At 38.1% G+C, this 576,716-nt stretch overlaps 1 protein-coding gene across 1 annotated transcript; it reads right to left on the bottom strand.

The window, feature by feature from the left end:
* Positions 1 to 138,977: 138,977 nt before the first annotated feature.
* On the bottom strand, positions 138,978 to 385,802 carry tmem132e.S (transmembrane protein 132E S homeolog). Its single transcript, XM_018248589.2, has 9 exons — positions 384,265 to 385,802; positions 173,073 to 173,970; positions 161,815 to 161,955; positions 152,956 to 153,148; positions 152,688 to 152,831; positions 146,468 to 146,673; positions 143,664 to 143,946; positions 142,127 to 142,318; positions 138,978 to 140,611 (listed from the first exon to the last, which is right to left on the bottom strand). Exons 1-9 carry the CDS (start codon positions 384,374 to 384,376, stop codon positions 139,541 to 139,543), a joined length of 3,240 nt encoding a protein of 1,079 aa, XP_018104078.2. The 5' UTR covers positions 384,377 to 385,802; the 3' UTR covers positions 138,978 to 139,540.
* Positions 385,803 to 576,716: the final 190,914 nt, after the last annotated feature.

Raw genomic sequence — 576,716 nt, 5'->3', positions numbered from 1 at the left:
CATTCATGCTTATGTGATGATTTCTCTAAATCTTAATTTAAAAATGACCCGTGGGTTAATCTGTTGTTGGAAGGTTGGAGAGATCTCCTGCAAAACATTGAAAGGGTTAAAAAACATGGAAGCTGGCTCCAATAAGATAACAATGTGTTCATAATGTATACAGATGATTTCATTATACCTTTTATCCCTTGAAAGTACTGTTCAATAAATTTACATTTTTATGATTTCTCCAAAGTGCTGTTTGTAGTGGGTCGGACAGGGAAAGGGAGCACAAAAGCCAAGCTCAGCATCTTTTCCTGCATTAGCCACAGAGACAGCTCAAGGTTTCACTGTATCCATGAGGAGGAGGGAGAGTTACATCTACTTTGGGTTTAACCAATCCCCCAGGATATAAAAGAAGGAAATTGTTCAGTGCCCAGCAAATAATGACAAGACAGTGTAATCAGCTAATTAGAAAAGCACAGCCTGCATACTTCATATTCTCAAAGCCACAAGATCTGTCACACTGTAAAAAAACATCTGTCTTCTTACCCATTTCTGCTCTGCTGGGATATGGATGAAGGCACCAGTTCAGATTTGTTGATGTTTAATCTGTTTATGCCAATTTATCAAGCTATTTAGAATCCATGTTACAGTATATTCCACTAAGGGAAAATTAGGAATAACGTCAAGGATTTGAAGATGTTGGAATTGTTTGATGCAATATAAAAAATAATATTTTGGTTTAAAATAGTCCAAAACTATTTTCTCTGACTTTGAAGGGGGAAACGGCTTCTTTTTTTCTGTAAGAAAAAACATCCATTAATATTGTTCAAAATGTCGTTACACAACAGAGGTTATCTTTAATCATCTTAAAAACAACAGCACCACATTAAACATGGTGTTCTGGTTATTGATGTCTGTGAAGCTGGCATTCGATAAATGCAAAATACTGAATGAAGCATAACTTTGTTTGCATTTTAACATGTAATACACTATCTGGGAATAGTAGGCAGGGATGGCATTCCTTTACTTCAACGGATTTCTGGGTTGAAATTCCTCTTTTTTTTTTGAAGGTCGAAACAATCACCCTAGTAAATCTATTGCTAAAGAATGTCTAAGAAAGCAAATAATGAAATGTGATGTTTAAACCATAATAACCAGCTGTTTGCCTTGAAGCTGGTGCCAATAAATGTTATCTGCGGACTGCTTGCTATAGGAGGCTAGACTTTATTGTTTATCCCTGTCATCAACTTTTTGGCCTTTGGGCTAGGCTTTTAGAAGTATCTGTGATAGCAAATAATAATTCAGTGACAGTGTGAGCTCTTTTAAGCAGGGCCATCTTTAATTTTTCTATTAGGTATCAGTAATTGTTTTTTGTATGTAATCTGTTTGTGCAATGTATACACCCATTTATTGAGCAGTGCTGCAAAATAAATTGATGCTTTATAAATACATATTATTATTATATTGTATTATTAATCAACATAAACAATAAGAAAGTATTGTCATCTAAAACATTACTACTTTTTTTCCCCCAAGGCCAGAGCTTAATTAATGTTTTCTGTTGTAGTACTGGTAGACATGTTAAGGATAATTTTTTGCATGTATATACTCTGACTGAGCTTGCACCTATTTGCTTACCTGTGCTCCCTTATGAATACAGTGCTGTCAGAATTCACAAGGCTATATTTTTAAGGGATGGGCTGGGGGATTCGTGTAGGTGTGCATTTGGTTTGCCTTCTCTCTGCTGCTTAGAAAAAAGTAGATCAATATGGAAAACGAATTAAAACAACGTGTGATGAAGAGTGTTGCAGAAATAGTTGGTGATGTGCAACATTTAAAGCTGTCTAGGATGGTGCAAAAAATATTCACAAAGTATCCTTAATCATAAAGGGATGCACACAAAACAATGTTTCCACTAACACAACTCTTGCACATCAAAAAGTAGAAGGATGTCCATCAGTGTACCATACGACCACAGCACACTGACCAAGTGAATCTGTTATGCTTTGTGAAATTTATTTGCTTCAATTCAAGTAGACAAAAATGGCCATTTTTGTCTACTTGAATTGGAGCCAATAAATTTCGCAAAGCATAACAGATTCACTTGGTCAGTGTGCTGTGGTCGTATGGTACACTGATGGACATCCTTCTACTTTTTGATGGAACATGGAATAAAAAAACAGTTGTAGATGGTCAGATTAGAGCAATTTTGCTTAACCTGCAGCTTTTTTATTCCCAGTCCTTCTTTAGATCAGACAAGGTCAAGTTGTAGCCCTGCAGATCTTGTTTAGCTACAACTCCCTTGGCCCTTATTTACTACTTCTAGTGAAGAAAGAAAAACAGACATACAAGATGGAGGTGCAAATACAACAGATGTTTGAACATCAAACAACTATTTAGCTAAGTTTTATTTTCTTTCACAGTTGTATAATTACTATATTTTAGAAGATATTATTTTGCAGTTATTCACTTCTTCTGCACATTAATCCAATATGTTTATCTTTATATGGCTGTATTTTCCTAAGTAACAACCACTTTGAGCCTGAATTTGAGATTTAATGCAAACATAAAAGTGGCATATATTGTATAGTGCAGACTGATTAAACACTGGGTTCAGAGCTAATCCCCAATAACTTCAATGGGTGGCTCAATTGATACGAAAAATGTTTTTTTAAATAGGATTATGTTCTTTCGTAAATCTAGGTTTTGATATTCAAATCTAACTTTATTTACCTTAAAACTCTGTAATGCTTCACTTCTGCAGTTAACTCCAGTTCAGGCTGTCAGCTGTGAGTATCTCTCCTGTTCTAAGGATGACAAATGGAAAATCAATTCTTCTCCAAGATTGTCTCTCTAGATCCTACGGATTTATAGCCTTGTATTAAACTCTTAATGTGAACAATTACCAACTTGTCTGCTCCCACTTACCTAGCTCCATTCCTACTCCTTACCCCACATCTGCTACATTCCCATAATGAATGTGATATTCATGTAAACTGTGGGTTATTATGCTGTGCTGAATATATTCCCTGACATTAAAAATGCTACTTTGTTTCCTCATTTCAAAAACTAGAGTGCATTATATTGCTTAATGTGAACAATGAACATTAATTATATCCATAATCCTAATAGAGACAAGCTGTAGCTGTCTATTAGACAAATCCTGAAACTCTGCATGGATAAAAAACATTACATCCTATTTATGTCCCATAAGGGTGCTGTTCTATTAAGATCTGGTGATAATGCTTCTGCTAAAATAAGCAATGGTGTGAATATTGTATGAGGTTACCAGCACCTATAAGTAATCATCCATATAAATCTAGCTTTTATTATTGATCACAGAATCTGTTATACTATAAAAAGTTCTGCATTGTACCAATATGTACCTTATTACATAAATAGTATTGCCATTATTGTTGGGATTTGGTCAAATAATACTGGGATTGTAAATGGTTAGCCTTCAACCAAAAATAATCTAAGTCTGAAAACTCTTTAAAACTGTGGACTGAAGGTGATGCTTTTTTTTAGATGAATCTATTTTGGATATTATTTAGTTTGAAATATGCTAATTAGTATTTGTACTAAGTTCAATAATCACTTTTTTGTGAAAGATGTGCCATTTATCCTTCAGCAAAAAATGGTGCATTAGTATGACCCCCCCTATTAAACAAATAATGTGGGTTTCTGCAACTGTTTAGTCTTTCAGGTTGTATGGATTTACCAGTTTCTGAAAAATGCCTTTATTGTATAAAGCTGTGGGATATGTTTATGTACATGTTAATACTATTAATCTTGAAGGTTCAAGATAAAGTAGAATGTGCTCTGCCCTTTAATGTACAAACTGGGGAAGAAATCTCCAAACTGGAGAAGAACAGATGTAGCTGTAGGAAGCAATTTACTTGTATGCCTACAATGCTAATTCTTCTGCTTTTTTTTTTTAAGGATCTGAAGCTCTTGTTTTTGTTGTTCCTTGCTTCATATAAACATTGACCAACACCTACCTGTATATCCTACTAAAAGCTCCATTTTAATTCTTAAACCTCATTGTTGCAAGACCCTTTAAGTTTTACGGATTCCTCTGAAAAAACGCAACAATTTGTTCCACTCAGTAACCCTTTAGATTTGATGACCCAGAGCAACCAAAATCTCTTGGCGCCAACAGCACAGCATAAACAGCAAAGAAACTTAAGTCCACTGAATCCAGTAGAGACAGCTATGTGATTTAGCACCAAAAGAGGTATTAGCTGAATAACACTTTAATTCAGAACTAGAAGCAATAATTCATCACATTATGTTTTTGTGTCCCCGCCCCCTTCCAAGAAATGCAAAAGGTAAACAGACCAGTGGCAATTGCAAGGCAATAATAAAAATATTAATAGTAGTCATAATATACATGTTCCATTACCAGTGCCAGAAGCAGTGTTACATGGATTATACTCTCCTCCCAGCGTGCAAAAACTTCCAGAGTGGGGTTAGAGCTGCAGCAAGCTGGCAGCACTCGCTATAAATTATTAAAGAGATAATTTATGGCATTCATTTACTTCTCAAACAACAGCATATGGCTCTCTAATGCTGCTTCAGATCTTGTACTACTGAAGAAAATTCATCTAGCGAGGCTTTCAGGAAATAAAAGAAGCAGCATCTATGGTGAGGAATGTCTAGCTCGGATAAAATGACATATATATGTATGATAAAGGGCAGCAGTATAAAAAATCCAAAAAGAATTACCGTTCCACATTTGCATCTATTGACGTTGTATACCCTGCTTTGCTAATGTTAAATGTTTTTCTGACAGGTTGTGTTTACTCACGTACTTTAGCCTTACATAACCTAGCAAAATATACTTTTTATCTCCTAATGGAAAAATCATAACCGCCAATGACCTAGCAGGCACCATGCTTAAATGCGCATAAACCATGCAGCAAGAAGAGATTCTGATCTAAAAGCATTCCTGTTGGTTCCCCAAGGACACAACATAACATGGCGCATGTTTTCTTTGGCATTATTGCTTTGTCAGGTTGCAGTTCATTGATTTAATTAGAAGGATATACATAAAATCCCTCTGGCAGTTGGGGTATTTTCTTGTAAACTTGATTTTTTCAGTGTAATGATTATGCAGCTGTTATGTGTACACATGGGAAAACTCCACATCTAAATAAAAAGTAATACTAAAATAATTACATTTATTTTAGCTTGACTTTTTTTTTATTCTTTCCTTGAGGCACAGGTACAGATTCTTTTTTTATTGTATGCGGTTTGTTGTTAGCTATGCTGTGTTTAGCCACCTTGTGTTTTGTGTTTATTGGAGCCTTATACAATTGAGTATCTACCCGGTTTTCTGATTTTTTTTTTCTGACTTTTTTCCCGAATCACTTTTTTTCGGCCACTATTTTTCAGATTTTTGCACAAAAAGTCCAAAATAGTCGGATTTTCAGCCTAATTCTAGCCAGAACACAAACTTCCAAATAGGATAGGGACCTCTCTTATTTACTTATACAGTATATAACCTCGGTATGTCTGAAATTCTGGATTTTCAGATTGACTTTTTCCATCCTTGGGGTAAAATAAAATCTTTGACATTCGGACTTTAATAAATAACCCCCCAACTGTCTTACTATCACAGCAATTCAAGCAGTAATGAACTATGATGAAACTCTGAATAATTGCACTGCTGATTTTTAAATCATTTTAGATGTTGGGGTCATACATCCCATACCCATATGCATTTGTCTGATATGTCCTCAACTCTTTTAGCTTTTAAGCCGCCAAATTTAAAAAAATCTACTATCCATTTAACCTCCATAGAAATCAAAACCTCAGTCTAGTTCATGGTTTAAAAATGTTGCATTTATTTTATCATCTGTATTATAAACTGCATTTTAGCAACCCAAATTCTGCACTCAAAATGGAACTCAAATTCTGCACTTTTTGAATCTATTTGTTTTTGTATATAGTAAGAAGCCTTTAATGGCTATTTTAGACAAATTAGTCAAGATAAGGAAGGATTCATTGATATCTGAGATTTATATTTCATTTAAGAGGCAGCAGATCAGTGGCACATTGAATTCATTTACAAGGTGGAGAGAACTTGAATGGATCAAGCCTGTAGCACAGAAATTCCTCTGACATATGAATAATCTGTTCTTCTATATTTTGTTGATGAAGCAAATAAATCACAAATCAGTAATTACAGCAGAAATGCATTACTCTAGTTTTAGATTCCTACTTTACTTATGACACCATTTCTCTTTCTTGCTTTTGAACCACTAAAATAGCTATTGCAATTTACATTGCAGGCAGATCATGAATAGTGAAAACTACAATTATAAATTTACCATGCTTAACTGGCTACAAAGGCTGGAAATATTCCCCCAAGTCCTATAAATGAGTCAAAGCATGATACAAAATAAAGTCCTTCAAATAGTTTTTTTTAAATGTATTCTTTCTTAAGGAGACAGTAAAACATAAGCTACCATACTGCTTTCCTTGGCTAGCTCTATAAAACAAATCTACTGTATCTCATAGTCAGTTCCTTTTGGAGAAGTCTACAGTAGAAAGTAATTTTACAGCGCCTATATACAGTACATTTTGTGTATAGTTATGCAGAACAGGAAATGTTGACCTTACATGGCTTGATCCCATATTTTACTGTGAATGTGCAATAGTATAAAATATAAATAAACCCTTTTAAAATAAATAAGGATTTTAAACAAACTTTCTTTTATGCAGCGTTTACTGCTATAGCTATGTTACTGCTGCATGTCTGTTAGCAGAATGTATTCAGAATGCAAAGTCTAATAAATATTGATCCTAGCAATGAAACAGTAATTTCTGAGGCAAGAACTGGCTTTCGTTTTCTACAATATGCACTGTATTATTCTGTTTGGGTGTAGAACATTATTCAAGAACATGCACTAATGCTCTAATTATCTGAAAACCGGTATCTTGTGTCCAAGTAATATTAATCTTTGCAGAAACAAATATCCTGCTACCACTTTCTATTATTGCCTGACTTTCTTCTGTTCTCTGTTCAGCATGTTGATCACATCCCTCCTCTATACCTTTCCTTTTAATCGACATTAGAGTCTCCTCCTTCATTACATTGATTTTTTAATCATGCACTCACTTATGTCCCCCCTTACTTTTCTTAACTCCATCTCACTCTTGCTTCTTCTGCATTCTCTGACAGCTTCTATGTAAGGCTAAAAAGCTCATTAATCAAAAGGCAATTAATTTCCAATTTGAGCTGGTAAATAGCAAATAGTTATTTAACTGGCACCTTTAAAACAACAGAGATTCCAAGGTGCATTCAAGGCTGAGAGGGCAGATTAAGTAGTTTATTACAAAGGTGATATTGAGTGAGGAACTGTAGGAAGTGTGTCTGGAGAGATGCTAGGGAAGAGTGGACCATTCACTATAGGATATTTACGTTAGATAAAAAAGGCATATGTAAATCGGGTAGTTCCAACCTACAATATTTAAACCAAATAATATCAGAGCCCAGATAAAGAAAGGTAGACTTGCATACAGCTACTATGCAGTACATTTTTTCTATAAGTATTATATGTGTGTGTGTGTATATATATATATATATATATATATATAATCAATACAAAAAAGCCGCACTCCTAGGTCTAATGAAAAAATGAAAAATTTATTGATTCAACGTTTCAGCAACAACACACGTGCCGCCTTCCTGAAGACGGCACGTGTGTTGTTGCCGAAACGTTGAATCAATAAATTTTTCATTTTTTTATTTAAAGAAGACCTAGGAGTGCAGCTTTTTTGTATTGATTACATTTCCTTTTTGACCTGCACCCAGGCGGTTGGCCATCGGGTTAAGAGTGCACTGGTTAGGGGATGCTTATATATATATATATATATATATATATATATATATATATATATATATATATATATATATATATATATCTATATATATATATATATATATATATATATATATATATATATATATCAAACAAAAAACCACACACACAGGACTTATGAAGTGCAAAAAAATAAAAAAATTTTATTGCAACGTTTCGGCTCCTGTACTCGAGCCTTCTTCAGGTGGCTCGAAGAAGGCTCGAGTACAGGAGCCGAAACGTTGCAATAAAATTTTTTTATTTTTTTGCACTTCATAAGTCCTGTGTGTGCGTTTTTTTGTTTGCTCTATGTATGATTGATTATAACCTGCACCCGGGCAATTGCCTAATGGATTAAGAGTGCTCCAGCCGCAAGAATATATATATCTCTCTCTCTCTCTCTCTCTCTCTCTCTCTCTCTCTCTTCCAGTCACAAATCTCCTGCCAAATCATTGATTTAAGCCTATATCCAATATAGCAAATATCTCAAAAGGAAGTGGTAGAGTAAGGGGGTTATTTTTTTAAAGTTTTTTTCCCCCTAATTTTTGTGAAATTGTCTTGTGCGGTGTAGCAGAGTGAGGTACAACATGCTGACCAGCTGGTTTGGATTAGCCTCCGGTGCAGGGCCGGAACTAGGGGTAGGCAGAAGAGGTACGTGCCTAGGGCGCAAAGGCAGAGGGGCGCAAGGCACGTACCTCTTTTGATGCTTTCCCTTAGTTTGGACCCATCTGTGGCTGCAGTTCCTGCTCAATGACGATTGTGCGCTCTTCCGCGCATGCGCATTTGAGTGGCAACGGCGCTTTCGCGCATGCGCACTCACGCAGGCTCGGCACTTCCGCGCATGCGCAGTCACTCGTTCTCTTCTGCGCATGTGCGAACGATTGGGAGCGCCGTAGTCGGCCAGGTTGCCTTGGGCGCCTGGTCGACTTGGCCTGGCACTGCTCAGGTGTCTAATCAGTAGACCTTACAACCCAGGTTGGTCAGTCTCTTAGGGATCTCTGACTGGGAGTGAATTTGCGGAGTAACGTCCATTTGCCAGAGCAAAAATTCGCCTGGCAAAGTGCCTGAAAGCAGTAACACTGGCAAATCGTCACCAGCGTTCGTCACTTTGCCCTTTAGTAAATTTGCCCTACAGAGAGGGTCTGGGATCCTGACGATGAGGACCTGTACATACATGTACACTCACAGGAAGATCTGTAATTCTGCTGTTTTTTTGTTATTGAACTGATACTGCTGAAAGCTATTTTTGTTGTTTGGAAAGAAAAACTGTCTTTATTTTGTACCTGCTTGCTGTTGGCTGAACTAAAAGCCATTTTTTCTTTAAGAGATTTTTGCTGTCCTGACGCTTACTCTGTGGGAACCTGTCATATGCAGAAAAAGACTGGTTAAAATCATGAAAAAAATCCAAATCATAATTTTTTTTTGGATTTGATGCTAAAACGGCGACTTTTTCAGATTTGATGCCTGAAACCTGCGACTTTTTCAGATCTCAGGAGTGGCTCTCATACATAGAGTTGTACATCCACACCTCTGGGCGCAATAGAATGTGAAATATATAGGGGACTTGTATTCGGATAATACTCTTTCTTCCTTTCAACAACTTAAGGACAAATTTGGAATGCCAAATGGAATGCTCTTTCGTTACTTACAGCTGAGACATGCCCTTACTCAACAATTTCAGTCCAACACCCCTAGGATTGAGACTTCCCAACTAGAGAATCTATTACGTAAGGAACACCTTACAAAGCCATTATCAGAAATATACACTTTATTACGCACCAGTTACCAAACCAACTCTCTATATTCCAGAGGAAGATTGGGAAGGTCTAGCTGTTGAAGATACAGTAATTTCTAACATCTGTGGGGTGTTTATTAATTCTAGATGTATATAAGGCGTGGTAGTAATCTGCTAACTTTGGTTGATTTTGAGTTGGGTTAGTGATAATTGTGTCATCGTCTAGTTGTAGTGCTTGGATAGCTGTCCTAGTTTGGTCTTCTCTTGCTAGCAGTGCCAACATTTTACCATTTTTGTACAACTATTTGTTGTATTAGTGTCCATTTTTCCAGACTAATAATTAAATACTATAAACAAGTAGAAGAGATAAGGATATAGATTGCAAAACTGTTGGGGGCCCATTCACTAAGTTCGAGTGAAGGAATAGAGGAAAAAAACCTTCGAATTTCGAAGTTTTTTTTGGCTACTTCGACCATCGAATGGGCTACTTTGACCTTCGACTTCGACTTTGAATCGAACGATTCGAACTAAAAATCGTTCGACTATTCGACCATTCGATAGTCGAAGTACTGTCTCTTTAAGAAAAAACTTCGACCCCCTAGTTCGCCACTTAAAAGCTACCGAAATCCATGTTAGCCTATGGGGAAGGTCCCCATAGGCTTTCCAAGTTTTTTCTGATCGATGGATTAAAATCCTTCGAATCGTTCGGTTCGAAGGATTTAATTGTTCGATCGAACGATTATTCCTTCGATCGATTGAACGAATTGCGCAAAATCCTTTGACTTCGATATTCGAAGTCGAAGGATTTTAATTCGCCAGTCGAATATCGAGAGTTAATTAACCCTCGATATTCAACCCTTAATACATCTGCCCCATACTGTTCAATACACTGCTACTGGAGAAGAATTTAAAAAATGTGCAGGCAAAGCATATCCTTCCACTCGTTTTAAAGTGCAGGTCACTTAGTACCTCTCTAATTTACTAACACATACTGATACTCCTCCCCCAGCCCAATAACCCATAATCACTAGTAAATTTATTTCAATGTTGTAACTTCACTAGAGATATATTCTTAACTGATATTGGCATTGGAAAATACAGTGGCCCATAACAAATACCATATCTGCTCTGCCCCAAAACACTGCAACTGTTGGAGATGTAGGAGGGTTAAGAATCAATTAAACAAGTTTATATCATCCAATGTATCAATTTAGTGTTTTTTTGTATAGATAGATGATGCAAGCAATCTATATTGATCATCAAAAATGACTTGTAATGATGATGGTAGACTTTTGTTGCATGCCCTTGTCTATGATCTATTGTAAAGTGTGGGATCTATTAATGATAATTGCTGCCTTAGTGATAGCTGTGTTTAAGCTATTTAATGTGTGAAAAGGATTGTTAAAACAGCTTAGCACATACAGTATGTAGAAAATGAAAATGATTGTGCCTAATGTTGAACAAGTTCCATCCTTTAACAGCACACACACAGGGAATGATTGGCATATTATACAGAGAATTGGATACCTCGAGGGGCTGATTAAGGATTTATTGAGGACCTTTTCTAGCACATAAAATAGCAGTTGTCTTGTAAAAAATATAAGATGAACTCCTCAATTATTTAAATGCATTTAGAATCAGAGAGTTGATATTCTGTTTCTGTGCCATAATTGAAATAATCCATAACCACAATGCCTTGACTAGTATCTTCTTCTTGGGTAATGAATGATTTAATATCTTATCTTTTAGCCTGCTATGGTTAGAAATTATACTAACCAGACACGTTTAGTCACTAAGCTTTTTGTAATTAATCCAAAACAAATCTTGTTGGAAAATTAAGGAAATCTAAATAACATTTTATAATGTTAGCCTAGATTAATAAAGTCTTTTAATACATTTCCCCCACTGTTTTTAGCCTTTTGCTATACAATTTTCTATAACTAGTTTGTTTTGGCTTTTGTTTTTCTGGTAAATTACAATAAAGTACAGTAACTGTAGAGTGTATGGGTAACATAGTGTATACAGTGTTTTCTATAATTGGACTTCTGTCAAAAAGCCTTAGCTTTACTTTTGTACATTTACGCGCATAATAATAAATATTATATTATCATGGAGGAAGAACTGGTAAGATAGATCTTAAATGTAAGTTGTGGTCTACAACAAATTTTTATATATCTCCCCCACAAACAAAAATGCAATGATCTTCCTGTCTGATGACTGCAATGGAATGAATGAATACAGAAATAATTGACTTTTGCTGTTCTGTTTGCAGTTGAGGGGGTATGGAGAGAGGGCTATATATATTTTCCACTCAGAGCCATGGCTGTGAGTGGAAAATAAATCACAAGGAAGCACTTATGTCGAGTGGGAATGGCTGGGAACCCACAAGTATAACGGGAGTTAAAGGTGAGGAACTCCTCGCACAAATACCATAGGAATAGAGGGCTATGTATTTAAACTTTTCTCATTGAAACGCAAAATTCAATTTACTGTAACATGTATGCAGAAGTCCCTTTGGTGTAAGAAAAAGTAAATGCTTTCGGGGTATTGCAATTCCCAACATGGTTTTGCTGATATTGATTTTTAAGCCGTCTGGGCGTATTCTGTGACCCAGAAATACAAAGTAAGTGCATTCAATTAGGATAAGAACAGGAACGTTCTAGTATAGGAAATTTTAATTGACAATATGGAAATATAAAGAGATAATGAAATATTCAAGAAAACTCATCCATAAACATATATTTTTATTTAGCACTCTTGTCTGTGAGATTGTTTTGCCCTTTTCTTTACAGGGTTATTCTCTTGCTCTTTAACCTATGAGTTACTAATATTCAGGGTATGAGTATAACTATAACTGTGGTCCCTGCTGTAAAGTGCTCTTCACTTTCAGCTCAAAACACCTGTCCCCAGTGTCTGCCAATGTTTCAATCTCATCCCTTATACTCAAACACTATATGTGGCACATGCAAATGCTGGCTCCTTCACAGTACCAAGTTAATTTCTGTAGTTTCTTGATTGAAGAATTATTTGTGCTCTTAATAAGAGCACAGATCTCAAGTAACCCCTGCATCCCCTTTTGCTATTCCTGATTTTGGCTCTAGCTTGGGATCAAGTTGATTTAACATCCATTGTAGTGAAACAGCCCATGCAAACATGTCAGAAAGGGAGAAACTTTCTTCTATCCTTAGTTACTTGGAACATGGGGTTAAAGGATTCCCTGGGAGATGTCACTAGAAAACTCAAGGGTAAGAGCTCAATAAGCCTGATAGAAGGAGTGTCCCCAATAATATATAATTATAATGTTAATAAAATAGTTTGTCTGGGAATTATATTAAACCATGATGCTATATAATACTCTTCTCCAGTTTTTTATATTTGCATCCATTTGAAAATGTCCCAGCTAATTCTTTGTAACTGATGCACTTAACTGATGTTGACAAAGCGAGCTTACCACTTGTAAGTTGAGTTTAAGTGAGAGAGAGTTGAGTCGTGTTCGGTATCCCAAACCCAGAACAAACTGCAAGGTTCCTGTCATGGCTCACACTTCTGCCGATAACCACTGCCTTTCACATCAGGAGGAGCCCTTCTCTACTCAGATCCCACCAGGTCTTGAAGGAGAACTAAACCTCCCCGTAACGAAAACCCCCCTTAACTGCCATTTCCTCCTCCCCTCTCCTGCTCATTGGCATTAACTTATGGTCTCAATGCTGGTGGGAACATGTGCAGTTGAAGCCGAATCTTGACTAGGCCCAACTGCCCATGCCCCCACAGGCTTCATGCCAGTGAAGAGACCTGAAGGAATAGGAAGGGTCCGAACATGGTGCCCAGGAACTCAATTGTGTGGCTCTGAATTTTAGGGTCAGGTTTTTTTCAAGGGCTTCTTTTTAAATAATGCATGGTTAAAGGGGGCTTTTGTTACTGGGGGGGTATAGTTCTCCTTTAAAGTGAGAGAACCAAGGTGACAAGGACAAGACTAGGGCAGACAAGGTAACCGGAACGTGGCACTGGAGTAACAGTAAGGAGGTAGGCATAGTTGAAGAATGGACCAAGAGTCAAAAATCCGTCAACGCCAATGTCAGGATCCAGAGGAATAGTCGGTAACAGGCCAGGTCAGAGACAGGCAAGGGTATAGAGCAAGAAATCAGACAATTAGCACACCTAGGAACTATCTAACAATAGAGCTATGGTGGGCAATGAAAAAACAGATACGGCACCTTTAAATATTTAAATTTCATGCCAAAAGTGATGATGTCTGATGCGGTGCAGAATAAAAGGCCACTCACATATGGATCTGTGCGCCAAAACTAAAAGGCAGAGAATGAGACACATGCGTCCCGAGAGGAGAGCAGTGGCTATCCGCGCTGCCGCACTAGACCACCAGGAATCATTACAGTTGGGGAACTATCATCATAATGCCTTATAATTACAAAACACAAACTTAACTGCTTAAGTCCCAAAAGACAATTATATTATATGCTCCTGTATCAAGCAAGTAAAGGTTCCCTGGAATAAACAAGCCTAGCCATTATATATGATGATAATGCTGATTATTGCCTTGTGAAATAGTTTATTCTCGGGGGCCCTGATAATGATTTAAGATGGTAGTACAACTTTCTTGACAAATGTTTGATTTTATATATAGTGGCTGTGAACTTAAGAAGGACATTGCATTGGACAAAATAACAGTGCATTTTTATCTTGAACTGTCTGCTAGAGTTAGTTGAAAATATGCATTATACAATTAAACTGCACCTTCTTGTTTGAGTTATATCTACATAGGGAAATCCCCTTTTATGCTTACAGAGCCAACATAGGTGCAGATTTACTAAAGGGCAAATTGTCGCCAGCGACTGTGTCGCACACTTCATACCACTTTGCAACACTTTGCCAGGTGCAAATTTGTTACCACTACACTAATACACTAAAATGTGAAGTTGTGTCCTGGGCGCCAAATGCTGGCGATTTTTTGCTAGTGATACTTCTTCAGTGCCAGCATTTCATAGCGAAGATTCGCTGTTGAATTGTTGTCTGCGCCTGTGAATTGGCAATGTCCCTGAAGATTGGATTTCTGCCGAATTTTCACTAGCGACGGCCACTTCGCCCTTTAGTAAATCTGCCCCATAGAGTTAAGAGAGTACAGTTAAGAATTTGGCCTAAACATTTGACTGTACTATGGAGGACACCTTTCAGATTCCTGGAAAATTCTGAATATAAAAGTGGTAAATGTTGGTTTTATTTATTTCAAACTGATTTAAAAAATATTGTGATTCACCTCTATCTATAATCTGTCTATATGTATCTAATAATCTCTGTTTGTCTGTCTACACATGTATAACCTTGGTACACTAGAAAATACTGACATTAATTCCCTCTAGCTTTTCTCACTTTAAAAAATGCAGAAGTATAGCCCAATCTCACACATGCTGACAATACAAGGTAGTAGACTAGTAAATTAAGTTGCTTAAAATCTGCACAACTCTTTTTTTAACTTATTTTGATATAGTCCATGTAAATATGCCAAAGCTGTGTCCGTATCATTTAAATCCAATCCACATAAACTGTGCTGAAATTGGGCTAATTTACTAAGCTTGGAAAGCTTGCTTGACATGCAGTGTTATTCGCCTTTGGAATGGTTTTATGCCTGTTGGCAATGCATCTTCAGCTGCTGATGTGGCATGCTGGTAATACAAGGGTTTATGACTACTTAAACGAAACAAAAATAGAAATGGGCAGTGTGCTAAAGAATATTAAAGATGCTATGGAAATACATAACTGCAACATTATAATAAGGGAGTATTCAAATACCAAACTATATATAGCATATAAATGTTTGCATCATGTTACATTTTAATCTAGTGGGGTTATTTCAACTATCTTTTCCAGTAGTTTAATCTTTGGCCATTAGAAGTTCTCTTTTGAATATTGTGACTTCACTGTTAAAATATTTAAGCTGTAGAAAACCTGGTGGATAGGAGAAATAATTTACTCTAATCTGAGACTGTGTCCCTCCCACCAGATACACCAGATGTGGAGGAAACCTACATGCAGTTGGGTGTTCTCTTAGGGTAAAAGGAGCGGATAAGATTAGTAATGTATATTCTATTTAGGATTGTTTATTGACCATGTAAAATTAAAATAATTTACCAACTGGGCACAAAAAAATAGCAGGGAATAGAAATATAAAAAAGTTCTCATGGGCGCATGTGCGCGTCATCCAAGAAGGCCACACTGTGAGACAGCTCCACACCAGCCGGTCACTTTTCAGCAGCCAGCAGCACAAATTCAGATCAACTTTCCTCGCCAGTGATACATCACCATCCTTACATCACCATCCTTACATCACCATCCTTAGACCTTAGTCCTATATATGGTGAGCTGACCAGACAGAAGAGGACAAAAACCCTATCTCCTACAACAGCAATGTCACGCCAGGTAACAGACTTTCTCCTGAGGCCTGACCCTCCTGCAGCTACACCACATACTCCACCTAGCTTTTTCGATAGCCAACTACTTCCCCACCAGAGGGAGAGGAAACATTATGCAGATGAGGTACTGTTGTGGAAATGTAAGCTTCTATTACAACAGGAATTAGACTCTACAGCAGCCAAAATCCACCACAGACCTCACAAAGCAGGTTGCAGAACTAGGCCAAGGCACCACGGACATTGAACCAAAGTAGGCAATATTATCACAGTGGTGGACTCACATGAACAGGACATTATAACCCTGCAAAGTCAGTTGAAAGAGATACAGGATAGGATCGAAGACTGAGACAATAGATCAAAGCATAATAGTATCAGAATCTGGGGATTACAGAGCTCCTACATGCACTACTACCAGATGTTCCAGTAGCACGGTTAGAAATGGACAAGGTTCACTGGGCTTTGCCAACAGAGACAGGAGGACCCACCCAGGGATATAATCCTATGGTTTCATTACCACCAGACCCTACAAAAATGACTGAATGACTCTTATTACCAAAATATTATTACAACAAAAGATTCCCTATTGATGGTTTTCCCTTTTGTCTGCTTTTCACATTTAATAATACAGTACTCTATCCCCACTCCAGAAGAAAAACAGGATACTCTTCTCAAATTGGGACTTTTGGACATTATAACCAAGGAGACTTCCCCTCCCCTAGGATCGCAGATGAGGTTAACCCCCATATGGTAAAGAGTGAAGTCAAGTTCTCAGAAAGAAAAGGCTCGTAATGGAGTTAATATTTGAGATTGCAGACTATACTGCAAAATAACAAATGGACATACACACTTACTACCCAGGATCACCCTATCACTGGAGTGAAAACAGACAGATACATATGATCACCCTATCTATGGGCAAATGCCAGCTGGTTTGTGCTCCCCCCCCCCAGTGGATGTGAGCCACGTGGAGTCTCCCAGAGCTGGCTTGGGTATTCTCCAAGTGGTTTCTCTATTCCTCATTAGCACACAGGAGAAACTGGTATTTTGCAAAATGTTTGATTGTTATTGATCGATTGCTTGCTATTTATAGTTTTGGCAGAAACCAGTTACTAATCCAGGGTATATTTACCATGCAGAGCAAATCTAGAACATATGTTTGCACTTTAGTGTGCCCAAAGGTTCAGAGAGCCCAGAAGTATTGTGTCCAGGGGAATGTCCCGAGCCCCACAGATAGGCACATTAGGCTTAATTTAATAAGACACCATGGCAATTACAATTCTTAAACGTACAGGATTTCAATTCCCCAGTAAAGAGAACCAAAACCTTTTCATATTTTGCTTCTTTACATGTGGACATATTATGTTTACAAGAAAACCCATTTCTCCCACTCATCCTACTCAAAATATTTCCACAAGCGATACCCACAGGTACGTCTGGCCACTAGCCAAATGAAGACTAAGTGAGTGGCCATTGGTTTCCATTCTAGCTTAGCAGTTACATCAACAAACCATTGTTGACTCTGAAGGTCATTATATAATTGCAATGGTCCATATTGGGGATACCCCACTCACGATAGTGACATATTATTCTCCTAATACACACCAAATGGAGTTCCTGACCACCTTGTTTAATACATGTGATAAGACTCCGAATGGGCAACTAATCTTATGTGAGGACTCTGATTTAATATGGGATAAAAATTGTGATTGTATGATAAATCACTCAGGACATATACCGTTCAGCAAGGACCCAGTGGTTTTCAAAAGTTTGATAACCTCATATAATATGATTGATGCATGGAGAGAACACAACCCAGATGGACTACAGTTCTCCCATTACTCTGCCCCCCACAAACTCTAAACTAGAATTGCTCACATTTTTCTCTCCACATTAGTTCCTTCTCTTCACTCCACTAAAATGCTTAATATAGGATGGTCAGACTATTGCCCTGTTAGGATATCTCTGTCCTACAGTATATACTAGAATGACCTAAGACTAGATTTTGGAGACTTAATGAATCCCTATTAATTATTCCAAAAGTTGTCACCACAATCACTTATAGACTACTGTATTAAGGAGAATAAACACTCAATTTCCTCATCTACCACTCTGTGGGAGGCTCACAAACCCGTTATTAGAGGTATACTTGTACAAATTGGCTCTAGATGCAAAAAATGAACGGGAAACTAAAATCAAGATCTTGACATGGGAATTGGACAAACTAGTATCGCTACAGATCGAATCCCCCCTCAAATTAAAACGATTGCAAAAATATTTGGATCTTCTAATGACTACTAATGAGGAAAAAACTAAGATGTGCTAAACATAAGATATATTGTTGTATAAATAAACCTGTCCGGAAGCTTGCAAGTAAATTGAATAAGTGCAATACCACCCCCCCACCCCACAGATACACAGAATCTGATCCTTTCTAGGCTCTTTAACAGGTAATCCCAATAAGATAGCTACAGAATTTACAAATTTCAGATATCAGAAATGATATTCTAAACCTAAAAATATATACACTTTGGCTTATGATAATTTTTTTGATGAGCTTGATCTCCCAACTCTGACGCTAGATCAAACCCAACTCATGGAAAAATATATCACTTTAGAGGAAGTTACATATGCTGTTAAACAACTAGTCCACAAAGCCCCAGGTCTGGATGGCCACTCTAATATTTACTATAAAAAATTAATTACAACACTAGGCCCCCACCTAAACGTGATGTTAAATTACCTTAAGGACGGAGGTAAGCTGCAAGCCGAGACATTGAAAGATATCCGCAATCCCCATGCCAAATACAGATTTGACCGATTGTAAAAACTATCAATATCTGTCTTAAACACAGATGTTAGACTTTTGGGTAAAATTTTGGCCTATAGAATAAAGTCTTCCTCCCCCAGATCATATACAAAGACCAGGTGGGGTTTGCCCCAGGGCGACAGGCAGCAAATGCTATGAGATGGTTAATTTTGTTAACATTTCAAGTGAAACTATCTAGGCTTAAAACGATGTTAATTAAATTAGACATTCGCAAAACGTTTGATTCCCTACATTGGGATTACTTGTTTTACACTCTGGGAAAGTGAGGTTTTGGTACAAAAATTCTGACGCGAGGCACTCCCTATATCAGGATTCATTTGCTATAGTAAACATAATGGGGTGTCCATCAAAAGTCTTCCCCATCCAACGTGGCACACATCAAGGGTGTCCATTGTCCCTGATATTATGCAATTTGGCCACTAGCAGCAGCAATTAGATGAAACCTGGATATAAAGGGAATAGAAGTGTCAGGAGTCCACCACAAAGTCTCTTTGCAGAAGATCTAACACTCATTATCTCTAACCCTATGACTTCCCTTCCAAATCTATATAGACTTTTAGATATATTCGGGATACTGTCTGGACTTCAGGTCAATCACAGTAAAACCGAAGCTTTAAATATCATTTTGTCACATGGGGCAGTAAAGCTGTTACAGCTTAATTTAAATTTAATTGGCAACCCCACTTTATCTCTATTTTGGGTATAAAATTGACAAACATATACAAGACCTTATATAAATATAACTATCCCTCTATGTTTAGAGTATTGTATTCATTGTTAGAAAAATTGAACTCTTGGCATATTTCTTGGATTGGATACGTGAATTCAGTAAAGATTGCTATTTTACCTAAAATCCTCTTATTTATTTGGGGCCCTACCAGTTCCAATACCTACTGTGGATCTGACACGATTTAACTCCAAATTACTTCAGTTTATTTGGGCCAAGACACCTCCTAGAGTATGCCACACAATTTTAACCAGCCCAAGAAACAAAGGTGGCCTAGGCCTTCCAAACCAGGTATTTTACTATAAAGCAGCCCAGATTTCTAATATTTTAGCTCTACACTCCAGGATAGATAGTCCCCAAAGGGTATCTTTAGAAGCTGCATTCACACAACCCTATTCTCCAGCAGCTCATCTATTGCTAAATTCACTCCATCAGCGGACCCCCAATGCTTTAGGGGATGTGGGCAAAAAGGAACCATGTTTCATGTATGGTGACAATGCCTAAGCACACAAAGATGCTTATAACGTGTTCTACTCGGTGTTCCAGGTTGCATCCAAGCTCTGCGTTACTATGTAAAAAACCAGAAGAACTCTCAGACTCAACCTCAATTGTTTATTGCAATAATGACAGCAGCCAAAAGAACCTCAGCAAGAGCATGAAAAATCAAACTGATCTCTATTGACATCACAAAACACAAGGTAGACTGGATAATGACACAGGAAAAAATGTCTAGCTTTTTGTTGGACATGCATAACAAATTTTTGAGAATCTGGATGCCATGGTTAATATATTGATATGGGACTGATAACCCTGTCTCCTTAGTATTTAATGTGTAACCATTCTAGATAGCACCCAAGGCAGAAAGGACTATAGACAGGTTCTGTCCTACAAAGTTATTGTTTAACTGGTTTAAAATGTTTGTAAAATGTTTATTTAGTAGACATAGGGGTATATTTATCAGAGAGTGAAGTTAGAGATCACCACAGTCTGCTAGAGTGAAATACTGCCTCTCTATTTAAAAATCCCATAGAAATGAATGGAGAGAGGCGGTATTTCACTCTAGCAGACTGTAGTGATCTGTAACTTCATGCTTTGATTATACCCCAAAGATGGTTGTCCTTTAAGTTAACCATGACAATTGATGTATATACATCAGACGGTGTACAGAAATGTAAAGTACATGTATCGTTGATTTGTGTTGCATAACATACTATGCTATTTGTGTTGTATACATATTATGCATTTTTGTATCATCCTTCTGATGACAGCCATTATGTACTTTTGTAATACTAATAAAAATATTGAAATTTATAAAAAGTTCTCATATTTCCCCAAAGCACACTATGAGAATGTATGATTTATTTCTCAGAAAGAACCATACTGATCATAATGATTATCTAGGTATTTAGGTATTTATCGACATAAGCTTTTTTTCATGAAGAGTGAATTTTCCATTCAAGGGAGTAGGAAGCAATGGTATTATGACTGCAGTTCTTCAACAGAGGCAAAGAACACCTTCTACTGTATATGCCATGAAGTAACCATTTCCTGTAGTAGAATTAACAGTCATAGAGCTATTGGCTCTTGCAGACAACAGTGCTAGTCATACTTATGATCTGAGTGTACTTAGCACATTGTATAAGCCAAGTCTAGAGGGGGTATGTGTGTGTTTTTAGCTTATATATGAGGATGTAAGGCAGGATTAATACTTAAAGAAAATGTAAATATGTGAAACAAATTATTGTAAAATTGTTGTGTGCTATTCTGTGCACCTTTGCTATTTACGCTAATTTAGTTATTTTAAAATTCCAAGATATTAAGCAAAATGTATACTGCAAAAATGATAAATTTTTTGACGAGTGCCGGCTGCTGGTCAGTTTTCTAACTGCTGTGTTGTCAGCAGAACATTAGTGATGGGCGAATTTGCGCCATCTCGTTTTTGACGCCGACGCCAGTTTTTTTGATGCTGGCGCCCGTTTTTGACACCGGCGTCCATTTTTTCGAAAAAAAATTTGACGCCGGCGAATTTTCGCAGGGGGTTTCGCGAATTTATTCGCTGGCGGCGAATCACACGAATTCGCGCCTGGCGAATAAATTCGGCCATCACTACAGAACATGCAAAAAGAGAGAATGTGAATTGTTGGTATCTTCAATTGTCCTGTTCTTAAAATAGCAAAGACCTTTTGTACTGATTTCCAAATAAAACTGCTGGAAAATGATAAACCTGACTAGTGATGGGCGAATTTGCGGCGGAAAATTAGCGAAATTCGCGAAACGTTGAAAAATTTGAGAAATGGCTCCGGCGTCCGTTTTTGACGGCGAATTTTTGCGGCTGTTCGCGAATTTATTCGCCGGTGGCGAATCACGCAAATTCTCCGCAAATTCGCGCCTGACGAATAAATTCGCCCATCACTAAACCTGACCATATGTTTCCTAGTCTGATAAATATAGCATTTATTGGCCTGTGGGTTGAACATGACCTGTTCCACTTCCTTTCTTTCATGAATTACAATCATGAGGCTATTCTAAGTACCTTTTCAATGTACATTATCACCTGCTGGTCAGTTATCTGTCTGTCCTGTCATCTGCCAATCAGGTTGTGTTAGGAAAAGAGAAATGTTCTGATGTTGCTTTTTTCAGGATAGACATAAGAACAGTTGTTTCCTAAAGAGTGCAATAGTTCCCTGGATTTATCTAGGGTGTCTTGTAGAATCAATGTGTAGCCAAACAGAGACTACAATACTGCTGTCTGAGTTATCATTCTTCCAGGTTGCACAAGTTGAATGATTCCATTAAACCCTTTAGAGCATAAATGGGAGGACTGTTGGTTGCTGGGTCTCCATCTAGTAGTGAAATGGGTGGTGGTTGAAATTACATGAAGTGTTGCCGTACCCATTCGCAGTTCTTTTTCTGAGCAGCTCTGCACAATATGTTGACGATCTATAAATACATGTCAATAATAAACACCCACTTCTCTTAAAACATACTTACTACCTTGTCCACTTTCCATCAGCACTCTTACCCTCACTAATTGGGTGAAGTTACAAAGATGTTGATGGGAGCACTGCAAGGCTAAATGTTTAGTAATAGTTAAGAAAGTCATAATAAGAAAGTAACTGATCTACCTTAATTTGCAGCAAACACACAAAGAGTAGTGAATAGGTCGATGCAATTTCTCACCCAATATTATATTGGCAATTTATTATGTCCAGTTTATTAGTTGCACATTTGTAATCATTAAATAGGTTCTTTCCTTGTTTCTACTCCTTAGGCAAGGGCCACACAGGGACAGAAAACTGCTAGGTGAAACCCGCTGGCTGATTTCTGCCCTACAGCAGGCAGTAGCCTCCTCTTCCGCACTGAATTGGCACGGCACAAACGGACTTTGGCTGATTTTGGCTCAAAATGCATAGCCTAAGGCACTTTAAGTAAAGTTCTTCACCTTTTCAATAACACCGGAGTGCTGCTGGTTTCAATGGATTTTGGCTCAAAATACAGAGACTTGCAGTTCTTCGTTGAAATTCACAGTGTCTGTTCACGCCTAGCCAATTCAATTCAGAAGAGAGAGGAGGCTACTTCCCCCGGTGGGGCAGAAATCATCCAGTGGATTTCAGCTATAGGTTTTCTGGCCCATGTGACCCTATCCTTAGTGATAACTGATGAGATAAACTTGGGGAATATGTAATTTAAAGTGCACAGCTTGCTACAATTCTTATAATTATAGCAACTAACCAGTAGGTAGCATTACCTGCTCACCTGAAAATCGTATTGGTTGCTATAGGGTACTGCTCCTGGGCACATTTAGTACCTTTTTATTTCATATTGGGCCAGGATTATTATGTATCTTTACAGAAAGGAACTGCTCTCAGGCTTGCATTCTAAGTCCTTTCCATTTAGTGTGATAGTATTTATCACAGTTGCAAACACTTAGGTTGATGATCCTTTGGGTTGCTGTATCCTTTATCAGCAGCCTCTATTGTTATATAAATCATATAATTAATAACTGCCTCACAATTACTCTTCAGGTGTTCTCATGCCCCATAGGCATTCCAGATCTCTCTCTGAAAATGTTACATTCTGTATGGATACACTTAGCTCTGTACCTTCAAAGATAGTGATTAGAGTGCTTAATTCTTTATGGGAAATTAAGCACCACTTCTTCTGCCAATTGTGCACCATATTAGGACTCCTATCCTTTTCCCAGTGCTCCGTTGTCTCAAATAATGCCCTAGAGCTCCAACAGAGTTTGTATAATAACCTGTCACTTGTCAACAAATATCTACTGACTTCAGCAGCTTCCTTTGCAAGTCTCTAGGCTGTGAGTCTTTTTAAAAACAGATGTATAATTATGATCTGGGGTTTCTGTCTATATTCACATGCTACTAATACACTTTCAGAGACTCACTAGAAAGTACTAATGTGAAATTTTATTCATAGCTGGAGCTAATGATTGGCAATCGGAATTATACTTTTCAGCTCATATTTCTAAGCAACATTAAGAACTTACTGCCCCTGAATGTACATCTATAAACAAACAGTAACAACAAAGACCAGCTGAACATTTAATTGGTTGAACTTTTCATAATGCATATATAAAGCCTGAGGTTTAGTGTATTATTGATTACTTCTATAGGTGGATCCTGCCAAGGGAGTGCATTGTTTTTTTTACGTGTCTTGGTTTTTTTTCTTTTGATGTATACACTTTTTAAAATTTAAATTATATGATTCCTATAATGTAGTTTGCACCCTCCCATGCTGGCTTGTCAAAGCACTAAACACATAAAAGCTTGCTGACATATGTCAAGTGGCATAATATAAGATGGAATAATGCCATTTATTATCTACTGTGGGGCACATTTACCTAGGGTCGAATATAGAGGGTTAATTAACCCTCGATATTCGACCATCGAAGAAAAATCCTTCGACTTCGAATATCGAAGTCGAAGGATTTACCGCTATTCCTACGATAGAGCGATTCGAAGGATTTTAATCCATCGATCGAAGGATATTCCTTCGATCAGAAAATTGATAGGAAGCCTATGGGGACCTTCCCCATAGGCTAACATTGTCCTCGGTAGGTTTTAGGTGGCGAACTAGGGGGTGGAAATTTTTTTTAACTAGACAGTACTTCGACTATCGAATAGTCGAACGATTTTTAGTTCGAATCGTTCGATTCAAAGTCGAAGGTCATAGTCGAAGGTTGAAGTAGCCCATTCGATTTTCGAAGTTCGAACTATTTTTCCTCTATTCCTTCACTCGAGCTAAGTAAAGTGTAGGTGCTCTCCAGCACACTTCTGTTTTTAGCAGTTACCAGTTTGGCTCAATCTCCATGTGGTTACACCATAGACCTGGCTGACATCAGCATAAGGAGCATCGAGGGAACCAGACATTCATACTGAAAGAGTTATACTGCTGCTTTAAGAACACTTACAAAGGCCAAAAGTAGATATAAAACAATATTGTAATTGCAAATTAAAGGGCATAATATACCTGTCTGCATGTGAGTGTATGCTGGAATATGATTTCTGGAGCATTTGTCAGCTACAGACAAAAAAAAATTGCATCAGCAGTACTAGCAAATCATATACAGTAATACAGACACAAGAAGGAAGGGGATTGGTTATAATTTTAAATTATAGAGGCATATACTGTATACCATTTTTAAATCTAATTTTGGCAGCCCTTGTGGAGTTCCTGATACCCCCTTTTTTGTATGCTGCTGGTTTATCCGCTCCCTAAGTTGAGGGGCTGGTGCACCTGGACCACCTATTCTACATAGTGAGTGATCAACATATTTTGTGTCTTGTGCCCCTTTTTCTTCGGTGTTTTAATATTAGCTGTACATTTACCCTGTATTGCTTAATATGGCCCAAAATAGTGTTACATTTATTTAACCCTGTATATCCTATAAAATGGCACTGAATCACCCACATGAAAATCAAGTTATGAATGCAAAAGAAATGGGAATATAGGTTAAAACCCAATTTGCCTAGACCTCACCTATAAGAAGCAAGGTAAACCATAAACCTGAATGTAAGGAATAAGACGAATGTTTAAATTTGAGAGATTTTTGAAGAACTAATATTATAATAACAAAATAATAAAATATTTTAACATGCAGCAGCGGACCCTTCTAGGCCCTTCTCACAGCTAAAGCTATTATTGTCCTTTGGTAGTAACAAATAACTTCATGATTTTATAAATTGAAAGACTAACCTACCGTGGAGATCAATTGAACTTCCCCTGTTCCTTCTTGGGGATCATGCCCAAAGCAGAAATTCTCAGGTTGTCAAAAGGTAGCATAATGAAGGGCCCTGCCCCTGGATTCCTATACATTGACTTCAGATTGACATGTATCCACCTCTAAATTGTACACCCCCCCCTTTCCTTTCTTAAAACATTGGCTGTAGGCATTGCTACCCTGCAGCACTTGTGCTTGAATTTGCACAAGATGCCCTATTAACACTGGCTGACATTGTATGATCAACATTATCCTGATCTGTGACCTGTCATTGATGATCTGGCCAGGACCTCACTGACCGGCCACTGCAAAGGGGGAACTTCTGCACCATAATTTAGTGTCAGTCATGCCAACCTGATTCCAATGCATTCCCAGGTTCACTGCAAGGCAATGGTGAAACTGTTCATCATACTGCTACCATACTAGCCCACCATATACTCTAAATGCCTCCCTTATCCCTTTTGAGGTAGTAAAACAAAGCTGACCTGCTCAGAGTGCTTCTTTGCCAATATGCAAATGTAAAATATAAATATGCTTTAAGTCAAATATGAATCTACCTATAGCACTTACTGCTGTCCTTCTCTTCTTCCTCCCTCCAGTTTCTTTTATTATCCTCATTAACCTTCACTACCTTTTTCAGGGGAGATAAGGTGTATCTCTGCTTCTGCTGGTCCTTCTGCAGCTGCCCCTCTTTGTCTTGTGACTCCACTCACCAGCTTCTCCACTGGTGCTATCAACCACTAGCCCTCCTGGCTGAATCTGTTCCAGGGCCACTCACTTTTCTGGCCACTTTGACTCCTGTGGTCCCTTGTAACTCTAATGTGCCTTTTTTCCACTTAGCTCTGTATTCCTTTTGGTTCCTAGTCCTACTTGGCTCCGATTTCATGTTTCTCCTGCATTGTCTCCCATCGGTGGTTTCCAGGCTCAAACATTCTGCTTCTATTTCACTGGGAGATGCTTTTGCAACCTGGCCCGCTGAGGTCAACACCTCCCTCCAGAAGTGCTTGCTTCCTTCCATGGGTAGCCATAGATGCCTGGTGTCCATCCAATGTGGCAAAGGCAAAATGGCACTATCCCACCACCCCTTGGCCAGTCCCTGGCCCAATTTCAACCCCCACAATCCCTTGACCTATGATCTTTAAAACAGTCCTTCCTAGTCCTCTCATTGCCCAATCTCTCCACTTTCCTTTTTGTATTCTATTAAATGTGATTGTTTGGGAATTTTACTCCTATTTATGTTTGAGTACTGAGAAAGGGGTCATTTATAGTTTCCTCACATATGAGGAGGTTTACTCATCTATGAGGAGGTATTAGCAGATGTACATCACATACGGCAGAACAGTCAGATGACCCAGCATAGAGAATGTGACTCCCATAAGGCATTGTAGTTGAAGAGTAAATCAATTCCGTCAGGCAGATACACCTCAAAGTGGTCTGGATCCCACCCAGTGGAGTGGTCAGGGAGAAGGAGTCTAAGCCTGACACCCTATCCACTGTGGTCCCTTCACTAAAGGTAATCTAGGAGCCTTAGGAAGCTATTCCCTGTGACAGATCCTCAATGGAGCACACAGCTGCTCTTGCTCTCCTATAGAGTCTATAATAGAACTGTCCTGTTCTAGCTAAACCTCGTTCACGGGGTTCCCTGGTCTCCGATTTAGTCACTAAAGGTACAGGTCCCTTTAGGGCGGTGGCTTTACTGGGCCTTGGTGTACCCAGGCTCAATGAGAACAACCAGCAGGTAAGGACACCAGCAGCCAAAGAGAGAGATCCATCCCTTTCCCAGCCCTATATTGAAGTGTGGTAGTAAGTGGTCATTACATCCCTTGGCCAATAACACTGGTTATATAAATAACTAACTAGATAAATAGGTATTTGCCTATTTAGGAAAGGAGTAAGGGTATGAATTTAAAGCTATAGGAGCATAGCAAATCCTATAGGTCCCTACATGGGATTAACACGTGTTTTATTTTTTATATATTAGGGGGCATGTTGAATATAGATTTGTACCCTAAACATTAACACTCGGTATACTTGAGATTGTTTAGAGATTTGTTCATTTATTAAACCAATTTTATATTACTTTCTGCACCTTCCAGCTCTAAAAACTTTCTTCAAAATTTGGGCGGGAAGTACTGTATTTTGTCTGAATTCTGGATTTTTCAAATGCTTTTCAACAGCTTTGACAACATTTTTATATGGTAGTAAAATATACGTGACCTTGTACTTGATCCAAACTATATATTATAATTAATCCTTATTGGAAGCAAAACCAGCCTATTGTGTTTATTTGATGTTTACATTATTTTCTAGTAGACTTCTAAATAACTAGAATTCTAAATAACAAGTGCCATACCTGTACGGTATGTAGTGTATTACACATTTGAGCAACTAATAATTATGTTTTGAACTGGAAGCATGATGCTTGTTATATAAAATAGTGACTAGAATTCTGACCAGCAGGGTATAATAATAAGCTTCCCCATGCTCCACCACACCACATGGTTTCGGTAGTGTGATACTGTACCTGGACCAGCTATTAGTATACTTTGCTTCGTATAAAATTTTTTCATTGTTTCTGACAGTTCCCTAAGCCTAGCCCCATGCTCTCCTGCTGATCTTTCTGACTACTTTGCTGAGCTGGCTGACTACTGTTACTTTGTATCAACAACCAGCTGTCCTTAGCCTGTATCCTCCAAACCCCACAATTCCCTGCACACATGATTTTAATAAGGAACAGGACATCACAGTGCAATGCATTGTGGATTATGTAACTCCTGTATGCTGTCTGTCTGTCAAATTATGCAGAAAGAGAAGAACTGTTAACCAGCTGGACTGCAGCATAGAAAATGGCATTGATTCATATTTTTTGAAGAAACGGGTAACTGTAATGGGTTTATTAGGGGTTTCTGTGTTATGTGGGCCTCCCCTTTAACAATTTCACCGTATTTGGTCAGGATTGAGGGCAATAGATGAAGCCAGTTTCCAGCCCTTTCAGATCCCCACAACATAAAGCTTTTAAATAATTTAGTATTTACCTAGAACTTTTTCAGATTTGATCTTCATATTTTTGTTTAGAAACAAGTGTATTTTCTTTGAGAACAAGTAACAACATGTACATATGTATAAAAGAGTGTTCTCTTTTTCTCCCTATTTTTTAAAGTTTATTTGAGGGGAATACAAGAGAGATCAGCACAGGTTACTTTATAAAGCAGTTAGGAGAGACTATGCTATGAGGCCCTTTTGATAGACTGAAAGGAAGCAAAGAATCTATTTTTATGTGTGTTAAAAAGTTTGCCTTGACGTGGAAGCCAATGGCTTGAGAAAAAATAGTGTCCGTTTAGTATGTTGCATAACTGGCGATCTTCTCATGGGAAATGTGCATTGCTTCTTATCCTATTTTGCAGCAATAAGTTGTTTAATAATGTATAAATTGTGTACATTTAAGAAGATCTGCACAATGGTAGGACATGTGTCAAAGTGTAGGCACTAGTGCAATATGATAAAAAGGACTTCATGCATAAATGAATGCTGCTCTCTGGTAGCACACAATTTTCTTACATTGCCATGCGTAAGCAGTTTCCTGTGAACTAAATAATTTAATGGAAAACTCACTTATAAGTAAGATAAGAATGTAAAAAAAATGCCCATTGTAAAACATAGCTTTGTAGTCAGTGTTATAATGATGGAGAGTGAAACAAAAAGACATCAGCATGACACTTAAATAATTTCAACTTACAGAGGACGGTTAAACTGATTCAACTGATCATATGGCGATAAATAATTCAAATATATAGTTATCCAAATGCCAAAATGCTAGAGCAGCATTCTAAAATTATAGAGATTAGTACAAGGCTAAGAATGACTTTTTAAAGTTGTAAGCAATTAAAAGCAGCAAAGGAAGAAACAGATAACTGCCATTAATATGGCAGCAGTTATAAAGTAGATTACCATTGTTAAAGGGGTGAAATGCTCTGTAAGTACAAGATGCATTGTTACAAATATATGACTATGATGTGTGATATGCATCCTGTATTGATCCCCCCTTTGGGTGCACAGGACACATATGCAAGAAAACATATATATATAATGGCAGAAAATATGATCCCAGTGAAAACAAATTTATCAAACACTTTTGGTGGTGACTGTTGAAGGACTGTACTTTTTTCTGTGTCTTTCCATTCAGTTGAACCATCTTCATGAATTCTAATTCCTACATGATTAGAATTAGAAAGATCGCAGACAACATACCTGAAAATTGCACCTTCCAATACAAAATGATGACTCAAAACTGGTACAATTTAGGCATTGGATCCTTTACCTAGAACGGTTGGAACCTGGGTTTTTTTGGATAAAGGGTTTCATGGAAAACCATGCCATAAAGCTATTTTAAAAACTTTTAAACCTTAAAAAAGTGTTGTTTTGCCACCATGGATCAACATAGATTTATACTTGGTTAACATGAAGTACTATTTTATTATTACAGGGAAAATAATAAATCTTGAAAATTGCTTGTTTAAATAGCTACTAAAAGATAACATACTGTATTCATTGTTAGTTAACAACTGGGAAATCAGTGGCTGCAAATCTCTGCTTTTCCAGCAAGCTTTTACACACCAACATAAATAGAAAATGCATTGAATAAGCTACACTCAAGCAAGCATGCTTAGGGCAGTACAGAAAAGCTATAAACATATTTATTGAGATAGAAATGAAGCGTAAGTTATGCTAGTTATACAAACCATCACTTACAATATGTTTCTGCCTCAATAAATACATTTAACCTTGTTCTAAGATCTTCCTTTTATGTGTGCAATGTAGCTAGCTGGAACAGAAAGTGCCATCTTTGCCACAAGCGAACTAAGGTACATAAGTAAGAAATTAGTTTGTATAACCCTTATTATTTAACACCCCAGTTACAACTCCATTCAAAAAAAGGCCACCATGGTTAGGGGCACAATATGAGCAAAAATATATATTCTCTTGCATTGCTGCTTACTCTATTTTTGCATGTATTTACAGAAAGGGATTATCTTTTGGACAGCCTATACTATAGGATATATGTGTTATTCTGATAATATACTGTTATTTTTGTATTTCAAAATGATTCTGTTAACATTAATTGGTCTGCTCTGTTAACCATTTTAAGTATTTGGTAAATATCATGGGAGCAAGAAAAACAACAGAATGTTTGCATTTTCACTGTAAAAATGCATTTGAACTGATAAGTTGGTTTAATAGCACTGCAGGTACACCTAGATTGTGGTTGGATTTGAAGTGTTTGCTCATACCTAGCATCTTAATTATTTAGAGGTAGCTGCTTTGCACAAGGAGTAGAGGAATAGATGAGGCACTAGTGGGGATAATTTATAAACACTGGGCAAATTTGCACCTGGGCAGGAATCCATAGCAACCCAAGGTTTGTTGTCATTGTTCAAACAACAAGTGGCTGGAAAAAAACAAACAAATGCAAATACAGTTGATACTTTTCTAAACAGTATCAGTGGAATATTAGCAACTATTGTATCAATTCTAACAGCTGCCTTTAACGAAACTCAGGGATTCTGCTCAGCAGGGACAAAGATTAGAAATGTATCAACTTAGGGGCAGATTTACTAAGGGTCGAAGTGAATTCAAAGTAATTTTTTGGATACTTCAACCATCGAATAGCATACTACGACTTCAAATTTACTTCGACTTCGATTCGAAGTAAAAATCAATCGAATGTTCGACCATTCGATAATCGAAGTACTGTCTCTTTAAAAAAAAATTCTACTTCAATACTTCGCCAAATTAAACCTGCCGAAGTGCTATGTTAGCCTATGGGGACCTTCTACAAACTTTTTTAAAGTCTTCACACATCGAATAAAAATCCTTTAATCGTACGATAAAATCGTTCGAATCGTTAGATTAAATCGTTCGATCGAACAATTTTTATTCAATCGCAGGATTTCCAAATTTGCTGAAAAAGCTTTGAATGCAAAGTTTTTTAATTTGATGGTCGAATTTTGAAGTTTTTTGTTCTTCAAAATTCGACCGTTGATAAATCTGCCCCTTAATGTATCAATTTAGAATAGTTACAGAATCAGCGACCCCCCTCGCAGTGCTGCTTTAGAAGGTGAAAATTTAAGCTTTACCTTTCAATATTAAAAAAATAGCCATAAATAGAAAATAAAGTCATTAGTAAGAAAACGTCTATTTCTGGTGAACTGTCTGAAACCAACTGAACTGAAAAAAGTGAATGTGAACAATCCAGTGGTATCCGAGTAGCGGGGGGCTCCTCCCAAAGTGAAAGGCGGCTGGTATAGGCAGAAGCAGGAGCCGAGAACGGGTCCTAGGTGTTAGTTCTGAGTTATGGGATACCTTACGTTACACCTACACTCAACTTTCATCTGATTCATAACAAATTCTACTACTTCATTATACATTTAACACAGACACTAAGTTTTTACTGCAAATCATTTGCTTTCAAGGTTAAAACTCTCAAATTTGGTTGCCCTTTTATTGGCCACCAGTGGGATCACCCGACTATAGCTGTAACGGATGGGAGCTGCAACATGGGGCTGGTCACTGCTCCTGTATAAACTATAACAAACAAGTAAACATTGTGCTCGCCGATATTCTGTAAACCATTAGACAGGGGTGCAATGAGGCCGTCACCACAAAATTCATATAGACAAATACAAGAGACATTTTGTGTTTACAGCTACTAGAAAATGTCTTACCCTTTAAACAAAACAGGGATTGTTTGTCCATATATTGCAATATATTTAAGCTGGCAACTATGTCAAAGTCACACTACATAACAATATCACAATACCCATAAGAAGTTTCTTTCTTTAAGCCAAAAGATCAGTCTACTTAAGTGACTTAGTGCCTGGTCTTGGTACTTTGGTCTCCTAGAGTTAGCTACAGTACAAAATTATGTAAATCAAATGTTCTGCTAAGCAACGTAGGAAATTAAAAGGTTTTTAACAAATTATTTACATATTGTGGCATATATATATATATATATATATAACCACACAACATCCTTTTCAAGAAAGTAAGGGAATCTGATGAGTAACATGCACAATTCTTCTCAATAAGTAGTGAAGACATTAGGGCGCATTCAGTTACCTTGATTGCTGTGTGCAAAGTGCAATGTCTAGCACAATCACCATGTTGTTTTTGACAATGTGAATTTGAATTGTAGTTTCAAAAACTCAAATATTTCGCAATTGCGTCATGCCTGACTTGTGCATCAAAATGGATGCAAGTGTGCTTCACCAAAAATTGTTGTGGTGAATATTTTTGCAGTTACATGCAAAAAAAAAAGAAGCAGATGTGCTGCGTCTATTGACACAGGGTGCTAAGGGAACCATGGAACTGCTGCCTGGTCTGCAGATGACAGTAGCTCCTGGGTTTGCACATGACTGTGCATCAATAGCTGCAGCATCATTCACTTTAGAACAGAAGGCAGGAAGGGCTGATCAGTTCTGAACGCAACTATACAGAAATGTAAAGACCACATTTGGACACAAGTACTTTTGATGAAAGTGGTTTATGACTGAACTCACTAAAGGGAAACATACAAGTTGACCACTGCATCTGCAGACATAAATGAGTCCTAATGTTCTGCTGATAATAATTGGAAAACATCTTTGTGAATTCTTATTGTGTACCTTTCAACTGCTATAATATAAAGAATTGTTCCTAGGCTTAGCAACCTGTGACTCCCTAACTGACAGTCACTGCTGCCTTCAATAAGAAATTGTATGTGTTGCTTAAAAAAAATGTTTCTCTATTTCTTTAAATTAAGATTTACATTCTCTCTCTCTCCTAACATTGCAGTGTCTACAGATAGGCAACTACTGTCCTTGATCACCTCAAAATGGTGCATAATAAGGACAACTCTGTTTGAGCTTATTTAAACCCATTAAAACAACACAGCCAGTCATGATTGAAGTTCCTTCATAGATTGTCTTAATTTGTTCCAATAGCTGCTCTAGAGGATTACAAAACATAACAATATAAATAAACCAGCTTTAAAAGCTGTCGCCAACAGCATAAGCAAAAATAATTGGCAACTCTTTAGGCAAGGTATTTTCTTTTTAGCAAAAAGATTGAATTATTTTTTTAATTGGTCTGAAATGTCAATAGGTGCATTTTCCATAATCAGTGAACAGTAATGTCCTTAGTACCTTTTAATCTAATAGGGGTTAGAATGTTCAAGCTGCTGAACAATACACACAAATATATTAATCAATTCATGGTTCATGCAGTGTTTTTACTGTAGAGGTCCTCTAGGCTAGAGCCACAATGGGTCAAACCTCTCGCTTGCAACATTCTAGTTATGACAGATACTGGTCCAGACAACCTCAAACAAGGCCATTTTGACCACGATGGTTATCATTGAGAGAGCATCAGCCGGAGAGAGAAAACAGGTAGAAGTTGCCAGCTCCTACAGTTAAATATCTTCTGCATTCCCCCAATCTCACACACCTAGGAAAAATTGTTTGTTATGCAGAAATGTACCGAACTAGCACATCATACCTAAATGGGCCCTATCCAGGGCCCCAGAGTTTGCAGGGTATTCTGCCTCTATTGTTACATCTCTAACAATATTAAAGGACCAGTAATGCCAGCAAATTCAAATGTTTTAAAGTTATTATAATATTATGTGCTATTGCTCTGCACTAGTAAAACTGGTGTGTTTGAACTGTATTATGGTTTATAAAAACAAGCTGTTGTGTTGCAATGGGGGCAGCCATTCAAAACTGGAAAAGGAGAATTGTAGTGCACAAGCTGGGTAAAAAGAAAGGTTACTTTGTGTCAGCACCCTGATAAACCACCACCCCAAAGCAATACATATCTTGCCTTGTGTTGCCATTTTCAACATGTCCCTTAGAAATGCTATCATTAATGGCAGAGAAGCATATCAAAGTACATTGCTCTTGTCTTCCAGCAAGACAATTTGCCCCATTTGCTTAAAGAATATAATAATGCGTCTGGAAGAACACATAATGAAATATGGCAACCAATTTTTACTAGCAATTTTATTAAGATGATTTCTTTTACATTGACTAGTTTTATTCCTTTTCTAACTTGTACAATCAAAGCAGCCTATTTCACTCATGTGGTGTCACCAGCTGTGACAATCAAATCTATTATACATAGGAAAAATGTTACTGAGAAACTGAGAAAGGGAATTAATATACTGAATTTGAATCTTATGTTAGAATGTGATTGCTTAGCAACAGTGCAGATATGCTTAGCTGGTCTGAATAACTCTCTGGTGAGGAGCATAAGGGTCAAGAGAGATGACTATGGTATGCTTTGGGTCTAACTAGTGTAGTGTAGGAATGCAGGCATCAAATGCATGAAAGATACTGTATGAGAGAGGAGGCCAGTTAGCTAGGAGTCAGGTTGGTCTGTAGAAATGGTTGCATATCTTTGTGGGGAGCAGTATTTTCATGATCCTTTGTACATTTTTCTGCTAATGGTTGCAGACTATTCTGTGGTTTGGGAGGAAACAAACCTAGCGGTGACTCCCAGGGGCACTCCGCCAATGCACTCTGCACGCTCCTGTGCCTTTAAGAGATGAATTTCCGGTTTTTAAACCGGAAATTCGGCTTTAATAGTGCAATATCGCGCTCTCCGCACTAGTGTTGCTGCCTCCCCCCCAGGAAAGACAAGCGGGCGGGGGGTGGCATTACAAGAGCCGCCTCAGGTGGCACTTTCCTGCGAAACGGCGCTGGTGACTCCGTGCTGCTGCCCCCTGAGGCAGCAGCCCAGATGCTGCCCCCATCTCCTGTTCTGCGCTTAAAAATCAGTGCAATTGTGCTCTCTGCACTAGCCAAATTTCCCAGTTAAAACCCAGAAATTCAGCTCTTAAAATTAAGCCGCCTGAGGCAAAGTTCTCAACTTGCCTCATAGCAAGAACTGCTCTGAACATAGCAAAAGTGAGACGCCATACAATGTACATTTGTCCTAGGCTGTAGAAAGAGCAGCCGGACAGACAGAGAGATGTTAGCAAGTGAAGACGAGTGAACTGCAGAGCTCATTTTAAAATAGCAACTTGCATGTCTGGCATCTAAAAAATTGTTTGAGTATATTTGTACCTATCTCACATCCTTGGGTGACTGAGCAGCAGAAATCCCTTTACAGTGTCAATTAAATAAAACTATAGAGGAATCATTTAAAATTGTTATAATAAAATTAAAGATAAAACTGCTTCAGCTGTTAATAATAAAGGAACAGTAACACCAAACACGTTTTAAAGGAATGACAATATAAGGTACTGTTGCCCTGCACTGGTAATAATGCTTCAGGAACACTCCTATAGTTTATATAAACAATCTGCTATGTAGCCTTGGGGGCAGCCATTCAAGCACAGGATGCAAAGTATATAAAGAGACGTCTTGAAGAATCCAGTTGTATACTACAGAGCTTATCTATTATCTGTTGAGTATCCTGTGCCTTTTCTTCTTTTTCAACTTTGAATGGCTGCCCTATGGCTACACAGCAGCTTGTTTATATAACCTGCTGTAGAGGTTCTTAAGTAAAAATATAATGTACTGCTGCACTGCTATAGTACAACCGTTTTGGTCATTACTTTAATACACTTTTTGGTGTTATTGTTACTTTATTTAAATTTTAAGAGCTAAAATCCCATTGCTGTCCTAACATGAAAAACAATTTGTTTCAGGTTCTGGTTATACAGCAGGAATGCATATAACTCCAATAACTATTCCTGAGCATGTATATAGAAAGAACTCAGAAACTGTAGTTCCAATAGTTTTTTTTGTTGCAATATTCTCTCTCTCTCTCTCTCTCTCTCTCTCTCTCTCTCTCTCTCTCTCTCTCTCTCTCTCTCTCTCTCCCTCTCTCCCCCTCTCTCTCTCTCCCTCCCTCCCCCAAACACACATTTTTTTTAAAATGTTAAATGTAAAGTCCATCCTTAAAGGAAATATTGGGCTTGTGTTTTATGTAAAAAAAGAATCAGTTTTGAAATGATGCCATTAGATGTATCTTGAGAATTAGATTAGGCCACCAAACTACAATTTATTACTCTATTATTATCCTATATTTATATAACAACAATAGAAGTAGCAGCAAATTCTTCCAACACTTCCAACATAGAGGAATGTTAATTAAAATTGACCCTGGGACAATATATACTGTATTGCATATACAGTAGAACCCCAATTTTACATCCCCTGATTTAGTTTTTCCACATTTTACATTGTTTTTTGTGGTCCCACCTATATATTATGCATAATACATTTCCCTGATTTTACATTTTCCTGGATTTTACACTATTCTACTGTGTGTGTGTGTGTGTGTGTGTATGTATGTATATATATATATATATATATATATATATATATATATATATATATATATATCCATATATATTAAAAAAACATTGATAATAATAATGGTTATGTTCTCAGCATCACTATAAATATGAATGAGATATACAACATCCCTACAATACTCCCGATGGACTGTATAGTTTTCTCAGCTGGTATTTTGCGATCAGACTCTTTTGACAGCTATAACTCTTCTGGCATTTTTCATTCAAGCATAAAGGTGCATTTTTTTTATTATGACCTTGATCACATTTGTCAGTTGTAGTGAGACAATGGCAGTACTTAAGAGGGGATACAAAATATATTCTCATCGATATTAAGCCCTCATATTAAAGTACAGTGAAGGTCAGGCAAATAGAGAGTGCAGTCTCGGTTTTGTGGATAGCAATGAATAGCCAGCCAAGCAATTTGTCTTATTAGTTCTGATGGTAAATGGAACTCATCCAACATAACCATCATACAGTGGATATTCTATTGCTCATAGACTTTCTCTTATGTCAAGCATAGGCAGGTCAATTTAGGTTCAGTAACTATATGATGATGAGTGCAAGGTTTTTTCATGGAACTGTGTGTTTATTGGTTGTTATTTCTTGGTTGCTGAATGTAGTGTATTTTCAGAGAGAAAAATATATTACCCTATATCACTACTATAATAACCATATATCACAAACCACTTGAAATATTGCACTGTGATTGCATTCTGTTGTAGGCTTTCATTTCAATTAACATATAGATTTACATTGAGTACCAGACTATACAATGCTTGCGAGGGCACATATATGTCCACAAGTGCAGTTAGCAAAGTGCAATCTAGAGTGAAACTGCCTGTTTTTCTCCCACAATGCAGCATCTCCCCCCAGGATTTCAGCATCATTGCATTGCTTCTGATTCACCAAAATGAATGGAACTGTGCATGTGTTTGCCACAAATCGGCCATAATTGTGCAGAATATTTAGAAGTCTGCATATTTGGTGTGCAATTGACATGTGCACCCTATTCTTTCAGTGCAATTGATGCATGGTGCTCAGGGTACCCTGCGGCACATGCGCAATATATACAGCAGTGCTCAGTATGGAATGGAAGGCAGAAAGGTCTGAGCAGCACAGACCACAACAGCATGGAAGTGCAAGGAGTGCATTTGTATACAAGTGCCTGTAATGAGTAAAGTGGTTTTATGAACAAATGCCTATGTGGAAATTGAGGGGACTGCAGTTGTGGATGTAAATGAGCCATAAAGTGTGTGAAAAACTAAATGAAGCTACTACTTATGCCTCACCTTACAAATGCACTGGTGTTACAAGCACAAATAAGATGACTTAAGCGGTCTTGTACATTTGTCTAATGTGAACAGAGCCTAGGCCTAGTCTTTCCTTTAATAGTATTGTAATTTAAACATCCAAACGTGTAAATTATAATGCAAGTTTCACTTACCTTCATATCGTATTCCATTTCTTCTAGTCCCGACATGTCCATACAGATGGGTAGTATTGCCCCGCCCAGACAAGGAGGTAGGACCTATACCACAGCCAAAATTAAACATTACCTTTATTGTCACCTGACTTCCTACTACCTTTGACATAGCAGTATTAATAACCCTATTAATAACTGGTGATGGGAAACCTGTACTGATATGTCAGGACTAGAAGAAATGGAATTTACGATATGAAGGTAAGTGAAATTCACATCTTCTGCTTACCTCCATGTCAGTACAGATGGGCATTGCCAAGCAATGTCTCACAACACCTAAGGGGTGGGAAAAACCAAACAAAAAAAAAGCCATGACCAACCAGACTAACATCACAGCCAGGAAACTGGGCAGCGGATAAAACATACTGTATAGCCCCTGATAATGGAAGACGAAAAAGCTCTACAAGCCATTTGTACAAGACTAGCCCTCTACATGGTAAGCAACTAATAACTGACAACAAAGATCCAATTCAAACTACCGAATGTGGTATATGAAAGAATTAACATCAGAGAGCAGAAAATGCCCATTCTCTGCTTAAAGGTTCCCGGTGATCAAATGGACTTTCACAATCTGCCCCCCAATACTGCGATAATGTAGGCTATTTGAAGATACAAGGATAAAAAAAAAAAACTTTTTTTCTATGATCCTAGTAGCAGACACAAACTTTCAGTATGTGTGTGGCATAATTAATTTCTTGAAAACTGCTTATGCCTGGTGAGACACTTTGGGACTAGAGATACACCAACTGCAGCTAATTGAATGTAATTATTGTATTTAATGCTGCTGCACTATTTATTCTTGGTTTCTTTTATATTATATGCATGTATTAAATGCCACAAACTTTAATCTGTGCTAATATATAAAATATATAATATATATATAAAAATATATATCAATATATCAGTTGAATGCTTGGTGTCTGAAATGCAGAAAAGACACAAAAATCACAGCATCATTTAATGTTTCAGGTAGAGTAGAATCAAGTATTTAAGTAATTAAAAAAGTGAAAGAGTCTGCCACAGAGTTAGATGGGGAACTTAAAGCAGAATTCATTTTATATCATTTGGCCAGAAGCCTATGTTGTTAATAACTAGAATACAGATAATTAAAAATATTGTTGTTGTAAAAGTCAAACCACTATGATTTAAGGAGAATTCTGGGTACTTAATGAACACTCAACCCTAATTACATCCTTACATTCCATCATGCAGGGTTACCAATATATTTTTTGGGACCCTCTAAGGTTGATAGGTGATAGAACACATGTAAGAGCCTCAAAACTTATTATAGAACTTTTGTGATCTCGTCTGAAATTAAACTGTACATTATGAGCTTTTACTGAGCAGAAATTTATAGATTGCCATTTAGAAACCACTTTAACGTTTTATGCATTTACAAGGTCAACGCATAAAAACCAACGCACTGGTTAATAAGCAAAAAAACTGGCCTTCTGAGCACTTGAACAAGGTAATATGATCTGACAAGCAGCTATTTCCTTTTTCCTGCATCTTCTAGACAACTCTATGAAAAAGCCTTTAACCCACACTGCCTGTTCCAGATCACAGTGAATGGATTATGCTATCAGCAGCCATTGTATGTAAGCCACTGAACAGACTGCATGGTAAAATTAGCAGAGATACATAAGACAGTTACCAATGAATGATATTAAGCCAACTAGTCAGATTCACAGACTAATTTGATTACTTCTTCAAATGTAACATTTATCACATTTTCCTAAATTCATAAAGATCTATCATTTTATTTAGATATAATTTAGGAGGACTAGCCCTTAATACATGACTAAATTATTTCATCCATTTGTTATTCCTGATATAATTCAGTAAGATAATATATGATCGTGCTATATAATAATTCAATCTACAAGTTTGAGGCATAGGCACTCTTGCATCCTGTCGCTATGTGACCCGGGTATATAAGCCATGATTCTTCCCTTTTGCTTTCATTCATCACTCTGCTATGTCCAATAAGCAGGGCAATATACTTAATATTTATTTTCTAGTTTCTTGCCTTGTTACGCAATGTGGTGCTTTATCACCATGCACTAGACATTGGCATACAGGTAGGGACCTGTTATCTAGAATGCTCGGTACTTCTGTAATTTGGATCTTCATACCTTAAGTCTACTCGGTACTTCTGTAATTTGGATCTTCATACCTTAAGTCTACTTGGAGTGCTTACCCAGGCTGTGTTCCGTAAGAGGGGTTTTTTTCTCTCTCTTTTCCCCCCTCTTCGATGCCTCCCTTGTGCTCCCTGCGGGGTCGTCGTGGGAGAGGAGCTTTCAGATGACTATGTGGGTCACCAGTGTCCGTAACCTTTGAAGCAGGGCGGGTGGTTTGGAAGCTAAAAGCATAATATGCAGGGAAAATGGCCTAGCATACTTTTCTGGAGCGTGTGCAGTCCAAAATGGCGCCTATGCTCTCCAAGGACCTGAAATGATGCACACATCCGGAAGCGCATTTGGAGGCAGAATGAGTTTACGCGAGTGTAATTACGTCACTTTCAGGTGCCTTTAATGGAACACGCTGGCGTGTTTTCGCCTGTGACGATCGCCATCACTGAGAAGCGTGTTACAAGATAGAAACAGTTAGCTCTGGGAAAGGAGCGCAATCTAAAGGCTCTGGGTAAGCAAAAAAAAGATTAAAAAAAAAAAAAAAAAAAAAAGAGAGATATATGGATTATATGGCTGATGATATATATATTTGCCTTTTAGTCTCCCTGCCTCCAGTGACACTCAAAAAGATGCTTCTGGATCCAAGAAATCAGCAGAGACAATCTCCTGCGGGACAACAACAACAAGCCGCAGGGATGCCTCAGCTGGATGCATTAGTATTGCTAATTAAGCAGGCTGTGGTACAGGGAGTGCAGGAAGCCTCAGCATAAACTTCTGTACCTGTAGCTAGCAGGAGGTCTAGAAGAGTCAGGGAATCGCTCTATGACTCGTTATCTGAAATTTCAGAACAGGAGTTGTATGATCCAGAGGAAAGTATGACTGAGGAATGAGAATTTGTTTCAGAAGAAGAAACTACTCTGGATGTCGCAGCAGTTGACAGTCTGATTAAAGCTGTAAGAAAAGCGTTGACGTTAACAGAAGAGACCCCGAAGGGTTCCTCAGCAGATAGATTCTTTCCATCTCTCATGAAAAAAGCACCGACATTTCCGGTACATGAGTCGATTAAAGACTTAATACACTCGGAATGGAAGAATATGGAGAAGAAAGTTGTGATACAAGGGGGATTTTCAAAGAAATATCCAATTGAGAATGCTTTTTCGAAGTTATGGGATAATCCGCCCAAGGTTGATGCAGCGGTAGTCAGGTTGGCAAAGAAAACTACGTTGCCAGTCGATGATGCATTCAAGGATCCTATGGAGAAAAGATTAGAGTTTAATCTTAAGAAATCTTATGTTTCAGCTGTAGCAGCTTGTCGACCAGCAGTGGCAATAACTTCTACCTCAAGGGCAATGAAGGTGTGGCTGGACAAGGCCATCTCGACTAATGTGAGAAGGGCGAATTTGAAAGAGATGCTCTCGGAGTTAAGACTGGCTGTAGAATTTATGGCAGATGCCTCGTTGGATTTGGTAAAACTTTCGGCAAGGTCTATGGCACTGTTGGTGGCTTCAAGGCGGCCATGGAACCATGGTTGGCAGATTCGGCATCTAAATCAAATCTGTCAGCTGGCCTTCAAAGGAGAGATGCTGTTGAATTTGATTCAATTATTAAAAAAGCATCTGGGGGGGAAAAGCTTATTTCTTCCTCAGGAAAGAAGATTTAAGAGACAGAGGTCTAGACCATCATCCCCAACTGGGAATACTTTTCGTGACCGAAGATATTCCAGACCAGGTAGAAGCTATGGCAAACAGCAGAATTGGAGAAACTCTCGGGGAGATGGACGGCAGTCCAATAAAAAGACTTAGGCCTTCCTCGCAGGTTCCAGTAAGTCACAATGCGATATGGCAACCCTTTTTCAAAAGATCTGGGTCTCAAAAATCCAAGATGTATGGGTTTTGAAGATAATCCAGGAGGGGTATCGACTGATTGAAGGTTTTAGGGGCGGAAGCTATTTTTCACGATTATGTTCAACAGCTCAAGAGGTCTGGCGCAGTGGAGATGGTGCCGGTCTCCCAGCAACGCTTGGGGTTCTATTCGAAGCTGTTTTTAGTGAGGAAAGCATCAGGGGCCTTCAGGCCAGTTCTGGATCTGAGGCCACTCAATCAGTTCATTTAATGTCGAAAGTTCAAGATGGAGTCCTTAGCCTCAATCATTATGACGATTTGTCCAGGGTCTTGGCTGATAAAGCTATACCTAAAAGACGCCTATTTTCACATCCCAATTTACAAGCCGCACTGGAAGTTCCTTCGGTTTATGACGGGAGACCAACATGTTCAGTTCACCTGCCTTCCCTTCGGCCTGTCAACGTCGCCAAGAACATTTTCAAAGGTGTTAATAACCAATATAGCAGCCTTAAGAGAGGCCGGAATTTCGGCGTTTCATTATCTAGATGACATTCTGTTGGTAGCAGAGTCACAGGAGGAAGCCGCAAGAAACAGAGACAAGGCGATACAGGCATTGCAAGCTTTCGGATGGGTCATAAATTGGCAGAAAAGTTGCCTTGTGCCAACTCAGGATTTGGTATTCTTGGGGGCTCAAATAGAGACCGACAGAGACCGAGTAAGTCTTCCTCAAGACAAGGTAGAGCAGATTCAAGAAAGGATGTCCTTATTTGCGGCACAAACAAAGGTCACGGTGTAGGACTGTATGTCACTTCTGGGAGTAATGACATCGACCATTCAGATGAAGTGGGTGAGATGGCATCTCAGGCCTTTGCAACAGTTTCTGATCAAGTCAGGTGCTCTGAATCCTCTAAATCTAAAGAAAAATCTTTACTTGCCGGAGGAAGTTTGATCAAGTTTAAGGTGGTGGATGAAGATACAAAATCTTACCAGAGGCATGCCTCTGTCCGAACCCCAGTGGGTTACAATTACAACAGACGCCTCAGAGTCAGGTTGGGGAGCAGTCATGCCTGGCAGATCAGTGCAGGGAATCTGGGATCTGCGTGCCCTCTCTTCCAATATTCTGGAGTTGAGAGCCATAGGTCAAGCTCTAAGAACCTTGTCGGGAGAAATATCTCACAAGTGGGTGAAGATACGTTCCGACAATGCCACAGCAGTGGCTTACATTCACAAGCAAGGGGGAACCAGAAGTCCCAGCCTAATAAGAGTTGGCTCCAATAATGTTCTGGGCAGAACAAAATCTAGCAGGACTAGTAGCCTTTCATGTGCCAGGGGTCCAGAATTTGCAGGCGGATTATCTTAGCCGCAATTTCCTAGCTCCCGGGGAGTGGAGTCTCAACTCTGCAGTTTTCCACTAAATAACTCAAAGATTTGGAAGACCAGAGGTCGATTTGATGGCAACAAATCTGAACCAGAAATGTCAAAGATTCTTTTCCAGAAGAGCCAGCCCGTCAGCCGCAGCAGTGGATGCTCTGTTGCAGGATTGGAGCAAGATGTTCTTCTATGTCTTTCCTCCATTTCCTATGATCTGGAGAGTTTTGAAAAAGATAGATCAGGAGGGTGCCATAGTGGTAATCCCCCATTGGCCCAGAAGGCCTTGGTTTCCGCTGTTGCGTCAGCTGGCGATAGAGAAATTGTGGAGACTGCCAGTCAGACAGGACCTGTTGTCACAGGGTCCTGTGTTCTGCGAAGAGGTGGCACACCTGTCCTTGACGGTGTGGAAATTGAGAGGTAGAGGTTGTATGAGAAGGGGGTCAGAGGAGACCTAGTGACCCTTCTTTTAAAGTCCAGAAAGACTTCTACCTCATCACAATATTATCGAGTTTGCGATCGATTCGTGCAGTTTGCTCAGTCCAAGGGTTTTGAGCCTATGGATCCAAAGCCATGCCACATAGTGGATTTCCTTTTCTCTGGATACGAGAAAGGCCTGAGTAATAGTACATTAAGAGGCCAGATTTTAGCCTTGTCAACTTTGAATGGTAAAACCTGGGCTGAAGATTCTTTGGTTGTAAGATTTTTTGCGGCGTTGAAAAGGATTCGTCCATATGTTAAGCCGCGTGTCCCTCCTTGGGAGTTGCCAGTGGTGCTAAAAGTTTTGATGGGTTCACCATTCGTGCCAATAGAAAGAGCTTCAGATTGGCATGCAACCTTAAAAGTACTGTTCCTGGTGGCAGTCACCTCAGCATGTAGGGTAAAGGAGATCCATGCCCTCTCAGCAAAGGAGCCAGACACAGTAATCTTTCAAGACAAAGTGGTGATGAGACCTTCGTTTGGATTCCTTCCGAAAGTGATCTCTCAGTTCCACATGGATCTGGAGGTGGTCTTACCCTCTTTTTGTCCCGAGCCAAAGACGAAACGTGAAGAGCAATGGCATACACTAGATTTAGTGCAAGCAATCTCTTACTATTTGGAGCGAACAAAGAATTGGCGCAAGTCAGACAGACTCTTTCTGAATCCAAGAGGACCAAGGAAGGGTCAAGCTCCATCTAAGTCCACGATTAGTCGATGGATAATTAATTGCATCGGGACAGCTTACCAGTTGAATGGCAGGGAGGTTCCCAGAGACCTCAAAGCTCACTCAACCAGGGCTGTTGCTACATCCTGGGCGGCGGAAGCCAGGGCCCCGCCAGAGATGATCTGTAAGGCAGCTAGATGGCCATCAGCTTCAACCTTTGTTCGGCATTATAAGTTGTATAAAGTTGGATGTGTTACAGTCCCAAGAAGCTAGATTTTGGAGAAAAATCCTTCAATCTGTTGTTCATTAATGAATCAATCAACTATACCCCCCAAACAATGTAGGTCTCTATAAAAAGATATTGCATAAAACAGCTCATATGTAAAATCCTGCTTCATGTAAATAAACCATTTTCATAATGATATAATTTTCTAGTAGTATGTGCCATTGGGTAATCATAAATAGAAAATTGCCATTTTAAAAAATAAGGTCCGCCCCCTGGGATCGTAGGATTCATTGTACTCACAAACATACCAACAAACCATACATGTTAGGTCACATGAGCCAATTAACAGACAGAGTTGTGTCTTTTGTTTCCACACTTCTTCCTGTTACAGTTAGAGTTGAAGTATTTCTGGTCAGGTGATCTTTGAGACAGCACACAACCCATCACGAAATGGTGGCTCAAGGCAAGAGATGTAAAAGGGCAATATCTACTTAAATATATATTCCAGTTTGGTAAGATTCTTTAATATGCCACTTAATATGATATGAACTATCTGTTGCTTAAGTGTTCATTTTGGGGGTATAGTTTTCCTTTAAAAAAATGAAATTATGCAGCAGACAATGTGTCCCTCCCTTCGTTTGCTTGGTAAATCCCATGTTGGTGAATTGCTGCCATGGTGACTTGGGAATAGAGATGTCGCGAACTGTTCGCCGGCGAACTTGTTCGCGCGAACATCGGGTGTTCGCGCTCGCCGGAAGTTCGCGAACGTCGCGCGACGTTCGCCATTTTGGGTTCGCCATTGTTGGCGCTTTTTTTTGCCCTCTCACCCCAGACCAGCAGGTACATGGCAGCCAATCAGGAAGCTCTCCCCTGGACCACTCCCCTTCCCTATAAAAACCGAAGCCCTGCAGCGTTTTTTCACTCTGCCTGTGTGTGCTGAAGAGATAGTGTAGGGAGAGAGCTGCTGCCTGTTAGTGATTTCAGGGACAGTTGAAAGTTTGCTGGCTAGTAATCGTTTTGATACTGCTCTGTTATTGGAGGGACAGAAGTCTGCAGGGGTTTGAGGGACATTTTAGCTTAGGTAGCTTTGCTGGCTAGTAATCTACCTTCTACTGCAGTGCTCTGTATGTAGCTGCAGTGGGCAGCTGTCCTGCTTCTGATCTCATCTGCTGACTGCTGCAATAACAGTAGTCCTTGTAAGGACTGCTTTTATTTATTTTTTTGTTGTTTTACTACTACTACTACTACTACTACTATAAGAGCCCAGTGCTATTAGTCTAGCAGTGTTGGGGAGTGGGACTGGTGTGCTAATCTGCTGCTCCTAGTAGTTCAGCAGCACCAACTTTAATTTTTTTTTTTAATATTCATTTTTTTTTATTTTACTTTTTTTATTTTACTACCGCTGTAGTAGTGTATAAGTTGACCTTTTAGGCATTATTTGCCCTGTAGGCATTATTTGCACACTGTTTTCTTCAACCCGCCATCGAGCTGTGTGACCTTGTTCCCATTCTGTCTAAATATCCATAATATTACCGTCTCCAGAAAAAACACCGGAGTCACTTTTTTCAAGCAGCATTCATATATTTTACGTAATCCGTATCCACCGCTGTAGTAGTGTATACGTTGGCCTTGTAGGCATTATTTGCACACTGTTTTCTTCAACCCGCCATCGAGCTGTGTGACCTTGTTCCCATTCTGTCTAAATATCCATAATATTACCGTCTCCAGAAAAAACACCGGAGTCACTTTTTTCAAGCAGCATTCATATATTTTACGTAATCCGTATCCACCGCTGTAGTAGTGTATACGTTGGCCTTGTAGGCATTATTTGCACACTGTTTTCTTCAACCCGCCATCGAGCTGTGTGACCTTGTTCCCATTCTGTCTAAATATCCATAATATTACCGTCTCCAGAAAAAACACCGGAGTCACTTTTTTCAAGCAGCATTCATATATTTTACGTAATCCGTATCCACCGCTGTAGTAGTGTATACGTTGGCCTTGTAGGCATTATTTGCACACTGTTTTCTTCAACCCGCCATCGAGCTGTGTGACCTTGTTCCCATTCTGTCTAAATATCCATAATATTACCGTCTCCAGAAAAAACACCGGAGTCACTTTTTTCAAGCAGCATTCATATATTTTACGTAATCCGTATCCACCGCTGTAGTAGTGTATACGTTGGCCTTGTAGGCATTATTTGCACACTGTTTTCTTCAACCCGCCATCGAGCTGTGTGACCTTGTTCCCATTCTGTCTAAATATCCATAATATTACCGTCTCCAGAAAAAACACCGGAGTCACTTTTTTCAAGCAGCATTCATATATTTTACGTAATCCGTATCCACCGCTGTAGTAGTGTATACGTTGGCCTTGTAGGCATTATTTGCACACTGTTTTCTTCAACCCGCCATCGAGCTGTGTGAGCTTGTTCACATTTTGTCTAAATATTGATAATATTATCGTCTCTAGAAAAACCACTTGAGTTACTTTTTTTCAAGCAGCATTCATATATTTTACGTAATCCGTATCCACCGCTGTAGTAGTGTATACGTTGACTTTGTAGGCATTATTTGCACAGTGTTTTCTTCAACCCGCCATCTAGCTGTGTGTATTATCGTTTCCAGAAAAACCAACTGAGTTTTTGTTGTTGTTGTTGTTTTTTTAAAAATAATGCCAGGCAAAGGCAGGCCGCCACGCAGAGGCCGTGCTAGGGGCCGTGCTGCTATGCAATCCTGTGGCCCTAGCAAATTGCCCAGTTTTAAAAAGCCAATGACCCTGAACTCCCAAAATGCTGAAGAGGTAGTTGACTGGCTTACACAGCACACCCCATCCTCTACCGTTTCTAACTTTACCACAACATCCTCCTCATCCTCCACTGCTATGGCCACCCACGTAACACTTCCTCCACCACCGGTGCCCCTTCTTCACTGGGGTCAGAGGAGTTATTTTCCAATGAGTTTCTTGAACTGAGTAATGCGCAACCATTATTGCCAGAAGAAGATGAAGGAGATGAGGACCTTACACCAGATTTAATTCTGGCAGAGAACACGATAGAGATGGACATAATGAGTGATGAGGAGGAGGTCCCCGCTGCTGCTTCCTTCTGTGATGTGTCAGAAGAAATTGATGCATCTGAGGAGAATGATGATGAGGAGATTGATGTTTTGTGGGTGCCTAGTAGAAGAGAGCAAGAGGAGGGTAGTTCAGATGGAGAGACGGAGAGTCAGAGAGGCAGTAGGAGAATAAGACTTAGAAGAAGCAGGGAGGACAGCCCGCAGGGATCAGTAGGGCAACAACATGTATCGGCACCTGTGTTCAGCCGGCCAACGCACCCGCCATTGCCGCCAATACCGCCAACTCCGCCAACTTCTACTGTTACCGCCAGATCGCACACTTCCAAAAAGTCAGCAGTGTGGGATTTTTTTAATGTGTGTGCCTCTGACAAAAGCATTGTAATTTGCAATGAGTGCAGTCAGAAACTGAGCCTTGGTAAGCCCAACAGCCACATAGGTACAACTTCTATGCGAAGGCACATGAGCGGCAAGCACAAAGCACTTTGGGAGCAACACCTCAAAGGCAACAGGCAAACTAAAAGCCACACTCCTTCTGGTCCAGCATCTTACTGCTCTACCTCTGCTCTCCTTGACCCGTCTGAACCACCCTCCACTCCGCCTTCCACCTTGACCACCTGTTCCCATTCCCAGTCATCTGCCACCAGCCAAGTTTCTGTGAAGGCCATGTTTGAGCGTAAGAAGCCAATGTCTGACTGTCACCCCCTTGCCCGGCGTCTGACAGCTGGCTTGTCTGCACTCTTAGCCCGCCAGCTTTTACCATACCAGCTGGTGGACTCTGAGGCCTTCCGCAAATTTGTAGCAATTGGGACACCGCAGTGGAAGGTACCCAGCCGCAATTTTTTTTCTAAAAAGGGAATACCACACCTGTACCAACATGTGCAGAGCCAAGTTACCGCATCTCTGTCACTTAGTGTTGGGCCAAAGGTCCATATGACTACTGACGCATGGTCCTCCAAGCATGGTCAGGGCAGGTATGTCACCTACACTGCCCACTGGGTGAACTTGGTAATGGCTGGGAAGCAGGGAATGGGTAGCTCAACAACAACAGTGGAGTTGGTGTCACCGCCACGGATTGCACGCGGTTCTGCCACCACCTCTACTCCTCCATCGCTCTCTACCTCGTCTTCTTCTTCTTCTTACTCTGCTGCTGGGTCCTCCTTCTCCTCCTCCACACCTGTGCACCCCCAGCTCCCCCTAGGCTATTCGACGTGCCAGGTACGCCGTTGTCACGCTGTCTTGGGGATGACGTGCCTGGAAAGCAAAAACCATACCGGATCTGTACTCCTGTCATCTCTGCAGTCACAGGCCGATCGGTGGCTGACCCCACACCAACTGCAGATCGGAAAAGTGGTGTGTGACAATGGAAGCAATCTGTTGGCAGCGTTGAGACTAGGCAATTTAACACATGTGCCCTGCATGGCACATGTGTTAAATTTAATAGTCCAACGTTTTGTCTCCAAGTACCCAGGATTCCAGGACGTTCTCACCCAGTCCAGAAAGGTGTCGGCCCATTTCAGACGTTCCTACACAGCCATGGCACGCCTTGCTGACATTCAGCAGCGCTACAACATGCCAGTCAGGCGTTTGATTTCTGACAGCCAGACTCGCTGGAATTCAACGCTCCTTATGTTGGAACGTCTGCTGCAACAACAAAGGGCCGTCAACGAGTACCTTTTTGAACTGGGTGGTAGGACTGGATCTGCACAGCTGGGGATTTTTTTCCCCCGTTACTGGGTGCTTATGCGCGATGCCTGCAGGCTCATGCGACCTTTTGAAGAGGTGACAAATATGGTCAGTCGCACCGAAGGCACCATCAGCGACCTAATACCCTTCGCTTTCTTCCTGGAGCGTGCCGTGCGACGAGTGACAGATGAGGCTGTAGACCAGCGTGACGAGGAGCTGGAAGCGCACGATTTCTGGTCGGAATCACCAGAACGAACCCAGGCACCTGCTGCAACGCAGGGAGAGGTGCCAGAAGTGGAGTCAGAGGAGGAAGGTGGCTTTGTGGAGGAGGAGGAGGAGGACCAACAGGAGCAGGCTTCCCAGGGGGCTAGTGGTGACCTTTTGGGGACCCCTGGTCTTGTACGTGGCTGGGGGGAGGAGACCGTGGATGATGCAGTCCTTGATAATGAGGAAGCGGAGATGGATAGCTCTGCATCCAACCTTGTGAGAATGGGGTCTTTCATGCTGTCATGCCTGTTGAAGGACCCCCGTATCAAGAGGCTTAAGGAGAAGGACCTGTACTGGGTCGCAACGCTACTAGACCCTCGGTACAAGCATAAAGTGTCAGAAATGTTACCAACATACCACAAGTCCGAAAAGATGCGGCATTTACAAACCAGCCTGCAAAACATGTTGTACAATGCTTTTAAGGGTGATGTCACTTCAGGAACTCATCAACATTCCAGGGGCAGAGGTGCCAGTAATCCTGCCACGAGCACACCTGCAAGGACAAAGCCCTTTGGCCAGTCTGTAACGTCAGACATGCAAATGTTTTTCTGTCCAAGGCAGCGCCACAACCCTTCTGGATCCACCCTCAAAGAACGCCTCGACCGGCAGGTAGCGGACTACCTGGCATTAACTGCAGATATCGACACTCTGAGGAGCGATGAACCCCTGGACTACTGGGTGCGCAGGCTTGATCTGTGGCCAGAGCTGTCACAATTTGCCATGAACCTCTTGTCTTGCCCAGCCTCAAGTGTGCTCTCAGAAAGGACCTTCAGTGCAGCAGGAGGGATTGTAACTGAGAAGAGAACTCGCCTAGGTCACAAAAGTGTCGATTACCTGACCTTTATTAAAATGAATGAGGGGTGGATCTCGGAGGGTTACTGCACGCCGGAAGACTTGTTCTGACTTCTATGCAGCTGTCCTTCTCTTCAAGCCTCATGACTCCACACACAGCTGTCCTTTAGCGTCCTCCTCCTCCCTCCGCCACCGTTACAAACTAGGGTGCAAACCCTACTGGTTTAATTTTTTCTGGCCTCTGTGCTTCAGTGGCTGCAACCAAAAAAATGCATATTTTCTGCATTTATATGGCATAATTTTTCTGGCCTCTGTGCTTCAGTGGCTGCAACCAAAAAAATTTATATTTTCAGCATTTATATGGCATAATTTTTTCTGTCAACTGTGCTTCAGTGGCTGCGACCAAAAAAATGCATATTTTCTGCATTTATATGGCATAATTTTTCTGGCCTCTGTGCTTCAGTGGCTGCAACCAAAAAAATTTATATTTTCAGCATTTATATGGCATAATTTTTCTGGCAACTGTGCTTCAGTGGCTGCGACCAAAAAAATGACTATTTTCAGCATTTATATGGCATATTTTTTCTGGCCTCTGTGCTTCAGTGGCTGTGGCCAAAAAAACTGGGCAAACAATGCCTACAAGGTCAACGACGTTGACCTTGTAGGCATTGTTTGCCCAGTTTTTTTGGCCACAGCCACTGAAGCACAGAGGCCAGAAAAAATATGCCATATAAATGCTGAAAATAGTCATTTTTTGCCATACGTTGACTCAACGTATATGGCAAAAAATGACTATTTTCAGCATTTACGTGACATATTTTTTCTGGCAACTGTGCTTCAGTGGCTGCAACCAAAAAAACTGGGCAAACAATGTCTACAAAGTCAACGTATGGCGAAAAATTACTATTTTCAGCATTTATATGGCATATTTTTTCTGGCAACTGTGCTTCAGTGGCTGCGTCCAAAAAAACTGGGCAAACAATGTCTACAAGGTCAACGTATGGCGAAAAATGACTATTTTCAGCATTTATATGGCATATTTTTTCTGGCAACTGTGCTTCAGTGGCTGCGTCCAAAAAAACTGGGCAAACAATGCCTACAAGGTCAACGTATGGCAGTTGTTTAAAGAGAACAGTAGATTACTAGCCAGCAAAGCTACCTAAGCTAAAATGTCCCTCAAATCCCTGCAGACTTCTGTCCCTCCAATACAGAGCAGTATCAAGCAGATTACTAGCCAGCAAACTTACTATCATCTGTCCCTGAAATCACTAACAGCTCTCCCCCTACACTATCTCTTCCAAGCACACACAGGCAGATTTTTCAGATACATTTTTGCCCTTGATCCCCCTCTGGCATGCCACTGTCCAGGTCGTTGCACCCTTTAAACAACTTTAAAATCATTTTTCTGGCCAGAAATGTCTTTTCTAGATGTTAAAGTTCGCCTTCCCATTGAAGTCTATGGGGTTCGCGAACCGTTCGCGAACCGCTCGCATTTTTGCGCAAGTTCGCGAATATGTTCGCGAACTTTTTTTCCGACGTTCGCTACATCCCTACTTGGGAAAGGTAGAAATTTTTTCTACTTACCGTAATTTCTATTTCCAAGTCACTGTCATGGGAGCATTCACCAACTGCCCACCCTTCAGACGCTGGTTACGAAGACAGTGGAGAGGGGGAGGGAGGAGGCTTTGTAGAGGAGGTTTTTCTGTTCCTGTCCAATGACCAAAAGGGGAGGGGATAACCATGTTGGTGAATGCTGCCATGACAGTGACTTGGAAATAGAAATTACGGTAAGTAGAAAAAATTTCTACCTTTTTAATTTACCTTTTTTCTACCTTTTTTATTTAAAAGAAACTTTTAATTAAAACATGACTAAAGTTTTCGGGTTTTCTTTTGCTGGATTAAAAAAATAAAACCTATTTTCTTAAACCTAAAAATCAAACTTGTTTTATATCCCTGTACCATGGCATTGTAATAAATTCAAGCATCATAGCATACAGATCGATTCAAATGGCTCATTAGAGATTACAGTCTCATGAAAAGCCAAATGGAATTTCAGAGCAAAAAACAATTTCACTTTCGCTTGCTTGTTCATTTCACAAAGAATCTATTTTGTTATGTTTATGCTTATCATTTCTCCCTCGACTTAATTAGTCTGGCACATTTCCAAGTTTAGATGAGCTACAGATTTATAATTAATACCACTTTATTATTTTATCTGCAGTTTGATGTGTAAGGTGTTGTGTGTGTTGTGAAAATTGTTTAATCTATATCATGTGCACTGATCGCTCAATCCTGCATGTACTTCTGCTAGTTCTCGGCTTGAGTTCTAGTTTCTGCATTTAAACATTCATTACTGTACCATGTCATGAACTTACATTCATTTATGTGCACTGTATTCATAAACATGATCTTTTAGTTTTCAATTTAAAGTGTTAAAACTTAAAAATGCCATGAATAGACAAACAATTGATTTGTCAGGTTTATATTCCCCATTAATTACTGAACCCCTACAATAACAACTATTTTGATTAAATCTACTTGTAGCAATTGTTAATTTTTAAGTATTAATAACACCTGCTCCAGGATATTGAGTTTTTAGTTAAACTGTTTATTTGGGTTGTAAACAATTCATAATAGGGACCTATCAAGTTGTTGGTGAGACACTTTTCTAAGACGTGAATATCCCTCCAAGAACTTAATTTGTTTGCACAGTGACATACTTTTATATTCCTTTCCTTTGCCCCTTTGCAAGTGCTGCTCACTGTACAGGATAAAAGGGGCCACATACAATGCATTGCTACATACATAATATATTACACTTGTGCATAACTGTCATACTTAAAAGGATTCTGTCTTTTTATGGCCTAGTTTTTATTTCTAATTACACTGTTTACACTGCGGATAATTAACTGTACTATGTAAAATTTAATTCCTAACCCAACAAGTGTATTTTTTCTTAGTTGTAATGCATAGGCAGCAGAAGATATTTTGAGCTGGGGGAAGTCAGGAAGAGAAGGACTGGCGGCGCAATATGCGTGGCTAAATGTTTGGGCATGCCCACTTTCTATGACCATACCCATTCAACTCCACCTATTTTACCATGTGCTTTCACAGAATTCTCAGGAAATCCAAATCATTGCATTATTACCAATATTTTTCCTGCACACAACACAGTTCAGGAAGGTTGTTGGGGGCAGAGGGGAAATGCACTAACCCCACCCCTCAGTCTGACACTATTTTTAGATATAAAGGCAGTCCAGATAATAAAAAAAAAGTAAAATGAAAAATAAATAAAATGCAGCTTACCAAAGGGGGAGAGAGTTCTTGCCCCCCCCACCGGTTCCGACGCCTATGGTAATATTGGGTAATATTGGTGTGTAGTCACTAGTCAGTCGTCTCAGATTATTTTGCCAGGTCATGTGCTTCAGAAAGAACCAGCACTTCAGGATGGAACTGCTTTCAGGCAGGCTATTGTTTCTCCTACTCAATGTAACTGGAGTCGCAGTGGGAGATGGATTTTTACTACTAGCTGTTATCTAGTTATAGGGATTCTGCCATGATTTTTATGGAGTAGTTTTCATTTCCAAATTACACTGTTTAGACTGCAAGTAATTCACTCTACCATGTAAAACGTAATTCCTAACCCAACAAGTGTATTTTTTTGTTACAGTATGTGTAAGCAGCCATATCAGGTCATTATGTCTGCTCATGTGCTTTCAGAAAGAACCAGTGCTTCAGGATGGAACTTCTTTCAGGCAGACTATTGTTTCTCCTACTCAATGTAGGCTGCTGGGGGCGGGTGATATCACTCCAACTTGCAGTACAGCATTATTAACTGATGCATTTTGAAAAAAACATGTTTTGCCATGACAGTATCCCTTTAACTTCCCATTGTTCTGCTGATGGACTGCTGGTGGGGAGGGAGGGGTAATATCACTCCAACTTGCAGTGCAGCAGAAAGAGGGACTGAAGTTTATCAGACTGGGGGAACCTGGGAAACTGACAATATGCCTAGCCTCATATCAGATTTCAAAATTAAGTATAAAAAAATCAGTTTGCTCTTTTGAAAAATAGACCTTTATAACCTTTTATACTGTAACTCCCAACCAATCAGTATGGTTTCTTTTACCTACTATATATGGGACCCATTTAAAAGCAGGAAACGTGATATTATTTTATTACATTGATTTGATGCACATTACATAGTAAGTTAGATGGAAAAAAGACACCCGTCTATCAAGTTCAACCTTTTAACCTGTCTCACTGCTAGTTGATCCAGAGGAAGGGGAAAAAAAACCCATCCCCCATTTTGGGGGAACAAATTCCTTTCTGACTCCAAGATGGCAATCACACCAGTCCCTCGATCAACTTGTACTAATAAACATTCTTTTGCATCCTTGTTATAACTTAATATCTTATTCTGGGGAGTCAGAGGGGGGTTAAAGTAGTTTTTGAAGCAGTAATAGAAATGCAATTGAAGTAGTAATATGTAATTTATAAATCATCATTACAATATCGAAAAAGTTTTCTCTAATTTTGCCAATCAACGATTCGTCATCCTCTCAAATAGCATCTTAGCTGGTTCAATTATTTTCTTCCCTTTATGGACAATGTAGATGACAGAGAGGGCCTCTAAATTGGCCCAATATGCACATAGAACATAGCTGTTCAGGACTAACCCTACAATTATAGCAAAGTATAAATAGTGTAATAAATACTTTGATTAGCTAAAAAGGCAGACAGATAAGGGCTGGCACAAGTGAGTATTAAATGACACCCAGGTTAAAGAGAATTGGATAAAACCAAGGTTATGCTATACTACAGAGTTTAATAGTGGATCAGTACTTTAACAGGCATCTGAAATATTGCTCGTTACTATGTCCTACTTTTTATTATGTAAGCAAATCTTTTGGTTCTGACATAAAAGCTGCAGCTGTTAACCACCTAGCTGTTTGTGTTTGAATAGTCTTTATTCATTAATTGACTAGCAGGTCCAGCTTTTTGGTTCCTTGTTAAAATTCTTTATGAATAGGTGGAAGTGAATACAGCTGCAACAAATATTAACAAATCAAAGAGGAATGGAAATATAGTTGTATAAGCAGAGTTAGGAAACAGACACAATCTTCTAACTACAACTGGGGTTTGCTTAGGCCATGTAGAGACAAATGCTAAACATTTTGCTTTAGTCTTAAGTTTTTGCTTTTTTATTTTATTATCTAATATATTATATATTTTTTTATTTATTTTTTCAACATAAGAACTAGCATTTCCTCAATATTTTTTATATGGGAGACTTTTTGAGTTTTATTTATTAAAATTAGGGGCAGAGCTCGTGCAATGCTGAACCTGACAGTACCCATGCAGGATAAACAACTTACCATGCTTATAGTTAAAACATAGGATAGCTTTTTGTGCAGAAACTTCTCTTTAAATGCAAATTAAATCCGACTTTGGTGTTTATCCTATATGATACATTGACTTACTTTACTGCTACCTTCATATAATATATGTAATCAATTACCCTGACTATATGCTTGAGTGGGCACTTATCCTACAATTTGTTCACATGAGATGGAGTTAAGAAAATTAGCATCCAACATACATAAGCACTTGTATAAATATCTGTCTTTTTTTCACTGCACCATTTCACACAATATTTCACTTGTAAACAAGATCCTAGTCTGTAATTCTAATTTCTGTGGATATTTAATGGAATCGGTATATATTAAGTAGCAAAACATACTACTGTATACTGTAATAAATGTTGAAAACAATAAAGAATAACAATAATGGGTTGTAGATGTATAAATTGGGTAGATAAACGATAAACAGGAAAATATAATTAGGAAAGTAAGGCAAATTTACTAAACATAAGGAAAAAGAGTAAAAGAAGCTTGGTATTTTCTGCCAAATGAATAACACTGCATGCATAGACCACTGTGTGTGATGGAGAGCTTTGTTGGTACTTGTATTCTAGGTCAGTGTCCAAGGTCTCATCCTGGAAGTTAGTGTAGTTTAGACTGAGTTCACCATTATTATTTAGCTTGTAGCAACGTTCCATGGGCACCTAAGCGAGTATGGACTGGTGCCATTTCAACCTGCAGATCTGGAAACTGTCATAGTTGGATTTTGATCATGGAAGTAGTACATTCTTCTGATCTTGTATTTTGCTTCCGGTTATTATTACCGTTTTTAGTGGAAACAGTTATCGCTCATTTTTTCGCGATCACTCCACAACTTAACATGGAATATTTTACTTACATCTAGAATTGCTTAAATACAATATATGTCGACTTCAGAACGGTTTCATTTTTTGATGCAAAAAAAAAAAAATTGGTGTTTTTAATGCAAATACCAAAATATTGGTATTTTTAATGCATGTTTTTAATGTTGTGGGGTGGCATTTTACATGCAGTCAACATACTGTAGAGTCCACTTCTATGGGTACCCAGAGAACAGAAATATTCAAGTAAGCACTGCCAATGCCTCATCTAGAATATGTAGTGTAGATTTTGGTCTCTCAAAAAGGATACTATTGAAATAGAGTGGCAAAATAGAAGAACTCAGTTGTGAAGAAAGGCTGGCCATATTGGGATTGTTAACACTGAAGAAATGGTACTGAAGAGGGGAGATATTGTAACTATGTATGTATGCATGTATATTTGAATTTGTATAGAAATATATAATGGTACCATATAAATAAACTCTCTGATGCTTTAGTCATCAGTTGGTACTTCCTGCAGACATTCTAAAAGAAGTAAATAAAGCATCAGAGAGTTTTATTCTCTGTGATGCTTTAAAGGAGGTTTCTTCTTAAACTGTGCAATGTAGACTATAAAAAATAATAAAAGGTGTAAAATGGGTTCTTTACAGTGTGAGGTTGTGGAATTCTCTCCCTGAGTGGTTGTACTGGCCAATATATTACAATGCTTCAACAACACATTGAATGCCTCTTTTGCAAAGGAAAAATACTGGGTTACTGAAATTAACCAGTTGATCAAAGGACTGTTTACATTACTTTCTTGGAGTACAGATGGGGGATTTACCCCTTTCTTTTGGATCAACAGGCAGGTTTTATGTAGACAAAAAATTAAACTTGATGTGTGTAATTGTAAAGCCTAAAGCATTGCAATATACAGTTTATAGCAATCTAATTAAATTATCTGTTTCTAGTGTCATGTTTGCTCCCATGTATACAGACCAACAGAGCATATATAAATGTATTTTGCATTGATGTGAACCCACAAAAAAAATCACCCCGTCAGATATAACCTCTATATGCTAATTTGAGTGCCTACATTTATTGAAACATTGGTTTAACGTACACATGACAGATCCTTATAACCCCACATACACATACTGTGCATATTGCTAATATGATGCCCAAGTGCAGGTTTCCATACAATAATTACTCTGCACAGATCTCACTGTTTTTTAGAATTTCTTTACAGAAATAATTCTGATTTAAAAACGAAACACTGCAAATTCTGGCTTCTTGGTAGTTAACATGGAGAGAATACGGGCACCACTATACGACTACTTTTCCCCCTATCTTTGCCCGGAATAGAAACTAAATTTCATGAAATGCCACATAATGGGTCTGGCAGCCTTTTTAAAGCAAGGGTTTATTTTAATTTAAAAATCTAGTCACCAAAGAAAACCGTACATTTCGAAAAGTAGCAATCCCCAACACTCCATAAGCTTATAAGTGTGTTTAAAACATGTATAATTTATCAGTCTAATTTGGATATTCAAATTAGCTACTGTTCACATTATTACATTCCCATTAGCACAATTATTATTGGCACTGCTTCTTGCTAAACTAGGAATGCTTGCATCACTAAGTATTCTAAGCTACCCATTTATTTATTTTAATTTATGACTCGTGTTTCTCATTATCCCAGTGATATCAATGTCTTAATTATCACAAGGGATTAAGGATCAAACATTAGTTCCTTATAAAGAAACTCCAAACCAAGGACTATGCATTTAAATACTGCTCTTATTACAATGGCACACAGTATAATTTCTGATATATTTTTAGGATGGTTTTCTGCGGTAATACACGCTCTTGTCCTTTGTGCATCCTCCTTGGCTCTATTAACTTCAACATTCATCACTTCCTAGTATCTTGTTCTTAACCCCTATTATTAAAATAAATATTTTAGACTTTTTTTTCATAAATACATTTCCTTAGTGACATTGCTTGAAACTTTATTAAAGCCACCTATGTTGAATAAATTAGCATTAATTGCTTGACAAGGGACTCTTCAACTGACCCTTCATCTTCAGCCATCCCACTGAACCTCATTGTTACATACCTTAATGAAATACCAGGAGCCAGAAATGGGGTAATTTGGCCACAGCATTTATTCACATTTTATTAAATAAATAGGACCTTGCCAGCCTAACCCAAGGCAATATTTTAAAGCCAGAATTCCACAAGTGATCACTTCTATGCTCTGCCATTCCTCAGTGAAGACCTGAGATCAGCACTATATCTTTATATCCGCCACTGAGTATTAGGCTGCCTCTACGTACAGGGAGGATGGTCCCTAAATCTGCTACGAGCAGGAGCTGCATCTCCAACCATAACAAAAGTTCAGCAGCCCTGCATCTGCAGTGTCTCAATGAAAGGAAATCCAAGAAAGCTATCACCTAGCACAAGCAGTAGTAGCAGCGTCTGTATCAATCAATCCACCGTGCAGTCACAGGAGACAACCTCCTTTCTCCTTCTTCTAAAATGCCCTGTTAAGTAATCTGGTAAGGTCCTACTGCTGCTGCTGTGACAAATAAAACTTAAAATACATTATCATACAGCCATAGTTTTGATCCAGAGGAAGACAAAAAACCTAGCCTGAAGCCAATGCCAATTATGCCTCAAGAGGGAAAAAATTAATTCCTTACCCCAGTGGCGATTGGAAACATTCCCTGGATGCAACATTTAAGATTCATTTAACATGAATTAAAACAATGCAGACGCTCACATTTATACTGTATGAAAATACCACAAATGTATTCAGGAAAACATCGGCATCCAGTTATTAATAGATAATATGAGAATATAAAGAAGAAAAAACTGTTGACATTTTTACAAAATATGCAAAAAAGGGTGAGGGTGGGATGTTTCTACCTGCTCAGAAGATCAGGATGTGAACTGCTTCTTCCCCTGACATCACATCCTTCTCTTTCTCTGCCTCCAGCCCAGCTTTCTCCTGCTATTGCTCCTGGCTGAATCCTCCACTCCTCCCAGAGCAACTGCTTAGTTGTACCCCCTACTGCTACTGCTGTTTCCCACATCAAATCCTTCTGTCTTGCTGTAACTTATATTTGGAATGCCATTTCTGAATTTCTCTGGAGAGATTTCTCCCTCAATGCCTTCAGATCTAAACTCGATTACCTATTGACAATATGCACTTCTTGACAATAAGCACTTAATATGTATTGTAACTGTACTTTATACTTGTGTATTGTAGTTTATACTTTTTATTTTATACTAATTTTATACTTATTTGTACTTATTATTTAATGACCCCCTGTTTCTTATACTAATTGATTGTTCTCCTTTTCTCAAGGTGCACCATACAAATAAAAATAAACATGCATGTTATGCTCCACATATGCTTAAGCATAACAATAAACAAGACCAAAGGATAATGATTGTGTGTGCACAGCACCTACTAATATGTAGTGCATAGTCAAAAATAATATCAATAAAAGGGGGAATATAAAAAACCCCAGAAAAGACTAAACTGTACATACCAATTTACATATTATGATTCTTACACTATTAGAATGTAACTTTTCCAATATTTCATAAAAAAATGTATATTGACTAAAAATCATGAGTATAGCATATAAACCCTATTCAATCAATATGATAGTATGAGGAAATGTTTCTAACTATCGGAGATCGGAGATTAAGTTATAGTGATGTCTTGTTACAAAATTGTAGCTAAGGGGTCCATTTACTAAAGCTCTGAAAATTTGACTATATGTTTCCACATGTTATCGCTGCAAATATTTTTTCACCAAAATATTCACAGCGACTATGTTTACTAAACAGTGATGCGCTCAGAAGTCATTACGATCACTTGCGGTAACTTTGTTAGTGAACCAGCTTACATTAGTGGTAGTTTTAGCGAATTTTCTGGCGACAAATTACATTTGCGAATATTTATGCTATAAAATAGTCTTGTTTTATGGCTGTTATTATGGCAATTTTTACTGTGACATTTATGGCCAGAAATGCATCTTCAAAACTCATGAACTTTATTGACTAATGATTATATCATCCAACAACATTACTAGAGTAACACCAATCAAACTTGTATGCATCATATACACTGATACTTCATCCATCCAGTCACAAACCCTTCTGCCAATAGAATCCTATGATACCAGTCAATCTCTTGCATCATATAAAAGTACAGTTTAATGTTGCCAATCACAATGAAACCTAACCCTCTGCCAATAGGATCATTGACAGAAATCAAATATATACAGCCAATAGACACCTGTCATTTCACACAATAGCAATTGTCAGCAATAGCTAGAGATTTCTCCCGTCAGCAATGGCTACAGCAAAAATGATGGGTGAAACAAGTATTATGGGATATTTCCTGTTCCCTTGTGAATTTTCTGATATAAAAAATAATTTACCGCCACTATTTAGATGGCGGTACAATTTTGCGTATATTCTGGTGTTCATTTTGTCTTTTGTACATTTTGCTTTTTAGTAAACTGGTATTAATGTACGCTATTTTCAGTGAATGCGATAACACATATTCTTGCACAAGAAAATTCGCAAATTTATATTTACCGCAGGTTATTAACCTGGCAAAAACATATTGGGCGATAAATTTGTTAAACATTTGGATTATTTTTATATAAATATTTATATTATGCATTGAGAAAAGGATTGTTTTTATATACAAATGTTCAAAACAAACATGATTAATAATTAATTATGACTGGTACATTGTCAGATATGATAGGTATACAGAGTCAGGGCAAAACTTCATGTATCAGTATCGATGACTGAAAAATGACTCAGTGGCAGGTTTTTCCTGGTACTGCATACTCAGGGTCAGACTGGGCAGGTGGGACTCACCAGCGCAGACCTGCACCTGTTTCAGCCTGTGCTGCCCCCTGACAATCCCCCTCTCCGGCCCTGATCACGCCACAAGTACAGTACAGGTATGTGCAGGGGGCCTGGAGGGGGGGGGTTGCGATTGAGGCTTGGAGTCTGAAGGGTGCTTGCGGCAGAGGAGCCCGGAAAGAGGGTGGGGGCCCCCTGTGGTGGAAGTTCTGTGGGCCTCTGACCTGCCAGTCGGACGCTGTGCATACTTACCTAAGAAATACAGAATAACAACAAATCTGCAAAGCAATTGTGCTAGTAGAATGAGCTATATAAATATATTATGTATTTATTCTGTGGCTGAACACAAGTGCATGAATAGGTCAAGGAAGGCTAATATAGCATAGTTAAATACAAAGCACTCTTCACCTGATCCAGAAGAAGGGAATTTCATTCGATCACATTCGATTCAAAGTTTTTCCCAAAAAAACCTTCAATTTTTCAAAGTCCACTAATTGACTCCAAATAGGTTCTAGGAGGTCCCCTATAGATGGCGAATGGTCGAAGTTGAATTTTTAAAGAGACAGTACATGATAAATTTCAGTATTCAAATTTTTAAATTTTTTTCAAATTCGAATCGAATTGACTATTCCCTAGTCCAAGCACACAAAAAATAGTTCGAAATCTGCCCCTTAATCAAATTTTTTTAAAAAAAGGTGAATTTATATATAGAGTTGTGAACACCCATACCTGTATTAAATAATAAAGCTGACTTTTGTGGATCAGTGATCCCTCAATACTGCAGATCCTTTTAAGGTGGATTTTTTAGCTCACATCACTATTATTAACATTTATTTATAAAACACCAACTTATTCCATCGTGTAATAAATTATTGTATACATTACAAGTACAAGAAAGCATACAAAACAAGCAATAACTAATACAAGAAGTAAAGAGGGCACTGCCCAAATAGGCTTACAGACTGAAAGGAGGAGTGGTTAAAGCACAAGGTGTAGAAATTGTCAATATCAGGTGAGAGATGTGGAATTGAGGATTGCATTTAGCAGCATACAGTGCACCCTGAAGCGATGCTAAGATCGGCTAAAATGAGGATATGCTTCTCTAAAGATGTGTGTTTGAAGAGACCTTGTTCAGGCAGAGGTATAGTGAGTGTACAGAATATGGGAGAAAATTTCAAAGAACGGGTGCAGCTCTTGCAAAGTCTTGTTGAGTGCAAGCATATAAGGAGGTAATGATGGGTGTTGAAGAGCAGGTCAGTAGAGAAGTATAACAAGCAGTCTGAAGATGAGTTTGGAGATGGAGAACGGGGCAGAATTAATGTATGGATTGTTTTAAATGTCAAGATGATTTGAATTATATTCTGGACGGTAGTGGAAGCCAGTGCAGAGACTGAAGAGTGATATGGCAAAGGAGGAGCGGTTGCTGAATATTAGCCTAGTGACCGTATTCATTACAGACTGGAGAGGTGATCATAATCCAGTTTCATAGTCAAACGAAGCTGGCAAACATTCATATTTGTGCTTGTTGCTTCAAAGTTCCAGTTTATGGTGGAATGAAACTACATTTTGTAAACTGGCACGCAAATGTGATTTTGAGTTTCATATGCAGAAAAAGAATTCTGAACAGAAATAAGGAACATTTATGAAGGGAAAAGGACATTTTATGTGAACTGCCAATGATTCAAATGTTTTTGTGCTAAAACTCAAGAATTCAACTAATGATTAAAAAAACTTGAATGTTCCATATTTACAGTATTACCGTATATACACGAGTATAAGCAGAGTTTTTCAGCATCCAAAATGTGCTGAAAAAGTCTACCTCGGCTTATACTCTAGTCAGCGGGCAGTAGCTGAGATTGCAGTCACTTTTAATCATTCCTATACCAACAGTTCACTTGGGGAGAGACTGCAATATCGCACAGCGCCCTCTGTTGGTTATATGAAAGAATAACGGTGACTGCAATATCACACAGCACCTTTCATATAACCAACAGTGCGCCCTCTGTTGGTTATATGAAAGAATAACAGTGACTGCAATATCACACAGCGCCATCTGTTGGTTATATGAAAGAATAACAGTGCGCCCTCTGTTGGTTATATGAAAGATTAAGTGACTGCAATATCACACAGCGCCCTCTGTTGGTTATATGAAGGATTAACAGTGATGGCAATATCACACAGCGCCCTCTGTTGGTTATATGAAAGATTACCAGTGATGGCAATATCACACAGCACCCTCTGCACATGGTAGTGGGACAGTGGGACAATGCACACAGTAATCCGTTTGGCAATTCTCTGTCACCATCAACTTCGCAAAGAAGTCCGGTTGATCACTGGGGGGGGTCGCTTTGGCGGAATGTGCGCTGCTGGGAGACAGGGCTGTAGTTGTGTCTAGGCTTATACTCGAGTCAATAAATTTTCCCAGTTTTTGTAGGTAAAATTAGGTACCTTGGCTTATACTCGGGTTGGCTTATACTAGAGTAAATACTGTAAGCGCAAAAACATATCAGTGGGAGCTGTCAATTTTGTGAAGTTTTTCTAATTTTTTAGAGAGCTTGTTGACTCAGAAATAGATGAGAAGAATATTAATTTGATATATTAAGGTTTTTTTCCTTTGGTTTTGTTCAGTCAATTTTTTTACATTTACAATAATTGTTTAATTAATAAAATTTGTGTTTGGTAAAAATTCGACTTAATTTAGATTGAAAAAAAGCTCTTAAATTCCCAAATTGATCAATAGGACATCCCATGTATTTATTCCAGAAAACCAATGGCTCAAGAACTTACAACTGCAAGTTATCATAGCTGTGCGTTCAATTAGTATATTTCATCTGCCATTCAAATATCTACTGCGTGATCTAAGAAAAAGCCACAGCAGGCAAAATACTTGTGTTCTATTTGTATCACAAACACTTTAATGACTTTCTCACTCAATCATTTGATTCACTGGAGGGGAAACAAGGGATATCTATTGAGATAATGACGCATTTAAGTAATATGGGAGAGCAATGGCACAAGCACATGAGCTCAGTAACTGATTGCATATATCACTCCAAAATACTATTGCGTGCATTGGAAAGAAAATTAGCATGCTGTTTTAGACCTGCAAAACTACTTGTTATTCACCTTTACCACTGTGACGATGTGGACTTTCTCTTTGGGGGGGTTACTTCTCCGTTAAGATATTGCTCCTTCTAATCTTTCTCTAAAAAAACAAGATGGTTTTTGCTCAGGGAGAAGACTTTACATACAGATATCCAACAATAATATATAGCTTTATGTAAGGCTATAGGGAATTGAACAGCACCTTCATTCAAAACAGCTTTACCCTATATTTGCACCGGATGAGACTTATTACCTCAGTATGGGCCTTTGCAACGTTGCGGAGGCAGGGTGTTTAGGAACTGTAATATTTAGTAATTCACATGAGTATGCGCCAGAGATTTAAACAGAGCAATTGAACAATACACAGAGGAGAACACTGACCTACAGTAATACAGGACGTAACCATTGAACAATCAGTAGATGCTCACAAACAGAACTGTGAGCAAAGCATTCCCCTCAATAGAGCACGTAAGAGGAATATCATCCATTTCACTCAGAGTTGTCTTTCTTCCTCATGGATCAAATTCAAAAAATATATTCCAAGGCATTCTATAAAAGTTAAAAAATTTGTTTTTATTTAACATCAAGTATTAAAAAGTAGGCATACAGACCAATTGACGTTCCGGCGGAATGTCAATTGGTCTGTATGCCTACTTTTTAATACTTGGTGTTAAATAAAAACAAATTTTTTAACTTTTATAGAATGCCTTGGAATATATTTTTTGAATTTGATACATGTGCCCTTTGAGCTGGGGGCTATATTCCAGTGCTTTGGCCCTTTGGACAAGCCTTACAGACTGCAGCAGTTGGTCGATACTTTTTTTTTTTGGACTTCTTCCTCATGGGACTGATGTCAAAAGTTGCTTATCTAATTAGCTCTGAAACTGTCTGTATATCCTAAAGAGACCTATGACAGGCAGGGCCGTTCCTACCATGAGGCAAGATGAGCACCTTGTCTCAGGCGTAAGGGAACGGCCAGTTACAAGGGGTGGCAAAAAGCCGCCTCCTGTAACTTTAAGAGTTTAAAAACCGGAAATTTGACCCGCTCCCGCTCGGGGTTGCTGCCTCAGGCAGCAGCAGCCTACGGATCGCCCCTGATGACAGGAGATGGCTGCCTGCTCATTAAATCCTGCACTAATATGGCTCCACTCGTGACTCCTGTACACTGCACACTAGGGAGACCAAGGCAAAAATCCATTAGAACCACGTGGTTTGCAAATATATATCATTACACAGTGTCACCTTGTGATTAACTAGGGAAACTAGGGGTCATGGTTTGATCCAGGAAGAGGAGCATTACTTCCTGTATAAACTAGGGGACCGTTTAGAAGCCAAACTTCAGGGGATTGCAAAATTAACAGGGAAACTATTTATCAGTCCCCTGCACATACTTTCACCAATCCTCACCAAACCTGCAATGGTAGTACAGACTCATTGAGATGGACATTAGGGTAAAAGGTGGTTTGGAGGGAAGGGTGTTCAGAGAGAATACCATTAGTGATGGGCGAAAAATTTTCATGACACTGGCGACGAAATCGACGCCAGTGACAACTTAGACACCCATTGACTTTAATGGGCACCACAGTCAACTTGAATTGAATTGTCGCCGGCATCAAAATCCGCGTTTCACTAATTTTTAGCCCATTTTGCGGATTTGGTGGTGAATCGAAACAGGACAATTTCACCAATCACTAAATACCATTAATAAAGATGCATTTAATTTTCAGGACTCTGCATTAAAGGAGAAGAAAAGTAATTTTATACTCAGGGGTCACAAAAGTTAAGCACCCCCACGTGATTGTATTTACTTACCTAACACTCTGACATTCTTTTTTTTTTTTTATTATTATTAAAGCATTCATAGCTGTTGTAAACTCATTTAAAAATCGCAGCTGTCAATCAAATATTGGCTGCCCCTCCTCTATGCCTTAGGCATAGAGGCGGGGCAAACAATTACTTTCACTTTCCATTCAGCACTTTCTAAATGTCACTGCTCTCCCCAAATTCCCCCAGTTCTCTTTACCATTTAATTGTGTAGTCAGGGCATGGGGATGGACATTGGTTTCCCTAATCTGGTGCACAAACAAGATTGTGAGATGATGCAAGGCTTTCCTTAATAACAGTGTCTACAAAATGGCACCTGTCTGCTTGCTATAATTATGAATTCCCAGACTGATGGAAACAAAATTCAAATAATTTATACAGTTTAGTTAAAGTTAATTTTGCTTGACTAATATGATAAAATAGGATTTGGAATAATTTTTTTGGGTGACGGGTTCCCTTTATACAACCCTGATGTTGCTGGACTACAGATCCCAGCATGCCTCAACCTTCATTACATTTTACATTATTCTGGGATGTGTAGTCAATCAACAACTGAGTAAAGTTTAGTTGAGCAGTGCAGCAGGGTTTACAACCCTTTTAAAGGAATTGTTCATTGTAAAAATAAAAACTAGGTATTTAGATAGCCTGTGCAAAATAAAAACTGTTTCTAATATAGTTAGTTAGCCAAAAATGTAGTGTAATAATAGCCAGCACACAACTTCCTGCTTTTCAGCTCTCTTGGTTTCCACTGATTGGTTACCAGGCAGTAACCAATCAGAGACTTGAAGGGGGGCACATGGGTCATAACTATTGCTTTTGAATCTGAGCTGAATGCTGAGGAGCAATTGCAAACTCACTGAACAGTTATGTCCCATGTGGCCACTCTTAAAGCTACTGACTAACTCAGAGTTAAGCTGGCCATAGAAGCAAAATTCCGATCGTACGAATCATCATACGATCGGACTTCCCCGTCTGCGACCTGCCACTAACCATTCAGATCAAAGTCTTACCAGTCAGATCAAATAAAGTAGTTAAAGAACAGATCAGCCAATGTTCTGCCCCTGACAGCAATCGTACGATAGTTATGTCCGACAAAGCTAGTGACAGTCTCCCGCTGAAAATCGTACGATCGGCAATACTGTACATGCAGAGATATTACCCGCAGCCGGCAAATTTTCTAACATGTCCTATCGACCAAACGACCGATCTCCGCCGGACTAAAAATGTCGGGACTCTCCACACACGGTTTGAAAATCGTACGAATCCTTGATTGGAACGATGAGATCTTTGCGTCTATGGTCAGCTTTAGAGAGCTGCAAAACATGGTGTTCTGGCCATTATGTTAGATATACACTCACCCCAGCCTTTATAGATTACATTTTTGGCTAACTATTTTAGAAAATTTTTATTCTGCATAGCCTAATTACCCAGTTTTTATTTTTACACTGAACTGTTCCTTTAATATTTGTCACTCTTTGATGTCACAATGTTACAAAAATATATAGTATTTTCACTGGAGATTGTGTTTTCTAATGTATTAAATATACCACATTTTTGATACGAGTTGTTTATGAAATGGCTAGACAGCTGGTGTTTGCAGTCCCTGCTGTCCTGGCATAAAACATATTCATCGCCGGCCCAAATAATGCAAAAAAAAAAAAAAAAAAAAAAAATGTTTGTTTTGGGGGTTATGAAACTATGTCTGTTAAATCCCTGCTCTTGTCAAATTATTTTCAGACTCTCTGCCAATAAATGTGTGAAAGCTTTAAATGAGTTTGTTTTCTCCTTTCCTAATGCTTCTCTCATAACACTATTAACACATAAAACAGTTTGATGCTTGAGTTAAGGAAACAAACATTACCTCTCCTGCTAAATAAATCCTAATGCCTCTAGACCCTCCTTTCACTACAAATTAGGTGATAAGGTATAAGTGAGAGACAGCAAGTAATGCAAACATCATGCATTAAACATGAGGCAGATTCCCCCTAAGGAATATCTGATTACAACTGGAGAAAGGGAAGAAACATAGGTACAATAATGATAATCCTCTCCTATGGCGGTTATCTGAGGAAACCGAGAATGATGACTGGTGTGGGCAATCACACTGCGTGAGAATTAATTTATAATCCAACTTGTACTTTAAATATACATAATCACTTCTAAACATAATCCTCCAGAAGAACATTCTAAGGTTTTATATGGTTAAGACTGTGGCATGGAAATAAACTGCACTAATGAGAAATTTGTAACATCTGTCATTTTCCAGAAGTTCGTTAACCCACTTTTAATGTTGAAAAAGTCTCAAAGAGCCGAAGGCAAATATAGAAAGACAAATTTGTGTGATAAGACAAGAAAAGCAGCAAACACAAAATAAACAGAAGTAGCAATTACATGTGTGCAGATATATATATGTTATCAAGGGAAATAAGCACTATATAGATTACATCACAATGTAAGAATATGCAACACAGCAGTAGCATACCTTCATTGCGCCAGGACCCTCCGAAAAAAAATCTTCTGGGGGGGCCCATCGTGAAGCTCCAGATTTACATAGCAGGTGCCCCTGGGCCCACTGACGTTCATCGGCCTGTCCCCTCCTCTTCCTTTTCAGCATTGGGTCTGGAGTACTGGGGAATCCCCTGTGCTTCTGAACCAATGTGGGTGTGGTTGGTTGGCATGCAGCCCCCCTAAACTGTCACCCTAGGCCCGGGCCTTTGTGGCCTTTCCACAAATCCGGGTCTGGCAGGTTCCCAACCTTCCCGCCCTTCCCATTGCCTGCAGCAAAAGAGTACGCAGGTGGTGAGTGCGAGGGGAGCTACCATAAAGCTAGGGTTTCCACCTGTCTGGTTTTGACCCAGACAGCCCGTTTTTTTTGAAGGACTGCCCATGTCAAAACTGCCCAGTTTTCCATATTTGGAAAACTGGGCAGGATTGCCTATGATTGACACAGTGATTGGCCAATCGCTGATTTCCGCATCATAGTGTCCTTGACGTCACAGTCCACTCCCTCCGCATCCCGGCCCCGCCCCCTGCCTGGTCTCCACCAGGCTAAAAGGTGGCAACCCTACATACAGCAGTGTGCTGTACAGTAGTTACACAACTGGCTACAATCGGCTGAAAAACTATTTAATAAGAATGGGTCTTGTGATGTTGCTTTGTTCAGAAAATTAAGCTAGTGAACAAAGAAGAGTCATCTTTGGTCGGTTCTAAAAGTTCCATGAACATATGACTGCATTTTATGATGAGTCTGCCCCATCATCCTACAAAGTAAAATTTTGGAGTAAGCTATTTAAGTGAGGTAGAGAGTCCATTGAAGATGACCCTCACAGTAGACGACCTGTGGAGGCAACTTCCACAGAAATGTGCAAGAAAGTCTGGGATTTCTTCCTATGCAGCTACAATGTCTGCATAGGAAGCCTCTGCAAACCCCCATTCTGCCTTACCCATTATAAAATAAAATAAATTAGCAGAACACTGGAAATGTAATCACATTTCTGAATGCCAGCAGAAGGCAGCAATATATCTCACACAATGGCCAGAGAATCTAGAAGTATTTATTAAAAACAGAGCTGGTGAAAAAGAATTGTATGCTACAAAAAAAAAAGACTTTAAATTTTGCAGCACACAGCAGAACCATATAAATAGCTAATGATACATACTACATAATATTTTCTCAAGAAAATAACAATCATGCATATTGTCACTCTATATGGATATTGCCATGTTTATGGCAAAACTACAGGGTAGCTTTCTCAGCAATGTATGAAACCGTCTTGTCCACCCCCATTATATAAATATGAGCAATCATCTTTTAGTGCATGCTACATATATTCCTCCCATCTCTTTCTTTCCCAGGTCTCCCCTGGTCCTGGCTGGCATTGCAAAGTCAATAGGATTTTATGATATGTCACTTTAAACACAAAAACATTGTATTCTATCAACCTTAATCTACCTTTTGGTTACATACATTATGGGTGATTATCTCTTCTCATTAGTTTAGCCTGACAAAGAACCACTTCTCTGCTCTGATGGGGTTTTTTTGTTGCTTGTTTCAATTTCCTTGCCATGTTCAGGAGGTCATTACCGCAAAACATAGTTATAAATGCCATGCAGAGGAAATGCTATAATCATTTGACGTAGATACACAGCTTTTGAAACCCTCTTCAGCTTATCGCTCACATAGTTGCAATCATTTCAGAGTGGTGAACAATATTGCCTTCTGCTATGCCAAGAGGGAGGATGTAGAAAATAAAGCAAATGTTTTCTCCTTTTTATATAAATCACTATCACTAACATTAAACAATATTGTTTATTTGGAATTTATAATATATTGTGTATGTAACATATTGAATTTTAAAACTTATAGTGGGTGAACAAAGCTACTAAATGTGCTCTTTCCTTTCAACCAGGCACTCTTTGTTCTTCAGATGTTTTGGCAGCAGTGCTGTATTGAAGGTTGATACAGGTATGGGACCTCGGATCTTTCCGTAATTTGGATCTTCATACAGTACCTTAAGTCTACTAGGAAATCATGTAAACATTAAATAAACCCAATAGGACGGTTCTGCTTCCAAAAAGGATTAATTATATCTTAGATGGGCTGGAGTGACTGGATATGTAATAAAAGAACACTACTTCCTGCTTTTCTGCTCTCTTGGTTTCCACTGATTGGTTACCAAGCAGGAAGTTGTGTTCTGTTCTGTAGACATCTGTTCACTCCAGCCTTTATATATTAGATTTTTGGCTAACTATATTAGAAACATTTTTTATTTTGCACAGCCTATCTATTTTCCCTGTTTTTATATTTACACTGAACTGTTTCTTTAAGACAGGAGCACCTCACTGAGACATAATAGGAACGAGAAAACCGTTATTTACTAACTTTATAGGTGTTCTGTGCAGAATGTCCAATATCAATACTTTGGTGGAAGAAACATATACTTAACTTGAACATGGATTGGCACAGACTTAACTGTTTTCCCTAAAATAATGTAACACCTCACCGTGGTGGTCTAGTGGGAGGGGGTCAGCATGGACGCTTGCAACGAGGTACTTCCTCCTCCGGTGCTTTGGGTTCTTAGGGTGCGCGCGGCATGCCTCTGCTTCCTTTATAGGCACATTTGTGCTGGCCTGGTTACGTCAGCGCGCGAAATTCAAAATGTATAAAAGGCGCATTTGGGCTGTAGATCATTGCCCGTTATAAGTTTCTTCTTGTAAGTTCCTGGGTGCGCTACCGGTCTGTTTTCCTATTACCTGTTGTGACCCCTGCCTGCTACTGACGATCCTGACTTCTATAATTCTGACCCTGCTTGGTAACAGACTCTAATGTATCCATATCCCTTCTGATTGATCTCCTGGTTTGACCAGTCCAATTATATTTTGATGCCTGCAATTGCTGAATAACAACTTTTTATTCCAGCTCGTTCAAGAACCTACTAGGACTAACTCTCTTGTGGATCTTGTAATATCTAATAATACTGAACTCATCTCTAGTAGTGATGGGCAAATTTATTTCAGGCACAAATTTTTGGTGAATTTCCGCGTTTTGCTGCTGCCAAATTTGAAAACTGAACATCATCCAAATATCCTATCATTCAGTAATTTCACCTTTGGTGATACATTGGGTATTTGCATTTGTTTTTAAAAATGTAATTTTATAAAATGTAATTTTATAATATGATCCCCCTTTTGGTGAATGTTAATGAATTGTGTTTTTTTACAACCAAAACAAAGACGAGTCTAGACAATATTACTGACAGATTTATAACTAACAGTCCCAAAAACATAATTCCCTTCATGTTTAATGCTAAATTATTCTGAATCTTCTGCACTGATTAAGAAGACTGTGATGCAATTAATTAATTACACAAGCATGGTATCTTTGCAGACACCTAAAAAAAACCTGCTTAATGATATACTCTACAGCTGGAAATGATCCATTAGCAGAATAAGGTGAAAACAAGGCTAGTGTACCAGTTGTTTGCAAAGTAGCTGAAATATGGACAAGTTCAAGTCCTATTTTTCTTTTACATTAATAAATAATACAGTTAAAACAACAGACAGCAGGGTGAGTAGAGAGAGTTCCTCGTGCCTCTTTATCTCTGCATGCAATGCTTAAAAAGACAGAAGATATAAAAGACTTGGCAAGAAATGTATTTAAAAGGATTATGGTACAATTTGCTTAAGGGGGCTGGGATGAGAAAGGACCATATGCTGGGATTACAGTCGAGTGCCAAGACTTTCTCTATGCTCTTCCACATTTTCCCTTCATTTCTATGAGCCACACATCCAGCTCAACATGCATGTACTGTTCTGATCTGAACAATATGTATAGTGGCAAGAATAAAAATCCTTTGGTGACTGGGATGTGCATTTTTGGCTTTAAGATAACAACATGCTATAATGTAATAGCTTGAGGCAGTCAAATCTGGGTTTATCACTTTGTGACTACACATTAGGAATTATTCATTCAGAACTTGCTCTTTAATTTTAATTGATTTTACTTAATGAACGAAGTAGCAATATTCTAGACACATTATGTATATTTCTAACTGTTATAAATTAAAGCAGTGAATACATTTAGGTACATACAGTATATAACAAATACAACAGAGTGCATGCGTGTAGGCTTATACTAACAGTTGGATGGAGTCTTGCACCGTGGGAAGTACCAATGCTGCTAGGGCTCAGTTGTGTATGCCCCCAGCTGAGCCAGCTCTCAAGGCTGCTTTTGGACCTAGATTATTCCACTGGACCCAGTAAATACTGGCAGTCCCCTTCAAATTAGGTAGCTGTGAAAAATCCCAGCACTCACTGGACACTTTACTGCTTTTATGGAAAATCCACTAGAGATTATCCTTAGTGGATCACTAAATTGGACTCTGGCCTTAGCAGTTCTGGTACTGGTCTTTGTGCTGCACATATAAAGGGATGTTGCCAGTTACAATAATAAGGGCACATATTCTGTGATTAGAGATGAGCTGATACAAATTTGCAGCTAAATTCATGTTTTCCTGAGTGGAATAAATTAAACTAGAATCTCCCCCTGAGATTTTACTTTGTAGGGAAAACAACTCGTGTTTTAGCTCACAAAATGTGAAAAAAAGCTAATTGATTCCTATACATTTGGTGCGAGAAAAGAAATTCTATTGACTTCTATACATTTGGCAACATTTTAACCATTTCACAAATATTTTCATGGGCTTGTGAATTTTCCAGCAAATCAAAACAGAACCGTTTCACTAATCGCTATCTATAATAAATAGGAGCATATCTATAACCCTTCCAGAGCTATTTTTAGATTTACTCAGTAAATGGGAGCCATCCCCATTATAAAATAAACAATGTACAAGTATTTTATTTTTATTAAATCTGTTTCACAGTCATTTATGTCTCTGATATTTGACCTGCTGAGGTTTCCAGCACCAGAATGCACTGCACTGCACACTGACCAACAGCCTGGTCAAGCTTTTAACAAAAGCTGTTTTACAAAATAACAATTATAAGTAATTTTATGTCTTTTCACTTTTTATATTAAAGACAAAAACATATCTTTTTTCCAAAGGCAAGCCATTGTAATAATTCTAGTTAAATGTGTTTGGAATTTGAATATTTTAGGTCTGAAATGCCCATCCTTGTATTTAGCATATCATAAATCTCATTTACCATTTGTTTACTTCACAATATAGTCACATATTCTATCCAGATCCCTTTGAAGAAAAATACCTAAAATTATCACTCTGCATATGTTGACATAGTGTATATATGGAAAAGGCCTCCGTCTATTTGCCATTCAAACATACAGTAAGTAAATGAGTGAGTGGGAGGAATATCCATTTTGTTTGGTGCACAGGTAACATCAAAACAACTAGCAAAGCTGAGCTTCCTCATTTCTATCTTTTTCTGCTTTCGCTATCATCATTTTTCCTATTCCCCTAATTTACTACCCATGTTCATTTGCTAATACTTCTCTTTTTTTTAATGCCATTCCTTCTTTTATTCATATAGGAAATGGTGAGTCTGTAAACTGCTGGTCTTCTTTATTCTTTTTATTTTTTTGATCTACCTTCTTTCTCTTCTCAAGTCTACTTTTCATCCCAAAGACTTCCATCTTTCCTTTTTCTGCTTTCTTTAACCCTGTCTCTGTTTCAACCTGACTCCCAAAGACACAGACAAGACTTTCAATAAACATTGTTTGTAATAGTCCCCTCTCCCTTACTATTTGGGGAAGACTACTAGCAAGAGATATTCACTTTCTAATTATGCAAGTCAGTACAGGTATAGGTTCCGTTTTCTGGAAACCAGTTATGCAGAAAGTCCATCTCCCACAAACATTTTAAGCAAGTAATACTAATTTTCAAAAAAGATTTCCTTTTGTTTATGTCATAATAAAACAGTGCCTTGTACTTCATCCTACTTGAACTAAGCTGCATGAATTCATTAGTGGCAAAATACTACTATTGTGTTTATATGTTTAAATGATTTTTAGCAGTCTTAAAGGGACACTAAACCCAACTATATAGGCGTCCCACTGTGCCCCCTAGTTTTCTATAGAAGTTGAGAAAAAAACGTTATTGCATATGAAAACCAAAAACGTAATTACAGATGCAAGATCAAACAACATGAATGGTGATTCCAAGCTTTGTGTCATCCATCTTGGGAATAAAGAATAGACTTGTTCATTGCTGGGAAACAGTAGTAAACCTCGCTGCACTGCTCAACCACACTTTACCACCATTCCCAGAATATATATAATGAAGGCTCAAGCATGCTGGGAGCTGTAGTCCAACAGCAGCAGGGTTGTATTCTTAAAGCAACAAAACAAAAACTTTTCCAAAACTTTCCCCCAAAACACCAGAGGCCGCTGCAGTATTAAAATGCAAAATAATCCTCCAATGTAAAATCCCACCTGACCTGTGTAAATCTGGCTCCCTGTCCTATGTTCCTGCATATGGAGTTGGAAGCTTTAAGCCAGTTTCCTATCACTAAACAAGTCTGTCCTTTATTTCCATGTTCAATTCCAGTGTAATATAATTAAATTTAAAAAATTACACTATTATTTCTGTATGTAAGATCACAGCAAGATGTCAGCTGTAGTGCCAGGAATTGGTCATTTCTTTCGCATTTATAATAAAGTTTTTGATCAGAATTGTTGAATTTTCTTGCATGTACTGAATAAGTATAATTTTTTGGCAACAGGCATTGTACACTATTTCATTAGTTACACTGAGGAGCAAGCTAAAGTATCAAACACAAAAGTGGTAGATGGGAACAGGTACTCTGATTCTGTAAGGAGTGCAACCACATAAGTTGCATAGGCTACGTGTACCTGTCAGAAAAGAAGACCTAAGTGTGCCAGATATCAAAAGATTCAATATAGTTAAAATAATCAATAATAATAGTTTAAAGTACACCTATTGATGGTATTGGTCCTATAACTGATTCACTCCAAGTGGGGCAGTCTCCCTTCCCACCTCCAATCTGACCCCCGACATAAAGATATAATTTGGTCATGGAAATTCCTCTGCACTAATTAACACCACTTTGTGTTAATTCTTGACAATCTTTGACAAAAGTCATTCCATAACATTATTATTAAAGCTTAGAGAGTGTAGTTTAAAAGTATACGTGTAAAACTTGTACAGGGTTTGTAACACAAAATGAGCCAAAACACAAATGAGAACGCTGAAAGCTCTCAGAAAGTAGCCAACATTATGCTGTGCTTGTGGTCATGACCATGGCTAAGATAATTTAATGACATCCACAAGCTGCTAGCAAAAATCTACCCACAGGAAAGACTAGATTTGTCAAACCCAGTGCAAAGAACAGGTCCACATTTACCATGTGGAACACTGGTCAACACTAGTGCCTTCTGCCGTCTTGTTCCTCATGCTTTGCTAGATGGGGATTCTGCAAAAGCTTGTCAACTTCCTCTCATGCAAAGAGGAAACTTTTTATGAAAAAAATCAAGCTACTCTTCATGATCCTCCTCTCCGTAATCTGTCTTTCTACATACAGAAGTCGGAGTCAGATTCTGATCTCTAACATCTACCTGATTCAAAATCTGACTCCTGTATGTAGAGATGGCATAGTGATTATTTTAGAAATGGCACAGACTTTGTAACTGATTATATTTAGAAAGTTTTTTATTTCCAAAAGATGAACTTTAGATCACATTTCCCTTTATGCAGGCTTATGTTGCCCTTATCAAATTGCATACCTACATTTATGTACTACAAAAATCAGAAAAATTTTCAGCTGCATTAGCTTTCAGTTTCTTTAGTATGAAAGTAAGTACAATCCTTTTAATCTGTTTGTTTTAAGACTCTGTTTCTTTCAGCTTCAGCACATTTGAATATAAAGGGGATATTGCTATTGCCAATGCACAACATGTTATTATCTGGAAACTTCAAATGAAGCTATTTTAAGCACCGAAACACAGATCTTCGGTATCCCCATTGAGTTACAACTCCTCTAAAGTGTATGATGTTATTAAAGTGCCCGAGGCACTGGGAAATAAGATGAGCTGCATAAAGTAACAAGAAGCTTACACAGGAATTGGTATAACATCCCTTCTCAAGAATCTGCTACATTTTTTCAAAGAAAATACAAGATTTAAAAGTGTAAGAGAAATATATTAAATGGATAGCAGTTTATGCAAAGACAAAAATATATAAATAAAGACTCTGCAATACATTCATTCAGGAAATGTAATAAAGGGAAATGAAATTACAACACAGAAGGCAAAAGAGAAGAGTAACAGTTGCATTTAATCCTGCCATTCATCAATACCCTGTCAAGCTCAAGGCAACAGCTGCAGTTGCCATATCCTAGCAGGTCATTTGCATTTGATTACCCAGAATGCCCCGCAGGCCAGCTTGTCATATATTAAAAAGATTCATGATCTTTCCGGAGAAAGAAATCCAAAATTAGGAGTATATGAAACTTGCAATTGTGAAAAATTCTAAGATGAAAAATGACTAAATAAAGGCAACTGCTCAGGTACTGCTACTCAAAATGGGCTCTTCTAGCTGTGAAGCATCTTTAATAGATTAGTGTAGGGCAATAAAAAGTTCCTGGTTTTGAATGTGCTGTCAGCAGTGTGAGAATTCAAGGAGACCAAATATTCATTGAAAGTTATTCCTTCTAATTATTTTGCAGTGTGCATGAAATTTAACATGTCAGAATAATTGTGATAGAAAGTGATGCCCCTAATTATTTAAGGAACATCTTATAAATAAAACTTACTGTATCTTGTTCACTGAAATGCAATATTTAATGCAAGCAGACACCAGAACAGCGTTGCCTAGAAAACAGAGGCTCCTTACACCTCAAGCTTTAGAAATTAGAGCTAAAGTTTGTACATGAATGCACAATACAAGCACTGGATTTAATCATATCTTTTAAAATAACAAGCTACATCTTTCTGTATCTCTCTTGTCTCTCAGTAATGATTGTTAATGCTGTGATACATAACTTACTGGAACTTTTGTATTATAAAGAAATAATGTTCCCTGTACGTTAGTAACATGCTTATTTATATAAACTGCATTGGTCTTTCTGAAGCAACCAGTACATTATATTTACATGTATGGGAAACTCTTCTGGTGTTACTGATTCTTAAGGTAAGATGTATTCATCATGGATTCAAAAAAGGAAATGTGTGAATAGCCTTCATAAAAACATTGTGTGAATGAATGTCCTTGCTGGCACAACAATCAATAATAATGGCACTACATGGAAATGGGTGAGATGCTCTATGATGTTAAGACTGGCAGGGTAATAGGCAACTGCAGCTATGCTTTTGTGAGGAGTAGAGGTGGGGACTTAATGACAAAACCATTAGATGAATGACTGCAGGGGCGATCCTGGCCCCTCCGCCGCCTGAGGCAGCAGCAGTTGCTGCTGCCCCCCCTCCCCAGGAAATTTGCTCTTAAAGTACCAGGAGCAGCATTTTTGCTGCCCCTGGTACCTAGTGGGGTGCTGCCGCCTGAGGCGACAGCCTCAACTTGCCTCATTGGCGAAGCACCCCTGAATGACTGCCCACTGAAAGTCTTGCCTTAATCTTTTATGCACAGTGTTTGAAAGCTGGCTGGGGCACAATAAACACATAAAGGTAATTAAAAATTGGCAGCTTTTTTTAAAAATGCCACGCTATTTAAAAAAAGAAACACTATTTTCCATATATTGCAATTCTGTTCTGGCCAGCCTTGCATACAATTTGAGAATGATTTTTATAAAATTACTTTGCAGTGTGCATGAAACTTGTTCACATGTCAGAATAATAGTGATAGAAAGTGATGCCCCATATTATTTAAGGAACATCTTATAAAAATTGGCAGCTTTTTTTTTAAAAATGCCACCCTATTTAAAAAAAAAGAAAAACACTTTTTTCCATATATTGCAATCCTGTTCTGGCCAGTCTTGCAGACGATTTGAGAATGTACATTTTTGGTCATTCATTGGTCACTAAATGGATCACCTGTGTAAATGTGTAGCAAAAGTGAAAGCTGTACTCCAAGCTCCAAACATTTTAAGATCAAATGGAGGTGCGATAGGTCAAGGCCCTAACTGCATGAATATCGTTGCTACGGTTATGGCTTCCTCCTTAGGGGACATTACTAGATGTAGAAGGATATGATGTACTGCCATTTCATCTTAAAGGGGAGCTATTGTGAAAATGAAAATTTAATATAAGCTTCCTCGTACTTGTAGTAATATATGTAGACCTATGTATATATGAATTCATACAATGTGAGGTCTAAACTGGTGGATACATTGTCATTTCTGCCTTTGATAGCATTATTGCAAATGATTTTGCTCGTCTTTAGCCTACAATTAAGTAAAGGTATAAGTAGCCTCCTTTGATAAGTTTCCAATGTTGGGATAACAGGCATAGCATCCTCAAGTCTTCCAGTAAAATATATTTCTGACTCCCATCCATTCACACGTTGAGGAGGCTGTAGCTGTAGACAGGCAGAGAGAATTGGAGTGGTCTCCTATATTTATGCCTTGGACTGGATTCTATTGACCAAGAAATAACATGATTTACCCAAACAGCTTGCATCAAATGCTAACTGCTTTCCATTCTGAAATTTTAATTTACACTGTATTTTGGTACAGCAAATAGTCAGATGACTGCATTTGTAACTAGAATGGGTGCAGAGCATAGTTTAAATATAAGCACAGAGAACAGTATAGACATTCTATCCCTATCCTTTAAAGAGGCTATGTGTAGACATTCCTCAGATAGAACAGTGAATAGAAAGAAAGAGCAGTGAATAGAAAAGAGAGAACCGTAAATACAAAGAGCTCTGTATTTACTGCCTTGTAAAAGCTAATGTACAGTGTGTCCATGTGTACTATAACTTGAGCCTCTGTCACATTAATATGTTGTAGAAGAACAGGTCATACTGGACCTATGATCAAGAAAACAGCTGGTCAAGTGAATTCAGTTCTATTAAATCTTGTGCAAATCAATGTAAACAGTCATATCATAATCATGATGTAAATATACCTTTAATACATTACCATTCTAATTATTATTATCATCCCTAAACATATTTTTCTTGCTTTGGTCCAAGGTTATGATGATCACTTAACATATTTTTCTTGCTTTGATCCAAGGTCAACATGCTCTTCCTCTGCACTACCTAAACACTACTAATCTAACCTTAAATTGCAAATCTTTGTGAAAAATTGCATTATGAAGAGCTCAAATGCCTAAAATGAAGATTCCTTGTTATCTTGTTCTGCATGCAATGGACAGAATGAATGAGGTAGAAAGGCTTTGATTACACAATATAATGCGCCATAAAAGTAGTCTGTGTGACGATCAACACTTGCAGTTTAATGTAATATCTATTTCTTCTATTTGTGTCCCTTGTTTGATAATGCATATCATTTAATCAATTTTAGTGTATTTCCTACTGCTGTGTATTCTTCTGCCTGCCTTGATTTTTACAGCTAAACTAAATCCTACAGTATATGCTAATATAGTTTCTTATATCTACTCTGGGCAATACACTCTGCCCTTTAAATGTATAAAACATAGGCTTTTGAATAATGTTAGCCATAAATAAGGGTCAGAATTATAGTTGACACTATAATTAATTTACTAGATATACTAGATAAATTAAAATTTTTATACGCAGTCTTTTTTTTAAAACTTTGGCATTATTCTGCGTGTAAAAAGTAAGGCACCTTACTACAGATGTGGTGTGCTCATTCTATTACATTCCCTTCATTTGCAGACTTTTCAGAATGAATAATAAATTGAAGATTATTCCCATAGGTACTTGCACCCACTAAACCGCTTACCGTATATACTCGTGTATAAGCCGACCCGTGTATAAGCCGAGGTACCTAATTTTACCTACAAAAACTGGGAAAACGTATTGACTCGCGTATAAGCCTAGACACCACTAAGACCCTTTATGCTACAATCACTACAGCGCAAACTAAATCACTGAAAATTTGTCCCCCCCCAGTGGATTTATATTACAGATATTTTTCAGCTGAGACAAAATATACTTTCCACTAGCAATTATACACACATAGACACACATCTACTTTACACACACACTCTTCCCACAAAATAATCACACACACATACTATACACACAAACTCCCCACACATATACTATATACACACACAAACTCTCTACCCACACCATCATACACTATATACACTCACCACACAATAATGAAATTGCGGGGAAACGCGAGGGGTGTCCGGCTGCTGCTCGAGCTGTGGACTTCCAGGGGAGTAGACGGGAGGAGGAGGCTGGGTCACTGGGGAAGGAAAGACTCGTCCCCGGATTAGACACAAGGGGCTCGGTGTGAGCAAATAACGAGGCGAATTCCCTGGCTGGATCGGCTGATGATTCATCGCTCCTTCCGCCCAATGCCACACTCGATCATCCGCAGCACGAGCGGCTCCCCCGGGGGAGGAATGGGCTGATCGGGCGGGGGAAGGAGCGGACTGTGGATAAAGGGAGAGTCCATGTGTCCGAGGGAGGAAGGTCGGGTAGAGGGAAGACTCCCGGGGAGCGGATTCCCCACAGGTTGGAGGGACTGGCGGTCAGTTACGGTTAGAGGAGCCGCTTGTGCCCGGGGTTCGCTAATTCCTTATTAGCCCAACACAGACCACCGGCTCACAGCCAGTTCTTCCGCCCTTTGCGCCTGCTCTTTCCAGATCCTGTCCCCTCCCGGTGCTGGGCGGGTGCTACGGACAGAGGGAGCCCCCTGCAGGCAGCGCGGACACGTCGAGCCCCGGGGAGGGAAGTGTCACATTAGGCAGGAGCCCCTCGCGTATACTTACCCACGTATAAGCCGAGGTCAATTTTTTCAGCACATTTTGGGTGCTGAAAAACTCGGCTTATACACGAGTATATACGGTAACTAAAAATCCAGAGTCATAAAATTGAACACAATGGCAGCTTTCTCCAGGCTGTCATGAGATACTGGTCAGTTTCAGGATTGTGTTTTAGCATGTTTTTTTCACTTGGAAGTAATATATTTTGCTTTTCAATTTTTTTATATTTTTGCTTGGAGATTTTAAGGCTATGCCTTCTGAATTAGTTTTCCTGAGTTGATGCTGCTGCTGATTATCATCTAAACAGTAATAGATCATTTCTATACAACACGTACAGCAAACTGTAGGCAGAATAGTGAAACAAAAAAAACCCAGCTTTTCCTCTCTTGGTAATAACCAAGCCTCCAACTTTCTTTCAACTTTGTACAGGGATTAGATTCCTTATCTGGAAACCAATTAGCCAGAATGGTTTGAAAAGAAACCACACGATTCCCTGCAATGTGTTATTCAAGTATACAATTACTGTATATGGTTTTGCACAATTACCTATTTCTCTGCAAAAAACCCTGTAAAAATGTTTTTAATTATTAACCTAGTCAGTATAAGTTTTGTTTTAGGTTTTCAGAGTTCAGTTTATGACATTTCAGTACAGTGGTCCACATTATAAACTTGCTAGGTAATATATCTCATACAGTACCTGCACTCACAGGCTTCAAGTAATGTTTTTGAATTTTCCACAAAGATAATGTAAAGTGTCCTCTTATTTCTTAAAGGGGTGGTTTACTTTTAAGTGAACTTTTAGTATGTTATAGAAAGGCCAAGACTAAGAAACTTTTCAATTGGTCTTCATTTTTTATTTATTAAGGTTTTTGAATTTGCCTTTTTCTTCTGACTCTTTCCAGTTTTCAAATGGGGGGGGGGGTCACTGACCTATGTAAAAACAAATGATCTGTAAATCTATATATGTATTGCTATTGCTACTTTTTATTACTCATCTTTCTATTCAGACTTCTCTTATTCATATTCCAGTCTCTTATTCAAATCAATGCATGGTTGCTAGGGTAATTTGGACCCTAGCAACCAGATTGCTGAAATTGCAAACTGGGGAGTTGCTTAATAAAAAGTTATAGCTCAAAAACTACAAATACTAAATTTCAGGGGAGAGGAGTTAAGGGGGTATACAGTTTAACAGCTAAAGACATCCCTCTGTTACAAGAAAACAGGCTAATACTAATTTAAGAACCATCTCCACAAGGTAATGTAAGTATCAGAGAAAGAAGTAGTAACCTACTGTATGTATGTTGGCAAATGCACAGAGTTTGTCAGGTACAATGGGAAAGCTAAAGTTAATTAGATGCTCAAAAAATTATGATATAATTGGTGACCTGGTGGGATGAAACCTGTGACTGCACTGTGAATTTAAATGATCACACCCTTTTAGGAGGCACAGAGGATTAAAAGGGTGGTGGAGTTTGTTTGTAAAGCCTGAATTAAATGCATGCTATAAATCAGGAGTGCCCAAACTTTTTGCAACAAGGGCCAGATTTGGTGAGGTGAAAATGTGTGGGGCCCGACCGTTCTTTGAACCATTAACATTAAATTACAGGAATCGAGTAATCGTAGCAGTAATATTTGGGCATATTGGTGAAATGATCTGCCACTTGGTCTATACTGCTGCCTGTGTGCTGAAGGGGTTAGTAATAGACACGTACTGGAACGTAGTGACGGCATACTTCTTTAGTTTACTGTACTGGCACGTCAGTACGTCTATTGACACCTTCAGCCCTAAAGAAGTATGCGAAAACAGTGTGTCTCTACGTGCCAGTACGTGTCTATTGCTAACACCTTCAGCACACAGGTGGCAGTATAGAGCAAGTGGCAGATCATTTCACTAATGTGCCTTAATATTACTGCTATGGGATTCCTATTCGCACTGTGCTGGGGGGCCTCATTATTATTAATTTCATGAATGGAGGCTGAGGGCCGGTGTAAATTTGAAAAAGGGCCGCAATTGGCCCCCAACCGCACTTTGGACATGCCTGCTATAAATAAATAATAGTGGATGGCACTGGTGAGAGTGTGGAATCACTTTGGATAGAGATTTCAACTGCGCAAAAGGTAACCGACAATTATTATTGGTGTATGCTATAAACCACTTGTATTAGTGACGAGAATGAAGCCCAGCTAATTTTACAAATTGTGGCAGTTTCAGAACTAGGTCAAGTTATTATGGGTGACTTTACTGGGGTAATGATGTTGCCAAGTCAGAAAAATCTAGCAAGTTTGTAATATGCTAAATGCCAACTTTTTATTTCACCTCTTTTAGGAACCTACTAGGAATGAATCTCTTTTGGACCTTGTAATAACTAATAATACTGAACTCATCTCTATGGGTTTGTGTGGATGCAGATTTAGGGAATAGTGATCATAACATGGTCTCCTTTGAGATTATGATACAGAGGCAACGCTATAACGAAGCAACTAACACTCAATTTTCAACATGCAAACTTTGCCAGTGTAAGGGCATCCCTGAGCAATATTTACTGGGAAAGGATCTTCACAATGTTAATCACAGAAGAAAAATGGCATGTCTTTAAAATGCTGCTTAAGAAATACACATCAGTATATTCCCCTTGTAAGCAAGGAACGTTGTCGCAAAGCAAAACCTTTGTGATTTGATAGAAGTGTGGTGTTTAACTTGATAAGAAAAGACATGCTTTTAAGGCTTTCAATTTAGCTGGGACAGCTGAAATGTTTACCAGGAGGCCAATAAATTATGCAAAAAATTTATCACAAAAGCTAAAATTGAGATGAAAAAGGGTATTGCAAGAATAAGTAAAAATAATCAAATTATTTTGAAAAAAAATTTCAAATACATAAATAGTAAAAAAAAAAAACGAAAGCGGAATGAGTGGGACCATTAAGGACAAGGGGTGCAGTTGGTTGATGAGAACAGAGAACAAGCAGAGATTCTGAACTGTTTTATTTTTCATCTGTATACACAATTAAGGAACCTATTAATAATTTTGAATGAATTTCTTCTTAATATGCCAATTTCTAGTAATGCAACTACTGATCCATGGTTTACACAATAGGAAATTCAAAAGAGTAGAACATGTAAACATAAAAAAAGTTTTCTTCCAAGGGTAGTAAACAAGCTTAGAGTTGTGATTGCCAAACCTCTTTGCGTAATTTTTCAGAATTGAGGCCTGGCATGATGGCAGGAGCCTGGCAAATTGGTAATGTGGTGCCACTATTCAAAAAGGGATCCTGTTCTCAGTCTCAAAACTATAGGCTGGTTAGATTGATGTCAGTGGTAGGAAGCTTTTGGAAAAGGTATTAATGGATAAGATACTTGGATTTATTGCAAATAATAATACTATGAGTTTGTGCCAGCATGGTTTTATGCACAACAGATCTTGCCAGACTAATTTAATTGCCTTTAATGAGGAGGTGAGCAGGAACGTCGACTCTGCTATAGGGATGTAGCGAACCGCCGTTTTGGTGTTCGCGAACGCCGTTCGCGAACACCGGCAAAAAATGCGAACGGTTCGCGAACCGTTCGCGAGCTTCGAACACCCGCAAAATCGTTCGATTCGAACGTTCGAAGGATTTTTCGTTCGATTCGAACGTTTGAAGGATTTTCATCGTTCGATCGAAGAATTTTCATTCGAATCGAACGGTCGAGGGATTTTAATCGTTCGAACGAATGGAAATCGTTCGATTTTAGCGGTCGAATGGTCGCGAACTCAAATTGCGAACGTTCCCAAACGTTCGCGAACATTAGGCGGACGCGAACGGTCGAAGTTCGCGCGAACAAGTTCGCAGGCGAACTGTTCGCTACATCCCTACTCTGCTATAGCAGTGGATGTAATCTACTTGGACTAAAGCATTTGATACAGTACCACACAGAAGGTTAATGGTTAAATTAAGGAATATTGACCTAGTATTTGTACTTGGCTAGAGAACTGGCTGAAGGATAGATTAGAGAGTGGTGGTAAATGGCATGTTGTCTAATTCCAGGCAGTGTCATTCTGTGGCTACTAAAGCAAATAAAGTTCTGTCTTGCATAAAAAGTACATTAACTCAAGGGATGAAAACATAATTCTGCCTCTTTATATATCCCTGGTAAGGCCTCACCTTGAGTATACAGTGAGTTTCAGCTCCAGTACTTAGGAAGGATATTAATGAGCTGGAATGAGAGTGCAGAGATTTGCAACTAACCTGGTTTAAAGCATGGAAGATTTAAATTATGAGGGTAGACTGTCAAGGTTAGGGTTGTTCTCTCTAGAAAAAAGACGCTTGTGAGGGGACATGATAATGCTTTATTATGCATTAGAGGACATTATCGTTAGACCTTTTTCCCCCTAAAATGGATCACCACACCAGAGGTCACCCCTTGAGACTAAAGGAACAGAACTTTCAATTGAAACAATGTAGGCGGCTCTTCAAAATGAGGACAGTGAGGTTGTGGAATGCCCTGCTGGATGATGCTGTGATGACTGATTCTGTTAATGCCTTAAAAAAGGGCTTGGATGATTTCTTAGACAAACATAATATTCAAGCCTATAGTGGTAATGAAATCTACAATTAGAGGCACATTTATCAAAGTTCAAATTTCGAATTCATAAACTGGTTAAATTCAAAATTCAACCAATCAAAATGTATTATTAAAATCAAATTATTAAAACTCGGATGAATTGAAACGACCTGAAAATTCAAATCGAGTTTCTCTGAAAAAAACTTGAATGTCAGGAAGGCTGCAAACAGCTCCAAATTTATCCCTGGACCTCTCCCATTGACTTAAACAGCAATTCAGCAGGTTTAAGGTGACGAAGAGTCAAATTCAAATTCTGAAATGGCCAGAGTATGATAAATCCTGAAAATCAAATTCGATTTTTTTAAAAAAAAAAACTCTATTTGATTTAACAGTTTTGACCATAAATTTTTTTTTAGAATTTTCAAATCGAACCCTTAATAAATCTGCCCCTTAATATAGATATTGGTATCAATAGTTGTTGTGAGTGTATGAGGAACTGTCATGAGTCATGATTCGGCTGTGATTAGTAACCCTTTATGTGCCATGTAATGTACAATCTCGGGGTTTTCTTTTGATCCATGCCCTGTTTACTGGCATCATGCAGCATAGCAAAATCAAAAAGCATAGCATACAAAGGGTTCATAAGCTTTGCATAATGGGAGTGTTAAGATATGTATTAATGTGTGTGCTCTCCTACAGATCCCGTAGTAATCTGATACTGATACAGTGTCATATAAGATGATCTTTGTCTGCCAATGCAGAAATGTTAATAACGTTTTGTCTTCTTGAAGCAAGAGAAGCATGGTGCCTGTGTACAGTTTCTTCTCTGTCTAAAGAAAGCTGCAGGCTCATGTGAGATTGAGCTACCGGTTATCTCATCTCTTAAGCAGAATGGCAACAAGGAGGCTCTATTATATAGTGAATAAAGTACCCCCTCTTGTAAAATATAAGGATATTATAAGTTACCGAGGAGTTTCATGACCATATAAAAACACGAGGCCGAAGGCCGAGTGTTTTTATACAGGTCATGGAACTCCGAGGTAACTTCTAATATCCTCATATTTTGCAACTGGGGGTACTTTATTTATTATAATACACAAATTTCAGTGAGTCATGTGACAGAAATGACATCAGAACTCACCATTTATAACTGATGACATCAGAACTCACCGTTTATAAGGATATAATTTACAAGATATTCATGGCTTTTGTGTATTATAAGCTAATACAGTTAGGCCCATACATCTTTGGACAGACAATTTTTTTTAATTTTGGTTCTGTACATTACCACAATGAATTTTAAATGAAACAACTCAGATACAGAGGCGGGCCAATCCAGTTGGGCGCCCTAGGCAACCCAGCTGGCCAACTTGTCCCCCTTCTTTAACTGTCGTTTGTGCGCACATGCGATGGGGTCACACACACAAAGTGAGACGCCATGCACGCGCATAGACGTTGTGCGCATATTTGCTTGGTAAGGGAGGGCGCAAGCTGGATGGCCAGTCTAGGAGTAAGCAAAAGAGGTAGCTGGGGAGCACGCAAGCTGCCCATCGCCCCTCAATTGTTGCGCCATAGGCAGCTGCCTCTTCTGACTACCCCTAGTTCCGGCCCTGCTCAGATGCAGTTTAACTGCAGACTTTCAGCTTTAATTCAGTGGGTTGAACAAAAAGATTGCATAAAAATGTTAGGATCTAAAGCCTTTTTTTAACACAATCACTTCATTTCAGGGGCTCAAAAGTAACTGGACCATTGACTCAAAGGCTATTTCATGGGCAGGTGTGGACAATTCCTTTGTGATTATCAATTAAGCAGATAAAATCTCTGGAGTTTATTTGAGGGGGGGGTGCTTGTATGTGGAAGATTTTGTTGTGAAGAACAGCAAATATGCAGTCAAAGGAGCTCTCCATGCAGGTGATACAAGCCATCCTTAAGCTGCAAAAGCAGACAAAAACACATCCGTGAAATTGCTACAATATTAGGAGTGGCAAAATCTACAGTTAGGTACATCCTGAGAAAGAAATAAAGCACTGGTGAACTCGGCAACACAAAAGACCTGGACGTCCACGGAAGACAACAGTGGTGGATGGTCACAGAATCATTTCCATGGTGAAGAGAAACCCCTTCACAACAGCCAAACAAGTGAACAACACTCTCCAGGAGGTAGGTGTATCGATATCCAACCAACAGTCTACCATAAAGAGAAGACTGCATGAAAGTAAATACAGAGGGTGCATTGCAAGGTGCAAGTCACTCATAAGCATCAAGAATAGAAAGGCTAGATTGGACTTTGCTAAAAAAAAAAAAAAAAATATAAAGAAAGTCAGTACAGTTCTGGAAAAACATTCTTTGGACAGATGAAACCAAGAACCTCGAACAGCTCATGATCCAAAGCATACCACATCCTCTATAAAACATGGCGGAGGCAGTGTGATGGCTTGGGCTGCCAGTGGCACTGGGACACTAGTGTTTATCCATGATGTGACACAGGACAGAAGCAGCCAAATGAATTCTGAGGTGTTCAGAGACATGCAGTCTGCTCAAATCCAGCTACATACAGTCAAACTGATTGGGAGGCATTTCATAATGACCCAAAACATACAGCCAAAGCAACCCAGGAGTTTATTAAAGCAAAGAAGTGGAATATTCTTGAATGGCCAAGTCAGTCACCTGATCTGAACCCAATTGAGCATGCATTTCACTTGTTGAAAACTAAACAGGCCCACAAACAAACAACAACTGAAAGCTGCTGCAGTAAAGGCCTGGCAGAGCATTGAAAAGGAGGAAACCCAGAATCTGGTGATATCCATGAGTTCAAGACTTCATGCTGTCTTTGCCAGCAAAGGGGTTTCAACCATTTTATTTTCAGTGTTTTTAATTTGTCCAATTACTTTTGTGCCCCTGAAATGAAGTGATTGTGTAAAAAAAAAAGGCTTTAGTTCCTCACATTTTCATGCAATTGTTTTGTTCAATACTCTGAATTAAAGCTGAAAGTCTGCAGTTCAATTGCATCTGAGTTGTTTCTGTCCAAAGATTTATGGGCCTTACTGAATATAGTGATACATTTGAATTGAATTTGAAGCTGCAGTGGGAGATTAGTAAATGGTCCCAATATGTACCTTTAAACCTACAATTCTGAATTTGAAAATATTTGAATATTATTTTTTTGCACTCCAGTCACACTTCTTTACTTGTATGGGTGTTTGGTCAAATAATTGGATTTGAATGAGAAAACAACTTTTGACTGTTTGCATTTTGAAGGGGAGTAAGAAAATGTTCAAGAAAAAAAGTGAAAGGAAAGAAATGCTTTACATGAAATAAAAGGGGCAAAAATCATTTGTAGTTATGTAATGTTATCTAGAGAGAGAGGCCGTATTAACTTATTAAATAAAGCTTTCCTTCTTGGCCAACGTCATTGGAAATAATTGCTGGGCAGCCTGTCTGCTTTCAAATCTTATCTCATGTGCCAGAGTCATTTGCTGTTCTGTAATTAATCAGGCTTTGATACCTGATGGATCTTAATAGGTCTGCTGGAGAACAGTACCAGCAATTCATACTTTGAAATAGTGTTAAGAAATCATCAGGGATATAGAAAGCCCAGCAAATAACCCTTTGCTTTACTACAACCACTTCAGTAAAATCTTCAAAAAGGTGAAACATATCACACGAACATACTGTATATAGTTACCTAGTTAAGTTGGGTTGAAAAAAGACCAAAAGTCCAAGTTCAACCCCGCAAATGAAACCCAATCTCACACACACACTCTCACACACACTCACTCACTCACACACTCACTCACTCACACACTCTGACCCCTTCATACACTCACATAAACTATACAGTATATACCCATATCTATACTAACTATAGATTTTAGTATCACAATAGCCTTGGATATTATGCTTGTTGAAGAAATAATCCAAGCCACTCTTAAAAGCATTAACTGAATCAGCCATAACAACAGTATAGGAAAAATGAATAAACTTTAATTAATTACAGGTATTATTAGTTTTATGATGGTATTGTTGTGGGCGTTGGTCATATGTGAAAGGAGAAGGCAAGGTGCTGAAAGGAGATTTAACAGGACAGAAATTTTGCACTACATGGAACTGCTTTTTATTTGTGATACTTGTGATACTTTTTATTTAGTTACTACTAGTGATTAGTGATGGGCGAATTTGCGCAGTTTCGATTCGGCGAAAAATTTGCGAAACGGCGCCGGCGTCTCGTTTTTGACGCCGGCGCCCGTTTTTTCGACGCCGGCGCCCGTTTTCGACGCCGGCGTCCGTTTTGCGGAAAAAACCGCCGCGAATTTGCGCCTGGCGAATAAATTCGCCCATAACTACTAGTGATTTACTAATAACCTCAGATACTACTCTACACTAGAAAAGGCCACTGGTATACAGCTTAAGAGAACCTTTCCCATATTTTCTGTGTGGAACTTTAGTATTACTGGTTATTATAACTCAAGGTAAGAAAGTAAAATTAAACATTTGGGACAAGAATAAAAAGATAAGTCTCATTTTTGGAAGGAGTGGACCAAGCACAATATTATAAGGCACAATGATGAAACAAATACTAAGAAAAGATCTGGTAGCAATAAATTGTGTTGTGTTTTATCATACTCTGTGCTCGGATAATCTTTTTTTTTACTCTGGATTAAAGATTTCCAAAGTGTCAAAACCATGCTATTTTTGTAAGCTTTTGAATGTTTACTTTATCATTGTTTAGGTTCTTAATTTTTGATGTGCTGCTTTGTATATATTTTGCTTTAGGGTTTCTTTTAGAGAGTTTCAGCCATTTTATGTTTTTTTAAAAAAATTTTATTCACATATTTTTCTGTATTGTAGATACCCCCGAGTTACAAACATTGACTTACATATAACTTGCACTTACAAGTGGAGGCTATTACAAACTGTGGTTTGCTTGGCCTTTATTAGCATTTAGCTTTAATAAACCACCCACCCCAACCCCTCTGGCGTGTTTTGTCTATAGAGAAGCACAAAAAGGTAAAAATAAATACTATGTTAAAACACACATCTGTCTAATTTGCATTTAATAGGTAAATGTATATGTTTCAACTTACATACAAATTCAACTTAAGAACAAACCTACAGAACCTTGTAAGTAACCTGGGGACTGCCTTTAATTTGTTTTTTCTTGAATAGTTTTTCAGTCATATTTGTAGCACTTACCGTATATACTCGAGTATAAGCCGACCCGAGTATAAGCCGAGGTACCTAATTTTACCTATGAAAACTGGGAAAACTTATTGACTCTAGTATAAGCCTAGACACAACTACAGCCTGTCTCCCAGCAGCGCACATTCTGCCAAAGCGACCCCCCCAGTGATCAACCGGACTTCTTTGCAAAGCTGATGGTGACAGAGAATTGCCAAACGGATTACTGTGTGCATTGTCCCACTGTCCCACTACCATGTGCAGAGGGTGCTGTTTGATATTGCCATCACTGTTAATCTTTCGTATAACCAACAGAGGGCGCTGTGTGATATTGCAGTCACTGTTATTCTTTCATATAACCAACAGAGGGCGCTGTGTGATATTGCAGTCACTGTTAATCTTTCATATAACCAACAGAGGGTGCTGTGTGATATTGCAGTCACTGTTAATCTTTCATATAACCAACAGAGGGCACTGTGTGATATTGCAGTCACTGTTATTCTTCCATATAACCAACAGATGGCGCTGTGTGATATTGCAGTCACTGTTATTCTTTCATATAACCAACAGAGGGTGCTGTGTGATATTGCAGTCACTGTTATTCTTTCATATAACCAACAGAGGGCGCACTGTTATTCTTTCATATAACCAACAGAGGGTGCTGTGTGATATTGCAGTCCCTGTTATTCTTTAATATAACCAACAGAGGGCGCACTGTTATTCTTTCATACAACCAACAGATGGCGCTGTGTGATATTGCAGTCACTGTTATTCTTTCATATAACCAACAGATGGCGCTGTGTGATATTGCAGTCACTGTTAATCTTTCATATAACCAACAGAGGGTGCACTGTTATTCTTTCATGCAACCAACAGATGGCGCTGTGTGATATTGCAGTCCCTGTTATTCTTTCATACAACCAACAGATGGCGCTGTGTGATATTGTAGTCACTGTTATTCTTTCATACAACCAACAGATGGCGCTGTGTGATATTGCAGTCACTGTTAATCTTTCATATAACCAACAGAGGGCGCACTGTTATTCTTTCATATAACCAACAGAGGGCATTGTGGGATATTGCAGTCTCTCCCCAAGTGAACTGTTGGTATAGGAATGATTAAAAGTGACTGCAATCTCAGCTATTCGGGTCGGGTACCGCTGACCCGAGTATAAGCCGAGGTAGACTTTTTCAGCACATTTTGGATGCTGAAAAACTCGGCTCGGGTATATACGGTATATTGTCATTACTGTTATTGATCAATGTATTTATAGTAAATATAATGTTTATGTATGTATATATATATATATATATATATATAATCATTTTTCAACCGCACACTACTCTACTTAACGAATGACCCAGGTGCTACTCACGAAAAATATATATATATATACATTATATTTACTATAAATACATTGATCAACAACAGTAATGAACAATACAAATCGAAGAAGAGGATCAGCACTCACAGGACTTGAAAAATCAAATAAAAATGTATTTGACTATCCATAGTTCTTAAATAAATGTTTTGATTTTTCTAAGTCCTGTGAGTGCTGATCCTCTTCTTTGATTTGTATTGTTCAAATCCAGGCGTATTTGTCATCTTTTGTAGTGAGTGCTGGCATCCCTTGGGAAAAAAAAAATATATATTTAGATAGAGAGATAGATCTAGAGATAGTTAGATCGATCTAGAGAGAGATAGATCGATCTAGAGAGAGATAGACAGATCGATCCAGAGATAGATAGACAGATCGATCCAGAGATAGATAGACAGATCGATCCAGAGATAGACAGATCGATCTAGAGATCTAGATAGATCTAGAGAGATCTAGATATATATGAGAGATATAACGGCCTATTTTCTTCAGAAAACCTTTGTTGCTGTAATATCTTGGTGTGCCTCTCCTTTCACTGCTTATATATACTATATGTAACAGGTGGATGTGTCAGGGTCTTCCTAAACCTTCCCTTGAGTAACTATCCACTGGTTTCGGTACCCGGCAAGGGGTCCAACGCCCAGTAACTCACGGAAGGCACAATATAATAAGACTCTATCTTTAGGTGGGCCCCCCCACTTATGGTATGGAGGAAGGGATTACCACTTGGTATGAGCACACACAGTATTCACTCTTGATCAAATAAACTTTGGGCGCCAATGGTTTTTAAAACAGCAGAACATTTATTGAACTGATGGTACACTTTACAAAGTAGTGGTAGCCGGTCATTTACCCAGATGTATTACTCACATAGACTGTCTGATCCTTTGTTAGTCAGCTTTGTGAATTGAGCCACCTTTCCTGCCTTTGATGTGCAATCCCAATTGAAGGTACCTCACAGCTGGTTTTACACTCCAAGGATCTCTCTATCCCTGAGGTTAAAGGAATAGTTCAGTGTCAAAATAAAAACTGTGTAAATAGATGGCTGTGCAAAATAAAAAAATGTTTCTAATATAGTTAGTTAGCCAAAAATGTAATATATAAAGGCTGGAGTGAACAGATGTCTAATAAAACAGAGAGAATCCAACTTCCTGCTTTTCAGCTCTATAACTCTGAGCTAGTCAGCGACTTGAAGGGGGGCCACATGGTACATTTCTGTTCAGTGAGTTTGTAATTGATCCTCAGCATTCAGCTCAGATTCAAAAGCAACATATATGACCCATGTGCCCCCCCTCAAGTCTCTGATTGGTTACTGCCTGGTAACCAGGGTAACCAGTCAGTGTAAACCAAGAGAGCTGAAAAGCAGGAAGTAGTGTTCTGACTGACATGTTATACATCAAATCACTCCAGCCTTTATACATTACATTTTTGGCTGACTAACTATATTAGAAACATTTTTTATTTTGCACATCCTATCTATTTACCCAGTTTTTATTTTTACACTGAACAATTCCTTTAACCACTTGAGTCCCTAACCTGGCAGCATTGTCAAACCCCAGGGTGCTAACCCTACACTAACTCCTCGTTGGAGCCTTGGCTGCTCACTAACTTAGGTCACTTATCTGTCACTCCTATAGTGACCTATTAAAGTTTCTGACCTGACACTTGCTTCACCTATACTGAGGCCTACCTCCACCTCAGGCTCTATCAGCAACATCCCACTTCCAATGGGTGCACTGGATACACACAACATAACGACTCTTTTAATAACCTCTGGGGAACTACTCCCCCTTCCCTCTGGGGAAAAAGGACCCAGCCTAGCCTATAATCATAGACCTTTAAAGGATAAGTAAACCTTTAAAATAAGTCAGTGTATAGCACAAAATGAGATGTAATGTTAATAAATGCAAGGTTATGGTTAACATAAATGCTAGCACTTGATGAAAGTGTGTAGCGGGCCTCCTTATTTGTGAAGGATGGTGGCAAACAGAATATCCAACTCTATTTCGTGTCAGTCAGCAAGGGATATTTAAAAGAGCCTGTGCATCTCTTGGTGCAAGTTAGCAGATCTCTTGATGCAAGTTAGCAGATGGTTAAAGAACTAGAGTTGGAGTGACTATGGGTCCTCTCTCACCCTCATGAATATAGCACTGCTGAATGCAATGGAAAGTCTTGATTGTTTTGTTGAAATTGTGATGTAATTCATTCAAGGATTATTACACTGACCCAGTGTAGTTTGATATGAGTTGATACAATTTTTTAATTCTATATTTTTTGATTTATGGAAAGAAAATGTATTTTTACATTTAAACAAAAAGAAAAGAACATTATGGATCTTACATATTACATATGTAGTTACATTAAACGTGTGAAACGTGTACAGTGTAAATTGACATTCATCACTATTCAGTCACTATTTAGTGATTCAGCAGTAGCTGGCAAACAGGTACTTTCTTAATCAGTTCCAGCAAAACCCTTTTCTGGTGAAGTTATTCTGAGTAATCATTTAAAATGTGTTATACTTGTGTGCCCAATGTTTCATTAGAGATTCAATCACCCCCATGCGCGCACGCACGCACACACACACACAATAATTTAGCTGAAATCTCTATATGAACCTCTGTGAACTTTGACAGCAGGTCTTTTGTCCTTTCCTAAAATGAAAGCTCTAAAATATATGTAACATGGTCTTTCCCATTTCCTTCTCTTCTAAAACTTTATTTTTTTTTGTAAATTTTTTTTTTAAGATTGTGCAACATGCAGAAGATTGTGTTTAAAATAGTGACATTTTGCCATTTATGGACTGTTGATGCCATTTACATTTCTTTTTTTCCCATGTTATTCTACATTGTGCAGTTGTGAGAGTGTGTTTCAAGAAGAATTTTTAAAATGATAATGACTTTGTGTTCATGTCTATTTTGATGAATGACAATTTGTGCAAATAGTGTGGAACTCAAACAGGTTTATATTTAATCTATTTATTGAAATTATTAAACCTCAAACCTAGTGGAAATTCCTTTTTGTAAAGAATAGGGGGCCCATTTACTTACTTTGAGTGAAGGAATAGAGAAAAAATAGTTTGAATTTCGCATGGCTACTTCAACCACCGACTGCGACCTTCGATTTCGAATCGCACTAAAAATCGTTTGACTATTCGACCATTCGATAGTCGAAGTACTGTCCCTTTAAAAAATTCTTCGACCCCCTAGTTTGCCACCTAAAACCTACCGAGGCTAATGTTAGCCTATGGGGAAGGTCCCCATAGGCTTCCTAACAATTTTCTGATCGAAGGAATATCCTTCGATTGATAGAATTTTTCGATCAAACGATTATTCCTTCGATCGTTCGATCGTAGGAATAGCGGTAAATCCTTCGACTTCGATATTCGAAGTCGAAGGATTTTACTTCGGTCGAATATCTTTTGATATTCGACCCTAGGTAAATGTGCCCTTTGGTGTTAATCTATAGCACTAATCCCTAACCAATGGCTCTCAAGCAGCATGTTGCTCACCAACATAGAATGTTGCTTAAGTGGCCTCAAAGCAGGTGCTTATTTTTGAAATCCTGGTTTGGAGGCAAATTTTCAGTTTACATAGGGGCTACCAAACAGCCAATCACGGCACTTTTTTGGAACATTTTTCATGCTTGTGTTGCTCCCCAACACTTTTTACATTTGAATGTGGCTCACAGGTAAAGACCCCTGATCTAGTTAGAATTTAGCAAAAATGTAATTTTATGGTGTTTTGGTCTACAAGGGCCTCCTTCAGAGAGTGTGGGTCTGAAATTTGTTTGGTTGGTAATGAAAGTGTTTCAGTAGCATCTGCAGAAATGTGCTTCAGTCTTGCAGGCTTTCTGGATCATTTCTGTCTGAGTCAGTTTTCAGATTGTAAAGCTCTTGAAACATGAAACTGCTTAACAATCTTGTGGGGTTTGGTTGAAATGTGTCCTGATTTGGTTCTAACTGCTTCTAAGTGGTTTCTTTTAGTTTACATTTAAAGGGCACCCATATTGTTGCCATGTTTGTAGTATTGTTTCCTTTAAAGAAAAAATGCTTTATCAATACATGTGTGCAGGATGTTTTCGGTCTGAAGTCGAAATTCAGGTATCTTAAGTAGGATAGCCGCTAATTTAGACTATTTATGCTTGTGTTTGTGTTGTTTCTTACAGTTTAGCATGTATTGTGTTGAAGCTATTCTTGTTCTTATGGTACATGTGGGCTTCCCAAACTATTTGTTGACTGGAATCATCATCTGGTTTATGCAAAGACTAAGATTGTATAGCTACAGAAATTTGAGAAGTGACCTTTTGGTCTTCCAGTAGAGCTTTGTTTATTTCCAATTTCATTGTTTGGAACTCCAGTTGACATATAGTTAGGTGACATAATATGTTCTATAGTGATGCTTGTAAAAAGGGGGTAGGTATGCGCAAGCAATGTAATCAATTCTGAAATTTTTATGTGGATTTGAAATATACATAAATATATATTCATTTGAAACCTGCATATATTCAATTGTGTTTGGGCTATGTGAATGCCATTGATCAGCTAGAGTCTAAAAGATCAATAGTCTAACAGACCATGGTTTTCAAGGAGAAACCTTGCTACACTTATGTTTAAAAGGAACACTTGATTTTTGTGTTGACCCGTTATTGGAATGTTCCAAAGCCAAGTTAGAGTTGCTTTTTATCAGTGTGGTCCCCAACATTTCTGATGCTGGCAGAAATATAGATAAATATGCATTTGACTAAATTAATGATACTTCACTTAGATTGTAAGCTCTATGGGGTAGGGACCTCCTTACCACTGTTTCTCTTACAACATGGAACTTAAGCTCTGTGTACTTTGTCTATATTTATTGTATTTATTATGATACTTGCCCTCCCTCTGTGTATTGTTATAGATTGTACAGTGCTGCTGGTCCTCACAGCGATTTACAAGTAAAGCTGTGTTAGCTCCTATTTAGTGGTTGGTTTGCTGAATTAGTTTATATTGTATTACATACTGGGGCTCATTTATTAAAGCAGCGCAGCGCATAAGTGGACGCAAAAGGTTGTCTGCGCCATCACAAGCGTGATCGCTAATATATTTGCGTGATATTGCGCATAACACAGAGCTTTTGCGATGGTTTTGTTTATGCGCATTGCGCAAAAGATTGGGCATTTATGTCGCAAACGATGCCGTGGTTGTTAGGGGCGTGGCTGTGGGCGTGGCTACAATGCGCTTGCACTGCGGCCGTCGCAGATTTGCGTCTGTATATGTGCAAAACTGCACCCGGGCAACAGCACCACAATTTTTACGCCTGCCTCTTCGTGGCGTAATAGTAACGCTCTTCAAAATGCGCATTCCTGCCCAGCTGCGCTAGTATATTCAAGATGAACAACCCTTGTAAAGTGCATATTAACCACGCCTTCCACCCAACATGTTTATATTGACCAAGGTTCCTTTAAGGGTATCAGGTAGGCTAAACACCTTTGCAACCAAACAAATATTAGCACAGAAACAAATGCAGATGCGTCTAAGTGAACGCAATATGCGCAATATGTGACGCAACTTATTAAAGCAGCGCATTCATACATGAGCACAACTAATCCTTACCTTTGCGGTATCTTCCTGTGCGCACAATTTATTATAAGCACTGCGACAGCTGATACGCAGTTTCACACGTCGCACCTGTCTTGTGTCTACATTAGCGCACAAATCGCACTGTTAAGGTATCGTGCGCTACATTATTAAATACTCGCATGCGCTGGGCAAATGTCTGGCCACTGCGCTCTTTTTAGCGCTGCGCTGCGTTAATAAATGAGCCCCACTATTAATTAATTGGCCAGGTCAGACCAACAGAGCTTTTCTGCACTGTCCACCCTTTGTGCATGTTGGACACTATTCTTAACAACTATTGCTTAGCAAACACTTATACAATGATTTCAGAGGGGAACACTGATCTGGGGGTGGGGCCCCACTGAATTTAATGCAAGCCGTTGCCGCCACCTCTCCTGTTGCCCTCTTTTCCCAGCCGGGCACAGCTCTTATGTCCTTTGCTGGATTCTGCAGTGCACAAAGGCAGAGAGAAAGCACACACCAAGCAGCCGTGGAAGCACAAGGAAGGAAGAAAACTTTGTTTCTGGCATTCTGCTTGTGCAAGGGTAATGTAATGGTTTCATTCCATCCACTGAACATAATGGCATGTATGGAGTTGATGGTGTGCTTATTGGACATATTTCTGTGATCTTACTGTGTGTATGGAGTTAGTAGAGTGCTTATTGGACATTTTTATGCAGTCTTACTGGCAGTCTGAGATTGATGGACTGCTGAGATACTTATTTATACTGTCATACCTGGGGTTAATATGCTGAATATTCATTTTCTATAGCATTATACTGGTACAGCTATGGTTAATCTGTCCTTTATCCGTTTTACTTTACATTAAATTGGCATTTCTGGGATTATTATCCTTATTATTCATTTTGTATGGCAATTATACTGACTTATCTGGATTGTGTTGCAGTAAAACGGGTGTTGTATTTAGGGGTGGGGCCAAAAGTCTGTGTGGTTTCAAAAAAATGCTGAATGGTCAGGGCCCACCAGACAGATTCAAACAGCTCTGAATGGTTTGCAAACAATTTACATTTCAATGGGAGCATTGAAAGCTTTTAAGCTTTAAGTGTTTGGGCTACCTTAAAAAGCTGCACTCAAAATGGCCAGAGTTGCTCTGTGTGACAGCACAGACAGTTCTGGACACACATAATCTGCCTATTCTGTTGGTTTATTTATACAGATTTTACCGAGTCCAGTCCCTCAGGAAGAAGGAGAATTTTTAATTTGTCATTATACTGCATATTTTGTACAAGAGGGAAGTTAATTGATTCATTGAACTGCCATAGCAGCAGGACTGTGCTTGGCTAAGAAGATATTACCCGCAGCTATGCCAGAATAACAGAAGCCGTTATTGCAATTCAGAAGATAGGGAATATGTTAACGTTTGATTTACAGTTAAACACAGGCAATGATTTGAGCTGTTTATGTATTATTTCAGTATATTCATTTAGGCTTTTGTTTTGTTTTTAGAACTTGATCTGCAGTCTGTAGATAAGGGGAAACACTCATGTGATTTTAATTGCTATATCATATTAAGTGCTGCTATGGAAACAACAAAAATGCCCTATGTTCAGAATATATATTAGCATTAGTTGAACGTGAAATGGAATGGGAATAAGGAAGTCTCAAATTACCACTTTTTCACCTTTTTAGTATTCAGAGATTTGTAAAGCTGGACATATGATTGAGAGCTTAATGGAAGCTGCTACAAGGACCATAGTTGCTTTAAAATACAAAGATATCAATACAGGATGTGCTTGATAATGTAAGTCTGCACACCAGAAGAACAGCAGGCTTATTAATAAGTAGCAACCAAAAGAAACAGGAACAGAGGCTTGTTTACTAACACCAGGTGCAAGCACTGTGTGCACAAGATTTCACACCTCTGCACACAATGAACATAGCATTTAATGAGTCAACGCATAAACACAAGACAGCCCTGTGCTAAAAGCTTTCCTAAGCAAGTACAGGTATGGGATCCGTTATCTGGAAACATGTTGTCCAGAAAGCTCCACATTAAGGAAATGCCATCTCCTATAGACTCCCTTTTATCCAAATAGTCCAGATTTTTTAAAATGATTTTCTTTTTCCTTTCTAATAACAAATAATATATAATTAATCCTTACTGGAAGTAAAACCAGCCTATTGAGTATATTTACTGTTTACATGATTTTCTAGTAGACTTAAGGTATGAAGATCAAAATTACAAAAAAAGATAGATTACTCGGGAAAACCCCAGGTCCCAAGCATTCTGGATAACAGGTCTGATACCTGTACATATCTCCAGGCATCTTTCTCTTGTGTATCCTGGGACTTCTAACATGCACAAGGAGCAGGCAGGACAGGGGTCTCCGGTGTCCCATCCATGTGCTTTCCATGTGCTTGCATTGGGGATTTATGCTTGTTTTTTGAACTTCCACCACACAGCCACCAGCAATAGAAAAAAATGCTTCTTTCTCATTTTAGCTAAAAGATACGGGGTCTTTTGGAGGAGGACATTTTTCATAAGTGTATATTGAATATTATGTCCAGATCATATGGCAGAAAAAATACAGTACCATTTCAATGCATAATGAGAATAGAACATAACAAATAAAACAGCTAGTTAAAAGTATTATACCCCCAGAAGACATAACAGAACAAATACAGAGCCAGTTCCCTGTATAATGCCACATGGATTGAGCACATGCTGGAGTAGATACTGTGCAATTATTACATATAACATCCAGAACAAAAAAGAATAAATCAGAATGTTGATTTTTTTTTACAACACTCTTCACATTTTATCACTTCTTATATATGGGTGCAGTAAACCCAGGAAATATTGAAAGTACTATTAAATTAATGGGACAGCATGTCCTGTGGAAAGGCAGAGAAGCTGGACATGATGGAACAAGCTGCCCCAAACTTTCTTTTCTAATTGTCTCTTCTGGCTGTAGAAATCCACTTGGCAATACACCTACCCTGCTTCTCATTTTTGAGGGACAAAGCTGTATTACTAATGGCATCCTGAACCTTCCTACCCCTTTTTGATTAGATAGAAAACAGTTACAAGGCTGGTCATCCTGCTGCCAAATCAATTGCAAAGCAGCATGATCTTAAAGGGATATTGTCATGGGAAATGTTTTTTTTTTCAAAATGAATCAGTTAATAGTGCTGCTCCAGCAGAATTCTGCACTGAAATCCATTTCTCAAAAGAGCAAACAGATTTTTTTATATTCAATTTTGAAATCTGACATGGGGCTAGACATATTGTCAATTTCCCAGCTGCCCCAAGTCATGTGACTTGTGCTCTGATAAACTTCAATCACTCTTTACTGCTGTACTGCAAGTTGGAGTGATATCATCCCCTCCCTTCCCCCCCCCCCAGCAGCCAAACAAAAGAGCAATGGGAAGGTAACGAGATAGCAGCTCCCTAACACAAGATAACAGTTGCCTGGTAGATCTAAGAAAAACACTCAATCGTAAAAACCCATGTCTCACTGAGACACATTCAGTTACATTAAGAAGGAAAAACAGCAGCCTGCCAGAAAGTATTTTTCTCCTAAAGTGCAGGCACAAGTCACATGACCAGGGGCAGCTGGGAAATTGACAAAATGTCTAGCTCCATGTCAGATTTCAAAATTGAATATAAAAAAATCTGTTTGCTCTTTTGAGAAATGGATTTCAGTGCAGAATTCTACTGGAGCAGCACTATTAACTGATTCATTTTGAAAAATTTTTTTTCCCCATGACAGTATCCCTTTAAGGCTTCTTTCTGCTTGCTATCCAATCAGAAGGGAGTAGGTGGTCTGGGTCTATGCAAATTCAATCTCTCCAGCTGTGTGAACAATTTTCCAACCTGGAGACAGATGACCCATGCTTTAAACCTATAGTAGAAGTTTGATTTTGATGTTTTGATTTTGGTTTGGTTTCCCCTAGCCCTCTTTATAATGTGTCCCTGTGCCTGCCCAGTTTTCCAAATGAGGACATGGAGATTGGCTGATTGCCACATCATAACCCCTGCCCCTGAGGTCGCTTCATCTGTGCCTCCCCCCCCATGTCACCTGTCCTAACCCCGTGACATCACCATCCAACCCCCTGCCCGGTCTCAATACAGCCGGAAGGTGGAAACCCTAATTGAACTCCAGCCATTTCGAGAGAAAGTCCTGCTTAGCTGCTGTGAAAGCCTTTTGTAAATTGTGTAATTCCCAAATTAATGATTCACCAGAGGGAAGGTATTGGAAAGCTCCAGTTGTGGTCCCCTATGTGAGGACAGGTGTTTATTGTCTACTTGCTATGTGGGAGCCATTGCCTTCTCTAAAGGAGAGGGATATAGGACAGGTAGTGCTACCTGGGGTATTTAGAGAGCTCTTGGGAATGGGACACACACATTCTCCCGTGCAGGGTTTATATTGTTATTGCACTTACCATTTATTTGCTTTTCATCTCTATATAAAGTTTACCTTTGGCACTGCAAATGGAGTGTTTATTTTTTCTGGTAGAATTGCCCTGAGGTGTACTCCTCAGTAACCACTAGGTGGAGGCACTGTGCTGTAAATCCCAGTTCCCAGTAACTTTCAAATAAGCAAAGAGGATTCAAGTCTGCTGGATTTTGACTAGTTAACTGCTATTTAAGTTACTGTGATCATGTTCTACTAAAGTGTGCAAAGAAAGGGTTACAACAGAAACAATTTAAAAGATACATCTTACTTGTTGGCAGAATATGTAGGTGTGAAGACCCTGAGGATTATATATTTCCCAGGCAGTTTCCCCAGGTTGTATTTGGACAGCTAAAGTGGATCTTTGATTTACCCAGGCAGCTATGTCCTCTTTTCTGGGTGCATTGAAGTTTAAGGTTTGCCCAGAAGTTGGTAGTGTTTAAAAGTTTAAAAGGGAAATCACACATGTTCACTGTCTTTTCCAGGACCACACCTCGATGGGAGGTTGATACAGTCCCAGGACAACAGTTGCCTTAAGTTTAGATGTTAGCTAGTAATAGTTAGGAGCGGGAGGGAGGCTCAGGGAAGATAGTGAGCAGTCCTTCACTCCAAGGAGGAGGAACAGAGGGGTTAGGGCCCAGTGGCATATGTACCACTACCTCAGGGATTACAGTGGGTGAGTTAAGGTCCAGGTAGGATGGTCCCATCAAAATGCAAAAAAGGGGGTTTGTGGGAGCACTCCAAAGCTAAGTAAAAATATATTTAAATACAATGGAAGTGCCACTGATGTGGCCAAATTAACTACAAACATAGAGAAAAAGGAGCGGGTTGATCAATGCACATTCTCTTGTCCCCTGTCTTATAAAGTAATCCACTGTAGTAGACGTGAAATAATGCTTTTATTTGCATACAGTTTTACATCTTAATCCATTAAAATGAAAAACTGTGTGCAAATAAAAACATTATTTCACTTCTACTACAGCGAGTGCTGATCCTCCATTCAGCACACTGGTTTGAGTGCGGGTACTGTGGGACATATATATATATATATATATATATATATATATATATATATATATATGATTGAAAACACCAAATCTATTTGTGAGGAACAAACAGTATGTTTTGCTTTTGATTGCTGCCACTGGGGTCCTCTTTGGATTACACAGTGTTTAAAAGACAATGTTATTTATGTTTTCCCACTGAGACATTCTTTTTTATTAAAAACGTTAAATCACCGTTAATCTACCACAGAAAAGTCTAATGCATTAAGTCACTGATAAGAGGTCTTTCTCAGGATTAGTATTTCTTTTTAATATATGTTTATTGCAGGAATCAGAAAGGGACAAAGGATTTTGCTTTTTTAATGCCAGGTTTGATCTGAAACAGATTTCACTCTGACTGTTCTGCATGCTCTTTTGAACAGCTCTGATACAGCTTAACAAAATATCACATAATGAATGTGCTTGGAGGACGGCAGAAAGAACAGTGAATTTGGGTACAGAACTATTATTATAAAAGTTGATAAACAGAAATGATGAGTCCCAGTCCTTTTTAATTAAATGAGTCATAAAAAAAAAACAGCTGTTTCTCAAGACATTAGTCTTTAGTTCTACAAACAGGATTTCATGACTAATGCTTTCCATTAAACATGTAATAATACAACAGCCTGTAGTTGTAAATGGTCAGAATTACCAATAGCAAATGGTTGATGAAATACCAATAAGGGGTCTTTTTTTTTTCATTTGTTTTATTACACCTGTAGTGTATTCTGAAAAAAAAAAAAAATAACACCAGATTCCAGCTAGCATTGCCAAATGATTGGTAACTTAAATGGTGCACACTTATCCTTCTATGACTACACAACACAATGAAAAAATGCAACCCTTTCTTGGTACACTTACTTACTTTGTTGCAGTTGCTATGGTGATCAGGTGACCTGAGCTTCTCTGCATGAAAGATAACTGGGATTTACCTTATGGGCACTGAGGAATTCCACCTCAGTGGCAGTCCACCAAGAAAAAAAACATGCAGTTTGCAGTAACCAAGTATAACTTTATATACAATTTAAGAAAAAGAAATTTGGAATCTTATACACAATGCACTCCTGCACTGGGGACGTGGCGACCAACCTAACCCTCTATTAGGTACCACATTGACTGTCTCTCTAACCAGGGCCGGTTTTACCAACTGCGGGGCCCAATTGAATTATTTTGGCGGGGCCCCCTAGACAGAGTTTTGTTGTCTGGCAAAGGGTTCCAGAGTGGGTGGCGAATAGTCACTGCCTTTCCCTCTATCCCATAAGTGCTGCCAGTTGGGGACTGTGTTCCTTCTAATTGTTTTAGGTTATGTGCACAAAAAAATATTTTGTACATCTTTTAGCGACCACTGTACAGATTTGTGTGCAGAACCATGGATTATAAAAAAAAATTACTCATTTTTATTTTTATGGAGTTCAAAAAAAAAACACAGCACAGATATTGATTTTCACTGTATATGTAACCATTGAGTGCATTATTTAAAGAACTACCCTCAAACCTTCCTGTTGTAGGAAGAATAGAACAGGGGAATACCTATGCTGCCATAGTTTTATGGGATCTCTCTGTACAGACTATGAGCAAACTTAGGGGACTGTTCCTGCTGAATTGTGCTTAGTACAGGGAATACCTACAGTATGTGCCATAGTTTTATGGGATCTCTCTGTACAGACTATGAGCAAATTTAGGGGACTGTTCCTGCTGAATTGTGCTTAGTACAGGGGAATACCTATGCTGCCATAGTTTTATGGGATCTCTCTGTACAGACTATGAGCAAACTTAGGGGACTGTTCCTGCTGAATTGTGCTTAGTACAGGGAATACCTATGTGCCATAGTTTTATGGGATCTCTCTGTACAGACTATGAGCAAACTTAGGGGCTGTTCCTGCTGAATTGTGCTTAGTACAGGGAATACCTATGCTGCCATAGTTTTATGGGATCTCTCTGTACAGACTATGAGCAAACTTAGGGGGACTGTTCCTGCTGAATTGTGCTTAGTACAGGGGAATGCCTATGCTGCCATAGTTTTATGGGATATTTTTGTACAGGCTATGAGCAAACTTAGGGGACTGTTCCTGTAGAATTTAGACCATGCCCACTTGAGAAACATTGAATATATAGATATCTAAGCAACTACTTTAAATCTTATCTTAGAAAAATCATTCTGAGAAAAAAGCCACTGATGCAATTTTTATTTATAACTTCCCAAAAACATTTAGCAGAAAGAACCTAGTTGCAATTCCATGTATAATACCCCAGAACTAAAAGCAGGATGAACACAGCGACATGTATCAAGTGGCATCAAGCAGGGTGGTACAGAGCCAATTATATGTCCAAATACCCCCAAAACGGAGAGCAAGGTGGTAAAGTGGCAATTTCATGGACAAATACCCCAAAACCCATAGCAAGGTTGAACAGTGACAAATTCATAGATAATACCCCCTGAACACAGTTATTTTTTGTACAATTACCTCAGAATGTGTATTAAAATAAATAAATATCACATATCTAAGCTGAAGTTCTTACCAGCATCAGTTCTTCCTGCACTGACATTTTGGGTGGGGGAAGAGGGATTTTAGGAAAGTAACTAGCCAACAAGTTTTTCCAGAGCGTAGAGTGATGAAAATTCTTTCCCGTCCCTTCAGATAAGGACTCAATGTGTGGGCGGGAAGTTTAAATCACTGTCAGCGAGTTAGTAATTCGATCGCTGCAGGCCTGCAGCTCTTCCGTTCCTCTGATATTCTTATCACTTACTCTTGCCTGACGCAGCCAAGTCTGGAGACAGGAAGATCACATTCACAGGTAGGAGGGGGCTTCACACAGCATGTGAAGTAACCAGAACGGAGCCAGCTGTACGGAAAGCATTTTAGGACATCTGTACAGCTGATCTGTCAAGCGCACAAGTGATCATTGGTGGGAACGAGGAAGTAAAAGCATTTCCTAGTTCCTCTTACCTAGTTGCCATGGTGCGGAACTGCGGGGCCCCCACAGGCGCGGGGCCCGATTGGGCCCAATTGGTCCAATCGGCCTAAAACCGGCACTGTCTCTAACACAGTCATTTTAAAATCACAGTCCCAATCACACTGGAAGGGGTTAATGGCCACACAGTTCAGTTCCTGGATCCTCCTATTTTTCCAAGACATCATCTGGCGCTTCAAGCCAATTGATGTGTATAGAAAACGGATCCGCACACACTCTGATTAATGCAGTCGAGGAGTATCCCCTTTTATTTAGCCACCAAACATCAATGTTTCGTGGAGGAACACCCACCCTTCATCAAGCTTCCAGCTAATTGGTCACTCCCCTACCTGTAACCGGGCTCAGTGATGTCACAAGCAAAACAGGGGGAAGACCTGTCTGATCTACTACAAAAAAAATATTCATAAATAGCTTTTAATTTTACTTTATTTTCACTAAATGTTTAGTTAACCATAGTATATGAATTTAGCACAGATAGCCTCTTTATGCTTATATGAATTGGATAGTACAGCACTTCCAAAGTAAACATTAAGGGGCAAATTAACTTAAGGTCGAATATCGAAGTCGAAGGATTTCGCTCTATTCGTTCGATCAAACTAAAAATCGTTTGATCGAAAGATTAAATCCTTCAAATTGTTCGATTCAAAGGATTTTAATCCATCGATCGAACGATTTTTCTTCGACCTAAAAAAGCTACCAAAGCCTACAGGGACCTTCCCCATAAGCTAACATTGACTTCGGTAGCTTTTAGGTGGCGAACTAGGGGGTTGAAGTTTTTTCTTAAAGAGAAAGTACTTCGAATGGTCGAATAGTCGAACAATTTTTAGTTCGAATCGTTTGAAGTCGAAGTAGCCCATTCGAAGGTCGAAGTAGCCAAAAAAAACATTTGAAATTCGATTTTTTTCCCTCTATTCCTTTACTCGAGCTAAGTAAATGGGCCCCTAAAATGTACCAATAAACTGCAAGAAGTCAGTGTTAACTGTCAAGATTATCATATACAGTACTATGATGAGTGCTGATTTTTAATAGTTTAAGGACAGCCCTATCCCATTCACTCCACATCCATAAATTGTAGCGATATATAGGTGGAGTACAAGGTAATGCTAATTTGAGAGGATTATACAACTGTCATTATCACAGACAGTGTTATGGTAGGATCTATGTTTTTATTAAATATAGTCCACCTTATGCAGTAACTGCCCACAGAATGCAGCAGTAGGCCTATGCACACCTACAAATTAAATTCATTTGAATGTTTATGACAGGAGTTGTCAGCTATGGATTAAAACCCAAAAGTAGTGATGAGAGAATTTTTTTCGGCAGGCAATTTTTTCGCAAAACTGTGCCCATTGACTGTAATGTATTTAGTAAAAAAAGTAACTGAGACAATAAAGTTGCTGAGACAAAAAAGTCCTCACGAGAAAAACACCCATTCGCTGTGTGTGAGAAAAAAATTGTCAAAAAGTTGACTTTTAATTTTTTCACAGTTTCATGAATTTTTTAGCGGAACGCAACAGATTCACTCATCACTACCTAGAAATTCAGTGCAGTGCTTTTTCTATATCTTATATCTTATGGCATTTGCTTCCATTCACCCACAAGAGCATTAAAGGCCTATTTATAAAATCTGAATTTGTAAGTTTTTAGTTTTTTTTTTTAAATTCTAATTAACACGATAACTTACCAAACTCAGACGTGTGCTTATTTATGAAAAAACCTATATAAAAAAGTACACAATAAATACACTGCATATACGCAACACACAGAGCTCATATAAGGACCCAGAGCATGTGGTAACAGAGTGTAGGCTCTGTGGGGCAGGGACCTCCTTCCCACTGTAGTGATGCTGGGCATTGATGTTCATGCCCGGCTCGCAGTCAGTGTTCAATTTCATCCCAAAGGTGTTCACTTGCGTTGAACATAGGGATCTGTGCAGGCCAGTGATTTCTTCCACTTCCATCTCAGCAACCTAATTCTATAGAGACCTCAATTTGGGCATAGAGGCATTACTGAGCTGAAACCAAGAGCATCCTTCAAACACTGCTGGTAAGATATGTTATCAATGGGAATGCAGCAAAAGAGTAATACCAGAAGCTGATGCCTTTAGGTATTCACCCTCATGGTAATTGCAGTGTTTAATTGGGTCTGGAATCCTTACTTGAAGAAACAGTGCATTAGCATAAATGTAAATATCATGAATACAGAATTAACCACCCCCAGATTTGCTGACAGCACTGTATAACTATCTTCTTTTCTTATGACTTCTACATGCTTTCTCTTTCTTTAAACCAGTCTTAAGCTGGCATTCTCAAACAGGCGAGCAAAGAGGAATGTTGATGTAAATGAACATGATAAAGCAAAGTCAGGCTGTGACCAAGTTGAGGAGAGAGAAAAAATAAGGCAATGTTGAGCTAATCTCTCTGATGTGCTAGTTAGGCTGCCAATGTTCAATATCCCTTAGTCCAACTGAAGCTTTAGCAGTTGCAATCATCTTAAGCACTAAATAAGTAAAGCAGCTAGGACTACAGTTGTCAGATTTAAGGTAACATAGCCTCCTGAAAAGCATCTTACATTTTCTCTCAACAAAATAATAGTTGAACATTGATTTGTTAACAACATCCGAAAGACACATATAAGCCTGTAGGAAGTCTGTTCTAAGAACCCAATTCTCCTCTCGGTCTTATTGAACATTTTATTGCATTTGATGCTTTACAAAAAAGTGTGTTGCAAAGCAGATGTGGAGTAGACCTGAAGCTTAATCAAAGCTTAATCTACATATCAAACAGATGATTTATCTTAATGGAGATTTCTTCGTTAATCAGCACAGTGCAGACTATTTGCCACAAATGAACATTTTTGACTAGGAACATATTTTTCAATTTATACATCCTATGTAGTGCTTTATTAAGGACCTGGCAAAGTAGATAGTACAAAACACAAATATCTTTCTGTGCATTCATATAATTAAGCATACAAGACCTATGTGTGAATAACGATCAGTGGTTCAACAACAGGGAATATTTATATTCCCTGTATATTTTTTCCCAGTCAATAAACCAAATCCATATCGCACATCTTATGACGTAAATCCAAATTAAAAAAGTTTAGCATGCTGGCATTTGTACCCTGCTGTTAATTTGTTTATTTAGCTAGGTATCTACAGCATCTCTGGAGAGCAGTGCAATACTATGGTGGTAAGATACTAGATAGACACTTACTGTTGGATCTCTAGCTCTTGAGCCTGGTATATGTGCTTCATGCTTTGTGCTTCTTCATGGACCTGGAAAGCGCCTTGCTCTAGCTACAGCTGTAGTTTTATTTATTAAGGCATCTATTGACCTTGAAAATCTCGGTCCTCATGTGGGTTCTGCATACAAGTATATAAGATGTCTCATAAAAGATTTTAGAGATAAGTTTGCTTTAGTCAATGGAAGATACGATTGTGACCTTTCCTAGTGAGTATATCCTGAGGTACAGTAAGTGTAGGGAGATAACCCTAGTGTTTTGCTGTTGTTCTTGAGACCTATTACTGGCAATATTTAAGTTGCAAAGACAACACTGTAGATATATACAACGCTGGAATTGCATAGAAATGACACAGATAACACAGGAACAATAGGAATAGTAGGATATGAAATAACACGCCGAAAATCAATCTCTAACAACCATATTCCATAGATACTTGCAAATGTTAACTATCATCATTCTCAAATAGATTTCTGTTAAACTGTGGATAAAATAATATCTGGTAGGTAAGGAGATTTCCTTACCTACCAGATATTATTTTATCCACAGTTTAACAGAAATGTTGAGCTAACAAATATGTATGCTCTATGTGTTGGATTATAAATGGTTTCCAAATGGGAATGTCATGTGCTTTGAGAATGATGATAGTTAACATTTGCAAGTATCTATGGAATATGGTTGTTAGAGATTGATTTTCGGCGTGTTATTTCATATCCTACTATTCCTATTGTTCCTGTGTTATCTGTGTCATTTCTATGCAATTCCAGCGTTGTATATATCTACAGTGTTGTCTTTGCAACTTAAATATTGCCAGTAATCTATTTATGTGCTATGGGTCATCCATGTCAAACACATCTTGCATCAATTTTGTCTTAGAAAAGTAATTGCAGTGCAGATAAACCAAAAAACATTTTTGCATTGTGGAATGTTTACAAGGTTGTTTTAGCTCTTAGATATGATTCCACATGGAGGTAATTTTTCCTTAATTGTATGCTTTATTCCCTTGCAAATTACAGTCTCAGTGCATCAGTGTCAATGTACTGTACATTTGTGAAACAGTTAGTAGTCAAAGACGAGCTCTGTGGTGTTCCTTGCAAAACACTGCATGGATTTATATTGTGTAAAAAATGAGAGAAAGCAAGAGGAAAGCTTAATACTTTACCCAAGGCATAGCCTACATTGATTTGTTTTGGTGAACTGAAGCTAGAAATGGTAAGCTGAAAATATGAATTGCCTACTTTTTTTATTTTAAAGCCTACAGGTGGAATGCCTTCTTGCCCTAAACATGGCAGTAGATGACTCACTTAAGGACCCTTTCCTCGAAGGGCTTGAGGGGTAAATCCTTTCTTCCAATATCCTTCCAAGGATTAAAAAGGTCTAGTTTTTGTGTCCCTCTTACTAGAAAGCCTGAAGGAAGGCTGGATATTCACACAGAGAGTAAGCTTAAGCTTTGTGTATAGGCTCTTCTATAATTTTGACATTAGTTGATGGAATCATAGATCTGGTTGTGTTGTAGTGGTTAAACACAGAACCACTGCATCATTGAGGGTACACACTTGCAGTAGAGGTTCAGTGTAAAGCGATTGGACTTTGAGTATTCTTGAAAACTTTCCACCACTCTTCCGCATGGCTGCTTCAGTTCAAATCATTGGTAAGCAATTCCCTGGCATATTAAACCCGTAAGAGTAACACAATCACCAACATCCAATCACAGTGGACCCATTTAGCTTAATCAGATGGGTGTTAGCTGAAGCCTAAACACTTGCCACATGCCCACAGCATTTGAAAGGACACTCAGGTCCTAGCCTCACTGTAAAGTGATGGTCACCTAGGTAAGACACTGTTTGACTGATGATTTTACAATCCTGAATGGATCTTCTGCCTGTCTGACCTGCCTCTGCCTACTAATTCTGTTTTGACACTCAGATTTACTGACATTCCTGCCAGTCCTCCACTTAGGTACAGTCCTGATTCCGCTCTCAGTGACTGAATCCCCTTTGGAAGGTGTAGGAGAGGTATACCTCTATGTACTCTTCAAGCAATCATCTGATAATTATGACATACTTACTGTATGTGCAAAGCTTTGGTAACCTTAGCTATGGCAAGTTGTGGACTCCATTTATGATGAACATCAAAGCAATTATCCCTGCCCCTTTAACTGTAATGCTAAAATCATTAGAGCTTGCCTTCATCAAAATCATCATCATTTCCATTGTGTGTGTGTGTGTGTGTGTGTGTGTGTGTGTGTGTGTATATATATATCTATCTATCACACACACATATCCATATTCAGTTATGAATAGATAATATGAACACTTAAAGAAGAAAACCCCTTACATTTAGCAAAATATGCAATATGGGGAAGGGTGAGTGGAGTGTTTCTACCTGCTCAGACTATAAGGAAGTGAACTGCTTCTTCCCCTGACAACACATCCCTCTCTTACTCCACCCCTGGGCCCGGCCATCTCCTGCCTTAACTCATTCCTTCTCATCTAAACACAGCTACATGTGATTCTGCCCATCTCTAACCTAGACCAGTATAATTTGGCTGCTGGTCATTAGAATCCCTTGTCATGCAGCCCTGAGCTTGTACTGTAGCTTCAGGGCTTTCCTTTACATGCGCTACTACACATATGATATATCTGTCATTGCCCCTGCGGTTCAGACATTATGATTACATATGTAATGGGCAGACTATTGGGGCAGATTTATCAAGGGTCGAATTTTGAGTTTATGGGAGATTTTAAAAACAACCATCAACGTCCATAAACTCGAAATTCAAAAGTAAAATGACTGAAATCGAAAATACATTTTTTTTAAAAACGGATGAATAGGATTGAGCTGCAAATTCGAATAGTTTTTTCACACCAAAAAAAATGTTTTTTTTCAAATTCTCCACCAAAGTCCACTACTAATTGGTTGCAGGAGGTCCCCCATAGGCTAAAACACAAATTCAGCAAGTTTTAGATGGCGAATAGTCGAATTTGACATTTACATGTCAATTTTTTTTAAAATTTGAATCGAATTTGGACTATTCCCTAGTCGAATTACAGTAAAATAAACTCTAAAATCGAATTTTAAATTCAACCCTTGATAAAATCTGCTCCTTAAACCAGTGGCAAAATTTGTTTTGAACGTTGGACACAGGTTATCTACATTTTGTTATATAGCCAAAGATCACATCCCCCTTCTTAGGAGAGGGATGGGTCAAATTTGTTGCTGCAGAGAGAGGTATTTTAGATCAAGACGTTGGGACTCCTTGGCCCCTGCAGGGTTGAATGTTCTTTGTTTTTTTTGAATCAGTTTTAATATACGTATTGTTTTGGATAAGAGAAAATATGTATAGTTTTAGCAGATATATTGTATTTGTGTATGGATACTTTAATGCCTACAGAATTGTTTCAATTTATCTCATTGTTATTGAGTATCCTGCACTTGGGAGTCATGTGGCGATTAATTATCCATGTTACTTGGTGCAAGGTTGTGTTTCCTGTCACATGACTGTGGTGAGTGCTTCTGTATTTTACTTATTTATTCTATTGATTTTTTGTGTGTGTGTGTGTGTGTGTGTGTGTGTGTGTGTGTGTGTGTGTAATAAATAACCATTACAATTGATGAAAAAATTGAAAAAGAGGTTTAATTAGGGAATTAGGGAAACAAATTCAAATTTGTAGTGCTTAAATAAACTTCAGGCAACACTGAAATCAGAAAACTCTATTTTGAAAGTGTAGATGATATTTCAGTGCAAGGCAGAATAAAATAAAATTAATATTTATGTAAGGTAATGAAGATTCAAGGAATATTACAAACCAATATGCAAGCAATGATAGGAGATCAGCTTTGTCCGTTCACATCAAAGCTTTATTCAATCTCATCTCATTAGCTGGCCTTTTATGCCACTCTAATCGAAAATCATATTAGCAAGTAATGTTGTTGCTTCGACTGAAATGAAAGCTAATGCACTCTGATGTTAATCAATGACAAGGTGTCAAACCAATCAGTAATTTCATATTGTGATTTTATCCAATTCCCCTGGGGCATTCATAGCTTTCCCAATGTACACACTATTAAATCCTATTTATGTGTAACTCTTGTGACCTATCAATGTTAATGGTAAAACAGTTACTAATAATGTATAACATACAAGATGATCAGATTTCAAGAAACAAATGCTAACTTTCCATGTATTATAGAAATGGCATATCTTTTTTTTTTTTTTTGCATGCATAATATAACTATACTATAACAAAACTATAACATATCTATATAGTGGGGGTATTTTTAACTTTGTCTCTTTCCATGGATTTATTTATTCCTTGTTTATGACAGATTATAATATTATCCTCGTTATACCAGACAAGTTTATCTAAAGATACCTATACAATAACTTGTATAAAAAAAGGAATTAGCCTAAAGCAATACTGACATGATCCTATAAAAACTTGGATTGATCTTAAGATATGCTGATGACATTTACTGATGTAAATGCATACCTCCCAACTGTCCCTTTTTCTGAGGGACAGTCCCTCTTTTGACAGCTCAACCCGCAGTCCCTCATTTGTAATGGAAAGTCCCTCTTTTCTCTGCACTGAACAGCCAGAAAAAGAAACAAAGTTTCTCATTTAATTGGCTTTTAGCAGAGACCCCAGAACACCTAACAGGTGCAAATAAGATACTTTGTAACAATTTTGAGACACAAAAACACAGTTTAGATAAGGAGAAATATTTTCAAACTTTCATAACCTGCCAAATTTTGTAAAACAAACATGGTAATTAGGGGGTGTGGCCACATAAAGGGGTGTGGTCAAAAAATTGCTGCGCTACGTGCGGAAAAAATTTTTTGTCCCTCTTTTTACTTCCAAAATGTTGGGAGGTATGTAAATACACTTTGGGGCAGATTCACTAAGGGTCGAATTTCGAAGTAAAAAATACTTCGAAATTCGACCCTCGAATTGAAATCCTTCGACTTCGAATATCGAAGGATTTAGCGCTAAACGTTCGTTCGTTCGAACGATTTTTCGTTCGATCGAAAGATTAAATCCTTCGAATCGAACGATTCGAAGGATTTTAATCCAACGATCGAAGGAAAATCCTTCGATCAAAAAAAGGTTAGCAAACCTATGGGGACCTTCCCCATAGGCTAACATTGACTTCGGTAGGTTTTACCTGCCGAAGTAGGGGGTCGAAGGGAAAGTACTTCGACTATCGAATGGTCGAATAGTCGAACGATTTTTCGTTCGATTCGTTCGATTTCGTTCGTATTCGAACGAATTTAACCAATTCGATGGTCGAAGTACCAAAAAAATACTTCGAAATTCTAATTTTTTTCATTCGAATCCTTCACTCGAGCTTAGTGAATCGGCCCCCTAATCGTGGAAACACAAGAGACAATTTTCATATTTTAAAACACCCTGTTTCTCTTTAGACATAAAAGAGGAAATATAATGCAAGTTGTAAACAAAGTATGCAAATATAATATATGCATAAATAATTATTTGTATTTCTCAATGTATTAGTCTTCATTGGATGATAATTAAATTGCTACTTTTGTGCATAGCATTTAGTAGAGACCATCTTAACTAGCGATGGGCGAATTTATTCGCCAGTCAGAAATTTGCAGAAAATTCCTGCAAAAAAAAAGTATGGATTACTACAGTTATGACTTCTAGATCTATCAGCTGTTGGAGTACTTTAATGTATACAACACAGCATTTCTTGCCATATTTTTTTTTTTTTACCTTGAGTTCTCCTTAAACTAATCAAACCACTTCATGCTTAATATGCACTTAAGCAGTCACACAATTATTTTTCTACTGTTTCACTAGTTTTTTTTATCTCAGTCTATATTTAGTTTGAACCAGTATATAGCAATGCTTCAAGGTGTGCTTAATGCTGCGGAATACCTGGCATTGTAAAGAAACCATTCTGAGAAACTTTATGGCATTATACAGTGACTGGCCAGGTCTGTCAGTTGCCCCAGGCAACCCAGCTGGCCGTTGTCAACTTCTGTCCCCGCCGCAGCTGTGCGCAACAGAGGACGCGCGAGCGTAACCGTGCGCAACAGAGGACGCGCGAGCGTAACCGTGCGCAACAGAGGACGCGCGAGCGTAACCGTGCGCAACAGAGGACACGCAAGCGTAACCGTGCGCAATGTAACGGCACACAGTCGAGGGCGCCGTGTGTGTTCGTGCGCAAAATACTTCGACTTCCCAGACCGCACCTACTTTTCAATGTGATAACACTGCCCCTAGTTCCGGCCCTGGCATTATACCTGGGCTGGAAAATTGCATCGAAGTAGAGATTTCAAAGTGTGCTGCTGGTTTTCTTAGGAAGGTCATTTTTATGCAACCCTGGCCATCTTTTCGCCGGAATCAGGGTTTAGCTGTTTGGATTTTTTTCACCTATGTTTGTTAAAGCACATTAAGTGCAGTCAGTAACTCCTCCTTCAAAACCACATATACAGCCTTATGATATTGGCACAAGACAACATAGGGCAAATAAATATTTAACTGATGACTCCCGTCCCTATATTCTGACAGCTCCTATATTAAGAAACCAATTCTTTCTTCTAGGCCTCTCATAAACAATTCAAATGGTGGACCTCTAACAGTACTACATATATTAAACACTTCTTGGCCTTTCGGGAACCCTAATATGGGACCAGCTCAAACAGAACTATTCTATCCCAGATTCAGAAACCCTACCAATAGTAGGTCAGCAGGTCTGGCAGAATATTTGGGATTTATGTATTAATAAACACTTCATAAATTACCAAGTAATTCAGAGTTGTGGAAAGGAGGGCATGGTCTTGCATATATTGTGACAATGCCCTAAGGCAGTGATCCCCAACCAATAGCTCGTGAGCAACATGTTGCCCTCCAACTCCTTGGATGTTGCTCCCAGGGGCCTCAAAGCAGGATCTTAGTTTAGAATTCCAGGCTTGGAAGTGAGTTTTAATTGTATAAAATTAAGTAAAGTGCCAAGCAGAGCCTCTTGTAGGCTGCCAGTCCACATAGGGGCTACCAAATAGCCATTATTTGGCACCCCAAGGGACTTTTTCATGCTTTTGTTGCTCCCCAACTCTTTTTATATTTAAATGTGGCTCACGGGTAAAAAAGGTTGGGGACCCCTGCCCTAAGGGATCCCCAACCTTTTTTATCCATGAGCTACATTTAAATGTAAATACAAGTTGAAAAGGAAGCATGAAAATTGTTCCTGGGGTCCCAATTATGGTCTGTAATTGCCTATTTCGTTGCCCCTATGTGTACTAACAGCCTATAATGTTTGGTGGTACATCTGGTTTTCATGCAACCAAAACTTGCCCCAAGCCAGGAATTCTAAAATAATCATCTTCTTTGAGGAGCATCATCCAAAGGGCAGGTGAGCAACATGTTGCCACTGGTTGGGAACCACTGCCCTAAAGTAACTAACTTCTGTTCAAGTGACTATACCCTAAACCAGTAACTGTTGTTAATTTAAATAGAGAAATTGAGGAAGCATTGCTACTTAAGAAGAACGCAAATATTGACCAGAATTCTTTTAATTCATATATTCATTGCAGCTAAATGATAGTAAGGTCACAGAAGTCTCCTCTACTCCCTGTACAACATTTAAGTGTTAACAACAAACTTAACTGGGAACTGGTTACTGAAGAAATGGACCAGTATCATGCAACAACTAGTGATGGGCGAATTTATTCACCAGACGCAAATTCGCTGTGAGTTTCGATACTGACGGCAATTTTGACGACGGCGACAATAAACGGACGCCCATTGACTTTAATGGGCACCGGCGTCCAAGTCCATTTGATGCCGGCGAATTGTTTCACAAATTTTTTTACAGAAATTCGCGGCGAAGCGAAACGGGACAAATTCGCCCATCATTAGTAACAACAAGTAAAATTTGAAAAAGTATGGGAACCTAGGATTTGATATATTGCCCCTCAGGACCGTAACCATGCCCTTCTCTCCAGATAAGTCTATTTACTTGTTTTACTAGAACATGATACAGTATGTAGGGCAGTATTTTCGTAACTGTTAGGGCTTGTTCACACAATGGAGGCTGTTTTTCCCCTCTGAAACCTGATAAAGGTAAGAAATTAAATTGTGTGATTTGGCTAATACCTTTTTGATATTAATTGCAGTTTTAATTTATTACTTTGTATGCAAGCGTATATACTACTTATACTACATTCTACAGAAATGACCTTAATTCACTTTCTATTTTCCTTTATATAGTCTTTACCCCCTTTCCCCTTTGCAACATTCTTTGGATTGCCAACAGACAGTTTTGAAAAAAGCAACTCAATATACTTTACGGTTTATTTTAAGAAATAAAACTTGGTTTTGACAGTGAAGTACAGTTTAATGATGGTTAAAAAAACACATACGGTTGCAATCACAGTAATTTATAGTGAAATACTGTATTTATAGCCTAATGGCAATTTTGCCTGCTGCGTAGTATTCTAAAGTTAATGTGCTGTCTGACATGCTTCAGCCTTTCTAATCATTATGTGATGTGCATTATTGATTAGCTATACAAACAGCCTGGGGTTATAAGCCTATTCCAGAACATCGGACAGGGCTCCTAAGTGTGACTGTTGCCTAGTAGAAAATTATGACAAATGGCAAAAGTACTCTTAAAGGTGCAATCATTTTCTAAACTCCTTTGAAAAATCACCAAGTATTTCTTTTAATGAAAATCTGTGACTATGCCATGCTTATTTAGAAAGGCTGCTCACTGACAGTTTTCAGTGCATTATAGAAGCTTGGTAAGGGATTTTGGTTTTGGTTTCTTTTAAGTTTATTGCATTTTCTTCTTGACTGAAGATAGATAGAAGTTGAGACATGTAAGTAAAACTAGGCTGTGGGGAAGACATCATTTTGATTTAAACATGTTTGATTAGTAGCACTAAGGAGGGAGTGTAATAAAAATTGCAAAGAAAAAAACAATTCCCACAAATAAGAATAGAGATTTGCATTTGCAATGTAACATTCTTCTTTAGACTGTTAAATGTAATTGCGCACCTTGAAGTTGTCGTAATCTTTTGGAGCAAACATAACTTTTTCACTAAGAAGTTTTATTACATAGACTTCGCACTAGCACAAACTATAAAATTCCCAATCTTTCTTCCACTGTCTGAAGTGGTCGCTAAACAGTTTTCAGGTTTACAAAAGCTATATTATATTCTACCAAAGAAAATTTTGTAGGTATACATTTTAGCATTGCAAATGGTTTTTCCATTACCAACTTTTATTACATTCTCTGATTAGCTGTTAAATTAAAGCGTACATGTTCCTGTAAGCACGTAGAATGCTTTTGTAATAATTTAAGGTAGAATATCCCAAAGTCCCAATATAATCTCATTTTCATAATTGCTCTTGGTGGCCTGATACTATCCCTTAACAATGAAAGACAATGTTGAGGCTTCAAAGACTACATGACTCTTAATGATAATATGTTGTAAAATTCAGGTTTTGGGAATGCTAAACAATTTCCCTTGAACATAATCACCAGAGACTGATGTACAGTATAAATACATTAGCAATGTCATAATGTCATAATGCCATGCAACATAATTCTGCTGTCATCTCCAGTTTGATAAAATTGAGATATTGCACTGAAAATTGTTGTTTGACAATATCATGACAGATTGCATGTCATCTTCAGCATCTTGAGAGACGTGCATAATGCAGAAATGTTCAAAGATAAACCCAATATAAAAATAGGACAATAGGCAATAATAATAATATAAGATATAGCATATATAAGCAATAGGCAATAAGAAAATAATAAAATTATAAAATATTCACTCTAGCCAGAAGCATGTGTAGAGAAGGGACCCATAGGGTTAATGTGCCCCTATGGCTTTAAATGCCTACCCGTCCTCATTTCCCTAGTTGCTGGGCAGAAGCATATGTATCTAGTTTAACATTTACATATCCCAGTTACAGTATTGGTCAAGAGGTGCTATGACCACTTCCTGCCACACTTTAATATAGTGCCTGGAAAGGGGTGGATCTTCCTCTTTGGCTTCTGATGTCCTAACCATCTGGAAGTTCCCACTGAGCCTGGGTACACCAAGGCCCAGTAAATCTCTTTTGCCCTAGAGGGACCTGAACTTCTAGTGTTTAAGTCATGGAGCAGGGACCCAGTGAACATGGCCAGCTAGAGACCGTATTCGATTTGTTATAGTACTCTCTAGGAGAGTAAGATAGTGAGGAAAGAGAGAGCAGCTTTGTACTCCATGAAGGAGGTGTAGCTTCCCAAGACTCCTAGATTTGCCTAAAGTGAAGGGGCCACAGTGGATAGGGTGTCAGGCTTGGATTATTCTCGATGACTACTCCGCTGGGTGGGATTCACACCACTTTTGAGGTACAGTATATCTGCCTGTAGGTTTGCCTTACTACTTAACTACATCCGCAGGGGAGTCACATTCAGCTGTCTCATCCAACTGTTCTAGCCTGCTGATGTTAATCTGCATGTGCATCATTGCTTTGTAAGTAAACCCTGTGGATCATTTGTCTCTGATAAATAGCGTTACTCCTTTGTTTCACTGCAAGAACCTCCTGGCGTCCATTCTTTTATATTTTTATTGCACAGTAGCCTGTGGGAGTTGTAGTTACACTACATCACACCTTTATTCTTCCACTTAGCGAATGCCCTGCCGTAAGCGTTACATGTAACCCATGCTCTAATCACTGGCTGGACATTAACCCAATTTAATCTAAATAGCCTAAAATAGTGTTGCACATGATAGATTTCAAAAACGTAGTTAGTTCTTCCTCAATATTCTTACATCATATCCTGTGAGCCGAAAATGCATCAAAGTCGAAAAAACTCTGGCGACTTTTACTTTTTTCAGCGTGATTGCCTGCAAAACTCCTAAATTAAACTTTTTTTGGGTAACCAGTTTTCCCCCATACATTTTTAAACATTTGGAACATTCTTTTAACAGTGGGCACGTGTAGGGCATTAGAATAACTATTTTCTTTTTTAAGGTTTCCTGGACATGTTTTAAAAAGTGGAATTTGTAAGTATTTGCACCAACATTTAACATAAAGACGTCCATACAACTTTAAATGTCCCGCCCTATGCAAATTGACCTGAGCGCAAGATTACTAGTGAATTTTCACTAGGCAGAAATGAATGCTAGCGCATCTTTGCTTTGGAATGCTCGCGCTGCCAAAGTAACGTTAGCAAAAAGTCGCCAGCGTTTGGCGCCCAGGACAAAACTCTGCATATTAGTGAATTGGCGTAGTCTGAGCGCGTTTGCGCCTGGCGAAGTGTTGAGATGGGTGTGAAGCGGATGCTGGCGAAAATTCACCGTTTAGTGAATCTGCCACAAGGAATGGGTAGTAGTAATTACCTCATTTCTCAAGCTGCCTTGTTTGTATATGAAAAAATGGCTACAGAAACGATTTGTACCATTCTAATTAGTGTTTAACATCAATCTTTCATTTTCATTGTTTATTGCCCTAATCAAGTTTAAAGTTTTATTTCCTTTCCTGTTTTGCTCAGCTTTCTGAAATTCTCCTTACACTGTACTCATGCCCTACTAAGGACCATATAAACTGGAGGTAATCTCTAAAGTTAGTATTTTGTGGTTTCCTGTCATCTAAGAGAGTCTATAATAAACATTTAACACCTCTGGTGTCGGTTGCTCGGGATAAATGCTTTCTATCAGTGCTCAGCAAATGCCTGTAATAAAATAAAAAACATTAACAGGAACAAAAATTGTGATGTTTCACATAAACTGAAAGCCTATAAAAAAAGTATACAAGCTAAGTATACAAAGAACAATTTGTACCATACAGTCAAAGTGTTCAATATTTTATGTTATATATATCAGCAATAAAGCATTTCAGGAACAGAATACTTAAAGGAACAGTTCAGTGTGAAAATAAAAACTGTGTAAATAGATAGGCTGTGCAAAATAAAAAATGTTTCTAATATAGTTAGTTAGCCAAAAATGTAATATATAAAGGCTGGAGTGAACAAATGTCTAATAAAACAGCCAGAATCCAACTTCCTGCTTTTCAGCTCTATAACTCTGAGTTAGTCGGCGACTTGAAGGGGGGCCACATGGTACATTTCTGTTCAGTGAGTTTGCAATTGATCCTCAGCATTCAGCTCAGGTTCAAAAGCAACAGATATGACCCATGTGGCCCCCCCTCAAGTCTCTGATTGGTTACTGCCTGGTAACCAGGGTAACCAGTCAGTGTAAACCAAGAGAGCTGAAAAGCAGGAAGTAGTGACATGTTACACATCAAATCACTCCAGCCTTTATACATTACATATTTGGCTAACTAACTATATTAGAAACACTTTTTATTTTGCACAGCCTATTTATTTACCCAGTTTTTATTTTTACACTGAACAATTCCTTTAAAGGGGACCCGTCACCCAAAAAAGTTATTAATAATCCTATTTTATCACATTAATCAAGCAAAATGAACTTTAATTACACAATATAAATTATTCGAATTGTGTTTCCTTCAGTCTGGGAATTCATAATTATAGCAAGCAGGCAGGAGCCATTTTGTGGACACTGTTATTAAGACAAGCCTTGCATCATCTCAGAATCTTGTTTGTGCACCAGAATAGGGGGACCTGATGGCCATCCCCATGCACTGGCTACACAATTAAATGGTGAAGAGAACTGGGGAATGTGAGGAGAGCAGTTACATCTAGGAAGTGCTGAATGGAAAGTGAAAGTAATTGTCTGCCCCGCCTCTATGCCCAGGGCATAGAGGAGGGGCAGCCAATATTTGATTGACAGCTGAGATTTTTAAATGAGCTTACAACAGCTATGAATGCTTTAATAAAAAATAGAAATTGGATTTCATGTTTAATTTGAAAAGGACTTTTACTATACAGATTTTTGTGCCTGGGTGACAGGTCCACTTTAAAGGAGCAGCTCACACTAATTCTATTCTACATCTGTTCTAGTGACCCACTACCAGTTTCTGATCTACAACACCCAACATTCTTCAACAATAGACATATGTCATTCCTTTGCCTGACTTTAGGCATCGGTGGAAATGGATGTCTTTGCTGGAGTAAAAGCCTATAGTGACATTCGCCTAAGGGCATATAAAACTGCAACAGAGAATTAAACAGAAATTACATACAGTTTTCTGGTATGCTGTAACATAGCACATAACCATATGAGACATAGAGAAATTATAGAACCAAGAAGCAGCTGCAAAACCACATGAAAAGAAAATACAGTGACAGCCGGAGTGTCCAGTAAATGTGTGCAGCGACCAGCGTAACTGAAAATTGCTGAAGAAATGTAAATTCTTATGCACGTTTACTAACTACACTGGTTCTGCACAAGTTTACTAGATTTGTTCTGCTTTCTTCCTTTGTGCTTCAATGACTTTGTCAAGTATATCAGAAAAAAGAGAAACAACAGAGGAATGTTATGTATACTAAATTAGTACTTGAATACAATAAGGGGCCGATTCATGAAGCTCGAATTAAAAAAACTTCGAATTTCGAAGTGTTTTTTGGGCTACTTCGACCATCGAATGGGCTACTTGGACCTTCGACTACGAATCAAACGATTCGAACTAAAAATCGTTCGACTATTCGACCATTCGATAGTCGAAGTACTGTCTCTTTAAAAAAAACTTCGACCCCCTACTTCGGCAGCTAAAAGCTACCGAAGTCAATGTTAGCCTATGGGGAAGGTCCCCATAGGCTTGCCTGAGTTTTTTTGATCGAAGGATATTCCTTCGATCGTTGGATTAAAATCCTTCGAATCGTTCGATTCGAAGGATTTAATCGTTCGATCGAAGGAATAATCCTTCGATCGTTCGATCGTAGGATTTGCGCTAAATCCTTCGACTTCCATATTCGAAGTCGAAGGATTTTAGTTCCTAGTCGAATATCGAGGGTTAATTAACCCTCGATATTCGACCCTTCATACATCTGCCCCTAAATGTTCATTTAAGCAACTAAAAATAAAGAACCCACTGGCTCCATCAGACAAGAAATAAGTACATACTGTACAAATGTGATCATTTGCCAGATATATTAATTATACACCTAAATCAATAAATATGTAATAAAAAACCCAGCTTCACAATATTATTGAGGTGCCACATGGGAGGAGTGACAGTTGCTGAGTAAACAAATACCATCCATTAAAAGATATAAAGATTTTAAATACATAGAGAAATGTATATAATAGCAATTCAACTGCGTATGTCACCTTTAAATGCATAGCTCTGCTGTAACACAGAATGGGAGAACAAATAGAGAAGGACACTTCACCATTTATTTTACACAGCTTTTTACAAAAATTTTTGGTGAATTTCATTTTTTCACAGCATAATATATAGGCCCCATTGTTCTAGCAGGAGAAATCTACTGTAATGGATGCTAAATAAAAGCTTCATTTTAATCCGCAGTCAGTAGTAAATGGCCTTGCTATTTGGCCTTCAGCACAGTGTTTCATGAACAGATATCAGATCCAGGGAAATTCAACTCACATATACAATAGCATCAATGCAGAACATTTAATAACATCTAATAACATTGATCCCATATACAAAATCTTTGCTCACTACAATAGATGCCCATTATCAGTGTATGAAAACCACAATCGCTTGAAATACTCCCCCATCACTTATCCGCAACAGTGATATGATTATCATACCCTTACAGCCTAACCTCCATCTGCTCTCCATGTTTCCTTGGTATAGTAAGTGCTTGCATAATGAACAGTTGTAAAACACCCAGCTCAGCTCAGTTATATAACTTTTACCCTCATTATCCACATACCAGGTACTCCACCTACTACCACTCACATACAGTACATACAGGGTCAGATTTATCGAATATCGAATTTTTTCACCGAATATGGCCATCAAACGATCGAAGTAAAATAGTTTGATTGAACGATTAAATTGTTCGATTCGAACGATTTTATTGTACAATGGAACGATTTTACTTCGACTTCAAAAAACTTAGAAAAATGCTGTAGAAGGTCCCCATAGGCTAACATAGCACTTCGCCAGGTTTAATTTGGCGAAGTATTGAAGTCGAAGTTTTTCAGTACTTCGATTATCGAATATTCAAACTATTTTACTTCTAATCGAATTTGAAGTAAATTCGAAGTTGTAGTATCCCATTCGATGGTCGAAGTATCCAAAAAATTACTTTGAATTTCAATTTTTTTTACTTCGAAAATACCCTCGAATTCACTTCGACTCTTGATAAATCTGCCCCATAGCGTGTATATAGTGAACTGATTTTGTTATTCAATTATAAATAACACTATGGATGAATGTGCACCAAGCAGGGCATTTATTTAGTTCTGAAATTGCTGCTGATTTCTACTGCCAGATCTAACCATTTTATTTAGGTGTCCTCTATTTTATATAATGGCTTTACTATCTATCTATCTATCTATCTATCTATCTATATATATATATATATATATATATATATATATATATATATATATATATATATATATATATATATACTATGCTGTGAACAGTTTAAGTTGGTTTACAAACAGTGATATGCCTATGACAATTGTGCAAACATGAAATGTGTCAGGCTTTATTTATACACATTAAAAAAATAATGAATTACGATCCAGTGGTTGCAGCAGTGCTTGATTTTGTTAGGATTTCCCTCAGGCTTATGCACCATGGCGACCATGAATGGCGAGCATTCTTACCTCTGCTTTCACACAAGACTACCAAAGTGCACAAGTTGCCCATAGAAAACAATCAGCAATTAGATTCATTCAATCTACTACTGGTATATGAATTACTATCAAGGACCCATGATCCAAAAAGCTTTAAAATATGGGAAACACCATTTTTCATTGAGTGTTATTTAAGGCTTTATGCAATGTTTTATTTTTTGACTGATCTTTTTTTCTGTTATAAATGTAATTGTTGGTAACTAATGCTGGCCATACATAGTAAGACTTAAGCTGCTGATTTTGCCCCTTTTGACTGACCTTATCTGACCCGCTAATGGGCCTGACAAGTAATAACAGTATGACAGCAAATACTATGCAGATGAAGAAAGGCAGGTTGTAATCAATATAATGGCATAGTGTTATTAAAAATAGATACCATTTTAAGAGACTGACAACAACAAACTGAAAATAACTAAAATTAACTAAGCCAGTGGAAGTAAACATATTGAAAGAAAGAAAAATGTCCATTCGTTGACTGGTGTATCTTACAAATGGAGAAACCGTCCTATTTGTTCACCTGAACTAGAGTTACAAGCTTCAAGATAAGGAGACCAAATCAGTTTAAAAGAGTTTATGGAATTATTAGCTTAACATTTTAATGCAGTTTTTAGATATGGGGTAACGGCAAGACCCCTTACATGGAAAACTCCAGGTCACAAGCATTGCAGGGAACTGATTGCATACCTGTACCAGTTAAACATTAAAGATCTCATCAGTTTCTGTGGGCAATTTGTAGTTTTGTAAATATTCCATATCTACAGTACAGCATGAAGCTATCCTATTTGTCCTCTACACTTCTGTTGTGTTGTGAAGTCCATGGGTCACCAATGCTAGCAGCCAGCCAGAGGGTTGCACAAAGCAGGATAATAAATAAAAAAAGGGCCTGCGCTGGAAAAGAAGAAATAAAACTTGTTGCTCAGTCAATCTGCTTTTTACTGTTACTGTCAGCTATCAAATAGAAAATATGTTATATTCCAGAATGATGAGAAGGACAATATAAGGGTAAATAATTCAACATCATTATAAGCATTTGCTTCTAACCAGGCTGTCTGTACACCCCTCTGCTGTCTAAATATTCAGTCTTAGCTTTAGGTGAGATACCTAGTGATTGTTTATCAATGTAATGCCCTTCTATGTCCCTCTGTGGTTTTTGCCTAACACCAAAAAGAAAGAAAATACATGGATGTCTACATTTTTTGTGTATATTCAATTGCCATGCTTATTTAGTAAAAAAAAAAAAAAAGCTCTTTAGAATCCAATTCCTTTTCCATCAATTTCTCAGAACTTTATCAGGTTTTTATTTGCCCTGGGATCTGAATAAATCTGTTAGCCCCCCCCCCCTCATGTAATGAAGGTGACAGCTGTCAGAGGCTCCTGGAATAGGGAAACAAGAAGGCCTTCGGGCAATGCTGACAGCAACTTAGAACTTCATAACAAAGAAAAGAACATTCTGTAAAGCTCTGAACTTTTATCCCTTGAGAAGAAAAGGAAACATTGGAGTATGCAGTTGATAAAGTCAAAGATCACACTGAAGTGAACCGTACACAGCAGGGAAATGGACTGAGCACAAGCACCAACTGGGTGTAAAAAGAAGTATTTACAAGGCAAAGGCAGCTCTAGAAGCAACATGAATGTTTTCAGAAGTATAAAAAGAAATGTTCTGAGATTATTAAAGTTGCTGTTATCAAGGGAAATGTTCAGTAGTTCTACAACTACCTTATGGATGTGCTTATTTACAATAAAATTGAAATACTTATATATCTATCAAATAAAGCTTTCATTGTTTTTGCTGCTTTATATTAGCTTTCTGCCACCCCCACCTTCAGTAAACATACCAGCAATGTGATATATAAAATCCTCACAGGTAATATACCAGTTTTCTGCTAGACATAAGGAATGCTACACATTTGTTGTTGCGATTATGATAAAATAACATGATTGTTTGTGCTGGATAAAAGCTAATTAGTGAATTCTATATATAACAAATACATTGGGAGTGGAACGTGATAAAATAAAACAGCATTAAACAAGTGGACTAATAAATAATGGTTCTGTTGAAGCCAATTATCTACATTGCAGGCTTTCTAGAATCCCTTGAAAAATTGCCCCACTTGGCACTTGCCAAAAAAGGCTGTTTATTTGAACATTCCCAGGGGTTTACTAAGCTGCAGAAAAACAGAGAATAGAAGGTGTGATCTTCAGACTGAAAAAACGGTTCTGCTTCGCTAAGATGAAAAAACAGGTGTTTTTCTCAGACAACTTTTTTAAAGTACACTTATTTTTTAACTATATAGTAGTGGTGTTTTTTTGCCATTAAAGATGGTGAAAATGTTTGCCCATCACTAGGGGGCAGATTTCTCAAGGGTCGAAGTGAATTCAAGGGAATTTTCGAAGTAAAAAAATTCTAAATTCAAAGTAATTTTTTGGATACTTCGACCATTGAATAGGATACTACGACTTCGAATTTACTTCGACTTCGATTCAAAGTAAAAATCGTTCGAATATTCGACCATTCGATAATCGAAGTACTGTCTCTTTAAAAAAAACTTCGACTTCAATACTTCGCCAAATTAAACCTGCCGAAGTGCTATGTTTTATTCTATGGGGACCTTCTAGAGCAGTTTTCTAAGTCTTTAGAGGTCGAAGGAAAATCCTTTGATCGATCGTTGAAATCGTCGAATCGTTCGATTCGAACGATTTAAGCGTACAATCAATCGATTTTACTTTGATCATTCGATTGCCAAATTCGGTAAAAAATCCTTCGACTTCGATATTCGAAGTATTTTAATTCGATGGTCGAATTTCGAAGTATTTTTTACTTCCAAATTCGACCCTTGATAAATCTGCCCCTATATGTTAAAGGTAGTACTTAGGCCCCCTATATCCGCAAAGTAAAATGAGTTCTGAATACTGTAATTCAAAAGATAAAATAGTTTATTGCAGCACTGCTAAATCAGATACCTTTTTAAAAGGGAAATAGTCATTCAAGATTTATGCTCTGAAGCTGCTAAAAATCCGAAAATCCTCCAGCTAAAACCTGTTGAAATCATGTCGAAGTCAATGGCAGATGGTCCCTTTAACATTTGGAACTTCTTTTACATTCAGGATTCTCAGTAATTTCAGGCTATTTGCGCTGGTTTTTGTTTCATAACCCAATACATTTGAATTTTATCGGGCAACAACTTGAAAAAGTTGCAAGATTCGAATTGCCCCTCGATTTTGTCACAACTTTTTGTTGCACCAATTTTTTGGAGAAGTATTAACTTCAATCACTCTTTACTGCTGTACTGCAAGTTGGAGTGATATCACCCCCCTCCCTTTTCAACCCCAGCAGCCAAACAACAGAACAATGGAAAGGTAACCAGATAGCAGCTCCCTAACACAAGATAACAGCTGTCTGTAGATCTAAGAACAACACTCAATAGTAAAAACCCTTGTCCAACTGAGAAACATTCAGTTACATGGAAAAACAGCAGCCTGCCAGAAAGCATTTCTCTCCTAAAGTGCAGACACAAGTCACATGACCAGGGGCAGCTGGGAAATTGACAAAATGTCTAGCCCCATGTCAGATTTCAAAATTGAATATAAAAAAATCTATTTGCTTTTTTGAGAAATGGATTTCAGTGCAGAATTCTGCTGGAGCAGCACTATTAACTGATGTGTTTTGAAAAAAACATGTTTTCCGATGACAGGATCCCTTTAAGAAACAAACCCTGCAAGACACAAGCAATGCATGATTTGTTGTTGCAATTTCACACATTATGTGCATGACAAAATAACATGACAGCTATTCATGATTATTTGTGCTGGAGAAAAGCTAATTAGTGAATTATATATATAACAAATACATTTGGAGTGGAACGTGATTAAATAGTGCTTAACAAGTTTACAAATAAATATTGGTTCTTTAGAAGCCAATTATCTACAGTACATTGCAACATTTCTGGAATTTCTTGAAAAATGGTACATGTACCACTTGGCACAGGTTTACTAACCTTCAGAAACTAGACAACAGAAAGTGTGGATATTTGAAATAAAGGATGCGGACCGCATCAGAGCTAACCCGGTTTTAGTGTCCATCCAGACGCTGCCCCATGCGAGACGTCGGCACCTCCTCGCCGGTATGACTATTCAGCAACTAAGAATCCCGCTTACACTGGCGCTGTGCTGGACATACATGAGAGGGCACTTAGTCTCTGACGAAGTGCAGAGATTTTCGGCAAGAAACGCGTAAGTCCAGGACACCCACCACCACTTATTTTGTACTAGCATGTGTGCACAATAAAGCCGAAATTTGGAAGAAACTGTTCGTGCCCTCTCATGTATGTCCAGCACAGCGCCTGTGTAAGCGGGATTCTTAGTTGCTGAACAGAAAGTGTGACCTTTAGACTGAGAAAGATTGCAAATAAAAACAATGCAGGGATTGTTTGTCATATATAAAACTACTGAAACTGGCAACGTTACCCCTGGTCTTTTCAGTCCTATACTAACTTTTATCTGACCACTTAAGCCTTTTAGAAAGGAGAGAGGTGTATTGGATTTTCCACCTGGGGACACGCTTGCCTTTAGGGCTCAACTATGAGTTTGATGTTACCTGCTATATTTAAACAAGACAGAATAGAGATCTGCTGTTATTTTATGTAATATTTTCATTAGAGTATTTTTCAACAAAAGTATTTGGTGACGGTTTTTACAGTCAACAATATGTGCAAAGTGATTGTTGTAAATTATATTTTATGCATTTTTAATATGATATACTATATGTGTTTAATTAACATTACTATGATAAATATGCAACTTTAACTTGGAACACAGTATACGATAGGATACGAAGGCCCCACATTGGCGGTTTTGGATGTACACTGGGAAAACGGTTAAATTCCCTCTGAATTTTGATTGGTTTTAAAGTAAAATGGGAGGGAGCAACAGGGTTTAAATTCTGAATGGAACATGCTGTTAATAGAGACACCTATGACTAAGTGCCGGAGGGTACAAAATGCGTAAGGTGGACCGTGTGGGGTCAGTATGTATCGATTTTTTTAATGCAACTATAAATAAACTCATTGTTTTTACTTATGAAAAGCCTGGGGACATATATCTTTGGATATAACTTTTTGTATGCTGTTTGCCTGTGAACTGGGGCAATTCCCTCTGGTTGATTGAAGATACACAGAGATCAGGTGTGGATTCCCGACTAAAAGATTGATGCAGGTTCTGTAGAAGTCAATGGCAGATGTCCCTTTTGCTGTTGGAAGATATCATGATCTTTTCTGGATTTCATACGATAATCTGAATAATTTATCGTTTTCAGGAAGATAATCGGAAACATTTTGAGTTTTCGCCCGTCAAATTGGAAAAATTAGCACAATTCAAGTTTTTCCATGATTTTATCGAGTTTTTTTCCTGCACCAATTTTTTCAAGTAATTTTATTGATAAATAAGGCAAAATTGTGGATGTCAGTTTGGTTGAATTTGTTTTAATAAAATAATGAGAAGATTTTGAGTTTTAGTGAATAATCCCCTAATTGATGGTATTTTCATACACACGTTATAATTTCCATATTTTCTGCTTTTGGTGTATGTGTAAATTAATATTTATTCATTTTATATAGGCCTGGGGCTGCTTTTTATAAATGTAGAATGAAAAATGTCACTTATAGTAAAGCTTCCCATAGCTGTATGGCAAGTGATAGTTTAATTGTTAATATTATTAATAACACAGTGTGTATTCACAATGGAAAAAAAATGCTCGTTTGGGATGATAATTTAATTGAATTTCTATTTTATTAGTCAGTAGTCTTTAAAAGAATTTGCAATTTTAATGAAAAGTGATTATTTTTGCTGGTACCAATTATATGTGCTTTTTTAAAAATGTTATATTTTTACAAAGGCACAGCACGGCACAGCACTTCCTTGTAGAATAATATTCTGTGTGATTTATTTAGAGATCAGCATTTCAGTCTCAATTACGGATTTGCTCGACCAAGTACTGAGACTGCATTGCGGGAACTAGACCTGCGTGTAAGAGTTCTCTCTATTTACAGGCTATACAACGGCTCTCCAGCCTAAGGTATTTTCATATAAACACAAACTTATTACAGCCATAAGATTCCCCAAACATGACCATATCTCAGTTCAGACACAACCAAAACACTTATTCAGTCGCTTATTATGTCCCACCTTGATTACTGCAACCTACTCCTTGTAGGTATTCCAACAATTTGCCTTTCACAACTCCACTCTGTTCTAAATGCTGCTGCTAGACTCATTAATCACACCAGTCAACATCAGTTTATCAATATTTGAATTTTGAACTCGTGAGTTTTTTTTAACTCATAAATTTGATTGTACTCGAAATTCGATTTTAAATTTTTTTAAAAACTCGATTCAAGTTTAAATCATTCCCTAGTCAAATTTGATTTTGACCAGAATTTTTTTTTTGAAAATTCTAATTAAAATTTTCAATTTAAACCTTAATAAATCTGCCCCTTACAGTCAAGGCAATTAATAATGAAGTCCCTCCCTAAATGTCATCTCTGATCTCAAAATACAGGAAACATATTCAATGTACCTTGATTAGTCAGTCATAAATGTATCATAAATCACAAATTAGTTTAATCCTTATGTCTCAATTGCACCCTAACCTTTAGTTTGTAAACTCTTGTGAGTAGGCCCTTCTATTCCTATTGTACTCTGTAAAACCTTGTTTGTTATTCACACCATTTGTTCCCTGTTCATTATAAACTTATGTGATACACTGCACAATTTGTTGGAGCTATATAAATAAATGATGATGATGATGATTTTTAAACAGACATACCTGATTTCTCAGATTGAAAGGACACCATGATAGTCAGTGGGGCTCATTTATAAACGTTGTGCAGGGCAGATTGGTTTGCAAAGTGAATATATTTGCATGGTTATATTTATAAAGCTGGATTAGAGGGATAAGAGTGGTGTATTTTATGTGCATACAGAATTGCTATTTTTTTTTTTTTTTGCACTGCTTTTTAAATATGTCAAATATTGCAAATTATGAATACTTATGAGCATACTCTACGTTTGGAATATTTGCAAAACAGTTTCCCAAATTGCAAATTTAAATTACTGTTATCGCACAGTGGGTGCACTCAAGCAAACACCTGTCTTATTTGCAAGCCATTTGTGAAAATTTATGCAAATGCACAAAAAAAACAAAATGACGGGCGAAACAGTGCAATATTTTAGCGTTCAAGAAAAAACATGGGCAATACACCCATTTTCAAATAACCCCCAGCGTTTTTGCTATTTCTCCAAGCCCCCGCCCAGACTCTCACTATAATGTAACCGCTATACATGTGTGTATTTTACTGCTATGTGCATCCAGGTTGTAGTTTGTGACCCAAAGTTTCCCTCTCAGCAGACACCTGTGTTAGGACTCATTAGGACTGTATAACATGTATCAGATGTTTATTTATGTTCTATTGTATTTTATCTGTATCTTATGTATCAAGAATGTATTCTGATACCGCTGTATTGTTTGTATTTACAGTTCTACCTTCTTTTGATTATTAAACAAGTTCCAGAACTTATACAGTGTGATGATTGAAGGGCAAGTAAACTGACTGTTGATTCACTTCTGACGGGGACAGGACAAGTATGATTGTGTAAAACAATGCATTTGTATTTATATTTGGAAGTACAGGTAGTGTTTATGCACATGTTGTACACAAGCCCAAATAAATGATCTCTTGTAAAAAAAAAAGGGGGATATATTTTTTTTCTTTAAGTTGCTATACAAGGATTTGTATCATAAGGGAAAGATGGGGGTTGGCATGTAGGACCCCCAGTTCCCTAGCTTGTGCATTATTCAGATGATAAGTCATAAAGCCCACTCTTACTGTTTAAACCTGTACTATAATATAACAAATAATATAACAAAATCTGATCCTGATCAACTTTTTTTCTGTTCTAAGATGCAAGTTCCCCACAATTACTGCCATATTTCTTTATTTTCAGGTTTCCACTCTTACATTGTGTTTACCCAAAGTTTATACGGTGTTCAGAGAATAAAATTATGCATGGCCCATCTTTTATTGCAAACCCAACAATACCTGTTTACTCTGCTCCCACTGTCCCACAATCTGTTCTCATCTCATGCATTTTATGGTCTCCTTAACATTTGATTGATTTTTAGGTCAGCGTATATTTATCATGGGTCTAGTTGTCTAATAGATTGCATAGCTAAAGTATATTGGATTTAAGCAACAGATGATTGAAAAGGTGAAATGTCAAAAAGATGTTTTGTCTTCCCAGAAAGTTTATTGAAATTCTGGTCATATGTGCTTAGAAATCCAAAAAGAGTTTGTGTTCTCAGAGGGTTGGGGTATGAGAAACTTTGTATACTTTGAGACAACACATAGTACAAAATGTATTGTCCCTTATATTTTGATATACTAAAAATATTTGTTAGCGATTGTTGAAGTTTAGGTTTACTCAATTGCTGTTTGGGTTGTTTGCACATTTTCATTATGATTATACTTTCTAAAGGCCAGTGTAAAATAGCAAGTCTGACACTGGGAACTTTGCTAACCAAATAATTACACAAGGTACAGTACATTTATTAAACTCTAGAAATACTTGACACATGAAAAATACTACATTACACATTGCTTTTGCTGAAGCTGCTGAAAGAAACAATAGCACTCGGGAAAATCAGTACAGCTGATTTTTTTTTTCTATCAGGGCTGGAAAAATCTTTAGATCGAATATTTTAAAGCTAATGCATTTGTTGATTTTGCTTAAAGGTTGATGCTGAGGCTGAACTATAGATAGATGACTATTAACTTCTCACTAAAAAGACTCTCAAATGTGACTTTACAGAAAGAAAAGCCAAAAGAAGAAATAGGGCTTATTAAGTACTTGGCATATGGAGTCAAATTCAAATGGACTAAGAATTAATACATTAACAGTCTTCAAACCATCGTGTCACCTTTGTGAATTAGCGTTCAGGTCATTTTTAAAAGCAACAACTGTTCATTAAATTCTGCCTGGAGTGCATCCCATGCTCCCAACATTTATTTCCGCATATTTGTTTAGCTCAAGTTATTCTGCTAAATAATTTTCCAGACATATCGGTTTGAGGAGGATATGAGTTCAGCTCTTGGAGGTTAGAGCATTTTTGGAATTTTTATTTTTTTTGCAAATGTAAAGAATCATACTGCCCTGCCAATTGCCCTGATGCAACACATTTGTATTGTTGATTTATATTCAGTTATAATACACAAGAGCCATGAATACGTTGTAAATTATATCCTTATAAACGGTGAGTTCTGATGTCATCAGTTATAAACGGTGAGTTCTGATGTCATTTCTATCACACGACTCACTGAAACTTGTGTATTATAATAAATAAAGTACCCCAGTTGCAAAATATGAGGATATTAGAAGTTACCTCGGAGTTTCCTGACCTGTAGAAAAACACTCGGCCTTCGGCCTCCGGCCTCGTGTTTTTATATGGTCATGAAACTCCTCGGTAACTTATAATATCCTTATATTTTACAAAGGGGGTACTTTATTCACTATATACTGTATGTTATAACCTTTATGTGACGTACCTAGATTACAGTTAAAAAGAACAAGCCCTTGCTCATGTGCAATCAATAAAGCAATTTCTTTTGTTGAGTTGAAAAACATTTTTAGGGAAAGCTGAGGTCTACAGGGCTTGTTTACAAATGGCAGGGCAGGGTGCGACTGCAAAACAGCTAACACAATCCACCATGCTGTTCCCACTTTGCACCCTGTTCCCACAGTGAGTGCCCACAGGCACTGATGCAAAGAGTGCAAGTGCAAAAAATAGACACAAACCAAAATGTTTCTACTCTTTGCACCCTGGCCTGTTGTGGGTGTCCACAGGTACAAGTTCTTGCATTCCAAAACAGAACTCAAGAACCTGAGCTTTCCGGATTAATATAGAAACGCCTGTGTTAAAGGAACAGTAACATCAAAACTTCTAAAGTAATAAAAATATAATCGAGAGTTGCCCTGCACTAGTAGAACTGGTGTGTTCAGCTTCAGAAACACTACTATAGTTTATATAAATAAGCTGCTGTGTAGCAATGGGGGCAACTATTCAAAGGAGAAAAGGTTCAGGTTAAACAGCAGATAAGCTCTGTAGAACATAATGGTGTTATCTGTTATCAATATTTAACCTGTGCCATATAGCCTTTTTTCAATTACCGCCATTGTTTATATGAACTATAGTAGTGTTTCTGAAGCAAACATTAGCTTTACCAGTGGAGGGCAACATTACATGATATTTTCATTACTTTAAAACACTTTTTAGAGTTACTGTAGGGATGTATTCATCACTGTCCTTACCATCTGCCTATTTTAAATCCAACACAAGCTTCAGAGTGCTGCTATGCCCCCTTACAGGTTTTCAAGGAAATCTTTGTACTGCAATTTTTAAGATCAAAAGCAGATCTATCAGTGTATATAGAAAAGCCATTATATAACTCATTTTCCAGTCTCAATAATATCTCTGCCTCTTCTCACTCTTTCTCTAACCTCCGTGCCCTCACATTCAAAAAATGGCCAATGACCAGAGTAAGCAAATTCTTAAAGTTTCTAAACATATTTGTTGCATCTGTTAACTCTTAGCAGACACAAGTTGCTATAGACTACAAAAAGAATCCCAGTGCGGCTCAGGCAATATATTTAGATAAGGTGATGATGTTAGTTAATGTACGCTGCACACATTGGTGCAACACAAAGGCTACCCACTGCTTCAGGTTATTAATACAAATTCCCATCTGTATAAAGAAAACATCAAATCTCAACTTTTATTTCTGCAGGCTTATTAGCTGTAAAATATGCTGTAAATAAATTCCTTACATTGTAGGCAGAACTTGCCAATAGAGAAACAATATGCCTATAGAAACGCAGAGATGAACATAATGCAATAGAGAAGAGAGAAAGAAACTTCACATGAATTTATTAAAATGTATAATTTCCGTCTTCCAAGAAATAATAAAATATAAATAAAGTACCACAAAATACAATTATATCTCAGTCAACGGCTGATTTCTCCAGGACTTTCAATGCCCAGAATGAATATATTGCTTCACTTTTATGTCAAAATTGTGTAATGGAATAAAAATCACAAACACTGTTAGCTTTGGTGCACTGCCAAATTTTATTTCCTATATATTGATTTAGGAAAAGTTTGACACAACGGTGGTTAAATTCAAGACTTACATGTCTTATATAAGGATAACCCTATTTTGGTGTCCATCATTCCGGTTAGAAAAAGTGTCCCCATACAATTCCCTCCGTGCCTAGTGCTGCCTCTTATTTCATTCAACTCAAAAGAGTTCCTCTACTCTCTGACACAATGAAATTCCTCAGGACAATTATTAAAGTGGTTAAATAAAAAACAGTCAGCTTATCTACTGACGTTACAGGGCAATAATAACACATTTCCTTAAAAATATAAAAGTCGCATTTTGGCAAACTGAACCAGCAAATAAATCAATGTTTTTAATAACAAAATAAATTGACATACTGTATGCAGGGTTTAGGGTTTTGTTTGAAGAAATCCTATTACAAGAACTCTTCAGACTGAACGCCACGCAAGTGAAACACTGACTCATAGAATCAAGGATTTGTTTTTTTGGATGGATTAGCTGACTGCTGAAATACCTTTTAAACTATTTGTTTTTCAAAATACACTACCTACATCTGAACATTATTTCTAGAAGCAACATGATGTACTGTATGCAGTGGCATTTAATCCATCTTTTTGTATAAACTTCTTAAATACTGGCTTTGCATCCATGTAATCGTAGCCAACGAGTCCTGATGTGCACTTACTACCTATATTCCAACCTTAGAAGCTGGTCCATGTTATGTCTGTGCCTTACCTCAAACCGGCTAATATTTATTTTGGTAAACCATAGAGATGGCTAGTCCTACAGCAATGTGCAACAGACCTTATGTTTGGTCACCCAGATTACCAGGTAAACTGCATTAGCTGCTCACTTCCCCTGAGAGAATTTGTGTAAATTTTGAGGTGCTTTAATCTTACTGTTTATTATTATTAATGTTATTATTCGATTCTGATGAATTTGACCAAAACAACATTTAAGAAACACATTTATATTTCATAGTTTTACTTTAATGTGTCTATATTTTTGGTCATGAATTCCACTGATGGTACTCTGAGCATTTTGGATTTGCCAATTTACATAATTTGGGAATTAATGAAATGAGCCATAGTTTTCTCATATTATTGTCAGATGAAACTTAGTTTTCTTTCTATGCTGTATGCTTATTCCCAAAATGCAGTCAATTTTGTGCCTCAGAATCTTCTGAACATTCTTTCCTTTAGTATAAAGCCTATGTAAAATCTGTCCAGGCTACTGTCCTTGTTACAACCATCATGACCTCCTAATTTGTTGTCTGGATTTTTGTGAAATGTAAGCAATAAAGGTGAAAATCAGATCTAGCTCAGGTTCTCTGTGTTTTTGAAGCTACAATACGGTAAAATTCTTCCTTTTTTGTAACCTCACTGAGCTGATTTGTATAGATATTTCTAATGGTATGCATGAATGTCGGAGCCAAAGTTCCATGTTCTTTTTTCTTTCTTTTTTTTACAAATAATTCAGAGACATTGTAAACAACATGCTCCTTTTTGTATGGTTGGTAGATATGATAGAGGGCTTAGTGCATATATGAAGAAGGAAAAGAGACAGAGAAAGATAATGATTTTGGTGGATGAATACTGATATTTTGGAAGAAAATGACAGTGGTGGTAGATTATGAGATTAAATACATTAATAGCGAGACACAAAGAGAACGTTAAGCCCATTCTCCATGTTTCGGAGAAAGCAACAATCCTTTTGGGTGCATGTTTGCTCATCTAGTCCGAACAGCCCCAACAAACACCAAGGCTATGCCATTTCTCTGACCCTCCTGATGTAGTCTCTAAGCTCCTGGGGATCTCGGAGTCCCATGTCCCGGCAAACCCACTCCATATCATTTTCCTCTGCCCCTGGTACAGCATCATATACACTTCCTTCACTGGGCAAGCTAGTGAAGGTGGTAAACTTTACTCGCTTTCGCTTTGTTGTGGGTGATGAGCTTAGAGGGTCCTCACTGGCTTCTCGACTTGAGCCACCTCCCCCAGAAGATCCATCCCCCCGTCCATGTGATTGGCTCTGTACACTGGCCTGAGAGCTACTGTTACTGCTACTTCCTCGTGCTTCACCTCTGCAACATGAAGCATGATGAGGAGGTAAACTTCCTGCCTCCAAAAGATTGGCAGGACTTTCAGGTTGTGGTGATAGGTTCCCCCGTGCCCTGAGGGGTTGCCCATTTCCTAGGAAAACCCAGTGATGGGAATGATCAGGGTTTGCCTGACCTTCCGGTGGGACTCTCTTGTGTCTATATTTAAGAACAAAAACTATGCAGTTTATGAGAAATACTAGTATGGCTAAACAGAAAACTCCCAAGAGTGCATACATGCCAATTTCTAAGTCTGTCAATCCTCGAGGCGATTGAGGAAAAACTGTAGGAATTGCTAAGGGATATTCCCCAGAACCAAGTGTACTGAGATCCTCAATTGATGTAGAGAGCGGTGTAATCAGTGTTGTGCCAGATGTTTCTTTGTTTTTTTGTGCAGGAAAATGTGGTGGTACAACACTCACAAATTTTCCTGGTTCCTCCTCTTCTCCTGGCTCATCGGGACCAAACATGACCTGCACTAGTGCTGTTGCCGTCGATAAAATGCTCTTCCTCTTTGTTTTTTGGCAGATCTCATTTATTATCATCTCAGCCCGCAGAAGGGTTCCTGCTCCCTGCTCCTCTCCAGCTGTTACAATGGGAAAGGTACGATCTGGACTCACTGAGATCACTTGTTCATCCAGACTGCTCACTGATAACGTATAGTCTTTGGGATCATAGAATGAAAGAGGTACAGAGGATCCATCACCGAATGTAAGCCAAAGATTCAACAGACCTTCCTACAGAAGAAAAATATTAGATCTGTGTCATGAAATATATACCTAATTTGTAACAATATGCTGTATAAGAACAATATGCACCATACAGTACATATAAGCCTAGGCACTAGAGGGATCATTTCCCTGTAATTTAGATGATGTCACATGTGCAGGAGCACTAAGTAGCTCACTTTTGTGTCAGCTAGTGCTCCTGCACTTTGGATGGTGAGATGCAGAGTGCTTGTGCATCTCAATAACGTGCAAATTAGGGAATGGGTAGTTAGTGGGAGGTATGCCTACATGTATCCCCCCCATGAATACAGTGGTGCTAAACAGAGGGAGCACTGTATTTAGTGTCCTATGAAAATTAAGAGAATACATTTTAACTCATATGTTATCACTTTTCTCTTGTTATCACTTTCTGAACTGGCTTTGTTATTGATTGTCAGACAATGGCTAATACATCAAAATCACAAAGGTCTTGCATTCAAAATGGCATTAACTTGAGGACTGAGATAATTTTGCCTTTTTATAGGTCCCTGGTAAGGCCTTACTTGAGTATGCAGTGCTGTTTTGGGCTGCAGTCATTAAGAGGGACATTAATGAGCTGGGAAGTGTGCCAATCAAAATGCATAAATATGCAGACTCTTGTGAACAGGGCCCTCTGATCCCATTTATATTCTATAACTCTTCTTTGTTAAAATATTCCAAGACCTTATTCACCATTGACTAAGTGCCCTAAGTGGGTGCGAAACGCGTAGGGCTGATGGAGATGCAAATATAAAATTTTTAACTTTGTATAAATAAAATACATTTTTAACTAATTTTCTCTGGTCCTGTGGATCCATTTGAGTGCTGGTTGGCCCTGCTTCTTCTTCACATCCTTTGTCGTATTGCTCCCTAAAGCTGGGGATCTGGGGCTAGTGCACCAGCACAATGACTATTTGGTGAGTCATTTACAATTTATTCTGGAGCACCGTGTTTCTCCCAACTATTGAAACCTATCCACCATTGGGCCTGGATGCAGAATGTGCACCCGGGCCCCCAGCTGGCCCCCTCCCCTAAAGACTAGAGCATCAGCATGCTCCCGGTGTTCACAATTAAATATTTCTCCCTGCCTCCCGGGAAAAGATTTATTGTGGCTCCTGTGTGTTAAATTAATGTAAAGCGCTGTGTATCCTCCTGGTGCTATGTAAATAAATTATAATGGTGATGATATAAGAATCAGTAGCAACTACTTAACTCTCAAAATTGAAAGCACCCCCCAGCACTCACTAACTTGTGCATATGAGTTATGCAGGGAGGCATCTACATGCCCCTCCAACAACCCCTCATCAATACAATACTGCCAAGCACAGACAGTTCTGTTTTCATTAAGGGAATGCAGGCAGAGATCTATGGAAATTTACAGTATATACTGTATATGTGCAGGGGCTGTGTGCAAATGTGAAAAGGCCATGGTTGCATGTAATAAATGCCCGTTTATGAGTTTTGCATTCTACTAACTTTGCAAGCTCTTTTGTCCATTCCACTCACCTGTTTAGGGAATTTCAGAATGTGCTGGGCACTTGACTTTGCAATGATAGTGTGGCTGTTTCCAGGACTTGGATGAAGAGAGAGTGTTAAGCCAGATATCACCTGGGCCCGCAATTCAGTTATGCTGACTTTTTCATCTGTCACTGTAATAGGGGTCTGACCAAGCACTGTTTCCATCAGAGGAGACACCACCTTTTAATATTTTGGGAAAATGATGTAAAACAATAATTACAGTATTTTATTGATTGTAGATGTAATGAGAAATAATTAACAAGAGCTACATACTGTAAACCTGACAAAACATGTTCCTACAAGGTGAATTTTAGGGTGAGGGGAGATGGTTATTGTTAACTTCTTACATTTGCTACCACTTCCCCTATAGACCATAGTAATGTGGAGCTATCTACATATTCATAGTGCTTGCTAAGTGCTGCTGGGAAGTTGCTGCAAGCTCAAAGTATGAGTAAGTGTCTTCACACGCACACAATCATTTGGAAAAGTGTCTTTAATCTGGCACGTTGCACCAAGAAAAATATACTGCAAGTGGAAAAGCAGTATGGGGCATTTAATAGGTCAGGTCCGCTTATTTACACAGTACAGTGCCCTTATATGTGCAGTGCAATAAAGGTTGAATGGAGCTACTACTAACAGGGAGCACAGTCCGGCACATTTGTGGAAATATACTGATTTCTTCCCTGACAAACTGTTTTAGTATAAGTTGCTACTTCTAACATCTATTATGAATAAATTTGGAATCTGAGCTTCTGAACAGGTTAATAGAACTATTTTTACTTTGATGAACTTGAGTGAAAATATTTTCAAACTATATGTTTTCGTTATATGAAGCAGAGCACTAGTTGTGTGTTTAAAGAATTTCTTCCCTATTGACTTCCATGCAAATTTTTGGCAGTTTTGCCAATTTTCAGCAGTTTTGCAAAATTTTTGCTGAAATGAAATGGGACAGGTTCTCTCATCACTAATACCACATATTTCTTATTACCATAATAAATTGGGTATACACTACATGATTAATTACATACATAGGCCATATGGAGTTACATACATCACAACCAATATCGGTACAAAAGGTGAGGAAGGCCCGGTTCAAAGGATCTTACAATCTAAAGGGAAGGGAATAAGACACAAGGTGTGGGAGTGGGCAAGATCAGAATTGAGTGGGTGAGAGATGTGCTACTGCATTTGGTAGTTAAGCAGAGCGAGGGTAGGCTTCTTGAAAAAAAATTGTTTTAAGAGATCTTTTGAAAGCTTGGGATAAGGAAAGGTTGGGATAAAGTCGGACAGACTGTGGGAGATGATTCCAGAGGAGGGGTGCTATTGCAGGTGGATTAGACAAGTCAAGTTTTCAGTTAATGTGGGTTTAATGCAACTTCTGTTTTTTGGTGTCTGTTGTCACTACAACTAATTCATTGTAATTGCAATCTATACTGATTTGGGAAGTTATCAGTATGCTCATTTGGTTTCAGGACTATATTTTTGTGTTATATTTATACAAATATTTATTTCATAATATACCTACCTTAAATAATGTAGTTCCAGGCTCACGTCCCGCAACTGTATTACTGTCAACCATTTCCGCTATTCGTGGGTCTTCCACCTGCATGAAGTCATTTACTAGGTCAGTAACCTCCACCAACCAATCAGGACCCAGCATGGTGATAACTTGGTCAGTGCCCTCTGAGGAGGTAGTGTGAAATTGGGTGAATACTTGAAGAGTAGCATGTTGGTACTGCAAAGTACACCCACGGGAGAGCTTCCTATCATCCTCATCATCGTCGTCATCATCGCTGTCCCGAACAGACCTAGACAGGAGGCACAAAATGACTTTTTAGAGCAGTCAAGAGTAGAACAAACTTGAGCTCTGCTAACATCTGCTTTCCCAAGATAATGAAATGTGATCAAAATTATACCTATTTTTCATATGTCTGTATTGGGGCTACTCTATTTTCATTTATTTGCCAGAAGTGGCCATCGTAGGGGTGTACAGTGTGTGAGTGGGTGTCCGTGCATATGGACTATTCACAACAGTCTGTAATAATTATATTACTTCATATCCAACCATCTACTTTTTAATTTAATTCTATGTTTAGTACATTAGTGCTGCTGGACCAATTAAAAGGAATCATTCATTTGATTTCCCTGGAAACAAATTAGCCAAAGGCTTCATAGGAGTTCTCTGTTTTGTGATTTCTGCTGGCCTGCAGTATATTCATTCAGGGATTTAAAGATGTTCATGTGTCCTAGATTTCCCTTCTGCTTTATTTATTTCTATGTCTATTTGGAAAGGGTATTGATAGCAAATGCTTTTCTAATAAGAATGTGTGTAAAGCACTGCTTGTTCAGCACTATTTAATGCACACATCTTTAATTAGACCTTGGTGTTTTCAGAAGAGCAATGCCAAAAGAAAACATATACCACAGTCAATGCATATGCAATTATGACATCACAACACAAGATGGGCAAAGCCAATTACTACTCATTTTACAAAGCCCACTTAGTGTAGTTTTTCCTATAGGGAATACAGGTTACAATTTCCTATAACCTTTGAAATGTGCAATATGCAACACATTATTGGAAAATATTGGAAATCACAGTCATTCCTTTTGCTGGTGCTGCTCACTGTTTGAGAGATGCAAAAACATTAGATGAAAATGCTATGTGCAACTCGGCACAGGGCTCTTTTCATTCCTTGCATTTTGGGTGATTTATTTTCAACTGTAGTTGTAAATGTGTAGTATAACACAGGAGAAAAATGCAGGCAAAGGATCTGTGCTCCGATTGGCTTCAATTTTCTCCCAGAACTCTATATTTTATACAGGTGCCGCCATTATATGGAAACTATAAAAGCTGACGCTCAGTGAGAGAATTTATCCTCTGTTGAAATGGCACCAAGTGAATGAATTTATACTAGCTGAAAAATCTGAGAGCACTGATTCTAGCACAAACCAAAAGTACAAATAGGAAAGAAATGCTGCGCAAGTCTTTTAGTTTTAGAACATGAATATTCAATACAACAACTGTGATTATATTCAAAGGAAGGTGTTTTATGGGTTGAGCAGAAAAAGATTTAAGTGATTTCTTTTCTATCCCTTTTGAAAAAAACAAAGTTAGCAATCTTCCCCCTGACTGAAATCACTAGAATGCAGTGGTGCAGAAAATTGAAGAGGAGAAATTGGAATTTTTTGATGTTTCAAGTATCTGTGGGTAGTTTTGTGTTGGAAGGGATAAAGGAAAGTGCATCCCAACCGACCATTATACATGTGTTCTAAATCAAAGGGAACATTCTTAGAAAATGGGCTTACAGAACACCCTTGATAGCACTGAAGCAAGGGTCATTTTGCTCTCAGCCTATCATAACAGTTAGCAGTGGACTTAAGGGATTAATTACCACTGCTACCACAGACAAGCATTCTATTTCAACATCAAACTCAAAACAGGTCTTCAATCAATGAGGTCCTTGAGGGTTTTATGAATAAACATGTCACACTTTTGATTACTGTTCTTCTTCCATATTTGCAACTGTCCCTAAATGCAAGCTCTGTCACAAATGTTTTGTTAGTGCCATCCAGCTCTAATATACTTAAAATTCTACAATATGGTATAACAGAATTCTAAGCTCCATTAGTTCTACACCCAACAGACTTGGGTCCAACAAATGACATATACTGCTGAATTGGACCAGCAATATCTTACTCAAGGATTAAGCAATAGAATTGTTGGTGATGGTCTTCTGAAATCAATATTTTGCCCTCTAAGAAATCAGCTGAAGCTGCATTTGACATTGAAAACATTTTGTAGGGATCAATGGTGTGACAATACATTACAAATGTCTTGAAAGAGCATTGTATTATAATCAACAGCCCTTAAAATATTTTGGGGCACAAACTTGCATCTAAACCAGAAAATAAGGGGTGCCAGGCAAATATATTTCTATGAGACCCCCCAAAGTCAAATTGGTCTTTACAAAATGTACTATATTACCTTGAAATATGTAATTACCTCTAATAAAAAACAAAAATCCAAAATACTAACAATTTTGATACAGTCTGAAATGTAAAAATACAAATGACAGTGAGAGTTTAGTGTTAAAAAATATAAATAAACAAAAAAACCTGGTGCATAATTTAATAAAGACTGAAACGAAAATAAAACTGAACTCAGTGCCATGTGCTGGGCTGGCACAAACAACACAGCTCCATTACACTCGCACCTATTGATTCCCCCTAATTTGAGAGTTTATCTTTCTTCCCCAGCCCTCATAAATACATTACTGCTGAACACATGTATTCATATTGGGTCTAGCCTATTATAACATCATTTACCTTCTGTCTGGCAGGATCGGGATTCTCCAGCCTTTTATTTGACTCAGTTTGGAATCAGAAAGCTCAATGTACAATGGGATCTTGGGTACCCAGACTGTCATTTCTAATGGTGCGCTGAGATGTTCATAGCTAAAAATGGCCTGTGCATTCATAGAGCCCCTTGTTTCCTTCCCGCTGACAAATACATAGTCACAGCTGCTTGACACCTGGTATCAGAAAGAGAAAATATGAAATGTAAGCACTGTCAAAATATAACAATCAGGTATGTACACATTGCATAATTAATGTGACAAAATAAAGTACAAAAATAAAATGTTGCTCAAGACATCGTATTAAAGAAATGTTAACTATCAACATGAATATATAAATGAGAAAAATGTGGTAAAGCCATTATCAGTAACCTATTTTAATCTGTAGAAAACATTAAAATATATACAGTATTCGTGATTAATGTTTGGCTCCAAAAAAATGTAAACACTGTCGTTAAAATAAAAAAATTGTAAGTGCATAAAGGTTTTGTCAACCTTTATCTTCAGGTGCAGTTCTTCAGGAAGGTTTTGGCCAGCTAAGAGCCAGGCCTGATTTATAGTTGGGAGGGGGAGCTGTTTATTGTTCCCGGGTTAAAGTATTTTCCTGGCAGTTCAGTAGCTGGTTAGAGGGTGTCGGAGTTTCCTAGTTACAAAAATGGAAGCCCACAATTGTTGGAGGAAGTTGGAAGTGGAGTGATGAATGGCCTGGGACAGAGGTAGGTCCCACTCGGAGTAATACGTGTTAGAAAGATCTTTAATAGCTCTCTGTAGGAATGAGAGGCAGGATCAGGGTAGTTAGTAGAGTTAGCAGTGATGAGGCTGCTAGTATGGGGACATGAGGTTGCTAGTATGGCCTGGTACAGAGGTAGATCCCACTAGGAGTAATACGTGTTAGAAAAATCTTCAATAGCTCACTGTAGGAATGAGAGGCTGGATCAGGGTAGTTAGTAGAGTTGGCAGTGATGAGGCTGCTAGTATGGGGACTCATTGGGTTAGGTTCAGGGATAGGAGATTCCTGGAGCTTGCGACCACTGTGAGCTTGCCGAGCTTGGGAATTGTTTGACCAAGACTCTATATTTAACACTACAGCTGAAAAGTAAGATGGATGAAAGTATTTGAAGTAATTGTGAAGTGATTGATGCTTGTACCATCATATCAGCACTGAAACAAAAATTGCTGCAGTTTTGCAAATCTGGAATTTTGCTTCAAATCTATACCTGGTGAAAACATTTGCCGATCACTAACAGGCCAATTAATTAATTATCCCATAAACAATGCCTTTGCTAGTTCTATAGACAAGTAGCCTGTTGGGTCTTCTTCAGTGAGCACCTGCCTTATCCACACTCAGAGATTTAAAACACTGCTGCAGTTGTTGTAGGGTGTCACAGGCCGATCCAGTGTGCAAAATCTGCATGCAACAGAATAGAGGTAGGCACACTGACCTTCCAATAGGAAATTACATCCCTTCCATAAAAATATGCTAATTTGAGGGATATGCCCATCAACATGCCTTCCCTTGAGATGATTTGCAAGTTATATATTAATGTTTCTCTGCTGGTATTTAAAAAAAAATGTTATGCTAATATTATAGCTAGTTATACCAATACCATACCTCCCAACATTTGAAAAGTTTTAAAAAAAAGAGACAAAAACATCAGCTACGTATGGGAGTTTTAGGTCAATGTTTTATACGTTATAACAGTTTTGCTAATGAAGGTGAAATTGCCCTTTAAGCTGTGTCTCAGTTCTTTTAGTTCCAATTGTATCTTTGCTTATCTTAAATTGTTACAAAAGTGCAGCTGCTCAGGGTTCTGGGCTCTCTGCTCTCTTATTTCAAATAAGTTTCAGAAACTTTGTATATTTTCCTGGTGTCAGTGCAAGAGATCAAAGAGAAACTCAGGGCATTTCAGCAAGAAACCCTTAATTCGCAATGGCAATTAAGACTCACAATGCAATAAAGCCTAATAAAGAATATTACATTGCGATAGGCACATTTTTATTCACAAGGTTTTGCTCTTCGTGAATTTTATTGCATTTCCCACAAAGTCTATAGAATCACTATAGTACTGATAACAGCCTGGAAAACTTGCGGTAATCTGTCCCTGCCAGTAGCTGTCTCATCTGACAGATTTAGGGGTAGATTTATCAAAAAGTTAGAGATCATCACAGTCCTCTCGAGTGAGATTCCGCCACTCTCCATTCATTTCTATGGGTATTTTTTAAGGCATATATCAAAGGGTGAGCTTTCACTTTCACCCTTAAATAAAGTTTAAGAATTAATGAGCCTACAGTCAATGGGATGAGTTATTTTATTTGCAAGCTGAAATGAACATTATAATATTCAATATGTGTTTTGTGCTTAAAAGCCCACATGAGAAGTCATACATATACTGTATGAGCATTAAATCGTACTGAAGAACTTTGCTTTCACCTTTAGTCTAACCTTGCTAATATCTATGATAAATTCACAGCTTGGTTAAACAAGTGGGAGCAAAACACTCAAATGGACCGCGTGCGATATAACCCAGAATACCGGCTAAGCAGTGATTTGCACATAGCAAATGTTCGAGGTATCCATGGATACCAATTATCTGTAAGGACACAATCTAATACAGCCCAATTGCAAGCAATTCCAGTGCAGTAACTGAAAAATGTGGAATTGCTGCTGGAGGATGAGATACTCGGCTGGTATTGTGCCAATTACTGATCACTGTGGCTAATCTTCTATGTGACCTTAAATCTATCAAGCAAATATAGAAAAAGCAGGGGAATATAAAACCATCATTTGGCATTCAAACGATAATTATTATGTAAAAATGTATCCTTCTATATATCTTTAAGTAAAGCCTAAAATGGGATAATTTCATGATTTGTTTTTAAACTCATTTTATTTGCCATAAAATTCTCTGACAGCAGTAGCTTGCTCTTGCTGCTACTTAAGCTATCCAAACACATTTAATGATGGTGTATTATTTACAGTCCTTACTTACTTACTGGGCAGGGATGGTTATTCAGGGTTATCAGGACTAAGATTAAGGATCTGGCACATTTGGGCAAGTTCCAAATTGTGCATTTATTTAAGAGAAGACTATGAAACTGTAGGGGAAAAGAGGAATCCTTCCCCTGTTTATCTGCCTGTGACATCATCCAGCCCAGTTACAGGCTGGAGAGCGATCCAATTGGCTGGGCACCCCAGTGCATCCTTGGGAGAGAGGGTGTGCCTGTATTTGGAGGCAAATATGCGGGGTCTCCCAGAGAGCTGAACAGAGCCAGCACGAATAGCTGTAAGACTGTCAGTACAGAGAAGTACAGAGAAACTGTAAAATCTGTGGAGGTACAGATTGAGCCCAGCCTGTTCCCTGCCAAGCTGCTAGAGACTCAGAAGGAGAAAGGTGCCGCTCATGAGATTTATCCTGCTGCAGAGCTGCCTGTAATCTCCAGTGTGATTGCCTCTGAGAACACCACGGTGAGTGAGTCACTTAAGGGAGGATACTGGCACGGATTCAAGCATTGACACCCATTGACTTAAATTCATTTGGCCAAAATAGGCACTCATATAACAATTTTCGCGGGAGTCGAAATTGACGCCCTATTCACTTTTATGCGTTTTGCAAATTTTTCGCCGGTTTCCGAATTCTGCAAAAAATTCGCAAATTTCGAGCATTTTGTCCCCTCCCACAAAGTGAAACTATGATGGGACATTTTCAGTTCAGGTCCCACTTGGATGGCCAGTTTTTGGTCAGGACCCTTCCATTCAAGAATCATCCACGTGAAGAATATCTAGCACATCATTTTTTTTTCACCTCAAATCTTACCCTAAACTTATCTTTCCTATGTGAATTCCACTAGAGCATGGGTCAGCAACCTTTACTATCAAAAGAGCCATTTTGCCCCCTCTTCCACTAAAGAAAAATAGTCTTGAGCCGCAAAAAGCCGCCGTTTTAACCTTTTTTTAATTTTAACGATTACAACAACAGAATACAACAAACAGAAATGTATGTGTAGGCCTACTTTGAAATAAATTAAACACTAAATAGCCCTATTAAATGCCAGTGTTCTCATCTGTTTAATGTGACTTCTCTTTCTGAAGGTCAATGCTGATCTTCCTTCTCTTGTCTTGAGTGTGTGACCATGGTAAGGACCATAATGAATCATCTTGCAGCGGCTCGGTCTTACTTTCACTCCTGGGATGTCTATACAGACCTCGCACCTGCTGGTGGCTTCCTGAGTGTGCGACAGCGGTAAGCTAACCATTGGCTTGCCGCAGTTGCACACTCAAGAACGCGACAGGCAAAGCAGCAAGACCGAGCTGCAGCAAGCAGGATGAAGAGCATGAAGCTTCAGAGCCGTGGGTTGCCCAACTCCTGTACTAGAGAGAGCCTTCACATTCAGCCCCCCATCCCCAAAATAGTTTCATGCCTCCCATGAGATGGGGGGCAGTCCCACAGTTAGAGAACCACTGTCATAAAGTGCAGGAAAGGGAGTATGTTGCAGAAACAAGCTAAATCGACTGGGAGCCCCAGGCAACCAGGATGACCACTGCAAGCACATGTGTAGGGGGTGGGAGTGTACAATTAGAAGTGGCGATGAGCAGTAGCGGGGGCAAGAAAATCCAGATGAGGGTAGGCAGAATACTCTTCAAAAGGTACCTGCCCAATGCACCCCCCCATTGGTGTGCGCTAGGCAGGTGTCTCTTCTGTCTACCCCTAGTAAAACAAATGCATCTGATATTACAGGTCTGTTAACCACAAAACATAGTTGCAAACAGTTATAGAATCCATGGCAGCGAAAATGTAGAGAGGAAAAAATACCGCACTTTTAGACATGAATTCATCCAGTTGAGCTTATGTAAAAAGGTGTATGAACATCAAAATAAATACATATTTATTATTGTTTGCCTCTGTTTTGGACCATTTCCACACATTTGTTAGACTGACAGTGCCATTCAACTACTCTAACACTTTCATTCCTGTTGAACTGATGGATTCTAGTACTTGAGAGCTCTTTTACCTGTATAGCCACCTTTGCAGTCACGTAAAAAAATAGATGAAGTTGTTGTACATAGTCTGCACTTAGTGCTGGTGTGTCTGTCTCACCTACTGTTCTGAATTGTTCCAAGTGTGCCTATGGTGCAGGGGAACCCTAGAGGTACTACCACCTTCAAATCGGGCGATTGCATCAATACATTCAGTAGAGCAGCACAGTAGATCACACAGTTATTTTGATGTAGATTGCCATCTCAACTCTGGCAAACTTCATATAAATATTTAATAATACTTAAATTATTATAATTATTTCTTGCACTTTAGATAAGCCCACCTGAATGGGTTTGTGTCAAAAGGGGGATATGTATTTTCCTGAAATGTGCTAACATCTCTGTTTGATTAATGTAGCCTTATTAAGGTCTGTATTTAACATATAGGCACTGGAGGGCCTGTGACTAGTGCAAAAGCTTTAAGGGGTGGCCCTCAGATGACTATATGGTAAATATAGTCATTTGACTTTTTTGCAACTTTTTGCAAAAACCCTGCCACTGGTAGATTCCCGTGAAATCCGGAGGCAGATGTGGGGGGTACTGAGTGCAGGTCATGGAGGAGGTGACATCATGAGCATGCGCATTATGTTGCTTACATCACTATGTATTCACTGATGAGTGCAAATAGGCACCGTAACGAATACAGACCTGGCCCTATTTAAGGGTTGGTTCACCTCTAAAGGGGAAGTGGCTAATGCTAGCGAAAATTTGCCAGCTTGACTACATTTCACTACTTTGCCGATTTACTAAAGTGCTGGCGTAAATTCGCTAGCAAAGTGGACCTACTCTAGCGCTACTTTGCACACTTACACCAGGCGAAGTTGCGATATGGAGAAGGGACGTAACTACACTAATTCACTAACTTGCGGATTTTACTGAACATTACCTCATGCGCTTCAGCACCTCAGACCAGGCGAAGTGCAATAGAGTAGATAGGGCTTGCTTCAAAAAAAGTTGAAATTTCCCCAAAGTCCCAAAAAACGCTGATGTCTTTTAGTTTTTTAAGGGTGATAGGCTGAAAAAGATTGTAATTTTTGGGGGTACCCTCCTTCCCCCCAACATTTCCTAACATATGGCACCTAATCTATACTGTGGGCACATGTATAGGGCAAAATAACAACTTTATTGTTCTGGTGCTCCAATGTCCCTCTCTCACCTTTATAATGTCTTCATTGCTGGATTTGCACTCTGTAACAGAGGTGATATCAGTAATAACCCCAGATGTCTCAATAGCCAGAACTTTGACAGGTATTGCAACTGTCCGCCCTGTCAGAATGGCTGTGTTAATAATTTCTGTGTCCTGAAAAAACAAAGAGACGACTGAATATTCACCTTATCATATATATATACAATAAAACAGGACAATAAAGGACAAAAAGACACAGCGTGAATAAATAATAAACATGAGAAAAGGAAGCGCTAACCATTGCTAATGGGACAATTGCACGAATGTCCTTCTGTATCACAGTTAGTTCAGTTACAGCCTTCTCCAGATCAGGAGGAGGATTTCGACCCCGGTAATCTACATGCCACATTATACGTCTTGTGACTGACTGACTGGTGAAATTCTCCATTTCAAAGTCAAGCTGCATTATCTGGTAAGCGGAATCTTCACTCCTGAAGAAATAAAAATAAATACATAGAAAAGGAAATTTATGTCCTTTATATAATAGGAAAACACACAAAGGAAAGATGAATGAGATCTACTGCAGACTTTATCCAGTACGATATTATATGATCATTCTTAGTACCAACAGCAATAAGTGCAACTAATTTTGGACTTGTTGCATAAGAACAGTTCATGCTGCAGGCCGGTGCTCTGTAGAGTTTAAAAGGTTAACTAATGATTCTAACTAATAGTTTCAATTCAAGTATGTTACAGGGTTACCCTTAAGTGGCTAACTAAAGTATCACCTTTATATCACTGTTGTTATTTTTATTTCAAAGGGGTTGCCCTCTAACACAGCACAACAACATTACCATGAATTCATATGTCCAAACAGGTATCATACTTGCATATATACTGTATGATGGGTGTTATTTAACTCCATTTTTGTGGTAGCACTATTATTAGAACTACATAATAAACCAAAGCCACAAATATATGTCAAATATTAATGGTGCTTAGTGATATCATCAGTCATAATCAGTGTTTAGTGACATCATTCGTGTCACATGGTTCACTGAAACTTAAATATTATTAAAGAAAATTATACACCCCATGTTGTAAAATTATTATTAGCCTTTGAGTTCCATGGCCTGTATAAAACCACTCGGATTTTGGCTTTGGTCCTTTATATGATCATAGAATTCTGTGTGACTTCACAAAGCCTTATGTTTTGCAATAGGGCGGCAAATTATTCCTTTTATAAGCCTTCTCTTAACCAATAAACCTTTAAATCAAAGATTGTTCTTTCTAGAAATATTAAAGAGGTTGTTCACCTTCCAAACACTTTGTTCAATTGTTTTCAGACTATTCATCAGAAATAAATACTTTTTTTAATCACTTTCCATCTTTTATTTTTTATCGTTTTTCCAAAAGTTTAAAATTCAATGTCCCTGTCTCTGGTGTTTGCACAGAGTTAGACTGGGCCAGTGGGACTCCAGGGAAAAAACCCCGGCTCTTGTGGACCCCACCGGCCCAGACCTGCTCCCTGCAAGAATGATATTCAAGCCGCGGAAAAAAAATTCACGCATGCGCAGTCTCTGACGAATAACTCCAGTACATGTGTGAAGGCACAATTGCGGTGCGGCAAGGGCAGGGGGCCCGGAGACAGCAGCCCCGGTGGGACTCGGGCCCAGCAATTCGGCAGATTTGAGGTGGCAAATAGTCGAATTTGAGTTCTTAAAAAGCCAGAGTAATCTCAAAAATCTAATTTTTAAATCTTTTAAAAAACTTGAATCAAATTTCAATAACTCCCTAGTTGAATTTGACAGTTTTGACCAAAAAAACCTTGAAAATTCAAATTTTCAATTCCACCCCTGATAAATTTGCCCATTAGTTGATACATATTTCAGCAGCATCTCTGGGAGTATTCGCAACTATTGTATCAATTCTAACAGCTGCCTTTAATGAAACTCAGGGATTCTGTTCAGCAGGACTAAAGAAAACAAAAGTATCAACTAAATGTATCAATTTAAAACAGTTTAAGAGTCGGCGACCCCCCCCCTCCAAGCTGTTTTAGAAGGTGAAAAATAAGACTTTACACTTCAATATTTGAAAAACAGTCACACATAGAAAATAGAAAGTAGCTGGAAAAAGTCTTTATTTCTGGTGAACTGTCTGAAATCAACTGAACTGAAAAAAAGTGTAGAACATGAACAACCCCTTTAACTGTCTTATCTTCCATTCTACTAATTCTTGGTTTTGCCCCTTCTTTTATTTTTTAGGAATACTTTGGCTTCTCTATAAGTTCACCAGAAATGCAATTAGATAAAACATGTTTTTTTTTTTTTTTTATGGTTTTGCTCTGAATGACAAAATTAGTGAGGCTACTGAGCCTTAGTGAGGCTACTTAGGTCCAATAAATTGTCCTCCCTCAATGGGATTATACAGCATTCCTGACTGAGCTTATATATCAGTGGAATAGGCTAGGGTTAGCCCTAGCCTATTCATAGAATACATAGAAAAGGAAATTTATGTCCTTTATATAATAGGAAAACACACAAAGGAAAGATGAATGAGATCTACTGCAGACTTTATCCAGTACGATATTATATGATCATTCTTAGTACCAACAGCAATAAGTGCAACTAATTTTGGACTTGTTGCATAAGAACAGTTCATGCTGCAGGCCGGTGCTCTGTAGAGTTTAAAAGGTTAACTAATGATTCTAACTAATAGTTTCAATTCAAGTATGTTACAGGGTTACCCTTAAGTGGCTAACTAAAGTATCACCTTTATATCACTGTTGTTATTTTTATTTCAAAGGGGTTGCCCTCTAACACAGCACAACAACATTACCATGAATTCATATGTCCAAACAGGTATCATACTTGCATATATACTGTATGATGGGTGTTATTTAACTCCATTTTTGTGGTAGCACTATTATTAGAACTACATAATAAACCAAAGCCACAAATATATGTCAAATATTAATGGTGCTTAGTGATATCATCAGTCATAATCAGTGTTTAGTGACATCATTCGTGTCATTCATTAAGAGTCGGCGACCCCCCCCCCTCCAAGCTGTTTTAGAAGGTGAAAAATAAGACTTTACACTTCAATATTTGAAAAACAGTCACACATAGAAAATAGAAAGTAGCTGGAAAAAGTCTTTATTTCTGGTGAACTGTCTGAAATCAACTGAACTGAAAAAAAGTGTAGAACATGAACAACCCCTTTAACTGTCTTATCTTCCATTCTACTAATTCTTGGTTTTGCCCCTTCTTTTATTTTTTAGGAATACTTTGGCTTCTCTATAAGTTCACCAGAAATGCAATTAGATAAAACATGTTTTTTTTTTTTTTTTGTGGTTTTGCTCTGAATGACAAAATTAGTGAGGCTACTGAGCCTTAGTGAGGCTACTTAGGTCCAATAAATTGTCCTCCCTCAATGGGATTATACAGCATTCCTGACTGAGCTTATATATCAGTGGAATAGGCTAATATTTTGGCCCAAAATATGCTTCTGACTGGCTGAGTTAGATGACAAATATTTGTTACTGAGGCATAAAATATTTTAATAATTAGTGGTAAGCACAACAGGGGTCGTGGCCAGTTCCATGTTGTAGCTCCCACCCTTTCCAACTATAGTCAGGTGATCCCACTGTTGGCCAATAAAAGGGCAACCAAGTTTGGGAGTTTTAATCTTGAACGCAGCAAGTAAGTTTTGTTTAAAACTTAGCCCCTGTGTAAAATGTATACTGAAGATATGGAATTAATCAGATTAGAATTGAGTGTAGGACTGGCAATACCAGGGATGAGTTTGATGTAGTTGGCCAGCTTAACTATATTGCAATATATGGACAAACAATCCCTGTTTTGGTTAGAGGGTAAGGCATTTTTATTAGCTTAAAGGAGAAGCAAACCTAAAAGTTAAAAAACCCCTACCCTCCAACCCTACATAGACCCCCCTCCCCCAGCCTGTTAACCAGGGCAAATGCCCCATACTTTTTACTTACCCCTCAGTGCAGATGCAGGCATCGGAGTTCATGGGCGCCATCTTCAGCCGATTCTGTAATCGTCTGAATGAGACCAGCGATTCAGCTCAGTTGCCGCGAAACAGAACAACTGCGCATGCCCCGCTCCACTGGTCTCATTCCGAAGATTATCGAAGAGAAGAAGATGTCGCCCGTGAACTCTGCTGGACAGAATCTACACGGAGGGGTAAGTAAACACTTAGGGGCATTTGCCTGGGGTAACACTTAGGCTGGGGGGAGGAGGGAGGGGGTCTATGTAGGGTAGGGGTTTATTAACTTTTGGGGTTGCTTCTCCTTTAAGCCAAAATGTCTCTGTGTCTTAAATATATTGCTAATGGGTTGAATGCAGAGGACTTCTTGTATTTGTCTGTATGATAAATGCAGCAACAGACAAACAGTGGTATGACTGAATAGACTATTTCATTGATGGAGAGATTCAGTTTCATTGACCAAGTAGAAATGAGTCTGAAATAGGGATGCTCACTGAGAGGGAATGAAATAAGAAAGTGAATGCTGGAAGATACTGAAACATCACAGTGGGTCACAAGCAGCTGAACGTGGTTATAGCTTTCAGCATCCAATCAACTTTCATTTTAAGCTTGACTACAACAAAATAGCACAAATCATCAGAAAGCCAATAAGACATTCACACCTGTAGAATAAAAAACAAGAGGCTGACTACAAACATCTCTGCATGGTAGGGTTTAAAGATGTCTCAGTCAGGAGTTTATTTGCCTAAATGTTACATTAGGGGGCACATTTACTGAGCTCGAGTGAAGGATTCAAAGTAAAAATACTTTGAATTTCAATTTTTTTTTTTGGGTACTTCGACCATCGAATAGGCTACTTCGACTTCAACTAAAAATCGTTCGACCATTCGATAGTCGAAGTACTGTCTCTTTAAAAAAAACTTCGACTACATACTTCGCCACTTTAACTCTACCAATGTTAGCCTATGGGGACCTTCCCCATAAGGTTTCTAAGCTATTTCTGATCGAAGGAAAATCGTTCGATTGATGGATTAAAATCCTTCGAATCGTTCAATTCGAAGGATTTAATCGTTCGATCGAAAGATTTTTCCTTTGATCGATCAATCTAACTATTTGCGGTAAATCCTTCCACTTCGATATTCGAAGTTGAAAGATTTTACTTTAACCATTAGTAAATGTGCCCCTAGGACTATGTGAAACATTATGTATTCTTTCCATGGAATTCACATAGAGTGAGGATAATGTGGAAGAATCCGGAAGGTAAAATAATAAATGTACATGCAAGAACTATCTATAAGAGATAAAGTAAAGCAGTACATGTTATGTTGTATTAACAATTTACTTTTACTAAGATTTACTAAGGTTTGAATGGTAAATTCGAATTTGAATTTTCAAATTTTAATTTAAAACCACCAACTCGAATTTCAATTTGAATGTAAGATTTATCACACCTTGAAACTGTTCTCCACCTAAAACCTGCCAAGTTCATGTCAAGAGGTCCCTTGAACTATTTAAAGATGTTAATAATAGTGATGAGTCAAATTTTGCTTCGAAAATGACACCCCATAGACTCCAATGGGAAAAAAAATGTTTAAGTCAAAGAAATTTGATGTGCAAAAGTTTTTTTGTTTTTTTTTGGAGGAAAACTTAATTCAAATTTGTTTTGAAGTCTATTTGAGTTTTCGGGTCGAGACTATTAGATCGAATTTTAGACGTTCAAATTTTCATAAATAACATACCATTCGAATTTGGTATAAAATCTAATTTATTACATTTTAAAACAATAAACATTACTCTAAAATTTGACATTTAATAAATAACCCCTTAGTGTTGTAACTATGATAGAGGGTAATAATTTGATGTTACCTAATAAATCTGGTCGTATGAATACTGTTAAACTTGAAAGTATCTAAGGAACTACAATGTATATTGTAAATTTGCTGTACCATCTCTATATATTGGTTTAATAAGGCAGAATACAAAAAAATGTACATGTAAGAACTCACATATTCTGTAGAGGATAAATACACCTCTAATATAGGTTATAATAGGCACTTTCTTACTTGGAAAATTAATTTGATTATTCAGCTCTCAGTCATTCTTCCAGGTACATTGTATAACAAACAAAAAAAGCTCTGGTGCCAGCTATTGCTGTATTTATAAAAATATTAAGGTCTCTCCTATATTTCTTTGCCTGCGGGGTTATTGTACATGAAATAAGGACATATGTTAGTAGAGCAGTCATATATCGAATAAATTCTATTGGTGCTATATCAATGAATGTTCTTTGTTGCTCCTTTTGTTGAAGGTACATGTATTATTTCTGTTATCAAAGCTGTTATCAAAGCAGATGCCATGTCACAGACTGACAGATATTTTATGCAGCAGGACAAAATTTGAAAGGTTCAGAGAAGGTAACACTATTATTTGTTTTTGTTGTTACTCTTGGCTTCAGCATGTGAGTGACCTGTAGCAGAATATTATGTATTACAGATAATCGTAAGATTTCTACTTTCCATTAATGGATAGAGGATTTGGCTTTCATGGTCGCTCTCAACAGACTCTTGCTCTGTTTTCTTTCAAATATAAAGAACACAAATAGTATTCCTATTAATGAGAGTACTGCCATGACAAACACAAGAGAAGTTGATTTATGAAAAAATAAACTAATTTTGTGGTTGCATTTTTCTCCTTAGTCAATAATATATTAAAACAAAACTTTAATCATGGCCTATAAAAAGACACATGAAAACAACAATAGCATTGTTCTATTTGTTTTGAAAATTAATTGTAAACTGTTGTCTTCTTTATTAATGATTAAAAAAGATCAACATGTTTGAGTGCTTCTTATACACCCCTCCGTTGATTAAATAGAATGTAGACAAGTTATGGGGAGCAGACTTTATTCAAACCTAAATTGCAAGAGTTCAAGTTTGAAAAAAACACCACAATTTATTAGAATTGCAAAAAAAGCCATTTAAAATATTCATAAATTTCCTGCCCCTAAGACCCAACCAGGAAATTCTTAAACAAGAATTTCATATAAATACATACATATAATAATAACTACGTAACTACACAGGCACTGTAAGTAAAGGCAGGGATGCAAGTGCTAAAGCACTTAACAACAAAAAATTCATAAATAATTTGTTTGTGCCCCTACCAGAAAAGGTATGCTATTGTGGACAAATAGCTTATTTTTTGCACTGTGGCTTGCACACTGTAAATGAGCCTTACTGTCTCTACATCATCATGACTTATCTAAAAGTGGATGTTTACCTTTAAATCACTTTAAATTAAAGTGAGTTATAGAGTATTCATAGCAACTACGCACTCATTGTTATTTTTTTCAATGAAACAGTTTTTCTGTTTTTTTTCAGGATGCAATTTAAAACACTGACCCTGGCAACCAAATAAAATGTAACTTTCAGGCAACATTTTAATTAGTTTGTTTTTGTTGCTTGTGTTTTTGAACAGGTACTGTTTAGTGATGGGCGAATTTTTGCCACCGTCAAAATATATTTGCAGCCGGCGACAATTGTGACACCGGCGTCAGAATTATTGCCTACATCTGCGTTTCGTGAACTTAGTATTATTCATCTTTTATTCTGACTTCCTAACTGCTGCCAGGCTCTACTGTAAGTGGTTAACCTAGCACCTTGAGAGGCACAGACATTCAAAACTGGCGAAATTCAAAACAAAAAGCTACATATTTATTAAAAAACCAACAACACGCAAACACATTCAACTATAAGACTAATTTCAAATTGTCTTAGAAAACCATAGTCTACTCCTATATGATATAATAGTTCATTGTGAGGGGAACTTACAATTTAAAATGTTATTCAAATAATCTTTCTCGACACAGAGAACCTAATATTTCAATACAGGATTACACCGTTTACTGTTAATTTTTCATAAAGCATTTTTGTCATGTTTTTCTAAAGGGCATAACTTTTTTTTTGTTTTTTGTACTCCACTAATCCTTTTTGAAAACCAAGTTGCCTTTGCATTTAGTGAAATGAAATGTATTTTAGAAAACACTATTATTGATATGTAAGTAGACTGTATATGTCACATACTGCAGATGGTGTAAAACAGGCACAGTATGCTAAATTGTACGGCTCTTACATTCCCTTTCCAATGCAGATTGTAATAGGCCTTCAAAAGGTTAGAAATAGACGATGAATTTAAAATGATCACATTCACCTTTTAGGAAAACAACCTGATGAAATATTAATGGAATGAGAGAAGCAAGCAGCTTCCGACCTCCTCCCCGCAGGGGGTTTACACTTCAATGCAATTACATATCTTTCTAGGCCTTATTTAAACCTTGGTTCTAGATATTTCTTTTTTTTTGTGAGCAACAGAGGGATTCTGCGAAGAAAAAGTACAATGTAAAGCATCTGTGCCCACAGCATTGTTGATGGAGAGAAAAACCGGTGGAAATGATCATAGCAACATTAGGTGATGAGTAAAAAAAAGAGCCAGAAGATGAGTAAAAAATAAAAGCCATTACTTAAATATTCATCAAATATTCCTGGATCTGCAAGTCTGGGAAAAATCACAGAATGCCACTATCACAGGGACAAAGGCAGGCCCATGTGTAGCACTTGCCCTGAGCAGGTGTTAAGTTCAGGGTGTCATGAAGGGGCTTCACAGGGAATTCCCATATGCCACACTTATTGTACCTAGAGTCTGCAGGCACTGTCTGTGCTTCATACACATAAGAGTACAAGTCACTGCTTTCAAAAAAAATAGATATAGGTAAAGTTAAAAAATAGATATCACCTTTTTTTGTAGAAATGTAGCATATTCCTTTTACATAAATACCCTTTTGACAGACACATAGTTAATAGACAGTCTGTGTGGATTTTAAGTAGCCAAGCTCAAGTCCTCAAAGTAAACCTAACTGAAAGCTATCTTTATTAGTCAGTCCCAAATTGCATTTTCTAAAAGAACTCTATTAATCAGAAAATACTCCTAGGGTGTACGATAACAATAGATAATTTCATTGTTGATCCTTGATTTGTTTATCTTATATGGGCAATGAAAGGGGAACAAAAGAGTGCTTTTCCTTGTGTTTAGATTTTATTCTACAAAACACATTTATGGGGTCATAAAAACAGACACACAGGACTCAACTCACAGATATGTTATTCCTTGAACTCGGGACACATCTACAGTAGCTGTGGAATGTTTTCCACCTGTCAGCAACTCCGAGTTCACTAGCCATTTGGGATCCCTCGATTTGGTACTCTGCAGATTTATTCCCTTCTTTGCCTTCACCCTGTGGAACAAAAAAAGCAGGAGATGTAGAATGAATCAAGAGATCAGTCATTCCGAACAGGGTTTTGAGTCTACTGCACTTCCCTAGTGAAGATTTCTAAAAAGCATCTTTGAAGTCACAGTCCCTTCTCTAAAATAGCCTAGCTTCACAGATGTTCTACTGAGGAGACATTGTAATGTTAATATTTCTGGGACTGCTGTATTTCTCATCTTAAAGAAGTCACACATTTGGTAACTGCACGCTACAGGAAAGAGCAGGTCTACCTAAAAATTATAATTCTTCTACTTGCCTCTACCGGGTAATTGCTCTTGAAATCTAGACACCTTTCAAGAGATGAATATGTTTAATGTGATTGTGCCCATCCTGGGATATGTTCCTCTATTGTATATATAGTTACATAGTTAAATCGGGTTAAAAAAAGACAAAGTCCATCAGGTTCAACCCCTCCAAATGAAAACTCAGCATCCATACACACACCCCTCCATACTTTCAAATAAATTATATAGACCCATATATATATATATACAAACTAGAGATTTTAGTATCACAATAGCCTTTGATATTATGTCTGTCCAAGAAAATAGAGTACACATCAATGAAGATGGAAGGATTGGAAAGAGTATAACTGAAAGGAGGGGAGATCTAAGTGAACAGAATCTCTGCCATGCTGCCTTTGATTCATTTTAGATACATTATTTCATAATCTTTGAAGGAAACTGAATTCCATCTTCATCAGAGGACAAGCAATTGGAAATCTCTAGGCTAATAAACAAAACAAATGACACATGCACAAAGCAGGCAGTTTATTGTAATTATGTAACATAGGTACTGTATGAACGCAGAAGTGCCATTTATGCCGGTACATGTCTCATTATTAACAACAAAAGAATTATGATAATTGCAATTAAGTAACAGGAAAAACAGAACAGTGTGTAAGTACAGAATTGATAGCTGTTCATCTGGGTACATACATTGCTAGAGATACACCGTGCATTTTAATTGGAGGGCGTATAACCCAGTATTTTGCATACTGATAGGTATTTATTTTGCTAGAAAATATTTTGGTATTTTGTGAGATGTGTGTACTGTGCATATTCTGTGGTACAAGCATGAGATGTCATGGCCTCATTTACATATGAATAATAAAAGCTCGTTCTACATGCATACCTAATCCTTCCTCTCAATGAAAGGGCTAATTGAAAAGTACAGTGCGAGGCTCCTGCTTCTGTGCCCTCAATCAGACAAACTAACATAAAGAGTAGGCAAAAATGCAGATCAGGGAGAATGATTATTCAGACACTAGAATAACAGATTAAAGAGCAACAATCCTCCCCATGCTGTGTGGCCTGATTAAACTATTAGGATCTAAAGATAGTGACAGCCTGGAGAGCAAATGACAGCTAGCTCTTCTGCTAATCATTATGGACTCCCATACACAAACAACTTGACTCCACATTGCCCTGTAGGGGGCTCCATAACCATTTACCATTGATCCAGCATCTGCAGCCTGAAGGAAAACCATGAAGAGAAAAACAAAACAATACATGTACACTGTTGTGGTACACTGGGATTTGGGTTTGTTGAGGAGATGTTGGTCAAACTAAATGTTCTTTGCAAAAATAATGTTCTGCTATTTTCTCCAAAACTCTGTGTTTAATGTTAAGTAATGGCCTTTTAGGGGTAGATTTATGCATCAAAATGCTGAGAATGCCTGGTCTCCAGCAAACATATATAAGATTATTTTTCTAAATTCTTCTTTAAGGCGATGGTTAACATAAAAAGTAATGCAGCATTACAGAGGCAAACTAAATGCAGTAATCTGCAGTTGGTCTATTGTTGTTAGAATCACCTCTTTATCACTGCTGAGGATATGAAGTGTAAAATGTTTAAACTCGAGAGATTTTGAGGATGAAGAAAAACAACCACTTACAACAGGAATCAAATGAAAAATATCAGGATCAAGCTAGAGAATTTTAATGAGAGATTCTGTACATAAAATGCAGAGAATGTTTACCAACACATAGTAAGTTGCTGCTTTTTGTAAATAAGTCATAAATAATTACAAAATGCAACAGTTGCGAAACTTTTGTTGCAGTTGTTGCACTTATAGTTACCATTTACTGTATGTAAAGCCACTCCTTACACTTGTGCATCGTTGTGTTTGGTACAGTTGTTTTCTTTCATGCCTCCTCTTGCACAATGTGCACTGTTTGCCTATTGATGCAGGAGAGCCTTGTAGTGGAATCTCCAGGTTTCTCACAGCAACCTGCGTCAGTTGCAGCACTTGTGCTTAAGACATATTATTACAGTAAATTACAAAGTGTAAAAAACTGCCAGAGACTGCTTTGTTTATTGCACAAAATGCACCTTTCACCCACCTTTTTATAAAGCCTAGTGCAGCCAGGAGAATCTCCTTGTACCTCCAGTAAGGTCAGCCCTTAGCTCCTAGCACCAATCCCATAGTAAATAAACCTTTTAAATATACTGATGATCTTGCCTCCCCCTTCTATCATAGATGTGTCCTACATCATATGCAGCTATACCAAAATGAGACAGAAATACTGTCTACCAGAATATTCTATAAAGGGTAGACCTTTGCTGCATTCCAGTCAGTATAATGAGACATAGCAACACATCTTAGGAGCATATTTATTATGCTGTGTAAAATGAAATTCGCTGAAAAAATGATGTAGAAACTGTGTAAAATGACTGGCAAATTTATCAGAGTGAGCTTAATTTTACATGTATATTATCCTGTTGTTTTTTTACACAGCATAATAAATATGCTCCTTAGAGAAGCAAGGCTCTGAGTAAGGCAAGTTTGCAAAAAAGTAGAAGCCTGGTTTTTGAATTTGCAGGTACCAGTATAGATAAAGTTAGGCATCATGTAGAGCAATAATGGGAAATTCACACACCCTTGAATGTTCATCCTCAGCTCACCAGCTGTGAGAGGATGGTAAAAGCTACTATTCACAAACGCTGGAGGGCTGTTCTACATCTCTGCCTTAGAGCCTATTCTATAGAAAATACCTAGGTCAGGATGTAAGTTCTATACAAGTGGCATGAATATTAAGGACAAAAAAATATCACTATCAGTGCCTTGCTCTAAAATGATCAAAATGATAACTCTTGAAACAACCAATTCTACCACCTACTCATGCATTTTGCACAGCTCCAGAACTGCTCTAAATACCGTGATAATGTGTACACTACTCTTAACTAAAATGCCTGTTAGTCTCACTTACTCTTCGTACAGGAGACATTGCATCTCTGCTCCAGGTTATAGGATCATCAGTGATACAATGGGCCAGATTCAATTCAGTGAGAAAAATGTTTATCACATGAAAAGTCATGGACGAGATTCAAACTGAGATGCAATTCACTTTTATCATGTTAAAACTCAATTGAAGTCTATGGGGGAAAAAAGCGCTTTCTACTTGAATTGAATCATGAGTTTTCACGTGATAAACCATGAGAGAACTTTTTCTCACTGAAATGAATCTGGTCCAATGTATGAGGTTCTCAGAGAGTGTCACATTACTAATCATGGGCCACTTGGAAAGCTAGGGAGGCTAGTAAAACAGGATTAAAGGAGAAGAAAAGGTATAATAATAATTGCTTACCTGATGACTAATTCTCCTATTAGCTGATTATACTTTTCCATCTCCTTTAATTCTACAGAATACAGGCTGGTGCACTATAGATTTCTCAGATCATAGACAGCAGATAATGTACGATTTATTCAATCAAAGCCTTTAAGAACACTGAAACATACATACACTTTGTGTCATAGCAACCTTAGTGCAGGCATTGCACTTGAGTTGGTTACATAATATTACTGAATCAGAACACAGGTTCACATTCTCTAAAGCAATGCATGATGTATGCCTCGTTAAACTTATTCCCTCCCAGTTCCAGTACTTTTACTCAGACAACTATTCATACATACCTGCATAAAAGCTTTATTGAATGTAAGAGGCACAGCTTGCCTAGCAGGTGTCATTAAATCTGGAAGTTTGCGTTTGCTAAAAAGGTACAATTTGAGGAATGTAGTGGAGTGGATTGGTTTAAGTAGGATGGAAATACAGACCATAACACAGTAGTTAGCTGTCTGCCTTGGGGGAACATGGCTTATTTAGTTTGAGCTCTGCAGAGACTACATTCCTCTAACCGAACATTAAATCCCTGGAGGATATGCGCACATAGGAGCAGACAGAGTACTCTTATTAAGGGCAATGAGCATGTTGGGCCTAATAAAGGATACATGGAACAGCATATGGTTTGTCGCGCTTTTGTTAATAACCTTAACAATTACAGCAGAACAAATGGTACTATTGCAATCGCATCTCCTTGGGGACTCATTTTTTTTTTCTCTCTCACACTAGTAGTATATTCCTCTCTCTCCCATTTCTTCCCTTTGTGGCTGGATGCCAGAAGAATGTCTTTGCCTTGGAAGCATCATTGATCTGGTCGATAGTGCAGAGTTATGCAATTTGCGATTCAAAATATCCATGATCTGTACTTCAGATATGGATTACTAAAATGTGAAGAAGAAAGCACAGATGACCCGTGACACTATATAGATTTTATCAAAGGGTTTCTTGATACTCTCTGACAAGTTTACCCATATCTACTCAATGTTATCATATACACATTGAAGAATCCATTGGAGAGCCAAACAGTTCTATGTTTTTCGGACCACTTGGGTCCTTTCCAAACTGCACCAGAGGAAGTAAAAAAAGTCATAAAAACTTCACAGCACGGTGTGGCAAGTACTGTATATATTTTATATATTGTTACCCATCTGATGATTTCAATTTAGTGCAAACCACACCTAAGCCTAACTTGTGTTTTGCTTGGTTTTAATAATGGCAGAAGACAGATAGTAGTCAGACATATATCTTCACTTCACAGATTAGTTAGGCATAAAATATAGAGCAGTTTTCACATTCTAAAATTACTTATTTGTATCTAGAAATCTTCATTTAAAGGCACAAGATGCCTCACCTACCATATATGGCATGCTATATATTTACAGTATGTTTCATTTGTTTTATATTCAGTTTTGCATTTGTAACATAATGAAAGACCAGATGACTGACCAGTAAATGGTTAAAATAAGTGCTGTACATACTATAATTTGTATTTAGCTCTTACACATATAAGATCAGATTGCAAAACCAAATGTTTAACTAAGTATCCTAATGGAGTTGCTGTGTTTAGGAACATTGCTCTAAAATGCCTACTTGTTTGTTTTCTGATATCTAGATATCATTATCATTAAATGTAATGGCAGTGTGGAAAGTACAAGTACATTAGTTTTAATGGACATGGAAATGCTAGCAAAAACAAAACTCCACCACCGCATATAAGCATATAATTGTGGGTATTTTGTTTGAAATGTGCATATCCGGCAAAGTAAAGGGTTAACAACATGAGGATGACTAACCCTAATGTTTTCATTATTTAATAATTAGTTAATGGGCGAATTTCTCCCGCTTCGCTTTGCTGAAAAATTTGTGAAAACAGGGAAAATTTTTCGAAACTCGAATAGTGTTGACGTGCTACAGTTTTGATGCAAGCAACTTTTCCGACGAGCGTCCAAAATGTTCGCCTGCTGAATTTATTCACCCATCACTATTAATAATGCAAATCTGTGAGACAGGGGGTAACTACAGAGGAAGAAGGAGGGCCCAGGAGGTATACGGGTCCCATGAGGTCCTAATTTATATACAGTTTCAATAAATATTGGTAAAACAGGTCAACCTCTATACATTTTGGGGTCCAGTTATATCTATGTATCTATAATTTGCTGTGGGGCCCAGTAATATCTAGTTATGCCACTGCTGTGAGACTCTTCTTACAGATGTACTGTAGCAAAATGTCACTTTCTGAATCATCTGGGTGGGCAGTGTACATTATGTTCTATGTGAGAGTGAAAATGCATCTCCTTCCTGTACTGTGTGCAGTATGCCATAAACAGGTTCTATTTTTAAAAGCAAATGATATACAGCCTGTGGTGAGAATGTCTCGTTCTCTTGTTGATGGATAATCCCGAAAAACCATCTTAAAGGGCATGCATTTCTACATGCAAATGTATGAGTGCTGTTGTGGAGTTTACAAGCAAGAACAATTTACGTAAAGTCCTATAAAAGGGTTAAATATGTACCACTGATGGCAGATGTGAATTTAAGTGGCGTGTGATGAGTTTAATTCCCAGCAGTAGGTCGTATGGTCAGGCTCCTCAGAGGCAGTATCTCTGCTGGTGCCCTTGTTAACTTCTGTGATTCCCTCTCTGCACAGCAATGGGTTGCCAGACAGACAGCATAATGGCACACATGTCTCAGCTTACTGCTTAAATGACTCCCAGAATAGACAAGCGAACGATGGGCCTAATTGGTCATCGCTTGCCTGTGTCCTCCACTGTAATTGTTTTGTCAGCAGAGCTTAAAGAAAAAGAAAGTTAATGTTGACTTCTTCTCTGCTTCAGCAAGCTATGACCACCAATGCCTGACCAGGGTTTGTGCACCTGTTATATTCACATGAGAAATAAAAGGTATTGTACCATATTAATACGTTACATAAGGAGTTCCTGGTGCAGCGCATTTAATTTTGGTGGGTGCTATGGAAATTTATCAGCAATGAATAAGTCACTTCTCCCTTTGCTTGTTTCACCAAAATTAGATTTTCAGCACAGAAGAAAATAAATCTTACAAAATGGTTTTTCCTCACTTTGTTGTAGGTGTTAAATTCTCTCTGTTCAGGGTTCTATGGAATTCTTTGTGAACATAATAAAACATATTTTAACCAAATCATAATTTTGCCCATGTTTTGCTTTAGATATGGCTAACCCCAGGCTATGCCTCAGTCCTAGTACATGATAACCAAGGACTGTTGAATACATATACTGTAGCAACAGGATATCTAATGGCTGTGAAAAACATGGTAAAGTAACAAGTACATGGAAGGCCACAGGTATTCTTTAAGTAAAACAACAGATAACTTGGGGTATCTAAGAGCATACATATAGATTTGCTTTTGCATCAGATTTAGGGAGCCAATGTTTCTTGAAATATTGCTCTAGTCACTATTCACCAATTGTAGTCAAATACTGGTACCTTGTATAACCATCTACTTTCAGTAATCCAGTTGTGATGTAAATTAATGCACAATTATTTATGTGATGCTAGTACTTTGCCTTTACTCCAAATATGGAGGTCATCCCTACTTAAAGGAAAACTATTCCCCTGAACAATGTAGGTCTCTATAAAAATATATTGCATAAAACAGCTCATATGTAAACTCTGCTTCGTGTAAATAAACCACTTTCATAATATACTTTTTTTAGTATTATGTGTCATTTGGTAATCCTAAATATAAAAATTGCCATCTTATGAAAAGGGCCGCCCCCTCTGATCCTATGATTCACGGTGCACACAAACAAACCATACATGTTAGGTCATATGAGTCAATTAGCTGACAAAGTTCTGTCTTTTACTCCACACTTCTGTTACAGTTAGAGCTGCAGTATTTCTGGTCAGGTAATCTCTGAGGCAGTACAGAGAATATCATAAATTGGAGGCTCAAGGGAAAAGGGCACAATTTATTTAAATATGTATTCCAATTTGGTAAGATTATTTAACATGCCACCTAATATGATGTAAACTATCTGTTGAGTAAAGTAGAACTAAAGCATAACTAAAGAAGTAGGGTAGAAATGGTGTACATTATATTTTGGACTTCTGTACCAGTCCAAGGCAACCACAGCCCTTTAACAGTAAATATCTGTGTCTCTGAAGATGCCCCAGTAGCTTCTCATCTACTTTTCTGCTGATTCACTGCACATGTACAAGATAAAAAGAGAAGGAGCACACCCTTCAATTGAGCTACGGGGTGCTAATCCATAGGTGACTCCCCATAAGGGTCTCCAGAAATATTTACAAGTATTCAAAATAATGGATAGCACACCCAATTTGAGGAAAAATAAGCTAATTTATTCCAAAAAAGAAAAGGAAATAATTAACAAAAAATAAATGTAAGAAGGTGAGCCCAAAGCGTTTCGAACTTAAGGGTCTTCTTCAGGGGCACAAATCAAACAAAAATCAAAAAGGCACATGCTCTGTGCTGCGGTCACTTACTGAGCTTAGGGACCAACTTACAATATACAGGGCACATAGAATATAAATGTCACAGTATAAGGCTGCTTAGTAATTAATACATGACAGCACAGAAACCAGTGCAACTAACATCAGAAATTAATAATCAGACCTGTAGCATCAGCTTATATTACAGACCAACCTTATTTTATGCTTCATACTTTGTGACGACGCCTAATCTTAGCTTCTTAACAGCTGCTCAAAGCCACTGAGCATGTGAGTGTCACAGACACTTTTCAAGAAGGCGACCCCCTGTGACAAGTTTGAAGTCCATTGTTGCTATTGAGAAGCTGAAACTTTAGGCTGGTGCAATAAGTTCAGTATTTAAAATATGGCATTCTTAGCTATATTAATTTTTAAGGTTTAGTTCTCCTTTAAAAGTATTCATTTTTATAATGGGAGACATCAATGAAAGAATCTATGGGAAAGCCTTCCTGTAATTCGAAACTTTTTGGATAATGGGTTTCCAAATAACGTACAAAAGTACAGAAATATACTTATCCCCCTAACATATCCCTAAATGGCTCCCCTGTCATCCCCTCTCTCCGGGCTTGGTTCCTTGGAGCATCTTTCTGCCCTCTCCTTCACAGATTATATCCCATTAAATATGTATAATACACTCCACCACAAATTCTAATACAATCTCTAATTCTAATCATCCCACACATTGACAACTCAAGCTCTCTACTTATTGGGATACCCCTCCAAAAACTGTCACCACTCAAGTCCATAATACATGTAGCTGGCAGGCTGAACTAGTTTATCAAGCACTCCTTCTCTGCAAATCCCTACATTGACTTACACTACCCATTCAAATGAGATTACAACTCTGTCCCACACTGTTTTCTTAACATCAAACTGTTTATTATGCTCTTTTAATGATCAACACCTCACTTATTACCTCCCAACATACACACATATGAGGCTTCCGTTGCACCCCCTCTATGGCATTCCATTCAACATTCCATCAGACATTCTTCCAATCTTTCAGCCCTTAGGATATATTTTAAAACACATTTCTTTAGAAAGCTCCCCATCCTCTAGCTTAGCATCACTTAAAGATATGCCACATCTCTCACTTTACTCATGATACTACCCAAGCAAAGACATTTTGTGTCATGCCCAATCCTTTTATATTTCACACAGTTCTAAAGCTACTTCAACTTCAATATTGGTCAGTGTTTCTATGTAATCTGTATGTTGTGTGCATCCTTCTTTTGTACAAAGTTACTGAACATGTTGGCTCTTTATAAATGCTTGTTAGAAAAACATATAATACTACTGATTATAGCAGATATTCGCCATTGCCTTCTGGCAATGAAACCAATTAATATTTTTATGTTGTTAGTTAATTTAGAGGGTCAAAAATATCATTAATGATAAAATTAGGGACTGTCCATCCAAGCAAAAAACTGTTGCAAATTAGGCAATGCTGAAGACTCTGAATAAAAAAGGGGACTGAAAGTACAAGTATAAAAGTGGCAATAGATTTGTGCTTGCATTTAATAAATAAACCATGTACACAAAACAGCAGCAACCTATTCTTCAGCAAGCAGCTATATTCTCATTCCAAGTAATTATCTCTAAATCCAAATGTGTTGTCTAATTAACAACCTTGACAAATATGACATTTTCAAGTTCTGATAACAGCACTTGCTGCTAATGTTTTGTATCACTGTAAGGTGGTTCAATATCTAAAACATTTATTTTGTAGTAAAGGGGAACTGTTTCTCTTATCAGCATCATCTAAACTGGATGTTTAATATACCTGTTTACACCTGATGCAACTAACGCACAGGATTTTACCTGTTTTAACTGTCTGACATAAAATATTACATATCATTAGAATGATTAATTTATTATTCAGTCACCGACTACAGCTTTGTGTGTGTATCAACATTAAATAAAAGGGAAACTAAAGCCCCATAATGCTACAAATGATGCAAGTATAGGATTTATTGTGCCAGCCCAGGGGTGCAGGGGCTTTAATAAGTAAATATCCACAATTACAGTGGTCCCCTGGTGTTCCATATCTTATGCAACATTTGCCCTCTGCTGGTGGTATGCTGACATTTCCAGAATGCATTGAGTAGCAAACCAGTACACCCCGTAAGCAAATACAGCAGCCCAGAGCACACTGAGCATGTGCAACATATCTCCATATCTCCAGGGAAGTTCAGCAACGATCAGAAATACATAGTTATAGGGAGTTAACTTTGGAGGCATAATTCTTTACCTTCACATGCCTAATTTACCTTGATCTTGAAACAGTAAAACTCGTGAATAATCTAGATGTTTTCTAAATATTGTGTCTGTCTTTGTTACATAGTTACATAGTTAAATTGGGTTGAAAAAAGACCAAAGTCCATTAAGTTCAACCCCTTCAAATGAAACCAAGCGCACATATACACACAAACCCACTGAAACTATATACTGTAGATTGTGATTGCTGCCCAGTCACAATTTAAATTCCCTAAATTTACCTTAAACTGGCCATACTTTTAAGATCCATTCATCTGGTAAAGTTGCAAGAAGAGTAGAGATCTTTCATAGGGCTGACCCGTTCGTATAGCCCTTTGGGACCCTTACAGGGAAAAATAAGCTGTCGAATGGGTCAGTTTAAATCTGCCCATTTGTGCTCAGACCTGAGTCTTGTCCATGCACAATATTTGTATAAGAAAGACTAATAATGAACCATTTAACTTAATTTGTCATCATCTATTTCTATTTCATACCCAATTTCCTCATCCACAACCACACTAGTGTGGCTTCAATCACTTCCTTGAAAATATTAATTAGTTCTGCTCTCTATGAAAGACTCATGCATGCTCTTATTCTTTATACAAGTGCAACTTTCTGCTAAATAACTTCCAGTCTTTTACGTTCCTGCTTATCTTTTTTTTACAGAATAATGTCATGTCTTCAACAATGTTTATTTGTAAATTTAAGAAACTACTTTACCTGAGTGTGAAGTGCTCTACGCTGGAATTTCCTACCAAATATAGCATTATGCTTAGGATCTCTCCTGGCCGTAGTGGGCGATCTGGAAGTCTGATGAAGACATTAGTATCCAACTGTTGTTCTTGCATCTGCTCAACTACAATAGGCTTATATAGACTGATACTTCCAATGCGAAGAAGGGGATGCTGAGTTGGAGCTTCTCCTCCCCTACGTGTCCCAGGCTCATATGAACACCCACCAGCTGGGTCCAGAGCATGCAAAGTATAAAACAGTTCTACGTGTAGGCTTTCTTCATTAAGTTCTGCCCCGTTAGAGGATGGTTTTCTACGTCCCATGGGTGCAACTGCCAATCCAAACCAGTTCTGTGGTAGTTCAGCCTGCGCAAGGCAAGTAGCTAGGTTTCCCCGAAGTCGGCATGAACTTTTTATGTCTCTTACATCCCGGAAAGCATGAAGTCGGACACAGGGTAGACGTTCTGTAACACTAAAGTCATCCCAGTCCCGGCCAGCTACGTAAAAAAGTACCTGTACTACTGGTTGACTAGCAGGTATCTTTGTGCGAATGATGTAGGCACGAATTTTCCAGTTTACAGTTAATTGGTCAGGGACCTCTAAGGTGCTTGAAGGTTGTAGCAGCTCTTTTGGCAAAACCTGCCCAGCAGCAAAAGGCCCCAAAGTAATATTAAGGATTGGTAATTCTTTTGTTTGAAACACCACAAAAGGCTCTGAACGTTGCAATAATGGGGTGCTTGAATTCCATGCTGGAAGAGGTCCAGCCTCTCTCAAGAAGAAGGCCAAACGTGTATTAGACAGGCGATAGCTGACTGGAAGTATGGCAGCTGGGGATGGTGAAAGTGCTGTGGGATGGGCTGAGTTTGTAGGCAGTACTTTGCAGGTTGCTGAAAGAGAAGAATTGAATATCAGGATAGAAGCTAAATGATAAAAGCATGAAATGTCATGTCTTAGCTTAAGCATGTTATGATACTGTGACTGAACTGCTGTACAAACACTCAAAATAAACTGATATACAATGGCACTCACACAACAACGCAATTTGCAAAAACTGTAGTGAGATTCCAGCAAACATATTGCATACTGGATTGATAGTCTTCTATAATGTTTAAGCATGCAGGAGTACCAAAGAGAACAGCACTTAGAGTTCCAGCTGTGCATTAGGATGTATGTACTTTGTTACGCAAGCCTACTAACAGTTTCATATTGAAAGGGAGTCTATACACTAGCTTCCCACTATAGTTTGCAATGCATCAGGCTGAAACTGTAAATCTATGGATGAACTACCGAGAATATTTAGTTAAAATAAAACAAGGAGAGGAATTTTTTTTTTTTTAATTGCATATATCTAAAGTTAGATGAGCTCCTTCCCAAATAATATCTCCTCAAGCTGGTTTCAATAAGTTTTTCCTTAGAGGTTTTTTATATATATATATATATATATATATATATATATATATATATATATATATATATATATATATATATATATATATATATATATATATATATATATAGTTTAAGCACAGACCACAACTGTCTTGTAACACAGAACTGCAGAAATGGAGGGGGAGAAAATCATTGAAGCATTGAACAGCTAAAAACGTTCAGAGTTGTGATCATTTGGTGCTCAGTGCTCTGATAGTTTCTTAACAGTTAGGTCTTGAATTCTAGCAGAGGAAGATCTTCACAGTGTGCACAGAGTATATAAAGGGGGTGAATGGTGTCACTGCTTCTAATGGGGGCTACGAAAGAATATTTTGCTACTTAGTATTCAAACCCAGGCTCTATGCTGAATGCAGACTCACCACGCAGGACTTGGCTAGAGCTCATTTGGGAGATGGGTGTGCTCCAGACATATGGAGGACAGGGTCGATCGCTTAACCCTTTCAAGAGACTGCACTTATTCCTTCTGTAGGCACTTAAAAGGTAACTGCCTCTGTTCACCATTGAAAGGCAAACTCCAGTCCCATTCTCAACTGGAATCAATGAATCAAGATATGAACACAAACACACAAAACCTGCAAAGCGAGGCAAATGCATTTAAACATTGCAAAGTCACAGCCCAATGCGGTACTACGGCAGCTGTATAAGAAAATGCGTAACAAAATTACCCTGCGCTTTTGTTAATTATTTAACACGTATGGAGTATTTCAGGAGGAAAAAAAATATAGTGCGTTGCAGAGAAGTGCTCTCGCAAAACCAATTCTCGTAATACAATTTTGCAGAGAAGATGTATTTAATTTCTTAGTGAGCAGCAATCAGGGCTGCATTAAAGCACTCTGCATTGTTCGGATACAGGAAAAAAGGCAGCATATATAGATTTAACATCTCCATACTCACAGTACTCGGATTTAGAATGAAATGTCCTCTTTGCAAATTAAACTGTCTGGCTCATTCAAAATCGATACCCATATTCAATTATGTGCATAGAGCTTAGCTCTGTTCAAAGACACACCTTTTACAGTATTATTGTGTGTAATAGAAAGCACACAAACTCTTATTTCTTCTACAATTTCCATTAAAGGAAGCTAATACTAAGGACCAATATACAAAATACGCTTATTTGCATTGCATAATTGATCTAAAAATAGAAATAATGAGATGCTGATTGTATGATTATTATCCTTTGGCTGTTCAACTCTGGGTTCAGTTACAGTGTTATGTTATATAGTTTTGGTTTTGTCTAAATTGCCATTGTCTGAGGCTGACCACAACCTTTTTTTTACTCCACAATCCTCCTGTTAGTGTTACACTCATCTGACAGAAAGGAAGAACTTTTCTAACAGCCTGTAAATGTAAAACGCATCTAACTATGCCAGCTACGGTAGATATTCCCCTATTCTAAGCACAATTCTGGAGAAAAATGTAAAGTTTATTAATAAATGTTTGCTTGATGCATTTTAAAATAGCACTGTTTTACTTAAGAGTTACTAGGAGATACTAGATCAAAGTCCGAAAATATTGGAAAAATGCTCCATACCATACTGTGGGTTCTACCGCAATGCAATCTTTCTAGAAACCCACTGTATTTGAGTGGAAGATACTGGATCCAAAACTGGTTGGAGTACTGCATGCATCTGGTGCAATTTGCAACCACAGCATAGGTGAGATGTGGACATTCTCATCAATTTCAAACTATTCTGTAGGTGCAAGCTTGATGCTAGGGAAACCCTTCACTTCCCACGTAGTCAGGTCATGTATTAGGTACAATGCTTCCTTGAGCCTGTTAATGTTGTGCTTTATGTGCAATGCACTGTGGAACCCTTTGTTGGCAGGCATATGTATGATAAGGCACACATACGTTGTGTATTCCATATTAATGTATGTCATTTTGCAAAGATTTTTGTGTCTAGCATTATTACTATAAATAGTAAATGAGCCCTGTTGTCATCCATTAAGTCGATAAATGACTTGCTGTGTTACTTAGAGTACCTTTATTCACTGAATCAGTTCAGTGCGTATGTCCCTTTTTTTCTTATTCTCTGAATTGTTGATTTGGGAATTCATTGGCCAGTGAATAAGTCCAGTAACGGTTGGTTTAGTGCTGCTAGGGAACCATTATAAAATGCTGCAGGGGAGGCAGGATATAAATCAAGTTGTGTTAAGGCATAGTAATGCTTTTAGAGCATTGAATGACAGTTGTTAAGTAGTTACAAATGTTTGCCTTTATTTTGTTTCAGAAGCATTTGCTATGTACCAATAGACAGACAATGCAGCTCCACTGACTGTAGAATAAATCAGAGTAGAGATTTTTTTTTATTAGGGGTCTATCACAGTTTTTCATGCATTCAATGCATGTTTGAGATGCAGGTGTAAGGGACACCTAAACAAATCATCTTATTATTCTACTTGTTTGTTCTTGTCAACTAAGAATAGTTAGTTGCTAAGGCCTAAGGCCCCCTGAACCCATTATGAACATCAGAATTCATCATTTAGTTATCTGCATTATCTTGAGATATGCTTGAAGGAATTCTCCAACAGAAAGAAAAATAACTTTTAACCTATAGCTGTTCTTAGATTAAATAAACTGCCATGTGCTGAATGAGTGCATATACAGTATATGAGTCCTTGGAATCATAAAGATAGAAATGAAAGTAGTGATCAATTATGGTTTCTTCACTTCATTAGCAATTCCAATGTACACCACTCGGATAGGGATGACATACTACAGGTATGGGACCTGTTATCCAGAATGCTCGAGATGTGGGGTTTTCCAAATAATGGATCTTTTTGTAATTTGGATCTTCATAGTAGAAGATCATATAAACATTAAATAAACCCAAATATGCTGGTTTTGCTTCGAATAAGGATTAATTATATCTTAGTATAGATCAAGTACAAGGTACTGTTTTATTATTATAGAAAAAAAGGAAATAGTTTTTAAATATATGGATTATTTGGATAAAATGGAGTCTACAGGACAAGGCCTTTCCGTAAATCAGAGATTTCTGGATAATGGGTTTTTGGATAACAGATCCTATACAGCAAGCGTATGGGGTATAGTACTTACATTTATATGTAACACACCACCATCTTAACTGAAAACTATTCCAGAATTCTACCTGAGAGAATATTTGCTTTTTATGCAGGTATCATTTTATATTACATCAAAATATGAACTCATATTACATTCTGATACAATGTGTGATTTGCTTGGTGTGGTTTGCTTCAGTGAAACATTTCTCATCACTCAGAGCTTGAATTGGAGGGATGCTCGGAGAAGTGAGCATAGTGTGATGTGCTAAAACAAGTACCTCCCACAACTAAAAGCTACACCCATTGTTATATTAAGCCTCAAGCACCATTTTTTTCTGGTTTCCTCCACTTTAAAGCAAAGACATTTTGCTATTTCCTTTTTGGTATTTCCTTCTAATGCACAGTTTGATTCCAAGTATATATAGATTTACCTATGTATGTGACCTGTGGGGACCCCAAAATGAAACAGTGCATTTGACTTTTCTTGGCTGCCAATTCAGCTTCTGCAAACACTGCACCTTTTCTGTGTATTGTGTGTCATAACAACCCCATCATATTCTATATTACCCAAGATTATTTCATATATATCATTCTTTCACTATTCCTTATCTGCTGCTGTTTAATACCTTTATTTTCTCTTTGTTTCCCGTTTTCTTCGTCTCTCCTTTTCTCTATAACCCTCTCTGATGCCTCCACCTCCTTCTTTATCTGTTTAACACTTCTCTATCTACTCTCTTATCTAATTCTCTCCCAGCAATCCCTTCTCTCCCTTTATCCACTATATATTTAACTATTTTATATTTTACCTCTGCATTCTATTTGCATGCAGAAGTGGAGAGGAGCAAAATAAAGTTCCATCACTGCCATCACTGCAAAATGTTCATGGAACATTTTAGAACAAATACAAATTTATTTTCATTTGGATGTAAAGTGCTTATTCAGAGGCTCCTGGAAATGGAACTGACATATTAAAAATGACATTTTGATGTCTAAGGGGCACATTTACTAAGCTCGAGTGAAGGATTCAAATGAAAAAAACTTCGAATTTCGAAGTTTTTTTTGGCTACTTCGACCATCAAATTGGCTACTTCGACTACGACTTAGAATAGAATGATTCGAACTAATAATCTTTCGACTATTTGATAGTTGAAGTACTGTCTCTTTAGAAGAAACTTTGACTACCTACTTCGCCAACTAAAACCTACCGAGCATCAATTTTAGCCTATGGGGACCTTCCCCATAAGCTTTCTATTTCTGATCAAAGGAAAATCGTTCGATCGATGGATTAAAATCCTTCAAATCGAACGATTTTTCCTTTCGATCGCTCGATCAAACTAAATGCAGTAAATCCTTCAACTTCAATATTCGAAATCGAAGGATTTTACTTCGATGGTCGAATATCGAGGGTTAATTAACCATCGATATTCGACCAATAGTAAATGTGCCCCTAAGAGTACAAAGTCTAAAGAGTGTCTATTAATGCTGAAAAAGTTAAAGGTTTTGATACCAACCATCTTTTGTTATAATATTACCTAATTCCCAACTGTTGACAGAGATTCTGCAATTCAAGATTTACCAGAATAATGATTATAGATGAAAAACTTTCAGAAATGCTGAGAGGTATTCAGGGACTTAAATGAATGTTCATTATATCTACAGATTTTTCAACGTACACTGATATTCAACCATTTTTTGTCCCTCTGTCTTTTTTCTCTCTAGCCTTTCACACTTTCTTCATTGTGGAATAACAGGTGCAAAGCTTTCCTGAGATCTAATATCCCATAAAAATGAAATATACGCAGACCTGTAAATTCTATAAGGTGATTAAAACTGGAGTAAACTTTGATCCTGTCATTACATTCCTTCACATGTGCTTCTAACGTCCCTATAGATTTCTCTTCTCTGTTGGCTAGTGCTGTTTCCATTGTGTATTCCACTGTTATTCCTGTTGGCATTTCCCCAATGTCCCTCACTTTTCATGCTGTTCTGAGTATCTCTGTTAAACAAATATGACTGGCTAGAAGCAACAATGAATGAGTGGCAGCAAATTTTTAAGATAAGTTACTGAATAATTCCTTTTTTTTACTTTTTCATTAAAGAACATATCAGAATTATTTTCTGGCCCCACTACCCCTTTGCACATGCTAATTTAGCTCGAATTGAACTTTGTAAAAGCTTTTTTTTTTTTGAGAAAAACAAGTTTCGAGTCAATGAGCAATTGCTTTTTCCTCTCCCTGTAACAATTAATTTGCCTGGCTATTGGGGATGTGTCTAAAGCTCACTGTTTCATTTCCCAAAGCACACTGCAGTGACATTACCTCTGTTGAAGAGTGTTAGATGTGTGTCTGTGTGCATCCAAACATGGGAGGAGATTTAACATTTTGTGTGTGTGACTGTCTCTATCTTTTTCTCTTATTTTTTAACACAGTCACTCTGGTGACCTGGTTTATCATTCCTATGATAACCCATTTATGATCCATGTCTCAGGATTGGATGCTGTGCTGTTATGCAGACATGTCACTTAAAAGTGCCTTTACATCAATAAGACAATCATGAATGTTTATATTTGGAAGCACTGGTATACACTGTACCATAGCAACTTAATGAGTGCAAATCCTATTAACTTTCAGAAGAATTTGGTTGGTAAGACCTGGGGCTCTGGGTAAATAAGCCAAACATTATTACTAATCAGTGAGTGTAATTCTTATCACTTTTTATATCAGTTGGCCCCCAGGCTTAAAGGCCAACTGGTATGGCAAAAAAGCATTGATGTTTTCTTATGAGTCTCCAGAGCTGCAGGGGTGCTCACATCAGCATATTTATCTTAGCACCATAATAAATCACTTATGACTTTAGAGTATTCACAAGAAGGGTGGCCAGAAAATCTCAGAAGGAACATATTTTTCAAAGCCATCAAGCAGCAATAGGTTCAACTCTGGTAGCTTGATATTACTGTTGGGAGTCACACTGTGCCCTTGATACAACAGTAACCTAGGTACAAGGTGTTAATGACCTGTGAAAATAAAGCAATTGTTCCCGGATGACTTTGTGCACTGACAAGGAGAGAAAGCTTGAGGGGTGCCAGAGGCAGGCTGGTTTGTACACAGATGCTAGTGAGATGTTTACTGCAGTTGCAGAAGCACTTAGGTATGCCCTTACCTAAAATCTGCTGTTTACCAAATTGATTTCATTGAAAACAAATCGTAATTAGGGGATCAAGAATCATTGAAAATACTCAATATTACCAAAGGAATGAAGGATTGAAATATTTTTTGTTGTTGCTGTTTTTGTTTTATTGTTAATTACTGTATTTCCTTTGGTAAAGCTGAACGAAAAATTTCAGATATATGTCAAAAAATCCAAAAGCCCACGGCTAGAAGAGCTGATCAAAAGGAGGGAAATCCAGTCAACTGGAAAGAAGTAGATCAAAATAACATAATTTGAAATACCCGGGGAAACAAAAAAAAAAAACACCTTGCGTGCAAAATGTCAGACTTGTGTGTGTTTTTAATTTTGCAGCTATGATAGCCTTTGCTAATAATGTAGAGAATGTTGCAAGGCTAAAAAAAATCTACTCAAGTCATTAAGTTATAAAAACTAATAATACAGTATACTGCATTGTGTCTGAACTGCAGCCTTTGTTAAATTAAACTGGTTTGGAGTTTCATTTTCCTCTTCTGTGCATAAATAATATTGACAACACTATCATGAAATGAAAAGTTCTGCTTGATAAGACTTTGGGATTTCCAGTTACATCTAGGGCTGAAGAGATGACAAACACAGTCACAGGCAGAAAGTGTCGCTGCTTACATTCCCTTCCAACCACATACATGTGGTCCATTAATCCAAACAGGCAGTTTTCATTTTCCAATTTGCGTAAAGTAGTGCCATTGTTCCTCCTTCTCAATTTCCATTCTCCCTATCAAGACTCCCTAGTTTTAGGTGACACTTTTGGGAGCAGCTGTAGCAGTGTTGTCATGTAGCGCAACAACTGAATCCTCATGTTATCTGTGATATTCATAAACAACTGTAATTCATGGCCTATCTGAAATATTATTCCTAGCAATTCTCTCATTTCTATCTGAGAAAATGCAATTTGTTGATTAAAATGAGTATGAAATTGGCATCGCTGGTAGTTTGGGATGATTGAGTTGATATGTAAAAATGCACTTTTCAAAATTTAAAAGTAAAGTGCATGTCCAACACACAAATCCACTTGCCCTGGGAAAAGGGATACATTTTGAAGAGCACCTCTCTCATATGGTTTCCTGAAATTAAATCCACCAATACTACTGCCCCACCCAGCCACCAAGTTTACAAATAAATAAAAACAGCTAAAACTCACCATGCTGTAGTTTTAGGACATATTTAACAGACGTATGTAGAAAAATATTGTGCATGACCCCTTAAGAAACATAACATGGAAGCATACAAAACCTACATAACCCAAACAATTAATATCAACACAAACACGTATTGCTGCACTTCAGATGTAAGGTGAAAAAATCCATAATTATTATTTATTTTAGGGGGTTATTTATTAAAGTCCGAATGGTAAAAATTCAAAAAATGTGAGGGTATTTTTAATATAAAATCCGAATTTTTAGTGGAAATTTATTTTTCGAGATTTATTATACCTCAAGGCTGCAAAACATCTGAATTTGAAAATACTCCATCTTCAACCTGTCGAAGTCCTGTAAAAGTCATAGGCAGAAGTCCTATTTGCAATTTGAAGATATTATTGTCTGCACTGGGTTTCACATGATAATCCGAACATTTCGGGCTTTTCCACAGATTTCATGAAAAATTCGGACTTTTGGGGAGTCAAATCCAAAAACACAGCAGTTTGGTCAATCCGAAGCACTCTTGAGTCATAGAAAATAGCAGCCTGGACATCTAATCTACTGCGTTGAACCGGTCTGAGAACCATTGGTAAATGGCAAGCTAAAGGCAGAGTTAACCATCTTTATTTTCACTGTGGGTATATTGATAGGGGTGCTATATAGACCTTTAAATTTAAATCTTTGACCTCATGTTTTCTGGAGAATTGCCTTACACTGAGTTATAAAGTACAAGTTATTAGAGAGATGTACCTCAAGGGCATTCATATAGAAATAAACCTCCATATGCATCACTGTGTGGACAACTACTAATTGAGGCCATTTACACAGGGAATGAGAATATTTTTCAGCCATCAGTTTTTTGCCTACTGTAACATACAGCTATTCTGAAACCATAATCCAAAGATTATGGATAGTGGAGGATTTAAAATTGATCTATGCACAATCGGTTGAAATAGCAACAATGAATTTTACACTGCATACATTATTAAATGGACTGAAATAGGAAAATGCTACATTTTCTGTTGGCACAGAGTTTATTTTAACTTTCAGAGCGACTAAGCAGAATGACAGTAAATCTTTCAGGGGGAAGTATTGTGACTGTAAGGTTTTTCAATAATTTGTAGGAAAAACTAAAATCTATAAATTGTGTATTGCTTTAGCATTACTATATTCTATAAAGAGCTTATTGTGTTTTTACTACTAGAGCCACATAGGTGTCTGTAGGATGGACCACAGCTCAGAACTTCTCTAAAATTTTGGGCCCTGGACTATCACTGTAACCAATCTTTTTAAAATCTCCCACTACTTCCCCCAGCTTGCAAAACATGCATGTAAGAAGCAAGTCTGTTTAGCTTACTAATAAATAAATAAATGCATATGTTGGACATATGTATGTCAATAAACCCTTTGCTAAGTTTAAAGTGATGATGCTCTTATATAACCAGTAGCACACAGAAAAAGGATGGGGAGATTTTCTTTTAGAGAACAGTATAGATAATCACATTTAAATAACCCTTCTAAGGTCACCAGAAAAACTGAGTGGTATAAATACTACAACCACTTGTAAGTACCTGAAAACAAAATATTTTATACAACTTCCTGCAGTGTTAGGCAAGATGCAAGGGGCCTTGAATGTCAGGTATATGTCATGCAAGTTCTCTAAGTTGATTGTCACCAACTACTTTGTTTATCTTATGTATTCATGTGGCTTGATAGAAGGCTTTCCCCTCCATCCCACACAGTCTGCTAGAGGTGAAAAGGAAACAAAGGTTTCAAGCAGTCAGCATCCTTCTAATGTGTTCAAAAGTGAAGTATCCTGTAAATATATCTTTGCACATATTTGCAGAATATTTTTCTTGACCCAAGACACTGATCTCTGTGGCACGGAGCCATTCCATTGATACTGCAATTATTCTTGTTATATTTGTATTCGGTTCATTCTTTATGAAGCAAATTGCTGAAACCATTATGTTTCTTTTTTTCTAATAACCTAGCATTACAAGGTTATAAATGATCATTACTTATAATGTTTCAGTCAGTCTTGAATTAATGCCTTCAGGGTGTCCAAGGCTAATACTTTGGAATGAGGGAATATTTATAGATGAAACCGATAGCTGATTTTGCGTTATAAGTTATCGTTAACATAGCACATCATATAATCAAGCTACCAGACCATTTCTAAGCCCAAGATGTGTAACTGGAACCTTGTCAGACACAAAGGCAAATTAGTACAGAATTCTCAATAGTCTATTCTTACACCCAATTCTGGTTACATAAAGGAAGTCATATTCTATCAAGCCTTTCCACTGCAGAATACATTATTTATTATTCATAAATAGTCTATAGGTAGTTTGGTTAGAAGACGGGCTTTTGCTCCAGCAAGTGCTGAGTGATTAGCACAGGGTTACTCCCTGCTGCATTACAGCACTTTCTAAATGTTACTGAAAATTAAGCTACAGCCTAACAAATTTGATAAAAGATAAAACAAAACCAATTCCTGGAACAGTGGTTTATCAGTGAAAAAGTCTTACCTGCCTGTCTATTTCTCTTATTCTGAAGGGCACACACAGTGTCGGACTGGCCCGGCGGGATACCGGGAAAATACCCGGTGGGCCCCGACCCTAGTGGGCCCCGCCGGGCCAGTCCCCCTCTCCCAAACTGTTTTTTAAAAATATTAAAAAATAATTCGGCGCATAGTAGCGCCGTTTGCGCATGCGCGCCGAGCGCCGTTTCCGTTTGCGCATGCGCGCCGTTTGCGCATGCGCGATGCGCCGAGCAGGGATTCGCCGAACAAGTAGGTAGCGGGGCCAGAGGGGGGCCCTGGACACCAGTCCCGGTGGGCCCCGGACCCCCCAGTCCGACCCTGGGCACACACTATGGTCTGCATTTGGTGCAATCCAACATTTGTCATTTGTGGAACTGACATTATCATAATGGGAAACACTTCCATTGCCACGGTTCAAAGTTATTTGTTTGAAGCAATTAACCTGGACTGCTGTTACATTCAGCCTGATTGATCTGTGCGCCAGGAGACACCCAGGATGCATCTGATGGTAAAATGGCTTAAAAGGGCATACCCACTGCTGGGAGTTGCAGGGAGTTGCCCATAGCCACAGGGTGCCTGGGATACACTAGCAGCAAGTCACACTTCACACACACGTCTCAGGTCCACCCACGGGTGTGCTACACTTACGATTACATTGTGGTGCTATTACCAAATAGAAACCCGGGTGGTGATTGCTGTATCTCAGGCCTCACACCTATTTATTTTTCTTCTCTCGTGCATATTAGTTGTCTTCATAACAAAAATGATCAGTAATATCCTATTTTGAAGCAGAATAAGGGAAAATAGTATAAATTCACTCTCAATAGCAATAATTGGCATGTGTTCAAGTGGGTTATTACAGCACCTGTCAGAGCTCCTTTATCTGCCTCAGAGCACACATATCACTTTAGATTCCATTTATCTTTATTCTGCCTTCTGCGTTACTTTGTGATACCTACTTCTGAATGAGAACTTGTAAGAAGGTGATTGGTTTGTGTGCATGAAAATGTGTATTGTATGTTTAAAGTGAATGTGAGTGCTGTAAAAATGTTAAAGTAATGTTTAAGTGATTGAAAGTGTTAAATGTGTTGGAAGACTGTAATGTGTAAAATGTACCACAAGATGGCAGTGTTGTCATGTAAATGGATGATAAAGGTTCCATGCTGGGGTAACAGAGGGGAAAGCACATGTACAGTAGTGAGAATAGCACATGCACAGTGAGTGTTAGGGTAGTGTTTAATTGAAGAAAGTATTTAAAGGGGAGACACACCCAAAGGGTTGTACACATGCAATTGGATTTAGATAGAGAGAGGGCACAAGTGTGAAATACTAGGTATTTCAGATAGTCAGGACTATTTAGCATGGGTAGTTAAGACCCCAACGAGGAGGTAGTGGCATATGTGCCAAGGCTAAGCCAGTGAGGGTGCAAGTGGAAGTTATAGGAAAAAGGACATCCTGAAGGAGGGGGAAAAGAAAAGTCCTATCCGGAGTAGGCCAGAGGGGCATAGGTCGTATGCCGGACTGGTAGGACCGGAAGGTGTCACAAAGAAATTCCTACCCTGAAAGGTCCGTGGTGTACTGGCGTGGTGTCAGCCCGGCTGAAGCAGGGAGGTGGTGAGTAACCCTGGAAAGGGATGTCCTTCGGAAGGTTTCGGGGAAAAACCTATGTACATCTGGAGTGTCGGTTTAGCCAGTAAAGGAGACGGTTAATATTGGATTGTATAACTGTATGCCCTGATGTGTGGAAGAGTCAACTGATGAAAAAGTGTGCCAAATAAACAGTTCAAGTTTTTGTTATAATCAAGAGTGTGGACTTTAATCCTTGGATCAAGCTGGGTTTCCATGGTGACGGTGTTTAACCCTTTAACCCCCTTACATAATTTGGCGCTGTGAACAGGATAAGGAAGAGTATGTGCTTTGGGAAACCCCTGTGAATACCTGGATGTATGTTTTGAGACTGTGTATTGCACTGTTCCCTGATTTGGCTGGCTACAATTGATGTGACCGGAAGAGCATATACCAAGTAACAGTACTTACCAGGCAGGAAGTGGGCAAGCAGCCTGGGATCCCTTTTCGCGCCACAGGAACAGGAAACAGTAGTGTGGCCATCTTAAAAGTCTACAGACCGTGCGGAGTGGCGCAGTGCTGTGGTGCCGAGAGATTGGAAGGAGTAGACGCACCTGTTACTATGCAGAGTACCTCCGCAACCAAGATGTCGGATAAACAGCTGGCCGACACCGGCCGTCGGTTTATGTGGACTGGAGTCTTTGCCCAAAAAGTTGGCCGCAACGGAGCAATCGTGATGGTTCCCATGTGTGGGAGCTGCGGCGATGAGGCCCAGTGGTCGGATGTGCGGGCGGCTGGACATTGTTCGGTCTGTACCCGGGATTATTTTACTGGCCCGGTTTATCTCAAAAACCAGTTATCGAAATCCTTGCAGGACATCGACCGGCGCCTGACAGCATGGGAGGCCTGGCGTCTCACAGTACCTGAAGGTGAGGCGGCACAAATCGCAGGCACGATGGAAGTGATTGTGTCGCTAAGCTCGGATTCAAGCCACGAGGCTCCACCGCCCTATATCGTGGCGGATGGCAGTGTGGAAGCGCCTGCCCCACGCCCCACCTTGGCAGCAGGTATGTTGCACAAAGCATTGCGCACCAACGTTATGCCGTGGCATACTAACAGCAGTCGCAGTACGCTACCGAGTGTCACAATACCCCCAGTGGTGCAGGATTCCATTGAGCGAGTGGATTCCTGGCTGAATCCGCACAGTACCGGAGCATCGGAAGGGGCCCCATGGGAGGAGGAGTGGGAGGCAGACCCCCTTGCTGCGAGTATAGAAGGTGCCGCGTCGGTGACGGCGGTGCCTGCGGTGACCGAGATGGTTAAAGCGGCAGTCCCTGAAGTGGAGCAGCGAGTCTCTCCTCCAGTAAGTGTTATGTCATTGGGTGTTCGACCCCGCAGTAGTGCGTATCAATCGCCACATACCCAAATGGTGAACGACGAGAGTACATTTTGGGTACTACCCGGAAAAGCCCAGGAGAAAGAATTTCGGGCTGTGTCCCGGGTTCAAAAGAAAATCAACCTGGAGGTTAGTAAGAAATGGGGATTTTACATGCCGTACGCCCCAGAGTATGTGTTTGATGAGGTGGAGAAGAATTTAGAAAAGTGGGTGCGGCAGGACATCCTCTCTTATCTGAAGCTTGATGAGTATAGTCTGGTGCACCCCGACAGTGACACACGAAAGAAGGCAAAGGATCTCTTGGAAGAGACTGTTCCCATGTGGTGGCAAGGGCGCACTGTCATGCGGCACCATGTCCGAAGTGTGACCAAGCACACTCCCGAGCGGCACCTCAGTGTCGATGTACCCTTGGAGGGTGGAGGTACTGTTGAAAAACCTCACCCAAGGTACTACATATCGTTTGTCAATACCAAGAATTGGTTCACTCGGATGATTTGAGGACCGAGACTGTTATTTGGTTTTGAACATTTCAAAGGATTACCCAGTCGGGGTAATTCATTCAGACTTTATGTTTGAAACTTGTTTCGCATCCAGTTGGAGGATGCATCATACCCTTCGGTTGAAGATGGTTACCCAGTCGGGGTTAACCGTGGACTTATTGTTCAGTTTTACAAGTGTGCCTTGTTTTACAGTTTTATATTGAAAATTTTACTAACCTTATGAAGGTAATAAGGTTTTGTTACTAAAAAAAAATCAAGTTATTTAAGCAAATGCAAACTTTTGTGTCTGTTTTCATTTTCATGTGTGATTAGTTGTGTGCACGAGGACGTGCTTGATTTAAAAAGTGTCGAGTGTAAGAAGGTGATTGGTTTGTGTGCATGAAAATGTGTATTGTATGTTTAAAGTGAATGTGAGTGCTGTAAAAATGTTAAAGTAATGTTTAAGTGATTGAAAGTGTTAAATGTGTTGGAAGACTGTAATGTGTAAAATGTACCACAAGATGGCAGTGTTGTCATGTAAATGGATGATAAAGGTTCCATGCTGGGTAACAGAGGGAAAGCACATGTACAGTAGTGAGAATAGCACATGCACAGTGAGTGTTAGGGTAGTGTTTAATTGAAGAAAGTATTTAAAGGGGAGACACACCCAAAGGGTTGTACACATGCAATTGGATTTAGATAGAGAGAGGGCACAAGTGTGAAATACTAGGTATTTCAGATAGTCAGGACTATTTAGCATGGGTAGTTAAGACCCCAACGAGGAGGTAGTGGCATATGTGCCAAGGCTAAGCCAGTGAGGGTGCAAGTGGAAGTTATAGGAAAAAGGACATCCTGAAGGAGGGGGAAAAGAAAAGTCCTATCCGGAGTAGGCCAGAGGGGCATAGGTCGTATGCCGGACTGGTAGGACCGGAAGGTGTCACAAAGAAATTCCTACCCTGAAAGGTCCGTGGTGTACTGGCGTGGTGTCAGCCCGGCTGAAGCAGGGAGGTGGTGAGTAACCCTGGAAAGGGATGTCCTTCGGAAGGTTTCGGGGAAAAACCTATGTACATCTGGAGTGTCGGTTTAGCCAGTAAAGGAGACGGTTAATATTGGATTGTATAACTGTATGCCCTGATGTGTGGAAGAGTCAACTGATGAAAAAGTGTGCCAAATAAACAGTTCAAGTTTTTGTTATAATCAAGAGTGTGGACTTTAATCCTTGGATCAAGCTGGGTTTCCATGGTGACGGTGTTTAACCCTTTAACCCCCTTACAAACTATTGCTCTGCTAACAATGTTACCGCCACCCACGTCCCTATTCATTCTGCCACACCTAATACATTTGATCCTGCTGTGTCTGAATTCTCTTCACATATTATTTTACAGTGATATTCTGAGTTGTAATATAAAGTATATTGTGTATAATATAAAAGATGGTTTTTAACCTCCTCCTCCTCTTATTATCTACCTTGTCTCCACTCAATTCACTGTATTCCATCTCTTATATGTATTTTTTTAGTGAATAGTTCAGCCATTTAATTCCTTTCATTTGATATTTTACCTCTATTCCCTCTAGTCCAAACAAATTGTTTTATTCTTGTCTAAATTGTTTCTCTTCCTGATGTCTTGTACTGCTCCTTTCTCATGAGATTACCTTCCTCTTTCTGATCATTTTTGTTTCAATCATCAGATGTTATTTTCTATACATTTTAGCTGCCACCTAGGACCTCCTAACTGGAAGAAACCAGTGATCTGTTGGTAGAAGTCTATTATCCGGAGCTACAATAATTACGACACTTATAGGGTTATGCAATAAAAAACATTTGCAAAATGAAAGCAAACATCTGATTGGTTGTCATGAGTTCATGGCAACCAATCAGATATTTGCTTTTACTGTTTTACCAGCAGCTGGATGGAAAATCTAATCACTGTTTGGTTGATATGGTTTACTACCCAGGTGCAAATTTGCCCAGGGTTTTAAGAGTGAGCCCCAATAAGTTTGCCAAAGGCAGTAACCTTGACCAAAGACCTCTTTTCTTATTTTCTAATCTGAATTCTCTCTGTATTAAAACCTGTGTTGCAATTTCTGACTAAAAGCTAGAGCTACAGGGTAGGTGGGGGTGCCATTTGGAAGTGCAATCCAATTTTGTTCAAGGCTGGTATGCTCAGTTACTAACTGTATAATATCTAAATAAAGAATAATAGTACATATTAGCATATTAGTTTTCCATTATACAGAGGGGCAGAGTATGCATAGCTGAATTTTCATTTTAAGTGTTAAAAACCCAGCATATTAGGAATGTGAACCGCCAGATAAGAAGTTCATGCTCCTAGACATGGTTAAGAAAAAGTTGGTTATTTGGACTTGTTTTATTGACTGACCTTTGGTACCATAGGAAGCAAACAATTAGCTAAACATATAGCATTACAAGTTTAGGTGATAATTACTGCACTGGAATATCTTGCTCTTTTTTGTAACACTGCTAATTATTTTTGTTAGATCTTTACAGAGTTTATTGTTTTCTGCCTATTAAAATGAAAAAAACAAGGGAACACAGAAATATATAAGGAATACTGTTATTTATCTTGCTGAGCCATTCAGACATACTATATATATTGTACCTTTAGAGGCAAATTCAGGTTTATTTGGATATCTTTGTTAAAACAGAGACCACCAGTATCAGTATCATCAACGACACTTTTACTTATTTAAAATAAAGATTTTTCTTTTGGTTCCAGACCTTTTTTTCATTTATAATGAATTCTTACACAAGCTACAGTACCTACATATTTAAAGTAGATCTAATTAATCAGTTGTAGAAAATATAATTTATGGCAGGGCAAAGTCACACTTTATGGACAAGAAAATTAAATATTACATAGGAAATGTATAATTATATTTGAACCCACCGAGACACCTTTCAGTATCAAATTCAACAGATTGCACAGCCTCTAACTGGGTCAATTTCAAGATAGCCAACAAAGCACAATGGCAAAAATGTGCAAATCTGTTCAAATCAAACCATCCTCTGCCTCATACATACTTTTTGTACTGCAATACACACCAAATGTCAAAACTTAAACTGAATAAAATAGACATGTGCTTATTGAGCCATAATGATTCACCTAAATAAAGCCTTCCTTCAACAAATTCCATTTTTGCGTTATATTTTTTTTACTTTAATTTAATGAGCTAGAATCTACTTGCAAGTCACAAGAAAGCACCCAAAGGAAGGCCTTTAACATGTGAGAAGAGCAGCAGCAGAAAAGCATGCAGAGAAGAAAGCAGGCATCCTATATCATCTCATCAATGGTATTTCACTTTCATCTGCTTAATTAACCACTTTCCCTGGCTCTGTTTGCTGCAGAAGGCTAATATGAGGAGGATCAATACAGATATCTTGGCACGGGCTGCCCTATTAACCATCTGACTGTTAGAGAGAAGAGAAGTCACAAGGGCCAATGAAACGGCGACCCTAAAGCCATAACATATGTGCCAAGAAGGGGTGAAAGTAAGGTTAGGAACTGCAGATGCTTTCATTTTTACTGAATCACAGAACTAAAGCTAATACTTTATTATTTTAAAAAATCACCCCATCATAACACATGCAACAGTCTTAAATTTGTTAATATGGCCAGACACATGGATGGCCACAATTTAGTATGTTTTTGGGCTCTAATGTCTTAGCCATCATAGTGAACTTGTTCAACCGTTGATTTGTGTGCAGATTTACCTGTTGGTGGTTAAGGTGCTATTATTGAATTCATGGCAAAAAATTATTTATTTCACTAAGGTTTAAGAACGGGTCAGAGATGTGGACTCCAGTAAATTAACTAACAAAAGGTATCTTGCCTCCTGCTGGAATGGGAGACCAGATTTATGACTGTAGATGCTATAATAATGGTAAGTCTAGTATAACTTTGCTACTTTAACTTTGACAGCAAGAGAAAGGGATTAAGTGTTTTGTTTCCATAAATCTATTCATAGTATCCCTGCTAATAGAAATTAATCTCCAACATTCAAAAAATCCACCTCCATCATCTACAAATCTATTCCACAACCGCTCCCTAACAGTTACCAAAATAAATTTGTGACAATAACATATAAATGAAAACAGTGTGCAGCATTGTTAGGAGCAAGGCAGCCCTGTCCTTATTGTTGCTCTAAGGACATGGCTTCCTTTGCATCCTACACCTGTCTGTGTGTGGTTCCTAATTTGCATACCCGAATAGTGCACAAATTAGAGGGCTGGTAGGGGCGAGGATGGAGAATGCCTACGTAGGTTCCTCAGATGCCCATAATAAATACAATGCTGTTGAATACTTTCAGCTGTATTCATCCAAAAAGCAGAGCCCATTGTGCTCCAACCTGTGCCCACCAACATGTTTGGGAATGGTGCAAAGAGTGAAACACATGGCAGCTTGCTCTTGTTTTTTGCACTTTGTAACCTGCTACTGTGTTCTATTAAATAAAGAAATCAAGCAGAGTCTCCACTTCAATATATATATAATATATATATATATATATATATATATATATATATATATATTATATATATATATATATATATATAATATATATATATATATATATATATATATATATATATATATATATATAATATATATATATTATATATATATCTCATTTATTTATATAGCGAAGCACTGTAAAGTAAACGTGTTTATACAACTAAATCACATTAATTACATACATAGAACATATGGAGTTACATACATCACAACCAATATCGGTACAAAAGGTGAGGAAGGCCCTGTGCAAAGGAGCTTACAATCTAAAGGGAAGGGAATGAGACACAAGGTGTGGGAGTGGGCAAGATCAGAATTGAGTGGGTGAGAGATGTGGTACTGTATGTGGTATTGCATTTGGTAGTTCAGCAGAGTGAGGGTAGGCTTCTCTAAAGAAATGCATTTTAAGAGATCTTTTGAAAGCAGAAAGGTTGGGAGAAAGTTGGACAGACGTGGGAAAGGATTCTAAAGGAGGGGTGCAGCCCTTGCAAAGTCTTGAATGCGAGCATATATATATATATATATATATATATATATATATAATATCAAAACAGGGGGGTTGTGGGAGCACTCTAAAGGCTTTAAAGTAGATATATATATATATATAAGTATAATAAATGCTATTGCATATGTACCCAAACTACAACCACTGAAGCTATGCCACAACCCCCCTGTTTTGATATTGTATATTTAGCCGGAAGCTGTGGCATAGCTTCAGTGGTTGTAGCACCCCATACCCCCCCTTTTAACTAGTGGTGATCCTATGCTTTTAAAATTGGGCGTTTGTTTTGGGAATATCTCTCCTTTAAAAGCCTGATTGCTGGCTGGGGAGGATTTAGCCCTCAGTGAAAAAACAGCGTTCAATGGACATTGATTACAGGTAATGCTAGAATGCACATATAAAATAAAATAAGTTAGGGACCGCCATTCGGGGTTTACCTTGACGTGGTATGGTGGCTTATCAATTTTATGATCATAACTTTGTAACAAAATAACCCCTATTTGGGTACATATGCAATAGCATTTATTATACTTATATATATATATATATATATATATATATATATATATATATATATATACTTTAAAGCCTTTAGAGTGCTCCACAACCCCCCTGTTTTGATATTGTATATTTAGCCGGAAGCTGTGGCATAGCTTCAGTGGTTGTAGCACCCCATACCCCCCCTTTAAACTAGTGGTGATCCTATGTTTTTAAAATTGGGCGTTTGTTTTGGGAATATCTCTCCTTTAAAAGCCTGATTGCTGGCTGGGGAGGATTTAGCCCTCAGTGAAAAAACAGCATTCAATGGACATTGATTACAGGTAATGCTAGAATGCACATATAAAATAAAATAAGTTAGGGACCGCCATTCGGGGTTTACCTTGACGTGGTATGGTGGCTTATCAATTTTATGATCATAACTTTGTAACAAAATAACCCCTATTTGGGAACATATGCAATAGCATTTATTATACTTATATATATATATATATATATATATATATATATATATATATATATATACTTTAAAGCCTTTAGAGTGCTCCCACAACCCCCTGTTTTGATATTGTATATATATATATATTTATATATCCTTTAATGCTGCACAAGGGTTTAGACCTGAAACATGTTGATCAGCATATCCATGTAAAAGGCTTAAATTACATTTGCAGTGGAGGCTCTGCTTGATTTTTTTTTAATTTCAGTTATTTTGATGTTTGTAGGTAACATGTAAGTGTCTGAACTTGTACTTGAAATACATGATTTTTACTCCCTGAACTTTTTTTGTATATTTTGTTAGATCGGATTATTTGTTGTATGTTTTTTTTTTTTTTATGTATTTGTAGTAGTTGACTGCTAATCACTCTGCATCTCATAATAGTTATCATAATGAATATACAATATAATATTTTAAAATTATTATATGAGAATTGGTGAGATTAAGGCAAACCTTGTTCTGAAATTATGTGAAATGAGATTAAGGCAAAGTAGCATTTTTTTTTACTTTGTTATTACACTTCTTGTGGAAAGTAAAGCACAAGATGTTTTACAAATGCATTAGAAAAATTGCTCTTGAACAGGAAAGAGAAATGACATCTTGTGTCTATGTCCCATGCCGTGTATTAGGCTGCTCTGCCTGTGAAAAACTTTGTTCTCAATTTCTATGTGCTCCTTCAGCAATGCACTTGTCCTTCCAGCAGTGCATGCAACACTCTGTCAAATTTATTAGGCATGTAACCTTTCAACAGGCTGCTCACTGTGACTCTTAATCAACCAACATGCCAATAGTAATGGTACCAAAGAAAATATATACCATGCGGCAATAGTGATGGGAACAGGCAGGCTGAGCTCCTTTTAACAGCTACAATAAGACAGGAAAGCTAGATACATTTTTCTGATTCTGCATTATAAGGCGGGCTACCCAACCTTGACCTTCTAACTACGAACACCATAACCTTTCTAATGCCAACCTGTTTTTTTTGTAAACAAATTATTAAACTGACCTTTATTTACTAAATCAACTAAGTAAACTAAGTAAACATTTGAACTGGCAATAACCTTTAGCAACCAACCAGCAATGAACTCACACTGGAATGTCTGGATTACTGCACAGGTGCAAATTTGATCCAAAATTGCTGAATAAAGGGTACAGCTAAACCAAGAACGATACCTTTGCAGAACTTCTTATAGTGGCATATTAAGCTTCTACTGCATTTAACAAAATAACAATCCCATCAGCTATGATCCTTGTGCTGGAGTAAAAAAAGAAACTTTTTGTCGGATTTGTCGGATTTTCAAATTCAGACTTTTTGCAGCATTGGACTTGGTCTGAAAAGATTAGAATTTTTTTCCACTAAAAATTCCGATGTTATAGTAAAATTGTCTGTAAATAGAAACACTGGTACCAGGTACTAAAAAAGCAATCCGGTGACTAGAGGTGGAGCACATTTTTTGACATGTCACATGCGCACATCCCACCTCAGCATGTCACGACATAAATTTCAATTAAAAAAAGGTATGATAAACATGGCTATGTTTAATGGAAGTAAAACTATTAACAAGCCCTAAAAACAGTCTAACAGCTGAAGCTCTTACAAGATGGTAACACCCGTGTGCTTGTAATTGTGAAGGTGAAGCTCTCATCCACTCTACAGTCAATGCAGAGGTAACTGTTAGTGAACTTTTTATTTTCTACTGATAAGGAGAATAAAAAGTGCATACTGTGCTTCAACTTTAATTGTGCTGTAAAAGATTATGCAAACAAAGCAAATATAATAAATTAATGGAGCAAATCGAAAATTAGAGCATGGAAATTAACTAGCAATTTTATTGAAGCAAATTAATTTCTACTTTAAAGGGAAAGTCTGTGTCGGAAAAAATTGCTAGGCTTAATTAACTTTAAGATATCTTTTATGCTTCACTTTAATATGCATATGAATTACATCAAATGACAAGGGGGTGCTTGAAAGCTCTTCCCCATTCACTTGGCTTTCAGAATGTCAACAAAATTTTTGATTTGGATTTTGTAGTTAACTATAGGGAATCTCATCAACCATAGCATCAGCTATCCTACTAATTACATACTGCTTTACTAGATGCTTTAATAAAATGTGACCAGGAGATTCGAACTTAACAGAACATCAATATGAATGCTAGGAAAGAAAATTTAACCAATTGTGTTCCTTTATTTTGGCAGCTTTGATATACTGTAAATAATTAACTAAAGTTAGGTATGCATATATACATGCAGTTCATACTATATTTATACAGAAATATGCATGTTTCTTTAAATGGCTTTCTGTTATATACGGTACCATTATGAATTTTTTTTTTTACATTTCCAGTGAAATCTGAACGCCAACTCAATATCTGTTTGATTTGAACAAGGAAACTGAGTTTACCAGGTTTAAGTAAAATTGCAGCATTCATTCTTTTTGTCAGTTACTTCATTACAAAACCCCAGAAGACCTTTACAATTTGTTTTGTTAAAGTTCATACAACATGTTATATAAATTACCAAATATAAAACCAATACATGCAAAAAAAATAATTTTCTACATGAGTGACCTCTCAAGAGGCCTTTATGTCTACATTATGCCAAGTATGGCTGGCTGCCTTTTTCACTGCTAACAGATACCGCTGCTACAAACAATACAGAATTTTAGTATAGTCCATTGTGTTATTAGTTCCACTCATGATGTGAAAGTTTTCACTAACACATACTTCTCAATATAAGCTCCTTGACCTTGCTCACCCCTCGCCCTCAAGCCACACATGTCTGCGCTCAGCAGAGCTCATTAACAATATCAAACAAGGCATAACAAAGTGAGAGCCAGCAAGGAGGTACGTGCGTAGCAAAAAAAAAGCCTTAATGAAAGTATTTCTTTCAGTCCCTTTGGCAAATTAAAGTCTGCTTAAAACTCATTTGTCTTAAGAATAATAATATAACCGTGAAAGTAAAAGAAGTAAGGAAAACTATTAATTTTAATAAACAAATTAAAAAGAGTAAAACACATAGGTATTGTAAGAGAAAAGACAACAACCCAGCTAATTTGTTTTATATGTTTAAATAAAAGATATTTAAGGTCTCATCATCATGACTCACAACTTTAACAGCCTTATGGGGGATTGTAATATCGGTTGCTAACGCAAAAATTGTTCGTAATTCGCACGCAATGCCAAAAAATGTCTGCAAACAATTTTGCCTTTGCAAACACGTTGCCCCACACGACAGTTTGTGATAGTGTGCAGTGTATGTAATAAGACTTCTTAATGAAAAAGTTGTTACAGTTGCTTCAAAAGTTTGCACAATTAAGATTCGCAATGCAATTACAGACTAATGAAGAATATTACATTGTGACATGCAATTTTTTATTCTTATTTACAAGTAAATTTGTTCTCTTTGCAAACTTTATTACATTTCCCCCTTAATATTTATTGTAAGTGCCACATTACTGGCTTGTGTTGTCTTTATTGATGGAAAACTTGCTGATCACATAGTTTTAAATGAAAATATGGCATTATTTTGTGATATATGTCAGTTGATCATTACAAGAAATTACCACGGAACATGTGCTTTCCAAGACTCATGAAATATGGAGCTGGAATATAAACTCTAGATATGTAAAGGGAAAGATTTCATTTGATATACAAATATGTCTTGTAGTCTAGTTTCTTTATATCATAAAATATAGAGGTAAACTATATTATTTATATGCGTCAAAATAATTATGCCTAATGTGCATAATTAGCCATCAGGAACGATAAATATTTTTTTAAAGTATTCCATTTGTCAAAATCTACATATCTTGATATGTGTATATCATATATTTGAAATAGTCTACCAAAACCCATTAAGCTTGTTTATTTTCAGCAGTAGACTAATGGACCCAAATGTCAAACCAAAGCTTGATAAAACACTAATCTTCACGTTGGTGACCTTTGCAAGTACTCTTCTTTTTTAACTCCTTATAGTTCATGACATACATATAGCTGTACTATGATCCATACACTGATGTATCTGGTGCAGTATGATTTTTGCTTCAACTCTAGTTGGCCTCACTCCCTGAACAGTGAGAGGTCACTCCAAACCCCATCCCATTTTCACTGCAGGTGACTAACCAGTCCCAACACAAGTCCTGGATTTTAACCTTAACTGTGCTTTGCCTCATATAGCACTCAGGGAGAGCTAAATATTCTCTCCAGAATGGTTCCAGTTACACATATATTGCATTTCTCATAGACAAAATTGAGAAAAAAAGTGTCCCAGATGGAATAAATAGTAGCAATGCACTGAATTCAAGATTCGGTTCAGGATTCGGCCAGGATTCGGCCTTTTACAGCATATGCAAATTAAGGGCGGGGAGGGAAATCAATTGACTTTTTGTCACAAAACTAAGAAGTAAAAAATGTTTTCCCCTTCCTACCCCTAATTTGCATATGCAAATTAGGATTCGGATTCAATTCGGTATTCAGCCAAATCTTTCGCAAAGGATTCGGGGGTTTGGCCGAATCCAAAATAGTGGATTCGGTGAATCCCTAATAAATAGTTCAGACTGCAAAAATCATTCAGTGGAAGAAAAGAACACATCACTTGTGTTTATAAGACAAATTAATAACCTATTTCTGCATTCTGATTAACATATTTAATAACTTGTTCAGTGTCTGCTCTCATGGAGAAAAAAAAAGCAATGAAACAAAAGGGAAAAGACACTCATGTGAGACTACCCATGGATTTCCCACCCCTCACCAAATGAATCTCAAAACAGAGCTTATGCATTTCAAGTAGTTTAATCAATATGCTTGGGGCTGGGAGGAACAAAAATACACACTTTAACTTTTAATTGTGAAGATCTATTGTTAATTATGTGAAACATGATTCATGTGGTTCAATCCTCCATTTTTACAAAGGCAGATGGAGCACTGGCTATCCCAACTGGTCTCTCTGCATAACAGATTTTCTAAATCAGACTCCAGTGGCTTAATCTGATTCAGAAAGTTGGTGATTTTATGAACTTGGTTAATTTAATCAAATGAACTCCTAAGAAATATGTTTAGCAATATAAGAGTTTAGGAAACAAAATTACTTTTTGGCAAACCCTATATACCCACAATACCCTTCTTTATGTTGTATAACCAACCACATCAATATACCTATCCCTCCCCCATTCTCCATGTTTCATTCATTACTAATTTATGCTGGCCATCACTGGGAGATGAATGGATGGTCACTTCTAGTGAATATTGCATCCGCTATTTGAGCTTCATAGAGGCCATTAGCACTGACTTTTCTGACATACAAGATATTAAATATTAATATTAATATTAATTGGCCAACATCTCAGAAGTGAAGAGGCTAAAATTAAATTTTGAATGCATTCATGAGATAAGGTGGCATATAGCTTCAATTAACAGTATTGCAAAAGTGAAAAATTCTGCGCACTAAGGTACCATTGCAAGTATAGCCCTATTTGTATCCTACAGGGGACAATATATCAGGAGCATATATTTTTATATAAATAATCATTTTAAACATTATCTATTCCTCCTGGAATTGACTTGTAAACATTGCCTATGTGCCTTTTCTACAACCCATGTAGCTTATTGCATTGAAGTAAAAGAAATAGAATTACTTCATATTCAGTAGCAATAGAATACAACAGTAAACCCTCCCATGAAATCTAAAATCAACATTTGTTTCAGATGAGTTCTACACTTTGGAATTGAACACAGAAAAGTTTATATACACCTTCTTATATATTGTATGACCTGTCAGCTTGGACTTATTTCTTATATTTTCCCTAGCAGTCTTTTGTGGAATATAGATACAGTTATCTATACCTGCTGACCTTATGTAGAAAAATGTTTGGAGGAAGTCGTTGGCAGCAATGCCTGGGAAGCATACCGGACGCCACAGATACAGGGTAATCAAGATCATGGTTCATTGTGCAGCAGATTGGATAATCATGGTGATTAAGAGTTATAAGCCTAGACTGAACCACAGAGGGAAATGTATCCAATTTATACACATTCCGAATATGTGACATTTTGTCAGTTTACAAATGAGCAAGTTTTCGAGATGAACAAACTATTAATTCCAGACAGCACGAGAAGCTGAAAAGCCTTTCATCCAGTCTCATTTTTCTTTCAGAACTGATAACTGATCCTGCTATAAATAAGAAACCTCTGTGGTTGCTTGGTATCAAAGGGGAAAAAATTGTCTTCTTCTCTTGATATATTTATTTTGGGGAGGTATTTGCTACTTCTACCTTTTCAAGAAAGTGCCCAGACATTGTAAGGGAGCATCTAATGCCAGGAAGCTGGGGGGTCAAGCAGATAAGAATAGGAGGAGGAAAGCAACGATAGGAAAGCAGTGGGTCTTACAAACTTAGAAGCAAATGTAACAAACAATTTATAGTAAGGTAAGAGTATGTGCAAAACAATTTGCAAACAACTTGTTTAGGTTGCCCCCTTTTTACAATAGCAGTTGATTACATTCATTATATTTCTACCTTAGTTTTGGTTAATCCCAAGGCCACCAATTGCTCCAATTGTTGAATGCCGGTGTTTCTATCAGTTATTGGTGGGTACTAAAATTTATATCCAAGTAAATACAAGGTACACGTATGAAATGTAGCTCCCTCCCCTGTCCGTCACTCGCCTGCCCCAAATTGCCCCTCCTCTTCCCCTTCTTGCACCTAAGGTATGGTACACTCGCGTACGCATGCACGCGGGGATGGGTTTAGCCAACTAGGTTGCCTAGGGCGTCCGTTCGGCTTGGCCTATGTGTCTACACACAAACACATATTAATATATCAAATACTTTTTTACATCCTGTGCCAAAGGCAACCTCTCCCAGAACTCTCATAATACCATCCCTGCAAAGGTTTTATGCATGATAGATGATATATATCCTTGCATTTTCATAACTGCCAAGTGACCTGTAAGAAAGGACTCACATTACTATGCTGTATATTAGGCTTTACCATTCTACAAGCCTACTTTACTACAAGCCTAACTTGAAATCAAATGGCAAATTATCATTATTTATTTACTAAACTATCAAATCAATTAAGAAAAAAACATACACTATACTTTTATACAAAGGTGCTAAATTGCACAAGTGCACTTGCCAATAGCAACCAGTCAGGCTTTTTTTTAAAAAAAAATGTTTAAGTGTAAGAGACTGATAAAAGCTAATTGATGATTGGTTACTATTGGTGGATGTATTTGTGCTATTTAGATTTTTTCCAAAAATGCAGTTTTTGTTAACACATTTTTATTTTTCCCAGCTCTGACATCACCAGTTCTAAAGGTGTTAGTTGTGTTACTGATATGGGTAAAGTTCTGATATTGAGTAAATGTGTTACAGATCAGGTATGCTTTCCTATTCCTTAAAGAAAATTTGCATCAGCCCAGTATAAGGAATAGGTTATTAAAATTCTTCGAATGTAGAGAGCTCTTTAGCAAAAAGACATTGTCAAAGTAACATCCCTGCAGCAAAGAGAGCAACAAAACTTTTCCTTTCCCAACGGACATTAACTAAGAGCTAAAAAACTCATATTTTAGTTGTCATGGAAATGAGGCTACTAAAACCCAACTATGCCATCCAGAGAAGAGCACAGGTTACTTATATCCATGAACTGAAGGTCAAAGTCCTTTCCATACAAAGCACAGGTCTGACATGTTGGGATGTGCTTCAGTTCCTCTTGCAAAAAGTAAAATATGTTTCACCTTAAGTATAAAGATTTTCAAAACAGTATTATTAATTTAATCAAATTTTACATTTTAATACTGTTAATGTTAGCTAATTGTATTTAAGACTAGAAGAGTGGATTTTTGTCCATAGCCGTCTTATCCAGCTTACTTAAAATGGCTAACTTGCCAATATCAGACATGTCGATGGTCAGATAAAATAAAAACGAAGATATATAGTCATGCCACATCAGACCTATGGATGTCATCTTTGGTCATACGGTTATCTCATATTTTGCCCACTATGCCTGTAGCTTCTCAACTATATGGGTCCTTTTCTCTAGAACAGTGCTGCCTGTGGCCCCCCTTCTGCGGCTTCCACACTCACTGGTTGCTTTAATTGCTTACCTTTGTGCAAGCTTTAGAAGGTATCAGAACTGTGCCTGGATGTGTTTCAATATCTTGTCTATTAAATGCCATTCTTGCAGCCTTTAGCCTGGAGTCTGCTTCAATATTGTGCTACAATACTACAGAGCCACACTGATTATATGATAATGACACTTTTGTGATTTTAGAAAGAAAATAAAATATGGCAAAACATATTTATGCATAAATAAATCCATATGCATATAAAACTCTTAAAACTACAATTTCTAGAAAAATCTCCATAAATTGAATGAATTTTTATGTAGTCTCTGAATATAAGGTACCTATAAAATATCCATAATTATTATACTTCTATATAATTATTTGTTGATAATATATTCTCAAGGTTATGTTAGGGACAACCATGTTATTCTAATATTTTCCTGGAAAAGAAATCCACCATGCAGTCACTGTGTTTAGCATTTAATTATGTTTTCCACTTTGCTACCAAGTTGGGTTTAAAGCATTTCAAGCATGTAAGTACATAATGTAAATATGTTTATCCCTACTACTGCATGATTAAGTCTTTTCCACGAATGTGAATGCTTAAGGTCAATACTTGTACAGCAGGAGGTGTGCACAACTAAGGAGACAATGGATCATCAAAAACTGAGGTCAAGTTCTTAGCAAGGGCACCATGCTGCCTAAATGCTGCTCAATCCACTCACTGTGAGTCATTCTTCTTTAATGTGACTTCTAGCAACCTTTTTATTTCTTACAGAACTGTAGTTACTTTTCTCACTCTAGGCTGGTGTGACAAAAACTCCAGTGGGGCGGTGGGGATGCCCACTGCGCCTCCGGCAGGGCCCCCGGCGCCTGGTGCTTCTTTGTTAGCCGGCCACAATACTCTGCCTTAGGGAGCACACGGCGCGTATTTCCAGATTTATGTGCGCATTAACTCTGGCGTGTTTACATAAGCTCGCAATGGCATGAAATTTGAATAGTATTTAAAACGACTTTGGTCATGTAATCATTGCCCGTTGTTAGGTTCATCTCTTAGAGTTCCTGGGTGCTATTTTGTCTGCTCCTGTTATCTGATTCCTGTTTTGACCCCTGCCTACCTGACTAATCTGACTTCCGTGATCCCGAACTCTGCCTGGTAAACCGACTACTCTATCTGTATTCCGACCCGTGCCTGTTTGACCATTCTTGATTGATCTCCCGGCTTTGACCTCTGCCTGTTTGACTCCGCTTGTATTCTGCCTGCACTGACCTGGCTTGGTTTGACTATGCTCTCTGTCTGTTCCTTGAACTGTGACCTTCTGCCCAAAAAGACTTTGCTAACGATCGCGCCCCTCTGCTCGTCCAGAACCCTTAGCTTGGCTCCTCTCTTAATAAGACCTGGCGGCATCCAATTAGCCCAGGGCTCCTCCTGAGGTGAAAGGTGGCTGTTAAAGGCGGAAGCAAGAGCCGAGACCAGGGAGCCTAGCATTGGTTCTGGATTTTGGGTGCCGATCGTGACAGCTGGAAGGTCCTTGAAAACTCTGGTGGGTTGGGGTATTGATATAAACAGCATCAACATGTACAATAACTTGTACATGAACTTCAACCAACTGGACCATCGTGCATTTGGTATGTACATAGTTGGCATGGCCAATAAAGAAGAGGTCTGCAGCAAAAGATAAACAATGCCCTTTGTGAAATGAAATATAGATATTTCAAAGTGAGAAGACCACCTTTAGCTGTGTTTTTATACATATAGACACAGTTCCTTCATTATCACTTTTATTTTGTAGGATTGGCAAGACTTGGTATTTGGTAGGATTGTAAAATTCTTGAGAATCCTTTTATTGATTAATTGATTGATTGATTAAAAAGTACACCAAACCAGCTAATTTATTTGTTTTCTTAGTTTTATAGTCATATGCATGCCTGCCAGCTGTCCCTGCCAGCTGTCCCTGCTTTTAAAGGACTTAAAATAATTAAATGAAAAGGTTTATTGCAAGTCAACTCAACCAGGTAATAGAGAGATAGAAGAGAGGAAATTAGGAATGTGCCCTATATTAGCACAATTTTGGTAAATGTTACCCTCTAAGGCCCTTTTTGGGGGACTACAGTTAAACATTCTTTTTGCATACAAAAAGTCACCATTACCGATATTAGTGCTTTACATAAGAATTTTTATAAATCATTCATCATACTTGGCAAATATTACATGCCAAATGATCATAAGAATTAAAATATAATCAAGCAGTTTCCATTTACGATATTTTACACAATGACTGTCATTGACAATTCACAATTATGCAGAACACCTCAAAGTAATCTAAAACTTTTTCCCATATGTAGCTCTTCCAGGTGTCAAACTATAAGCAGTAGTAAATGAGTTACTCTCTGTTGAGTACATGTTAGCATATGTCTCTAGCAAACAGAATGGTTGCTATCTAAATTCTATAATGCCTACTATATGTGTTCCAATGGGCATTACAAACAAGGGGATATACTGTCCAGGTCTCACAGAGCCAAGTGGACCAAGGGGGCCCATCACTGAAAGAACAAGTAAATGAATTGTACTTATGGGCAGTACAATTTAAGTTAGAGAATAACACATTTTAAGCTTACTGTATTCTGATACTCGTGTCAGTACCACTTCATCAAACAGTAATTAAAAAAACATTATTCAGTGATGTTTATTTCTGCATCTGATATGGCCATGGCTAAGTAAACTGTCTTTGATAGAATCTAATTATATATCTCTGAATCTTTTTAGAATATTTCACAGATATTTTAATATGATGAAAACATTACTTATGCATTAGGAAAATTAGCTTTCAGAATTCATTTGGAAATACATTTCCCACTTCAAAAGCAGCATTTCAGCACTTGCTACAGTTAAAATGTATGCATATACAGTACATATAACCTCTGGTTAGTGATGGGCAAATCTGTGCTAAACTAAAATGCATTTGACGCAATGGGCGTCAAAATAATTTTAAAGCGTCAAAATAATTTTAAAGCACGTCTTTTTTGATGCAGCGACAATTTTTATATTTTATATGACTATTTGGTCCAAATGCATTAAAGTCAATGGGTGTCCAGTTTTTTTGGAAATGGTGGATTTTGCACCGGAGAATTGTTGCTGCAGTTTCTTAAATTAATTTGCTTGGGTCAAAACGCGGAAATTCACCACAAATTCGTGTCTGGTGAATTTATTCACCCATCACTACCTCTGGTACATCCTTGTATATGCCACAATCTTTAGTGGGGTTAAAAAGCCCCAAAAGATTGAGAGGAGCCTCAGACAAAGACTAGGAAGATGGGCCCCACCACAACACAGGGGAGTTTACACAAAACACAACGAGATTCCAGTATAAGGATGGAGAAAGAAATTAGCCAGAGGTCCCCAGGGTCATTCTTTACAGAGGGGTCAACAACATCTGACTGCTCAATATTTGTGAGCTTGGTCCCCCAACAAAGAAAAAAGTCTGATCCCCCACCAATAAGTAACCAACCCCCACATTCCCACTTGTGATAGCAGGAGAGCAAGAACCACACAACATACTTTGGGATCTGCTGTACTTAGTAATGACAGTTTGCTCAATGCTTTAACTCTCAACCAATGACAGCATAGACGGAAATAAAAGGATGCTAATATTAGTGTCCAGGGCGAAATCATTGTGAAAGTTGAAAAGAAACAGTAAATTTTTGGTGTCTAACAAATACATTCTGTTTTAATTGCCTTTTTATTGGATTTTTTTTTGTATTAGAGAATTACGGGTAGCACATAAAAACAAGTTCCCTAATTAAATTTAGAGAGTAGGTAATAAAAACAAGCATAGTTAATTTTAGACTATTACAGCATAGTACCAGGCAATAATGTGAGGGCAAAATATACTGAAGCCAAGATAAAAATAGCTAAAAGACAACCTTCTACAAAAAAAAGAGACATCAAAATGTTTTGACCTGGCTAATGTTAAAATGTTATGTAAGAAATATATATTTGTGCATTTCATATAGTGGTATCAGCCAGAATTGAATGAGTCAGTTGAAGACTGAAGTGTTTTTTCCTATATAACGTTAGCAGCCTGGTGGTAGTGAGCATATGGAAGTTGGTAAAAGGCACTAGAGGGGACAACTGCAAGATGAATAAATGGCAATCCAGGAATGCACAAACCATAGTGCATCGCTACCAGTAGTGATTAGCGAAATTTTTCTTCAGACATGTATTCACAGTGGAATTCCATGTTTTACCATCTTTAAATTGTTTCACAATACTGCAACAAATTTTCACTGTGAAAAAACGCACTAGGAAAATACAGCAGGAAAAAAGCCCTAAGGAAAAAAAACTATTGAATTCAATGTATTTTACAAAAAAAAAAAAAAAAGAAAAAACAGACACTGACCAATGCATTTGTGCCAAAAAAACACAGCAAAAGGGGAAAAAATCAAGCATCAAGTAAGTTTCAGCAGAAGTTACTGTGGAAATAAATGCAAATAAAAACTTGATAGATGGGCTACAGCTTACTTTTACACTGGATTTTTAAACAGGGATTCACAGTCACTGAACGTGCCTGCAGTTTGATAAACAGGCCCCTTAAAGTTCATATCAAAGGCAAGCTTCCATTAAAATCATTTGTACATGTATGACTTTAGGCAGTTTAGTCAGCACATTGTCTGTCCTTTTCACATACTGTAATTCACATCATTTTCCACTGACCATAAGAAAAGGCACATTCTGTGCTTTCATTATAGCTCAGTGCCTAATACTGTGCTGATGTAAACTTTTTCATGTATATTTAGGGATTCCAGGTCAATTGGCTACTGTGTTTGTGCTGACTAGGACAGAAAGCAAAGGGTGAACTAGATTTATTTATAGCACAGTGTATGTTCTTGAACCATTCCAAGCTGACCCATTAGGATTTACTATACCAAAAGAAGTTAAAATATAGCAGGGTGGCTAAACTGCAAAAGTGAACAGGAGCAATCATATATTGCCTATTAGCTTCATTCTTTCACTTTTTATTTTTTAAATTGATTCTTTCACTTTTAGTAAGGACTGATAACATTGATTGATGGAAGCTGGTCCCATTCATGGATCTTCTACTGCTGGTAAACCATGCCTTAAGGCAACTTAAGAACATTTAATACGCAAAATATATAATAAGGGAAATGCAATGCAAACAATATCTCTTTGTGCAAGCTAAATTTCCCTTAAAGTTATATATAGAATTTGTAGATCTCCAAATGTATTAGCCATCCACCAGCAGAATGAAAGATTGGAAATTGCATCATATGGGTCAGTGTACGTAGGAGAATTCTTCATTATATCTGAATTTAATTATTGCAGAGAGAAATCAAATCGACTAAAAATGATTATTAGCATAGCACAGCACTACTGTATTGCCAAGATATTTTAGATTATGGGTTTCCAGACAATGGAACCCATATCTGAAGTAGCAGTATTAGTTACATTTAGTGACTTCCACATTTACAGCCAGTATGCCTTTCTGCATTACCTCTATGTTTCTTGCATTACAAAGGAAAGATGTACTTTTTTTCCCGAATATTTTAGTTATCTTTGAATTTCTAGTTTCAGGGTCATCTCACTTCGCCCTCTAAGAAAAATCATTTTACACTCTTGTGCTCTTGGTGCAAAAATGAAGCTGAAACTTAAGCAGTCGTCCAACATGTAGTTTAATCCCATTATATAAATTAATAGTGATAAATGAATAGCCAAAGCATGTATGATTCTGACAAATGAGCAAGCACTGTTAATTGGTCACTGTAGCATTTATGAGCCTAATGCATTTGAATATAACTGGATGTAAATCCATAATAATTTGCAATGAAAAATCTAATTTACCTTTAGTTTGAATTAGCTTTGAATATGCATACAGTTCTGAACCGCTAGTCATTTTTATAACACTCTACATTGCCTCATGGAGAAAAATACTCCACTTTTAATGGCTTAACAACGTGAGTTCAATTAATTTTATAGTTTAGCAGAAATTAAATTTGAAAATGTACTAAAGGCATTTTTTTTAAATTGTGAATTTCTTACTTTTGCTCATGTGTACACACATTTAGCCAACTCAAATAAAAAAGGCTGTGCTGCCACAAATACTCTCTTACAATACTGAATCAAGAAAGAATTAAAGTAATCAAGGGGCCTAGACCGTAAGGGCTTAGCTACAGCAAAGGCCAAGAAAAGGTGTTAATTTATCACTTTTCTGCATCAAGGAGTGACTGGATTGCTCAGTTGTTCAGCTGGCACCACTTTAAAGCTTTTTGATGATGAACTGCCAACTCCTGATTTGTAGTACGTCCATATAAAGCAGACTTTGTATACGAACACAAGCACAGAGAGTTAATATAACAGCTTTTTATTCAGAGCAGTAAATGCATTGTTGCTTCTTTGTCAACAACTATTTAACCCACTGCCTTCTAAGGCAATGACCTAAAAGACCTCTTTAAATTTTCATTATCATGGACCCTTTAGCAACATTCCATCCCTCTAAAACAGGGATCCCCAACCTTTTTCACCCGTGAGCCACATTCAAATGTAAGAAGCATGAGCATGAAAATAGTTCCTGAGGATGGCAACGACGTTCTGTGATTGGCTATTTGGTAGCCCCTATGTGGACTGGCAGCCTACAGAAAGCTCTATTTGGCAATAAGCCTCGTTTTTATGCAACCAAAACTTGCCTTACAAGCCTGGAATTAAAAAATAAGCACCTGCATAGAAGCCACTGGGAGCAACATCCAAGGGGTTGGGGATCACTGCTCTAAGGGATTCACTGTGAGAATTTAAAACTATAGAATTTTCATTAGGTATGGCTAATCATAGCACATTGACATTAAAATATGCCAAAAGTGAACATTCTATGAATGGGCATACTGCAAAAATGACCTACTGTTTGTATTCAAGTATATGCAGAGATAAAAGTGATAACATATGTAAATGTAAATGTCATCAAACTGTGTTGGCAACCAGGTCTGGACTGAGAATCAAAATAGGCACTGGCATTTCAGGTACCCAGAAGCCCCAAAAGGCCACACAGCCCCCCACTAGACCACTAAATAGTGAGTGTCTATGGCATCTTACTGCAGCCCCTCTGGTATTTGCCAGAAGTACAGATGGAGAGAACCAAAAATATTAAAAATGTCTTCTAAATGAATGAATATGCTCATAACCGAACAAAGCGTGGTGAACTGAAGTATTCCTGCTGAACAGGTCTGCTTCCTCAACAACTAAGAATAATACTTGAACATAGATTTCCAATATACAAACAGCAAGTTGCAATTAGTTTTGATTCCCTTCCCTATTCTCTGGCTTATTGTATTTGCATGTTAAAATCTTTCATCTTTCCCTCACACACACACTGTTGCTATGAAGTCAGTAGGAAATCAGTTACTATACTAAACCTTCCTTTTAGTTTTCTGCATTATTAACATCTCATAAAAGCCTGTGGGTTTCTTCTAGTAACCAGCTTATATTATGACAGCATGTATTGTAAAGTACAAATATAAGAGCTGTATATAGGTCTAATAATGATCTGAATTCCCACACTGAAACATGTTTAAATGAGAAAGCATGATATCCACAAGGTGCAAGGATATTTACAGATATTAGTTCTATGTAGGCTATTTCCTAGTGCCCAGCTGGAGTCTAACCTCTGCAAAGCTACCGAGCTACCCCGTTGTGAGCAAGCGGAAAAAATGATTTCTAATTTTTAAAGCTCAGGTTGTTGAGTATTGCAACTTTTAGCACTGATGTTCTTGTATATAAAACATGTCAAAGCTATTAAAGGTGAGGTGCATGTAGGTACCAAGACATGCCAATTGCAATGTGCATATACAGATGAATAAGTCCCCCTAGGCTCCAGTAAAGAAGCTCCATCTGTGAGTGAAATGTGAAGATTATCACAAATTCTATAACATGGTCTATAAAAATGCTGCTTGAAAATAAATTTGTTTTTTAAGAGATCCAAATGACAATTATCATTATCATTAATGCCGTAAAAAATATATATTTAAAGAAGTAATATGTAATGTATTAGACACCATCAAGCATAACAAGTTGATTTTCCCATCTTTGAAGCTAAAAAGATCAGTTTCATGCAAACCTCTGAAGGTGATAGGTCAATCTTAGCAAAGGAAGGATTTGGTCATTTAAGCATATGATGATTTTATGCATTTTACATTATTCATATTCTTTACTTACATCTGTCATCAATGGGGTCCCACAAGATGAATCACGAGAAAGCTGGGCCAAACAGTAACAAGCAATTCTATTGCTTTGCAGGGTGTACCAATACAGTATATTCTGGCCCATATTTAAAAGGGGATCTTTAAAAAACCTTGTTATTTAAGTGCTGGTAACATATAGCTGGTCAGCTATATTAGACAGGGTTCAGAGAATACCTGCTAAATTAATGAAAGGAAAGGAATTGAGCTTCACAATTATAAAGGCAACAGTAGTGGAAAATATGAGATATTAACATTATTCATCAATAAATCTTCTCAGAAGAAAAAAAATAATGATTTTCGATTAGAAGAATATTTTGTATTGTATTTAACACTATGGCTCCAGATTAGTATCATTGTGCAGCTGAAGATGCAAGGACAAACAGTTTTTGGAGGCCTAGCCTGAACATTACACTACTGTCAGCTATTGAGACAGTTAGGCCCAAGCCCAATAATGAAATCATATTACATATAAAAGCAGGCCAATAAAGTCATCAGCTAATGTAATTATTAAACATTTCCGATATATATCAGTTTGTTTCTCAGTCAGATACCAGTTGGGCTGGAAGTTGGTTTGCCCTTATACATACCTCCCAACTGCCCATTTTTCATGCGACGTTCCCGATTTTAACAGCTTAACCTGCAGTCCTGGCTTTTGGCAGAGAGCCCAAAATAACTGGCACTGGCAGGTGCACTTAGATACTTTTGTAACAATTTAAGAAAAGAAAAAACCCATTGTAACCATTTAAGTTAAGCAGATCTCTTCGGGAAACTGTGACTTGCAGCTTAAAGGGCAATTCACCTTCATTAGCAAAACTGTAGTAACACATAAAAGCCACAGAAATGTGTTCAAACTTTTATAACCTGACATTTTGTAAAATGGGCAGGGTCAAAAAATTTAAAAATCTTTTTGTCCCTCTTTCTATTTCCTAAATCTTGGGAGGTATGTTTATACATGTGTTAATAAGCTACCAAATCAGTGTGGCTTGATGCAGCCAATATTGGCCTATCTAGTTTTTTCTGTTTTGATACCCTCTGATATACATTATCATTATTCTAGTGTCATATTTTACTTTACTGGCATGATCTAAGAGCAATGTTAATACACACACATTTAGCCTTAAACAGCCTATATATTTATACAAAGATAGGTTTGCTGTGGCGAAACTAACCACATGTTTATAAATAGAAATATTGCCTAAAGGACAGAGATACATCTGGGGCTTGATTATGCTTAACAACCTGAACTGTGTGCATCAGCAAATGTATTCATATGACTGCAAATAACAAAGATGATGGAGATTAGAAAATTAAGAATAAAAGGGACACTATGTATGAAAGAGCATGCCCATTTCCTGGGACACAAGGGTTTTTCTGTATTCTCCCAGTAATAGTTATTCTAGCTCAGTCAACTCCATCATCACAAACTTGCGGCATAATGATAAGACAGTGGAGAAAGTGGAGGAAATAAGAAAACATAAAAAAAGTCTCCCAGGTCTAAAGCAGCTGCAAACACATTGTAGTAAACCAAACATTGAACTTGTGCAAATGTCACTTGCACTCCAAACATCAGAAAAGATGCCAGCAAACACCAGACGCCAGGCAGACTTCTAAAGTGATGAAATGCACACACAGTTGAACTAAAATTCTTTTGTGCTGTTATTGTTAGGTTAAAATAGGGTAAGGGCTTGTACTGACGAAAACACAAACCAGTGCTCCCCTGCATTCCATTTTAAAGCGCTCAGCTGCAGGGGAGCACAAGAAGGAATGCACAAATCTCTTTATAATGGCCCGTAATGACACAGGCAGATTTAAGCGCCAAACACAGGTGGAATGCAGCTTACATGCTCCTGTGTCAGTATGGACCCCTTCAAATTAATTAGATGTGTTCCTTCCCTGCAGCTAAGTGCTTTAAAATAGAATAGAATATTAGACCCAAAGCTAGGGTGTAAAGCTATAACCAAAATGTATTCCTTTATATGATAATCTAGTTACTAGAGAGCACTGCTTAGGATCAACAAAAATACTGTACACCAATAAAGAAAACTTCCTATGCAGAATAACCAATGAGTTTATGTTTTACTGAGATTTTAAGTGACTGCTTGTTTATAGGTTATATTTTCATTGCATAAAAATATTGTTTTGGGATGTTATAATTCCAATGAAAATTGGAAGATTCGAAAAATAGTTAAATGTAGTTAGGGATGAAATTAGAGGATAAAAACAATATGTAATCATCACTGGGTCAGGGACTGCTATGAATGATGTACAATCTCTGTAAAAAAGCTATAAAACATATAAACAGAAATAAATGGTAATCACTGCACGAGTTCTTCCTTATTTAAAGTATAACAGGTTATGTTAGTGTATGTACAGATAAAGCAGATTCCTAAGAGAAAAGCCAACAGTAAAGAATAGGTAGTCTTATTTATTCTGTTCATGTGTGAGATGGACACTGCTGTTCATCTGATGTCTAGATGCAAGATATAGTCCTCAAAGGGATTTTTATAGTCTGTAGGCTGCAAAGTTCAAAACTATGGTAGGTCAAAAATGCTACTGATTTATCAGGTCACCATCCTGCTTATATAAAAATGCACAGTGTTCTATCGTGGTAAGCAAAGGAAGACAAGTTTTTCACAAGCATTTGTTTTATCATTTCCTTTTGTTACCATTTCCAGCATCCCATAGCAACTAATTGGATGTTTGGTTTCAAACAATTGACCAATAATTGCCACTTACTTATTAGTTGCTAGACACCCTGTGCTAACTGTCATTGCATAACCCCATAAGCATGGCATCAGTGGACAAAACACAATTGATACGATTAACTGTATGTTGAAATCACTTGCTATACACAGACATCGGGGCATTTACAGTAGGTTCATAATGGCCCTGTTTAGTGCCAATGTTGGGTGGATGGAAGTTTTGATCATGTAAAAAACATGACATAAATTAAAAACTCAGTAGCAGTTATTTACATTATTTTTTCCATGGCTTTTTGTAAAAATGCAATGCTAATTGGAAAGGTCAGAAAGCTGAAGAATAAAATATTTTTAACAATGATGTCTTCTTTAGTCATTAACAGATTTTAATTGAAAAAAAAACATAATTTGTCTGCTTAAGATATTCAGGAACTTAAGGACACTAAAGAGTATATGTCCTATCCACTAATGGGCAATTAAAATAATTATTCTAAGAGTTGCATAATATTTTTTTGGGTCCCATACAGCTGCCTGGACATGCTACTGGCTACTTGGGAAAATAAAACAAAGATCTTCAGATAGAAACACAAATAGCTACTACTCCCAAATCCTCTCCTATTCTTATAGGAAATATGAATATTTGTGAAAAATACCTGTGGATTCTTTCTGGACGGTATTGCATTAAAAGAAAATTGAATTTCACATTAAATTAAATAGGTTCTAATTGATTTCTGGTCTACTAATAGAAAACCAGTAAATGTGAGTAGGCTGCACAAGGTTCATTGATTAAAAGGTTAAGGAAAAGCCTGGCTGTGAACCCTGTGCAACCTCCTCATATTTACTGGTTTTCTACCCCATTACTGGTCGACAAATCTAGGGCAAAAATAGCAAATTAACTTATCCACCAGAGTTTTTAAGCATTTTTTTCAATTACCCAAAATCTTCCTAAAAGTGACATAATTATGTTTGACTTAAAATGTACCAATTTTTAATGGCTTTAGTCAAGCCATCAAGGAAACGACGAATGCTGTGTTGTGATTGCTCTCCATTTAATCATTGTCAAGGTAAGCATTCTCATTTAAACTGGCACTCCCAGTGCTCTATGTGTAAGATCATACATCTTATACTCCTGTCAATTTCATTAATCTCATAAAGCAACAGTTAATCAAGGACACTACTCACATTCAAGGAGAGTTTATTTTTATTAAAGTGTTGAAATATGACAGAGGGAAGTAAACGTGTGCACATCTTTGGTTTAGTATATGAATATTTGCATAAAGAACAGAAACAGTGCTGATTAAATTTCATATGGCTGATCCAGCAAGAATAGCAAATAGTATATGGTTAAGTTAGGTTACAGTTACAGTAACCAAATTCTGCATTTATAATGGAAAATAATTTATAGTTGTCTTGCAAAATTCCCAGATTACAGGTTGCCTTTGGCAACATTAATGAAGGATGGCTGAGCCATTCTTGATCTGCTTTTCCTCTCTTTGAAGTACCTTATGGTGGGGATCTGGCTTATGCATAAAACAGACTCTATAAGGCTTATTAAAGTTGTTATTATTAAAGTTATTATCATTTTAGTGGTTTCAGAGGTTTTTAAACCTCGACCAAACTCACATTCACAAATATGGAATTTATTAAAAGATCCAAACATAAAAAAAAGCAAATGAGAAAAGTGATGAGAGATTCTAGTAAAAAAACCCTGAAAACCTCTAAAATTCCAAATTGATCAAAAGAAGTCCAATAAAATCAGTGTAGCTCCCACTGACTTCTATAAGACCGCAACAACTTTTACCTGGCAAAGTTTAACATTAGAGATTTTTTCGTGGTTTTTACATTTAATAAATCTCACATTTTTAGAGCTTTTCAGAAATATGGAGATCTCAAATTGTTTGAGATTCATGGGGAAAAAATTTTGGATGTTAACGGGCCCCTATATTATTGCATATATTGATTCTTTCTGAAAGCTCAAGTATTTCATTAAAAGGGAACAACATTGTTGTTCATTGTTTAAAAAAAAACATGTACTTTGTATTCTAGGCCAGATATTATCAAAAAATTTTACCTAATCCATTGTAAGGTCAACCAGGGCTACTTCAAACATACATAAGGTGCAAAGATAACGCTTTCATTAAAAAGGAATTAAATCGCACATAATCATGATTGAAGTTCATAAGAAACGAAAAGTCACAAACGAATCAAGTTCAAATTCAGCAATGAATTGAAGTATTTTTTTCAAGCCATTTGAGAATTTTGGAGACATCTTAATTTACAAGGAGTTTTCAAATAAAATGATGATTCTCATATCAAAATTCTGAATATCTCCTTCCTATTGATTTATATGGTATCTCGGTAGATCAGAGCTGATAAAACATTTCTGTTCATTTTGAGCTTGTTGTATCATAACTATCAAAAATCATGGACATTGGAGTCTTGACAACTTAAAATACAATCCAATTACTTCACATTTGCCTACAAAATATACTACTTTCAGGACTTGTGCCTAGACTATTTAACAAATTAAATTCCTTGAGTGCCACTTTGTATTCTTTTGCCCAGTCAGTCTACAATACAACATCCACAGGAACAACCTCAATTTAAATGCACACTATTTATATTTTCACCATAATTTCACACTTTAGCTGGAATTCCTAAAATAGATACCTTAATGTTTATTTAAAAGTTCAAATTTTCTTGAGCACACTGATGCATTTTTGTGATTTTATGGTTTTATTGGCTCAAAAGCTAGATGTCAATTCATCTCAACATTTTGGGCCAAACTTTCCTATGGCTTGTTTTGACCCTGAGCAGGGGGTCTTATAGACTGTTTAGCAGCTGACACCTAAAAAGGTACGTTGATAACAGGTTGAGCCTTCCAATATTGTGTAAATGTTTATTTGAAACTTACTCTTCTCATTCTTTACTGAGAAACAGCTAGAAAGGTAATGATAAGGCTTCTTAATTTGTAAAGGGCTTACCTATATAAGGGAGAAAAGGTGTACAATGGTCTTTTGTACTTTTCTCCTCCACCAATAGGTACAGCTCTTTCGAACTAAGAGGACAGGACACAGGCTTTTCCTGGAAAGCCCCTGCCAAGAACAATCAGATGAACATGCAAGAGTGGCAGGTAAAGGAAGGAGCCCTTAACATATTAACATCTTCTAATAATTATAAAATCTGCAGCAAGGCACAGAGTGCAATTTTGAACCTGATATGGGTGCAGGCACTGGGGCTTGTTGGTTTTCCTTCATGTACTACATTACTGTTGTGCTAGCTAATATACTTATGTAAAAATTCCAAATGGCCCTAAAAGATAAGATAACATAAGATTCTTTATCTGTCACATGCATAGTTATACAAGTAAAACATTCAGTGAAATGCATCCTGATCCACTTTTTTAGACTGTGGCATAGCCATGGTTAGCCAACTGAACTTCCAGATTTCCCTGGACTGCACAGTAGTTAAGGTGACATTTAGGGGGTTATTTATTAAAGTCCGATTTTTTCTGGTTGGACTTTAAAAGGGGAAAAACCACCATTTTTCATAATGATTTTCATCATGATTTATTAAACCCTGATGGTGTTAAAAGTCAGAATAAAAAAGTACTCCAACTCAGACCTGTTGAGTTCATGTAGAAGTCGATGGCAGATGTCCCGAAGATAGCTTGATTTAGCCTTTTTGTCTTGACAAAGCTTTTTAGCGAAACGCGTTGGCAGAGTCTCTCTTCACAATATTTTTATTTAATTGTTGTTCAGATCCTAATACTATTTCGATCACCTTGGAAAAAACCTTTTTAAAAAAATCCTTTTAACTGAATTTGAATACTCATAGCCTGGTCCAGGGAACCGCATTCAAGTTGGCACTGGCTATTTTTAATAAACAGGAAAAGCAACTCTATGCTTGTTTTGTTAATTGTTTAATATCTATTTAAACCTATTAGAAGGTTTTAATTAACCAAGCAAGTCCTCTTTATTAGCACAAGCACTTTATAATTATCAATTGATCGGTTCACTATATAATTTAGATAACTAATTTAATTTATTTGAGAGTGCGGGGGATCTTACTATCTTTTTCTCATTTTTTGAATAGCCTGATTTGCACTGGGTTTCCGAAAAAGTTGTGGTTTTCGGGTGTCAAATCTGAAAAAGTTGCGGTATTTAGGCATCAAATCTTGAAAAGTCATGTATTCTGATTTTTTACGATCTTATTGAGACATTTTCCGCACATGAATTGATAAATAGGGGGGAAAAGTTAGTGTGGATTTGGTCGGAGTGGCTTACCAAAAAAAATTTGTGAACTTGGCTTTTGATAAATAACCCCCAACATGTTAGTATTTTCTAATAAAGGTGGGCTTAGGAAGAATTAACCCTTTAAGTGCCACAGAACGTAGAATCTACGTTCTGTGGAAAAGTATCTTGAAATGCCACAGAACGTAGATTCTACGTTCTGCAGCATAAGCGTGCGGGGAGCTCAGGAGCGGCTTTAAATGCTGCTCGCTCCTTCCCCGCTCGCTCACAACCCCCTAGGCAACGAGCGGAGTGGGTGGGAAAGGGGCTCCTGAGGCGCGATCGTCCAGGGGCCCCCAAAAACGCAACAGACGCACGTGGCTGCGCGCTGCTGCTGCTGCCTGCACTTCCGGGTCCCTCCAGCGACGCCCACGCATCGGATCAACGGATCTGGCGACTCCCTCCTGCTTCTCCACTCCTCCTGCCATCATGGACACAGATCTGCAGCTACACACCCCAGGTTAGTGTAACACACACACAAAATACACTTACACACACTTTATACACTAATACATGCTTAGATTTACACTTACACACACTCACATACATTTTTTGGGGGATCAGGGGGGTCACACACACTTGGGGGGGGTACATACACTTGCACACACAAACACATGCACATAACATGCAATTTACCAATTGTACACATGCGCACACACATACACTGTTGTGTAGCTTTTTTTTTTTTTTTTTTCATATTGCATTGTTGTGTTTTTGGCTCAAAAAAATGTTTTATTGCCTTTGCGAATAGCGTATTCGCTAACCGTACTGTGCAATACCTTTTGTATGTTATTTCGGTGATTATTTGGAAATTTTAGGGATTTTGGTGCATTGTTAGCCATTTTATTGCATTTTCAGCGCTGCATAACTGTTGCTTGCTTTATTCTGTCCGTAAAACCTATTTTGCCAAGCTATAATATTCAAACTGTAATTCTGATGTCTGATTACACTAGTCTGAAAAAAAAAGCATAGATTTTTGTGGTTTTATTGGATTTTAGTAATTTTATTTGAATTTCACACTTTCTGTATTATTTTGTTATGTCTTGTAAATTTTATCTACTATATATCCAATTGGGCGTCTCTGTGCGCCACATAGTTTGGTAAATCTGTGAATATTGGGCATGAAAGTGTTCAGTAGACACCTGTCGTTCATATTTAGGATGGTTTATGCGGATACTTTACGAAATGTGGGACATATAATGGGGTAAAATTCAAGCTTCGTGACGATTTTCAGAAATTTGATAAAAACCGTTACGTTCAGCAGTACTTTGCAGTTTGCAGTAGAAACACATATTTACCCATATTGGATTCGTCAGAATGTGTACTTTCTGAAAATATATGGTTTTCTGGGGTCTCTGTACTGTTAGGGGGGTCTAATGTCGCATAATACACACACCAGGTGCTTATATTGCAGCAGCCAGCGCGTCAGCTGTGAAAATGTATATACACTATTGTCATTTGGGGGTCTCTGTGCGCCACATAGTTTGGTATATCTATGCATATTGGGCATCAAAGTGTTCAGTAGACCCCTGGCGTTCATATTTAGGATGTTTTATGCTGATACGTTACGAAATGTGGGGCATATAATGGGGTAAAATTCAAGCTTTGTGACGATTTTCAGAAATTTGATAAAAACCGTTACTTTCAGCATTGCTTTGCAGTTTGGCAGTTTGCAGTAGGAACACATATTTACCCATATTGGATTCGTCAGAATGTGTACTTTCTGAAAATGTATGGTTTTCTGGGGTCTCTGTACTGTTAGGGGGTCTAATGTCGCATAATACACACACCAGGTGCTCATATTGCAGCAGCCAGCGCGTCAGCCGTGAAAATGTATATACACTATTGTCATTTGGGGGTCTCTGTGCGCCACATAGTTTGGTATATCTATGCATATTGGGCATCAAAGTGTTCAGTAGACCCCTGGCGTTCATATTTAGGATGTTTTATGCTGATACGTTACGAAATGTGGGGCATATAATGGGGTAAAATTCAAGCTTTGTGACGATTTTCAGAAATTTGATAAAAAACGCTACTTTCAGCATTGCTTTGCAGTTTGGCAGTTTGGAGTAGGAACACATATTTACCCATATTGGATTCGTCAGAATGTGTACTTTCTGAAAATATATGGTTTTCTGGGGTCTCTGTACTGTTAGGGGGGTCTAATGTCGCATAATACACACACCAGGTGCTCATATTGCAGCAGCCAGCGCGTCAGCTGTGAAAATGTATATACACTATTGTCATTTGGGGGTCTCTGTGCGCCACATAGTTTGGTATATCTATGCATATTGGGCATCAAAGTGTTCAGTAGACCCCTGGCGTTCATATTTAGGATGTTTTATGCTGATACGTTACGAAATGTGGGGCATATAATGGGGTAAAATTCAAGCTTTGTGACGATTTTCAGAAATTTGATAAAAACCGTTACTTTCAGCATTGCTTTGCAGTTTGGCAGTTTTCAGTAGGAACACATATTTACCCATATTGGATTCGTCAGAATGTGTACTTTCTGAAAATATATGGTTTTCTGGGGTCTCTGTACTGTTAGGGGGGTCTAATGTCGCATAATACACACACCAGGTGCTCATATTGCAGCAGCCAGCGCGTCAGCCGTGAAAATGTATTTACACTATTGTCATTTGGGGGTCTCTGTGCGCCACATAGTTTGGTATATCTATGCATATTGGGCATCAAAGTGTTCAGTAGACCCTTGGCGTTCATATTTAGGATGTTTTATGCTGGTACGTTACGAAATGTGGGGCATATAATGGGGTAAAATTCAAGCTTTGTGACGATTTTCAGAAATTTGATAAAAACCGCTACTTTCAGCATTGCTTTGTAGTTTGGCAGTTTGCAGTAGGAACACATATTTACCCATATTGGATTCATCAGAATGTGTACTTTCTGAAAATATATGGTTTTCTGGGGTCTCTGTACTGTTAGGGGGGTCTAATGTCGCATAATACACACACCAGGTGCTCATATTGCAGCAGCCAGCGCGTCAGCCGTGAAAATGTATATACACTATTGTCATTTGGGGGTCTCTGTGCGCCACATAGTTTGGTATATCTATGCATATTGGGCATCAAAGTGTTCAGTAGACCCCTGGCGTTCATATTTAGGATGTTTTATGCTGATACGTTACGAAATGTGGGGCATATAATGGGGTAAAATTCAAGCTTTGTGACGATTTTCAGAAATTTGATAAAAACAATTACTTTCAGCATTGCTTTGCAGTTTGGCAGTTTGCAGTAGGAACACATATTTACCCATATTGGATTTGTCAGAATGTGTACTTTCTGAAAATATATGGTTTTCTGGGGTCTCTGTACTGTTAGGGGGGGTCTAATGTCGCATATTACACACACCAGGTGCTTATATTGCAGCAGCCAGTGCGCGTCAGCCGTGAAAATGTATATACACTATTGTCATTTGGGGGTCTCTGTGCGCCACATAGTTTGGTATATCTATGCATATTGGGCATCAAAGTGTTCAGTAGACCCCTGGCGTTCATATTCAGGATGTTTTATGCTTATAAGTTACGAAATGTGGGGCATATAATGGGGTAAAATTCAAGCTTTGTGACGATTTTCAGAAATTTGATAAAAACCGTTATGTTCAGCATTGCTTTGCAGTTTGGCAGTTTGCAGTAGAAACACTTATTTACCCATATTGGATTCGTCAGAATGTGTACTTTCTGAAAATATATGGTTTTCTGGGGTCTCTGTACTGTTAGGTGGTCTAATGTCGCATAATACACACACCGGGTGGTTATATTGCAGCAGCCAGCGCGTCAGCCGTGAAAATGTCTATACATATTGTCATTTGGGGGTCTCTGTGCGCCACATAGTTTGGTATATCTATGCACATTGGGCATCAAACTGTTTAGTAGACCCATATGTTTATATTTAGGATGCTTTATGCTGGTAATGATACATGGACAATACGATGCTGGAAAGTTGAAGCTTTGAGGCAATTTCCAGATATTTCACCAAAACCGCCAAATTTGGCAAAGCTTTGCGACTCAGTAGTTTGGAGCAGAAAGCCATGGGTACCCATTTTAGATTCTGTAGAATGTGTACTTTCCAAAAATATATGGGGTTGGGGGGTAAAGATATATTTCTGTGTTTTTACCCCACAAAATGCAGTCAATGTGTTGATTTTTCATTAGCTGAAGTTACCCACAGGACAATTTGTATGTGCTAACTTCATTTTGGGGCCTCTAAATGCCATATACTTTGGTAAACTTATGAACAATGGCCACCAAAATGTTCAGAGGAACCCTGGCAATCATATTTAGGGTGCTTTTTCTTAGTACGTAATGACACATGGGTGATATGGTGCTGGGAAGTTGAAGCTTTGAGGCAATTTTCAGATATTTCACCAAAACCGACAACTTCGGGAAAGCCTTGCAACTCAGTAGTTTGGAGCAATAAGGCATGGGTACCCATTTTAGATTCTGTAGAATGTGTACTTTCCAAAAATGTATGGGTTTGGGGGGTAAACATATATTTCTGTGTTTTTACCCCACAAAAATGCAGTCAATGTGTTGATTTTTCATTAGCTGAAGTTACCCACGGGACTGTTTGTATGCGCTAACTTCATTTTGGGGCCTCTAAATGCCAGATACTTTGGTAAACCTATGAACAATGGCCACCAAACTGTTCGGAGGAACCCTGGCAATCATATTTAGGGTGCTTTTTCTTGGTGCGTAACGATACATGGGTGATATGGTGCTGGGAAGTTGAAGCTTTGAGGCAATTTTCAGATATTTCACCAAAACCGACAATTGTGGGAAAGCCTTGCGACTCAGTAGTTTGGAGCAGAAAGGCATGGGTACCCATTTTAGATTCTGTAGAATGTGTACTTTCCAAAAATATATGGGTTTTGGGGGGTAAACATATATTTCTGTGTTTTTACCCCACAAAAATGCAGTCAATGTGTTGATTTTTCATTAGCTGAAGTTACCCACGGGACTGTTTGTATGCGCTAACTTCATTTTGGGGCCTCTAAATGCCAGATACTTTGGTAAACTTATGAACAATGGCCACCAAAATGTTCAGAGGAACCCTGGCAATCATATTTAGGGTGCTTTTTCTTAGTACGTAATGACAAATGGGTGATATGGTGCTGGGAAGTTGAAGCTTTGAGGCAATTTTCAGATATTTCACCAAAACCGACAACTTTGGGAAAGCCTTGCGACTCAGTAGTTTGGAGCAATAAGGCATGGGTACCCATTTTAGATTCTGTAGAATGTGTCCTTTCCAAAAATGTATGGGTTTGGGGGGTAACCATATATTTCTGTGTTTTTACCCCACAAAAATGCAGTCAATGTGTTGATCTTTCATTAGCTGAAGTTACCCACAGGACTATTTGTATGCACTAACTTCATTTTGGGGCCTCTAAATGCCAGATACTTTGGTAAACCTATGAACAATGGCCACCAAACTGTTCGGAGGAACCCTGGCAATCATATTTAGGGTGCTTTTTCTTGGTGCATAACGATACATGGGTGATATGGTGCTGAGAAGTTGAAGCTTTGAGACAATTTTCAGATATTTCACCAAAACCGACAATTGTGGGAAAGCCTTGCGACTCAGTAGTTTGGAGCAGAAAGGCATGGGTACCCATTTTAGATTCTGTAGAATGTGTACTTTCCAAAAATATATGGGTTTTGGGGGGTAAACATATATTTCTGTGTTTTTACCCCACAAAAATGCAGTCAATGTGTTGATTTTTCATTAGCTGAAGTTACCCATGGGACTGTTTGTATGCGCTAACTTCATTTTGGGGCCTCTAAATGCCAGATACTTTGGTAAACTTATGAACAATGGCCACCAAAATGTTCAGAGGAACCCTGGCAATCATATTTAGGGTGCTTTTTCTTAGTACGTAATGACACATGGGTGATATGGTGCTGGGAAGTTGAAGCTTTGAGGCAATTTTCAGATATTTCACCAAAACCGACAACTTTGGGAAAGCCTTGCGACTCAGTAGTTTGGAGCAGAAAGGCATGGGTACCCATTTTAGATTCAGTAGAATGTGTACTTTCCAAAAATATGTGGGTTTGGGGGGTAAACATATATTTCTGTGTTTTTACCCCACAAAAATGCAGTCAATGTGTTGATTTTTCATTAGATGAAGTTACCCACAGGACTATTTGTATGCGCTAACTTCATTTTGAGGCCTCTAAATGCCAGATACTTTGGTAAACCTATGAACAATGGCCACCAAACTGTTTGGAGGAACGCTGGCAATCATATTTAGGGTGCTTTTTCTTGGTGCGTAACGATACATGGGTGATATGGTGCTGGGAAGTTGAAGCTTTGAGGCAATTTTCAGATATTTCACCAAAACCGACAATTGTGGGAAAGCCTTGCGACTCAGTAGTTTGGAGCAGAAAGGCATGGGTACCCATTTTAGATTCGGTAGAATGTGTACTTTCCAAAAATATATGGGTTTTGGGGGGTAAACATATATTTCTGTGTTTTTACCCCACAAAAATGCAGTCAATGTGTTGATCTTTCATTAGCTGAAGTTACCCACGGGACTGTTTGTATGCGCTAACTTCATTTTGGGGCCTCTAAATGCCAGATACTTTGCTAAACTTATGAACAATGACCACCAAAATGTTCAGAGGAACCCTGGCAATCATATTTAGGGTGCTTTTTCTTAGTATGTAATGATACATGGGCGATATGGTGCTGGGAAGTTGAAGGTTTGAGGCAATTTTCAGATATTTCACCAAAACCGACAATTCTGGGAAAGCCTTGCGACTCAGTAGTTTGGAGCAGAAAGGCATGGGTACCCATTTTAGATTCAGTAGAATGTGTACTTTCCAAAAATATATGGGTTTGGGGGGTAAACATATATTTCTGTGTTTTTACCCCACAAAAAATGCAGTCAATGTGTTGATTTCTCAGTAGCTGAAGTAAAGTCCTGAACAATTTGGATGTGCTAACTTCATATTGGTGTCTCTAAATGCCAGATACTTTGGTAAACCTATGCATAATGGGTATCAAACTGTTCAGTGGACCCCTGGCAATCATATTTCAGGTGCTTTTTCTTGGTACCTAATATAGTTTGGGATATGCGGAGCAGCAAAATAAAACCTTTGAAATGATTTTTCAGAATTTTGAATTTTTTGTTGAAAAACCGCTATATTCAGACAAGGTTTTATGTTTGGTAGTTGGGAGTAGAGAGACATAGTTACCCATTTTGTAATCGGCAGAATGTGTACTTTTCAAAAATGTATGGTTTTCTGGGGTAAACCTACAGTTTCAGGATTTTTTGCCTTGGAATCTAAAGCATGCCGTTTTCTGCCTTAGTGCTTTCAAAATTCGGTAATATACTGCCGGGAGTTTTTGCTGTACAGAAATCCGAAATCTCCCTAAAACTATACATATCTGGTATTGGCACGTTCGAGAGACATAAGGCTTTCCAAATCAGTTGGATTTTCATCCGTAAAATTAAATATTTTTCTGGTATAAATTGATATACGATGAAAAATGGTAATTTTTCATTTTTTTTTGGTATTTAGCACTATAAATTTTTTTGCACAGGTGGAAATACATGAAAACTCAGGCAGATTTAGAAAGCTCAGTTTCTACCGAAAAAAACAATGTATAGTTTTCCTAGGTAAACTATAAGTTTCCCCTCAGAAAATGCCCCTAAAGTGAGAGAGCACAAAATGTTTCAAAAACGGCTGGCATTTCGCGTAACCAAAATGTGAAATTCTGCTGGCACTTAAAGGGTTAATTAATGGAATAAAGCATATAGTTTTGGATTTTGGAAGACAGAACTGCTTGGTAATATTTTAGAAATACATTCCCAGATAAAGATCTGTACTGTAGGTGCAGGGTATTTGCTTTTAAGATGAATGAAGGTTCACAATAGGTGAAGTGTCACAATTCTCTGGCACAATAGCCACAATACATGAGAGAATACAGAAAGATAAAAGCAATGGCAAAAAAGAGATGGACAATGAAAAGAAATGGTATAAGAGATGGGGTATATAAAGAAAAACCATATATAGCATTTAAGGTGCAGAGAAAAAAAAACAATAGCCAACTGGGTGGGGGAATAGTGCCCTTTAACTAAGAAATAATAACACATAGACTCGAGCAGAAACAATTATATCGAGTAATTGTTCCAGTTACTGTGCATTCTGCAGAGACGAACAGCAAACAATTCTTCCTTTGCGACTTCCACCCTGTACTGATGGCTGATCATTCTGATCATTTTCATTAGAAAATGCACACTTCACCTGAAGCAGAATATAATATACTGTAACAGAGCTGTGTTGAAGGCTAATCTGCCATTCAAAGCATTTAGACTTCTGCTGATTTCTATTATGTGAGTGGCTTTTATGCATCAATGCAGTCTCTATATGAATCATGTTTGTTTATTTAATTCAGCATATTCAGCACTGAGGCAGGGACAATTTTCTAACTTTAAAGGGACCTGGTCTCACTGTATAAAAAATTCTATTATACAGTATATTATTAGGTTTCTTGTCCTTTCACAAGTGTAATATGAACAATGCCCTAAAAATACGAAAATCTGTAAAATGCATACCTAAATGCAGTGCTAAAAGATTGCATTTGTGAGAATGTTTCTTATTTACAGTACGCTGTCACCAAGAAACATGTGAAAGTATGGCACAACATTTTTAATCATATCCTGAGGGTGATCTAAATCTCTTAATTTTCTGTGTGAGATTCCGGTAGAAAGTAAAGGTGGTAAAATATCTTGGCTCTTTAACAGAGAAGTCATAAAATGGATTTCTATTCTTAATAGCATGCAACCTGAGGGCTTTTTGGATTTTGATGTTTCCTGTGACCTGTTATTCAGAATGCTTGGACCCTGTGGTTTTCTTCATACCTTAAGTCTACTAGAAAATCATGTCAACATTACATAAACTCAATAGACTGGTTTTGCTTCCAATAATAAACTCAATAGACTGGTTTTGCTTCCAATAAGGATTCATTATATCTTAGTTGGGATCAACAACAGGCTACTGTTTTATTATTACAGAGAAAAAGGAAATAATTTTTAAAAACTTGGATTATTTGGATAAAATGGAGTCTATGGGAGAGCGCCTTTCTGTAATTCAGAGCTTTCTGGATAACGGGTTTCTGGATAACGGATACCGTACCCGTACTATACATAATAATGCGCAAATTTTTCCCCAATCCTTTTTAACTTGTTTTTAACCTTTCCTCAGATTTTTATTTTGACTGTTAATGGTGTTAATCAATGCCACCTTTTGTTTTGTGCAGCTTTTAATGTTACTCTAAGCCTATGACTAATGGTACTATAGCAGGAAACAGGTAAGGATGTCTTTCATACCTGATGTTTTTGTATAAAGGACTTTTCATTTGTCCACACTACTTTGTTGGATCTGTTAGTGCTTTTTTAAGCATAATGATCATGTAACCAGTAAATGCTTCATACAAGTATTGTTTCTGGGCAATGAATTCTATAATGGTAAATAAATGCATCTTTAGGGACCAGGATGGCATTGCCAGTGGTATGATTCCTATGGATAAAGGAAGGAAAACATGACTGCAGCTGTTGTGGAACACTTTATGGTCAGGTGCAGAGATTTGCAAGGGAATAAATGCAGCTGTTCTGGAACAATTTATGTTTAGGTGCAGGGAATTGCAAGGTAAAAATGCAGCTGTTCTGGAACAATTTATGTTTAGGTGCAGGAAGTTGCAAGGTAAAAATGCAGCTGTTCTGGAACAATTTATGTTTAGGTGCAGGGAGTTGCAAGGTAAAAATGCAGCTGTTCTGGAACAATTTATGATCAGTTGCTGGGAGTTGCAAGGGAATAAATGCAGCTGTTTTGATACAATTTATGTTTAGGTGCAGGGAATTGCAAGGTAAAATGTAGCTGTTCTGGGACAATTTATGATCAGGTGCACAAAGTTTCAAGGTAAAAATGCAAATGTTCTGGAACAGTTTTTAGGTGCAGGGAGTTGCAAGGCCATAAATGCAGCTGAAATTCTGGAATTGTATAACATATAACACATGTGGGGAAAACCCAAAATATGTTGATAACATAATAGAAAATGTAGAAAATTACTATGGTATTTATACTAACTCCTGATATACATTGCCACAGAAAATAAAATACTTTTAGTAGCAGATTAGTTTATTTATACAGCAGTTTGCTTTTCTTCCCCCCCCCCCCCAATTATAGCAGGGCAAGGGGGAGGGACAAGCATTGAAGGGAGGTGGGAGGAGGATGGAAAACAAACAGGGCAGAGAGGGGATTAAATGAACAGGGCAGAGAGGGAGAGAAATGGACAGTGCAGGGGGGGTTAAATGAACAATGCTGAGAGGGAGAGACATGGACAGTGCAGGGAGAGGGTTAAATGACCAGGCCAGAGAGGGAGAGAAAAGAATACTAAAGGTAGGGGGTTAAATGACCAGGGCAGGGAGTGAGAGAAAGGAACACTGCAGGGAGAGGTTAAATGAACAGGACAGAGAATTATAAATATAAATTTTCATATCCAGATCCTCAATTGAGGTATGTATGTCATTCAAAATATAAATAGTAATAAATGCATGAAACAATGGAGCATGTGAAGGAAAAAAATGATAAAAATGATAAAAAATGAAAAAAATACAAATTATATGTAAGAAACCCCCCAAAAACCCTAAAGTAATGTGAAGAAATCCCCAAGTCTTGTGGGCCATATTATTCAGTCCAAATATCCATAACGTCCAAAACACCCATATGGTAGCCGTAGGTATAATCATCTGGGTTAATGGGATGGCTTACACTTCTGGGCACCGGGACTTTACTTATTTCAACAGCAAACATTAACTTATTACACCTTAGCTGCTTAAGTGGTTAACACTTGTCGAATCCTGTGCAGAGGAAAAAGAAATACAATTCCCGTAGTGTAGGGGTAATTCCGTCCCAGTACACACGCACCACAGAGGTGGACGACCGGATCCCCACCGGGAGACAGCTGTCAGATGCAGCCCCACCGCACAACAAAAGCCGGGACCCGGTAAGTGTAATATCACAGGGCTCACCACTGAACACCGGCTTCAGGATTTCAAATACTCACGCGCCTTGGTATAGACGCAGCACTGTAGCGAGTCATACAGACCCGTATATGTGGAGCAGTTTTCTTAGCTTGTAACACGTTGTGTGCGGTAGCCATCAATTTAGTTGTAGCGCCATCCATACAGCGGGTCATACCGGTCTGTATCCACGGTTCAGTAGCTTGAATCAATGTCTGCAGTGACGGATTTTGCTGTTCTGTATATCATCTGCAATCGCTAGCTTGCTCCAGATTATATATATATATATATATATATATATATATATATATATATATATATATATATATATATATATATAATCTGGAGCAATCTTAAATCCCCCTATGTGTCTTTTTGGCTTTTATTCAGTGTGAAGAATTAATCTTATATCAGTCAAGCAGTTAATTTGGGAACAGACATTTCTCAAAACTGGTGATTAACTGGCTATGCCATCTATGAAAATAGAAGTGCTTGTTCTGTATCATTTTCAATCTCAGAGTCACCTCTAATGCAGAAAAAGAGATTACGGTTCTGCCACAATTAGGAATGGACAGGATTCCTTCACTGCTAGGCTGTTGCTTAGTCATGAGGTAAGAAATTAATAGGTCATTCAGAGGACAAATAGATTTCCCTGGTTTTTCCCTTGGGTGGGCACAGCTGGGGATTTCAAACTTCAGTGAATCTGATGGCCAAGGATCAACACAAAGGGAGAGGGCAGATAATACACCTCACATTAGAAAAGTAATACACATTCCACTACACACTTCAGCAGAATGATGAACAGATAAACAGCGAATCATTGTAATGATATGTAAAACATATATGACACTGAATAACAAGTATTGTGTAATGTAAAAAATGTAATGTAAAGTATTGCTGTAGAAGGTCTACATCTGAAGTACTGTATAGTGGGAATAAGGCATAGCCTAAAATATAAATATAATGATATTAGCAGCCTGTGAGTAGTCCATTTTTCTACATAAAAGCACAAGACCTTAGGAATGGAACTCCATTTTAAAAAAAAAAAATAAACGTTTTGTGGGTGAAGTGACATTGTTACGCATTAATTATAACTGGTGGCATCACTAAGCACATATACAAATTTATTTTACAGTGAATCCGTGACTAATGTAATTACTGAAAGTATGCGCTATATACTTGTATATTACTTAAGAGCAAACTCATATTAACACATGTGAAGTGCACAGGATAAAATAAGTAAAATGGTGTACTCTTTCTGTTCATCTGTTACAACTATGCTGTTTCTCCACAATAAAAGATCTGCTGAATTAGCCTACCTTGTCAATGGCTTGCTGCTAGCTTCTCATCTGGAGTCATAAAGGGGTTCAATAGTGGGAACCCTGCCATGACATTGTCTGAGTGCCTTACATTGCCTCAGGCTCACTAAATACTGCACTATACAGTTTTTGCTGCCAAGATGGAGCTCATAATTAGCTTCCTCCCCGTAAGACTAAAAAATATGAAAATTTTTCAGGAACTTTAAGTGCATTCACCTTTTATTAGCCAATAACATTTCCACAGAACTCTACCAGCTCATGCATTGCTAATGTTACCTTACATTAATGTTATTGTGTTTTACATTTCTCTTATGAATCCCTCGGGTCTACAAACATCCCTAGCAAAGAGATGTATTTACCATAATGTTCATCTGCATATCCACATATTTCCATAAAGAGACCAAATGTTCGTCTGGCAAAAAGAAATATTTACTCTGCTGTAACTAAATCACAGAAATACTTCTGACACAAGACATTTTCATTTCCCCATTTTGCTGACAAGCTAAAAATTCTATGTGGCCTTTGGTGGAAGGTCACTATACTTGTATTTGTAATTAGAACTCCATCTAGTGTACACCCTCCTAAGAAACATTACAATGGGTCTGACATCATGAGGCAAATGTACTAATTTGCGAAGTGGCTAACGCTGGTGATAATTCGCCAGCATGACATCATTTTGCACTTCGCAAATTTACTAACCGTCACCCTTGCAAAAATTCGCCAGCGATGTAGATTGAGTAGCGCAACTTAGCACCCTAGCGCTGGCGAAGTTGCACTCAGGCGAAGGGGGGTGAAACTATGCAAATTTACTAAGATTTTTTTTTTCTGAACGTTACCTCCTTCGCCAGAGTTTACTTCGCCAGTTCAGAGTAGACGAAGTTCAATAGAGTAGATAGGAGTTAGTAAAAAAAAATGTTGAACATTTTTCTAAGTCCCAAAATAGTTGAAAAAGTCCCACCTTCCCCCCTACATTTGTTAACATATGGCACTTTAAATATATTGTGGGCACATGTGTAGGGCATTTGAACACGTATATAAACTTTTATTAACTTTCCCTGGGCTTGTGTAGTGTTCTGTATACACTGCTGCATACACGTCCATTCAAATTTAAATTTGGCGCCATATGCAAATTAGCCTTCGATATCGCAACTTCGCTTACCCTGATGAATTAACGCTAGTGCAACTTAGGTACCTTTCGCCTCCTGAGCGCAACTTCGGATTTTAGTGAATTAGCAGCAGCCTGGCGAAAATTCGCCTGGCGAAGTGCGGCAAAGGCTGCGCTAGCGAATTTCCGGACTTTAGTGAATTTGCCCCCATATATTTAGGATCAGGGGGATAGATAAGACTGAAGCTGGCAATGCTTTTGGCCTAATTCAGTCAGGCAGTTGGGTTATTTAAACTGCGCTCACATGTATTTCACTTCTGGACTCATGATTTTGACAGACCATCCTGTGATCCCGTCAGATCACAGCTCATCTATCTATACTGGAAACTTCATATACCAATGAGCCTTGTCAGTCTGTTTATTGGCAAATAAGTAGTTCATCTTCACTTTTTGTCCAATCCTGTCAGTTTAATGGGCCAAAAAAACAAATCAGCAAAATAAGTCCATCCCTGTGTATAGCCAGTTGTATAGTATCCTTCTGGTCAGCCCTGAACAGATCCAGTCGATCCCTTTATTTAGACTAGGCAGTGTGTATATTGACTTCTATCAGATACAGTACAAAGAATGAGTATAAGTTTAATGTGGGCCCCAAACAGGTGGGGGCTTTAGGCTTTAGTCATGCGCTGTTTTCAGAAACATCTACCATAGCGTAATGCAAGTTGCTTCAAGCAATTACTGCCAGTTATTTCCCTGTCCTGCTGATTGCTATTGTCACATCTGACACTTAGTGTCTCATGGATGCATTTTTAGCAGTGAATAGTTCTAAGCTAATTTTGACCTGTTACCTACTCATGCTTTCAGGTAGTCTGCTTTTTGGAAGGATAAGGGGGTATCTAGGGTGGGTTTCATGTAACTGGGATTAAAGTTCCCACTAACTTTCACTGCCCTTTATGTATTGGGGTGTTATCCTAAATCCTTCAGTAGAGATGCCAATGAGAGCCCACGATTATTCCAGGGAGCACCACTGAGCGATCCTCTTCCGGCTCCTTCTTTCTTTAAATTTCCCGGGGCAGGCGCATGCGCAGTAGAACAAAATAGTTAAAGTTCGGCTTTTCACTCTACTGCTCATGCTCAGCCGCGCAAAGAAAGAGGAAGACGGTAGGGATCACTCTGTGGTGCTCACTGGAAGAACCTCGGGCCGGAGCAGTTTTCTGCTGTTTGAAGCACCGCCCCAGGGTTTCAGGTAAGTAAATACATTTGGCACTCCTAACATTTGCACTCCCAAGTGCAAGACGACTTTCCTTCTCCTTTGATGAAAAAGTTATTTTGCTCCAAAGAATGCCTTTATAGTGTGCAATATGCAATAAACATTCACAATAACAATCTAATGAAAAATATTACATTGAGCAATGCAAATTTTTATTCTTACTTGAGCAATTTTTTTGTCTTGGAGACTATGAATAATCCACGTTACTATTTTAGTATATCTGGAATTTTATTATTTTCACAATCAAAATACAACAGATGTGATGTCCTTGGGGTTCCAGAGTTATTCTGTCATGCCCTTACTACTGTAGCTAAGCTTAAACATTCTACAACAGTTAATAAACTGAGTGTTTGTTAGTTGTTTTCTTGTAATGTCTGTGAAATTACATGTGATGTTATAGAGTAAAGGTATACATTTTATAAAACTGTATATAACAGAGAAACCCTTTTGTCTCATTGCTAGCCTATAGCATTCAGTGAAGAACCTGCTAGATACAGCATGCCATTTATATCAGTAAGTGTGAGCTATCATAGGGCTATTATTGGGTTTCAGCATGTTTAGTAGCTTCTACTGATTTGGTTAGAACAGAATATATGAAATCAGAGGCAATTCAAAGAACAAACCAAGAGCTTTTAAAAAGACTTTATAGTAAATCAAGAAGATATGATGAAAACAGTCAGTTGTTCAGAGGAAGAGCCCTAATGTTCTAGTTGCAGAAAATAAGGGGGCATTTTTCTTCTTAGTAATTAACAGCATGGGAACAAAGGAGAAAGGAATTTCTAATCCATTGAGAAAGCGGATTCTATTTTGACAGCACTTATTTAATTGTTTTACACTGCTGACATTATTTTACAGAATGTAAAAATTTCACTGTGCCAACAAATGTAACAAAGATATGATTGGAAAGAGTTGCATTAAAGGAGAAGGAAAGCCCCAGGGCGCAAAACCCCTCCCCCTCCCGTGTATTGCCCCCCCTCCCTCCTCCCCCCTGGCCTACCCCTCCCGCTGGGCAAATGCCCCTAACTTGTTACTCACCCCTCTGCGCAGGTCCTGTCCACGGAGTTCACAGTCGCCATCTTCTCCCACGCGCGTCTTCTTCCTTCTCTGACCGGCGTCTTCTGGCGCATGCGCAGTAGGAACAGGTACCGGTACAGCTCTATTGCGCATGCGCCGAATGTCACAAAGTTTTCCGATTTCACTTCGTGACATTCGGCGCATGCGCAATAGAGCTGTACCGGTACCTGTTCCTACTGCGCATGCGTCAGAAGACGCCGGTCAGAGAAGGAAGAAGACGCGCGTGGGAGAAGATGGCGACTGTGAACTCCGTGGACAGGACCTGCGCAGAGGGGTGAGTAACAAGTTAGGGGCATTTGCCCAGCGGGAGGGGTAGGCCAGGGGGGAGGAGGGAGGGGGGGCAATACACGGGAGGGGGGGAGGGGTTTTGCGCCCTGGGGCTTTCCTTCTCCTTTAAGTGCAATGCAATCTGTTACAAAATTGGGAATTGTCATCCATGCAGATTATAGCTAGAAGTGTGGCAAATCACATATAATAATAATAAATACCACAGCATATGTAAATAATGGGTATGAAGAGCTGAGGACCGTGGTCCTTGTATGCCCTGGTCAGGTTGAGGGGGAATTTCTTCTACAGTATATTAGGAAGAGGTATTGGTCTGTTTGGCCTCTTTGGACTAACTTAAAGGTACAAGAAAAAAGCCTGTTTAGGACATTAGGAAACATCACTGCCTTGACTAGATTTGACTAGACTTGATTTAGACAAGCTGTTTGTTGACAGGGTCTTGACATCTACTCATCACCAGTTAAAGGTCTACTGGTAGATCTACCTTTTGGACACCCCTGTAGTAGAGAGTAGCTCTCCCCTAGGCTCTGAGTCTGCCTATAGTAAAGGGATCACAGCTAGATAGGGAATCAGGTCTTAGATTTATTCTCCCTGATTATTCCACTGTATGTGATCTGGACCATGCCTTGGTAATTCCATCCTAGAGGTGCACCTTCAACTACCCTAATTTAATCCTAACCTACTTTTCAACTACCCTAACTGCGTCCACATGGTGCCATGTCTTGCTGTCTCTGCCTAACTGTCCTGGCATATTACTAGCTAATACCTTGCTTATGTGGACCGTATAGTATAACCCTGTGGATCATTTGTCTTGGACAAATAAACTTCATTCTGTTGTGTTGCTGCAAGAACCTCCTGGAATCCTTTTATTTTTATGCACATTAGCATATGTGAGTTGTAGTTCAACTACACCATCCCTTCATAACTTCCACATACTGAATGCCCCGTCTGTCATTTTAGAGTCCAGTGTAACCCATGCTCTATTGCTATAGCTGGATATTAACCATTTTGTCTTAAAATAGCCCAAAATAGCAGTATACAACAAATGCTTATTCCTAGAGAAACTAGTGATTACCTGATAAATGAATAGTTAAACTGGGAACCAAGATATAGATACACCAGAACAGGGGAGAAAATAAGCTAGGGTTTATTTATGTATGCATGGTGCTAAAGTAGGTGTATAATGGCGCTATGCTTATTCACACTACACTACCCTTCTGCAGTTGCCAGTTTGCTATTTAAGTATGATTTGATGCATAAAGCAAGTAAAGTTGCGGATTTCTGTACTTTATGTACCCAACTTGAACAGGTGGTACATACAGGGGCCACTATGTATGGGATAAAAACAATAAATACATTGACTAAGAATACTGACCAACACATTCCTTCAGAAATTCTTCTAGGAAGTTGTCTACCAAATCACAAATCAGCTATAAGCATGGAAAGTAAAAACACCCAGACCATAGGGCTATCGATGAAAATGTAATTTTCAGTTCTTATTCTTAGGTATCCAGGGGAGGAATGGGAGTTATTTTTGTTTCCAATGAATAGAGTAAATAAAATTAGAATCACCACAACAGGTCCAGTCTCAGAACAGATCTTATACACAAATTAGCATGAAAAGAAAAAGGATTTTTGTGCAGGAAGATCTTATGAAAAGATAATCGAGTGCAGATGTGTTACCTTTGGGAGATTTTAGAATTTTTATATTTTTCTTATTTCAAAGACGAGTTAATAGTGCTTGTTGTTATGAAGCCGCAAGGATGGCAGCTATGGTTGCTAACATTATTGAGCAGGTTCATAATCACTATCTCCCAAAGTCATTTAGTGATGGATAGGGCTACTCCAGCTGCACAGATACTGCACCATTTGTAGGCTGCTTTACCACAGTGCTTATTGAATAGAATCTAAAAATCTTTTCAGCTTAAGAAAAACAAACGGGGGAATGTAATTAAAGTCGTAAAGAGAAAAACAATTTGCACCAATACGACTAAAAATCCACATCTTGCAATATTGCTATATTGCGCCTTAAACTGTTATTACATTGCGAATTTTAATTGCGCATTGCGGATTTTAATTGCGCACTCTTAGGAAGTGCTTGAAGGTATCGTAATCTTTTGGGGCAAACGTAACAACTTTTTCAGTAAGAAGTTTTATTACATTCACTGTGCACTGGTGCAAACTATAAAATTCGCAAACCTTTTTCCATTTTCGGAAGTGCTTTCCGGGTTCACAAAAGCTATATTAAATTCGCACAAAGGCAAATTTGTTTTCACAGAGGCATAACTTTTCGCATTGCGAATATTTTTTCTGATACCGACTTTTATCACTTTCCCCCTAAAGTGTTTTATGCACTGAAAATTCAAAATAACAATTATATCTATAGGAAAAATAATTTTCATGACTCTATACGTTTTCAATGAATTTAACAACAGCTTATTTATATACTAATATGTTGTGCCTGGCCAAATGAAATCGGTGCCGAAGGCAAGCCCTGGCCCTTAATCACCCACCACAATTAAGCGGGGGTGATGAGAAGGGGGCAATCTCTTGGCAAGAGTGTTGGGGGTATCGCACCAATACGACTAAAAATCCACATCTTGCAATATTGCTATATTGCGCCTTAAACTGTTATTACATTGCGAATTTTAATTGCGCATTGCGGATTTTAATTGCGCACTCTTAGGAAGTGCTTGAAGGTGTCGTAATCTTTTGGGGCAAACGTAACAACTTTTTCAGTAAGAAGTTTTATTACATTCACTGTGCACTGGTGCAAACTATAAAATTCGCAAACCTTTTTCCATTTTCGGAAGTGCTTTCCGGGTTCACAAAAGCTATATTAAATTCGCACAAAGGCAAATTTGTTTTCACAGAGGCATAACTTTTCGCATTGCGAATATTTTTTCTGATACCGACTTTTATCACTTTCCCCCTAAAGTGTTTTATGCACTGAAAATTCAAAATAACAATTATATCTATAGGAAAAATAATTTTCATGACTCTATACGTTTTCAATGAATTTAACAACAGCTTATTTATATACTAATATGTTGTGCCTGGCCAAATGAAATCGGTGCCGAAGGCAAGCCCTGGCCCTTAATCACCCACCACAATTAAGCGGGGGTGATGAGAAGGGGGCAATCTCTTGGCAAGAGTGTTGGGGGTATCAACCAGCTGTGGTGCAATGCACAATAGTGCCCGTCACCATCACACATGGCCAGTCCCTCAGCGCAACCATCAGGCATAGTTACATAGTCAAACTAGAAGTCATCAGGCTAAATAGGTATGTGCCTAGCACCCCTCTCCATATGACTCTTCTACCTGCCCACTCCTACCTGTAGTTCCAGCCCTTCTAATATGTATCCTTTGAAACAATGTTCAATAATTGGCTTATAAATATCAATAAATATTTGTGACTATATCTTGAAATGCAATTTTAACATTGTTTGAGTAATTGCAGATCACCTGAAAACAGCGAGAAGAAAAAAAAGTGTGCCACAAAGAAGCCTGGGAGTAAAAGGTTTTTCTCTGTATACTCATTGGCTAATGTAAGATACAGTATACTGTATTAGTGTGCACTTGGCTTATATGTTAGCACAGAGCCTCAAAGGTTGGGCTGTTGCACCTAAAATAGCAGTGTTTCATTTTAGGAGATCCAATGTCCCAACTTAAAATTTAGAAAAAAATATTTATTTGCAAAAAGTATGTGCTAATTTATGTTTATATTGTTAAAGAGAACTACAATATACAGTTCAGTGTGAAAATAAAAACTGGTTAAATATATAGTATGTGCAAAATCAAAAATTGTTTCTGATATAGTTAGTTAGCCAAAATTGTAATGTATAAAGGCTGGAGTGACCAGATGGCTAACAGAACAGAACACAACTTCCTGCTTTTCAGCTCTATAACTCTTAGTTAGTCAACAACTTGAAGGGGGCTCACATGGGACATAACTGATCAGTGAGTTTGCAATTGATCCTTAGCATTCAGCTCAGATTCAAAAGCAACAGTTATGACCCATGTGCCCCCCTTCAAAATGTAACCAGGCAGTAAATGTTACCAGGCAGTAACCAATCTGTGGAAACCAAGAGAGCTGTAAAGCAGGAAGTAGTGTTCTGTTCTGTTATGTTAGACATCCAGTCAATCCAGCCTTTATACATTACATTTTTTGGCTAACTAACTATATTAGAAACATTTTTTAGTTGCAAAGCTTATCTATTTACCACGTTTTTATTTTTATACTGAACAATTCATTTAACTGTTAATACTCTAGCTACAGTTTTAACAGCACATTGTTCATGAGCTGATTAATGAAGAATAAAAATAAACAGTAGAACTGTGCAGACTCATACGTAACATCCAATTTAAGCAAACCTACAAATTGTTTAAATATGCCTTGAATCGTCAAAGAAACCATGAAATTTCAAAACTAAAGAAATGCAACTGCAAAGACATAAAACAATACAGATCAGATGCCTTGGAACTATCAATCACAGCAAAATCTGGGTCAGTCTTGCCTTGACACTGACAAACTGCAAACCCTTAGGCCATGCCAGAGCCAACAGTTTCTTGTACAGCCAAGAGAAGGTCTTTAAAAACAGAAAAGTGAGTGCCAGCTGAGACATGAAAACCCCCAACTTACAATCTTAGAGCTGGACATAGGCAAGACCTATATTAAGATCTTTTTCTAGATATGCTTTTATATTTCCAAAAAGGCAGGGTCATTAATAAATAATTACAATCTTAGTAAAACAAAATGTTTTATTAAAGTCCAAAACAATTATTTACAGGAAATTAAATGAATACAGGAATAACACTCAGGTCTCTGTCAGTCAGTCTAGTCATGTCTAATAACATCCCCTGAGCCAATCCTTCTCTTTCTATGCACAATAATTCACAGAACAGCTTGCCGAGGATTAAGGACCCGCAATATGTCTAAATATGATTCAGCCATATTGGACAGAGCTAAAAGCATTTGCATTTATTAAAAGGCCAAGATTAATCGAAGACAAAATGTGAAAATATGTTTATGCATAAATCCCATTGTGGCCAGGTGGCAAGAAAAATGACATGAAAGCTACAATTTATTTATTTAATTATTTCAATGCCAAAAAAACACAGACCGATAATAGGACACTTGCCAAGTGTTTTACAATTAACTAATGTAATTCATATATCTTCAAGCCAAGACTAAAAAAAAATACATGAAAAACATGTATATTTCCAGCAGCAAAGAATTTCTACATCATTTCTTGCAGATATTTTATCTCCTCCAGCCATACATGTATTTGCATAACTTGCACAGATTGTCAATTTCTTTAAAATGACTGCATTATACTTTACAACTCACTGAGATCTACTCAAGTAAACAGACCAGAGTTCTCTTCAAATTTTTTATGACACTAGAATGCTCATGTGTTTTATATGTCACACTCTATCCTCATGCCTAGTACCTGACAACCCAAAGCAAATTGCTGGCAGTTTTCATGTTACTGCTCATGTTACAGCCTGATTGGCTAAATGCCTTAAGATCAATTACTTGGCCTACCTCCAAATAGGCACAGAACCAAAATCCTTTGGGTTGTGGATAATTAATAGCGCAGTCAAGGATGCTGCAGGTGGGAGCCTGGAACCTGTATATACAATTCTCCTAGGATCAGAGCAGGAGCAGTTTATGGGATCCGTTATCCAGAAATCCGTTATCCAGAAAGCTCAGAGTTACAAAAACAGTATCTTGTACATGATCCAAACCAAGTTATAATTAATCCTTATTGGAAGCAAAATTGGGTTTATTTAAAAGGGTCGTTCACCTTCCAAACACTTTTTCAGTTCAGTTGTTTTCTGATTGTTCACCATAAACAGAGACTTTTTTCAATTGCTTTGCATCTTTTATTTATTACAATTTTCCCAAATTTTAAGTTTAAATTTGAATGTTCCTGTGTAATGTTGTGATCGGACAGCTGACAGGAGCATTCTGAACTGTTACAATTTGCTAGCTGTAGTTGATACATTTTGTTGATACATTTCTCTGTAGCATTTGTGGAATATTAGCAACTATTGTATCGATTCAGCTGTCGTTAATGAAACTCAGGGATTCTGATTCCAAAGATAAGAAATGTATCAATTTTAAAACAGTTAAAAGAATTTGTGACCCCTCCATAGCTGCTTTAGAAGGCCAGAAATTAAACTTTACACTTCAATATTAGAAAACCGGTCATACATAGAAAATAGAAAGTAAATGGAAAAAATAAACTTTATTTCTGGTGATCTATCTGAAACCAACTGAACTGAAAAAAGTGTTTGAAGGTGAACAACCCCTTTAATGTTTACATGATTTTCAAGTAGACTTGAGGTAGGGAGATCCAAATTATGTGAAATCCCAAGTCTCTAGCATTCTGGATAACAGGTCCCATACCTGACTATATATGGCATTATTTTTCTTGTGACTTACAGGCCACAACTAAAGGTTTCTATTCATGATTTAGTCACTCAATATGGCCAACTACCAGTGAAATGGTAGTTGGCAATACCTACACATTTGGCTCAGATGGTTTATCAACATTACAATAAAAAGGTCTCAAGGTTAACTTATCCCTCTACCAATTGGTAGAGGGATATGTCAGAGGGATACATTTAGAAAAATGTTTCACTAAAAAGTTGCCTTAAATGAAGGATGAATATGGGAGAACAGGGGTTTGACAAGAATGGGTAATCTAAGAGGTGAAAGAAATATGGGTTGAGGTATACACAATTGTGAAAATAGATAAGCTTGCATAATTAAAATAACTCAGCAAATGTTACACAATGGAGAAATAACTATTGAAAATCGTTTTAGTGACTCATGCTATACTGCTAAAATGCCCATATTTCCATGGTGATATGGACTTTAGGGGAACTATTGGCATTTTACTGCTGCAGAGAATGCACCAGATTAAGTAGTTCCTAACTAGCATTAGAAAAATGGCAGGATGTTGTAATATGTCAGTAACAGAAATAAATATTTACAAAAAGTTGTCTTTTTATAGAACTGTTATTCCATTACATCTATAAACGAATAAGTGTCACGCACATCCTAATATAGTTATTGTTCCTACTGAACATGTGGATGGGATGGAGTGATGTGGCCCATTATTGAGCTGCTTTTAACTAAGAAATGGAGAGAAAAAAATCAAACTTGAGCCACTTTTTTCCCTAAGATGTTTTTTTGTTGTCAATTTTGGTTTTCCAAAAATGTTCAAAATTTCAATATTCAAAAATAAAAAACCTGCACGAAAAAGTGAGAAATGCAAAAAAATGCAGATGTGATAGAGGAATCTGTTTCTCTTAACCTCCTTTTTCCCAATACACATAGCTGAAAATTAATAAATCAGCCTCTTTGGGGCAGATTTACTAATGGGTGAATTGTTGCCAGCGACCGCTTAGCACCCATTGCTACACTACGCCAGGAGCGACTTTTCACTAGCGTTACTTCGGCAATCCAAGCATTTGATAGTGACATGTATGGACGTCTTTATGTTAAATGTTGGTGCATATACTTAAAAATTACACTTTTTAAACACATGTCCAGGGAACATTAGACTTAATTGTTGCTAGCGTTAGCCACTACACACTTTAGTAAATCTGCCCCTTTGAGTCTAATTTTTTTTAGCCCCCCCCCAGAGATCTTTTAAAGGGTTTGCTACCACTGGAAACCATCACATAATGTATTAAAGATTACTGAAAATAGAACATGCTCACACTACACATGGTCACATGACAGACACTCCAAAAATCACTCAGCCCTTCCTGAGTTGCTGATCAGCCTACAGCCTTCATATTCAGAATCTAAATCTATTTGCTTCTTGCCTGTACTTTAATTATGGCTGCATTATTAGATATAAAGTACACTTTTGCTATTAACATGTTTGCCAGCATTCATCAGGGGTGTACACTGTCAATACATTTTTAAACTCAAGCCAACAGATCTGTCTGAAAATGTCCCTGTCTGCCTTATTATTCTCATGGAAATGAGCACGGGTGATGCAAATAGATCTTCTGCATTAATTAAGTTCCATTGGGGGGGGAAAACACAGTAAAGATTAATAAGTGCAGCTTTTATAATTAGACCTAATTAAGGATTCAGCATGAGGGACAGGCAAACCATCCATCGCTGAACGGACAAGCAGTCCCTGTACACCGCTATACTAGCAGCCAGAAATATAAAGCAGGATTAATAGGTCAGTGATACTTAATGGGAGGGTTACCTGGGAATCACATGATTAACTTGAAGAATCCTCTAATATAATTATAAAGTCTTCATGACTCTAAAACTGCAGTAATAAATAAACAATCCTTGAAATGTTGCAGTGTGACTCCTTGAAATGCCTGAGATTTGTCTTCAAGAGTTATGGCGGACTGGGGCTTTTCTGTGTGAGTTTTATGAAATAAAGTTTAATGAATTTAGGCCATACATTCCTTTTTGCCAGTTGTGAATTTGTTCTTAGAGGAATGGTGAAGGGGTCATATTTTTTATATTTACATTGTGGAATTCTTATGTTAGACTAGCCACACAAAGGCTAACTTTGACTATCCTGTTCAACCATCTGGGTGTTTATATCACAGTTTCAACAATGTGATTTGTAATCTTGTTGGATCGCATTTGATCTGTCCATCGTCGGACTGGGGGGGGGGAATGTTCCAGGGGGCTGCCACGTCAGGGGCCTGAGACCTCCCCCACTGGTTAAGACATCCCAACTGTCCCATTTCCTGTGGGCAGTCCTGATTTTGACAGCTCAGCCCGCAGTCCCAGTTTCTTACTGAAATGTCCAGAGTTTCTCTTCTGAACTGATGCCAGAAAAAGATATAAAGTTTCTGAAATATAATTAAATAAGAGGCTTTTTGGCAGAGAGCCCAGAATACTCCGCAATTTAACTTAAGATAAGCAAAGATTCAGACTATTTAAGATCTCAACGGGTCTCTTGGGAGAACTAAGACTTACAACTTAAAGGGCAATTTATCTTCACTAGCAAAACTGTAATAACACATATATCGTGACCCTAAAACTGGACCCCAAGAAATGACTCTAAAAGTGGACATGGTACAGTATTTAGGGGTGTGGCCACAAAATGGGCACAGTCAAAACAAATTAGCCCTGCTGTGCCTACTTGAATTCTCTGTCTCTCTTTCCAATTTTCAGATGTTGGGAGGAATGTTTAAGGTCCACCAAAGAACCAAATAGATATGCTTTTTATTGTGGGCATTATCTCAGTTCTAAAATAAATTAACATGGAGAGTAAGTGTGTCTTAGGGGCATATTTATTTAACCTCAAATTTTTCTGGTCGAGTTTTTAAAGAGGAAGAATTTGAATTTTTCTTGGAAAAAAAGCTTGAATCTGAATGTTTGATGATGGTTTGATGATGGTTTTCGTTCAATAATCGGACAAATTCGAGTTGTTCAGATGACAATTCAATAAAGTCGAGTTTTCTGGACGACAATTAGAAAAAGTTGCTCTAAAAAGTATTATCAGAATCCTTTGACTGATTTAGACATGTAGGGGCCTATTTATGAAGCCTGAATTTTTTTTGGTCAAATTTTTTAGGGGAAAATCAAATTTTTAGAAGAGGGAAAAAACTTTTTCGAGATTTATTATGCTCCACAGCTGCTTAAAATCCAAATCACAAAATACTCCAGCTGTCCCTTTAACAATTTGAAGATGCTTCTTGTCTTCATGATCTGCAAGGGTTTTGGGATGGTTTTTGTTCGATAATCAAAAAAGTCAAATAAAAAAAGTCGCTCTATTCTGTCACGACTTAAGGTGGCCATACACTATAAGATCCGCTGGTTTGGCAAGGTTGCCAAACGAGCGGATCTTAACCTGATATGCCCACTAATGGCTGGGCAATATCGGATGAATCCGAACGTTTGGCCCTGGTGGCGAATGATCTGATTACAATACTACAAATGGGCTCTGACGGGTTGCAGGATTGCATCAACTAGCCGATGCGATCCTGGATCGTAAAAGATCAAACTTGACCGATCGATATCTTGCTGATTTTTGGCATGATATAGATCAGAGGACCCGTCGGGAGCCCCCACACTTGGGCAGATACGCTGCCGAATCGGTCTAAAGGACTGATATCGGCAGCTTTAATCTGCCCATGTATGGACACCTTTAGTAAATTAAGGGATTCGGGTTCAGTCGAATATTTTTTTATTACAGTGAGAAAAAATTGTGTTTTAGTTAATACCCCCCTTACTGTGTGTTAAATATCTCTCATTAATACAAAACATTACATGCACATAATAGACTAAACGGTAAAACTGCAGATCTTTACAAGACACACTAGATCTTTGTTTTAAAAGGTCAACCATTGTTTTTAACCTTGTCTGTTTCATCATCCCTAATTAGCGAGTGTTTAGTCAGTCACAGAAAAATGTGGAATAAATCAGAACATTTTTAAGAAAAGGAATGATCTTTGGTTTATAAAACCAATTTGTGAGCAATTTAAAAATAAGATGACAAAATGCATAATATCTAAATGACAATGCTGTGAAAATTGCTATAATTAGCACTATGCCTCAAACAAACAAGGAGAACAGAACTCCACAGCATTAGTTAGATCTTGCATGCTGTATATCAGCAACATAATCACAATGGTGGTAGCCAAGAGCAATTTACTTACTCGGGGCACGTACAATTGGACATGAACAACATGATTCAGCAGGTTGCAGAATTCACCATGTTGCGTGTCAGACTTTCCAAATGACTTGCTGAAAACTGTAGTCACTAAATGGACATTATTTAGCATTTCCAACTCCACGAAACAGCTGTTTTTAGGTGAAACCATAAACCCACAAATGTGAGCTGCAGCCGATGCACAAACACACAAATTGCCACTCAATCTATCAATTTACTGAAACAAATGTTTCTGATTATCACCCTTGAGTGGTTTATTCACCACTCTGAGCCTTCAGTCAACACTGGAGGCATTTTTGCCATTGCATTGTAAAATCTTTCTACTATTAATTGTATAGTAATAGTAATATAATGATATAATCATTTGTTGATCCATTAGAATAAGCTTGCAACCTAACCATAGTGCTCACACCGGCAAAAGATATGACCTACATGAATACTTCAGCCAGCAAGAATATACATTTATATTTTCTGGGTAACCCTTATAAGCCAAATGTCAATGTTATACAAATCAGACATTTCCATAAAATATTAATACATTCAGAATATGAGTTATTTATGAGGCAAATTTATATTTAAGAATATCAATTAAACTACAGCAACCAATCAGCAGGTGGCATTTAGTTGGTTTGTGTTTGAAAGCAATGATTTACTATACCCTCACAAGGTGATTGTGCTTGCCATAGTAAGAAGAATATCTAACCAAGCATGGTTATGAACTGTTAAACAGTTTGATATACAATGGTTGTCATCTAAATAATGCTGGCAGAACAATATACATAGGAATAATGATAAGATAAAGGAGAACTAACCCCTAATAATGAATGTGGATAAAAATGGCATACTGAACTTATTGCACCAGTCTTCAGCTTCTCAATAGCAGCAATGATCCAGGACTTCAAACTTGTCACAGGGGGTCACCATCTTGGAAAATGTCTGTGACACTCACATGCTCAGTGGCTCTGAGCAGCTGTTGAGAAGCTAAGATTAGGGGTTGCTGCAAATTATAAAGCAGAAAATTAGGTTTGTCATATAATCTGATGCTACAAGGCTGATTATTAAATTCTGATGCTAATTGCACTGGTTTCTTTGCTGCCATGTTGTAATTATCTGTATTCGGTACTAATTAGCCATATATTGTAACATTTATATATTGTAACATTTATATTCTATGTGTACTGTATATTGTGAGTGGGTCCCTAAGCTCAGTAAGTGGCAGCAGCACAGATCATGTGCAGTGAATCAGCAGAAAAGAAGATGGGGAGCCACTGGGGCATCTTTGAAAAACACAGATCTTTACTGCTAACGGGCAGTGGTTGCCCTGGGCTGGTACAGAAGCCCAAAACATAATGTACAACATTTCTAGCTACTTCTTTAGTTAAGCTTTAGTTTTCCTTTCAAAGGAAACAAAACCCAACCATAAAGGTGTCCCACTGCACCCCCTAGTGCTCTATAGAATTTGAGAAAACCAATTCACCTATGAGCATTGCACTGACCAAAAATGTAATTAGGGATGCAAGAGAATCGATCATTGAGAATGCAGATTCCCAGCACTATGTCAGACATCTTACTGCTATCTTAAATGCAAAGATACTGTGTTATATTTTTTTATTTCATTATATTACCCTGTTGTTCAGTGCTGGGACACTGTGCTTAATGCTTCCAGCTCCAAATGCAGGAACAAAGAAAATGGAATTACACAGACCAGTTGGTATTCTCCTTGGAGGATTATTTTGCATGTAAAATGCTGCCACAGGCCCTGAAGAGCTAGGAGAGGTTTTATTGTGCAATATTGCTTTAAGACATACTTGCACTAATTCACTCCCTATACAGCTAACTCATTTGTTCTCTTACTATACAATGCCTACACATGAAACTGATTTCCATCTAAGGAATGGTGCTGAGCATAAGTTATGGCACGCCTTACAACTTGCATGCAATTTCAATGTGCCAGTTCAGCATGCTCTAAATAATTGCATACAAAGTGCAATATACAAGGTGGAGGGACACTGAGGGCCTAGAGGAAAAGGAATTTCCAAGGCCTCTTTAGCATGTTGCACCTACACATACAATGATCTAGTGAACACAGATGCTATTATTGACCTGCAAACATATTAATTCCCATTAATGTACTGTGATATTTACCTTTTTTTCATTTAAAATGTATCACATGTGCACAATATGTAAACAGTGCCTGAGAGATTTGCTAAGAAATGTGAATACCTAAAAAACCTAAAAATTCAAGGCTTTTTTAGACAATTCCTAGTGAAATAAAATGAGAAAACCTTTAAAAGTCAGATTTGATTAAAAGCGGTCCAATAAGATCAGCACAGTTCCCTCTGACTTCTATAGGACCTCAACTTTTACTTGTTAAAGGTTTTCGAGGTTTTTACAAATATAGGAAAACCACACATTTTTCGAGAATTGTTGGAATAAAATTGGTCCCATAGTGTTTTTCGCTGCGAATTTCCGTGTTTCGTCGGTGGTAAATACATTTGCGAAATTGCCGCGAAAATTCTTCAACAAATTTTCATCTGCGTCAAGAAATTTTTTGCTGCCGCCGGCAAATAAAACTGAAGCGGCGCCAAAATGTGTGTCTCGCTAAATTTTCGGGAGAAATTCGCCCATCACTACAGCAGAGTGCTAATTTCACTACTACAGTGTTTATAAAATGTGTACTTTTGTATATATTTTCTATGTGTCTTTCAGTTCTCCCTGTGTATGGGTAAATTTCCCCCCCAGTCCAAAAATATAAAGTAGAGTTAATTTTCTCTGTGTGTTCATGTTCGTATCCTTAAATGTTATAAGGACCTTATCCTATAAGCTAACAATTCGGCAGGGACTGATTGGACCGGTGAATAACTTCTGTAAAATGTCAGTGCTATATAAATGAAGGATGACAATAGTAATATTAATACCAACAGAAGGTGAAATGATAATGAGCCATACTGGGGTATAATGTGCTCATTATTGAAGAGACTGCAGTTGTTTTGCTTTTAGGATTTCAGTTACAGCTATTTTCCCCTAAAGGCAATGACCATGTGACAGACGGTGCACTGTACTTGTGAAGTGGACAGCTGTCACTTAGAAACCCATATTGAGTGCACAATCCATTACTTCATCGAGCAGCAGAGTTAGTCATGACAAACCACAAATAGTTAGCTATTAGTCTGGAAAACCAGGGCAGAGGTTACCATCTGACACTCAGTGATAAGACAAACTCAGCTTGCTAGAAATTTGTAACACTATGCATGCCACAAAGCACAGCTTGGCATCCTAGTACTTCATACTAGGGGCATCATACACAATATCACTGCATTTGTACTGTAGGGTGTTGGGGAGCAAAGTTCACATATTTGCCTAACATATTCAACGATACATGTAGGCATGACACATGAAGCACATGTTTTTTTTTAAAATTTGTTCCATGCCCCACTGTCAGTAAATGAGCCCTAGGGTTTTTGTCCCCGTTTCCTGCAGTAACAGCCTAATTACCCACTTCCTATAGTTTGCATACAAAGTATTTTTTACTCACGCAACTGACAGGCCTATAAACCTTCCTGAATGTACCTGAAAGAGAGGCAGCACTGGGCAGAGCTGGGCGAGCAGAGTAGCAGGCCATCTAACTGTCAGGCTTGACAATGTCAATTTCCTGACCATCCCCTCCATAGCATCTCAAAACCTCTAAGTATTTCCTCTCAGCAATGATTATGACAGAAGGAAGAACTTACCGACACTATAAATGCCTCCTCCTACTATGCTCCATGTCTTTTTCCTTCTGTCAGCGTGGAAGCAAGTGTTCTATTCATAATCCCAGCAGGAATTAATAAAGTTAATGTGGCTTCTGTTAAAACAATTGGAAGATGGATAGTAGTGGCAATCTAAGGCCTACAGAGAGCAAGGTCAACAGTTACCAGGTGGGGTGAGAGTTCATTCAACCAGAGGCATGGCAGCATCCTGGGCGGCAGAGACCCAGATGACTCCTGACTTGATCTGCAAGGTGGCTACATGGAGATCCACTAATACTTTTCTTAGACATTATAAGCTTGATGTTTCTTCTCAGAAAGAGTCTATTTTCAGCCTCAAGGTTCTGCAAGCCGCCTTTTCTTGAATCATTAAAATTGTGTGAAGTGTTGATTCTTCCCTCCCTGTTGAATTATTGCTCGGGTACTAACCCAGAGGTTTTGAGATGCCACGGAGGGGATGGCCAGGAAAAGAACATTTTTCATACTTACCATAATATTCTTTTCCTGGCCATTCCCCGTAGTAGCATCTCCCCACCCATTAATGATAAAATCTATGTATTCCAGAAGCTTTGTACTTAGAAATGGAGCATAGTGGGAGGAGGCATTTATAGTGTTGGTTCCTTCTGTGTTCTACCTTCTGACATAATCATCGTTGAGAGGGAATACCCAAAGGTTTTGAGATGCTACAACGGGGAATGTCCAGGAAAAGAAAATTGCGAAAAAACTATTTTCTCTTTTATATGTTTAGCAGCAGGTGACACATTTTCAAAGGAAAGCAATTATGAAACTATATGTGCCCCAGTATAAATCAGGGTGTCATATATACACCCCAGTGCAACATACCTCTTGGTGGGCACCACTAGGGGGAGGGCCAAATGCAGTTACACCTCCTGTAACTCCAGTAGCTAGGCCACTATAGAGAATCTACTATAAATTGATCTGGAGCAAATGACTTATTTTGGATATCTGCATGGGGCTCTAATTCTGCTCCAAAAGGTACTCTGCTACAGTTGTAGCTGGTTGTAAAAAAATGCAAACTGGAGAGCTGCTGACTAAAAGGTTTAATAACGCAAAAATAAATAAATAAGTAAATAAATAAAACCAAATGCAAATTGTCTCAGAATATAACTCTACATCATACTAAAATAACTCAACAATGAACAATCCCTTTAACTCAACATAATGCACAATTAAACTCAACATAATGTACAGTTGTTCCCAAGCTGGCAAGCTTATTAATGTGTATCCATTGTTGTTTCATTTGCCAAACATTGGAAACTGATTCTAATGTGCTGAAAGTACCCGACTAACTGAGAGGGGAGGAGTAATACCTGTGTTTTGGGAGTGAATTGTGCAGCTTTTCCATGACTGCTGTTACTGATAATAATTGTACCTAGAAACCAAAAGATTATATAACAAGTATTTTTGCCTTTGTCATGTAAATCATCATCATCATCATATTAAAGGTATAATCCACTGCATAACATTGGGCAGCCATGGCCCAGTCAGTTCCCTATCTGGGGGTTGCTTGGCAGATTTGAACTTATTATGCAGCTTATACTTATGAGGCAGTACTTTGCTGCTCACTGTTAATAACTGATATCACTTCTTGCTACATCCTTCAGAGGAAAGTCGCTCAGCGATTCTCTATGGAGCATTGCAAGTAAGGCAATCCAATTTTTTTGGAATGTACTAGAAGATATCATAAAATGTTCTGCATAGCACAGTGTATTCACAATAGTAGGAAAATAATATATAACCATATTAACAAAGGCCCTTCAAGTTCAGCACTGATTCATCAATATGGGAGAAATTCTCTTTAAACTTTAGCACTGATGGATCAATACAGGCTTTATTCTATACTCAGAGGAATACAGAACTCTCATTTACAGCTTTTCCTCATAGTGCAGTGTATGAAGTGAGCTTTTCTAGAGACAGAATTATCTGAATACATTTTCAGTATCTGCTGTGCAAAGGCATTGAGTAATATGAGAACGAACAGACACAAAATCGCCAAAAGTAATTCATGAAACCTTGTTAGAATGCCGTATAACAAGCATACATTAGCTGGCTGCCGGAATATATTAACTTCTTTACTTTATTTTATAGAAAATAAACTGTTATTAATATTCTGTAAAATTTGAATGGGGCTACTGCTCATAATAAAGCAATACCTGTGTCCCCTGCAGCCTGAAACAGGGAAAAGCCTGGTGACTAACATATTCAGTAACCAAAAACCAATCTTTCCTGGCTCCAAGTTCTTGCTCCAAGTACAGGTATGAGACCTGTTATCCAGACTGCTCGAGACCTGGGGCTTTCTGGATAATGGATCTTTCCGTAATTGGGATCTTCACAGCTTAGGTCTGCTAGAAAATCATGTAAACATTAAATATACCCAATAGGCTAGGTCTGCTTCCAATAAGGATGAATTGTTTATTAGTTTGTATCATGTTCAAGGTACTATTTTGTTCTTACAGAGGAAAAGGAAATCAGTTTTAATAAAACTTTTTATAAAATCGGGTATATGGGAGATGGCCTTTCCGTAATTCCAATTATTCCGGATAACGGGTTTCTGGATAATGGATCCCTTACCTGTACTGTGTATAGTAACCACCTGCTCTACCTTCCTTTAATGTGCACCTCTACTTGAAAGATGTAGCCATGGTTACATTGAACCTTAACATGTAAGAACCTGAATCCTTGTTTTCTGATAACTGGAATTTCAAAAAGCGCACATCACTGATATCTGAATCCTGTTTTTTAATTAAAAAATGCTGCATTCTGGGGGAGTAACATGAGAGTCAGAGTTTGCACTGTCACACTGCACTTCCACTTATAAATGTAAGGTCCTGACATCCAACAATCTTGTGAACAAATTACCATATCCCTGCATGCCATAACATAATTAGTGTACCAATGGATGACTTTCTTTATTGTTCTAAAGTACTTTATAAATAAAATAGTATTCATTATACTGTTCATAATATCCTCTTGAATGGCAGCAGCAGGAGAGAGGCATATGCTTAATGTCACCCTTTAACTGTGAGCAGAGATAAGTGAACAATTCTACCAGCTTCCAAATTCTCAATAACTCATACAGACAGAGGTTTGGGTTTCAAAGTTAGTGATGCTCCACATATAGGAGTTTTACCCACAAAACAAGTGTTTTTATTTTGAACAATAGTATCTTGCATGTTAAGTTCACGTATACACATGCAATGTTCAAGCACTGTGTGCCCTAATTGCATTTAGAGACTTATTAATGCAACAATGATATATAACATACCGTTTACAATTGATATCTGTATAGTCCCTTGAAGCTTTATTCCATTAAAATCTCATTAAAACATCTCTATGTTTTGCCTCAGTGCAGAGGGGTACTATCTGATTATTTAGTTGTTCACTACATGCTACTGTGATCTGCACCCACTCTAAAATTTGACTGTATATATTTATAATAACTTATGATAACCTGCCATTTCTCTAATATTAGAGCTTAATGATCTCCTAGCAACACAGACCAGTTAGTCGTGCATACTGAAGCAGCGAATTGGCACTAGTGTTACTTAGGTAAATTACTTTAATACCTGCTCTATCCTCTTGCACCAGCTGTTGCCTAGGTGCTTTGTGTTCCTTTTGCTCTTTTAATTTAGAAATATATATATATATATATATATTTATATATATATATATATATATATATATTTATATATATATATATATATATATATATATATATATATATATATATATATATATATATATATATATATATATATAATAATTTCTTGGAGTGCCCGCACCTCTGACAGTAATTGATTGGAGGTGCTTGATCAATAATTGTAGTATAAATGATGAAGGATCCGCACTCTCATTTTCAAAGTATAACAACTTTTATTTATCACATTACAATCCGACGTTTCGGTCCCTCCTGGGGACCTTTCTTGAGAAAGGTCCCCAGGAGGGACCGAAACGTCGGATTGTAATGTGATAAATAAAAGTTGTTATACTTTGAAAATGAGAGTGCGGATCCTTCATCATTTATATATATATATATATATATATATATATATATATATATATATATATATATATGTAGCACAATGGATCAGCACACACTATTTTGAATGTAAATTAATAGTGTTTATTTCAAGCAAAACACATTTTTATCCGACGTTTCGGTCTCACCTGGGGACCTTTTTCAAGGATATATATATATATATATATATATATATATATATTCATATCACAGAAAGTCTTTGGGTGGTGAATTCTACTCTACAGAAAAGATTCTGAGCTCTATATAAAAAGTACTTTCCTTCTGTGGAGTCTATGGTGTGAGGTATAAAAAGTAAATCATTATTTATAGCGGGCAATACATGTTACCTCTCACATTAACTCTATAGACTAAAAGAAAAAAACAATATTCCTAATACCAGTAAAGACAATTTATATTTATTAAAGGAAACTTTACCCTGGAACAGTATCTAGTAAAATTAAGTCAAAGGCAACTGGACATTTAGGGGCAAATTCACTAACCTTGAAAATTCGTCAGCGATGGCTTTGATCGATGGCTTTGATCACAGCGCAACACTTCGTCAGCCGTAGTTTTGCCAGGACAACCCCTAATTCACTAAAATCTGAAGTTGCGTGCAGGACGGCAAATGCTGGCGAAGTTGCGCTAGCTTCACTGCACCAAGCGAGCGTTGCCTAATTTGCCTATGGCAGGAAGTTAAAGTTCAATGGACGTATATGTTGCAGCAAATACATTACACTACACAAACCCCGGAAACCTTAATAAAATAAAATAAAGTTGTTATATTGCCCTACACATGAGCCCAGTGTATAGTTTATGTACCATATGTTAGGAAATGTAGGGGGGAAGCCGGTTACCCCCCAAAAAAGAAGACGCTATAGTTTTTTTGGACTTTTCAACTTTTTCAACTATTTTGGCACAAGTCTGGCGTAAAAGGTAACGATCAGTAAAATGCGCATCTTAGTGATTTAGTTACGTCCATTCACCAGAGCGCAACTTCGCCAGGCGTTAGGGCGCAAAATACCTCTAGAGTCTATCTCCTTCGATATGGAGATGACGCCAGCGACCGTTAGTTAATCAGCGAAGTACTGAAATGACGTCATGCTGGCAAATTTTTTGCCCTTTACTAAATTTGCCCCTTAGAAAACGTTTCACCGCTCATCCAAGTGGCTTCTTTAGTTCTCCCTGTTAGGTCCTCGGAACAATATAAATCTCTATAATATATTGCATAAAACAGCTCCATAATAATATACTTTTTGAGAAGTATGTGCCATTGGGTAATCATAAATACAAAATTTCCATTTTAAGAACTAAGGGCTGCCCCCTGGGATCCTACTATTCACAGTGCACACAAACAAACAAAACAAACCATAGATGTTAGGTCACATGAGTCAATTAGCTGATAAAGTTCTGTCTTTTCTTCCTCGCTTCTTACAGTTAGAGCAGCAGTATTTCTGGTGAGGTGATCTCTGAAGCAGCACAGAGAATATCATAAAATGGGGGCTCAAGAGAAAAGATGTAAGGGCAATATTTACTTATACTTGTATATACTTGTATATTTTAGTTTGTTAAGACTCTTCTATAGTCCACTTAATATGATGTAATCTATTGCTTAAGTATTCATTTTGGGATATACTGTAGTTTTCCTTAAATGGGAACTCCACATAAACGTAAGCTTTTTGAAAAGTAAACATTATTTCAAGTAACTTTGCAATATACACCATTTAAAAAATATGCAGACTTTTCATGATTTATAATGGTTTCTGACAGTTCTCTAAGCCTAGCCCCCTGCTCTTCTGCTGATCTTTCTGACTACTTTGCTGAGCTGGCTGACTACTGTTACTTTGGATCAACAGCCATTTGTCCTCAGCCTGCATCCTTCAAATCCCACAATTCGCTGCACTTGTGATTTCAATAAGGAAAGGAACATCACAGTGCAATACATTGCATCCCACAGTACAGGGTCAAATATAAATTTTACTAGCACAAATACATTGCTAAAAAGTCACTCTGAGCCAAAGTATTTTTGATTTGCTGTTTCAGCTTTGTTTCTTTGTAGTTTAATGGTACAGTGGATAACAGAGTGTTAGTAGGAATATGCATTATGCAATTACTTAATGTGTGCTGAAGCAAAGGGTAGATTTAAGCTGTACTGTAGTGTATTTGCATGCTGCTGTTTATTAATTTGTTGGCTTGGTTGAAATTCAAAGCATTCAAGCATCTTCACTGGTCACTGAGCAATAAATAAAACACATGCATATTTAATGCCATGCTTTCCTGCAGTCTTTACCACTTAGAGCAGCACCCAGCTTGATATATGTTTACAGTAAGTACTAGAGAATAAAAGCATAAGCAACAATATATTTAAAATAAACCGTAGTCTCCACTGCAGTTCAAAATCGGTGCGCTTTCTGCACTGCAAAATCCCCAGTTATACACAAAGAAATAGCATCATGCCTGTATGTGAAGGAGGGTGCCTTTACATCCGTTTATTCCCGTAAAATGCATGAAAAAACATTAAGCTGCAAAATGATGCAGACAAGCAGAGCCAGATGGTGGACTATTTCATTTTAAAGGTGAGAAATAAAAGTGCTGGATACTTATTTACTCAGTAATAATAAAAGTTGCAATGTAATATTGCTTCTCCCTAAAAGAAGACTGATAAATTACAGTTATAGATTTTGATATTTTGTGGAATAAAAACAGATACTATAAAATATATTTGGGGTGTCTTACGGGCACATTTTTTTTCTAACACAACAAAATATTTGGACCCAAGCTGTAATATAGGCATAAAATGTGTGCCTGTAAATGTGTGTAACCCTTTCTTTACCACACTTTTTAGTAGAATTGGACCATATTCTCTTAAACAACAACTAACCCTTTACAATCCAGGGCCCTGAGCTTTCTTTGGGATTTACAGCACAGTGCCTCCACCTAGTGAGCCCCAAGGATCACACCTCAAGGGGATTCCAGAAGGAAAATAAAACACAAAGTTTGCAGAAAACCAAGAGAAACGTTTTATAAAGCATAAAGAAAAGAATTGGTTAAACATTGCATTGCAATCATATTCCTAAACTTGGTTCAGTGTAGTATCTAGCACAGTCTCTCTCCACTCTGGGTGGAGAACACAGTTCAGTTCACATGAAATGTCCCTTTATTCCCCAGGTAGCACTACCTGCCCCAATAGGATATAGGCTGTAGCTCCCACGTTGCAGACTCGCAAACACCTGTCCTCACACCAGGGACACACAAGGGTTGCAATTGGCATCCAACTGCTGAATGGAATGCAGGGCAACCTTTCCTTCTAGGCTGAAACTCAGATCTCTCCAGCTGAGCACAAAACACAATTTCACTTAGTACTGCAGCTCTGTCACATACATGCTGCACTCTCCCTGTTGTCTCTCTCAGCCTCTCTCTGGCTGGCTGCTTCAGCAGGGGCTCCTTTTATCAGCTCTGTCCATAACCATTTTCATTTGGCTCCAAAGTCAGGCCCTAACCTGTGTCCTCCCCCTCTACCAGGGATGCACTGGGGTGCTCATCCAATCACATGGCTCTCCAGCCTGCAACCGGGCAACATGATGTCACAGACAGAGAAATACTTGTCTGATCCCCAATATGTGTAAATAGCACAAAAAGTACATATGTAGGTAGGAAATGGTAGGTCTCTTTTAAGATCTTATATTGCACATGATTTAACATGATTAACCAGGAGAATAGTGTAAATTGCAAGGACCTCTTTCACCCTATGGTACTGCACACTGCCCCTTCTGTCTAAGCTACAAGTAATACATGCAACAAAAATTATTGATGGTAGGCCCACAGGTTTCAGATAAATTCTGGGAGTCAATAAATTTCAAATACTATTTTCTACTGTAGGCAGACATTTTATAGAAAGCATCATGGAAATCCATCCTAAAGCGCTTAGGGACCAGTCCTTTGTTTTATTTATTTATAGTCTTTATCATGAAGATGTGTGATATATATGTCTCAAACATTTAATTGCTTGCTATTGGTTACCAGTTCTGGGCAAACTTTGTGCATTTAGTTACATTATCCTAAATGTATTCTATTTACTTAAGGCAGGCAAGGCTTCCCTACGATACTTTTTTAAAGTGAAGATGGAGGAGATAATTATTTGTGAACAGAGTAAAGTTTTGGGGGCATATCTCTTCTTGTAAGATATTATATGCTTGGTTACTTGACTGTAGTGACCAAGCTGAATTGCTGCAGGACACTTTTGTGCTTGTTTAGGAGAGCAAAAATCTGTCTTGCACTCTTAAATGCAACATCAATTATTTCAAAAAACATTTTTTAGCATTTTCATTTGCGCATTTTATAGCAAATCAAGAAATACAGAAAATACAGCCATTTGGAACACAGATATTTTACAGTTTATTTTCATTATCCTGTGTTTATTTGCATATGGTAAATATATTGTTAATATGCCCTATAACCTATAAGATTAAGTTTTTGTCAGGACTGCTTGCATGATTTAGAAGTAATCCATTATATATGGCAGAAATATTCAGACTGCCATTAAAACAGTAAAAGATATGTCTTAAAAAAAGATGCTGTGCATTGTCTTGTGAATAGAACTGACATAGTCAGGGACTTACCTTTATATGGTTATACTGTAATTGAATCTGAATGAATATGTACTTCATGCCAAATAAATCTAATGTGAGGTCCAGAGCACAGTTACAGTCTTGTTTCACCACTGTTCTCTAACTTGTGTGTCATGAATTTAGAGTGCAAAACACAGACAACACTGTATCCCTTGAGGAAGTCACAGGTCTCTATGTTCGGAAAAGGAGTGTGCAGACCTGTGGAAAATCATTTAGGCTGGAAAGCAAAGTACAAAGTGCAAAAAAATGGTGGATTTCCCTTCCAGTTTGTAAATGAACCCCTAATGTCTTGCACCAAAAAAGTCAAATTGTCTAGTGGCCATGAAAAATATATTAAGAATGAATACATTGTTAACTCTTAATAATCAATAATGAATATAAATTAGCAATAACACATCAGATTGATAATAAATTATGATTTACTGCAGTCTTTTGCAATAGTAACATTTGCTGCCAAATTGCGCCAAGAAAAATCAAGAGTTATAACATAAAATAGTGTTGTGTTGACATAAAATGACACATGCCTTACTCATTACTCATATCTTATGCATGAGTAAATAATAAGGATGTCGCGGACTGTTCGCCCGCGAACTAATTCGCGCGAACATCGGCTGTTCGCGTCCGCCGAATGTTCGCGAACGTCGCGCGACGTTCGCCAATTTGGGTTCGCCTTAGCTGGCGCTTATTTTTGACCTCTCACCCCAGACCAGCAGATACATGGCAGCCAATCAGGAAGCTCTCCCTCCTGGACCACCCCCACACCCCCTGGACCACTCCCCTTCCATATATAAACTGAAGCCCTGCAGCGTTTTTTCATTCTGCCTGTGTGTGCTTGGAAGAGCTAGTGTAGGGAGAGAGCTGTTTAGTGATTTGAGGGACAGTTGATAGTAACTTTGCTGGCTAGTAATCTACTTGATACTGCTCTGTATTGTAGGGACAGAACTCTGCAAGGATTTGATGGACATTTTAGGTTAGGTAGCTTTGCTGGCTAGTAATCTACCTTCTACTGCAGTGCTCTGTATGTAGCTGCTGTGGGCAGCTGTCCTGCTGCTGATCTCTCATCTGCTGACTGCTGCCTGTAACCCAATAGTCCTTGTAAGGACTGCTTTTATTTTCTTTTTTGTTTTTTTACTTTGCTACTGTAAGAGCCCAGTGCTATTAGTCTAGCTGTGTTGGGGAGTGGGACTGGTGTGCTGCTCCTCCTAGTAGTTCACCACTACCAGCACCAACCAGAGTCAAAATTGTTACAAAGTATCTTATTTGCACCTGTTAGCTGTTCTGAGCTCTCTGCCAAAAGCTAATTAAGTTAGAAACTGTTTTTTTTTTCTGGCTGTTCAGTGCAGAGAAAAGAGGGACTGGTGTGCTGCTCCTCCTAGTAGTTCACCACTACCAGCACCAACCAGAGTCAAAATTGTTACAAAGTATCTTATTTGCACCTGTTAGCTGTTCTGAGCTCTCTGCCAAAAGCTAATTAAGTTAGAAACTGGTTTTTTTCTGGCTGTTCAGTTCAGAGAAAAGAGGGACTGGTGTGCTGCTCCTCCTAGTAGTTCACCACTACCAGCACCAACCAGAGTCAAAATTGTTACAAAGTATCTTATTTGCACCTGTTAGCTGTTCTGAGCTCTCTGCCAAAAGCTAATTAAGTTAGAAACTGTTTTTTTTCTGGCTGTTCAGTGCAGAGAAAAGAGGGACTTTCCAGTACAAAAGAGGGACAGGGGGTTGAGTGGTCAAAAGAGGGACAGTTGGGAGGTATGCAAGTGCCACCTAGCTGTGTGAGCTTTTTCACATTCTGTCTAAATAACAATAATAATTCCGTGTCCGTAAACATCACCTGAGTGATGTTTTTACAGCAGCAATAATATATTCCGTATCCACTACTGTATACGTTGCCCTTGCAGGCATTGTTTGCCCAGTCTTTAAGCAAGTGCCACCTAGCTGTGTGAGCTTTTTCACATTCCGTGTCCAGAAACATCACCTGAGTGACGTAGTGTGATTTCTGCCCTTTACAGCACAAAACGCAGCGCTGTGTCAACAATGTATTTTTCAGATACATTTTTGCCCTTGATCCCCCTCTGGCATGCCACTGTCCAGGTCGTTGCACCCTTTAAACAACTTTAAAATCATTTTTCTGGCCAGAAATGTCTTTTCTAGCTTTTAAAATTCGCCTTCCCATTGAAGTCTATGGGGTTCGGGACGTTCGCGAACCGTTCGCATTTTTGGACGCAAGTTCGCGAATATGTTCGTGAACATTTTTTCCGCCGTTCGCTACATCCCTAGTAAATAACACCAGCTATTGCAAAATGAAACAGGTACCTCACACTTTAGTAAACTGCACTGCAATTATTTTCAGGACATAATTATTTGCAGCGTTACTGGAGATTGGGATTTAGATGTTTTAGAAACCATAATCTGCAAAAGGGTAGACAACACATTGGAATTTATTATACATAAAACTAACCAAATTAGAATTAATTTCTGATAAATCATATGGTTTATCAATATCTAAGAAAAATAGGAAACAACTAGTATAATTTATACCTATATGAGGGATAAAGTAATTTTTACTGATAATATATTTAGATACAGGTATAGGAAACCCGATAACCAGAAAGCTCCGAATTACGGAATGGCTGTCTCCCATAGTCTCCCAAATTTTTAAAAATGATTTCCTTTTTCTCTGTAATAATAAAACAGTAGCTTGTACTTGATCCCAACTAAGATATAATTAATCCTTATTGGAAGCAAAACCAGCCTATTGGGTTTATTTCATGTTTAAATGAATTTATAGTAGACATAAGGCATGAAGACCCAAATTACGGAAAGATCCGTTATCCGGAAAACCCCAGGTCCCGAGCATTCTGGATAACAGGTCCCATACCTGTATAACCAAAACCTGCAAACATTAATGGGGCTACAGAAGTGATATGGTTAAGAAGTTCACAAATAAATGATACAATAAATCTTAAGACAGTTTTCTGACATTCAACCACCACCTGCCATGGCAATTTACCCCAATATTAGCATCTGTCCCATAATTTTTTCCCTGCCTCTCACAAAAGCTTTTAAGAAACCTGCAGGGATTGAAGATGAGCGCCCCTGGGAATAAACCAAGTGACCTGCTCAAAGAACTAATGGCGAACACATTTCTATCCATACATGAAAGGCACCGACCAAGTACTATACTTTGAAATCTCCATAAATGCTCCCATGACCCTTACATATTGATATTGATCTCTTCTCTATTAGATTACATCAGAATCAAATGCTAAAGTGGTGAATATTTGGCCCTTTTAAAACAAGCTCCATTATGATGTTCATATTTTCATGTTTTCCCTTCAAAGCCATTAAAATGTGAAGGCATAGCTAATTGTATTCAGAAAACACAAGTCATACTGATATTAGCAGGAGATGCAATTTTTATGGCATATACACCATTATCATAGCACCAGGAGTGCTGATGCATTGTGGTGTATGTTTATGAATTTCAAAAACATACAGGAAGGTTGACTAGGTTCTGATGAAACGCATTCTAGTATGACAGCGATAGAGACAGGGACAGATTCATGCACAGCATAAACATGTTGCCTCTATATAAATAATGTATTATAATAATGGCAACTTCAAGAAGCAATAAGATAACACTACCTTGTATATAGAGATAACATATTGTGTTCAATATATACAAGCTATGCGTTCATAGTTTGCTGTACTAGATGATACTTTGGATAAAAAGCTATTCCCCTTAATTTCTATGTGCCTTTCCTCCTTATAAAAACCTATGTTGTACTCTGTCGAGCAGGAGCAATTACAACCATTTGGCCTTGTATGCTATATACTGGTCATTAACATTTATCTAGGAGAGCAAAGAGAAGAATTTTAGAGAAGGATAGAGGACCTATGCAAAGACAGAGTGTTGGATATTAGGAAAGCTGAGTGTAGAGAAGAGGAAAATATTTGAGAGTGGCCCATTGTTGTGCTCTTAGTGGTTCACTATTGCCAGCCCTCTAATACAGTTTACCCAGTGGAAAACCTTTGAAATTGGCAGAACCAAGGGGGCAGCAGCAGTCACAATCCTTGTTCCATTTTGTGTAAGTCAACCTAAGATAAAACAAGCAGCTTCCCTGTAGCTCTTTCCATTTTGTTGTTGTTGTTATTGCTTTTTTTAGCAAGTAAATCACCTCTAATTTGTATATGTAAGTCATATTAGTAGAGCAAATCACAGTACGATATGTGTTTATATATTTTTTGAAAAATGACACAAGTCAATCTTGCTTCTAGTGCAATTAATCACTGAGCGCATAGATAATGAAAATCATTGAAAGGGCTGCTGCAGAGCCAATAATAAAGCATCTGGCTTGTGAGCAGAAAAAAAGAACTGCTGGCAACTGATTGGGCAATTCTGGAAACAATGTTCAATGAATATCGACTTTAATAATATGAGTTACCAAAAAAAAGGGAAAAACATTAATTGAATGTTATATCATATAGGGGCAGATTTACAAAGGGTCGAATTTCTAAGTTAAAAAAACGTCGAAATTAGACCCTCGAATTGAAATCCTTTGACTTCGAATATCGAAGACGAAGGATTTTTCACCGAATTTAGCGTTCGAACGATCAAAGGAAAATCGTTCAATCGAGCGATTAAATCCTTAGAATCGAACAATTAGAACGATTTTAGAAAATGGTTGTAGAAGGTCCCCATAGGCTAACATAGCACTTCGGCAGCTTTAATTTGGCGAAGTATTAAAGTCAAAGTTTTTTTTTAAAAAGACAGTACTTCGATTATCGAATGGTCGAATATTCGAACGATTTTTACTTCGAATCGTTTGAGTCGAAGGTCGTAGTAGCCTATTTGATGGTCAAAGTACCCAAAAAATTACTTCAAAATTCAAACTTTTTTAACTTCGAAAATTTACTCGAACCTTAGTAAATCTGCCCCATACTGTATGAAGATATAACCATTTCTGGGATGTTCAACAGATGACAATTCTGCAGAGAAAGTAAACAGTTCATGTAATATCATTATCAGGATTTCAGAACACTAATACCTAATTTATATTAGCAATATATAAGCAGCATATAGTTCAGCCTTGACAATGCTGTTCCTTAGATATTCTGTAGCAGTCTCTGCCAAATGAGCTAAATGCCCCCATCTTTATGGAGCTGTTCCTGAATTGTGTCATCTAGCAATCCTATACACTGGATGGACAGCCCCAGTTTAAGGAAGCCTATTATTGATTGATCAGACAGTGTCCAGTTTGGCTACATATAACATAGATATTCAAATTAAAAGATTTTCTCCTTTGACCAATGGGCCCTTTGCAATGTAGATTATGAGGTAGATTAACATTACAAGACTTCCTATGAGAACTATGTCACAAGAGACATAAATAGTAACAGTAAGGCTATGAACATGTTACTTTGTGTATGCCCACTGTAAAAGTTTGCCAAGCTGTTGGAAGAAAACAATAAACCAAGTAACCTCTGTTTTGCTTCTGAATTCACATTTATGCATTTTAATAGCTGCATCTGAAGCCAAGGGTATACTTTTTCTAGTCGGATTCATTAAAACCAATACATGAATTGTGTAAGAAACAAACAAATGAATCCAAGAGGGCATATATTTAAACAGAGAGCAAAGAAGAAAGACAGAAATAGGGAAAAAGAACATTACAAACAATACAAAAATTGGTTGCCGAGATGTTCCACTGATAGCAAATGGGAAATAAAGCACATGTTAAAAACTTCCAGAGCTCTGTAATTTCTCAATTAAATTCAAAGGTGCTGGAAAGCAGAGAAGGCGCTCGGAGCTATTAGCAGAGTGGTTAAAGTTACTTAACGTTATATTGGATAAACTGCAGCCAGCATAATAATAGTATCATTTCAAAAAATATCCTGGAGGTTTTCATACAAGCCTGGGAAGCCTAGTTTAATTTACACCAATTTACAGGAAGCATTTTAATCTTTAGATATAAATTCTCTTAATTTTTTTTGATACTGCAGAGAAAAGATTTGCCCCCTGTGAACCATTTGAAAAGCTTTAGCAAGATATTTTATCAATGCCATTGAATAGGAGAGAATAGAGAATTCTCTCTAGGTTAGAGATCAACTGAGCTTTTAGTCCTGTTAAATCTCATACCTGCAGAATAGATCGTATTGATCTCAAGGTTCAGGCACTTTGTAAAACAGCACAAATGCACAATATTGCCTCAGTGTCATAAAACCTAATGTGGTCAGATACAGAGATTCATAAATATAGGTTGGTGTTTTGCAAATGGTATTTATGATGAACGATTGCCATACACACACTATATATATATATATATATATATATATATATATATATATATATATATATATATATATATATATATATATATATATATATATATATATATATATATATATATATATATATATATATATATATATAATACACAAAAGCCATGAATATCCTGTAAATTATATCCTTATAAACGGTGAGTTCTGATGTCATCAGTTATAAACGGTGAGTACTGATGTCATTTCTGTCACATGACTCACTGAAACTTGTGTATTATAATAAATAAAGTACCCCCAGTTGCAAAATATGAGGATATTAGAAGTTACCTCGGAGTTTCCTGACCTGTATAAAAACACTCGGCCTTCGGCCTCGTGTTTTTATATGGTCATGAAACTCCTCGGTAACTTATAATATCCTTATATTTTACAAAAGGGGGTACTTTATTCACTATATATATATATATAAATATATATAAATGTCAAATATGATGCAAGATTAAACTGAACATTGATTTTCTTATGCTCTGGACATTGGTCATTTATTTAGGAAATCCTATGCTAATTGCTGCAATGGTCTGGACTTAGAGAGTGCTTAAAGGGCAATATTTTAAAGTTGTTTAAGTTAAGACATGAAGATGTTTAGGAAATGTTAAGAAATCTTGACGTGAAGGAGAAAGAAAAGCAAATACAAATACTGAAAGCTAAAAGATATTAACCAGCACAATAGATACCCTGTGAGTCCCACAGGCAGCAGAGGCTGCCAATCACTTCTGTATAATGCAGAGCAGGAAAAGCAAAACATATTCTAGCAGACTGTTGAATGTTACATCTTAAATTAGGGTTTTGTATTGTAACAATATTTCTAGGTTTAGGCAGAAATTAATTGTGATTATATCCCTAAATTCATACACTTTGATTTTAATCCTGTTTCTTTAACTCCAGCAATGTCAGCTTTGCAGGGACCATTGTGTTTAACAATGCAGATATGATTGCTCTTATACGAGGTTCTAATACTCAAAGAGCAAAGATATGCTAGAAGAGAATAGAAAATCTTTATCTCTTTTCCATCTCTGCACTAACAAGAAAGGCTCTGAGGAGAAACGCCCTACTGAATCTCTCCGTCCTTGTCTATAATAGCTGGACATAGCACTCTCTCAGGCAGCTTGTGTATTCCGTGCTTGTTCTCAATATCCTGTACACTGCACAGCCTAGCCTAGAAGGGAGATCATAATTAAGCATCTGCCACAGATACATGAAGAACACTTTATCTACACTTTCCAAGGCATCAGTGCTTCAACAGATCTATCAAAACAATACTACTTATGTGACATGTGCATCCTCCCCAGTGCTTTAATCAAAATGTGTATCTCGCTGCCTTTGTTTCTCACAGCAGCAAATAGAAAATAGGTATGGTATGTATTTGCCGCCTCAAGTGCAGGATAAAATCTCCCTGTCCATTAGCTGTTAGGGGTCACAATTCCCTGCATGCCTCAACAGCTGTGGACTTGACACAGAAGACAATTTTAAAAATCAATGGAGGGCACTCCAATATTTTACTTGAAGAATACTTAAATTTAGATAAAGATGCAATTAAGCTCAAGAATTCCCCTTGAGAAAGGCTGCCGAGATTTTGGGGTAATTCTCATTCTGTGGCCAGTATATCTGCTTCTTTTAGCAAGGTTTCTATGTGCAGAAAGATGATGCTATAACAATTCCATGACATCATTATAAACAAAAAAAAATGTAAACAAACCAAAAGTGAAACATAGACCAATGTTTTATTGTAAAAAAAAGCTGCAGACACCAGCATATGTCAATACATATTGAGATATATTGCAGTATTTTATCAGAGAAAATAAAGGACGTCTATACAGCCATTTACAGTACATATTCCACAAGAATTTTCTTGCATTAAGCACATTGTATGCACTTTCTGTAACACTAAATAAAAAACACCACTGTCATCCTGTAGCTCAAATACTGTACATGCATTAGTGCTATGCTATTCTCCAATAAAAATATATACATCCTGCTGTAAACATTGTAAAGGCCTGCAACACCACATAAATTGGGGGGAGTTGGGGGGGTATGCTGCACTGAAGCTATTCAATACAAATGCCACCATTCAAGTACAGGTATGGGACCTGTTATCCAGAATGCTCGGGACCTGGGGTTTTCCGGATAACGGATCTTTCCGTAATTTGGGTCTTCATGCCTTAAGTCTACTAGAAATTCATTTAAACATGAAATAAACCCAATAGGCTGGTTTTCCTTCCAATAAGGATTAATTATATCTTAATTGGGATAAAGTACAAACTACTGTTTTATTATTACAGAGAAAAAGGAAATAATTTTAAAAAAAATTGGATTATTTGGATAAAATGGAGTCTATGGGAGACAGCCATTCCCCAATTCGGAGCTTTCTGGATATTGGGTTTCCGGATAAGGGATCCTATACCTGTACTGCCACTGGGTAAAAAATAACATGTGATCTTAATGGAAAATTATCTTGTCCAGTAAAAGAGAAGGTGCATGAACTGGAATAGACAAGGATCAGTGATCAGGGAATTGTAGTGAGAGATCATTGTGGCACGGCCAAATGTTGAGTATCACATGTTGGAGAAAAAGGTTTTTCATGTGAAAAATCATGAACGGGATTCTATTTGAGATGCAATTCAATTCAGAAAAACACTGTTTGTCACATGAAAACTCTATTGAAGTCTATGGGAAAAATTGGAGAATTGACTCTCGTTCATGAGTTTTCCTGTGACAAATCATGAGAACTTTTTTTTACTGGATTAAATCTGGCCCATTATTGGGACCACGGTGTCAAGAAATGCTGGGGCTACTGTATCACATATTGCTATTGTCATTGTTTCTTGAAAATGTTAAGGTCCTTGCGCCGAAAAAAGCTAACAGCGCAATCAAGCCCCATCCCCAAAAATACCTTTAGGACTGTGTAGAAAGTTGGTGCCAAAACAGTTCCATGACCTGACCATAACCATAGGTTGTATAATAAAAGCTGCAGGCACTGATATTATCAGTACATATTGAGAAACCTTAACTGGCATATTGCAGCATTTTATCAGAGAAAATATGTCAATTCAGAAATGGATGGGATTATAATATTGTATTAATCCTTTTTAAGTCTAAAAGTAGATGTCAAAAGCTAAACAGACCTTCTATATGTTGATATCAAAATGGATATGCCCACTTTGAATAGGCATCACATTGTCTGATTAACATATAGGCTGATGGAGTATGCATTTTTAAAGCATTGTTGTTATATGTAAAATATATATATTTTTACATCTAAGAATGTGGGGAAATCACTGTGATGCTAAACTGCGTGCAGTCCACCATGCTGCATTGGTATGTAAGGTGACCATTTTTCACTTTAAAAAGACTACATCTACAAAAGCAACATCATTCTCAGCATCAACCCTGACTTTGATTGTCAATATTGCCTTTATCCCCCAAATAAATAAAAATAAAATAACACACTTTCATTAAACTGTTCAGAGGAACTTAAGGGAATGAATCAAGGCAGATCCACCTGTGTAACTGTGAGGATGCCCTGAAAACATGCAAAGTCAGGTTGTCTGAGGACAGGGCTTAGAAGCACTGTACAACAGAAACAGGAAAACAGATTTCTGTATATTGGTGATGGATTATAATTAATTCTTTCATTACAAAACAAAAGATGCCCTTCAGCTTTGTTGATTCATTTTAATATTCATCATATTGCTTTATTTTGTACATGTCTTCCTACAAAAGTGTTTAATAACATTTCACAAAAGACATGGCCATTCATATATACGATTACGGTTATATCAATAAATAGTTCACGAGTTTTATATAATGTAACAGAATAGTATATGATAAAACAAATGTCTGTGACAAATGACTTTTAGGCAAACAACAGATACTGTATAAGCAAAAAGCATTTTAGGAAAATTCCATAAATGTGGATGACAAATGAAAAAGGCTAAGGAATAGACGAACAAGCAGTCCCACTCTTTGGCAGGCACAGAACCTGACAAGTTCAGGGTAGAAATAATTGTATATTCCTAGTATACAAAGAATGTAAGGTGGTGGGATTGCACAACAGCAATCCTGTGACAAAAATACACTAAGACAAGCAGAAAGAAATAAAAGGCACATGTAGAAGACTTAAATAATAATATGCTGTTGGTTGTCATGCAGTCAAAAGAACAGTTGACGCTTTGCAAAAAGAATTTGTTTAAAATATATGCCTGTCTGCCTTTGCAGTAAGTAAGTGATCACTCCTTTATTCAGCTTTATCCATGAAAAGAGGAAAATGCAACTTTGCCATGCTTTTTTCAGTACATATGAAGAAGTGGTAAAGAAATAGAATGACCACCAACTGTCTGCTTACCCGGTGTATTTTATGATTTCATAAAATATCACTTTTTTATATTGCAATATGAAAAAGTAACATGGGGTACAACAATGACACTTTTTAACTAGAAACTATTTTTGATTTGTAAATCTATATTTTTTAAAATAATCTTATATATATATATATATAAATATATTTTTTTTACTGCGGAGTGGCCATTGTGCTTCCCATGGCCCACTCAATCATGAGGGGCTGGCACTGGCTCTGCTACCTCAGGGACCCTTGTGAGGTATACTGCAGATTCTATAGATTAGGGAGGACACATGCTTAGTACTTTTTTGAAACCTGCCATTAACATATCCCACAACAATGTTCTGGCATTAATTGCATCACATGCAATTAACAGTAAATTAAAACACGCTATGCTGTTCTCCAACAAAAATATTTACAGCCTGCAACAAAGTAAAAGGATGGGGCTGGATAACATTGCACTGAGGCTATTCAACACAAATGGCACCATTCAAATACTGCCATTGGGTAAAAGAGAACATGTTATCATAGTGGTAAATTCTCTTGTTCAGTAGAAGAGATGGTGCATGGAATGATGCAGACAGAAATAGGTGCTCAGAGAACAGTAGTGAGAGTCACTGTATTACATATTACTGGGACCATGGTGTCACAGTGCTTGAAAAAAATCCTACCTCGATTCACCCAGACAACAATTTCAAGACACCTTTAGCCCTCTATGATATGTTGTGGGTGAAGCAAACCTGGTATGGAACGTTGAAGATATTTACTTGACTTTCTGCTAAAAATACAGTATTTAATAATTATAATCTCACAAATATTTTTTTTTTAATCTAATTAATTAAATATATTTCAATACATGTAACTGTATATAGCATTTAGGGCCAGTCAAAATTCACTTTGTTACATCTTATAGTATACCGTTAATTTGACCAGACAGTTATCGTTAAAGCTGATTGTATATATAAATGCAGTTGCAGCGCACCAAGATGGCATTAATTAATGGAACAATGGAAACTATTAAAGATAATATACTCTATCAATGTCATAAAAATCAATGTATAAATCCACTGAGAACAGTTAAGAGGAGACTCTGATCTCCTTTAAAGCCAAGACACTTAAGCAAGCTACATTTCTTACGACCTAATGTATAGCTTGTATATATAACTCATCAAAAGCTATAAAAATCACAGACCCAAATAACCACTTAAAAGAGCATTTCCATTTAGTGCTGGAATTGTAACTATGAGGAACCTTTAAGTAAGGTTGAGGTCTGGCAATGTGGCTGTCCTGATTAAGTCAGAAAAGCTGTAGTGAAAGTCTTAAAGAGTTTATTTGTCTACATATAGGGCCGAACTGATCTCATATAAAGTTACAGGCTCAGATAGCAGCTAGGAACTGAAACGACAAATATAGGCTTGTTAAGTTGGGCGTGTATTGCCTTTAGTTTAGTCTATGTGTAAACAATTTCGGACGCTATTTTTTAGGTGCAAATCTGCTGTTATTGAAGTAGCCCACATCAGGGAACCCTAGAATTATCAACATGCTCTGGGTAGCAGTAGCTCTGGAGTTCCCCTGCATCAATAGGTTTACTATAGGCGTGCAATTTATTAGAGACTGGACAGATGAAACTGTGCTTGGAACAAATGCACGCAATCCATAAACCAGTTTACCCCAGGCAGTCTCACTAAATCATTCTACTATAATAAATGGCTGATGTTTTAAGGAGACAATACTGCAACAAGGGGTGAGTGAGCTCATATTCTGGTTTATAGAAATCCTGGACTAAGATTCAAAATGGAAAATGACATGGGGCTCTAACAAAGTCCCTTATACAGTATAGTACCAAAAGTAACAAAAAGTAGTTGTCTATGGCAGCTAGCAAAAAAAATTTAGACATTTGCCAGATTGCCAGTCTGAGCCTACTCCTGGCTATTACCAGGTCAACCCTCTATTGTGTTTTGCTGGAGACTATAACCAATGAACAATGGATCCCCTACACCAAAGCCAGTTGCATTCTATAGGAAATCTCAGAAAATGGCTAGGGGGTAAATGTCTCTTTCTTTTTCTCTATAATAATAAAACATTGCATGGTACTGGTTCCAAACTAATATATAACTAATCCTCACTGGGGGAAAACAATCCTATTAGTAGTGATGGGCAAATAAATTCGCCAGGCAGGGATTCACATTGAATTCCGTGTTTCGCCCCTGAATAAATTTGCAAAACTGCAGCACAAATTAGCTGGCAAAAAATCCACTTTGATGTCCGTCAAAATTATTCGGACGCCCATTAACTTTAATGCATTTGGACAAAATAGTTATGTGTATAAAAAATGTTGTTTGCGTCAAAATTATTTTGACACCCATTGACTTTAATGAGTTTTGCAAATTTTTCTGTTTCACAATTTTTTTCGCTGTTTCACAAATTTTTTGTCGAAGAAAAACGGGACATATTATCCCATCACTACCTACTAAGTTTAATTAATGTTCAAACAATTTTAATAGATTCATGGTATAGACATCCAAATTATAGAAAGATCCCTTATCCGGGAAAAACCCCAGGTCCCATGCATTCTGGATAACATACATTTCTGCTGTAAATAAATGATTTAATTCATTTGAATGGTTTAATACAATTACATATAGGAATAAAGTACACAGTAACACAGAACATGAAAAGCAAGCAAACTCTGTTTAAACATTTTTACAGTTATTTTTCAATGTTCATTTTTTACAACACATTTCAACCTTTCAGCATTCACATCTTGCATATAAAGTAGTAATTTCTTCATCAGCGAAACAAAACTATGCAAACTTTTTATGCCACCCAGCTCTCAATATTATTGACCTTTTTTTGTGTGGAACTGTAAGGCCGTAAGAAAGGAAATTTCAGCTAGTCATATTGTGAAATTAATTACCTATAGTGACAACAAATTTAATTACCATCATTAGTGCTCCAAAAAAGTTTTATTAAATGCCTTGTACAATAACTGTCAATATCAAACATTCTTTAGAAAATTTCAGTGACCTGGAGAGCTCATTGTAAAGAATATGGAGGAGGGAATGCTAAATTACTTACTTTTCAAAATCAGTATGAACAGGGTTTTATGGAAATAGTATTAGTTAATAATGAAAACTCTCCAGTACCACTTCCACTACATGTTGGCAGAGTTAAGGGGGATGTAAACCCTGGCAGCTGTAATTAAAGGGGGGTCTATAAAACCCTTCTTGTTCTTTAATCCAGTAACATAACTAAATGAGGTGCAAGGGTTCTCTGCTTTACTACATCTCCTGGACCTAAGAGGACACAGCCACAAATTTATTTGGCCTGAACCAGAACTTTAGTAAATTTGTGCCAAAACTCAATCCAACTTGGATTCAGATTATGGATTGAGAAGGGGTTGGGTTAAAAAAATGGATGATGATTGGAGGCCCTGTATCTAATTTGTCAGAGGCTGCAATAGCAGGCATCAGTACATTTAGAATGGACAAAGTAATATACAAATTCATAAACAAACTTTATAGTGCACAAAACAAAAAACCCAGGGACTGACACCTCAAGATATTGCTACTGGAGGGGATTAAGTTTGGGGAGGGAAAATTACATTTTGGATTTTGGAATCATCAGGATTAGCATAAGAAAGACATAGGCAAACCTATCAATTTTCTGATGGATCTATAACTATTTTCCAGTACTCTGAAGACTGAATTGATTAATCTCTGCAAAGCGCTTCAGAATATGTCAGCACTATATGACTAAAAGTTGAATATTCATGTTCTACATTAAAGGGGTGGTTCACCTTTTAGATAACTTTTAGTATGATGTAGAGAGTGATATTCTGAGACGACTTGTAATTTGTTTTTATTATTGAAGGTTTTTGAGTTATTTAGCTTTTTATTCAGCAGCTCTCCAGTTTACATCTTGACCAGGGTAACAAATTATCCTAGCAATCATGCATTGATTTGAATAAGAGACTGGAATATAATTAGGAGCAAGCCTAAATAGAAGGATCAGTTATAAAAACTAACAATAGCAATATATTTGTAGCCTTACAGAGCATTCGTTTTTTAGAAGGGAGTCAGCGACTCCCATTTGAAAGCTGCAAAGAGTCAGACGAAAAAGGCAAATAATAATAAAACTATAAAAAATAAATAATCAAAACCAATTGAAAAGTTGCTTAAAATTGGTTGTTCTATAACATAATACAAGTTACGTTAAAGATGAACTGCCCGTTAAGGGGGTTATTTATTAAAGTCTGTTTTTTCTGATTGTACTTTTAAAGGGGAAAACACAATTTTTTCATGGAAAAAGTACTTTTCGTGATTTATTAAACCCTTATGATAATAAAAAAGTGCTCCAACTCAGACCTGCCGAGTTCATGTACAAGTGGCAGATGTCTTGAAGATATCCTGATTTGTGCTGGGTTCCTGGAAAAGTTGTGGTATCTGGGTCTGAAATCAGAATAAGTCGCGGTATTCAGGCGTCAAATAGGAAAAAGTCATTGTATTCACAGTTTTTCTCGCACAAGAAATTTTCGGGAAAATTTATTGATAAATAGGGTAAAAAAATCATAGAGGCTTTGGTGGTATTTTTCAGAAAATTGTAAGAACTTTTCAGATTTTGATAAATAACCCCCTAAGTTTTGTTGAATATGGATATATAAAGATGACATGGGTAAAGAAAATGCAGCTACTCATTACCATTTGGATGGCTATTTTGGTTTAAATTCCTAATGCAAGGCATTAGTGTACCATGACATCAATGAATCCCAAAGAATTAGTGTGTTAAGGTTGCAGTGAGTAGGACTGCACCTGCTCTTTTCATAACTGAATGAATTCTGTTGTTCTGGAGGAATACATATGTTCAATGATAAAAACATTTCAATGCAGATAAACACATCAAACATGTGAAATATAGCTGAATATATGGAAATTTAAACTCTTCCTCCCATTTAATTGGAAATCAGCTAAGTGAGTAATTGTTACAAATGTAGAATTACTGTGCCAGCCTGAGCCCTACACACAGCTAAAAATGAAGCAGAACCAAAACATGTGGCATACAACCAATTCCCCATAGTTATTTGTTGTATGTGATGCCCACAGTTGTTATCCTTCTATTGCTTTATGATTTATACTATACTATACACTATAGGTAAAAGAGTACCCTGTAAATTCAATTAATAGTTTGCCATTAAGGAACTAAGTATTGAGTAGGCATATAACATTCCAAACCAAGGAATGGAATAACAAGTGCAATGGCAAATAGCTCTTCATAATTCTGTGATAAAAAAACTGGGCATGCTTGATTCAAATCTTTACTGTGTTCTGCAATAACAAGGGCTGCCTGCTGTTTATTGCTTAAATTAAAAGGCCCTTAGGGGTGACTTCTTTGTCAAGGGAGAATATGAGTCCTAAATAAATTCTAAAATATATTAAACCGCTGGCAAAAAGAACTTTAATTATCCCCTCCAAATGTATTATGCTCCTTCAGTCACATTTTTTTCAAGGATTACCCTGATTACTTTAAAGATGCTAAATAAATTTGCAGCCAAATCAAATAAATAAAATCAGCTGTCTCACTGGTAACCAAGAGTAACCCCTAGAAAATCTATTTAGTTTTAATTCCTACACCATTATGTGTATATGTCATAGGAAGCTCATTAACTACTGCAAGTGCAGGTGTGGTTGAGCTGTTTTCACAGTGCTTAAAAAGCCCCCAAATATGAGATATATATAGATAATATATATATATGTGTGTATGTTATAGGAAGAGTTTATAAAGTTCAGTAAACTACTCAACTGTGTTTCAGCTGTTTTTGCAGTGCTAAGAAAGCCCCCAAATATGCCACTGCACTTTACATCATAGACGAATGCCAATGAGACCCTTTAGAAATTGCATGCACGCTTGATATTCCTGGAACTACTACCAGCCTAAAACTGAAAGGAATTTCTTGGTTCTTTTGGTATGTTGCACCAATTATCACTCAATTCAAAACTAGTCACCAAAAGCTTTGCTGCAACTGATTATCAAGAACAAGAAACTAATTTGAGCTCATGGTTTCTTCCAAGATTCTGTACCCGAATGGCTAGGATAAATAATTTATTTTGTATTCTGCTTGGTCAGGCAATACAATTTTAGTATTGGCAGTGTTGTTTGCAGGGACATATAATAATAATAACAGTTCTGGTGTTGATGTTTCGAAGGAGTGAGACCCGAGGAATTATGATGGTTGTGAGGTTCAAACCACTGAAACCAGTATCTTGTAATCAATGAATTATATGATTTCTAAGAGGAACTGAACAATTCATTGATTACAAAGCACAAAGAAGGCCAAGCATTTTAGACATTTGATAAAAGACTTATTGATAGGTGTAAGACAGTCAGTATCATCTAACGGAAAAAGAAACCAGCAACTATTGCAGAAGTTCTTAAAGAATAAATTCTGTTTAAATAAGGAAATATCTGACAACTGTAAGCAGTTGAACAAGGTTGCCTTAGATTTATAAGCTATAAATTATTTTTAGAGAGACTTTATAGCAGATTTCTGTAGCAAGCTGCTTTTAGGTTTCATTGTTTCCTTTGTTACAAGCCTAGTGGACTAGAAATGTTTTCTCCCATAGATGAACCTGTCTACACATAGCTGTTGCCAATTCCCATAGTAGAGGCTTATAAAAATAAGTTCCTATGTGACTATAGAAGTTTTAGTACAGACCAGTGACAAAATCATTGTATGTCAAAACAATTCAGGACTCAATAGTGTTATTATTATGGTAAGAAACTGATAAAATGCCATTTAACCAACACGTCGGTTCCCAAGTGGATGACTGTCTCTTCGGTTGAGTCTGCATCTACTATTTTGGACTAAAATGCCATTTAAGGCTCCCTACACATCAATAGAATACAAAATAGTAACCTACAAATCTAACCTGCGGCTACAAAGCAATCTTTGTATACCAGATAACAAACTAATATTAAGACATTGCATTTAAATGTTATTGTACATGGGGGTTTAATTTCACAGAATGGGTGGGACATGTTCAATTGGCCTTAAATGGCCTTGAACTTTTACGTTTATGCAAAAGAACCATTGTGCAAAGTTTACATAACTGCTTACTATATGGAACAAAGCAGTGTCAGTCTGCATTGGTAAAGACTAGCAAGACTGATGGAGGAATTGGTTTTGCTTTGTTTGATTGTACCCATTACCCATACCACTCTATATAATATATTGTACATAAATACATCAGTTAAAAGTGTAAATATTTAACTTTTGAAATCTAAGTTGCAGGTCGCAGTGTATTTACTTACAATGGTTTGTCACTGGGGTGGATTCTGTATTAGTACTTGTGTGACAAACACACTAAATACACTCAGATGATCATCAGATAATCTGCAGCCAACAAGCTCTTGATCAAAGAGAGACTTGGGACTCAGCAGTAGACTGCATGGAAACTGTGCAAAGAGGTAAATTATTCAAAACACACATTCACATTGGAGAACCCATTCAAATTCTCCTGACATCATTGCATGTTGTGTGTTAGTGTGCAAGTTTTGAATTAGTAGCTCCTTTGAGAAAAAGAATGGTCTAACGTGTTTGGCCTGAGCCTGTTGGGGCTCTTACTAATAGGCTATTAGTAAATGTCCCACTAGGCATAAAACTCATAAGGCCATTCTTTTTTTGTCCTAATAAATGACGTTATACTTTTAATATACTTTGCTTTTTTGAATTTTTGGAAAAACCCACCATACATCTTTTTTCTCAATTGTGTTTTACACCCTTTGGTGGATTTTGGGATTTTCCCTTGATTTCTACTTAAAAATAAATTGTTGAACATACATGGTGTGATGCCCTAAATTTATTTTATGTTGTTATTGACTCATATGTACCGTTTGTTTGTTTTCCTATCAATAGCTCCTTCATCAGGTCCTTAATTAATAGGTAAAATAAGTCAGGAAACCTACATTCAAAGTGGGATCATTTCTAGCAAAACTTCTGCAGTATTCCTTTATTCAGTATTTAATTTCAACAATATACTTTTATAAATGTGATATAAGCCAAATGACCCATTTCCAAAAAAAAAACTAATTAAAAGGAAAAGGCAGTTTGCTGCAGGGGTCGCTTATAAAAAAATTAAATTTTAGTATGATGTAGAGAGCAATATTCTGATATAATTTGCAATTGGTTATAATTTTTTTATTATTTGTTGTTTATTCAGCTTTTTATTCAGTAGCTCTCCAATTTGTGATGTCAGCAGTCTGGTTGCTATGGTCCAAATTACCCTAACAACCATGCACTGAATTGAATAGGAGAGGACCTGAAAGCTGTGTAATAAAACGTAGCAATAATGATAAAAGTGTAGTATTCCAAGGCATTTGTTTTTAAATGGGGTCAGTGACCCCCATTTAAAAGCTGAAAAGAGTCAGAAGAAAAATGCAAATCATTAAAAAACTATAAAAAATAAGTAATGAAGACCAATTGAAAAGTTCCTCAGAACTGGCCATTTTATAACATACTAAAGGTTAATTTAAAGGTGAAGCATCCCTTTACCCAAATTTTAGTGTGTGACTGTGAAACCACGGTGTAAGTGAAAAAAGTCCTGCTCTTGGCACACCAATACCAGGAAAACTTCAAGTCCCAAAATGAATGACATGTCTGCTGACAAACATTACACCATGAGGATTCATGTTCCATTGAAAGTAGGAGGACGCAGCACTGGTTGAAAACAATTGCACTGCATTTCTAGATACTGGCTAATATCTCCTTTACTACATGGTGGAATTCCTTTACTACAATTAAAAAACAAAACAAAACAGGACCATTTTTACATTGATGTTTAATTAACTCATGCAAAAAAGACCTAAGTCTATGTTGCATCTTTATCTTTAAAAAAAAAAAAAATTAGAACCATGTGCCCTATGAACCATAGAAGTTGTGACAACATTGTTTTTAATTTAAATGGAAACCATAAGGTCAGAACTATGCTATAATATTAATACAATCATCAGAACATTTTCAATTTCCTAAACTAATAATTCAGTGGTGCTCCATTCTAATCCTACTTAGACTGTAGTAACAAGGTCAGATGTAAATGATCATTGACACAGGTGCACCTTTGTCACTGTTGCTGTTCTCTGTTAATTTCCTTAAACTGCAAATTAAAATTAGATGTTATCTGACACTCAAGAGGAATTGCTAGCTGTCTCTCAATTATATGTAAATGCATCACATACAAAATAATTTTTTTAACATCTATTAACCTATCTAGGTATTAACTTTTTAATATCCATTGAAGAATGTTAAGGCATGCCTTTGTTTTCCACTCTGCTGCCAGATGAGTGAATGTATGGTGTTTTTTTAGTGTTTGACAAGGAATATTAAATCACAAGATAATAAAAATATACAGTAGTTATAGATATGGGACATGTTATCCAGAATGCTCAGGACCTGGGGTTTTTCCTGGGTAACGGATATTTCTGTAATTTGGATCTTCATACATTAAGTCGAATAGAAGATAACGGATAATGGATCTTTCCGTATTATGGATCTTCATGCATTAAGTCGACTAGAACATCATATAAACATTAAATAAACCCAATATGCTGGTTTTGCTTCCAATGAAAATTAATTAAATCTCAGTTTGGATCAAGCACGGGGTACTGTTTTAATATTATAGAGAAAAAGGTAATCATGTGTAGGGATGTGAAAATTTTAGACACCCCTACACATTTCAGACAGGCACATCCCTAGTAATATGGACACCTCAGTGGGTCCTTACGGGGACCTTGTGCTTATGTCATACTTGCAGTTCTCACAGTGAATGCTAGATGGCACTTTGGTATAATATAAAAGGACTTGAAAGCCATGAGGTAGGGTCCATTGCTGCTGAACCTTTCCTCTGTTAGGCCACAGAGGTTAGGGGTGGTGGAACTCAGCCTGAGTATAGTTATACCCTTTAATAGATCACTCTATCACTCTAGGAGTGATAGATAGGGTATGTAGTTTAGCAGCTCAAAGCTCCGACGAGGATATTAGAGGGATTAAGATCCCGGGGATTACTGACCCCATAGTAGGGCCTAAGTGTTAAGCTCAGGGAAGTATGAGTTTCTGAGTTCCACTTAAGGTAATCCTGAAGATTGGGGAAATACCTTCCAACAAGCTGCATTGTTTTATACATGTACTCTTTACTCTTTAGAGAGTTGTTCTACATTAATACAGTGAGTATGCCTTGTTACCTTGATTGATCTCTGTTTTACTCTATATTCTATGCTCCATGGTGAACTCTGGTTTTGGTTAATAAACTCCGTTCATTGTTTAAGCAAATAAAACTACTGGCGCCCAATCTCTTGTGCATTGCACACAGTTACAGTTACACTACACCCTGCCTCCACCCCGCTACAAGGGCTTACCCCTGAGAAAGATAGCTCATCTGTGGTCTCAGCCCACAAAGGAAAGTAGCTAAAACTGCCCTCTCCTAAAGCAGTTTACTATAGCGTTACACATGTTTTTTGGATTATTTGAATAAAATGGAGTCTATGGGAGACAGCCTTCCTGTAATTTGGAGCTTTATGGATAACGGGTTTCTGGGTAATGGATCCCATACCTGTAGTATCACATGCATTTCTTAGTATTAATATGTGATCCTGTCATTCATTAATTAAAGGAGAAGGAAAGGCCTCGTACACTTGGGGGTGCCAAATGTTAGGCACCCCAAATGATTGTATTGACTTACCTGAAACCCCAGGCTGGTGCTCCTATCAGCAGTACATTTCCTAAAGTGGGCTGTAAATTCATGGTTTACAGCACTGTTATGAATAAAAGGGACTGCAATTTCTGTAAAGGTTTTGGACAAAACAGGCTCCAAACCGCTGAAGCTTTGCTGCAAGGTTTATTGAATAAACCTTGCAGCAAAGCTTCTGCGGTTTGGAGCCTGTGTTATCCACAACCTTTACAAAAATTGCAGTCTATTGGCTTCTAAGTGGGACAGAAGCAGTGGTGCAGGCAAGTAACAGTGTAATTGGTATCAACTTATATTATTTCTGATGAATAAAAGGGATGTGAGTTGCTAAAAATCCCAGAATAAATTGGGGATTCCTTAAAAGGAGGCATATATTATTCATATATTATTCATATATTATTATTCATAGCCCTCAAGACACAAAGAAAAGAGAGCAGTACGACACCACACCATCACTAACAGGGGTCTGGGGATATTTCAGACATGCAAAAGCAGTACACACATTTAAAAAAAAATACTACATGCAAAAAAATACAATTACTAAAAACACATGGAAACCTCTAGGGATTGGCGAAAGACTAAAATGCTCATCAGTAAAACAAATGGCTAATTACAAATGACAATAGTAAACACTAACGCTATCTTTACTCTAGAGGGAACATTGTACAAAAAAAGTTACTTGGATTGTCAAAAGATACAGGTAGTTATATGTCCCAGTTACACCGTACAGTTAGTTATTTGGTACAGTATGTTACTTTTTGACTAATCTGCTACATTTCGAGCCAATCTAACCTCTTCTGCGGGTTATGGGTGAGTTCAGTTAGAAACCGGTTGCTTGATTTTCTGAGAAGACATCAAAAGAATAGCTTGATTTCTTAATGTCATTATGCTTGGCACTGCAATCAAAGATAAATCAGTAAGGTTAATGAAAAATTAAATCGAACTGCAGGATCCTCCAGGTGGGAATAATATTTCCATATAACCTTAACCTGACATCCTGACATCCATTGAGGTATTCCATCATTTTCCCTTATTTCCGCTCTTTTGCTTTGTGCTTAGATTATTTGCATGTTGTCAAAACACACAGAATTGTTAGATCTGAGCTGCTCTGACAAATTTGTTTGCTTCAATTGGAAAGCCAGTAGTATTTACATTAGTTAATAGTCATAATATACATTGGCATGGTGTGTGGGCACACCCAGTACTCATTTGACCACATATTAACACGATCATGCTGAAAATGATTTTACCACCAATTGGACAGGGTATAGAAGCTATCTTATACTAGGTCTTGTTCTTTTAAGCTGCAGGTTACTATATTTTGTCATTCACAATTTGGATCCAACTCTTAGCCCCTTGGCAGTCTAGTTGTGAAGCTAGATTATAATTACAGTGACGCTAAATATTTCCATCCTTCATTCAACCAAATACCCTGCTTCTAGGATTAATAAGCAAATAAAAGAATAAAGAACATACTATAGTTACTGTCTCCCTTTATATAAATGTCAAATCCATACAATGTCAGTGACACAGTTCTCCCTGTGATCCCTATGGGGATATATACTTATAATAGTGTTTCTTTGTCTTGCCTGGGAAGGCAATTCGTCTCAGAGTACATATGTCTTAACACATCCTTAGGCTTCAAATGTTCTGATAAACACCTTTTCCCATGTGAAAATTTTCAGAAAAAAAATCTATACAGGCAGTTACTTCTTCAAAAATGTTTTAAGCATAACATATTGTCCAATGAAATGTCAGAGCTTCTTTCTCTATATAACAGATACCACAATGCCACAGTTACATGCAAGTCCAGCTTGAAAAGGGTTATAGGTTGGAAAGATTCAACTGACATATGCATTATTTCAGATTTTTTTTTTAGTTCACTTCACACTGGTATCTTGAACCATCATGCCTGCCAATCAAACAACGATAAAACATGGATCACATAAGGTCTCTGTATTGTGCTCATTCCAATCTTATATAATAAAGTTCAAGTGTCTCTGCGTCCAGTCCCTGTGTCCGTGGGATTGCGCTACTGCGCATGTGCCCCACGGACCGTCTCCTTGCGACGTAGACAAGCAGATGAACACATTGATGCACCCTCACCTAGATTCAGTGAAGGTGTCTGGTGGATTCCTGGAGAGGCTGGGGCCGGGCAGCATCATGGTGTGTGAGTGTGACAGCTGGGTACAACAAGCCCCGACATCAGGAGGATTTGCTGAACTTGAGCAGCAGCCACAGACCAGCGAGGCACCTGCGTGTGATGCACCAATCTACTCCTCTTCCGGCTCCCTCTCTGCAGACTGAGGCAGTCGCAGGCAGAGCTTCCTTTCCTCCTCTGGCCGTTTCCACTTTACGGGGTGCGAAATGTAAGTGGATCGGCCAGGGGAGGGACCCATCACCAAGTACTTATTTAATAAATAAATAAAGGCAAAAAAATGAAGAAAAAGTCAGCCAACTTTTGGGCCCCCAAAATAAGTGTGCCCTGGGCAGCTGCCTACTCATTAAACGGCCCTGCCCCTGCAGCCAGCACCCCTCTCTGAAAGCAGCATCAGTAGTTTGATCAGTAGAAAAGCTCCGTCGTTGTTTCACAGTAGCTGCTCTCCTTCTGCAGCTCCCCTTTCACTAACCATCCTATATAACCCTATATAATAAAGTTCAAGTGTCTCTGCGTCCAGTCCCTGTGTCAGTGGGATTGCGCTACTGCGCATGTGCCCCACGGACCGTCTCCTAGCGATGTAGATAGACCCGCAACAGACTACATATGTTCTAGCGCCCGTTAATTTAACGGGCTTAATGTCTAGTTCATAATAAAGAGAGAAGGGATTGATCACTTGCATGTCCTCTAGGGTCTGATAAAGGTCAGAAATAGACTCAGTAGATTTAGGTCTGTATTTTTCTAGAACGTCTTCCCTTGCTATCTCTTTGTTCTCTCTCTGAACTCATCTAGCTTCATTGTATAAATATTTACTGAAGATGCCAGCAGCAGCTTAGCAGGGGTGCAGATTTCTTGTTGTACCTGCTCTTGCACTGAAGTATCATTTCCTACTGTGCAGACAAGAAGCAATGCGGGTTCACAGTTTATTGTGTTTAAATAATAGAGCTCAACACATTAAGCATGGGCGAAGAGAGAAGTATAGGCTAGCCAAATGAGCCAATGAGATAAATGTGGATAACCAGCACTTAATATTAATTGTTACATTGCCTCATTGTCTACTGATAAAGGCTAATTGAGTCAAAATGCTCTAGTTTACAATCTATAAAAAACAGTTCAATTTCCTAATGGGAGCATATCTGATCATAGTTGTAATTGTATCTAATTGTTTCTGTTATATGCCATTAAGGGTATTTAAACAGAAAAAAGTGTACTCTATAATAAAAACACTTACAATGTACAACTGCACACAGTATATCATAACTCCCAACTCTCCTGTTTTTGAGCGGGACAGTCCAGTTTTTGACAGCTCAACCTGCAGTTCTGGCTTGTTACTGAAATGTCCCGACTTTCTCTTTCATCTCCTGCACTGAACAGCCAGAATAAGATACAAAGTTTCTAACTTAATTGGCTATTGGCAGGGAGCCCAGAACCGCCACTGGGTGCACAAAGATACTTTTGTAACTATTTTGAGATAAGCAAATAAGTAATTGTATAAAAATGTCTCTTGGGAAAGTTAGACTCACAGCTTACAGGGCAAATCACCTTCATTAGCAAAACCTTACTGTTTCATCAGGGGTTTTAAGAAACTAAACTCTCATTTTCACTGTTTAATCAATATAAGACCATGAAAACACATTTCATTAGTTTCAATTTATTATAAAACGTTTTACCAGGTGCCATCTTCAGCTGTTTTGGTAATCTTAGGAATGAGACTGGTGCTCCGGCAATTATCGTGAGTTTCGGCACATGCGCAGTAGTCTCGACACAGAAAATTGCTCCAACTGCGGGTAGGGGCTACACATTTACAACTACATTGCCTGTAAATTTGCAGTACTGGCCTTAGCAGGTGTTTTACTGGCTAGGGAGGAAAAATACTGTTCAGGTGGCAGCCCAAGGTCCTTTTAAACAACACTTTTTTAGGATAACTTGCCCTCCAGATTTTAAAATTAATGATGCCACACTTTAATTGCACTTCTGATGAAAGTTCTGCGTTTAAATTTATGGAACACAAAAGCACTGTTTGCAATGATATTTACAGACGTTTTCATTTTATGATTGTACTTCTAAATGAAAAAAATACTAGTAGATTGAGCATTGATTTTTTTTTGTTCAGCATTAAAGTTTAGAGCACTCACTTAACAACATGGAACAAGGTCTATAATGCAGAAAACACAGGTCACAATGCATAAAAGTAGAGTGGCAGAATATAATCATCTACAGCTGTAAAGGCAACTTTAGATATTTACTGTACTCGTAGGAAAGAGGAAACACCAGGAGCCAGAAATGGGGTAAAATGGCCACAACATTTATTGACATTTTATCAGAAAAGTAGGACCTTGCCAGCCTCACCCCAAGGCTATATTCTAAAGCCAGAATTCCAGAAGAGATCGCTACTATGCTCTGCCGTTCCTCAGTAGGGATGTAGCGAACTGTTCTGCTGCGAACTAGTTCGCGCGAACTTCGACCGTTCGCGTCCGCCGAATGTTCGCGAACGTTTGGGAACGTTCGCATTTTGAGTTCGCGTTCGATCGTTCGACCATTCGACCATTCGAATTCCTTCGACCGCTAAAAATCGAACGATTTCCATTCGTTCGAACGATTGTAAGCATTCGATCGAATGAAAAGCATTAGATCGAATGGCTTCGATCGTTCGATTCGAATGAAAATCCTTCGATCGAATGATTAAAATCCTTCGATCGTTCGAATCGAACGATTTTAGCGGGTGTTCGAAGTTCGCGAACTGTCCGCGAACGTTCACATTTTTTGCCGGTGTTCGCGAACACCAAATCGGCAGTTCGCTACATCCCTGTTCCTCAGTGAAGACTTGAGATTAGCACTATGTCATTATATCCACCACTGAGTATTAGGCTGCCTCTACCGACAGAGAGGATGGCCCCCAAACCTGCTACCAGCAGGAGCTGCATCTCCTACCATGAGAGAAGTTCAGCAGCCCTGCTGTCGCTCCTGAATCTGCAGTGCGTTGATGATAGGAAATCCAAGCAGGCTCACACCTAGCACAAGCAGTAGTGGCGTCTGCATCAATCAACCCACTGTGCAGTCACAGGAGCGAACCTCCTTTCTCCCTCATCTAAATTTTCCTGTGGAGTACGCTGACAAGGTCCTACCGCTACGACGAACCTAACTGAAAACCTTCAGATGGGTTTGTCCCCACCATAACTTTGAAACTATTGGTTATTAGTGAATAAAACATAGAAAAATTAAAATTAAATATTCACATTTCCTGTGTATCAAATATTCTGGATCACAGGATGAAATAAAATTGTCCATTAGTTCTGGGAATATATGCATACTTCACTGGAGTGAACGTGCCCCCATGCCGGACACCCTGCTGCATTGTGCTAAGGTGGGCAAGTAAAGGCATAAGTAGGCCTCACTCCAAACTCCCACCTCCAGGGACCATTACCCAAGAAGGTTAAACCAAACCATCAATGCCACTGGAGTGAACGGGCCTCCCTGCCATGCCGGCCACCCAGCTGCACTGTGCTAAGGTGGGCAAATGAAGGCATAAGTAAGCCTCACTCCGAACTCCAACCTACTGGGACCATTACCCAAGGAGGTTAAACCAAACCATGTGGCAAGCATTCTCCTGATAAATGAAAATTAAATATTGAAAACATTTACAAACTTTTACTTTGGATCACACATTCTGAACCACAGGATGGAATAAAATTGGCCATTAGTTCTACTCCACTCCACTGAAGTGAACGGGCCCCCTGCCATGTTGGCCACCCAGCTGCTCTGTGCTAAGGTGGGCAAGTGAATGCATAAGTAGGCCTCTCTTTGAACTCCCACCTCCCAGGAATATTACCGAAACCATAAATATCAGGGTCACTAGCCTCTTCCCTCTTTGGCAAGCATTCTCCCCTTATGTTATAATTCTTTGTAATCTCTTTGCAGATATTTGCTATAAGAACAGTGTTTTTATAAGCAGAATTTTCATTCTGTTCAATTGCAGTTATATGGATACTTTCATTACAATTGGTTGGGTACAGACCTACACTATCCACACACTAGAAACCACAAATAAATGTAAAACAAGCAGACTTTATGTGACCAGCTGCTGAGTTTCAGAATCCAATTGAAGTCTATAGATATTCCGCTGGCCTGCCAGCTCACTCCAGGTAATTAGAGAGTAATTAGAGAGTAACTCAAAATGCTGGCCCAGGTCCAGTCTATTTCCATTTATTCTGTTGGCCAGAGGAACCACTTTGATTGAACAACCCCCTGTGCACAGCAAACAAAAGAGATGGGAGATAAAAGTAACAGCATTCACTAACTCCCTTTTCTTGTCCACTGGCTCAGTGCAGAAATAAACATATTTACAACTCCCCAGGGAATTGGGCTGGTGAAAACAAAATTTGCTTATTATATGAAGTATAGACAGGTTAAAAAGAAACCTTGTTTTTTTGTATTGGATACAATTTTAAAAATGTTTTTTAAATTAGAAAAAAATATGAAAATAAATATATAACAAAGAACAGAACGTGGTCTGATTAAGACTATACTAAACACAAGGAATGCAGTTTTTTTTGTAGGTGCTAAAACATAAAATTAAATTTAATCAACAAAACTGTAAAATGTTCATAACATAATGTAACCTTAAAAACAGAGGGATTGGTGACTTTGGACAGGTCAGCACTGCATATCTGGAGGAGGCCGGTGACAGGGTTAGGAAGCGTGGGTGACATCATAGGGGTAGGTGAAGATAGGGGGAATGTATGGGGAAGATTTGAAGTCAGGTGCCATCTTGACAGGGCCCGGAGCAGTGTCCTTCTCATGGATGATGGTTGTTAGTTCAGGGTGGAGTCTTGTAAGGCGTGGTTATTGCATCACAGCTGGCAGTGCAATGCTTGCCTTGGGGGGGTGCTGTGGCCAGTGTTTAATAAATGCGTGTTTTTACTTCATTGTCTGCGCTGATTGCAAGCTGATGCACACATTTTCACATTGTAACCTTATTTTAACATTCTTGTAGTACAGCCTAGTATACATTTGGAAAAAAGCTTCCTTGACTATTGTGGTGATTGTCTCAGAACTGTAGTACAAGAGCTAAATATGACAGGCATGTTTTCTATCTTTAAAGGGGATCTAAACCCCCCTTGTAATAAAAGCCCCCATTAACTTCCTGCCATCGCCCCTTCCCGTCTCCACACTGTGCCTTAGGTAAAATAAAAGGAAGCCCCAAAGCAGCGCAGTAGAGTTATTCTGGCCATTTGCGTTTTTTTCGGGTCTGAGCGCCGATGGACACATGCACAGTTGAAGCTGATTCCTGCCTAGGACCAACTGTGCATGCTCCCACAGGCTTCATGGCGGGGTGGGGGCTTTTATTACAAAGGGGTTTTAGTTCTCCTTTAATCTGTAAAGTCCCAGAGCACTTTTTGCCCACCACCTGTGCTATCTTCCATCTGAGACACTGTGCCAGGTATTGGTAGTGAGAGCTAAAGTCCAAAACCCTTTGCTATAACCTGCAAACAAGGGCACTTTTACAGTAGAGCAAAGAAAGGGGTAATCTGCTCATGTTTCTGCTACAGCCACAGTGCTCCAAATTGAACATGAACTATCAATCCTATGCAATTTTCCCAGCGTGTCCATTAATTTTTAGTAAGTGGGCTCACCTTCTTATTTGGGTCTCACGGTAAAGACCAAAAGATTCATCAATACACGTTGTATGAAGGAGGCCACAAAGCATCCGCAGCACTGTGTATTTTGGAATAAAAGTTTTGCAGCACAGTTCTGCAGATGCTTTGTGGCCTCCTTCATACAACATGTATTGATGAACATGAACTATGTTATGGACGTTTACATCCCTGGTAATATGGCTTTTCAAAGGGCAGAATATTTATTTGGGAGAGACGAGGTGGACTCAGAGTAGGTGCAGTGATAGTTATTATCTCTTCATGGCAAGCATTGGCAAAAGAATGGAGATCAATTTTCTAAATAAAATAAAGAATTAAAATATTAGTGTTACAAAAAAAAAGAGAAAATTGATGGACTTTACTTTTCCTGTGCTAATTTCATTGATGGATCATTGTTTGTGCTGTTTAATTGCTTATTTAACAATGTAGATGTTTTGTTTTACATTTGTGCTTTGCATAATTGAGCTAAACAGAAAAGAAGAAAAAAGAGTCCAATGCTCGAAGCACAAAGGCATTCCTGCCTGTCCTGACAGATGTGTATACTGGCTTTAGGCTGCAATTAAACACCTAAACTGAGGTTAGCGGCTCTCACCTGAAAATCCAGGAGACTTTAATAAATAAAGTTTTGTGCAGTGTTTGTAACATGACTGCATTTCAATTAGTTGAGTCAGTGCAGACATTTAGTCTGGATTCTCAAACTGTCCCCAGTTTTGCAAATGATCTGATAACCTAAATGTAAAGTTTTCCTACACTTTGGCCTATATTATGTATTGATTTTTATGTGTCTGGTTTTGCTGTTGCTCGCTTTTCCTTCTTTATCTCTTTTCTGGCACAAACCACTCAAAATCTTAAAAAGGGTAAAATCCACATCCCGCTGGCTCACCACAAGACACAGGAAAGTCCGCTAGCTTACTATCAGGACAAGTGCAAGGACATAGCTAACAAGCAATGGCTTTTATCTACTTCAGCTTTTGATTTCTCCCTTGCACTAAGGAGGCATTTGCATTTCAGTAGGAGTTTTTTGTTGCATGCAGTATCTGACGGAAGTGTCCCTGGACATGTCCAACATTATTAAGTGTTTAACCACTTCAACTCTAACAACACAATTTAAGGGTCTTTATATATTGTGTTTGATGAAGTGACCTTATGATGTGTGTTTTAATGGTTTTGTCTGCTTAAAGCTAGAACAGTATATTGCTTATAAAAGCTCTTGGTTGGGGATTTCTTAACGGCAGTATTCTTGTTGCTGAACTACCAATCACCTTTAACCAGTCATCACTAGTCGATCATAGTTTAGAGATATCTGATCTAGGCATTAAAATATCTGCTAGTATTGACCTCTTTGGGTAGTTAATATCAACCAGTCTAAGAAGCAGGGCATCACAATCATTGATCCAATGCGTTCAGAGCCCAATCAAATACCTCTTTTATATACTGATATTAGTATAAGTGACTTATGTATCAGAAATCAAGAATAACATTTGAAAAACTTGTAATGCTCCACTATGAAAGCACTTGGAAAGTTAACATTTGCATTTACATGCATATTTGATATTTACATCACCAAGCAGAACCCTATTGGTGGATAAATAAAATATTTATTAGTAGAATGCTTATTTGTTCTAATGACTATTTATAGAAAACACATCTCCTGCTGTAAGACGTAAAGCCTGTCACAGGGCAATGGATTTGATAATGTACCAACATTGCAACAAATTTAATGCAATTATACAGTGAACATGCTTTATATAGGTTCAGCAATAGAGTTTATACACAAAGAATGTTGCAGCGAGTCCTAAAACTGTCCCAATAGTGCTCCGTCAGGGCACCCAATAAACAATTATAATTCGAATAAGGAACAGAAGGACAGAATCGCAGGTTTAACTGCTAAAGTGCATTTTTAATCGTCCACACGACATGTTTCAGGCACATCTACCCTTTTTCAAGTGTGAAACACAAGTGAGATACAATGTATAAATAACCACACTGAGGTATGTAGACACACCCCTCACATCCGAGATAGTAAGTAACAATTAAATAGTAACAGGTGTTCAGTTTGAATATATTGTTGCCGAGGTTCAACGTAGTAAATGTAATGTGCAGGATAAACAGTGAAAATCCCAATAGATACCTGGGGATATTAAAATACTAAATATAAATATAAAAAATTGGATATTCACAGATAAATACGTATTGCACATATCTATTCACACTATAGCATATGTTACACGTCACATTTGAGATTTTAAGCTAGCCCTGCTAAATGTATAATAAATACAACTTATGTAGCTAGAAACAATTTGTGTGTCTTACCCTTAGTAGAGACTAATGATTAAGGTAGTATTCAAAATCTGCAATAGAAAAAATGAGGATCATAAAAATGGGGGTCAAAAAGGATATATCTATTACAGGAATGGCGTTAAACTCCAGTGGTCATTCAAACCCGCATAGTATTTACTTTTATAATCCATTTTGCTTCATGCTGTAAAAGCAGTTTCTGTATATTACCTCCTCTTCTTAGTAATTTCACATTTTCCAATACCAACCACCTCAGTTGTGTCTGATTGTGGCCCTGGGAAAAGAAATGTCTCGATACAGGAGTATCAGATTGTGTACCTACTTTGAAATTTCTAATATTACCCTTATGTTCTTTAATGCGTTCCTTTACAGCTCTACTTGTTTGGCCAATATAGGCTAATCCACAGGGACATTTTAACATATAGACCACATTTTTGGTCTCACAAGTAGAAAAATCTTTCAAATGGATATTGTTGCCCTTTGTGGGATGGCTTACTATTTCTCCTTTTATTATAGAGGAACAACATACGCAATTTAAACACGCATGTGTGCCTCTCTTCGGAGGTCCCCAAAACCTTGTTTGTTCGTTTCGCTGGGTAATATCTAAGGGGCAAAGAATATCTTTAAGGCTGCGTCCCCTAGTGTAGCTAAAGATGGGGGTTTGCTTAAAGAGTGAACCATATTAAAGAGATACTGACACCTGAAATTAAACTTTTTTTTTACATCTATTATAATATTGGCTTTGCAAGCTACTTCTAACTTTGCCATAAAGTATTTGCATGATGCTTTTATATTACCTGTCTGATCCCCCATGTTCCTGTATGAGGGGGCTGCCATATTTGTGCAGCATGAGTCCGTTAGCATTAGAAACTGTAACTAACAGGCTGAGATGGGACAGTCAGGTTGGCAAAGTCAGAGTGTCAGAGTGTCAGAGAGTCAGGCTTAGGAACTTCCACTAACAATTATATACAAAAACAAACCTCTCAGCAAAAAATGATCAACATGACCTATAGGTAACATTTAATGTACATTCATATGCTAAAATTCATTTTTTAGTGTCAGTATCACTTTAAGTATCTAGTTGCAAAATGGGCCAATATTTTTTGACAATAATGCTTTATATAGGTTATGTAAATCCTTCTAATATAATTCACCTTTTTGACATTGGGTAACTTCTCATTTACCATGACTATAGAGATTTGAGTACAGATCATGAGGTGATCTATTTTACAGAATGTTTTGGGACCTAGGGGCTTTATATAATAAAAGGAACATCATGCCTCCAGGCTGCTAAATTATTTAAAAAATGTTATTAGTAGTCTATGTTTTGCCATAACTAACATCAAGTACAAGGCCCTGTTGTACTATTACAGGAAAAATTCAATGCCAATAGCATTGCTGTAGTTGGATCATGCGGGTGAGTTTCCAGACAATAGATCCTAAAATTGCATAATTAATATGTTATTGAGACATTGCCCTTTTTATAAAGAGGTCCCTACTAAAGGTGACCCTACACATTCTGATTAAAGCTGCTCATTCTGCCCCTCCAAGTCAGATGCTTATTATCCAGTGTACAGGATGGGCCCATCCTGATGGCTTGCCTGACCAATATCTGAAAAAACAGCTATATATATATATATATATATATATATATATATAGATATATATATATATATATCCCATCACTAGTAGTAATGTATAATGTAAAATGTGCTGTAAATAGGTTCCAAAAAATTGCAATATATGGTCAAGGAAAATTATCCTAGAGTGCATACAGCATAATCATAAAGTTTGTCACAAATGTAGAGGTGCAAGCCTATCTGAGACTTCAAACTGGATTGAACCATTGCTGCCAACCATTATGTTACAGAGAGCTTCTGTATATTACATGAGTGTCTGCTGGGAGAGAGAGTCTAATAGCTAATGTCCATGGTGCAAATATTAACTGCATTAATGCACATAAACAGTGCCCTTACGTATAATCTGACATTGTATTGTAATTTGATGACATTTGTCTGGAAATGTATCAAGTATTTCTATATTACTGACATTTTCACAACATTTAACCAGTTAATTAACTATGCTGTCTTTAGGGCAATAGTAAACATATGCCATTTTAAATGACAAAAAAGAAAGCAGGAAAACTATATGGTAAATTTAGTGAAACCTAAATGAAAATGTGTGAAATTAGATTAAATTTCTTATTTTACTCATCACTTTGTAAATAACAGGATCGCTAAATAGAGCGATGCATCGCTAAATAGAGACATTATCTATGGATAATGAATGTATTTCTGTACTCAAGCATCAAACACTATAACCTAGTAGTTTTGCAACCTATAGTACACACACAGAGCAGACAAAGATTCATTACCATAGGTTAGCCATCTATAAGAGAGTCACATATACTGTTCTCTACATAAAGATCATTTTTTGTCAAGATGGTCTAGCAGCATGTCAGAAATATTCTTGCCAGGAAAAACGTCCATTATTCCATCATTTATGTTACTGAAACTGTGCAAAATGTGAATTAGATATGATACAAAAATAACATTGCAAGCTGGGCTTTGCTTTAATGAGCACCAAGACCACCTGTGAACAGTATGTTATTCATTTCCTCAAATGGTTTAACAAGGGATATTTATACAAGTGATGTTGATGGGTAAAAAAATAGTGTACGCTTAACCCTAGGTCCCTACAGGGTTGGAAGAGTACTTAAAATGATTTCAGTTACTTTGCTTGGCCATGTTTCGGAGACCCCCACTTCCAGGAAGCAATAGCTGTGGTAACATCAAATGACTACACTGCTTAGTAGGGATGTCGCGGACTGTTCTGCGGCGAACTTGTTCGCGCGAACATCGGCTGTTCGCGTCCGCCGCAAGTTTGCGAACGTCGCGCGACGTTCGTCAATAGGCGTTCGCGTCAAAATCGTTCGACCATTCGAACACATTATCGGCGGTTCGCTACATCCCTACTGCTTAGCAGGTACACAATTTACTGTATATCTAAATGTTCAAGATCAAAGGATTCTGTTATCAGTTACTGCACTTATAATCAAAATAAAAAGCAATTAAAACATGTTAGCTGATTAATTTCAATATTCTTAGTTGTCAGAAAATTCTGTCATTGTATACAACCACTGCTCTCACTGTTAAAATTCAAATCTCCAACCCAACTCATGCCAGCATTTGAATTTTACAATGGTAAGGCCTGATACTGGAGCACAAGCAGGTAGATTGTGAGTACAGTATAGCATTGGTATTATGCTATATTTCTATTATTTTCTCATTTTACTTTCTTCCTTCTTTTGTTTTTTTCTATTGGAGAAAGACTCAATTTTATCCAAATAATCCAAATTTTTAAAAATTTTCATTTTTTTTCTGTAATAATAAAACAGTAACTTCTACTTGATCCAAACTAACATATAATTAAGTCTTATTTGAAGCAAAACCAGCCTATTGGGTTTCTTAATGTTTAAATTATGTTCTAGTAGGCTTAAAGTATGAAGGTCCAAATTATGTAAAGATCCGTTATCTGGAAAGGACCAGGTCCTCTGGACAACAGGTCCCATACCTGTAGTTGCTTTTTCTTTTCCAGCTGTTTCTCTCTCATTCCATGTAATTGAATATACAGTTAATTCTTCCCTTTCTTTTCATTCCCTTACACTTGTATCAATAACCATTTATCCAACTCATGTAATATTTATTACAGATTTTTCCATTTTACTAAATGGACACCACCTTCAAGGACACCTTAAAAGTATGCTATGCCCAATCAAAATTTGCATTGCAATAACTGTCTACTGAAGCATATTACATTGAGAAATGCAAATTTGTATTGTTATTTGTACGTTTTTCCTAATTACAACTTTTATTATTATTTTCCCCCTATATATTATTAAATCATTGTAGGTAATTTCAGGTAGAAATTTAATATACGGTGAAATATACTGCAGGGTGTTGCAGAGGAGAGCACACTTCTTACTGGTTATCTGCTCATTTTCATTCAATGCCAAACTTTTCAGGCCCTTTCCTGTTCCCTGTTTTTCTCACTGGGCATAAAGATGACTGAGGACCGACCTTTGCCCACTGATGAGGGTCCTGAAACCACACCAAAGCTATGTCTTAAGAGTTCCATTCTATAATGTTAACCTGAGTACCAGTTACAACAAAGTGTACAGACCCTGAGGGTTAAGTGTTTGTCTCAACCAGTTTCTCCCTGGTATTTGGACACCTAAGTGGTCCTTTGATTCACCCAAGCGGCTTTTGTCCTTTTCCTGGGTCCATTTTAATCTGATCTGGTTCTTAGTTTGCCATGTAGGTGGCAGTGTTTAAAAGTTTAAAATGGACATCAGCACGGGCTATGGGCTTTTTTCCTGGATCAAACCTTGATGGAAGGTGGGTACAGGACTAGGTCTGAGCAGGTTATAGGCCCTGGTTAGGGAAAGTTAATCTAGTGGTCGAAGTTTGTGTAATAGTCACTCTAGGAGCAAAAGTTAGTGGCAGTTTAGTTAGTGAACAGCTTTCTGGCTCCAACAAGGAGAGTAAGTTGGGGTTAGCACCCTTGCGGTGATCAAGCCATCAGACAGGGACATGAGTGTGTGAGCTCAAGAGCAGGGAAGGTGCCAAGGAGCAAGATACCCCATGAGATCCCTAGTGCTGGAGAAAATCACCAAGATGGGTTACACTACCCCCTGCTGGGAGTTGCCCACAGCACAAGGGTGTCTGGAAAACACCAGCAGCAAGATACACTATAATCTCCTTTTATCTCAGGCCCACCACCTACAAATGACTGCTTTCTAAACTAAGGTCTGCTGGGCTTAATGAAGTCTTTTGAAGATGGATAGGAAACTGGCTACAGGATCGGGTACAGACCTACATTTATAAAGAATTAAGGTCTTTTCAGCTATTTATAATGGTATAAGGAGTTAAATGAGAAGGAGAATGCCGTATTCACTATTTTTATACATGCCAGTTTCCTACATCAGTAACCTATAGCCAAGCTGCAAGATTCAGTTGCCCATCTTCAGAAGCTACAAACAGTCTCTCATCTTAACAAACTAAGGGGAATGGTTAGAAGTCTGTTCTGTTACCAGGAATGATTGAAAATCAGATACTCAAGAGTCACAAACAAACTTCTGTTCTTTCTGGCTGCACACAAATATAAAACACACATCTCTAACATAGCATTCTAGGCACAACCACAGAAATTTAACAGTCTACAGAAAGAACTTTCCCAGAATTTTTTTTAATCACTCCTCGTTAAAGTCATACCGAGAAACATTCTGTGAGTTTAAAAGATTCTAAAACTCTTTCAAGAATTCTGTTTTTAATGCAAAAAAAAAAAATACAAAGCTTTTCTTATCAACATATCATCGTAAATGATGGCACCTAGGTCAGGCAGTTAAGGAATAAATGAAGCCCCAGAAATATTACCCGCTTGCAGCGCTGACAGACTTATCCATGGGAGGCCAAAGTGTTGGTATCAAATAGCGGCTTTATTAAAACAGTACACGGTGGTAAAGCAGTGATGGGTGTGCAGCAAACAAACACATTTCGTGCCCCAGAAAACGGGCACTTCCTCAGAGTTCAAATGTGAGTGACAAGCAAATGCATTTAAATACGCCTACAAACGTGCATCATTAATTAATTAACTAACTTTACAGGTGTAGCATGTGATTAAATAGTTAAATGTGTAGATATATCAAATTAAAAATATATAAATATATCAATTTAAAGTGCTCTAAATCAATATATTTATCAATATATTTATATATTTTTAATTTGATATTTAATCAAATGCTACACCTGTAAAGTTAATTAATTAATTAATTAATTAATTAATGAATTAATGATGCACGTTTGTAGGTGTATTTAAATGCATTTGCTTGTCACTCACATTTGAACTCTGAGGAAGTGCCTGGTTTTTGGGGCACGAAACGTGTTAGTTTGCTGTACACCCACCACTGCTTTACCACTGTGTACTGTTTTAATAAAACCGTCATTTAATACCAACATTTTGGTCTCCCGTGGATAAGTCTGTCAGCGCTGTGTGCGGGTAATATTTCTGTGTATTCAAATCATCGGACGAAGCAACCGAGATCCCGTGATAGCTGCTACGGACGAGGTGAGGCACTGTGTGCGGGTGAGCTCCGCCATCAACCCTTCTCTAATACATTCTGGCATAAATGAAGCCCCACTGATAAACTGTAATGATCAAATATGATGTAACTGGAGGCCATGTTTATGAATAATATATTGCACAAGTTCATGTTCTAGGCCCTGTTATTACTAAATTATATATATTGTAAATTATTTTTTGTTCTTTTGCTCTGACATCAGAGGTTACACTAATGTCCAGACTTTAGTTCTTAGCTACTGCAGAGCTAAATCACCCAAAATCCCATGAAAGCCAAAGTTATAACTGTAACACATAAGTTTGTGAGGAATACTGAGCCACTAGCTAAATTTCCAGCCTGAGGTCCTTCAGCTGTCATTGAACCTCAACATCTAGCATCTTCTGACAGGTATGAGCTTGATGTTAAGGTCAACTAAAGCTACAGGGTTGTGGATTAAAAAGCCCTCATCTAATAAGTAGCATCAATAGCCCACAACCTTTAAAAGAGCATAAGTGTGCATGCAAACAGCTTACCTAATGTTGAACACAGATTTGCATTACCTATAAATATTCCTGACAAAGAGAACAAAATACATTTTAATGAAGGAGCTAATGAGGGTCCTCTTACATAAAATCTGAAGGCAGAACCATGATATTGTTAGTCGATTAAAGCAAGGTTTGCTGTATATAATGATGATGATAATTATGACACTATTTAGTCCATCTGGTCTGCCAATTGAATATATTCTAATTTCATTTAGGTCCTATCTCTCTCTTTTTCTCTTATTCTATTCTTGCTTGAATATTACTTTACCAGATTCGTCCCCACCACTTCTGCAGAAAGGCTATTATATTTACTGACAACCCTTTATCTAAATATATTTTCTTTAAGAAGCCTTTCAGTTTTTATCCCTTCAACTTCATGTTGTGTCACTTGGTTTTAGCCATCAGCACCTGCCAGGAATGCCCTTTGCCCACACTGATTCCCCTTCAAACTTTCCATTGGACACTGAGAAGGTTTCTAAGTAAGGAAAGTCTTTATGAAATTGACCAAGGGTTTCTTCAAACCATTATGTTTATTGAGATTCTATAGCTTATGTATAAAGCTATTTGATACGCAGGAAATGGTTTGTTAACTGATATGTGAGCAATAAGTGGACCTACAGGCAGTGGTGTAACTAGCTGAGACGGAGCCCGGGTGCAAGATATGCACCAGGGCCCCCCACTCTCCAAACCTGTGGGTGCTGTACACACCGCTGAAAAAATCCCCAGCCCTGGATATCCTTACAACAGCTCTGGCGAGCCCCAAGGGGATGTGGGTCCTGGTGTGATCTCTCCCAATGCACCCCTGGTAGTTACACCACTGTCACCCAAAGAAACATCCAAATGTGTAACTGCTATTATTTAGTCATATGCCATAAGCCTTATATGGTACTTTTTTATATACAGTATGTATTATTTTCCATGGCAGCAATGTGGCATACCCTCATTAAAAATAGGCCCAAACTAGCACCTTAAAATAATCGAATGAAAATGAATAATGAAAATAGAAACCAATGCAAGAAAAGTGAGAAACATGCAAGTTAGAAGCAGATTTCTGGGGTGTAATGTGAGGCCAAACTATATATCCAGCTTGTGAAGGCTGAAAAAGAACTAAATCTAGCAGAGTCAGTAAAAAGGGGGATAAAATTATTTTTAAATATATGAATGTGAGGATAACATCAAGGGGAGGATTAGTAAAGTAAAGCAGATGGAAGGAGACACTGCCGCACTCACTATTTCTGTTCTGTTTTTAAAGGGAAACTGTACTCTTTCTTAGGCAATATTTATAGTTCAGGTTCTCAGGCCACCCATTTGTACCCAGGCACATGTCTGGAATGAATATCTCCTATATTGGAGCCAGCAAGAGGCAATATACAGAAAGTGACTTACTGCAGCAGAGGTGAAAGCAAAATACTTTTTCACTATAATGAAGAAACACCACTTTGTTGTATTTGCCTGCAACTCCACCCAGTAAAATTTAGAAGGACTATTTGACATCATGCAGAAAATTCAGAAACTGGCAGCACCTAGAGATAAGACACTATTTCTGTAGAAATCCCTTATGTGCATTTGAGCGCCAATACCTGCTGCGAGTACAGGTATGGCCGCCTTCTGGCTGGATCCTGGAACCCCATTGGACAGAAGAGCCATGTTGAAATTGCTCTGCCTCTATACAGCTGCCAGTCAGGGTGGCAGGGGGTACAGCGCGGGACCCGCCAAAACTATTCTCGTAGACGAGCACGCCGGTAACGTCACACAAAATGCGCTGCCGGTGACGTTACATGCAGCACAACGCAGGGAACCCAGAAATCCAATCAACTAACTACTGTCCTGGGATGTGGACCCCATCGGGGTACAGCTGCACCCTTTGCACCCTTGGTAGTTCCTCTAGTGCCTACAGGGATATTAACAAGGGGATTAAGGGGAGTGATTACACAAAGCAGGTTACAGGGAACCACACCAACTTCTTTGTCCCTCTTTTTATTTGCAAAATGTTGGGAGGTATGAATTACCTGAAACCAGAGCTCCTATCAGGAGAAAACTGCATCGGCCCGGGGTTCTTCCAGTGAGCACCACGGATCGATCCTCTCGTGGCTGTGCATGTGCAGTAGAGTGGAAAGCCGAACTTTAACTAAAAAGTCAGCTATTTCCTTCAACTGCACATGAATCTGTCCCGGGAAATTTGAAGAAAGAAGAAGGTGGAAGAGAATCGCTCCATGGTGCTCACTGGAATAACCCCGAGCCGGTGCAGTTTTCAGCTGATAGGAGGAGTGGCCCAGGGTTTCAGGTAAGTATATACCATCACTTGGGAGTGCCTAACATTTGGCACCCCCAAGTGAAAGAAGACTTTCCTTCTCCTTTAAATGTATTCTTAGTTACTGATATTTGTTGAAGAAAAAAATTACGTGACAATATCCCCTTCTAAAATAGCCCCTGACTTAGTACTCAATATTAGAATTTAGGTTCTAAAAGACCTTTCTAACATAAAAAGAAATCATTATACAGGTATAGGACCTGCTGCTCGGGACCTGGGGCTTTTCACATAATGGATCTTTCTGTAATTTGGATCTTCATACATTAAGTCTACTAGAAAATCATGTAAACATTAAATAAACTCAATAGGCTGGTTTTGCTTAGGGGCCCATTCACTAAGTTCGAGTGAAGGAATAGAAGAAAAAATAGTTCGAATTTCGAAGTGTTTTTTTGGCTACTTCGACCATCAAATGGGCTACTTCAACCTTCGACTACGACTTCGACTTTGATTCGAACGATTCGAACTAAAAATCGTTCGACTATTCGACCATTCGATAGTCGAAGAACTGTCTCTTTAAGAAAAAACTTCAACCCCCTAGTTCGCCACCTAAAAGCGACCGAAGTCAATGTTAGCTTGGCTATCTTTTTTTGGTCGAAGGATAATCCTTCGATCGATGGATTAAAATCCTTCGAATCATTCGATTCGAAGGATTTAATCGTTTGTTCGAACGATTATTTCTTCGATCGAACGATTATTCCTTTGATCGAACGAATTGCGCAAAATCCTTCGACTTCGATATTTGAATTCGAAGGATTTTAATTCGCCAGTCGAATATCGTCGAATATCGTTATTCGACCCTTAATACATCTGCCCCTTAAAGTAAGGATTAACTATATTATTTGGATAAAATGGAGTCTGCAGGAGATGGCTTTTTTGTAATTCAGAACTTTCTCGATAACCAGTTTCTGTATTATGGATCCCTTAGACCCATAGTTCGGGGTTTTTTCTGAGAAGAAAATGTACAGTATAAGGAATAATGAGTGTACCCTGTTTTGCATTTAATGGTTTTAGGACTTCTTCGAACATTGATTTTTTATAGTTTATTCATCACTGGGGTATATTATAATAGTGTTTGAAGGTCCAGTATCGCCAAACAAAATTAAGGGATTACAAACATTTAAACATAAACTTTTACCAGGCACAAAATGTATATTTCTTCAGAAGCACTAAAGTTTATTTAAATAAACTGCTATGTAACTGCTGATGCACCATTAGTTGAGGTAGAAATTGGGCAGAAGTACAATTTACAATTTACAATACACATTTTTGTAGATTTGTGTAGATTGTAGAGAAAACACAATCTGATACCTGTTGTTAATACCCATTGTACAGAATGTGACATCAATGGCATCAACCTGTCATTGTATACAGCACACAGGGCAGAAAAAAATGGTGTCCATTTTATGGCCAAAATCTGAACCATGTGTAGAGAGACAGGCACATGTCATTCCTTACTACATACCTAGGATGGCATTGGCTGGTATCAGTGTCTTCTTTGACAGTGTTTGCCCACTATAGTGTGACATTATCTTCTGGTGAAGTCAAGTTTTACAAATGATTTTATTTTGGTTCCCTCTCTGTTGTTTACTAGTAGCAGCTCAGTAAGATAGCTAGCTGACATTCAAATATTGAAGTATGATACATTATTTAATAAACTTTCAGCAGCAGGAGATTCAGCTCCTAAGGAGTATGCTTACTTAGCTTTACTACAATTTGTAGTAACTGTTGCACTTGATTAGTTGTCATTTTTGCTGGTGAGATATCAACTAGTGTATCAGATTTTAACAGTTGGTGACCTAGTTTACAGAGCTTACATGATTGAAGGAAAACGCAATACCATTTTAGTAAACTGGTAGAATTTTTTTTTAGAAAGCTATTGTTTGCGTTATACTATCTGAAAGTAATTAATTTCATGTAGGTAAACTTCCCCTTTAACATGGCTCTTTAAGAAGTAGTCTTTTTGTTTTAAACAATTCCAGCTATTGTGCAGGGCACAAAATGTTTTTCAAGTTTTCTTTTTAAACACGAAAAACTTCCATTCTTTCTCATTTTGGAAACACACCTAGTTAATTTGCCATTGAATGAATGTATTGCTCATTAAGAAAATCGAATTTAGAAGAAGACACTTACGATAACAAATCATTTGTAAATTACCCCACCAGTGAGCACTTGAGTGGAATGGATAGATGAGGAGAGCAAATTAAGATTATGGCGGCACAGTGCAGTAGTCTTACACTGTTGTATACGATGCAAGTGTTACGAAAAAAATACTCATCATTATTGCAGTTACCAATATTACTAATTCTCCCTGCAGACTTCTCACATGTAGTAGCTGGACTAGACTCACAGGGCTTATAGTATACTGAAAGCTTTCCTACGCTGGTACCCACTGTGCCTGTACAATTTTATGTATATCACTATGTTTTATTAGCAGCACAAATCAAATAAACTAATAAAAAGGACTTGTTTTCCAGCATTGTGGTTAATATGAACAATGGCTTTGGATGACTACAGTGGTGGAACCCATAACAAAAGGGGCTAATTTATATATATTTTCAGCTGCCTGGGAGGTCTAAAAAACAATACATGTATGAATTCTAAACATAAAATGGCATTGATTTTTCTGTTCTTACCAATGATATGTTCTGGTTCAGAGCCACCAGCCCTAACTTAAAACTAACCATGCACCATTTCAAATTCCCTGTGGCTTAGGCTTTATAACTTTTGGAGCAGCACAATGTTAATAAGTTTGGGAAGCAATTTACAAAACAGCTTGGTTCTCTCATTCCCAGTACACATATCAAAAGAGCCAAAGCTTATTGATGCTTTACCGTATTTTAAAAGAAAACTATAAATGTCAACATCAGTTCAGACTCTCACAGTAATACTTCTCACAGGGCTAGCAATTAATATTTGCTTTCACATTGTGCTTTCATGGCTGCCAAACTGCCTACTTCCTTCTTGGTTACATTTTGGGGTTCCCATGTGTCTTCGACAAAAATGTATTTATTTAAAATTTTGGACAAATTCTACCTAGATTTTAAATTTGACAGTCAGTATATATCCTTCCTTATACTTATACATAGCTATTCCTTTTCATACACAACCATTTTAATCCACACATCCCATGTTGATGATTATATTCTCTTTTATAGAAAGCACACACATTCATACACACACAATGCAACTATCTATCATCTGTCAGTCTTTACATCAATATAATCTATTATCTAGCTATCTGTCTGTCTGCCTGTCTGTTGTTACATATCTATCTATCTATCTATCTATCATCTATCCATCTGTCTAAAAATAATCTATCTAAGATGAATATTGTTTTCCATAAATAAGACCCTGATAAAGTAGACAGACAGCAAATGACTTGCATTTACATCCCAACAGGATTTGTGCAACGTCTTTACAGTAATTGCTGCTGGGGTGACAATGCACAACATCAAACTCAAGCTAGCAGCCGAGATCTGTGCGAAATCTGAGTAACTCATTTCATCTCAGTAGAGTCCCAAAATCACAACAGTAGGCTGTGCAGCTCGGAATACAGTTTGTGTAATTGCACGTTTAATCAAGAGCTATTATTAGCTTCTGAAGGGTAATTAAAGCATGATACTGCTGTAAGTTCCCTGTGCGATTGTAGAAGTGGGTTGGAGAGCCCTGCATTGGCACAAGTTACACAATAATTGAAAAGCTGAAAAGGAAACATAATAAATAAAATGTGACTATGAAGATTTTCATTCATCCAGATCATGGTATATCTAGTATAGGTAAATCTAAAAACAACTGGATTTGCTGAATAATCGATGATTGGTTGCCTACAACAACTTGAAAAGGAGAAATCCATTGATCGAGTTTTATACCACTCCTTGTACCCCAGAGAAGCCAAACCATGCTTATACGGACTCCCCAAGATACACAAAGAAGGAGCCCCACTAAGACCCATTGTCAGCAGCATAAATTCAGTGACATACAACATTGCATAATTCTTGGTTAACATCTTAGCCTGGTCGGTAGGCAATACAGTGCATCATATCCAGAATGCCAAAGAGTTTGTAATCAAGATTCACAGCGTTACACTAGAGGCAGAAGAAACAATGGTGTCATATGATGTCACTTCATTGTTCACATGTATACCTACTACAGAGGCAATTGAGACTGTAAGAAATCGACTGCAACAAGTTAACACCCTCAGCAGCAGAAGTAGCTCAATCCCAACCAAGTATGTGTGTTGCTAGATTTCTGCCTTAACACCACATACTTCAAGTACAAGAACCTTTTTTTATAGACAGAAACATGGCTGTGCAATGGGTTCTCCAGTCTCTCCCATTGTAGCAAACTTGTACATGGAGGAAGTGGAAAGGAGGGCCTTAATTACTTTCCAGGGAACTACACTGACTCACTGGTTCAGGTATGTGGATGACATGTGGGTTAAAATCAGATCCAATGAAGTGGCAGCCTTTACAGAACACATTAACTCTGTGGACAATAACATCAATTTCACAAGGAAAGATGTCCACAAGAACAAACTTGCCTTTTTGGACTGTTTGATATGCATCCAAGAGGGGAGTAACTTGAAAACGGAAGTATACAGGAAACCCACTCATACGGATCAATATCTGTTGTTCGATTCCCACCATCCACTGAAACACAAACTGGGTGTCATTAGAACTCTGCACCATAGGGCGGAATGTGTGGCAACTGATACAGAGTCCAAAGACAAAGAGCAAAAACATCTTAGAGGAGCTTTGAAAGCGTGTGGCTACTCAGGCTGGGCCTTTGTCAAAACAGCAGCAACCAAACCCAACAGCAACACCAATAGAAATAACCGCCTGTAGACACATGGTAGGCAAAACATAGTCATCCCATATGTAGCTGGAGTGTCAGAGAAACTCAGGAGGATTTTCAACAAACACCACATCCCTGTGTTTTTCAAATCTAGCAACACACTGAGACAAAAACTGGTACATCCAAAGGATCAAACACCAAAAGAAAAACAAAGGAATGTGGTATATGGAGTCCAGTGTAGCAAGGAGTGCACTGATCTATACATTGGGGAGACAAAACAACTGCTCTCCGAGGAAATGTCTAAGCGTAGGAGGGCGAACCCTACAGGGCAAAACTCAGCTGTCTTTCTACACCTAAAAGACAAAGGACACTCCTTTGAAGATAGCAAGGTCCAAATCTTGGATAAAGAAGACCGCTGGTTTGAACGAGGCGTGAAAGAGGCGATTCATGTCAAGGTGAAGAAACCAACCCTGAACATAGGCGGGGGCCTTCAACACCACCTGTCTGCTACATACAATACTGTTCTAACATCTGTATCCCGGCGGTTTCAGAACAATTCACACATCCATTCATGCAACTCTCACAAGTAACACCTGTTTCTAGGAGTTGAATGACACCTCTGTGAATTTCTTCAGATGTCACCTCTCTGAAGAGTTACAATGTGCCATTGTGATTGGATTAGTGGAAGAGTTTATATGCCAAGAATTTCCCACACCAGTCAGTTGAACTGAAGAAGCTGCTCGGATGAGTAGTGAAACGTCTTTATTGATTACTCAGCAAGTCCAGTTGTTTTTAGATTTTTTTAGATTTACCTATACTAGATAAATAAATAAATAAAATGACAAGCTTGAAAAAAAACAAACAAACAAACAAACAGAGATTTACTACATTTTACTAGGTTAATTCTAGTGCTGGGTTAGGTTAGCATTTTATGTAAGGCAGTCTGGTGATTTATGGAGCAGGGATAGTTATTTGGGTTTAGACATTTAGACATTAGCAATTTATCCCAGCACGACTGGCCAAACTGAGTAAATATGTGTTTTTTTGGTGACCTTGATGATCTTCTGTTAAATGAAGAACTTATGCACGGTGTACTGTCAACCTTTGCTGCGCTAGTCCATTCCACAAAAAATACAGAGAGCCATGGTTGCAATATAAATTAGACTACTCTGTATATATAAAATCAACATAAACCCCTGCTTATTCCAAGCTTAGTAAAAAAAATTAAGTTTTATGTCACTTTTTCAATTCCAGGGTATATGCTATATGAACTGCTTCATATCAGTCCTAGGAAGATAATAATAAAGTGAGACTGGACACCTAGAGAACAATCATGACATAAACAATAGCCCTTTGTTGGACACTGCTGCTGATGCAATGGTATTGCACATTATTTTCTACCTCAAATCCAAACATTTATCTAACATTTTATATTTTGCACAGAGGTGAAAGAAACTGTTGTTGGTAAATATAATCTATGAAGCTGTCATTTAGAGGAATAGGAGCCACACACAGAAAGTGCAGCAAGATTGCTTAGCCCATTTAATGAATGCAATGGAGTGTGACCAAAGTGATTCTGATGAAGAGATTCTGCTGAAAGGGAGGCTTGTTCCCTTAAACATTAATAGCTTCGGTCATGCTCAATGGCATTCAATAGGTGGGCTAAGCACTTGCTACTTTTATATTGCTGGTGACCTGCCAGGTGTCTGGAGAGAAAAGCTACACTTAAAATTATACTCTGAATTTTTCATTGCTGGAATGTTTTTGTCATATGCCTTGGGCTCTATGAATCAACTTGGATCAATGTAATCAACTAGATACCAAACTGAACTGCCAGTTTCTTTGGGGTATTGCAGGAGTATCACTTGCAAGCACAGATTGATTTGAGTTGCAGATATCACAGGTAGCTATGGCTTTGCATCCTGATACTTATATATATTCATCTTATCCTCTCTTCAGCTTATGGTCAGTTCATCCGCTAATGATATCCAGGTTTTCAATATAAACATTATTAATGCTTATAATTATACTTCAATAACGGCAACAATTATTTGAGTGAATGCATAAAAAGCTTCAGACTGTAAATGCAGAGTTCAACCAAAACATAACACAAAAAAGTGTACAATATTTGCTCACCTGCCCAGCTTGCCTAAATAAATTTGGCAAATGCACTTGAAATTCGCTGCAAATTGTACAAAATAGGAATCAATATCTAAGCCTACACTAAAACATAATGTCAAAAATATAGCAGAATAGATTTTTCTAGTATAGAAATTGCGGGGTGTGGGAGCGATTGAACATTCCTAGTAATCAATAAAACAGGCAATGCTGCAGCAGTCTATTATGTTAGACTACAGCCTGTAGAGAGCTGCTATAAATGCATAGGGATTGTTCTGTATGGCCTTTGACTTATTATCCAGAATGCTTGGGACCCGGGGCTTTCTGGATAACAGGGCTTTCCTTAATTTGGATCTTCATACTTTGTCTACTACAAAATCATGTAAACATTAAATAAACTAATACTCTGGATTAATTATATCTTGGTTTTGATTAAATGCAAGAATCTGTTTTATTATTGCAGAGAAAAAGGCATTCGTTTTTTAAACTTTTGATTATTTAATTATAATGGAGTCTATGGCGGCTGGCCTTTCCTTAATTTGTAGCTTTCTGGAAAATGGGTTTTCCGGATCACAGATCCCATACCTGTACTACGCACAATTCAGCAGGAGATGTTTAGTGTATCGGTGCAGCGGTTCCCATACAACCTAAGCATATAAAGTAGTAGGGATGTAGCGAACTGTTCGCCGGCGAACTAGTTCGCGCGAACTTCGACTGTTCGCGGCCGCCGCAAGTTCGCGAACGTCGCGCGACGTTCGCCAATAGGCGTTCGCGTCAAAATCGTTCGACCATTCGACCATTAGATCGCTAAAATCGAACGATTAAAATCCTTCGATCGTTCGAATCGAACGATTTTCGGATGTTCGAAGTTCGCGAACAGTTCGCGAACTGTTCGCATTTTTTGCCGGTGTTCGCGAACGGCGTTCGCGAACACATACTCGGCGGTTCGCTACATCCCTATAAAGTAGTAACAGTAACTCCTTTTCAGAAAAAAAGCCTGGAGAAACAGTATTTGTTAACAAATGGTGCCCGTCGTCATTATTTTGTTCCCAGGGATCCGTTGTGTTGGCTTGGTTTGTGAATGTGTAGAATGCTAAAATCAGAAAATGTTACTATAATGCGCATGTCAACAACCAAGCCTTCACAAGGGATCTATGGGAGAGTAGGGTGACAGTGTGATGGCTTTTATACCATTTATTTCCTAGAGGCGACGGGATGACAGCCCAAACGTCATGCTAAGGTGCATTAAGAAATGTTTAGTGCACTTGACATTTCCAAAACTCATAGATGTCTTAAAAAAGTTATGGCAAACCTGTGAAAAGCTGCAGATTTAAAGATCACTCAAACCGTCTGAATTAAAATCATGATAAAATAGATAACTCTTTTTAAACTATTGCAAAGTGTATTAAGTGTCTAATTGAAACATTCAATTGTAAATCATCAAATTTTTTAACTTTGTTTCCCCCCTTGCTAATGTGAATGTGTTTCTTTTTAGGCGTAAAAGACCGCACACTCAGGCCATAGCAGCGAGCATAGACCAAACTAAGGGGGAAGGAGAGGCTATTATCCAATAGATCCTTACCATAGTAGGGAAACCAGTGATTCTGACAATCTACTGATTTATAAAGAAGTTACATATATTAACGTAAAATGTATCATTGATAGAGGAGTCTATATAACTAATTCCTATAATACAAAATCACAGGATTTGCATAAGGAGACAAAAAAGGTAAAAATTGTGAATAAAACACAAGGTTTATTAAGCTGAAGTTTCGTTCAATACAGGAACTAAATATATATAAAGTGCACATATATTAAAGTCCCAAACTGTACCCCCATTATGCCCACCTATTTTTAGTATAATAAAAAATATAATGAAAATTGAAACTTCAAATCCTGAAAAGGTATCTACTGTATCTAGGGCCAATTCAACTATGGAAACACTAGTGCATAAGGGATACAAATTGGATCCCCTCAAACATCTTATTGACTGCATAGGTTCCTGAGCAAAGTTTGTGCATTTTATTATATATGAGACAAATATTCAGTATTAAAGAGGAAGTAAAGTCTAAAATAGAATAAGGCTAGAAATGCTATATTTTGTATACTAAACATAAACATGAACTTACTGCACCACAAGAGTAATCAAACAAATGATTTATGCTTTCAAAGTTGGCCACTGGGGGTCACCATCTTGTAACTTTGTTAAACATCTTTGCAAGACCAAGACTACGCACATGCTCAGTGTGGTCTGGGCTGCTTAGGGTTCATCATAAAGTATCAAAACAGTACGAGTCAAATAATATCTGCCAGAAGCCGATACAGCAAGACTGATTAATAATCAGAATAGGCAGACTGCACTGGGTCCCGTGTTGTCATGTAATTTAATATGGATTTTATAGTTTTTGTATTGTTTAATACAAACTTTCTCCAACTCTGCAGAACCAGTGGCTGCAGCAAAATAATCCTCCAAATAGAATCCCAGTTTATCTGTTTGAAACTGGCTCCATGATCTTTGTCCCTGCAGCTGGAGTTGGAAACATTAAAGGGGATGTAAAGGCAAAAATAAAATCCATTACAAATCTCTACACAGTTGCCGACTTCTCTACAGGGAAACAAACAAAACTGCTTGAGTTCTGCATGGCTGGGAAGTAAAGCGGGGGCTCCCCCTGCTTATGATTGTTTCCCTGCAGAGTAGTTAGGGACCGTCTGACAATTCCTATCCACAGCAGTAAATGAAGGGAGAATTTCACTGCATACAGTCAGGTCTCTTATAAAAATGGTGCACGTTATTTAATTGAAGTATATTGGAGATAGGTTTCTTTTTCATTAAAGAAAGTAAAAATAGGATTTTATTTTTTTGTCTTTACATGCCCTTTAACAATTAGCAAATCACTCTGACATGCACAAATACTCGTGAACTATGATCCCTTGACAAGAAACAGCACAAGAGACTGTCTCTTACAAATAAAAAATCAGGACTGCATGCCTGATGTAATCCACTTCAAACAGATTTGCATTTACTTTTTTATTATTGTAACTGTAGCTGATTAAAATTAAAAACTTGGTTGCTATGAGTTACTGCATTTCAGCACTTCTACTTCTTTTTCCCACCTCTTATCATCCATAGTAACTGGACAAGTAACAAACTTGAGAATGTTTATTATATTAACATATTGGTTCATGAAGCTTATTTATAATATTCCATCATCATTTCTTTGGGCAGAGGGTGGTCTTCATATTTACTCCATGTTTTTTTTTTTTAATTGCATTAAGAGGGGTTGGCCTGAACATAAGGCACATAGTTACTTTTTTTTCCTAATTGCTAACTGGTACACCGGGACAATTTTAAAGCTGTGGTAACTGATTTTAATTGTACCACTGCAATTTTGTATACTTTTTACTTATTACCATGAACTGCACTAGTAATCAGCTCATGTTCTCAGAAAGGGTAAGCTGCAGAGTAGTATGATTGTTGTTTATACTTCAGGGGTTGAGAAGAATTGTGCATCTAGAACAGATAATTTTCATGTACTAGTGTGTGGATCCGTAGTAGCTTTTGAAAGGAGTCGTACTATAGTTTCTAAAATCAACCCTTTACATATTCACCATAAAATCACCTTTGATCTAAAATATGTGATGTTTAAAAATTTATTGATAGTTAATATTTGTCCTCTCATTTCTTTACATCGTAATATCATCCCACCAATCAAGAATATAAATGAAAAGTTTAGGATGAGGGGAGAATCCCACAAATGCTGCCTTCTAATACTGAGGACTTGAGTCTAGAATCTTAAAGGTATTCCTGAGATACTACCTGGGCAACAATGCAATGATACAACTTGAGTGTGACTTATTGTTATACAGAAAACACCATGGCATTTATGTTTATTGATTACCAGCCAGTGATACTTGACAGTGCAATTTATCCCATGGCATCAACAGTGACAAACCTAGAACTGGTTGACTAGCTTGCTATAGAATGTGTAGGCCTTCACCAAAATAAAAAAAAAACTGTATCTGATAGGGCTATAATGTGAATTCTACTTTTTTATAATAATCTGAACCAAAAAAAAACTATATTAGTACAGCCAGAAGGTAATGAATTATATAATTTAGCGGATTGCAATCATAATGTAGCCTTGCAAAGGCTAATGACAAGCTCAGGGTTTAAGGGTTTACATCAGTGGTCTTCAGACTTTCTGGGATTAAGTTCTTCCATGGTTGTTCAGCATTTGGTTGGGGTTACAAATGTATGAAAAGTGTATAACAGTAACTCTCCTACAGTTCCAATAAGAATATTCGTGTAGTAAAAATAAATATTCAGTATTTTTAAGGTTTGGTTTACCTAGGGGGTCAAGCCCACAGTATGTGTGTCACTTGTTGAAAAACCAACTATTGCAATAGAAAGAGACACAGGCACAGTGCATTTTTATGCCCAAGTATGAAAAGTTTCCATATATTTATCATTACCCCACTAATGCTAAAGATATACCAGTGTAATAAAACACCCACTACTATCTGGTACAACTAGAAAATTATATTACCGTGTAAGGTAGTAAAACTTAACTAATCAGGCATGCATTAACGCTTAATGACTATATCAAGATTTGGGAGCTGAGTAATAATGGCACAGCAGACACCGTAGAAACCAAACCTATATTTGCTCTGTTGAATTTTATGAGTCTTGTTATAGAAATAATTTCAAAATGGTGCTTAAACCTCTGAAATAGCCAAGTTGACTATCATCAGAAGTAATGCAAGAAAAACTACAGTTATCTGTTAGTGACCATTCGAATGTCTACAGCCAGATTTCATGTGCATGTTCAAAGCTTTTTAGCTACACAATCTGCCCTCCTAGAAAATGTAGGTCCTTTATAAACAAACAAACATAACATATTTGACAGGTCAAGCAAAAGTGGTGGTTTAGTCATTATATAAATAGTGCAATACCTAAAAGAAGAAGATCTTCTTCTGGGAAGAGCCCTGCCAATTATCACATGTTGGGGCATATTAATAAGTTGTAGGACCACAGATTTCCAATTCCCTATTAATCACAGAGACCTAGGGCCAGATTTACTAAAGAGTGAAGTGGCTAACGCTAGCGACTTTTCACCAGTGTTGCCATCTACAGGGCATCGTCAATTCACTAACAGGCGCGGGCGCCAATTTGCTAGCGAACGGGACCGTCGCTAGCATTCATTCGCACTCTATTGCCAGATGACTTTGCCACCTCAGACCAGGCAAAGTGCTAAAAAGAAGCTAGATCTTTCTTAATCTTCTGTCACTTACATCATATCCTGTGTGCCGAAAATGCATTAAAGTTGAAAAAATGCTGGCAACTTTTCCTTTTTTGAAACGGAATTGTCTGCAAAAGTCCTGACAGTTACCTTGGGTAACTGGTTTTCTCCAGACATTTCATAATCTATGGAACATTCATTTTACATTGGGCTCATGTGTCGGCATTATATTAACTCTCTTGTCTTTATTAAGGTTCCCTAGACATTTGTAAGAAAAAGTGGTAAATTCAAGCATTTGCACCAAAATTTATCTCCATGCAACTATAAATGACCCGCCGTATGCAAATTGACCTAAGTGCAAAATCACTAGCGAATTTTCGCTAGGCACAAACAAATGCTAGCGCATCTTCGCTATGAAATGAGCGCACTGCCAAAGTAAAAGTCACCAGCATTCATGTCAAGGGTGCTACTTCGCATATTAGTGAATTAGTATAGTGATAGCGAATTTTCACCTGGCGAAGTGGTGCGATGTGTGCGAAGTGGTTGCTGCCGACAATTCGCCCTTTAGTAAATCTACCCCAACGTTGGATTTAAAAACTTTTTGGAAGAGTAGTTTCCAAACCAAAAAATGGTGATAGAGAAAGGAAATTTTGCACTTTCTATATTATGGTCTGTTCTTTCAAAACAAAAAGTTATCACAAAGTTAGCCCATGTATAGCCTCTCCTATACAAACAGAACAAAATGGATAAAGTGCATGCTTATTTCTAATTCCCCTCTCTTGTCTTAATGAGATGCTTGCCTCTAACGGCAGGTTTTTATTAGCAAACATAATTAGGATACGCTCCACATAGGGGCAAATTATCAAGTTGTGTGAAATACAAATACACAAGACTGACTCCTGAAAATCATGGCTTAAAATGCACTTATAAATGCTGTGTATAAAAAGGGGATTGCCATTACCATATAACTTTAATATGTGTAAAACAAGGACAGCAATAAACTCAATAGTACTTTTAATGGATGATTGAGATGGAATGCAAAGCAAATAATCACAAGAAAGGAGACTGACACATCTTTAAAAATAGAACATTAATTTACACCATTTAGTTTTTTCTTCCCTAAATCCTTTTATACATCTTGATATATATCCCGTATAGTTTGTAGCAAAAATGATTATAGTAATATGTAATTGTAAAGTTTTCACATTTTGCAAAAGTTTAATTAAAATATAAAATAAGAATCTATAACTTGTCAGTTATTGCAAAAATAATAATCTAATAATAATCTAAAAAAAAATATATAATATACCAACACACTGTTGTTTTTTTTTTTTAGTAACGCCGCACATTTAATATGGCCTTTTGGGGTCTATAGATGCCACCCGTAGACTTCAACATTATTGAAGATGCAAACATCATGAAACCCCCACTGGTAACACTTATGCTGGACATATACAAGACGTTTGATTCTCTTTCTTGGTCATATCTATTTCAAATACTCCCAAAATACAATATCACAGGCCATTTTCTAGATCCCCTCCAATGCCTATGCAGACACCCAAAAGCCTCCTTAAAAATTCTAGAGAGACAGTCCTTAGCCATCCCTATTGCAAGGGGCACACAGCAGGGATGCCCCTTGTCGCCACTTCTTTTCTCCCTAGCCATCAAGCCTTTTGCCATGCTAATCCAACAAGACAGGCTATGTCAAATCACACCAAACCTACAAAATGAGCATGTATGCCAATGACATTAGCCTCACAATAACCAAGCCTTTGACCAGCCTCCCTAGCCCATTCAATGCCCTGGATAAGTTTCATAAGCTTTTGGGCCTATATCTGCAAAATGGAAGCACTCCATTTTAATATCCCTTCCATTGGAGAATGCATTCAGTGGACTGCCTTGGGGTCAAAACCACAAAATCCTTTCACTCCTTCTACAAAGCAAACTTCCCCCCTCTCATAAATACACTGCACAGGTTTTTGGAAAACTGGTCCAAATACTCTATTTTTTGACTGGGACACATTGCTGCAAGTCAGATGATGCTACTCCCCAAACTCTTATATGCCTTTCAGACCATACCCATACCAGTCAATAGCACAGACCTCACCTGATTACAGAGAAAAGTCTAATACTTTATTTGGAACAACAAATCACATAGGATTAACAAAAATGTATTATATAAGTCTCATAGCCAGAGATGCTTGAAGGTTCCTCATTTAATGCACTATTTTAAATGACACAATGGCACCTACCATCAGGTCACTCCAAATGGGTGGACTTTGAAAATGCCTTGATGGTCTCCTCTCTTTTATGGGCCAGTACAGATGTGATTCAGAAATATAAGATTATAAACCCTGTAATTAAGTTTCATCTACAGTAAGGGAAAACCCTGAAGCAAAAATGTATGCCACACACCTCCCAAAGTCATATGCAGCCATTTGTGGGCAACCAAGACTTTCCCCCTGGGCTAATTCACTCAGCTTTCCAAAGGTAGACAACCAATATACTTCATACTCTATACAATCTATTGTTCATGCAAGGATTGAAATCCTTTCCCAATTGTGTGATATGCATGCTATCCCAGATAAAATACAATCAGCTCTCCCACTTTAATGATTCTCAAGCCCCCCATCGAGCAAAGCTAGAGGGCTCGCTCTATGAATTCTGTTGCCATAACCCACTTGGAACCAGAAACTTAATCGTATATACTCCAAACTAATAGAAGCCTCCTCTCTTATCTCACATAAGTACATGGCAGCATGGGAGATGGATTTCACAGCCCCTATTCCTCTTGAAACGTGGACTAAAATATGGAGGTCTAATAGGAAATGTTCTCCTAAAGTATGGGTCAAGGAAACAGCATACAAGGTGATGTATTGCTGGTATCTTACACCCAACCGCAAACATGCCATTGACCCAAACTTCCTAGCCACTTGCTTTAGAGGCCGCACAACAGGGGGAGCTTATCTTCATGCCTGGTGCCATTGTCTCAGTGTTATGGACTGAAGTGTACAAGATGGCTTCTCAGATAATAGGGGTAACTATTGAACCAACCATGGAGTCAGCATTGCTTTCCTTGTCCTACCCTAAGCTAGCTCTACACCCACACAAATTAGTATCCCAAATACTAGCCGCCATATGCTGGGTCATAGCCATACATTGGCTGGCTCCCTCCCTTCCTATCTTACTTGTTATTAACAGACCTATCCAGTCTATGCATTATTTATCAGTCCTCTTGGACCATCTGGTCACTGTGGGACAAATTTCGTTCCAATATGCCTAAGAAATGATAACATTGATAGTCTAACTGTGATCGAACTACAAACTGATTTGAGTTTATTTTCTTTATATTATTTATTGTACCTTTCATTTATTTCCTTATTTGCCTTATATGATTTCTGTTCACTAGTTGGTATATGCTTATAATTACCATAATTACCATAATTACGAAGGCACCATGGGCATTTATTGCCATAAACAAAATTTATTTTGCATTTAAACCTTTTCATTTAATTTCAAAAACAGTTTTAATACAACCCAATAGAACATGTGTATTTTAATAACACAGCATTAACACTATTATTTGTTTTGTGCATATAGACAAAGAACCCAAAATGCTAATGTGAAACAATCCAACATAAAATATTAGTGTCCAAAAACTTAATATAATCAAACTAGACACCACAGCAAAAGCATCACAGAATATTGCAATTGTTCTTATGCACATCACATGCACAAAGTAAGCAACTAAATTCAGAGATCTATTTTTTTTTTGGAGCTGGGGGCAACCTTGCATTTTAAAATGGTACCATTGACTTAGGGACAGATTAATTAAGGTTCGAATGGTAAATTCGAATTTTCAAATCGTTTTTGGTCAAAACTCGCAAATTCGAATTTTAAACCACCAACTCGAATTTGAACTAAAATGTGAGATTTATGACATCTCGACCCTGGACACAGTTCTAATTCGCAAATTCGCCACCTAAAACCTGCTGAGTCCATGTAGAATTCAATGGCAGAGATCCGTTGCATTTGAAGATATTAATTGACTTCCTGACATTCAAGGTTTTTTTTCAGAGGAAAACTCAATTCGAACTTTTGGGTCGTTCATATTCGATTGAAGTTTTTTCATAAATAAACTCCCATTTGAGTTGTGAGTACACTCGAATTTATTAGAGTTAAAAAAAATTCACACAACTTTGAAATTCAACCTCTGATAAATCTGCCACTTAAAGTGTTCATCAGGAAAGCTAGAAATCTTCACGTCCTACCCAGTAGAATGCAAGAAGAAACTGTGTGAACAACCACACTTGGATTTTATTTCAAATTGAGATGCAGGTTAAGCTTCTCTGTATAACTTCACTGATTGCAATCTGTAAATCTATTAGATACACTCTTTTCCTGCTGTTCCACTATTATTGTGTATTTTTAATCTCAAAGCACTTCTAAAAGCATTTCTCTCCTCTTTGCCTAATAACTTGTCAGCTATTGCTAAAAAAAACTAAACACCCCTGCTATACACAGCAGTTTTTCAAAGCATAGATTTTTACAAATTCTCAAAGGCAGAAAAGGATGGGATGGAGGAGGATGCGAGATGAGTTGCTTCAAAGAACTCCCCCTCCTCGTTTTGCAGATGTGCCTACCACTGTTTCTCCCCGATCAGATATATTGTTAATTTAATTCTGAAGAGATTGAGAGATGAGGGAGATGAAATTTGATCAGTGAATGTCAAAATGTCTAGGATAAACAGCATTAACCATCAGTAGATAGAGCTCTGTAACTCTTCACCTCTATCTTTTCTTTTATGATTTTGACTGAAATTCTACGAGTTATCAATTATTTATCTTGGCACATCAGCATTTATAAAATTTAATTTGGCAGTCATACTGAACTGCCACGACCGTTTCGTTTACTCTCATTTCACACTGTTCTTACTGTCCTCTTGTGAACTTGGCCTGATGTGTGAAACAGCATTTATCTGTTCAGTGGTCTGGGAGAATGCAGTTCAGTGTGTGTTTTCAAGTGTTTCTCAATAAAGAGCAACACAACTTATCAATACTATCTGATGAGTCTTTACAAGGCACCAGGGCTCAAGAACTTGCTCTGGAGTGTAAAGAAGGAATTGGCCCCTGGTGGTGGCGGCTTTGCATTGCATTGAATCTATGACATAACGCCTGCTTTCTTTTAACCATTAAAATATAAAACGTCATATGTGTAATGCATAAAAGCACTTAGTGATGGACACATTGAACAGGGTAACATTGCATTATACAGGATTTCATTCTCCTTTAACATATATTTATAAAAATAAATGTATTTTCCCTAAATTACCTAAAATGAGTGACTAGATAAGTCACAAAATGTTAATCACAGAACAGGGAAAAGGATTATGGGAATCTGTGTCTTGGCTGACTGCTGGTATATTATTTCAATGGTGTAGGTAAAGTTTCATTTATTATGACTAGGGATGTAGCGAACGTCGGAAAAAAAGTTCGCGAACATATTCGCGAACTTGCGCAAAAACGCGAGCGGTTCGCGAACGTTTCGCGAACCCCATAGACTTCAATGGGAAGGCGAACTTTAACATCTAAAAAAGACATTTCTGGCCAGAAAAATGATTTTAAAGTTGTTTAAAGGGTGCAACGACCTGGACAGTGGCATGCCAGAGGGGGATCAAGGGCAAAAATGTATCTGAAAAATCTGCCTGTGTGTGCTTGGAAGAGATAGTGTAGGGGGAGAGCTGTTAGTGATTTCAGGGACAGATGATAGTAAGTTTGCTGGCTAGTAATCTGCTTGATACTGCTCTGTATTGGAGGGACAGAAGTCTGCAGGGATTTGAGGGACATTTTAGCTTAGGTAGCTTTGCTGGCTAGTAATCTACTGTTCTCTTTAAACAACTGCCATACGTTGACCTTGTAGGCATTGTTTGCCCAGTTTTTTTGGACGCAGCCACTGAAGCACAGTTGCCAGAAAAAATATGCCATATAAATGCTGAAAATAGTAATTTTTCGCCATACGTTGACCTTGTAGACATTGTTTGCCCAGTTTTTTTGGTTGCAGCCACTGAAGCATAGTTGCCAGAAAAAATATGCCATATAAATGCTGAAAATAGTCATTTTTTGCCATACGTTGACCTTGTAGGCATTGTTTGCCCAGTTTTTTTGGTCGCAGCCACTGAAGCACAGTTGCCAGAAAAAATATGCCATATAAATGCTGAAAATAGTCATTTTTTGCCATATACGTTGAGTCGACGTATGGCAAAAAATGACTATTTTCAGCATTTATATGGCATATTTTTTCTGGCCTCTGTGCTTCAGTGGCTGCGGCCAAAAAAACTGGGCAAACAATGCCTACAAGGTCAACGTCGTTGACCTTGTAGGCATTGTTTGCCCAGTTTTTTTGGCCGCAGCCACTGAAGCACAGAGGCCAGAAAAAATATGCCATATAAATGCTGAAAATAGTCATTTTTTTGGTCGCAGCCACTGAAGCACAGTTGCCAGAAAAATTATGCCATATAAATGCTGAAAATATAAATTTTTTTGGTTGCAGCCACTGAAGCACAGAGGCCAGAAAAATTATGCCATATAAATGCTGAAAATATAAATTTTTTTGGTTGCAGCCACTGAAGCACAGAGGCCAGAAAAATTATGCCATATAAATGCAGAAAATATGCATTTTTTTGGTCGCAGCCACTGAAGCACAGTTGCCAGAAAAAATATGCCATATAAATGCTGAAAATAGTCATTTTTTGCCATACGTTGACCTTGTAGACATTGTTTGCCCAGTTTTTTTGGTTGCAGCCACTGAAGCACAGAGGCCAGAAAAAATTAAACCAGTAGGGTTTGCACCCTAGTTTGTAACGGTGGCGGAGGGAGGAGGACGCTAAAGGACAGCTGTGTGTGGAGTCATGAGGCTTGAAGAGAAGGACAGCTGCATAGAAGTCAGAACAAGTCTTCCGGCGTGCAGTAACCCTCCGAGATCCACCCCTCATTCATTTTAATAAAGGTCAGGTAATCGACACTTTTGTGACCTAGGCGAGTTCTCTTCTCAGTTACAATCCCTCCTGCTGCACTGAAGGTCCTTTCTGAGAGCACACTTGAGGCTGGGCAAGACAAGAGGTTCATGGCAAATTGTGACAGCTCTGGCCACAGATCAAGCCTGCACACCCAGTAGTCCAGGGGTTCATCGCTCCTCAGAGTGTCGATATCTGCAGTTAATGCCAGGTAGTCCGCTACCTGCCGGTCGAGGCGTTCTTTGAGGGTGGATCCAGAAGGGTTGTGGCGCTGCCTTGGACAGAAAAACATTTGCATGTCTGACGTTACAGACTGGCCAAAGGGCTTTGTCCTTGCAGGTGCGCTCGTGGCAGGATTACTGGCACCTCTGCCCCTGGAATGTTGATGAGTTCCTGAAGTGACATCACCCTTAAAAGCATTGTACAACATGTTTTGCAGGCTGGTTTGTAAATGCCGCATCTTTTCGGACTTGTGGTATGTTGGTAACATTTCTGACACTTTATGCTTGTACCGAGGGTCTAGTAGCGTTGCGACCCAGTACAGGTCCTTCTCCTTAAGCCTCTTGATACGGGGGTCCTTCAACAGGCATGACAGCATGAAAGACCCCATTCTCACAAGGTTGGATGCAGAGCTATCCATCTCCGCTTCCTCATTATCAAGGACTGCATCATCCACGGTCTCCTCCCCCCAGCCACGTACAAGACCAGGGGTCCCCAAAAGGTCACCACTAGCCCCCTGGGAAGCCTGCTCCTGTTGGTCCTCCTCCTCCACAAAGCCACCTTCCTCCTCTGACTCCACTTCTGGCACCTCTCCCTGCGTTGCAGCAGGTGCCTGGGTTCGTTCTGGTGATTCCGACCAGAAATCGCGCGCTTCCAGCTCCTCGTCACGCTGGTCTACAGCCTCATCTGTCACTCGTCGCACGGCACGCTCCAGGAAGAAAGCGAAGGGTATTAGGTCGCTGATGGTGCCTTCGGTGCGACTGACCATATTTGTCACCTCTTCAAAAGGTCGCATGAGCCTGCAGGCATCGCGCATAAGCACCCAGTAACGGGGCAAAAAAAATCCCCAGCTGTGCAGATCCAGTCCTACCACCCAGTTCAAAAAGGTACTCGTTGACGGCCCTTTGTTGTTGCAGCAGACGTTCCAACATAAGGAGCGTTGAATTCCAGCGAGTCTGGCTGTCAGAAATCAAACGCCTGACTGGCATGTTGTAGCGCTGCTGAATGTCAGCAAGGCGTGCCATGGCTGTGTAGGAACGTCTGAAATGGGCCGACACCTTTCTGGACTGGGTGAGAACGTCCTGGAATCCTGGGTACTTGGAGACAAAACGTTGGACTATTAAATTTAACACATGTGCCATGCAGGGCACATGTGTTAAATTGCCTAGTCTCAACGCTGCCAACAGATTGCTTCCATTGTCACACACCACTTTTCCGATCTGCAGTTGGTGTGGGGTCAGCCACCGATCGGCCTGTGACTGCAGAGATGACAGGAGTACAGATCCGGTATGGTTTTTGCTTTCCAGGCACGTCATCCCCAAGACAGCGTGACAACGGCGTACCTGGCACGTCGAATAGCCTAGGGGGAGCTGGGGGTGCACAGGTGTGGAGGAGGAGAAGGAGGACCCAGCAGCAGAGTAAGAAGAAGAAGAAGACGAGGTAGAGAGCGATGGAGGAGTAGAGGTGGTGGCAGAACCGCGTGCAATCCGTGGCGGTGACACCAACTCCACTGTTGTTGTTGAGCTACCCATTCCCTGCTTCCCAGCCATTACCAAGTTCACCCAGTGGGCAGTGTAGGTGACATACCTGCCCTGACCATGCTTGGAGGACCATGCGTCAGTAGTCATATGGACCTTTGGCCCAACACTAAGTGACAGAGATGCGGTAACTTGGCTCTGCACATGTTGGTACAGGTGTGGTATTCCCTTTTTAGAAAAAAAATTGCGGCTGGGTACCTTCCACTGTGGTGTCCCAATTGCTACAAATTTGCGAAAGGCCTCAGAGTCCACCAGCTGGTATGGTAAAAGCTGGCGGGCTAAGAGTGCAGACAAGCCAGCTGTCAGACGCCGGGCAAGGGGGTGACAGTCAGACATTGGCTTCTTACGCTCAAACATGGCCTTCACAGAAACTTGGCTGGTGGCAGATGACTGGGAATGGGAACAGGTGGTCAAGGTGGAAGGCGGAGTGGAGGGTGGTTCAGACGGGTCAAGGAGAGCAGAGGTAGAGCAGTAAAATGCTGGACCAGAAGGAGTGTGGCTTTTAGTTTGCCTGTTGCCTTTGAGGTGTTGCTCCCAAAGTGCTTTGTGCTTGCCGCTCATGTGCCTTCGCATAGAAGTTGTACCTATGTGGCTGTTGGGCTTACCAAGGCTCAGTTTCTGACTGCACTCATTGCAAATTACAATGCTTTTGTCAGAGGCACACACATTAAAAAAATCCCACACTGCTGACTTTTTGGAAGTGTGCGATCTGGCGGTAACAGTAGAAGTTGGCGGCATTGGCGGCAATGGCGGGTGCGTTGGCCGGCTGAACACAGGTGCCGATACATGTTGTTGCCCTACTGATCCCTGCGGGCTGTCCTCCCTGCTTCTTCTAAGTCTTATTCTCCTACTGCCTCTCTGACTCTCCGTCTCTCCATCTGAACTACCCTCCTCTTGCTCTCTTCTACTAGGCACCCACAAAACATCAATCTCCTCATCATCATTCTCCTCAGATGCATCAATTTCTTCTGACACATCACAGAAGGAAGCAGCAGCGGGGACCTCCTCCTCATCACTCATTATGTCCATCTCTATCGTGTTCTCTGCCAGAATTAAATCTGGTGTAAGGTCCTCATCTCCTTCTTCTTCTTCTGGCAATAATGGTTGCGCATTACTCAGTTCAAGAAACTCATGGGAAAATAACTCCTCTGACCCCAGTGAAGAAGGGGCACCGGTGGTGGAGGAAGTGTTACGTGGGGTGGCCATAGCAGTGGAGGATGAGGAGGATGTTGTGGTAAAGTTAGAAACGGTAGAGGATGGGGTGTGCTGTGTAAGCCAGTCAACTACCTCTTCAGCATTTTGGGAGTTCAGGGTCATTGGCTTTTTAAAACTGGGCAATTTGCTAGGGCCACAGGATTGCATAGCAGCACGGCCCCTAGCACGGCCTCTGCGTGGCGGTCTGCCTTTGCCTGGCATTATTTTTAAAAAAACAACAACAACAAAAACTCAGTTGGTTTTTCTGGAAACGATAATACACACAGCTAGATGGCAGTTTGAAGAAAACAGTGTGCAAATAATGCCTACAAGGTCAACGTATACACTACTACAGTGGTGGATACGGATTACGTAAAATATATGAATGCTGCTTGAAAAAAAGTAACTCAAGTGGTTTTTCTAGAGACGATAATATTATCAATATTTAGACAAAATGTGAACAAGCTCACACAGCTAGATGGCGGGTTGAAGAAAACACTGTGCAAATAATGCCTACGAGGTCAACGTATACACTACTACAGCGGTGGATACGGATTACGTAAAATATATGAATGCTGCTTGAAAAAAAGTAACTCAAGTGGTTTTTCTAGAGACGATAATATTATCAATATTTAGACAAAATGTGAACAAGCTCACACAGCTAGATGGCGGGTTGAAGAAAACACTGTGCAAATAATGCCTACAAGGTCAACGTATACACTACTACAGCGGTGGATACGGATTACGTAAAATATATGAATGCTGCTTGAAAAAAAGTAACTCAAGTGGTTTTTCTAGAGACGATAATATTATCAATATTTAGACAAAATGTGAACAAGCTCACACAGCTAGATGGCGGTTTGAAGAAAACACTGTGCAAATAATGCCTACAAGGTCAACGTATACACTACTACAGCGGTGGATACGGATTACGTAAAATATATGAATGCTGCTTGAAAAAAAGTAACTCAAGTGGTTTTTCTAGAGACGATAATATTATCAATATTTAGACAAAATGTGAACAAGCTCACACAGCTAGATGGCGGGTTGAAGAAAACACTGTGCAAATAATGCCTACAAGGTCAACGTATACACTACTACAGCGGTGGATACGGATTACGTAAAATATATGAATGCTGCTTGAAAAAAAGTAACTCAAGTGGTTTTTCTAGAGACGATAATATTATCAATATTTAGACAAAATGTGAACAAGCTCACACAGCTAGATGGCGGGTTGAAGAAAACACTGTGCAAATACTGCCCACAAGATCAACGTATACACTACTACAGCGGTGGATACGGATCTCGTAAAATTTATTATGGCTGCTTGAAAAAAGTCACTCCGGTGTTTTTTCTGGAGACGGTAATATTATGGATATTTAGACAGAATGTGAACAAGGTCACACAGCTAGATGGCAGTTGGTTGAATAACACACTGGGCAAAAAATGCCTACAGGGCAAATAATGCCTAAAAGGTCAACTTATACACTACTACAGCGATGGATACGGATTACGTAAAATATATTATGGCTGCTTGAAAAAAGTCACTCCGGTGTTTTTTCTGGAGACGGTAATATTATGGATATTTAGACAGAATGTGAACAAGGTCACACAGCTAGATGGCAGTTGGTTGAATAACACACTGGGCAAAAAATGCCTACAGGGCAAATAATGCCTAAAAGGTCAACTTATACACTACTACAGCGGTAGTAAAATAAAAAAAAGTAAAATAAAAAAAAAATGAATATTAAAAAAAAAATTAAAGTTGGTGCTGCTGAACTACTAGGAGCAGCAGATTAGCACACCAGTCCCACTCCCCAACACTGCTAGACTAATAGCACTGGGCTCTTATAGTAGTAGTAGTAGTAGTAGTAAAACAACAAAAAAATAAATAAAAGCAGTCCTTACAAGGACTACTGTTATTGCAGCAGTCAGCAGATGAGATCAGAAGCAGGACAGCTGCCCACTGCAGCTACATACAGAGCACTGCAGTAGAAGGTAGATTACTAGCCAGCAAAGCTACCTAAGCTTAAATGTCCCTCAAACCCCTGCAGACTTCTGTCCCTCCAATAACAGAGCAGTATCAAAACGATTACTAGCCAGCAAACTTTCAACTGTCCCTGAAATCACTAACAGGCAGCAGCTCTCTCCCTACACTATCTCTTCAGCACACACAGGCAGAGTGAAAAAACGCTGCAGGGCTTCGGTTTTTATAGGGAAGGGGAGTGGTCCAGGGGAGAGCTTCCTGATTGGCTGCCATGTACCTGCTGGTCTGGGGTGAGAGGGCAAAAAAAAGCGCCAACAATGGCGAACCCAAAATGGCGAACGTCGCGCGACGTTCGCGAACTTCCGGCGAGCGCGAACACCCGATGTTCGCGCGAACAAGTTCGCCGGCGAACAGTTCGCGACATCTCTAATTATGACAAATATTTTTTTTTATCTGGGTGAAGTTAAAGTAAATCTAATCTAAAGTAAATCTAATCCTATGATCCCACTACTCTTCCTAAGCAATATCATGCATAAATATGCATACATTCTAAACTGAGCTGTTTGGCAAGGTTTTTAAATCTGTTTTTTACCATTACTACTTTTATAGATGTTTTATACAGTAGCTTTTGCAACAGGTTGTTCCATAGCATTTGTGTTGCGAACACTTTTGTTCTGGTGTATATAGTATTTGGTGACTGTAAAAAACCCATAGACTTAAAATCTTTACTTTAATATTTTTTCTTTTTTTTTGTTAGATTTATAGTTTATTTTAGATCTTACTCTTTAGAGAAGTATATGAAGATACAATGTATGTATATGTTGGAAAAACACAATAAATAAAAAGAAAAGAAAAAAACCTAAGGACTTAGCTTGCTTATAATGATACAATGTGTTTTTTTCAATTACAACGTTTTCAACTGCCAGTATTGGATCAATTACCCAGAATAAGGGATCTTTCTGTAATTTGCATCACCATACATTGAATAAACCTGTACCTGAGCAAATTCCTGACATTAATATCTCAATAACAGACCAATATATACACACAAAATTTCTAAACAGGGTTTACCTAGCCCCCACCTAGCCTAGCCCACCGGGGCTGCTTCCTCAGGGCCCACTCTGCCACACACGTCAGGGCAGGAAGGGAAGAAGAGGTGCAGGGTGCATATCTGGGCCGGTGAGCCCACATGAAACAGGGCCCACCAGGTTTGTTCCCGGTGTCCTGCCGGCCCAGTCTGACCCTGCCTAACCCCCACAGAGGTTGGCACAAATATATCCTGGGTATCCAGGCTTCTGTGTAAAATGTAACCTAGAGCAGGGCACCTATTTACACATCTTCTGGGGTTGTCCCAAAATTCATTCTGGATTGAGATTCTCACTTTTATGGACAACTCCCTGGGTTTGCCAAGCATCCGGACTCGTGAATTCTGCCTGCTGGGACAGGCTAAGGGGCTTACATTAACTGCTAGTGAAAGGCTCTGCATGCAGCAGCTTCTGCACTACAGTGTGTCAAAAAAGCAATACTAATGTCTTCGAAAGCTTTGGAGCCCCTACCTTAACCTTTTTGGACCAAACTAGTTCACTAGTCAGCCAAATTCCAGAAAATGTACACTGTTGAACTTTAGTGTACAAGGGATGCCAAATCTAAAATGTTGACTATGCAGAGACCCAACTGGCTTACTATATATACTTATTAATTTTGCTGCCAAATGGAATCTTTTTGCCCATCCATACAGTACCTCTCCTCTCCTATCCTCTCCTCTATACTTTTACTTCCAACTGCCTCTATTCTTAACCTCACTCTTACTTTCTGTTTTTTAAAAAAAGAAAACCTTAAAAAAGCATTTAATAAACCCAGTAGCATTGTTTTGCCATCAATAGGGATCACACAGCTTAGTTAGGAACAAGCACAAGGTACTGTTTTATACAAAGAAAACATGTTTACTAAACACTGAATCCATGGAGATGGTCTTCCTGTAATAAGGATTTCCACAGGTTTCCATAAGGCAAACTTTGGAAAGTCCGCTTATGTATTTATAGAGTAAAATCTGTAAGTCGTAGGAGGAGACAAGATGCCAAGTTGGAGAGGCAGCCATGTTGACACTATAAAAACACTTTGTAGGTATTTCAGCCCAAGAAAATGTTCCGTGGTGCTTCTATCCTCTAAGACCTTCTGCTGGTCCAGCAATGTATACAAATGGTTACAGAAGTGAGGAGAGCATACCAGGTACAGAATTGCTGCTGCAAGGTACTTTATTAGTGTGTTTGTAGTCAGTAATAAAGCACCTTGCAGCAGCAATTCTGCACCTGGTATGCTCTCCTCAATTTTTTTAACCATTTTTGTTCAAGACACTGTTTTTATTTTTTAAAGGCACATTTTTAGTGGCATTTTGTGCAACCCAGGAAGTTCAAGGGGCATTAATTATCTTTATACTGTGACTATGACTAGGTCTGCACAATAATATAATGAACAGCAGTCCAAGAACTGCAAGTGAATCACAAGACACAAGGTTACAAAGGAGAGTTGAATCGTCCACCCACTTCACATTTGCATTCAGACTCGAGAAGCACAGACCTCAGCACAGTTTTACCGTAATGGTGACTGAAGCATTTTATAACGAGAAACCTTAGTGAATGGCCAACAATGCAGCTCAATTATTCTAAACAAAAATGTCCTATACTTTCCCTTTAACATAGAATTCGTTTAACACATGCTCTGGTCTATTTGCTAAAGATGATATTACATTGTCAACACAATCCACCCTGTATATCAAGGACATCATGGGGTACTGGTTGATTGTTTACCATCTATGCCACATATAGATTTTTAAGAGATTGTACTCCATTGCAATGGCTGAATCACTACTGACTAAGTTAATGTGTAGGTTAGTGGTCTACAGTAATCACATTTTATATAGATGATAGATAGATAGATAGATAGATAGATAGATAGATAGATAGATAGATAGATAGATGATAGATAGATAGATAGATAGATAGATAGATAGATAGATAGATAGATAGATAGATAGATAGATAGATAGATAGCGATATGCCTTGAAATACAAAAGCCAAACACACACGTGGCATTTTCAAGAAAACAGAACCAGTGGATATATTATTGTGGTAGGGATGAAGAGCGATGAGATGCAGCAGTAGAGCTAGCTGGAATCTGAGAGCAAGGGAGAAAGATGCACAAATATAATGTAACAGTTTAACATTGCATATAATATGTTAATCTATTAATATTCCTTTATCAACCAAGCTCAGCACACAGCATTTGTAAGGCTAAGGGATTTTAGCCGTGGGCATAAGTTAAACTACTCTGTGCTCACTGTTGATTTACCCTGAAAGAAAAAGGAATGTTATTTAATCTGCAACATGCTACTTCTAAGGCTGGAAGCTGGAAAGAAAAAAGAATCCCAGATAGGTGTAGCAATTTACTTGTCCCTTCTTACTCTATAAGGCTGCACAATTTGATTGTAGATTTAGAAAAGCTTGTAAGCTAAAGGGCAGAGCAGAATAAGAGCTTCCTGTTCTAAACTATGCAGTAAGCTTACAAACAAAAAGAAAATGTTGTAGGTCCGTTACTGTATGTACCCATTACAATAATCTTGTGTCATTTGTTGTCGGTTTAAACATTCAGTGCCAAACACAAAACCATTCAGCTTTCTGTTTTCTTGTATCTTTACATTGAATGTAACCCTTCCTTTCCCATGTTATACTTTATACAACATGCTTAAAGCATGAAACTTGACTATATGGACCACAAGCTTCAAATGCACAAATGGTAGAATATGCTGCCAGCATACACATGTCCTTATTATCTTTTATTTATATAACTCTGACATATTCTACCATGTTTTACAGAGCTGGCAAATGATTTGCATCAGACCCTGCCACAGTGGCATGCAATACAGCAAATGTATTAAAAGTAAACACTAAGTTTACATTCCTACTGTATATGCTTTTATAATGGAGAAGGAAAATCACCCAAGCACAAGAATAACATACAAACTTTTTGAAGATAGCAGCCTGCCTGGAATTGACCTAGCACTGCAAGGCAGGAAAGCTAACCAGTGCACGACCAAGTATTGCATTCATTCTTTCAACAATATTGTGTTGTCTAAATACTGTGACCCCAGGGGTATTGCATTTGCTTCTTCAGAATGTAGGTCCTACAACAAAACCATCAGTTATATTGTAGTAAACGTCTTATTGCTTTACAATCCAAGGCTCCCATATATTAACTAGTGGTGCTTGGGCTGGCCTGGAGCCATGGGTTTACCTATGGGTTGGGTGGGTATTGGCTGGCTCAGCCCCCCCCCCCTACTGTTCCATTGTTCCCTCCTTCTACCCAGTCATCGCTGACAAACTTTCCCAGTTAATTCATACTACTGCATTTACTTTCTATACTGGTTCCAACCACACCTCGCCTACTTTTGGTCACATTCGAGATGGGCAGGTTTGATGCAGGTAGATGAGTAACTGCAGCATGTTGGTCTAGACTGGTTTCAGGTTGGAAGAGGATGGGGTAGTGTCAGCACATCTGACAATTTGTTAACCTCTGTATAACAAATATTCTGCCTTGCACTCTTACATTTTATACTATCTATAATACTGTACTCATGTTAAAACCATTTTATTTCTTGCCACTTGTCTCATTGTTCTCAGTTTCCAAAGTAAAAAAAAAGGCTTAATCATTTTTATTGAATAAAGACTTATAAGGGGCAACTATGCAAGAATGCCATTCTGAAGGAAGGTGAGACATTAGTTACATATTAGTAAGCTGGACTTAAATGTATTTTGAATTCATACACAATACCCAGGGAATCTGATCAAATAACTGGTAAGCCACCATACTCTGTTATGCGCATCAGCTTTCAAACATGATAAATGTAATGCTTCACTAACAATCTATTTATGTATCTTTATAAACCTTTCATTGCTTCTATTTTATTCCCGTATTTCTGTTCTTTCACTGTGAGCACACCAAAGCATTTTGAAATTGCTATAAATTTGATCACATATGGTTTGCAATTGAAATCATCAAAATTGCATACACCTAGAAGTATGTAATATATGATTATTTCGTTTAGGACTTATGACTTGTTAAGGTAGAAATTGTTGCCATATTTCTGCCTCTAAGAACTGAACGGTGTGACTGTTGCAAAACGAGCACATTTTACACGGCCATTTAGTCAATATAAAGCTTTGGATATACATATTTAAATGGAAATTATATTCACACTCCAACAACAAGAGGCGTATTAGGCATAATAACAGAAACTTTAGAACTGCTCCAAGTAACAAATGAGTTAAGAATACAGCTTCAAACAGCCATGATTACTCTAGGACAAGTAATTTTAGTCTTCTTGAGCTTCAAAGTAGGAAGGTCCAATAGAATTTTTTTTTGGATGTATGCTCAAGACTGCTGTGATATATCGCTATGGTTTCCATAACAGTCACTATACATTCTGACATGTCATGCAAGAAATAATAATCATTAAAGGAGAACTAAAACTTAACTAAAGAAGTAGGCTACACAATGTTGTGCATTATGTTTGGGATTCTGTACCAGACCAAGGCAACCACAGCCCTTTAGCAGGGAAGATCTGTGCCTCAAAAGATGCCCCAGTAGCTCCTCATCTTCTTTTCTAGCCATATTTATTATTAGACTCCTTTAAACTTAAGAATTGCAGTTTTTCACATGAGTTACTCTCTTTTGGACCCCATCTCATTAAATTCAATATGTGTCTGTGCAGTATGCATTCAGTGGCTTCAGGAGAGTGTGTGCAATTCAATAGTCATAAATTGTTGAAATTCAAGTATGTAGAAAGAACCTATGGCAGTTTATATGACCTTTAAATATACAAGGCTGACACTACTTACTTCAACGGCCTGAACAAAAGAATATAAATAAAGACAAATGAATAGCCATATAAAAGGTTACCAAAGAGAAGTAAGTTTACATTGCAGACACATACTGCAGACACATATCTACAAATATTTTGTTTTGCAGGTATTCAGTAAGCATAGCAACAGCATCCTTATTCCTCCCAGTCCCTTCCTATTAAACAAAGAATACAGAAACTCACTAGAATATGTCAATTATTATCTCAGTGTGAAGTACCAATGGGGGGGGTTTGATTAAAGTCTTGTGGTTCTGCAGGAGGTGATGAGAAGATGCCACACATCATCACAATAACTTAGCAATTCTTTGCAGTAGGTAAAGTTTAATTATTGCCCACTGGGGAGCTTGAAAAAATAAATAAAGCGTGCATCCCAGCTAAAATATGCAAAAGTATTGTCCCTGGCTTAAAATATTCATCAACTACTGACTGTAGCTACTACTACATAGAAGTAAGTGCTGCTGAGTGATTTTCCTATCTATAAATAGGCTTGAAAACTATAAATACAGATGAAGCCAGCAAGAACTTTAGGTCTGGCACACACAGCCATGTGAAATGAATGGTGTGTTGTTGACCAAATACAAACATTTTGGTGGCACCATCTGTTGATAGCTAATGTACTGATCTGGTCCAGTTGTTTTTACACACAAGGGTTCTTGCTATAATTATACCAGGTTGTGCATTAGCCATGCCACCAGTCTTGCATAAAATTGCGGAAGACTCCTGAAAAATGAAGGATGGTTAACATCTCTGCACCACCAGAGCAAGTACAATGTACTGACTTATTATCACAGAGGAAAAAGTAAATCAATTAAGTATGTTTGTCCAAATAGAATTCTATGGTACATTACATATATTGGAGCTTTATTGATTACGAGTTTACAGATAACAGATCCCATACCACAATAAGTTTGGGTTATGTAAAATTCATATCAATGAGCTGCTGATATAATGTTCAATAGAGACTCACCAGGCCCTGCCAATAACAGGTTAATCCAATAGCAAACTCATCACCATAGGACTCCTCACCTCCATCCTTAATGTGTCTTTCCAGTCCAGGAAATCACATTTCATTTATGAGTTGTTTTAAAGACTCTGCACGCAGGGAGCATTTTCTCCAATCACTTAGACGCAAGCTGTGATGATGTTTTTTTTTTTACCCATGCCTTCTGATTCGAAAAGGATGAACAAATAAATAAATAAATCAACAGCAAGTAAATTAAATTTTCCACTGGGATCATTAATCTCTTATTAAAATTCTGTATTTGTTTAAGAAAACAAGAGGCCCAAACAAAGCAGAATATTCGTCAAACATTTTACAGGCAGTTTCCCCCGTTAATGAAATTGTCTTCGGGATGAGATAGTTTGAGGCATTTTATTCTTCTCTGCGCGATTATGCATTCTGTATGCAAGCTGCCACCATGCTAAGTCATTTCTTGCAGACACTCGTATAGTAAAGGTCATACAGAAACAAACAACAAATATATAACAGTGGGTCTTAACACACAGCTACTTAAAATTAGCAGCCTCTCTACTACTTAAGTAGTTAAACACAAATGAAATACTTGTTTCTAGGATAATGATCAATTCCTGTGACTAAAGACGCTCATGAAAAACATGAGATCTATGTCTTAACTAAACCATTTACAAGTAATTGCCAAGTAGGCTTTGTTTTTTGCCCATCGTTGTTCACATAGAAACAACATTTCAATTCAATATCAGAATGTAATATGAGAATGAAGCATTTTTTAAGGTCCCATTTTGATTACTTGATTGAAACTGTAATTTGGAACTTCATACCTTAGGTTTACTAGAAAATCATGTAAACAATAGTGATGGGTGAATAAATTCGGCAGACACAAATTCACGGCGAATGTCCATGTTTTGCCGCAATCAAATTAATTTGTGAAACTGTGGCGACAATTTGACAGAGAGAAATCAGGCACGTCCAAAATAAATTGACGCACGTCAAAATTGTAGCGCGCATAAAAATTATTCAGACACCCATTGACTTTAATGCATTTGGACCAAATAGTCCCTTTTTAAAAAATTGTGGCTCGTGTCAAAATTATTTTGATGCCCATGGACTTTTTTCACCATTACGCAAATTTCCCGGTAAATTTGCTAATTTTTCTGCACAGATTCACCACTCACTAGTAAAAATAAATAAACCAAATAAGATGGGTTTGCTTCTAATTTAATTATATCTCAGTTTGAATCGAGTACAAGGCACTATTTTATTATTACAGAGAAAAGGGGAATCAAAAAATTTTTTGGATTATTTGGATAAAACGGAGCCTATGGGAGATGGCTTTTCCGTAATTCAGAGCTTTCTGGTTAACTGGTTTCCAGCTAACGGGTCCCATATCTGTCAAAGCAAAAGACAAAGGTAAAATATAGCAAGAGGTCATTAGAATACATAAACTGGCATGAAAATCAGGCTCTACATAGCAGTAAGGCAGGACCGGCTGGGCTGTTATCAGAAGCAGGCCAGTTGTATTAATACTCCCTTTAAGAATGGCTTACTAGCTGAAAGTGAAGCCTTGCTGAAGGTGGGGTGGAACTATGGAGAACTGATGGACTTGCCATGGCTTCCCTAGAGAATAAATGACTTAGGACCTGATCTGAGAAAATGCTAGTCAAATCTTTATTGTAAGTGCACACAATATAACTGAGATACACAGGGGCAAATTCACTAAGATTCGAAGTTGCGCCAGGCGCAACTTCGCCGCGCTTTGCCGCACTTCGCCAGGCATAGTTTCGCCAACGCTCCGCAAATTCACTAAAACCCGAAGTTGTGCACAGGGGTAGCGTAAGTTTGCGAAGTTGCGCTAGCGTTGATTCGCCAAGCGAAGCGAAGTTTCGCTAGCGATGGTTCATTTGCATACAGCGCCAAATTCAAATTTCAATGGAGGAATACGTATCAGCACTACAAATACCTAGAAAACCTTCAAAACATCAAATAAAATTTTATTTTGCCCTACACTTGTGCCCACTGTATAGGTAAGTTGCCATGAGTCAGGAAATGTAGGGGGGGAAGGAGGGGAGCCCTAAAAATTTTTTCGATCTTTTTCAGCCTATCACCCATAATGTAGAAAGCACTCCAGCGTTTTTTGGGACTTAGAAAAAATTTTGACTTTTTTTGAAGCAGTCCCTATCTACTCTATTGCGCTTCGCTTGGTCTGAGGAGGCGAAGGAAGTCTAGCGTAAAAGGTAGCGTTCAGTACACTGCGCGCGTGAATTTGCGTAGTTGTGTCCGTAGCGAAAATTTGCCAGGCGTAAGGGTGCGAAGTAACACTAGCGAATCTACGCCAGCGTTCGTTAGTGAATTTGCGAAGTAACGAAAATGCCCAACGCTAGCGAATTGACGCTAGTGTTCGGTGCTTCGGCGCTTAGTGAATTTGCCCCAATGTGTAGTACTGTACATGCTAATATTTGTCTCTCTCCTGATATAAACCTTAAAGCTCCAAGAGACGCCGTCTGGCAGTTTTACTTTGCTGTAAACCATGTTTATGAACTGATATCCCCTTTGTTGTGCGTTAGAAGAATGTTTAATAATATAGTGTGACATGTATCGTAATCATCACATGCTAAAACACTGTTATTTTTGATGATTTCACATTGTTATAGTGCGTAATGCGGTGCATTTCAGCATGCAGCTGAATTACAGTATGTACAAAGTAATGCAGATCAAGACAAGCTTATTGCCCAAAAGACAGAAGGATGAAGCGTGCAAATTCAGTATAACAGAAACAGATTAAGAAAACAAGGCAGCCTTATTCCCCTGTAATAATTCTTACAATACATATTTTTGAGAACACATTGAAACCCTCAAAGTAAGTATTTACTTAGTAACTTTCACATTTTTCCTGGGGGAGGTTTGCGCAACATCAAAAGACCAGATAACACGCTGAGCAAGCATTGCGCTGGTAGCTAAGGAGGAACACAAGTCCAGCCATTAATGTTTTGAAGTTATTTTTTATTCCCATGGCCAACTTCAGTGTGATGCTGGTGCCTGTGACAGCACGATTCTATGCTTAGATCTGAACATGAAATAACAGTGTTTTCTTTTGCTTTCAAAAAGAACTTCTAAGGTAACGAGGGAAAATTCTGGCTCTTAACAAACCATGAACAATAAATCCAAGCTGTAAAGTATGGGAGATTTTAAATATCTACTGTATTTAATTTAGTGTTTCTGGTGCTTAAAATGCCATGCATTAGGCCTGTCTGTGATATTAAATGATGGATTGTGGGTGAGGGTAATGTTCTCTTAGAAGCAGCACCTTTCACAGTAAGAAGATAAGTGCCTCAGATAAACGTATGCAGGGATGTAACAATGCTTCTTATGTACACTATTAAGGGTGGATCTGTCAGGCTCTATGCTGTAATGAAAGTTAAATCAAACTAACATTGGGTAATTCAGTTGAAAGGTGATTTGTACCTTTCCCTACCTAGTCAAAAGAAAAACAACCTCAAAACAGTGACAGATATATGTATGGAAATATGATGTATGGAGTGATTTATGGCTTCTAGAAATGAGGTAATATGGACAACTGTGATGGATGGAGTCTATGATCTCATCGATGAGTGTTTCTCTTTTTCTTTGTCTAATGAAAATTACGTCTTTATAAAAATAGCACAGCTTTTGTTTGGACTACTGCAAGTCTCGGAGGCAGTGACTGCTATGGTCACACTCTGGCCAAGGGATAAGTATATTCACTTCTCAGTCAATTAGCATGACTTGTGTCTTTGCACAGACCTTTGCTGCTCTGGAGTCTGTTACAGATTTTCTATTAAATTGCAAGTCACATCTTTGTGATTAGGTTTTGGATTTGTAATGCTATTGAGATAAAGATAACCCCCTTACCTTTACATGCCTAATACTAATTATTTATTTAGCAGTGGTGTTTGCTTTAATAAATATTGCCTTGCTAAAAATGGAATCCAGTAGTGACCTAACTAGAACTTACTGGACCCCAGCAAAAATCAATTTAGGAACCACCTAAACTGTAAGAATCAGATATTCTTCATAAATATATACAGACTTTTTTTGCAGCTTTATAAATTTAAAAAAATGCAAATAAGAGTATCATCTGTCATTGTATTTGCTGCTGTTGGGTGTTAATGGAGAACTAAACGCCCAAACTAATGAAAACTCCTACCCCTGCCCTCCATAGTCCCCCCTCCCTGTTCCCCCTGCACAGATGTTAATACCTATAAATGCCCCAAAGTTTTTAATTACCCTTCAATGCAGAGTCAGTGCAGCAGGAGGTCACGGGCACCATCTTCACCGCTTCGGAAATCTTCAGGTCCCTTCCGTGGCTGTCTGCGCATGCACAGTTGTCCGGGACAGGAAAATTGCTACAACTGCGCATGCACTGATACGCTGCTTACTTACTGAAAACTCCCAATGCGGTGAAGACTATCAAGGGTAGGGGGTAGGGGTTTTCATTAGTTTGGGGGTTTAGTTCTCCTTTAAACCCGCTACTTCATTGTAACACCTATTTGGGCCACCCGGGGTTAATTCACCAGCTAGAACACTAGAGCATGGGCTACACGCGACTTACACCCAGGGCAGGGCCTTCGCTAAGTGGAAGTGTTCCCTCTATGGTGTAGTGCAACTACATCCCCCCAGGCTATTGTGCACACAAAAACAACTTGGGCACCAGGAGGTTCTTAACAATCAGGAACGGTTTCAGTACTCACGCAGGAGTTGAGGAAAACAGCATATTGAGAGTTCACACAGATCAAAGGCAGGCTCACACAGAGAGTACACAGGCAATTGCAGTACAACCTTTCCCTCCTGGAAGTTGTCAGGAAAGCAGCTTCTACCCTACAGTCCCTCTTCACTGAGGTCCCTGACTGGAGGCAACACACAGCCTCTGGGAAGCTACTCCCTTTCTGCAAATCCTTGTTGGAGCTTCAGCTGCTCTTTCTCTCTATCCTCTCTGCCTTTCTCTCCTAGAGAGACTATGACAAGTCTGCCCTAGTGTAACTATTCCTCATTCACGGGGTTACCTGGTCCCCGACTTGGACACATGCCTTCTTCTGGGCCTATTGCACTCAGTCCCCCTGAGCACATCCAGCTGGAATCACATCCAGAGGCAAAAGAGGAAGAGGCCACTCCCTGCACTCACTATATAGGAGTGTGTCAGAGCAGTGTCATCAAATCTCTCAGCCTATCACTGTAAAGGTTATTTTGTAACAGGGATTCTACCCAATAACCCAAGGAAATGGTGAAAAGATTAACTCTATAGGGCCTGTATCCCTATAGGGCCCTACATCATTTTCCAAGCTGCTTTTTTCCCCACTGACTCTTTATAGCAAGAATAAACTTTTCAACTCATCTCCCTTCTTTAATACATGTTCCCAAGTGAATAGCAATGTTTTCAACCGTAGACAAATTAAGTTTATAGGGATTGATAACAATATTCAGGGCTGTCTAATAATTTAATAACCATTTCATGAAACATACCTGGTTTTTGCCATTCCTTAATGAGTGTGTGTAGTTTATCCATAAGAAGTAAATGTAAAGCAAATGGAGACTAGCCGTGTCAAATGAACTGTTTGCATAAACTATTATTTGGCTAAAAAAACTTGTTACAGCAATAGATGAAGCAAATATATTGTTTTCAAGCAGCCCTGTCATTACAGTTAACATATTCCTTCCCCCGCCACATTTCTGCTGCTTGCATTACAGTAGCTTTCTCTTTAAGGCTGCAGAGCTGACAGGATGCTGCAGTCTATTTCCCTTCAAATTGAAAATAAATTGCTCTTAGATGCTGCCAGATCTTCTGTCACTCTAACACCTTTGGGAGAATCACAGCTGAATTGCAGCATGATTAAAAGTGACACAACAAACCATTTCACCTCCATCTTACAGCTCTCTGAATAGACAAAGAAGCCTGTATTTTAAAGTTGGTTGGGTACAGAAATCTGTAGGTGTAACGGTTGGCAGGGCGAGGAAAGGAAACAGAGAAAATGAAGGGATACAGCTACACTTTTATGGAGAATTGACATAAAACTACTGCTGTGATTTGTTTCCTTTATGTAAACAATGTTTCTTTTGGCATATTTAGGGGCTGATTTATTACGCTTTTTTTGTGGCAAAACTCACAAATTCGAATTTAGAAACACCAACTCGTATGTAACTTTGAAAGGGAGATGTATCACACCTCGACCATGAAAACAGTTCTAATTTGAATTTATTCCCACCTAAAACCTGGCGAATTCATTTACAAGTCAATGGCAGAGGACTGTTGACCCATTTGAAGATGTTCGTAGCCTTACTAACATTTGAGTTCTTTCAGAGAAAAGCAAGAATTGAGTTTCATTTGAATTCAATTCGAATTTGCTTTGATTTTTCAGGTCAGTAACATTCGTTTGAATTTTAGACGTTTGAATTTTTTCTTAAATAAGATAACCTTCACATTTTGAGTACATTTGAATTTATAAGAGTAAAAAAGAATTCACATAAATACAAAATTCAACCTTTGACAAATCTGACCCTTAATATACTGTTTGTGAACTTACAAAACTGTTTGGAGCCCAATCCACCAGTGGAAAAAAAATATTTTAACCACTAAAACTTCTTACTGAAAAATTCATTCTTTTTACGCCTTTTCCACGCCTTAAACCAAGGCTTAAAAATTATAATGATATTTGTCGAATGAATAATATTATGCTGCAAAATTATTGGTAACAAGTACAAAAATACTTCTAACCACATCATTGTGGTATCAAAAAATCATATCATTTTGTATCATAAAATGATGTAATGCTAAATTTAAAGATTATATTGTTACATTCAAGGGATATTTGATTTAGAAAAGTTTATAACCTAACAAAATATACAAATTTTCACTTTGGGAATTTCAGCTTGATTAGTGGGAGCGTTTAGCTGTCCTAAACAGAGGCAGAAGGATCACAAACTGTGTTCAGCCAGGACTCTAGGCCATAAACATTTGAGGAAACATTAAACCTACTATGAATAAACAGAAAAACAATATTAAATAGCAAAGATGCTTTTCATTTTTCTTTCTGGGTATTTTCTACTAAATAAAGGATATATAGGAATATTCAGTCCATCAAACGTATTTGTGCATTCTAAAGCTATTTCTTGAAAATTCACCATCTAAGTTCAGCAGGTGAAATGTATTGTATATTCCTTAAAACCATAGCACTGAATAGCATTAGATAAATATGAATATCTGAAATGGCACAAAGATTTCCCAGATACATGTGTCAAAGGTGGTTTACAGTGAATAAGTGTGGTCCCTAGTTGAGAGCTGAACCAAATGTTCATCCTACTATTACCTCCTACTCACAATCTGTGTCTGAGCTAAAACAGGTCCATTATTGAATGTAATAAAAGAGCAAAACAATTTGCACAAATAAGAATAAAAATTAGCATGTTGCAATGTAATATTCTTCCTTAAACCTTTGTAAATGTTAACAGCGCATTGCCCACTTTTAAGATGTACTTGAAGGTGTCATAATCTTCTGGATCAAACATAACACGTTTTCAGTAAACTGTTTACTGCTCACTGCCACAAACTATCGAATTTGCAAACCTTCTTCCAATGTCGGAAGAGGTCGCTAAGAAGTTTCCAGTTTTATAAAAGCTATATGTTGTGCAAAGGAAAATTTGTTTGCCTAAAGGCATAACTTTTCAGATTGCGCATATTTATTACATTCCCCCATTAGTGTTTTGATACCTATGTGGTTTCACCAGCCCCCTAAGTGGAGTTACAATTTTCAGGGGCTTTAAATACCTCTCTTATAATTTTATTAAAATGGACATCACTTCATCATCAACATACCTGAGTTAAAAGTCATGTGATTTTGCTCCCCAGTGCCACTGTATTGAAATAGTTTAATTTGTGTCCATATAAAAAATAGCACGTACATTTTAATTTAAACCCTTGACAATCTTTATGGGCTGGTTAATTGACCTTGACAACCATATTCATTAACATGTACTGAAGTTGGACACATGCCACTGACAAGAACACTGCATTAAAACAAAAAGATGTTTACAGGATATATGCCACAATTACAATGTATTATTTTCCTGACTATCGTCAATGGCTCTCTATCTTGCATGAATAGAAATGACAGAAATCAGCAGACACAAGAAAAATGTATTCCAGGTGGCTGATTATAAAACGTAAATTTGCATACAGCTTTGGAAATTCAAATGGCTGCACAGTAGTGAAAGTGATATCGTTTTGAAAAACATGAAAGCCGATGAGAGAGAAAAAGAGATGAGTCATCATAAAAACATACAGAAGACAGAGCAATGCATGAAATAAAGGAGCGCATAAAATAAGAAAAAATATATCTTGCTATGATAAACAGCTTAGCTGAAATGAAGACACTAGAATGCAAAGCTTGCATTGCAATATGTGTGCATGAATTAAGTCAGGTTAGGGTAGTTCTTTGCAAAGAGTGGACTGAGTGCTGCTGGGACCAATCAAAAGATCTTTTCCCTAGGTCCAGTATACCTTGCTTGCATACTACTTTACAAGTTTATATGGTCATCATTCATAGAGTGCACTCCAACTCCAAAACCACCAGCCACATAATTACCTATTAAACTGTACCGTGCAGCCTGGCAGTCTGAAGGTAGAAGCAGTGCAACCAGAAGCATAATCTATGGGAAGCACATTGTTTTGTCCAAGTCACACTGTCTCCTCTTCAACTCAGGTTGAAGCTCTTGCCTTCAAGCCCAGCCTGTTCACATAGATATCCTCCAGGAAGAGCAAAGCAATGCCTATGTCTTGGAATTGTGTGTAACTCAGACAATGCGTGTATGTGTGTGCTAGGTTGTGTATGTGTGTATCTTTCAGTGTGCTTGCATATGTGTGTTGGGCAGCGTGAGAAATTAATTCATAATGTGTGTGTCAGTTCTTGAGCGTATGTGTGTGTGTCTCACTGTGGGTTTTTCAGGCAGTGGATGGTGGCTTGCCTGCTACTTATCATTACTGGACCATTATAGACAAAAATTCCATTGCACATTGCAAATTCAAAAGCTTTAAAATGGTTTGATCAAGCAAGTCTTGAAACTTCCTGAAATGTTTCACTTTTATGTACTGCTCCTTAATGGCCTGTCCTGAGTTTCAGAATCCAATTACAGATATGAGACTCATTATCCATAAACCAGTTATCAAGAAAGCTCCAAATTACAAGACGGCTATCTACCATATACTACCCAAACTGATTCGATTGAGCTTCAAAAATAATACATAAGATCAAATCATGGATTCTAGTTAGGTTGGACTTTTTTATTTAACAAAATCAAAAAAAAAATGGATAAATAAATAACACATGGAGGCCATTCTGAATGTTTTCAAACAAATGACATTGGCATCAAGCTGTTTTCATTTTTCAGATGGTACCATAAATACTGGTATATAATTCTTTCCAGCAGCCGTTTTCACCCAATTTTGCTCTTCTTGCCAGATTATTCTGAGTGTCACACTGACTCCAGCTTTAACCACCTTTTAAAGGTTGGTCTCACATTAATGATCCCATAATCTCTCACTGTCATGACATAGTGCAGAGCATCAGGTTGGGCAAACACCATTACAATCAATAAAGAAGATATTTGCAATTTACCTCTATTATATTATATTTTGAAATATTCTAAAGTGAGTAAAATAACAAACTGCTGGGAATCCTAGAACTCTCCAGATAATCAGCATGTATATTTTGTTTTTCAAAGCTGTAGTGTCTCATCTGCCACTGGGATATATATATATATATATATATATATGTGTGTGTGTGTCTTTGAATATTCTCTAAAAATACAGACTGGTGGCCTACCAAACTGCTTGTTGCCTTCACATACAAATAATAATGTACTCATTAATGTGCTCATCCATCTCAACCTGTAATCATTTAATATCCTTTTTCTCTATCTAATATCATTTTCTCTACAGCTAGATCATGTGGTCACTGCCCGGATGTTCTCCAAACTCTTCTGCCCATCAACAAATGCATTTCAAGGCCTTTAAACGTTCCAATCCCCTGTGCCATTGTGGTTTTCATCATTCAAGCTAGGTTTCACACCATTTGCTATCACTGCTTTCAGTTGCTTATCTATGTAAGAATATTTACATATACTTCGTTCAAGAGCTGTCAAATAATATATTTAAAATCATACTGCATATTCTATCCATGGGAAAAAAAACTCTTGACATTTCATGCATAAATGGCAATGCTCCTCTACTACAGCAAATCTTTTTATACTGTATTAAACTTTAGGTTTCTAAGTACTCCATTTTATATAGAGCGCTCTAGGTTAGGGACTTGAATCTGTTATTTTAGTAACTGCAAGGAATCATTGCTATGTATTAATAATTAGTATAATATTATGGTTGCAAGTGTTCCTTTTATACAGGTATGGGATCCATTATCCAGAAACTCATTATCCAGAAAACTCCAAATTACGGATTGGCCACTCTCCATTTTATCCAAATTATCCAAAATTTTAAAGATGATTTTTCTTTGTAATAATAAAATAGTAGATTATACTTGATCCAAACTAAGCTATAATTAATCCATATTGGAGGCAGAACCAGCCTTTTGGTTTTTTTTTAAATGTTTATATGATTTTCTTTAGGTATGATGATTCAAATTACAGAAAGATCTGTTATAAGGAAAACCCCAAGTTCCAAGCATTCTGGATAACAGGTACCATACCTGTACAATGTAAATGGCTAAATGTGAATGCAGTCAATGAACAAAACAGAATGCTAAGTTATACATGAATACATGAACAATATGTAAATCTAAATCTCCCTATAATATATACCAGCCAATGTAGCAATGTATCTCTTGTGCCCTGAGCAACATATTAGACATTCAGTGGTAATGCCAGACAGCTGGAGATACTATTTTGATGTATGTAAAGCTACTGCAAAAATAAATTACACAAGTTAATATAAAGCATATTTGAAAATGAAAGGTTAAAGTAATATATTCAACATGAATGAAGGGCACAAAAGGAAAAAGAGAGAAAGGCTGAAACTAAGAAGAAAGACACATGGGGAGATTAAAACATTAGTACTCATAGCCATCTTTCAATGACAGATGGAGACCTAGATTTATCAAGCAGTGATAAATTTCTTCTGATCTACCATTACATCCACAAACCAATGGCCATTTTCTTTGACACAGAGCTATTTTGCTTCAGTTATTTTCACTTTAGCCATGACCCTTATGCCTCTGTTTTAAAGGGGACCCGTCACCCCAGAAACGTATTCAAAATCCTATTGTTATCATATTAGTCAAGCAAAATGAACTTTAATTACACTTTATAAATTATTTAATCGTTTCTTTCAGTCTGGGAATTCATAATTATAGCAAGCAGGCAGGAGCCATTTTGTGGACACTGTTATTAAGACAAGCCTTGCATCATTTCAGAATCTTGTATGTGCACCAGAATGGGGGACCTGATGTCCATCCCCATGCCCTGGCTACACAATTAAATGGTGAAGAGAACTGGGGGAATGTGTGGAGAGCAGTGACATCTAGGAAGTGCTGAATGGAAAGTGAAACTAATTGTCTGCCCCGCCTCTATGCCTAAGGCATAGAGGAGGGGTAGACAATATTTGATTGACAGCTGAGATTTTTAATTTAAATGAGTTTACAACAACTATGAATGCTTTAATAAAAAAACTGAAATTGGATTTCATGTTTAATTTGAAAAGGACTTTTGTTAAACAGATTTTTTGTCTGGGTGACAGGTCCACTTTAAGAATAGTGTAATAATCTCCATCCACATATGACTAATTTACTAGAACCATGATGCTATAATGTTGACATATAATGTTGGCCAGGGCCGCCATTAGAAATCACGGGGCCCCGTACAACAACATTTTTGGGGGCCCCACCTACCCAGGCCCCACCCCAGATCCTGCCCACTCCACACCACAGTTAAAAGACCACAAAGACATCAGCGCTAAAAAGTTAACCCCCACACACAAGTTATAAAAAGCTATTGATGGTCAGGACCCCCTTATAAGTAAAAAAATAAACTGTGGTGCCAGGGCCCCCCATAAAAGTTTTTTTTAAAAAAATTGGTGGTCAGGGCCCCCCTACAAATTAAAAAAAAAATTGGTGACCAGGGCCCCCCTATAAGTTAAAAAAAAACATTGGCGCCAGGTCCCCCCAAAGAATATTTTTTAAAAAAAACCTTGGCGCCAGGGCCCCCTTACAAGTTAAAAAAAATTGGGGCCCCAAGAATATTTTTTTTAAAAAAACCTTGGCGCCAGGGCCCCCTTACAAGTTAAAAAAAAAATTGGGCCCACAGAATTTTTTTTTAAAAAAAATAATTAGTGGCAGGGGCCTATAGAGTATTATAATAAAACATTGGTGGCCAGGGGATAAAAAAAATCCCCACATTGGTGTCAGTAGAATTGAACTCGTGGCTTCAGGACTTCAATTATAGCTGTTTTCATGACTTTGGATCTTTTTGCCGCTTCAGGACTTCAGTGTCAGCTCCTTTTGTGACTTCATCTGTTCGGCACTTCCGCATTTGGCTGTTTGGGACTTCGATCGGGCGGCACGGCTTCAGAGCTGTCAAGGGGGGCCTGCACTGCCGGGCCCCCCTTCAGGCCCGGGACACTTGTCCCACCTGTCCCCCCTGATGGCGGCCCTGATGTTGGCTACAATCAAGAATTAATTTCAGACCATTATGTCAAACACAGATGTAAATAGAAGTACCTACTGTAACCTTATATATTGTTTATATTAATTACCTCTTGCATTTGTGGCCTTTCTATTACATTAACCCTAGATTGTTGCACTATAATCGGAAAATAAAGATGGGTCCAAAGTTGTTATACCATGTGGTGAAGTAAATACAAAACACCGCAATGTATGTAAACAAAATGCTGTAGTTTGGAAATGACTACTCACAGTCAGTTGTAAATATACATACAGTATGGTTTAATATCTCCCCAATGCAGAAACATCTGTTTGTTGATACAATAGTAATAAAGCATGCTTGTATCTAGGGTAATGTGCACTAAGCCCCCTGAGGTGTGCAAAACGCGTAGGGTGGATGGAGATGCAGCTATATTTTTAACTTTTCTACCAATAAATTTATTTTTCAACTGAATATCTCTGGTCTTGTGGATCCGTTCCAGTGCCGGTCAGCTCTGCTTCCTTATCTTCAGCATGAGAGTTTTACCAACATGAACGTTTTTGTAAAAAGATGTATATTCTCATCCAACTTGACTTTTCACAAATTGAGAAATTCTTAAATTGATTTAGGAAAAAGTAGACCTGCCCATGACACAAACGTATTGGTTTTGGCAGGGTCTGCCTCAAGAAATCTTCTAAACAATTCATTGAGCAGGAAAGGAGAACGTGAAACATGCAGTCCAAGCAAACAGACAATTATTTTCGACATCATTTATTACTCTGTTAAACTTTGTCTTCTATCTGTAATAATTTGAAATAACAATGGTAGTATTGATAAAGAGGAACACTAGATTAAATATAGATGATTTTATTTTCTCAAATAAAGCAATTATTGTCCATTGCAAAGCCCTCTACGAAAGGTCATTTTCTAAGTATTATTGTGCAATAATAAGTAAATTTATACTTACCGTAATTTACTTTTCCCTTAGTCCCTTAGGCAGCACCATGAGATTTATTTTGCTTTCCCTTACATGTAGGACAAGTGAGAAAAAAAGAGTTAATTCTCCCCACCCATAAATACCAGCTACTCACAACCCCCTCTAGTGTTTTTTTTTTTTTTTTTTTAATAAGACACACAGACCGATGCTTAAGTATTTTATTAGGGCGGGTAATTTATTGCTGCCTAAGGGACTAAGGGAAAAGTAAATTACGGTAAGTATAAATTTACTTATTCCCTTACGTCCCCTACGGCAGCACCATGAGAGTTAACGAGTAACAAGGGAGGGTATCTTCATATCGCCTTCTGTAGTATGCTACTGCCATAGGAAGCTTCCTGTGAAGCCGAGATGTCTACCCTGTAGTGCTGGATGAAAGTATTTGGATTACTCCAGGTTGCCGCTCTACATATCTGATCCAAGGATACATTGCTCTGCCTCTGCCCATGAAGCAGAAATTTTCCTAGTAGAGTGTGCCTTGACAGGGAATGGAGGATTGAGATTATCCTTAATGTAGGCCGTCTGGATAGTCTCTCTAATCCAACGTGCTAATGACGGTCTCGAGCTCTTTAGCCCCTTATTTCTTCCGCAAAAACTGATGAATAGACTTTCAGATAATCTAAATTCTTCTGTACTCCTTAGGTAGGCTTTCAGAATTCTGCCTACATCCAAAAGGGCCAGTTGAGAGCTGTGGCCTTGGGCTTCCTGAACATTTGGTAGAACAATCTCCTGATTGATATTATATGTATTGACAACCTTAGGTCTGAAATTAGGAAGGGTTCTCAAGACAACCCGGTCTGGAGGAATGTCAAGTAAGGCTCCTTTATTGATAAAGCCTGGATTTCCCCGACTCTTCTAGCTGAAGTAATGGCTACTAAAAATAAAGTCTTGAAAGATAGACACTTAATGGAGATATTTTCCAGGGGTTCATAAGGTGCTTCACATAATTTCTTCAACACCCGAGGTAGGTCCCAAGTAGGAGAGGATTGAATGAGTCTAGGCCTGATCTTTGAAATAGCCTTGACAAATCTTTTAAGAAGCGGTAGAGTGGACAAAGATCTATTTTGGAGAGCAGATAAAGCAGAGATCTGCGCTTTGATAGTATTTACCGATAACCCTTTATCAAAACCTTCTTGAAGAAATTTTAACAACACCGGCACAGAAGGTTGAGTCTCCGAAATCTGTTTCCTCTTACACCAGTCTCTGAATCTTTTCCAGACTCTAGAATAGGACTTGATAGTAGAAGCTTTTCTGGATTGAATCAGTATGTCTACTACTTCTTTAGAGAGTCCCTCCGACTCTAAAATGGACCTGTCAGTCTCCAAGCTGTCATCTTCAATCTCGCAAGATGCTGATATGCCAGAGGCCCCTGGGTCAATAGCTTCGGAAAGTGCGGGAGAATCCAATACTGTCCTCTGGACATTCTCATTAACAGAGAGAACCAACTCCTCCGAGGCCAAAATGGGGTTAAGAGAATTGTCTGCACTCTCTCCAATCTGATCTTCTGTAAAACCTTGGGAATCATAGGTATTGGGGGAAAGATGTAAACTAGTTGGAATTTCCACCTGATTGACATGGCGTCTATATAATCCGGACGATCTAGTCTGTTTAAGGAGCAAAACCTCTGTGTTTTGCGATTCTTCCTGTTGGCCATGAGATCTATCTCTGGCATTCCCCATCGATCTGTAATTCTCCAGAATATGTGTTGATCTAGGGACCATTCCCCTGGAGCAATCTTTTTCCGGCTGAGATGATCCGCTATGAAATTCTCCTTTCCTTTATATGCACCGCCATCAGACGAGGACTGTGTCTCTCTGTCCAATTCAAGATCTTGAATAGCTCCTGATTCAACAAGGGAACTCTGGTCCCCCCTGCTTGTTCAAGTAAGCCACTGTGGTGGAATTGTCTGAAAGAATCTTTATGCTTTTGCCTTTTAGTTGTCTTTGGAAACTCATAATGGCTTTGTAGACCGCTCTCAATTCCCTGAAATTTGAGGACATGGAGCTTTCCATTGGATCCCAATGCCCTGTGCCGTTAGATGGCTCAGATGGGCTCCCCATCCCCATTGAGAGGCATCCGTAGTTAGCACTATCCATTCCGGCTGTTGAAAAGATAGACCCTGTACTAGGTGATTCTCCTGAAGCCACCATTCCAACCTGGATCGTGTCTCTGCGCTGAGACATATCTTCATATCTATGGAGGAAACTTTCCGATTCCATCTCATAGGTATCTCTGTTTGTAAAGGTCTCATGTGTAACTTCGCCCAAGCGACAGCCTCTATTGATGCCGTCATGAAACCTAGGACTCTCATTAAGCCTCTGATTGTCGAAAGAGGGTTTCTGATTATCTCTTGAACAGCTTCCCTCAAACTGTAAATCTTGTCCTGGGGAAGATATAACTTCATTTCCGCAGATTTGATGATGAGTCCCAAAAATTGTATTGTTCTGGATGGTTCTAGGGTTGATTTGTCCCAATTTATTATCCATCCTAGATACTGAAGCAGCTCGATGGTTCTGTTTAAATGCTTCTTTAACAGCGCTGCTGACACTGCTGTAATCAGCCAGTCGTCTAGATAAGGTATAAGAGTTATCCCTTCTTCTCTTAGAACCGCTGCTATCGAGGTCACAACCTTGGTGAACACCCGAGGTGCCGTTGTTATCCCAAAAGGAAGAACTCTGAACTGATAATGGTGCAGAACTCCTTTGATGAACACAGCAATCCGAAGAAATTTCTTGTGAGCATGAAAAATTAGAATATGCAGATAAGCATCTTTGAGATCCAAAGAAGCCATATAGTCGCCTCTGTCTAGTATGTTTATCACCGACTTGATGGTTTCCATACGAAAAGTCTTCTTGTGGATGAACTGATTTACTTGTCTTAAGTCTACAATCGTTCTGAAAGTCCCATTTGGCTTGGGGACTAAAAAGACCTTTGAATAGGTTCCTCTATGAATCTCCAGTGGAGGCACTGGTTCGAGAACTCTGGCTGAAACAAATTCTGTGATGGCCTGCTCGAGAGCCAGCTGTTTGTTTGGAGAATTTAAGGGAGTAAGAATAAACCTCTGAGGAGGTAGACTCAGAAATTCTATTCTGTAGCCTTCTGCAATTAATTGGAGTATCCATGCGTCTGCAATGGTTTCTTTCCATTCTGGAAAGAAAAAAATTAATCTGCCCCCTACCGGCAGTAAACTTCTGACGTCAGAAGGATGGCCTTTTCTTTGGTGGGAAGGTTTTCCCAAATCCTCTCTCACCTCTGGAAGAATTGAATGCTCTATTGGGCCGAAAGGAATTTGTATCGTTCCTTCTTCTGTCTCTTTGAAAGTAGTTATCTCTTTTAGGTGATGTTCTTCTATTCCGGAAAAAGGAATTTTGCTCCTATTTGATTGGTTTTCCTGAGGAAGACGCTTATTCTTAGAGCCTGACAAAGATTCCAAAAGTTTATCCAGCTCTGATCCAAAGAGACGACCTGGTTCAAATGCTATGGCACATAAGCTGTTTTTGGATACTGAATCAGCTGACCAGCTTCTTAGCCATAAAGCTCTTCTGGATGCTGTAGATAAAGCCATAGTTTTCGCAGCTAGCTTAATACTTTCAATGGATGAGTCACACAAGAACTCAACTGCCATATTGACCTTTTCCAGAGATTCCAGAAGCTCCTCACGGGATATGTTGTTGTTGATATCCTCCGTGAATTGTTTAAGCCAATGCCTGGTTGATCTAGCCACTGCCGAGGCTGCCAAGGCTGGCTTACAAATAGCTGTACCCGTATTATAAACTCTTTTAAGTAAGGACTCCATCTTGCGATCCATAGGATCCTTTAATCCTGAACCATCTTCCACAGGAATGAGTGTTTTGTTAGACAGTCTGGCAATGGCTACATCTACTTTCGGAGGAGTCCCCCAGGACTGTATCTCCTCTTCCTGAATGTGGAACAAAAGCTTTTGTCTTTTTGTTATAGACGGAGGCTTTTCAGGATTTTTCCACTCTCTAGTCATTAAATCTTTCATGACTGGGTGAACCGGAAAATTTTTAGATTTCTTAGCTACTTGAGAAGTGGTTGCCTGCGAATCCTCGCTTTCCAGAGATTCCATCGTTAACCTTACTCTCCTGATCAATTTCGCAGTGCTTTCCACCGGAAACAAGGCTAAGATTTCTTCCTCATCCGAGGATGAATCCTGAGTTGATCCGTCTAAAGATATAGGATTAACTCTTGTAGGAGAATTCACAATATCATCCGCAATAGGGACTGGGCCAGGTTGCAACTGGTTAAACATATCCTTCATAGTTGATTTTATAAACTCCTTAATCACGAAGAAGAAGCTTCAGGAAGTGCTTCAACATCCTTGTGAGCCAGATATGACAGACAGTCCTTACAAAACCTTTTCCCATAGTCATCTGGGAGAAGTGTGTCACATGCTCTACACTGCCGATGCCTAGGGTAGACATCTGAAAAAAACATGAAAATTTACACATAGATTATAAAGGAATCTTAGGTAAAAAGCATGCCCACAGAGTACCTTGTACCTTAGTGCTGAATAAGGAGGCTGCAACCCAGGCAGCAATTTCTAAGCAGCAGGCTGATCATACTCCTATACAAGGGGAGCGTCTGAACACAGCGTGATTAGCTTTAAAGATCCTCTGGTGCGAACTTCAGCACACCTGATCCGCATCATCAGTGTAAACATCTCTTAACCAATCACGTCAACTCTAAGTTGCGTGTCATAGGTTATCGTCGCCATTTTGTTTATGGGCAACCCTCGGCTGCACAGTCTATTGCGGCGACGGCAAAACCTAAGAGGCCACTCGCACCTCCGACTGAAAGACCCCTTGGGTAATGCAGTCTACGGTCTTCAAGTCCCCTAGGGACCTGGCATCTTTAATCTAGGAAAAAACCAGAAAGAACGTTAATATGGCATCCACCTTTACGCGGATAATACACTCACCTGCCTACGAAGGTAGGACAAAAAAACACTAGAGGGGGTTGTGAGTAGCTGGTATTTATGGGTGGGGAGAATTAACTCTTTTTTTCTCACTTGTCCTACATGTAAGGGAAAGCAAAATAAATCTCATGGTGCTGCCGTAGGGGACGTAAGGGAAATACAGAGTTTCTGACATTCAGTATCTTTTAAAAAGTCATATCCCCTGGCAAATGTCAACCAATTTGTTAATTATATACTATAGCAGCAATATGAGATTGTATAATGCCTAACAACCCCTTAGAATCTTCCCTATATATACTACATGTGTGATGGAAACTCATGAGAGCGTCAAGTTTGAACATTAGAGCACATCAACATGTTTAATTGAAACAAAATTATACAAACCACAACAGATGGCTGTGATCTACCTAGAAATAACTGATTAGATGTGCAGTGACCTTAGTTATTTCATTCACAGCACCTTATGTCCAGTTTTATTTAAACAGATAATGTCGTCAGTTAACAAGCTTGTGTTTGTTGCTAACAATGAACAGTACAAAAAGTAAATGTCACACACACACACACATATATATAATAATATTGTTTTTGTAATGGTTTTACTTTATTTCTCAGCTTCCTTTAGGTTTTCATCCTTCACCTTTCTGGTATTGACTTATGAATATGGTTTTGTAATGCTGTTTGTTTGTAAAGGCACTCGCTCTAAAAGAACTGATAAAGAAACTGTTCCTTACATCCAACTATATTATTGCACCATGCACTACTCAAGTTGTATCTCAACGGAGGACAGATTTAATTCCTCAGAACTCCCTTTCCTGGAGTACTTACCTTGTCTGGCAGCCTTCCTAGAACCAGAAACAAGTCCCAGGAGATTAGTAATAATTATGTTTTATAGAAACTCATTGCAAAATCACTGAACTTGAAATAGGCTCAGAGTCACTGTTGTTTAAGTACAGCACTCTAGCATGGAGAGTCCTTTACAGAATTATTTCAAGAGTGAGAAATCTTAATAACAAAGGTCATAAATATAGACAGTTCAAAATACTCATAATGGTATAAAAACAGGGCTATTGGGTAACTAAAATACTAAAACACTGCTTACACTATTGTAAAGAGCAAATTGATATATACAGTAATACATGGACATTACTCAGGGATGGTGCAGATGCATGAAAGGCTTAAATTCCTGCTGAATGTTCTATCCACATGGACCCAAGAGACTGATATCAATAATATTTTCTGGAAAAAATCTGTGTAAAAAACCTTTGTGACAAAATCAAGCATAAATTCGAATTGTGCAACTGTTCCTAATTGACGCTCCCAAAACTCGACTTTTTCAAGCTATCGTATGAAAAACTCTGATAATTGAACAAAAACAGTACAAACAGCCCAAAAATTTTGAGCTCCACGAAGGCATAAAACATGTTCCAAAGGTAAAAGGGACCATCTGCCATTGACTTTTACATGAGTTTGACAAATTTTAACTGGAGCATTTTCAGATTTGAATTATTACCAACTTTGGGGTTTAATAAATCTTGAAAATTTGAGTTTTTCCCCTTTAAAACTATGAGTAGAAAAATTTGAGTTTTACTAAATAACCCCAGGAATAATTGTAGCTGGCTCTGCACTCAACTATGACTGTTATAGTTGAAGTCTAGTTTCTTGGTATATCAAAAGATGTTCTGAAGATAGTTTGCTACATAATTTTTAATCATTATTGCTTCGTTGAAAGTCTTTCGCAGGAATGTAATTAAAGTCGCAAAGAGCAAAACAATTCGCACCAATAAGACTAAAAATCCACATCTCACAATGCAATATTGTTCCTTAAATTGTTATTGCATTGAGAATTTTAATTGCGTATTGCGTATTTTAATTGCGTATTGCGGATTTTAAGTGTGCACTCTTAAGAAGTGCTTGAAGGTGTCGTAATCTTTTGGAGCAAACATAACAACTTTTTCAGTGAGAAGTTTTATTACATTGACTGCGCATTGGCGCAAACTATAAAATTCAGAAACGGTCTTCCACTGTCGGAAGTGGTCGCTAAACAGTTTCCGGGTTCGCAAAAGCTATATTAAATTCGCGCAAAGCAAAATTTGTTCGAGCAAAGGCATAACTTTTCGCATTGCGAAAAAGTTTTTCCGTTACCGACTTTTATTACATTCTCCCGTTTATTTTCCTAACAATGCCAACCCTATGTATTCACCAGGACTGTGCTAAAAAGGAAGCATTGTAGCAACTTGTACCGTGCACACAGTCTCCTACACAATATCACTAAGGCACACTGTGGTGGTCCTGTACTAACAGGTGTGTGCAAAGAGAGAGAGAGAGGGCCAAAATCCCACTTAAACAGTTTTATGGTAATCTCCATTACATTTTCTGTTTTATTTCTATATTTTTTTTATCTTCTTTTTCAGCTGCTAATTAAGCAGAAGAGAGACTAAGGTGTTCTATGTCTAAGGCTGACAGTGCCAAAACCTTGTACCTCATCTTCATTAATTCTCTTCATACTGTCTGCACTCAAGAATGCTGAGTTTGCTAATGAAGGCACGTCACCAGCATTATAGAAACCCTTGGGCTCTTAATATGGATATGATGTGTTCAGAATACTTGCAAGGGGGGTTATTTAAAAGCATATGGGATATCATAGGTCCATTCTAACGTATTTTACATGATTTCAATGGGTTTTAACTGGAGTATTTTCAGATTTGAATTGTTACTAGCTTCGGGGTATAATAAATCTTGAAAAATGTGGGTTTTATTTTTCTAAAAATTCTATTTGTTTTCCCCTTTAAAACTATGATTAGAACAATTCTAGAAAATTGTCATTATCCTGCCCTACTATACCTACTGATCCACACTCTTCTTACCTGCAAACTATATGTACAGAGCAGTTACCCAGAGACAGTAGCAAAATCACAGCAAATCCATTTAAGTGATTTCAGAATGCAGAGGAGGATACTGTCTCTGTCTGCTGCCAAGACGTAAGTGATGAATTGCACTACAGTTCACTTTAGACCCCTATAGCAGCAGATGGGTTAAGTACAGGATAATTGAAGAATCAAAAACAAACGAGAAACGTACTCAAACTTTCAATCACATTATCCAGGAAAACAGATTCAATTCATCATTATGACATGAAGACAAACAATTGAATATAGAAGGACAAATTTAATTTAGAGAGACCAGTTTTAGGACACTAGAAAGCATCTACTAATGACATGACAAACCAGTTACAAAACCACAAGAAACCATGCAGCTGAAACAAATTGTCAGAACTCAAGCCTGACTATAAACTCAGCCAGAAAATGTAGCCCTAATAATGTACCTAACTGAAGGCAAATTACAGATTTATGCACAAGCTTTGAAAGTATGTATTATCTATTTTTGATATGCCTAAGCCCCAATAGACACAGCAGAGAAAGGACCTACATTAGATCGGTCTAATAAAAAACCTCTGCAAATTATAATGTGTCAGCTAAAGTATTTACATATATACGAAAAACGACAATGATGTCTGTACTGGAGAGATATCAAGTGGACACATGTTAGAGGTTTCTTCATTATGGATACAGTATTTGTAATAGGGGAAGAGGTAGAAGACAGGGAAAAAAATAAAAATATTGTACAGGGGTACTATATTCAATTAAAAAAGGAGTCTTCTAGACAAATATTCGGTTCAAGTACTTTCAAGCATAATGTACACATGAGTAACATGGCTAGAAAATGAAAAATACAACTCTGATAAATTAACTGAGTTTGTATTGAAATGTTTGCTTTAATTATGCCATCTGTCATGGGCAACTGCCAAGTTATGCTATCCTATTGGGCAGGTTATCATTACAGCAAGTGTGTTGGGACAAATTTGTTCTGATTCAGTCCCAGATTATAATAAAACTCCTTCCTTTCTCGCCAGATATTTAGTGCTGTACAACTGTAAAATGTTGAAAACCACAGTATTTGCATTACCTATTCATCTCGAGGCTAGACCATTGAATTCACATCTAAGCTGTTAAATATCTTTGTTTTCTTGTACAGTATAAGTATAATGTTATGACTACGGTTCAATATGATTATGTTTCCTGTCAAATGTCAAGTCATTTCAGAAATTTACATTATTTGTCATTTGATACATAAAGTTAAACAAGAGACAAATAGTGTGCCTTTATATAAAGATTATCAGTGAATTGATATAATTATATATCATTATATATAATTATATAACCAATATAATTGGTTAAAGATTATCAGTAATTGTTTAATTAGTGATGTTCTGTTAGATAACCAGACTAGGAGATTCTTCTGTCTTTAAATTTGTCTTAAACCCATGTGACCCCCTTGTTGTATATCAGGTCATTCACTCTAGGGGAAGCATGGCAGGGGTGAGCATGGCAGGAGAGCTGTGGCAGATTTAACAACTTAAAGTCCATCAAGTTAAAGTACAGAAATTTTAAGTACAACATATAGCGTTAGACAGAGTTGGACAGCAGTTGGATCAGAGTTGAATTGGAATCTCACAGCAAACATTGGACATCTCATCAAGACTACATCACTACTCATTATTACTTCTATAAGATAAGACGGATTATACAATTTAACTATGTTTAATTTGATTGCCTTCTTTTTCTCTCTCTCCTCTATACTTCTGCATATATCCTCTGCTTTCCAACATCCATCAAACTATCCTGAAATTGTAATCTCCTCTTCACTGCTCTCATCACCCTCTCTCAATCTAAGCACACTGTCTTGTATTGTTAAATCTCTTATACCTTCTCAACCCGTTAAACAATACAATGCTCGCACGGTCAAATCTAGGTCACACCTTATCTCACTCTCATTATTACTGTTACTTGCAGCTGGGGACATCTCCCTAAACCTTGGTCCCACCCACTCATTCCTACCCTCACCTATTCCCACTCTCAGGCATTCAACAATGTTTTCCAGTCTCTCAGACTTTACACACTTTTAATCCTGCAAACCTTATTCACATAAAGCCAGCACCCTCTCTGCCTTTCTCATATGCCCTCTGGAATGCACGGTCAATCTGCAATAAACAGAAGTCCATGATCTCTTTATATCCAAATTCCTTAACCTTCTGGCTATCACTGAAACATGGCTCTCTCCCTCAGACACTGCTTCACCTGCTGCCCTCTGCTATGGAGGCTTCTCACTTAGTCACACCCCTAGACTGGATGTCCATCATGGGGTAGGATTTCTTATCTCCCCCAAATGTAGGTTTCAAAATCTAACCACACCAACTTCTCTCTCCTTCACTTTTTTTGAAGTCCGCAGCAAACATTTGTTTTCTCCAATCTCTCTGCGTGTTGCTGTCATATATCGACCCCCTGGTCCCTACTCTACTTTCTTGGATCACTTTGCTGCTTGGCTTCCATACTTTCTCTCCAGCGAGACACCTGCTCTCATTTTAGGTGACTTCAACATCCTTATTGACAACTCTGCTTCTCCTGTCACCTTTAAACTCCTCTCTCTAACAACTTCATTTGGTCTCTCTCAGTGGACCTACTCACCTACCAACATCGAGGGTCATGCTCTTCATCTTATATTCTGCCACTAGTGCCGCCCATCCAACCATACTAACTCTCCTTACCCCCTATCTGATCATCACCTACTCTCCTTTCAGATAACATTTTCATCTGCACTATCACAACCATCTCTCCCTACCCACACGTACAGAAACCTTAACGCCTTTGATCCACAACAATTATCATCAGTATCAGCACAACCCATCTCTCATATTAATAATCTTTCCTGTCCCAATATAGCAGTTTCTCTCTACAATGTATGCTCTTTCAACAGCTCTTGACAACCTTGCTCCTTCTACCACACGTCACAGCCGACCAGCTAAACCTCAACTCTGCCACACTAGTGTAACTCTATACCTCAGAAGATGTAGTAGATCAGCTGAGCGTCAGTGGAGAAAGTCACTAACTGATCCTGACTTCATCCACTTCAAATACATGCTCTCCTGCTATAATGGAGCTCTATCATTAGCTAAAGAACAATACTTCTCTTCTTTAATCTCCACTCTGTCCTCTAAACCGCAGCAACTGTTTGCCACATTTAACTCACTCCTATGCCCCCCTCCACTCTCTACACTCATTAATGTAACTGCCCAAGATCTTGCTCATTTCTTTATTGAAAAAATCAATCTCATTAGTCCACTCACATCCACTTTGAACTCCTTCACCCCCGCAACACTAGATGAAGTTAGTAAACTTCTAGCCTGCTCAAAACCCACAACCAGCTCCCTTCACCTCATACCCTCTCGCCTCCTCTATCCAATCTTTGATACACTGGGGCTCATTTATTAACGCAGCGCATAATTGCACGCAAAATTTGACTGCGCCATCACAAGCGACACTGCAAATATATTTGCATGTTATTGCGCTTATCACTTAGCTTTTGCGATGGCTTTTTTTATGTGCTTTGCGCAAAAGATTGGGCATTTATGTCGCAAACTATGCCGTTTTTGAGAGGGGCGTGTCTGGGGGGGTGGCTACAATGCGCTTGTACTGCGGCCGTCACAGAGTTGCGTCTATATATTCGCACATTTGCGCCCACACAACAGCACCACAATTTTTACGACAGCCTCTTGGTGGCATAATAGTAACGCTCTTCAAAATAGCTGCGCTAGTTTGTTCGCATTTTTGAGATTCATGTTGATTGAATGTCAATTTAATTTTGTGTGCAGGGCAATACTGCTAAATTGGGTTCTGGCAATTAGTGTCTGCTGCCTGTTGGTGGGGATGTTTGTTTTTCAGATGACAAATGCTGTGTCTATTACTCCAGTTTCTATTGAAAGCCTAACCTTTTCATATCTGAATCTATTACTGAAATCAATGCATGTTTGCTAGGGTAATTTGGACCCTAGCAAACACATTGCTAAAACTGCAAACAAGAGAACTGCTAAATACAAAGCTAACTAAAACAAACTCTACAACGAATGGAAAATGATAACCACTAACCAAATGTTAAACTAAAAGATAACTCAAAGGAGAACAAGCAACCAGATCTCGCCCCCAACATTTTAAAAGAGACCAAGGTTGCTTTAAGAGTTCCAGGATGCCGAAAAACCTTTGGAAGCAAAGAAATATTTGCGTAAAAATAAACGCAGGTGGGGCACATTGAACGAAATATGCGCGATAGGTAGCGCAACTAAAATAAGATGTGCGTTCATACATGCGCACAACTAAGCCTTACCTTTGCGGACTTCCAGAGCACACAATTTATTATAAGCATTGCGACAACTGAGTTCCGCGCCGTCTCAACTGCCTGCGTCTACTACAGCGCACAATCGCACTTTTTAAGGTATCTTGCAGGGTTGTGCGTAACATTAATAAATACTCGCATGCTCTGGGCAAATATCAGACTGCGCTCTTTTTAGCGCTGCGTTAATAAATGAGCCTCACTCTCTTTTATTTGAAGTCAAAGTTAGAAAAGAATATACAGTAAATAGGTAAAAATGGCATGCATAAAACAGGACCCAGTGCTGATTGTATACAATTAATTCTAACGAGGCTAGTGGATTGTTATGTAACTTGAAGCCCCTTCGACAAGAAGCAAAAACCAGTAGTCACATAAAACCCCAGGCACTTGTTTGGTTGACCAGTTCCAAAGCCCAACCCCAATACTATAAAATAAACTTGTTATAGTCAGCAGTACTATAATTTCACTTTACTTTACTTATAACACAAAAAAACAGAAAAATTCTATGAAACAAATTTATGGTTTTAACTGCAATATCTAAACCAAGACCCGAACTAGGGGTAGGCAGAAGAAGCAGCTGCGTAGGGTGCAACAAAAGGGGGATGCTGTGCATGTACCTGTTCTGCCTACCTGTTCTGCCTACCCATAGTTACCTACCCCTTTGCTGCTTTGCCCTACCCACTGCCACTTTTTCCCTCCCCTCTGCCACTTTCTCCTCCCTGACTGATACTCTTTTCCCACTCCGGCCCTCCTCTCTGTCACTGCCCCCCCCCCCCCCGGCGATGTTGTCAATGGTGCCCGGTCGGCTTGGCCCAGCCCTGGTCCAAACTGTCAGCAGACCATCATATGCTCCAAAAACATTTTATGAAAGCGAGGTGTTGGCATTTTCTGATGCATTTGTTGCAATGGATGCATCAGAAATTCTCTATTAGAATGCTGCTTTCAACTTATTTCTGAATGAAAGAATATGTGGAAAACCACATGCTAGCAGTTTCCCCAGTACAATAAAAGCAGACCGTTCATGTGATGGATCTTGATTTTAGTTGTGGGACAAGAAGGCTAGTTTCTTGATTGCAAAATAATAACTGAACAAGTGTGAAAAAGCATGTGAAATGTTCTTCAATCAAATGTGAACCAAATGCTTGTACTTTCGTATTGATAATCTTGGGGGCATGAAATGTCCCTGTGTAGGGTACTGTATCTTGGCAGAAGCAACAGAGCAGCACAGCACAATAACCCAAGCAGAAAACAGCTTTTGTAATTTAAATACAACATAGTGCAGGTTAATGCCTACAAAATGTTTCCTCCTGATGCAGAATCCATACTGCATTTTGTTTAGCATCATTTTATTTGCAGGGAGGCTTATTAATGGTGGAATACAAAGAATACAATTATCCACTAATACAATATTTGTTGTGAACATTTGTGGATTTAGTCTGGTGCTACAAACATCTTTGGATCCTCTTCTTTCCCTTCTGAAATGTATGACTTTCCGGTGTATGCTCAGTTTGTGCGAATACCAGACTGGCTCCAACTGCGCATGAGCCAAATAGAAAACCCTTGCTGAAGATGGTACCCGGGAGCTCCTCTGTGCTACTCTGCATGTAAAAGTGACACTGACATTTGGAGACACTTTTTGCACTAAGTAGGAAGGAAGCAGGAGGTGGGACTAGGGGAGAAGTGGATGGGGCTTTTCTCATTGGGGGTTTAGTTCTCTCCTTTAAGATTTCTATGACACCAGATGAATTGGGGACCATGAGAAAACAACAGACAACAATTTTTAAAATCAAAATGTCAACTCAACAGGTCTGAACACAGCTCCATGATTTCTGGAACATATTTTAGCACCTCTTTTGCATGTATGCTGGGGATAAAGAGTACCCAGTTTAATACTGGAGCTTACATACGAATTGTAGATGTGAAATCTAAGGTAAGAGTTATTAAAGGTTGTTAAAATGTGCATGTATATTATCAAAATGCAAATAGTTATTAGTACCATGAGTATTCATTTTTCACTCATGCCTTGCTTCATTGATCAAAACTGCTTATTTCTGCCCAACAGTGTTGCAGCACTAATTAGATATGGTTAATATATCATACCTTTTACACACAACTTATAAACTAGAAATGGCAAACTACGTATCTTACTGAAAATATAACAACGTTTTTAAGCATTGGATCAGACCTTGGTAGTGCTTTCATCAAAAAATGCTCCAACTATTAATGACTTTCTGCCATGGTCCCTGATAAATATTGCATTCCCCCGTTCATAATCCAGTCTCCACCTTACTATGCGCACCAAGCACTCATTGGATTAACTAATAATGTTTTTACCCTTTGAATGTTATTTACAACCAGGCCTTGTGCATTGTTTTACTGTAATGAAAGACAAGAAAGAAAGAAATTTTTCCTTTTGAAGGCTTTTATTTTTGAAAGTGAAGGTCACTTTAATGCGTAACAAATAAGGTTGAGTGTCTGTATGATAAATAACTTCTAAACTTCTTCTAATTACATCCACTGGTAGTTTTATGTTAGCAACAGCAAATGTAAAATATTAATGCTTGATGCAATGGCCCATTGCCTGGTTGACAGTTCCACATAAAATCATATTTATTTTGAAAATGCTAAATGGCACCTTAGAATGCCCAATGTATACAGTGATATTTGACACTCTGTTTATGCAAATGATGGAGGGACAGTCTGCTTACACAGACATATTTATTCATTTAGTTTATTGTAGGGGCATTCGATCATTTGTTCTTGACCTTTGACAAAGGCCTGTTAGTTTAGGCAGATATACTTCTGACATAGATATTATTAGTATAATTATGTCAGTATCTCTAATACTGTAAAAAGATGAACAAAAGCAAACAAAAAGGTATGATCATACTGTTATTCTTTTTCATATTTTACCTATATGACGTTGCATTATACTGATACTATAGACATCTAAATCAGCAACTAAATTGGTTAGAGGGACGGAAGACTTAAATTATGAATGTAGACTGTCAAGGTTGGGGTTGTTTTCTCTGGAAAAAAGGCGCTTGCGAGGGGACATGATTACACTTTACAAGTACATTAGAGGACATTATAGACAAATGGCAGGGGACCTTTTTACCCATAAAGTGGATCACCGTACCAGAGGCCACCCCTTTAGACTAGAAGAAAAGAACTTTCATTTGAAGCAACGTAGGTGGTTCTTCACAGTCAGGACAGTGAGGTTGTGGAATGCACTGCCGGGTGATGTTGTGATGGCTGATTCAGTTAATGCCTTTAAGAATGGCTTGGATGATTTTTTGGACAGACATAATATCAAAGGCTATTGTGATACTAAGCTCTATAGTTAATATAGGTATGGGTATATAGAATTTAATTAAAAGTAAGGAGGGGTACGTGTATGGATGCTGGGTTTTCATTTGGAGGGGTTGAACTTGATGGACTTTGTCTTTTTTCAACCCAATTTAACTATGTAACTAACTATGTAACTATTTGATTGGCCAGAAACAATCCATGATAGTGTACTCACCTAAAATCAAAACCATGGAAGGATAAAGAGGTGTGATAGGCCCAAAGGCAGATATTTTGGAACAAAAGCACTGTTATTTATAAATGGACAACTGGGACATTAATCAACATTTTCCCAAAAATGTCAGTTGGATTGTATGTATGCAAAAATACTCCAGCAGCTCTGTACTTTGCATGTTGATAACTTATTTAAATATAGCAGATATGGCACAAAATTATCAGACAGTCACATACTGCTATTGCAAGGCACTTATTAAAAGGTGAAATTTACAGACCATGAACACTGTAAAGGTACGTTAATATACTTGCAGCCAAAAAAAATAGAGACATTAAAACATTTTTCATTTTAATCTTATAACAGGAAAAGCCATTTGCTACAAAATCCCCTGAAGTTGGCTATTCCAAATATCTCCTGTGGAGTCACCTTTGCGTTATGTCCAAGGATTGCTAAAGGTAATGGATGTTGCAAGGATTACAGCTAGAATTGCCGGGTCAAAGAAGAGTATGTTCTTGCCTTCATTGCTGCTGCTTGGCTGCTCTTCCTCTGATGACATGTGATGAAAACAATTCAGACTTAAAAGCTTTTATACTAATAGTTGTTTGAGTATTTAAAAGGAATGAATAGCAGCTGGTAGAAACGCAAGTTACACAGTAGCTTAACTTCCAGGCAGCTAACATATCATTGTTAAGAAGGGCTCCTGCAAGCCACTTTATATATTTTATATACTCAGGTATTGAAGAGTTGCACAATTGGCTGTTTTGTCTTTTAAAAGCAGGCAGTGAAGTAAACAACACTCCAAAATTATATAGCCAAAGGGCACTTCTATTTTCAAAAAAATGTGAAACCTTCCATCTAACTGTGATAAAGCACAGACACACGAGGTCAGGACACAATTACAGCAAAGCAAGAATGTAATAAGAGGTTATAGCAGGGAAAATTGATGAGGAAAATTGGATGCTACCCTGTTCACATAAGCTGCTTTTCATTGGTTTCTTCACTGTACACCTTTAATGATGTTTATTTACTTCAATGCAAACTTTAGAACCGACTATTAGGTTGCCATGTTTAGGATGACAGTTTGTACAAGGGCATGTATGATACAGAATAAAATAAAATGTAAACTGTTAACATAACCAGTGTTGTAGTTCTCAATAAATATAACTCTAGACAGAACTTTAACAGAGATACATTAAAGGTTATAAAACCTGCTATTGGGCAAAACCATATCAACTTGGATGCTTGTTATAAACTCTAAATATTAACAGAATGGGAAGATGCAAAAATAACTATAGTTGATTTTTTTCTCTAATGGTGAACTGTGCTTTGCAGTCTCAGAGATGATGTATGGTTCTGTATCTCTGCTTCAGGAATACCAAACAGCAACACTGTTAAACGTAGCTTTCAACCTTAGACCATCAGAGCAGGTACAGATCTGTGGAAATTAAGCGTAAATGCTTGCTGAACCTTAAAGGTTTCAGTATGTACCTCTACAGTATATGGAAAAGTAGAGTTTTCTTTACCTACATATTTTGGGTTTGGCCACAGAGGTCACTGGATGTTAGAATCACATTTTTTTGTTTTAAAGTAGCGACAAATAGTGATGAGCAAATCATTAAAAATCTGCAAAACACATTGAAATCAATAGGCAACAAATTATTTTCCTTGCGACGATATTTTCTTAGGAGCGTAAAAGGAAAAAAACAGCATGCATGAAAAATTTGTCACCTATTGACAATGCGTTTTGTTCATTTTTTGTGCATTTTTTGCAAAGCCAAAATGGGAAAGATTTATTTCCCACTCCATTAAAGTCAATTGACATTTTTTCTTGTGACTTTTTTGCCCAAGTGCCTTCAAGTCAATGGGTGTTTTTTCTTGCAGATACTTTTTTGTCGTGGACAATATTTTTTTAATTCATTTTTGATGGCAAAATTCGTAATTTTGCAGCAAATCCATGCCTTGCAAAAAAAATAAAAATTCTCAGCACTAGTGTCCAATCTTTGTCTATACATACAATTTGTAAGATATTATTGATATGGTATTACCAACAGTAATGTATGTGTCCCTACAATAAAAAAATGATATTCCTTATGTCCATGGGACTAATGTCCACTATCTGATTTTTAGTATTTTTTTGTATGTTCATGAGACTGGTGCCATATGAGCCCTTGGTATAGGAAGAGTCCCTACATTCTAAAACATTCAGAAAATGTATTCAGCATTCGTCGTAGAAAGGGCCATTTGTAACATTTATACTGCAAGCAACAAGTGTGCTATAATAAGTATAAAATGAATAGTTCATTAGAGTTCAATCAAGACTTTGAGTCAGTTTTCAGCTCACTTGCAGGCTTCTGATGAGAAATTTGATCCTCCATTATAATCGGATACAATATTTATTTCTCAATGATCATGACCCACCGGCCAACAGATTCCTTATTACTATTGTATTTTTGTTGATTATGATTAATATAATGGATAAGGGATTATTATGGAGATTGTGATAAAAGCTCTCCCACCTATGAGTATGCTTTGGAACATGTTGACCAAATCAATTATTTATATCAAAATATTTTATTCGGGTTTAGAAAAACGAAAGCGTTGTATAGCCAATGTCAGACGGGTTCAAGCCAACCTGTGGACAAATAGAGGCAAACAGCACAATGAGCCAACTGCCAAAAGCATTAGAAGCAGCAGCATAACTACATGTAAAATGTACTGTTACATTAAGCATTCATGCATTCAGCTCCTTCAGAATTGACTTGAGAACCTTGAGACTGAACTGAGAGAAGCTGAATATATTTTCCTACTTATGTTAATCTCTTTAATTTTTGGATTCTGTCTTGCACCTAAGTGCCATTTCCTCTCCCTCCTTCCCACATTCCTTGTTATGTTCTTCCAAAGGGCTTTCTAAAAGTCTGAAAGAATGGCAACAAAAGAATTAAAGAAAAAACAGATATATTTGTTTAAATGAAATTAAACTTATACTTTACTCTCTAGGGTTGGAGGTAGAAAGAAGAGACAAGACATGCAGAGTATCATGAAATATTTATCATACTCTTATGATTGTATGCTTAGCTAATGATAACTGTACAAACCTGTGGATAGAAAATATAATTCAGATGAAAAGAAAATTTTTTTTTTTTCAATTCCCAAGGACTTATTTTGTTGGTTTTGCTTGTAAAAAAAATCAAAACTAAAAAACACACTACACATCAAAAATAATAGTGACAAGAGAGACTAGACTAATAGTTAATTAAGCCTTGCCTATTCTCTAGGTACACTTTCCAATTAAAACATCCAAGAAAAATATCTTTAGAGATCTCTAAGGATCCGGAAATACTTCTTTTTCCTTTTGTTAGAAGCAACAAGCACATGTTAATGATGTACGGCAGGGCTGATTGAATGCAGCTTATGGAGCAGAAAACGCACACACAAGCCAATTTAACAAGGTTACATTAATATTTAAACAAATGTACGAGGGATGGAGAATTTAAATTTTATGCTATACCTGGGCGAAATGTTGCAAAAGAAGAATATTTTTTATGGGTTCAATAAAAAGGAAAAGCAGCTGCTTACAATTGTGGCCTGTTACTGATTACTTCAGAACTGGTTACAGCACTGCAGAATAAGTGGTATTATTGGTTTACTTTTATAGGATGACTCCATTGCCACTAAACAATGAAATATAAGGATTCATAGCCAGAGAGTGCTAATAAATGAAGTAAACATAACTGATGTGAGGCATTTCTTCCAGTCAGCAATGCCATAGAGATAAATCTGACTCCCACAGTCTAACACCTATGCACATTTGTTTATAACACTGGTAAAAGAAGGGAAACTCTGAGATTGAATGCACAAGTACTCCAGCATACCAACCACAGTGCTCATATGCATTACCATGAACAGGGTCGGACTGGGGGGCCGGGGCCCACCGGGACTGGTCAGGGCCCCCCTCTGGCCCCCGCTACCTACTTGTTATGCGAATCCTTGCTCGGCGCCCAGGCGGCGCATCGCGCATGCGCAAACGGCGCGCATGCGGAAACGGTGCTCGGCGCGCATGCGCAAACGGCACTGCTATGCGCCGAAATTTTTTTTATTATTTTTTTAAAAACTGTTTGGGAGAGGGGGACTGGCCCGGCGGGGCCCACTAGGGTCGGGGCCCACCGGGTATTTTCCCGGTATCCCGCCGGGCCAGTCCGTAACTGACCATGAAGCATGTTGATGGACACTTCGAATTCCCTATGATAGTATGAATTTCTAGTAGAGTTAAGGCACGAAGATCCAAATTACAGAAAGGTCCGTCATCCGGAAAACCCCAGGTCCCGAGCATTCTGGATAACAGGTCCCATACCTGTACCACTTATCAAAGTATCATGTACCTCTGTAATGATTCAGTTACTTTTTTGAGCATTACTATTTTACAGAAAAAAATCAATTTCTTGATTCAGTTCAGAATAAAACAAAATCAAGCTGCTTTTTAATCAGATAATCACAGCAGCAAGAGAAAAGGTGTGCTAACATAAGTGTCACAGTTCAGTTGTTCCTGGAAACAATTAGAGCCGATAGATTTCTATAAATAAAAATAAAACAAGGTTTCAGTTAAACTACAGTTTATCTGGAAATAGCTTCTGGTACATGTGGGACTCTCTCCCCAGTAAGTACAATGGGCTCCTAAGTGCATGGTGCTTCTGTTCTATCGCTTCCTGCGGTGAAGCTACCTCTTCATAAATACACTTTTTTTAGAGGCAAACTGGGAAATCCAAACCAACCTGCTAGGCCTGTTAATCTCATCACAGGGCTCCACTTCCTACAGCAGGTTAGGCTCAGCATCCCACATGAAGTATAAGAGGACAAGGCTGACTTTAATGGAAATGCCATCACACAGCTTAATGAAGACCCATAAGACATTTGCAGTATAACAATTCTTTCCTTTTCCATTTTCCCTGAGAATGATTTACTCACGAGAACAGATATACAAATAATATGTTATTACTCATTATATGTTCTGGCAATTTTTTTCTTAAAAGCTATGAAGATGTATATGCAATCATTTGATTTAAATATGGCCATTTCCATGAAAATGTATTTTAGCTAAAGTATCTTTGTTTCCTTTTCAGAATATTCTGTCTTTTTTTATTCAGCAACCCTGAATCTCACTGACTTTCCATTACTCCTTTTAGTGTACTTTACCTCTGCCCCTTCTTGGTAAGCTTGGAACAGCTTAGTCTTGCAATCACACCAAAACCTTTAAAAGCATCAATCCTATTTACCGTTGCAATAAAGTGATTTTTATTCCTTCCCTGACATTTTTTATGTTTATTTCACCATTTAAGGCAAGTTTTCCTATGTGATCCTATAGGAACTGCCCAGATAGAAGGATAGTGGCAGGTATATGTATTCTATTCATTTCAGCAGCATCAAATGTGAAATTATCTGTATCAGTTGTAGTGATTTTGTGTTGCCTAAATACAAGATGATTTGAACAAAAACATATGTGATAATAATCCCTGCTGATGTTTTAGTGACAGATGTGAAAGGCTGACTCTTGCACATAACTATTGCACACTACAAGTAAATAATGTACAGTATATCTAGCTATGAAGTTATGGTTCTCTTACATGTTGTTTCCCCATGAGTTTTCCCCTCAGTAAAAGAAGTTCACTGTACATGTAAAACACTACATGAGTAGATTGCACTAAAATGCAGGACTCCAACAGTCAGTAACTGGAAACATGCTTTATTTTGCAGGCATCAATATACTCACATCCCAGGGGTACACACACACACAGGCACATTCCGGTTCAATTGACAGACTTTCAACATTCAACAGCGGTTTCATGTGCCCCAACTTACATGGATGACTCACCTCTTCTTAGACTTTGCACCATGTTCCAGTCCTAGCAGTCTGGCATTCGCTTCACTCCTCTTTGCCCTACTCCGGTTAGGAATTTTCTCGCCCTTGCCAAAGGATGTCCCAACTGGTCCTGCTGTGGCTCGGGACAAAGGCAGCACGATTTTTGTGGTGGCATGATGCCAGCCACCTTCCAATTTCTGGGGGCACGCTGCTGTTTAAATAGCCCACTCAACTATTCCCCAGTGCTCCAGTGGGAGTCTGCACATGGGGGCAGGAGGGGTTGGTAGCAGGAATGAGGGAGAGCTTGCGAGGGGAGGGGGTGATTTTTGATCTTGTGGCCGGTCCTGGTCCTGCTGCTGCCACATCTGCCCTAACTGTGGCTTAGAAATGGCCTCCTTGTTGTTGTCTGGGCCACACATTCTATCTGTCTTGTCTAACTGGAGTACCTAGTACTTCCCACTAGAAGCCTCTCTGTGTCTGTACCTGTTCATCTGATGTCAGAAAAAGAACCCCGCTCTATGTGTGACCTCCCTTTTTATACCCTTGGTAATCTATCTCCTTCTAGGGACTGGGGTCTGAGCTACAACTAAACTTACATTACCTTAACTCTATTAACCTGACACATTACACTTTTTCCCATTAATTAGATTCAACAAAACATATATGAAATCCACATTTTCACTTCACATCATTTTCACACACCATTTCACAGTCACATGCAATATCAGTTATCTGATCTATCCATTAACATTGGTATCTGCTTAAACTAAGCATGTCCTTGTGCTAGACACAAATCAGTTACAAGCATACATATGCATAACCATACAAATACATACTTGTAATGATGCTTCAAATGATTTGTAAAACTAGAGAACAGTAATTTTTTATAAAATAAAAAAAAAATTTCTGCACCAGGACAAGGCTCTGTATTCTCACTCAGACGCTTCCCAGAACATGGACTGATCTTGGTAGGGCCAGCTCAGTGGGAAGGTGCCAACCGACCCTGCCTTGGCCAGTGGTATGATTTTATTTGTCAGGCTGGCACACTCCCCTCGCTGATGGATTCAGAGGACTCTGTCTTCCAGACTGGGGATAGGTGCGCTTTCGGGAGAGAATATCCCATTCCTCCTCCCACACCAGTTGGAGTGGGAATTTTGGGACATTTTTGGGACAAGAGTTCCCATTCTTCCTGCCAGGCCAGTTCCTCCAATGAGACATCTCAGGGGCTGGAACTTGTTCAGGTTGGACAAGAAGGCACACTGTGCCCCCGTGCCCCCCCCCGGATTGGCATGGTGTTAGGAAATCTAGGCTGCCTGCAAGCTCTACTGCCATATCACTAAATGGGCCCACCATTGATTGATCACTGTCTTTACTTGGCTGCAGAGGGTTATTTAGAGCAGTGCCAAGGTAAAGGGCCAATAAAGCAGGCACGCCCGCATGTTATATAGCAGTGATTCCCTAAATGTGGGGCTTGCCCTGCTAGGGGTACCTTGACTAGTTGGTGGGGGCCCAGACTGAAAACTAGTTAGGGTGAAATTTGGGGTGAATGACTTTTTGATCTCTAATGGTTAATTAAGATTTGGGGGTTTATCTTTTTGCACAGGTATTTATGGAACTATGGCTGATATAGCAAATGCTGTGATACACTGCTATAAAGGTAAGATGAAGATGACTAACGACTGCCATTTCCACTGTAGTAAAGATTGGGCATTTTGAAAAAAAGTGCTCTATCTTGAATTTTAGGTCCTGAGGCTGACATAGTTGAACTTTCAAAGTGCTGTGCTGTGCAATTCATTGACTAAAAATTTTATTTCAATGTATTTGAGAAAAAAAATAAATCCACCAGTCAGTAGCATATGTGCATCTCTTTCAATGTTGGATTTATCTGGCATTTGTTTTAAAGTTTGACTCACTCAGTTAGTACTGTGAGCTAGCAGAGGTTTACAATGGTTCCAGGAGTCTTTTAATTCTGAGCTTAACCACTTGAATCCCTATGCTGGTGGGTGACAGCACAGGGTATTAACCCTCCTGGTCTTCCCATTGCTCTCCTTACTGCTCTATTAAATAAGTCAATCCTACCTCTCTCTCCAAGAGTAAGCTATTAAAGACAATTTCCTGACACTAGCTACTCTTACTGAGGCCTACATTCACTTCAGGTTCTCCAGCACAAACCACCTCATCAAGTAGGGTCCAAAAAGAACTACTTATTTTCAGAAGCCAGTGCTTTTTACAGCAAAATGATACAATAAAATACATTAATAGTCATATTTCTAAATAGCATATACTTCCAGGGGCACTGCACCAATGGGGTGAGTTGAGAAACCAGCCTCAGGCAGCAGCACCCCACAAGTTACCAGGGGAGGCAAAAAGCCACTCCTGGTAATGTTAAGAGATACATTTCCGGTTTTAAAAGTGCGCTCTGTGCACGAGCAATGTGGTCACCTCCTTTGGTGCTGAAAAGGTGAACGTCCAAGGGTAGTAGTAGGAAAGCTGGCTCAGGGTGACCGAGGTGTGAGGATCATTCCTGTAAACCTCTGTAAAGCTAAAGGTAAGCCAATACAAAGGGAAAAAGCCACTGCATTTGAAATAATTGAGCATGAATGCCTGCTGTGCTATTGCACCTAATGAATTAAAAAAGTTACTACTTTAAGTGTCCCTAATGTTCTTAAATATAATGCAATCACTTCTTTGTAATGTAAAAACAATCAAGAAAATGCAAACAATTTACTTCATTGTAGGCATTAACAGATTTTTTTTATTTAATACACTGTAAGAGCAGCTTAGAAAGCTTTTCTGCTCTAGAAACACCCACATTTGAGAATCAATTGTCCGGCTGCTATATTTGATTAAATTAATCCCCAGGAGACACAAAAGTAAGAAAGAAGATTGACAGGACAGAGTATATTGCCCGGGTCTTATGGAAATGGAGGCTTGTAATCACAAGATGAATTAAAGGTATAATTATCTAAGCATAACAGTTTCTAGAATGTAAAAAGCTAATGAAAATCTCCCCCCTTTTTATGAGAGCATGCCAAAAAAAGTAAAAAAAATAAAAAAAAAGTAAGAGCCTCCAAAAAGGAGGATAGATGCATGAAACATGTTATATACGATTATGTTTAATAGAAATTGCTTTAATGTCCACAGGGATCAGTGGCCTTGTTAGGTGCTCTGTACTTCACCTACTGTAACTTGGTGTTTTTTTGCTTCAGTGCTAACCACCCCTGCCCACCACCTTCCACCCCCCCCCCCCACTAGCCATCCTTTACACCCTCCACTTGCTACCTTCCTTACCTGCTTGCTTGTCTTTGCTGTGTTGGATGCACAGGGCAGGAGCTATAAATCCACCATAAGCAGTGATATGTGCCTGGAGTGCCTGGTGCCTGACCAGCACTGCATCCTCGTCAGCGAATTTGCGCCAGCGTCAAAAAATGGAAGACGGCATCAAAAACGAGAGGCCAGCGTCAAAAATGAGACGACGGGGCAGTTTCGTGAATTTATCGCCGTTTCAGCAAATTTTGCTGGAAATTCGCAAATTTTTCGGAGAGGCAAAACACCCCAAATTCACCCATCGCTAGTTCTGGCCATTTATTGACAGTGATCTGCAGTATCTTGAAGTGTTGGTAAGTCAGTGAGGCTGCCACACATTTGGAAATGCTCACATTCAGGACTGACATACCATTGAAAGGTGGCCATTAGTTAAATAAATGCTGTTAAATGTCTATTATTTGAGTCTAGAAATATAGTTTGTAACCTGAATATTAACCAGTGAGGGGTAATTTACTCACCTCAAATGCAGTTGTGGTTGCTGGCTGTTAAGAGTTTGCCATAGTTGTACTTGCATCCAAAGCCTTTCATTGCCTCTCTGTATAGTTCCATTCAGTGTCTCTACTTTTTAGTTTCAATGCACCTTGTATTACAAATTTTGCTCATGTGACACAGGACAACCCCCCAAAGTTGGTTGTAGCTCCAGTGTTATCATAGTAGCCTATGTCAACTGACATTGTTAACTTGTCTTGCGACTAAGGAAGCACTGGGAGTGACAGTTGCATCTGAATCTAATCAATGTGCACACACAAGTGCTTGAATTTTGATGCAGCACCTACAACCGAGTCAAGTGGATCTAACCCTTGTAGATGCCATAATGCTGGAATTATGGGGAAAATTGCTACATTGTGGGTAAAAAACCACACTGGTTATCTCCAAAATTGCACTTTTGGGATCGCTAAGTAAATTGCCCCTTTGGTGTTTTTTTGGGGTTTGCCCTGGAATTACCCAACAAGCATCCAGGGTGCACAAATATACAGATGCATCATATGCTTTTAGCTTAATTGACCAGGAAAACAAAATCAACCCATAAATCTTTTCAAATTTAGGAAAAAAAGTGTTAAACAAATATGCAAAGAAATGAAAGAAAGGTAGCGTCTAGTTTTGATGAGGTATATGTTGCAGCTCCATACTAGGGGAATGCCAGTCGCACTGCAGTTATTACTCCCATTTCATAGTATACTGTAAATATTAAAGCAAGAGTATATTGCAAGAGATGGCATGTGCAAGCTATAATTTATACAAAATAAACTAAAATGCATCCAGGCAAAAATACAGTACACTGATTTCATTGGCGTTGACACATCATTCAAAAAAAACCCATGATATACACAAAGCTAAAAGCTAAAATAAAAGTGTTGTGGTGTGAAATGAAACACTGTTAATCAAGCAATGATATACATTACCATTTATAGGTTCTATTCAAGTGCAGACTCTTTTGGACATCATTTGGACACATAACTTACAGATTTTTTTTAATGTCAAATAAACTTCTAAATGAATACCAAACTAGTAACAGGAGAAACCAACATAAATGTCTGTGGGGTCATAGGCCACGATGTAGCAGCTGGTGAAATCAAGCTCCAAAATGCACTTGTTCCATGGTTAAGGACTTGATATATGGGTCTCCTAACTGCTTCTTGTTCATGTTTTATCTCTAGCCAATAATTTTAATGGTATGCAGTTAGCCTGACTCCACTGTGCTTGTCTCCAGTACAAGACTATTGCTGCACCTGACAAGTTGTGTAACATTTTTTTTGACCAATAACTCATGATGGGAACTCTGACCTGTTTCGCTTTTTACCAAATTCGCAAAACAGTGAAAATTTGCCAAAGTGCATTGAAGTCTATGGGCGTCAATTTTTTTTTTCACCCATTGAAGTTCTGAGGTGAAAGTGGCAAAAAAAAGTTTTTGCTTATCACTACGGCAATAACAATTCCATACTTCATATTAAAATAAAGGTAAATGACAGCATACATTTTATAGATATTAATGAGAAGTAAACATGCTGCAACGCCAAATGGACATTACCTTTACCTTATTTCTGAATATAAAAATGGTCTCTTCTGCTTATGCCTCTCCCAGCATTACCCTATGAGATTTGATTAAAATGATCTTTGTATACAGATGTTGGGCTCCTCTCTTTTCTATAATAATTACCTGTTCCAATGGCATCATCAAGGAACTTTTTAGTATTCACAACCTAACCGAAAACAGTGGGAAATAAAACATCTGGTACAATAAATCCTTTAAGTTCAAACCGGACACATAGGCTTTAAATCTGAAAAAAAAAAAATAACGCTCAAGTCCAACATGAATCAATAACAGCAATCTGCTGGATGGGCTGGTTTTTTTTAACATTCTGCTGTCTTATGCAGCTTCAAAGTGTATTAGCAGGCACAGTTCATTTGGTAATAAAATATCATAAATAATAAAAAGGAAAAAGACTTTATATAGCATTCCACATGAAAAGCTGCAACAAAAAGCCATTAAAACAAGACTCCATTAATTGCATTCAGCTATGTTATTAGAACTAATTGCATTCGGCATTAGTTGAAAGACTGAAGCGTTAAGAAGTAAAGGTTTTACAGCTGACCATTAAGTGTAAATCAGAGTACAAATGACACCTAAAACAGATCCATTGCATTATAACCAGAGCAGCAGAAAGAAAAATACGTTTGGCAATTAATAGTGCATCATCACAAAAATAGAAAATTGTTATTCATTTGTACTCCGTGACCGCAAGCATAGAAGCAAATGATAATAAAGGTATTAGCACTATCCTCTAACACAAAAAAGATTACATTCTATGTTACAAGGGCTGTTCATCTTTGAGTTAACAATTACTATGATGTAGAGAGTGATATTCTGAGACAATTTGCAATTGGTATTCATTTTTTATTATCTGTGGTTTTTGAGTTATTTAGCTTTTTATTCAGCAGCTCTCTAGTTTGCCACTTCAGTAATCTGATTGCTACAGTCCAAATGACCCAAGTAACCATGATTTGATTTGAATAGAAAAGGTAGTAATCAAAAGTAGCAATAACAATACATTTGTAGCTTTACAGAGCACTTGTTTTTTAAATTGGGTCAGTGACCCCCATTTGAAAGCTGGAAAGAGTCAGAAGGAGAAGGCAAATAATCAAAAAACTATAGAAGACCAACTGAATAGCTGCTTATAATTAGCTATTCTATAACATATTTAAAGTTCACTTAGAGGTGAACCACCCCTTTAATATAGTCCAAGCTGAGCACATACATAGGGGCACATTTACTTAGCTTGAGTGAAGGAATAGAAGAAAAAATACTTTGAATTTCCAATGTTTTTTTTGGCTACTTCGACCATCGACTATGACTTCGACTTCGAATCAAACAATTTGAACTAAAAATCGTTCGACTATTCCACCATTCTAACAAATTTCTGATCGAAGGAAAATCGTTCGATCGATGGATTAAAATCGTTCGATCGCAGGAAAGTCGGTAAATCCTTTGACTTCGATATTCGAAGGATTTTACTTCGATGGTCGAATATCAAGGGTTAATTAACCCTCGATATTCGACCATTAGTAAATGTGCCCTATATGTTTGGCATTTTTCACCAAATTCTTCTGCTATTCATTCCTTTCCATCCACAGTAACAAAGTCCTTGGTTCACAGGTTTACATAGAGAAATGACTGAAAAATCATGAATCATGTATTACAATATTATCATGGTAGGCAAACTATGTGTTTTATTATGTATAATTAGAAACACGTCTCCATTAAACAAATAAAATATAATACTTTGTTTTTTTTTCTGATATGTTTTTCTGATGTTTGCCTAGCTAAAAAACAACCTTAAATTTGCAGGGAAATTGTTAAATTACTAAAAGTGTTAAATGAGAATCAAGGTTATAACTGAAAGTCAAGAAATGGAAAAAAAACGGCGGCACTATCCCAGAATAATTTACAGAGTCAATAAAAAAATCCAGCTGATGTGTAAGGGAAATAGGACTTTGCATTAATATGAAGACTAGAATTTCAGATGAAAATTTCAAGGTAGATTAATAGCTTGTCTGCACTTTCTGCTCTCTACCATCATTGCTCTAGCCATTAATAAGCAATACCAGAAGGTCTATAAAAAGCACATTTGGCTGAGTTTTTCAGATCACCTGCCCAGGCACTGTGTAACAAACTCAGCTTACCATGGTCTCTCACCTTGATGAACAGCTGCCTGCAAGCAAGCACAGCAGATATCTGGAAATCACAATTGCCCTTTCATAAATAACAACAGTGGAAATGATTATTGTAATAATAATTATCAAACACTAAGGGTTCTTATACGTGGTTGTTTTTCTCTGCACTCCCCTGCGTTTCACTTCCGTTCAGCCGCTGGGGAGCGCAGGAGTAGACGCACTCAATTATTGTGAAGGGAGCTGTACTCACACAGACGTATGTAAGCATCAAACACAGGTAGGGAAGCATTTCACCTGCATTCAGCGCATACATGTGTCTGTGTGAGTACAGTTCCCTTCACAATAATTGAGTGCGTCTACTCTTGCGCTCCCCAGCGGCTGAACGGAAGAATGCATGGGGAGCGCAGAGAAAAACTCCCGTGTGTAAGAGCCCAACTAATACATGCATGAGATCTTTTGTCATGTCCCATGTTGTCCCATAGTATCCATAAACCAGTTATCCAATTCCAAATGTTTATTTTCTCTGTAATAATAATGCAGTACTTTTCGATTAACTAACAGCATAGATTAATGTTGGTTGAAATACAGTCCTATATTTTTAATGTTTTATATTCACATTAAGGCAAGGTGTTTTATATTAATGCATTTCACTATATAAACTTTCCAATTTTGCAGAAATTGCTGAATAATTTAATAGGAGAACCCCTTTGAGGTTAAATATGAGTCTCTTATACAGTATTTCTATGCTCATTGGGTGGAGCTAGAAGTGTGGTCGATATAGTATGGGGCTAGGTCAAGTGTACTGGAGTGTGGTATCAGCAGTACCTAAATTCACTAACCTTAAACAAGTGAAGTCTTGAACAAGTGTCTCTACCAAATGAAGCTATAGATAGAAGAAATGAGACAAACATGTAGAGGAACCATTTGTTATATCACATAAGATGCTAAAAACTTGAAAAATTTTAGTTTTTTTACTATAAAATCTGAAAAAATAGATATAATAGAATTTATCAAATAAAATGTTTTTTACTTTTCGGGCAGCAAATACGAAAAATTCTTATTTTTAGTGTGACAAACCAAAATATCATGGTTTATGTGTGAGAATCCCAAAAAGTTGCGGTTCAGACTTTTTTTTCAAGTTTATTGATAAATAAGGGCAAATCGTGGATTCTAGTTTGTTCGGACTTTTTTATTTAAAAAAATCATTAAAATTTGGATTTTGATAAATAATACCCTTGGTATTTCGAAAAATACTCTTAATCAAGAAAATATGAACACCAACATTGTCATTAGGATGACTTCCTCAGGAAAGTTTACTTAAATGTTAATGTTGTTGCCTTACAGTAGTAATATGTCCTGTCAGCGAAACAGTAAAAAATTTGAGAAACATGAAGTCAATGGGTGTCAAAATTATTTTGAGGTTTTTGGAAGTCAGAATACAACTTGAACAGCAGTGCTGTATTTCAACCAGGTGCCACCCTAGGCATTGGGCTTAAGGATGCTCCCTGCGTTTGTGAGTGTGACGTCATGTCTGTTTGTGTGACATCGATTTGCCTGGGCGTGACCCAGGAACCCCTCATCCCCCCCAGCTCCGCCAGTGCAATTTAGTTTTTCTTTTCCAAAAATGTAATCAAGAGCTGCCACTTTAAAGTGGCTGCCCTAGGCACAGGCCCTATGATGCCTATATATAAGCTCTGGAGAATAAGAAAGTACCTGAAAAGAATGAAAATTAGTAAAAAAAAACAAGAACAGCAAAACTGGATATTCAGTTAATCTGTTGGGTTAGTGACCCAATAACCAGAGAGCCATTTCACGGCTTAACACAGAATAGAAATGCTGTATAGAAAATGACTAAAGGAAAATCTATAAGAATAGACCCATCTGTATTAAAATGTAATTTAATTTAAAGGTTAATTGTACTTTATGCGGCCATATATTAAACAATTTACTCATCTGGCCAGGTGACCAAATAACCAGATTTGTTCTGGCCAAATAAGCATATTTTTTTATGGCAACCCATGTAGTGATTTGAATCAGGCCACGGTCACACTGACGGACAGCTGTTTTCTTAACCACCCAGTGTGCTCTTCAAGCAATAGGGTTTTGTAGCAGAGATGATCACTTTTTGATCAATCCCCTGTCGGATTAGATCAACCAGATAAAAGGGTTGCCATATGTGCCTATGCATCTTTATGTAAACACTTTGTATTTTACTGCCCATGCACAGATATGTTTGTAAAGCTCTAACTATTGCAGAAACCATTAGCAAGGTGGGTCTATGCAAACATGTAGTGGCGCAGAGTCAATAAATGACAAACATGGTCTTGATTCCTATAAATAACTGGCTTTTACAAAGCCTACAGGGCAGATTAAAGATGCCAATATCTGCCTTTTTGACTGATTAGGCAGTTTATCTGCCAGTGTATGGGCTTCCGACAGGTCTCCCCGATTGATATGTGGCCAAGATATATTGATTGTGGAGGTTTGATTTTTTTTAACGATCGAGAACCACATAGGCTAGTTGATGTGGTCCTCATCCTGTGGGCACCCTGTCTCTTTGTTGTTATCCAATCGTTCGACCCTAGGGATTAACCCGATATCGCCCTGCCATTGGTGGGAATATCGGTGAAAGATCCACTTGTTTGGCGACCTCGCCAATGAGTGGATCTTATAGTGTATGGCCACCTTAAGTTAGGCCTTCATGTTTTATGTATTTGAGATCCAACGTGAACAAGAAGCAACCTTTACTTAGAATTTATTTTGACATGCAACAATTTTTTCACCCATTAGAGGTGGTTTTTTTTTGCGGCGAAACCTGGCAAAAAATGTGCTCATTACTACTCTGGAGTTGTTTTAGACCTTGCATTTACTTAATGAGTCAATCAGGGGCTGTACATGATATAAATAAAAACCCTACATGCTGGAACACAGGCTTGACAACTATAATATAATGTGTCCAGCAAACACTCACAAAGAGTAAAACACTGTGAATTCTAGTAAAAAGAAAAAGCAAAAGCATGTACTACAGCTATAAAAAACGATGCAATGATATTATGTTCATGTTAAAACTTCACCACTCCTAAAATATAAATCTTCTTACATTAGATCGTACATATGTGTATGCAACTTAGCAATAGAATAAGATAAATAATTAAAGTGTCAGTTTCTCTGGTCTTTCTAGAATGAGATACTACAGCACCCAGGTAGAAATAAGAAGTACATTAAGGTTGGGTGTTCACATCCAGCGGCATCAGCAACTTCAGCCAAAAGAGAAGTGGAAGACAGCACAGTAATGTTGATACAATGCAATCGCATTTCATTTTGCACCTAACCTGCGTCTAGTGGGTAATCCTACAATACCCGGAGCTATGCCTAGTTATGCATTTAAAGTAGCAGTCTACCAGGAAATGTAAAGTAATCAACAGGTAGACCTCGATCTGCTTCTTAGGCACCCCTGATTTAGACTGTTGGAAGCATGTCTCTACAAAGGCAGGGGCGTTTCAGGGGTCTTTGCCGCCCTAAGGTGGCTTTTCGGATGATGCCCTCCACTCGCACCCATCGCTTACATTTCCAAGCACTGGAGCGGGTTGAGGGGGGGGGGGCGATTGCGCCTGTGTACTAGAAGAAACAATTTCCAATTTAAAAGTCAGAATTTTGTCTCTTTAAATACCAGGAGTGGTTTTAACCATCCCTGGTGACCTGTGGGCTGCTGCCGCCTAGGGTGAGTTTCCAAACTCGCCTCGTGGCAGGAGTGCCCCTTAAAAAGAAAAATGCTTATATGTTAAACTCTGATAACTTGTCCACTTCTCTAGTCTATGCAATAACCAACTGGAATATATATGTGAAATACAGTCTTCTAAACAGTATGTGACAGCTCAACTGCTCATAACTCCAAGCCATATGGAGATGTAGGAGGGTTCTCTGTCTCTTTGCAATTATCTTCTACAAAAGGCAGTACAGTATGTGCTGCATAAAATATTGTAATGAAAGATTTAACATTTTGGCTCTAAGTTTATTTTGTGAACCAAAACTATGAAAATGTCAATGCCATACAGCAGTTTCCACCCTTCACTGACTTTCTTAATCAGTTATTTTCTTGGCTTTGTAATAAATAAGTTAAGTTACAGCTCCAAAAACTTTCTGCAACTTAATTTGTTAATAATACTTTAGCAGCCAAAGGCAGAATATAAAATGTTCTTTTACAATGCCTGATTTACCAGCATTTTAACAGTCCCCAGAGCAATTCTGCTGCTGTGTCTTAAAAGTGCAAAAAGGGTGTCATGCTTCGTCATGCACAACCAGATTAATCCAGTATTATAATGTTTTAAGCATCCTTCTTAATGACTGTGTTCTGGACACAGGGACAGACGCAGTAGGCATTTTTTTCTGTGGATGTGTACTTTTATATTTACAGATTAAAATGTATATACATTTTCAATAAGAGTTAATTGACCAGATTTTTTGGTGGACATGCGTTCTGTAAACAGTTTGTGTCATATCATGTAAACAACAATACAAACAATCCAGGCATGTCACACACTCTGTCCAAGAGCATAATGGGTAGGGGTGTTATTTATAGACACTTGACAAATTTGAACTTGAGTTTGTAACCTATAGCAGCCAATTAGTGATTAGTATTTTCAGCAAGCAGCAGGTACAGTAGAACAATGAAAGCAAACAAAGCTGGGTTTCTGTCCTGGTGCAAATTTGCCCCATGTTCATAAATGAGCCCTAGTACTGTTAATGATGCCATGTTTTCTGCTCACTGTATTATCACCATTAAAAGATTAGAACCCCAGTTTGCCTTACGTCAATAGAGTATATGTGGTCAGTCCACTTCAGACAGACATTTCCATACATCTCATACAAATTATTTGTTTTGCATAAAGCTGGCCTTACACTATAAGATCTGCTCATTTGGCAAGGTCGCCAAATAAGTGTATCTTTCCCTGATATATCCAACTCAGCTGGACGATATCAGATGAATCCAATTGTTTGGCCCTACGATTAAAATGACGGTAATACGAGACATTGAGAAAATCAAACTTGCCCGATCTTGCCCGATCAACTTCTGGTTATCAGTTTTGTGGGCCCCATACACAGGTAGATAAGCTGCCAAATCAGTCTGAAGGACCTTAATTGACAGCCTAAAGGTGGCCATACATGGGCCAGATCTCGATCAGATGGGACTAAAAATCCACCTGTAAAGCCACCGTTAGGATCCAATCATTGGCCCCATGATCTGATCAGCCCGATATTGCCCACCTCAAGGTGGGCATATCGGGAAGAGATCCGCTCGTTTGGTGACATTGCCAAATGAGCGGATCTCTCCGTGTATGGCCACCTTTAATCTGCCCTGTATGACCACGTTTGGATTGACATTGATCTGACAAATCACATGCTAATTTACATGTCCTTGCTTGACTACATTATCATAAATATATATTAAAAAAATCTAAAATATACATAATGCGATACATAAATGCACTAAAGGTGTATTGACTTTGAGCTGCATGATACAATGTATGTTAGCAGTAGCTGTTCTCTCTTTATATTCACTGAACCCACCTCATCTGAGTTATTCATCCATTGCCTGCAATTTATTGCCTTTACTATGTAAATTATAACTGCTTGGCACACGATGTAGCAAAATAAATTTGAAAATGCTAATAAATAACATTCCTAATATGCTCATGTCACAGCTCTGCATGTGGCATCGCAGCTCCCTGGGGGATATCAAATCAAAAGATCAACTTTAAACTAAATAACGCAAAGCAATAAAGAAAACAAACACGATTACAGTCAAGTTTTACTTGATTTTACTCATATTTACCAAGTAAGCAATAAGCTGTCAGAGATGGAATGAAAACATGACATGAGTGAGTTGCTTAAAGTGATTCTGGAAGCAGGTCTATACCTCTCTGCAAAGTATCCCATCTGTTATCAATGGCTTTCATCCAATCAACAATATATTCAGTGAATAACAAGGAATATATCTTATCCAAAAAAATCTTATGCCACAAGACCAACTCAATTATCGTCTGGCAACCTGATGCCCATCAAATGATGAAGTACAACTCCCAGAATGCCAGTGAAAGATGGTAGTGCTGGGATCTGGAGATTGAAAAAGCTGGAAGACCATAGGTTGAACCAGGGGTTAGGGCATCCTCACTATATATACTAGAAAGGAAGGTCAACATTTTGATTGCAAAACTCCCATACTAAAAGTATGATAACCACAACCGCAAAGTGTTAACACATCAACGACCCAACACGATTTAAGTCTGTAGTGTTATTTACAAACATTTTTCAGGTTAATTCATCCAATTTGGATGAATGACATTACTGTCAATATATTGCAATATATGTTAACCTATATATTAACAAGTTCTTTCAGTTCTGCTGACCTGTAAAGTAGTGGTTTGAAATCTTTGCTCCCTGAGGTTACTTATCCTCTTGTTATAAACATACAGTAGTAAGATGCAGAGGGGATACATATTGTACTTTACATATTGTGCTTCAGGAATTAAACTTCTAAAAGGAAACATGGTCAGCAGACTACTATCTACTATTGTAGAGAGCACTTCCTCGCTCCCTCACAATAATAACAGTCAACCTAGATGTTAAAAAAAAGGACTTTAGGCTGATGCCACTTCCCATTTACCTCCTATTTATTGTATCATTTGCCACAACTACACAGCCCAAGACACACAATGTACTTAAAGACATAATTGATTTCACATGAATGAATAAAAATACATCAGATGTAATATTATAGCTTTATGTTCCAGTTATGTACCCATATAAAGGCAGAGAGATGGACTGTATGAATTCCCTTTTTCTCTCTGTCACTGGTGTCCAGCTACATCTCCATGATGATAACTCTTCCCATAAAGCCACATACTGTACCTTATGCTTGTATGTTTGGTATCCATACAAGAATACCCATATGTACAGGGCTGTAGAATATATTAACAGGGTTATGTTAACTGTAAAATGATATTACTCGTACCTCCACTTCCCCAAAGTATTTCCCCTTTGGGGAAGTGGCGGTAAGAGTGGGCAGGGAGTAATTGGCAAGAGACTTATAACATGTAAGAGGAGAACATGTAGCACAGCCTGGAGAGCAACAATGTAACTTATGAGTGCACCATAATCACTTTATTGCAGTACTTATTGTGCTGAAAGTACTGCAATAAAGTCACTACGGTGAAGTCATAAGTCACTTTGTTGTTCTCCAAGATAACCTTTTTATAGTACTTGTAAGTCTAACAACCAGAATAAGGGTGATGCCAGTTGAGGAGCTCATGCATAACTGGGAAAGGACTGATCTATCTTCATGAAGCATGTAGGAGAGTTGGGTGAGAAGAAAAGCATGAGCAGATTAAGGTAAAGTTTTATCAGAAGGGTTTTTGATGGTGAGAATTAATTTTGTCTAAATACAACATGCTGTTTGTATAAAAACAAATATTGTCCATTTTTACAGCCGAAAATATTACGTTTCCCAGTAAAATAAAGAAATAATGTGAAACCTGCTCAAACAATATGATTCTCAGCTGAATTTGTTCTTGGTGCAAAGTGTATTTAAAAAAATCTTTTAAATGTGCATTTTTATTTCTCTGCTAGGGACCAGAAACTATTTTATTTATAGTTCTATTATTTGAGGCATGAGGATTGCCTTGATTGGGTTACTAACCAAATGAAAGACAAACACAAACAATTAATTACTCTTGGTTGTTGGTGTTCCATTATGCAGACATAACCTTGATTACAAAATGCTAAATTTCTTGAGGGGGCATTTATCACCGTAATTAATCTACAAACACAGGGCAGAGGTATATAATTGCCAGGTTTAAGCACAGGAATATTTTCATGGAAAGTAATAAATTTCCTTTCTATGATAAGTCTTTTGATTTCCTTGTCATGATCCTCGCATTATTTACAGAATTAATAAGTTGCTAACAGTTAACCTATTAATCTTAACATAACTATAAAAGATTTAACCTTTGAAAATACATTTTTTTCCTGACGCCATACCAAAACATTAATCAATAGATAGGTTATTATGCACCACTTGAAATATGATTGACTAGATTAGTGATGTCTTATCCTGCAACCTTTTCAGCCTCCAAATGTAATGCACAAGTATTATTTTGCACAAAAGATAACTAACCAAAATCTAAGTATGTTTGTCCTGAGTGGGGAATGGTATGGACAACATAATTCTCAACTAAATTATCTAAGTAATAACAATGCAATTAATTGATGTATAATAGATGGACAGTTACAAGTTTGGCCTGTTGGTTACTCTAAATGACTGAACTTGGCCACTCACAACATAAATCAAAATGATCTGTAAACATCAATACTCTGTTCAGCATACCAGATGCATTACACACATTACAAATGATGGCATACATAATTATAGTATACATTGCCCTGTAGTACTAGATCTTTTTCACTGCAGGGTTGCATAGTATGTACGGCAAATCTATATAACAAATAACACGTAAAACAACCCTCTGCAATCTCTTGAATGAATAGGGTGAAATTCAGGGACAGAGTCTTATTTTCTCCTACAGGAAAAAGTAATTGGTAGCAATAGCCCGGAGTATTATGTAAAATCCGGAAAAATCCATATAAATATGTATACAGGTATGGAATCCGTTACCCAGAAACCTGTTATCCAGTAAGATCCAAATTATAGAAAGGCAGTCTACCATAGACTCCATTTTAACCAAATAATCCAAATTTTTAAAAATTATTTCCTTTTTCTCTGTAACAATAAAACAGTACCTTGAACATGATCCAAACTAAGATATAATCAATCCTTATTGGAAGCAAAACCAGCCTACTGGATTTATGTATTGTTTAAATGATTTTCTAGTAGACTTAAGGTATGAAGATCCAAATTACAGAAAGATCCATTATCCTGGAAAACCCCAGGTCCCGAGCATTCTGGATAACAGGTCCCATACCTGTATTCATAGAGATATCTGCAAATGCAGTTGAGCTTGCAGTGCTTTCCCTGCAGTCAGTTGCATGTAACACTTGCGCAGGGCCGGATTTACATAGTGGGTGCCCCTAGGCCCACTGCCGTTCGTCGCCCCTGTCCCCTCCAGGGGGACAGGAGCAATGGGGATTGGTGCATAGGAAATTTAAAAAATGGTTGTATCTCCAGCGCATCCCCAGTGTTTTTTGAACCAATGTGGGTGTGGTTGGGAAGCATGACGCCCCCCTAAAAGCCTGCTGCCCTAGGCCCGGGCCTAGGTGGCCTTTCCACAAATCCGGGCCTGCACTTGCGTTAAAATTGAGTCCTTGCATTTCTGCATCGTTGCAATGTGTGCCTGTTCAGAATTGAATGCTGCTGCTCCTGTTGACACATGACCTCCGTAACCCAGGTAGGTAGCTCCACAGTTCTCAAAGTGCCCTGCTTCAATCACAGCAGTCCAGTTGTGCTGAAAGAATGGATTGCCCACATCACCAGATGCCAGTGAACACCAGAAATAACGCAAGGGACATTTAAAAAATAGTTTGCGCAAATGTACCTGATTTGCGACAAAGAACACATGCAGCTGTGTTAACTTTGGCAAATCTGAAGCAATTGTGGTAGGTGTAGTGAAACTGCATCAAAAGCCTTGTGCTGACCTGCCATAAAACTGCAGAGTTGTGCAACCGAGTTCAAAAGCACCATGTTTGCCTGTCTGCGGATCCTCTTCAGTCAGTTCACCAACGCAGATCTTGCAGGAGCATGCTCAAATAAATCGTCATCCTGCTTCGACTGTGTCTGCTCCTCCAACATCCATTTAGTTATCCTTTAAGACGAGTGCTGATTACTTAAAAAAAAGTTGCAAATGACACTGGTTTCAATCCGACCCTGCATCATATATCTTTGCTAACTTGCGTGAATCAAGTATTTTTTGGGTGGTATGGAAAATAAAGTGTGAGACCCTTGTCTTTAAAACATTATGAAAACACAAGACCATATGGAGAGGACTGCTTATGGTCTAATTCCAAAGAGTGGTTCCCTTTCCTGACATTAAAAGGATTATCAAGTCCATTAAGCTTCAGGTTTGTTGGTAGTCTTCTGAAAACAAGACATGGCCATTCCTGGGGGACTGAGAACAACAAACATTTTAATGGGGACAGATGGTGCATGCCAGTTTATACACTTTTACAGAGCTTTCTCCATTAATAATAAGTTACACCAGCTATTTTTGTATCACATGTGATTTGATAGAAAGTGGCATACTGTCAAAATGCTCTCCATGGAGTCATGAGCGATCAACTACATGGATGGTTGGGTGATGTAACAGTTCAGCAGAAACCTGTCTGCAGCTCCATTCAGTTTTACTACAGCAAACTGTCGAGGGACTAATTACAGTCTACATTACATAAAGGAATCATGCATGACGCAACCTCATATCATGTTTTTTGGAAGGGACATGTGACAAACTGCAGTATCCATACTTTAGGATACTAAAACAATGTGTGAAGCTTAAAAAGTTCACGCTTACAAGCATGGAACCTATTATCTGGAATAACTGGGACCAAGTGCTTTCAGGATATGGAGGTATTTCCATAATTTGGACTGCCATACCTTAAATGAAATAGAAAACATAACAAAATGAAAATAGGGTTGCTGTGCCACCAGAGTGGATTTATTAAAGTCTAGTACATGGTACTATATGTGTGAGAAATAGCAGTCTGTATTCTCAAAATAAGAGCTTGGGGCATAAAACCAAACTTTGACAATATAAAATTGTTTATGTACAAGGCACAGGCTTACACTGCATTATCCCATTATTTCCTGTGACTTATGCTTCTCAAAGAAAGGTTACAAATGGTACCCAATTGAAAGTGTACTGGTTTTACACTAAACAAAATGAACACAGACACATGAAAAGAAATACTGTTATCAAATCATCTACAGTATTTGTAGGTCTTTGCTCTGTCTCAGGGGGTCTCTGTCCCACTGCTGCACAGATCATTCATGGTGTTGCTCTGGATAAATGTTGCTCTATAAATTTCTTTACTGCCAGTATGAGCAATATATATGTCCGTTTTCTTTGTCATTTTTTGGGTACTGACTTTACTGATGTACTTTGAAGACAAGTGTACAACTATTTTGTTATTAAGGTGTTTTACCGGCCAGCATAGCAGCTGCTTTGCTGTATACTTCATTGCAATAATAAGCATGAAATTGGCCATGAGGAAAGCATGATACACAATTCCATTGTGAGTACCAAGAATTTTCAATGAGAAAGCCATGCACACTGTACTTTTCTATTTACTGCTAAGGTCTCTCATTGAAAAGCAAAGTATGCATTGTAACAGACAATTATCTTTTTACTCTGTCTTATTTTCTCAATAGATTAACCATTTTTTACTCACTGAATGCATAAAAGCTAATGCAATAGGGCTGTTCTGTGTTGTGACAGAGGACAGTCACAAAGAGCATCAAGATTCATTCAGCACTTCAGAAATCCAAACTGTATTATGCTAAAGTATGTCTTCTGGAGATTTATTAGGAACCAGTTTAAATAGATTACCTATAAATAAAAGGCTCCAATGCGCACAAACAACATCACAAAAGGTCGAATGCCGTAAAAAAAACACATGTACTTAATGCAACTGGGTAGAGTATTAATGTTTAAGGGCTTTCATGGTAATTACAAATGTAGGAACTTGTTTTAGGAAATGGAGTAAAACAAAACTGTACTGTGATGCATCACATATTGAAAGATTTGTTGCACAGCAAGATGCTCAACCAGCCTCAACGGCTTAAAATTCCACATTGAAATCTTACTGAAAAGTATGAAATCTATAGGACTCATAGCGCACTGACCCAAAATCAGGGAAGGGCATCTTTAGTAGTGGTGCCACTAAGGGTAAGACAGCAGGGTGAGCCAATTCTAGTTCTTGGGTTGTATTCCAAGAACTTCTTAAGAATGTTAGTTTTGGCACCACTGATCTTAAGTGTTACTGGCACCATATTGTTTTGCTATCCCTGCTATTAGTCATTCTTCCTACCTACAACTACTTGTTTGAGGGACACCACTAGGCTAAGGGACCAGAGAAGTCAATATTTGCATCCCAATAATTACATATACTGCTTCGTGGATGTTATGATTCTTCTGCATATACGGTTCCTGTAAAAGCAAAACTACAGCAGTTTGTGTCTTTCATCTGTCCCTTTATGTTAATGTGAGGGATTGCTCTGCATCCTGTACTGCTAAAGAACAAAAATACACCTTATATTTTTGGGAAAATTAATTTAAAAGTTGACTCGTACTAATGATAAGTGATTTCCTCCCACTATGAATAGATGGCAGGTACACGCTACAAGTCAATTATGCAAAAAACTTAATTGTAGACAAAGGGAAGGTATGACCTGAGTGATTTATATGTGGGGGAGAGAGAAAGCTCACGCACATTAGAGATCCATCCAATTATCTAATTTTTGTATGGAAAAAATATATATATTGTCCAATCTATATTCAATAAGGACAAATTTTCCATGCTTGCACTTTTTTCCATTCAGAATATGGATGTTCAACCTATGCAGCCTTAGATGTTCTTACACTACAACTCCCAGCGCAACATGACAGACTGCAGCTGGGAGTTGTAAGGACACCTGGAGGCTGCAGGTAGCGTGTCTAGTCCAAACACAGCTGGGAAAGCTGTCTGCACATCCCTAATTTTACTCTTGGGTGCCAGAGATTTTCCTAACACATCTTAGCTGTCACCAAAAAAAAAAATCTTAAAATCACTAAATATTACAGTTTGTAAATACCCTCAGCTAAAAGCAGGTCTCTATCAGAAAATGGATACATCATATATTGCCGAAGCCATCTAACTGCCTGTACTACCTTTACTGTCTGTATGGCACTTTGCATTTCAATCATGCAACAAATGGCCCTTGTAATCACATTAACTCTTTACTTTTCTATTAGTATGCAACGCTGCACATGGTACCACTTATTATTATTTTTTCTAAATAACATTAACAGGCATTAGGAATGTGAAGAGACAAGGCTTACCAATGCAGCAGCCTTGGCTCTGAGGAACATCTATTCAATTTGTATTTCAATTTTGTTACAGATTGCATTATCCTATACATTTACAATAAAAGCACACACGGGAGAGTTAATATGAATCCACATGGGGGCAACAATTACTGAAATAACAGCATCGATGTGACATCTAATACATGTCGGCGCCTCAGCGGTGTGTACCTTTTCTCCAAAGCACAGGCAACATGTCACACCTTACACAAACCTCCACACACTCAGAGAATATTCCATTCACAACAGCATTCCCAGCAACAACCACAGGAAATTATAGCACTGCATATAAGCAATATCTGTGTTTTACATATAGGTTAAAAGCCTAACCCATATACATTTATGGGAAAAACCCCAACTTCAAAACTGTTGCAAATTCATTGTTGCATATGGAACAATCCAATTCATTATATATATATCTCAATAGCAACATGTCAGTAAACAACTAGAATCAGCCATCAGTACAGACTGAATTATTTGTCTAAAATAAACCATGAATTCTGTACATTCCAATGTACCTTTACAAAAAAAATCATTACACCACAATACAACTTTAGGGCATTTATCTGTCCCTTGTGCTCACAGATCCAACTTACCCTTTGTAGCAATAAGAATCAGAAGGCAGCAGTACATGTAATGGTAGTAAGTGTAGCCATTGTAGTGGTGGTAGCTGCATAAAAGTCCTGGATACCTCCTCCTTCCAGCCATGATGGGAATGTGGCACTTAAGCCCCCAGAGCCAGAGAACAGGTCACAAATAGAGCCAGATAGCCTCCAGAGTATGTTAGTCTAGCCTCAACCCTTTGCCTTGTCCTGTTCCATGGACTGATGAAGAAAGCAGGGTATAAAGTTGTAAATAAGGGACAGCTCAGCTCATAATCTTGCTTTAGTGCAGCTATTGCTTTACGTGGCTAACGCTCTGCGCAATTACTAACAATAGTGGCTCCGCATGGGCTGATAGGAAATCGGTGCTGCAAGCTAATTGGTGCTAAGCGGAGAAACGCAAAGGTTCCCCTCCAGCCTACATGGCAGCAGCAGCTAATGCCACTTGTGAAGGCTCCAATGATCAGTTAAAGCCAAACGTGAGGCAGACTGCGCTGCTCCTCATACACATGTATAGCTCCAGAGAGTTCTTGCTGAAGGACAATGTTATGTATCCAGAAAATGCCAGAAATAAATTGTAGGATAAAAGTTTAGTTACATTTTATATAGGGTTTTCTATAGCTCCATACAGGGCCCCCAAGGACTGTGGATCCAGGCTAGTGAGAATAACAGAGAGGATCTTAGTTCCCAAGGCACGTCTCCTGTAAGGTCCGCGGTGCAAAGCAAAAACCACCCAGAACGGCTTCTCCGCCAGGATCCGAATCAAAGTCTCCCATCAGCCAGACGCGCGCATTACTATCATCCCCACAGGGAGTTGGAGTCGCACACACAAACTTTGGCTGGGAAAGCTGCGACTTGATAAGTGGGCGCTCACAACGGGCTGAGTCGTCAGTCTGACAGCTGAAGCCAATGGCAATTAGAGAGATGACAGTTGTGCGTATAAAAGCTGCGGTGCACACAGGGCAGCCTCTTGGAGTTCTCAAGGAGATAGGGGGCCGAAGCGTTGTCCTTGGCAGAGAGCAGCGAGAGAGATGCTGATTCCGTCCCCGGCGCTGCTGAATGACTTGGATGAGTCCAGAGCTCCGGGTTAGCAGCCAGTCAAGCTGTTTGGCTCACGTGGGCTGCCAAGAAAAGGAGAGGGCGGCGGTGGGGAGGGAAACGGGCTCGCGCATACAATGCTTGTAGGGGTCGTCGCTTGCTATGTTTTATATGACCCTAGGGAGCTGCAGCAGGTGGTCGGAAGGTATTGAGCCCCCAGGGTCTGACTATTCGTTTCCAAGTGGCAAGTGGTCGGTGCTCCGAAAACACAGAAGCAAGAGCGAGTAGCGCAGTAGTGAGGCAGCTGGAGGCAGATGCAGCACGTACAGTATTAGCCTGAGTGTCCGCCCGCGGCTCTGTGTACTGCAGAGGCTTTAATGAGCTTCTACCAACACCCTTTGTCTCGTGTCAGTCTGGGTACCACACGAGCCAACAGGTTTTCACCTTAACCCACGGGGTGGGGGGTCTTCCTGTAACTTGCAGCATACACGCACATACACACACACACACACACACACATACACACACATACATATACACACATATACACACACACATACACACACACACACACACAGAGCCTTCCACTGGCCAAGGCTGCAGAGAGTTTGGCTTGAAGATCAGATGGGGGAGGCAGCTACACATCTCCTGCCCATATTTACTATAGCGATACAGACAATTCAGGATGAAACTGATAGAATGGAACCTGTAGTGAGGTGTGTTGGTATTATCTGGTCTGTAGCCAGCACTGTAAGCCCTGTATCTTACCCCATTGAGGAGAAGACACCACCAAGACATTTTTCAAGGGATGTTGCAAAATTTGATGCCATGAAAAACTACGATATGTTTAGTAAACTCTGTTGCTAGGTATCTGTATTTATTTGTCAATATAATTGCAATTAGAAGAATGTCTGACTATCTCTAAAGCTGGCCATAGACTCAAAGATCTGCTCACTTGGCGACATCGCCAAACGAGCGGATCTTTCCCCGATGTGCCACTAATGGCATGGCTATATCGGGGGTAATGTTCGGCCGTATGGTCGAACGATCGGATTACGATACGCCAATGGGCTCCGACGGGTCGGTCGGGTAAGAAGCAAACCTTCTCGATCGATATCGTGGCCAGATATCGATCGGGAAGACCCGTCAGAAGCCACCATACACGACCGATATCAGCAGCTTTATCTGCCCATGTATGGCCACCTTTAGATCCCTCCTCTAATTGGCTTACTACAATTGCAGCATTGAATGTGTAGTCAAGTACTGAAATGTGCAAGGCATTATGGGAATTACAGTCTTGCCTGGAGGAGAGTTGCTTTTTGCTACATTGATTCTTGAGTTTGGCACATTGAGAAGCAATATCAAAGGGCAGGTAAAGACACTGCTTTCAATTGCAATTTTATTATATTGCTATACTGATAGGTATTAGAAAATAGCTTACAATTTTAGGATAGACATCCCCAACATCTGGAGAGCAAGTAGACCTTATGCATAGTATCAACTAAGGGTCTTATATTCTTAATAGTGGAAATCTGTAGAGCTTCAATCAGAGACTTTACACACAGCCCAACCAGGCGCCACCAGAAGTGACATCATCGCAGAATGGAAGTGACATCATCCATGGAAACAATTTAGGACTTAGAGCCTGTGCTCATACAGACGCTCTTAAGCACTGAACTCAGGTGGAACACAAATCTGCAGACTCTCATATCACATTATTCTTGAGATGATGTTTTGCCCTCTCCTGGTCTCTCCACTCCCTGCAGTGAAAGTGTCTATATATTACCTACATATTAAAAAATAAATGATTAAAAAACCAGAATAACAATACCAATGCATATCTGTATTAGGGTAGAATAAGCACAACAATGTTGTTCTTGAACTATTTCATGGGGATATTATATGAACAGATATGGACACATATTGGTCCAGATTCAATTCAATGAGAAAAGGGTTTATCATGTGAAAAGTCACTGATGAGATTTGAGATGCAATTCAATTTAGAAACGCATGATTTATAACGTGAAAACTCTATTGAAGTCTATGGGGAAAAAAGCAGAACTGAATTTGGAGAAAAGCTGAATCTCGTCCATGACTTTTCATATGATAAATCATGAGATAACATTTTCTCACTGAATTGAATTTGCCCCATAGTGTGAAAAGCAAGAATGTGCCAGTGCATTATGTTCTTTAAAACATAGAAGGAATGTGCTTAAAAAGTATTGTTTCAGGTTGATTTAATGAGGTAGTCAGCTGGGGCGATCCTGCCCAATTTGCCGCCCGAGGCAGCTTAGTTTTTGTCACCCCCTGCCTCCCCACGGCACTCACATTCAGCACAGGACGGGGGTCGGGGGTCCACGTCGCTAGTGCAGAGAGCGAAATTGCGCTCTCTGCACTAGAAGAGCCGAATTTCTAGGTTGAAAACTGAAAATTCGGCTCTTAGTTACCAGGAGCAACATTTTTGACGCCCCTGGCAACCAGGGGGGGCGCTGCCTCCTGAGATCAGTGCCTCAACACGCCTCATTGGCAGAGTGCCCCTGGTAGTCAGCACACTGCACTGTCGGATAGGAACCAATCAGCAGTTAGGCAACTGAAGTCTGTCATTGCTTGTATGACTGCATGTGATCGGGTATTGGCTGTGATAGTATATTTCCCTCCTACTGTGCTTCTGACAGGGACCATTAGGACACGGCCACCCCTGATTTAAAAATCAGGCAGGGACTGTAATAGATTTATAGAGAGCTCAAATAAAGTGGCCTTTTTAAAAGATGAATTGTAATTTTTTAAGCCCAGAGTGAAACCAGCCCTATATATTATTCATATGTGCCTACAAGATTAATGGAACAGTAACACCAAAGATTGAAAGTGTTTTCAAGAAATTAAAATATTATGTACTGTTGTGCTGCACTGTTACAGCTGGTGTGTTTGCTTCAGAAACTCTACTATATTTTATATAAATAGCTGCTATGTAGCCATGGGGCAGCCATTAAAAGCTGAAAAGGAGCAAAGGCACAGGATACACAGCAGATAACAGATAAGCTCTGTCCCCAAACTTCCTGGCTAAAAGGCTGGCAGAAGAACCCTTAATTGCAAGGCTTGGGGAGGGTCCATTTGTCCTTTACCCTCCAGCAGGGGTGGATTAATGCATAGGCTAACCTAGGTTATAGATTATGGGACCACAGTTCTGTTGGATCCATGGGGATTTTTCAAGTATTGTTTTTATTTGCTGGGCCCAGTTGGGTACTGTGCTGCTCCCCCCTTACATGGCTGGTACCTGCTTTCTAGCTGGCTGGAGAAGGTTAGGCAAGGCAGCAAGGCACGTGTACATCTGTACTTTATGTGTGTCTAAGCTCTCTAAAGCTGTGTGGGCTTTGTGAGAATTGGCGTGCACTGAAGCTGATGCAGGTTTATAGAGCTCGGGCACATATGCAGTACAGACACTTACGTGCCTTGCTGCCTTACCTAATCTTCTCCCAGCCAGGCAGAAAGCAGGTACCACATACCTCTCAATTGTCCCATTTTTTGCGGGACAGTCCCAATTTTGACATCTCAGTCTGCAGTCTCAATTTCTTACTGAAATGTCCTGCTTTTCTTTTTGATTTCCTGCACTGATACCAGAAAAAAGTTTCTTAAAGTTAATTCGATAAGGAAGCTATACGCAACACCTGCATTTTGATACAATTGTAACTAATAAGATAAGCATGTTTCTTGGGGGAACTGAGTCTAGCATATGAAAGGGCAATTTCACTTTCATAAGCAAACCTGCATTAACACATAAAACATGGCCCAAAAATGTGTTCAGACTTTGCATTACCTGCCAAATTTTATATAATGGACATGGAATTTAGAGGGTCTGGTCACAAAACAGGAGTGGCAGATTTGTCCATCTTTCCATGGACTTCTGAGAAGGTATGGGTATCGGCTGTCTATGGGAGGGGGGCAGCATAGCACCCGACTAGGCCTAGCAGCAGCTGCAAGCCTGCAACAGCCCATTTAAAAATTTGTTTTAAAGTAAATAAAAATAATTGCAGCAGTATGCAGGTACCAGCTCACAGCACCTGTCCAGACCTGGTAGCAGCTACAGGCCTGCAGTACAGTTAAATATTTTTTAAAAACATATTAAAATCAATTACTGAAAAAGTCTCATGTTTTATATTTGTAAACTTGTGGAAGTAGCCTAGAATTGGGTCATGTGCAAAGTGTAGCCCAGAGATCTCACCTCTCATTATTCCGCCACTGCCCTCCAGCCTGAAGACATATAAGTGGTTGGGGTAAACAAATGGACTTCTGAGAATGAAGAGAAGGAGCCTAATGGCCTACTCCCCCTTAGATCAGTGTGTAGCCCAGAGGTTTATTGCACTAGAATCTAGAAGTGAAAAGTGCAGGGTAACTCCACAGGAGTTGAAAATAGAAGAGTTCTCCCACTCCAACAGAAAGTCGCAAACCTGTAAACTGGACACTAATAGGACACTAACATGCACACTGAAGAAAAAAATGCACTACGATTTTGCATGACTGTAGACATTAATATTTTATAAAACTTTAGCCTTAACACTGCTGCCTTTGGAAATTTCATCCAAAAATTTCTGACCTAAGATACTGCACTTTAATCTAGATATTTAATTTTTTTAAATTATTTTTTATTTCCTCATTTTGGGGTAAAGTGTAGATGGGTGCTAAAATCAGTGGGTGGGGTCATACTACAAGCAACAGTTTCCCTCGACTACAATGGCAGTATTTATCTAGATAGAATAGAAGAAAATTATTGCAAGACTGCAGAGGCTGATATTTCTTCCAAGGGCTTGAAGGTTATGAGGGTGATCCTTGCTGGATTTTGCTTTTCTTGCTGGAAAATGTGGGGCAGATACCTAAACCATAAAGCCAAGGCTGCCTTGGTCTTTCAAAGAGGAGCTAGTTGAGCAGGTGCTGCATTATACAACGTGTGTGTGTGTATAGAGAGTGGGCACAGGATTATGTTTATGGACAGCCTCTAAGCAACCTCCAATGTATTTACTGCCATGGCAACTTCCATGATTTTGTGATTTATTTATCATGTCTAGGTATTTTTTTTGCTAAGTGCAATATTTGACATTATAGATGTGCTGTTAATGCATATCGTAATATATATAATATCTTAAAAATACCTATTATTAGTGTTCTACTGTTTTATGTGAACTGAAAATATGTTTTATAGTAATGCCAAAGTTTCCTCTATATATTTATCGGTACATATGTGTGAGCAATAAGGAATGATATATCCAGTGCTGAAATTGTCTGTTTTGCTGCAGATTTTCTGTGCAGGGTGGTTTCGGATCTAAGGAATAGCTGAATGGATGGCTTGTTATTCATCACTCAGCAAAGCTATTTAAAAAGGATCAATGCTAAATTACATTTAAAAAATCATATGAGCAAATTCATTCCACTTCCATCATTCATTTTCATTACTGTGAAAATGTAAATGGTCTCAAACCGTTTCTCGGTTTTCATCATTAAAAAGTGAGAGTAAAGCTTCAGCTCCTAATAAGCGGGTTGTGCTTGAATTTCAGTGGAATGTGGAATGTTAGTTTCACTGAGATCCTCTGGAGGGAGATAGCACCAAGCATCTTAGAATATTCCATAACCGGATGTGTTATCACTAAATCGTTATTGAAAATCTGTTGTTCTTGAGGCTGCTTTGGTGACAGCTAACTCTTGATATCCAGAGCCAGTTAGATATCTGGCACACAGTCTTGTACTTAGCTGCAAGCAGACCTTTTTTTGTCATATGGACTTAATAGATATACATAGTTGCCAGGTTGGCATAAAATGGCTTAATCAGTCAAATTCTGGGCATTTATGTCCACCTGTAGTCTAATGGATTAATGATCACCGACACCATGATGCTGAACTGCACCAAATATCCATATCATAAATGGCTTCACTTCACCTGGGTTACTTACTGTACAGATGGAGAAATCTTCTTCTAGACATTTGGCACTGATGGCTCATCCATTCCCACAATGTAACTGTATTTAAATATACACTTTTATTATTAAAATAAATGCTGTGACATGTTGTGACATGATGTGCCATGCGCTGTGCTTTTTGATGTCAAATTAAAGTTTGCTTAATCTACATTTCATATGTAACATCATACGGGGCTGTCTCTAGCAATGTCTGGATAATTTGTATTTGCATCAGTGCTGTATCTACCAAATACTCATTCAAGGGCTCATGCTCAGGGCAGCAACTTGAATGTAGTGACACTTGGGCGCCTATATGGTAAATAAAAACACATGGAAAAAACCTCCCAATGCCACCATTGGATACTTGCTGGCTGCTAAATCCAGTGATGGAGCTGAGGGAGTGGTACATTGATTATCACTTAGTTTTAAGCTCAACAGGGCAGAGACCTCCTTCCTCTTGTTTATTTTGTATTTATTATTGCAATGACCCCTGTTTGTTTTATTATTTTTGTTCATTTTGAAAAAAGGGGTATACTACACCAGTGAGCTTCTTTGCCTTAGGCTAACTGTCCATGTCAACATTCCTATCTCCCCTATGCTGTAATCCTGTTGTAGGAGAGTTGTAGGAGAGCTGCCTGCTGCTGTAGCTGAAGACAGCTGAAGGCAGCAGGGAGAGGGCTATTGACCAAACAAAATAAGTCAGGTTACTCATACACATAAAACAAGAAAAGAGAAATAGCAATTGTTAACAAAGGTCAAGACATTAGGGGTTACTTACCAATGTCCTAGAAACAAGATCTACTGCATAAGGGACAAAAAGTTGTGTCCCTTGGTATAAATTACCATCCCCCTCATAAATACAACACTTATACAACACACAGAGCATTGTAAGATAATCATTCACATCAGCTCTTGTCTATTGCGCTCACCGGATGAAATGAACAGAGACCGTCATTCACCTTAAGCTGTGACTTTATTTATGCCCACATTGCGATATCGTGGCAAACATTATTCAGACAGCTTACGCGTTTTGTGCCCCTACTACCAGCACTTCCTCAGAGCATTGTAAAAGAACTCCATGTCAGATGGATCTCTTGGCAAGAGATAATTAGCTTGTAATCTAAGGAAATGCAGAGCAATCCGAAGCCCTTTAGGAGTCAAGAAGCTATTGCAGTGAGTCAGCAGATTTAGCACTCCATCCACTCCATGTAGATCCTATTACTGGCTCCTGACTCTCCAGTTCAATGCCTATTTAAGCATATGTAGGGGTTTATTTATTAAGCTATCCAGTTGCCATTTAGAGAATTTTTTCTTCTAAGATTTTGGCAGCTGATTTGATGGGGTTGTTTTTGCCTTTTCCTCTATTTACCTGTAGGGTATTTGAAACAGTGTGAACTGCAGGGTGGAGTGTGTCTGGACGCATGCTGTTTGAGCCTATGAGGGTGCTTGGTCTATCATGTCTGTTGCTGTGGGAATCCTGGAAGTCCCGGCACATTCAGGGTGGGAGTCATCGCTTCATGGCTCCTCTGCATCAATTGGCACATTGACTCATGATTTAGCAGTAGAGGCAGGATGGACAAATTGGCTCATGGTACAAATGGAAGTTCTAGAAGTGTTTGGACACAGAAACCTTTAATGAATAATGTAAATACGTGCAACAGTTACATTAATGCAAAAATAAACTTTATTAACCTGCAGACAGTGCTGGAAAGCATTCTGGCAAAGCTTCTAAAAGAACTTGCAAAGAGTTTTAACCATCTGTAAAACTATTTCAGTCATCTTAGGTTTATAATGGGTCTTACCACTCTGGATGTTTCTACTTATCTTAACCTATCAGCAGACAGTGCTGGAAAGCATTCTGGCAAAGCTTCCAAAAGAACTCCACTCTGGATGTTTCTATTTATGGGCTCATAATTATACTAAGTGAGGTGGATGAGCACAGGCAGAAATAACATAAAAGTACATTGCATTTACGTAAGGGAGGTTGCTTTTTCTAATTCAAGAGGAAATTGTGGTGGTCTAGGCATTTTATTCATTTTATATAAAAATCTCATATTGCCATGTAATGTCAGTGACTTGAGGATGGCAGGAAATCACACAAACGCAAGTAAATGATTTTATTCAACTAAGCATCATACACAACAACTCCTCAGATTGACTAACATCGTCAGTAAAGTAAAAATGGTTCCACTGTGAATAAATCGAAAGGAAAACTCCATAAAAGAAACAGTGGCAGAGGTTTGCCACCATTATAGACGTGCAAACAATCCACAGATCAACAAACATAAAATCATGGTGGTAGGTAACAATTTACAGGACACACAAAAAGAGAAAAATCAGGCTCATCCTTATATAAAATATAATAGTGTTTGTGAAGCAAACAAACCAGTTTTACAAATACAGAGCAACAGTACATTATATTGTTATTCCTTTCATACACTTTGATTTTTTTGTTTACTGTTCCTTTAACAGGCGATGAAGGGAGGCAGGTAATGGATAGGGACGAAGATAAAATTACCATGAAAGATAGAGAAGGCTAATTGCTTGATAGTGACAAAAGATTTTGATGAGATAGCTTTGTGTTGAAGAGTAAAGATTCTCAACCATTTTCTTCTCTGCAGTCATATTAACCTTTTACCAATTTAAAAAAATGGCAATTTAACACAATCCTGAATTAAAGTTAAGAAAATTCATCCAGGGAAAAAAAATGCTACATCAGTCATCCAATAAAAAGTAATCCAAAAAAACAGACAAAAGTTCTTCAGGGCCACTTCCAATCCTTAAGTTTGTTCAGAGTGACACTTGTAGGTTTGTAGTTTAGTGCTTCGGTAGAGAGCCCTTCCAGCCTATGATTAAACTTTTACTCATAATCAATAAACGGAACCTAATACATTGATGGCAGAACATGATTTATTATATGGACACAGCAGTGTCTAAACATACATGTACAGAACACAGAGCATCGCGAAGAAGATGCAAAGGAAAAATGCTGCAACTGATTTCAGCTGCTCATAGTACACTCGTTGATAAAAAAAAAAGCATGCCTATATATTGAAATTATATTCTACGTGGTTAAAATAAATATTTTAGAGCAAGGGGATGGAGCTTGTGGAGGTAGGTCGTGAAAAATGCCTCAACAGCAGAAGCTAGTAGTAACTATAGTGGTATTCTTTGTTTGAGCATTTTGTACAATGAGGTAAAACCACCTCATTGGTTGGATGTGCAGTCTTTTTATTCTTATGCACATCAGTGTAAATATGTTGTCCTCTGTCTAAAAACCGAAATGTCAGAGATAGAGTGAAAAGAAAATGCTATATCCTCTTCAGCCATTATAACTATCTTCTGTCAAACGGACCTTCTTGGGTTCTGCCCACTAATATGTTCACATGTTTTTGGCAGATGGTTCCATGCATTCTCAGGAGGGAGCAAATGTGCCTTTATTTAAGGCTTCGATTTAGCTGTGCTCTTCTCACTTCCATTTTAATGTCATGCAGAATGCACAACAGCACATAATTACATTTGACCCTGACAAGGATGATTCGGGTCCTGATGAGAACAAAATACTGTATCTTATTACAGGACAATACAATAGGTCAGTTTAAAGACCAGTATGCACTGTTTGGCCATATGGCATTGTTTACTGCATACAGTATATATTGTACAGTATAGAGTTTTTAGTCTTCTGCAAAAAAAAGCACTTGCATTTCTTTATAATATAATTACAAATATATAGTCCCTGTATGAATATGTCTATTTAGGAGTGTCTACTTTTTTCTTTATTGCTCAGATTGCGAAAATAATATGTGAAAGCACACAGTGCTGATTATTGTAAATGCTTGTTGCTTGTAATGTAACCAAAATATAATCTTAATGCAGTATCATTTTCAGTTACTGTGATTACCCAGATTTTCGGTTCCTGTAAAAGCTTTCACTTGTAGAAAATTACACTGTAGTGTAATAGTATAGGTGTGTGTTTGCTCAGAATCCATAAATGCACGTTTATACAACACAACACATTAACGATAAAATGTGGGATTCTGTATAAATGTGGCTTAGAAGTAATTATAGAAATATAGGAAAAACAATATTTCTCTTAGCTCCGTGGATGTGTACCCTGGGGTGTAATGGAAATGACAAAGTTTTATAAGCTTGGAATCTGTAAGTTCCCCTGAGGGACCATAAAGTCCTGTTTAGATTACATGACTATAACAGACAAGCTAATAACCAGCAGACTTGATTTAGTTGGTTTGGTGGAAGGTTGCTTTCACCATTGTACAGTTCAAAAAAAGGGGCAGAGGGCTATTCAGTGCAGCAAAATTTCCCCATCTTATAGATGTTATCTTCCTAGGAACTAACATATTTTGATTTTTCTATGATTCCCCTTCATTTGGTGAGGTGTCAATTTAGTAATCTGTAGTTCTTCAGTTATGCTAATTTAGGTATAGGAGCCACAAATGCAGGACAAATAATTCAAATAACAGGCTAAAGAGAAGAGTCCTGCTCTGCAACCCTACACAATAGCATTGTGTTCTTTGTAACATCAGAAAATAGATATATTTATCTACTTTATGAATTTATTGATTAGCCTTTAGTTGCTAATATTTTCTAAGAACAATTGTATTTAGTGTATGAGAACACCTATGCTCCTCTGGAGTAGAGAAATGGTAAGGTCTTTTTTGTACTGTCTCTACCCTTAAAGTGGGTAGGGGCCACTGGTACAGTTAGTGGAGGGTCACAATTTAGGAAAGGGTTTGAGGAGTTTACGGCAGAGTACTAATGACCACTCTAGTTACTAAACATTATAGGAGCAAATAATCCGCACCATTAACCATTACAATGGCATACAAACTGTGTAATTTAGCTTAGTGGATCTATTGAAAATTAATTTCCTTTGCTACACCACTTGGCTAGAACATACCCTCATTTTCATTCCTAAATATGGCCATTTTGGTAACTATCCATCTAAGCCTCATAAAGCTTCATATCATGTCTCCAGATATCTCAGAGGTGTCAGTACGAGACAAACATTTCAAATTTACTGCCTATGCAGATGTTCTGCTTTTCTTTATTGGACCATATTGGACCACTGTTTTACAGCTATGCAAACTGGTTCTGGGCCGTGAAATAACAGACTCCCCTGCACAAGTCTTAGTCTTTTGGGATGCAGGGGGGATAGAAAGCATTATACAAATACATTTGTATTTCTGATACTGAATCTTCATTATGTGACAATGGCAAGTACCCTCCTTCTCTTATTTCTGTACTCTTTCCCTATTTACTAAAATGGTTCAATAAAAACTATGATAAAAAAGTTGCTCCCATTAGACATAAGTAGATGAAAATACCAGGTCCTGGACCTTTGTTTACCTTTGCTAATCTCTTTTGAATTTCCTCCGGAGTCACCCATGCATCAATAGTTATATTTTTAGATGCAAGTTACAAGTTGTAAAAAGAAAGCCATTAATAACTAGTTTCTCAATTATGTAGACAGAAGAAAAATGACAGTTCCAATAAGATTATCAATTTAGATAATACTAAACTGGGCAACAAATCAGCAAATAAATGTTCAGTATTAATAAATACAAGGTTATGCAGTGCTTTAATAGAGAGGGATTTGGTGATTTATGTGGGTAACAAACTGTGTATCTCTAGACAATGTCAATTAGTTGCTACTCCAATAAAAAAATAAATAGTGTCTTGCCTAAAAAAAAGGGAATTAACTTGAGGGATAAAAACATAATTTTACCTGTTTATAGATATAGGTTTTGGGCCCCAGACATTAGAGGGGTTGTTCACCTTAAAATAAACTTTTAGTATGGCATAGACATCAATATTCTGAGATATTTTTCAGTTGGTTTTCATTTTTGAATTTGTGTGGTTTTTCAGTAATTTAGCTTTTGGTTCAGTAGCTCTCCAGATTAGATTTTCAGCAACTATCTGGTTGCTAAGGTCTTGTGTACTTTAGCAACCGGGCAGTAGTGTGAATGAGAAGCTGGAATATGAATAGAAGAGGGACTGAACGGAAAGATAACTAATAAAAAGTAATACAACTGTATCCTCAGAGAGCAATTGCTTTTTGGCTGGGGTCAGCAGCCAATAGCCGGAAAGCTGTAGATTAGGAAGACCAAATGCAAAGGAATAGGACATAATAAAGGTTAAGGTGCACAGCCCCTTTAAGGATTTTCATGATCTTGAAAAGGTGCAAAGACAAGCAACTAAACTGGAAAAACCAATGCAACAGTTAAACTATTAGGAAAAAGTTTTCAATGGTACATGAATATGAATCTGAATTTATTGTAAAGGTACATGGGCATCTATAATAGTTAGTAGTTAGAATTGGCCTACTTCCCACAAAGCATCACATATTATAATGTTTAAAACATGGCATTTTTAGACAAAATAGAATCCCGATTAATGGGTACATCAGAGAGTTGTGGGAGCAGAATTGAAGTTTTGTAATTTATTAAACTTGTTTTAATTATTTGTTGTCACACGTTTCCCCATGATGATATTTGATAGTGCATGACAGGCAGATACAGTATGTGGGTTACTTGCATAAAGTTTTCTTTTTATACTTAAAGGGAACATATATCATTGTATTCCATAAATCTTTAAAAGCCATCCACAGTATTTTATACATTTTTAATGTTACATAAATTCCTGCCCACAGTTTTCAACAGAAGTTGACATTGTGATAAAAAAGCCATAAAACACAATTTTATAATTAGTATCAATGGTTTCATAGCTTCTCACTTACTTACCTGGAACTGCATCCTTAACAGCCAGGGCTCATTTATTTTTTGCACAAATTCTCATTATTTTTAAAGCAAATCTTTAGAAAATGACATGCGTGTGTTGGTTAAACTATTTCAGATTAATTGACTTGATGGATGAGCATGAAATAATATGTGCCAACAGAACTAGATTGTTTAACAATCATTGGTCCACAGACTCTATAGAAAATTATTTTTGTGCCAGAGAAATTCCTAAGAAACTCTCACATGTTGTATTGTTGTATTGTTGTATTCTCCCACATGTAAGGATGTCCAGCTGAAGGCTAAAAGGAACAGTTCAGTGTGAAAATAAAAATTGGGTAAATAGATAGGCTGTGCAAAATAATAAATTTTCTAATTTAGTTAGTTAGCAAAAAATGTAATCTATAAAGGCTGGATGGATCTGATGTCTGACATAACAGAACAGAATACAACTTCCTGTTATCAGCTCTCTAACTCTGAGTTAGTCAGCAACTTGAAGGGGGGCCACTTGGGGCATACTATAACTGTTCAGTGAGTTTGTAATTGATCCTTAGCATTCAGCTCAGATTCACAAGTAAACAGTTATGACCCATGTGCCCCTCCCCTCAAGCCACCGATTGGTTACTTCCTAGTAACCAATCACCAAGAAAGCTGCAAAGCAGGAAGTAATGTTCTGTTCTGTTATGTTAGACATCCAGTCAGTCCAGCATTTCTATCTTACATTTTTGGCTAACTAACTATATTGGAAACATTTTGTATTTTGCACAGCGTATCTATTTACCCAGTTTTTATTTTTATACTTAACAATACCTTTAAAGCTTGGATGCAGCACCATATCAATATGCAGCGCATCAGTGCATTCCAAGTTGTGGGACAGGGTTGGGGGAAAAAGAGGGATTGTTGGAATGAGGACTGAGGACAAGTGAGGTACAAAGGAGGTAGGCATTTCGGCAAACATCTATGTCTAGATACAGCAAAACATATGCATTTTAAACCTTATATTAAGACATTTAGATTTATTTGTACATATAGTTGGAGCAGACCATAAGCATAGTGCACTAAGAATGTTCCTTCAATAAATCCCAATTTCTCATTTAATGACCTGCTCATAGATACTGTGTGTATTTGCCACTATTGCAATTCTTTCTGCACTACTTCCCATAATTGTTTGGCCCACTGTTCGACAGTGATGCTTTATAGGGTCGACAGATTGGATCAATTCAGGAATTTAGCCCGAAATCTGAATCATGGATATTTCTGTCAGCTCTGTCTGGTAGCTCTAATTCACTAAAAGATCTTTCTGACTATATTTCTGGAAAGTTACGCTTGAACACGGGGGGATGGATAAAGTATATTAAGAGAAATGCAAACACCCAAACACATTATATCATAATCTTTTGGTTATATAATAACACTGATTTGTCTGTCTTTTCCTGTCTTGAGTGTAGCAATGTTCTCCCTGGACTTGAGAATAATCATCTGTTTTACTTTCCATACCTCTTGTTTTTGTCTTTCCATCTCCTCCCTTCTGTTGTGCTTTCCATCCTTTCTGTTGTGTCGGGGAGGGGAGGGAGATGTACAACTTCCTTATGCCAAGAGGACATACAGTTAAACATATTGCCTGCAAGGTCTTGACCTTTGTTGTTATTATGTTTTCTTTCTGAAGATAGTGACAGGTTCTATAAGGTTTAGAACGAACTAATAAACTAACAAAAATGCAAAATAATTTCAGTATTGCACAGTTTACCAATTATGTTATTACTTTTCAAAATAATTGGGCTACTTAGTGGTGTCTGATTTAAAATAAGAGGCATTAGATCTTGAACATCGTGTGTATGTGGATCATATATCTGATTGCATACTGTATATATTGGGGGGAATATATTAACAATTTTGTAGTATCCACAACTATAATTTAAAATAGTTTTAAAGCATTAATGACACATTTTTTATGGGAGACCTTTGGCCTTGCAGTGGTTGTTAGACAATTATAAGTGCCTAACAGTATGCTGACTGTTATGCTCAATGGTGCTTTAAACTTTATTTTAATGAGAGAGAGGTGTTGCTATGAGCAACCATTACTTTTCATACTGTATGATAATGGAAGGAAAATTGAGTCATATCCATGCAATTTGCATTTTTGCATGTTTAACACAACATAATAGTTATTGTTAGTAAAGAAATGAGCAAGAAGTTGATTTCTGAAGCCAGCAAAATACTTGCTCAAGATCACACCATACATTTTCTTTATCAAGGAGTGACTATAATATTTTATTATCCTCATTTGTAGTTTTTCAGGGGTTTAAACACATGGGGGGTTATTTATTAAAGTCCGATTTTTTCTAGTTGGACTTTTCGTAGAAAAAAAAAATCTTTTTTTTTTTTAATTAAACCCATCGAACTCAGACCGGCCAAGTTCATGTAATTCAAGTCAGATGTCCGATTGATATTTTGAAGATATCCTGATCTGTGCTCTGTTTCATTCAATAATTGAAGATTCCATGGTTTTGAGCGTCAAATCGAAAAAAATGCAGCTTTCGGCATCAAATTAAAAAAAAAAACGTTGCAGGTTTCGGCAACAAATCCGAAAAAACTTACAATTCAGGTTTTTTTTAACAATTTTATTGTCTTTTCCCACACAACAAATTTTCTTGAAAATGTATGGATAAATAAGGGAGGAAAGTTTTCGAAATGGTTTTCAGAAAATAGTGAAAACATTTTGGATTTTGATAAATAACCCCCTTGATGTAGTATTGTAGAGATGCAGTAGGTAATTAATTGTATCTTTGGGGCCCTGCAACCATATAGGTGCATCATCGTCAAGGACCTTATACAGCTACAGTGGTCATGTCCTAGCATGGTACTGTTTAAACTTGAACCAAGGCCCTGTACTTTGGGACAGATTCAATTTGATGTGAAAGCTTGTGTCTTAATTCAATTCCAAAAGCCAGATGCAATTCAATCACCATGTCCAATCATCCAAACATATAAGATGAAGATAGTGTACATTTAACAATATCATTTGCTTGCACAATTTTGCATTACCAACTAGTGATGAGATTAAACCTGTAATGGCAGCATCTGCTAATTAACGTATGACTCTATGTAAGCTGCTGACATTAATGCCATTCTGTGTAAATTAGAGACCAGGATAACAGATGACAAACATCATTCACCTTTCAGGGAGGTTGAAAAACATATTGGTAATGATTGGTAAGGTTTATTGATAGATTTGTTAATTGCAAGGCATTTTCTATTATATGAGATTATCACAGTACAGCAATGGGTTGGTATGGTCTTTGAGATTGTCCTTGCCATTGCTGTCCATGCTAGATTCTTCAGTTCAGTGGCAGGCAGTGATTATACTGCAAAAACAACAAAAGTGACATCCATTTTAAAGGAGTCAGTTGCTAAATTATGAGAACTCTATCTAGATTTGTTAGGTTACATAAATGAATTACATAATAAAAACACATTCTGTATATAGACAGGTTGCATTATAAAAAAAATTAAATTAAAGCAAAAATGTATTTGTGCTATTGAAACATTGTTTTTTTTTAGTTTTTTATTTTAAAGCAATTTTAAATGACAATTTTAAAACATTAATTCAAAAGCTAAAAACAGCAATATAAAACTGTTAATTTCAAAGTTAAAAATGCACTCAAAGTGAATGAATAAAAGACTCATCAACGTCTGAAAATCCCCTTCAGCCTCAATATGTTTGGAGCGCTACAAACTCAATTTACTATTGGTTGTACTACTATAATAAAATGATTAGATCTGATGTTGTTTAACATTATGTAGATGGCTGTATTATAAATAAGGGGAAATTTAAAAGCTCAATTGAAAAACTACTATTTGAGGGATACCTTAACTCAGTAGTAATCACAAGGAATATCTGGACCCTCTATTAGAACGTGGATCAAATGACTCTCAGAGTTCTACAAACACCATACACAAGAATATAAATATTCCACGGGAAAGAAAGAAATCTCGAAAGAGTCAGTTGCCAGATATTGATAATGTACAAACACCTTAGACAGAAGTAAAAGCATTTCTGTTTGTGGTCTGGCCAAGCCTGCTCCTCATGTTAGATAGCAGTTTGGTGCAAGGTGTAGATCACAATGTTATCATGCACAGGGCATCTCTGTCTGATAAATGGTGTATATATTTATGAAGTAAGAAATCTGAGCACAGGCGCAGGATGTTTTTGTGATTATAGTCACCACTATTCCAATAACTATATCACCAAAGCATTTTACAACTCTGCTTCTTTGCACATCTCTGACTTTCCCTCCAATCCCCTGCTCCCAGACAGTATTTCACAGTACGGTACATTTGATTTACACTTAACTTAGTTCATTCCTGAACTTTTCTCCACTCTCTTTCTGTCCATACATTTCTGGCTTTCCCTCCCCTCTCCTGCTTTTTCTCTGACCTTCCTGCATGCTCTTGGTCTTCAGCACACATCTTGCTGTTCATTTACATCTTTGACCTTCACTCCAAACTCCTTCTGCTCAGTAAATCTCTTTCCTTCCCTTCTATCTGCTGATCCTTAGCACATATCTGAACTTACCTCTAATTAGCAGAGGGCTCCTCCCAAAGTGAAAGTCGGCTGTTAAAGGCAGAAGCAAGAGCAGAGACCAGGGAGCCTAGCACTGGTTCTGGATTTAGGGTGCCGAACGTGACATTGGTGCTATAAGCAAGCTATAAGTAAATACACAACACATTTGAAGGATAAAGTGAAGAGCATCTTAATTCATGTAAAATGCCAAGACATATACTTATACTTTTACCTATTGCTATTTCAAAGGGCACAGCCTAAAATGACTAACATTATGGAACAAATGACAATGTCTTGTTGATGTGTGTGTATATATATATATATATATATATATATATATATATATATATATATATATATATATATATATATATATATATTTGGTTAATTCCCCTACGGTCTGAGCCACATGGTTGACATCCCTTACCTGTGCAGCCACAGGGTCTCCTGGAGTCTTGGGAGGAGCTGGAGCCCTTGTCCCTGTGCAGCATTTCTGGCAGATACCGGAGGGTGTCACAAGGTGTCGCTGCTGCACCACCTTTGGATATATAGGAGAGCCATGTGTTCACAACCATTCCTGCTTTCACTTCTACTGAGAGAGGGTGGACAGAGACTACTGCAAATATGTAGGGGCAGGAGCCCTTGGACGCCTGAGGTGGGCAGCCCCAAGCCTGAGAGATAGACCAGGAGGGTCTGAAGCTCATAAATGCAAAACCTGGACATTGTGTGCTCACGCTATGGACAGTGCTTGGAGCTATAGTTCAGCTGTGGAGGATAAAGCAAGTTGTGTGCTCGGCTAGGAGAGATTGGAGCCTTTGAGGATGTCATCATTTGGATGCCTGTTCCAGCTCTGTGTGCGCCCCCGGGTGAGTCTGACTGTGGGAGGGTAGAGAAAAGGAAAGGATCCAGCGTGTCTCCTGTTGTGATACAGGCTTTATGTATGCGTGCCAAATACATGGGAGCAAATACCTTGTCCAGCGGGAAAGGTGTTTGGGCAGCTAGCGCTACCTGGGAACAATTGTGCTCTTTGAAGAAAAGGGACTGAGACTCTTTGTCTGACAAAGAAGTAGTGTGGGACTTTGCCTGCCAAGGAGGTGCCAGGATGGAATTGTCACAGGTTCCCCAGGGTTCAGCGGTCATGCTATGTGAATGCATATATTTAAACTGAATTTTTACTTTGTCTTTAATCTTGCATAAAGTTGATATTGTTATACAGAACTGTGTGTTTCCTAATGGGGCCACCCACAAGTGTATTAGCTTATCTCATTAGGTGGAGAGGAAATTCCCAGTACCCTTTCACCTTGCTAAGGGGACTCAGGACCTGAATTGGTAAGAATGTACAACCTTGGTACCAGGGGGGTGGCCAATAGGGGTTTTACATCTAGCATGCATTTGCTTGTGTGTAGTGCTACTGGAGTCCTGTGCCTCCGCTATAAGGGAGAGCAGGTACACGATAAAATGGTGTGCCTCCACCTATGGTCAGGATAGGCTGAACTCTAATATGCCTCCTTGGGAGCTTCTCTGATCCGCAAAACATATATACACAGGAAAGGTTAATGGATTTATTGGCAGAACAATATACCTTTAAATTACAGTAATAAAGGCAGCCTACCAGCCAGGAGCAACTTCATTTAAATAACATGTGGTGATCTCTGAGCTGCTGAGGGGAGTCCCCCTGTAAGTAAGTTGCAGGTAAAACTTAGTCCCTGTGTAAAATATATAATGAACCAATAGAATTCTTAATGAATTAGATGCAAGTTGAGTGTAGGACTGGCCGGATATGGGATGACTTTGACGTAGTTGGCCAGCTTAAATATATTGCAATATATGAACAAACAATCCCTGTTTTGTTTAAAGGGTAAGGCATTATTAGTAGCTTAAGGCACAACATTTCTCAATGTCCTAAATATATTGATAATGGGTTGAGTGCAGAGGACCTCTTGTATTTGTCTATTTTGCTCCATGTTGTAGCTCCCACCCTTTCAGCTACTGTATAATCAGGTGATCCAACTGGTGGCCAATAAAAGTGCAACCAAGTTTGGGAATTTTACCTTGAAAGCAGCAAGTAAGTTGCTGCTAAAACTTAAAAATGTATAATGAAGTGATAGAATTCTTAATCAATCAGGTAAAAATTGAGCGTAGGACTGGCCACACCGGGAATGACTTTGACATAGTTGGCCAGCTTAAATATATTGCAATATATGGACAAACAATCCCTGTTTTGTTTAAAGGGTAAGGCATTTTTAGTAGCTTAACAAAATGTTTCATATATTGTGTGCTGGTACAGCACTCAACAGTCTTTTGCAAACAGAAATAATGTTTTTTTATTTAAATTATTAAATTATAAAGTAAATTAAAAAAACATATTTTTGTTTGTACAATATAAATACAGGTATGGGACCTGTTATCCAGAATGCTCGGGACCTGGGGTTTTCTGGATAACGGATCTTTCCGTAATTTGGGTCTTCATGCCTTATGTCTATTAGAAATTCATTGGAACATTAAACAAACCCAATAAGCAGTTTTGCTTCCAATAAGGATTAATTATATCTTAGTTGGGATCAAGTACAAGCTACTGTTTTATTATTACAGAGAAAAGGAAATCATTTTTAAAAATTTGGATTATTTGGATAAAACCGAGTCTATGGGAGACAGCCATTCCGTAATTCGGAGCTTTCTGGATATCGGGTTTCTGGATAAGGGATCCTATACCTGTATATATATATATATATATATATATATATATATATATATATATATATATATATATATATATATACACATTTTAAACATCACAAGAAGCATTGTGTCTCACAATTCATCTTACTTTTGGATGGATCATGGATATCGAGGAGATTTTGTCTGGGAGATGGATATTGATTTCTACATTTTACAAAAGCAACTGCTACTGAAACTGACAGGTACTTTGTTCATACTGTACTGTATTTGTCAGGAGAAGGACTCTGCCTGAAAGATATAGGCAAAGGCATTTTTGGTGCATATTATAGTATCCCAGCAGTTCTCCAGGTGATGCTTCTCCTTAGTTTTGTATGGCCCCATGAAACATCATTACAAATGATTTGTATTTGCCCAAGTACTTAGAATATTTAAGTTCCATCGTGTTATAAGCTACAAAATTGTCAGATATATGTTGAGTTCTGTAGCTGAAAAAGCTACTGGTCTTTTTAAGGCCATAAAGTACCCTTACTGAAACCCCTTACCTATTGGGAAGAACATAAATTTAGATGACTATAAGACATCGTAAAAAAAGAATAATGCATCCTACACGGTATCATGACTGAGAAGAGAAATACAAATTTGGCTTGGAGGGAATTACCAGTGCTGCTAGAGGAAGTCACTTGTGCTGTAAGTACTGAGAAAATTTTACTAAGGTTTAGTAATTAATGGTAGGCACAATGCTAGGAAAATGAAGAAGCACTCTTTAAAATACTATGCACGTAGTTTTTGTTATTTTCGTCCCCTATAATGCTGTGCTACACCATTGAGCCAGATGTAGCAGTCTTAGTGAATTAGGCACAAGGTTCAGCACACACAGATACAAGAATCTCTTTGTATGAAGGTCATGCAACCGAACACCATATCCCTGCCGGCTGCCACCCCTTACACTGCAATTTCAAGTTGTGCTCAAGAAAGTGTTTTTTACTACCACAAGCTGCCATGTTTTTGACACTTTAAACCATGCCCTGCTCCAGTGCCTATAGACCTGTTCCTCCCCATGGGTACAGTGTTGAATGCATTCAGAAGAGATGCATGTATGATGGGCAATCTGGGGTGACATGTAGGCGTTATACTCTCCTGTCACCTACCAATCCCAAGAGTTGCGGATCATACAGAAATGCAAGTTAGGTAGTACCTGGCAGTACATGGTGCAAAGATGCTCTGTATTTAACTTTACTTACAGGGCTGTTTTGTAACATCCACCTCTTTTGCACCTTGAGCCAAAATTGTAATCTGGCATGCGTTGCAGAGCACAAGGATCCCAGTGCAATGGAATTTGTTGCCAGTATAAATATGTGTTAATAATAATAATTCCCTGAATGCAAGAGCCCAGCAGCAACAGACTGATTTTGACCAGAATTAATTTGAGGCAGTTAAAGACACTTTAGTTACAACGACTTGTGTATGGCATTTAGGAACATTGGTTGTGCCAAGAATACTAAATGCGACTTCTAAAGGACATGTTAAAAAATTAAAGTGACTGAAAATGTTTTCCTTGGGCTAGTGTTCCTGTTAGGGGAAAACTGCACTCGCATGTGGGAAAACTCTTTAAAGGAACAGTAAAACCAAAAAATGAAAGTCTTTTAAAGTAATGGAAATATAATATACTGTTGCCCTCTACTGGTAAAACTGATAGGATTTGTTCAGAACTTCTCTGTTATCTACTGTGTATCCTGTGCTTGAATGGCTGCCCCCATAGGGCTACACAGCAGTTTTTTTATATCAACTATAGAAGAGTTTCTGAAACAAACACACATGATTACCAGTGCAGGGCAACAGGGCTGATCCTATCAAATGTGGGGCCCAATTGGGACCATGATGGCGGTGCCCCTAGACAAAGTGTTGCTGGCTACTGACACACCAAGTATTTAGGAAAATAAGGGCATACGGGCAAAAAATAGAAAGGAAAGGGGCAGACAAGTTAAGAGAGTGAGAGGGATGAAATAGGGGCACATAATATAGGCACACAGGGTAAGAGAGAGAGAGGGAGGAAATAGGAGAGTGGTCTGGGCCAATTAGTTTGGGGCAGGCTGGGCCGATTCAGCTTGGGAGCAGGCTTGGATGGATTGGGGGCAGGCAGGGCCTATCAAGGTTGGAGGAAAGCTGGGCCTATGAGAGTTGGGGGCAGGCTAGACCTATGGAGTTGGGGGATAGGCTGGCTTATCAGAGTTGGGGGTGGGCTGGACCTATGGATTTGGGGTTGGGCTGGACTCTCAAAGTTGGGGGCAGGCCAGGCAGCATCATGTGCTGAGGGAAATATTATCTGTGCTGCCCTGTGGTGCGGGGCCCCCAGAGGTGCGGGGCCCTATTGGGCCCAATTGGTCCAATAGGCCTAAGGCCGGCCCTGCAGGGCAACACTACATTATATTATCATTCCTTTAAAACACCTACTTTTTTGTGTTACTGTTGCTTTAAGCACTTGAAGCTGACATCTTTCACTTTTAGATCTTGATTTCTTTGAGTATTGGCTATTGGGCATGTGTAGGAGAGGGGAAAATTTGCTGGGTTTATTTAACTGCGCATGCACATACAGGTATTTGTGCAAGGAATTCCTTTGATGCTGGTAGAAAAGTAAGCAGTGCTTTGAGAGTTTTTCTACAGGCCTTCATTGTTTTCTCCTAACAGGAGCACTGGCCCAAAGAAATATTTTCCAATTTGTTTTTTCTTTAACACATTGGCAGCCCCCAGTGAAATTAGTGTTGCATGTCCTTTAATCCACTAAATAATTCTGAATGGACAAACATTAAAGGCAAACTTTATGTTTTACAGAAAGAACTCATTTGCAGTTATAGGTTACACAACATTCAGCCAAGTCTCCATTCCCCAGAAGCTTGCCTCACCAAATACCAGCGCACTAAGCACTAGCATAAAGGGGTAAATATCCAGTTTTTATGCCAATATCCTGACAGTGTTGGCTCACTGATGAGCTTTCATGGGCTCATGCAAACAAAAGCAGACCGAAAAGCTTGCAAATTGTTAAGATATGTATTAATGTGTGTGCTCTCATACAGATCCCATAGTAATCTGATACTGATACAGTGTCATGTCAGATGATCTTTGTCTGCTAATGCAGAAGTGTTAATAAAGTTATGTCTTCTTGAAGCAAGAGAAGCATAGTGTCTATGTGCAGTTTCTCCTCTGTCTAAAGAAAGCTGCAGGCTCATGTGAGATTGAGCTACCGGTTATCTCATCTCTTCAGCAGAATGGCAACACAAATGTTTTTGCACTTATTTGCAACCATTTTTTATCATTGAAGGCCAAATAAAATAATAGGAAACTATGCACACAATATTATTAAACCTTCTTTCAATTTTGCTTATTTTTTTATTCCCTTAAAGGAGAAGGAAAGCTACGGAGGCATTTTATTGGCAATAGATTAGCTGCAATAGTGCAAGCTAGAATTCTATATTTATTCTGTAGAATGTTTTACCATACCTGAGTAAAAAGCTCTAGAAACTCGCTGTTTGTTTAGGATAGGAGCTGCAGTATTAATGGGGTGTGACATCACTTCCTGCCTGAGTCTCTCCCTGCTCTGGGCTCAGATTACAGTAGAGAAGGGAGGGGGGTGGGGAAGAAGAGCAAACTGAGCATGCTCTTGCCCAGGGCAATGAGGTTTAAGCTGAAGGCAGGAAGTCTGATACAGAAGCCCATGAGTACACAATAGAAGGAAAGAAATGCTGTGTTTCTTTTGACAGGGGACTCAGAGCAGCACTACTTTGGGGGTTTACTGGTATATTTAGATGGACCTTTCTGATAAGGCTTACTTAGTTTTAACCTTTCCTTCTCCTTTAAATGTTGTTTATTTCAGTTCCACCACATATGCAATGCAAACAATGCAAATTTGTTGAAATAAATTAATTATGGAATTCACAATGAAATAATGTATTTACATTCAGATGACATTACAATCCACTGAAAGTCCCACTCTTGATGAGTAATGCGTACAATTTACAAATGTGGTAAAGTAATGAAATGTATAGTATTGCTTAACTCTGAAAAGAAATATTGTGTTCCTCCATTATAAGTTACCAATGAATACAAACCTATCTTGAACCTACTAAAAATTGTTTCTTTACATCTGATGTAATTACCACCCTGTTGATTTGGAGCATTCTTCTCCTTCCAGGAAACAGATAAAATGCCTAGAAACATTATTCTCTTTTACACCGCTACTTTCCCGAGATATATAGTGTTCTTGTACAAATGAATGTTATCTGTGACTGTATTTATGGACAAGCACATTTTAAAACTGTTTGGTAGGGGTGAATTATACATCAGAATTAGACAATAGAAAACATTATGCTGGTGGGAAGGACTGCATGAAAAGAATAACCACACCAGCAGAAATACTTTTATAAAGAAATGAAAACAAGAAATGTTTGTATCAATGCATAAGATGCACTAGTCTGATACACATTATACAGTATTTTGTAGGCAGCTATCTTGCTGACAAACTGAACATGATGGACATGTAGCACTACAAAAATGTTAGTATATTATATTATAATATAATAAAAATAAGCATCTCCCATACAACTATGACAATAAGCCTCACACCCTAACACTTTCTGGTTTCACACATTATAAACGGTGAGCAAGGGCAGAAATGTTGTACATTATATTTGTGGTTTCTGTACAAGCCCAAGGCAACTACAGCCCTTTAGCCGGGAAGATCTGTGTCTCCAAATATGCCCCTTTAGCTCGCCATCTTCTTTTGCGCTTATTCATTGCACATGCTCTGTGCTGCTGTCAGTCACTGAGCTTAGGGAAGACCCACAAAATACCAAATATATATATTATTATTATTAGCATGTGTTTATGTAGCGCCAACATATTTCGTAGCAATGTAAAGTAAATATGTTTATACAACTAAATCACATGAATTACATACATAGAAAATATGGAGTTACATATATCACAATCAATACCGGTACAAAAGGTGAGGAAGGCCCTGTGCAGAAAGAGCTCACAATCTAAAGGGAAGGGGATAATACACAAGGTGTTGGAGTGGGCGAGATCAGAATTAAGTGGATGAGAGATGTTGTACTGTATGTGGTATTGCATTTTTGTAGTTAAGAGTGAGGGTAGGCTTCTCAAAAGAATTGCGTTTTGAAAGAAAGGTTGGGAGAAAGTCGGACAGACTGTAGGAGAGAATTTCAGAGGGGTGCAGCCCTTGCATATACTGTATATATATATATATAATACACAAAAGCCATGAATATCTTGTAAATTATTTCCTTATAAATGGTGAGTTCTGATGTCATTTCTGTCACATGACTCACTGAAACGTGTGTATTATAATAAATAAAGTTCCCCCAGTTGCAAAATATGAGGATATTAGAAGTTACCTCGGAGTTCCATGACCTGTATAAAAGCACTCGCCCTTCGGCCTCGTGTTTTTATATGGTCATGAAACTCCTCGGTAACTTATAATATCCTTATATTTTACAAGAGGGGGTACTTTATTCAATATATATATATATATATATATATATATATATATATATATATATATATATATATATATATATATATATATATAAATATATATATAAGGGGCATATTTATCAATGGTATTTAAAAAAAAAAAAAAATCGAAATTTTCAAAACTCGGTTAAATTGGATCGACCATAAAACTCAAACTGAATTTGAATCGCATTTGATTCAAGTTTTAAAAACTCGATTTGAGTTTCTGATCCAAAAAAACCCTCAATTGTCAGGATGCACCGAACAGCTACAAATGAAGCCTGCGATGTATCCCATTGACTAAGACAGCACTTTGGCATGTTTTAGGTGGCAAATAGTCGAATTTGAGTTCTTAAAGGGCCAGTGTAAAATAAATCTAATTAGAATTTTTAAAAAGAAATAAAATAGAATTTTAATAATCCCCTAGTCATATTTGACAGTTTTGACCATTACAGTTTGATGGCCAATGTGCATAAATTTACCCAAGTATATGGCCTTTAGGGCAGCGCTGATTCTGTCATAGGAGCCGCCTGAGACGGCTCTTAAAGGTGCAGGAACGGCTTTTTGACGCCCCTGGAACCTCTCTGGCGCTTCTGCCTGAGGCGAGCGTCTCAGCTCGTCTCATTGGCAGAAGCCCCTGCGGTAGGGACCCCCAAATTGAAAACTGTGCTTATGACTTTTCTTTGCTTCCAGATCATCTTCTGAAAACACAGCACCATGTCTGTGTATTATCATAGCACAATACCAGTGTATTCCAAATTACCCCAATATCATTTGTAGCACACCCTTGAGTGTACTTTTGCTGTGTATTAAGGCTGTGTGTGACCAGGCTAAAACTGCTTGTATTGTGCCCTGGACCCCCAGTGTACCCGTGCAACTCCCTGCAACTCCCGGTACCTGGTGTAGATCAATGCAGCAGGATATTCAGCCAGACAGTTTCTTTGCAGTAAACTATAACTGGTTTATTTACAGAAAACAGTAACAAAGTAGTAGTTCACAGGCACTTTGATGTTCACAGTTATCATAGAATAGCTTCACACAGCAATAATCCCTCTAGAGAGTACAGGGTGCAGCAAACGGGCTAGTATTCAGTATTACAGCAACAATAGACGTGGGGAATAGTTACCACTCTCACTAGGCACTATCCCTCTGGTGAAACACTAAGGCAAGGGTTTCTCAGCCTGGGGTCTTGTATCTTGGCACCGGACTTGATCCTCACCTCACCCACTGTATTCAGCCTGGGATCTTGGGTCTTGGTATCCTATCTGGTCCTCAACTCACCCACTGTAGTCCCTGCACTAGTGGTTCAAATACCACGGGGTCCTAACCCCACTACACCTCCTCGTTGGAGCCACATCTGCTCACTAGCTACCCTGAGCTGACTTTCACTCCTAGAGCGACTATTACAGTACTACTATCACTATCTTACACTTCACTAACTTTCTCGGCAGACCTAGACCTGTAGTACCTCTCAGTGAGGCAAAGTCCCAGGACAGACCCAGACCTCATGGTGCTAAACCCTTTTATATTATCAAACAGTGCCATCTAGTGGACAATCCCCAGGTACTAGTGTGGACCCCACTAGGGACATAGCTGCCTAACTTAACTAAAGAACCCTTAGGTGTCCAAATACTAAAGAGGAATGCCTGAGATAAATACACCCAAATCTCAGGGTCTCTACACATTCAATATATATATATCTCACCATTTTTAGCCTGCTACTGTTCTCTACCTTAATTTTCTCTCTTTTTCCCCTTTTTTCTTATTCTATTCGCTACAACCTTCTCTGATGCCTCCACCTTTTTCATCTATATAACACTTCTCCATCTCTTCCTGAAATATTTTCTTTGCTCTTATCTTTTCTATGCTCTTTTAAATTGTGCTTTTTATTAAGGATGTACCGAATCCACTATTTTGGATTCGGCCGAACCCCCGAATCCTTCGCAAAAGATTCGGCCAAATACCAAACCAAATCTGAATCCTAATTTCATATGCAAATTAGGGGTGGGAAGGGGTAAACATTTTTTACTTCCTTGTAAGTAAAGTCACGCAATTTCCCTCCGCCCCTAAATTGCATATGTAAGTTAGGATGAAGATTCGGTCGGGCAGAAGGATTCAGCCGAATCTGAATCCTGAAAAAGGCTGAACCCAGGCCGAATCCTGAACCGAATTCTGGATTTGGTGCATGCCTACTTTTAATACTTTCCAGTTAATTTGCATGCATAAGCTGGGAAGAGCAAAATAAAGATCCAGAATTACAGCAATCCACTCCCCAGTTCCAGAACTGCAGCCCCTAGAATAGCAGCAGCTCTCATTCTTTTCCAAGGAATATCACATACTACCTTGGGCTTTACTCTAGGTACCCTACAGTTTGGTTTGTGTCACATGGGGAACTACAACACACAGTTTCCTCACTGGAGTCTATAGCTTCTGTAACTAGCATTACATTCCATACAGTGTGTCTTCTTTCAGTCTCAGCTTCTTTTAATAGGATATAACTATGTATACTGAAAAATGGGAATAAATGTGTAATATATTTTTTAAAGTTAAACGGAAAAAACACCTGTTGGAAACAGCAGACTGTGCATGTTATCAAAAAAAGCATGCAAACAAGAAATGACTGTTTCTGCCCATTCATCATGCAAAGGAGCACATTAGTTGGAAGCATCAGGTTAGATGTTGATTAATTTTGTTCACCTGTATGCTTGGTATGTTCTTTGTCTCTTTTGGTGGCCAACAAAACTTACTTTCTGCCAACTGTTTCTTTCAGCAGACAAAGTAGCTTTTCTAGCAATTCCTATAGCCAAAATAAGCAGTAGGGACATGTTCAAAATGTCCAAATCTGAGGACAGCAAAATGCAAAAAGTGTACAGTGTGTTCTGAGAACTGACATTGTCTCTTAAGAGGGTAGTTGCCTGATCCAAAACAATATATCCTGTTTAACGCACAGGGACATCCTTGGGGGAATTAGGTCAGAGAAGAGTGGCTCTGCAGTGACAAAGAATATTATAAAAGCCAAATCTGCAGTTAAGTTGGGAATGAAACCCTTGCTGTTTCTATTGAGTACAGGAGGTACATCATGTGCAGAAATGTAAAAGTTGTTTTATAATTAATTCAAAGTGGTTGTGCTAGGAGGTACCAATTCTGCTAGAACATTACATTCTAAATTGAATAGGAAGGAGAATAAAAGACTGGGGATTCACTATGCTGAGTATTAACTACATGTGGTCTCATAAAAGATAAAAGGTTGGAAAGCAAGGAAGTAAAGCAAAGGTGCAGCCATTGTCATTTCTGGGTCTACTGTGATAACCTCTACACATAAACAAACTGACCTAATACAATAGCAATCCAAATGTTCTGCCCAGATATGCAGATCTCAGTCAGCAAAATCTCTCAAAATACTTCATGAGATGGCCCAGGTTGTGTGATGGTGATGGTTGTACCACTGAGCCAAATACATATGATTTGTGAGGGATACTCCTGCCATGAAGCAAGTTGAGAACTTTGCCTCAGGAGACAGTGAGCGGCCATTACCAGGGGTGGCAAAAAGCCAACTTTAATAGCCTTAGGTGGCAGCAGCCCTAGAATCACCCTTAAAAGCAGCTGACCTGATGGGTTTTAAGGAAATGAATATATTTATTAATTTATTTTACTAATCTTTCATGCTTGCTGTCTGTATTAAAATGCTCTATATTCACTGAAGTATTTATAAGAGTACTTTATAGATCTTAGCTGGTTCTTATGTATCTAGAATGTGGCACTGTACCATCTTAATGGTAAAACAGTTTTTTTTCTTCATATAGGCTGCTAAGCAAAACAAAAAGTGACTCATAAACTCTCATTTATTAAGTGTGTGCATTTTTCTTTGCCATAAATATCACTGCCTAATTGAGAGGTTGTAACCCTCACCAAAAGGTTAGTTTTATTATTTATTTACATTTGTTTAGAAATTGAGTGACATATTTATGAGCTCCCAAGCATACCAGCTGTAAACAACACATTTATGTTGTGAGTCACTGATAGATTTCACCTTCTCTAACAAGCTGATTCCTACATGTCAATAAATTGCAATGTCTAACTGCTAAACAGCATGGTTAAGTTGTCTGCAGCAGGGAAACATGTTTGTGCTAGAAATCACTCCAACAATAGCATTAATACATAAAATATAAGAAAAACAATAGCTATTTATGAAAAAATATTCAACATACAGTACAATTTGGATGCATGTTGACAGAGTTAGAGTAATGGTTCAAGTACTGTATGTATATTGCATTAAACATATGTATAAGTAGAGGTGGCAGAATACTACAACTATAAACAATAATATTAGTATATTATAAATTATTTTTGCAGCTGAATCTATGGTTCTGTCAGCAGCATATGAACGTTTAAAGTTTATTGTTGCTCTCTTTGGTGTTTCAGGCTGGCAGTAATCCAGGCGCAAATACTTTTAGCTGATACATTTCTCAAGAGAATCAGTGCAATGCTAGCAACTGTTTGTTTTTTGTCTGTTTATTATTTGAATGATCTTTCTTTTACTCATTCTGACTTGTGATCCTGCATTGAATAGACAGGAATCCAGGAAACATACAGTCTGCAGTACTGGCACTAAAGTTACAGATATGTAATACATAAAGGGCTAAATCTTGAAGCTAACTGCTTGTTTGGGCACGTGGCATACTCTAAGGCAAAACTGTCAAACTTGTTTGTTTTTATTCAGCAACCTTGGATAATTAAAAAATATGGTTTCTGAAGAAAAGCCCTATGAAGTAAAGGAAAGCCCGGGAGCTACAAACGCAGTGGCTACTTGGCAAGGGATCGGAATGACCAGCAGCCAGATTACACTGGTTTATGTTTAGAGATTGGCAGAATCAATGGTAGTTGTGATTGGGTGAGAAGGAATGAGTTAAGGTAGGGAAAAGCAGGGCTGGGGCCGGAGAAAGAGAGGGATGTGATATGAGGGGAAGAAGCCGTTCACTTCCTTATCTTCTGAGCAGGTAGAAACAGCCCACCCACTCACCCCATTTTTGGTAATTTTGCAGAAGAATCAGGCATTTCTCTTCTGTAGGTTATCTATTGATATCCAAATGTGGATGTTTTTCTGAATGCACTGGTATCTTGTAATTGTGATGGTAATTTTAATTGTTGTCTTGTTTATTTCAATACACACAACATGTTTCGAGTCCAAGGACTCTTCATCAGGTGCTTATTACACAGTGCAAAAAACCAGAAGAATAAATACATCCTCAAACCCCATCAAGTGATGTCAGCTCCACCCACCGGCCAGACCATAATAATATCAAATATATCCTAAAGAGTACTGCCATCTTGTGGCCTACTCCAAAAACACACCTTTTTAACATATTAGTGTAAAAGTATACAAAGTAATTACATAATGATCACAATACAGTGTATACATTGTTTCAAAAGGAAGTAGTGATTTCCTACCCTTTGTAGATATAGAATATCTTTAACTGACGTTAATACAATGTTGCAGTTCAACTCTACAAAAAAGAAACAGGTTTATATTAGTCACATATACGTATTAAAAAAAGCATTTAATACTAAAGGCATCATTCAATCCCCATGGTTCCATTGCCTTAAGTGTATCTATCCACTTGGCTTCAGTTTGTAAGAGTAGTGTTTTTCTATCACCACCCCGTTTCGGTATTTTCACCTCCTCAAGTACCTGCCACCTTAAACTGGCGCTGTTATGTCTGTAATCATGGAAGTGTTTTCCCACTGGGGTGTGAGTTTTAACATCAGTGGGGTTATAATTCGTAATGGAGCGTTTATGTTCTCCAATTCTGACCCTAACTTTCCTCTTAGTCTGGCCAACATAAATTTTACCACAAGGGCATTTAAGCCCGTATACCACAGACTCTGTGTTACATGTGCTATAGTGTTTAATAGCAATTTTATTGTCTTTTAAGGGATGTGTTACAAACGGACCTTTTATAATTGAGTTGCAATTACTGCAGTTAAGGCAAGGGAATGTCCCATACTTTGGTTGACCCAGGAACCTAGTATCTGATTTTCGCTTCAAAATATCAGATTTCACTAATTTATCTGCAATATTAGTACCCCTTTTATATGAGAAAATAGGTTGATCCCTACAGATTTCATGTAATGCTCGGTCTCTCAGTAATATAGGCCAATATTTATTTACCACACGTTGTATACTTTTACTTGTTGGGCCATAAGTCGATACAAATGGTATCCGCTAATTTTTTTGTTTAGTAGTGGTAGTCTGTTTAGGTGTAAGTAGTGTCTCTCTATTTATTTCTAACACCTTATCCCTTGTGTTAACCAATTCATGTTCATTATAGCCCCTCTCACAAAATTTTTTAATGAGTTTATTAGCGTTGGTAATATATTTTTGGTCATCCGATGTAATCCTTCTGATTCTTAAAAATTGACCTTTTGGGATCCCATTTAGTGTCCCAGGGGTATGGTAGCTTTTTTTATGTAGTAGGTTATTGCATTCAGTGGGTTTAGTATAAAGATCTGTCTCAATTTTACCCTTATTATTAATCACATTCACATCAAGGTAATGTATTGATTCAACGCTGTATTCAGCAGTAAATTTAATTGTTTTGTGTTGAGTATTTATAAATTGCAGGAATTCTTGTAGTTCAATTTCATTTCCACTCCAGATCATAAAGACATCGTCCACAAATCTCAAATAACATTTAATATGGTCTTTAAATGCATTATTGAGTATCAAACTCTGCTCCAAATAGTGCATAAAAATGTTAGCATAGCTAGGTGCGAGGTTACTTCCCATCGCGGTCCCTTGTACTTGAATATAAAAATCATTATTAAAACGAAAATAGTTTTTTTTAAGTACTTGGGACAGTAGTTCTAGCAAAAAATAAATCATCGCATGTGACAATTTAGTGGACAGGAGTGCTTGTTCAACATAATAAATTCCTTCATCATGTGGAATCGATGTGTAAAGAGATTGCACATCTATGCTGCAAAGTATCCAGCTAGGATTAATGCAAGAAAATTCCGACAGTCTCTGTAAAAAATCAGTGGTGTCCTTTAGACACTGGGGGATATTTTTCACAATATCCTGTAAAAAAGCATCTACAAATTGGGACAAAGGTTGTAAAAGCGATCCCATTCCCGACACAATTGGCCTCCCCGGGGGATTTTCTAGACATTTATGGATCTTGGGGAGTAAGTATAGGACAGGGATTCTTGGGCAATTAGTTATCAAAAATTCTTTATTATTCTTTGAAATAATCCCTGATTCCCATGCCCCCAAAATAACATTATCAATCACTTTTTTTATGTCCCAGGTGGGGTCTCTATCAAGTAGTTGGTAGTGCTCAACATTATCTAATTGCCGCTCAGCTTCCTTCACATAATCAGCCCTATTAAGAATGACAATTCCACCCCCTTTATCAGCCTTTTTAACCACAATTTCAGCATTCCTTTCCAAATTTCTCAATGCTATCTGGTTACGCTTAGTTATATTAGGTCTTGCTTTATTCTCTTTCTCCCACAGTTCCTCAACTTCATGTAATACAATACCTTCAAATATGTCTAAGGACTCATTATTCACTTCTGGTATAAAGTCACTCTGGGGTTTAAATTTAGCAGTAATATCTGTAGTATTTTTAGTATCTTTAGTACTATCAATGTTAGAAAAATGTATTTTCAGTTTAAGACGTCTAATGAACTTTAAAAAATCAATTTTCCAATCAAAAAACTTAGTTTGATAAGTTGGTATAAACCCTAATCCTTTATTAATCACCTCTCGCTCAGTACTTGTAAGGACATGATTAGACAAATTTACTATAAGATCATTAGTCCCAGCATTATGTGCAGTATGAGAGTCAGTATGAGTGTCATTTACCTCGCTCCTCTCATTCAAGGGCGATAGAACTGTCTTGGCTGCGGTTTCCTCTGTGAGCGCCTCTGACCGCCGTCTCCTTCATCTATGTCTCTTCTGTTTGTGGCGCCCATAGGATCGCGCATTCTCCCATCGCCTGCTCCTCGGCCCTGGCTGGAAAAAAATGGTGGGCACGAGCTTCCACTGTTCCCGGTGTCCCTGTAGTTCTGTGTGGGATCGTCGGAATCGCTGCCAGCGGAGCTCCATGTGTTGCACCATATGCGATATGATGAAGAGTCCTTGGACTCGAAACATGTTGTGTGTATTGAAATAAACAAGACAATGGTTTTAAGGTTCTCCAGGGTAAGCTTTATTCATTGATCTTTGAGATTCTATGACTGGACGGAGTCAGACACCCTGTTTTAGAGCAAATACGCATTTACACAACGCTGCAAGGATATCACCTAAAGCATTGTGACTTATTTGTAATTTTAATTGTGTTTATTGAGTATAAACGTGAGAGTCTGCACGGTATTATTTGTGTAAAATGAATGTCAAATGTTTGATACAGGGAATGTTTCCAATCACCATTGGGGTGAAGAAAGAATTTTTTCTCTCTTGAGGCATAATTGGCAGTGGCTTCAGGCTGGTTTTTTTTGCCTTCCTCCAGATCAAAACAGTGAATATATGATAATGGATTTTAAGTTTTATTTGTCATTCCAGTGATAGGACTGTGCCAGAGTACTGCCCAGCTTCTGATGAAGTGGCTGTTAGGCACGAAACTCGTTAAGTGGGCAGCCTACGGTATGTCCCAGGCATGTGTTTGTCATTATTAAAGATTTTCCAATAAATTTTACCTTTTAATGGACTAAAATTTACTTCTTTGGTGCTCCGTTTCCTCTGAACAGAGTACTGCCCAGGTACATTTAGAAGAGGGAGAAAGGAAGTTCTCTCCTGTGACTGTACAGTGGGTTGATTGATATAAACACTACTACTACTGCTTTGTGCTAGGTGACAGCCAGCTTTGACTTCCTATCATCGAGACACTGCAGATTCAGGACAGGCAGAAGGGCTGCTGAACTTCTCTCATGGTGGGAGATGCAGCTCCTGCTGGTAGTAAAGCCTGGGGCCATCTCCTATGTAGGTTGAGGCAGCCTACTACTCAGTGGTGGATATAAGGATATAGTCCTGATCTCAAGTTTTCAATGAGGAACAGTAGAGCATAGTGTTGATCTCTTATGGAATTCTAGCTTTAGATTGCCTTGGGTTAGGCTGGGTTAGGCCTTGATAAAGGCCCAGGCATGGGCCGAAACGTTGGATGCACAAGTTTGAATAAAAACTAATTTTCTTCACGCAACATTGGAGTGTGGGTCCCTGTTTAATCTTTATATGCTCAAGCCTTGACCCAGCACCCACAGTGAATCCAAGTCTGGATTAGAGTGCGAGCGTTTACATATATATATATATATATTTATTTATTTTGTGGCATGTGACAAAAAGGTTCCCACACTATGTCTCTGTAATTGATGATCCGGGGCTGGTCTTACTGGGAACCCGCAAGAGTAGTAGTCCAGGTTTTTCAAGAGACCCTAGGCCTATTTAGTACACCTGATGCTGAGCAGCAGTGCTGAATGTGTGTGAGACAAACTGCTGGTATTCTCAGCTTCAGGAGAGAAACAAAAACATTTCTTTTGTGTTAGCCAGGAGGCTGGATATTTCTGTTGAACTGCTGTTTTTTGTTTACCTTCCCCCTGCGAGGGGAAATTTCTGCAGCCGCTGGAAAATAAACACGGGCAGGAAGCCCTTAAACCGATCCTGGTGTGTGAAGTTGCCTCATTTGAGAGTGCTGGGGCTAACTTGTTTAGTATGTAAATTAAGCCTTGCCCACGTGCACCCAATAAGAAAGGTGAGGAGCGGCATTTCAGCTTGTTTCGTTTTAAAAAACTTTATATTTTGGGGTGGTGGCTCTCTCCTTAAATGCTCGCTCTCCCAACCCCTGCCCAATGGTGTCTTTGGAAGAGATCATGCTAAATAAAGAGAAAAGCAGGTATGGTCTTTCTCCCCCCAAAGATAACACTTTATTTTTTCACTTAGGATAGGACTATATATATAATAAAGTGACCAAGCACAAGGTACGGTGTTATTTTTCCAGAGAAAATTTTAATTTTTTGATCACAGTGAAGTCTATGGGGGGGTGACCTCATAATAAGATAGATTTGCCTCCTTTAAGGATTAATTATATCTTGAATGGGACAAAGTACAAGGTACTGTTTTATTATTACTGGGAAAAAGGAAATAATTTATAAAAATGTTAATCATTTGATCACAGTGAAGTCTATGGGGGGTGACCTTGTAATTTGGAGCTTTCAAGATAATGGGTTTTTGGATAATGTATTTAAAAGTAAAATTATCATATGAATAAGAGGTAGGGTTATGGGAAATTACCTTGTAATTCAAAACTTTCTAGATAATGGATTTCTGGATATTAGATCCTATACTTTATCAAAATGTATTTAAAGGTGAAATTCCCCATGAATAAGAGGTAGACTGGAGGTAACTCCAATTTGCCATTATTCTGCAATTACATGAAAACAAACATATAATTAAATGAATATCTTGTAAGTTTAAAAGTTCAAGACTGTTTGTTTTCCTCTCACAGATGACCTTTATACTATGCAAGTCACAAGAGTTTAAACAGTAGTAGAGTCTGACAATACATATTTTTGAAAATATATTCATGGTGTCTAAGCTGTTTCAGTAATAGCGTCTTTCTCCAGGACAGACCCAGGAAAAGCAATGCTGTAGAAATATACTTGTTATCATTTTCCCCAAATATATTTTCAGAGAAATCATAAATAGTGTTAAACACAGATCACTATGGCTCTCAATATGATTAACCCTCTCGGTCCAAGAAAATCATCAGATTAAATGACTTGACTTTGGCCTCTATCCAGATACAGAACATAAAATGTATTGTGAGGCTTTAAGTGTAAGTAAATCAAATACAGTGTGACCAGTATCTGTTTCCTTTAATTGGTTGCAATTAAATTGATTCTGGTATCTGTATCTATTAAGTAACTAAAACAGTTCACTTATTATAATGGTAATACTCATTTTTCTACAAATAAGAGATAGAAATGTTCAGTGGGATTTTCCACTTAATTATAGAAAGCTAAATGGAGAATTTATTATTCATTTATCGAAAGCCCAGTGCGTTTGTTGTGTGTAAAGAGGAAAAAGAAAATGCATTAACCGCAAACATTTGTACTTGAATAGTAATATATTACAAGATGTGTTATAAGTTATGCAACAAGGCTTCTGTAAGCCAACTTGGCTGATGGATGGGGACAGGAGAAGGAGTTTGATGCTCCTTGCCCAGAGTTTCTCCTTCTAAAGGCTGATGAAAGTGTCAGAGACATTGCCAAGTTGGATGATAAACTTGACAAAGTATCTGGCTGCAGCGGTTCCAGTGTATCACAGTCCATCTGCGTAATCTGCTAACTGCTGGGACACTGTGTCTCTGAAGACATTTTGATAGCATGCATTGCAGGTGCTCGAGCATAATATAAAGGTTATCTACCATCTATCTCCCATCTCACATTTTCAAACTGGAATTTGGTAGGTAGAATTTATATTTACCTATAAATGATTTATTTCACCTCTCTCAACATACGCCAAAGATTTTATTGAAAAAAAAATGCCTTTTCATAAAGTTTGTTTATGAAAAAGAAGCTGCACATTTATAACTAATGTACGAAAACATTGAGTATCCAGTCCAGTGCACAAAAACATTCATGATGGACCTGATGCCTGTAAGAAGACTGTGGGTGAGAAAATAACTGTAAACTGTAGATTTATAGAAGGATGTTCTGCTGCAGCCTAAGGCCCAGTAATCCAGAGGACTAGAACTAGTGTAAGGGACCGACCATTGAGAAGAATGACCTTAGGGCAGTAGCAATAGCTTATGTAAATTGATAGGTGTAAACAAATATACCACCAAGTATTTATGTAACTGGAGCAGGCTACCATATCCATAAATAGCTTATAAACTCCGAAGAAATAACAGTGGGGGGCACAAGGTAAGTCGTTAACTTTTCCTTTTATCTCATATGATTTGCACACAGGTTGCTCATATACAATGATCTGTCTGTGGCTAACAAGCAAATATTTATTTCAATCTAAAACTTTATCTTTAATAAAGCCAATAGGATTGTTTCTCCACCAATATGGATTCATGCAGCTTAGTTGGGTACTGTTTTATTATTACAGAGAAAAAGCAATTCAATTTTCCAAAAATAGAATTGTTTGCTCAAAATGGACTATGGGAGATGAGCTTCCTATAATTTGGAGCTTTCTGGATAACAGGTTTCTGTGTTTGAAATATTTTATGTTGGTTTTTACAATAAACAATAAAAACAATATGACAACAAATAGAATGCAGAATAAGAAGATGTGCTGCAATTAGTACAATGATATCATATTCAAAATGTATAACTTACAATGAAGTAAAATATGAAAGAAAAACGAATTAACACTGAAAGAACTAACTAACACTAACTATGTCAGTGAATGCAGAGACAATGATAAAAGAAAAGAAAAAAGAAAGAAAAAAGCCCATTGTCCTCAGGAATGTCCGTTTGCCCACCATATGATCATTTTACAATTTAAGGAACTGAGATATTGATTTCTGGTAATGGAGTCACAGAACTGAAAATAAGGAGACCATACAAGTCTAAATGAATCTTTGGAATTTTTACCTTGTGTTTTTACTACTAAAGTTTCCTGCCAACTAAGCTGGTTCATATAAGAAATTATGATCTATTAGGGGGGCTCTTTTTGTAGCCAAAAATTAAATAAAGCCTTTCTGGAGGCAGCCAAAAATAGGGTTGTCAAAATGTTATTCTCTTGGGACGTTAATTCTATATTAAAAATTGAAGAAAGCCTATTCTCATCTAGAAGCAACAAAGCAAAACCTGGAGATAATTTAATTTTTATTTTCAAATTAATGTTCAGAAAACTAGTGACTTCCCTCCAAAATGTAACGATCTTTGGACAAGTCCATAAATAGTAGAAAAGGGAGACATTACACTCATCACACTTGGGACAATATGATACAGGACTAGAAGAGGTACCTTTAGAAAAAAAATTCCCATAGCCTAATTGAATTAACTTAAAATGTTGTACCCTCCAACTTTCTGCTAAAATTAATTTATTGTAATTATAAATAGACTTTACCAAATCTGAAGGGGACACTTGACATTGTATAAACTAAGTCCATTTGTTGGAAACTTTAAGGAACGGGTGTGGGTCTGACCCATAATCATTCCAGAATGGGAGAGGGAGTTAATAGAATTCAAAGAGTGAATCTCCAAAAACTCTCCCAAATCTTCTGCTAGCTTATGTTCAGATAAAACAATGTTTCTATTATTACATAACAAAGAAAGGCCTCATTGACAAGCCAGGTAATAATATCTATCAGATTCAAGAAGCCCATACTCTTTTTTGAGTCTTGACCAAGATAGCAGGGTCTCATTGAGTGGATCTAATAAAGCTTTTACTAAGACTAATAATTTTTTCTTAAAAGAAAATAAAAAGGACTCTTGAAAATCTAAGGGTTTAAGTAAGAGCTTAACCAGCATAAAAGGAGTTTCCATATAACTGTTGCTATGCCGAGAGAATAAATGTTTCCACACAAAAATAGAGTTCCGAAAAAGAGGATTTTTCTTAAAATCGCTAGGAATATTACTCCATTTACTATGTAGAATAGATACAATATCAAAGTGAGGTTCATTAAAAACGTCAATTTCAGGATTTGTAAATGTATTACCTTGAGAGATCCACTCAATGAGATATCTGGTAAGGGCTGATAGATTGAAAGCTCTGAAATTGGGGAAATTTAAACCTCCAAGTTTAACGGGAGCTCTTAACTTATGGAGGGCAATCTTTGCTTTTTTACCATTCCAAATAAACTTGATTAAGGCAGAATCAAGTTTCTTGATATCAGAATGTTTTATAAGCAAAGGGAGATTAATTAATGGGCATATCAGCTTGGGTAATATCAGAGATTTAAAAAATATCGCTCGCCCCTTAAGATTGAGGGGAGCATTGGTAACAGGTTTCTGGATATAGATTCTATACCTGTCAATATGCACAGTCAGCACAGTCAAAAAGTATCCATGCATTACAATTAACATTTATTAATATTAAGAATATTTGCCCTGACTGTTATCATAAGAATTTATCTTATAAGGCAAGGCCTTCACTCAAATTAGCACTCTAGCACATTGGCCCTCTATTATTAACCCTATTAATCCATAGCTCAGCTGGAAGTCACCTGCCCCTAGTGTGAACAGATATAATGTCTGTACGGGTAACTGCAAATACTGATCCCCCTCTACCTTTGTTATCAATTTGTATGGTTATAAATAGACCAGCTCAAGCCCCTTGGTTTATGTGTAAAATTATGTATCATTCTCCCTGATATGGAGATAATGGGAGACCAGTAGTGATGGGCGAATTTATTCGCCAGGCGCGAATTTGCGGCGAATTTGCGCGTTTCGCCACCAGCGAATAAATTCGCGAAACGCCCGCGAAAATTCGCGGCAAAAATTCGCCGGCGTCAAAAACTTTTTTTCGAAAAAACGGACGGAAAAAACGGATGAAGGGCGTCAAAAACGAGACGCCGGCGCAGTTTCGCGAATTGTTCGCCGTTTTGCGAATTTCGCCGAAATTCGCGAATTTTTAGGTGAATCGAAACGGCGCAGATTCGCCCATCACTAGAGACCAGTATTCCTATGGATGATCCCACCCTACAGTGTGTGTTATCGTTAACCCCACTAATTCATACCCCCAATTACTATTAATCGTGTATCCCAACAAAGTTGAGAAACAAACTAAACCCCTTTAATCCAAGTGTATTTATTATCCCCATCATAACCACACTTATAACCACACTTATAACTTATAAACACTATCTAATGTGAGAAACCCGTGTTGTAAAAATAATTATCAATTTTAACACCACCTATATAGTATGCCCCATATACTAATGTGCTAAATCAAATTTGTGACATATATATATATATACTAAGATATAAATGAAAGTACAAATTGAAATAAAAATAAATAATAAATAAAAAAAAAAAAATTAAATGAAAATCCCACAATGTAAATCCTGCCCTAAAGGCAGTAAAGAACCGTTATCTAGCGATTCTGGGACAGATAGAGCGGAAAAGGGCATGATTGAGGAAGAGTGAGGGAGTTAGGAAGTGTATAGGGGTTAAGGTAATGGATTGTGGGAATTGTAGTGCCAAGGATAGAGGGTAGGAAAAGGGGAAGGGCTTAGGCTCTAAATAGGAGCAGAAAGTGCGGGAAGTCATTCCTACCTAGTGAAGCATTGGGAAGTCAGCGTTCCCTCCCACCCACCTGGTTTATCTAAAGGGGGGAGTTAACAATCGTCGCAGCTTTCGGCATAGTGGGGTTGCCATAATGGGTAGCCAAAAAGGGGGCAGTGCTGTCAAGGTGAGTTTGGTGTTGGATAGGCATGGGGCTAGGCTTGGGAAAAATGGTTCACCATAGGCAAGGAAGTAAGTGGCGGAAGCTTAGCCTTAGGTTGGAGATTGTGTTGTGATCAGGAGAAGTGTTGTTAATATTGGTTCATTGTTAATGCAGCCTTAAGCTGCTAGTGTGTGTGTTTAAATCATATGTTAACATGATATGTATTTGTCATAATAATGTGATATATTGTATTGAGTAACGTTATAATAAGTTAAGCTGTTGTATAATAAACTAAGCTGCGTCCTTTTCACCCAATAAGTTGTGTTGTGTAATATCTGATGTGGAAGGGTAAATGACTGAATTGAATTATACGCAAATCAAGCGTTCATCTTATTGCAAATCATTAGCCATATGTTGCTCTAAGTGAAACCCCCATAAGGCTCATCATAGTCACTGCCAGTTCCAGTGTTAATCAACGTGGCTTGGATCCATAGGAAGTCTCTTGTTACACTCTCTAATAGGAGCTGGGCATTTGATGAATTGCACCATAGGCCATGGGGCACATTCTCAGATCAGCGGTGCATAACTCACTGCAGACTGTCAGGGACCTCTCCGTACGTCAAGATACAAGCTCCTGCTCTATCACGATGGAGAGGACACATATGGCAGGCCAGAACAACTCACCCTGGTCACTCACCACTCTGAGGTAATCTGCAGGGAAGGATGTCACCTTCATGTACGCACTACGATGGAGTGTGTAACTATGTTTGAGGGGTTTCATTTCAGTGCTCACAACCGTCAAAGGATGTTTGCAAGGAATAGCCTCTCAATCAGTCCCGGCTGCCGTACTCTCTGCATGCTCGGTAATGGGCTGCTCAGAGGCTGTTAACACATAATGAAGTAAACTTGTTATCTCTGGTGCATCTCTCACTTTGTGCAAAAAGTCCCCCGTTCCAGCCACTTCAGAGGGTTAAATATATAAGGTTAGTCAGCCATGCGCTCTCCAATAGTCTGAACTGGAAGAGTTATGGAGGTTGTGTTAAAGGCCAATCTGCTCAGTGATTTTCAATGCCAGTCATGGAAAAAATCATGCAAAAATAAGAAAATTCAAAAATAGAAAATTCAAAATACATGGGTGCCAGGCTAAAATTTATCCTTACAAGTCCACAAGTAGATGGCACTCTCGATAAGGTGTGTTTGGTTGCCTGGGTGCATGATCAACTAACGTCTCCATACACATGCAAAAAAGATTAGCACTTCTCAGGTCTTAAAAATGAACAAAGATTTATTTAATAAAATGGTAACAGACTGACGTTTCGGCTGACTCCTCAGCCTTTCTCAAAGTGCCAAAATCAACTCAGGACATCTCTTTTAACCAGGCACTGGTGGGAAAATCAAGAGCTGCAGCATTGTCACATGGTCAAAGTCTTAATAAACACCAATTCAATGTTCAACTAATTATACTTTAAGTCTGTATATATAAAATGTAACAGTTCTTATTCATCCTTCACTGTATATATACTAAATTAAAAACAATAACATAGTAGCAATATCTATCTTGATGCTTCACAGAATCATACATATATATACACACACACACACACACACACACACACACACACACACACACACACACACACACACACACACACACACACACACACACACACACACACACACACACACACACACACACACACACACACACACACACACACACACACACACACACACACACACACACACACACACACACACACACACACACACACACACACACACACACACAATGGGCCATATTAAATTTAATAAGAGAAAAACCCTACTCCCCTAATTCAATTCCAAATTTTCCCCATAGATTTCTAACAAGGTTTCATGAGATACATTTTTCTCATGGATTTGCAGCTGGCTCAATGCCTCTGTGTGAGATCCTTGCAACAATATCAATTATTTTTAGCAAAATTAGTACCTACTCACTAATGGGTCTATGGCATTAGAATTATCTGATGAAGCTAAAGCTCTTTGCACTCATTTCATTAACTACAAAATATTGTTGCATACCATGAACTTGTTTTTCAATCTCCTGAACAGCCTTCATCCATCTAAATTCTACTTATAACACAGAGCAGAAATAGCATTATCTGCTCTTTTTTCAACCAGAAATATTTCCCAGTTTTGCTGGAAGTAGTAAATAAACAGCAATATAATTACCATAGATTTAACACAGGCATTAAATACATTTGGCATTAAACCACACCCACCCTTTTTGCAGATGATGTTTAGAGAATGTTTTAATGTCATTAGCTCTCACAATCGATAGTCTGATGGTTTTAGAATGCCGCCAGAGGCTTTTACATTTTTCATTATATTTATTCTAAGAATAGTATTAATGTGCCTTAAATCGGTGACCCAATTACAGAAACCATAGTGAAAATGAGACAGAGTAAGAAACGACTAAAGCGGCCAGCATGAATGCGCAATAAAATGGTTTAAAACAAGAAGCTCACACTGGAAAAATCTTAGTGATGCCCAGTAGGGAGTCACAGCTGAAAGGATTAACTAATATGTTACCGAAAAATGAAAAACAAAATTTCAGTAGAGGTTCTAGCACAAACCCATTGCAAACAATTCAGTAATAAGGGATTTCTCAAATCCCCCATATTTATATGAACAAGCAAGCAAATAATCAATTTATTGTTAAGCGAGGGATATTCGCATTTCTAGTTTGTAATTACAGTGGTAGGCTTATGAGAGCTTCATAAAACTGAGGCCTGGTGATGCATATGTAGAATTGTTGCTAATGCTCAATATTGTTGTCAGTAGCAGCTTATGTTTCGTTTCTTTTTCCCTACGGAAAGGCAAATGACATGTTGAACTATATCATGAAACAGAGCTTGATCTTCTGGCTTAGGGCTTAATGCATATAAATTCCAAATGTGATGGTACAGGTGTTAAATAGCTATAATAAAATATTTAAACATATATGTATTTCTAAAATAAGAAGATTAAGTGGATTGTTTCAATGTCCATTTGACTATGCTTTGCCTTTTTTTGTTTAATCGTTACTTAAGTTTCACTTTTAGAGTAGTGTTGAACAACAAAGTCTCACTGAAAAAGTGCATCCAAACTGCTATTTAGTAATAACAAGTTTGATCATTTGTGTTCTTGCCATGCTACTTGGAAATAAAAACCCAATGGAGAACAGAGGGTTTTGAGAAGAAAGAGTAGCCTCTAGCTTCAACATTCAGTGTTTAAAATGAAAGTTCTGTGCTAAAAGCAACATGGAGACTAGTGACAAACTCACCTAAAAATGAAAGCTTTTTAAAGTAATGCAAATGTAATGTAGTTGCCCTGCACTAGTACAACTGGTGTATTTGCTTTAGAACCTCTAATATAGTTTTTATAAACAGGAAGCTTTGTAGCCATGGGGCAGCCATTCAAAGCTTAAAAAGGAGAAAAGGCACAGGATACACAGCAGATAACAAATAAGCTCTGTAGTATAGAACGTATCTGTTATCTACTGTGTGTAATGTGCTTGAATGGCTGCCCCCTTGGCTACACAGCAGTTTGTTTATATCAACTATAGTAACGTTTCTAAAGCAAACACTTCATTTTTACCAGTGCAGAGCAACACTACATTATATTGTCACTCCTTTAAAGGACTTTAATTTAACTGGCATACAGTATATACTACTCTTGTTTACCCCTTGATGTGTGCACACAGGTAAGGCATTAGCGCAACATTGTGCACATGGGGATGATTTTGGCACAGTTATTCTAAAATATATCTATCTTCTTGCGGATATCCACCACATATACATACTGATGGAACATTATTGTGTCAGTGTGCAATAGAGTAAATTACTAAGCACTACTAAAAAGGATATATCTGTAATAATGGAAGCATGCATTACATTAAAATATTCTGACAAAACAAGCTTTGCTTTAAATCCCTGAGCTCTTTAAAAACCAAAGACAATAATATGTATAATAGTATATAGAAGTAGAGACAGCACATGCTTATAAATAAGAATGTCTTGAAAGGCTTGTCAAGGATGCCCTGCATACTTTTTGCATTATGCATATAATTATATACAATTATAAAAGACAAAAATACAAAAGAGAGAGACATAGACGAAACATTAATAAACTATGCTGATTACATTGTGATGATGCCTTTAGCTTGATCTTACCAAATGCAATAATTTAGATGGAGACATTTTAGGAAATATAAAAGGATGATGAAAAGGTTTTTTTTTTTTCATTAGAAGTACATAGACAAGATAGTACCCAATAGTATAGTATTGTTACAATATCAAGTACCAAAAATATGGAGGTTTAATTACTATAAAAGCATAAATAAAGTTTGCCAATATTTTATGCATATTAGTAGATTGTTTTTCTTGTTGACCCCCTTTCCCTTTTACTTTTTTTTTTATTTACAGTTGCCCCATAGAACTCATTCATAGCACATTTCTCATCATCCCTGCCTGATTTACATGATTTTCCTGATTTTTCCTTTTCACAGCGTTCAGTGATAGCTTCCCCAGAGTTAAGATTCCCTCAGTAAACAGAAAAAGATGATTATGAACCTATAATTTCATTGATATTATTATTACTTGATTAATACTTTATTATTACTAATAATTAGATGTTATTAAAACAACTATGGAATATACAGAACATTTGCAAGTTTTAAAATAACAGTACGGAACAATTACAGGACTGCAACAGAACAGAAATAGTTGTCATTTAAAATTATGTTAAACTATGTATACCCTTAATGGAGTTAGTCGATCAAATGGATAGCAATAAAGTGTAAAAATATAGCTTCTTCACACTATTAGAATTTTTTTATTTTACCACATTTGTTGGCGTTACCATTTGCTTTTTCTCCTGAATCATGACTGTCAGTCATCAGTATCTGCTAAGGAAAGAAGAAAGTTGTTAATGTTATATTAGAGAAAGCATTTTAGACTCCACTGATCATTCATCCCTAGTGGGTGCAACGAATCAAGTTATTTTTTGGTAATCAAAATAGGAGTAACCGCCATATTATTACCCCCTCTAGAGGTGTATTCCACTATTCCCAATACCAGTCATGGCCATTTAAAAAAATGTCTTGAAACAGGTGTATCTGTATATGTATTCACCTTGATTTTTTTTCTAGGACCCCTGTGTTCTTTAATACTCTCTTTAACAAGTCTACAAGTTTGGTCATGCATATGTCATACCACAAGGGCACTTAGATGATACAGGTCTGGGATCTATTATCCAGAATGATCTGGGTTTGGGTTTTTCTGGATAACAGATCTTTCTGTTAGGTACTGCTTTATTATTATTATAATAAAATCGATAAATCATTTTTAAAAATTGTTATTATTTGGATAAAATGGAGTCTATGGGAGATGGCCTTTATGTAATTCAGAGTTTTCTGTATAACAGAAACAGATAACAGATAATAGAGAAATCGCTATCTTATACTAAAAGGATTAGGTTACATGCATGACAAAGCATGATGGGAGTAAACTAAGGACTACATGGTCTATTAGGTACTGGCAACTTATATTTACATAAAACGGCACATAGGGGGAGATGATATAGGTATTTATAGCTATAGTTGGTTCGGGGACTTGTCCTATTGCTATGATGAGGTCAGTTCTTTCGCCCCTCTTAGGCAAATGTGAAAGGTTACAGATAGGATTTGTCTTCCTCTGGATCAATTAGCAGTTAGGCAGATTTCACATATGCCTAACTATGTACACAAACATTTTAAGGTGAACTGCCCTTTTAATCCATTCACTTAATGGGCTACAGATTTTAAATCTATTGCTATTTCAAATATTTCAGTTTCTACCTTTATCAACTCTATCCCCATCTATTCCCAAACTGACTGGAATTGAATTAGAAACTGTAAATGTGAGTCATTTATTATCAGTTCCTTGACAATCAACAGTCAAGTGGAAATACATATAATTATTCTCTTCATCTCTTATTAATGGATCTAATACCCTTTGAAATTATAGAAATGTGCACCCAGATTCCACATTTCACAACTCTTTTGGTAACATACTGTAGTGGATTCCAAAACTCTGGCATGTAGACTATAAATAAGAACAAGTAAAGTTTTTCTTAGTATAGGGGTCCCCAACCTTTTTTTACCTATTGGTCACATTCATTTGTAAAAAGAATTAGGGAGCAACACAAGCATTAAAAGTGTTCCTTAGCGTGCCAAATAAGGGCTGTTCCTGAGCATGTTAAATAAGGACTGGGATTGGCTATTTGTTAGCCCCTATATGTACTTGCAGTCTACAGGAGGCTTGGTTTGACCATAAACCTGGCTTTGATGCAACCAAAACTTGCCAACCCTGTAATTCAAACACCTGCTTTGAGGCCACTGTGACGAGTCCAGTAGGTGAAACAACCAATGCATTTTGACATATGGCCACTGAATATAAAAATAACAGATCATAACATATCTGTGGAAATAAGTAAAATCAACTGGACTGAAATGTCTTCAAGAAAAACACAGCAAGTCCTGTTGATTTGACTTATTTCTACACATAAACCATGACCTGGATGAATGAGAATCTTCACAACAGATCATAGCTACGTTATATCTAATGTGAAATCTTATGGTATGTATCATGTTTAAGCTAACACAAGGGCAGTTTGTAGCTCACAAGGGCTGATCTGTGCTGTTCCCTTTAAGGTTGCATTACTCCTAACTATTTAACTTTATTTATTTGAAAATAATTAATTTCTTAATTTATAGTAATATTAATTAGAAAAAGGAGTGTTTAAATATAATTAAGATGTATCTTAATTAAAATAGATCATACTACTACCACTATATTACATTGTTACCCACAATAATCGAAAAATGTGCTGTTTTTGGTTTACTATTTTGTATGCGGCTCACTTTTCTGATGTTTCGTTGTTTAGTAACCTTAATCTGACAGGACTACTGAAATGTAATCCAGAGATATCACAGAACACTAGCAGAAACTTATCACTGGGGCCAGTGTATTGAAATATGGTTTGGCAAAAATATACAAGTTTTGACAGAATTTGATGAAAAACATTTTATATGAGTAAAGTAAAAGAAGATTGGGAAATCTTCTAGGCAACATATCATATTTTATTGATTTTCAAACTAAGGAGGGATATGTAGGAAAGCTTTTCAGAGTTTCCTGTTTTGATACCACAAGTATCAGAGGGTGCTGATCAGGTTGTGTAAACAGCTTGGCAAATTAGAGGGATCCAAAAGTGTGTAAGGATTGACTATCAATGGGAACGCAATGCAATATTCAGTCCTAAAGTTCAGGCCTACCGGTTGTTTATATTATGCAATTATCACTGAATATCTGATGTCTTCTCATATTTGACCACACTAAATATAGGATATCCCTCTGTTGCCTTTCCCTAGCCCTCCATCCTCACCTGAGATCCGGTGTAAGTTACAGCTAACATAGTTGAGATTATCACTTCTGATGCTCTTCAATAAAATGATGTTTGATCATGTTCAGGATGGCAGTAGCTCCAAGGTTCCACATCAGCAATAAGCACCTGTGCATGATTCATTGTAAGAGGCAGAAAGGATGCAATGGTGCTTGCCACAACGATAAGCAGTGCAAGGAGCATGTAGTTACTAGCTACAATTGCACTTGCGGCTGTGCTCATAGATAACCTCTATATTTTACATTATATTATATGCTAACAATAATTATAGATTCATAAATACAAGCCCTTAATTTGTTTACCAATATTGCGTTAAATTTCAGTACAGGTCAGATTTAGGCTTAGTCAAAATTATTTAGTGTATACTGTGTTTTTTCTTCTATGTGAAGTATTACCTTCTTAAGATGAACAAGTTCTTGACGAACAATTGAAGAACTGACAAATAAGAATGTTGAATCTCAGCACCGTCAGTTACAGTAGCTGACATCTGAAAAGTTTTATTCTGCAATATTGCTTTAAGAATACAAACATTATGTTGCTAGATTACAGTTCCCAGGATGCTTCAATCTTTTTTTATGTTACCTTGTCTTATTTTGGGATTTGTAGTCCAGCAACAGCTGAGTACAGTTTGGTTGAACGGTGCAGCAGGATTTACTACCCCTTTAATTTTTGGTGCTCTGAATTTGGGCTTAAATGAGAGCAGCTTGGTTGGCAGGGCAATGTTCTGATTGCTGGGGCTCTTTACATTTGTTCTACAGTTTATAAGAACATTGACCTACCCCCAAGTGTACCACCATTCACAAAACTGGTCTACTTTATCAAGCTTTATCAGATATCAATACAGGTTAGTAAGTGGGGAGCTAGGAGAAAGCAGGTGGCATCTCTTTTAGAAAAGATGGGTGACACTAGGGTCTTTATAGACTTAGTGATGTGTTCTTGTTAAAAGGGTAGTAAACCCTGCTGCACCACACTGCTCACCCAGACTTTACTCCATTGCTGATGGACTACAAATTCCAGAATCATGAAACACATAATAAAGCTTGAGGAATGCTGGGTTCTGTAGTCCAGCAACATTGGGATTCAGTGCTGCGCAATATGTTGGCGCTATATAAATACATGTTAATAATAAAAAATTGGGATTGTATTAAAACAATATTGCACAAGAAAACCTTTCAAAAACTTCCCCCAAATCTCCACTACCAGTGACTGCATTAAAATGTAACAAATCCCCCAGTGAGAATCCCAGCTGATCTATATAAACCCAGTTCATATTCATTGTTCCTGCTATTGGGGTTGGGAGCTTTAAAGGAACAGTTCAGGTTAAAAAAAAACTGGATAAATAGATAGGCTGTACAAAAATAAATAATGTTTCTAATATAGTTAGTTAGCCAAAAATGGAATCTATAAAGGCTGGAGTGAGCAGATGTCTAACGTAATAGCCATAACACAACATCCTGCTCTCCAACTCTGAGTTAGTCAGCGACTTTAATGGGGGCTGCATGGGACATAACTGTTCAGTGAGTTGATCCTCAGCATGCAGCTCGGATGTAAAAGCAACCAGTTATGACCCATGTCACTTCCCCTCAAGCCACTGATTGGTTACTAATCAGTGGAAACCAAGAGAGCTGCAAAGTAGGAAGCAGTGTTCTGGCAATTATGTTACACATCCAGTCACTCCAGCCTTTATAGATTTTTGGCCAACTAACCGTATTGAACATTTTTATACTGAACAAATTCTTTAAGAACAGTTTCCCAGCACTGAACAAGTCTGTCCTTTATCCCCGTGTTTGATTCCAAATATCAGCAAGAAAAAAAAATCTACATTATTATTTTTATAAGTAAGATAACAGCAAGAAGCCTGACATGGTGCTCAGAATCAAAATTCTTACTAGTCAGTTCTTTTGCATTTATAGCAAAGTTTTGGATCAGTAGAATTCCTCTTGGTGAATGTTTTTGTATCTGTAGTTATGTTCTTCAGTAACTTCTACAGAAAACTAGGGGGCACTATGGGAAGGCATTACGGGTGGGTTTATATCCCCTTTAACAATTTTCTGTAGTTCCATTTTAATCTATAATAAAATGGACAATAGCACTTGATACTACAATAGCAATAATCAAAAAGCCATATCTTGCCTTTTCTGCTAAAACTGTCAGATACTAGAAAATGGTGGACTGAACAAGTAAATGAATGAAATGCCAGATTTGGTATAGTACATATAGTAAAGTTAATCATTCAGTGTGTACTCTAAATGGAGTTGATAAAGCTTTATGGAGACAAATCTGTAAATTATTGCATACAACTTCCTAACACAGTTCAATATCACAGAGACAGAATACCCATCTTTTGCTGGTTGTTGTGCCCTCACACTGTAGGCTTGGGATGGGAGGATGGTTGCAAAGAAGCAAACTATAAATATAGTACTGATACTGAATTTATATATACAAATATTCATTAGTAATTGGATACAGAATGATCTGCTGCATAAATGTTCCATATTTTGCCAATAATTAAAAATATATTTGTTGATGAGCAAGAAGCTAAATTTTTTTTAAATGTTTTTATGAAAGTTTTCAAAAATTCAACTTTCATAGAAAATGACATTATTTGAGTTATTGCATTGTTGATAGTTATACAATATTTTGAGAATAATAAACAGTTACACAATTCAACCATTCCTGAGTAATTGTTTTGCACTTGGTTACACAATATTTTCAACATAGGTATGACCCAATAGAGAGTAACCAATAATTAACAGCAATGGGTAACCGGTTTACGTTACCTGTTAGCTTTGGAGACAGTTCCATGTGGAATGCAAACAGTTTGTAACAGGATAGCAGTTAGGTTCGCCATTGTTAGTTATTTAAACTAGGATTAAAGGGATACTGACATGGGGAAAAAAAAATGAATCAGTTAATAACGCTGCTCCAGCAGAATTCTGCACTGAAATCAATTTCTCAAAAGAGCAAACAGATTTTTTTATATTCAGTTTTGAAATCTGACATGGGGCTAGACATTTTGTCAATTTCCCAGCTGCCCCAAGTCATGTGACTTTTGCTCTGATAAATTTCAATCACTCTTTACTACTGTACTGCAAGTTGGAGTGATATCACCCCCTCCCTTTCCCCCCCCCAGCAGCCAAACAAAAGAACAATGGGAAGGTAACCAGATAACAGCTCCCTAACACAAGATAACAGCTGCCTGGTAGATCTAAGACAGGGGTAGGCAACCCGCGGCTCCGGAGCCTCATGCGGCTCTTCATCCTGCTTGCTGCAGCTCAGTCTTGTGGCTTTTTTCACAGCATCTATACAGCCCTCGCACCTGCTGGCCGCTCAAGAAGCGGCCAGCAGGTGCGAGGGTTGAATAGACATCCCAGCAAGATGATTCATTATGGTCCGTACCACGGTCGCACACTCAAGACAAGAGAGAGGCCTCCAGAATTCAGCTGCAGCAGGTATGAGGGCTATAGACGTGGATGTGGCGCATATTTTAATGACATCTATAGCCGTCACCTTTAAACAGATGAGAACACTAGCATTTAGGGCTATTCAGTGTTTTTATTTATTTCAAAGTAGGCCTACTGAATCCACTATTTTGGATTCGACAGAACCCCCGAATCCTTTGTGAAAGAAAACCGAATGCAAATTAGGGGTGGGAAGGGGAAAACATTTTTTACTTTTTTGACAAAAAGTCATGTGATTTCCCTCCCTGCCCCTAATTTGCATATGCAAATTAGGATTTGGTTCGGCCAGGCAGAAGGATTCGGCATAATCCGAATCCTGCTGAAAAAAGCCGAATCCCAAACCGAATCCTGGATTCGGTGCATCCCTACTTTTGTTGTTGTAACAGTTAAAATTAAAAAAAAAGGTTAAAACTTTTTTAAAAGTTTACAGTATAAGCGGTGTTATGTTTTGCGGCTCCAGACTATTTTTCTTTAGTGGAAGAGGGGGCAAAATGGCTCTTTTGATAGTAAAGTTTGCTGACCCCTGATCTAAGAACAGCACTCAATAGTAAAAACCCATGTCCCACTGAGACACATTCAGTTACATTGAGAAGGAAAATAAGCAGCCTGCCGGAAAGCATTTCTCTCCTAAAGTGCAGGCACAAGTCACATGACCAGGGGCAGCTGGGAAATTGTCTAGCCCCATGTCAGATTTCAAAATTGAATATAAAAAAATCTGTTTGCTCTTTTGAGAAATGGATTTCAGTGCAGAATTCTGCTGGAGTAGTACTCTTAACTGATGCGTTTTGAAAAAAAAAATTTCCAATGACAGGATCCCTTTAAACATCAAAAATGTGCATGAAATTATTAACACTAGGTATCCTGGGAATACAGAGAAGGAAAAAACCCATGGAGAGAAAAAAAAGGGGAAAAAAGAAAAGGGGAAAAATGAAATAAAACCTAAATGGGCAAGAAGCTAAATTTTTAGTTATTCACGATAATAACTGAATGTACTTTGATGTATATGTTGCTGCTAAACACTTTGCTGGACTACAAACACATAAAATCCACATTATGAAGGATTAGTTTTTGCTCAACCTTTTTAGAAAACTTAGGGGTGCAGAGGAACAGATACACATATAGTAGATGGTTGAAATCACCTTTAACAACCTTTATACCACTAGTTGTTTTGCCTTTTTCATTTCACTGATTAGCAATTATTGCCAGCACGTGGTATGTTTGTTCACAAACTATCATCTCAGAAAAAAAGAAGTTTATCTTAGGCAGCTGTTGATGCTAGTTAGGAGAAACAACTTGTAACCTGAAGCTATGAAGCAGTCTTCATAAATAACAGTCAACTTGAACTTTTACTAGCACAGTAAAATACATTTTCGAAGCATTTAAAAACAGTTCTGAAAAGGAAAAGTATATATTTTTTAACGTATTTGAAGCATATGATTAACACAAGTTAGGTGCTACTGCAGATGGCAAAGGACTATTGCAACAAGTTTTGCGTGATTATGCAAATCCCTAAGAGAATATGCACCCTGCTCAATATTCAGTGATACTACTGTCCATGGGGTTTTTTGAATGGATAAAAAGTGCAGAGAAAAATAAAATTCCAATAGGAACCATGTGATGAGCTACGCTGGTACATGATAATCAACAATTTCTCTCTAAATACAATCTCTCACCGGGGAGAAATTGTCAATACAATGCTCCACAGGTGCTCCCTTGGTTTTCTTTTCCCATTAAATCTCAGGTCACTTTTTCTTTTTCTAAGAATGTTTTGAGAAATATACAGATACCCTACGATTGTGGTACTTTGCACAAAATCAGCCATTACCTTTAGAAATACTCAGAATGTCAGACATAACAAATATCTGAAAATGCTTAAGGATGTTACATTCAAAAGGGAAAGTACAGTATTTGTGGGAATTCATTTTTTAAATTACTCAAATGTTAATCAACATTCTGTAATACAATGTGAATTTCACTTTCCTTCTTACCTTAAATTCCTTTTCTTCTAGCCTCAACATGTCAGTACACACAGATAGAATTGCCTCCGCCAAGACAAGGAGGTAGGACCTACTGTAAATACCAAAGCCAAATCAAAATGAATGACCTATGAGAGAACAAGACTTTCTCCTCACCAGTGTTATTCATTTGCAATAGTAGTACAGCAACAAAATAAAGTGGGATAGGAAACCCTGTTCTGACATGTCAGGACTAGAAGAAAAGGAATTTACTGTAGGAAGGTAAGTGAAATTCACATTTTTTTCTGTGTCCTTCCATGTCAGTACACATAGAATCTACTAAAACAATAAGGGGTGGGAATGAAGCAAAAAAACAGTATGCTAAAAGCGAGAAACATCCAGGCCAACATAACATCCGTGAATCAGGGAAGATGATAAGACATAAATGCATTTACAATAAGTTAAGGTGGCCACACACAATAAGATCCGCTCATTTGTTGAGGCCGCCAAACGAGCAGATCTTTTCCGAAAGAATGCAAAATAACCCTCCAATGAGAATCCCAGCTGATCTGTTTAAATCTGACTCCATGTATTTTGTTCCTGTATTTGGAGTTGAAAGCATCAAGCAGAGTTTCCCAGCACAACATTGGTCAATTCTCTTGCATCTTTAATTACATTTTGGTCAGTTGAATTCTTATTGGTTAATTATGTTTCGCCTCAACTTCTATAAAGAACTAGGGGGTGCAGTGGTGAAACTTTATGTGGGTTATTTATTAGTCCGAATGCCAAAAAACTGAATAATTTGAATAAACTTTTTTTGTGATTTATTATACCCAGAGGATGGAAAAAGTCAGAATCTGAAAAACCAGCATCTCAGACCTGCCAACGTTGTACATAAGTCAATGGGAGAAGTCGGAAAGATATCCTGATCTGGGTTGGGTTTCGTGCAAAAAGATTTTGTGATTTTTGGGCAAAAATCCGAATATTTTTATATGATATTTTTCCCGCACCCCCAAAAAATGTATTGATAAATAAAGGAAAATAACACATGCAGATTTTGTATATTTCAGAACATAATGAGATAAATTTGGATTTTGATAAATAACCCCCTATAAGTAGGGTTTATTGTACTTTTAAAGGCCGTTGAATAGCACCCCCTAGTTTTCTATAGAAGTTCTTGAAAATGTAATTACAGATGCAAGAAAAGTCAATAATGAGAGTTCTATCAAAAAATTTATTAAGAACTGACAAATAAGAATGCTTAATCCCAGCATGTCAGGCATCGTTCTGTTATCCAAATCAAATTTCAGGGAGCCACATAGATCAGTTTTCGGCTTGTTTCGTGGCAAAAATGACGCGCATAGACTTGTATGGCGTCGTGCGTCAAAAAAAAACAAAAGACGCGAGTCAAAAATTTTTTTGCTGTGCAACAAAATGTTTTGACGCCCATAGACAATAATGTGCGTCAGCGGCAAACTTTTGGCGAAATGAAACGGGTCAAATTTGCCCATCCCTACTTCAGATCAGTGAGTAAGCAGCAACTTTAACATATCAGCATACTTTTTAGTTCTTCCCTAGCACAGTTATACAGCTGACTCGAGTATAAGCCAAGGTAGACTTTTTCAGCACATTTTGGGTGCTGAAAAACTCGGCTTATACTTGAGTATATACGGTAGCACTCCCCTGTGATTTTACCTTTCTGTCTATTTAGATATCTTACGTTTAAGTCAATGCAGAATACTGTATAACCCACCAGATTTACATATGAAATACCAATATTTTTGGTTTGGGAACACCTATGATAATATTTCAAAAATTATTTTTAAATTTACTGCATAAGATGCTAACGTTTCATTACATAATTATTTTTTTTACATTTGTCATATTACTTTATCATCTTGCTATAATGAATAAGCTGAATCAGAATGCAATGATAGGGAAAGACTAACAAGGAGCGTTGCATGCAAAATGTGAAAACTTCTATAATGATATAAAAGCCTGGATCTCTGTGCTCTAACTGCTTTGAAGAATTCTACTTATGCTAATCTGCCCTGCTTAGTTGTAATGACTATTCTTATTGCTTCTTCTAATAAAGACTGTTGGCCTTGCGTTCATTTATTTATTAGCATTTCTCCTTAATGCATATGCCATTTTATTTATGTCCTTCAAATGCCTCTAGAAAATGACATAACTATTGTTAGAGGTTATGTTAGCCTTAAAGGGATAGTTCACCTTCAAATGAACTTTAAGTACTGTGTAGATCTAGTAAGATAAGAAAATCTGCAGTAAGTCTTAATTTGTTTTTGTTATTCTTTAGGAGGTCAACATTAAACCACTATCTTTTGCTTAATTACCATAGCAACTAAACAACACTTTGGAGGCTAAACTAAGCATAAGGGCCTGCATTAAAGGATAAGCAATAATGTTATAAGTAGCAATAAAACTGAAACCTCACTGTTAATCTGTTTTTTTTGGGGGGTCAGTGACATTAACAACCAGATAACATTTTCCACTGCAGACTAGAAAAAGGCCTCCAAGCAAGTGTGGTAATTAGAACACCATAACAAATAAAGACATTTAAAGAGTTAGGATGTAGCCTTAGAATCGGTCTGTCTACTGGGCACACTTTACTTTAATTATTTCTTAATATTTTCCTTTTGATAGGCTGACTATGCTTTTGGTGCAATGCTGCAGTGGTGAGGTAGGAGTAAGCATTGTGGAACATAATAAAAAAAGACAATGTACATTAAAATAAAAAATATAAGTCCTGTTGAACTGTTTTGTGCATAATTAAAGTATGCAGTATGCAAGTGCAAAAATATGGATGTAGTTAATGGAATTGCTGCAGGTCTGGGAGGGGGGAGTTTGGGGAGAGATCCGTGTTTGTCCCATGAATACTGTGCTGCCTGCATTTGCCTTAGGTTTAGCCAAGCGACGTACAGGGGGTTAATTAGATATCACTGCACTCTCAACCTTCCCCTGATCTCTTTACAATTCAATTGTGTAACCAGTGCATTGGAATGGACATCAGGTCCCCCATTCTGGTGCACAAACAAGATTCTGAGATGATACAAGGCTTGTCTTAATAACAGTGTCCACAATATGGCTCCTGCCTGCTTTCTATAATTATGAATTCCCAGAATGAAGGAAACAAGATTCAAATACTTTATACGGGTTAATTAAAGTTTATTTTGCTTGACTGACATGATAAAATAGGATTTGGAATATTTTTTCTGGTGACAGGTTCCCTTTAAAGTACCAAAAAAGGGGTTTATTACAGCGAGGACAAGTTTATGGAATTTCTACGCTGAATAGTAGAAATAGACTAGTTAGTTATTGTCAAAAAGAACTGACAATCCTTTTAGTGAGGGAGGAAATACAAGGCTGATATTTACAGTCTAAGACAGTCAGGTGGAAGAATTATGTAGGTTTTAATTGGACAAAAGGTTGAGTTTGCATAGGCATTAGGGATGGGCGAATTTTACCCGTTTCACCAAAAATAAGCCGACACCAATTAAAGTATATGGGTGTCAAAAAAAAATGTTGCATGGTGAATTTATTTTGACACGCGTCTTTTTTTTTTTTTTTTTTTTCGCACAATGTCATACAAGTCTATGGCCATCATTTTTCGCTGCGAAACAAGACGAAAAAATTCACCCATCCCTACTAGGCATGTCTTTTTTGTTTCAAACTACTTATTAATATATAATCATATATAATATAGATTTATGGCTGATTTATGTTTAAGTGCAACAGTAGGTGCTAAAACAGGTGCACCCATAAAAATGCCATATACAACACAACTGTGCCTACTAGCGCTCACATTATATTAAATCGCAAATTTGCTGTTTGTGCTTTCTGTAAAGATTATACAGTGTATGAGACAAAGTATGCTGTAGCAGAGTGGAGCCCTGTCTTATTAGTGATACCTTTGGGTGATATATCTATAAGCATTCATTGTTATGGCAGATTAATTGCACACAATTGATAGGTAAAGTACAATATGAACAGCACCACAATTCTTGTAAAAGTTAAAATGCCTTTATTGCTCAAGTAATGTTTCAGGCCTCATTTGGCCCTCATTTGGCCTGGAACGTCACTTGAGCAATAAAGGCATTTTAACTTTTACAAGAATTGCGGTGCTGTTCATATCGTACTTTGGCTGTATTTACTGGTGGGAAGTGGCCACTAGAGAACCTGCACCCATATAAAGAAAGTAAGAACATTTAATAAGGTTGTGCTGACTATTTTGACTACACACAATTGATAGGTATGCAAGCGTAGATCCATGTCCCACAAATCTTTGGACTTTCTGTATCTGGCACAAAGTTTTTTGCTGGTTTGCGGTGGCCAGAATTTCTCTGCTATTTTGAGATGGAATGTAACATTGTTTAAAAATAGCCAAGTATGGTTATTTTTTTTACTTAAAATTTTGTAAAGTAGCCCTTTATCACCGTCTAAAGAATCCCATTTACACCTATGAATCAAAGCAGTACTACTGTTAAAGGGGTTGTTCACCTTCAAACACTTTTTTCAGTTTAATCGTTTTCTGGTTGTTCCCAGAAATAAAAATGTTTTCCAATTACTTTCTATTTGAGACAGTTTTTCTAAAATTGAAGTGTAAAATTAAATTTTTCACCTTCTAAAGCAGCTTTGGGATGGGGGGCGCAGACTCTTTAACTGTTCTTAATGGATACATTTGTCTTTGTCCCTGCTGAGCAGAATCCCTGCGTTTTAGTAAAGGGAGCTGTTCGAATTAATATAATATTCTAATAATAATGCTGCTGAGAAATGTATCAACTAATTGTATCAACTACATATAGCAAATTGTAAAAGTTCCGAATCTGCACCTGGATCACCGAGCTGCCAGACTGAGACATCAGAGACAGGAACTTTACATTTTAAACTTTTTTAAACGTTTTGGGAAAAAAATCAACTCAACTAAAAAAAAAAGTGTTTAGAAGCTAAACAACCGCTTTAATGAATTTCTTCTTCTGGGGGTACCCATCCATCGCATGGGGCACTGACGACGGATGGGGGTACCCATCCATCGTATGGGGCACTGACGACAGATGGGGGTACGATTGGATTGGACTGGGACTCATTGGATAAATGGGTCATCAGGAGTCAGATCCATGTAAATTAGACACTGTGGAGCAGCAAGTAAGTTGGCCAGTTTTTGGACTGGGAGTTCCTGGTTCAAATCCTTGGTTAGACACATTCACACAGATGCTTTATCTCCTTTTTGCTGAGCCATTGGTTCCCTTTGTATTTAATGTTTCAAAGAGACATTCGGTTGTAATGGTTATCTGGATTGGCAGCTCCATAAACAGAAAACCTTGTGGCCTGGTGTTTTGTCAGGTAGTCCTGGGTTCAAATCATGTGTTGAACCCATCTGCCTGAATGTGTGCTACATGTCCCAAACAGAAATGTATTCCAACAGCATGCCTCTGGTATTGCATTATTAAATGTGGATATCAGAGTTTTTGTAATATTAAAATAAAAAAGCTTTGTTTTTTTTCAAACTCTTACTCATGTTAATAATTAGGGATGCACCGAATCCAGGATTCGGTTCGGAATTCAGCCAGGATTCTGCCTTATTTTGCAGGATTCGGATTCGGCCGTATCCTTCTGCCTGGCCTAACCGAATCTGAATTCTAATTTGCATATGAAAATTTTTTCACAAAACAAGGAAGTAAAAAATGTTTTCCCCTTCTAACCCCTAATTTGTATATGCATATGCATATGCAAAACTTTCATTGGTCTCTTGGTTTCCCAACACAAGATGGTACGGCTTTATTATTAAAACCATGCAGGCATGTGCATGTCACAGAAACTAGCATTTGGGGCATATTTGGGTACGATTGGATTGGATTGGACTGGATGGGCGCCAGGATGGGACTCATTGCATGGATGGGTCGTCAGGAGGCAATCCCATGAAGAGTAGACACTGTGGTGCAGCAAGTAAGTTTGCCAATTTATGGAGTGGGATTTCTGGGTTCAAATCCTGGTCGGACATGTTCACACAGATGCTTTATCTACTTTTTGCTGAGCCATTGGTTCCCTTTGTATTTAATGTTTCAAAGAGACATTCGGTTGTAATGGTCATCTGGACTGGCAGCTCCATAAACAGAAAACCCTGTGGCGCAGCATTAAGTAAATGCTGCACTCAGCCGACCCTCCGACACTGCTACAAGCAGTCTTTTGTTAGGGCTTTTTAAAGGAAAACTATACCCCCAAAATGAATAGGCAACAGATAGTTTATATCAAATTGAATGACATATTAAAGAATCTTTCCAAACTGGAATATATATTTACATAAATATTGCCCTTTTACATCTCTTACCTTGAACCACCATTTTGTGATGGTCTGTGTGCTGCCTCAGAGATCACCTGACCAGAAATACTACAACACTAACTGTAACAGGAAAAAGTGAGGAAGCAAAAGGCAGAACTCTGTCTGTTAATTGGCTCATGTGACCTTACATGTGGTTTGTATGTGTGCACAGTGAATCGTACGATCTCAGGGGGCGGCCCTTATTTTTTAAAATGGCAAATTTCTATTTATGATTACCCAATGGCACATACTACTAAAAAAGTATATTATTATGATAATGGTTCATTTACATGAAGCAGGGTTTTACACATGAGCTGTTTTACTCAGTATCTTTTAATAGAGACCTACATTGTTTGGGGGTATAGTTTTCCTTTAAGAAGTACTACGGATAGACCCAGCCTGATTTGTGTGTCTGGCACGATGTAACTAAATGGTATAGACGCGCTATGAAGAACGAGACATTGGTAAACTGCTTGATATGCAGAAAAGTAAATGACATAAATGTATCAATTTGGTTCTGCTAAACCTGCAAAATCATTCCTCCAACTTCAACTACAATTGTGTGCCACAGTCTGGATGCTTTGTGAATCATTTTTATCACTTAGAGTTTGTTTCTTACTCTCTAAGATGGTTATTTAGTGCAAATTCCCTCAATCAGTTATATTGGCCTCTGTGGCCGGATGGTTAGGGTATAAGTTTTTGAAACAGAGGGTCATGAGTTCAAGACCTATAGCTGACTTTATGCAAACTAATTTAAAAATCTTAAAATTTCAAATTCAATATCATACGAAATAAAACATAGTCTTTAGTGTTAAGACTTTATGTTTTATGGCATATAATATTGAGTTCAAATTGTAATATAAGTAAATAATTTTGCATAAAGTCAGCTATTGTTCTTGAACTCATGACCCTCTGTTTCAAAAACAAATACCCTAACCATTAGGCTACAGAGGCCAACACAAACCCAGAAGGGAATTTGCACTAAATAACCATCTCAGAGGTTAAGCCACAAAACCTAAGTGACAAAAGCTAAAAAGGTGCCATTGCACTTACTTATTAGAAAGGATCTGCCTCATATATGCTTACAGACCATGTGTAACGGTGCCCAGCTAAGTCAAGTGACTGGAGTTTGGTACCACAGAAATGCTCCCCTTGAGAAATGAATTCTTATTTCTCATTATCAAGGTACATCTCATAATATTATAACCGTGTTATGGGCTTGCTCAACTCAATATATCCTGTTTGGAATTGGAATATCCAGTTTGGAATTTTAGCAAACATGTGTTTGCTAGGCTCATAAATTATCTTTTGAATGAGAGACTGGGAGAGCTAGGAGAGCTCTTGATTAGGAAGATTAATAATATAAAGTAAGAAGAACAATAAAATGATAGCCTCACAAAGCAATAGTGACCACCATTTGTAAGCTGGAATGAGTCAGAAAAGGAAGCCAAATAATTTAAAAACTATGAAAAAAGAAGACCAAATGAAAAGTTGCTTTCATTGGCCGTTGCATAACTTATCAAAAGTTAACATAAAGGTGAACTACCCATTTAAAATTGTTAATAATACAACGGCAGTGCCAGCAAGGCAAACCATGGGGAGAGAAGCTTTTCATAGTTGTCCCAGCACAAATGGCACAACAAATGTTATTGTTGATTCATTCGGGAGCAGGCCAGGATTTGTGGCTAGGCCACAAAGGCCCGGGCCTAGGACGGCACTCCCTGACGATTTGCTGTTGATTTCTTCTGCTGGATAAAAAGAGGGGAGGCAGCGTGAGGTAGAGAGAGCCCTTTGCAGCAGGCAGGAGAAGCTGCAAGGGAAACGGAATGAGAAGCTCTGCCCCCTTTGTGACATCATCAAGCTCACATTCTGACAGGAAGCAGGAGAAAGCTACAGTCTGGCTGTCACAGTCGGCCACAGCCAACGCCAATTCTAATTAATGCGCCGCTTGAGGCAGTTCCTTTAATGGGAAGTACTATTGCTTGAGTACAATTGCGCTTTCTCGCAATAGTAAAGCCAAATTTCCGGTTTAAAAACTGGAAATTCGGCTCTTAAAGGTACCAGGAGTCACACTAACTAAGTTATGGTGGACTGTGTCCACTTATAATAAATATATAGAAAATAATATCATCCCTAGGGGACTACGCATTAAAATTCTACCCACATTTGAAGTACAGGATGATAACTTCAAAAGAAGGTGGGAGGAAGTATTACATAGATGTTCTATGTAATTACTGAATCTTGCAGTGGAACATGAAAATCACATAGTATCTATTTTAAAGGGATACTGTCATGGGAAAACATGTTTTTTTCTAAACGGATCAGTTAATAGTGCTGCTCCAGCAGAATTCTGCACTGAAATCCATTTTTCAAAAGAGCAAACATTTTGTTATATTCAATTTTGAAATCTGACATGGGGCTAGACATATTGCCAGTTTCCCAGCTGCCCCCAGTCATGTGACTTGTGCTCTGATAACCTTCAGTCAATCTTTACTACTGTACTGAAAGTTTGAGTGATATCACACCCCCAACAGCCTAAAAACAGAACAATGGGAAGGTAATGAGGTAGCAGCTCCCTAACACAAGATAACAGCTGACATGGGGCTAGACATATTGTCAGTTTCCCAGCTGCCCCCAGTCATGTGACTTTTGCTCTGATAACCTTCAGTCAATCTTTACTACTGTACTGAAAGTTTGAGTGATATCACACCCCCAACAGCCTAAAAAAAGAACAATGGGAAGGTAATGAGGTAGCAGCTCCCTAACACAAGATAACAGCTCCCTGGAAGATCTTAGAACAGCACTCAATAGTAAAAGCCAAGTCCCACTGAGAATGATTCAGTTACATTAAGTAGGAGAAATAACAGCCTGCCAGAAAGTAGTTCAATCAACTTATAATTCACTTCGTTCTACTCGCACAAAGGAAGGTGGGCTTACCAGAGACAGAACTATTGGAAATGGGGACACAACAGGAGAAGGAGGGCTCAGAGACACTAAATATTAACAATCTTAGTGATCATGTCCTCACTACAAACCAGAGTAAAATTCTAGCTAAAGTTTTATCTTTTTCCCCAAGCCATGACATCAGTCCATTCACACTTTACAAGGATATATTCCTTTTCTGTTGCAAATTATTACCGAAGAAACATTTCAACAAAACTGACCCATCAGGGGGACATATCCCTCAATGGCCACACCAGACCCTAACAATCCCAATGATTTAATTGAGTCTACAGCTCAGGCTCACTTTGAACAAACGTCCTTTGATCAAGCTATGACTGACCTTACTGATCTATTATTAGAACAAACCACAGGGAAACAAGTGCTTAAACCCAAAACCCGCTTTATGCCACGCAAAAACACTAGTTCAGCGGTGGTGGTCTTTGGAGAATTAGTAATGAGAGATTTCATGAATATACCTAAGGTGGGCCTTAATAACCACAGTAAGGGTGAAAAAACAGCATTGCAGGAAATCACATCTTGGGATGATGTTGTTATCAAACCATCAGATAAGGGTGGTAACATTGTTATCTGGCCACGCGTGATGTATTTAACAGAAGCTGAATAACACGCTGTGTTATCGTTGATTACATCAAGATCCAACAGTTAATTTCAGAACTGCGTATAATTATCTCATTACTGAAGATTTTCAGACAGGCCTGATTGTAAGATGTGAATATAGGGCTCTCCTTAAAGGCACAGTAACACCAAAAAATGAAAGTGTTTTAAAGTAATGAAAATATCATGTAGTGTTGCCCTGCACTGGTAAAACTGATCTGTAGTTCATATAAACAAGCTGCTGTGTAGCAATGGCGGAAATTGAAAAACGGCTATATGGCACAGGTTAACTAATGGATAACAGATAACACCATTAGACAGACAGAGTTTATCTGCTACCTGCTGTGTAATCTGAGCCTTTTCACCTTTGAATGGCTGCCCCCATTGCTACACAGCAGCTTATTTATATAAACAATAGTAGTGTTTCTTAAGCAAACACAGCAGTTTTACCAGTGCAGGGCAACAGACATGATATTTTCATTACTTTAAAACACTTTTATTTTTTGACGTTACTGTTCCTTTAATGACATCTCAATGACTCCTACCTTTAACATGCTTCCAAAGGTGCACGAAAACCTCACCAAACCTCCGGGGCACCCAATTGTCTCAGGCATTAGCAATCTATCTGAAAAAGCCAGCCAATTTATTGACTCTAAGTTAAGAAAGTTTGTTATCAAACTTCCCTAATACTGTATATTAGAGACACAGGGGACCTACTGTACAAACTGGAACATGTCAATACGAACAGGGGCAGCATCTTAGTGAGCTGTGATATCCCTATTTATCCATATTACATAAACATGGGCTACAAGCGATCAGGTACTTCATGGAAACAGAGAGCGATTGGGATGGCCAATTTATAGATTTTATGTCAGATTTGGTTGAGTTTTGTTTGAATCTTAACTTTTTTGTCTTTCATGATAAGTTTTACTTACAAGTAAAGGGTGTGGCGATGGGAGCAGCATTCGCGCGACCTATGCTAACCTTTTTATGGGATGGTGGGAGGCAAACTGGGTATTTGGGGATTGTTTATCCCAATATACCCAGCATATATCCCTGTGGTTTCGATACTTCGATGATCTGATATTTCTGTGGATGGGCAGTCAGGACGCCTTACAAGAGTTCCTAGTGGCACTTAATGCCAATAATTTGAATATCAGATTGGCACAGACGATCAGTAAGGAAAGTATTGATTTTCTCAATGTTACATTATCAATCAATGAGAATGACAACATTTCTTCCGATCTGTTTCATAAAACCATGGCAACTAATTTGACTTTACATTTTGAGAGCCACCACCCAATTGCTACTAAAAGAGGCATCCCAGTGGGTGAATTTCTGTGCCTGCGACGTTACTGCTCTGCTCTAACCAGTGTCGGACTGGGTGCCTGGGGCCCACCAGGAAACCTCATCTAAAGGGCCCATCCCCCCCCGTACAAAATACATAGTACCATACAACACCATTGTACTTGTGATATCACCCACCCACCTCCCTTCGCCCCCCCCCCCCAGCAGCGCTTCAGCAAAAAAATGGGAAGGTTACCCTGTTAGATATGAGAATAGCACTCAATAGTAAAAATCCCATTACGACTCCTTCAGTTACATTGAATTGGAAAAACCATAGCTTATCTGAAATCAGTTCCATCCTAAAGTGCTGGCTTTTTGACCAGGCAAAATGACCTGAGATGCACCTACACAGCAATATTACAGTTACCAAAAATACACTTATTGGTTCAGGAATTAAATTTTACATGGTAGAGTAAACTATTTGCAGAGTAAATAATGTAATTTAGAAATAAAAATACACCATAAAAATCATGACAGAATCCCATTAAAATTAACTTTTTGTATGACCCAGAGAGTGATATTGTAAGACAATTTGCAATTGGTTCAACTTTCCAGTTTGGAATTTCAGCACTTAGCAATGTTTCAATTAGTTTTAATTTTTTATTTTGTATAGTTTTCTAAAGATTTGCCTTCTTCTGACTCACACCACTGCCTGGTTGCTAAGGGAATTCAGACCCTAGCAACCAGGCATTGGTGTGAGTCAGAAGAAGGCAAATCTTTAGAAAACTATACAAAATAAAAAATGAAGACCAACTGAAATGATGATAAGAATTTGTCCATTCTGTACCATAATAAAAGTTAACTTAAAGGTGTACTCCCCCCTTGCAACTGTCTTTGTCTGCTCATCCCCACCCTAGTAACATTGACACAAAGAACATTTATAGAATTTTTTAAATATTTTTTTCTATTTTTGTTTAGTTAGACCAGTACCTGTGCCACCTTCTGAGATGCTGCAGCAAGGGGTTAACAATTGGAGGCTTTAGAATCAGTGCAGCCAGTAAAGTCCTCAAGTTAGGTAGGTATGATGTACCAGTGCACAGATCAGGTCAGGGAGTTGTGCCACTGCCAAGGCAGCTCTGCTGCAGCTGAACACTGTTCTCATGTGCTGGTGCTGCTGAACTGATGTAAAGATCACATGACCACAGTCAGTAACAGTCCTGAATGCGCTCCATCATAGCAGTAGTGTAACTACTCGCCGGCAGGCCCTGGTACAGGATGGGCACCTGGGCCCCCCTGCCGCGCCCTCCCCCCAGGGCCGTTCCTGCCATGAGGCAAGGTGAGAACGGCAGAGAGTGTCCAGTTACAAGGGGTGGCAAAAAGCTGCCTCTTTTAACTTTAAGAGCCGAACTTCTGGGTTTTATCTGCAAATCCAAGCAGCTGTCCCTATTATTTGTGACTGTTACCAAATAGCCAGTATTTGATTCCCTATGTAAGGAAATGGAAAGTAAATTGAGGTATTATAAATCAGTGATCTCGTTAGGATATAAGAAAAAGCAGGGCTTGCTCATCATACCACCACGGTTTTTGTCACCTCTGCAACAACTAGTAGCACCCGAATAGAGCAGCCCTCGTTATACACTCATCATTTTGGCTTTTAACATCATTTCTATCCCTCCGAGCCAGAGTGTAATAACGTATTTCAGTATAACAAATGGGTTAGCGATAGGGCAGGCGCATTTAGAGCGGTTAGAATTATCCCTGACCCATGCAAAACTACAACTTCCAGTGTTCTGCTAGGAGCTGGATTGAGGTAAGAATTCTGGGCTAAGGGATAGGGATTATTACACTTGATATATGATCCAGCAACCAGTGACAGCTCAAACACAAACCAGAGCTCAAAGCAAACCCCTCCCCTATCCCAGTGCCAGGGAAGCACAGACACTTGCACGGAGTAACTGTAGTATGAGGCACTTATGTTATCCATGTCCCCTTGGGCAGTGCAGAAAGGCTCAGTTTGCTCTTCCTCACTCCCCTCCACCGTTGCCATCTTCCAGCTACTGACTGCAAGAAAAGATACGGAGAGGACAGCCCCCACTAATAAGCCCACACTTAACCCTATGCATTTGCCAGGCCATCACAACCACATTTCCTCCTACTCCTCCTACTGAAGCAAGCCAAGTGTTAACTCTCCGTTTACATGGAGCACATTCCTACCTTAGCCGTCCTGCTAAACACGTGACTTTCTAAAATACAGCAGTTTCCTGGATGAATTCCCTTTGTCCATATTTTCATGCCATATTCTCTGTTACATGACACATTTAATAGAAGGGGACGGCTTTACGTTGGCTGCTTCCTACGTGCCTCTGCCTGTAACGTAGAATCTTTCATGCAGAAGTGCAGCCAATCACCAGCAGGAATGGATAGCAGGGTCACGTGGTAACAGAATCATCAGCAGCAGCCTCGTCTCCAACCAGAGGTACTGGCTGCAGGCAGCTAACAACGGGCGGAAGCAAATTGACGGACACAGTCAGCGGGAGGAGCCGGAGGTGGGCCCACTGCCAATCATTTGCTGATGCAATTCTGATTTTAGGCCCACGCCACCTACATAAGTGTTTGCACGGACCTCACTGTTCAAAATAAATTATTTATTAAGCCATCGCAAATTAACTAAACCAGGGGCCCACCAAGGCTGGGGCCCACCGGGTTTTTTCCCGGTACCCCGGCAGGCCAGTCCGACCCTGGCTCTAACCACCTTTAAGCTCAGATCACAGGAACTCACCAACAGACTAATTGAAAGGGGATACTCTCGAACAGTGATCGGCAAAGCTTACTCCATAGCTATCAAGACTCCCCGTGATACTCTACTCACAGGCCATAAACGTTCTCCATCGCAGGACAATAAACCTATACGTTTTATTGGCACATATTGTAATCAATGGCAATAAATTAATTCTGTGCTCAGTAAACATTGGCACATTTTGAGGACTGATCCTGTATTAGCAACAGCCCTTGGTGCTCATCCTTTAACCTGCTGCTGTAGAGAACCCAATTTAAGGGATAGATTGGTAAGGAGTCACTTTGCGAAACCAATTAAGAAATCAACACAAATGGGCACCTATCCATGTGGAAAGTGCAAAGCTTGCAGCTACATACATAACGAAAGGTCTGTAATTGATAGGTTTGGCAAACAGCATCCCATCACTGAAGCCATAATATATTTGCTAACATGTCCTTGCAATAAGATATATATTGTCAAGACCAACCATCCCTTCAAAAAACAAATTTTAGAAAATGTTTCCAGTATTGAGAATGCCTCAGAGTGGATTAGGGCAAGCAAAAAATTACCACCTGTCAACATTTCTCAAGTGCCATAATCAATCCAGCAGGGGACTGAAAGCTATGGGTCTCCCCAAGCTATCACTAGGTATCAGGGGAGGAGATCTGGAGAAAGCTTTATTAACTAAAGAGATTGAATGGATTTTCCTGATGAACACTCTCAGCCCTGTAGGATTAAACGAAAGTATTGTTATGAATATGTTCATATAATGAAACCTATATTATGTGCTCTGTTTTTACAAAGGATATATGCATCTCCGATAAATAAATACATTTTTATTGGCTTCATTTACAAGTATTATCTGGGTATTAATTGGAGGGTATAATGCCGTTTAAATGTTACTTTGTGTCCAGTTACTCTGTTGGACACACCCACATTATTAACTGCATCAGTATCCAATCCGAGTATAATGAGTATCAATGTTTCTTATCCTATTTTCATAGAGGATACATTGCATAGTTTACCATATATTATGTTAACACTATATAATTGATCATTTCCATGGGAGATGAATTATGCATAATTTGACACGTCATGGATCATCAATGTTTCCTGTCACAGAGATGAGACTGATCAAATCGCTACCTCCTCCTAACATGACGTCCTTGTCCACAATTGGCAGACAATAATTACGTCAGCCGGTGCGAGCGGCTATAAAACTCAATATGCATTTCCGCAATCGCTGCCTTTGATAAAGCCTGGGGTTGCTGGGCAAAAAAGGCACTATTGACTCTCTTTTTAATAATAATAGACGGGGCAGCCACATCTTTTCACAAAGATGTGAAAAAAATTAAGAAAATAATCAAAAATGAATGCAATCCCATTTGAACAGCTATACAGTACAGCAGTGCTGTCCAACTTCTATGGTACCGAGGGCTGGAATTTTTCTAATCTACATGGTGGAGGGCCGATAACGGAAGCCAGTGTTAGCCACTCCCTGTTTTTAGACCACACCCACTTTAAACCACACCCATGTTACCGCAAGACCATGTCCACATTAATAGCACACCAAAAAACCAAATGGTTGGTGCTCACTGCAGGGATCATGGCTAAGCAACTAGGGGTAGGCAGAGTAGGCAACTGTCTAGGGCGCCATCATTGAGGGGCACACTTTTAAGGGGATTTTTTTTCGTTTTTTTTAATTTTTTTCGTTTTTTTACAAGCATTTATTTAATACTTTGTTTCAGTAATCATGGTCACCCAGTTGGGTGGAATCCGTCTCCTTCACCTTCTCCCTCTTGCCGGCAAGTAATATATCCTTCTGTGCGGTGCAGCCCAACGTGCATACATGCGTCAATGATGTGTTGGGTGACAGAGAGAGGCAGAGAGCTGGAGGCCTGCTTGGTGTGGCTCGCTCTCGCTGCTCTCAGTCTTGCACATATGATGGCTGCTGGAGGACTGTATGATGGATGGCTGCTGAGCTTGCTGGTACAGGTATAGGGAGCAGTAATATAAATGAAAAAGTGTTGTACATTTTCTTGCTCTCTTTATTTAAAAACCATCATGGTAAGGAGGGAAATGGTAATGCAGGACAGGGGGGCACTGAGTGAAGCTCTTGCCTAGGCTGCCAAACTACCTTGTGTCTGCCCTGGCAAGGATGTCACTCATATGTGAAAAAAGCTAATACCCATAAATCCATATGCCTCCTCCTCCCCTGTGTATAATACAGTACCCCAGCATATGATTAAACACCTTAGGAGCCACTAACAATCATTTTCAATTGCTAACAAACCCCCAAAACAAATACCAAAGTATGACACAAACAGGGACCATATAGAAGGCAGAACAGAGCAGGAGACAGGAATCAGGACCAGTCTAATATGTACTACATACAGTGACACAGTGCTGGTGCCCCATTAGCATTTTGAATAAGGTGTGAACAGATGAACAATGTGGGCAGTTTCAGTCTGGGTCTCAGGTAGAACAGTACAGGCCTTTAGGGGAGTGAACAATAGAGGTGTCACAAGTGTGAAAAATGCAGGGGGATCACAGGTGTGAATGTAGGGCCCTATAGGTATACAGGCCCTATAGAGTTAATCTTTTCACCATTTCCTTGGGTTATTGGGTAGAATCCCTGTTACAGAATAACCTTTACAGTGATAGGCTGAGAGATTTGATGACACTGCTCTGACACACTCCTATATAGTGAGTGCAGGGAGTGGCCTCTTCCTCTTTTGCCTCTGGATGTGATTCCAGCTGGATGTGCTCAGGGGGACTGAGTGCAATAGGCCCAGAAGAAGGCATGTGTCCAAGTCGGAGACCAGGTAACCCCGTGAATGAGGAATAGTTATACTAGGGCAGACTTGTCATAGTCTCTCTAGGAGAGAAAGGCAGAGAGGATAGAGAGAAAGAGCAGCTGAAGCTCCAACAAGGATTTGCAGAAAGGGAGTAGCTTCCCAGAGGCTGTGTGTTGCCTCCAGTCAGGGACCTCAGTGAAGAGGGACTGTAGGGTAGAAGCTGCTTTCCTGACAACTTCCAGGAGGGAAAGGTTGTACTGCATTTGCCTGTGTACTCTCTGTGTGAGCCTGCCTTTGATCTGTGTGAACTCTCAATATGCTGTTTTCCTCAAGCTCCTGCGTGAGTACTGAAACCTGTGGTCATTTGCCCTTTTTGGCATAATAAACCGTTCCTGATTGTTAAGAACCTCCTGGCGCCCAAGTTGTTTTTTGTGTGCACAGTAACCTGGGGGGGATGTAGTTGCACTACACCATAGAGGGAACACTTCCACTTAGAGAAGGCCCTGCCCTGGGTGTAAATCGCGTGTAACCCATGCTCTAGTGTTCTAGCTGGTGAATTAACCCTGAGTGGCCCAAATAGGTGTTACATGAACAATACAGGGGATTTGAGGTTAATATAATGCAGGGGCCAGTCAATCTCTGTAGTGATCCCTTTTAAAGCTTACATATGGTAAACAGACACAGCAGGCAGATTTTGATGTGGAGGGCTGCAGCCCGGGGGCCGCCAGTTGGACAGCCCTGCAGTACAGCTTAAAGGGGTTGTTCACCTTCAATGTCCAAATCTTATGAAACCACTAAAAATGTTCTCATTGTGTTAGAAAACCCATTTGCCATCAAAAAAAGTAAAAAGGTCATTGTAAAAGCTAGTTTATATACCATTTAAATCTTTCCTTCTCCTGTCTCTCTGATCAGTTTTCTGAAGGTCTCTCTGATCAGTTTTCTGAAGGATGGGAGTGGCCTGTTTTAAACCTGCACTTCCTATATGATTATATCATCACTCTCAGGCTTTGCCCTTACTTGGTTCTTATTGGACATTGATACTGTCCTCCCCTTGTAATTCATTGTTTGCTTGTGCACTTGTAAGCAGTCACATAAATTCAAAGGCCAATTTCTCCCTTGAAGAGGAGAAAAATCACTGGCATAGCATGGGTTATTTCTAGCATGGAGAACCATTGCTCATTTATTGCCGATGCAACGTTTTGGGGTGTAACCCCTTTGTCAAGTATGGTACTTGACAAAGGGGTTACTCCCCGAAACGTTGCATCTGCAATAAATTAGCAAGGGTTCTCCCTGCTAGAAATAACCCATGCTGTGCCAGTGATTTTTCTCCTCTTCACGCTGAACTTGAGGTCGCCAACGCCTCCTTCATTGAGCACCTGGGACTCATACAGATAAGGAAGGCCAGGGTGTGCGAGGGTAATATCTTTTCTATTCCTTTAATTTCTCCCTTGCATTGGCTGCTATCTTGTGCACATTACTTGAGTGTCTCACATAGGTAAAAAGACCCAGCATATCCCAAATCTAACACATTTTTACTATGCAAATAAGCATACATTAATGGACATGTAAACTCTATAAACCCTTACCATATTCCCCACACAAAATACATCATTGTCTCTGTATTTTTACCCTCCGTTAGCTGCACTGTAGTGTTTTCCTGAATGCAAGATCTGCTTCAACTAGGCGGACATTTTCTATCAGCTACATCATCATTTATTTTTGTATATCAAGCCACGCCTGATGTCCTTGCTCAGAAGTTTTGTTTTGAATGTAACTTTATTAAGTATATGTAATCCTACTCACTCCTACATGTAACCCCACTCTTTATATTTTTAAATCTGGAACGGTCTATTTCCTATGACGGACGAATGGCTTGTGTCAGAGGGTCGATATCTATTACCCCCGCCCTCTATGACGCCATTACGATATAGGGCCCAAGGCAGGATGGGCTATAAGGGCTAATGGTCAAGTGTGGACAATGGTCACTCATATAACTGATACTAGGCCATACAAATAAATGATCTCCACTCTGTTACTTAGATTCCAGAGTGTCTGCATAGTGTCAGCATGTCTCTTATGCCCTTTTGCAGAAGTGTTGCTCAATAGCTTTACCACAATGGCTATGTTTAGCCAACAGATGTTTGCGAGGCTGTGGACAGTTGGAACCAGGAAACTATTTTGTTGCAAAACTGCCCATCTTGCAAGAATGTATAAATGTATATGCCAGTAAGTCTCACCAGACCATGTATGGTATTTCCGTGTACCCCTTGTCACAATTACTGTAAATGCCTTCTGAACGCTATATAACGCTTGGACCAAGAGGTGGATCTTTGGTGAGTCCTTGGGTGACATTCCATGTGTTACTCCAACAGTTTACCCAGACAAAACTGTTATGTTGTATTGTACTGAATAAATTGCCTGACTATTACTAAAGATTTTCCTTTACTGAGTTTTGTCTTACACAAGGTCAAAATGGTACTACTAAAATTACCATCACCACTCACTCATCCCACTCACTCATATGCATAATCCCACTCATTCATATGCATAATCTCACTCATACATGTATTCCCACTCACTCGTACGTGTAATCCCACTCATGCATATGCATAATCCCACTCACACATATGCATAATCTCACTCACTCATATGCATAATACCACTCATACATCTATTCCCACTCACTCATATGCATAATCCCACTCATACATATGCATAATCTCACTCATACATGTAATCCCACTAACTCATTTAATCCCACTCACTCATATTTGCTTGTAACTCTATGCAGAGGCAGCCGAAGAGAAGTGCAAATCTGCTCAATAATGTTCCTAGTACTTTCTTGGCAGATAGAGCCCTTGTCTGCCAGAATATATAGTGTGTGTACTTGGCAAACAAAGTGTTGAAGTACAGGGTTCCACTGAGAACTGCAGGTAGTATGGTATTCTTTGGGGGAAGCAGGTCTATGCACTTTGCTTTGGAGTACAGAGATTTGCAAAACACAAAAGTGATCTACCATGTTTTTTGCATGCACAGTACATAATGCTCCTGCAATGTATCTACTGCAAATGCACCAGACTAGAACAGGAGGCACTTGGGAGGAAGAATGAGAATGGTGGTGTAGTACCTATCATTACACAGTAACCTTGCGCTATAGGTGTACAAGGCCAGTATATGTAATGAGTAAAGTATATGTGTGCACATTTTATACTGTCAGAGGGTAATCAAAACAGCAAGTGGATCAGATGCATGTGGATGTGCATGCTTATTGGGGTTTTTCAGTCTGATTTACTTAGAAGACACTTTTCTCCTTGCCCGCAGGCTATACATAGCAGGTTGGAGTTTATAGTAGAATAACTTGACGATCTTTAGATAATTAAATCATTGAGATGTACAAGCAAATGATGCTGCTAACATTTGCCCATATATCACAATCTCTGGATGGTAATTTGATATATTTGGGGTGATTTAACTTACACTCCCCAAAAATGTCCCTTAGGGCTCTTACTTATGGGCAATTTTATGTGATTAGCAACTGCAAAAATGCATTTTGGCCATTTATATGCATTTTTAAAAGCAACTAATGGATCTTCCTCAAGTGTAGTAAACCTGCACTCCAGTGCATTCAGCCAGTGCAGCACAGATAGAAACACACACAACTCTTTTACATGGCCCCGTACTGACACAGGCCTATGTAAGTGCCAAACACAGAATGTTGCATTGCACCTGCATTCAGAGCTTACATGCGTCTGTGTCAGTATGGGAAAGAAAATGCAGCATGTGGCATCTTGATGAAACACTCAAACCTGCACATCAAATGCATAAAATAATACCCCTGTGTATGAGCCCTAGGAGAGAATGTTCTCTAATTAGTCATTCTTTTGGTTTGGTATATATTATAGTATAGCCCAAACACACAGAGATTTGTTGTCTGTGGTAAATCTATCCTGCCAAAAATGCTTCCATGTGCCTAAAATACATTATGCAGCAATCCAAATGAATCACAGTAACATTGCCTTCTTTTCCTGATATAAAAATGGATCACCGCTATGATGTTTTGGCAAGGAGAAAGCATTTTCATGAGATTTCTTACCCATAGTAAACATGAACTACAGGTATGGGATGCATAATTCAGAAACCCATTATCCAGAAAGATCTGAATCACAGAAAGACTGTCTCTCACAGATTCCATTCTATCCAAATTTTTTAAAATAATTTCCTTTTTCTCTGTACAGGTATGGGATCCGTTATCCGGAAACCTGTTATTCAGAAAGCTCCGAAATACACAATGGCCATCTCCCTATAGACTCCATTTTATCCAAATATTCCAAATTTTTAAAAATAGTTTCCTTTTTCTCTGTAATAATAAAACAGTAGCCTGCACTTGATCCCAACTAAGATATAATTAATCGTTAGCAGAACCAGCCTATTGGGTTTATTTAACATTGAAATGATTCTCTAGTATACTTAAGGTATGAAGATCCAAATTACGGAAAGATATGTTATCCAGAAAGCCACAGGTCCTGAGCATTCTGGATAACAGGTCCCTTACCTGTAGTAATAAAACAGTAGCTTGTACTACAACAAATCTCCATGTGTGCCAGTACTCTGGGAATTCTGCTTTTGGCCAATATGTAATAGTACCCTACTTTTCAAAACCATAAAAAATCCCTGTAGCTGGTATCGTGTGTCGTTTGTGTATAAATGAGATTAAATAGCAATTTTATTAAAAGGAAAAAAAAATAACTGGGGACTGATTTCTTACAGAAAACAGGTGAGTTTTAAGTACTAGCAGCATTGTGTGCATATAAGTGGTATTCTCTGGTACAAGCAAAGGTAGTTCTCCTTGGACAATCATTGATGCACACAGGGCATTATCGGTCTATTAAATCTGACAAACACATGATATTCACGATTGTCCAACAGGCAGTTCTTCTGCTATTGCCTTTTGATATTATTACTTTATATCCTCTTATTTTGCACAATTATCAGAAATCCCTTACTGTATGTGAAAAGTGAAAAATACCACTGCAAAGTCCATTCCAATTCTCTAATCAAACAAATATATATATAATACATAAAAGCCATGAATATCCTGTAAATTATATCCTTATAAACGGTGAGTTCTGATGTCATCAGTTATAAACGGTGAGTTCTGATGTCATTTCTGTCACATGACTCACCGAAACTTGTGTATTATAATAAATAAAGTACCCCCAGTTGTAAAATATGAGGATATTAGAAGTTACCTCGGAGTTTCCTGACCTGTATAAAAACACTCTGCCTTCGGCCTCGTGTTTTTATATGGTCATGAAACTCCTCGGTAACTTATAATATCCTTATATTTTACAAAAGGGGGTACTTTATTCACTATATATTTTCCTTTATTGACACAGGTACACAGGAGTTGAAGGTCAATAATAAATCCCAGGGCTGTCTGGTGTAATGATTCTAGAGTAATTAATAAAATAAATCCTCTTACTTCAGCAAATACTGCTAAAATGTAATGTTTATGACACAGGCAGAGTTGTGTTTGGAAAGTTAAAGTGCACAGTCATTTGAGTATAGAATACAGACAAAATAAGAACACTTTGCTAAGGTGATGTGCTTGTATTGCTCATTTATTGGTACAGTTTATTGTGCAAAACATTTACTCAAGACTCTCAAAACTTATTCCCCTGGAGCCTGTCCACTTATAACTTACCCCCAAACACTGAGAAGTGTCAGCTGAGCCCTGCCTGAAAGTGACTGAGCTTTCCCTCCACATGAGACTATTCACCAGCACTCCCCAAGTACAAAAATTAAATTTTCTCCTTACAAACCCCATTATAACACAGCCACCCTCCACACACACAAAAGACAGAGTTCTCCCTCCTCACATGTCCCCACAAGTGACAGACCTTCCACCCACCACTGACTTTACCTTCCCTCACACACAGACACTCCATTTACCCCTCCTCCCTCCATGTGGATCAGTCACAGATCACTTGTCCCTTCACACAGCAGCTCCCTCCTTCAACCTCACACAAGCCTGTGCCCCCCGCACCCTCCTCTTCCAACCTGTGAAATGACACACTTTCCTCCCAATACACACAAACAGCTAAACATTCACATCCTTCAAGTCAGCCCCTTCACATAAGAAACTTCTCTGTACATACATTCTGCCACACCAAGTCCCACCAGAAGGGTTCTCCTCTCCTCACATGCTGGTGCAGCCCCACACTACAGAGCAGTGTGTATGCAAATTAACCACACCGACTAGGGATGCGAAGGAGACTGACAGGAGAATCAGCCAATCAGAGTTAAGCTTCAGAAACTGCTGCATGTGTGCACTTCCTGCTTCTGCCAGGAGTTTGTATGATGTAAAATAAGGACATACAATGATCACTGCAGTGTTTTTGGGGGTCGGCGACCCCCCCAACAGGAGGCCCATGATGAAAGGGCCCCATCTGCATAGGGATCCATCTGAGGTAAATATATAATCAACTGCACATTTTTTGTTAAACATTTATATGGCAAAGCTTGTTATTTTTACATGAACTGTTATATTTTTGAATGTTATATGAAGGTGAAGAACCCCTTTAATATTTACTGACGCATAAATAATTCTCACTGTATCAGAAACATAGTTAGATAAAACTAATATTTTTATTAACAAGTCACTTCTAAAGTGATTGAGAATACTAAGTGACTGATACTTAAGCAACAGATTTACATATTATGTGGCAAATTTAATATTAAAGTAAATATTGCCCTTTTACAGCTTTTATTTTCTAGCCATAATTTTGTGATAGACTGTGTGCTGCCTCGGAGTTCACCTGACCAGAAATAATGCAGCTCTAACTGTAACAGGTGAAGTGTGGAACTTTGTCCATTAATTGGCTCATGTGACCTAACATGTATGGTTTGTTTTTGCTCACCATGAATTGTAAAATCCCAGTGAGCAGCTCTTATTTCTTAAAATGGCAATTTTCTATTTAGGATTACCCAATAGCACATGCTACTAACAAAAAGTATATTATTATGAAAATGGTTTATTTAGATGAAGCATTGTTTTACATAGGAGCTGCTTTATGCAATATATTTTTATAGAGACCTACATTGTTTGGGGGTATAGTTTTCCTTTAAGCACATTACAGACAAAAATATAGGCCCTGTTTTGTGTTTCTATCAAATGTGAAAGGTTTGCTGAACCAAGACTTTGATATATAAACTCATACTTTTAATAGATAAATGGCCATATTCTTGTGAAAGAACTAGCGATTTCCAATAAATACGGCATGCATTTTCGTGTACCTTAATTAGGTCATTATTATTCTCATTATTTATGACTTCTTTTGCAGCTGGGAAAAGATGGATTTTTCACAAATGAGCAGATGTGGGATCCCTGAACTGAAAGGTATTTCAAATAATCAACTCTTTGAAGAATGCTTCAAGATGTAGTCTTAAACGATCTACAGTAAATAAAACAGTTTAATAAAAAGTGTTCATCCAATATTGTTGGCAAGGGCAATAGTCATTAATAGAATAGAGAATAACATTTTGATGGTTTTGGAGTTTACATATCTCAAGGAGTGTTTAACTCATTTTGCCAAAAACAAATAGTTCAGCCTCCTTTAGATAATAATGTCTCTGTCAGGTCTGCAGGGGAGAAAAGAAAATCAACCTAAACCTTCTTAAAAATTAACAAAAAAGTTTCAAAAGTTCAATATTTCTATGGAACTTATTAATAAAGCAGAAATAGAAAGTATAAAAATTTTTTATACTCTAATAATTATACTCGAATATACTCGATGGGAGGTTATTTAAGAAAAAATTTGAACGTCTAATCAAATAGTTGACCCAAAAATCTGAATTAAATTCAAATCGAGTTTTCACTCTGAAAAAAGCTTGAATGTCAGGAAGGCAATTAACATATTCAAATGGTTCAATGGACCTCTGCTATTGACTTGTAAATGACCTCGGGAGGTTTTAGGTAGGGATGCACCGAATCCACTATTTTGGATTTGGCCAAACCCCTGAATCCTTTGCGAAAGATTCGGCCGAATACCGAACCGAATCCTGATTTGCATTTGCATATGCAAATTAGTGGTGGGAAGGGGAAAACGTTTTTTACTTCCTTGTTTTGTGACAAACAGTCACGCGATTTCCCTCCCTGCCCCTAATTTGCATATGCACATTAGGATTCGGTTCAGCCGGGCAGTAGGATTCCTATATTTGGTACATGCTTAGTTTTAGGTGGACAGAATAAAGTCCAGAACAAATAGCTCAAGTGGGAGCACTTACCAGACTTTAACTGCACTGCCATCCCCTGCAGTGATGTTTGTCCCGCAAAGCAAATTTTCAGAAAAATTTAATAATAAACAAGCATATAAACAGAGCGGATTTGATCGGAGTTTGTAGCAGAAAATATTGAGATAAATCCAGACTTTGATAAATTGCCCCCTTAGGGGTTATTTACTAAACTCCTAATGTAAAAATCACGAAAAATTCTTAATTTTTTTTATACAATCTGACTTTTAAAAAAATCACAAATTCGGGTTTATTAAACCCCGAGAATGGAAAAGTCAGAATCTGAATCAGGTTGCATATAAGTCAATTGGAGAAGTCCCAATGATTTTTTGATGTGAGCTGGGTTTCGTGCAATACCTCAAAGTTTTCGGGTGAAAAATGCAAAAAAAATGTGAAAATCAGATGAAAATCAGAAAAAAATCTTGAAAAGCAGATTTTTTTCCACAAAGCAAATTTTCGGGAAATGTAATAACAAATAAGCATGAGAAAACCCGAGCGGCTTTGATAGAAGTTCGAAGCAGAAAATATTGAGATAAATTAGGAATTTGATAAATAACCCCCTTAGAAACATTGGAACTACTGCTATCGCGATAAGGGTGGTACTTCCAGGCTTCTACTACTGGGTTGCATCAATAGGCAGAGCAGCAAATCTTTACTTTGAAAATGTTAGCAACTTGCATCCAATATATGTATTTATTTTGATGATTCTGGTGCAAATCCTAACAAAAAAATCTGTGTTGTATGCAAAAACTGCACTTTGCATGTTGCTTTGCATTCATAAGTGACCCATATAATAAAGTTTTACAGCATTTGTGCAGATCTTGGTGGCAGTAGTTATACAATCTAATCTAATCTGATCTAATAAGGTATGTGGCAGTGTTGCTTAGATCACTCTAACATTCAGCCATTTTTGTTCCTATTGTTTAGTGAAAATATAATGCACATCAAAAATATAGCAAGCACACAACCTGTATGAATGGTTTCAGGAAACACAATAGAAAACATTTTCATCATCTGGGAAATAATTCATGTTTAACCAAGTAAAGATTCATTCCCCTAATAGAATCTGAAACTTGTTCTAATCTACAACTCTCTTATTATACATGAAAAAGAAAAAAGGCATACCATATTTACAGAGAAAGGACAACATCATATTATAAATTGGAGTGGGAAAAAGGTGAAGTTTATGGGTTGTGTTGAATAATTTAAAATATTATATTTATATTATTATCCATACTGCAGTACATCCCTGCTTATCGCACTGAATGGTATATTTTCTCAGTGTATCTCTTGCTAAGAACAGGTGTGACATTTGTCTGCTGTGTTCACTTCAGTACTGCAGCCTACTTTAGTTTTAAGGCTGTGGCATCTCCCTTGGCTGAAGCTTAAAAATTAAGCATTTATTACAGTTCTTTATTGCTTGACAAGGTGAGATTTTGGTGCTAAGACAATTGTCAGGGATTCAAAGTCTTTTACTTTATTGAACAGGATATTATACATCTTGCCCATGCATTGTAAGGAAATGGAGTTACATTCAAGCTATGTTACAGTGTTTTAACAGATGAGTTAAAGGAGTGTACAGTATATACAGTAAGACAAAGATCCACCTGATAAAATGTACCCTTCAGTGCTATAAGCAGGGATGTACTCACTGCAGTATTGATAATACACTGGTATTTTAAATAACTCAACACAACCCACAACCTTCACTTTCTCCCCACTCCAATTTATAATATGACGTAGTCCTTTCTCTATAAATATGTTATGCCTTTTCTCTAAACTAGGCTGCAGTACTGAAGTAAACACGGCAGAAAAACGTCACATTTGTTCTTAGCAAGAGATAAAGGGGGCTGTCTATCTTTTGAGGGCTCCAGTTTTCAGTATAATGTTTATTGGGGGATACTAGAAGACGGCAGTAACACACAGGGCCGGAACTAGGCGTAGGCACAAGAGAGGGCGCAAAGCTTGGGGGCGCCAGGCACTTACCTTATGTGCAGCCTACCCCATGTCCGGCAAGTGTTGCCTGTTACCTGTGCGCTCTGTGAAGTCAAAGTGCTTTGTGCACAACCATGCACGCGCGTCCTCAGTTTCGCACGGTTATGCACAATTACGCACATGCGTCCTCGGCCTTAGTCTTAGTTTGACTTGATTTTATACTCTCCTTGGCCTGACTACCGGATGCAGAAACTCTGCTGCCTGTACTGACTGACTGTCTTGACCTTGCATTCATTTTTAAGTTTGTATTTGGTGCCCATGGTCCTCCTATAATTGCTGCCACTCCTCCACCGAGAGTTGCCATATTTACATCTTCAGAGTCCGCAGGAGAGGCTGTTCCTCAATGTACTCTCTAACAAAGACGTGCAGCCCATGGGATGATAGGGGCATGCAATATATTTTTAATTTTAATAGACAGAATAAACTTCATTTTTTAAATGTTTTTCGGTCTCTCTGGTGCTTCATCATTTGATTACTCTCCAATAAACCTACTGAGAACTGGAGAACTACAGGTTGGAAGGCCTCTTAGGTCTCCTTAAAGGAGAGGTCTCCTTAAAGGAGAACTCAACCCCCAATTAAGAAAAGCCCCTACCTACGAAGGAAGATATTCCTCCCCTCCCTGCCCCCCCCATACTTCAATAGGTCTGAAAATGTCCCTAAAATATTTCTCATCTAATATTGTAGAGTAAGCGCAGTGGAGCTTTTGGACGCCATCTTTAGTAGGTAGGGGCTTTTCTTAATTGGGGGTTGAGTTCTCCTTTAAAATGGGTTATATTGCTTTGTCAAAGATGTATACAGTATCTCAAAATGTTGTATGGCACGTTGTAACCATTATACAAGCATTCTATTTCTGAAGGCTGCTTTTTCAAAGGTTCAAAAGTTAAAGTTATGTTTAGAGAGCATTAATGAATATTCTTTGTCATCAGTTTTGGCCATCTGCCATTTTTGAATACTTAAAAAAATGCTTTTATACATGACATAGAATAACCTTCGAATTAAGCATCTCCCAGGAAAGTCACTTTCATTGTCAGCTGTTGGAAGAGCTCTAAAGTGTACGTCTCTGTTTCATAAAATCCTTTTTTTTTTTTTTACAACCCCCTGTTAAAGCGATGTCACAAATATTAAATTTAATTATATTCTCTCTGTGCAAAGCCTTTACAGAATGCCTGCAACCTGTTGTGCCTTGTGTCTCCACCATAGCAGTTGGCGATTATTCAGGAATATTTGGACTGGAAGTATGGCAATTGTTGCAGAGCCAGAACTTCTAGTTTCCTTACTTCATTCTTCGAAAATAAATTTCATATAGATCATAAACACAAGTGAAACAGCGCACTAAATTTAATTCGTATTTTGCCTTATGTTCCTGCCAAGGTTAACAGGGTGCAAAGATATAATTATCATAAAACAAAGCTAATATTCATAACAGTTAACCATTACGTTGCCAGTATTACCTATTTTCTGTTAGCTGGAGGAGATGGTTGTTCCATATATATGAGAAGCTATGTAATTATTTAAAGAACAGGAAACATCAAACTACACTCAAATGCAACCTGGTGTCAACGAACAGACAATTGTAGAATTAAAGTACACTATAACAGTAGGTCTTTCAAATGTAAAAATATTATTTCAAATATTATTTCAATAAGGGCATACCAAGTGAACATAATGTCCTGCTGCCTGGAGAACATAAATAATCATTAATGCAAATTATAATGTAAGAATGCATTTTTGATAATGTAATTATAAACCTGAAAAAACTGTTGCGATGCAATGGTGCTTGCAGTAATAGATTTGGAGGAAAGTTTTTCTACACAACTTTGATCTCGTCCATGAGTTTTCACGTGATAATCCATGAAATTACTTTTTCTCTCTGAATTGAATCTGGCCCAAAGTCCTTCAGAGCAGTCCTTCAAAAGAGTTATCAGCTGAAGTGAGTAGAGGGTTAACCCAAAACATTCCATCTGTTTTGCTGGTTGTCCACAGTGGACCAACCATTATGAGGGGACTTGGCAAGTGTTTTAGTAGCATCCAGAGGGCAGGAATTATTTTTATGATTTATGTTTTAATCCTGTGCTGTGAAGGGAACCAATGTGTTCCAACATGCTGCCTTAAAATTTTGTCTTTTGTGGATCCCCAATCTGTGTACAGTGTATGCAGCCCCTGAAACTTACAAAAGAAACAATTGTCTTGAAGTGCACCCCACCCCCTATATTTGGAACTGTTAGAAATAAAATTGTGCTATTCATCCTCAGGTTATTACTCATGGAAGAATAGGTTTTATTTTTTACATTATTCCAAATTGACTCCAGTTGAACTTTTTTCCATAAGCTGCCCCTGTTTTATCCTCCAACCCAGAGGTTTCCATTTAGTCCCCCATATCATAGGGGACTAATTTGGGTGAAATAGGAGAAAATGCTTATTTATTAAAGATTGCATTTTAGCAGTTTTAGAGGTTTTAGAAACATGACCAAACTCACATTCTCTAAAACCATAATTGTCATTGAATTTATTAAAATATCTGAATAATAGTATGAATAAAAAAAGCTCTGAACAATGCAGTAAAAAATATGAATACATCGAAAACCTCTAAAAAGTTTAGCTTTTAGAACAATTTTAATAACAAAAAATAAAAAAAACTCTAAAAGTCTGAATTGATTTAAAGTGGTCCAAAAAGATCACATCAGCTCCCATTAACTTCTATAGCACCTCAACAACTTTTACTTTGCGAGGTTTGGAATTAGAGGTTTTCATGGTTTTTATATTTAATTAATTGAATTTTTATAACTTTTTAGTAATAGATATACACCTATATATACTCCTCTGTTATTTAAATGTTTAACTTCTGATCAGAATCTTTCCCCACCTATATTGGAAAGTAAAGCCATTCCAGGCCTTGCTTTACTGAACATTATAAGAAAGATGAAGTGAAAGCAGTTCAGTTATAAATAATCTTAAACTGCATAAATACATTAGTATGCCTAAATAAAGAATCTTATGTGCACCCCCCACTGCTCCTCCAATCCCCTTTATTTTATAAGGGATGGCCAGAGTTGAAGTAGATCTAAAATTTGTGTTTTGAAGCTTAAAGAAAAAAAATGGGAAACTAAAGGTTTTGCTTTTCTATATCAGGTGTTTATTCCCCAGCTACTAAGAAAGTAATGGCTATTTATTCCATCATATATGAACTCATACATTTTGCCCATTACATTGTCAGCATTCTATGGTTCATTTGCAAAGACAGGAAGATTTTTACTTTAATTACCTATTTCAGCATTCATTTTTTTTTCAATTACACCGACTGTGATAGTGTCTTTTAGAAAATCGTCAAAGCTTGAATGTAGTGATATCAGCACTTAGAATGCATTGTTTAGTTATTAAGATTTGAAATATGTATTCGTTCCTGCTTTCACTTACTGAAAGAGGCAAGAAATCTCACAGTAATTACATGTCACAGTAATCAGCACCATCCACTGTTTGACTATTATAAAATTCTGGTATTTAATTCAAAAAAGATTGTAACAAAATATTTGCGGAATTTCTTTTGATCTTTTATTAGCATAGAAGATTAATTCAAAAATGTAAATGTTTTGTTAAGGACATTAATATGCTGCATGTTACAGTTCTTTGATACTTTTTACTTTCAAGTTCAAATCAATTTCATTAAAGGGAAAAAAATCTAAAAGCATTGCAGTGCTCTAATTAAGTTATTAACACTTTCCTGTGAAGCAGTCTTATTACTACATCGCTCTAACTTCATTTACTTTTAGTTTGAGGTGAATAGTTTTTAAGTATGACTTTTACTGAAATTAGTTTTGTAGCTAAGACTATGTTCTGCACATACATCTGTGATTTTATTTATAAATAACCTAAAGGCTAATGATGCTATAAATTCTCTATTGTGTACACTGTACTTACAGTGCCATACCAACCACCTACTGCAGTCATTGGTGACCCATTGCTCTTAAGTTTTATCTGTTACCTTGACGAAGTCTGAAGTGGGAACACTGGTTGTGGCAGTAGCTCCAAGGTTCTCCTGCAGCAGTAGGTACACATTCACACCATTCATCAGAACTGAGCTCTATGATTGCCATCCATCCATCCATCCAGCTCTATGATTGCCAATGCATCCAACCAATTCTAATAAATTATGCATATCTGTCCATATTGACAATAGGGAACTCTGGAGTTACTGCCACCTTGAACCTGGTTGAGGGTTCCTACAGCAGATTTCATCCCTAGGTACACCATATTTGCACCTAGTAAACTGGATGCAAATAATATTGTGACTGCTCACTCGACACACAACCTCCACTCTGAAAATATTAAGGCAACTTGCAAATAGATTTTAGCATTAGGTGTGACTACAGCAGATGTAACTTGGAAGAAGCTAGAGAAAAAAGCACTGCATTGTGGTTAAACACATGGCTATTTTCATACAAATTTACACTTTGCTTTTGCAAATACATTCCTAATTAACCCTATATACTTCCTTACACTGAGAGCCCAGTTTAAGAATGCTTGAGTTCCATAACTCTTGCGTGATTTATTCCTTATATCACCTCATCTTTCTGCCAAGGGGTTTTCTCCCCTTGCCCAAAAAATAAAAAGCTCAGCAGGTGCCGAGATTTCTATTTTTGGAAAAAAATTGCTCGGGGGAAAAAACCCACTCGGCAGGAAGCAGCGGTATTCAAATCAAGACGCCATGGAAGACTTTGAGAACTCTTGTGTGGTTTTAGTACCAGTATGCTCAAACCCAAAGGCTTGAGCAGTCTTAAATTAGTCCCTAAGTGACCATTAGCCATGCATACTAAAGGTTCCATGAATAAATTCAGCCAGAATATATCTAACTTAGGTTCTAGTCACCAACATAAACTTAACACATGGAAAGTACATTTTAAATCAGTGAGCAGGCAATTCTAATTTCTATATAAGATGTAGTGAAAGAAATCCACTTTATACTATTCATACTTAAATACAGGCCTGTGCCGATATTCAAATTACTCGTAAAATCTCAGAATTACTGTACTCAGTTTACTGTACAAGTCAATTTAGTAGAGGTTTTTGTTAGCCACAATGTAATAATATCCTTTTGTCAGAATCATCATTGTAAAAGCCATTTTTCATTTGGTTTCAATTTTAATATAAGTAATTTATATAAAAGGTGGATATTTGCAGAAAGTTGCAATCTTGACAGCGCTATATAAATAAATGATGATGATGATAGTTGGTACTAGTCACTTTAACAGCCACAGGGATAGAGAAACAATCTTTAAAGTAATTATGAATACCGGTACAAGCCTATATTTAAATATAAAAAGGGTAAAGTGGGTTTGTTTGCTATATCATGTATACAAATATTTCTATTCTATAATGATTTTAGTATGACTATTAGGTATGGGCAAATTTTTTCCCTTGTTTTGCCACAAAAATGACGCCCATAGTCTGGTATGACTTCGTGCGTCAAAAAAAAAAGACGCAATTTTTTTTTTTTGGACGCCTTTAGACTTTAATGAGCGTCGGCGTCATTTCGCCGGTGGCAAATTTTTGGCGAAATGAAACGGGTCAAATTCTCCCATCCCTAATGACTATAGCCTTTGAAAATTACACTTATACAAGAAATCATCCAAGCCACTCTCAAAGGCATTAACAGAATCAGCCATCAAAACATCATTCAGCAGTCAGTGTCGGACTGGCCCACCAGGATACCAGGAAAACTCCCAGTGGGCCCAGGTGTCAGTGGGCCCTCATGCTGCTAAACATTTGGCCTATTTCATTGCCATTCCCTATTTCTATGAGAACAAAGTGGCTAAATAGGTGGAATAATAGATTATAGTATGGAAAGAAAATAGACTAGGAGAATAGAGGTTGAGTGAGGAGAGGAAGAAAATAGTACTGAGAGTGGGCCCCTGGTCTAAAAACCTTTGGTGGGCCCCTGGTATCCCAGTCCGACACTGCCGGCAGTGCATTCCACAGCCTCACGGTTTTCACTGTGAAGAGCTACCTACATAGCTGCAAGTCCATTATGTTGCTTCCTCTAGTCTAAAAGGGTGGCCTCTGGTTCAATGATCAATTTTATGGAATAATAGATCTCCCGCTAGCAGTCTAATGCCCTCTAATGCATATATAAGAGTTATTTCCCTTCTTTATGCAAGACAGAACTTTATTTGCTTTAGTAGCCACAGAATGACACTGCCTGAAATTAATGTGTAAATGAAATGGATCCGCACACACAACGATTAATGCAGTCGGGGATTATCCCCTTTTATTCAGCCACCAAACATCAACGTTTCGGGGGGGGGGAAACACCCACCCTTCATCAGGAAATTAGACAACTTGTTCTCTACAAAAACTTCAAGATCCTTCTCAATTAAGGAAACCCCAAACACACTGCCATTTAGTGTATTACTTGCATTTATATTATTTGTGCAAAAGGGATAACCTTGCATTTATCAACATTGAACCTCATTTTCTAGTTTGCTGCCCAGTTTTCTAATCTAGTCAAATCACTCTGCAAAGTGGCAGCATCCTGCATGGAACCTCTAGTTCTGCACAATGTTATATCATCAGCAAAAATAGAAACAATACTTTCAATGCCCACCTCCAGGTCATAAATAAACAAGTTAAAAAGCAAAGGACCAAGTACAGACCCCTGTGGTACTCCACTGACAACACGGGTCCAATTAGAAAATGTTCCATTAAATTTGTTTGGCAAGATCGGTTACACATAAAAATATGCCGGCACAAACTCATAGTATTATGATTTGCAACAAAATAAAGTATTTTATTTCTTAGTACCCCTTCAAAAAGCTTTAGCTTGTCTGATAGCTTTTTTGCATGATTTATTGGCCTCCTTATAAATGACAAACGCTTCAGCTAACGGTTCAGCTAACTTGAAAGCATTAAAAGCATGTCTTTTCTTACAAACCTCAACACCAACACTTCTGTCAAACCACAAAGGTTTTGCTTTGCGACAACGTTCCTTGCTTACAAGGGGAATAAACTGACATTTATTTATTAAGCAGCATTTTATAGACATCCCATTTGTCTCCAGTGTTTAACATTTTACGAGTTAATATGTTGCAGAGATGCACTTATATTGTCAAGTTTGCCCTTCTAAAGTTCAGTGTTTTAGTTATTCCCTTCTGATATCTTCCCATTGTAAAAGGGACATCTGTCATTGATTCCTATATGACAGGTTTGAGATGGAGTCATTTTGGATTCTGACATTAAGTGGCCTTGTGGTTTTTTTTTCCCAACAAAAAACTATTGTTTTGATCTTTAAAATCCAGACCAGAAAAATGTGGGTTTTAGTAAAAACCCCCTAAATCTGTTTTTCTTGTAACAGAGGGATCTCTCTAGCTGGTAATCTGTATGCCCCTCTCATCCCTCCCCAAGACCCTTTGCTAATCCCACTGCCCAGTCTATCCTAGCTTCCCCATAATACTCTGGCTCACCCCCTCCTTGTCCAATTTAAACACTCCTCCAACATCCTTCCTGTATCACAGTGGACCCCCTTCCATTGAGCAATCCTTCAAGACTAATATATATATATATATATATATATATATATATATATATATATATATATATATATATATATATATATATAGAGATCAGGGGTGTCCAAACTTTTTACAACAAGGGCCAGATTTGGTGATGTGAAAATGTGTGGGGGCCAACCAATCAGCCTGACATTCTTTGACCCATTAACATAATTTAACTAATTTAAACAAGGAATCGCGTAGCCATAGCAATAATATTTGGGCATATTAGTGAAATGACCTGCCACTTGAAACCTTCTGCCATAAAGAAGTATTCAAGCACGTCACCAATAGTATATAGATCAAGTGGCAGATCATTTCACTAATGTGCCCAATATTACTGCTACGCCTACGCGAACCCTGATCGCACAGTGCTGGCTGGCCATATTATTATTAAATTCATGATGGAAGCTGCGGGCCGGTGTAAATTTGAAAATGGGCCGCAATTGGCCCCCGGGCCTGACTTTGCACATACCTGATATAGATTGTACCCCAAGAAAAATTCAGCCCAGTGCTGTAGGAACCCAAACCCTTCCTTCCTACACCAAAACTATAGTCTGGCGTTTTAGTTCCCTATGCTACCGCTGTCTTCCTAAACTTGCACATGGCACAGGCAAAATGTTGGGAAAATGACATTGAAAAACCTAGCCTTAATCTTTGTGATTTCTAAATATTTAGCCTAGTCCTAGAACAACTACATCACTAAACTTAAAAATTGTGTCAGTACAAAATATCTCATTGAATTATTTAATAACATTTACTGGGCTATCCTAACATTTACTGGGTTATCTCAAAAAAATGATTCAAAATCCTATTTTATCATGTTAGTCAAGCAAAATTAACTTAAATTACACTGTATAAATTATTTGAATCTTGTTTTCATCACTCTTGAAACTCATAATTATAGCAAGCAGGCAGGAGCCATTTTGTGGACATTGTTATTAAGACAAGCCTTGCATCATCTCAGAATCTTGTTTGTGCACCAGAATGGTCAGCCTGATGTCCATCCCCATGTCCTGGCTACACAATTAAATAGTAAAAAGAGAGGGGGGAATGTGTGGAGAGCAGTGACATCTAGGAAGTGCTGAATAAAAAGTGAAGTAATTGCTTGCCCCGCCTAAGGCATAGAAGGGAAAGACAATATTTGATTGACAGCTGAGATTTTTAAATGCGTTTACAACAGCTATGAACACTTTAATTAAAAAAAAAAAGCATTTGGATTTCATGTTTAATATGAAAATGACTTTTATTAGACAGCTTTTTATGTCTGGGTGACAGGTCCACTTGAATTATCTTCAAAGTCTTGTTATATTTTAAAAATGTTTCTTCACTTGCAAGTATATTGTTGCAGGAGGGGGACTGATCTGTCACATTTTGTTCCCATTCGTCTGCAATGGAAAGCAATAAAGACATGACTGCTAATGGAAAAAAGATTATCTTGAAACAGGTAATCCCAAAATTGAAGAGTAGAACTGTTCCTGTGCCCAACAAACAGAAGAAATATTATGTTCTTGACAGTAATGTTAAAAACAAATCAGATGATAACAGAAAACAGATGTTTCGTCTGCCTCTGTTTGTCTTCATGCTGGGATGGCAGATGCCCAGGAATTCGGGTTTGAAATCCTTTTGTTGGTAAAAGTTTACATTTTTCATCACTAACACAAACACTTGCCTGAGACTAATCAAAGTTTTAGATGGGGTGCTGCTGCTGTTGTAGTTCAGCATCGCATTTTGAAGTTTTCTGTGCATTTTTCTGTGTGATCTGATTCATTCATGATTTGGTTATTGATGGCAAATCTTATATTATACAACATTGTCAAAGTTCTCTGATCCCTCTAATTCCCACTCATCAAGTTATTCTCACATACTGGCAGCATCAGATGTCATTTAAACCTATAAATTATCAAGCAATTTACAGCCCCACATGATTTGCAAAAAATCCCTGCATTTGACAGACAGTCTATTAATAAATAATATGCTTGAGCATGAGCAAGATAAAATGCATTTGCCTGTATTTACACAAGTATAAAGATGGGCAGTTATAAGCTTCAGGACCCTGAATCTAAACATAGCAGTAGCATATTTTATCAGTTTAAAGGAACAGTATATGTAGGGAAAGAAAAGTAGACCAATATCATAACTGAAAAACTGCTATTTTTAAGGTTATAAAATTGTATTTTATGTTAAAATGACATTACATAAATATGTTGTGTGCCTATACTGTTATGACAGGGGAACACTGGAGTAGGGACCAAGGTGGAAGGAAAGCTGAGACTGAGGCAGGACTGATGCTTGTAAACTGAAATAAGCTTTACTGAAACACAGACAGATAATGAGGCAGGTAAATAAGCAAGGTAAATGAAGGAAAAAAGGCAAAGTCATGTTTAAAGGAACAGTAACATCAAAAAATAAAAGTGTTTTAAAGTAATGAAAATATAATGCAATGTTGCCCTGCACTGGTAAAACTGCTGTGTTTGCTTAAGTAACACTACTATTGTTTATATAAATAAGCTGCTGTGTAGCAATGGGGGCAGCCATTCAAAGGAGAAAAGGCTCAGGTTACACAGTAGATAGCAGATAAGCTCTGTCTGTCTAATGGTGTTATCTGTTATCCATTAGTTAACCTGTGCCATATAGCCGTTTTTCAATTTCCGCCATTGCTCCACAGCAGCTTGTTTATATGAACTATAGTAGTGTTTCTGAAGCAAACAGATCAGTTTTACCAGTGCAGGGCAACAGTACATGATATTTTCATTACTTTAAAACACTTACATTTTTTGGTGTTACTGTTCCTTTAAGTAAGCTAGCATCCACAAAAAAGCACAAAAGGGGATAAACAAGGTTAGACGGGGGAAGAATTAGAGTAATGGAAGATACAGGGATGGTTTTGGAAAAATTACTGCTTTTAGTAATGTATACAATTTTAAAATCTATTTTCACTTTCTGCTGCTGTAAATTAGTTTCTTTATGTATTTTTAAATACATTTAGATTTTTTAACTTTATTTCAAAGTCCCAGGGTGCATCTATATACTTTAATGAGATATATACTGTATATGTGTAGGTGTGTATATATATATATATATATATATATATATATATATATATATATATATATATATATATATATATATAGCGATCTGTGGAGGAGTCACTTGGTGCAAATGTGCCTGGGTGCAGTGTCCAAAATATTTAGAATTTCTATCCAACAAAGAAGGTCCGCACTCAGGTCTTAAATAAATCAAATATGGTTTATTAACTTAAGGACTAACGTTTCGGCCTCTTCGAGGCCTTTCACAAAGTACAGATAGGCCCTTAATGAAAGCAATAAATAACTTTGATGGTGGGAAAAGTTAATTGGCACATGTCATAATCATCACTATGCGTCACATGTAAAACATATTTTGATAAAATGTTAAAATTCAGAACACATTTGTATTAAAACCCCTATTTAACTAAATAAGGAAAGAAAACCATCCTGTGTAACAATGTATCAATCTTAGTTGCAACTTCTTGTTTTACACAGCATAGTCCTAGACTGGCTGTACTGTTAATGTTACAGAGTATCGTAATATGAGTGCAGGTGAAAGGTCTGACTTCGAAATCCCTCATTTGCAATAACTATAGATCTATATAGCATAAAGAATATAATAAATGCAATCCTATAAACAGGTCAGGTGTCCATTATGTGTACTAACTAATGTAGCGCAAACCCTGTCCTTCCCAGTGTGCCCATTAACTTCTGATATTAACCCACCAGTAATATGTCAATGATGTGTCTTGTGGGTCAGTGCCTATAGGGTCACCAACCTACCCACAAGTGAAAGTATATAGTATGTCTATGATGTGGCTCAATTAAATTATATATATATGTGATAGGCCTAATTTTGAGTTTATCTTAAAATAAATTTGCTGATTTCTGAGCTTTTTGTTGAGTTAAATTGTGAAAGAATGATAAAACTTGTGGTTTACCATGCTTGGCTGATGTTTATGCTAAAATGCATGATTTCTTTCTCAGATGTTATTCTGACAATGTGTATATGTGTGTGGAGCGATTTATATCATAATCAAAACAATATATATATATATATATATATATATATATATATATATATATATATATATATATATATATATATATATATATATATATATATATATATATATATATATACTTTTTTTCACAGTGTGACTCTAATACAATAGGGACTAATCTATACTTGTTTTGTTGCCATAGCAGCCAATAGGCGAAAATAATTTAGATTAGGTTTACTTCCAGATAGACAATAAAAGCAATTGTAATCAAATATTTGGTGATGGAACTTGTGCTATCCAGCAGGTATGTGAAGTTTTTACAAATTTCCATTGTTGCTATTGTTCTGAAAAGCAATATATATATATATATATATATATATATATATATATATATATATATATATATATATATATATATATATATATATATATCAAAGCTCTAGAAATGCTTGTAGAAGATCCCCAAAGCAACAGGCTTAGCCCACTTTGGATCTCTTACCAAAACTCCAGTCTCCTGTCCGAACCTGATTCTGAGACGATCTGCAATTAGTTTTAATTTTTTATTATGTGTGGGTTTTGAGTTATTTAGCTTTTTATTCAGCAGTTCTTCAGTTTGCAATTTCAGCAGTCTGTTGCTAGCACACAAATTACCCTAGCAACAATTCATTGATTTGAATAAAAGACTGGAATATGAATAGGAGAGGCCATGAATAGAAATATGAGTAATACAAGAAGAAGAAGGCAAATAATTTTTTAAAAAAACTATAAAAATTAAACAATGGAGCCCAATTGAAAATGTATTAAAAATTAGCCATTCTATAAAATACATAAACTTAACTTAAAGGTAAAACACCCCTTTTAAGGAATTGATCAGTGTAAAAATAAAAACTGGGTAAATAGATAGGCTGTGCAAAATAAAAAATGTTTCTAATATAGTTAGTTAGCCAAAAATGTAATGTATAATAGCCAGGAAACTACTTCCTGCTTTGTAGCACTCTTGCTTTTCATTGATTGGTTACCAGGAAGTAACCTGTAAGAAACCTGTAAGTAAGAGACTTGAGGGGGCCACATGGCTCATAACTGTTGCTTTTGAATCTGAGCTGAATGCTGAGGATCAATTGCAAACTCACTGAACAGTTATGTTCCATGTGCCCCCTTCAAGTTGCTGACTAACTCAGAGTTAGAGCAGAAAATCAGGAATTTGTGTTCTACTGAACTGTTTTTTCAAGCATTTAATCTGCCTGTCTAATTTATAAATATACACCTGCATGCTATTACACCTTGCAAAGCATTGCGTACGTCTGCAGTGCTATATAAATGAATAAATATAATACATACACAAATAGTAAATATTACATTTGTTTTGTATGTATTGATTTGTGAATTTTTCATATGGTACATGCATTTCATTTTTGTATCTGAGGATAATGTTAATATACATGCAAAACTGTGGTAAAATTATTAGGTAAGGTAGAAGTATATAATTATTGCTAATATACTGCAGTGAAGATCACAGCACAGGCCTGTATAACCAATATTTTAAAACAATGACCAGGAACAGTCATGCCATCAAGTACAATAGTTCAAGTGTTGAAAAAATGTATGATTTTTAGATGGTATTTTTCCATAATCTAGTAATCAAAATGTATTTGTTATGACTTTGCACCTTCACAGGAAAACTCTTTTATAAAAAGGTAGAAGTGTGTGTTTATTTAAAAACTAATATACTTACGGTATGTATAATTGAATAATGTAAAACACATAATTTTGTAATACTAACAAATATGTATATAGCCATTTTGTGGTATTGATTGGTATCAGTTGTATCATTATTTTGATATAGTAAGGAAATAAGAACAATAAACATAAAGGGCTTTGCTTGCAGAAGATAACACATTATATCACTAAAAGTCACAAAATTTTACATACACTGATTAATACAACCTATATTTTTGTTGTTTGTGTTATTTTAATGAATACACAGTAACTGCAGGCTCTAGTCCACTCACTAGCTCAATTAATGGTTAGATATGATAAATAAGCACCTAGTAATTTTCCACACATATTTAGTTTGTCATGCTGTTACGTTACTGGATAAAATATGTTATTAATACAACCTACAGACCTCCAAGATAGGCTACAGAGTTTATGGAAAGATCCCTTATCCGTAATACCCCAGGTACCTAACATTTTCGATAATAGATTCTATACGTGTACAGCTTGGCTAGAGGGATTTATAATAAGTGGACTGACCTAATTCTGTTCTTAATCAGAATGAAATATAGTTACAAACTGGATATACAGACTGCGCGACAAATGACCAAAAGAGGTAAAGCAACAATATTTTAATTTCTCCATAATAGGAAATTTTAGAGCCTGTGAAGATGTGGCTGAACATGCAATATGTTCTTCTTGGAGAAGTCTGCTGTTGGTTGATATTAAACTAGAGCTGCAAAAAAAAAGGGAAAGAGTCACCTAGGCTCTCTGTTCCACTTGTCCAGCTCATATATTGGAACTCACTTTCCATTGGAAGGTTGTTCTTTACAATGGTATTTATTGTAATTGAATTGTTACAAGTCTCTCTGTGCCGGTCACAAAAAAGGCAGCCAACCTGTATATAGTTTTTGAATGTATGGAGGGGTTGGTGGGAGTGTGTGTGTATATATGTGCACTGGGTTTCATTTGGAGGGGTTGAAATTGATGGACTTTAGTGTTTTTTCAACCCAGCTTAACTATGTAACTAACTATGCAACTATGTCTGTGGACAGCAATGTTAGTGGAGTCAAGGGTACTGTCTGCCACCACAAGGAGCAGAGGTAGTGATTGAGAGTGAAGCCACAAGGCAAAGCAATACCTCCAAATAATTTTGGTGACTGCAAATATTTCTACTTTATTTTGCTAGTAGAACACAAGAGGTCCAATTGCAGTAGGGAACTAACAATGTGTTTAGGTAGTGCTCAAATGGAATGATGTATGTTTTGTTTGCATGCTGAGATGGGCAGCCCTTTAAATCAATTGGAGTTATAATGCAAAACACCCGCCTTTGCATTCTGAACTTTGTCCCAGTTGTGTAAAGGAACAAAGAAAGTAAATGAAAAGACTTACTATCTAAATATAAATTAATGAATAAAGTGGAGTTTGCACCTACATTTTACAGTACCTTTGGCTAGTTAATTCCTAAATATTTGTGAATGTTACAATTTCCCTTCCAACTGTCCTAATATTCTGGAATTAACTAATTCCAGAATATTAGTTTTGTCTTCCTATTTTTATTTTTCTTGATAGAAGATGCTGATTATGCAACTTTGTCAGTGCTAAATATATGAGGATTAGCCGTTGGCATCTTCTTTGAGACTGGAGAAGGAAAGAAGATGTGTATACATGTCACATTTCTACATTTAGATGTTTTCCTATTCACCTTATTTCTTTTTCCCCTGGACCAACAATGTTCTCAGGTATGAATGTGCACATATTAGATTAAAATCCTGTCCCTTTTCCTAATTCTACATTTAAATATACATATTAGGCAGGGAAAAAAAGGATGACCATTCATAACTGCAGTGCATCCCAGCAACAAACAACCACAATAACTTAATGTAGTTTTCCCATATACTGCTTAAGCTGTTACCACACAATCAGAAGAGTTCTAAATAATAAGCCATCATTGTTGATGGGTTATGATCACAGTCAGGGCCAAATAATGCTCAGTTCATGGGCTTCTCAGACAAAGCTAGCATTGCTACCAGCTGCTATCTGTTTTCTAAATGGTAAGAGATCATGCTGCTGCTTTGTGAGTAACCCTCAGCTAAAAGATGTATTTTTGCTACATTTACAGAATGGCAGAAGATGTCTTTCAATTCAGGACTGTTCTTTTCTAAATGATTCCTTTGAAAATGTTTCTAATGCAGCTTTGCGATATTTATTGATACAATTTTTGACCACTTCAGCTTCACCATTTCCCTTTTTACAAACAGGTCTTACAGAGACTGCTCAGTCTGAATTAATTTGCGATGCCTACTATTGCCTAATGCATTCATAATATCCTGTAATTCCAGTAGAAAGACATCAGTGATTATAGACATAGACATTTCAAATTAAATGTGGTGTTTCATGTTAAAGTACTTTGATTTACCTGGTGCTTTACTTTGCTTACTTTGCTTTGTAGTCTGTTTTTTTTATATTCAATACAAGACTCATATGACTGATTAAAATTAGAATCTGAATTCCCCTACAATAAATTGTGTAAAGTGGCAGATCTAGCTATTTCATAAAATGCATATATATTAAGCAGCCAAAAGAAAGTGTATGAGTGTATTGATTTGAAAAGGAAAAGATATACAAGGAACATGATGGTAATTTGTTTTATTACTTCACTTTGTTACTAGGCAATTGAAATAATGTAATATTGTGCTGGCACTGGGGCATAATAGTTTAGATTTTAAAATGGTTTAGTATTTCCTTTAGACTGTATAATGTGCCATAGGACCAAACTTTCAGAAGATTCTTTTTAGTATGAAAGTACAAACAAAGACATTTAGCAAAAGTGCCCCAGAAAGGATTAGACCACAGTAACAGTAAAGGGACAATTTATTAAAGGTCAGTGTAAAACATGTTTCTTTTCTCCCATTTCTGGAATTATTTTAGAATTGTAATTCTTGTGTTTGGTATCAGTTGTATTTTTGGAGGTAATCTTTTTGTTCAATGTTCAATGTATACAGGTATTTCATGTACAGAGCTGTGAGCAAAACTGAAACTGAACTGAAACCTTCTGACATCAAACCAATGGCTACATCATCATTTGTTTGAAGGAACATGTATCTGCCACTAACATTCCTGAAAATTCTAGTTGTCAAGAATTTGCCATTAATAGAAACGTGTGTAATTTTCTTGTAATCATATGAAAGTCAATATAGCAAGGAAGGGTTCATCAAACCATTTCACAGAAAAGACAGAATATATTGTATGAGGCAATAATCCAAAATAATCAAGGGATTGATGTAGAGAAACAAATTGAGTACTCTTTTAAAGTTTTGCAATCCCTGCAATCCTTTTACTTTGGGGGTTCTTTATCAAAGTCCAAATTTATCTCAATATTTTCTGAAAAAAACTCAGACCAAATACCCACAGTTTTTTCGGCTTATTTATGAATATGCTTTCCTGAAAATTTTGTATGCGAGAAAAAAAACGATAAAATCGTGAAAAATAAGATTTTTCACGAAAACTTCGATTTCTTATGTTTTTTTGCCCAAAAACTCCTAAAACTTCGGGGTATTGCACGAAACCCAGCACACATTAAAAAATCATTGGGACTTCTTCCATTGACTTATATACAACCTTGACAGATCTGAGATGACGGATTTTCTGATTCAGACTTTTCCATCCTCAGGGTTTAATAGATTCAGAAAAATTCTTGATTTTTTAAAAATCTGATTTATATATAAAAATCACTAATTTTTCATGATTTTTTGCATTCGGAGTTTAGTAAATAACCCCCTTAGTCTTTGTCCCATTCTCTCTTGCTTCCTACAACACTTCATGAATGTTTTACCCAATTCTGGTAAATCAGGGCTGTCAAAGTGGCGGCTGAGAGGGTCACATAAAGGATCCCATACCTGTAATCTCATCTATTCTCCACACATTTAGTATAATCTAATTGGCCCACTATAGGTTAAAGGTTGGAGAGCACTCCCGTGAACCATTCTGGCAAACGTTTTTATCACAATCATAAGCACTTTTTTTTTTTCTAGTACAGGTAAATAGGTTGTTATTATTACAGAGAAAAAGGAAATATTTTTTTAAAATTTTGAATATTTGATTATAATTCTAAATTTATTTTCTTTATTTCCTTAATATTTATGTACCACATTCTTGAAAAAAAAAAATAACAAATACTTTATTAGTGTTTAGAATTCAGTTGTATGAAATGGAACAGGCTGCAAAAATGCTGCTGCTACTGGAAACTGAATATGCATTTGCACTTCTACAAATAAACTTCCCAGTATATTTTGCTATATTGTTTTGCGGCAGCTATAATTTCATTTTAGCTGCAAGATTTATTTATCACCATTCTTATAATGTCTTACATATAATTTCAGTAATACAGCTACCTTTTTTTTTTATAGCAGCATTCATTGTTTATACTGTAAAATATAGTTGACAATGTGACATCCTAAACATCCACTATCGTTGCATGATTTCTTTTTAAGACATGTTTAACTAGTCCTGTGTAGCAGTTCCATATGACAAGCTTTTGTTATAAAATTATATATTTTTTTAATTGAAGCATGTTTGGTTGACCATTTTAGCTAATTTATACTGAAAGGAACATTAACATACGAACATGAAAATGGCACATTGTATTTACACAGGTATGGGATCCTTAATATCGAAACCCATTATTCACAAATCTTTGAATTATGGAAAGGCTTAAGGCTGTGTAAATACAATGTGCCATTTTGATGTTCGTATGTTAATGTTCCTTTCAGTATAAATTAGCTAAAATGGTCAACCAAACATGCTTCAATTAAAAAAATATATAATTTGCCCATAAGGGGCAAATTTACTTACCTCAGAAGTTGCGCCAGCGTCGGTTTCACGCACTTCGCCAGGCGAAGTTTCACCAGGGTGCCGCTAATTCACTAAAATCCGAAGTTGCGCTCAGTGAGGTGAAAGGTAGTGAAGTTGTGCTAGCGTTAAATCGTCAAGCAAAGCGAAGTTACGCTAGCGATGCCTAATTTGCATACGGCGCCAAGTTAAAGTGCAATGGAAATATATATAACAGCAAATACATTACACTACACAAGCCTTGGAAAGCTTCATAAAATAAAATAGAGTTGTTATTTTGCCCTATACATGTGCCCAGTGTATAGCTTAGGTGCCATATGTAAGGAAATGTAGGGGGGAAGGAGGATACCCCCCAAAAAAATTTATGCCAGCGTTTTTTGGGACTTTTTTTGAAGCAAGCCCTATCTACTCAAGAGGTAACGTTCAGTAAAATGCGCAAGTTAGTGAATTAGCGTAGTTACGTCCCTTCGCCATAGCACAACTTCGCCTGGCGTAAGGGTGCGAAGTAGCTCTAGAGTAGGTCCACTTCACTAGCGAATTTACGCCAGCACCCGTTAGTAAATCGTCAAAGTAATGAAATGACGTCACGCTGGCGAATTTGCGCTAGCGTTGGCCGCTTCGCGCTTTAGTGAATTTTCCCCATAGACTCCATTTTAATCAACAATTCATAATTTTTGCTTTTCTCTGTAATAATAAAACAGTAGCTTGTACTTAATCCTAACAAATGCACAGTTAATCCTTTTTCGAGGCTGAACTATCCTATTGGGTTAAATTAAAGTTTAAATTATATTTTAGTAGACAAGATATGGAGATCTAAATTACAGAAAGACCCCTTATCCAGAAAAAAATTGTTCTTTAGAACAGGTCCCATAACTGTACCAGTGATCCCTGCTCTTTATACAATTAGCAGAGGTGCATAATTTGAACTCTGGCTGGTGTCAAAGGGATTGTATCCTGATGATACTGTACATAAAAATGTTGCAGGCTTGTTGGGGCTGTACAAAATATTGGCAAACTATGATTTATCAATACGTACCTAGACCATATTTCTGGGGAAAAATGCACCATTAATATAACTATATCTTGATTTTACCTCTATCTGGTTGAAAGCACAGCATACAAAATATCTATATGTAAGGTTGTGTAGACACAGGGTTGAATCTGAAAACAAGAAACTGTTTCTACCTGCTCAGAAGGAAGTGAACTGCTTCTTCCCCTGACATCACATCCCTCTCTGACTCTGCCCCTGGGCCCTGCCATCTCCTGCTTTAATTAATTTCTTCTCATCTGAACACAGCTACATGTGATTCTACCCATCTCTAATCTAAACCAGTTTAATCTGGCTGCTGGTTATTCGGATCCCTTGTCATGCAACCCCTGCATTTATAGCTCCAGGGCTTCCCCAGACAGTTTTGCCCCTCACTACAGGTCACCATAAATGAACCAATAGTATTTTCATATATTATTGGTATGTGTATGGGCAGTAGCTAAACTCTACCAGTGACTCATAAGTGAGTTGAAAAAAAGGTCAGGACAAATAAATATATAAACAACTGTAAGAATGATCTGTAAAAACATAGTTATTAAGCATCCACTACTGTTTAGTTGATTTTTTTTCATAATAGCAATACACAGTCATGTCTGCAGTACACACCACCCTGGAAATACACCATGGAGAAACTGAACAGCACTATAAATGAGTAAACAGAGTAGTGACTATCTTTCGGATTGAACATGCACACAGTTCATGTCATATAATAAAAGTCTTAATAATCGCTTTTGCAACTTAATCACTACATTATTTATATTATTTGAAGCTTTTTGTTTGCATTCAATCACTTCTGAAATGTAATAAAACTGCCGTAATGCTACCCAGCAATCGCATGCTGGAGATACATTTTGGGAGATAAGACAAATTTAGAATACTCGATGAAGTTTTTTTGTATGAGCTGAATTTATAATAAGATGATAAGTGCTCATTTACATAGAAATGACATCACTCAGGATATGTTTAACACTACATGAATATGTAATCTGCTCAATAGCTTTTTCAATAGTGACACGAGGGATAACTTTATCATCTCTCTCAAACTTGGAATTATCATTGGCTAAGAAGGATTATCCATGCGTAGTTCATACAAGCATTCTTAACACTGGAGATTTCTAGCACTTATCTTCTGTGGATAGCAGAATTAATCTCACCACATTTTTTCTGTAGAGAATACTGCTGCATATGAGGAGCACACAGCAATTTATAACAATTTATAGTACACAACTAGGTTAAAATGAGCCAAATATAAATCTTGTTCTTTGATACAGCTGTTCAAATGATTTTGGTTTATGAAACGGAATTGTATTCCTTATACTCAATATTCCTTGTATTCCTTATACTCAATCATTCAGTGGTTTTTATTATTATAGGTTAGATAACAATAATATTGCATAATCATGCAGAGAGAAACTGTGGCTCTTTTTTTTACTTCTCTTATTCACCATACAGGCACAGAAATCATTCTGTAGGAATTTATCTACGCATATATGCAGGACTGCATTAAAGGGGAAGGAAACCTAGTCGGCGCAAACCCCCCACCCCCCTCCCATTTGTTGCCCACCCTCCCTCCTCCCCCCTGGCCTACCCGTCCCGCTGGGCAAATGCCCCTAACTTGTTACTTACCCTTCTGCGCAGGTCCAGTCCAGGGAGTTCACAGGCGACATCTTCTTCCACGCGATCTTCTTCCAGCTGTGAACGGCGTTTTGGCACATGCGCAGTAGGATCATTTCGCTGGTATGGATCTACTGCGCATGCTCCAAAAGTCACGCGCATGCGCAGTAGATCCATACCAGCGAAATGATCCTACTGCGCATGCGCCGTTCAAAGCAGGAAGAAGATCGCGTGGAAGAAGATGTCATCTGTGAACTCCCTGGACTTGACCTGCGCAGAAGGTTAAGTAACAAGTTAGGGGCATTTGCCCAGTGGGACGGGTAGGCCAGGGGGGAGGAGGGAGAGTGGGCAACAAACGGGAGGGGGGTGGGGGGTTTGCGCCGACTAGGTTTCTTCCCCTTTAAGAAATCTTGAGAACCTGTAGTTATTTATCTGGTATATGCAGCAGCAAACACATTACACTACACAAGGCCAGGGAACCTTAATAAATGTGTTCTAATGCCCTACAGATGTGCCCACAGTATAGTTTAGGTGCCATATGTTATCAAATGTAGGGGGGAAGGAGGGTACCCTAAAAAAAATTTTCGATTTTTTTCAACCTATCACGCTATAGAAAGTAAAAGACGCCAGTGTTTTTTTGGGAAAATTTCAACTTTTTTTAGACCATCCCTATCTACTCTATTGCACTTCGCCTGGTCTGAGGTGGTGAAGTAAAGTCTGGCGCAAGACGTAACTTTCAAGAAAATTCACAACTTAGTTCCATCCCTTCGCTAGAGCGCAAATTCGCCTGGCTTAAGGTTGCGAAGTAGCGCTAGATTAGGTCCACTTCGCTAGCGAATTTACGCCAGCACCCTTTAGTAAATTGGCAAAATGACATCACACTGGTGACTTTTCATAGCGTTAGCTACTTTGTCCTTTAGTAAATTTGCCCCTATGGGAGAGTAATTAAGTGCTTTTTATCAAATTGGGTTTCCAGATAAGAGACACTATCCCTGACTTGTTGAATTCAGAGTGGCAGAGAATCTACAATATGACACTTCAAGATGATATTGATTGTTACATATCTCAGTATCACCCTTTAAGATTTCATCCTAGAATATATCCACAGGGGTTTTCCCCTTCTTTGTAGCTTTTTGATGTTGTTTCCTTCTTCAACTTCTACTCTATAATTCTTTGATAGAGTATCAGTCTTTTTAGAACACATCTATATAGTGACCTTGACAGCACTGACATAGTCAGCAATGAGGTCCCTCAGGGCTGCCTTTTTGATATGCAATGAACATATATTTCAATTTCATACATAATACAATACAAAGTTTCATGGTATGCTTTCAAACTCCACTGGTATACAGTATGTCATTGTCCATATATCTCAACATACTGATAAATACTGTTTTTTTTATAGATGTAGATTCTTAAGTCCTATGTCTGTGGCTTTCAATAAGTTAAAAAAATTAAATTAGACTTCAAGTTTATCAAAAGGATGGTGCAACAAAGCAGGATAATGGAATAAAGTGTCAAGTAAAAAGATACACATATATTTCCTTTTAGATATTCATTTTAATCTGTCCCATTGTATATAATACTGCAGCACAGATACTTCTATACAATAATACTATCAAGTCCTAAGCATGTCACTAACCAAACTCTCATAAGAGGAAAGCATAGTTAAAATATAAGCTGGTTGCTGCAGTGTACATACTTTTCTCCTGTCTGTGTTAAGAATCTTGAGAGAAGTTCAAAAATTATAATATGAAAAATAATATTTGCAATAAATTACCTTTGGAAAAAAAACCAAATTCAAACATGTGGAGAATCACTAATATAAGAATTTAATTTCAGATCAGGTGTTATCCCAAACCCAGAACAAACCCGGCCTCGGCTCACACTTCAGCCTATAACAGCCGCCTTTCACTTCAGGAGGAGACTCGGATGCCACCAGGTTTTATAGTGAGAGGACCAAGGGGGGGAGTTCTGGACAGGCAAGGGAACCAAATGTGAACTAGAGGAATGGGGGACAAGGAACGTGGTTGAGAGACAGGCTGAGTCAATACAAATCAGGCAGGGCAGAACAGAATCAGGGTAACAGGTGGGGTCAAAACCAAAAGTATTGCGGTACAGAAACCGGATCCAACTGAGTGGTCAATATACAGGCAAAGTTCAGGACAGGCAGCAAACTAGAAATGGTCAGAAACAGGCTAGGTCAGGAACAGACAAGGCAGACTGAAATCTCACCCAGGAACTATTGAAAATAGACCTAAAATGGGCAATGAGTGGTAGGTCAAGGCCCCTTTAAATATTTGAACTTTGTGCTGTGCGTGATGACAGGTGCCCTTACATCAGGTTTGGAATATGATATCTGTAAATCCATTATCCAGAAAGCTCCCATAGACATGAACATTGATTTTCATTATTCTCTGCAATAATACAACAATCCTATTGGGTTTATTTACTCTTTAAATTAATTTAAAGTAGACTGTATGTAGATCCAAATTACAGAAAGCTCCCAAAAACTCCAGGTGCCAAACATTCTGGATAAGAGGTCCCATACTTGCACCAGAAATAAAACAATGTACTGTAATAATGTTGATGACACTGATTTAATAACTGAAATTATAGTTATAATGCAAAAACAAAATAAAAATAATTAGCAAATCTTTTTAAAGAATAAAATCATGTTTTTATCGAAGTGTTGTAACTAGTCTTTCAGTTATTAACGCAAACCCATGGGTTATAAATATTACAATTAACATTGACCCCCTTCCTGTTTGACTTCTTAAAGGCATATACACCTTTTCACATTAAGTTCTCTTCTTCTATGTCTTAATCCCCGGCCACAGCCAATATAACTCGTGTAATGCCACAGATAAAAGACTCTTTATTCTTGTAGAATCGGTCATGAAATTTGTATGCTTATTGTACAGCTTCGGGTTTCTACATACCACATACTTAGGCAAATCTATTCATACTGAGCATCAAACAACTCAGTTGTATTTCAAAATCTCTAGTTACTTCTTGTATCTTTATACATGAAATAATGTCCTGTTGTAATGGGGTTATTAGGTCTTTCCTTTGAAAACATACATGTCCAGAACAGTTTTTTTTAACTGAAATTATGCATGAAAGACATCTAAAGTTGCATTTACATCACCGCAAGCTTCATATGATGAAACATGTAAATGTGATTAGGAAACTGGAAAACAGGCAGCCCTGGCCCAGTGTGGTTTAAGTATCAGTTTATATAAAACATTATGTAAAATATACTGTACCATACACATGCTGCTCTTCAATCCATCTGTTTTTGATCTCTGAAAAACGGAATTCATGTGTTTTCCAACAATCAGCTAGTGCACCCAAATATGAAATTGTGTACAGATTTAAATATATTTTATTTGAAATCTGCTAATCTCAAGAAGTTTAAAGAAATGAGAAGAATATTGCCCTTACATTTAATACTTTTTATTGCTGCATATATTTCTGCAGTAAATAAATGAAATATCTGACATGTGGCCATAGAGTATAAGCATGCCAGCCCCATACTATATGGCACGTGGATTTATGCAAATATTTGCTTTTCTCTGCTAAAATTAAGATTTTTGTCTAATATAGAGGCAACCTTCACGACCTAGCTTGGGTGGAATGCTACAACCCACAGACATGCTTTGTCACCTTTTTGGCCCAAACTTTCCAGCCTGTGTTCAGGAAGGTGGGTAAATGATGTCATAGAGGAGGGGCAATGCGTGGTGGGGTTTATGAGTGAATCAGGGGCAGATAGGAGAAGGGAAGTATGAGTGCCAGGTGTAGAGCTGCCTGCTGTGATTACATTGTGGGTAAATTTTTAATACTAGTCCAGCCCTAGCTTCTGATTTACTGGCTAGGCTGGTAAATTTCTGGCCGGATGGCAACCCTAGCCATGGAAAGCTTTGGTCAACCTTTAAAGCTAACCACATAAACATTTTTACATAAGGAGTAGTTCAACTTAAAATAAAAAATAAATAATAATGAAATGCATTGTTGCAGGCCAAAAAAAAATAATAAAAAAAATATATATATATATTGAAAAGAGTTATTTTGATGCCGGTGTTTGATGTGACTATAGGAAGGGAAGGTAAAGGAAGGGATGAAATGTCATAATAGTTTAATACAGTGCTTTAGAAAAAAAATGTTAAACATGACATTCTGTAAACAGTTTTAATAATCCAGAAGACGTCATACATTTTTGGAAATACCTTTTTAAGATGGTTAATCCAGATTCTTGCTGACAATGAACTGAAAAAAAAACTTTGGCTTCCTTAAGAGACTCAGATTTTAGTGAATAATTGTATTAAATACTGCATTTGGACTAGTAAAAATTTTGAAATAGGCACCCAAAACAACGTATACTGTCAAAAGGCTTTAAAAGATACATGAAGAAAAACATTTCATAAGCTCTGCATCCAGATCCAAGAGCACCATATTACAAAATTTAGCAAAAAGTAATACTAAAGGGATTTTTTTTTAATTTAAATAGAAATTAGAGTACTGATAATATAAAATAATTTTAATATATTTAATATATTATAATATAAAAATAACTTAAAGGATTGGTTCAGTGTAAAAATAAAAACTGGGTAAATAGATAGGCTGTGCAAAATAAAAAATGTTTCTAATATAGTTAGCCAAAAATGTAATGTATAAAGACTGGAGTGACTGGAGTGACTGGATATTTAGTATAATAGCCAGAACACACAGAAACAGTTCAGTGGATGTCTAACACAATAGAACAGAACACAAATTCCTGCTTTTCAGCTCTATAACTCTGAGCTAGTCAGCAACTTGATGGGGGGGGGGGCACATGGTAAATTTCTGTTCAGTGAGATTACAATTGATCCTCAGCATTCAGCTCAGATTCAAAAGCAACTTGTATGACCCATGTGCCCCCTCAAGTCTCTGATTGGTTACTGCCTGGAAGCCAGGGTAAACAGTCAGTGTAAAAAGTTTTAAAAACAAAATGGAAAAGTTGGGAGGGGTCCCTCCACAAGTTCATTGTTTACCATCCCCACACATATAACCTACACAATTGAGCAATTATTTTATTATCAAATTGTGGTGTATCTGTGTTTGTATTCTTTATTTGAAGGTAACAAAGCTAGACACAACAGAGTTTGTTATTGTGGAGAGCCAGGAGTCAGTCCAATTCCCGTCCAGTCCCGCTCATAAATTCCCATCTAGTCCAGTCCCACTTATAAATTATTTCATTGACTTACAATAATGAGTCATATGCAGCAAAAGTGCAATTATTTAAGTGTAACTGTGCAGTTCATAGAATAATGCAGGAGTGGTGCTATTCCGAGGTAAAATTATTCTCAAAACATGCAGGCAGATTGTATGCTCCTTCATCTACCTGTTGTCATAGAATGAATTAGAATATCTAATCTGTCTTTTTTTTAGTCTTAACTTTTCCTGTAAACACAAGTGTAATAGTCTCAATCCCCATGAGATTTTTTAAGACAAAATCACTGATCTCTGTGTAAGGGTGCATAGTCGTTTTCATGATTTTCTTCCTGCAAAAAAGAGAAAAAAATCATTTGAATACCAAAAAGCAAACTTTATATGGAAACAACACTGCAAATGCCATTTTTTTTTATCTGATACTCCTAATACATTTTATATTTAAATTCATGTGTTTTTTAATCTTTCTGAAGAGATATCTTAAACAAATTTTACAGAGTATTATGAGCAACAGTTCACATTAATATAGCTATACAAATGGAGCAGTACATATAAATGTAAATGTATGTGTCTCTAAGCCCAGGTTTCAACTGCTGTCTGATTGGTGTGGCTTGATTACCCTAGTAAAAATTGAATTTCGATAGGGCAGGGCCTGAAAATAAAGGTAAGTAAGTACAAATTAAACAAATAAAATGTAACTATTGCAGTCAGTCTGTTTTTGGATTGCTGGGGTCAGTTACCCAAATAAACAAATATGACTTTGCAAATTTTGGGTTAACTTCAATAGTCTGAAGATATTGTGGTTTTCAGATGATAATTAGAAAAAGTCACAGGTTTGGGCATCCTAAAAAATTTGTAAGATTCAGATTTTTTCATGATTTTATCGAGTCTTTTCCCGCACATGTGATTTTCATGAAAATTTATTGATCTTTGCGGATTTGGTCGGATTTGGTTTTGATAAAAAACCCCCTATATGTTAATATAAAGTCAAACATCCCATTCAATAAGGATTTTCGGAACATAGAAGATTAATGTGGAAATAGTTTAGGGTTGCCACTGTAGCTTGGCAGTCTGGGTGATGGGTTGGCCGATTACACTGGGGGCAGGGCAGATGACATTTGGTTTGGGATTCAGGGGTTATTATATGTTAATCTGTGATTGGCTGATCACCACTCCATTCAATTACAAGTCCTGTCCAGATTTTTTCATTTAGAAATCCAGACAAGCAGTTTTTACCTGAAAGATGGCAACCCTAAAATAGAATGACAAAAACCAATATGAGGATTTTTTTTTTCCCGATTCTCACAAATGCATGCTGCCTGCATTATTACTGAATCAAGTTAATTTTAATGTTGTAACTTCTTGAATAATTCATTCTATTTACCTTAAAATAGATTTTCCCCCTGTAAATTTTAACGTAGATTGGATCGTCCTTTTTTCTCTAAATTAATATGTTTTTCCATCCTACATTCTATTTGTAATTAAAGTAGGCCCCTGTAGCCATTGTATTTCAGGTAGAAATGCTTTTAATAAAATGGACTATACTCAGCGCAGGGTGCAAAGTGCAAATTTTTCCAGCTCTGAACATAGAAGAATTCCTGCAGGTCTTTAATCTCAAAAATTGGGCATGGAGGCTTGGAGAGCTGTGATGGATAAATGTTTTTGTGCCTGGTCGTTTTTGAATCCTATATCATGGCTGCTCTGTGTTTAACCACCTGCAAAACCAGTCACATAAGTTGGGATGTTGAATGTCCTATCATCACCTCCATTCTTTTGCTACCAGTGGAAGGATGCTACTGTATGTATGCTGAGCATAGCACAGCTTGCAAAATAAACAATCCCACAATTATTACGCAGACCCATAAGCATTTTCTGCTTTGACCTGCTTTAAAGCAAAGTCATTTTTTTATTTCCTTCTAATGAACAGTTTGATACACAGTATGCATAGATTTTGTGTGTGGCCTTCAGGGATTCCAAAATGAAAATTGTGCATATGACTTCTCTGCCAATGTATTGTGTGTCATAACACATAAACATTTTCCAATCTGCTACTCTTTTCTACCTTTGTTTTCTCTTTATGTTTCCCATATTTTCTCCTTCTCTCCTGTTCTCTAGAACCCTCTCTGATGCCTCCACCGTCTTCATGTGTTTAACATTTCTCTATATCTTCTCTACTTCTCTCCCAGCAATATTTTCTCTTATTCTATCTTCTATATGCTCTTTTAACTTGTGCTTGTCCACATCTCCATTTCAGAAGTGGGGAAGAGCAAAAGAAGTCTGGGATTTAGAAAAAAGTTCTAGGATTTAAAACTCTTGCATCACCCTGAGGAAATGGTGGTAATTGGGACACATATTTATTCCAAATACAATTAAACTGGATTGATATATTAAATACAAAGGGCCCAAAGGGACTTAAAAGGTCAGTATACACCTTGTACAACATTAGTGCAATAACCTGGTTTGTGCTGAAACAGTTTTTTTAGTAGTGTTTTGATCATAAAATTACCATGGTTTTTGTTATTTCTAACAGTGCAGAAAAAAAGGAAATGGAAACTCCTTCATGTTTGGTTATTTGGAGGTAAATAACTCCAGTGCACAGGTAATCCTGTATAATGGATACTGTTTATCTGTGTACCGGTTATTAGTGATGGGCGAATTAATTGGACAGGTGCGAATTTGCTTCGAATTTCTGCGTTCACGCGCCAACAAATAAATTCCGGTGGAAATTCGACGGCGAAAATTTGCCTGCGTCAAATAAATTCGGACGCGTGTCAGAAAAGCCGCTTCCGGCAAAACCGTCATGCGTCAGCGCTATTGGGATGCTCATTGACTTTAACTCCAGTGTCAAAATTGACGCACCCTTCATATGTTGAACAAGGTAGTATACTGTCCATTTAATGAGACCTCAATTATATCTGTTTTTGTTATTATAAAATCTTAGTACAAGTATAGGATCCGTTATCCAGAAACCCATTATCCAGAAAATTCCGAATTATGGAATGGCTGTCTCCTATAGACTCAATTATAATCAAATGATCCATATTTTTAAAGATGATTTCCTTTTTCTCTGTAATGATAAAATAGTACCTTGTACATGATCCAAACTAAGATATAATCAATCTTTATTGGAAGCAAAACCAGCCTATTGGGTTTATTTAATGTTTACATGATTTTCTAGTAGACTTACGGTATGAAGATCCAAATTGTGGAAAGATTCCTTATCCAGAAAACCCCAGGTCCAGAGCATTCTGGATGACACGCCCCATAGCTGTAGTTAAAATTTTCATATTGTGTTATGTTAATCTTTCAATATGCTCTGTGTATCACTGGTCCACTGAAATGGAAACATTCTACAAACAACAGTATATGCTGTCAAGAGAGTTTTAATATTAGACTTTAGAGCCTATAATCTTCATTTGTTTGTCTCCATTATTAGTGCTGCCCTTCCTTGATTAAATCTCTCTGAACTATACAATGGCATTAACATTTTAATTATGAATGATTGCTCTCCCTACTGCTTATTATGCAATGTATTATTATTATTGGTATTATTATAACTCCTGCCGTGTATTCTGTACAAATTGTCTTAAATAAGAAAAGAATAAATATTTAAAAAAAACATAAATTATTTTCTGTTGGTATATATTTTTAACTTGCCATAATCAAATACTTTATTATTTATTTTTTTTCACAGTACTTTTGAATATTTTCAGCTTACCAGATTTAGTAAATTTAGATCTTAAATAAAAACCTTAAATAAAATAAAATTTAGAATCTCGGACTTGTATTGCATTGTTTAGCATTGTTAAAAAAATAGGTCAAACAAAGCCTTGTAAAAAGCAGGCAAAAGCCACAGATGCACTTGAACAAGGAGTCTTCTATAAGTAAACACTTTGTAATGCCTTACACACTGCAGTATTGATTTTTCTTGGTGGATTATAAAAAAACATAATATTGCAAAGTTCCACAAAATCAATTGATACAGTGTTAAACTGTAATTAGATAGTGTCCCTGTATATAAAACAGTTTGTTTTTGTGCACCTTTAAGTCCATTTACTTGAAGAAGAAATTGCAAAAAGCTGACATTTATATATTATGTATTTCTTTGTTTCCTAAATCTTTTTAGGCACGTGTTAATAGAAAAAGTACTAGAAAATAAATGTATGCATTCTGAGCACTGGGCCTAATGTCTGAAATGTTAGGGAAAAAATAATAAAAGAAAAATAATATAAAATATTATTTTGTCACACTGGGACATGATAAAATTACAGGTTTTGATTTCAGTAATTTTGTTTACGCGAAAGCTCCGGCTGTGCGCCTCACTGTTGTGCTATAAAGCTATGCATCTTAAAAACGATCACACATTGTTCCTCTATTCTTTCATTTAGGCTTCTCCTGGGGAATTATTTCTGCATTTACAGAAAGCCCAGACAGAAAATGCAATGTTAATATTAGCACTGTTAAGTAAAAGTTCCAAGCAAAATATACACAAAAATACATACACTAAGGAATGTGGATTTACAGATTTTTCTCAAATGTAACTGTAAGGAAAGAAGGAAGTGCACAAAAATTGTTTCATCTTCTCCGCCTGTTAAACAAAACAAAACTTTATTCCAGTTCACTGTTGCCCAAATTTAAACTTATAGCGAGGCCAACATATAATGAAGCTAACGTTGGTGCTTTTTATTAAATGCTTTATAAAGGGGTTGTTCACCTTTGAGTTAACTTTTAGTATGATGTAGAAAGTGATATTCTGAGACTATTTGCAATTGGTTTTCATGTTTTATTATTTGTGGTTTTTGAGTTATTTAGCTTTTTATTCAGCAGCTCTTCAATTTTTATTATAAAGTTATAAACAATCTGGTAGCTAGGGTCCAAATTACCCTAGCAACCATAGATTGATTTGGATAAGAGACTGGAATATGAATATGAGAGGACCTTGCTAGAAAGATGAGCAATAAAAGGTGGCAGGAATAATAAGTGTGTAGACTTAGAGAGCATTTGCTTTTTAGATGGGGTCAGCGACGCCCATCTGAAAGCTGGAAAGAGACAGAAGAAAAAGGAAGAAAAAAACCCTTCCCCCCACCCCAGGTAGCCCTCCCTCCCTCCTCCCCCCAGGCTAACTACTTCCGGTAAGCTGACTGTGTGATCGGTATTTCTGCGCATGCTCAGTTTGCTGGTTTGTGACAACTGCACGTGCACGGAATTACACGGAAATTGACAATCTCCCAGTCAGCTTACAGAGGAGCCGGAGGATGGACGCGTGGAACTTCGCTGGAAGAATCTGCGCTGAGGGGTAAGTATGGGGCATCTCCCCAGGGGGAGGGGGGGTAGTAAGCCAGGGAAGGCTACCTGGGGTGGGGGGTAGGGGTTTTTTCCCCCTCAGGTTGATTTCTCCTTTAAGCTGAGAAAGGATGGTGTTAGTGTCATGCTGACATAGAATGTGGTTTCTGCTAATAGACAAATACAAGAGTCCTCTGCACTCAACCCATTATCAATATATTTAAGACAGCGACATTTGTGCATACTGCTACTGAAAAATGCCTTACCCTTTAAACAAAACAGGGATTGTTTGTCCATATATTGCAATATATTTAAGCTGGCCAACTACGTTAAAGTCATCCCATATCTGGCCAGTCCTATGCTCAATTTTCATCTGATTCATTAAGAATTCAATTGCTTAATTATACATTTTACAAAGGGACTAAGTTTTACCTGCAACTTACTTGCTGCTTTCAAAGTAAAACTCCCAAACTTGGCTGCCCTTTTATTAGACACCAGTGGGATCACCTGACTATAGCTGGGAAGGGTGGGAGCTACAACATGGAGCTGGTCACTGCTCCTGTATAACTATAACAAACAAGGGAAAGTTGTGCTCACCACAGCTCCATGTTGTAGCTCCCACCCTTCCCAGCTATAGTCAGGTGATCCCACTGGTGTCTAATAAAAGGGCAGCCAAGTATGGGGGTTATGAATTGAGTCTACAGATGCATGCTTACCTGTGATAGATGAGTGCTAGATAATTAACTGAGTTAAAGCAAGGAGAAGAACATGAGAAAGAGATTTGCACAAGTTAAGGCAAAAAAGGAATTTAAAATAATCAATAATGAAGTATAGCAACTAAAAGCTGCAGAGAGGATAATTAAACAACTGGAAGCTCATAATGAATGGCACCCACTTCATTTCAAAGTGTTTTGTAAAGTCTTGAGTGCAATAGCAAAAGAATAGACCCTAACAAAGGTTTGTTCATATGGACAATTATATTGGCGAGTGATTGTTTGGAAGGAAAGGGTACTTTAGGTCATTAGGATCTCACAAGGTAAAGGGATGTCAGTGAAGCCAGGCTGATTTTTGCGTTATATGCAACAGAATTAAAGATAAGCTGGAGAAACTGTGTTTTCTAAAGTAATCTTAACTCATTTAATGCAGTTAAATTCTCCAAAACCATGCAATCTTTTACCATCCAATAGAGAACTGAGAGAACATATCAGAACCCACTGCAAAGTGTACCACTTGTTTCAAGCACTGTGGCCTCTTAACCACCTTTTACCACTTGAGGCCTCAAAATGCGTATCCCTATAGTACACAAGAGCCATGCATATCCTTTGGCCTTCAACTTTTGCTTTTGTATTGTCATGGAACGCCTTGGTAACTTATAAAATACTTATATTTTACAAAAGGGGGTACTTTATTCACTATATAATATACAAAATCCTCGAATATACTGTAAAAACTATCCTTATAAACAATACTTAGTGATATAATTTGTGGAACATGACTGAAACATGTGTACTATAAAAAATAACTGTACCCCCTGTATGAAAATATTAGACAAGGTTGCCAAATGAGCAGATCTTTTACTGATATGACCATCTTTAGTCTAAGAGTTGATAGGGTTAATGAGCATGCTGTCAATAGAGATAGTGAAGGGGTAGTAGGACTAGGTTTAGGTGGAAAGATGTTAAGTTCAGTTTTTGTTAGTTGAGTTTGAGATTGCATTGATTCATTCAGCTGGAGATTGCTAGGAGACACTTGAGTACACTTGTTTGGCTCTCTGGCCCAGAATGATGATCTAAATATAGCCAAAGCCAAATGTCAATTATCTATTCTATCTAATACTCCTTGACCCATCATCTGATGCAAATTATGTATTCATATATATATTAACCCCTTCTTAAACACCTGAAACTGAGACTCAAATTTCTAACTGCCTCCTAGCAATCTCCAACTGGATGAACCATCCCCACCACAAACTCAACCTAACACCTAACTGAACTAAGTGTAAATAATATTTCCACCTAAGCCTGGTCCTACTCCCACATTTACTATCTCTATTGATGGCATGCTCATTAACCCTGTCAACTCTTTGACTCCCCTATCTCCTTCTCTGATCATATTAACACCATTGTCACTTTTTCTTATGTAGTATTGCCACAATCCATAATTTTTTCACAAGCAACAGCTTAGACACTTATACGTGCTCTGTTTTTATCCTGTCTAGACTACTGTAACCTGCTATAAATTGTCCTCCCATCCCTTTCCACTACAGTCTGTATTAAATACTGCTGCCAGAATTCACCACTGCTGATATCCTTACCATAGCTTCCCATAAAACAAACAATTGCTTAAAAAAGCCCTTCTGATAACATTTGAAGCCCTTCATTGCTCTGCACATCACTACATCTTTTCTCTTGTGTCTTCATATGTTCCTAGTCGACTCCTCTTTTCCTGTCAGAGCCACCAAGTGTTTGTACCCACCACTACTACTGCTGTTTGTTGCCTTAAACCTTTTTGTCTTGCTGCTCCTTGTCCATCAAATTCAAACTTTTAACTTTTTTTACCATGCCTAACTGCCAGTTGATGCAGAGGAAGGCAAAAAAACCCCATCTGAAGTCTCTCCAATTGCCTCAGAGGGGGAAAAAATTCCTTCCTGACTCCAAAATGGCAATCTAGTCTGTGGATGAACTTGTACTATGAGCTATCTTCAGGGCCGGACTGGGAGTAAAAAGCAGCCCGGGCAAAAAAATCAAAGCAGCCCACATGGAAACGCGATGATAGCTGCGCCTATATATTGGGTTAACCCTTTAAGTATCACAGATCGTAGCATCTACGATCTGCAGATAAAGGGACTCAAGTGCCACAGATTGTAGATTTTACGATCTGCTGCACTTCTGGGTTGGGGAGCAGAGGCATGACCACAATGGGCTGTAAGGCAGCAGGCACATAAAATCTACCTGATCAAGCAAGAAGACAGATGCCTTCTCTTCATGGGACCCGAACAGCCCAAAAAAAAAAAAAGAAAATAACAACAATGATAATAATAAGAACTCCAGCAAAATCATGTGATAGCTCCACAAAAAATGTCTAAAACACAAAGTCCAGCCCAGGGACTGTGCCAGTCAGCATGCCTACCAGTTATCTCAGGCACAAAAAGTTTGTATGGGGACACATACACACACACACAGACACACAGAGACACACACAGACAGACAGACACACACAGAGAGACAGACACACACACAGACACACACACAGACAGACAGAGACATACACAGACAGACACACACACACACACACACAGACACACACAGACAGACAGACAGAGACACACACAGACAGACAGACACACAGACAGACACACACACAGAGACACAGATACACACACAGACAGATACACACACAGACAGACACACACAGGCAGACAGACACACTCACAGACAGACACTCAGACAGACACACACATAGACATTCACAGAGAGACACACACAGACCTCTCTTAGAGAAAAACTTACTCCATGCACTTGCACCTGCAGTGTAATGTATCAAGGACGCCCCTCCCCTAATGTAGAAGCAGCTCCATATGTCATGTCAGGCTGCGTGATTAAGCCAGTCCTGGCCGGGAAGGAGAATGATTATACAATGAGGGGGGTTGAGAGAACGAAGAGAAAAAAATCCCCACTGCGAGGCTCTCTGTGCTTCCAGCACTTCCTACTAAATCAAATGAAATGACGGACTTCCTGCCCCCTGCTTGCTCTCCCCAACGTAGCCTGGAGACGGAAGAAGCAAGCAGGAGCTGAAATCTGAAGCGATTGGAGCGGAGGCGGAGCCAATATTGCGAGCGAGCCGGCCCATTTTAACTATGAGATGAACGGCCCATCGGGCAATTGCCCGAACACGTACATTGCCAGTCCGGGCCTGGCTATCTTCCATAACCCTGTATTCCCTCACTTGCTAAAAAGCAATCCAACCCCTTCTTAAAGCTATCTAATGTATCAGCCTGTACAATTGATTCAGGGAGAGAATGCCACATCTTCACAGCTCTCAATGTTAAAAACCCCTTCCGAATATTTAGACAGAACCTCTTTTCTTCTAAACGGAATGTATGACCTTGTGTCAGCTGGAAAGACCTACTGGTAAATAAAGCATTGGAGAGATTATTATATGATCCCCTTATATATTTATACATACAGTAGTTATCATATCACCCCTTAAACTCCTCTTCTCCAGTGTGAACATCTGAAATGCCATTCCTGAATTCCTCAAGAGAGAATCTCCCCTCAATCTCTTCTGAACTAAACTCAAAGACTGCCTCTTGGAGCATTTGCATAGCACCTGAACTGGAACTTATATTTCAGTGTCGGCCATTGTTCCAGCAGCCCTCAATAACCTTCTATTTGTGTCTGTAATTGACTCAACTCTATGGGGCAGGGACCACCTTCCTTTTGTCTCTTACATTAAGCACTTAATCTTTAATGTAACTGTACTTTGTATTTAATATTGTATTGAACCCTGTTTGTTTATTAATTCTTAATTTACTACTATACTAATAATTTGATGTACAGTACTGCATGCATATAAATAAAATACACATACAATGATGGCTTATGAAATGAAATAAATATGTCAGGATCATTGGTCAGTTAGGCACATATAAGAAGGCAAAGAAATATAAATGTCTGGATATATCAATGTGCATTATTAGCTGAACTATGAAAGTTTCAGGGCACAGATCAGATCTTGAGGAATTCAAAAGAGAGGCCAGATAGTATTGATTTGAGAGAAAAATCAATCCACTAAAAATATCGAACATAAACATGAGCAAGCAGAAACACTAGACATTCACATTTAACAGGGTTGCTGAGCGTGGGTATAGGCCACATATCAAAAAGTATTCACAAAAAAAAAAAATAATAGATATCCACACTGCATTGGATTTGCAAACATCAAAAGTTCTTTTATTGCAAGGACAAAACTTTCAAGGGCACTGCCAGCCTTGAAAAAACAGTTATACCATTCAAGTATCACAACACTGTATTTGTTTTTTGAGGTATGGAGTGTTTATTATGATATCCCACTGCAAATCAACCAGTAAATAATCAGTGAGAAACTCACTCAGCCATGCATTCTACCTTTGTACCTATAAACATAATCAAGCAACAGTCTATAAGATCTATATATTTATGTATAGAGAGAGAAAGAGAAAACAAATCAATATACCACCAGTTTTGATCTACATGCTTCTTTGCCAATGTGGTTTGGAGAAACAATCCAGAGACGGTTTGCAAACACAGATCTACCAGTTAACAATTGCTGTATATTTTCTTGGGCTCTTATTTCTGCCATATAATCCTGTTTTGAATGATAATATATTGATAGTGTGTATCTGTGTGCTTTACAAAGTTCTTCTCCATGGTGTTTATCATTGCTGTAGAGACAGTGGGAGCTTCCATATGGTTTGACTTTATAGAAGATCTAATCTTAGGTGTATCATTGCAAGAATACTTGAGTGAGTTCTTTAATCCTCTTGTGTTTTAGCTATTGTAAATGTGCATCATTTACATGCACAAAGCAGGGAATGTCAGGAGGTGCAACCTGCATTGGAGCCCTGTCCTTACTGCTTGGTTTCTGCAGCTGGTAAGGACAGGCTGCTAACACTGCCCAGATTTTTTGATCCAGCAGTTACTACAGAGAGCAAAAAATCAATAGTAAACGGTGCACACCCCATTAATAGCTGCAAGTGTACATATAATATATAACAAATACATAGATTTTGCTTTTAAGTGTAAAGTATATGGAAAGGTTAGTGCTGGTTATGATTCGTTTGATAAAGGAAATGCTGCAAAACATTTCTGTAGTGGGCTAAATTTAATGTTCAAGTGAAGTGAATGTATTCCCCATTAAAAATGCAACACAATACAATATACAAAACAAATTCTGCATTGGGTTGTCTAATGTCTCCTATATTTCCCTTTGCTGATGTTAATTGGTTAAGGATGAATAAAGATAATGATCTTTTTTATTAGCTGATTATAGAAAGGAAAGGTTGTTTTATCCCATAAAGAGGGACAATTTTAAGTGGTCTCTGGTTTTTAAGGGCTGCTGTAAACTTGCCAGCAAAATAATATTCATCCCACATGAATCATGAAACCCTGTAAGTTAAAGAAAACAACTCACTTTAAATTTTAAATTTACAAGTTATTTTTAAAAACCCATCTGGAAAGCATTTAATTAACGTTTTAAGATAACGCAGATAAGGTTTCCACCTCAACAGCTGGAATGACCGCCTTCTATTGATAGCAGAAGGGAGTAAGAGTAGCAAAGGTTTATGTTTGTCAGGCTTTGGAGAGAAACTTAAGTAATAAAATATCAGTTTTTTTTAGCACAACAGCTAATTTAATAGAATAAAATGAAAAATGGCCAAAATAAAATGTCACAGATAATTATAAAGGGAACTAGTTAAATGAAAGCAACTCAATGCAGAGGCTGAAGGTTCTAGGTAGTCAGGGCTGCCATAATGACTGTGTGGTCACTAATTAAAAGCCCATTGTTGTACCAATCTCACTGCTGTACAATGTGCTAATAACTTTTCTATTTTAAACTACTTTTATATGCATTAATTACATTTTTTTATTTATAGATTTCCAGCAATTGACAATAATTTAGACATTTAAATGAATTCAATACTGATGCACTGATTTTAAAGGATATTGAGTATTTGGAGGGCAAAGTTTAAGGCATAATGTTTTATGATATATAATGCCTTAAATGTTGCTCTCTTATTTGTGCCTGTATGTTATTTACCCACATAGATTGTAAGTTCTTTGGGACAGGGGTGTTCTTCCTACTGTGTCTCTTACCACATGGCACTACATCTCTATATTTATACTTATTTATTATGTTATTTTCCCTATGCGTACTTTTCTACATTGTAAAATTGTACAGTGCTGTGTATCCTAGTAGTGCCTAGTAAGTTATACATACATGCAATTGACTGTATTGTAATTAACAAAAGTATAAAATATTCTAGAAGTATATACAATTATATATATATATATATATATATATATATATATATATATATATATATATATATATATATATGGATAATATAAGGGTAAAATACAATTTTGAATGCATAATTCAAAAATGCAAGTTAGAGAATGTTAACAGAAGCAGGCTTCTATGGGGCCCTGTCCTATTGCAGGCAGATAACGATGGGTTGGAACTGCACCCGCTGATGCTGCACTCTTTACCTTTCACTGGATTTTTCATCCAGAGCAAAGAGCATTGGGCAGCCATTCCCATGGGCAGAAGTGTTCTGTGCATTAGCACTAAGAATTAAGTGCTCCACTAGAAGTCACCAAAGAGTTCCATAATCATAAAAATATGAAATCATCACTTTCGGTTGTTTAAAGGAAAAGGAAATGTCCAATCCATGGGAGGTCTTAAATTTTAGGTCACTCCCCCAAGCATTATACCCTTCCTTCCTTCCTTCTTTCTTCATATTTCTTCAAGTGAGTGATCCTCTTCCTCCCTTCTGGAGAAGGGAGGAAGAGGATCACTCACTTGTAAGTACTCCAGGCAGGTGCAGTTATATAATATATAACTGATGTATACAGATAATATAATTATCTGTATTAATTACTAATCAGCCTTATAATTTTAGGCAGTGCCTTAACATTTGGTACACCCATGGATTGATCCTTCTCCTTTAAAAACATGTCAAAGTGTCCAAAAGAACCCCATTATTCCCCCTTCCATGGGTGTTTCCTTTGGCGTATGTACACAGGGCATTTTGACCACTTCTACCACTTGGGAAGAAACAGCTGTAGTTAAAAAGTCTCTGTTACTAATGTTACTAAAGTGCTACATGTGTACAGAGTGGTGACACAGCCCTCCACTTTACCTGAGGCATGTCTACAATTTTATTTATAAAATATTTTGGCTTAATCTCTCAATTAAGACAAAATGTGCACAATATTACAGATATTCTAACTTTGGTTAGAGTTTATAGAGTTTCTTTCAGTACAAGCCTCTGGTCATCATTGCTTGAAATGCTGAAGTAGAACAAATAGGATTTGTGCTTAAGGCATTGGGCATTATCAGCCAAATGTAAAAAGTGGTGCAGTGTTTCATAATTCATACCAGCTTCTAGATGGAAATAGTGGAGAGGAACAAATGGGATTTGTACTCCAATTAAAGTATGTTTTTTTTTAAAAGCTCTTCACACTAAAGCAGATACATAGTTATTGACAAAGAAACTGATTCACAAAATACCATAAATACATGTCATGTGCTAATTACTTGCATTTTCATCTTTTTCTTTTCATTAGAAATATGTGTTGTACAGTATGAGCCAATTTCTCTTTTGCATTACCATGTACACAGAGAAATATTTGAAAATACTGCTTGACTGAACTATTTATTGTATATGAGAGAGTCGATCTGTGTTAAATCCTTTCTGTAAATTAAATCCCACTAGACACACTATTGTTGTAAACTGACCCTGATTGTCCCTTTGGGGAGATATTATTTTTGGGGAAAGGATGATTTGAAAAAAAAAACCTGTAATTCAATGGGGCGTGTCTGAAAAAATCGGCACCCCCCAGTAAATTAACCTTTCCTTGTCCTTTAGGTACAAAACATAAGTAATAAATGCTTATATTCACCAATCTTGCCCAGTCCCTATAAGTTTTTGAGGCTGCTGCTATATCCTGGGTCTGGATTTCCCATGTAGCTTAAATTATATTATACAGAAATGGCTAGAAAGGGCAACTCCACTAAGGAAGGTTGTAAAGGTTGTATGTCTGTGTTTGGTGTGAGGCTGGTGTCTGTGTTTATTGTGTAGGGGACTAATTCCATATTTATTGTGCAGTCCCCTAAGAAATGATCACAAAGGGGACCATTCGTGTAGGGAAGGGAACAATTGGGTCACATTATGACCCCTCGCTTTCTCAAGTCTGGCTGTGGCAGTATGATCTAATATAAAAGGGAAAGCCAAGTGCTTCTTAAAGCTTTTTGCCAGCAGCTTCCCTAAGGGAGAAGAGGAAAGGAGTGGCACCCCAGGCAAGCTTAGGTTTAAGTGAATATTAGCTAGATCCTGTAATTAGTCTCTCTAGGAGAGCCAGACAGGTTTAGGGCTACCTATATTAAACAGCTCTGGGCTCCATTGAGGAGATTAGAAGGGATTACATTCCCAAGTGCATTGGGGCCTAGTCAGGGAGCCAGTGACAGGGTATAGGAATTTAGAAAGATTCCTCCTAGTTTCCCTTAAAGGGAAATTAAACTTTTTTAATATCTATCATTACATTATCTTTGAATGCTATTTCTAATTTTGCCATAAAAGTATTTGCCTGATGCTTTTACATTACCTTTCTTACTACCCTGTTCCTCTATGAGTGGGCTGCCATATTTGTACAGCAGTAGTCTGTTAGCATTAGAAACTCTAGCTGACAGGTTAAGAAGGGACAGTCAGACAAAAACACCTCAAACTGTTAGCACCTTTCCGCTATACTAAATGGTGGGCTGAGGCCTCCCTCAGGGGAGAACTCACATGAAAACGCATCAATAAAGGAAAGAAGAAACTCGCCTCCTCCTCCTCCTCAAACCCTATACAAAGAGATTTGCCCTGAACGGCATATGACAGACACTGTAAGGACTTCCGCCTCCCCCCCCCTTTCCCCCCTTTTTTCCCTTTCCTCGCTCTATCCCCTTCTTTACTTTTTTCTAACTCTACTTTGGTTTGAGTTATCTTAAGAGGAATACAGGATGCCATGCAATTTGGACACACAAACAATACGTGGATTTGCGGCCAATGCAACATATTCAATGAGAGCTTTTATATTATGTACATATTTGCAGCACCGTAATGCATACATTCTGCATGACTACTCGAATATTACTTCTGTAATATTTGTCTGTTTTGTCTTTGTTATTCTTTTGAAATAATAAAACAGTTTATATAAAAAAAAAGAAGGGACAGTCAGGTTGGCAAAACAGTCAGGTTTAGGAACCTTAAGTAACAATTACTTTCAAAAGCAGACCTATCAGTGAAAAACGATCAACATGACCTATTGGTAGCTTTTCATGTAGATTAATATTTTGAAATAACTTTTTTAGTGTCAGTATCACTTTAAGAGGTCCTCCAAGGAAACAAGGGATATACTGGGAGGACTATAAAATACCACTCCCTCAAGCATTATTGAGGGATTATTTGATGGCAATTGTTATTGTGAGTTGTGCTTATTAATCAATGCCTGTGTTATGCACGGTTGCAATATTGTCCCTTGTGGATCTGTTTTAATAAACCATTTTGGTGCTTATTACTGCACCTTGCACTTGCATCTATCCTTTGGCGATGAGCCCTGTTATGTCAGTGAATCCAATAAGTAACATAAACCAGGCAAGGCACCCGAGAACACAGTGTTATACAAGGCATTAAGTGCTACTGTATTACTCTTCATGAGACTGGGATGACCTGTAAAATTATACATTTACTTTGCAATAAAAATATATGTACAGGAATTGGACCTGTTGTCCAGAGTGCTCAGGACTTACCATACCTTAAGTCTACTAAAAAACCAATGAAACATTAAATAAAACCAATTAGCTGTTTTTTCTTTAAATAAGGATTAATTATATCTTAGTTTATTATTACAGAGAAAAAGAAAATATTTTTAAAAATGTGGATTATTTAAATAAAATAGAGTCTATGGAAGACAGCCTTTCCTTTATTTAGAGCTTTCTGTATAGTGGATTTCCAAATAACCGATCCCATATATGGAATTCTAAATATTTTATAATATTTATTAAAATATTTTCTATATTTTTTTTAAGAATTAGGACGATTAGGACAATACCTTATTTTATATTTATAGTTCACTTAAAAAAATAGAAATAGCGTTTCTGTCACAATAAAGAAAGCCAGAAAAGTCATACACAATGTTAAAAGCTTTTGGAAAACAAGTTTTCTGGGAATTAAGAAGCACTAAGTGGCTCAGAGAACTGGAAAGAAATAATCACAAAAAAAGATTTAGAAAGAGCTGCAGAGTTGAGAGGAAGAGACAGGAGAGAGATTAAAAGAGATGCATTGTGCCATATGGCTGAGTTATTGCTACATCAGAGCTACTTAAAATGTTTGAATATGATAACATTAACTCTGATTCATACGGTCACTAGTTTGTTACTGTGACATGCTTCAGCAATTCTCCAGTTCTGACTAATAGCCACAAAACTGCATATTGGGATACTGAAGCTCAAGTCAATTTATACATATATATTTGTAGACTTGAGGACAGCTTTTGAGTCCTTAAAATGCCTCAGCAAAAGCAACTGCATCATCTGAGCAGAAAAAAGTCAAAGAAACAAAGAAAACAAAGAAAAGTCACAAAGAAAATGAGCCTCTAGCAAGCTCTCATTCTACAAGGGAGCAGACGATAGGGTAAAGGTCTGAGTCTTGGATTGTTTGTTTAGAAGCAGCATGGCTCCAAGCATCCACCTTATTTTGATATTTAACTAGGAAGTCACATGACTCATTATGAATGTAGCGTGAATGCATTTTCACTACATATTTAATTATAGTTCAGTTTAGGGCACCAGTGTAACAATGGCACTGTCTATTGCTCAGGATATGCACACTATTTACTGTATACAATTACAATATGTATCATAAATGATTTACACGGTTCTATGATAAGATGGCATCATTCTGCTGCCAAGATAATGGTGTATCTCTGTAAAATACATTATCATAATACACAAGTCAATCCATAATACGAAATCATTATACAAGAGACCTAGAAAAGAATCTAACCAAAATGATATATACATATCACTAAATCATTGCATATGGTTATGGCTCCAGTCCATAATCTCAATTTTATAACTAGTGTTGAGTCAATCACAAAATAGGCTTACCTTGTAGTTAGGTAAAGTGATGGCCGATGCACCAGACCTCAACTTACCCCATTTATCTGCAATCTGCGCCATGTGGAAAAGGTCCTGCTGTCCTGCATATGCACCTCTTCATTTAGCCACAAGTATCTGGATGCAGTGGGGTGGCTTTTTTTTTTTTAATTTACCATGTATGCAGCCAAGGCCCCCCTAACTAAAGCTGCTACACTGCCCTCAGGTGCCTATTTGGTAAACAAATGCCCTATTTGAGATCTGTATATAGGATATTGCCTTACAAAAATAGAAGATCAGCACCATATTTCTGTCACGAACGGCACCCTAAATCCAGAACCAGTGCTAAGCTCCCTGGTCTCGGCTCTTGCTTCTGCCTTTAACAGCCGCCTTTCACTTCGGGAGGAGTCCTCGCCTAATTGGATGTCGTCTGGTCTTACTAAATAAAGCTGGCCATAGACGCAAAGATCCGATCGTACGAATTGTGGATTCGTACGATTTTCGGACCGTGTGTGGAGAGTCCCGACATTTTTCGTCCGTCGGAGATCGGTCGTTTGGTCGATCGGACAGGTTAGAAAATTTCTGTCGCCTGCCGATAATATCTCTGCGTGTATTGCCAATCGTACGATTTTCAGTGGGAGACTGTCACTAGTGTTGTCAGACATAAGTATCGTACGATTGCTGTCAGGGGCAGAACATTGGGTGATCTGTTCTTATTTGATCGGAATGGTAAGGACTTTGATCTGAATGGTTAGTGGAGGGTCGGGAGATGGGAAAGTCCGATCGTACGTTGATTCGTACGATTGGATCTTTGCGTCTATGGCCAGCTTTAGAGAGGAGCAAAGCTACAGGTTCTGGACAAGCAAAGGGGCACGATCATCTCACCAAGGATACTGGTTGGAAGAACACCACTTGGAAGGCAGAACAGACAACTCAGCGTGGAACAGGCAGACCGGGCCAGCACAAGCAATGTTAGAATAATCAGACAAGCCGGAATCAGGATTGGAGATAGTAGAATAGTCGGACAGGCAGGTTTAAGCTTGGTGAGGACAGAGTACACAGCCAGGCAAGGGTCAGGATACAGAGTTCAGAATAATCAGGCTAAGCAAGGGTCAATACAAAGAAAATGAACAGGAATAACTTAGAAGTAGCACTGGGAACAACCTAACAACGGGCAATGTGTTTTACTACAAAGCCCCTTTAAATACTTTGAATTTCATGATGACGTCATCACGCTGGCGCACAAACCCGTTAAGCAAGCAGCAACGTGCACCATAAGGAAACCGGTGCTAGAGGAAGACGTCAGCATGCGGCGGGGGAACCCGCCACCCACTAGACCACCCGGGTGAGTCCTTACATTTTCAATGTTAAAAGATTATTTGGAGGTGCAGCTTTTTTTCTTCTCGCTATACTATATATAGTGTGCACAATTAAAAACATTGGTTCCATGAATTGGTTCTTTAAAACATTAATGCATACAAAGTGATTGCCACATAAACAAAAGTTCATTAAACTTCATTAATTAACTGATAACGAAGAAACTTAAATTATACATATAAACATACATTTATAATTTAATGAAGCCAAATACATTAATTTAGATAACAAATGTCACAAAGATTTAGTAAAAAATATAAACTTATATATGTTATAATAGGAGCCTATAGAAAATGAATAGTTTACAGTTTCTGTTGTACGCTACCATTCAGAATACTGGGCATTAACCTTAAATTACAACATTGGGCAGAAGTACAAGAGCACTTAATACTCATGCAGAGAGTACTTTTGTCTGGAGTCTGACTGTGCTTTGCACCTCACACCAGTTAAAAAATTTAGAATGAGGTACAGAGTGGAGCATCAGCAGATGCAGGCCAACCAGTGTTGCAGAACAAGGGGAAATAAACATGGGGGCCTGCTATGCTGCCTGCACCATTCCATCTTCCCTGATGACAGTAGCAAGAATGGAAAGCATGCATGTATGCACGGGGGGAGAGGTGCGAGAATGGTACAGGTGCTAGGAGGTGGGCCATTTGGTTCGTACATAGGGTCCTTTAAATCACAGTTCCAGTGGGCCCCTACTTCCCAGTCTGACCCTGAGGTCAGCCCTGTCGCTAGGGCAGCCAGTAAGTACAGGGCCTCATCTAAATGATATGCAAGATAGGGGTGCAGTGGAGGGATGCCTATGTGCCTATCCCCATCCTCCCCTCATGAATACAGGCAGCCACAGGTCTCTGGAAGTGGCTAGTACTGGAACAAAATTCACAAAGCTAGCTACCCCCCCCCCCGATAAAAATGTTTAGTTGATTTTTCCATAATAAGTGCTAATTCTCCATGTTTGGTGCTGCTGATGCCAATTGTATGACGTCTGTTTCCTAAGCGGATCATTGTTGATGAATTGGACCCACACTGTGTTCATTGTCTACACTCTGCCTTCTCCTGCTGGAAGAAATTATGCAATATGAATAAAGTTGGAAAAACCTGCAGTATGAATTGCAAAAAATAAGTCTTCTGTGAGTGCTTTAATGCTGAATGTATAAAAGTGGAGGTCAATGTTTATTTGTTGATGTTTATTCATAACATTCACATCTAGAGAGTTTTTTCATGTGAGTACAGAAGTGCCACACTTTGGTATTAAGATGAGATAATGTTATGTCTTTTGTTACTTTACTGAAAATGGTAAAAGCATGTATTTAAAGTTGTAATAGCTGGGGCTTTACAGAAGAAGCTAATGTGATCCTGCTATAGTGTGTATTTGTTCATAAAAAAAGAAGCATCATTATTCTTAGGGTTTTCAGCATTAACAAGCATAGCAACTTAAACAGAAAAAACATCATCTACTGTATGAAACAAATATCACATACAATGATATGATATAAGCAGCCTGAAACTATAAGAAATAACTAATATATAATATATGCAGCTGAACAGAATATATAGGGTTAAATGCTTTGGATAAGGATATATTAAAGAAGATCCCAAGCCCCGAGGAGGAGCTCTCAGTAGAATGTACTCAGCTACTGAATTCAATTTGCAGAAAGTTTGGTATTCATTCCATACAGCCAAGATGCTGTTCAATATAATGTAAGTCTTAGGCAAAGCCATAGTCTAAAATTGAAAGATAAGTGATACGGTTTTAAATGAAGTCATGGGTTTAAGACCATAGCTGAAATGCCTGGCCAAGAGTTTATTGGATCTCCACAGGGAAATTGCAGTTTAATACACAGAAAATATTTTAGATGTAGAAAACCACTCTTCATTACCTTGGCATATACAGTAGATTAGCTGAGTCTGAGTACTTGCACAACTCGAATACAGAAGACCTATGAAAACAAGGATTCTGTTAATGATATACCATAATTTTTAAAGGTCAGTTTAAAGGGAAACTATACTGATCATGGCAGGTCTGTAAAAACATATTTTGAATAAAAACGTGTAAAAACACCACTTCGTCTAAAGAAACCAACACACAAACCAAGGGCACACATACATGCTAGGTTATATCAGTTAAAGGGGTGGTTCGACTTTTAGTATGTTATAGAATGGCACATTCTAAGCAACTTTTCAATTGGTTGTCATTATTTATGTTTTATAGTTTTTTAATTATTTGTCTTTTTCTTCTGACTCTTTCCAGCTTTCAAATTGGAGTCACTGACAGCTGATCTCAGAAGGAGCACCAAAAACAATGACAAAATGGTGGATCAAGAGGAAAATATATAAAAGGACAATATTTACTTATATATCTCTATTTCTGTAAGGCAGTTAGGTTCATACATCTTTCTGGTAACATGTGGCAACACCAATCAGTTTCGAAAAATGTTCCGTTTAAACTCAAGTGGAGACAAAGCCAGTCCACTCTGTTAAACATTGGGAATTGAAGAATTGGTTAAACAGGTTAAAATATGTTCATTTGTGCACTCATGACTTGGCCACTTACACATCCTTCACATATCTGATCCCATACTCATTGGGAGGTTTCAGGATACATATGGAACGTCTTGGGGCTGATGTAAGAATAGAGATGGGGATATCCCACAGAGGTTGAATATATCCAGGAACAAAAGAGCAGTCTTGGTTTCCTTCTCATACACTGTCTCACAGCACACGCAACTTAATCACACACAGCACAGACATATGCATTTTCAATACATTAAGGGGCCAATTCATTAACTTCGAGTGAAGGAATAGAAGAAAAAAAAACTTCGAATTTCGAAGTGGTTTTTTTGGCTACTTCGACCATCAAATGGGCTACTTCAACCTTCGACTGCGACTTTGAATCGAAAGATTCAAACTAAAAATCGTTCGACTATTCGACCATTCGATAGTCGAAGTACTGTCTCTTTAAGAAAAAACTTTGACCCCCTAGTTCGCCACCTAAAAGCTACCGAACCCAATGTTAGTCAATTGGGAAGGTCCCCCATAGGCTTGGCTAATTTTTTTGGTCGAAGGATAATCCTTCGATCGTTGGATTAAAATCCTTCAAATTGTTCAATCGAAGGATTATTGATCGAAGCATTTGCGCAAAATCCTTCGACTTCGATATTCGAAGTCGAAGGATTATCATTCCCAGTCAAATATAGAGGGTTAATTAACCCTCGATATTCGACCCTTGATGAATTTGCCCCTAAATGAACACATACATGTACTTTGTATAATTTATGTTGTCAGTTATACATTTGTGTCAGGCTTACCAGTATGATCCAGACGTAGAAGGAGTAGGAACAGAAGACAATGAACCACAAGCGCCTCACACACCCGCTAACTCACCCGAGGTTGGAAACGGGGAGCAGGGGTGTGGAGAGTAGCCAGTGAGACTAAACGAGGTACAGAAGGATCAGGCAAGGCGTAGTCAGGATATCCGGGTCAAGGCAGGCAGCGAGAATCGTCAACGGTAAACAGGCAGAAGGTCAAGGCAACAAGCAAGAATCAGAGTCCAGGAACAGGCAGGGGTCAAACACAATATCGACAGGAAGGTATCAACGCTAGGGTTTCAGTTATAAACCTAATAACCAGGCACAGAGCAGAGACTGGAGCAGGTTTAAATAGCGCTAGTTTGGCGCCAACTGACGTCATCAGACCGCGTCCGTTACGTGCGTCCGTCGTGCGCGTCCGTTACGTCGCGCGCGTCCGCTACGTCGCGCGCGTCCGTTGCGTCGCGCACGCCCCGGCGCCAGCGACCGTCGCCCGCGCCTCCGCGCCGGCGTCCGTCGCCCGCATTCGATGCGGCGCGCAGGCGCACATCAGTTGCCTGATTACTGCACCTGCGACCACACCGACCAGGGCGCAACGCTGACACAGCAGGGACCTTACATTGCCCCCCATCAAGGAGTGGCCTCAGGACACGACAACCAGCGGTCTTGTTAGGATGCTCTTCGTGAAATTTTTTCAACAGATCTGGAGCGTGAATGTTCTTGACTGGCTCCCAGGAATTCTCTTCAGGGCCATAGCCCTTCCATCCCACCAAGTATTGTACTTGCCTGCCTCTAATACGAGAGTCCAGAATTTTTTCGACCTCGAATTCCTCTTGATTATCCACTAGAACTGGGAGAGGAGGAGGAGTCGTACGACCTGGAAACTGGAAGGTGGAAGCAGATTTCAGGAGAGCCGAATGGAACACCGGATGAATACGCCAAGAAGCAGGAAGCTTTAACTGAAAGGCCACAGGATTAATTTGACGAACAATAGAAAAAGGACCCAGGAAACGTTGGCCGAGCTTCCTGCTGGGAGAAGATAACTTAAGATTAATAGTAGACAACCAGACTCGATCACCCACCTTGAACTCTGGGTCTTTATTCCGTCTCCGATCAGCGTATAACTTGAAATTCTTCTGGGCCTTGGACATGTTCTCTTGCAGTTTCCGAAAATTGTCTGTTAGGAAGTTGAGGCGGTCTTGAACTGCGGGAACCAGAATATCAGCCACTATAGAAGAAGGAAAGGTTAAAGGGTGGAGACCATAATTAGCAAAGAAAGGAGACTGGTTAATGGATGAATGGTGAGCATTATTGTAAGCGAATTCAGCAAGAGGTAGAAGGTTTGCCCAGTTGTCTTGAAGATGAGAAGAGTAGCACCTCAGATATTGTTCTAAAGTCTGGTTGGTTCGTTCCGTCTGGCCGTTGGATTGAGGATGAAAGGCTGAAGAAAGGGACACAGAAATTTGAAGGGCGCCACACAAGGTTTTCCAGAACTGAGATGTGAATTGTGGACCTCGATCCGATATCACCTCCTGCGGAAGACCATGGAGTCTAACAACTTCCTTGATAAAAACGTCTGCAGTTTCGGAAGCGGAAGGGAGCTTGGGCAAGGACTTGAAATGAGCCATCTTGGTCAAACGGTCAATAAATACCACTATGGTAGAACATCCATCAGACTGTGGTAATTCCGAGATAAAGTCCAACGAAACAGAGCTCCAGGGACGGGAAGGGACAGGAAGGGGTTGAAGAAGGCCAAAGGGTTTAGAATGAGAGTCTTTAGATCTGGCACAAATTTCACATGAAGAAACGAATTGGAAGCAATCTTTGGCTAATCCTGGCCAAGAGAACGATCTTTTAGCTGCGATAATAGTCTTCTTGACCCCTGGATGTCCGGCCAATTTGGAGTCGTGTATACTTTTAAGAACCTCCAACCGCATCTCCTCAGGAACAAAAATCTTGTCTTTTAGAAGAAGAAATCCTCCCTTAGGAACGAGGGCTGGTTCCATGATGGACTTGGAAGCGTTCTGGATCTGTTTAAGAAGGGTCGGCTGTAGTAAAAGGAAATTGTTGGATTTCAGGATGGTTTCAGGAGAAGAAGGTATTTCGTCATCGAGGGTAAACATACGGGATAAGGCGTCGGCTTTAGTATTCTTAGATCCAGGCCGATAGGTAAGGTGGAAATTAAACCTCATGAAGAAAAGAGCCCACCTCGCTTGTCTTGGTCTCAGTCTCTTGGCGGAACGAAGGTACTCCAAGTTTCTGTGGTCGGTGAAGATAAGAATAGGGTGCTTGGAACCTTCCAGAAGATACCGCCACTCCTCCAGTGCCAGTTTAATAGCGAGTAGTTCCCGATCGGCCACATCGTAATTGCATTCACATTTTGCCATTTTACGGGAAAAAAAAAGCTACTGGATGGAGCTCCTCTTGGATCCCAGATCTTTGGGACAAAACAGCGCCCACCGCAACTTCAGAGGCATCGACTTCCAGAACAAATGGTAAGGATAAATCAGGATGACGAAGGATAGGAGCTGATGTGAAAAGTTTCTTTAAGTTTTCGAAAGATACTTGGGCTTGAGAGGACCAAAAAAATTTCTTATTCATGCGAGTCAGCTCTGTTATTGGTAGAATAGTCTGAGAGAAACCTCTAATAAACTTCCTGTAGAAGTTTGCGAAACCAATAAAGCGTTGAACTGCCTTCCTGGATGTGGGAGCTGGCCAGTCGAGGATTGCCGAGATCTTCTTTGAATCCATCTGGATGCCTAGAGGAGAAATAAAGAATCCTAGAAATTCAACAGAGGACTGCTCAAAAATGCACTTTTCAATTTTGGCATAGAGTTGGTGAGTGCGAAGGCGAGCAAGAACCCTCCTCATATGGATCCTGTGTTCATCTAAGGAACTAGAAAAAATTAAAATGTCATCCAGATAAATTATAACAAAAATGTCAAGAAAGTCCCGAAAAATGTCATTGACAAAATGCTGGAATGTTGCGGGAGCGTTGCAAAGGCCGAACGGCATCACCAGATATTCGAAGTGGCCGTAGCGAGTACGAAACGCCGTCTTCCACTCGTCTCCCTCACGTATCCTGACCAGGTTATATGCTCCCCTCAGATCCAACTTAGAAAAAATCTTGGCCTCCGTTAAGCGTTGGAATAACTCTGGAATTAAAGGAAGAGGATATCGGTTTTTGATCGTTATTTTGTTCAAGTCTCTATAATCAATACAGGGTCTTAATGAGTGATCTTTCTTTTCGACAAAGAATATCCCTGCCCCGGCTGGAGAAGAAGATTGACGAATAAAACCTTTGGCCAAATTTTCATCAAGATATGAGCGAAGTTCAGCTAGTTCTGGTTCGGACAACGGGTAAATACGACCAAAGGGTACTTGGGAACCGGGCAAAAGATTAATTGGGCAATCATAGATGCGATGAGGGGGTAGAGAATCGGCACCTTTCTTGTTGAACACATCTGCGAACTCCCGATAGCTTTGAGGAAGAATTTGAAGAACTTCGGATGAGGAGGATAACGAACAAACTTGACTAGAAGAAGGATAACTTTCGAATCTACATTTAGATTGACAAAATTGCGAAAGAAAGGTTATTTCCCCTGTGGCCCAATTGATGGATGGATTATGTTTTTGTAACCATGGCAACCCCAAAATGACAGGAAAAAGAGGAGACGTGACCACATCTAAATTCATCATTTCCGAATGCTTTTTATTGAGGGAAACAAAAAGAGGAATGGTTTCTTGCACCACTGGGCCCGAAGTAATTAAGGAACCATCAGCCACCCGAAGGGAAATGGGATTCTTCTTAGGTTGGAGAGGAATCTGGAGTTGGGAAACGATCGTACTGTCCATGAAACAGCCACTTGCTCCGGAATCAAGGATGGCTTGGAGTTTTGCTGTTTGACTTCCCCACTGCAGAAAGAGAGAGACTGTCAGTAAAGGTACTGGTTTGTTACAACATTTTAAGTCTTTACTAAAAAAGTCTTTACCCGTAGGACGGGTTGGGCAGCTCCTTAGTAAGTGACCGGCCTGGCCACAGTAGAGGCAAAGGTTTAATCTGCGGCGACGAAGGCGTTCTTCCGCAGTGAGGGCAGACCTGATGGCTCCAATTTGCATCGGTTCCGAGGACGAATCTGAAGCAGAGGAAGGCAAGGGAAAAGGTACTTGGACTGGAGGAGGGGCGGTAGGTACAACCCAGGTATGAGGTATCAGGCCAGCCTTTTCGGCTTTCTCCTCTTCTCTGCGCTCTCTGAGTCTCTGGTCGAGCTGAATGGCAAGAGTGATGAGACCCTCCAGCGTGTCTGGAATTCCTGTACGAGCGAGCTCGTTTTTCAGTTCAGGGACAAGACCCAAACGATATTGGTGTTTAAGGGCCGCAGGATTCCAATCCGTATCTTCGGACCATTGCCGGAACTCAAGCGTATAGTCCTCCGCAGGACGAGTTCCCTGTTTGAGAGCATGAAGGGCGGCTTCAGCGGTGGAGACTCTATGAGGGTCGTCATAGAGAATCGCCATGGCATCAAAAAAAGTGTCCACAGAAGCTAATACAGGGCTCCGTCGATCCATTAAACGAAAGGCCCAGGTCTGGGGTTCTCCGGACAGAAAAGTAATAATAACCCCTACTCGTGTGTTCTCATCGGGGTATGTGTGAGGTTTCAGAGAAAAAAGGAGTTTGCAGCTGCTCCTGAAATTACGGAAGGCTTTCCGATCCCCAGAGAATTTTTCGGGAAAAGCAACTTTAGGTTCCGAGATTTCGGAGGTGAGAACTTGTACCTCAGTGGGACCAACAGAAGTGGTAGCAGCTACAGTGGATTGGCTTGCGGTGGATGGTTGGGCCCTCAGCTGGGATTGCATCTGGGTATATCCGCTCTGAAGCTCCCTCACTGCTTGTGTCAATTCCGACATCTGTTGGATGAGTACGGTAAGCGGTGAAGCCCCTTCAGCTGGATCCATGGCCTGGTTATAATGTCAGGCTTACCAGTATGATCCAGACGTAGAAGGAGTAGGAACAGAAGACAATGAACCACAAGCGCCTCACACACCCGCTAACTCACCCGAGGTTGGAAACGGGGAGCAGGGGTGTGGAGAGTAGCCAGTGAGACTAAACGAGGTACAGAAGGATCAGGCAAGGCGTAGTCAGGATATCCGGGTCAAGGCAGGCAGCGAGAATCGTCAACGGTAAACAGGCAGAAGGTCAAGGCAACAAGCAAGAATCAGAGTCCAGGAACAGGCAGGGGTCAAACACAATATCGACAGGAAGGTATCAACGCTAGGGTTTCAGTTATAAACCTAATAACCAGGCACAGAGCAGAGACTGGAGCAGGTTTAAATAGCGCTAGTTTGGCGCCAACTGACGTCATCAGACCGCGTCCGTTACGTGCGTCCGTCGTGCGCGTCCGTTACATCGCGCGCGTCCGCTACGTCGCGCGCGTCCGTTGCGTCGCGCACGCCCCGGCGCCAGCGACCGTCGCCCGCGCCTCCGCGCCGGCGTCCGTCGCCCGCATTCGATGCGGCGCGCAGGCGCACATCAGTTGCCTGATTACTGCACCTGCGACCACACCGACCAGGGCGCAACGCTGACACAGCAGGGACCTTACACATTTGACTGGCTAAATATGGTGTACATTTGTATGTTCAGTATTTTCAGTAATTTCTTTCCAAATATTAAATATACATAATAAAATATATAAAATATCACCTTGATGAGTGGTATTGGTTGATCAAAGATACATAAATATGTTATTTAAGACACAGAATATTCTACTCGCTCCTATCTGCTCCATGTGACAACTGCACTATGCTTCGCTGTTTCTCCTTCTGTGTTTATACTGGTACATGCAGTTATAGCATGGAGTGTACTGGACTGGATCAATTGTTGATACGTTGATGGGAAAACAACCTTATGCACCATTAGCCTAGGGCTGCTGTGTTTATTTATTATTCATAGGCAGTAAGTCTAAAGTCTAAGTCATCTTGTCTCTCTCTGGAGAAATCGCTGTTCCCAAACACCAACTGTTTTTGGGTTTATGAAGAACTTCTACCACTTTCCAGTACAATTCACTAACAATATGTTTAGTCTCAAAGAAGCATCTAGACAAAGGTGTGTCAGCGTAAAATGACAGATGTTACTGTCATGCTCACTATCCTGGCATATTCGAGAGTGGCAAAAATGTTAGGGGTCCCATTCAGGATCACATACACCTTTTCTATGGGTCAAAAAATCTCTCAAGTTCCCTCTGTGACAAGGAGATGAAATTCATCCTCTGAACATGGAATAATGACTGTAGTTTTATATGCAAGTGGGGGGTCACTTTGGATGCCTAAAATATAATACCAGTATGTGCTGCTATTGTAGCAGATCACCAAATGTTGTTTTAACTAATTTTAAAGCTTCACAATTTTTAATAATGATTGCACAGACCCATTTCAACCACTAACTATACAGCACAAGTATCAAAGCCAACTTAATAGGGTTGGAACATAATACCTCTCTTGTATAAGCCTTGAGATGGTGTGGTATAGAATACCATTCTTGTAAGGATGAGTTCCTTAACTGATGTAAACTTTTAAGCTATTAGTTCAGATCATTGATTTCCATAGAATGGGATCATCTAGTCATTTAGTATGTCCCATTCAGGTTCATTATTTTTTGGCTGTTCTAATGTTGTTCATATTCAACTCCCTCCCCTGGTGGTTTTACTGTAAAACAGGCTGCTAACCTGTCAACTGTGGCTTTGTTCCCAGAGATTTTTAGGGGTGCACTTGTATTAAAGCAGAATATGTTTGTGCGTAGATGAGCAGGACTTTATATTTTCTTTTTGAACTAGTTCAGAGCACAGAGCAGGTTCTTTTGTATGCAGTTTATTTGTATATTATAAAAATATATATTTCCATTCTATCTGAATGAAAACATGGAGTACTACATATCAGGTATTTCTCATATATTTATTAAAAAAACAATGAATTTTCTCTTGCATTCAGAATACTCTGAATAAATCTGTGTCCCTGGTTGTAAATTCTTCTTGTTGCATGCTGGGAAGGTGAATTATTTCCCTCATTTTCAGTGTAAAGATAAACCACACAAAACAATATCTTCCCTATGGCTACAGCTTCAAAAAAATAAAAAAACAGAAACAGAACAGGAACCAACAACATGTAGCAAGCTGGTAACCTAACATCCTTTACAGTGAATGTTGGCTGTTGGATTGAGCAGTGATCCATGAACAGAACTGTCCGTGTTTTTTTTTTTTTTTGCAAGCTGCAGATTCCTTGTCATAAACTGTATAAATAATTCACATAGGACACACACAGTTCTATGTTATTCTTCCTGTTGTGCAGAGATCTAAACCATATTCACAAATCCTTACCATTTAGGCTGTTTGATATTGAGTCACTGAAGGAATTTCTGTGTAAAATGTATTTTCAGCTAGCTAGGAATGGTTTTCTTTCTACAGAAGACAGGTGGTGTGAATGTAAAGCTGGCTCTTTGCTACTGGAACAGATGTGTGTAAATTGGAAGGAAATGACCAGTGGGTTGGGTATTCCTGCATTGAAAAAGTAATCAAAGCAGCAGAACACATTCAATTAAACCAATTCATCTGAAATTAATTGGAAAATGTATATTTTATGTCCCTTTTTTGTATTTTTTTTTTATGCATGGAGGGGGCATATGTGATGTGTGACTGCATATATCAGTATGCTTTAAAGAAGTCTGAGGTGAAAGAAAAATTCTTTGGATTGTATTTAACTTGCATTCTAAGAAGACCAACACAGCAGCGGAATGGTGAAACTGGTACGGAAAATTTCGAAACTGGACAAATACATTTTTATTGAGTTAAACTTTGCAAAAACACAGCTGCCAAGCTGCTCTTTAACATGAAATGCCCAGTAGTAACTGTAGCGACAGTTGTTTTATAATGTCCCACGTTGGCCTTAGAAATGACTGTAAATTAGAAAATAGTACCAAACTTATTACATAAGAAATAATATACTATTGTAAATTATAAGGATGTTGTAAAGTAATTTATCCTGGGGTTTTATCAATGAGGCTCAGGCCCGGATTTAGGGAAAGGCCCCCTAGGCCCGGGCCTAGGGCGGCAAGATGTTAGGGGCGGCAAGAAGGCGCCCCCTAACATCTTGTGTAAGTCGGCTGCTCCTGATAGATCCGGCTGGCTTTAGGACCGCTCCTCCAGCCTATCTCCCGCTGTGGCTCCGCCCCCTCCCACTCCTCTCTGTGCTCGTGCTGCTGCTGCCTCTGCTGTGCTGTGTGTGTCCCAGCAAGGTGATCTGTTCCTGGTATGTACATTTAAGGGGCCGATTCACTAACTTCGAGTGAAGGATTCGAAGTAAAATTCGAGCGCAAAAACGCTGCGACTATTCGCCATTCGATAGTCGAAGTACTGGATCGAGCGCAAAAACGCTGCGACTATTCGCCCATTCGATAGTCGAAGTACTGTCTCTTTTAAAAATACTTCGACTGCCTACTTCGCCACCTAAAACCTACCGAATTGCTTTAAAAGCCTATGGGAAAGTCCCATAGGCTTTTTTTCCAAGTTTTTGATCGAATAAAAAGGCATTCGATCGAATGAAAATCCTTCGAGCGAATATTCGATCGAGCGCCTATTCGCCTGGCGAATATTCGCCAATTCGACTATTCACCAGCGCGTAAATTCGCCCGAATTGTCTATTCGATTCTATTCGATTCTATTCCCCAGTCGAATTTCGAGGGATTTAACCCCTCGAAATTCGACCCTTGATGAATTTGCCCCTTTATATTTCCCCTGCAGATCTGCTGTATATCGGCCATGTAGAGAAATATGTCATAGTCAACTTGCAGATTTGCTGGAGGTGCAGAATCACAAGTGTTCTAACTTCTAAACCTGTTACAGATTTTTTTATGTCCCTTTCCTGCTTCCTACAAAATGAAAACTATTTCAGTTCTTGTATTATAAGGGATAATGTACCCCCTACTGTAAATGATAAGGATATAAGAAGTCACTGAGGGGTTCTATGGCCATATAAAGGCACAAGGCTGCAGGCTGAGTTATACAGGGAACTCTGAGTATCACTTATGTATTATAATGGATAATGTACCCCCTACTGTAAATGATAAGGATATTAGAAGTTACTGATGGGGTTGTTCTGTGACCATATAAAGGCACAAGGCTGCAGGCTGAGTTATACAGGGAACTCGGAGTATCATCATGTATTATAAGGGATAATGTACCCCCTACTGTAAATGATAAGGATATTAGAAGTCACTGAGGGGTTCTGTGACCATATAAAGGCACAAGGCTGCAGGCTAAGTTACACAGGGAACTCGGAGTATTACTCATGTATTATAAGGGATAATGTACCCCCTACTGTAAATGATAAGGATATTAGGAGTCACTGAGGGGTTGTTCTGTGACCATATAAAGGCACAAGGCTGCAGGCTGAGTTACACAGGGAACTCGGAGTATCACTCATGTATTATAAGGGATAATGCTGAGAAATAGGAACTACAAAGATTATGATGCTGCCAAGATTTGACTTTTTTATTTTATAATAAATATTTAACTAGGGGGGCAAGGAGGGTAAATCTGGCCCTGATGAGGCTAAAGGGTGAGTATTTTTATATAGGTCATGGATATCTATGGTAACTTACAAGAGGTCATTTATGCCCTTCTATGCCATTATTCTGATGTGAAGTTAGATGTTAGTGGCAGGAAATGCAGTCCTCAAGGGAGGCCTGTCCATACTTGTGTCAGGTGGTTAGGACAGGACTGGCCTGTTCCATCTGCTGTAGGGGGATGCTGTAGTCTGTTCCTCGCATTCCTGTAGCACAATTACTTGTTACATGAGCATTATGGGACATTGTATTGCCTCCCTTGTCCCCTGGGGAAAAGTGAATGACCCTGTAATGTTCAGTATCCCAAAACCAGAATTAATTCCAAGGTTTGTTATGTCCGCTCTTCTGCCGCCTTTGGCTTTGGTTGCCTTACCCTTTAAACAAAACAGGGATTGTTTTATATATATTGCAATATATTTAGGCTGGCCAACTATGTCAAAATCATCCCTGGTATGGCCAGTCCTAAACTCAACTTTAATCTGGTTGATTAAGAATTCTATTGCTTCATTATACATATTACACAGGGACTAATTTTTACCTGCAACTTACTTGCTGCTTCCAAGGTTAAAACTCACAAACATGGCTGCCCTTTTATTGGCCACCACTGGGATCACCTGACTATAGCTGGAAAGGGTGGGAGCTACAACAAGGAGCTGGTCACTGCTCCTGTATAAACTATAACAAACAAGGGAAAGTTGTGTTCACCACTACATTTTAAAACCATGCAATGAAGCTCTGACCACAAAATACATATAGACAAATACAAGAGATCCTCTGGGCTTAACCCATTATCAATATATATATATATATATATATATATATATATATATATATATATATATATATATATATATATATGTATGTATGTATGTAAAAATATTTTTTATATTTTCTTTAATATTTATTGTTTTCACTGATGTTGTGATAATGATTTCCGAACACTGAATGCTAAACAGTTTATAGAGTAATTCTCGTGACCAACTTTAACCTCTCAGCTAGTCTCTTGTAACACTTCACAGCTAATATTCCTTACACTAGCATAGTCACACAGTTTATCAAATGTGTTACTAACAACACGAAGAGCTGGTAAAAGTGCAACCCCCAAGGGTTAGTAAACATTTCACATCAAATCAGTTCAAATCTGAAATATTTATATGTACAAAATGCAATATGTATGTTTAATGACAAAGCTAATTCTATGGCTTTTTGATAAAAGAAAATCATGTGTTTTGTGGTCCATATTTTTTTCTGGGTCGTTCGCCAAGATGAAATATTGTGATGAAGCTTTCTGTGCACCTGTTTTCCCAATTTCTTTTCTCATTTTTGGTTGTAAAATGTAGGAATGCTGAATTGAGTCATGAGTATAAACCTACATTATGCACAAAGATACAAGCCTTGCTCTGTGTGAAAAGGATATTAGAAATCCATGAGATGAATTCTAATGTTTTAATCATGAACAGGAGGTGATACATTATCCCCTGTGGTATATCAGTGTATACCATACAAAATGTATATACTATATTAACACTTTTCAATATGTTCCATTAGGTGGGCCAGTCACTAGTTATTACTCTTGGTTTCCCACTGAAACATCACATAAAACTGTCTATACAAACTATTGGGTAGGCCATAAAAAATAGGAAGGTGGTTAAATACAGTTATAACAGGACAGTATGATAGGCTACCAATAAATACAAGGGAGAAGGATAAAAACAAGCAACAATAGTTTAAGTATTTCATATAACTGTGTTTACTTCCTATTTTACATTTTAATAGTTTCTTTATTTTTGATATACATTAAGACTTTTTGTTTTATTAGCCCATCTGGTTAGATATAAAAAGGTGTTATCCGTTATCCATTTGCATGGACACTTGCTTTACAAGGAAACACATTCCTACTGCTGTACAGCTAAATAAGAAAAACCTAATCTGATGGATTCTGCGTTATCCAGTGTTTAACATTTTTCCTATTTCTGCCTTACATCATACACTTATGATATGTACAAAGGCCATCTTTAGTTTTTATCATTAGAATAGGCAGCATCATGATTATCTCAAAGAGCTACCGAGTGCCATTACAAAAAAAAAGATATAATTTATGAACATGGTGGCAGAGCTCACTAATATAATGAGCTCATAAATTTTAACATAGCAGTACAAAATAGGTGGCCTCTATCTAAGGAAGGCAATACTATCTCTTCATCCATCTGCTGCTTTCAATTACATTTAAGATGAGGTGGCCTTTTAAAAGTAGTAAGAGTGCAGTGGGGGCTGATTCAGTGGTGGGTGGAACTAATGCATTAGGTTTCAGGCAATAATGTTTGCACCAGTGCAATTTAGAGTACAGAAGCAATCAGGGCCAGGCACTGAAACCTTAGTTTCAAATGTACTGCATAAGCATCTGTCCCTTTTTGCTCAGAATCTATTCCCATTAAGTACAATAGTAATTTATTGATAAAAATTTCTCAACAGAGAAAAGTTAGGTCACTCTTAAAATAAAAATAGGGATCTATCAAATACATGATTTTTGGATTTGGCTGAAGAGCAAAAGGTTTTGCCAAATACTAAACTAAATTCAAAATATAATATACATATTATAATTTGTCAGAAACAAAGGGGAAGGGTGGTTATATATGGTATAAAAGAAAAAGGCACTGTGCAGAAAGGGGTACATTTGCAGCATGTTGCTGTATAAATAAACCGTGAACAATGACCACTTACCCTTTGGTTTTTTAAAATGCATTTTCTATACATTTATTAGGACTAGATAAAATGCATTAGCACCTTGTTGGTTGGAGCCCAATATACTTGTTGTGTCTTACCATTGATCATTTAACCATAGGCTTGTAAAGGGGTGAAAATAAAGAATTTGTTTTCATAATGTAAATAGGTAAGTTATGTTGTCGTGCAGCCAGCAGGTGACACCAATTCCACCCGAGACAGTGCCTTGGTGGGGCACCCTCTCTTTTCGGCTTGAAAACATCTAGAAGTAGCATCCGACCAAAGTGGCTAGACCTAAGGGGAGGTTGGTACCGTTAGGGCTAGCTAGTGGATAGTAGCGGCAAGTGAATTCCCTCCAGGAGTAAAAGTTAGAGAGATATAGAGAGCATGAACAGCCTGTTGTCCCAACAAGGAGTAATAGTGTGTGGTAGAGCCCTAAAGTGTGCACCAGAGATAGGGAATTGAGTGTTCATGTGTAGGTTAGTGGAGAGCCTACAGTGACTTGGTCTGAACTGTAAGCTGTTTCCCTGTAAAACAATAAAAGTGTTTGAGTTCATCACATTTATTGTGAAGATATACAATTCTGGCAGCAACGGCCTAGCATAGGAACACATTAGTGACAGGTGCCCACTAGCCACGAGTGGCCCTTTTACAGGCTGCTGGAATGAACTGTGATGTGAATACATATGTGACCCATGCCTGCCTCCCGATTCTACCCTCCTCATTGATACAACATTTTGACAAAATAAAAAATAAATATGAACCAGGATCTTATTTTATAATCCACCTAGGTAAATTGTACACAGGTTGAATTTGCATTTTGATAACTGGTGACAGTGCCAGAAACGTTATTAGGTTGCAAGTAGCTTGTATGTGCAGGCCCAACAAACAAAGGGAGCCCTGTAAGTAACACATACACTAGGCAGATGTTAATTTCTGGCTTCCTTGCAACTATGCTCCCTGTACTTTGAATCATCCACCTTATTCAGATAAGGAGAAGGAACCAGCAATTCAAGACACAAGTCATGTGTATGTATAGCATATAGGTATAAATATGTATGCATATAGATGCACTTCATAAATAAACCTTAAAGTCTTTGCCTTCTGCCTGTCTACCCGACAAAGTAGCCAGCAGATGAAAAAACATTAAAGTTACATTGCCTGCTACTGAGATGCTAGACGAAGAATGTTATCTCAGAGGATGTATTGTGACAATAATATAAAACAAAACAGTTGAACACTGCTTTCCAGGCTGATATTTAAGTAAAAAAGGACAGAAAAAGCAAATCTGTATTTAGTTTAAAACAGGTACAATCCTTTTCCTAACCTGTCATTGAGGGTGTTTTCCTATGAATGCAGAACACATATTAGTTTGTAGAAAACATGACCCCGGGAAAGGGTGTACTTTTTATTTCTGGAGAAAACTCAATTTCTCTCAATCCGTCAACAAATTAAATGAAAAGGTCATAATCACCACCCTGAGCTGTGCTAGCTCAAAAATGATTATTTCACTTCTATTGACCAAGATATTGTACTCTGTGTTTTTCAGGACAATAGCTGGCACATTGTTTTGGTTACTGGGAGGGATAAAAGGCTGTGACTCCAGCTGGTTGCAGTTTTGTTTCTACAGCAAAGACGCTAGATGTGCAGAGCTGAAGTAAGAGAACCTTGATTAAACAAATTGCTCACCACAATTGTTCCCATAGGCGCTACTCACAGGTCATCATCTTCTTCTGCGTTGGGTGCTTGGGATTGTAAATTTTTAATTACAGGGCATCTAGACAGTGGATAGAAAATGGACAGGAAAGCAGTCTCTGAAGCAATCAGTTAAGAAGCCCATCTGTCTAATAGCTTAATTGCTACCCATTTGTATTCTACATTTATACTTATGTACTCTGTCTTCAGCCTAAGGGAAATCTGCTTGTGGACTAATACTGACATAGAGAAAAACACAAGTATTGCAAAGATTTACAAAGAAACTCATAGGATGTTAGGTGCAGGGCCGCCATCAGAAATCGCAGGGCCCCATACGAAAAAATTTCCTGGACCCCCTGGGCTGCGCCCACCACAAGCCCCACCTACAGGTCCACCCTCCCCACCCCACAGGTCCACCACACACTAAAAAAAAAAAAAAAACATTGGTGGCTATGGTTCCCATATGTTAATAAAAAAAATATTTGTGGTCAGGGCCTCCCCCATTGAAAAAAACATTTGTGGTCAGGGCCCCCCATTAAAATATATTGGTGGCTAGGGCCCCCCTTAAATGTCCATGTAAAAAAACTTGCACCCCCAGAAGTTTAAAAAAAATTTGGTGCCCAGGGCCCCACCACAAAACAGTGACCACAAAGGGTTACCTTTAGGGGGGCCCTTTCATGTTGTACTTACTTCATTAGTGTGGCCCACCTGCTGTCAGTGAGCTGCCAACTACAGAAAGGAGGAGGGGAGCAAAGGTGGCTGCATCTTCTTCCAGTGACAGCATTTTCTTCCCTTATTGGTCACAGAATTTCAAGTCCTGGTAAAGCTGCATGGTGATTGGATGAGCTGGAGGAGAAATTCAAACCTCAGCTATCCAATCCCTGAGTAGCTCAACCGGGACTTAAACTCAGTGACCAATAAGGGGAAGTAATGGACAGAAGACACCTCCCCTTGTGCTCTCGCCCTGCCTTCCCGAAGTCAGAAGCTCTCAGAAAGCAGGGGGACCCGGCTAATCAAGAAAGCGCAGCATGGCCGGGCCAGCCCTTACCCTCGGGTCCCCCTACAACTCTCCCCCCTGTCCCCCCCTGATGTCTGCCCTGGTTAGGTGTATGAGGAATCTATGATGAATTCTACAGAGCTTTTATCATTGCAGAGAAAAAATAAAATAATTTGAAAACATTAGTTTAACCCCCCTAGTGAAATATCCCCTCCCTAGTGATTATAGTGCTGCTATTCACTGAATCTTGCAATGGCCTGGGGTATTACCACCATACCTTCTTCATCCTAAATCCTCTCTATGGCCTCACTGTGCCCATAGCCTCATTACCTGGTTCCCATCTCACTAGAACGATACAAGTAGCAAAGAAATAGGAAAATATGGGTTTGTATAAAGTAGCAACTCTGTTTTTCTTGCTTCCAGTCAAAGCTTTCCACAGCTTGACACTGCAATTTTGATCTATGTCGCAATGTAGCTTAGGAATAGAGTGATTGTCAGGCAAAACAGCTGTGTGTCTGCTTTAACTCCTCTGCAAATATTGATGAGCACCAGTTTAAAACAGGTATAACTGTGATGCACTTGATATACTGTACATATATTCCTTCAGTTTATTAAATAAAAGTAGTACAATGTGCCCATTTAAATTCTTCTCAAATTTCAACTCCGTTTTATGATGAGAAACAGTATAAACAGGTATAGGAACACTAATTATCAGTAGCCACAATAACATATTGCTATTTTTAGACCTATAGGCCATATTTCTCTGCAAGGCAATTGGCATAGTACTCTTTTGTGAATATGTATAACAAAATAACAATAACAGTGGCTGATTATATATGTGTAGAGAGCATATATGTCAACAAATCATGTGTCTTAATCTTCTATAGATATCCTGCTCCATGTTCTATTGGTAACCCCTGCTATGATAGGAGGCATGGGCATGCTAAGGAAGCCATTCATCAAGCAAATGAAAGAAGCACTCGGAGTACATGTTAACCTAATTATGGGAACATTTTGCATGCATTTGTCATCCATAATTTGTTAATGGTAGCCTGTCATTTTCCAAAAGAGAAAAGCCTAAAAGCATCTGCAGTCCTATTCCAGCATATCTGAACTAGTGACAAATTAATTATAGTCATGCATGCCCATTCCATTGATGAGAATCATACATGCTCATTCTCTGGTTGTACATTAGTTACGTCCATGTTTCCCCTCCTTATGAACTACAATAGAAGAAATACACTGCAACAGTGCCGGGCCACGCTGGGCAGGCGCCCTAGGCAGGCAGGTAGTCTGCTCGCGCAGAAGCGCTGAGAAGCGCGAAGAGAAAAGAAGGGAACCGGACTTGGGGTAGGAGACAGGTACGTGCCTGGCACCCTAGTCACGTGCCTACTCTGCCTACCCCTAGTTCCGGCCCTGCACTGCAAATACAGTATAGATGAAAATGCATGTAATGAGTTAAATTAGAGGCAGGTGCATGTAAAATTATCAATCTTAATTTTTGTGAAGCAAAATTGGACAGATTCGCTCATCACTAATCTTAATCTCATAAAATGTGCATTGTGAAAATAATTCTTCAGTTCCAGGGAGCTCAATATTAAACTGTGTCTTGCTGAAGTCAAAGAACCTACTACATTCACTTGGGTGTTGCATCTATGAAACGTTTCACTGAATTGTCTTGTTCTGTTTCAGATGAATCAGAGGTCAAACCTAGACTTGTATACAGTATTATGCACCAGTGTTGGGCTTGAAGGAGAACATTGCTTTCATTGTAAAAATACTGCAAAAGAAGTTGAAATTTTGCTTTCAGTTTGAAAAAAGTATTAGAAACTATTGATAAATACAGACTTATATATGTGTGTGTGTCCATTGTACAAAACTCAAACTCTTAAAGCAGATGTTAATGGCCAAGTACAGCAAACCATTGACATTCAAGTCTTCCCCTTCCCCAGTTCTTGTCTTGTGAGTACCCTTGCTGTACTTGGATTAACTTGTTTCCTCTGCTGACAACCATTGCTTTCTACTCTTGTACCTCCTAACACTAGAACTACTAAATACGCCTTGGTACATGATGCTGTTCTGGGCATTTTGCCACCCTAAGTAATTGCATTAGGAAATGAGTAAGGTGTTTTGCTCAAGGAGCCAGAATTAAAGGAACAGTTTAGTGTAAAAATAAAACAGGGTAAATAGATAGCCTGTGCAAAATAAAAAATGTTCTAATATGGTTAGTTAGCCCAAAAATATAGAGTTTCAGGGGAAACTTAAAAATTGCAACTGATAAGATGTTCTGGTGCTCTGGTGATTTAAACTGTTCATATAAAAAATCCATTAGTTACTATTTTTAGAAATGATTTAGAAATGATTTCCTTTTTCAGTGTAATATGTGTACTTGATCCTAAAAGTTAGAAAAATAATAAATTCTTATTGAAGACAAAACAATTCTATTGAGTTTAATTAATGTTTAAATAATTTTTTAGCAGGCTTAAGGTACCATAATCCAAAATAAAGACTCCTTATACAGAACACACCAGGTCCCAAGCATTTTGAATAACAGGTGCCATACCTGTATTATATATCCTTCCTAAAGGATATACCCCTGTTTTAAGTGATTTAGGATCTTGAAACAGGATTGTTACTTGAAATGTCTTGGTTTGCTACATGTCCACTCTTTTCCTTTACCATCATCAGTAGTTGTCAAGAAAAATAGTCCAATATATAAGAATTAATTTAGAAATAAAAAACTCTACCATTCCTCTTATCACGTTATATGAAGAAATGTTGTTCCTCGGCTGAAGCCTATCCCCTACTTACTTGATGCTTATATTGCCATTTGCAAAGTGAGTATTTAGGGAAGGATTTCAATTAAATCTCAATGTATTCTGTTAGAATAGTATGCTAATTGATTCGTTTCTCATAAAGACATACATTATGCAGATATTTTGTTACAGTATGTTGCTGTTTCACAGAATTAAAGACATCAAAACACATCAATGTGCATTTCATGAACTCTATAAAAGATATCTCTAAGGTATCTTTCTAAATATTGATATATAATATCCAGTCAATGCAGCTGATGGTAAATAGGACACCTAATGATTTTATCCAACAGACTTGTATGGAAATATTTAGATTTGCATTTTGCATCACAGATAGCCTGAATGTATTTATTTCTAGGAAATAATTGAAGAAAAATTGACGCAAATACCTCGTCAAATGGGGGGTTCCCAGTCTTTATTCCATGGTGCTCAAAGCACTTCACAGTGATTATTTTTTTCAAAACCTGCAGATTATGTTGGATCGGATCTTAATGTATCCATGAATGCATGCCGGAAAGTTAAAGGAGACATATAGGATAAATGAAAAAATCCTAAGTTTGTAGGCAATTATAGTTATATATGGTTTTGCTTTTACATGGTGCTAAAAATTAATATTATCTTTAAAAACAGCCCCTTTATTAGAGCTCCCTATAGATGTTCTCTGGTCCCTGTCTGTGTTTCAAATGAGGGGTGGGCGTGTCCTAACAATCCCTGCCAGAAGCACAGTAGGAGGGGGCCAATCACAGCCCTGCAGTCGCACAAGCACAGCCAGGCTTCAGTTCCCTATCAGGTCCTGCTAGCTGCTGATCCTGTGCTACAGTGCAGTGAGTTGAGAGCCGCCAGCTCCCCTGCACAGCCTGGGAATTCAGGGAGCAGGAAGTGGAAGAGAAAGGAGGGATTATTAGGGTTTTTGCAGAAATATTCAATAAATCAGCACTACTTTTTTAAGCACAATTCTTCTATATCTAAATGAATATAACCCACTGGTACATTCTTATTTTTTACACAAAATGTCTCCTTTAAAGTTTTTTCACAATAGACCAAAAATTATTAAAAAAGATATTGAGCTTGTAACATAGATGAAATCCAGGCACACATTAGATCACTCTGTCATGCTTATTACGTCATACTACTGCTTTATAAAAACAAGAATGATGTATGAGGGCATTGCTTGCTGGATGGGCTTGCTTACCTTATCTGAATAGTTACATGTAAACATGATAAAAAGATATATTGCTTACATCAACCAAGTCATTTTTCACATTGGGACATTGTTTTTGCTGTGAAAATGCCTGGGGCAATAGGCATTAGTGACACAGACTCTTCAACCACTGTACTAAAATGATGTCATAATAAGATCTTAGATCGTCACTGTTATCTATTTGGGTTTATTATTCCAGTAGAGATAGTACCTATTAATGGAGAATACCGTAGCATATTACAGAGAAGGAATATTCTTTGTCCTCAGTAAGCTCAACTCTCAGAGAACTATCTATGTAAAGGAAAATACATTGAATGGCCCTATAAGTGTATTTCAGATGGATCATTGTGGGTCATTATGTTGCAATAATTCATTCTTAGTTCCATTGAATTGTAAATGTTGTTATTGTTTGATACTGGTCATTTACCAAGAGCCCAGACAGAAGCACAAAAGCAAATGCATGTCTGCAAATGTTCATTCAAATAGAACTTCCATCCAGGACATGGCTGCACTCTGCACTTAGGGCCAGATGAAAGATCTAGCATGAGATGTAGAGCACAGCATCAGCTGGCACAAACAGACATACTCTATGGGGCACATTTACTAGGGGTCGAATATCAAGGGTTAATTAACCCTTGATATTCGACTATCGAAGTTAAATCCTTCGACTTCAAATATCGAAGTCAAAGTATTTAGCGCTATTCGATCAAACGAAATTCCTTTGATCAGAAATTTGCTAGAAAGCCTATGGGGACCTTCCCCATAGGCTAACATTGATGCTCGGTAGGTTTTAGGTGGCAAAGTAGGGGGTCGAAGTTTTTTTTAAAGAGACAGTACTTTGACTATCGAATGGTCGAATAGTCGAACGTTTTTTAGTTCGAACCGTTCGATTCTAAGTCGTAGTCGAAGGTCGAAGTAGCCAATTCGATGGTCGAAGTAGCCAAAAAAAATACTACGAAATTCAAAGTAACTTTTATTCTATTCCTTCACTCGAGCTAGTAAATGTGCCCTTATCTGTCTACTAATGCACAAGAAGGGGGCTGGGCAAGGACATATAGTTGGTGGGAGGGGGCTAGGTGCCACCCCCTACCCACCCCTCATGAATTCTAGTGCTGCCAAACTCAGGAAGCACTGAATTCATTGGTGGATGCAGGTCTATGCACTTTATTTTGGAGCGCAGAGAACTGCAGCAGGAGTGCAAAGTATAATAAACATATTGGATAGTAAATGACCATTAAACCTTGTTAGGAAAGGGAAAGCCAGAGGAGCTTATTCTATATATTTTTGAAATGTGTCCCTAGTTGAACATTTCTGAAATAACAATTGTTCTTTTGTGCATTTTTTTAAATAAAATCTGGTCCCAAACAGTCATTTCAAAATGATTTATTTAGTGCATCATACCAGGTGAACTCCATTACTCTGTGAAATAGGTGCATGTAACTTTGGGTCACTATATGTAGCTTCACGTCCAGTGAATTAAACACTTATTTAGTGTGCTTTGCAAAATAATAAACAGCCCGAGTTCTTCGCAGATTTAAAACTGGATGGTTCTAGAGTCCCCTGTGGCTTGCTGTAGGAATTTCAAAGTATAAAAATCCATTACACCTATTACTTATAACCTCTGCCAGTGAAATCCACAAAGCAACCAACCAAAGAATAACATTAAAACACAAAGCGAAAAGAAAAGTCACCAATACTAAATAATTACTTGTTCAACTACATATTTTTCCTCTTAAGATTTTACATCCATCAACAACATTTCTGTTTTATTGTATTCAACAAACTGCTTTCATACCTGATCTCTGCAGACTGTGACTTTATATTATCTCTGCAAGTAGGATACAAGTTGTCCCCTATCTATTTGGCATTCCTCAATGTATATCATATATAGTGGCAAATTTACTAACCTCCGAAAATTCGCCCAACGACGGCTTCACTCACATCGCACCACTTCACCAGGCATAGATTCGCCAGGACAACGCTAATTCACTAAAATCCGAAGTTGCATCCAGGGCGCTGATCGATTGTGAAGTTGCGCTAGCGTTACTGCGCCAAGCAAAGCGAAGTTGCGCTATTGTTGCTACCGGTTACCCCCAAAAAATGTATGCTCTTTTTCAGCCTATCACCCTGAAAAAGGAAAAGACGCTAGCTAGCTTAAGAACTCCTAGCTACTCTATTGCACTTCGCCTGGTCTGAGGTGGCTAAGGCAAGTCTGGCGCAAGAGGTAACGGTCAGTAAAATCTAATTGCTTAGTGAATTTGCGTAGTTACGTCCATTCGCCAGAGCGCAAATTCGCCAGGCGTTAGGGAGTAAAGTAACGCTAGAGTCTATTTCCTTCACTAGCGAAGTTACACCACCGACTGCACCGAAATTTTCGGCCACGTTAGTCACTTCACCCTTTAAAGGGGTAGTATTGACAAAAACCTTCAGAACATAAATTAACTGCTTGCTTTTCTTAAAGGGGATGTAAACCCAGCCTTAATGCCATTCCACAGTACCACTAGTTTTCTATAGAAGTTGCCAAAAACTGTAATTTTACATACACAAAAAATCACCAATTAGAATTCTACTGATCAAAAACTTCATTATAAATGCAAAAGAAACTGATAAATAAGAATGCTGATTCACAGCACCATGTTAGGCATCTTGCTGTTATCTAACATATAGGGATAATTATGTCATTTCTTTTTCTTTTTAATATTACACTGGAATCAATGCGGGGAAAAAAAGAACATACTTTTTCAGTGCTGGGAAACTGGGCTTTAAGCTTCCAACTCCAGTTGCTGGTTCAAAGAACATGGTGTCAGACTGATACAGGTCAGCTGGGATTCTCATTGTTTTTCATTTTAAAATTGCTGGCTGTGGACAGTTTTATTGTGCAATTTTCCTTTAAGAATACAACCCTGATGTTGATGGACTACAGCTCCAAGCATGCCTTAACCTTCATTATGGGACAGATTTATCAAAGGTCAAATTTCGAAGTAATGGGAGTTTTTCTGAACTCCCATAACTTCGAATAAATAAAAAAACAACCGAAATTTATTTAAAAAATCGAAGTTTATTTTTGCAGGGGAATAGGCTGTATTCGATCATTCGAATCGTAATAAGATCGTATTCGACAGAATTCGATTCAAGGTTTTTAAAAAAAATTGACTCTATATCGGTTCTAGGAGGTCCCCCATAGGCTAAAACAGCAATTCAGCAGGTTTTAAATGGCGAATGTTTTAAGTCGAAGTTTTAGAGAGACAGTACATGATAATTTCGGATATTCTAATTTTTTTTAAATTCGAATCAAATTTGGACTACTCCCTAGTCGAAGTACACAAAAATAGCTCGAAACTTGAATATTTTTACTTTCAATTTTCACTTCGACCCTTCATAAATCTGCCCCTTTATGTTTCATTATTCTAAAATTTGAAGTCCAGCAACAACTGAGTAAAGTTTAGTTGAGCAGTGCAGTGCAGATAGTTTTACAACCCCTTTAATAACAGCATACCTTGCATCAAACCATAATTGAGCATTAGCAAGTTGTTTCTCAATCACAAATGGATACTAAATACAACCATAAAGGTGTCCTACTGTGCCCCCAACTTCTCTATAGAAGCTAAGGGAAAAAACATAATTACACATGGAAATCACTTCACATTCTTAGAATTCTGCTGACCAAAAACTTAATTACAGATGCAAGAGAATTGAACAGTAAAAATGATGATTCTCGGCACTATAATATCCATCTTGCTCTTATCTAACATGCACAGCTTATTGTGCCATTTTTGGGTCATTATATTACACTGGAGTCAGACATGGGGACGAGGTTTTAGTGTCCATTTAATAACAGCATCCCTTGCATCAAACCATAAATGATCATTAGCAAGTTCTTAGCTCGGCTGTCCGATTCACCAACACAAACAGGCTACAGTGGAAACATAACCCCATCTTTGTTCTGTGTTTTTGACTGTGGTCCTGAAACTTAAAGTGGCACAGTCCAAAGTCAAAAATCACCTATAAGTCATATTTGAATTTGCATATGCAATTAGTAATGTAATGCTGTGCAAATGAATTTATATGCATAGGTGTGTGTGCATCCATGGATACCATATCCATATCATACAGGTTTGCAATTTAAAGGGCTTCATTACAACTCATAAATTAAGCTTGCGTTATATGGAATTCTATTGCAGGCAACCAGACTAATAGGTACAAAGCAGGAGCACATGGATTGCAATGAAGGGTGTAAATATTAAAGATCCACCATGTCCAGGCTGAATGTGGGCCTCAAATCCTAAAAATAAGAATTTGGTGCAGTTTGTATATGTGACCCCCACTTACAATTGTATTGGCATGTTGCATTCTGTTTGTTAACATGGATCTGCTTGGTGCAAACACTAAAGACATTCAACAAAAAAAGAATTTGGTGCATCCCTTGTAAAAATCTCAACATACTGTATTTATTAAAATAGAGTCAGGGATTCCATACTTTTTTGGTTCTAACAATCTGATGTTACGGTTATCCTACCAAGCAATCTAAGAAAGAAATGTGCCTATACTGATATTTTATCTTGTATGCCACCATTAAATTAGTAACTGTATAGGGTTTCATAAAATATAAATTCTCAGAATGTGCAGGATAGCCATTACTGAAGCATTATCCCTAATATCTGATCACCAATAAAAAATGCAGTGGATTTGCAGAGGAAATTCGTTTCACAGGTCTGCATGAGAGATTCCCTAATCTATTTAACCGAATATAAAAGAATTAATGTACCCATTACTGGTTTTTGCCTTTAATATTTACATATTTTTGAAATGAGAACTTGCAATAATTGCCTCGCTTATAATTCTGTGCAGGAGGACTCTCATTAGGACCTTAAAGAAGAAATTGTTATCAAACACACGCAAAAACACAAGACTCCATGTGGGTACAAAATGCTGGCATAGTAGGAAAACACACTGCACTATGGGCAAAACCATGGCAATTTTAAATGAAATGTAACTTCCACACTGCAACTGAAAATTACTCTAATGTCTAGCCTAGCTCACAGCATATTTTTGTATTCAGCTGAGAATATATTTATACAAACAAGTTACATTCAGTCAATAATACTGTGTGACTTTCGTTGCTTTAATCACCTGATCTGGAATTCTGTAAGTATATACATTCCAATGCGTGTACTGTGTAATTTAATTATAGTGTGCATAATCCTTACATCCATTTTGTACCTTAGGTGTAATGTCTATTTATTGCATGGAGAAAGGGGATCATCAGTACTATTTTCTTAAGCTCCTGTTTCTCTTCACATTAGATAGAAACAAAATGACTAGTGTACAGAACAATAACGAAATATAATTACATTGTCTTAGAAATGATTGTGAGGAATGTAAGAATAGCATTTTACTGCAATGCTATTAAAATGTTTACATAAGAGAATAAATGAAGGCACAGCCTGCCTTTACAGACATATTGACATTTAATAGAAAAGAGTAAATGTAAATCAAATCAGTTATTCTAAAATAACCTTCAATCTGCCTTTCAGTGCTAAGGAATTTATTGCCATCAGAAATCCTTCAACGGCATTTGACAGAGGAAAAAATACAAAGAGGTGTTTTACTATAAGAATAGCTATTCAAATGCATAATATACACTAATAAAATATGTCAAGCATCACAAACAGGAACCCGTGAATACAATACAAGTTCATTAGGCAATAGGTAATAAGTATGCTATTTGTCATACGTTCATAATGGTTTACAGACTCCATAACAATTAATCCTACTGTAATATAATATCTGTGACTTTTTGTGACAGTTTTAAAGCATCATATATTTGACCCAGTTCAACTATACCTGCACAAGTCAATTATAAGGACTACATTCTATTCTTCATTTCTTCTTTTTTCTACCAGTGCAGTGTACGGTCTTTATGGAATTATCTGGCACTATTCAAAACAAACATGAAAACAGACATGAGGGACTCTCTGATAACATCTTCCGAACAGCCTATTTCAAAGCCTCATGATTATACTCTTAACATTCCTGATAAACCACTTGCCATCCCCTGAATAGGGCTTTCTGTAGCTTCAATACACCTCTGTTAATGAAAATAGATATACTGTACAGCTGACCAGTTTACCTTTTAACCTCTCAGATTCTAACATGTCTATCTATTGTAAGTTGAGAGCCTACAAACTGACATTTCACATCATTATGTTTTATTATTAGACATGCGCACCAATAATAGTTACATTTTTAAAGACTTGTGCAAGCATATTTTACTCTTCCTGTGTGTTTGTTGTAGGTTTTGTATCTGTATACTATATTTAGTAAGATAAACAGTGTACCTATTATTTTCCTCTGTGACTCAAACTGACCAGTCATCTAGATTTCTACAAAGGTTTGGTGTAAACAAAGCAAATTAAAGCATACACCTGTAATGATTCCTACTCATCCATTAAGTACGTACATTTTATAAATGCCTTTAGCAAAATATATTATATGTATTCACTATCTGACTTAAGTTTCCTTTTCAGACAGGAATGGAAAAAAAACATAATTCCTTTGAAGCTGAGCATTAGCATTGCAGACAAGCCATAGTAAAGCAGGGGATCCTAAAGACTTCCTTGTAAACTTGCCTTCAACCATAGCACAATAAAAAATTAAAACTTTCATGATTCCCAAAGTACATGAAAGTGGATTCAGCATAACTCACCAATTTTTAATGATACAATCAAGGATATAGTGATTTAGAAAGGCACCATTCAAGTCCCCAGCTGTTATATCCTAAAGGGAAACTGTTGTGAAAATGAAAATTTAATATAAGCGTCAGCATGCTGAAATAAGAAACTTTGTAAATACAGTCAATTAAATTTTCTGCATAGTTTCTGAAATAATCAAGTATAATTTTTTTCCACTCTGTCTTAATGCAGCAGTTGGGTGTCAGATAGTCATTGACAGTTAGATCCAATTTATCTTATAGTGGGGATTATTTTCCAAGTAGATAGTTCCCCTTTAAAACAAAAAACTTTCCAGCACCTTGGAAAGCAGAAATTCCAGTACAAAACAAGCTCTTAAAGGTCTGCTGTCCATGGTGCTGAACAGCAGATCTACACTTGCAATAGCAAGTAGCAAGTACTGGCTTTGGTTGGTAAAGTAGATACATTTTACAGTATATTTAAAAGGGTGATTGAGGCCTCCTGAATTTGATGTTTTTAAAGCTGGATACATTTATTCTATTCACCTTCTACGGATAATCAGTGCTAAGCATTGGAACGGTCAACTACATGGCTGGATACTCTGTGGATTGATAAGTAATACAGAACCTTTCACACTTGACTGCTATTTAAAATCAAACTGAGGCCCCTGCTGACTTCTTGGGTGACTTGGACTTATATAAACTAAGGACAAGAATACATTGAGGACACCGCCAGTCTTGTAGGAAGGAGTTTATATTCGAGTTAACACTAACACTGCAGTTAGAACACATCCGGGTCAATGTAATAAAAGTTGCAAAACCATTTGCACAAATAAGAATAACAATTTGCATATTCTTCCTTAAACTGTTATTACATTGCGAATTTTAATTGCGCATTGCCCACTTTTAAAGATTACTTGAAGATGTTGTGGAGCAAATAACTTTTTCAGTAAGAGGTTTTATAACATTCACTGCGCACTGGAGCAAACTATAAAATTAGCAAACCTTCTTCCACTGTCGGAAATGGCCGCTTAACCATTTCTGAGTTAGCAAAAGCTATGTTAAATTCACGCAAAGGAAGAATTGTTTGCACAAACTTTTCATATTGTGAATATTTTTATTACATTCGCCGATCGACTGTTAAAATAGCAACTTGTTTAAATTGAGTACAATGTTTAAAGAAACAACACCTTTTTTTTAAATTTATTTTTCTTAAACAGACTGAATACAACTGTTAACCAATCAATAATGTGAATTGTGTCTGTGCACAGTTTTTTGTTAACAACTATAGTGTACACTAAATTCAGATTAGTGTGTGTGTGGGGGGGGATTCTGTTGCAGAGTCACAACTGAATAAGTCTTTAATAAGCCTTAATATTACATTTGACATATATCTTATTAAAGGTGTATATGTATAATATGGGTGTCACTCAGGTGCAGCATGGGTATTCAATTACAGGGTATAGGGTGCCTTTGTTACCATAGTCCTACCCAAATGTATGTTTGTTGTTGCAGTGACAAGACTGAAGTGATGTACAGTATGTATTATTAGGGATGAAAATGAATACCTACCACTGAACCCACCAGTGGGGGGACAGTAGATGTTATCTATTTGGATTTTGCCAAAGCGTTTGATACCCTGCCCCACAAACGACTGCTTTCTAAATTAAGGTCTGTTGGACTTAATGAAGTCATTTGCACATGGATAGGAAGCTGGCTACAGGATCAGGTACAGACGGTGGTTGTCAATGGTACATTTTCTGCTTGAAGTAATGTTCTTAGTGGGGTCCCTCAAGGCTCTGTATTGGGTCCAATTTTACTTAACTTGTTCATTCATGACTTAGGGGAGGGTATTGTAAGTTTGCAGATGACACAAAATTATCCAGCCCAATTAATTCCAGCCAGGATGTGTCATCCTTGCAACCGGATCTTGACAAACTGGCAATCTGGGCAGCTAAGTGGCAAATAAGATTCAATTTTGATAAATGTTAAATCATGCACCTGGGATGTAAAAATATCCAAGCCACTTATACCCTTAATGGGACTGCACTAGGCAAATCCATTATGGAAAAGGACATTGGAGTCCTTGTAGATAATAAACTTGGCTGTAGCAAGCAATGATATTCAGCAGCATCAAGGGCAAATAAGGCCTTGTGCTGTATTAAAAGGGGCATAGTTACCAGTCATGTATTATTCTTGAATATATGACTGAATGACCAATAACCTGTTATTGTGCCATATATATTTGTGCCGTATAGTAATTTCTTGTGTTAAGTGCCCAGAACAATGGTTTGGCCTTCAAGGAGTCCCTTTCCAAAGGAAATACCAGAACCACTGTTCTAAAGTATATGTAGTTCTGTAACAAAATGACATATTCTGCTAATCCATAACCTACAGTCTGAAAGATTATGCTCCTCCTTCTCATAATCTCATAATTATTTACTGTATGATTTGTTAAAGCTCTTTCTTCCAAGTATGACTTTGCAGTAGGTTCCCTCCGATGGTCTCTACTCTATATAAACTCCCTACTTTATAAATATGGAATCACTTTTAATGGGTTTTCAGAAGAATCTATATTGATGCAGGCAACCCTCATATTTACCTCTCCAGTGTTTACCAATTGAACCAAAAGTATTAGACTGTCGAAATGGAACTGTTGCATAAATAGCAATTACCTACTTAAAACTCATTTTATCTGAACACAATGTTCTAAAAGTTATTATATAACACCGCCATATACTTAGTTCAAATATTGCCAAAATATGGCTGCTTCTTTCCCATTTCACTTTTTAGACTTGTATACAAGCAATCATTTTCAGACATGAATGATCCATCACTCTGCTGTCAGGGTTCTCTATTTCTCACCAACACAGCAAATCACCTCAACAACATAAAAGCACATTGCTTCTTGTCACTCTCCTAAAGTGTCTACAAAATGATTGTTCTTCCCATTTCAGAATGATTCATTTTTGTTCTATAAATGGAAGGGTTTGTTATAATAATGAACTCCAGCAAATCCCTGGACAGTCAGTTTTTCATTGGTTTCAGAAATTTAAGATGGAGGGGTGAAAGGTAGATTATTTAACTGTACTGAGTAGCAGTACAATGATTTTTTTTTGTCTTCTAACAGTCTACTTTGCAGTTTTTATAGACTTTTATTACCAGTTGAAACAGAAGATTAGCAATTTATAATTTTGTTAACTGTGAGAATATTAAGACTGTAGCACTGCTTGTTCTTGCCTTGGGTAAGGTGGTGCAAGGGAAACAACAGCTATGTAGTCATCTCTTTGACCCTAGAACATTGGATTATCAAGATGGATGGGTGGAAGTGTAAAGACAGTAAAAACAAAGAGCAATAGAATGGTGATGTAAGAATTTGACCCATTTACCTGAAAATTCAAGAAACAGCAAACAATTTGTCAAACGTATTGAATCAATAGGCAACAATTTTTTCCATCCATTGGAGTCTATGGGAGTATTTTTTTTTCCGGCAAAATCTGGTGAAAAATTTCACTAATCACTACAATAGAAGTATAATTTGAAAATGTAATTCTTAGCAAAGGGCCTGACCATTAACCTCCACTTTCCTTAACCTCTGACTTTCATGGAGAGTGTGTTAGATAACCCATAACTTACAGCATGAGGAACTAAAGAAGCAAAGAGTTTAATGATCCACAACTCCATATATAAGTACACATGCTGTACAGGTACTGTATGCAATTCTGAAATATCAAATGTTCAAACATCTCCCCCTTTTAAATATGTGTTCCCTTTGCATTAATCACAATATAACTGAAATCTGCAATTTTCCTCTAGGTTAAACAGAGCTTAGATTCCCCTTATTTAAATGAGATGTTTGAAGATTGATCCTGCTAGACCTTCTATACAATTTAGTTGTGTTATACTGGTTTGAGATCCGTTATCCGGAAACCAGTTAACCGAATTACAGAAAAGCTGTCTCCCATAGACTCCATTTTATCCAAATAATTAGAAGTTTTGATTTCCTTTTTTTCTTTAACAATAAAACCGTACATTGTACTTGATCCAACTAAGATATAATTAATCCTTATTGGAAGCAAAAACCAACCTATTGGCTTTATTTAATGTTTACAATTATTTTCTAGTAGACTTAAGGTATGAAGATCTAAATTATGGAAAGATCAGTTATCCGGAAAACCCCAGGCCCGAGCATTCTGGATAATGGGTCCCATACCTGTAATTATTTTATGTATATTTTATATATTATCAGCATAAGTTTCTGATTTGAAGTAGCACTAAATTAATTCATACAATTTCAAATATATACAACTTGCATAGAAAATGAAAAATTGAGAGGTACCAGACCTGTTCAAATACGGTTAGAAATTAAATCTTTCTATTTACAGTGTTAGCCTTTAAATACTAACTATACATTGGTCCAGCAGAGCTTAGAAGTTCAAAGTTAATGAGCTAAATCTCCAGCTCTAGAGGGCAGCTGAGACTAATGATTAGGGAAATAGACTGATAAAATGATAATGTAAGTTACATCCCTTGTGAACATAGTTATCATAGTGTTAATATTTCTTATAGTAGACCGTTCCCACATCTGTTTGGGTATCTTGTATTGCTGTCACGTCTGCACATTTTGGCAGTGAATGAGCTCCCACTACCACCCACTAGATGGCAGAGATTCCAGATATGATGCCAGCATGGGCTTGTGGTGCATAATTTAAACCTTTAAAGCCCACTAATAACAATATTCTTTACTAATTTGCTGGTCACAATGTTTGATAGCCTGTTCTATCCAGAATTGACCCTTTGCCTGCCTGACCTTGGATATACTCTGAAAGCCATGACCTTGGCTAAATGTTGGAATGATTATGCATAAACCATGCTGTGTTTCTTTCTCCCTGCTTTGCCTAGTTGTTTAACTGCCTTTCTTCATCTTCCTTAAAACCTTCCTATGCATGTGTCTGCCTTTTTGTTTGCTTTGCTGTTTGTAAGCCTCCTTTAGGCCACTACTCCAAATACAACAACCAATCACCCCTAAGATTCAGTTGTGGCCCCCTGGTGGTGTTGTCAGTATGATTTAGCCACTGGTCATGACAATTGCCTCTATTTTTATATATATTTCTTTTGATGTTTCATTATTTGCACATTAAATTGAGAACACAATGAAGCATTTTCCCCCACAAATCAAGTGTAATTGTCGTAGCTAGGTGGTGATGCACCTGATGTAAAAGAAGTGCAGTTATGTGTATACTTTAATATGAACTGGACAATTAAAATTTCCAGTGTCAAAATTATGTGTGCATCAGATCTTTTAAAGGGCATGTAAAGGCAAAAAAAATCCCATTTTTACTTTCTTTAATGAAAAAAAAAATCAATATACTTTAATTAAAAAATGTGTACAGTTTTTTATAAGAAACCTGACTGTATGCAGTGAAATTATTCCTTAATTTACTGCTGTGGATAGGAATTATCAGATGGTCCCTAACTGCTCTGCAGGAAAACAATCATACTTATGAACAGCATGGGTAGCCCCCGCCTTACTTCCCAGCCATGCAGAACTCAAGCAGCTTTGTTTGTTTCCCTGTAGAGCAGTCGGCGACTGTGTAGAGATATACGGTTTCCAACTCCAGCTGCAGGGACAAAGATCATGGAGCCAGATGTAAACAGATAAACTGGGATTCTAGTTGGAGGATTATTTTGCAACATCCACTGGTTCTACAGAGTTGGAGATAGTTTGTATTAAACAATACAAAAACTATAAAATCCACATTAGATTACATGACAACACAGGACCAGTGCAGTCTGCATATTCTGACTATTAAGTCTTGCTGTATCAACTTCTGGCAGATATTATTTGACTTGGCGGTTTTGATCATTTATGACGATCCCTAAGCAGCCCAGACCACACTGAGCATGTGCACAGTCTTGGTCTTGCACAGATATTTAACAAAGTTACAAGATGGTTACCCCCTGTGGCCAACTGTGAAAGCATAAATCCTTTGTTTTACTAGACTTCTGGTTTATGTTTATGTTTAGCATACAAAATACAGCATCTCTATTTCTTCTATTCTTTTAATATTCTATTTTAGACCTTACTTCCACTTTAAGTAAAAGTGTGTTGTGTCAATTGATTCAAGCTGTTGTGGGAACCCTGAAGATACTGTAGCCTTTGAGGTGACTATAGTTCCATGGTTCCCCTGCATCTATAGGTGCAACACATTCAGTTCACAAGAGGAGGCAAGATATAAATAGAGGCACAGAGCACAACTATACGGAAGGAGTGACTTTAGACACCTTTAAAGTACCTTTAATTTATGGCATTCTATAGTAACAAATAAAAGTATATTTTCTGTTTAGAAAGGCTACAAGAAAATACAGCTATTTTACTGCGTTTTGTAATGTAGAGAAAGGTTTTGCTGTTCAAGGACAACTTGATTTTAAAAGTCATCAGAGACATGTGCAGGCAAGTAAAACTCTATATTACAACTACTATTTTGTGGAAATGAAACAGTACCGTAGTGGAATAGTGAAGAGATTTGAAATATCAAAGATTTCCCATATTTCCCCAAGTGACATAGACCATCTGGTGACCATAATTGTTTTTGCATAAAAACTTATGTTTTTTCAAAGGTCTTATATTCATGCCTAAACATCTCAGGTGTATATCTTAATTGTGTCTTTTATAGGTATGGTTAGAGGAAGGCATTAGAAGCAAATACAATAAATGTCTTAAATTGCTTTGCCCTTGTCACTTTCCACACATGTTCTATATATTCTACAAATGGCTGTACAGAATATGATGCAACTGGCTTTAAACGTGTATATTTATGTCCATGTGTACTAGAAGTATGAGTGCACATTTTTAGGTGCTGGGAGTTTGAGTTTTACTGTTTCTTGTTTATCTCTAGGACTTTGTATCCCTTGCCAATTGTCTCGTTTATTGTTCTTTTTAATCATCACTTTTTACCACTTACTGCCAGAAATGCAAACTTGTTCTCCTTCTACTCCAAGGCAAGTTATTATTTAAGCTATGGCCCTCCTAAATGAAGGACAATGTTCCTTCACCAATTTTCCATTGATACCAATAATAACTTCACTTGGGAAAAGATTAAATCATGCAAAGGAGTACCTCTGACAAAAATGATAATATCCAAGGTTAGAGCAATAAACAATTTAGTGTGTGGCATTCTGAAAAAACTACCCAACCAACTTTTACAGACAAAACTATAAAGTGACTTGCTGAACCCACGAAGGTTGATTTTTATCATGTAATAATTTCCTCAATGAGCACAAGGGATGCCATGTTAAGTACTCTGTTAACTGTGCAGTATTCAAATTCACCTTACAGCTGTGTTTCAGTGGAATTTTTTTTTTGCTTTATGCTTAGAACCTTTAAAATGCTGTGACTTGTGAATAAATACCAGTAAGCCATGCATAGATAAGGTGGTGGTAGCACCAATGTTCCCACAGTGGCCTGTTCTACTTGCTACAGTGTATTTGTAGAGAATTGGGTGCAACTTGCCAGCAGTACCCCCATTCAAACTATTTAGCACAATTTTGGAAAATTTCCGCACAATTGCAACTGATTCAGCACACTTTAATCAGTGCCATCACTCCCTTGCAATGACAAGCCTGAATACTATGGAAAAATATGTTTTGTGAATAAACATGGCAGCTTGCAAATTGATTTGGACTTTGCACACTGCACTTGAGGTCAGAAAAGACACCTGCAGTGTCTAAATGACTCCAAGCACCTGCCCTTTGAATAAAAATACCAATACAATCCTATTCTAAAAATGTTGGGAAGAAGTTGAACATTACCTGTTCCAGCATGATAAAATGATTCGTGGTGATACCAATGCAAGATTATGACATCTTGAAGATATTTTTTAAATTTGGAAAAAACATTCGCAATCTCCTTTTGTCAGAAAATAACTAATGATGCAGCAGGTGAAACATTGCACACCTTTTCCCCATTGTCAGAAATATATATTGCTCTGTATCATGTTAACATACCCCATTAAAGTTTGCCACATCTGTATATAAATCGAATTATCACTATGATAAAAAAAACTCATATCTAGAGCATCCTTATGATCATTTTACCAACTGCTCCTATCTTCCCATATTATAGGGCTATGATGAGCATCTACACCATAGAATACTAAAAACAGATAAGTAAGGAAAACTGCATAAATGGGCAGTTCACCTTTTTCTGTAGCAACAGCATCAGGCATTTCAGCACTTTAGTGTATTAATTGGGAAATACTGCACTCTGCACCAAGTGCTGAATTAAAATGATGCAATATGTGGCTCCCACCCCTTACCAATACAACACTGACTAACACAGTCAGCACTGTATTCATGGGTTAAGTGGCAGGGCACAGTTACCCCTCAGAAGTTTTGTGAGGGTGAATTGTCCCTTTAAATTACGTTCCAGCAATGCTGTGCAAAAGAGAATTTGGTAAGTTAAGAAATTCCATAAACTTCAAAAGACCATGAAAGAGCCCATGCTCTTACAAACTTGCAATCTATAAAGTACAAAATATGCAAATATAAACACAGTAAAAGGAAGAATTGTCAGTTATAAAACTAGCATAGCACTACCATATATTAACAAGATGAAAGTGTACCGAGTGATCAAACAGATGTGTTTAAATATTCACATTAGATGTTTAAATATTCACATCATTTGAACATTAGCATCCTAAATGCTATACATTTGAATACCGTAAGCATAATTTTACTACACTTAAGAGCAGAAATACTGTAGGTTCCAATGCAAGGCGTGTCCCATTTCAATATGAAAGCACAAAATAAAGCAACATGTAGAAAATTCCCTACCAAAAAATGATAATGGCTATAATACTTTATAAATGAGCAACAAATATACAACAAAACAAATATAGCAACAACAACATACATTAGATTCACAAATCAAGTAACAGATGTTTGACAAAGAATGTGTGTAAGAAGAAAGATTGTGTTATAGTGTAATAGAATAATGTATTTATAAAGCTGCCTATAGCAGCCTGCCATTCAGAGTGTGTACTTGTCAATTCTATAATGGGAACAATATGGATGATTCACATTTTCATAATGACAATATAATAACTATCCAGGGCACTGAAATAATGTAGTGTTTATTCACCCACGTATTGTATATGCTTTTAAGACAGAGAAACAAGATAAGATAAGATATTGCCTTTAAAACATATGCAAAGCTGAGTTTAGGATGTCTACAACTTAGAAGAGGGCCCAATACTCCAACATGTTTTTTTAATAACCTCTAAAAATGTGGCCACACTTTCACAGTAAAAAGAGACAAAAACACACAAGGAATATTTACCACTGCAGCCACAGTTGCACAAAAATGAAAGCAGTCATTGCCCATGGTGGTGCCACTTATTAAAATACTTACCTTCAAATTGCATTTCCCTATATTTGCAATTGGAACCAATGCTTCCATCATGCCTCCTGTTCTGAATGAATTGCAAGTTCACCTACTGACACAGGAAAACCCTATTGGTGCTGCCACCTATGGTAATTCAAGGGTTCACGTTGTGGGCTGCATCAATAGGAAGGGCAGGTTTGCAGAAAAAGAATCAGGTGCAGATGTAATTCTGATTTAAATATGATGCAATTTGAACTCCAAATATTATCAATGCAATTGCATCTGGTTTGGCACATATATGCAGCTGGGCACAATTGTGCGAAACACAACTCCTCCTCAGTCAAATAATGTTGGCATTGTAGGAAAAACACTGCATTGTTGTTAAGTAACATGGTGCAACCGTATACAGTACATATTGGACTTTTTTTGTCCAGCTCTCCAGACCCAACAGCCACATTAAAATGCAAAATAAATGAGAAACCCACCTAACTGCATAAACGAGGCTCTATGTATTGTTCCTATGACTGAAGCGGAAGCATTCAGCACAGATTTCTTGCACTGAGCATGAATGTCCCTTCTTCACATGTTAGATTACAATGTCTACTGTGTACACTGTATATTGAACCCAAAATGATGCAGTTGTCTCTGTAAGATAACGTCAAGCTGATTGATAAAATACTAGCAGAAAACTACCACCAGTACTACCAGCAAACCCAAACATATTAAAGGAGCAGTAACACCAAAAAATTAAAGTCTTTTAAAGTGATGCAAATATAATGTAGTGTTGTGCATTGTTATTACTAGTGTGTTTGCTTCAGAAACTCTACTATAGTTTATATGATCAAGCTGCTTTGTGGCCATAGGGATATCCAATCAAAGCTGAAAAAGGAGAAAAGGCACAGGATACACCGCAGATAATAGATAAGCTCTGTTGTACACAATGGGATTCTTCAGAACGTATCTGTTATCCATTGTGTAGCCTGTGCTTGAATGGCTGCCTCCATGGCTATACAACAGCTTGTTTATATAAACCATAGTAATATTTCTGAAGCAAACAAACCAGTTTTACCAGTGCAGGGCAACAGTACATTATATTGTCATTCCTTAAAGACATTTTCAGTTTTTTTGTGTTACTTTTCCTTTAACACAGACTCCAGGATAGATATAAAAGGCTGCATTTTTATTTACACAACAACAAACAAACAATATGGCGTATAAAATGGGAACCAGCACTGCAGACCACCTGCCATGGCAACCACCAGATAGGTAGGTCTCACTCTGCTATGCCTAACCTAAACCCTGTCATCCCTGCCATCCTAGTCAAGGCTCTCATTCTTTAACCTTTTGATGTTTAGTGTGCTCCAATATTCCCACATAAACATAACTTTGCTGTAAAACTGTCACAACTTTTCTCAAAGTTCAATGCTAATTGCATATGCCTTATCTTTGCTTGAATCTTCTAAAAGGTTAAACTGCAAGAACTAAATCTTAAATTACATTTTCCAGGCTTAACAGCTCGTCTATCTTTAGTGGTTATGATTACCATAAACATTACATAGTCTAACCTCCTATGCTCTATTTGAAATATTAGTGGTTTATTAGTATTTTAAGGCTTGTTAAAGGGGAGCTGTCACCCCAAAAAAATATTCCTTTTTTATCATGTTAGTCAAGCAGGGGCAGGCAATATTTGATTGGCAGCTGACATTTTTAAACAAGTTTACAACAGCTATGAAAGCTTTAATAAAAATAAAGAATTTGGATTTCATGTTTAATATGAAAAGGACTTTTATGACACAGCTTTTTATGTCTGGGTGACAGGTCCACTTTAAAGGGGACCTGTAAACGTAAGAAATAATTCCAAATCCTATTTTACGATGTTAGTCAAGCAAAATAAACTTCACTTACACTATAAAAATTATTTAAATCTTTTTTTTTTTTTTTTGGTTTTGGAATTCAAAATCACAGCAAGACGGCAGCTGCCATTTTGTAGACACTGTTATTTAATCACATCTTATTTAGGCATACTTTGCATCATGCCAAAATCTTGTTTATGTGCCTGAATGGGGGACCTGACACCCCTGCCCATGCACTGGCTACACAAGTAGATGGAGAGTAAGCAGGGGAATGTGGGGAGCACAGTGAAATCTAGGAAGGGCAGCATGGAAAGTGAAAGGAATTGCTTGCCCCGCTTGTTTTAAGTATAAAAATAATTTGGGTTTCATATTTAATTTGAAAAGGACTTTTATTATAAGGCTTTTTATGTCTTGGTGACAGGTGCCCTTTACCCTTACACCATTGTAAATGTCTATACAAAGCTCAGTAACATGTCTTTTATATACAGTAAATAATTATGTGTATGTGTTGGATCTTGAAACTGTAATTAAACAGGTAAATGAAAGAGTTAATAACTGAATATATATTTCCTAATGCCTTAGGCTGAAGCATAACTAACATGGCATTGGTGCAAGGCTATAACAACATGCAATATTGTTTTCCCAACTATTAAATATAATCAGTGCTGTGCTGCTTAATTATTTTGTCTGGGACCTCATAAAAAAATAAGCTGTATGATGTATTCATAAGAAATAAACACTTTAGTGTCTAAGAAGAACAACACATTCTTTCTTAATGCCTTTCTTTAAATTCCTTGACCTTCACTTCTGAAGAAACCCATTTTTTAAGGGAAATTAACATGCTACTTTGGTTTAGTCTGAAGTCTTATGTATATCGATCAATAGACTGAAGGTGTCTTTATTAAATGCTGGTAAGTGTCAATAAATTAACAAAGACTTGCAAAAGAGATCTCCTTTTTTCTAGCCTCTTCGGTATATTAAATGAACAATGCAGAGCTCGCAGCTAATGCAAGCATTTAAATGATTCTCTGTGCTCGTTAGCCCACATTAAGTTCAGGTTCTAACAAGGAAAATTACTTAAAAGAAAGACAGAAAATGGAAGCAGTGGAAATATAAATTGCATGGCTCTGATTTATGGTTTCAATTAGAGATATGCAGTGATGAAAATATTTCATCTTATATCCATGCTGTCAGGGAGACGGTAGGGTAGGTTTCATGAAGATGCATACCCTGTGATCACTATCATACCGTTATGTCACGTTGTTTTATTTCTCAAATATGCAAGAGAGGCAACTATTGATGGGAATAAGCACTATTAAATGTAAATGATTGCTGTTGATTTTTACAAGACTGTAACACCCTGAAAATTACATCAGTAAGTAAAAGTCAGTTGGAATAAAAGAGGTTCTACTGTACATGTAATAGGGTAGAAAGCTACATATAAGATAGAAAGCTACTAAGCTCCTTGTCCTTAAGCTACTAAAATCCTTTGACCCAGCCAGGTTTCTTTTCTAGCTGATATTCATGCTTCTGTAAAGCTGTTAGCCCTGTGAATGTATTCTCTGCCAGCTAAATTAAACCACATGCACCTGCAATCTACTTAGTAGTATTTGGCTCATGAATGCACATGACCCAAAAAAAAGTATTCAAAAAGCAGGACACTACAGATAATCCTTTACACAAAAATTTTAATTATAGTACATATTTGCACATTATTGTGTTACTGTATAGTGCCGCTGTACAAAAAAGTGGGAATTCTTGTCTAATGCTTCCATCTCTGATCTTGGTCTTAAGCTGGACATAGACGCAAAGATCTGGTTGTAAGAATCGAGGATTCGTACGATTTTCGGACTGTGTGTAGAGAGACCCGACATTTTTCGTCCAGCGGAGATCGGTCGTTTGGTCGATCGGACAGGTTAAAAGATTTCTGACGGCTGCCGATAATTTCTCTACATTTTTTGCCGATCATACAATTTTCAGAGGGAGACTTTGATCGGACATAACTTTCGTATGATTGCTGTCAGGGGCAGAACATCAGCTGATCTGTTCTTTTCTACTTTATTTGATCTGAATGGTTAGTGGCAGGTCGGGAGATGGGAAAGTCCGATCATACGATGAACACCGCAGCATTATCTATAGTACATGCAAATTTGTTTTGATCCTGACTTTTTACAGGATCAGGATATGCCCAAGGGATGTATGAAATTAGAATATAAATAGGTTCTCTTACTAATATTTACTTATACTGGGTATATTAAGCCGATATATGTTGATACCTAGAAAAAATTAAAACACATATATTCTGCACTCAAGAGTTCTCTTAGTAATTTAACTCATTCAAAGGCCAGTCCGGATTCATTTACATTCCTTAAAGAGATACTGACAGCAGAAATAAACCTTTTTTTCATCTATCATAACATTGTCTTTGCATATCAATTATAATTTTGCAATTAAAGTATTTGAAAAAAGCTGTTACTTTGCCCATCTCATCCCCATATTACACCATGAGGGGGCTGCCATATTTTTGGAGCAGTAATCCGTTAGCCTTAGAATCTCTAACTGACAGGCAGAGAAGGAACAGTCAGGTTGGTAAAACAGTCAGGTTTAGGAACTTCAAATAACAATTACTTACAAAAGTAGCCCCATCAGCGATATATAATCAACATGACCTATAGGTAACTTTAAAGGTACATTAATATTTTGAATATTAGATTTTTAGTGTCAGTATCACTTTAAGTTCCATGGCCACTCACCGCTCAAGCCTTGTGGTTCAGGTGCAAACCCAGCATTTAAACTTCAAACAGTCTTTACTCAAAGAGGTCTCTGCCATACATTAAACACAAAGATAATTGGCACCATGACAATTCATCAAATCAGATGCTTAAATTAACTAAGTTAGATGTTCAAATTATGCTTCTAAGATTCATCATGGAAGTTCATATTTTTATGCAATTAAATACATTACATGTAATTACAAATACTTTTGTGTTACTTTATGATACAAATTCCTCCAGGATATTTAGCCGAGTGTGTCCTCCTCCGTTGGTGCAGGGGGTTCCTAGGGACTTCCTGGTTTTATGCGTCGTGCGCGTGATGTCATTACGTCTGTGTCGCGCAATTCAAACTATTTAAAGGGGCTTTGGGCATGTGAACGTTGCCCGTTGTTAGGTCTACTCTTATTTGTGTGTGAATTTGTCTGTAAATATCCTGGTTTTAAACCCTGCCTGTCTGACTATTCTGAACTCTGCTGATAATGACCTTTGCCTGCCTGACCATTCTGTGAACTCTGCCTGTACCAACCTCGGGCCTGCCTGACTATGCTTTATCGTTTAATCTGGTGTTGCCTTCCATCCTAAACCTTGAAAACAAATGTGCCCCTTTGCTTGTTCAGAACAGTTGCTTTGCACCTCTCAAGCGAAGACCTGGTGGAATCTGAGTATCTGAGGGCTCCTCCCGAGGCCAAATTCGGCTGCTACAGGCAGAAGATTGAGCCGTGACCAGCACTTGAATTTAAGGAGCTATACATAACACAAACACTGAGTTTAGTATGTAGTTTGTGGATCGGACCGGAACGCGTAATAATTTAGATCACCCCCTCTCGGGCCCTAAGTTACTTGTTTTATACCCTAAACTTTAAGTTGTCCTACATTATCTCTATTGCACTCCTTGAAATGCTTAGAAACCAGTGTAGCTTCACTTCCAAATTTAATAAATTCAAATGCTCCCTTCCTCTTTCCTTGAGGGGCCTTATGGTACAGCCCATGTGTTGCTTACAGCACTACGTACAGGTAAGCAAATATACTACCAATTTCATATTTCAGTTTATATAACTTTTATCATTAAATACTTGATACTCTGTTTCTTAAAAGGTTAATAGTGAGGCTGCAGCATCCACTTAATCAGTAGCTGTTGGTTACTGAGCATGCTCAGTTCTTCTCAGCTCAAATTACTAAAGACACCTTCCAGTCTAGCAGCCAATACAGAGATGGCATAGCTGGTTCCCATAGAAACTCTTCTCTAGCGGTCCTATTTGTTCTCCTAACCTCCTCTCCAGTCAGACAGGATCATGCACCAGGAGCGTTGTCAGGATAAACAGGCCAGGGTCAAACCAGTCGGTAACACGGTACAGTATCGGAATCCAGAAGAGTGGTCAACAACAAGCAAAGGTCAATTCAGGCAGCGATACACCAAAAGGTCAAAACAGGCAGGGGTCAGGAACAGAAGATCAGACATGAATCCCACCCATCAAGAAATAGACCTACATTGGGCAATTATTCAGTGCAGAGCAGATGATATATGGGCAGTCTAATGGCTTACACCAACCGCCTGTGGCCAGATTGGTAACAGGTGAAACAAGTCATGACTACTTGCCATTACAAGGAAAGTAATAGGAGTGAACAGGGCCTTAGCCGCAGTAACTCAGACAGTACAGAAACACCAGGTCCCTGGTTTAACACCAAGCAGGATGTTACATGTACATTCATTCATTCAGTTCAAGGAAATATTACATAGACATTTGCAGGGCTGAATTTACATAGTGGGCGCCCCTAGGCCTGCTGTCGTTTGTGTGCCCTCACCTTTATTCGCTCAAATATTCTGAACAATCTGTTTAAAAAACTTTCTCCTCGGCATCCCCCATGTTTCCAAACCAATGTGGGTGTGGTTGGGCAGCATGCCGCCCCCTAAAATCCTGCCGCCCTAGGCCAGGGCCTTGGTGGCCTTTCCACAAATCAGGCCTGGACATCTGACCTTTTGCTTTACTTTACAGAGAATACATTTATCAAAATTTCTCCTTGATTAAATCTGAGTTTCTTGTTATCAAATTTACTGCACTTTTGTGACCCAGCACTACATATTGAAATATGAAATGTTGGCGCAACATCAAACAGAATCTTAAAGAAGTTTCTAAAGACCTGACGTTGGAAAGAACTTCAGTAAATCATTTTCTGAGCATTAGAAAATGAAATCCTTTCAAAATGAAAAGAAAAACAATTACTAAATATACTAGCCAATTGTTTTCTTATCTGCTGTAACACCCACAATGTGTTTGCTTATTCTGCTGAATAAAATGAATATACACTATACTAAACACATACTAAAAGCTAAAAGCAGTTTAGCAAATCTGCTTGTGTTTAATTGCTTCATAGCTTTTAGAACATTTATAAGTGAAAAAGTGAATTTAAGTTAAGTCTGTGTATTGCCACCTATTATATGCATACAATTAACCCTTTAAACATGAATTAAACCCAATAGGATTGTTTTGCCTTCAGTAAGGATTAATTATATCTTAGTTGAGACCAAGTACAGGGTAATTTTTCCATTTCTCAGCTTTGGCTTTTCCTTCAGAGGGTTTCCTTTGAGGAAGTGCTGGTTTTTATAGGACATGAAACGCATGAGCCTTATTTTGCACATACACAGCCTTAGGAAATCCTGCGAATGCAGTGACCCAGAGCAGGAGAAAAGCCATGTGCAGTGAGCTCTGTGTGTTCCAGGTGTATCGATTTGCAAATTTAGAAGACTATGACATGCTTATCTCAACAGCTTATCTCAATAGCTGGTGCTGTTAAATTAAGCCTAGGCACAAATAGGCATTCATAAGTCACTTGTGGAAAATGCATTGTTGTGCCTGAAATTACATTATTTCCCTATACAAACACTGTTTGCCATTGGGAACTATTGTTATTAACAACTTACATCACTTACTAGTGATGTACTGTAAGCTACATCAAAACAACATCATAAGAAAGTGATTGCTTGCAGCTCTATGTGCCATGTAATTAGTATACAGAGTTTGTCATAGACTTTACAAAGATGGCCTGGCCTTACAAGATACTGTATATCATTACCTGGATGAATGAAGATCTTCCTATACATGTCACACTATAAAATTTTTCATATTTTGGGGGAAGCATCTTAATTTAACATATCTGTACAGTATCTTTTTACTAACCACTGTTTATAAAAATATATTTATTACCAGGAATGCTTTCATTTTCTCTTTTAAACATGCATTAATGCATTCACAGTGAGACACAGCATGCCTCATGACCTGTCGTTACAATATTTCATTCCAAGCATCCATCAACGTCTCACTAATTTCTATGCCTTCAGGTTGATGATTCAATAAATGTGGCTGCTTAGCCTGATATTTTATTTTATATTTGCTATTGCTTATGTTTATTGCTAAAGTGTTATAGTCAGTACTGTATGAAATGCATTTTGAAATAATACTGTTTATAACATCAACAGCATAAAAGCTGGTATAATAGTATAGTTTATGCTAGCTTAGACTGTGAAATTCTGATAAACTTTTTAATATTTACCTATGTTGTGGTGGTACATTAGCATGGCAATTCAACCAAAAACATGACCACGGTTGTGCTATGATGTCTTTAATTAAATGGCAACAAAAGTTTTAGGAGGGGTTACCAACAGTGCACTCACATCCACACATGGAAGGCACATAGACTTCCGAATGGACATGCAACTCAGAACTTTATTTGTACATCCAGAGGTCAATGCATACAGGCTCATGTGCTCAACAATCTACACAGGCTATACAGGCAGATGTTCCATGTGCATATATAAAGCTGTCACTCCAGAGGATTACACTTCCAATTCCAGATAGCTAGGTTGGGTTTTATACAGTGTCTTCAGTCCTGGGATTCCCTGTCCCCACCTGCCTCAGCAATCCGACACTCCCTTCGGTGCCCCTTCGCTGTTCCGCGCAGGAATTTTCTTACTGGCAGGCACAAATTGCTAGAAGCATCAACCCTTCTGACTAGCATATCCTTCTCACTTGGGTCCCTATTCTGTGGATTATCCACTGGAAAACTATTTCCACTATTTTCCTAGATGGGGCAATAGGTGGCCCATAATACATAACCCTATCTAAGACACATAGTTAGGGATGTAGCGAACGGCGGAAAAAATGTTCGCGAACATGCGTCCAAAAATGCGAATGGTTCGCGAACGTCGCGAACCCCATAGACTTCAATGGGAAGGCGAATTTTAAAAGCTAGAAAAGACATTTCTGGCCAGAAAAATGATTTTAAAGTTGTTTAAAGGGTGCAACGACCTGGACAGTGGCATGCCAGAGGGGGATCAAGGGCAAAAATGTATCTGAAAAATACATTGTTGACACAGCGCTGCGTTTTGTGCTGTAAAGGGCAGAAATCACACTACGTCACTCAGGTGATGTTTCTGGACACGGGTTGTGAAAAAGCTCACACAGCTAGGTGGCACTTGGTTAAAGACTGGGCAAACAATGCCTGCAAGGGCAACGTATACAGTAGTGGATACGGAATATATTATTGCTGCTGTAAAAACATCACTCAGGTGATGTTTATGGACACGGAATTATTATTGTTATTTAGACAGAATGTGAAAAAGCTCACACAGCTAGGTGGCACTTGCATACCTCCCAACTGTCCCTCTTTTGACCACTCAACCCCCTGTCCCTCTTTTGTACTGGAAAGTCCCTCTTTTCTCTGCACTGAACAGCCAGAAAAAAAACAGTTTCTAACTTAATTGGCTTTTGGCAGAGAGCTCAGAACAGCTAACAGGTGCAAATAAGATACTTTGTAACAATTTTGACTCTGGTTGGTGCTGGTAGTGGTGAACTACTAGGAGGAGCAGCACACCAGTCCCACTCCCCAACACAGCTAGACTAATAGCACTGGGCTCTTATAGTAGCAAAGTAAAAAAACAAAAAAGAAAATAAAAGCAGTCCTTACAAGGACTATTGGGTTACAGGCAGCAGTCAGCAGATGAGATCAGAAGCAGTGCCCACAGCAGCTACATACAGAGCACTGCAGTTGAAGGTAGATTACTAGCCAGCAAAGCTACCTAACCTAAAATGTCCCTCAAATCCCTGCAGAGTTCTGTCCCTACAATACAGAGCAGTATCAAGTAGATTACTAGCCAGCAAAGTTACTATCAACTGTCCCTCAAATCACTAAACAGCTCTCTCCCTACACTAGCTCTTCCAAGCACACACAGGCAGAATGAAAAAACGCTGCAGGGCTTCAGTTTATATATGGAAGGGGAGTGGTCCAGGGGGTGTGGGGGTGGTCCAGGAGGGAGAGCTTCCTGATTGGCTGCCATGTATCTGCTGGTCTGGGGTGAGAGGGCAAAAATAAGCGCCAGCTAAGGCGAACCCAAATTGGCGAACGTCGCGCGACGTTCGCGAACATTCGGCGGACGCGAACAGCCGATGTTCGCGCGACATCCCTACACATAGTACCTGCTGCACTTTTCACTTACCTATTCTAGTCTGTCACTACTCCACACCATCTGTTCTTATTCTCCTTCTCCAGTAATGCTGGCTGTTTCCTTCTATAGAAGACACTGACTCTGGGTGTGGCTGCCCATTTATTTCCTTGTGCCTGTTCGTTGTGGTTGGGGTACGGTACTGCAACTAACTTACTGTATTAACTATATTGCCACCTGTTGCCTAAAAAATTCGCTTTTCCTAAATAACATGGCTACTGCCATGTATTGGTGAACTTAACACACTACATACAATATTAACTAACATTTTCACACATAATCAAAATTTGTTACACATTCATTTATCTTCATTCCCCTTACAAAATTGCCATTTCTTACATTGTCATTGGAAAAAAGATAAATACATGTATATAAATTTTATCAAATTATATTTATCTTCAGCTTGAAAAACGACAAGCGATATTGTATGTTTTATTTATTACATTTTCTCTTGTGATTTGGGCCGGCTGAATAAACTCCTGAACAAACAAATAAATAAGGATGAAAACAATTGTCTGAGCTGTAATAATGGGGACTGTCGTTAGCGGCTCACTAACAGCAATCATGCTCTGCATCATCCAGATGTGTTTACTGAGGCTCTGTAGTTGCACTACAGGAGCTCATTTGGCAGCAAGCATTCTAGACAAGAACCTCACTTTAGTCCCAATCTAAAATTGTACGGGAGTGGGGGGTATAAAAAGATAAAAAAAGAAAAGAAAGAAAAAAATGTACGGAGAGATCAAATTGGTCTCAGTAATTGTGTGTTATTGCCTTATTAATAATTTCAGAGAAAGAACTAATGAGAGCTGAAACAATTTTATTATGAAATTATATTTTCCCTTCTGCAGCCATGTTTGATTGGATTGTCTGATGAGATGCTCGCTCTGCAAATTAGGCTGACAAGTTTCAGAGCTGGAGTATAAATTGAACACTTAGAAAGGAATGATCACTTAGTACCAGCAGTGATTGGAGTTCATAAAACCTGAGGGGGGTAACTTACAAATGGATGTTTATTCGTACAGCTAGACATATCAGAAAGGTTTATGTCCTGCTCTGAAGGCTAATGTGTGGCATTAGGGTCTATTTCACGTGAGTGTTCCATGTTTCATGTTTCATGGTTCATAAGAGCATATGAAGCATGTGTTTGTGGAAGTCTTTATGCAGAATAAATGCATTGAGAGCCATTGTCAGTTAAAATATTCATGGCTGTGATGCTAATAGGTAAAGACTGTATAAAACATCCCATCTATGAGAAATTTGTCTTATTAGTAAATCTTGATGATGAAAATTACAGCTGAAAAGACATTACGCTCATCATGAACATAGTGCATTGTGGAAAATATAATTTTTAGACACAAATTACAATGTAATTATTACCAACAATTATGTGTTCATCCCCAGAAACCCAGACTAAATGTGGGTGCATAGTAAGTTTTATTAGTGTCCATTTTTTAAAGGGATAGTAAACTCTGCTGCACCACATTGCTCAACTAAACTTTACTCAATTGCTGCCGGACTTCAAATCCCAAAATAATGTAACACATAATAAAGCATGGTGAGACATGCTGGGAGCTGTAGTCCAATAACAGCAGGGTTGTATTCTTAAAGCAATATTGCAGAATAAAAGTTTACCAAATGTTTCCCCATTTAAAATGCAAAAAAACCTCCTATGAGAATCCATGCTCATCTATGTAAATCTGATTCTGTGTCGTTTGTTCCTGCAATTGGACTTGGAAGCTTAAAGCACAGTTTCTCAGCACTAAATCAGTCTGTCTTTTATCCCCATGTTTGATTCCAGTCTAGTATAATAAAGAAAGAAAATTGAATTTTCTTGCATCTGTAATTTCATTTTTCAGCAACTTCTATAGAAAACTAGGGGCACTGTGGGACAGTGTTATGGCTGGGTGTACTTCCTCTTTAAATTTGTTTTTCTGAGCAATGGAGTATGTCCCCCATATCCATGTTTGATTACAGTGTGATATACTCCAGCAGTTAAAAACTCTATTTTACTTTAGAGTTACCCCCCCCTATTAAATTTACAACCAACTCCGGACAGGCAAACAAACCACTAAATAAGAATTATATAGGAAATGGGTCACTACCACTCCTGACCTCACGATGGAACAGTTGGGAATAATACTTACTGACTCTTTAAATCATTTAATCAGATCCAGAAACAGGCTTATACAGTTCAAATATCTACATCGGTCCTACTACACACCTTATATCCAGCATATCTAAGCCTTCTGGACAGAAATGACTACATACCTCTCCCATTTGATGGCCCTACCGGTAGAATTCCATCCCACAGTCCTGCTCCTGAACTTTCTAACAGATACAGTAAGGCATAAGTCATGTAATTTTTTTTACAGTGTATCTACCAAATGCTAACTATCAGTTCATATATTATAAAAAACAAGTATACAGCAGCACTTGCTTAGTTAAAGCTTAATTATGTGTCATTGGTGTACATCCTTAAAGGGGAAGTTCCATGTTTTTCCCATATACTGTATAACTGTATAAAGCATGTCCAAATATATATAGTGTATGCAAGTTATACAGTGCTTACATTAATCTAAAACAAAAAGGGACCTTACAATAATTTAACAACCAAAGGTTACTGAATACATATAGTTTACATTCAAAGATTAATTTAAAAGGTTTGAGTAACCTGATGTAATTCAAAAATTCAAATGTGGGTGCAATTGTTCTGAAGTGCATGTATTTTACACTAATGTGGGTGATGTTTAGTTTTACAGGCTCCATTTGCAGCTGATTTTGATGGTTAAACAAAAAAATAATAATAATAATAAGCATGTGATTGCAGAACACAAAGACTCCCTTGGACTTAATAAGTGGGGCTTTGTAATCCTTGGGTCAACAAATGCTATAGCTGTTACAGTTTCTAACAGTGTAAATTGAGCATCTTCTCCATGAAAGGTAAAACGGGTTGCTAGCTATCATTCTGGTAAAAGTCCAAATGCAAATACAGGTATGGGATCCGTTATCCTGGAACCCATTATCCAGAAAGCTCCACATTACGGAATGATCATCTCCCATAGACTCTCCATTATAATGAAATAATCCAAATGTTTATGTATGTTTAACTTTTACTCTGTAATAATAAAACAGCACCTTGTACTTGATCCAAAATCAAAATCCAAACATACAATAATCAACAGACTAACAAAGCGTTACTATTAAACCATATCAATGCAAGGGTTTATTCAGCATGCCATTACATTTTAAAAAGTGAGAAAATGTATAACTTGTGTTTTAAAAAATGATCTACACTTTCACATTTAACTGGTTCAGTTCTTATTACAAGAAACTAGCATAAATACATCTGCCTACAGGTGGGTTTAGGAGGTAATAAATGGCTCTTGACAAAAAGGCTAAAACTATTCTATTTCTGTATTCATTATGGATTTTTGGGATTGGTCCTGAATCTAAGATTAGTTAATATTATAGTTAACTGACAAATGCTGTTACCTAAATGCTTTGTTGGGCAGTGTCTATTTAACGTCTGTTTTTGGATCATCCACTATTGGAAGCAACTATTCATCAAGATGGAGCAGCAGAGAAGGAAAACAAGATATAAAAGCAGCAATAAAATTCACAGGCATAACACAACAATAAACATTTGCATTCTTTCAGAACTCTGCAAACAAAAACACTCAATCACTACATGCAGCACTAGGCCATGACAACTACACACTGGCAACATAACATGCGATATATGATATAAAGCATCTCAGCTATTATATTTTATCCCATATATCTCAAGACCAAGCTCTGTTCACTAATGGATTTTTCATTTAGGCACAAGGAATGAAGTGATGATGCTCCAAACCCCTCTCATTTTATTGCTATTTGATAAGACAAGCAACAAAAATAAATAATTCATTAGAAATGACATAGGTACCAGTTATTTCTCTCCTATATATGTCATAATGAGTTCTTTAGCTCATAAGTCCAGGCATTTATTGCATTGTGTTTTCTATCAGATCAGAGGACACATTTTACCTGTGGTACAGAAGTAGTTCTGGAGTATTAAAGTGCTGCATACTTGCAACCCTTAGGGTCCATACCAACACAATTAGCAGGTACATGCTGCTCTCTGTAGCAAAATGGGTAAATATATCTTTGTACTCCAAACTACCAAGTTGGAATTTTTAGCTATAGTTATCCTTTTTTATGAAAAAAATTGTGAATTTTTTTAAAAATGAACTCAAAGCTTCGAGTCTACAGCATCATATTTCCCACATATTATTAGGTAACCAGATAAAACACCTAAATATGAATGGGGTCCACATAACAGTTTGATGCCCAATGTGCATAGGTTTACCTACAGTAGGTATCTGGCTACTGGTGAGCAAATGTATTCAATCAGGCATGGATTTGCTGTGAAATTCCGAACTTCGCCACCTGCAAATTTTTTCGTGAAACTGTAGTAAAATTTTGCCGCAACAAGATTGTTGTTGAGTAGTGATGGGCGAATTTGCGCCGTTTCGCTTCGCCGAAAAATTCGCGAAACGGCGAAAAATTCGCGAAACGGCGCCGGCGTCTCGTTTTTGATGCCGGCGCCCGTTTTTGACGCCGGCGCCCGGTTTTTACGCCGGCGTCCGTTTTTCGAAAAAAAAAATTTGACGCCGGCGAATTTTTTTCCCGCGAATTTTCGCGGGAGTTTCGCGAATTTATTCGCTGGCGGCGAATCGCGCAAATTCGCCGCGAATTCGCGCCTGGCGAATAAATTCGCCCATCACTATTGTTGACACAAAAAAGTCGCCATAAGAAAAAATGCTCATTGCAAAAATTGTGGTGCATGTAAACATTTTTTGATGGCAATAGACTTAAATGTGTTTTGAAAAAGTTTAGGAGTTTTGCTAATTTTTCCGGTGAAACGAAAAGGGACAGATTTGCTCAGCACTATATCTGCCATATAGGGGCTCCAAAATGAAGACACTCCTTACAAACTACCCATTCTGTTATTCCAGATACTGCAAAATCAACACATTTACTGCATTTTTTGAGTGGCAAAAGTACAAAAAAGTATGTGCATCCCAGAAAACCATAGGCCTATGACTAAGGACTGGATGAGTCCGAAATCCCACAATAACACCACAAAAAATCAAACACCTGCTTCATCCAATGGTCACACTGTGAAATCAACAGTTTTTTGGGGAAAAACAAGAGGCAAAATGATAGAACAAAGAACTAAAAAAAAAAAAAAAGTGTGTATGTTTGCTTGTGTATGCACTCTCTAAAACACACTAAAACATGTGTATATGAGTGAGTAAATATGTGCAAGAGTGAGCAAGAGTGAGCAAAAGAAAAAAGCAAAAAAAAAAAAAACCTACCTTTATTAAATTGTGTAGTGTGTGTGTGTGTGTGTGTGTGTGTGTAGTGTGTGTGTAGTGTGTGTGTAGTGTGTGTGTAGTGTGTGTGTGTAGTGTGTGTGTAGTGTGTGTGTGTGTGTGTGTGTGTGTGTGTAAATGTGTAGAGAAAGGGCACTTATCATTTTTGTGGGCAGGAGAGTCCTCGGCAGCATTCAGGGTCCCAGGATTGCAGAGCCTACACAGCAAGAAGTAAGCAGGCGAAGCTGTAGACACTGGAAGTTGGGTCCTGCTGTGACTGTGCAACCTCCTGCAACTTGGAGGTAACTATTAGGTCCTGCGATGATCGCATTGCAGGACTGAGGTTGCAGACCCCTTGGCTCATTGCCTAGAGGGTTGGGGGCACGCGGGACTCTCTTACACAGCGTCTATTGCCAGTAGTGCAGAGAGGGAGCCTTTTAGTGCATAATACATAGGTACTACATGCTTGGCAGTCAGAGCATTTTCCTGTCAGATCGTATTACCGATGTGCTTGGCAGTTAAAGGGTTAAATAGTAGGGATGCACCGAATCCAGGATTCGGTTCGGGATTCGGCCTTTTTCAGCAGGATTCGGATTCTTTTCTGCTCGGCCTAACCGAATACGAATCCTAATTTGCATATTGCATGACTTGCGTGACTTTTTTGTAAAAAGAAAAGGAAGTAAAAAATGTTTCCCTTCCCACCCCTAATTTGCCTATGCAAATTTGGAATTGGATTCGGTTCAGTATTCATCCAAATCTTTTGTGAAGGATTCGGGGGGTTCGGCCGAATCCAAAATAGTGGATTCGGTGCATCCCTATTAAAAAGTATGTAAACCCATCCCACAGCACCCCATAGTTTTCTAAAGAAGTTGTCGAAAAACTTCATTACAGGTGCAAGAAAATTCACCAATGAGAATTCTACTAATCAAAAACTTCATTATAAATGCAAAAGAACTGACAAGTAAGAATGTTGAATCCCAGCACTAGCATCTTGCTATTATCTTACATATAGAGATAATTATGTAATTTTTTTATGTCATCATCTTACACTGTGCTTAATGCTTTCCAACTCCAGTTGCAGGAATAAAGAGGGGAACCATATTTTCTCAGGTTAGTGTGGATTCTCATTGAAGGATTATTTTGTATAATAATGCTGCCTTGGGCCCTGGAGAGCTGGGGAAGAATTATTGAACAATATTGTGTTAAGAATACAACCCTGGTGTTGTTGGACTACATCTCCCAGCATGCCTTAACTTGATATTATATTAATGAATACTGGGATTTGTAGTCCAGCAACAAATGAGTAAAGTGAGGTTGAGCAGTGTAGCACAGCCGGGTTTAGTTGCCTTTACATTCAAAAAACACTGGTGCCCATCTATATTTAATTATACCTGCACTCACAACATTTTTGTGTGCCATGTAGTCTCCTCTATTTGAATTGCCGAGCAGGCAAGGAATTGGAGAGTTATCCTTATAACCTTCAGATTTAACTCCATCAGTAACTCATATCCCATACACAGTTTCATTGAAGTATACTGTAAAGCCCCTTCACCTGTATGAGGTTTAGAAAGGAATTTATTTTTGTTGCCACTTGCCACATTTTCCAATCTAAATTCTAGAGATCATTGATCATGACCTTGTGGACATTGATTGATTACATCATTATAGTATGGGTGCTCCAATGAGGCAAAACACCTTCCCCTTACAAGATAAGGAATTCATTGGAGGTTGCTAGCCATTATTCTGGTAAAGTGCAAAAGCAAAGTGATCTATTGAACATAAAAAATAGTGAAGTAAAGAGAAAAAATAAAATATCAATGCTTTAAGTATTTTATGTTGTAGGTAAAATAATCCTACAGTTGTGCAGAAAGGACAAAAAAGAATAGAAAGCAGAAAGCCCTGAAAGTTCCTTTTACAGAATTGTCTTTTAAATTTATGTGTCATTGTCTAACAGGACAGCGTAAAATGTTCTTAGCAGCTTAAAACGCATAACTTACAGACAGCAAGCTGATAAAATGGCAGTAATTTTGATTTATGAGTCTGTTTAAGTGAAGACCAGCAAACATTTCTAAATATTGTATACGCTTTGTTTGGAGAGCATCCACAATGCAACGTAGCTTTTTTTTCAGCATTGCCAAGGTTATTCATATAAAAATGACTTGGGTGAAAAACAAGAGTATTTTAATTTTATATATGTGTACCAGATCATGTGAAAAAAAATCGGAGAAGCTTCAACAAAATCCATCTGGAAGGGCTGCCTGAATAACTAAATTAATTACAAGTGTCTGTGATTTTTCATATGACCAGCAAAACGTATTTAAGTCAATCCGGTGATCCATCGTGTGGCACTCGATTTCTGCTCCCTGCCTTCCTTGGAGGAGTTAGCCAGGGAGGAGAAATTGAGCACTGCACGATGGATCGACGATGTGCCGCCTTTTCTGAAGAGGAGCACAAGCAAAGTTTCGGTAAGTTATTTCTTAATAAAGGCTGTGCGAGTTTAAAGTTTAATTAGTCTTGGTGTTTTTTTTTCATGGTATACTAACACATTTTTTAAAAAAAATTTTTTGATGTTACCTGTCCTTTAATACTGTAACTTTCAGATCAAGATTAGTAGTTGTATAAACAAACAAAACAGAAGTATCCTCAAATTATATGTAGGGATCCATAGGGTTAACGTGTTCCTATGGCTTTAATTCCCTACACTTCCTGATCTCCCTAGTTGCTGGGCAGATGTACATGTAGCTAGATGTAATTTGCATAGTTGTATTATTGGCCAGCAGGCAATGTGACCAGTTCTTGTCACACTCTGGTATAGTGAGAGAGAATGGATGGATCTTCCTCTTTGGCTTCTGGATGTTGATCCAGCTGGGTGTATCCAGGGGGGCTGGTTACAGCAAGGCCCAAAAAAGCCATGTGCTCTAGAGGGACCAGTAGTCTAGAGATATAAGTCGGGGAGCAGGGAGCGTGTGAATGAGGCTAGTGAGCGGCAGGAATATAATGTTATAGACTCTCTAGGAGAGTAAGGCAGAGAGGGAATAGAGAAAGATAAGCTTTGTGCTCCATCAAGGAGGTGTAGCAGGGAATAGTTTCCCAGGCTGTACGATTTGCCTACAGTGGATAGGCTATCAGGCTTTAGGTTCTCCTCTCTGACCACTCCGCCGAGTGAGATCCAGACCACTTATGAGGTATTTCTGCCTGGAGGTATGCTGTACTGCCTTGATTACAGCCTCAGGAAAATCTACCTGCCTCTACCTATGAAGCTCTGTGTGAGTTGTGTGCTTATCTATATTCTGCCTTTACCTATGAGCTCTGTGTGAGCTGTGTGGTGTGTGTGCGTGTGTATATATATATATATATATATATATATATATATATATATATATATATATATATATATATACCTCTGTCAGCTCTGTGTCAGCGGGGTGTGCATATATATTCTGCAAATGCCTCTGTACTGATGTAAGTACCCTGTGGATCATTTGTCTCTGACAAATAAAAGTTATTCTGTTTGACTGCAAGAACCTCCTGGCACCCATTCTTTTCCTGTTTTATTGCACAGTATGTGGGAGTTGTAGTTGCACTACACCACACCTGAAATCTTCCACTTAGCGAAGACCTTAGCCTGGGGTGTTTGAGTCACATGTAACCCATGCTCTTAGCACTAGATGGGCATTAAAGTGGACCTGTCACCCAGACATAAAAAGCTGTATAATAAAAGTCCTTTTTAAATTAAACATGAAATCCAAATTCTTTTTTTTTATTAAAGCATTCATAGCTGTTGTAAACTCATTGAGAAATCTCAGCTGTCAATCAAATATTGCCTGCCCCTCCTCTATGCCTAGGCATAGAGGCGGGCAAGCAATTCTCTTCATTTTCCATTCAGCACTTCCTAGATGTCACTACGCTCCCCACATTCCCCCAGTTCTCTTAACCATTTAATTGTGTAACCAGTGCATGGGGATAGACATCAGGTCCCCCATTCTGGTTCACAAACAAGATTCTGAGAGGATGCAAAGCTTGCCTTAATAACAGTGTCCACAAAATGGCTCCTGCCTGCTTGCTATAATTATGAATTCCCAGACTGATGGAAACAAGATTAAAATAGTTTATACATTGTAATTAAAATTCATTTTGCTTGACTAACATGATAAAATAGTATTTGGATTCTGTGACGGGTCCCTTTTAACCCCTTTTGGCCTGTATAGCCTAAGATAGCGTTTTATATATACTGTATATATATATATCGCTAATAAAATACACCTGGAGTAATGGGGTCTAATTTTAAAAAGACATATTTAAGAGCAAACTAACTAAAAAAATAGATTTTTAAACTCCTCTCCTTCATTGGACCCTATGTCTTACATTTTGTCTGACTGAGCAATGTTGGAAGTGTAAACAACTGACAAGATTCCACAATTTTCTGAGCTGGGGAGCCCAGGACATCAATGAGAGATTAAAGTTTCTGAATGCTGTCAAGGACGATTCAAAGATGTTATTGCCTCCTGACAGGTGAGCACAGCAATCTCACTGATCACCATTTTTTTAAATGACTGTACCTGCCTGCATCTAGTGACAGATAATATCCAGGCACCTGTTACTGGGACACTGCTGTCAGTAACAACGTAGATAACTGGCAGACAGCAAATGGTTTATCATGTATAATGACTATACAGAGAAGCAGGCTTCTTTGTGCACGTTATTTAATATGATAGAATCTTGTGTGGCTGTCAGTTGTTGTTTCAAGAATACATTTACTGCTAATATAAGGCATGGTACACATGAGTGACTTTGTAACGGTGGCAAAATTACTTCAATGAATTGCAACAAATGTTGAAACTTAAGCCTTAGGGGTATGCTTAGACTACATCTAGGGATCTCATTTATCACAGCCCATATTAAACTGACAGATACCTGCAATAGCACCAACAGGTTTTAACCTACCTGGCTGCAAAGTAAGGGAACATGTATGTAAGCTATAAATAAACTATTAGCTTTTGTGGCCCATTATTAGCTGGGCTTGAGTAAAAAGTGAAAATTGTTTACATACTAACAGTAATTTTCCTTTCCTAGCCACTTTATATGTCAACATAAACACTGGGTAGGCTCCCTGCCCCCACTCCGAACCAGAAAGTCCCTCCCCTATCAATCTATAAAAACACCCCCCCCCTCCTAGGGCCAGCAGTCTAATAATTTAGTCCAAGAAGGGAGGGTATGTTGACATATAAAGTGGCTAGGAAAGGAAAATTACTGTTAGTATGTAAACAATTTTCACTTTTCCTAGCCACTATATGTCAACATAAACACTGGGATGTACCCAGCAATATAAAAAGAACAGGGTGGGAAATAAATAACAACTCAAACCATGCTTATAAGGTTTAATTCGAGATAAATGACTGAAAAACTCCAGAAGCAAAATCCACCGCTGTCTGCCTCACATTGAGACGATAATGGTTCATGAAGGTTCTAGCCGAACTCCAAGAGGCCGTCTGACAGATTTGATCTACCGGAACTTTTGCCACCGCTGCCCAGGATGTGGCCACCGCCCTTGTAGAGTGAGCTTTAATCCCTGCGGGAGCTAGCTTGCCTTGTAATTGGTATTACCAGCCAGCCATCTGGAAATAGTAGAAGAAGAGGCGGCCAAACCTTTCCTTGTTCCTGCTGGGATGACAAATAGTCTATTTGATTTTCTGAAGGGTTCTGTAGAATTCAAATAATGCTTAAGAGCCCTAACTGGATCCAAATTCAAGAACATAGGATCTTCCGTGGTAGCAGAGCTAGCCAAAAGAACTGGAAGGATAATCTCTGATTTCAAATGAAAAGTAGAGACAACTTTTGGTACTGTAAGAAGGAAACATCCGGTCTTAGAATGACTTTGTCTGGTAGAACAGATATATTTTTGTGGTCCATGGAAAGGGCTTGCAAAAAACTGACTCTGGCTGCTGAAGCTATCGCCACTAAAAATAGAGTCTTTAAGGTTAGATTCCAGACAGAAATTTTATCCATAGGCTCAAAAGGGGAAGACACTAAGGATTTTAGAACAAGAGGCAAATCCCATGTTGAAGAGAAAGACCGCCTTGGAGGTCGCAATTTTAGTGTTGCCATAAAAAATCTCTTAATGACTGGGTTTTCTGCCCATCGTACTCCCGCCATAGCCGATAATGCTGACACATGAACCTTTAAAGTTCTATATTGCAAACCCTTGTCCAAACCTTTTTGTAAAAAATCCAAAATCTGTGGTAAATCTGGAACGGATTCCTCCAAACCATTCTGATTTTGCTCCACCAAAAACCTCTCCCATATTCTATAATACGTTTTTGAGGTTGAAGACTTTCTAGCTTGAAGAAGAGTCGTTACCACTGCTTTCGAAAGACCTAAGTCTTCCAATCTTTTCCGCTCAACCTCCATGCCATCAGAGAAAGCGCGGCTGGATCTGGATGTACCAGAGGCCCCTGAAGGAGAAGGTCCCTTCTCAATGGCAGACGCCAAGGTGTTTCCTTCTGCATTCTCAGGAGAAGAGGAAACCATGGCCTCCGAGGCCAAAACGGTGCAACCAGAACAGCTTCCACCCCTTCGTTCTGGATCTTCAAAAGAACTGCCAACATTAGTGGAACAGGTGGAAAGAGGTAAACAAGGGGAAAGTCCCATCTCTGGAGAAGTGCATCCACTGCTGCTGCCTGAGGGTGATACTTCCTTGAGAAGAATTGGGGTAATTGAAAATTGCTTGATGAGGCCATCAGATCGATACTTGCCTCGCCCCATCTTTTCACAAGCTGCTGGAATATCACTGGATTGAGACTCCACTCGTGCTTGCTCAGAATACTCCTGCTCAAGAAATCTGCTTGCTGATTCTGAGATCCCGGAACATATACTGCTGTCAGAGCTTCCAGATTCTCCTCTGCCCAAACAAGGATCGGAGATACTTCCTGAAGGAGTTGAGCACTTCTTGTTCCCCCCTGTCTTCTTATATAAGCCACAGCAGTGGTGTTGTCTATCCTGACTTTTACAGATTTTCCCTTCAAAAGATGAGCAAAGGCTAGCATGGCACACTTGACTGCCCTGATTTCGATAACATTGGAGGGCAGATTTCCCGAGGGGTTTTCCCAAACTCCTTGTGTCATGTGAGGCCCCAGGAGAGCGCCCCACCCTAGGGAGGACGCATCTGTTGTCACCACTTCCCATGAATTCTGGTGAAGAGGAAATCCCCTCAGAAGATTCGACATGCGCAACCACCACTGGAGATCTTCCTTCAGTGACTGTGGTAAGGAGATCTTCTGCGTCCAATCCTCTCGAAATCTGTCCCACTGGTAAAGAAAAACTTGCTGAGCTGACCTCATGTGCCATTGAGCCCATTTGGTCACCGGGATTGTAGAGGCCATGAGACCTAGGATGGACATATAATCCTTGGCTGACACCCAGTCTTTGCTGATTAGAACAGAAATCTTCTGAATAATTTTGTGAGCCTTCTCCAGTGGAAGAGAAACTTGGCCCAATGAGGTGTTGAAAAGGGCACCTGAGTAAATCAGGGATTGGGAAGGATGCAGAGAACTCTTTTCCATGTTCATCAGCCAACCGTGGCCTGACAGGAAAGACATAACCCGATCCCGGTGCCTCAACAGGACCGCTGGGTCCTTGTTCAACAGGAGTAGATCGTCCAGATAATGCCAAATCAAAATGCCTTCTTTGCGGAGCTCCGCAATTAATGGAACTAGAAGCTTTGTAAAAGTCCTGGGAGCTGATGTGAGACCGAACGGTAGGCAACGAAACTGAAAATGCCTTTTGCCTACTGCAAATCGAAGAAAAGGCTGATGACATGCTGCCACTGGAACATGAAGGTACGCATCTCTCAAGTCGATGGAGATTAACCAGTCCCCTTCCTGAACCACCTGAATGATAGTATGTATGGATTCCATCTTGAATTTCTTTGGAGCTATGAAGGCGTTTAATCTTTTTAGATCTAAGACTGGCCTCCAACCCCCTGAAGATTTCTTTACCAGAAATAGAATGGAGTAAAACCCCCGACCTCTTTGCTCCTCTGGAACAGGAATGATGGCTTCGTTGACCTGTAATAGTTGCAGATATTTTTCCAAAACTTCTCTTTTTTCCTGAGACTTTGGAACTGGAGAGACTATAAAAATCTCTTGACTCGGGAAAATTACAAACTCTATACGATATCCCCGCTTGATCACTGAACGAACCCAGAGGTCTGATACTGTCGTCTCCCACTCGTCTGAAAAACTCGCAAGTCTGGCCCCTACCTTGGAGTTTTCCATCCATAAATAGTCAGGATGATTTCTTAGGAGGTTGGGCAGGCTTACCCCACCCCCGACTTGCTGAAGCGCTTGCTCCAGCCCAAGAGAAGGATCTTGTTGTCTCCTTCTGATTTTGTCTGCCGAAACCGGAAAATCCTCTACCCCTTCCAGTTCCTCGAAAAGGAAAGGATTTAAAGGCTTGAGTCTTCTGTTTTTTCTTATCTTGTGGAAGAAAAAGACTCTTTCCACCCGATGATTTAGAGATGATATCATCTAATTTACTCCCAAAGAGTCTCTCACCTTCAAATGGTAAGGAACACAGGCTCAATTTGGACGGAGTATCTGCCGACCACTGACGCAGCCAAAGGGCCCTCCTGGCTGAAACTGATAGAGCCATATTATGAGCCGTGAGGCGTGTCATATCTATAGCTGCCTCTGAAACAAAGGCCGCCGCTTGCTTCAGTTCCGATAAGCCAGCAGAAATATCTTGCAATTCAGCTCCCTCTTTTATAGCTGAATCAAGACTGTCAATCCAGAGAGAAATGGCTTTAGCAACCGAAATCAAGGCAACTGCAGGCCTACAAGCAGCCCCAGATACCTGAAAGGCTTTCTTCAACTCAGACTCTGCCTTTCTGTCCATGGCATCCTTTAGGACTGACGAATCGTCTATAGGAAGGGTAGTTTTTTTGGCAAGGTGAATGACTGCCGAATCAACCGCTGGAGGAGAATCCCAAGACTTTGTCTCCTCTCCTAAAAAAGGGTACAATCTAGAAAATCTAGATGACAGAGCTGTAATAGACACTCTCTTGGATCCTTTAGCCCATTCTGACTTAATCAGTTCCGCAACTTCCGGAAATAACGGAAAGTGCTCTCTCGACTTGATCGTGGATGGCAACACCTTAGGTTTTGGAATGGCCTCTGTGGGAGATTCAACTCCCAACACAAATTTTACAGCCTTGATCAAAGGGTTAACCAAGCTTAGATCAAAGAAGGAGGAATCCAAATCTTCCTCTTCCTCTTCTGAAAAAACCTCTGATGGAAATGAAGTATCAGGTCTACCCAAATTATAGACTGTTTCTTCATCAGACGAGTAATCCATAGAGGAATTAGTTCTGGATCCCAATGCTGAAGCTTTAGAGATCCCCTGGGCAACTGCTTCAGAAATACATGCCAGCAAATTGGATGAAACAGATCCTGAAGCTGCAGATGAAGACAGGGGGGAAGGGCTTTCCGACAACAGAGAAAAACAGTCTGCACAGAATTTCTTATTTGGCAGGCTAGGGTTCGAACATCCCCGACACTCTGTAGTCTCCTTCCTCTTTTCTGTCTTCCTCTTAGGCAAGCTAAAAAAAAAAAATAAAAAAAAAAAAAAAATTCGAGGGACATAGCTAGCTCTAGGGACAGTTTTACTTGAGGCAGCGGAATCCATATCCTGGTGTGCTGTCTATAAAAAATAATAGTCGAAAATGACTTAACATAAACAGCCTTAATAAAATCAAAGACTAATAGGTAACCAAATACCTGAATTCCAAAAGAATCGACTTTGTTCTTCTCCTCAAAGGGCCTTCCTGCAGGCAAGCAAACAGAAGAGCCTGTACTGAAATCGTTGCTATTTAACAGAAAACGCTCCTGCGAAAAAACGCTGGCGAAAATACAAAATTGCCAAAACGCGCCTGCGAAAAAACGCCGGCGCCATGTTGCTGAAGGGCATAACCTGTACTGTGCGCCTTTGAATGACGTCACTTCCGGTTGTGCTACCCAGAATCGGCTCCATGATGAAGGTGGCAAAACGGAGAAGAAAAAATAGGAGAAAAAGGGACCCCACTGCACCATTAACCCCCTTCAAGGAGATTAACATAGTGCGCCTCAGGCTCCAAAGAGAACCCAGAAGGTACCAAACGTTTGAGGACGAATGGGTAACACCTTCTTCACAATCCAACAGTCCTTCAGGAGTGCTTAAGGATAAAACCTGACTGCCTGAAACAGGAGGATCTCTGCCTAATAAGCAGCTGCAGGTATAAAAGAAACCATTTAAGAGCTAGATAGAAAAAAATCTGGTCCGAAAAAAGGACAGAAAAAAAAGACTGCTGGCCCTAGGAGGGGGGGGGGTGTTTTTATAGATTGATAGGGGAGGGACTTTCTGGTTCGGAGTGGGGGCAGGGAGCCTACCCAGTGTTTATGTTGACATATAGTGGCTAGGAAAAAATGGCTCTTATCTAAACCTGTCTTGTAAATATTTAAGGAACTGACTGGTATTTTGAATGGGTAGCTTTATGGCAGTGTGTGAACAGAAAATACGATTGTGTTTCCTTAACAAAGTGCTTGCTTTATAGTAGAAGCAGTAGAGCACTAATAAGCTCTGGCAAAAATATGAATCTATAGATTCCACCTTTTTAGTATCTAGAAACAATGTTGACAAACTATTGAGGTCATTACATGTATTCCTTCCTCAATTCTCTAGGATTTGGACATCTTGGCAGCCCTTTAACAATCAGCTGGAACTCTGAACCTTGACTGTTTCTCCACATCTGCTGCTCTTTGGGATGGAGGTTATTGGTTTTGGAGACTTGGCACCACACCCTTAACTAGAGAGGCATAAAATGATTCATCAACCTTTAAAGGGATTCATGATGTTGTTTTTATTTTTAAATTACACTGTTTACTTTACAAATAATTTACAATATAAATTGTTATTCCTGATCTAATAAATGTAATATTGGTGTGTAGGCAACCATCTCAGGTCATTGTGCGTGATCCTGTGCTTTCAGAAAGAGCCAACACTTCACATAACTGCTTTCAGATAAGCTACTGTTTCTCCTACTCAGTGTAACTGGAGGAGTTGCATTGGGACTTGAATTTTTACTATTAAGTGCTATTTTCATGTCTACCAGGGAGCTGTTATCTTATGTCAGGTAGCTGTTACCGTGCTTGCTTCCCATTGTTCTGTTTATAGACTGCTAGGGTAAAAGGGAGGAGTTGATATCATTCCAACTTGCAGTTCAGCAGTAAAGAGTGACTGAAGTTTATCAAAGCACAAGTCACATGACTGAGGGCACCTGGGAAACTGACAATATATCTAGCCCAATGGAAGATATCAAAAATATAAAAAAAAATCTGTTTGTGATTATGAAAAATGAATTTCAGTTCAGAATTCTGCTGGAGCAGCAATATTAACGGATGCATTTTTGACAAAACTGTGTTTTTCGATGACAGAATCCCATTAGAATCCCATTGTTTCTGTATTTGTGAAAAGCTTTCTCCAGCACTTTGTAACTGAGGCCAAAGAGTTTGTGGGAATTGGTTGACAAAAAGGGACAAAAAAGAGAAGGGTAAAGTAACAGGAACATTTTGTGCCTCTGGGCCTCAGTCTCTTGATTAAAGGAGAACTAAACCCCCTACCATAAGCTTTAGTGTAAAAAAAAATTCTGACCCTTAAATGCAAATAAGCACAATGGAGCTCCCAGACGGCATCTTTCTGATCTTTGTGTAGTCATCGGGTCTCAACACAGATTGGCATATGCACAGTGGAAGCCGATTCCTGACTTGGCCCAGCTGCACATGATGCGCCAGCAGGCTTTGTGATGGCGAAGACACCCAAAGACTACATGAATATCTGGAAAAAAAATTTAACACTGAAGCATATTACTGGGAGGGAGAGGGGGGCAATGCTTGGATGCTTAGGGGGGCTTATGGGGGGTTAGTTCTACTTTAAAGAGTTATATGTTAGGTGACCTAATAGTAAATATAAATTAAAATTGTACTCCTAGCTTTTCCCAGTACACATCATGCCTTGCATGCCTGCCTTTGTGAGATTTTCTCATTGTGTGAAACCACTTCACTTTGTAGTTTAAAGGCACAGTCACATCTTATTATACATAATTCATGTACCATTGGACGAGGCTGTTAGGAATCCAGTCTCGTCTCAGAAAGCCCACTCCTATGCTGGT

The sequence above is a fragment of the Xenopus laevis genome, chromosome 2S, assembly GCF_017654675.1.
Source record: "Xenopus laevis strain J_2021 chromosome 2S, Xenopus_laevis_v10.1, whole genome shotgun sequence".
Lineage (NCBI taxonomy): Eukaryota > Metazoa > Chordata > Amphibia > Anura > Pipidae > Xenopus > Xenopus laevis.
The sequence above is the reverse complement of the archived record's forward strand: the minus strand, read 5'-3'. Positions and strand labels throughout refer to the sequence as shown.

Coding starts and splice junctions, on each gene's coding strand:
- tmem132e.S (XM_018248589.2), bottom strand. CDS start 384,376: ATGGCTGGAAGGAGGAGGTATCCAGGACTTTTATGCAGCTACCACCAC. Junction 161,956..173,072: donor GTAGAGCACTTCACACTCAG/GTAAAGTAGTTT, acceptor TTTGTTCCACAG/GGTGAAGGCAAAGAAGGGAA. Junction 153,149..161,814: donor GTTCAAGGAATAACATATCT/GTGAGTTGAGTC, acceptor TTATTTCTTCAG/GAGTGAAGATTCCGCTTACC.